Source organism: Canis lupus, chromosome 17, assembly GCF_003254725.2.
Source record: "Canis lupus dingo isolate Sandy chromosome 17, ASM325472v2, whole genome shotgun sequence".
Lineage (NCBI taxonomy): Eukaryota > Metazoa > Chordata > Mammalia > Carnivora > Canidae > Canis > Canis lupus.
This window is the reverse complement of record NC_064259.1, coordinates 17,866,908-18,321,583: the sequence shown is the minus strand read 5'-3', so window position 1 is coordinate 18,321,583 and position 454,676 is coordinate 17,866,908. Positions and strand designations below refer to the sequence as shown.

Here is a 454,676-nt window from a genome sequence, read left to right as displayed (position 1 = left end):
GATAATCAGGTAGTTTGGTTAACTTTATAGCGTTTTTCTCTTTGATCAGGTAGTAACCAGCATACTTTGAATAGTATGTAGAATTTAAATATGGAGAAGATTTCATACCAGAATTTTGGGAGACTTGTTGCTTCAAGGGAAAGGAATGTTCTTGGCTTTAGATTGCCCATGTTTCTGCTGTCTACCATGAGATACCTTTTCATGTCCTGAGATTAGTATATAATCTTACTCAATAGAAGTCCTTAGTTTTTCTGTTTTTTGATGTTTTGTTTTTTAGATATCACAGCAAAAAGGAACTGGTTGAATTTGAGTAAGACTTTTTCTTGATTTTGCAGATTGTATTCATTTTTACTTTAAATTGTGTATTATCAAGACTGGTAGTAGTAAACCTGGGAAACAAATTTTTAAATATTTTAGCTAAATGTTTGTATAAGTAATTTATAAGTGCATTTGAGTCTTAAGGTTTTAGAGGTCTGGGGAGAAGTTGAGTTTATTTATCCAGTTTTACTTACCATTGGACTCAAAACTATAGTAAAGTGAGAGGCTAATTTTTATCTGTTTCATGTTACTGCTATTCCTAACACCTGCAAAATTATCTCTTGGCTATCTTTTTTTTTTTTTTTTTTTTTTTTTTTTTTTTTTTTTAAAGATTTTATTTATTTATTCATGAGAGATACAGAGAGAGAGAGAGAGGGGCAGAGACACAGGCAGAGAGAGAAACAGGCTCCATGCCCTGGGAGCCCGATGTGGGATTCGATCTCGGGTCTCCAGGATCGCGCCCTGGGCTAAATGCAGGCGCTAAACCGCTGCGCCACCCAGGGATCCCTCTTGGCTATCTTTTTAAATATACATTCCCTCTCTTACCTGCACAGTTCTGTTATGCCCTAGGCACTATGCTATACACACTCTCCTTCAGTAGCTCATAGTCCACTAGAGAGGCTTGTGCATATACCGGTAGTAATGATCTGTGGGATAAGAGCTATGACAGAAGGAAAGTGGTGTTCAGAGTTATAAGGAGGGAACCAATTCTGTTTAAGAATGGGGTAAGTGAAAGTCTTCCCAGAGAGAGTTGGCATTTTATTTCCCCTTTGCTTCTTTCTGGCTTCTCTAGAATGTAGCCCCACTTTACCAAAACCTTTTCTTAGTTTTCTTGTGACCATTCATATTACATCATATCATCACTTTATTCATACCACTCACCATGGAGTTTGTTTATTTTCAACTTATTGAAATCTTATGTTTCAGGGCTGGGCTTGGATTCTACACCAGTATACCTTCTTTACTGTATCTTTCTCACAACTCAGCTGTATTTTATACTGCTTAACATAGCGAATTACTAATGTTATGCAAAACAGTAATTTATTCATGTGGGAGAGGAAGTATCACATTACTTCTGCATTCCCTGTAGGAATTTTTCCCCCTGTAAGAATTTAAAACAATGTTGGGCTTACAGTAGATGCTCATTTCTTTTTTGCTTATTTGACATAGCTGAAATTTACTTAAATCATCCCTTCATTGATTCAACAAATTTATAGTTAGTACCTACTATGTGCCAAGCACTGTTTCAGGTGCTCAAAATAAAGCAGCAAACAAAGCAGAAAAGGTCCCTGTCTTTATGGAGCTTAAATTCTGTTAGATGTAATGTGCTTTCTGTCATGATTGGTCAGGTTCAAATTATTTATTTATTTTTATTTAGTTTTTAACGATTTTATTTATTCATGAGAGACATAGAGACAGACACAGGCAGAGGGTGAAGCAGGCTCCCCACAGGGAGTGCGATATAGGACTCAATCCCAGACCCTGGAATCATGCCCTGAGCCTAAGGCAGATGCTCAACTGCTGAGCCACCCAGACATCCCTCAAATTATTTTTTTTAATGTTCTCTCTGTAAACATCAAATGGAATATTTTGTTGTTAAAAATTTGCCAAGAACTCTTCCTTTTCCTCTTTGCTTTTCTTCTGTTTTCCATCTTAGTGAATAGAACCATATCCATCAAGGATCCAAAACCTGTCATCCTAAATTTTATCTTCTTTATGGTACATCTCATTCTAATTATGCAGCTTGTTCTGTTGATTTTTATCCCTCTAAAATGTCTCCTATCCATCACCCTTTCTCCATCATATTGCAGCTGACTTAATCTGGGTATTAATCCTTTGGTCTAAACTAGTGTAATAGCCACCAATTTGGAAGAATGTAAAGATGGGCAAAGACACAGTGTCTATCTTCAACAGGACTTTTATAAAATAAAATTCTTACATCATATTTACTAGGCACTAGGACTGTTCTGAGTGCTTTACAAATACAACTATACTCCTTTAATCTTTTGAGAACCTTATGAGCTATGTGTTATTATTATCCCCATCTTACAGGCCAGGTAAATGGAGACATAAAGTAAGTTGTCCTAGGTCAGACAGGCAGGATTCAAAGGCAGGCAGTCTGGCTCCATAGTTGATGCTCTTAATTGCTGTGTGTTCACTGCCTCTTGTGGGCGTAGAGAGAGACACAGCATAGTTCAGTATACTACATATGGCACATGTTAACAATTGAGTTATGCATGAAGTACTATGGGTATACAGAGGAGGAGCATGTAGCCCAACCTCAAGATAGCCTTCCTAAAATTGATGCCTGAGCTGATGGGAGAGGTTTTCCAGACAAGAAACAACAGAAGCATATACTGAAGAGTAAAATAGCATGACAGCTTCAGGGAAAAGTACAGGCAATTCCTAATAACCAAAGGTCAACATTTATTTAACAAATTTATTTGAGCAATGCCAATTGCCAAGCACAGTTCTTGGCATTAGAGTTACAGCTGGTTCTCTTGGAGCTTATAGTCTAGTGGGCAAAGAGGAAACCAGGTGTTAGCTAATAGTAGCCAGAAGCTTGGGTGATAATAAATACAGTAATAGTAATAGCAAACATCTGAGTGATAGGTACTATTTTAAGGATTAACCATTTAATTGTCATAGCATTTATGAGGGAAGTACTGTCCTTGATTCCACTTAACAGAAGGGGATGCTGTTGGTTAAGCAACTTGTCTGAGACTACACAGCTAATGAATGTCTTGTGTGAATTCTTGGATTCTTAACTGATTTATCACTAAGGTGAATGATAAATTCATTTGCCCTTACTCAGGTTTTTTTCACCTATTAGTAAACCTTTTAAAACTGTAGAATACTGTAGAGAATAATACAACATGTATGTTCCTATCATCCAGGATTAAATGTTAACAGTTTATTATAATTGTAGGGTTTTTTAAATTTTAAATTTTAAACATTTTTTAAAAAGATTTTATTCATTTGAGAGAGAGCATGAGGGGCTGGGGGAGAAGGAGAGGAAGAAGCAGACTCTGCTGAGCACGGAGCCCTATAATGTGGGGTTCGACCCCGGAACCCTGGGATCATGACCTGAGCCAAAGGCAGATGCTCATCTGACTGAGCCACCAAGGTGCCCCTGTAGTTCTTTTTTTAAAGAAAAAAGTTCTAGATAAGGTTGATGTCCTCTTCCTATCATTCCTTGGTCACATTCCTTTTCTTCTTCAGAGGGAGCTATTCTCATAACTTTGATGAACATTCTTTCCTGTCTGTTTTTAATTCATTTTTTGAGAAGGTAATAGTATGAGCACTGAAGACAGACTGAGTCTGAATCTTTAGTTATGTCCCTTCTTGGCTGTGGGACATGAAGCAAGTTACCTCACTTCCCTGCGTGTCAGTTTATCTGTACATGGGGGGATAACTATAGCGCCAAGCCTGTGGTGGTTATTATGAAAATTATACATTTGAATCAACAAACACATTGTTGATCTGATTGATGACCCTAGAACAGTCCCAGGCACATGGTGTGTTGAGTATGTTTTAATCATTACTACTATAATTACTACTGTTTGTATGTATCCATAAAAATAGTTTGGGGGTTTCTTAAATGTACATAAATGGAATTATTTTACATCTTTAAATATTTATATATTTTTAATTTGGAAATGCATGTGTGTGGCTTTAAGAATAAAGTAATTCTAGAAGACTTGTTACAAAACCAGTTACCCCTGATGCCTCCTTCCACCCTTTCATCCCCCCAAAAAGAATAGTCTCCCCCAGAGCCAATTGTTTTCAACAGTCTTAACTAATTATTTAGATATACATCTCTGTATTTCTAAGTGATATTCTTATGTGACTACTTCTTTACTTTCCAGTTTTTGCCTATATCTTGATTTCCCACCATGGAAGAGAATAGTCACACCTGTTCCCCATGTACCTCCATACTTGTTTTCTTATCCTTCCAGTTAGTTTTAATTTTTGTTAGATCAGTATTTATATTATTGCAACTATGTAAAAACTACCGACAGCCGAGATTTTCAGGATGCTGTAGTTTCCTTTTCCTGTATACTTTTTTGTTAATAATAGTCTTTGTTAACAAAATAGTCTTTGTTGTTATTTGCCTAGTGTTATTAACAACTAATTTGTCCCTAAGTTCATCCCCAGCAATCCGCCTCTCTATTTAATATCTTCAGACATACCAGGTATTCTAGCATTTTATCATCCTGAGAAAGTTTCTACAGGAGCATTCTAACCTTTTTCATTGGAAAGTTGAAGGTCTTACATGGTGGTTTTCCTGGGATCTCCCTTCACTGCATTCCTTCACCTTTCTCTTCTTATTAACGTTTATATCCTGTGTTACTGTGTTACTGTCTGATTTTTTAAAAAAATATTTTTAAATTTATTAGAGAGAGAGAGAGAGCATGAGCAGGGGAGAGAGAAAGAACTTCAAGGAAACTCCCTGTTGAGCATGGAGCTAGATGCAGGGCTTGACCCTCCAACCCTGAGATCATGACCCGAGCCAAAAACCAAGAGTTGGTTGCTCAACTGACTGAGCCACTCAGGTTCCTCTATTTTGATTCTTGGTGCATTTTCTTGGTTTTGTTTTCCTTTCCTAAAGCTTTTAGAATCTTCACTTTAATGTTTTGGCTAGGTGTCTGTGCTAATGGGCCTCTCTGCTCTGAAAATTCATGTCCTTTAGTTCTGAGAAATTTTCCTGAGTTACTTCCTTATGATTTACTCAACTTGTTTTTTGTTGTTGATGATAGTAGTGGTGTGTTGGTCTCCATTTCTAGAATCACTGTTCTTTAGATAGAATTGACTCTCCTAGACCATTCTCTAAATTCTGTTTCCTTCCCAGTTTTTGTGTACTTAATTTGTTCAGAGCTGTTGTTCTCTAGATTTTTTTTTTCTCTAGATTTTTAAGTATCATTTTGTTCTTGTTTAATGAATGTAAAGTCGATCAGTCTCTCTTGAGGATATTAATAATTTTTTCTTTCTTGATTTTTCTTCTCCCTGCATAGATTCTCTACCTCTAAGTTGCTTTTCCTATTTGTTTTGGCCCGTTTGGTATCGCAGCTTTTCCTTAAATGTTTGGTAATTCTTTGCTATATACTCATGCTAGGGAGTGGAGGACTAAAAAGCTGCTTTCAAAACATAGTGTAAGAATATCCAGATGGCAGAGTAGCAGAGCCTTCTCTGGAAAATGCCATCAGCCTAACTGGAAGAAAGCTATAGATAGTAACACTGGGGATCCCCTCAGGAAACCAGCCAGCCAGATCACCTGACAAAGCTATGTAGATTGGAAATGATGAATACAAAGTTGAGTGTTGGCTACTTCAGTATCATTCTCTATTCTTTTAAGAACTGACCCTGAAATTTTGCAGCTTGCTTGAAGTTTCTTGGTGGGAATGCTTTTGTTATTAAATTATTTTTACAAACAAGTTTGAGGTTTTTGAATATATACATGTACTCCTTTTGTTTGCTCCCACCTTTGCCCTCTTAACCTCATTTTCTTTTTTTTTTTTCTTTTTTCTTTTTCATTTATTTATGATAGTCACACACACAGAGAGAGAGAGAGGCAGAGACATAAGCAGAGGGAGAAGCAGGCTCCATGCACCGGCAGCCTGACGTGGGATTCGATCCCGGGTCTCCAGGATCGCGCCCTGGGCCAAAGGCAGGCGCTAAACCGCTGCGCCACCCAGGGATCCCATTAACCTCATTTTCCTTTCATTAGGTCAGTATATTAGATCCAAGAACTCAAGGGAAATTAAAGTGTTCTTTGAAAGATTTTACACTGATGCCTTTTACCCTTTTAGGAGCACCAGTTGTCTTTAGAGCACTTGGAGGTGATGGAGTCAGGTTTTCTCCTCACTTTGACTTCTATTAATGCAGCTACTTTCCTCACAGCACCTCTTGTGCAAGAAACAAATGATTGGTCTATGTAAGACCATGTGGGTTAATGGTCCTACCAGTAATGGCTAATATGGCAGGTCTAAAAGGCCACACACCAAAAGTCCGAAGACATTCTCATTTTCTTACTGTAATTTCTATTTCTTTCTGGAATTCTGGGTATCTAGAATTTTTTCAGGTTAGCATTTTGATTAACAGAAGAAGCATAGCTTCAGGGAAAGAAGTCCCTACCTAATCTTTTTGTATTTGTTCCTGATGACCTTTAAACCAAGAAAGATAAGGAAGACTGGACTGGATTTAAAAAGGTGAGTAAAGCAGAAAAAAGTTTAGTGTTACTCATATATATGTATGGGGGGGGGGTAGAGAGAATACTTGATAGGTTAAAAGTTATCTTGGCCTTTTCCCTACTACTCATCTACTGGAGATATGGAAGTTAGGAGTGTGACCATTCCATTCAGGTATCTGTGGCAACATTAAAAAATAAAAATTGGTTATAAAAGTAAGCTCTATGCCCAACATGGTACTCAAACTCATGACCCCAAGATTAAGAGTTGCATGCTCTACCAACTGAGCCAGCCAGGTGACCCTGTGACAACTTTTTTTTTTTTTAAGATTTATTTATTAGAGCAAGAGAGTGCATGGTGGGGAGGGGCAGAGGGAGAAGGAGAGAGAATCCCAAGCAGACAATGTGCTAAGCGCTGAGCTTGACTAAGGGCTCCATCTCACTGCCCTGAGATCAGGACCTGAGCTGAAACCAAGAGTCCATCACTCAACTGACTGTACCACCCAGGTGCCCCTACAACATTGTTTTTAATACCATGATGCATTATAGAGTAATTGCTGATAAGTTGCTAAGTAAGTATTAAATTTAAAAGGCCAACATTTTAATGAATTGTAAGGGTTTTGGAGGTAGGGGTCAAAAGTTGGTTTGGAAGACTGTGTGTGTGTGTGTGTGTGTGTGTGTGTGTATAAGCATGGTGGAAGATAAAACTGTATAGGTAGTTTGGGGTCTTGTTATGGAGGACCGGGCTAAAGGTATTTGTATTTTGACAATCTTGGAATGTTTTTGAACAGCACCATGACATGATGAAAATGAAAATTTAGAAGTACTGATTTGACAAGAATATGGAAAATAACTACTTCCTTTCAACAAGATATGTTGACTACCTACCATTTACTATAAGTATGTGCCAGGCACTGAAGTTACAAATCTAAGTAACATAGTCCTTGCCCTAGGAAATAACTACTCAGTAGAAGAAGATATATTAAGAAAACATTTTTTTCCTTTTTTTTTTTTTTTTTAATTTTGGTAAGTGCAATGACAATGGTGTACCTGGGGTGCTATCAGAGCATAGAGGAAGGAACTAACCCACCGGAATTCATGAGAGGGTTTTCTGGTTGGATGTGATAACAGCATCTCAAAAAATGAAGGAATGTGGTAAAAAATTGGTGAACATTCCAGGCAGAGGGAACAGTGTAACAAAAGCATAGAAACAGAGGACAAACATGTTAGTTTCGTACAACTATGGGCACTTCCCGTTTGCTGTATTCTAAAGCAATAAAAAAAGTGACGTTAACAAGGACTTTGCATGCCTTTTCTTGTATTAAAGGTGAGAGATGCTGCAGGCCTGAGCAAGGTCAGTTGTGGTAGGGTTGGTGAGAAAGGGATGGTTTCTTCTAGAAAATGTAGGGGTAAAATCATTAGAACTAAGTGATTGGATTTCAGGGACAAAGATAAAGGAGAAGCCTTAAATTGCATGTAGATTTCTGTCTGGGCATTCAGGAAGATTAGTAGCACTATTAACTGAGAATGGACAGGGGAGAGTAGCAAAGCTGGAGTGAAGGCAGTATGGGACAGTTCGACATCTAGGTCCAGCAGACATTTAGGTAAATATATCTGAAGCATAGGAGAATTCAGAGCTACAGACTTTTTGGGGTTAGCTGCTATAAGTGTTGTTCCAAACACAAGTGTGCATCAGACATGGGTGCTTCTTTGAAGCAAAATGAAAATGGTTCATAGAGGAGCAGTAATATTTAAGCTGCAGTAGAGAATGTCTTACAAAGATTGATCATAACTTCTCAAAGGTTAGACAGCCAAGAGTAGTCTCACAGAACTCAAGGAAGAGAGAATTTATGTTCAAAATTACCAATATCTAATGCTCCAGTGAAGGCTATTTAAATATGTACTAAAACCTTGCCAGTAGATATGACAATTTGGTGATCTTTGTTTGGTGTCAGGAAAAAGGGAAGGAGTGAGAGCGTAACCAGAAAGGTACACAGAGTTGAGGGACGGATTTTGATATTTATATACTGAAGGTGATGAAAGCAGCTAACCCTTCCTGAAAATGTTCTGGATTCCAGGCCTTCTTCCAAGGGCTTTCCATATATTAACTCATTTACTCCACACAGCAACCCTATGAAGTAGATACTGTTTTCCTCATTTTACTGAGGAGAGTTAATCACAGAGAAATGGTTACATGACTAACAACTGGTAAAAGAGCAGAATGAGAATTTGAACCCTGGAATTCTGACACATAGCTCCATTATTTACCACTGTCTCTGTAGAATGGTGGGGTTTGTAGATATGGAGAAGAGGAGTGATCTTAATGGATCAAGATCAGAAAAGACTGGAGGGGGGATAAAGTCAGGAACATAGGTGGGAGTTTTGGTCTTGAACAAGAGTAAGGATATTTTATTCTTGAAGACCAGAAACCAGGGCTACAGGTGGAGGTGGTAAGTTTGGGGGTGTGAGGGTCCAGGAATTGTGAAATTTAGGAATTTAATCATATCAAACTTTTCCCTCTCAAATACATATTTATCATTAGACTTATACACAGATAAGGAAAACTGCTGAAAACAAATGGATAGCTTATCATGAACTATTATTAAGATGTAAACACCATCCAGGTGAAAGAAATTGTCAGCCAATCCAGAAACTTTGTGCTCCATTCCAATTAAAACGCTCTTTTTCTCCCAAAGTGTTACCAGTATCTTAACACTTACGGTAATGTTTTTGGTTTTCCTAACAGTTTTAGCACCTGTTCTAAGTTCTACATTTAAGTTTGTCCTGCCTTTTTACTCCTTTGTCTTTTAAATCTTAACCTACAGATTCTTCCTCAATCTCTGTTTTTCCTTGCCATTAATATGATGAAGAAACCAGGTTTTGAGCTTTGAATTTCCAAGTCTGGATTTTGCTGATTGAATACCTATGGTGAGGCTCACATGTTCACTTGGGTTTTTTTTTTTTTTTTTTTTAATTTCCTATAAACTGGTACTTGGATCTAGAGTTGTGCTAATAAGGTAGCCCCTAGCCACATGTGCCTATTGAACACTTGAAATATGGCTACTCCAAATTGAGATGTTGGCTATAAGTGTAAAATGCATACTTACCTTAAAGATTTATTATAAAAATAATATGAAATATCACTCATAATTTTATATTGACTGAATATTGAAATGATACTTTGGATATATTGGGTTAAATTTCCACCTAGTTCATTTTACTCTGTAATGTGGTTAACTAGAAAATTTAAATACATATGTGGTCTATATTGTGTTTCTGTTGGGCAGCACTGATCTAGAGGCTTATTCAGATTCCAGTTTTATTATTTTTTCAAGACTACTTCATAAATAAGAGTGTGTTCTTTTGTTAGGAGGCACGTAGTATCTGGTTATTGTCTTTCTTGTGATATCATTGGTGATTGATACTAAATGCTTAGATAACTTAATTCATTAGAGTTTGCAAAATTCTGAGTTCTAATGAAATCACTCCCTACTCATTTATTATTGCCTTATCTATTATCTGGTTATCCAGGTAGGATTAATGGTTGATTCATTATCTTTATTAACCAGTTTTAAAAATGAATGATCTTCCTACTCAAAAGTGATGAATTAGTTTTCTTTGTATAATTATGAATTCATAGCTTTGAACATATTTGATATAGTTTAGTGCATTGCCCTTATTAGGCTTATTACTAAAATGGCCTGTGGGAACCTTTTCAAGTTGGTTCCTGAGCCCTTTTGACACAACCCTACTAGTCTTTGTTTACTTTTAGATTCAACTTTATCTGTAGTGATACCCTTTTTTGGTACCTGAAATTGACAGTTTGTATCTTCTTTTTATTGATCAATCTGTTTTTACTCATCTTTTAAAAAAAAAACTAGTTTTTGGTTTCATGGACTTTTTCCTATTTTTTTTTCATTTTCTTTTTTAGTTTTCTGATTTCTTAAATTCCTTTCTTCTGTTTTATGTAGTTTCTTAAATGGGGAGTTTAGATTATTGGTTTGAGGTTTTTTTAAAATATAAAGATGTACTGTTAAAAATTTATAAGCAATGTTTTAGTGGCATCCAACACATTTTGATATGTTGTATTTTCTTTTTTATTCATTTAAAAATATTTTCTACTTTACTTTGAAACTTCCTCTTTGACTCCTAGGTTATTTAAGTGTATGTTGTTTAATTTTCAAGTATTTGGGATTTCCCAGATTTTGTGTTGGTTTCTCATTTAATTCTGTTGTGGTTAAAGAACATACTTTGTATTATTTTAATTCTTTTACATTTATTCTGATTTTTTTGGTTATCTAGCATATGATCTATCTTGGTTTGTTTTTTTTTTTTAAAGGTGCACATGTATCTTTCTCTCTCTCTCTCTTCCTATCTCTCTATTTCTGTATCTATCTCTCTGTCTATCTCTACATTCAACGTGGGGCTTGAACTTGAATTCAGGACCCCAGATCAAGAGTTGTGAGATGTACCGACTGAACCACTCAGGTGCCCCCTGATACATATTATACATATTATAACTAAAGTCCATAGTTTACATTAAGGCTCAATTCTTTGTATTGTACATTCTATGCATAGGTTTTGACAAATGTATGACATATATTCATCACTACAGCATCATTAAGAATCATTTCACTGCCCTGAAAACCTCCTGTGCTCCACCTATTAATTCTTTGCTCCCTCCATGGCAACCACTGATCTTTTTATGGTCTCCATAGTGTTTTCTTTTCTAGAATGTCGTGGAGTGAAAATTATGTAGTATGTAGCCTTTTCAGATTGGCTTCTTCTTTTACTCAGCAATATGCACTTAAAGATCTCTCATGTCTTCTCGTGGCTTGATAACTCCCCCCCCCCTTTTTTTTAAACACAATAACATCCATTGTATGGATGTACCATTGAATGGATAACAGTATGTTATCTGTTAGCCTATCGAAGGACATCTTGGTTGCTTCCAAGTTTTGGCAGTTTTGAATAAAGCTGCTATAAATATTCATGTGCAGGTTTCTGTGTGAACATAAGTTGGCAATTCATTTGGTAAATACCAAATATTGTGATTGCTGGATTATATGGAAAGAGTATGTTTAGTTTTGTAAGAAACTGCCAAACTGTCTTCCAAAATGGCTGTGCTATTTTACATTCACACCAGCAACAAATGAGAGTGAATACCTGATGTTCCATAACCTCCCTAGAATTTGATATCGTCAGTGTTTTGGCCTAACAGGTGTGTAGTAGTATCTTGTTGTTTTCTTTCTTTTTCTTTTTCCTTTCTTTTTTCTTTTCTTTTCTTTCTTTTTTTTTTTTCTTTTTTTTTGAGAGAGAGAAAAAAAAGCATAGGGTTGGTGGGGAGGAGCAGGGGAAGAGGGATAGAGTAGTGGGGGGGAGAGAGAGAGACACAGAGAGAGAGAATCTTAAGAATGTTCCATGTTGAGCTGAGGTGGGGCTCAATCTCACCACACTGAGGTCATGACCTGAGATGAAATTAAAAGTCAGAAACTTACCAACTGAGCCATCCAGATTTTGATTTGCAGCTCTCTAATGCTGTGGTATTGAGCATCTTTTTATATGTTTATTTATCATCTTTATATGGGAAAATGTTGGTTTAAATTTTTTGTCTTTTTAAAATGAGTTGTTTCCGTATTGTTAGGTTTTTAAATTTTTTAAAAAATTTTATTTATCTATTTGAAAGCGAGATTGAGGGGGAGAGCATGTGCGGTGGGGAGGAGGTGGAGGGAGAGGGAGAAGCAGACTCACCCTCAGTCCACTGAGCAGGGTGCCCAATGCGGGGGCTTGATCCCAGGACCCTGAAATCATGACCTGTGCTAAAGGCAGACACTTAACCAAATAAGACACCCAAGTGCCCCTGAGTTTTTTTTTTTTAAAATACCTTATTATTAAGTCATCTCTACTGTACACCCATCGTGAGATTCAAATCTACAACCCCAAGATCAAGAGTGGCATGCTCTACCAACTAAGCCAACTGAGCCTATATTGTTGAGTTTTAAGAGTTCATTGTATACTTTGGATAGCAATCCTTTATCAGAGGTGTATTTTGCAAAACTTTCATCCCAGTCTGTGGCTTATCTTTTCATTCTCTTAACTGTGTCTCTGTCACTTTACTTTGAATTTCTCGGTATTATTATATTTTTAGTAAGTTTCTTTTAGAAAGCTGTATCTTTTTACTTTTTTTTTTCCAAAAAAACTCACAACCTCTGTTTTTAAATTGGGATATTTATTTACACTTAATGTAATTTTTTAAAATTGTAAAATACACATAAAATTTAACATCCTAACCATTTTTATTTTTTTATTTATTTTTTTTGGGGGGGACTTAACCATTTTTAGGTATACAATTAATGGTATTCAGTATATTCACAGTGTTGTGCAGCTATCATTATTATCCACCTCCAGAACTTTTTTTAAGAAAATATTTATTCATTTATTTTAGGGAAAGAGTGTGTGTAAGCAAGTGTGAGTAGGGGAGGGTCAGAGAGAGAGAGAATCTCAAGCAGACTCCATGCTGAGCACAGAGCCAATTGGGGCTTGATCTCATGACCCTGAGATCATGACCTGAGCCGAAATCAAGAGTCAGACACTTAACTGACTGAGACACCCCTCCAGAACTCTTTATCTCGGAAAATTGAAACTCTACTTATTAAGGAACAACTCCTTTCCCTCCTTTTGACAGCCTCTGTCAACTGCCATTTAACTTTCTATTTCTGAATTTGACTACACTAGGCACCTCATATAAGTGGAATCGTACTCTATATGTCTTTTGTAACTGGCTTATTTCACTTAGCCAGAATTTCCTTTCTTTCTGAGGTTGAATACTATTTCATTGTATGTACATATCCCTTTTAAAAAATCCATTAATGGGATCCCTGGGTGGCTCAGTGGTTTGGCGCCTGCCTTTGGCCCAGGGCGCGATCCTGGAGTCCCGGGATCGAATCCCATGTCAGGCTCCCAGCATGGAGCCTGCTTCTCCCTCCTCCTGTGTCTATGCCTCTCTCTCTCTCTATGTCTATCATAAATAAATAAATCATTAAAAAAAAATCCATTAATATATTGATGGTTTCCTGGGTTGCTTCCACCTTTTGGCTGTTGTGATTAATGCTATGAATAGGGGTGTACAAATATCTCTTTTGAGTCTCTGCTTTTAATTCCTTTTGGTATATCCTGAGAAGTGGAATTGCTGGGTCATATAGTAATTCTATTTTTAGTTTTATGAAGAACCACCGTTCTGTTTAATATCGTGGTTGCACCATTTTCCATTCCTCCCAACAGTGCAAGAAGGTCTAATTCCTTCCCATTCTCCTCAACCCTTGTTGTTTTCTGTATCAATTGATAGCTGCCATCCTAATGAGTGTGAGGTAGTTTATACTCAATGTAATTGTGGATGTGTTTGGATTTAACGCTGTCATTTTATTTTTCTCTTTTCTTTTTGTCTCCTCTTTTTTATTTCTCTACTTCCTCTTTCTTGGAGTCTTTTGGACTATTTAAATACAGTTTAGTATATAATTTTATTTATTTTTAGTATATCATTTTAATGTATCTGTTGGTAAGACAGACTTTGCAGATGCAAGGAAAAAACGTTCTTCCCTGGAGCTCCAGGAAGGAACACAAGTCTTTGACACCTTGATTTTAGGTCATTAAGGACCATTGTTTACTTCTGGCCTCCGGAGTTATAGGATAGTACATTTGTGTTATCCTAATTCACTAAATTTACAATAATTTCTTAACAGCAGCAATAGGAAAATGATATAGCTCCACATATGCACCATTCAGAAGCTGGTCTAGGAGGATGTGGGGGTGATCCACATCACAGTTTGCTCTCTGTTGATTTGGGTTAGCTCCTGAGTGTGTGCAACTTGCGATTTCTTTTTTTTTTTTTTAAGATTTTATTTATTTATTTATGAGAGAGAGAGAGGCAGAGACACAGGCAGAGGGAGAAGCAGGCTCCATGCAGGGAGCCCGACATGGGACTTGATCCCCCGTCTCCAGGACCACACCCTAGGCTGAAAGCGGCGCTAAACCCCTGAGCACCCGGGCTGTCCCAACTCGGGATTTCATACAGCAATCATTCTCCTGCTCCTTTCTTTTTATTTATGATAGTCACACACAGAGAGAGAGAGAGAGAGATGCAGAGACACACAGGTAGAGGGAGAAGCAGGCTCCATGCACCGGGAGCCCGATGTGGGATTCGATCCCGGGTCTCCAGGATCGTGCCCTGGGCCAAAGGCAGGCGCTAAACCGCTGCGCCACCCAGGGATCCGTCCTGCTCCTTTCTCTTTGAGATCTTCTCCCACACTTTTGGGTTCCTAAGAGCCCCCTTTCCTGGTGGTCTGGCTGGAAAGAGAGAAAAGAAGCTTCATGGATATGCCCATTATCTTTGTCATTGCTGCCATGGGTTTAGGTCTGGAGAGTCCAGAGAGAGCATTTTTCTTCTGTAATTCTCGCTGCCCTGGAGTGTGATCCAGGACACACAGGAAATAAAAGGCAAACCCAGGAACTCAGCACTGTTTGGGTCATTGTGTGAGTGCTGCATTTCCTGCCCAGTTCACCTGCTTTATGTATTTTGCAGAGTCCTTAGGTAATTGCTTTTCCAGGACTTCTGGGTGTAATCAGTGAGAGAGGGGATGCAAGGAGGGGAGGGGGTAGAGTGTGGTCACTGAATCTTAACCAGAACCAGAAATTCTTTCATTTCTTTATTACTTTAAGAAATTGCCTGTCTTCTTTACCTTCTGTTTGTCATAAGGCATTACCTAATGTTTTTTATTAACTCGTAAGTTCTTCCTACTTTAGTGTACATTTCTAACGTGATCTTTTTTTCCCTTCTAATTCTAATCTTCTCTGTAGGATTCCAATTTTAGTATATGTGCTGCTGAAGCACTCTAATTCTTCCTGAGTTATTTCATATCCTTTGTGAGTTTTTCTAATTCTGGTTTATATTGTTCTTTCATTCTTCCATTATTGTTTTGTGTCCTTTAGCTTGTTTTGAAATAGTAGGTCATAGTTTTCTTGTATTCTTTGGCATGTCTTTCTGGAGGGCTTTTATTACCTATAGGGGGTAGCCTTCTCCTTTTAAAGCTTTTTCTTATAATATATGGGATTTTCCCTCAAGCCTTTTGTTGCTCACTTTTATATGAAATTTTCTCGAACTTTTAGAAGGAAGCCTGAATTTCACAGTGTTAGAGCTCTCTCTTCTGTTATGTTTGTGAAGTGTTTAAATACAGGACTGCTTACTTTCTGAAATCTCTTGACTTTGTTCCTCTCCCCTACTTTTATCTGGGTCTCTCTTTTGTCCCTGTGCTGTTCAGTTTAGACTGTATCCCTAGTAGCTTTGTCCATATGGGATGTGGTCCTGAAAGGGGGCTGGCATTGCCTTTGAGGATTCACAAGGCTCCCATTACCTTCCCCTCACCTGAAGACTAGAGTTTGCAAGGCTTCTTGGACTGAGATGCTCTGAGCTCTGCCCCCACCTCTCCAGTGAGTGTCTGTAGGGGTTCCTAATTCTATTAGTTGCCCCAGGCTCTCTTCACATATGGACCACAGTCTCAAAGGTGTTAGTGGTTTGATTCTACACACTTGGGATTGGGAGTTCCAGACCTTCCTTGTCACCTAGTTTTGTTTTTAGATGTTATCCATGAGTCTATGAATTTTCCATCATGATTTCTCTGTTTTTAATGGGCTGTTGAGAAAGATTCAAACAATGGTACTGCCATTGCACCATCCTCCACCTCAGTTGTTTTTATACAGAGTCATGCTCATGTGCTAAGAATGAGGGGTTCTATGTATGAAATGCAAGGGGGAGGAGAGCTGCTGGAGGTTTGCTGTAGTCACTGATGGAAATAGGGAGCTCTTCAGGAACGATGAGAATAAGGTAAACTCACAGGTGAGAGTGGGGAGCATGTTCGAGTCATGGTACCAGCCCATGTGAATGTGGGTTTTTTTTCTCTGGTAGGTATCACCCCAAATGAAGCCTCAGGGGAGGCTGACACCTGGATTAGGATTACAGTTAGGATTATAGTTTTGCCTTGTTGGTCTGGTCCAAGGACTGAAACATCAAGTGGTTGAGATAACTTTTGGGAGGGGAATTTTGTTCCTGGGTATGGGTGGACGTGAGATCAGGGTAACCAGGGTAGGGCTGTGAACTTGGACAAGGGAAAGGATCTGGGAACTGAAAATCTGTAATGAAACTAAAGAGCAAATACAAAAGGGGAATCATGTGAATGTGCTCGATGGAGACTGTTGTCAGAGCTGGAATTGGAAGATTTCATAGGTCAGATACAGGTTAAAAAAAAAAGAGAAGAGTCTAGAAACAGGTGCAATTTCATATATTTGATCCCTATAAGTTATCAAATGCTCTGGAATTTCCAATTTCTCAACAAATGGTGAAATCAGTTGGCATTACTCTACAATTGTCATAGGAGCTTGAGAGCCACAAGTAAAACCACAGGCTTAAAAAAAAAACTTTAGAACTATTAATAAAAACACATGAATAGTCTGAATCATGTGTCTGTGGCTATCTACACAGAGCACAGAGCTTTTCTAATGTTCTCATTATGACAACAAAGCAAAATTAATTTTGATATGAAATAACATTATTTCTAAACATTGCATATAGTTACTTTGCTTATAGCATAAAATTCCTTGGGAAAGTGTTGGAAATTAATTACAAATTTCTATTTTAGCATTTTAATGAGTGCAAAGTATTTTAACAGACTTTGCAACAAAATATCCTTTTAAAAAGAAAAGTGACAATCCACAAGTAGCATTGTACTTAATACGTTACTGAAATAAAGGTTATTGGTGGTGGGAAGAAATTACTTCATATATTTAGAAGAAACATCAGTAAGCTGTCAGTTTTGTCGTTTACCAGAGTTTAATAAGGAAATTTCTTTAATAAGATAATGTTTAAAATGGAGTTGGTTGCAAAGAAAGGAGTAATTAATTGCCTATCACACTATAAAAAATCAGTTTCACATGTTTGGAATGTTTCTTTACACTAATTTCCACATCGTTTGAACTTAAATATGTATACAAAGAATCAAAAAAGCAAAATATCATCAAAACGCATTTTTTCCCACATGCTTAAGATTTTATAGCTGGAATTGGATGGAAATTTATCTCACTATTAACACAAATGTTAATATAAAAAATACTTAATAGAATTTTTGTTTTAATAGATTTTAATAAGAATATTGGAATTTGAAAGTTTTTAATTTTCAGTGTTGATGGGACAAGTGATGATTTCTCTGTTCCCTGATCTCTGATGCAGTCAGTCCCCTTGTTGAGAAGACTGTCATGTTGTTCAAAATAAATTAATAAAGTACAAAATGCCCGAGAATCTTTTCCAGAAATTGTCAGGTCACACATTTGCAACTATCTAGTTGTGTGGATATGTGGTTGGGTATTTTCGTTGGGTAGAGAGGTTATAGTGTGATTGTTTACTTTAATCTTTTTATATTCCAGCATGAGAGATGCTGAAGTCTTTTTGGTGCTTAGAAAATTGCAGTGAAACATATTTTGCAGTATTCAGAAAAAGGATTTGTTGAGTTTAAAGAATACTGATCTGCTAATTTATAAAAATATCAATTTTAAGAAATACTTTGAGAATTCTAAATCAATTTGCTTCTGAATCTTTCACAATATTACCTTTACTCTGTGCATCTTTCAAAGGTGAGGGTCAGGTGTATTGACCCCAGGATCCCATGTGACTATGTGCGTGCCCAGGGGTGGGGAGGGGCAGAGGGAGAGAGAGAATCCCAAGCAGTCTCCACATCCAGCAGGGAGCCTGATACAGGTCTTTTTTAAAGATTTTTTTTTAAATTTTTATTTATTTTATGATAGTCACACACAGAGAGAGAGAGAGGCAGAGACACAGGCAGAGGGAGAAGCAGGCTCCATGCACCGGGAGCCCGACGTGGGATTCGATCCCGGGTCTCCAGGATCGCACCCTGGGCCAAAGGCAGGCGCTAAACCGCTGCGCCACCCAGGGATCCCACTGATACAGGTCTTGATCTCAGGACCCTGAGATCATGACCTGAGACGAAATCAAAAGTCAGATGCTTAACCAACTGAGCCTCCTAGGTGCCCCTTGTGTCATAATTTTAGAAGAGAAGTTTTCTAGATTTGGGGGTAGGGGGGTGGGAGGCAATTTGTGGCCAAATACATTTGGAAAACACTTGCTTTGTGTATCCACTTTCGTAAAGTTGGAATGAATGCTAGTCTGTTTTTGACTCTGAGAAGTTCCATAGTAAAGAAACCTGTTTAACCTTGTTTAACCTAGCATTTCCCAAATTAATTTAGTCTCAAAACCTTGCACAGTATACAAAAGTTTATAGCAGCGTTATTTGTAATTATTAAAATGTAGAAGCAAGTCAAATGTCCATTGGCTGATGAATGGATAGACAAAATGTATCCATTTAAAAAAAATTTTAGGTAATCTCTCTGCCCAATGTTTGGCTTGAACTCATGACCCTGAGATCAAGAATCATGTTCTCTACCAACTGAACTAGCCAGGTGCCCCAAAATGTATCCATATTTTTATATATGTCCATTTAATATACTCACTCAGTGGAGTATTATTTGGCCATAAAAAGGAGTGAAATACTGATACACACTATAACATAGGGGAATCTGAAGAACACTATGCTAAGTGAGAGAAGCCAGAGACAGGAGACCATACATCACATGATAACATTTGTATGATGTGTCCATAATAGACTAATTCCTAGAAACAAAGTAGATCAGTGGTTGCCATGAACTGGTGAAGAGTGACTGCTAAGGGATTGGGGTTTCATTTTGCTAAGGTGAAAATGTTCTGCAATTAGGTAGTGGTGATGGTAACTCAACTCTGAATATACGAAAAGCCACTGAATTGTATGCTTTAAAAGGGTGAATGTTATCATATCATAGCCAAGTTATGTCAAAAGGCTGTTATTTGATGAATAACCATAAGAAAGAGTCTACACCAACAACTAGGTAAGAAGTCAGGAGGGCTTAAAATAAGGTAGTGGGATGGAGAGGTAGGAGAGAGAATGTGGAGGGGTGACCTGTAGAGCTCCAAAGACTGATTTCTACCAACGAGGATGCAAAGTCTCCAGGCCGAAACTCTGAGGAGGCAGGCTGATGGGTCCCCTGGCGCACAGGCTTGCACTATCAGTGGCTAGCTTCCCCGAAAATGATGGAATTCCACACATGTGGTAAATAAAAATGCTTGGACAAAAACTGTTGCTTCTTTAGTCATCTGTAGACAAGAGGGATGGTCAAAGCAGTGCACAGAATCATAGCCTTGCCTTTATACTTTCCATAACTCAAAATATTTTTCATGCTGCCAGTAGAGGTTGAGTAATCTGGCTGTCTCTGCTCGTCAGGGTGAGGTGCTCTGTGGGGCAAGGTAAGAGGCCGTGGCCCTTGCCTGCTGAGGATGTAGTCTTACTGACCTAGTATGATCCACTCAAAGGCTCTCCTCACCTTTCATGAGGAAAGACACGGAAGTGACCTGCCAAATGCTACATAGAGGGCAACAGAGCACATAGGTTTGAGATTTGGGATGGTAAGCATAGATTTTTGGGTTGTCTAGTTTTTGCCATCATGTGGTAAAGGCAGACTTTTTGGAGTTGACTTCACATTTTAGTCAGCCCCTTGACCTAGGTGGGGGGGAACACTTTAACCTACTTCTTGAATGCCAAGGTCATGATTATGCCCTTTATAGCCGAGGATGGTGCAGCCAACAGTGGGCTGTTTTTCCCTTTTCTTAACTCTCCCAGGCTGAGATTGTGGTCGGTAAGAATGTTAGGAACCCCTTAAAGAGTCCTTTACAGAGTGAAGGCTCTCAGGAGGAGTTTCAAATGAGGCAGCAATGGATGTCTAATGTATCAGTGGACTCTTTTCCTTTCCCTAGAACCATTTCCTGCATAAAGTCAAAGCCTTCAGTGGAGGAGCCAGTGTGTTGCTGAGATTCTTACTAGGCAAAGGGAAAATTGCTTCTCAAGAGGACCATGTCTAACACAGAGCAGCATGTCTGTTCTATTAACGGAATTCTTCTTAGTAGAGATTTCTGAGGTAGCTTGGGGTGGGGGTGGGGAGATGGAGTCTTAGTCTTGGAGTCTTAAGAGCTACATAAGTCTCGTCTGCCATGTGATGTAGCACAGGCTCTCTGGAGTCTCACTGAGTGGGGTTTGAGTGCCAATGTGCCTTAGACCAACTCTGTTTCATGTCTGGAACCTGTGCAGCAGGGATAGCCATCTGCAATATTGTTGGGAGGACTGGATGCGATAATGTATGGAAAATACTTGGGGTATGGCACAACTATTACTGCATACAGGTCACTTAACTTTTCTAAGATTGTTTCTTCCTCAGGAGTGAAGATGATGCCCTGTGACTTTTAGGGTAGTTGAGAGGATAAAATGAGATAATGTATGCAATTATGCTATACCAATACGTGATTGAGATTTAATTAGAGAAGCCCTTCAAGGATCTTGGTAACCCATTCCAGAGTTTTAGTGCTAGTACGTTTATCCTTATGCTGAACTAGAATTTTTCCTTCTTTGTTATTATCCTTTTCATCTCACTTGGCCTTCTAAGAACACAAAAGAGTTCATTTGTTTCATGAAAATCTTCATGCACTGAAAGATATATTCCATTTGCCTTTAACCTTTAGGTTTTTTTTTTTTTAACCTTTAGGTTTAAAAAAATATTACTGTAAATTTTCTTATCTGTAATTCTTTGTTGTTTTATTCTAAACTCTCTAACTTTTCCATTGCTTCTGACAGCCAAAATAAGAAATGATCTTTGAGAGTTTCTCAGACTAAAATATAGAGGGAAGTTTACTTTCTATCCTCAATTCCTCGTTAAAATATCTATATCTTTTATTATAAAAGTAACATTTCTTTATATACATTTTGGAGAAGAGGGAAGGAAAGTTGCCCACAATTGCATCAGTACAATTAATAGTTTTATGACTATATATCTGGTTATTTTTATGTACATATTTTATGTATATCTTTGTAGTTTATATATCTTTGTACATATCTTACATAATCGCAATCATATACAAATATGAATCTTACAATGTTTATATTGCTGCTTGTCTTTAGCACCTAACCCATAGAATTATAAGGATTCAATGCTCTAAGTGCTTACCACAGTGTCTGGCATAAAGTTAGTGTCAATAGGTTGGAATTAGTTATTATATGACATTTTTCTGATGGGTACCCAAAAGTGGATTTACTGGGTCAGATACTTTTTGCACTCTTGATAATGTCACCTTACACATTGCTTTCTAGAAGCCATTTCAGTTTATAAAGCACTTGGCATTAAAAAGTCTCGTCGCTCCTCGTCAGCACTTGGAGCTCCCCCAGTACCTCCCCACTTTGTTTTTAGGTTTGGGAAGGTAATTTAGTAGGTAAAGATAATACCTCATTATTTAAGTGTCATTATTTCATAACTACCAATGTTGAACTTGTCTTACATTTACTAGCTAATGTTCCCTCTTGTAGAGTCTGTCTATGACTTATTTAACAATTGGAATCACTTAACGTTTTCTTATTGAATTATGTAGGCTCTTTAATAAAGATATTAATCCTTTGTCATATGGACTGCAAATATTTTTCTTGACTGTTTTCTTATTTTGGCTATGATTTTTAAAAATTCATACATGCACATACACAGACGCACACACACACATACACATAATGTGATCCATCTCCTATGTGCCTGACCCTTGCCAGGTCTGATGGTAGTACCTTGAGTCCAATGAGAGACTCCTCCCATAGTTACACGGGCTCCTGATACAGTGGTCACACATGTCTTTTATGGTGAAAGTACACAGACTCTTCATAGGCCCAGAGAACACTTTTCCCTTGATTTGGGGAAACAGAAGAAAGGAGCTAACAACTATTGCTTGGTTTTAATAACAGGTTATGTTTCAACTCTTCATGATTGGAATCTTCAAACATTCTCCATCCTTTCCTCTAGGATTGGTGTTTCTGAGGATACTATTTCAGATATTTATTTGGCAAGTTAAGTATATGGTCTACCCATCATAGGCTTCAGCTGAGTCCTCTGAAGAGGACTCCCACCTACCCTGATCTACCTTCTTCACATCTTTTCTTGCAAGAAGATGCTAGGTCGTAATGACATTTGGGGACTGAGGGCACGGGGCTCTTCACATGGATGAAATGCTGGTGAATCTACCTTCTACTACTACCCTGTTAAATTTAAACTTCTTTCCCTGTAAGAGAGTGAGCAATCCTACCTGGCACCCAGGAAAGCCTTGTGTGGATATCCTTAGGAGAACAAATTGGGTCTGTATGTTCCCTTGCTAAGGAGTGCTGTCCTTTCTCATCATCAAGATCTGCACTAATGTCTATAATAGAGCCCAGATGGCTGATGTGTGAGAGCAGGAGCAGGCCTCCATGGGGTTTCTCCTCACTGTGGCCAGGGTGGTGGCACACAAAGGCATTCCATTGGCTTCTGAGTCTAGATCTATAAATATATTTATTATAATATAACAAGAACTTAACAATAAACATATACTATATACAATACCATTACAGAGAACCCTGTTTTATATCATTCACAGAAATAGCCAGTTTTGCTCCAGTGTGATAAATGAGGAGAGAAACGGAATTTCAATGTCATCTGTGTTGAGTCTTGCTGACCACTAACACCTCCTTTGGAGGCAGATGCACACCAAACGCTAACATTAGCCCTGCCCCAGGCAGTTAGAATTTTGTGCTCCGGTCCTTGGGTTCACACTTGCACCCTGTTTGACATAAATACTTTAAATGACATACAATGTATGTAGTTTTGTGCTTATTACTTTTTAAAAGAATAAATAATATTAAAAACTGCATAACGAAGCTCGGTATCTTGTCCAAGTGGGAGTCACACTTGTAGTGCTAAAAGTTGATGCCCGACATTAGAATCGGAATTTTGTGTCATTAAATACCGAAAGATGGAAAGCATGTCCTGTCCTTTTGTCCTTAGAAATGGTTTTTATCATGAAATGACGGCAAGTTGACTTCCCAGATATAAAAATGGTAAATGCGTATTTGGTACCAACTTCAACTAAACAGCGCAGTGGCGGCGGCTCTCTTCTTGCCCTGGAATGGAAACTGATCACCGCGTGAGGTTTGAGGGTCTGAGGACTGGCAGGAAGGCCTTTCTGTCATGAGCCACGGTGTGACCTTCCTCCTGGCTTCCCTTTCTCTGGTTAATATGCTACAGGAAGAGTGATTCTGCTCATGCCCCCTCAGGCCTTGGCTGTCATGGCTCGCCTACGAAGGCTGTCCCCATCCTGAGAGCTCTTGTGGCAGGTGCCTTAATATATAGCTATAAATATCAAAAATAGTCTCCTGTGCTTTGTAGACATTTATTCTCCCTCCCTCCCTTCTTCCCTTCCCACCCGGCCTGGGTCCTCAGCTTTACCTCATGGAGGGAGCTGGACTGGTGTCATGAGCCAGAACTGGTTTCCTTCTAGAACAGAATCTTCTTTGACAATGCCTCCATGAGGCACAGCTCTTATGGGGGCTGTCTGGGAGTTACATTTTTTAAAAAATAAAATGAGGGCATTCAGCCCCCACCCAGGAGAGATCCTCTATTCTGCACATAGAAAAAATTAGAGCAAATGCCCCTCTCTGGCACTACCTACAAAGAGCTTTGGGAATTCCCGCATTATCCTCTCATGGCCTCCTCCTTCTCTCAGTACTTAAAAATAGCCTTTTTGTTTATCAAGAAAATGCCTTGGAAATCTAAATAATTCATATCGGACAAGAGAAAACTAGCACAGTCACCTGTCCTCCAGCAAAAATGTGGTAGAAAAACCTGTGAAGGACAAAAGGTTCTCCCAGCTGTCCCTAGGCTGCCCCTGCACTGCCACTCCAGCCACACACATCTGGCTCTGCATGGGTGGCTGGACTTCTCTTCGGCCCGGCGGGGACCAGGAGCCTCCTAGGCCTTGTGCCGCCCAGTATTGTCCCTTCTCTTCTATCGGCCACGGAAAAGTGTAGATTGGTTAAAAACAAAAGTAGGAATCAAAGTGATAAGGACACTTTGATCTTATTCCAAGAGAGCCTGACACCTAATATTGTCATAGGATAACTGATCTACGGTTCTTTAGGGATCAGGCTTGCTCTGCAGGAAGGAAAAATCAGCTTCTCTCTCCCAGTCGAAAAATATGTGAAACTCTATTGCACCGGGCAGAGTGAGCGCCTCCATTCAGAGCAAGTGCCTTTGCAGGAGCCCCCAGGCCCAGCTCCTCGGATGGTTGTGGTTCCTGCTGCTCGGAGCACTGTGCTCCCGTTTCCCCCAAAGGCGAGGATGATTTTCTACATTCAATGTAGAGAGTATTCAAAATGTTTAGCGCAGTGATTCCCTTGATTGTGTCTATCAGCCTCTTATTGATGTTGCTGAACATTGATCATTGTGAGTAGCATCTGCCTCACCAGACTCGTCCAGTCTCGTCGCGGGCTTTCTGCTGACGTCAGCCGCTTTGAATATATTTCTTTATCACGACGCAGCCGTGTCTGAACACAGGGCAGGGCATGTGGGGTAGTAGCGTCCATGTGTTGGTCGCGGGCTCGTAGGCTTCCATGTTGCCCAGGGCAGGCCCCTCACTGCTAACAATGCCTCCAGTTGCATAAATCTTGCCATCAAGCACCACGGCGCTGCCGGGGAAAGTGGGGAGAGAATTAGCCACTTAACTTCCAGCTTGGGCCTGGAGATGGATTCTTTTTGTTTTTGTTATTTTTTTAAGATTGTATTTATTCATGAGAGACACACAGAGAGAGGCAGTGACACAGGCAGAGGGAGAAGCAGGCTCCCCATGGGGAGCCCGATGCAGGACAGGATCCCAGGACCCTGGGATCACGTCGTGAGCCAAAGAGAGATGCTCAACCACCGAGCCACCCAGGTGCCCCTGGAGATGGATTCTTAATACCCTGTCCTGGTGCAAGCTGCCTCTCCCCCTTTGCAAAAGTTGTAGGGGGTTTCACTGCTTTTCTCTGTCCTGTGACCCAAACTGGCATAAGAAGAATACCTTGCCTCTAGGGCCAGTAAGGATATGGTGCTTACTGTGGGTGACGCTGATGTATACTGGGCATCCCAGGCCCTACTGGACGATGGAAGGTGGCTAGGAGAACAGCCTTGTGTACAGGCACCTGACTCACTTCACTGGCTGTTTACTGAATGTCATTCTGCGTGGCTCATACAGAGGCTTCATACCCCTCCAAGTGGAGGACTCTCAAGGATGATGGCAGACAGGGTAATAAGGAGCTAAGTCATAACTGAACACTGACTACTTGACTGGGAGATTCACACTTGCCAAGGCACTCAGAGTCCCAACTTCCCACTGTGATTTCTGAGCATGAGTGACCCCGTGCTGCTGCCCACCCATGACTGCGAGGGCCTGGTGTGCTCTCTGCAGGGTGGTTACTGTGGCAGCCTGGGGCACCTTCCCATACCACGAGACACTGGCACCGTCCTGTCATCTTAGCCAGCTGTTCCCGCTGACAGCACCACAGCCTGCTCCTGCCTGCACCTACCGTCTTAGAGCATTTCAGTGACCCCATCACACCTACAGTAAGACCCATGCATCCAGCCCCAGTTTCTCTCTCATTTCAGCTAATGGCCTGTCTTCTTGACTGTCCCCTGAAACTGAAGAGATACCCTTGCAAAGTCATCACCTCTTTCTGAAATCCTGAGCCTGATATAGAACGTGTCGGTCTAGACATCTTACCTGGAGTTCTAGCTTTATCGCTTGTAGCTGCATGCTACAGGGGCCCTCAGAATGCTCCCTTGGTGGCATATCTTTCCCCTGCTTCTTTTGCAAGACCCAGCTTAAATCTCCTCATAGGCATTAAGTCTTTCTGTGCCCACTGTTAGTCTCAGCCGAGGCACAGAAGTCCTCCCTACAAGTGGTGCTCAGACTCCAGTTGCCTTTATTGTGAACAGCGTATTCAGAGTGGCTTGCACCCTGCCACCATTTGGAGTATGTGACAGGAAAGTAAGGCCCAAGAATCTTCATGCTATTAGGAACTCCGCGGTTATCTGGCCTGCTTCGAAAATAGGAGAACTGCCCCAGAGAGTGGAAGTTGCATGTCCAAGGTCACAAGACACGTGAGTAGTAGGTTATAGCTTTTCTAGCTTTGCTATGCCAACAGCGAATGCTCAGACTGAGGGTTCGGTGATCACCTCTGCATGGGTTCAAGATGTCTTCAGCAGAGATCTATGTAAATGCTGACAAGGGGGTTTCTGGGACGTCTTTTTTTTTTATTTCCTTGTTCCTCTCAATCCAGGAAAGGGTGGAGCTAGAAGAGCAGGATCTGCTGTCTCACTGCCCAAGATAGTTACTATTTTTCTGGGCCACAGGGCCAAGCCGACCGGGAGCCCAGCCACACTCTGATCCCTACCTCTCTCCTCCTGTGGGGACTGCCCTGTCAGACTCCACGGCGGATGTGCCTCATATGGCTCCTGGATTGGGTGGTCACTTGTCCCATGTAGGGCATTGCACAGGTGTGGGCCTGGCACTACCGCTTGTCTGCAATGGGGCAGGTGGTCCTGGGTGAGAGGTCCCGAGAGAAGGTGTGGCCTCCAGAGACCCGGGGCTGGTGCCTGTAAGAAGCCCTCCATCGTCGCTGGCTTTGAGATGGGTCAGCTGGGGCCACAGGGTTGGGCCTGGGGGCCTCGGGCTGCCCTTGGGCACTTCCTGTTCTGCCCTGGCACTAATGTCCAGACCCGTGGTTGGAGGGGCTCCTGCTCTGGGCCTGGGATTGTTCTGCTCGCCACATGGGGGCAATCGCTATTGCTCCAACCTCTCCTGTTGTCTTCCCCTCCCGAGCCCCTCACCTGCAGAACTGGCGAGAGTGATTCATGTTTGGGCCGGCCTTAATGTTCCCTTTCTCAGGGTCGTAGATGGTGGTGGCTCTGGCGTAAGCCCCGCCCAGGATGAAAACGAAGCCATTGAGGGTGACCGCAGGAGCATACTTGTTGTCTGTGAGGAGAGCAGGGCCGGCGGTCAGGCACCTCTCCCTGGCCTCCCCCTCCCACCCTCTCCTTCGCCAGTGGGCCTCAGAGGACGGGCTCCGCAGGCCCTCCAGGGTCACGGGTTAGCCTGAGGACAAGGCCCAGGGCCAGGGGGCACCAGGCAGGCGCCCTAGCTGGCCCTTTGTCCGGGAGGTGGGGTCAGCCCCCCCCCAGGGCTGTGCGACCACTGGGCGCGGGGGCCTCTGGCCTTGGGACACTGCGGATCTAACAGGGAGGCGGGGAGGCTGCGCGGGCCCGGCTGAGGAGAGGCCGCTTCTCACCAATCATCGGGGACTCGATAAAGCTCCACGTGTTGGTCTGAGGAACGTAAGACTGTAGGACGCCGGCAGCTCTGCCCGCCTCGTTCACGCCGCCGAACACGTAGATCTTGCCTCCACACACCGTGGCTGCGGCCGAGTGCACGGCCTTGGGCAGAGGAGCCACAGCCTCCCACTGGTTGGTGATGGTGTCGTACCTGCCGAGGAGAAAGACCAAGGGCCCCACGTCAAGGATGGGCCGCGTGCGGGGCAGGGGTGACAACCAAGGCAGCGGACGTGGGCAGCCACCAACATCTGCTTCCCGCCCTTGGCGTCCCCGCACGGCCCCTGACCGCACGCGGCTGGCCCAGCCTTGCCCTGCGGCCGGCCTCCCTCCTGAGCCTCGGCGGGCTACCTCGGTGCCGATTCTCGGCTCCTTTCCCTTGCTCGCTACGGCTGCCCGGCTCCTAGGCCCCTTCATTCCTCTCTATCCCGCTCATTCTTACCCTTTCGCCAACAGGGCTGCAATGAGCATCTCCCGGACACCCGAGCTCTGGGTTGGAACCCGGGGAACAGCGAGCTGGACCATGGGAGGGGGAAGAGGAGGTGGAACGGGAGCGGTGGACCAGTGGGAGCCGGTCATGAACTGATGCTGCCGTTAAGGAAGGCAGGGCTACCTAGGATGACGCCCGGGCTCTGGCTTGGGAAATCGGAAGGAGGGGGCACCACTCAGTGGACAGGGAATTGAGGTTGGGGAGTTTAAGGGAGAGAGATGATTTCAGTTTTATTCATAGGAAGTTTATTTTTATTTATTATTATTATTATTATTTTATTTATTATTTTTAAAGATTGTATTTATTTATTCATGAAAGACACAGAGAGAGGCAGAGACACAGGTAGAGGGAGAAGTGGGCTCCCTGTGGGGAGCCCAATGTGGGACTCGATCCCGGGACCCCGGGATCACACCCTGAGCCAAAGGCAGACGTTCAACCACTGAGCCACCCAGGCGTCCCTTCGTGGGGAGTTTAAAGCATCTGTGGGTAATGAACTGAGGATGATGTGCAGAGGGTGGCTCGTGTGCGACCTACATCTTCAGCTTTGGGATCACTGGCACAGAGGTAAGGGCGTTCACAGGGAGTGTGTGGATGAGAACGAGGCTGAGGACACTCTGGGGGAAATGCTGGCTTTGAGGAGCGGAGCTGGGGTCCTTGGAGGGCTGGTAGTACAAAGGACACAGCTCCATGTGTGGGGATGTGGTGGGAGGACAAGAAGTCCCAAACAGGTTCCTGGGGGTCTTCTCAAGGGTACTCGATACAGAATGGGAGGTGCTGAGCTATTTGTGTATCGAGGAGTGAATGGGAAGGAAGGCAGTGGACGTGACAGGGAGAGACTTCTCTTGCGTGAAACTTAGCTGGGAAAGGGGCAGAGAAGGTGGGACCTAGAAAAGCATATGGAGGTAAGAGATGGCTTTTATCGGTGGCACGCTGATGAATGTTTCAAAACAAGTTCCCGAGACAAAAAGTCCTGATATATAGCACTTGCTGATTTCTGTGATGTGAAATTGGTAGCTCGAAATCTTGGCCGATTTCAAGCTACCAGTGGTACATAGCTGAACATGCCACTGGGAAGAGATGCACAACAGCGTACTGCTGGACAGTATCCCCACCGTATACAGACACACAGATCCGACCCCCAGAACATAGACAGTACAAAATATATAGTATTTAAAAAATGATAGTGAGGAGTTTTGAGTATGGATTTTCTTTGTTTTTTCAGTATAATGTATTTAATTCTAATTTAAATGACTTAATTTTTAGTTAATACCTGTAACTAATGACTAGCTTGCAGAATTCCTTAAAAAGGTAATAATCAGCTCTCAGGAGCCAGTATGAATGAACTCTAGCACACCATGGGTTTTGTTTTAATTTTAGGGGGAAACGTTTACTTGTGTTTACATGCTGATAGGAAGGAGCCCAAATGGATAAGGAAAGATTCAATATATATGAAAGGAGAGGGAAGAGCTGATAAAGAGAGGCTCTTGGTAGGGGGATGTAGGTTGGATCCACAGTGGAGAGGGAAGGGGCATCCACATGGGCATGAGAGAGGAAGGCAACGATGGCATGAGTGTCAGTACATATGCAGGACTGATGGCATTTAGAGGACAGTGTTCTGGATTGATGGCTCCACCTGTGAAGCAGGAGTCCGCGTTGGTGGGGTAGTGGAGTCCATGGGATAAGAGCCTTGATGGGGAAGGAGGAGATGAGAAACACATGCGCTTGAGAGTGGGAGAAATTGCTGACAGGGGCATGCAGCACGAAGGACTTGGTAGACGTTGGAGGACTTCCGTTTGTAGGGGGGCCAATCTACAAGATGGTGGGATTTTCCCCACCAGGCTTCAGTCTCCGGGGGTGGGCATGGAGAAGGGGAAGAGCTACAGGATCGAACAGATCTGTGGCATGTGTATTGCAGGACAAAGTGGCAAAGTAAGAGCACAGAAAAGTGATGGAATGTGAATCCCAGACAAAGCGAGGACAAAAGTGACAACAGGAAGCACCTTACGGAGAGAGACTTGGGATCTAATTGACCAGTCAAGCCACTGGGATATCTGAGGTCTTCCGGGGCAGCTTTTGGATCTCCATTCTGGGTGTCTCTGTCAATCGTTCCTGCAGGGGTGCTCTCACAAGCACTCACTCTGGACCTTCTACTTGGTGGCCCATCTACCGCTCACCACATGGCTCTTTCGAGTGTCCTGGAGCCAAGTTGGGGCCTCTACGGTGGGCTGGGTTTGTCCCAGCACACCTTTCCTGGGAAGGACGCGGGGGGTCCACTTTTCCCCAGGAGCCTCCTTGGGGCACAAGCTCAGTGATCCAGAAGATGGCCTCTCTCAGCCGGTGCCCCTGGCTCTGAGACAGGGGTGAGGGGACAGTGGTGAGATGTCCAGCTCTGTGCCTGCGAAGACTCAGGATTTGAGGAGAGGCTGAAGTACCTTACAGGGCAGCAGGGGCTGATTCAATTAAGCCCCAGACGAATGATATGTGGCTAATAGGCAATGGAGTAAGTGTCTTTTTGGACAGTGTCAGAAGTTCAGATATCTGTTTCTTAAGCCAATATGGCAGAGATCCAACGAGCTCCTGCAGAAGGAGCTGGGTGACAGTGGAAGATTATGTGGCTGTTAGTCTTCAGGCTTTCGGTATAATGGCACATTCCGCCAAATGCGAATTTCCCGAGAGCTTGTTATTCCAGGTGGCTGATTGCCAAGCCACAAGCCCTCCTTCAGCTCAATCTGTCAGCTTCCTGCTTGAGAAGGATATGCTAATGACATGCAAATGACCCTGTGGAGTGAGCACTCTGCTATCATTTATCCGGTAACCACAGCTAGTGCAATATATTGCTATGAAGTATTAGACCTAGTTATTTATATAATGATATAATACAGGTTTGTCTATTGCACTGTTGTTTTAATCTATAATTATATAATCTTGCTCTATTCCTGTAATACAGTAATGTAATATAATTATAATGTACCATATATCTCATTCATTATCAATATAAGAGCAATTTCTACCATTAGTGCTTCCTGGGGAACAAAGCACCCTCGTGTCTGTCCCCATTACCCTGACCTTCTTGTCACCCTGGATTCTCATCATTGCCGCCATGTGGCACAGAAATTACTTGCCCAAAGGAGTTCCGGCTAGGTTCCTCAGGAAGCAGTGGGCATCCTCCACCCCACCTGTATGCACACCACCCAGAGGTCCTGTCCCTGCAAGGACAGCTGCAGGACACCAAAAGGGCTGAGGCAGGGCTCAGGGCACCTGTTATTACTGAGGTTCCCAGGTGGTCTTGCTCACACGATGCCCTAGCTGCTATCTCACAGCGGAACAAAGGCCCTGCCCTGGCCCCCAGGCAGGCCGGTCGAGGCTGCTACCCAGCCTTGGAGAACCGCTCCGGAGCTTGTCCCGCCCTCCTTGGTGCATTTGATCCTCGAACAAATCCCTGTATTTATCAACAAGTATAAGTTTGCAAAATGAGTAATCAGCATCTTAGGAGATTAAAAATAGCTGACAAAAGCAAGACAGGATGACAGATCTAGCTCACTTTGCTCCTACATAGAGAATGTCTCCTTTTTCATGTGTTTATTATTGGATGACGAACGGTCGGAAGCCGGTGCTTCTGGAAGCCTTGGGCCGTGCGGGCCGTGCAGTGGGCCCCACAGAAGGCTGTCAGCAACAGGGCTGACCCTGGTTCAGCAGCAGTGTTAATATCCTCATAATCACACAGGGATTCCCCATTAACTCCAAATCAATATGACAATTAAATGTCGTTACTGAGCCATCTCTGGGCTCCACTTGGGGGAGTTAAAAGCCCACAGTGAACATCCAGAGCTTGTCTCACTCTGAAACTATCTTTGCTGTAACATTTGTCAAGTGTCCAATTAGCCACCGAGGGAAAAATACAAATTGAGGGGTACGTGCAGGTCCACAGGCGAGATGCTGTCACCTGGGAAGACGAGCTTTTCGTGACAGCTGATGACGTGGGTGGAGGGTGGTGGTGGGCAAGCATGAGGGAGGGACATGGAGTGAAGGCTCTGGTGATTTGAGCTGTGCCCTCCTGGGTCGGCACCTGGGGCCAGCTTGGCCTAACCTGCTACTCTCAGACGCACTAGTTTCTCCAAAAGCGGGACAGTGCTGAGGCCTCCCCTGTTTGCTGCTGACTCATGAGCCTTCCTGACTTCTTTCTGCGGCTTCTCCCCCAGGTGTCGGTTCTCGGCAAGAATGGTCTCCAGCTCCAAGGGAAAGACGGAGTATTTGCACCCCGAGAGGTGCCCACCTCCAGCCTATGCCCCTTCTGCCTACATCTGATCCCACACTCTGGCCTGTTGTAAATGGGCCTCAGCAAGGAAGCCAGCCTGGCCTTCCAGCAGAGGGCAGGCTTACACACCTGGTCTCCGGCCCATGGCTTTGTATTCTCTTCTGGAGAATTCCAGACGTTTGGCCAGACCCACATGCAGTGATTGTTCCCCAAGTTGCAAGCACTTTCCTGGGATGTGCGGAAAAGAGGGAGGAAGGGGCTCCCCCGGGTGTGGAGCCTCCCCGCTCGGCAGGGACATGGAGGCACAACCACGGACGTGGGACACATTTGGGCCATCGGTTCCAGCCTTGCCCTACATCCCTGGGAGGCTCTGGGCTGGTACTTCCAGGCCCCATGTGCCTCCTAGCTGCGCAGGCAGGTCGGCCAAAGCCCACAGCTGGGTCTCTGGCCTCCAGCTTATCTGACCCCTGAGTGGGACAAGAGTGTCTCATCCCAGAAGTGGGCAGCTGTCATTTTCCTGCCGCCCCCTCACCATTCTCAGTCCTCAATCTTTGCCGCATTTGGAGAGCCCGGGACTATCGCCTTCTAAATGTCCCGTCTCCGGTTGGCCTCAGCCGGGTCGGTGCTGGGTAGGAGGAGCAAAATGATTTTAGCTTTCGTGACTGTGGCTTCATTACCTCTCCACGTGGTCCACGTTGCCTGCCACACCAAGTCCCCCGAGGGTGTAAATCTTCCCATCGTAGACAAGGCTATTGTGCCGACAGCGGGGGACCGTCATTCTGGAGACGAGGTTCCAGTTATCGAGCAGGGACATGTAGCACCAGACATCGGCCAGCGTCACCCCTGATTCCATCCCACCTGTGGGCAGTATGGGAGGTCCAGAGAGCAGGCAGGGAGTGAGGGAGGCCCACGGCCAGGTGGGCCCAGCCCCAGGGGCAGAAGAGAAGGTTGCACCTGCAGAGTGGACACTTCTGGGCCTTGGCTTTCTTTAGCCTTGGTGTGGGGAGAGGAGCCCTTAGGAAGTCTGTGCCCGGTCCCCAGCCCAGCCCCGAGGGGCCTCACCTGAGAGGTAGATGTTGTCCCCAGCACTCACGACACTGAAGAACTCTCGGTCGTAGAAAGGCAGTGAGGCCAGGGGGTACCACTTGTTGTTCTGTGGGTTCCAGCAGGTGACGGCCACCAGTGAGCGCTGGGTCATCCCCACCATCTGACGGCCCCCGACCAGGACGATGACCTCCGCCACACCTGCAGGGACAGACGCACAGCTTTCGGACACACCTCAACACTGTGAGCATTGGCGCCTGGCGCCTCTCCGGGGGGACTGCCCAGAGTCCTGGGCTGACCCCACGGCTCCTGTGTTTGGGGTGCTCAGGGCACGTCCCTCCATACCTGCCGAGAGGCGGGGCCGGGTTCGGGGTGTCTGCATCTCCTGGCGGGCGTGGGGCAGCATGTGGTAGCGTTTGGCTTCGTTGACCAGGTCCCGGCACGCTTCGGACGACTTGATGAGTTCCTCATTGTCAACCACATTGAGCAGGTAGCTGGGGTGGATGAAGGGGAGGCGGACCACGGCCAGGAGCTCCGCGGCGTACTGCAGGGGCGAGAGACACAGGGCGGAAGGGGGTCATACAGGTGGAGCCAGCTCTGGTGAGTCATACTGAGTATAGACACGGCTTGCCACGGCCCAGGCAGTGGCAGTGGGGGCTCCCATCAGCCAGAGGCGAAGAATGCAGGAGGTCGGGTGTGCTGGCCCCCCACCCCCCCGCCCTGGGGCGAACCAGCCACCTGCCTCTTCGCCACATTCCTCCCTGCCCCCTCCCAGGTCCTGGGCTTCTGCTTCACCCCAGGCTGCAGGGGGAATGGAATGAGGATCCTGAGCCCTGAAGAGGTGTTCATGGGGCAGGAAGTCAGGAACAGGCGGGAGGGCCCGGGAAAGCTGATAGGAAGGCACCCCTGTCAGAGCCTGCGAATCCCCAGCCCCAACAGGCTCCCGGAGTGGCATCCCATGGCCTCAGACTGGCACCAGGACCCCTTCAGCTGCAGCGAAGGCTTTTCATGAACCAACTCGATCCCCTCCTGCCTGGCAATCTCTTTGCTCACCACTTGGCTTTAGTTTCATGCACACTCCTGATTGTGGGAGTGTCACCAACACCAATTGTGGGAGTGTCACTAACACCCATAAGACCCGGTCTCTGAGCTTCGGGGGTGCGCAGTAAAATGGCAGGTGGGGGAAGGGGGTCATTACATAGAGGGCACTAGTGGGGCTCCAAAGAGGAGTCTAGTCAGGAGTTTTGGGGGTGCAGGATAGGAGGCTTCTGGAGAGGATGACGTCTGAGCTGGGCGCGGAAGGGCTGCAGATTTCTCCAGGCCTCAGGTGGAGAGCGGGGAGGATGCCCGAAAGCACATAGAAACACATCGGACCGTGGAGAAAGGTGCATCTGGGGGATTCTGCGGAGCTTATTCTTGTTGGCTGTGCAAGGACTTTGTTGCGGGTGGGGTGTAGTGGGCAGGGGAGATGACACCGGAGAGGCTTAAGGAGACCAGCCTGGCCCCCCGCCCTGCCCATGTCCCGATAGCAGGGCTTGTGTGGTCTTTCCCTCAGAGCAGATGATGGAGACCACGAGGGGCTTTCTTTCTTTCTTTTCTTTTCTTTCTTTCTTTCTTTCTTTCTTTCTTTCTTTCTTTCTTTCTTTCTTTCTTTCTTTCTTTCTTTCTTTCTTTTTAAAGATTTTATTTATTTATTCATAGAGACACACACAGAGAGAGAGAGGGGCAGAGGCACAGGCAGAGGGAGAAGCAGGCTCCATGCAGGGAGCCCGATGTGGGACTCGATCCTGGGTCTCCAGGATCAAACCCCGGGCTGCAGGCGGCACTAAATCACTGCGCCACCCGGGCTGCCCCACGAGGGGCTTTCACCAGAGAAATGACATGATCAGATGTGTTCTTCGGGACACAGGCTGCAGGGTGGGGACCAATCTAGGGTGGGGAAGACAGAAGGCAGGGCCAACACTCGGGGGACAACCTCAGCAATGCTGGTGAGAGGAGGGCCTGAATGGGGAGAGGAAGTAGGTCCTCTCCGGAGGGAGGTACAGAGGTGACGCGTGACAGCAGCGTGCGGCCCATCGGACACGGAAGGCGTGGGAGGAATCTGGGCTTCTGGGTGATGGGCAGAACTGAAGGAAGGAACACAAGACGTGTGGCTTTGGAGGTGTACGAACTGGAGGGGCCTGGGGGACGTTGGCCATAGGCATGCAGCAGGCAACCAAAGACAGAGGTGGGGGCCTGAGACCCAGATGTGGGGGCTGTGGTGGATGGGGCAGTCACTATTCCAGCTGCCCAACCTGCTGGACTGCCTTTCTCCAGGAAGGAATCCTGCCCCTCCCCGCCTGATCGGAGAACCCCCTTCTCCTGGGTGCAGTGGCTGGGCCAGGGTGGAGAGCCCCATGCTGCCCATCCCAGCGCCTGGCCCATCCCTCCCTCCCTTGTGCCACTTCCCACACCCCATGCAACGAACTACCCTTGTCGTCCACGCTCAGTTGCCTTGAGGCGTTCTGGGCCCCAGCCTCCCTGGCTCTGGCCTCCCCTCTGCTGCTCGGCAGGTGGCCTCTGAGCCCTCCCAAGAGCTACCTGGGTCTGCCCTAGCTCCTGGGGGCCCCTCACATGTTAGAACCAAGGCAGTTCCATCCTGAGCAAGGCCCTCGGCCGGTGCTTTCTGGCCTGGAGATCCCAATGGGGTGCGACTGATGTCCGGTGACCCAGAAGCCCCTCCTGGGGACTCTGCCCTCCTTTCCTTCTGCCCTGGATCCTGCCTCCGATTTCTCCAGCTGCCCCCTCTGAGGGACTAGCCTTCCCTGCTGTGTGGTGTGTGCCGTGGTTTGTCATCTCCAGCACGGTTTCCATTTGGTCTGGGTGCTCCCCACCTCCGCAATAAGCGCAGCATGGGTGGGGCTCCTCCTGCCCGTCTGAGGTCACGGGAGCTTCGGCCTGCCGGCCCCGTGGCCTCTGGCTGGCCTGTGTCTCCTTTGGGTGGGAGGCCAGCACTTGCAACCCTCTGGCGACTGACCTCTCATCTCTCATCCCTCCGTTCACCTCTCTGCGGCCACAGGGGCAGTTCTCTCTGCCCCTGGGCTCCCGGAGGCTCCTGTGTGCTCCCACTGATGGTCAGACCAGACGGTCCTGCCTCGGCCACCTTCCTTCACCCCTGCTCCAGACGCCATCCCCACACTGTGCCCTAGAGCCGGCGGGGGGGGGGGCGGGGGAGGAGGGTCAGGGCGGGGGGCTACCTGCGCACGGGACACGGGGTCCTTCTTGATCCACTTGATGACAGTCTCATAGACTAGCTCCTCGGCCTTGGTGTTGAGGCTGTCATTGGAGATGTAGGCGATGAAGTCGTCCTTGGAGATGCTGAGGATCTCCTCCTGGGCCGCCACCTCAGGGAAGATCTGCAGCGCGAAGGCCTTGGCCATGTGGTAGAGCTCGCTGCACTGCATGGCCTCGGCCATGGCCAGTACCCCCAGGCAGTTGCTGGCTGTCAGCTGCTTCTCTGGGGACAAGAGCACAGGGCCACTGACCACAGGGCCCTGGAATGGCGGCCATCTGTTCCTATCACCCGATACTCCGGATCTGTCTCGGAACCCGCGTCCTTGGGACCTGTCTTCAGCACCTGGGGTCCCCACTAGACCACTCTGGCATCCCTGGGCTGTGGATCTACCTTCGGGTTTTCCTGGGCCCCGTCTCAGGCTGCCTACCCTGGGGTCTCCCTACCTCAGGTCCCAGCAGGAGGACTGAGGATGTGAGGTGTGGAGCGTCAGCTTCCTCACTGCTGTGGCTTCAGAGCTGGGGCCTGGGCTGAGGGCAGGGGTCATGCTGAGACTTACAGCGTCTTCTAAAACTGTGACAGGCCCCCACTTGAGGATGGCACCAGCAGAAACACCCCTCATATGCCCACCTGCCGCCTCCTGCAGGCCTCAGCCTCACCAACCTGGCCTCTGGGCCTGGCATCAGTCTAGTCGGCTCTCCTGAGGTCTGGCTAATGGTTATTTTTGCCTGGACGTGTCTGGGTCTGTGCTGGTGCATACAGTTGTCCGAATTTTCATCTCCAAATGGCCTTGTGACATCCAGCTGCACCCCGAGCTGGACACACAGCTCTTCCCTCTAACGCCCGGCGAATTTCAAATTTTGTGCCCATCCACACCACCCCTTCCAGGCGACCTGGGCGCACCCTCCGCAGACTCACCGAGGAAGGACACGCAGACTTTGCAGAAGGTGTGGAACTGGAACTTGCTGGCCGCCTCCAGCAGCGTCTTGGCGTTGGCCGAGTCGATGACCAGGGAGCCCGTGTAGACGAACTCCAGCAGCAGCTCGAGGACGTCGGCCTGCAGGTTGGACAGGACCAGCTCCAGCTTCTCCCGGCCGCACTGGCTGCCATCTTGCACCGACCTAGGCACAGAGACCAGGGTGTCCCTTACCTGCCACCCTGCGGCCACAGCGCCGCCTCCTCACAGGGCTAGATCTCCCTGCTCGCCTCGGTCACGCCCTTCATTTTAGGACTCAAGGGACACGGCAATGACACACCTGAACCTAACGACCTGACACAGGATCTGAAAGAGAAGAGTCTGACCAGAGACGCCCAAAAGAACAGAAAACCCTGCTTATCACTACTTGGCATGTCCATGCAAAAAAAGATGCAAATCAAAAAGCATGAGCTGTGGATGGGGACGAGGACCAGGACTGGCCTCAAAGGGAAACAATACGGTTCTGCCCCGCTGCTGGCTCCCGGGGCTCCGCCACCCGCGGCCAGCAGGTCCCGGCCCCGGGGAAGTGGGGGGGCCCGGCTGCCTCCAAGCGGAGGGCCGCCAGCGTGACCCAGGCTCCCAACCGGCCGAGGACACAGCCGATCCGGAGACGCCCCTCGATCGCCCCAAGCTGTCCCGGAACCCGGACTCCAACCCCGCTTACTTCCAAAAGCATATTGTTTCCTTTTAGGCATGGAAAGGGAGCCCTCATGACATTGCTTTGAAACTGAGGACGAGACGAGATAGACGGACAGAATGGTTAGAGCCGGGGGAGGGGAAGGGAACAACCAAGGACTTCCGCCACAGACAGCCAGCAGCCATGACCTGGGACCTGGCCCGGGGGGGGCCCTCCTGCCACATGGAACACGGGGTCAGAGGTCAGGGTGGCCTGCGTGTAGAGTGTGCATCGGGCTTGGGAACTGGGGGAGCGGGGGAGGGACACAAATATATAAATATGTTCGTATCTGGTGTCTATAGAAATACAAAACCATTGCAAAGGCTCCTAAGGCCTGGCAGCCGCGCCCTACAGCCGGACCTGGAAGGAAACAGACAAGATGAAGCAGAGATCACACGGGTACAGAAGTGACCAGGAGGAAAGACACCCCGAGCGTTGAGAGTCAGGAGGCAGGTTGTCAGAGGTGGCTGGTTGACACCCCGTCTCGGCCACTCTGACCACGGGTCCTGCTCCTGCCCGAGGCCGCGCTTGCCACGTGGCTGGGAAGTGACCGCTGGCGTCTCCCCTCCTGAGGAGGCCAGGGGCCCCGACCCTCGTGACCGGTCCCCGGGGCGCCCTGGTGGCGGGCTGTGGGGGTGGGGAGGTGTCCAGCAGCTGGAGCCCCCCGAGGGAGGCTGATTCCTGCGTGGGCAGGCAGCCGGAGGGCCTGCGTGCCCCAGCCCTGCCACGGCGGGCGGGCCTGGCCTCTCTGGCCCTCAGGCTCCCCTTCTGCAAAACAAGAGGCTTGAATTGGAGGAAGTCTAGAGTCCCGTGGAGTTCACGTGACAGAGGCTGGAAACACTGCCCAGGAGACTGCTCTACACAACAGAACCGCAAATGCCACCAGGAGAGCAACATTCTCCCCAGTCTGGCCACCAAGGGCTGTTAAAGCACCGATACAACGGGGCGGGGGACAGAGGAAGCTGTGACTTCATTTGGGGCTCCCCTCCCCACAGAACAGCTCATGGCACCGGGGCCTGCGGTAATGACACTGCCTCCAGGCTCGCGGGGGACGGTGCTGCCTGAGCCGAGGGTCTGAGCAGAGCCCCTTCTCGAGCCCACACGTATACACGGTGAGTGTGACTTTTAAAGTGACTTAACACACCGAGTCCTCTGCTGTCGGGATAGATTTTCATGCTCGGGTAACTTTGTTAAGCATAAAAATAGTTCATTATGTGATCATTTGAAAGCACAGAAATCTAACACCCCAGGCCTCAGAGGCCATCTGGTCGACCTCTTACTCTGGCCTTGCGGCCTCTGTCTTCATTCCTACATGCTGCGTCTGGCCTCCCCTCCTCACAGCCTTCCTGCTCTGGGGGCTGGGCCAAAGCCGGGCTGCTCCCCTTCTCCCAAGGCACCCCAGCCACTGCTGCCTCCACTTGGGCTGGCCCTCCCGCCACCTACGGTTCTTCAGCAGAGCTCCAATTCTGTGAAGGGCTGGGGTGGACTTCAGCTGTGTACACACACACACACACACACCCAGGAGTGCGTACGACACATGACCCTGAGAACCCCCAGTGTGGGGAGGTGTGTTGGGCAGATGGAAGGCCAGGCAAGTCCTGAGTGCAGAGTTTGATGGAACAACTGTGGTCATGCTCGTGGGAGATGCTTGTCCTGCCCAGAGTCTGAGCCATGGGGAGGGTCCTGTGGACAGGGTGGTGCCTGGATGGCTAACGAGCACAGGGATGACATGAGGAGGCACGTGGGGCGTTGATCATCATGGGTGCTGTCCAGGGTTAGCTGTAGCTGCTCCTTCAGGACCTCTGTGAGTTGCCTGTGGAAAGCAGGGGGCTGCTGGACAAAGGAACTTTGGGGAGTTGCTGGAGGCCCCTGGGGCCAGATACCAGACGTCATGGGCAGAATGACCATTCCACTTGACTACAGAGGAATACTTGGGAACGTAATGGAGGCTTTGGTGGGGAGCTGAGTTCAAGATCTATAGGGGGTGAGGCCCCAGGCAGTGAGGCCTCGTGTGGCTCATCTGCACATGCGAGTCCATGGTCTATGCAAGACCTCTGTGGTACTGAGAGAGGCTGGTGGTGACTCTCCATTGCTGGTCATCAGACGGTCTTGGGACTGGGCCTCAGGTCTCTTCCCCATGAGCAGGGATCCCCTGGGAGGCACTGCCCCTGATGGGTGGCCCTGGTCACCGGTGGGGAGCCATGTCCTTAATAATTGACTTTTCTGTCCCTGTCCTAGCTGGCTCTTGAGGTCCAAGCATCCTGTTCCACTCAGCAGCAATGGGGTACTGGGAGCTGCTGGTTAGTGTGGCATGACATGGCCTTGGAGTGGGGTGGAACAGGGTAGGAATGGTCAGTGATAGCCTTGTCAGGTTGGGCCATGAACCTAACACTAGGGGTGGGAGTATGGGGTAGGCTGGTGCTGTCCAGCCTGCACAGGATCTGGGGCTCTGTCCTAAGACCAAAAGCCCCCAGGCTCACCTTCTCACAGGGTAGTGACACAGCCTCTGCTTGGCAGGCCTGGGTCTGTGGATGTACCAGGAATGCCTCATCCCAAATATTAGAGCGTTTGAGATCCCTCCATCAGCAATTCGCTCATGTGGTTAAGCATTGCCTTCTCCAGACTTTGGTCCTTTGTCTACCCCTCACACACCTCAGGGAGCAAATGCTTTCATTTTGCAAGTTAGATCTGGAATAATGGGGGGAGATCTGTGGGGCAGCGATGGATGAGGGGCAGTCATGGAGCAGGTGGTGAATATGGATGGCACCCCGACCTGCTCAGGAGGATGACCCCACTCTTCCAATGCAATTCCCACCCCGCTGCGTGCGTAGGAGCTCAGGCACGTCGCCAGCTCCAGGGCACCAACCCGGCCCACGCTAGCCTCACTGGGTCCCGGGGACCTTCAGAGCTCAGGCGGGCCCTGGCCCACCCGTGGTGATTTGGCGATGCATCTGACTCACATTGTTCTGCTGGTCTCTGAGATGTGTCTCTCTTTTTATGATCTGCTCTTCCAGCCACACCTGTCTGTTCTACCAGGAAAGGGGTGCAGACTGCCACCCACAAACACCCAACTTCACAGGGAAGGAAGGGAAAGGCAGCATATGGCTTGACTATTGTGTTAACGTCTGTTGGGCAACCCTACCTCCAACATCTGTGTCACTCAATTAGGTAGATCCCTTTAAGTTTCCCTGGAGAGAAGGATGGAGGGAGAAGCCCAGCGCCTACCCATGGGGCTTGTGAAAATCAGCTTGGCCCAATCAGTGTGTCCATCCATTTTCATTTAATACAAAAAGAAAATAGAGTTCAAATGTGCCATTGGCTCCAACAGACTTGGTGAGAAGAGGGTTTCGGCTGGAAGGTAGAGTGCCGGGTCTCCATCCCGCTTGGTGTGATGGGGGCAGCTCTTCTCCGGGCTCCACCTGTTGTCCCACCCAGGCTTGGGCGCCACGTTCGCAGGTGCTGGCAGGGAGGGCCGTACGTCTGTGATCTCTGAAGGACTATCCCTGTCCTCTGGGATGGGGCCTGCAGCCTGCCGGGCCAGGGAGTCTAGCCAATGCCTCCAGTGGCACCAACCATGCCTGAGGGCTCCTTGGCTCCTGGGGATAAGTGAAGGGACTTCTTCATGGGCTCCCCAAAACAGCCAGGGCAGATTCAGGCCCTGCTCAGAGGGGTTGAGAAGTGCCTCTGGACTTGGGAGGCTGTAACCCCAGAACGCCACTAGCTCTAATGGCCACTCAAAATGGCCTTCCCCCTTCCTGAAGCCTGGGGCTCAGTCCACAGAATCCTGGTGGGGTCCCCTCCGGCCTGGATGCAAGCGAGGTGTGGTGATGGCGCAGCCCTATTCCACACATTGTCCGAGGACAAAGCCGAGGCTCCTCTTCCTGCCGTGCTTTCACCTCTGATTGTCACAGGGACTCAATGGGATGACAATGGGGTGCGGAGGCAGCCGGGGGTCTCAGCACCGCTTTGCTCTGCGCCTCCTGACGGCCTCATGTGCTCTTCTCCATGGCCGCCCGGAGCCCCTCCCGTGCTCCTCACTCCAGAGGACACGGCCTGCTCCCGGGGACGGGGGCAAGTGGCCACAGCCTAGGTACCTGTTTCAGGTGAGGATTGTGTCTTCTCTTGCACAGATCCAGTGGCCAGTTTACAAATGTTTCCAACAGATACACAGGGGTGCATGTGTGCGTGCACGCGCGCGCGCACACACACACACACACACACACACTCTGCATCCTTTCTCCTGGCCTATCTGTCCACACTGTCAACCCTGAGTTTTATTTTCTTTCCTTATAGACTTCATGCACAAGACTACAATTTTGTTCCTCTCTGGGCTAGCAAATGGACGGTAAGAGCATGAGCTTTGGAGTCAGACCTCAATTCCCATCCCAGACCTACTGGTTACTTAAAATCCTCTGGGCCTCAACTTCCTCATCTGCAAAGTGGGCATATTAATGGTACCTGCTTCTGAGGGTTAGTGGGAGGATTTTCAGGATGACATCAGACATCTCTACACGTCTCCCTGTGGGCTGGGTCGTGGCCTTGTCAGGGAAAAAAGACAAGAGTCTGAAACAAAATAAGGGAAGACTATGGAAAGAAGCCGTTGCAGCCACACCAAAGGGACATACACACGTGAGGAGAGAGCCTGTGGGCAAAGTGGGGGGGGGGTGGCCCGGGGCTCCTGGGCAGCCGAGCTAGTCGGGAGAGGACACCGTGACACCTGGCTGTCCCGCTCACTGCCTGTCATCCGTATGGAACACACAGCTGACCGTGACACCTCCAGGCTCGGCCAAGGCTGGGGTCCGGCCCCTATGCTGGCCTCGTTCCCTCCATCGCCACCTTGCACCCGGCACTGTGGTGACACTGAATTCCTTGCTGTGCCTGGACACCCTGCTGTCCCGAGCTGGCTCCTGTCTGTCAGCCGTGCTCTGTCCCCCTTGTCAGCCTGGGCAATTCCCATCCTCTGTTCACCCATGCCAGATGCCACCACATCCGGGGGCCGTCCCTGAACACCCCTCTTCCCACAGCTCAGCGCTTTGCCGGTGAGCCTCTATCCCCCTGACTGTGCTCAGTCTGCTGTCCTGCTCTTACTTCTTTCCACCCTCTTCCCCCGCCCGGCTGAGGGCACAGACCTGCCTCATCTGGTGTTTCCTGTGAGACCTGGCACCCAGGGGGCTCCTGCTCGTTCGCTGAATGACTTGGTTTCCCCATGTCTGCCCCGTGACCCCGGGTTGAGGGGGTGTCCACACTGGGGTCTCCACTGGCTGGGGGCTGGGACAGCGTCCTCACTGGGGCTGGAGTGGTGACTGTGTGCCGGGTCCCAGGACGGGGGTGGGCAGGAGTCCAGCCTGAGGGGTGCGGGTCCTGGGGCGGCAGGGAGGCGTCACCCTGCCCCTGACAGTCTCCCTGCGGCCCTCATGAGAGTAAGGACCGGGACACCACGTGGACACAGACTGCCCCTACTCTCTCTGGTTCCCTAGTGCAGCCGCGGAGCGGGCAGGGCCCCACCTCTCCTCCTGGGCCACCCTGGCCGCTGCGCCGTCTCCAGGGTCGCACGCAGACTGAAATCACGTGGTAGCACCAGCTGCTCCTGAGAGTGTGCACTTCTCCAGGATTTTACGTGGCCAGAGAGGACATCACCTCTCTGCAGAGTCTACTTTCCTGCCCACAGGAGGAATTCGTTTGCAGCTATGGGCAGGAACGATGATGCACGTACGCCAAGGTTAGGACAAGGGAAGTAGAATTTAAAATGGCTGCAAATTAACCTTGGGACCTTCAACCACAGGGGCGCCCCTGGGCCCGGCCTCAGCCTCCCCTCCTCCGTGAGTGCCCCTCCTGTACGCCCATGGAGCCTCCCCAGACCTCAGACCTCTCTGGGCTCAGATCCATCTATCTGGCTGCCTACCAGGCATCTCTACTTGGGCATCCGTCAGCCACAAGCCTGCCATGCCAGACGCTCAATTAACCGTCCCCGCTAGCTCTGCCCTGACAGTGGTCCTTGGACCCACGTCCCACCCTGTGACCTCACCTTTCTCACATCCTGGGGCTGGTACATGGGGAGCCTCTGCAGGGCTGGCCGTGCCCACCCCCCGACACTGCCACTCGGGGATGCTGGAGCCTGAAGGAAACCTGGATGTCATTGGAACCAACCTCCTGTTTTACAGATGAGAAAACCTGAGGCCTGAGAGAGAGGACGTGACTTGCCTAGGGTCATAGGACAAGTGGCAGAGTCCGGTGTAGGACCCAGGTCTCTTAGCTCCCCGGGGGCGAGGGGGTGCCCTCTCCCTTCCAGGGACTGCCTCTTAGCTCCAGCGCCCCCATCCTTTCCAGATAGGGTCACTGAGGCACATCCTACAGTTCTTTCACCTTCAGGTGGCCATCCTGTTCCCACTGCTCTCGATGGTCCCCACATCCTCAGACCAAGCCCAGGGCTGTAGCCCAGGGATTGGACTTGCCTGCCTACCTCACCGCACCTCACACCCATCTCTGGGAAGGCTCTCTTTCCCTCCACACTGCTTATGATGGTCTCTGTCCCAACTTTTCATTCCAGGCAACCCATGCCTTGTCTGGAGTGTTCTAGAACATTCCAGAACATTCTTTGTATTCTAGAACATTCCAGGCAATCCACCCTTTGCCTGGAATGTTCTTCTTCCTTCTTTTTTGGCCTAAGAAGCCTTCATGACTTTTGGGTTCTCACCAAGTGGTGTCCTCTGTTGTGAAAAAGTTTGGTTTTACACGTAAGGTCTCTAAAGACAGTCAAAGGACTCCTGTGCTCCTCTGGCCCGCATCTCTCTAGCCCAGGGCTGGGCCATCACTGAGTACCAACCTGCCCCTGCATCCTGCCCGCTCTGTGCTCTCCAGCTGGTCTGTAGCAGGGACCAAAGCCCTAGGATGCTGGTCACTGCCAGCACCAGAATTTGCCAAGAGTGGTAGCACAAAGACCTCCCTTGGCCTGAAGAAGCCACTGGACATGCCCCTTTACCCCAGAGCTCATGCCCCTGACCCCTGTGCTTGGACAGAGAGGACCCAAGCACTGGGGGTGGGAGACCCAAGCTGTCCATGAGGCTGGAAGTCACAAAGAGCCTGCCCCTTCCTGCATGGCTGGGGCCAGCGCGGCTGGGTGGGGCTTGCACGCCGGGCACAAGAGATTGGAAAGGAGATGCCAGCCAGTGTGCCATCCTGAAACAAAACACAGTCACTCTGGGGTTAGTTGGCAAGTCCAAACACAGCATTGGGAAGCAAGCAGAGGTCCTGTCCTCCCACTCTGAGCCAAGTCCCAGCTCAGCGTCCGCCCCGGAGAGGCTGCAAGGCAAAATGAGCAGCGGCATTAATCTGCTGATGGGTGAGAGAAACAGGAGCGTTACCCTGGGCCGGCCCCCTCGGCTGCTCTCCCTCACTAAGGAGCTAGAAGGTGGCCCCTGACTTGTTTGCGAGGGTATGAAGCAGACAAATTAAAAAAAAAAAATCAACAAAATGGAAAAAAGAAAAAAAAGATGCTCATGCACCATTAAACTCATTCAGGTAGAAATAGCCGGGGCAGAGGGCGGAGGGGAGGGCGCAAAGGCTGAGAGAGACCGTGTTTAGGACACACCTGGTCTGTGCTCAGACAACGCCGCTTTGGGCTCAGTGTACAAGTATCAAGGCATGCAGCGTGAACGAGGATTCGGCTACAAGTCTCTTCTCCCCGACTCAAGCTGTGGAAAAGCGGCCCCGGGGGGCGCCTGTGCTCCTCAGCAGGGGGTTGGGGGGCAGTCTGGTCGATGTGCTTTCCTGGCATTAAGTTCACTATCGACAGCAGTGATGATGGTGCCTGGGACCCTGTGCTGAGCCAACGGGGATGGTGTGCAGTGGTCCCTTAAAGTGGAGTCTAAAGTTCTCCTAATCCCAGGGAGGGCTTGTGAGCCACTGAGATCTCGGGATCCTCGGGGCAGGGCAGGGGTGTTGTCTACTGCTGGCAGAGGCCCCTGGTGACCAGCAAAGCTGCGTGGGGCGGGCTGGGGGCAGTGGCTGCTCTGAGGCTGTGTGTGAGAGGGCACTCGGGAGGAGGGGGGGAGGAGAGATGGCTACTGGCTCTGTGACAGGGAGTCACGCTTCAGGAACCTGCAAGAGAGGGAAGGAGAAAAGACACAAAAGCGTCCTACAAAGGAACAGACCCGACCACAGCTGGAAGGAAGGCAAACCTTTGAATCAGGTCCTTGAAATACAAGCTGCAGGAAGCTAGAACATTTTGGTGGACTTCAAACTCTCTGCCTTCAACAACAATTTTCAGGTCTGTAAACGCTTTCGCTCTGCGCTGCTGGTTCAATTCCTTCAACATTTCTGCAGAACAGAGAAGACAGACAGGGCCAGGTTCCCATTAAGAGGTTTTTTTCTTGTTTTGTTTTTTTTTTAACCAAAAATTTTTCTTTCAAGAAGTAGAGAAATAGGAAAATACTTGATACTGTTTCTTGGCAAGACTGGCTCAACACAGATTGTCAAAAGAAGTCACAAACAATGTGTCAACGAGCAGCAACAGGAGGAGCCACGGAACCAAAGGAACCACAACTTTTCAAAGCAAAAACAAAAACAAAAACAACCAAAACCAAAACTAGAAAACCCCCAAACAAACAAACAAACAAACAAACAAAAAACCCCCAAACCAAACCAATACAAAAAAAAAAAATCAAACCCAGAAATTGAAAGGCTGGGGGAAAAGATTCCCATACCGACAATTGGAAACATAGAGAATACATTATCACAGACAACTAAAAACTATTGTATAATTACAGCACAACTTCTCCAAATGCCAATGAGTGCTGATGGGTCTGATACCAAGTAAAGCATGGCATTGTGATGTCAGATGGGCTGGATATGGTTCAAAGGAATAAAAACCACAAAACCTGCAAAAACAGCGTCCCTTATGTTAAACACTCAAGCCATGGCATGGGGTGAGCTTCTCAGAGAGGGGCCCCCGAGGAAGGACGGGGTGGAAGGGGAGCCCGGAGAGCCCCTCCTTCCATCGCACACCTCTGGGGCTGTTGGGGAAGGCTGGAGAGAAGCAGAGGCTGCGCGCGCCTCCTCCCATTTCCCTGGGTCATCCTCTTGGGGATCCCACCCTCAGCTGGGGCTTCAGCATGGGAGAGCCCGGCTTGCAGCCCCAGCAGGTCCAAGGAAGTGCCCTCTAGGACTTTCCCACCCTGACGCACACCTACCTTTGCCTGGTGTCTTGGGCACCTGAGGCTGGCACAGAGTATCCCAGGCCTGTGGGCTCCAAGCCTGGGGATGCCTCCTAGACCCACCTCAAGACTCAGAAGGGGGGAGGAGAGCCTGACAGCTACCCCGGTTCGTTGGTATAAACTCTCATTAACAAAAGTTAGGGCCTTCAGATGACCAATGCTCCCACTAGCCTCGCCTTGCCTGCCTGCCCCCTGGAACCCCTAGTGGCTGGTAGTGGACATTAGAGGCCCAGATTCTTGGGCCAGGATGACCTGGACTGTTGTCAGGCTGAGTTTTGTCCTTTGACAGGAAAATGGGGGTGGGGTGTCTGCAGAACTGAGCCCTGCTTCCAAGCCGCTCACCGTCACCCTGAGCCCTCCAGGTCTATACTGCACCTGGGCTGGTGTTCTAGAATTACCCTCCGCATGCCCTGCTCGGCCTGACTAGTCATCTCTGTCCACATAGGCCTACACTGGCTGCCTGTCAAGATTCAGCTCTGTCTCTGGACAAGCCCCTGTGCTCTCTGAGCCTCTGTTTCTACATCTGAAAAATGAGGACAGAGGCTCCCTGCTCTCTTCCCAGAGCCTGGTGAAAATCCCTGAGCCCGAGAAGGGGCTTGAGGGCTTTGCAGTCAGGCCAGCCTTTCTTTTTGAGGACGTGCTGGGTTCTGGCTCCACCGAGGACCAAGGCAGACAGTGAGAACAGGGGTCTGAGTTGTGTGGCAGTGCTGAATCACCACTGACCCCATATCAGGCCAAGCACCTGCAGGGGTGTGTGTGGGCCGCAGGCTGGGGCCTCAGGAAGGCTCCCAGTGGGTGTGCTAAGACCTGGACACGGGAGACCAGCAGGCCCAAAGCCCTAGGTGGAGGGTGTGGAGGGCGCCTGTGGGGCAGATAGGGAGCAAAGCAAGGTGATTGGGGGGGGTGGGGACGGACAGGTAGGGTCAGACCTCAAGAGCCTTGCCAGGGGCTCCAGCTTGGTTTTGTGGGCACCAGGGAACCCTGGGATTCTGTTCAGGGGAGTGACAGGTTTGGACCTGGAGGCCAGACACACACCCCTCTGGCAGCCGCGATAGAGGCGGGATCGTGAGGAATGATGGAAGCTGGAGACCAGATGGGAGATGGGAAAGCACTGGGCCTCACATCCAGGCCTGGTGGGGGAACCTCAACTCTGCCTCCTATCTGCTGTGTGACCTCGGGAAGGTGTCCCTGAAGCCTGTTTCTCCTTTGTTGAAAGTTAAATGAGCTAGCCCATGGTAAACTGTGAGCTGTGGCCAGGGCACACAGTAGGTGCTCAACAGGCGGCAGGCACCATGGCCTCGTCGATGGCAGTGATCGCTTCACGATCTAAGTGGGAAGTGACAAAGACCTGAGCGTCAATGGTGACAGAAGGACAGAGAAAGACGAGTATTTAGACCGTGAAACTGTGGCCCTCAGCGCTGGAGGGATCGTGGAAGCCACAGGTGCGAGAACTACTTCTAGGTTTCTGGGGGGACGCCGGCAAGAGAGGGAGTGGTGAGTTCAGTTTGGGGTTGGGGTGCGGACCTAGGGGACACTGTAGGGAGAGGTGCGGGAGGTGGTGGCTGGGGCCTGGGCGGGAGGCGAGGCCAGTGGGACCTGCAGCCTGAGCTTGTGGCCTGGGCAAGGATACGATGCGGGGTGATTGGGGGAGACCTGCAGGGTCCAGCTGGGTGGAGGCTAACGGCTTGCTGCACCCACACAGCAGCTCCAAGACTTGAGCCACCAACTGAATTCACTCCTGAAACAGGAGCCAGGTGGTGATGTCAGCTTTTTGGGTGAAGTCGTGAGGGGGTTAAAGAGTTCCAGGCTGGAATTCCAAAGAGCTGGATCCAGGTTCTGGTTCCAGCTTGGCCACTAATTGGCTGCGTGACCCTGGGCAAGTTGCCCCAGCTCTAGGTGCTTGATCCCCTGGAACATCAAGAGGCACCTGCTCTGTTGCCTCCCAGCCTCTCCCTGCAGTGAGTGATGGACGCACACCCGCTGCCTTAACCATGCCCAGGGGGCCAGGAAAACACAGTGGTTACCAAATACCACTCCTCCTGGGCCCAAAGCGTTCTGATTGTCTTTGAAAGCTCTGACTTCCAACCGAGGTCCCAGCAACGATGACGTGTGCAGCCTCAGCCCGGCCCTACTGCCTGCTGCCCCAGGATTTCTGGTCGGAACTGGGAGGTGCTTGGAGATCCAGGTCACCGTCTAAACGCGAGCACTTTCTACTCTGACTCTGTGGAAATCTGGATTTAATAGCCGGGCAGGATTACTCAGTTTCGGAAAAAAATGTTCAATTTATGAAAGTGCTCACCAGGGGATTCCTTTTTCACAGCAGGGCCCCAAGTGCATTCAGAGTATTGATCAGGCTGTTTGTGCTTACTGCTGCCGGCTCAGTGCCCAGCTGGAGAGGGACAGTGTCTCGGGGCATCGCGACCCAGGATCCACGGGAGGTCAGCACCGGCTCCAGGCACAAGCTGACCTCCTGTCTGCACCCCTACCTACCCCCTCTGTCTCAGCCAAGGACTGAGATGTGTGAGGGGATTGGAGGAATGTGGGGTCCTGGGGAAACTTTTCAACCAGCCATGCTGTGCCCAGTTTGGGCAGTTTGGGGGCTTTGAGGTGGAGCCTGGGGGGGGGGGGCTGAGCCTTGGGGGGAGACTTCAGTAGCACCCCTGCACCCTCAACAATCTGACCGCTTCAGGCTTGTGGAGGAGGAGAAGTCTTGACCTCAGGGTCCTTCCTTGTTGGCTGATATCAGGGTATTGTTTTCTGGCCTCCGGGGTTTTGGGTGTGGGATGCCCCACCTGTGCCTGTAGGACCCCTCCCCCTTACCTGGCCGCACCATGGGAACTCTGCTGCTCAGACTGCTGGGCAGAAAGCACAGGCCCAGGGGCACTGAATCTCCCCGCTGATTCCTCTCCTCCCCACACCAAGCCCTGCCTCTTTAACAGCCTAGAAATCTCTGCCTTCCATTGTCTTTTGGCCTCAGGAACACCCAGGCCCCCTTCTGAGCCACCACACTCTTCACCTGAGTCAGGGCAGCAGCCTCCAAAGATGTCTCTTTGTTTCTGCCCCTACGCCATCCAACAACATGGCCATCCATCTCTGCTTAAATAAACCCTTTAAAGCCAAGCAGGGGGAGCAAGTGTCCTCCACTCCCCACTGAAGCCTCCCTGTACCCCAGGCTGCCAGCCTTCACCTTTCTCCCTGCCCTCTTCTCCAATCTCTCCTCCTCCCTTCTTCTTCTGGCTAATTACAATTTTGTCCTGCAATACCAGTTAAGGTGTCACTGTATCCCCAAGCCTCTGCCTCCTCCCCCTCCTCCTCTCATATCCCACCACCCTTCACACTCCTCCATCCTCCCACAGCACCCATGTTTTCTTCTTTAGAGCATACTGTATGTTGTAATGACTTATTTACGTGTATGTCTCCGGACTTGACTGTGATTTATTTATATTTCTATCTTTAACATTTAGCACAGGGCCTGGCATATATACGACTGGTGTGGTAGATGGCAAAAATTCTTTGTCTCCCCTCCCATCATGGGGCGGAGTTCATTTTCCCATTCTTTGCTTCTTGACTGCCCTTGTGATTTGCTTTGACCACAGAATGTGATTGAAGGGACACTGTGCGCATGTGAGCCACAGCCTCAAGAAAATCTGCTTGCTTTTGCTCACTCTCTTGGGATCCCTGCCACTACCACCCTATGAACAAGCCTGAGTGAGTCTTTTGGAGGCTAAGAGGCCACATAGAGCAGAGATGAGCCATTTACACCTGCCAGCCCCCACCAACATCGGCTGAGCCTGACTTAGATCAGCTGAGTCCAGCCCAAACTGCAGACCAGAATCATAATCTAAATCAGTGGTCGTTGTTTTAAGCCACAAAAATCTTAGAGTTGCTTGTTATGCAGCAAGAGCTAACTGATACAGGAAGCACAAATAAATGAGAGGGCTCAAGTGCTCATGGAACTTCCCCTGTGTCAGTCTCTCCTTTATGGTAGCGTTTAAAGCTAATTCTGTTTTTTTTGTTGTTGTTGTTGCAGTAAAATTTATCATCATAACTATTTTTAAGTGCACAATTCAGTAGTGTCAAGCACATTGACAACGTTGTTCAGTCAATCCCTAGAATACTTCATCTTGCAAAAGTGAAACTCTGTATCCACTTCCCTCTTCCCCAGCTCTTGGGATTGACCCTTCTATTTTCTGTCTCTGAATCTGACTACTCTAGGTAGCTCAAATAAGTGGAATCATGCAGTATTTGTCTTCTTGCGGCTAGCTTATTTAACTTAGTATAACATCCTCAAGGTTCATCCATGTTGTTGCATTTGTCAGAAATTCCTTTCTTTTGAAAGCTGAATGCAATTCTGTCATATGTATGTACCACAGTTTGTTAACCTATTCATTTGTGATGGATGCTTGGGTTGCTTCTGCCTTTTGCCTATTGTGAACAGTGCTGCCATGAGGCCAATTCTTGACACTCTCTGATGGACATCTGTAAATACCCCATCTCAAACCCCATTTTAAGTGGCAAGGTAAGCTGGCTCTGTGGACCCAGCACCAAGTGGCATCTGAGAGAAAGAGGACACTGGGGAGTGTTGGCTGGACCTGGATGCTGTATTTAGAGAAGAGGGAGGCCACAAACAGAACCAAGCCTATAAATGACATTGCCGCAGCCAAGCTTCTGCATATTTTTCACCAAACGACACGAGTTATTTGTCAGAGACTAATGGGCTCATTCCAGCTGGACTAGAAGGGCTGTCTGAGGTGGTAATAAAGAGGAAGAGATGTCAAATATTAAAAGGCAACACATTTCAGTGGCTTTGCAGCAGAGAAGTCCATTAAATCAGAGCCCCGAGAAAGGTTGTATAGCCAAATAATTTTTTTTCAGAGCTCAAGAAAGAACCCAGCTAGGTGATAAATGCTCCTGATTCCAATGGTATTTATAACACATATTTGATAAAGGACTTGAAAAAATTATAAACTCAGAGCAGTTGTGAAATGTACTGAGAAAGCCCAGCAAAGACTATGTCATGCATGCCCAGAGAATAATTCACCCAGAAGTGGAGGAGCTCAGCATGTGCAGACACAGTGGGGACAACTGGTGGTTTTACACAAACAGAGCTTCCTGCTGCTGCTGTTCAGTCAGGCCACAGACGGTTGGGGACAGGCTCCTGCCCCTTCCTCCCTAACTGATCAGATGTACATATCCCCTTTTCCAAAGAACAGCTCAGAATTGACCTTGTGTGCCAGCTGGGCTCTAGCTTCTGGGTAAGACAGGATAAAACCACCTGCAGACAGCATGCCCAGCCTGAGTTGGAGGGCCAGTCCTCTCCTGGGAAGTCATACCAGCCCCAGCCCAGGGCCTGACAGCCTCACACAGGCAAGTCCTCCCTGGAAACGGGTGCTTCTAGAGAAGAGAAGCATGAAAGACTCAGATTTCTTGCCTGACTTATTAGAGTTTTGTGAGGAGACCTTCTGGTTGTCCTGTTGTCCAAATGGAAATTCCTGCCATTTATCTGAAAGGAAAAAAGTCCTAAGGACAGTCACCACCTCTCACCAGCCTGCCTTTTCCAAGTCCAACGCTGGATGACAAGACCTATTTCTCAGGCAGTGAAATTTGGCACTGAAAGGCTGTTCCGTCCCTAGAACCCCTGCCCCAGGGCTGTGCACTAGGGGGTGCTTGATATGCATGTGATGGGCAGAATTGAGGGTTACCTTCCAGTTGGAACATTCTCAGGCCCTCCAAGATGATACAAAAGTCATTAAAATTTTTAAAAATCTTCATTAAGGGCAGCCCGGGTGGCTCAGCAGTTTAGTGCCAACTTCCGCTCAGGGCCTGATCCTGGAGACCTGGGATCAAGTCCCACGTCAGGCTCCCTGCATGGAGCCTGCTGCTCCCTCTGCCTGTGTCTCTGCCTCTCTCTCTCTGTGTCTCTCATAAATAAATAAATCTTAAAAAAAAACTTCATTAAACTGCAGAGGTGGGGGCAGACCTGTGGCTGAACAAGGAAGGCCAGTGGGCAAACCCCAAAGCTGCAGTCAGAGGGAAGTGCCCTGGATTGGGTGGCCATTGGCAACTGTTAGTCCTTCCTCCCCTCAGAAAAGTAGTTTTCACTTGGCTTCTTCCGCTGCTTTGAGGATGAAGACCTAGAGGTGATGGGCACACTCTGAATAATAGAGGATGAAAATGTTGTAGGGGTCTGGGCTACAAGGCCTCAGGGGAAGTCCAGGGCTCAGGAGAGTTAACAGTATGCAGACAGCTCTGCAGGAGCTAGGGACGCTAGGCTAACATTCTGAAGCTTGGATGAGGGGATATGCAGTGAATGAAGCATCCTGGCAAGTCAAGTCAGGACACTGAAGAACTTTGTGGGGACCAGAAGCCTGAAGGTGGGGTTTGCAATTGCCAGGAAGGCCATAGCAGATGGGCTGGGAGCAGCTAGGAAGTCAGAGGTTTGGAGGGAAGTGGTCAGACAGTCCCTCTGAGGCAGAAGTCCTCCTCTAGAACTTGGCCCCAAGGAGGTGGGTGCCCTGAGGAGCCTTGGTCCTTAGGACTAGGGGAGGATGAGACTTCTATCTGGCCCCAGGGAGAGAGCTGAATCTGTTGATGGGGTGGGGCTGGGGAGTTCACCCCTCCACCTGTGCCCCGTGAAAATGCCTAAATTCTGCCTACAGCATATTTAGAGACACTGCTTCTGTTCATTGGAGGGTAGATTGTGGAAGGTGGGGTGGCGGCTGGTTCTCTGCTAGAGGGACTACAGAGTCCAGAGGCCAGGAAGGATGGTGCGACCATGTTGAGACCCAAATTCAGCACCTCGGAGAGCTCCAAGCACCCGGGGTCAGGGCAGAAGGTGCGGAGGGCTCTAGAGAGGTTAGGGGTGCCGAGTCCACAGCTGGATAAGGCTGAGGCATGGACATCCCCTTTCTGTCTGGTCTTGCATCTGTCCCACCCACTTGCTTCCTCACTAAACAGGTGCGCTGGGCAAGGGGGTGGGGTGAGGGTCCCAGGGACACATATGAATGAACACATTCACAGACCCGAGGAGCTTATGGTTTAACAGGGGACACACTAAATGACTGTGGTGCCAAGTGAGGGGAATTTTACGGGGCAGGCGCTGGGTAGAGGAGGCTCAGAGGAGGGACTGCTGGCTGGCTTGTGGAGCACAGGGAAGACTTGTGGGGGGATGGTGAAGATGTGTAATAGCTCACCAGGTGGGTTGGGGGGCAAGGTGTGACCACATGCATATGTATGTGTGTGTCTGAGCGTGTGGTGTATGTAAGCAGGTGGGCAAGAACATATGGTGTGTGTGAACGTGTGGTTGTATATGAGAATGCATGTCCATGTACAAGCATGTGTGTGTGCATGTGTGCATGCATGTGTGTGTGTGTGTGTGTGTGTGTGTGTGTGTGTGTGTGTGCGGTGTAAGAGGCAGGCCCATATTAGATTGTGGAAGAAACACCCAAGAGACTGGGGGCCATTAGTGAATTTTATGAGAGGCTGAGAGAGTCAGGTTTGTCTCTTAAACTCAGAAACTCTGCTCAGAATTAACCATCAGTGGCCTCACCCCCACACCTCTCACACTCTGCCCCCACCCCTGGTCTTTATACACCATCAAGCCCTTCCTTTCTCTTATTCCAACCCATTCTGCTGCCCCTCTTCTGAGTTTACCAAGTACAGGGCCCTGGGCCCAGAGCTTGGGTCAGGGTGGGAGATACAGAGGAGCGGGGGCAGCAGATGATGAGCAAGACAGTCCCTGTCCCAGGGAATAGTGCAGCTTGGTGTCGACACAGGAGCTACATCAGTGGTGGTAATGAAGGCCTTCTGAGGAGGAGAGACAAGTGGCCCAGGGAGGGAGGGTCAGGGTGGGGTGACCAGGAAGTGCAGGGGGTGTCGGTGGCAGCTAGCTATGTCACTGGTGGAGAACCAAATGGACATAACAAGGGGTATCATTCTTAACTTACTAGTTCATAGTCTAATACTAAATACACATTTACTGAGGGCCATTGTGTGTCAGGACCTGGACCATGAATATGACACCGGTTTCCATCTTCAAGGAGCTCACAGTCTGATGGGGGAGGTAGATGCTGCAGTGGACAAAGGTCAGTTGGGTTGCTTGGCACCAGGATCCCCTTCTATTGGGGAGAACTCCAAGGTGGGCAGGGAACTGGGTCCCGTGAGGTGAGTCCAGAGTGGGCAGCTTCCTGGCAGCTGGCAAGAAGCCATGAGACCTGGGCTCAGGGGTCTGATGAAGTCCTAGGGTGGAGAGTAGAGCCAGCCAGCGATGGCCACAGTGGTTGTGGTGAACTGGCGGAGCTGGTGGCCCAGGGGTGCTTGAGCAACCCAGGGTGGGGGTGGGGGGAGACAGTGCTGGTGCGTCCTGACCCTGTGATGGATCTGTGGGTGCTGCCCTACTCCCCAGCCTCAGATACCTGTTCTGGTTAACTCTGAGAGCTGTGGCCTATGGTTGGTGTCCCACGACCCTCAGTGGCACATACACAATGCATCTGTGTTACACTATGTCGTGTATACCAAAGGTGTATAAACAGCACTAGAAGCAGAGCCTACTTGGGGTAGAGGGGAGCGTGGAGGTGGAAGGGGGAAGGCCCACGGGGATGGGGAACTTGGCGTGGTCTTGGGAGGCGAGTGGGCCTTGTTAAAGGTGGACAGGAGGGCATTTTTGTTAGCAGTTTGCCTGTGCAAAGGCCCAAGTTGCACATCAGCACACTGCAAGGGCAGTCGGCAGCTGAGTAGGGCCGGAGTGGGGGTGGCCGGGTGGAACGGAAGCTGGAACACGAGCAAAGCCCCTTGACAGGGGCAGGAACCATAGACTGGGGGCTGGGAGGAAAACTGAGAAAGTCACCTAGGTCACCTGGGGCGTAGAAGAGTGGGGTGGATGGAGGGCAAGTGTCTGGAGAAAGCCAGACCCCTGCCCCGAGGGGCTGCTGTGTTAGGACGCTGGGCAGTGAGGATGAGGCCTGGCCTTTAGCCTGGTGAACAGTGGAAGGGGCCCTGAGCTCTGATGGGGAAGCACAGGTTTTTGAGTGTCCATGCAGGGCTGGGGCTGAGGGAGGGATTTTCCTAGCACCGTCCCCATCTTCAGGCCAGACTACCTCCCGGCTGGGCCCGGGGCATGGCATTCAGATAGCAGGCGCTGGTTGCTGCCTCTCTTCCCTTCAGCATCGTGGATGTGCCTCTCAAGCTGATGGGTCCCCACGCTCTGCCTGGTAGGCTGTGAGTACAGAGGCCCCTCTACGATGAGCAGTCACCAGCCTGTGGTCTATCCTTGGCTGTTACCATTTTACAGCTTCCTATTTTACCACTCACTATTTTAGGGGCAAGACGTCAGATTTCCAAATACATACGAGAGTCTGTAGCTGGCCCCTGCTGGAGAATTGAATAAAGATGTGTGTTGAATGGAGCAGTACTGCATGTGCCCCCAGATAGGGATAAACTCTAGACATCTTTACCCGGAAGACAGAGCTCAGCTAAGGCAGTTGGGGAGCTAATAGTCACCGCCACACTCTGCAACACAGCCCAGCCCCCAGGTTGGAGGGTTGGGGCTCTAGGCGCCTAGCCTGAAAATTCATCACATACATCTGGTTTCTTCATCCGGGGCGAAAGCAGAGAGTATTTGCTACCCTCCATTCCCGGCCAGCGGTCAGGGAGGCAGGAGAGGCCCCCTACGGGAGCTGCTTCCCTCTTTCACTGTCCTGGATTCCCAGAGGGGCTGGGCTCTTCACTCTCATTGGCCACTACTGCCACCCCATCCTCTTTCCATCCAGAGGCCCTGGTTGACCTGCCTTCCCCCAGGTTCCTGAGAAGCCTGGGTGAGACAGCTGTCTGTGTGGATAGCAGAGGGGCTGGCTGGGGAATAGGCCGAGTGAGGGACCCCAGAGCTTCTTCACCCATCACCCCAGGCCCAGGGAAACAGAAGAGCAACAAGAACCCAGAGGAGAAAATAATATCTCAAATAAAGGGTGAACATCTCAACAACCAGACTTACCCTCAAAGCCTCAATTCTCATGCGTGATGTTCTATAGAACCTTGCTTTGTTGTTGCAAACATCCTGAAGACTGAATCCCTACAGGCCCAGGTGGCTAGGGCTTTGGTAAAGTCAGCCACCTGCTCCAGGAGGAGACAGGATGGCACAGAGAAGGGGTGGCAGGAGGTGCTGGGGAGGAGGTGATGGGGGGCAGGCAGCTGAGAGATACAAGAAGTGGGGGAAACAGCACCCCTCCCTTGACCTGCCTTAGCAAAAACCAGTGTTTCCCAAGAATCTCGAGAGCACAGATCCCAGCAAATAAATCAATAGTTTTAAAGGATTTGCAAGAATTAGTGAACCAGAGCTGGGAGCACGATCAGTTCAGTTACCCGGGTAAAGAGGGAAATGAAACGGAAAGCCCAGATGCCAGGGGCTAATGGCAACTCAGAGCACTTCGAATCACATCACTGGAGAAGAGAATTCATGGCCAGAGAGGCCCTGGGGTAAGGATGCAGGGCAGGAGAGCATAAGCCCCTGTGCGTGTGTTTGTAGGGGTTGGGGACCCCACTTGTGCCCTCTGGGGTGTCTGGGAAGGGATGTCTCTGGCTGTTTGCCCCTGAGTCCATCTGTGTCCACCCCTCCTGCTGGGCCTGGCCAGGGTCAGGTCTGGGGCAACACCTTGCTTTCTGTCATTTCAGGGGAGGTGAAAGCCTGGGAGTCATTTCAGTTTTTCATATTGCTAATGGTCTTTAATGATCATACAACAATCGTCATGATCATTTTAGGATAAAAATTAGCAAAAAAAGAAGAAAGTGGTTTGTCCTCCAGCCGACCAGGTGCCAGCTTCAGGCCCTGGAACAGAGTCAGAGGGTCAGGTCTGCCTTAAAGCCAGGCAGGTGTCATACCCATGGAGAAACCATGGCCACCAGGGAGGAGCCAGCCCCTGGTTCATGGTTGGTATCCTTGTCTAGCTGTCATGGTGTCCTGCACACCTGCCTGTCATACTGGCTGGCAAGGTCCTTGGCACTCACCGGCTTGTGGAGGAGGCACCCTAGGCTTGCTCCTAGGAGGTTCCTGGAAGGGTCAACAGGTGGTCTCTTCTGACATCTCCCTTCCTGTCTCCTGTCTGCCAGCTCAGGCCTCTTCCCTGCTAATCCCTCCCTCCTAGGTCTGTGATCCTTGCCTGAGAAGTCTGTCTGTGGTTAGACAGACAGCTCTGGTGTGGTAGAGATACCGCCTTTCATTCCCCGAACTCCCAGAGCTTCACGCAGCCTCTGGTACCCACGGAACCCATGTTGGGGTGGCCCACAGAAGGCACCAGGTGGATCTGCAGTCCTCCGTGATGGCACAGAGTCCAAAGGAGAGCCCTCCCCTCGACTCCAGCTTCAGCTCCAGGCCCGGGGTGGGCAATGCTGGGCCTGACCTGGGAGCTGGCGCTGCCACCTGTGGGCTGTGGTCCGCCTGCCCAGTTCTGTCTTTCTGATAAATAACAGTTTCCACTTGGCATCACAGCTCCTTTTAGGAACAGAAGGCACCTCCAGGCTCCCTGGAGCTTCTATGACTCTACTGTGGTGGCCCAACGCTGGCTCCCACTTGGGGTGGGTATTACTTCTGGTCAGTGGAGGTGAGGGTCTGGGTGGGTAGCTACAGCCCTGACCCCTGGGGGCTGCAACTAGGGCCCAGGGCAGGTGGGGAGGAACTTTCCCCAGCACAACTGACCTAGGGCTAGGAAAGGTCAGCACACCAAGCCATGGGGCTCTGCAAGGCCCCAGGAACGACCCCATGTGTTCCAGCAAAGGTAGATCCAGGAGAGGAGTGGGCAGGGCCACCCTGACTGCCCCCAGAAGCTGCTCTCTCTGCTCCCACCTGCCCCCTGGAGGTTCTGAAACCAACACTTCCCTCCTCGCTCACCCCTGCGGGCGGAGGTACGGCTGTGCCTGTCTCCTGTTAGCAAGGCCTGCATCATCTACCCCAAGCAGCATCTAGCAACATGGTCCATTTGTGTGGCAGCAGGACACAGGGCCTCCCATTGCCCTGATAGGCGCTGGAGATGGGAACATAACAGACTTTGACCATCACTCAGAAAAGCTCTCACAAGCAGAGCCTGCATCTGGCTGGTCTCTGTACCCCAGTGCTTGGCATGGTGTCTGGCCCGGAACAGGTTTCAGGTAGAGAGTGGAGTGAGTGATGGGGTGAACAAATGAATTGTTGAATTGTTGCTGGATTGGAGAAGGTGTCGTGGAATAGGAGGCACTGAGCTGGGTCTTGAATGGGTCGGATATGAGCCAACAGCCGTGGAGAAAGGGCTGCCCCCCAGAGTGAAGCAAAGGCACAGAAGCAGCGACCAGGGACTCTGGAGGGAGGCAGGACAGCTGGACGGGTGGGGTGATGGCATCAAGCAGGGAGAGCGGGAAGCAGCCGAGTGGCAGAAACTGGGGAACAGCCACAGGGAAGGCTGTGAGATGTTTCCAGACCTCCAGCATTTTTCTTTGCCCAAGCAGCACCCCTCGGGGAGGGAAAAGGCCCTCAAGCCCCACGGCCTGGCTCTCTCCCAGCCTGGGGAGACGAAGGGAACAGGCGGGTGGCAACAGGAGGGCTTGTTCGGGAACACATGGCCTCCCTTTCATAGGCACTCACTTCCTGGGCATCTGGAAGTCATCTGGAAGGAGAAAGAACCATGTGCCTGAGACAGAACAGACCCTGGGTCCCACCTGAAGCACTCATATCTCCTAGGGGCTGACTGATGCTCCAGGTGGAGTCCAGGGCGGACTGGGGGTGGGGTGGGGTGCGGGCCAGGAGGAGCCGCCGGGTCTCCAGATGCTCTGGCTGTGCACGGTTTGACGTGGTAAGGTGATGGTGCTGGTGCAGAAGGGTGCGGTGGAGTGCTGGTGCGGCCCTGGCCCTTCACATACCTCACTGTGCTTAAGTTTGGGAGTGTCTGGTACATATGAGGGAGGTGAGGTGGGCACCCGGTGTCTCCAGCTGGAGACCAGGGTGTTTTGAGTTGATGCATGCCTGGCCCTGGCTCAGGCATCAGTCCTCAACCTGTGTATGCAACCAAAGCATTCACCAAGATGCTGACGCTTGGGCCTCACCCCTAGCCTTGTAGCCAATAGTACGGGGGACAATCTGGGCACCAGAACTCCTAAAACCTTCCTAGAAAATTTTAATGTGCAGCAAAGTTTGAGAATCTCTGATCTCATGCCCCAGTGCTGTTGTTTTTGGCCTTTTTGTTCTCATTCCTAAAGTGTCCAGATCTATGTGCTCAGAGCTCAAATAAATTTACTGAAAAAAATAAAATAAAATTAAGGAACAACAGCTCAAAGAGCCAGCAATTTATGCAAATGAATGCAAATAAATACACACTCCATACATATGTTTATGCAAATATTCTTGTGGTCCTTGCAAATCACTCACCCGCCTGCAAGCAGCTGCCTATGATTTCTTGGTGAGAGCCCTGGGCAGGGTGCCCGGGTTAATGACAGGTGATATCACGACCTCCCAGAACAGACATCTCTATTAGTCAACTCATCCCAAACGTCCTCCAGGGAGCTGCTCACTGAGCCCAGCTCTGTGCACCAAAACCTCCTCGCCTACACGTCCCGGCCTCAAGAGTTACTCAAGCCCACAGGCCAGGGAGGGACTGGGAACAGCTGCTCAGCGAGTGTTTCAAGGCCACCAAGCCTGTGGGCAAAGACAATGGGGGCCTGGCAACTGCCAGGGGCCTGATGGCTGCCGGAGGACAGCTCGGATCCCCAAGGGCATAGCTGGCCTGCCTTTTGCTCTGGCCCAGTCTGCGTCAGCTGGGCACTCAGCCCCACTCACACTGAGTGTCCCATGTGTGCCGTTTGCCTGACCAGGTCCTATGGCTCATTTACATAAACCCAGTGGGAGACACTGGACCTCAGAAGAAAACTTGCCTAGTCAAGATGAGAGATTGGCACAAACACCCACATGCCCTCAAAAATGCTCATGGTGGCCCCAATGCCAGTTTGCAACCTATTTTCCCAGCCACAGCCTCCGTAACTTCAGGACACCCTTGTCTTGTTGCCTCAAGGACGAGCCAGTCCTGTAACCCTTTTGGCCCCTGGCTCTGTTCCCTCACTGCTTCTTTCCCACAGGCTCAGCACTCCCAGGGGGTCCTCCTGGGCTGTGCACACACCCTCAATGGGCGGAGGAAGTTCGTCAAGGGGGCTGGGATATGAGTGAAGACCATCTACCAACTGGGGCCCTGGCATTCGGGATCCTAGCTCGGCCTGCTGTGGACAGACCTGCGAAAGTCCCACTCAGTTTCTTATTTCTCTAGTTGCTGCATTCAGGAGATGGCGGACATACCATGAGGGAGGCTCTGGGGAGTCAGAGTATGAGCTCCGTGAGTGCGGAGAGCTTTGTTCGTTATGCACGGTAGGTAGGTAGGCCCGGGCTCACTGCATTGCTGTCGGCCGCCCGAAGGAGTGAGCATTTCCTCCACCACACACCTGCGACGCTATCTTCCCCAGTTGTCCTTGTCACTCCCCCAATGTGGAGTGGGGGAGCCGTGGCCTGTCCCCACGAGGGAGCTCACCTCTGGGAGGGCAGCTGTAGACAATGTTCCCCTGGGCACAGCTCTCCCTTTGGGTGGTGCCGGTGGCAGGGAGATGGCAGAGGGGAATCAATCGCTTCAGGTCGTGAAGGAAATCCAGTGTCTGCTGTTACAGGTGGGTACCGGGAGTCAGGTGGGGGATGATTCTGTCTCAACAAAGACGAGTTACGGCAACTTCTCCATCCAGCACCAAAATCTCTCAGCTCCTGGTGACAACCCACCCATCCAAGCCCTAATGAGCCCTGGAATCCAGTCTAGTGGAGAGAAGTCCACCATATTATATTGGGATATAACAGCTTGGCTTCACTGGCCACCGGTGTCCACTCAGTGCCCTCAGGGGTCATTCTTAGTTTTTGTTGGTCCAACTTTCCAAGAGGAGAAAGAGCTTTCACGTTCAAAGATCTCCACCAAAGTACCACCAGCTAGCTCCCGCTCAGCTACCAGGGTTCCCAGAATTGCCACCCAGGCATGTGACAGAGGTCCAACCCCGGGAAAGCACTATCTCCCTGCTGCCTGCTTCATTCTTGCTGGCTTGAATTGAGCTTCTAAAGGATGATTCTATTCTTTAATTATTTCAGGCTGACCCTTCACCTCTTCAGCTCTTCCAGGCTGTTTGGGCGATTCCCTGTGGCTCCAGTCACTCTGCGACTATATCATAAGGGACAAAGGAGATAAAGGCTTCTCCTTTGGAGGAAAGGGAAGTGATTAGTTCTGGAGCTTCCATGGCTGGTTGGCTGTGGCCCTGGCCATCGAGTCTGGGTCTGTTCTGTGTCAGACTGTGTCTGGAGGGACCAGCCTTTGCCCACATGCTGACCCTGGGGGAGGCTGGCCATGGGCATCCTGAGACTTCCCTCCTCTTAGTTGGAAAATGGCTAGAAAGGTCAAAGGTAAGAGGAAGGTCCATGGGATAAATTTCTGTGGTTAGTGGTATCCACTGAGCTTACAGCGAGCTAAACCAACATTGTTAGGAAAGAGCCCCATCCCCCTCCTGGCTCTGGGTACAGATGTAATGCGGGAGCAACTCACTCAGGACCTGTGGACCCAGGGCTGGTAACCCAGAGTCTAGATTTGAGAGCCTAGAACCAACCAATCTAGAGCCCAGAACAAACTCGGAATTTACATCTAGAGCCTAGAGCCCAACATTTAGAACCTAAAGCCCCAGACAGAGCCCAATGTTTGACATAAAGGCTATAATTCTGATTTAAAAACCTGGCATTCAGACAACTGGATGGAGTCCTGAGAACGGTCCCAGCCCTAGCATGCTAGAAAGTTCCCTTTGCTGCTTCCAGCCCTCTGATTGGCACCTGACAGCGTGTAGTGTATTAATTATGGTCAGAGCTTTTCAACATGCAATAAAAAGCCTTTTAAACCATTCCGATGGGAGGTGATTAACTCTATTAAGTGGCATTATGGATCTTCCTATCTGTTGCTTTCATAAACATACTTGTAGGCGGAATGTTTTATTAAGGGCATAAAAATGTCCCACATTACAATGCATAAGCACATATTGATGTTATATTTCTTTACTGTGCTGCACGCCCTGGTCCCCAACCACTCCGAAAAGAAACTACATGTCTTAATAATTTATGCTCCAAGTTTTAACCAGGATTATCAATGGCAGCTTTTGAGCTTTCTCTTTTGGCAACACAATAGATCATAGTAAAAATGCACCGACAAGCGATGTGTCCGTTTGATTTTTTCCACCTGAATCAGCAGCCCAAACTCCAGACACAGCAGTTTAGGGCAAGCAGCACACTGAAGAATTTAAGTCTAAGCATTTAATCTGTTCTTTCCATAAATTTCTGCTGCTTGTGCTTTATAATGATTCTACCAGAGGAAGTTTATTTATATCGCAGATTTTCAGCATCAGCACATTGAGAACACAAGGGCGATCGCTCAGTCAATAGCTTACAGCCATGTATAATATCACTCCGGAAATCAAAAGCCCATTTGAAGAAAAGAAGGCTCAGATTAAAGTCACTTCAAAACATCCATAACTTGGAACTGGCTGCAGCGAGGTTATAAATAGCCAACCTGCGCATATGCAAATGAGCGCTGCAGACGCGCCTCCGCCGCCGCGCGCCCGGGAACCCCGGCCGCCCCGCCGCGCCCCGCCCCCTCCACGCCCCGCCCCGCCCCGCCCCTCCCCTCCCCTCCCCGCGGCACGTGCTGCGGCGCGGGGGCGGGGCCTACACGTCACCGGGGGCGGGGCCTCCGCTCTCTCCAGCCCGCCGGCCCCGCCCCCGCCCCCGCCCCCGCCCGCGCGAGCTGCGCGCGGGAGCCGGAGCCCGAGCCCCGCAGGGGTGTGGGGTGTGGGGCGCGGGCTGGGCTCTACGGCCGGCTAGGACGGGGACCCCGGCGGGAAAACGCAACGGACAGAAGAACCTGGCCCCAGTTGCCGGGCCACGGGGCGCTTTAATTACATCCGCCGCCCTCAGCCATCTTTCGGACCCCATACCTGTCGCAGACGCCCGGGGGCCTCTCCCCTCGTCTCCTCCTGCAGGGGCGGGGGCGGGGGGCACCCCCCCAGGGTGCACGCATCCTGCCAACCCCCTCTGATGCCCCCTGATGACGTGATCGCCTTTATCCCCGGCCGGTAATCCCAGGACAGGTGGTCCCCATTTTACAGATGAGGAAAGTGAGGCTCAGGGAGAGTTAACTTGTCCCTTTGCCAAAGAGCGGCAGAAGCAAGGTTTGAATCGAGCTCTGCTTAGTTAAAAATCCTGCTTTGGGTTCTTTTTAATTTTTATTTATTTATGATAGTCACACAGAGAGAGAGAGAGAGAGAGAGAGAGGCAGAGACCCAGGCAGAGGGAGAAGCAGGCTCCATGCACCGGGAGCCCGACGTGGGACTCGATCCCGGGTCTCCAGGATCGCGCCCTGGGCCAAAGGCAGGCGCCAAACCGCTGCGCCACCCAGGGATCCCTGCTTTGGGTTTTAAAAGTTTTAAACCACCGTATCTTGCTGCTTCCTGCTTGCCCTAGCTGCCTTCCTCAGGGCAGGGCAGGCCACTTGGGAAGGTGATGCTCAGGGTCCGAGGAGCATCATAAAGAGCTGTGATGTACACAGAGGAAGGCGATGCCGGTGGTTGGGGCTGGGTAGGATTGGCGCAGAAGGCAAGCCAGAGGGCGGTGAGATCCCTGGGATGTCCCGCAGGCTGGGTGGGAGGAGCTAAGGCAGAGCCCGGGGTCTGGAGCCAGCTTTGGGGCTTGGGCTCTGGTCTTGAGGGACCTCAGGCTTTCAGGAAGGGAGGGAAGGCAGGGTGAACCCTCTGGGAGGGGCTTGGACCTCAGGCAGGGCTGGTGAACTCAGTGGCCATAGTCCGGCAGTTGTACTATCCTGGGCAACCCTAGAAATCACCAGAGCTGCCAATAGCTGAGAGCTTATATGTATGGCCCAAAGCTCCTGAGATCAGAACAATCCCTCAGGAGAAAGGGGGAACCCTGCTCATTGCCCAGGAGCATGATGTGGTCCTGCATAGCCCGAGGAACCGCACAAAAAGTCAGTTACCTATGGTCAGTGGGCAACAATAAGATAATGAAGTTAGGAACGGCTGGGTGGCTCAGTAGTTGGGTGTCTGCCTTTGGCACAGGGCATGGTCCTGGAGTCCCGGGATCCAGTCCCACATCGGGCTCCCGGGGGGCCCTGCTTCTCCCTCTGCCTGTGTCTCTGCCTCTCTCTCGGTGTCTCTCATGAATAAATAAATAAATAAAATCTTTAAAAAACTATATTTAAAAAAAGATAATAAAGTTAAACCCTGCAAAAGTGTCTGGACAAGAGAAAATGTACCAAAGGGCTGGAAACCTTTGAATGAAGTCATGCAAAATCATGGAAGCTGATGACAGAAAGAAGACAGACATTCTGTCTTCAAGATGGCTTTTGCCTACAGATGCCCTCACTCTGCAGCTGCCTCTGTGTCCTTGCTCAAGTCCTTGGACTCCCACACTCTGTGTTCTGTACCCACAATCCTGTGGGGTTCAGAACCATGGGCAGAATTGAACGCTTAGGGCTATCGTCCTTCATTCATTTATTCACTCATACAGTCAGCCAATATTTACTGAGCACCTACTATGTGCCAGGAACTGGGGAGACATTGATGAACAAAAAAGACCAAAAGGCCTGCCCCGTGGAGCACTGGTTCTGGGGCATGTTTGGTGACCTGTCTGTCTCCTCCTCTCAAGGGCAGGCGTGGTTCAGCTGGCTCATGAGGGCTGGTCAGTCATGCGTTTGGCTGTACTAGGTCCCAAAGCTCTCTCCGCAAATGGCTCTTCAGAGTCTCAGGCCTCATGACTCATCATCTCTCTTCCCTTTTTTCTTGTGCACCTGGGGGTTGCTCGTATGTTTTGGAGTTCCTGCCCATGACAAGGGTCAGTGGGGGGATTTCTCCTTCCAGGTCAGTGAGCTCATCCCAGGAGGGGGATTATACACTCCCATTCCCACCATCTGCCCCAGTGCGAGGAGGGCTCCAAGCCAAGCCCCAACTAGAGCTTAGCAGGGTGGGGAGCTGGCCCTCTGATGAATACAGAGGGAGGCTGTGCACAGGTGTGCAGGTGCTGCCTGGGGGCTGGGATACAGTTGGAGTCTACACAGGAGGGTCTCCTGGATGAATGGAATTTTCAGAGCTTTGGTTTCTCTCCTTACTGACTGGGCCAGAGGCTCTGTGGACACCTGATTTATCCCCAGCTGCTTCCTGTCTCCAGAGAAGGAGCTCAATCCTTAAGGGCTGGGGGCTGGGAGGACAGTTTCCTGAGTCCCTCTCCCCTTTTTGGCTGTGAGAACTAGCTCTTACTGGGTTGGAATGTTGTACTTTTCTGGAACTCTCTGACGGGCACATGCATGACTATTTTCTATAGCTCCTTATCAGGGCTCTCTGGTTTCTGTGTGGTGGCAGTCACAAGAGGCCTGGGGGGTGGCCCTGGGGAACCCTGATGAGGTCACACCTCATTTTACCTGAGGAGGACAAGATGCCTCAGCAATTTGGGGATCAGAGGCCAGTGTCAGCTAAGGGAGGAGGTGGCCAGGAGCTGGGGCTAGCCAGAGCCACAACTTGGGTGGAATCAGATGTGACTCTACTACCTGTTTTTCCAGTCAGGGGCCTGTTTGCTGCTGGGACCCCACTTGGCTGGGCTCTGGCCCAGATCCTGACCCAAGATCCCCCAGCTTGGGGAGAAGAGTGAGTCACAGGAGAGCACAGTCTTGTCAACCCTAGGCCTGCCACTGGGGCCTGGTGGTTCTGTGTGGTCTAGGGGGCCTGGGAAGGTTTTCTGGAGAAGCAACAAGACTAAAGGCAGGTCTGAATAGGGGTGGGCATTGTGAGCAATGTGCAGAAGCTGAAGTGAGTGTGTTGCTGGGTAGAAGCCCTGAGGGGCCAGACCTGTGGGGCTGAAGCGGGGGAGAGGCTGGAGGAGTCAGTAGCTTTGAGTGACAGGTGAAGGAGCTCCATGAAAAATGAAGACCACTGAAGGTTTGACTAAGGCCTGGTCACATGGTGCTTTAGAAAATCTGCTCTGACAGCAGAGTGGAGGGTGCCCGTGAGAGGGCAGGCCTTCTAGAGGCAGGAGAGGCTGAGGAGCGAGTCCTGGGGGGCCGAGCAGGAGGGAAGGAGGGCCTGGATGAGGGAGGGCAGGTGAGCCCTGGAGGCCAGTCAGGTGGGCTGAGTCTGAAAGGCTCTGGTGGAGATGAGCTGACAGGCCCCAAGTCCTTGTGTGGGTGTGGGGCTCCCCAGCCATGGGCACAGCTTGGGTCCATGCAAGGGCACCTCCTCCAGGCCAGGCTGCATGGCAACTTGCATGGCAACCTGCATGGGTCTGTGGGGACCCAGGGTCCCCTGAGCCTCTGACACTCTGCATCCAGCCCCTCATTTTATAAATGGAGAGGGAGAGATTCAGTGTGCGGGGTGGCAGGAGCAGGGCTGAACTGGGCTGGAAGCCAGACCCTTTTTGTGCTGTTACAGCAAATACATGCTTGTGGGCATCCTCAGGGCCAGGCCCAGAACTAGCTACTGAGGCTATCATGGAGCAAACATGGTGAAGGGCAAGTCTCTGGGGCCCGATGGCCCAGAATCCACCCCGACTGTGTCCCTGACCAGCTGGGTAAACACGAGAAGGTTCCTTCATGTTTCCGAGCCCGTCTCTCTGTGGCATGGGGGTTATAACCGTAGCTGTTGTAAGGATTACCCGTGTGAGTGCACGTGCTACCCTTCCACGAGCATTTGGAATACAATACCCTCAATGAGTCACTCTCAACCTGCTCACTTGCACACTGTACAACTCCAGGGGTCGCCATTCACCTCACGCTCACCAACATTTCTTTCATTATTGTGACAATTTTCTGGTAGATGTCAAGCAAGGGTCTTGAGAAAAGGGTATCTTAAAATTTTGCAGAAGGTTGCTAAATTGGCCAGCGGCGGGGGTGTTCTAAAGTCATTCACAGTCGAGTGGGGGAGACAGTCATGAAAATAGACCATCAAGATGCTCGCTGGTGAGACGGGTGAGTGAAGTCTGCACGCATGCTGGGGTGAGCTGAGGAGAGGCTCTAATCCTCCTGCGCTCCTCTGCTTCTGGCTAAGGCTGCTGCCCCAGAGCCCTGCCTTGGAAACTGGGGTGTTACAGAAACCCCGGCCTCACAGGTGGTCTGGGGGCTGGGGAGGGCCTCCCGCCAGGCTCCCTGAATCTTCTGTCCCAACTTCACTACAACAGGCGAGGCTGGGAGGCTGCGGCTCCAGCTCTGAGGAGCCCAAGTGCCTTCCTTCTGCCTCAGAATGTAAATGTTGAGTGTTCTCCTCTGCATTCGATTCCACTGTGGCAAAGGCAGGCGAACACAAAATAAATAACCAGAAGACCTCTGCGCTCTGGCTCTCTCACCCCTTGGTGACTCCTGACTAGCTCATAGCTCACCTCCCGTGTTGACAACAAGGCGGGCCTGTAGCATATTCAGCAACCCTCTGGCCACCTCCCCCTGTTCCGTTGACTGGCTGCTCCAGCCCCCGGAAAACCAAGCCTCGAGTTCTGTCTATAAAGGGGACGTGGTGGCCTGTGCCGAGCACGTGGAGGGGACTTTTGTGAGCTTCATGCGGAGCCCTCTCCGGCCTCTGCTGCCTCCTGTCTAACCAGCAGGCCGTGGAGGCCAGACCCAGTCACCCCCAGGCTCAGCACCCTGTGCTCACGGAGGTGTCTTCTCCACCCTGGTGACCAGGGGTCCGGGCTGATTCCTGAGGGGCAGGGGCTTTGTGGGGAGTGTGGGACTATCAGTGGGGTAGGGGTAGGGGAGGAGGGCTGAGAAGAGGAGCGCCAGAGAAAGGGAGATTGTAGGGCCGACTTCAGATGGTGATGCTGCCTCTAGAAGTCTCCCCAGGGCTCCTCATGGGCCTTTACTTCTGAAATCTGGTGACCCTAGAGGGGCTTTTTATCAGGCAGATGAGAGGCCAGGGGAAAAAATGCTTCAACCTCTCTGTTCCTGTACCTGCCAGCACCTTGGGAGCTTGGAAGGCTCTAGAAGCAGAACACCCAAGTGACAAGTCAACTCAGATGAGGCTGATCTGGCCAGAGTGGGGGCCAGTCCCCTCCTCCCGAGGCCCAGCCTGAGTACTCCAGGAGAGCCCCAGGCCCAGGGGAGAAGATGCCAGCTGGGGCTTCAGCTCTGTCCTCCAGGCCTCACAGAGTCCTGAGCTCCCTCCCAGAGAGGGCCAGTGAATTTTTCCTGCTCTGCTGAGCTCCTTCAAAGATATCAGCACATGGTTAATCTTCCTTCTGTTCAGAAATGCAGAGTAATTTGCCCGAATGGGGGTTTCTGCATATTTATACTAATGTCTGTGTTTAAAGCTTATGAGACAGGGAATTGCTGAGAGATGTCCATTAGCAATATATACAGACTGCAATTATTTCTTTATGGTGTGTGGTTTGACTGCAGAATATTTTATTTCAATGGAAGTAGCAGGCTTTGCCTACTGTGTTTTCTTATGGGCCCAAAGAAATCAATAAGAATAGAACAGAAGTGAAAAGAGGCAAGAATAAAAGGAGTGTGACCTTTTAGGATTCTGGGAGCCTTGAATATGCTACTCCAGGAACTGCCTTCGTTCTCAGAATCTAAATGGATGCACCCGAGTGGCGGGGGGTGAGGGGAGTTCTGTACATTTTAGACTGTGGATGAAAACTTGCACACCCTCCCCAGGACAGAGGCAAAGCTCTCAATTCATTCACTCCCATCAGAGACAAGCAGAAAATGGGAGCGAGGGGTGTCCTCAGAAGACCCCATTTCAGAACCTCCAGCATCCCCCCACCCCCCATTTCTAGGCCAGGACAGAAGCTCAGAAGAGAGGCAGGTTTTGATCCGAAACAAAATAAGCCTTAAGCTTAGAGGTTCACAGACCAAGGCTCTCTGGAATCTGCTTGGATTCTGGTAGAAATCCAACTTTTTCATGGGTATGTGTGGGAGAGGTGGAAGGAACAGGGCTGTTTCAGAACCAAAGAACTGGAACAGCCAACGTGAAGGCCAGGAAGGAAGGGCCTTTTGTGGAGTCGCAATCAGTGGGTGCCCCACCTGGGAGAGCGTGGTCGGGAAGCTGGGGGAATGCCTCCTGGCTGAAAGTCCCACCTGTGCTCAGCTAGGCCCCACCTGCATGCCCAAGCCAGCTTCTCCAGACTTTTCTATCTTGGTGCCGAGAGACAGACAAACCCTGAATGGGCCTCACACTAGACTCCCACACACTCTGGAAGATCACCCCGATTATCAGCCCCTGGAGGGGAATCATTGAGCGGGTGGTGGTCCCCAAGATGCAGAACTGTCCTAAAGGGCTTTTTGGATAAGAAAGGCCAGACAAACTGAGCAGAGGAATGCAAATGGATAATATCAGACTTTGTGCAACAGGTATGTCCAAACTGGAGATGCCATCTTCCACACCTTCTCCTGGGGGCCCCTGATCCTCCGGGTCTTTCCTCTTGGGCTGCCCTCACATCTCTCATCCTCCCAGTTGGGCCTTTGCACAGCTGGAGCATCTCCCCAGACCCACAGCTGTGTCCTTCCTGCCAGCGTCTACCATCTCATGGCTTCCACAGAGCGGCTTCCATCTGCCGCCTCAACTTCCCCTCAGTGGGGAGGCACCTTCTTTTCCGGCCTCAGAATAGTTCCCTGAAGTCAATGCTGACTTCTCACTGCCTTCTTGCACAGAAATCTTTTCCAAGAGGTGCTGGGGTCCAGAAGAGGGACAGATGGTCCCTTTCTTTTTATAACACAGCAAGTCTTTTGAAGTGAAGAGCTATGAACACAAGTTTTGCCTTCAGCAGATGTTCTGTGGGCACAACAAATACCACTTTGTGTTCTTCAGCAACTGTGAGCAGTGTTAACTGGAGAGGAGACTGGAATTGGGCAGAGCATTGGTAGAGCATAGTCAGAGGGCCCAGGGGCCATGGCCTAATGGTCCTTATTCAGTCTGAAGTTCGGGCTGACTCGTGTTTCTCCTCAGCCAGTGCCAGGTCTATACTTCCTACAAACTGCTTACTTTCCCCCAGCTCAGGGACCACTGGGCAGCAGTTCTCCCCTGGCAGTGGCCAGTTTTGTAGGGCTGACAGTCTAGCTGTTCTTGTGCATCTCTTCCAACTAACCCTAAGGCTGGGCCTCAGGCTATAGGCTGGGCTGGACACCATTCAGGAGAGTCATGGCTCCATTTGATCACTTTCTTCCTTGGGTTGTCCAGTCCCCATGGTTGTAACTGGGTTGATCTGAGGACTTCGCAAAGGACAAGGATGGCTGGCCAGGCATGACATCTGTTGAGCTCCCAAGAGCTGAAGGCTCTCCAGATGTCAGTAGGAAGCCGGTTCTGGGAATCTCTCCTTATCCATCGGTGACAGTGGCACAAGACTTAGTTAACTACTTCTAAGTGGATGTGCTGCTGTTTGGTGGATTTCAAGAATTGTATTCATTTAAAAGGGCATAAGCTCAATAGACCTCATTAACTCCAAAGATGCATCATCTTTGCACGGAATTGGCTCCTTCATTGGATGACTGGCTCCATTAACTTTATTGCATTGGTAATACTTTGTATAAGGTGTGAGAGATGCCATGGTGGGAAAGAATCTCCAGGGCTGCCTGACTCCCAAGCTCCAGTGGCTTCTGTGGTGGCCAGTGCCCTGTCTGCACCTTCCTCCAATGGTCCAAAGTCCCTCATGGGTTTACTTGAGGAATTATATCCATTCACTCACCCATCCACCCATCACACAGTACTTTTAAGAGATGAGGAAAGAACCCAAGAATCACCAATTTATGTTGAGAAGTATCAGACACATGACCCTAGATGAAAGACAGCCATCGTGATCCATATTTAGCCTGGATACGCTGAGTGACAAGCTAGGGAAGCATTAAGGTGTAGTATGGTGGAAAGGGAATCAGTTTTAGAGGCAGGTGGTTTTCATCCTGACTCTCATTCCCATGCTACCACTTAGATCTGGATGGGTATCTCATCCAAGCCTTGGTTTTCCCTCTGTGAATCCACTCATAGGGCAGCTGCAAGGATTACATAAACGCAGAGTGAATGTATAATGAATACAAAACATCCACTCCGTGCCCTTCCAAAAGACAGGGCTGCATCTACCACCATTGACTGCCGTCCCTACTCCCCAGCTGTGCTCTCCCAGGCAATTCATCACCTTCCCCTGTTGATGAGAATTTACTCCTAAGCAACAACCCATCCCTCTCCTTTCTACCCCTCTCACCCCTTCCACACCACTACAGTGAATATGAGAGTGGAGTATTACTGTAAAGGTCATTTAGAAACCCCCCTCCCCACCCCATTTTATAGGTGGGGAAAGTGACATTCAGAGATCTCACCAAGATATTCACATAGTCCTCAGAAATTGTCTCTAGGGAATCCCCTGTGAAACCATCCCCACTCCTTAAGCAATTACTTCATCTGCTGCTAGGAGCTCTTTGCCTGGAAACATTTGTCCCTGCAGACTGAAAGCCACATAGAGACAGGGCCCATCATGCCAGGTTGCTCTGGGCCTGCTCACTGGGCCTCTCCAGGCCATGCTGCTGTGATCAGAGTGGCACATCCCACAGAAGCACTGTGCTCACTGCCAGCAGCTCCCCAAGGCACGAATGGGAGGAAGAGTAGGACCAGACACTCACACACGTATGGGGGTCCAGTCATAAATGGTACCATGTAGGCAAGGTCAGTGAAGGCGCTAGGAGTGTGGTATGACTGGGGAGGAGACATTGTCCAGAAAGAAGATGGCAAGATGACAAGGACAAACTCTAATTCCATTTGCCAACTAGACTGACATGCAGAGTGTTATGGACTGAGTTGTGTCCTCTCACCCCATTCATATGTTGAAGCCTTAACTCCCAAAACGACTGTATTTAGGGGTAGTGCCTCTAAGAATTTATTAAAGTTAAATGAACTCACAAGGGTGGGACTCTAATCCACTATGACTTGAATGCATATAAGACAAAAAAGAGACACCAGGAGTGCTTGCACAAAGGAGAGGCCACGTGAGAGGCCACATGAGAAACCAACCTTGCTGGCACCCTAATCTTGGACTTCCAGCCTCCAGAACTATGAAGACACAAATGTCTGTTGTTGAAGCTGCCCAGTGGGTGACATTATGTTATGGAAGCCCCAACACACTAACACACAGCCCATGACATTGGTCCCACAGAGAGTGGTGGAAAACAGGATGTGTGCAGACCTGGGTCTGAGACACAGAGCAATGACAACACTGCGAAGTCACTTGGAAGAGAGGAAGAAAAGGCAGTGAGAGGCCACTGGGCAAAACCAGACAGTTCACAGTGCTGTGCTAGGTCATCCAAAAGGCTGCTGGGAGAGCTAGAAAGTAAAAAAGTATTTTCCTGGTGATGCATTGATGAACACTTGGGCTTCCTTCTAAGATACGTTTTTTTTTTTTTTTTTTTAAAGAAAGAGAGTTATGCTATGAAAACAGGCAATGGTTAACTATTTTCATCAGATAGCAAACTTTTGGCCATTTTTCCCCTTTAAGCAATTTACACAATGTTTTTGGTTCCTAACCATGCATGTGCTATTTTGATCTTTCATGTTTCTAGAATAGTGAGCATGTTCTTGAATGGGATGTAATTTCAACCAAAGCCGGTGTTGTGCCACGTTTCCTCCAGTTGGTTTCATGGTTTGGGGTACCATTACTTCCCACCACATAGGGACAGGCAGCAGGCACACCACAGCTTTGCCCAGCTCTTCCACTTTCACAACTCATTCCCAACCTCACAAACTGAAAAATGTTAGGGATCAGCCTGACAGGGCATGCCCTTCCTAGCAAAGACAGCGTGCCATTAGATGCCTGCATAGTGATTAGGCAACAGGAAACTTGCCATTAACCTGTCACAATAGGAGAGAGAAAGGTTTACGCAGAATATCTGGTCCCTGGGTGTGTTCCAATTTCCCAGTCAGGGGTAAATGGCCCTCAAGGGTTTTCCACCCAGATCAAAGCCCCTGAAGACCATGGGGTCTTGCAAGCCAGACACAGAGCAAGCCAGAGTGGCCTTCTAAAACCAGAACAACTTGACCTTGACCAGAATGACTTGACGTTGGCCAGAATGACTTCACCTTGGCCAGAATGACCTCATCTTGCAAGACCAAAATAGCTAATAAAATAGACTCTTGCCCAAGATCATGGATCCTTATCTGGCCATCATCACTACCTTGGCAGGTGAAGCCACGAAGCTGGAGGAAAGTCCAGGCTTCCTGAACTTTGTGTACCAAGAGGTCAGGGAACAGATTTCTGGGGCCCTTAGGTGTAAATCACTAGCTGAACCTGTCTCAACTTAGGACAGGTCATATAAACCATTTAAACAGAAGTGTGTGTGTGTGTGTGTGTGTGTGTGTGTGTGTATAACAGAAATCATGATTTCTCTACTGAGAGTCATAATTCTATGTCACTGGCTCTTATTTCAAACATTCTTCCCTAAGATCTTGCCTCTGTAGGACCATCTCCCTTCTGCTCAGTTTCCCTCCAGCATTCTGACTGCCTTTGAAGGCCCAGCCCATACTGATCTCTTTTCTCTAGCCCCTGTGGCTTTTATTGCTGGCTCCCCTTGGACTCCCCAAGTGGGGTGCAAGCTCCTTCAGGGAGACTGCCATTTCTCCCAGCACCTGGCACAGTGTCTGGAACATTGTAGGTATCCCCCCAGGGCCTCATATTCAGTAGGAGCCAAGAATATTATTGGGCATGCAGCTAGCACGTTCTGCAGGATCTTCTGAGTAGAAGAAGCTAAGTGTGGGCCTTGCACACAGCAGGTGACTAATACTACACACATTACTTGGTCCATAAATGCTTGATGGGCACCAGGGAAGGAGGTGACATGACTCAAGCCCTCCAGTGGCCTTTGAGGGTCGGTGATCTGGAACCTAGTGGTTATCCCTGCTGGTATCTGTGTGGGCTTGAGACCAGGACAGCTGGCTTCCTGCTGTGGGTCAGCACCACTTCCTGAAGCCCCCGGAAAGCAAATGTTCCCTCCCTCTGCTCTAATCTGAAGGCCCCTCTCATTCCCATGGTGTCTTGACTCTGCTGGCTCTGCCTGTCAATAGTTAGAGCCAGAGTGTGATTTCTGATCTCACAAATGCTCAGCAGAGATTTGAGGCTGAAAGCCCATATGCTATTCCCAGTTGCATGTACTCGGCTCAGTGAGGAGGGGGCCCTGGGTGCCCTGTTGAGCAGAGGGCCCCTGAGAAGGTTGTACAGAGGCTGGGGTACTGGGGTAAGCCTCTGCTCTGAGAACAATATGGTCACTAGGTGGTCTAGTGGCCTTTGCTGCATCTTTCCACTTGCCTGGTTCACTCATCATCAAATGATCTGTTAACATGACAGTTAAGCCATGGACAACCCTCCAGTTAATGATTAACAAACCCCAGGAGACCATAGCCCTGGGAAGGGGAGGAGGGCTTTGTGAGGCGTGGCTGGGGCAGGTACTGCTCAGGCCAGGACCAAACACCTTGTGTTGATGAAGTGTCACATTCCACAGGCTCTGAGACACATATTTCTTGGGTGAGGGTGTGTATGTGTTGGGGGGTGCAGGTTGGAAAGGGAAAGTTAGGGTAACAGTGGATCTGTGCATTTGGTTCCAGATCTGTAATGAGGGTTATGTCAGTTGCATCTGGGAGATTATTTTGGGCAACCTTGTTCTAGAAACAATGGTGGGCCTGAGTCAAAGGTGCTCCAGACAATATCTCTTCTCCAGGATTCTTTATAGTGGTGGTAGTAATAACAACGGCTAACATTATTGTGGGCTTACTATGCGCCATGCACTGTTTTAAGACTTTGCATATAATATCAAGGCCTTAAAACATGTCTTTGTCTAGGACTATAGCACTAATATTCTTTCCATGTGACCACTAAGGAAACTGAGGCTCAGACACCAGTGTTCTAGCACAGTCCACTGGGTTAGCAGACAGTGGAGGTGGAGTTCTATGCAAGGAGTCTGGTGTGGATCTGGGCTCCCTGCCACCTTCCATGCTGCTGGCCACATGCTCCTAACCCACTCCCTCTGCTTCCATCCTTGGTTGATCCGTCTGCAGGAGCAACAGAATTCCATTTGTCCCATCTACTGATATGGCCCTGGAGGAGGCCCCACGCAGTGAGTTTGGCACCCTGGCATCAAGCTGAATCTAGTAGGATGCTGGGATCCCCTGAGGGTAGATAGGAGGAGCCCTCCTCCCACAGAGAGCTCCTGCAATTAGGGGGAGGGTCTCCGCAACAGCCTGGTTCCTTCTGGTTGTTGGGGTAATGTGAAGGGGTGGAAAGAGTTACAAGGAGGGAAGGCAAGTTCTTCTGTTCAGAGTGGACCCCTGGGAACAAGGTGCTTCAGACAACACCATGTGGACACAATCTTTCAAGATTCTCAAGATAAACAGGCCTTTGGCTTTTTCATGTTATCCTGGGGCCCCAAAGGGCCATGGACACTGAAAGGTGGCTCTGGCGGTGGTAGTGAAGAGGGTAATAGCAAAGACTTTTGTAGTGATTATGACATGCTGGGCATTATCCCAAGGGCTTTATGTAAAGGACCTCACTCAGTTCTCACAATGACTTTAAGAAGCACGTTCTATTATGTCCTCTCTTATAGACAAGGAAACTGAGGCAGAGTTTCAGATCCCTGGTGCTCTGGGGCAAGTATTTGGGTGGAGGTGCCTGGGTACAGGAGGGACTCTGAAATAGATGGTTTTCCGTTCCCAGCAGTGTGGGACAGGTGTATGTGTGGGGGAGTGGCTGGCCGCAGGGTGAGCTCTCCTGTGGGGACTCTGCTGTGTGCCTGGGCGCCAGCCTGCTCTCTGCACACAAAGGGGAGGTGGCCGGTGAGGAGTCACAGAACCTCGGCGGTGACTCTCAACCTAGTGCTCTGTGCCTTCCTTCATCTAATTCTTCTTGAGCATCTCTCAGCACTGGGCGCTGGTGGGGATACTGGGGGTGCAATGCGAATGGGAGGGAGTCTTGCCTACCGCCACCCCAGTGCCTCTCAGTCTAGCGGGGAGAGTGACACAGGAGCAGGGGGACTGTATTGCAGGTGTGTGGCCAGGCACCGAGCACAGCTGGAAGGGAGACGACCCTGGTCCTGGAGTGGCTTCAGGACAGCCTGTGAGCTAAACAGCAGAGATGAAGGTGGAGGCAGACCCTGAGGCCCCATGTGAGAGGCTGGGCACTGTCCTGAAAGTGCAGGGGGTGCTAAAGGCAGGTGCCGGGGAGTGACAGTATGGGACTTGTGTTCAGCAAAGACCACGTGGGTGCCCCACGGATCCGGGTGGGAGGGGATGCGCCGTGAGCCTGGAGGCCACCAATGCAGGCCAGAGGCGTTGGTGGCCTGAGGAGAGTGGTACTGGGGACAGAGAGAGGAGAGGTGCAGAGAGGGCTCAGTCAGAGGACTTTTCAGACTCAGGGCATAAGGGAGATAAGGGCAGGTCAAGGACAACCACGGGCTTTGACTCTGGACTCCTGGATGGTTTCACGATGTCACTTCTGAGACAGAGGCACAAGAAGAGCAGGTGTGGGAAGCTGATTTCAGTTTGGACATTTTGTGCCTCTGGGCTAGCCATGCGTGGGCAAACAGCTTTATCATGAATTCCCAGCTGCTTCCAGAATATGTACTGAGCAGAGTGCCCTGGCATGTCAGAGGGTGGGGCAGGGATGGATGGGATCTGTGCTGGGCTCCACGCTGGGGAGAGCAGTCCAAAATCTTCCTGCCAGGAAGGTGACACATCCCTTTATGGATGGGGACATGGCGGTCCCATGAAGCTGCTTGACCAGGGGCTGCCAACCGTAAGAACAAGCTTGGGCTGCTGCCATCGCCTCTGCACCGTAGAGGGGCTCTGTTTCCCGCTCCTTCACTAGCTTCTGTCTCTGCTGAACTCTCTAGACCTGGGGTCAGTGTTGACAGGAACACTGGTTTTCAGAGGACAAAGTACTATGTATGTTCATGTCCACAATCTCATTCAAACCTCCTCTATGCCCGGTGAGGATGCTACTGTCATCCCATTTTATTTTTTATATTTTTTAAAGATTTTATTTATTCATGAGAGAGAGAGAGGGAGAGAGAGAGAGACAGGCAGAGGGAGAAGCAGGCTTCATGCAGGAAGCTGGACGTGGGACTTGATCCTGGCTCTCTAGGATCACGCCCCAGGCTGAAGGCGGTGCTAAACCGCTGAGCCACCTGGGCTGCCTGGTCATCCCATTTTAAAGATGGAGAAAAGGAGGCTTAGAGAAGTGAGGAGACTTGTCCACACCACACAGCTATTCACTATGCCTCAAAGAATCTTTACCAGATCCTGTCTTTGCCACTCACGGAGAAAAGGTGGCTGTTGTCCAAGCAGAAGATGACATAGAGACGCACAGAGCTCCCCGGGGGGTGGGGTGGGGGTGGGTTCTGGGGCAAAGATGAGAAGGATGAGGCGAAACTACAGAGAAGGGGCTGAGCACACCCTACAACACAGCTACCTGGGCGTGGGAATCCTCATAGCCCCCTTCCCTGTGCCTACAAAATCTAAAGCCAGAAAAGGCAAGGCTCATCATTTCTGGTCAACTTGGATTTGGCTTTTTGGCTCAGAAGCAAGAGGGAGCATGTGCAACCTTACTTCTCTCTCCCTGGACATGCAGGTAAAAATACAACCTTTCTGCAGCTCACTATTAGTCTGGGGCTTTAAAAGGACTCTGGACCCTCTTAGCCACCAAGAATCATTTGTGGAAAAAGGTAGAGGATAGAAAAATGACACCAAGAGCTTGCACCTCTACCCTGACACAGCTGGGCTCCTGAGGTACCGGGGCAGTGACACTAGACTTCTCTCCTTCATCTCACAAGGCCTGACGTTGGCCACCACCTCTGCCCATGGATTGCTTCACAGTTTCCAGTCCAACAAGACAAAGGCCTCAGGTAGATGATAACAGGATTCAAATGGAACTAATTCTTTTTTCTTCCCTTATCACTTTGCACACACAAAATCTATTTTAATTAGCTTTCAATACATAATCTTTTTTTTTTAAAGAATGAAACCCTACCCCCAAATTGTTCTTAGAGAAAGAAAGATTTATCTTATAAGTTTCTTAAGAAAATCTATATGTGCTCAATGCATTTAAATAACACTCATTAAAGTGAACTGCATGCAAGCTGGCTTCTCTAGTCACAGAAGAGAGACAATCGCTTGACCTATTGCAAATCAAAAAGCATTTCTGCACCACCTTTATTTTTCAATTGGTTAAGTTTTAAATTAAAGTCCCAACGCCCTTTTTGGGAAAGCAGACTAACATAGCCCCAACAGAAATTTCAGCTCAGTCGATTGGAAGATAATTACAAGAAACAAAATGTGAAATTTTAAATCAGGGCACTAATGAAGTCTAAAAATACCAGTGGCCCATCCCTCTGGCTGGCAAGACCTGTTCTTCATGGAGGGGATCTCTCCATAATTACTCAACCCCGTGAGAGGCCAGGTTGTCATGTCAAACAATAGAGGAAAAATCGCGGGACTTTAATGAGCTAGATCTTAAGGAGCTCTATGGTGAATCTTATTATAATGCCGGGCAAGCTTTCAAACAGGAGAAAAGGAAAGTTCCTTTTTTTTCCTTAAGTGGAATTCTGACTGGTGTTGATGCCATCACACGGTGCCTCCTGGTTCCCACTTGGAGTCAGCCGTCTGTCATTTAGGAGTGCGAAATCAATTGGGTTTTGGAGATGTAAAATCCCTAGGGGCAAAATTAAAAGTGACCCAAATCCAAACCCACATAGTCTTGTAGGAATATGATTCTCACATGGTAAGTTTCAAAGATTTGGTTTCAAAATCTGGGTTTCTTATTTTAAAAAAATATGCAGTTGTTTGACATTAGATCTGACAGACAAATTATAGCTTTAGCAATAAAGGCTTTTAAGATTAGAAATGAAAGGAGAAATTACTTTTAAAAAAACCTCCAAAAACCCACCCAGGCTTGAGTTTGGAGGCATTTGTATGTTCATGCTTCACTGTCTTCACCACAAATATAAGGGGATAAATCAACTGATGAAGGCGGTAAATAGAGAAGTGAGTTAAATGTAGTCTCTGGGGGAACAGCTAGCTCCCTGGCCAACTGTGGAAATCAATGTGACGACGGGCCACCGGTTGTCACTGGCTGGAGCTGGAGGGCTCGCACTGGTTTACCAGAAGGCAGGGCTGTGGACACTTTCTGGGCTTACCCCAGGCGCGGCCCTCACCTCGCACTGGATCTGCCCTTTAGGGGCAGACAGAAAAAATTCCATGGGGGGCCTCTCCTTCCCTCCTGTCTGTGGGCTTGGGCTCACCACGGAGGATGGGTCACACCCTCTGGCCCCAGAAAGATGTCACAGGTGCGGCTCTGCAATGGTCCGCTGGTCCGGTGTGTCTCTACCACCTGTAGCTCCCCGAGCTTATGGGCTCAGTTGCCTGACGATGGGATACACCTGTGCCTTTGGGGAGGCAGCCCCCGGTTCTGTGCTAAGCCCCAAACCAGGGACTCCAGGCCCAACTGGGCCAGTTACCTCTCTGCCCAGAATAAGCCCTTTTCCTAGGTACCTGTCTGAGACTCCGCAAATCGGCAAGACCCTTTGTCAGCAGCCCCAGGAGGCCTCTGGGGGTGGGGGGAGATACGCCCATGCGGGGGGAGGGAAGCCCTCCCAATGCCCCAGGCTTTGGCACAGCCTGGGGAGCAGCCAGGACATCCAGCTCCCACTGTGTCACAGCTGGCAGCGTATAAACTGGGAGGAAGCTTTTTTTTTTTTTCTTTTTAAGGGAAAGAGAGCTTAACCAAAACAATTCAAACAAAAAAATCAATTTAGTCAATTTTTTTTTAAAAAAGATCTTAAACAAAGCAAGAGTTTACCAGAATTTAGATGTAATTTTCTATAATTTTGTCATTTAAAACTAGTGCTAATTTCCAAAACAAAGGCAGTTGGGGCGCAATCAGATAGGGAATGAAACCCAGTGGAGATCTAGACACGGCTTTGTTGTTGGGATGCTTGACGAGGTCTGAAAATTGCTCGAAAGGATAAAGAGAGATGCACGAGAGCAGGCAGGAAAGAATGGCTAGTGGGAGTCGTTGCTGTGTGGAGAGGCAGGGCCCCTGGAGAAGCCACCTCCCGGGGACTGCGAACGCGAAGGCCGGGAAGCGGTACCCAGAGGTACCCAGAGGTCCACACCTCTAGGACCATCTACTCTCTCCTTCCAGAGGAGGCCAGGGTACCCCAGCAGGCAGACTGCCCACCAGGTGCCCTCCTGCCTGCACCTGGGTCCAGGCACGTCTGCCTCCCTCCTCCACTGGCTGTCTGGAGCTCTAAGGCATAGCAAGTCAGTCTGGGGCAGATGAACCCCACCCACCAGTCTAATATCTGTGGCCCCCAATCCTCTGCCCCCTTCTGCATTCCAGCTGGATAGACCCCTCAGACAGATGTTGGGAGTGAGGCCTGTTTGCTGATGCACTTAGTCCTAAACCCTAAGGCTGGGAGGCTCAGCTTGCAGGCTCTGTTCTCAAGGATCTGCCTGAACACTGCCCTGGGGCTGGGGGAAATGGGTTAACTGAAGGCCGAGGGTAGAGGTGCTCCTTCCTGGAGCCTCACAGAGCCACGCTTGGGTCTTTGAAACAAAAAATCCCAAGTGGCCCAGGATGGTCTGGGAGTATCTCCTGGGGAGACATCCCTCTCACCTAATTTCTGGGGAGCTGGTCTCATCCAGTAGCACAGCAGGGGGTGGTTATCTGGGCAAGGACACAATTTGTGTTCTGTTCTCATGGGTGGAAAATGGAGAAGGTTCCATGGAGCCCTAAGAGGAGCAGATGATTCCTGCTCATTTCCTACCTGGCCTGGCCTCGGGGTCAGAGGTGAGAATGGCCTAGGGCTTGGGCTGGAGGCAGAAGGACCCCGGACTGTGCAGGCTCTCCCTTCCCTTCCTCTCTTTGCCTGCTCACATGTCCTCACCTCGCCTGTCCTTCCCTCCTCCACCTTTCTCTCTGCCTCCTCTGTCTGGGCCTGGCTGTCTCGGGCAGGGGAGGCCCCACGTCTACTCTGGGCTGGGCGAGGCCAGTGGGGGAGCTGCTGGAGAGCACAGGGTGCCGGGAACCATACTCCTGTCCGCGCTGCATCGTGACCACTCGGGGAAGCCTAGGTGCGGGCACCCGGGAGTATGCGGGCAGCAGAACTTACCTTTGGGGTGCCCGGGGTCGGTGAACTCATACTTCCCCACGCCAATGGTCCGTAGCATCTGCAGCCCGTGGGCCGAGTCAGTCGTAGGGGGCCCATTGGTGGCAGGGGCACCGCTGGGGAGGGTGGCGGACGGCTGGGCTGGTGGTGGTGGAGGCAGCAGGGGCCCTGCCATGTGGCCGTTGCCCACGGCAGTGGGTCCCGGGCGGGCCACCTGCCCCACGCCAGGCAGTGTGGACATGGCCAGGGGCTGCGGGCTGGCATACAGGGCCTGGGCGGGCATGTTGACCACCACGCTGCTTAGTGGCTGAGAGGGTGGCTGTGGGAGCGAGTAGTGGCCTGGCATCAGCGGGAGCTGGGGCCCCACGTGGGGAGGCAGTGAGGGGGTCACCCCAATGACCGGGGCCTGGACGTTCACAGCTGGGCTGAAGGTGGGAGGCTGGGCCACTCCATAGGAGTGTGCGATCAGGGCGGGCTGGCTCCCGGCGGCCACCGTGGTCACCCATGGCCCTGTGCCTGCAAGGGAGACAGAAGAGATGTCATCTGCCGGATACATATTCACTCAGCAAACACTGACTGCCCCAGGCCCTGGGCTGGGTGCTGGGGTCACAGAGTTGGTAGCATAGGATAAGTGCTTTGGGGGTATGTGAGCAGATGGCCGTGGAGGCTCAGAGGGGGAGCACAGTCTGCTTGGGAGAGCTCAGGAGGCAACAAAACAGAGAGAAAAAAAAGGCAGAGACCTTCAAAGAGTTCTGGGTTCAAATCTTGACTCAGCCATTTATTAGCCAGCAGCCCTGGGCAAGTTGCTTATCTTCTCTGAGCCTCATTCTTCCCATCTGTTAAATGGAACTAGCAATACCTACCTCAGAGGTCTCCTGGGAAGAACGGAATGAGGAAAATATATTTGGGGAAGGAAAAAAAAAAAAAGAAAAGCTAGCAGAGTGTTTTGCATGTGTTAAATGCTCCATAAATGTTGATGTTTTTCCTTCCTTTCTGGAGAAGAGCTGTCTGGAGGAGGTGGGGAGAAAGGTGGATTGTGAAGATAGTAGGTGTTTGCTGGGCAAGGTGAGAACACCAGAGCCTGGAGCCGTGCAAGAGCCCTGTGGTGCATGAAGGGAGAGCAGGAGGAATGAGCACTAGGGGAAGGCTGGCAGGGGCTGCTCTTCACTGCCCTGCTGGGGGGCCGGGCTTTCTCCTAAGCAACCCCTGCATGGCTGGCCCTGGGGGAAACAGCAGAAGTGCATTTGGCCCCTAAGGAAATTTTGACTGAACAGGGTTGGCCCAGCACACCTCCTGAGTCTTGATATAAGGTTCGAGGCCAGCTGTGCCCAGGTCAGGCAAAGCAGGGCTAGGTCCCCCTGAGGTGAGGTGACATTAAGGTGACCCAAACATGCTTGTGAGTGAAGCCAGAAGATACTGTGACAGGGAAGGGCAGTCTGGGGTTGCCTCTGAGTGAATGAGTGTGGGGCTCAGTCTCCATCACCAAAGGCCACCTTGCTTTTCATGATGCTGCTGGAAGTGGCAGTGAAGACTGGCAAATACTGGTGAAGCAGTACCAGAAAGATTCTAGAATGGATGCCAAGGGGGATTGTCCCCAAGCCTGAAGCAGAGGAGGTGGTATCACTGTGAGCCAGCCTGGTGTCTTAAGACAAGGCTTGCCTTCCTAAGCTCATTTTTCTCTGGAATTAGCCAGGGAGCCTGGAACAATGCACCAGAACTCTGGAGCACAGCTGGTGGCTTCCCTGATGACTCTGGTGAAGGTACAGAGACGCTGGGCCACGGAAGCAGCTGATCTATGAGAGGGCGAATGGCCCAGAGGGTGCTGGGGACCTAGAGGAGGTCTCCAGGGATGTGCACCGAGTCCTGCTCACCATTTTTATCAATGGTTTGGATAATGATAGGGAGGATTGGCTCACCACCCAATCTGCAGGTGACATTACATCGGGAGGGTTAGGCACAGGTCAGCAATAAAAAGCTGGAATTGAAGAGATCTTAAGAGTCCTACAGGAAGATACTGATGAGGACTTGCCTGTGAGTCCCCACATCCCGCTGCCTGAGGCCGGTTGAGAGAGGACACGGACAGGGGTCAGAGTTGCTACCACGACAGTCTTAGGGGCTCACTGGTGACAGCGCATGTCTGGGGCTAGCAACAAATCAGAAGTGATCTAAGGCTGCAATGGTCAAAGTAGAGGGGCTGAACGAAGGAGGGTGGGCATAGCATGTGCAGGTCCTTTGCGTTGGGTTCTGGGTATCTGGGGACGCAGAGGGAGAAGTAATTCTCTGGAGGGTAAAGGAACCAGCAGCCCCAGGCTCCAGAGTGTGGCTGAGGGACCTGGGGTGTTTATCCTGCGGCTGACTTGGAGGGGAGGCTGAGTGAGGTGTCCACATAGCTGTAGGGCTGTAGTGAGGAGACGTGTTTTGCGTATCCTAAGGGGAGGTCTGGGTCCAACATGCAGTAGTGACAGAGAAGGTGTTTGTTTTGGTCAGAGCCAACCCAGTCCCAGTGGCGGGGAGGGGTGGAGCATCCCGGTTCTCATATGAACGTCGGCAAGGTGAAACCTCACTGGCAGGTGTGGCTTGAGAAATGTAGGAACCAGAGTACTAAAGTTTGGGAAGGGCTATTCACAACACCACAAAGCAGACTCGAAGTCACTGCTGTGATGTCATTCTTGCTTCCTCGGCCTCCCAAAAGCTTTCTTGAGTAGCAGAGAAAGGGGCAGAGATGCAGCTGCTGCCCAGGACACATGTGGTCCCTACTCCCAGGCAGCCTGAGGCCTGGGCTGCTGCAGGCCCAGGGACCAGGACCTGCCGAAGAGCTGGAGCACCCAGGGGACCTCTGATGCCTCTCCCAGCCCTGGCGTGGGGGTCTCTGGCTGCCGATGAAGTACGCACCTGGATTGTCGCTCTCCCTCATCTGTTTGGAGGGCGGCTCATCAGTGTCCCAGGGCGTGGACTGATTGATGGGCGTCTGCCCCCACCGGATGCTGGTCGTGAGTCCCTGGGTCTGATTGTCCGCTTTGGAGATTCCAGGGGCCTGGGGAGAAGCAGAGAGGAAGGATGAACACGGCCTGGGAAGGAGGGCTGCCTGGGGGCCCATCCCCTGAGCAGTGCCATGGGGTCAGCGGCAAAGACTGGGCCCTGCAGCCGGCGCCACCAGGGAGTTGCAGAGCATTTTGGCTTAGCGCTTGTAGGCTTCTGCTACCCTCTCACCCCTAGGAAGACCCAACCTGCTGCCTCTCCGGCCGTCCTCTGCAGCCACTCACTCCACCTCAACTATTAGGATAGAAAGCTTTCTGGGCTGTGAGAAGTGAAGCTCCCCGGGTTCTCAGGTCGTTAATAAATTGCAACATTTATGGGCATGGGCTGAAGACCAGCTGTGTCCTCAGCCTAGGCTCAATGCCACCACGGGCCTGGCCCTTTGACACGTGAGAAGACGGCTCTCCAAAGCACCACTGTCGGGCCCCATACAGCCTCTGAGGCCCCCAATGTGTCACTCCACAGAGGCAGTGTGGGAGGGTGGGGCTGAGACTCATGGGAGGACGGAATGTTCCCTCTCAGAGCAGGGAACATCATCCCTGGGACCCTCGGCTTCTCCTGGGAGGGTCCTGGCCCCCTTCTGGGAAGGAGGCAGGCTCTCTGTTTCAGGATCTCATTCTCTAATTCAGATATTTAGATTAATGAGAAAATGAACCCCAGGCTGAAAACAAACATTAGCACAACATTGGTCTCTGAGCTACAGCCTTGATGGAATATTATATGGTCATTAAAAATCATGTTTACTGAAATGAGATGGCAAAATGCTTACACTATAATGTTAAATGAGAAAAGCAGGACATAAAATGACACAAACATAAACTCACATGTAAAACAGTATGTGCAGGAGAGAAAAAAACCCAAATGCTAGCAGGGGTAATATGTGGTGAGACAAATAGGGGTAACTTCTATCCTCTTGTCTCTACTTTTCTGTATTTGCCAAATTTTTTACTATGGCCATTACCATTATAATAAGAAAAAAAGAAAAGAAAGAAGAAGAAGAAATCCAAAAGCATGTGGAGAGCCTGGGACCCAGATAACTGGGTTGTGGTGGGGGTGGAGGGAGGGGTCTCAGTAGAGGTGGTTTCAGGAAGTTTCTGCAGTTCCCAGGCATGCAGCCAGAACCCAACCAGGTTTGGGGTGAAGGAGGAAGTGGGGTTAGGGGCAGAGATGGCTGTCCACCAGGGACAGCCACAGAAGGCCAAAGGGGCCTCAAGGGGCATCGGCAGGCTTCTCTCAGGTGAGGGCCTTGGTTCTCCTGACTTCTCATGGAAGCTAACCCAGTGAGCCAGTTGGTGGGAGCAGCATCCCCACTGGGCCCCTCTGAGCAGCAGGAACGGCTGGGTAGGAGCAGGTAGAGAGGATGGAGGACAGCACTTATTGGGGCTTTGATGCATAATGCAGATGACAAACAGCGCCTGCATTAGGGCCGACTGGGAGGAGCGGAGCCATATCCCATTAGGACCTGTAGGCTGCACAGAGCTAATTACATTAGGCTGCACTTTATCTCTGGCCTGCATTTCAGATGCTGCACTTCTGTGAACAGAGCAGGAGACAAAAGGGAAAGAGTGAATCTCGGAGGAAAGAACAATTCGAGGGACAAGCTTCCTTCTCAGAGGCCGCTGCCCCATTTCTGTCTGTGGGACAGATGGGAGCTTGGGGTTGGCTGTGGTGGTGGAGGTGGTGGTGGTGTGGAGGGGGTGTTAGAGAAGGGGGCTGGGGATTTGGCCACACTCACCAATAGTCCTATGGAATTTATGGAACAAAAGCGTGGCTTCTATAGTGTTCTCTAGAGGGCTTTCAGAGTGCCCTGTCTGCAGCCACCTCTGCATTCCCAGGTTCCCCTGGGTGCTCGTGGGCTGGGAGGTGCAGAGGTCTCTTCCCATAACCAGATGCATGTGAAGGGGAAGGAGCTTGTGGGATGTCCCATTTGGGGCCCTGTCTTGGGGTGAGGTCTGAAGGATGACACTCCAGCCTCATCCCAGCATCTTCCTTCACGGACAGTATGGAGAGCCCACTGCCAGTAGGGGGTGCTGCAGCCCCTCTCTGCGGCCCAGGGTTCCCGGAGGCCTCTCCGGTCTGAGGCAGGCCTGGTTTTCAGGGCCCTCCCACCCTGCCATTTGTACCCCTCTGAATCAGCATGCGTGCCTCCACCTGGTACTTTGACAGGGAAGGGAAGGGCTCTGGGCGCTTGGGAGACTCTGGCCCTTGCGCAGTTACCACCACCATATAGTGCGGGTCGGGGTCTCCTGCTCCACTGTGAATAATCAGCTTCTGAACTCTAAAACTTTAGGAGTTCCTGTTTTTGCTCTAAAATTGCAGAGTTTCTGCACTTGGAAAACTGCACACTTTCCCAAGGGCTTAGGCCCTTGGCTCCAAACACTCCTGCCAGGTCATTCACTTGAGTGGTTGTTGGTGAGGTGGTTTGTTCAGGAACAAGCACCAGGCCCCTGCCCCTTGCCAGGCCCTGCCCAGGGCACTGGCACTCAGGCCCGCCTTCAAGCAGCTGCTTGGGAGCTCCGCTGGGAGCGCTGAGCTCTGCAAACTAGGCACCTCAGCCTCCCAGGGGAAGCCGGGCGCCCAGGGGTGGGCTGCGGGGTGGCTGGCACTACTGGGTGTGGCTACAACAGGCCTGCTGCTCGGCTGTGTCTTTCATGAATATCACAAGTGAGTTCTTACGTACAAGAACGCCGTTCTGCTGGGAGAAGGGAGACAGGGTCTTTCATTTTTCTCCTTTTGGAAAGATAAATCAGGCCACTCACTCCACGCGCACCAGCAACTTCTGACGCTGCAAGCAAATCACAGCTCAGAAATTTCTATTTGTTTTTATAAAACAATGAAATGAACATTCCTTTCTCCCCTCGGTCTGGAAAAAAACTGGATACGGTCGTGTGCTCTGCCAGGATCCTGGGCACCCAGGTGGGTGAGGGATGTTGCAGCTGGTGACGTGAGGCACCGCAAAGGGCTCCAGGCCCAAAGGAACATGGTCCCCATGTTCTGGAGGTTTCGGGGGCACCGTGTGGGGGGGGGGGTCCATGTCTCCAGCTCTGAACTAAGCTCCTGCTAATACCTTCTCCCTCGGTCCAGAGTTCCCAGAGGTCTGTGATCTGTGACCCCACCAAAGGCTCTCCAGGTCTCTTAAGTTCCACATCTCCCTTCCAGGGGGTTGCCAGTACAAAAACGCCACAGAAGCCAACCAAGAGAGCAGCCCAGGCCGGGGGAGCCTCCTCCGGCCCCCTCCCCCGGCATCATCTGGCACCTAGACATCGGGCCTTTTGCCAGTGTTCCTGGCCATGTTTCTGCTCCCCTGACACGATGACACTGAGCAGAGAGAGGCAGGTGAGGAGAGCCCTCCTCCTGCCTGGTTCTGTGGAGTGGCCCTCTCTGCCCATCATCGGGCTGGGCAGGCTTTTCTCTGCTTCCCTTTAATGAGATGCTAATAGGATGCATCATTAACGCAGTAGCTTTTAAACCCAGAGCTCTTGTAAATTTTCAAAGGTCACATTTTTACGGCAGCTGACAGCATCCTGCTTCTTTCCGAGACTGAAGAACACTAAAGACCCCGATCCTTCACGGGTGCAGCTCTCTGTGAGATGGCAGCAATGAGCCAAAGCGCCTGCTGGTTCGGGGGCTGGGAACCTCCACCCTGAGACAAGCCTCACAGGGCCCCTGGGTTGTGCTCTACCAGCTTGGGGAGAACCAGTTACACAACCCCCACCGAGCTGCACGGGGTGGGGGGTGCTGCTCTGTCTAGGGGACGTGTGTGGGGCCAAAGGTAGTGCACAGTGCAAAGATGCCCAGTGGAGTGGAGAGGGTTCAGGGACACTTTTCCTTCCACGGGGCATCTCGTGCTCACCAGGCGGTTCATCCAGGACACTGCGACCACCCAGGGGGGCTACTTTTTTCTAAGCTGTCCATCCAGAGGGATTAGTTTCTTCTACTCTGCACAAAGGTGCCATGTAGGTGAGCAGGATCCCAGGTGGTCAGGAAGGTTTGAAAGATGGTGGGACGGAGCTTGCCTGGGACCCTCACATGCCCACTTGTTCTTGGACCCACACACTGCACGCGACGACCACAGTCTCCACACACTGCCTTGCAGGGCCTGTATGGACCCCTGTACTGGTGGGCCAGCTCCATGAGGACAGGGAGCCGGGGCAGTGCCCGGCCTGTTGTAGGTGCCCAGGGAATGAATGAATCGGCAACATCTCTGAGCTGCAGTGTTGGCCAACAGTAGGAGCATTCATCACTGTTGGTGCAATGGACATAGGGATGCATGGGGGGCACTTCAGAAGAGCGGACCCTGTAATGGAACAGGGATGTGAAATAGCTTGGTGTACTTGGAAAATGGGAGGCAATGAGCTCCCCTCATTGGGGGAGATTAGGTTTCAGACCGTGGGGACCCTGTGTGTTGGGCAAATGTTATTGCCCTGAATGCTGCCAGAGGCTGCTCGGAGGCCTAGTGCCTGGCTCCACTGGCCCCCTCCTATGTGGCTGAGTGGGAGGGAAGACGTGGGATGCTGAGGTTGATGCTTGCCTCCGTGGGGCTGGGAGATCGCCTGGAGAAACCAGAGCTCAGCCTCCTCCACTGTTTGCCCAGGGAGATCAGAAGATGGTGAATCAATAGAGCCTGGAAGTCAGGGAGAGCATCCAGAGGAATGGGGTTGGGGTCAGGCCGCAAAAGCTAGGCAAGATTCACTAAGGGAGATGGATCTGGGCTGAAGTTGCCACCAATGACTACTATGTTTCCAGCCTACATACGTTTGACAGAGTCAGGCTCCAGAGTCCACTTTTGCGGTTCAAGTGGCCTCCTCTGGGAAGGGTGACAATGCCAGCGCCCATGTCGGTCTCCTGCTAATGCTAATAAACCTGCCCCCACAGACCAGAACCTGTGAGCCTTGACATTCTTGTCACTGCGTGGTGCTGACAGAGCTGGCAGGGACTGCCTTCCACTGGGTGTCACTGGGCACAGCTGGACCCCTCCCTCACAGCAGGGAGCCTCCTCCCCCCCTCCCCTCAAGGGACCCTGGAGTCCCCCAGCCCTCACCTCCTTTTAATCGGTCACACAATACTTCCCTGCTCACTGTGGGCCAGAAGCACCACTGGACACTGGGTCATAGTGATAGTCAAGCTTGGCTGCTGCCCTCGATGAATCTACACCAGCAGGACAGGATATGCCTGTGCCAGGGACTCATGAGGATGACAGGGGCCAAGAGAGCTACTGCAGGAAACAGACCCTTGATGCTATGACACTATGCCAGCTTGGGGCCAAGCCTTCTAAGAGTTCTCACAGTCTCTTCCTGAGTCCCTCAAATCTCCCAATCAGATGAATACCACCAAGTGACTCTATTCTGCACCATGGAAGCAACAGATGGTCCAGCCCAGACCTCTTAGAGTCTTAGAGTTTCTGTGCACAAATTTGTGAGATACTTTGAAATATTGTTTAAAGCCACTAAAAAAAAAAAAAAAAGATACACAGTCTACTGTGTATATTGCAAAATAGCAAAAGACCAAAGAGTCATGTGGGTGTTGCTCTTGACATATAAATGCAACAGTTTTATTTGTATCCTTTGTGTTCCAGAGAGGATGCCAGCAGCACAACTATAGTGGGAACTGTACATAAATGCTTTAGCTAAAGCTGGTATATCCCCCCCCCCGCCCCAGGCACCACTGGATGGGGGTGTGAAGGGATCTTGGGTGGAAACTGACAAGCCACGGGGAGGGCAACATGGTGGATAATCTGGGGCTGATTGTACTCTGAGCTTGACCTGCAGCCTCAGTTTTGTCTCATGACTCCCCATAATTTCCACCTAATTTGGAAAAGACAAGCAGTGGCGTGACACCCTTACAATCTTTGGCTCTGGGTCTTGAGGGTGCCTTCTGATGAAAGACCACTGCTGATCCAGCCTGAGCCCCACGGTGGACTTTTGGCATCTTCTCTGACTGCCTGGCACCCTGGCAATATCCCCCATCTTGAGGTGGAAGCCAGAAAACTTTCTCTGCCAGCTTCCCTTGCAGCTAGATTCCAGGTACATGTGCCCTGTGGCTCAGACATACTTGGGTGAGGTTTTGATCTGGCGGTTGGGCAACATGAGAAAGCCAGCAGAGCCCCAAAGTCACAGTCTGCAGAGGGTGGTGGCAAAGACCCACAGATTTGGGAGCACACAGATGGTGGAGGCCCTGGGTGTCCCAGGCATAGCATCGACTATGAAAGCTGTCATTTCCTTTCCCTTCTTACTCTGGGCAACTCTGAGAACAGCAAGAGTAGGTTCCCACACAGCTCCCAGCAGAAGCGACTATGCTCAAGCACCTCTGATCACCAGGCCCTGGGTCCTGCTGGGGAATCACACTGCAGAGGCTGCTAGCTCCAGGACTGCGCACAGCAGGCAGGCCACTCCTGGGAAGAGGCGGATGTTTCATCTCCTTTCCAGCCTCCCTCCCTCTGCAAGGCACTGAGGCTCTTCATGGTGTCTAGTCCTAACCTGTGGGGGCTGATGGAAGCCAATTTAAACTTATTCAGACTGGTATATTGGGCCTGATTGTACGAATCTCCCTGGGGCTCTTGCACCACAAAGCCGAGGCCCTAGGAAGGCAATTTTTTACCTAAAGAATGGTATTCTAATATTGGAAATCCAGGTTTGGGGAGGAGCTATTTTGGTGTCTGGGATTTTTAGATTACAGCTTATGCTATACTAGACTGTTGGCTTTCTAGGACTCGCAAGTTGTCAATGAGAGCACTGATTCCAAGGTCATGCAGGTAGAGCATTGACCACCTCTAATCTAGGGGTTCTCCAGTGTGAGTTCACATAAATATCTGGGGGTGGGTGTACGTGTGTGTTGGGAATGTAGGTTTCCACGCCAGAGCTTCTGATTCAGTAGGTCTGGGACAGAGAACTCCTAAATGTGGTGGTTTAACAAGCCTACCAGGTAATATAGGTAGTCCACGGACCTCACAGTCTTGACGTTCAAGTTTGCAGGCCTGTGTGCCTGAATGTGGGGAAGCCAGGAGCTGAAGCTGCCAGGCAGGTCCTGAACGGGACAGGTTTTTGGGTGTTGCTCATGTGGCTCACAGGAGCCAGCTACGTGGTGACTCCGTGTTCATGGAGCCCTGGTCTCAGCCTAGGTTTCAAGGGGTCAGAAGGACGTTTTGTCAGATGCTAAAGCTATAAATTTGTGTCCTCTGGGAAGAGCAAATGACATTTATGGGTCTCTCAGTTCTTGTTTCATGATTGCCACTGAACTACAAACAAGAGAATAATCACAGTTAAATCCCCACTTGGGGCTAGGGGAGGCTCTCTGGAGCCCCTCCTGCTCTCATTAATGGGGCTGCCCTCTCTGGCCCCCTGGACCCAGGCCGGCGCCCTCGGCCTCCCCTTCAGAGCACCGCCATAATGTGCTCCGGAGACCGCTGAAATTTCTAATAATACTAGCCAATGATGTGTTAAATTGAGACACTTCTGGCTCGAATGCCGGAAACTGCATGATGGTTTAAAGGACCAGTGCTTACCTTTCTCTATCAATTTGCTGCTAAATTACTGCTTTCGGAGCAACTTACAGAAAAGTAATTCTTTATTTAAATTTTAATTTCAATCTTGTCATTTTAAATATATATTCAGATTCCAATCATATTACAGAATATGATGATGTCTCTAGGGGGCAGGTGTTCCTGCCGGGAACCTGGGTGGGGGAAGAGGATGTGATGGGAGCAGTGTAAGAGAGCCCAGGAAGGAGGGAGTGACCCCAAGGCACAGCTCGCCGAGGACAGCCATGTACAAGGGTGGGAGACAGAATGGGAGGCCAGTGGTCAGTCAGCCCCTAACCTGGCCTTGTGATCCTAGGCTTTGTGTCCTGCCCTGAGAGTCACCTGCAACCGCTGACCACTTCCTTGCCTTTTCTCTCACGGGTCACCACAAAGATCCAGCAGGCCCAGCCATAAGCACATGCCAGGAACAGATGAGATGGGGCTGCCGGGACTGCTGCCATCCCAACGGCTCACATTTATTGGGTGCTTCCTACATGGCAAGCACAGGCATGAATGATGTGATTTCCCTCCATGAAGAATTCTGGAGGTGATCTCACCTGTATTGTATAGATGAGAGTAATAGGGCCTGGAGAAGTTTGATAATGGCTACAGTGGGCCACATGTGGGGCTCTAACCCACGTCTATTCTATCCTTAGACCCTCCGAAGAGATCTGGGTTGGCTGGAACATTCCCAGGCCACCTCCCTCCAGCCTACCCCTGCTGTGGCTGACAGCCGCATAAACTGGTTCAGCCGTGTCAAGGCTGCATCCACACTCAACCCTGGTGGAGTGACACTTAGACCTCTCCCCTGGTGCTCTGAGTACCAGAGCGGAGCCATGGCCTCCCGGTCCCCCACTGTGTCCAGCCCACTTGAACCTCCTGCTCTGACCCTGACAGCATGCTGAGCTTCCCTCATGTCTCCCACTTCCGCAGACCCTCTAGACCCTAAGCCACCACAGACGTGTTCCCTCAAACCCTGCTAGTGTGGTCGTGACACTCTCCAGTGGGGCCAATTCTTCAGCTTCAGAGCAGGGCAGTACAGACACCCCCCACCTCCAAAGCCAACATGTGCTGCAGGGCTCACCTTCGAGTCCTTTCTGTCTCCACTTCTCTCCCCCTCTCGCCCTCCCACCCTCTCATCCTCAGCGCCTTTCCCTTGGCTTTCCAACACAGGGAGCAAAAACTTGAAAACGCGTTGCCTGACCATGCTACCTGCTATTCTAGAACCCATCTGCCTTTTTCTTTCATGGCCACGCCCTGCATGGTGTTCTGGATGCCCCGGCTCCCCTCTGTAACTCTGCCCACCTTTGTGCTCCACTGTAGCCATCCTCTTCCTCAGATTTCCTCCTTCCTCCCTTCCCTTCCATTTTCTGGAACATGCCTTTCCTGGTTTTCTACCTAAGAACTCTTCTGGGCTGATCACTGGCTCTTCCTCACGTCAGCATAGACCTGCGCCAGGGCTCATGCCAGGCCACGCCCTCCTCTCCCTCTCTCAGGTCTGTCTGGGCCTTAACGTCTTTCATAATGATTTTTCTGATAGGAAACATCTGCGAGGTAGCCATTGTTTTTGATAGAACCCGGCTTCCTATAGTATTCTGGAAGTACCTTTGCTTTTTCTTTTCCCCACATCAAAGTCTATACCTTGGAGACATTTCTGCTAAAAGTGCAGCTCAGATGGCTCCCCTCGCGGACGTGAAACAGCCGTGGCTGGGGCCTGTTCTGGTGCGTGCCCTGTCTAGGCCCCCGGCCCCTTCCTCGGGGCTGCCCCCGCCCCCACGGATGGGCCCCGTGGACAAAAGACATGATAAATCTGGCAGAACCGTACAACTCAAAGCTTTCAACTTTCCTCTAACAACTTTCAACTGAAAACTTCTTAGTCCCATTTCCAAGTTACTTTTCATCCATTACAAAACCCACAAAATTTTCAAAGGGGCTTTGAAATAAGATCACCTAGAAAAAAAAAAAAGCCCATCACAAATGAAAGTCTTTGAAAAGAAAGAGGCTCTTTTCTGTGCTTCAGTTCCCTGTGATATCGGTCTCCCTTTCATTCTGCTGAAAGGTGCAGGGCAGGCCTGGCCCTCAGCGGACGCCTGTGATGTGGCGGGAGCCAGTGGCCCAGACGGACAGACGGGGCCGAGGGGGAGCACGCGGGGCACCTGCGCGCAGAGCCGGGCTGGGCCTTTCATCGTCCCCCTGACGGCCGTGGCTCCTTGTAGCCTGCTCGGCCCGCTCCGAGGCCCAGCTGCCCTGCGTGTTCCCGCTCACCTTGGCACTGGTGACAACGCAGCTCCCTCTGGAGCAAGGCGACCTGTCTTCATTCTCAGCGGCGAAGTGGGCGGGAAGGGAGGCACGCACGAGCAGCCTCTCTCTGGCCTTTGATGGGACGGTTCCCAACGCGGGCCCTGCAGGCAGCGACACTCCCGGGACCACCCCGCGACCTCCCAGCCTCAGAGCCTGTGACACGCCCATCCTCCCCAGGAGCAGCTCCAGACTCACAGACACACATCACACAGTAGCCATTTGGGGGCCTCTGTCATTCTCAGATTTGAAGTCCTCAGTGAGGGCAGCCCGGGTGGCTCAGCGGCTTAGCGCCGCCTTCAGCCCAGCGTGTGATCCTGGAGACCCGGGTTCGAGTCCCGCGTCGGGCTCCCTGCATGGAGCCTGCTTCTCCCTCTGCCTGTGTCTCTGTCCCCGCCTCTCTGACTCTCATGACTAAATGAATAAAATCTTAAAAAAAAAAAAAAAGATGAAATCCTCAGTGAATCTGGTGGGAAGTGCTCCGTGCAGGACCGCTGAGCTAGGAGCTGGTGTGGGGACACACGTGTGTCCCTGGCTGAACTATGTGCTGTTCCAGCCTGGCCCTCAGAGACCTGGACTCTGAGCCCCCAAGATTAATTGTGAACCAGGCTCCGGGGCCTCCAGAACTGGTTCCCAACCACCCCAGGGAGCAGTGGGGTCATTTGTCCATCTTGGCCGGGGACCGGCCTGGCCACTCTGCCCCTCGAGACCCTGCCGGGCTCTCCCTAGAGGGCATTCTCGGGTGAAGCCCGGCCTCCTGGGGTGCAGGCCTCACCCCCGGAGCCAGCAAGAAGCCCAGAATGAGACCTGGGAGGCGGTCTGCAGCTCCCCCAGGGGAGCTTTCCTCAACAAACACCTAACGCTCCTTTTAAAACTCCTGTGCTCTACCCTCGCGGCCTCGGCAGAAGGTTCCTTACCTTTTCACACAGACAAAGGCTTGGCAGGGAGAGGGGCCTCGGAGCTCTGAAGCTCGGCCGTGGGACTCGCGCCGCCGCCGCCTCTCTGAGCGGGAAGTGACCTGCGAGCCGGCAAGGCGGTCCCGACACAGACGTCTTTAGCGACCTCATTAGAGCCTTCACAGGCGAGGGGACTGTGGCAGGGTCACCCCAAGGTCAGGCAGGACAATGAGGCAAACAAGGCAGCACAAATGTCCCTGTGAGGCAGCTCCTCAGACGGGGGTGGGGGGGGCACGGATGAAGGAGCTGACACAGGTTTACTGCGGGGACTTCAAGACTTCCCTGAAGCAGGTCAGCACCCGAGCGTGTGCGTCTCAGGACCGCAGCCCGATTCCCACGCAGTACGGGACCGACCAGCTCTGCGGTGGAATATTCCAGAAGCATGCCACGAGGGACCCAGTGGACATCTTCCCTGCTCCCTGGCCCCCCCCCCTGCTTTCTGCTCGCTCAGGCTCTCTGTCATGAGAACAACTCGCAGCCTGGCGGAGTCCTGAGGGACAGGAGTGCCCTCTGGCCACAGGCCAGCTCAGCTCCCTTAGTTCAGAATTGAGGTGGTTTGAGTGATTTTGTTTTTTAAAGGAGATGGCATCATTCAGCACCAGTCCATGTCTTCAGAAAGCTTGCTGGGTAGGGCAGACTCTATGCCGGCTCACTGGAGGCCCAGGTGCAAGAGGGAAGTGGTGGTAGGCGGCGATGGGAGTCACAGGGAAGCAGCCCCCTTGGGGCAGATGGTTCCTCCTCCTCATGAGTGACGGTGGCGGAGGAGCCGAGTCCTGGGTGACCAGAGCAGTGGAGGGCCGTGGCCGGGCTCTATAAGAGGATGGCGTGATGGCTGTGCCGTATCCTGGAGTGCTTGGACCTGGCTCACCACGGAGACATCTGAGAGATGGCTCACAGGGCTTGCCACCTGTGGCTGCTTGCTGTGGACCCCTGGGTCAGGGAGAGGGGTGCCAGACAAGCCCCCTCCACCGATGCCCCTTCCTCAGCAGGGGTCCAGACTGCCTGGTCCAAGGCTGCCCTCACCGCTGAGCAAGGCGTCTTCCCTGCCACGCACGGCTGACTGGCATAGCTTCGCCCATTCTGTGCCGGGGCTCCTTGGCTTCTGCTGTATCATGCATGCATTCATTCATTCATTCATTCATTCACCCCACACTTACTGAGAAACTATCCAGTGTGGGACGCACAGTGATGAATAATGTATGGCCTAGGAGAGCACACAGGCAAATGGAGGAACCAGGATCATAATGGTAACAGCCAATAGCTGCTGAACCCTTAGATGTGCCAGTTGACAGCCCTCAAAGCCTGGGAGTTCTCTGAGCCCAAGGTCTGGCTGTCCATCTCTGTTCCCTACTGAGTCAGCTCAGACTGCCATAACAAAATACTATATAGACTGGCTGCCGTAACAAGAGAATTTATTTCTCATGCTTTTGGAGGCTGGAAGTCCAAGATCAGGGTGTCAGTGTGGTTGGGCTCTGGTAAGAGCTCTTCTTGGTTTGCAGATGGCTGCCTTCTTGCTGTGTCCTCACACAGCAGAGAGAGAGAGAGAAAATTCTAGTCTCTCCTCTTATGAAGACACCAATCTCTTTATGGGGGCCCCGCTCTCATGATCTCATCTTAATCTAATTATCTCCTAAAGTCCCCATCTCCAAATACCATCATGATGGGGTTTAGAGATTCGATATATGAATTCTGGGGTGGGATACAGTTCAGTTGATTGCAACTACACAGCACGCACACAAGGAGGGTTTGGAAAATGCTGGCTGAATAGAGTGAAGCTCCGTCTGCTGATCGTTTCTGGGCTCCACCTTGTCCACCAGACCCGGGGGGTGGATATTTAATAGAGGGACACCCATGGGCCTGACCAGCATACAGTGGGGCTGCCCAGCAGCCTGAGCTCTAATTTTCTGATGGTTTGCTTTTTTCCTCTCACAACATAATCTCCATGATCTCTAGTCTTTCCTGAATGCTGTCGAAAGGCTTGTTGTATTTATCTCCGGAGAATCCGCCGTGCCCCTGTGCAATTTTCCATTGTCATGGTTCATTTTAATTTCCTCTAAGGCTGTTGGCCACTCTTGTGTTCAGAAATAGCTTGTTCCACTTAATAAAAGCGCTTAAATATGCAGACACGAGAAGTTTCCTTTGCTTGCTCCTAAATATCACAGTAAGTGGAGTGAGTTGCATACCCTGCCTCATGCAGTTAGGCTGAGCACACGCCAGGTGGCTTCCCAGGAAGAAGAAGCTTGGAATGAAAGGTGCGAGGGGAGAAACAGGATCCAAGAATTTCTAGGGGAAACCCAACCAGCCTGGACGCCACACATTGCATTGTCAGGCTGACAGCACACAGGTCTCCTGAAGTGCCTCCCCTCTCCAGAACGATCAGGGCTCTGGGTTCGAGGCCTGCTCCACCTCTAACTTGCCCTATGACCTTGCACGAATCAGGTCACCCCTCAGAGTTCCTTCTTTTTCACTATAAAGCCTGCATGATAATCCTACTTCAGAGACTGATTTCAGGGCCTAATGCAGGAGCTGGGACAAAGCAAACGGCACACAACATTCAGAAAATGGCACTATAATTACTATGAGGGGACCCAAGAATGCAAGAAGGACGCTGTGCCCCAGGCAGTCTTTCTTCTACATCATTTTGCTCTGGGTGACTGGGGTCAGAAAATTCCCCACAGGCTGTGGATTATCAAGAAAGGACAAGGGAGAGGAAAGCAGGCTGAATCTGAATTTACACACCACACCTGTGGGAAACGCCGTTGTTTGGCCACAAGACCAATGCCAGGGCACCACAGGCTCTGGTGGCAGCTAATCTGAATTCCAGGTCAAGGTCTTAGAGCCGTGGTAGGCTTGTAGACCCAGACTGCCAGGGGCAGAGTCACGGGGCACCCTTCTTCTTCTTAAATAACAATAGTTCTTTCAAATTCTTGATAGAATGGTAGCTCAGGAAGCCAATGCTTACCCTGTGATGCTCAGCAGGACATGGAAGGCTCCTGGTCCTACAGAGAAACCCCAAGCTTAGCTCTGGGGTTGGGCTGGAGGTGGGCAGGGCAATACACTTTCTCAGCCAGATATGCCCCAGGAGAGGGATGCTTCAGGCAGCCACCTGCCGCTCACCCTCAATGCCAACCACTGCTCCCGAGAATCACCTCTGGGGGCTGTTCACTTCTATAAATCGCCCCAAATAAGCCCGTGCCCTCACTCATCTGCAACCAGGGTCAGGCCCTGACATCACAACTTACATTGCTCAGGCAGGGGTAATTTCTAGATCCACTTGAGGTCACATATAAGTTGAGAGCAGAGATAAGGGACTCTCCAAACCTAGACCTTGGTCACAGCCAGCCTGTAGCTCTCCTCGTCTGCATCTGTGTCTTCGTGAATGTAAGACTCCAACCTCCCACAGGGTATGCAATCTACCACCGCGCCCCTGGATGACACACAGGTTTACACATGCCTGCACGTTCACAAAGACGCACAAGTGCACACACACACACACACACACACACACACACACACATCCTTGCCTCCTGACGCACCAAGCCCACACGTGTGCCTTCTCTACTCCCGCACAAACCCACACAGCCCCAGCCTGCTCAGGCTTGGGGGGAACTCCAGCCCCCACGGGGCAGGAGACGCTGGCAGACATCCCCTGCTTGCCCCACAGAATCTTTTTTTTTCTCCCACAGCTCTGAAACACGGAGTCCCCCATGGCCACTTTGAGCTTCTCTCCCAGACACTTTTTCCTAAATCAGCTTCCAATCTGACTCATTTCAGTTTTAAAACAAGAAAACATCAACAAACACGATGGAAGGAAACAGATGGTAACAATTACAGGAGGGAGAAAACAGAGCCGTTCTCTCTACAAGGGGCAGGCAAACATATTGTCCCCAGACAGTGCATCGTGCCCCCAGCTACCACTGTGTGAGTCTGGGTGCCGGGCTCCCCGGGTCCGTCCCCACCATGGGGACAGACCAGCACGGGAGGGGCACGAAGGCCTGCGAGTACCACAGGACAAGGCCCACTGAACCTGGCAGCGGCCCGTGCTCCAAAGAGGGAGGTTGGCTGTTCCAGCACATTCCAGGCTACCTCACCACATCTGATGTCCTAAGACTGGAGATGTGGGTGGGATGCTTCCTCCCTGCTGCGACTGGCTCGGGCTGTCCCTTCACGACTGCAGCAGCCTCTCTCACCTGGCAGGGCCCCTGACAGCAGGATGGGGTCTCTCACTGTGGGTGGTGGTGACTGCCAGGCTGCCTGGTTCAAATGCAAATCCTACGACTTTCAAGTGGGGTGAGCTGGGCCAAGCTAACAGACCTCTCTGTGCCATCATTTCCTCACCCCTAAAATAGAGAAAATCCTGGAACCTATGCCATAGAAGTATGAATTAATATGTGCAAAGGACTGAGAACCAGGCCTAGCACACATGGATGTGACATGTGGAAGCTGTCTTGTTATGACCCACGCAGACAGCCAGCTTCTTGTCTGGCGCTCAGCATCGGTAAAGGCCTGCCGAGTGGAGGGCATTCCAAGGGGGGGAAGCCACGCTGAAGGCAGGGCTGAGAGGATGAGCCCTGCTGTTGAGGCAGGATGCCTGAGGGCCCGGAGCAGCACATGGCCTGGGCCAGGGTCCTGCGCTGCAGTCAGCTGTCATTTCTCCGTCCTGCGTGTTTTTAGCAGGACAAGGTCTCTGCCCTCTAGCAGGTCAGACTGGTGGAGACAGGCAAGGAAGCAGGTGCATCCCAGAGAGATCAAGTGATGTGACCGAGAAGGGGGCACCCACCCCAGCCCTGTGGGCCCGAGAAAGCTGCCTGGAGGGAGGCTGAGTCCTGAGTGGCAGGAGCAGGGGTTGTGGGGGCGGGGGAAGGACCGGTAATGCGCCATTCTGGGCACAGGGGGCATGATGCCTGTGGGGGTTAGACTAGCAGCGCATGGAGAGTGAGCGGTGCCCCAGGCAAAGATCCAATGTCTCTGAGCTGCTGGATGAGAATTATAGTCCCCTCCTTCCCAAGCCTCATGTGAGGGATAGAAGTAAGAACATGTATCAAAAGTGCCTGGTTGATGCCTAGCGTGTGGGGTGTCCACCACAGGGGACCCCTGTGAACCTGCCATTTGGATAGGACTTTCTCCCATGGGTCCTGTCTTAGACACATTTACACACATAGGCTCTCAGGCAGGATGAAGGCTCCCTGGCACACCGACGATCACACGTGTCCTCACACACTGCTAGGGCCTGAAGTCCGTGCCCGCAGAATTCATGTTCCAATCCTAACCCTCATGTGATGGTGGGGGGCGGGGGCTTTGGGAGGTGATCAGATCTCAGAGGTGGAGCCCTCATGAAAGGGACTGCTTCCCTTTCTGCTGCTCTCCAGGGAGGAAACAGGGTCGGTCAGCAGGCTGCAAGCCGAAAGAGGCTCCCGCCAGAACCTGCCCCTGCTGACATCCTGACCTCAGCCTTCCAGCCTCCTGAACTGTGGGAGACCAATTTCTGTTGTCGAGAAGCCCCCCAGGTCATGGTACCTTGTTCCGGCAGCCTGAGGTGGATAATACATGCACCCGCCCATGTGTTCACACGCGAGGGTACAAGGCGACACCGTTGGCTCACACTGTATATGCCTTGTCTCCCCCCTTGCTTCCATCTGGTCCCCTCCCGCCCCCGGACTCTGCTGAGCCTCCAGCCTGTGGGAGGTCTGTGGCTGCCCGCTGCAGGGCCCTGGGTCGGGGGCGGGGGGGGGGGGGGCTGCACTTCACCGCCACACAGAGATCCTTCCACGCTCACTGTGTCAGGCGGCAGCAGGCTGTGGGGGCTCCAGGCTGCGGGGGAGGAGGGTATATTCTATTCCCTCTCGCCCCCTCCCAGGGCCTGTTCCTTACAAATGCGCATCAGACAGCCTCTGTCAAGCATCCCAAAATAAAGAGGGGAGACTCTCCCCGCCACACACGCTATTTCGGCCGCTGCTTCTATTTTAAAACATATTGACATCCCCGCTTGTTCTCCTGGGGGGCTCAGCATCTTCAAATTCTTTTCTGTCCTTTTCCTGGCCCGGAGGAGGCGATCCTGTTTGCACCAGGGGCCAGCGCGCTCCTCTCCTCCCGTTTGCTCCAGGCACCCACTGCTGTTCCTTCTTCAGTAGCCCTCTGGGTAGCCTGGACAAGACGCTTCTCTCCTCTGGGCCTCATACGCTCAGCTGGGAAATAGCAGAGGGTCTCGAACCTTAATGTATGACCTGAGCTGCTAGGGTGTGCACCTTCCTACTTGTTCTCTGAACGCTGGTCCCGTTCCCGGGGACCTGGCTTCCCGTGCAAGTTTGCCCCCGTGGGGATCTCACCATACAGGGTATACGATGGCCCCGGCTTACACTTCTATCTCTGTGGGCTTGGCCTCCTTTCTAAGTGTTGGTGTTTCTCAGGGTGCCATAGTATTCTCATGCCCCCCTCTCCTACACCTGCACGGGACCCTGCTTGCATTTCTGGACCTAATTATTGCCCAACTGTCAAATCTTCATCACTTATAAATTCAAGATCCCACTCATTCAAATGCCTAGCAGATAGCTCCACTAGGATGTCCGCCGACACCTCAGACCCAGCCTGTCCTCCTCCCCAGATCTGCTCCTTCTGCTGTTGGCTGTGTTCCAGAGCTGGTCTCACTGTTGTGCAGGCGGGAGCAGGGACTGAGCTGTACCCCCTCACTCCCACCCCACGTGTTCCTCACCCACCGGCAGCCTTGTGGAGGCTCTCCTCGGGCCTCTCTCAGCAGCTTGGACCACCCTGCCCCTTAGTCTACTTCCACCCGGCTTCCCTGTCACCCAGGGGGACTGCCCCCATCTGTTTGCTGTGTTGCAGCCTGTTTTTTCGTTTTGTTTTGTTTCTGTTTTTTCTAAAATGTTAAGGATGCCCATGTCACTCTTTCCTCTACAACCCTCCAGCCACACCATCTGAGGGGTCAAATCCAAACTCCCTGTGTGGTTCCCAAAGCCCTGCGGGCCCCCTGGGACCCATCTCTGGTCCCCCCTAGCCTAGTCCTTCATCCTTGCCAGCACTGCCTGGCACACAGTCTGCAGCTTCATGTCTCCACACCTTGGCCCAGGTGTGTGCACTGACCTCCCCTTCAGCAAGGCTCACATCATCTTCCCCTTGATGACTCAGCTCGGGAGTCTTCTCCTGAGAAGTGTTCCCTGAATAGCTCCCTGTCTCGCATGTGGCTCCCTGGGTCACAGTATCATCTCTGGCCTCCCAGCACACCCATGAGGACGGAGCCCCTGGGTTCCTGTTTGCTTGTCTGTCCCCCACTAGACCACGAATTCCTTGAAGTCAAAGACTGTGCTTTACCTTTGGAAAGGGTCTGGGACATAGCAGATGCTCAGTAAAGGTTCAAGGTGCGAATTAAGCCTTATGAAGGAAGCTTCTCCACGATGCTCTGAGAGGATGGGGCAGGCTGGGCTGGACTTTATGCAGTTGTTGGCTTTACCAAGGCCCCAGACAGGGTCCCAGAGAGGCCCCCATCTCTCTTTCTGGTTTGATTCCAGGGCGAAGTGTGTTTTGAGTCCTTTCTAATCAAGCTGTCAATAGGGAGTCCTGACACCAGACATTGATTTTTTGCCAAAGGGGAGGCAGAGGCAGCCCCCCCTCTGAATTCTGCATCCTGGCAGTCAGTTCATATTTTTAGACCCTAATCTCTTCTGTCCTCACAGACCATGCCTGCTTCTGCGCCACTGGGACCTGGTTTTCTAAAACCAGTGTCAGAGTTCCTGACACTGAGATGCTTGGATTTCTAGAGGAGCCACAGCTAAGGCCTGCACAAATGGACCCACTCTCTTAATCCATTTCATCCCACCCCCAGTCACTTTGAGGCCCTGGGCCCTCTGGGAGCACCCACTACCCTCAAAATATTTCACTGGCCTAGGCTGGGACCAGACACTAAATGCTGCAGGAGAAGTGAGCCCTCGCTCTCAGCTTAGCCCAGGAGATGCCCCCAGGTGTGACACCTTAGGCTTGGAGCCTCACCTGCTGCAAGGACAATCTCAGGCCCATTGCTTTACAACGTTTCCTTCAGTTTCCTCTCCCTTCTAGCAGGGGATGAGCAGAGGAATAGTCACTGAGTCTGGGGGTCAAGGAGCAGGGGCTGTGGCTGGAACTGTCGCCTGCAACTGGGAAGCCCCCCTGCTTGAGTGGTTGCAGCTGCTGACTGTAGGTCTGGCTGCTCCGTCTCCCAGTAGCCAGGCGCAGGTTTGGTGCAGGGACAGGTAGCAAGTGAGAGGTTAGAGGGCTGAGGGCCATGGACACCGCAGGTGTGGCCAAGTCACCATATATATGTGCTTGTGCAGTGCCCTTCTCTGCTTGCCTAAGCCGGATGCCCTGGCAAAAGGACATGCACACCTGGAGGGATGCCTGTGATGGTTAATATTCTTTGTCAACTTGGCTAGGCCATGGTGACCAGAAATGTGGTTATACATGATTCTGGATGTCTCAGTGAGGCTATTCTCGGCAAGATTAACATTTATTTTTTTATTTATTTGTTTTACTTACATTCCAGTTAGTTAACATACAGTGTAATCTCAGTTTTGGGTGTGCTGAGATGAACATTTAAATCAGTGGACTTTGAATAAGCAGATGGCTCTTCCTCAAGGAGGTGGGCCTCATCCAATCAGTTGAAGGCCTAAATCAAACAAAAAATGGACCTCCCCTGAGCAAGAGGAGATTTTGCCAGCAGACAGCCTTTGGACTTGAACTGTAACACTGACTTTTTCCTGGGTCTCCAGCCTGATGGGCCACACTTGCCAGCTTCCAGAATCACATGAGCCAGTTCTGTAAAATAAATATTCGGTCTCTATATACATCCTATTGGTTCTCTCTCTTTGGGAAACTCTGACTAATAAGTCTCATTTATCAAAACTGAACCTTTCTTGTATAAGGACTAGTGGGCATCCTGGTAGGGAGATGTGTGATTCGTATATGTACTGCATCTCCTTTAAAAGTTTGACTTGAAGGGTCCCAGATCCTGGTGAAATGGCCCCTGGTGAAAGGATTCTTTTTGTAGGGGAAGAATCACTACTACATCCCGGGTTGTGACTTTTCAAGGCAGAAAGCCTAATGGCCCCCAGGTTTTCAAAAACTGCAAACCTGGCCATGCCACTCCTGTTTCAAGCTCCTCAGGGGCTCTATACTGTCTTCACAGCAAAGCTTGAGCCCTGCCACACAGCCCATGACTAGCCCCCAAACCAGACAGATCCTGTCTGATTTCTAGCTTCATGGCACACACCACACTCCTCACATGCTCTTGAGCCCTCCCTCTCCACCCCCACCCATTCTTTTCTGGTCTTTCTGCCTTTGTGTTTCCAATCCACACTGGAGTGTTCGGCCACTACCTCTTTGCTTGCCTAACTGGAACTTAAACTTCAGCAGAGATGTTACGTCCTCCAGGAAGCCTTCCCTGACCACTCTTTATGCCCTAATCCAGGCTATATCTTCCTCCTCTGTGCTATGATAGGGTTCAGGGTTGATCTTGATCTTGGGGCTCTTCACAGAGTACTGTCTGTTTCTTCATGTAGGCTGTGAGTTCCTTGAGGGCCTGGGCTGGGACAGATTTAGCATAAGTTTTTGTTGAATGAATAAGAGTACAAATGAAATGATCACTTCATATGGCTTCCCTTGGGTTTTTCCCAGTTGAAATGCTCTGGTGTGTCTGGTGTGTCATTTTTGTACCATTTTCATGGACAGGGTAATGTTATTACCAAGGCCCTAAAGTCATGTGTCAGCTCATGGGTATTGCTCTATCTGGTGAAAAGTGCTACTGATTTAAATAGGAAAATGATAACAAAATTTTATTGAGCATTAACTCTATTAAGTACTGAGCTAAGCTTTTTACTATCTAATCTAATCTACTTCTCATAACTAGGTTCACTAGGTGTAAGCCTCAGAAAGGTTACTTAACTCACTCAAAGCTGCACAGCTAACAATGTGGAGCTAGGAAAGGTAAACCTGTGTACTTAGCTGCTGAGCTTCAAAGCCTAAGATTGTTTTAATTCTTGGTAATAGAGCCTAGGTGGGCTATATAATCTGTACCAGCTGGTCCATTTGGGTGTGCTGAGATTAACATTTAAATCAGTGGAATTTGAACATGGACCTCAAAAGGAACCCCCAGACATGGCTGGCCATTGGTTGTGGATGCTAGGTGATACCCAGTCTCTCGGACAGGAATCTCAGCTGCTTTCAGTTCAGGCTTGGTTCTCGGCCATTGTGGCCCCTCCCTGCCCCTCCTGTCAGCCCCAGGACCCCACTGCCTGGGCAAAAACAGAGGCTGTGCAGGTACAAAGGAGCCATGTACAAAGGAGACCTCGCTGTGGCTGAGTCCACCTTGGGATATGCAGTTAATGGGAGGGCAGCTGTGAGGCTGCTAGAGGGTTTTCTGTTTTTTTACCAAAGCATTTCTGAGGGTATGGGAGGGACTCTTCCGGGGATCTGGGCTACAATCTCAGTGAAAGGGTGTCGACAGCACTCAGATGATGTCAGGTTTTACTCTTAGGTGCTCAGCAGGACCTTGGGGGCAGACCCAGGCCAAACTGGGAAGAGGGGACATGGAGTTGGGCCTGAGTCCTTTGCTCTTCCAAGGGCCATTCTGAGTAGGAGGAGCCAGGAGGGGCCAGATGAGAGAGGCAGGTGGCAGAGGCTGGGGCTAGGCTCATTTCCCTGTACCTCATGTCACCCTCTCCTCATTTCCATTTATAACCTCTGATTTCTCAACAGAGAGGTATGACCACAGAGCTTTCTAGAGCCACTGGCCATATTTTGAACAATTTGGAGATTCAGTGACTCTCTTATAGAAAACATAGCTGATTTGGTCAGGTTATGGATTCAGGAAAAACTATAATATTTCACTCCCTGACTTATTAATGTTCTCTATATTTTCAGGGTTCTCTAGAGAAGCACAACCAATGGGATATATATATATGTAAAGAGATTTATAAAAAGGAACTGGCTCACGTGATTATGGAAGCTAAGAAGTCCCAAATCTGTAGTTGGCAAGCTGGAGACCCAGGAGAACCAATAGTGTAAGATCTAGTCCAAAAGCTGGCAGGCTCAAGGCCCACGAAGAGCCAATGTTTCAGTCTGAAGGCAGGAAGAAAACCAATGTTCCAGCTCAAACTGTCAGGCAGGAGGAGTTCCTTCTTATCCGTGAAAGGGTTAGCCTTTCTGTTCTATTTAGACCTTCAACTGATTATATAAGGCCCACCCACACTGGGGAGAGCAATCTGCTTTCCTCATTCCTCTGATTCAAATGTTAATCTCAGCCAGAAACACCCTCACAGACACATCCAGAATAATATTTGGCCAAATCTCTTGGCCTCCCTTGACCCAGTCCAGTTGACACATAAAATTAACCATTATACGATCTACTACAACTTTCACAATTACATCACCTCTTGTTGCAATTTTTGTATGAATCTGTGTTTGGGGTAGGGAGAGTCCAGGCAGAAAAAAAAAGCCAAAACAATAAGAATACTAAGCAGGGTTTGAGAATTCCTTCCATGATTATGGAACATTTCCTCTGGCTCTGCCTTGCCAGTAAATACTGCCCACTCCCAGGAGAGGCAAGGTCTGCCTCTCCTCCGCCCCCGCCCCCAGCAAATAAAATAAATAAGCCGCTTCCCAGCCACATCTGCTCCCACATCTCAGCATATGCTCTGCTTAGCTTGCTTCTTAACTGTTCAAACTATAATGGGCAGTGTCTTCTGTGCGTTCAACACCCTTGGGTACTCCTGCTGGTCCAGCCTTCCCAAGCTGCTGCTTCATGCATTACCCACAACATCAAAAATGTTCCACTGGTGGTTTCAAGATTCCTAAAAAATAGATTCAAAACATCTTTAATACTCTCTGAAGAAGCAATATATCACAGAAAAAGCTGTAACCTTTAGTATGGTTGATATAATCCAGACGGAGGGCTGATTAGCCAGGGAACAGCAGCCAATTCGTATTCTGCAAGGCTGCTGCCGGAGGGGCACGGTAGCCTGTCCACCCACTGTTTGTGCTCCCAAGAGAGAGCTGCCGATTTTCCGAGTGTTTGCCTAATGCCCTTTTATATGACCTGAAAAAGAGTCACAGTACTTGAAGGCGGTATTTTCCAAAAAGCAGCCATCCCCTATTAACACAGCATTCCCGAAAATAATGCTGGGCGTTTGTACAGCAAACACAAGTCCTGCATGGAAGACCTTTCTCTTCCTTTTCATCCCATCCCAGAGCCAGGAGCGAGCGAGAGCACAGAGCTCTGAGGGAACCTTGCCAAGGCAGCCAGACAGAGGGAAAGCTCAACGAATTGCTATGTATGCAAGCTTCACATTGACCCAAAGCCAGCAAGGAGCTCTCTGCCCCCAAACATCAGGGGACAAGTGCGGGGTGGGTGGTGGGCCCACCAAGGCCTCTCTGTCGGCGACTCCGGTGAGGGTCTGCGGCAGGTGCCCCTGTCGAGCCCCAGGAGGATGGGGCCAGGAAATCAGATACTTAGATTTGCCAGGTTGTTTACCCTCGTTTCTTTCTGAAGGTTAATGTTATGGGCAATCATAGCGGGCTGAGAGGAGGAGACGGAGAGGCAGAAGAATGGAAACCTTCAAGCCAGGAAAAGTTTCGTTTACTTTTGGTAAATCAAAGTGTGTTCATATTTTCACAAAGATATTTCTATTTTGCCAGCTTGCTACTCAAGCAGGGCTGGGCAAACACCCTGTGATTTGGTCCCAGCTCTGATCCAGGGAAAAATGGAAAATAGAGACCCCAACATAGGGATCGCCCATGGTTCTCCCTTAGCTTCACAAGTCAGAACAGCTTCTGCCTGTAATGGAGGCCCAAAGAGGCTCTCCCACCTTCTGCCTGCCTTGGTCTGAGTGAGGATCCATCGTGAGCCACCCGGGGACCAGCGCCAGAGACCTCTGGACTCAGTGCAAACCACAGCACCGCCTTTCACATCCTCTGTGTCCTTGGACAGGCCACCAGATTTCTCCCAACCTGTTTCCTGTTTTTCTGGGTGGGTGGGGGCAGTTTCAGAGTCCATGGGATGGCAAGAGTGATGGATGCCGAACCTGCAGCCTGGGCCTGGCACAGATCAGGTCCCTCCAAAACAAGAGCTTAGTATTATTCTCATTATTCTAGAAAATGTCTTTGAGAATTGTTTGCTTGGTGATTGAAACCGTGTTTCTTTTTAATAAAATCTTGATTTGCAAAAAGCCCAAAGGCACCTCTGTCTTCTTTATTCAGCAGGGCAGGGAGTGTGGCAAGGAGGACATTTAGACACTCAGCACATGCCTCACTCTGACCTGCTACGCTCTGTTCTCTTTCTGTCTTTCCCTTTGCCTCCCAGTTGAAGAAAGTTTAGATTAGGTGAAATGAGAGCTATGAGGCTCCCATTAGAATAAGGTGAACCCAAGCTGGGTGTGAGCTTTCTGTAGGGTTCAGTGGAAGAAGCTGGTCAGAAAAGAAGGCCAGATGCTCGGTGGGGGTGCCTGGGGCAGGGGATCAGCCTGTGGGGCTGCAGGGGGATGAGGTAGGGATGGGCTGCCTCTGGGGATGCATGGCCAGAGTGGACCTGGCTCAGCAGATGGGAAAGACAGGTCCACATTCCCTGCTGGGACCCACAGCCCTGGCGACATCATCTCCCTGAGTCTGAGGGGACTGACTTTGGGATCCCTCACCAGGAGGATCGAGGCCTGGAAGGCCAGGGGCCACAGGGAGCCTGGTTCCCCAAAGAACAGCATAGGCGAGACTTGCAGGCCCTGAAGCAGAGGCAAGAATGTTCTCTGACAGGAGATGGAAATGAGCAGAGGCTTATGCTGAATGAGGGGACAATGACATCGCTTTGCTAAAGGCCACTGCAGCTGAACCAGACTGATGTGGCCACTTCATTTTAATCCCAAACCCTCAGCGCCAGCCACGTCCGCACAGTGACCCCAACAGGTGCCTAATCATCTGACTGCAAATGCGGAGCGTGCGGGCGCCTGCGGGTGTGAAGCCACCTAGACCGGAATAATGGGTTTTCTCTGAGGAGCTTGGGAGCGAGCGGGGGCGGGAAGCCCATGCGAGGTGCAGCGTCAGCAATGTTCCTTCCCACCCGGTGCACTCGCCCAGATGCTCTGCAGCGTCCGCGAGAGGGGTGCACACTGCAGATGAAGCCTGGTTCCATGGAACCCAGGACCTCCTTGCTGGCATGATGCCCCTTTTAACAAGACAATTCTTGAAGCAGGATGCAGTAGAGAGAGGCTGCTGGGCATGTGGGCTCCTGGCCTTGGGCCATGAGTATGGCCTTTTCTGAGGGTGTGCTGACACCGGTGAGCTCTGTGAGCTCCTAATGACTCTGAAATCAAAGGCAGGGTTGGGGGAATGGGCGAGTATGTTCTCTAAGCAAGGGCCACCAGGAGGAAAGCATTATTAGCAGCAAACACAAAGGACTGAGAAAAATACTTTGACTTATCTGCTAATTTTATTAAGGCATAAGAGGATTTTAAACCATGCTGGACTTTGAATAAATCTACACAGTGCAAGAGACGTTGAATGAAGCCCACAAATATGGAAGGGCCAAGAAGGATGCTCTGTGCCCAGAGTGGTGTCCAAAGCACCAGATAACCTGCTCTGGCCATTGTGCCTCCTCATTCTGGGGTGTGGAGAAAGGGACATGCCCTGGGGCTCAGAAGACCTGGATGTGGCCCCTGCTGTGTCCCCCAGGGACTCCAAGTGATCTTATGTCTTGGTCTCCCCAGTTTAAAAATGGGATAATGACCCCAGCCTCATTCAGTCATTTATTTGCCAGATAGGTAAACTCCTGCCACATGCCAGCACTGTTCCAGCTCCCTGGGAGATGGGAATGGAAAACAAGCCAACTCTGGCAAGGACCCCACTGACATGGGTCTAGTGGGGTTCAGAGAACAAAATAAAACAAGATGATTTAATGCACAGTAAGTTGTCAGCTAGTGACAAGTACTCTTAAGAAATACGAGGCAGGGTAGGGGTTTCTGAATAGTAGGCGCAGTGCTGGATGTGCTGTTTCATCCTCCAGGACCATTCCCTGCTTCTTTTCTCTGTTCTGTGCCCTGGAACATGACTCCTGAGGACTGCATCTGTGGGCTCCTTTGCCCCCTGGCTCCTGGTGAGTCTGGCCAGTGGAAATGTCCATAGGTTTCTTGCCAAGACCCTGTCAGGACAGGGCTCAGGTGGTGAATGTATCCTCAGCATGTGAGAAGGCTAGTCAAGAAACCAGGGAGGCTGAGGCACCTGGAGAGAGACTCCGGATGATAGATGAACATGGAGGAGTAGCCAGGGCCAATTCTTGTAGTCAAGGGAAGGAGTTTGGTTTTTTTTTTTTTTTTTTTTTGAGTGACATAGGCTTTTGAAAGATTTTAAGTAAAATAATGAAGACTAGTTGGGAGGCAATACCAGTGGCCTAGGTAGAGAGAAGGTGGCCCTGACAAGATGGCAGCCTGGACAAGGTGGCAGCAGTGGAGACAGCATGAAGTCGTTGGATTTGAGAGCTGCACTGAAGGGAGAACCCATTGGATTTCCTGGGATATGAGAGTCAACAATGATGTGGTTTCCAGCTTGAGCATCAGGGAGGAACGTTCTTGTGAGACACAGGGGGAAGGTCAGTGAACACACGATAAAGTATAAAATGTTGGTGGGTGCTAAGGGGTTGAGATGAAGATGAAGGTGTTCGCAATGGGGCTAGAACCTCACCCAACCTCAGATTCCTGAACAGTATTCTCTCTTCCTCCTTGGGACTTGGGAATAGAAGCCATCACAGCCTCGTGCTTGTTAGAAAGATAAGACTCACATGCAGCAAGAGCAGAGGTTAGAAGGACGCCTTGAGTGACAGGTGAGAAACTGAGCAGTGTGGGCCACACATCCCCCAGGGATGGGGGCTCTGAGTCAGGAGATCTGGATGGAGGGAGAGGGAGGCTCTCTCTGCCTTCCCTGGACTGGAAGCTGGGGCCACCCTTGGCATGACCAGGATGAGGACAAGACTTGCAGAAGAGAATGGGGCTGGGTGCTGAAGTCTGTCCTGGGAAAGACTATAGAGCCATCAGAGGCAATTGGAAGAGCCTATAGGAAGCTCTGAGGGTCCCACCTTGTTCTTGGGGCTCAGAGATAAGTACAAGGTGGGAGAAAGAGCAGTGACCCCCTGGAGGTGGCTGCCCTAGAAGCTGGCTACCAGCAGAACCTGGTGACAATTCAGATGGAGGGTAATGTGAACATCTGTGAGGAGGCTAAGTTTACAAAAGAGCAAAAGACCCAGAGACAGTTTTCTCCTCTGTCAAATGGGAATAATAATAATTCTTACCTCCAGGCTTGTGAGGATCAGATAAAGTACCTGAGGAGGACTGTGTGCTGCAGAGCCACAGTACATGTCCCATGGACACCAGGTTCCCTGGCTTCCCTGGAATGTTAGCCAAATGAGACACTGAGCAGGGGCTGAGCTCTGGAAGGTGTGCAGTTCCAGAGCCAATGGGGGCCTGGTGGGCCCAGCAGACATAGACAGAAGTAACCTGATGTCTTGGGTAGAATTTTGGTGGAGTCTTGTTTTGACAGAGGCAGTGCTGGTCTGGATCTTGGGGAACAGTAGACCTGAATTCCTGTCAGCCACATCCGGGGCACAGGTGCCACTTCCCTGTGGGAACTGTACACCCACGTCCTCCCCCTTGGCAGGCTACTCTAGCCACGTGGACTCCTTGCTAGTTTCTGAACAGGCCACATAAGCAACCTCCTGCCTGAGCCTGTCATGTTCTTCCCTCAAGCTTCCGTGTCACCCATTCTTATCTCCTTGGGGTCTCTGCTCAGATGCCGTCTCTGCTCAGATGCCACTTCAGTGAGGTTCGTCCTGACCCTGTTATTTAAAATTGCATATCCAATACTCCCTATTTATTTTTCTTCATTGTACTCATAAACATTATGTGTGTGATTCAAAAGAATGTGTATGATCTAGTTTTTGTGTACAGTCATATTTTAAGTCATATTTATTAATTGCATTAAATCTTTAAACTCATATTTAAGTCATATTTTAAGTCATATTTATTAATTGCATTAAATCTTCCAAACCCTTACTTTTTTTTTCTTTTTTTTTTGGTCTACTCTGTTATTTAGAGAATGTGTTAAAAATCTTCCATTGTGGTTGTGGATTTTCTGTTTTTATTTTTTTCCTTTGTGGGTCTATCAATTTTGGCCTTATACATTTTGAGGCTCTGTTCTTAGGTGCATACAGTTGTTGCATCTTCCTAGTGAACTGAGGGTTTGTTTTTACATTATGTCCTTGAGCACTTACATTAATTATATCCTTTAGCTCTAGTATTGCTTTTTATCTTAAAGTCTACTTAGAAAAAGAGAAGATACATCATGCAAGGAGCTGGTGTAGTTACACCAATACTAGACTAAGTAGACTTTTAACTTTTAATCTTTCTGCATCTTTTATCTTTTAATGTGTTTTTTTATAAAAAGCACATAGTAAGAATTCTCAGATTCAATTTGAAATGCTTGGTTCTTTTAGTTGGAGCGTATCCATTTGATGCCTTTAGGTTTTTAAATTTATCATTTCATGAAGTGTTTTTCTATTGGTTTCACTTGTTCTACATTCTCCCTCTTTTCCCTTTGCTTTCTTTTGGATTAACTGTTTTATATTATTTCATTGTAATATCCATAGATGTCACCATCTGCATCCTTGACTTACTGAAGTCTAATATCAATTGATATTTACACTCTCTTCTTTGTCAATTCAAGAGCCTTAAAATAATTTAGCTCCATTCCCCACTCCCCGCCAGTTTTGCATCTATTTGATTTCCCTGTATGAGTTAAGGTCCATATAAGAAATTTTTTTATTGTTTTATAAGCCAACATTCATTTAGATACACATTTTTTATTTTTTTCTCCATTTCGTCATCACCTGAAATTCCAACGTTTAATTTTGAATAAATTTTCTTCTGCTTGAAGAACATGCTTTCGTATATTCTGTAGTGTGCATTTTCTGGGGACAAACTGTCTCAGCTTTTGCCTGTCTAGACATTAAAAAAAAACTCCCTTTTGTTCTTGAAGAGTATTTTCACTGGGTATAATATTGTAAGCTGGCAGTTTCTTTCAGCACTTTAAAGATATCCTCTGACTTCCAAAGTTACATGTTTAATTACTATATCTTGAAAGTAATCTGCTTTTTCTTGCTTTTTATAATTTTTTCTTTGTCTTTTGTTTTTCACAGTTGTATCATGAGTGCCTCAGTGGATTTCTTTTTCTTTATCCTGCTTGGAGTTTGTAGTGATTCTTGTATCTGTGACAGTGTCTTTTCAACTATTTGGGGATGTTCTCAGCCATTATCTCTTATTTTATTTTATTTTTTATTCTTTTAAATTTTAATTCCTGTATAGTTAACATATAGTTTAGTTTCAGGTGTACAATATGGTGATTCAATGCTTCCATATATTACTCAGTGCTCATTAAGATAAGAGCCTTTTTCATCCTTCCTCCCACCCGCCTCCCCTCTGGTAGCCATTAGTTTGTTTTCTGTAGTTAAAGCGTCTGTTTTTTGGTTGGTCTCTACCTCTCTTTTTTCCCTTTGTTATTTGTTTTCTTAAAGTCCACTTATGAGTGAAATCATATGGTATTTGTCTTTCTCTGGCTTATTTCACTTAGCATTATACTCTCTAGATCTATCCATGTATTTCATATGGCAAGATTTCATTTGGTTTTATGGCTGAATTATATTCAGTTATATATATCTCAAATATATATATGAAGATGTGATATATATCACATATATGGATGGGCACTTGGATTACTTCCATAGTTTGGCTATTGTAAATAATAGCCAAATAATAATATATGCACCCCAATAAACATAGGGGTGCATATATTCCTTCAAATTAGTGTTTTTGTAGTCTTTGGGTAAATTTCCAATAGTATGACTACTGGATTGTTGGGTAGTTCTATTTTACATTTTTTGAGGACCCTCCATACTGTTTTCCACAGCGGTTGCAACAGTTTACATTCCCACTGACAGAGCATAAGGGTTCCTTTTTCTCCATATCCTCACCAACACTTGTTTCTTGAGTTTTTTATTTTAGCCATTTTGACAGATATAAGGTGGTATCTCGTTGTGGTTTTGATTTGCATTTCTCTGACGAATGATGTTGAGCATCTTTTCATGTGTCTGTCAGCCATCTGGTTGTCTTCTTTGGAGAAATATCTGCATATTTCTTATCTCCATTTAAAAAATTGGATTATTTTGGGTTCTACTGTTGATTTTATAAGTTCCTTATATATCCTTTTGGATATATATATATATATCTTTTTGGATACCAACCCTTTATTGGATATGTCATTTGCAAATATCTTCTTTCATTCCATAGGTTATTTAGTTTTATTGGTTGCTTCCTTTGCTGTGCAGAAGTTTTTCATTTATATGTAGTCTTAATAGTTTATTTTTGCTCATTTCCCTTGTCTCAGGAGACATGTCCAGAAAGATGTTGCTATGGTCAATATCAGAGAAGTTACTGCCTGTTCTCTCTAGTAGGATTTTTATGGTTTAAGGTCTCACATTTAGGTCCTTAATCCAATTTGAATTTATTTTTGTGTATGATATAAGAAAGTAGTCCACTTTCATTCTTTTGCCTGTAGCTGTCCAGCATTCCCAGTACCATTGGTTGAAAATATTGTCTTTTTCCCATTGTATATTCTTGCCTCCTTTGTCAAAGATTAATTGGCCACATAATTGTGGGTTTATCTGGGCTTTCTATTCTTTTCCATTGATCTATGTGTCTATTTTAATACCAGTACCACACTGTTTTGATTGCTATAGCTTTGTAAACAACTTGAAGTCTGGAACTGTGACATCTCCAGTTTTGCTTTTCTTTTCAAGATTGCTTTGGCTATTTGGGATCTTTTGTGGTTTCATACAGGATTAGAACTGTTTATTCTACTTCTGTGTAAAATGCTGCTGGTATTTTGATAGGGATTCCATTAAATGTGTAGATTGTTTTGGATAGTATAGACATTTTAACAATATTTGTTCTTCTAACCCATGGGCTTGGAATGTCTTTCCATTTCTTTGTGTCATCTTCAATTTTTTTTCATCAATGTTTTCTAGTTTTCACAGTACAGGTCTTTCACCTCTTTGGTTAAGTTTATTCTTAGGTATTTTATTATTATTATTTTATTATTTTTTTTCTTATTTTAAGTAAACTCTACACCACATGTGGGGCTCAACTCATCACCCTGTGATCAGGAGTTACTGACCCTGCCAGCCAGGGGCCCCTATTATTTTTGTTGTAATTATAAATGGAGTTGTTTTCTTAATTTCTCTTTCTGCTGCTACATTATTAGTGTATAGAAATACAATGGATTTCTGTACATTGATTTTGTATCCTGCAACTTTAGTGAATTCATTTATCAGTTCTAGTAGCTTTTTGGTGGAGTCCTTGGGGTTTTCAATATACAGTCACGTTGTCTGTAAATAGTGAAAGTTTTACTTCTTCCTTACCGATCTGGATGCCTTTTATTTCTTTTCTTTCCTTGAAAAAAAAATATATAGAGAGAGGGAGTGTGTGTGAGCGTGTGAATGGTGGGCAGGGAAGGTACAGAGAGAATCTTAAGCTCATGGGCTTAAGACAAGGACTCGGTCTCAAGACTGAGATCATGAATTGAGCCCAAATTAAGAGTCAGACACTTAACTGACTGAGCCACCCAGGTGCCCCTGGATGCCCCTTTTTGTTTTCTGATTGCTGTGGCTAGGACTTCCAGTACTATGTTGAATAAAAGTGGTGAGAGTAGACATTCTTGTCTAGTTTCTGACCATAGGGGAAAACCTCTCAGTTTTTCTCCACTGAGTATGATGTTAGCTGTGAATTTCTTCATAAAAGACCTTTGTTATGTTGAGGTGTGTTTCCTCTAAACCTACTTTGTTGAGGGCTTTTATCATGAATGGATGTACTTTCTCAAATGCTTTTTCTGCATATTGAAATAATCATGTTTTTTATCCTTTCTCTTGTTGATATGTATCATGTTGATTTATTCGTAAATATTGAGCCACCTTTGCATCCTGGGAATAAATCCTAATTGGTTGTAGTGTGATTTTTAAAAATGTATTGTTGGATTTGGTTTGCTAATATTTTGTTGAGGATTTTTGCATCTATGTTTATCAGAGATATTGGCCTGTACTTCTTTTTGTCATGTCTTTACCTGGTTTTGATATCAGGGTAATGCTGGCCTCATAGAATGAATTTGGAAGTTTTTCTTCTGTTTTTGGAAAAATTTGAGAATAGGTATTACCTCTTCTTTACGTAAAAAAAATTTGTGTTGGGATCCCTGGGTGGCGCAGCGGTTTGGCGCCTGCCTTTGGCCCAGGGCGCGATCCTGGAGACCCGGGATCGAATCCCACATCGGGCTCCCGGTGCATGGAGCCTGCTTCTCCCTCTGCCTATGTCTCTGCCTCTCTCTCTCTCTCTCTGTGACTATCATAAATAAATAAAAATTAAAAAAAAAATTTGTGTTTAAAGATTTTATTTATTTATCTGAGAGAGACAGAGTTTTCTAACAGGCTCCCCGCTGAGCAGGAAGCCCTTTGTGAGGTGAGATCCCAGGACCATGGGATCATGACCTGAGCCGAAGGCAGACACTTGATTGACAGAGCCACCCAGGTGCCCCTTGCCTCTTCTTTAAATGTTTGGTAGAATTTACCTGTGAAGCTGTTTGGTCCTGGACTTTTGTTTGTGGAAAGTTTTTGCTTACTGATTCAATTTCATCATTGGTAAGTGGTCTATGCAAATATTCAATTTCTTCCTGCTTCTGTTTTGGGAGGTTATGTGTTTCTAGGAATTTATCCATTTCTTCTAGATTGTCCAACTTGTTGGCATATAATTTTTCATCATATTTTCTTACAATTGTTCATATTTCTGTGGTGTTGCTTGTTTTTTTTTCTCCTTTTCATTAGTGATTTTATTTGAGTCCTCTCTCTCTCTCTCTCTCTCTCTCTCTGAGTCTGGCTAGAGGTTTATCAATTTTGTTGATCTTTTTGAAGAACCAGTTCCTGGTTTCATTGATCTATTCTATTGCTTTTTTAGTTTTTATATCAATATTTCTGCTCTAATCTATTATTTCATTCCTTCTGCTTGTTTTAGGTTTTGTTTGTTTTTCTTTTTCTATCAGCCATTATCTCTTGAATAATTGCTTCTGGCTCATGTTTTCTCTCCTCTCTCTCTGGAATTCCAATCATACATGTGTCAAACCTTTTCATCAAAACCCAAATATCTCTTATTTTTAAATTATTATTGTTATTATTTTTTCTCTTGCCTCTCTGTATTCAATTCTGGTTATTTTTATTCTAACCAATCTTTTAGTCCATATATATTCTCTTAGGTTGCACCTGTTAAGTCATTATAAGTTCTTAATTTGGGGTGTTATGAAGTTATTTATTTATACTTGGTTTAAAAAATATATAGTTTCTGGTTCTGTGTCAAAAACTCTCATTTTGGCTTTTAACACTTTGATCATGGTAAGGTATAGTAATTTTAAAGTTTGTTTCTGATAACTCCAATATATCTGGAACCCTTGTGGGCCTGTTTCTATTTTGTTTGTTTGTTTGTTCATTCGTTTGTTTCTACTGGTATTTGTTCATGTTGTCTCCTTGTGTCTGGTTATTTTCTTTTTCTTTTTATCATGTGCCAGATTCTGTCCTTGCATATTACTTTTAAAGATAATTTGAGGCCTTGGATGCTGTTATCTTCCTTCCAAGATTGTTGGTTTGCTTCTCCTGGGCACCTGGGTGCACTAGCAGTCTAAGATTGCTTTAATTTAATTTGAAGCTGAGAGGCCCAGGGTGCAGCCCTATGGAGTTCCAATCCAAAGCAAGTGAAGGGGTTACTGGTTCCCACTGCTTCCTCTGCAGATTCTGGACTCCAAGCCTGGTCCTCTGATCCCACAAGGCTGTCAAAAGTCTTGCTCAGTCCTCAGCTGTTCCTTCAGAGCTGGCAAAGAGTCCTGGGGAAAAATTAGCCCAAGATGCTCAACTCTGCTGAAACCAGCATGGGCCTCTGTTTCTCCTTGGACTTCGATCTGGCAATTCCTGACTATCTTCTTAGCTCTCTAGAGCCTTCAAGACTCATTGCCTGCTTTTCTAGTTGTGTGCAGCAGAAGGATTGGTCAGAAGTTCCTAGTCAACCATTCTAAAGATTTTAAAAAATTTATTCACGAGAGACACACAGAGAGAGGCAGAGACATAGACAGAGGCAGAAGCAGGCTCCCTGTGGGGAGCTGGATATAGGACCCAATCCCAGGATGCTGGGATCGCGACCTGAGAGAAAAGCAGACGCTCAACCACTGAGCCACCCAGGTGCCCCCTAGTCAAACGTTTTAAACATGGAACTCATTAGCACTTGTTACTATGTAGTGTATTATATATTTTTGCTACTAATTTTCTTGCTATCTTCTCATTCACCAGAAGGTAAGCTCCATGAGGGTAGTAATTTTTGTCTGTTTGCTTATTGCTCTATTCAAAGCTCTTGAAACTGTGCTTGGCACATCGTTGGTGAATGGATGCATGAATCTATTACCTGACTCTACAGCCACAAAGATTTACCCAACAAGCAAGAATCTGCATTTCTATGTTGTAGAGGCATATGAGGTCCAGAAAGTAAGGTGACACGGGCCAAGTTTCTGTAGTGAGTTGAGATAGTAAGAACCTGGGGTTTTTGAGTAGCAATTTTGGACACTTGCCCAGTGCACAGAGCTTCTTTGCTATCCTAGAACCAAGGACAGGACTGGAGTGGGGACAAGGAGTGACCTGCCTGTCGGATAACCAATGACACCGAGGATTTCGGGTTCAGAAGCCACACAAGCCCCTACAGGGCAAAGGCAAATAGAGGGCTTGTGGGGAAGTGCAAAATCAGGGAGATGACTTTTTTTAAAGCTTGCCATTCCATGCAGCTCATTCTTTACTGCACCTCCCCAACACCCCAAATTTATGAACTTTATTCCAGGCCAAAAAAAAAAAATGAAGAAAATGTCCATTAAACTGCTCACAGTAGCAGATTCTCCACAAAAGCTCACTCAGATGGTGATGAGATAAGGAGCTAGAAAATCAGTTGGTTTTCCAAGCCACACCAGAATAAATACATCAGGGTGCCTTTGACCGCAGGAGGGCAGCAAGAGTCAGGTGAGGAGCCTGGCCAAGCCACTGGTCTAGGAAGTCCAGCGAGGGCAGGGTGAGGACATACCCCACCCCATGCCCACCCCATGCCTACCCTAACACCCAGGTGAAGGGCCTGTGAGTCAAACATGGGGAGAAAGGACTTTGTGGCTGGGAGAAGGCCAACCAGAGGATGAGAGCTCTCTGCTGCTTCTGGCACCACATGAGCCCTGAGGAGTGTCCCATCTGTTTGTCACACCAGCACTCACCTGCTCAGCCTACTCTTCCCACCTGGGTGATAGGCCTCCCATCACCAAGCCACTGCATGTAATAGTTAGGCCCACAGGACTCTGGAATCACACAAGGGTATGAATTCAAATCTCAACAGGAGTCTGGTTTACAAGTGTGGCTTTGATTACTGGTGTGGTCTTGGGGCACTTATTCCACTTTGTGTCTCAGTTTTCTCTCCCATTAAATGTGGAATAATAAACACTACATCATAGGTTTTGTTTAAATATTACACCAAAGGAACAGATACAGTGCCTACTAGAGTCTGGCATACAGCGAGAGCTCATTAAATACTTATCGTTGTTATTTTCACTTGTCCTGAATCTCTCAACACCCCCCCCCCCCGCCCTTTCTCTTTCCCCCAGTGCTGTTACTGATACATAGGCCACCATCACCATGAATTTCTGCATCTGGCTCTATAGCCAGTGTCTCTGCTTCCTGTCTCATCACTCCACAATGCAGCCAGAGAGAACATTCGGAAGTGCGCAATGGAACACTATGACAATAGACCCTTCAGTGGCTCCCCACTGCCCTCAGGATATGGTCCACACTGACATATCCAGCTCATGTCTGACTTCTACCCTTTCAGTAAAAGGGTGGAAAGGACCATCCTCCAAAGGACCAAGCTCTTTCCTATCACAGTCTTTCCCTCTCTGGCCACTCTCACCTGGATATTTCCACCTTATCTTGCAGGTCCAAACTTAGCTCCCAGTACCCACCACTGACGTTCCTGGCTCTGTCGCACCTTGCTATAAAGGTCACACACCTGTCTATAACCACTCCTGGACCTGGAGAGCAGGCTCTCTTAATACATATTTGTCAAACAAATGATTAAACAGTATCAGGGGAACAGGTTAACGGAGTCACAGACGGAAGAGAAACCTGGGACCGACCTCACCTCCCAATTGAAGAGTCTTCTGGAGGCGGCTCTTACACAAACCTCCTCGTAATTATTCAATTCCTGTTCCTAGCGCAAGGCTCACTAAAACCTGTAAATATTTTGTTTCCTAATTGCTTATCTGCACCTTAATCACATAGTAGTTTTATTATTATTGTTACCATTATCGTTATTATTAATGGTGATAAATAAAACAGTGCACAAAAGTATTTCCAGCAAAAAAACAATTGGGTGATTTAGAATTTTTAATTAATAAGAGTTGGGGTTTGTATTGAGTGCTCTGTGTGAGCATGGATAATCCTCAGTGCCTCCCCCAACGGGTTTGGTATCTAAATGCTCCATATTGTAATTTCCATCCTGAGGGGCCCGCAGCACTTAGAAAATTCATCAGTTCTCTGGTTATCTGGTTCCTATCAGCATCGCTTTCTCCAAATGAATGCATTTCAATTAAAGGAAGAATTTACCAGAGTAAATGTGTGGTGTGTATTTTGTGAATTATAGTTCTAACTTTGAATAAACACAAAACAACAAACACTTTCTGAGCTCCTATGATATTGCAGGCATTGAAGATAAGACAAAGAAGCAGCAGCCCGGGCCCCACCTCCGAGGAGACAGGACGTACACAGACCGAAACGTTCGAGTGTGATGCAGGGCAGCAGGCGAGAGAGCTTGCAGGGCGCCTGGGAGATCCTGGTGCAGACAACAAACTAGATGCGTTCAGGAGGAAACAAATCAAAGACTAGAACTTCACAGCAGATCCTGCCATTTTAATGTTTATGGACACAGTTTTAGGTCCCTCGCTATGTGGTAACACCTCCCAAATTATTTCTGTGCATTGCCCACCCCCCCACCCTTGTAGCAGGAATGGAGACAGCCAGGGTGTGTGTGTGTGGACTCCAAGAGGGGACATTTCTGGCCAACGACGGATGGTCTCTACTGGTGACCCGACCACTCACCGCCCTGCCCTCCCCATCCTGAGTTTGTTCAGGGTCCTTGGAAAGAGAGGGCCATGTGAGAATCTCGACTGCTCGAACCGATGAACCGGGGATGGCAGTGCAGGCCACGACAGAGCCTTGCTCACAGAAGGAGCAAGGCCAGGGCCCTTTAAAGAATGAAACACCAAGTCTACACATAATTAGATAGGATTTGATTTTAGATATTCAGTTAAAAATAACTTTCCCCTTTGGTCCAAGACTAGAAAACCAAAGTGGATCACTGGAAGTCTCCACCTGCCTTTCTGCACCCCCTCTGCATTTTTCAGTTCTTTCTCTAGCCCGCCCCAACCCTCTTGGACCCCCCCCCTCCCCCCGCCCAGGCCAGCAGGAAGAGACTCTTCTCTGGTGTCAGAAGGACCCCCTCTCAGGCCCCCCACCCATGTCTGCCACCCCATGTGCTCTGGGAGACTGGCCGGCTGCTGAGTCACATCTCCTCTTCTGCCCTCACTACTCTGTGGGCGGCTGGGGTCCAGGGCAGCGTCTGCCACTTGCTGCAGGCTCAGCAGGTCCCTGGCTCCCTCTCTCCCTCCTTGATGTGCCCAACAGGTGCCCACTTCCCGGGTGTCCAGACCGGCATGAGGGACTCCCTCCCCCTCCACCCTTCTGCTCTTCCTTTGGTTTAGCTTTAAAAGAAAAATGGATAAAATCAACTCACACCATGCAGTGAATGATTTGTTCCCTCAGGGGCTTGAAAGTACTAATTCTGTTTTATAAGAAAAGAAATTTCATAACGTGAACTTTTAATTGTTAAATCGGTTAGGCTGAACACAGAATTTTGGGCAGATCCCTTAAGATGCTTTCAGGCAATGTTTAACACGGTGCCTTAGGTCTAGCAGCTGGAGGGAACAGAGAGTCAGCTACACTACGGGAGCAAGTCACAGAGACGGCAGTCCCCCCGCGGGGCGTGGGGGACTCCTAAACAGATGAGGCCAGGGGGCCTCTGTACCTTGCAGAGGAGTCTGCCCGGTGAAGAGGCCTCCAGCCTTCCTGAGACCCTACTGTGTGCAAGGTCTGGCTTTGCAGCTGGAGCACAGCTTCTATCTGTGCCACCTTCCTGAGCATCTAAAGAATGTTCTGAAGGGGCACCCGGGTGGCATAGTCAGTTAAGCACCTGACTCTTGGTTTCAGCTCAGGTTGTGATTTCAGGGTTGTGGGATCGAGCCCCATGTCAGGCTCCATGCTCAGCGTGGAGTCTGCTTGACTTTCTCCTGCTCTGGTCCCTCCTCCCGCCGTGTTCTCACTTTTTCTCTCACTCTCAAATAAATAATCTTTTTTTTTTTTTTTTTTTAAAGAATGTTCTGGAATCTCTCTCTCTGTCCCCTTCCTTTCAGACACACACTTACAGGTTGACTCTGACCCTCACCCTCTACATACTCTAACTTGTCCTTCAAGAAAAGTCTCCCCAGTTCCTAAAGACTTCGTAGAATTTCATGGTGCTTGAAGGACCTGAGGAGGAGGTTCTGGATCTTTTTTTTTTTTTTTTTGGCTTCTTTTCTGGTTGTTCTTTTTTCAGGTCCAGAAGCTAGGATATGTGTCAATGTACAAGGACACTTTCATTAGCAAGAATTTGCATGTTCTGAAAACATGACCAAAATTTACTTTATACCTTAACAAAAATGGAGAGAAGATGAAGGGTGTCTTTCACTAGGCAGCTGGGGGGCTGGGGACCATGTTCTCTAGAGGGCCTGGTGGGACCCCTCAGGGTGACAGTGCAGCATGGAAGTCACCAGTGAGAAACAGGGCCAGATTGTCCTTCAAGTGCTGGAGGACTCACACACATCTTACTAAGGAGGTCAGGTCCGGCTGGATCAGGTCTGACTCCAGCAGGCAGGGTGCCACTCTCAGCTGACAGTCCTCTAAGACTTTCCTGCTTCACCATCAGAGAGGCCTGGCCTTGGGTCTGCAGATGGCCAGAGGACAACCATGCCTTGGTTGCAGCCCTGGGTGGGGGCAGAGACACCAGTCAGGATGGGGACCTCATGCCAACAGTTAGCCAAGGAGCAGAGAAGAGGAGGCCTGGAGAGGAGCAGAAAGAGATAGGCTTCAAGGAAGGGGTCCTCTCCAAATTCAGAGGATTGGGGTGGAATTCATACATATTTTAAGTTCTCCTTTCTGATCCCATGCCCATTCTTGCTATTATATATACATATAAATACATGGACTGAAATGACCTGGAGTGACTGGTCTTTCCATTTTGCAGATGGGCACCCAGTGCTCCAGGGGCCTGAGTCCTCAGGGCACGTTCAGTGTCAGAACAAGAAGGAAAAGCTCTGTGTCCACCTCCAGGGCTCCTGCTGCTGCCTGGAAGGGATGCTGTCTCCCAGGAAATCTGCCACTTTCATCATTGTCAATTCTTTCCTCTGGTGACACCTGCATCCCAATGGGACCACTTATCAGCAGGCCTTGTAACCAGCAGCAAGTGCCTCAGTTACAGAGAGGAGAAATGATCTTCCAGCTGTCCAATGGTTCTGGGTCCAGATGTCTCATGCTGGATGGCACCAGGGGTCCCATTGGGGCAGCCCCAGCCCCTGGGCACTGATGACCAAGCCCACAGTAAGACTGTCCACCAGGCACCCAGGCCTGAGCCCATGGAATTGACTTCATGGTGCCTTGGCCACCTCACCATAAATCCAGGCACCTGCTTGGGCACAGTCCCCCAGGAGGAGATGGGGACAGTGTCAGGTGACCCGAGGTTGCCCCACAAGATCTGTTCCTGCCCTGAGCTCCATGATGAGCTGAGTACAGACTCCTCTTTGCTCTACCGCTGCATCAAGGCCTCTGCTAACGAGTCCGCCAGGGCTCTGCAGGTGGGAAACTGCTCACCAGGGCTAGACAGATGTTAGACAGGCCTGGGGAGGGGCATGGGGTGCGGGCTCAAATGTGTTCATTTGGCTTTCCTGGACTCCAGCACCAGACAGAGGACATTCTTTCCCGGCCACATTGCTTCTACAAATGCCTCAGAGCCCAGCTGTAAATGAGCGCTGGATGGGAGACCATGAGGCTGTGCCAGCTCTGAAATCTCTGATTTTTGTCCTGAGACACAGAGCTCAGGACCACCCAGAGGTCTCCCAAGAATCCAACAGCCCAGGGCCTGGCTGACTTCTCTGGGGCACAGACCCCTGTCCGGACCCCCTCTGTCCAGCCTCAAAGCCCAACTCAGGAAACTCCTTGACTGCTGCTTGGAGATGGGGGTCTGGTCAATCCTGCTGGGTGACTCTTCTGGCCCAAATCACTCCCAGGCATGCAAGACTGGAGTAGCAGCTACCAGAATTCCCACCAGCTGGAAATTCGCCACTGTTTCAGGTTCTGAGAATCCTGCCCACCTTTACCTCCGACCACTGACCTGCTTTCCTAAGCCCTTGCTTGTCCTGGAGTGGGGGCCCCTGCCCTGACCTTGACCTACCCGGAGAAGAGGAACCATCTAGCCCTGTGACCTCACACCCAGTCCAGCACAGAACTCTGCTCACTCCATATTTAGTGTCTTACTTGCTGATTGGCAAGAGCCATGATGTTGTTTCCTGAGAAATCAGAGGGGTGCACAGGCCGCAGAATCACCGGCAAGTCTGAGGAGGCCCGGGATGGCAGATCGTCTCCCACTTTCTGATGTTTCTGAGCCAATGGGATATGGCCCCCAGGGGCCAGGCCTGGGAGCACTGAGATCCAGCCTTGCACACCTCCATGTCATTCCCTCCCACCCACCCAGGAATCAGATCCTGGAGTAGAGGGCCTAGAGTGTGAAAGAGCATTTGCACTGAGGGCAGCTGCCTAGAGCTCTCCGTAGACTGGGGTAGGGGGGTGGCGGGGGTGGGGGTGTGCGGGGGAGTGGCGGGGTGGGGGTGTGCGGGGGAGTGGCTGTTACCTGTATTTGCCACTGCCCGTGGCTTTCCTGAACCCCTTTGTGGCTTCCCAAAGGTATCCCACTGACCTCACCCAGGGCCGGGCAAGGTGAGGAGGAGGCTTCCCAGATGAGGTGGATACGCTGACTCAGGCTCAGCCTTGGGGCTGACCAGGACAGAATGTCTCCAGGAGGCCCCTGTGCAGTGGCCACAGACAGTGCTGTTACTAAGAAAAGCCCAAGGAGAAAGGGTAACACAACACGTCCGCCTTGGACTGGCCCTGCAGCGGGGGGGGTGGGGGGGGGGCATGGATGACTCAGGAGATGCTCCGGGAGGCACAGGGACAATGTCACGTCTAACTGTCCGGCACGGCTGTCCCCTTGTCTGTTAGGGTGAAGGGGCTCTGAGCTCCCATTGCCTCCAAATTCTGCAGAAACTAGGTATGGCCTGGCAGGCCTCGTGAGCCTCTGGGCAGTGGGCATCCTGGCAAAGGTGCAGAAGACCAGGGGCGCACTCGGGGATCTTTGCTCTTACCCCTAGCCTTGACGAGAGGGTTTCTCCAGGACTGTCACTGCCATGGCCACTGGACTCTCCCTCCACCCTGCCTCAACCTGGCCATTTGGCCTCCTTTGGACCAAAGGACCCTAAAGCATTATTCATGCATGACATGGGAGTAGCGGCTGCAAACTGGGCCTCACCTGTACCCGACACTGAGGAGGCTCAGGTGTGCATCTGGCGTGGCCTGTGAGAGGCTGGGGCATAAACAAATGGCATGCTAGGATAAGGGGTGGAAATCTCTGGAAATGACTCAGAAACGCCATCAGGCAAGATCACGCGGTATGCTAGCTGGAGAACCTACCAACCAGAGACGCACCATTTGTTAGGTTGTTAGGCATCGAATGTTTGTATTCCCCCAAAGTCATATGTTGAAATCCTGACCCTTAGATATGATCGTATTAGGAGGTGGGGGCCTTTGTGAGGTGATTAGATCATCAGTAGGAATGGGATTAGTGCCCTGATCAAGGACACCCCAGGGAGCTCTCTAGAGCTCTTTCTGCCATGTGAGATACAACAGGAAGACGGCTGTCATTAGGACCCTCTCAGCCTGGCACCCTGATCTTAGAATTTCAGCCCGGCGAACAGTCAGAAATAAATTTCTGCTGTTTACAAGTCACTGTGACATTTCTTAGAGCAGCCAGAAATGCCTAAGACGGGGTGGGGGTGGGCTCATGTTCTTCACTGGGCAGCTCAGAGCTAACGTGCATTCGCCCCCATTCCAGTGGGCTCACCTAGAGGAATCTGTAGCATCTGCAAGGAGATCACAGGTGGGTGGCTGAGCTCAGCTCTCGCAGACCCTGGCTTGGCCTCGTGTTCCCTGGGGACCGAGGTGGTCCCTCCAGGGTCTGCCCTTATCTGAGGGCAGAGACCCCGGAGGGCAGCATTTACAAGCACAGGTTGGGTTTAATAAGACCCCACACCTGCCCATGCGTCCCTGTGGCAAACCACGGGAAGTGCGGGCATCACATACATACCTGTTCCACTGTGGACGTTTGCTCCCTTACAGCCACATAAATTACTTCCTCTCATTTAACTGCCATGAGCAAATTATTAATATAAATTCATGCATCCAGAGTGAAATCACTGAACTCAGACATTTTACTATCAAGGACTTTCCACCCAACCAAAGCCCATTAAAAGGTGTGTGATTTTTTTTTCAGCCGAGCAGAGCCCGCGTCCCCACTTGCTGAGCCCCTGATAGCCCTGGAAGGCATTTACAAGCTCTTTTTCCCTTTTGAAGCTTTTTGTTCAGTTTTCAAGTGCGTGGGTGTCTATAAGTTGGAGCAGTACCGTGCAGTGGTCGGGAGCCCAGACTTGGCGGGAGGAGTGGGGGGGCGGGGGGCAGACACATCCAAATTTAAACTCCAAACAGTTTGAACATTAGCTAGCTGCAGATGAGCTCCCCAAGGCTTCAGCGTTCTTGTTTGCAAAATGGGAATAACAATACTTGTGTCGTGGGGGTTGTTTCGAGGTGTAAATGAGATGGAGCCGGGTGTTCCACACAGTGTCAGATACACGCAGGTGTTCAGTAAAGGACGGAGGTCACTGTGGCTGCTACTATCCTTCCCTAAGTGAAGGGGCACAGGGGTGAGGGTGGCCCCTTCCGCTCTGTGGCTCAGACAAGATGGTGATCAGAAGCCAAGGGCAGACTCTGGCAGAGAGGGGACGTCCAGGCCTTTCTCAGTCTTCCAGCCCAATGGAGCCCCATCCTTCCCTGCGCTCCCCTCTTTCCGGCAGATTCTCTCACCCAGAGAACCTCCCATTGAAGAAGGTTCCACATGTCTCATCCAGGAGTACAATGGGGGCACTTTCACCAAAAGGGCAAAATGGAGCAAAAATAGCTGGTAGAGGAACACGATTCCCTTCAAAGGAAGGCCGGGGGAGCCCTGCCAGATGAACGTGCAGTGCATGTTCCACTTGGGGTCCCGTGGGCAAGGGTGCTGATTAGACCACAGACAGAGCCGTGAGGGCCTGGTGCCTGGGTGGGGAGACCAAGGCCTTTCTGTCTCAGGGCTATGTCTTCAGCACCTCCAACTCTCACGCTTTCTCCGATCCATGTTCTAACAACATGCTATTTAATATGGGCCAGTCTGAGTAACTTTTTTCTTCCCTTAGATCTACGCCCATAAAAGGATACTGTGTTGTCCAGATTGCCCATAATTCATTATGCTGAATTCCCTTCCATCTGGAGGCTTATACAGTTGTTGAAAAGCTGTCACTATAACCTATTGTCACTGCAACCTTTTATGAACCAGCCTACATTTTTATGTCAAAAATTTATCTTAATGGCCTCACAGCTCTTACCTCCAATTATTTCGGTGTCACCGACCTCCAGCTCAGGCTGCGTTCCAGCTAATATGCGGGGACAAATTCCCTCTTTGCTCCTATCCTGGCCCCCTACTGAAAATATGAAGAAACCTTGTGGTTCATGTGGCATATCCTCTCAAGTGGCAGACATGTGCCACAGCAGGGAACATGAGGGAGGGCCAGGACCTCCGGGGGACACCCTCGGGAAGGTGACGGGATGGCAAAAGCTGCGCTGGACCCACAGGAGCTCTATGTAACCAACGTGTGGAAGGAAGCACGGAGAAGGGACATGGCTCCCAGTGGCAACTTGCAAAGAGGCTGAGCTCATTTTCCCTATTTATTTATCTATTTATGGGACAGAGAGCGCATGAGCAGGGGGGAGGGGCAGAGGGAGAGGGAGAGAGAGAATCTCAAGCAGGCTTCATGTGCAGCACAGAGCCCGACATGGGGCTCGATCTCAGGACCCTGAGATCATGACCTGAGCTGAAATCGTTTTCGACACTTAACAGACTGAGCCAACCAGGTGCCCCTTCCCTTAGTTTTCCAATTATAAAAAGTATTCTACACATTTCCTGCCTGCAGCAGAAAGTGCTAGAGGAAAAAAAAAAATTATGGGTAAGAATGGTACCAGTATTCGCATTTAAACCTCTTCTCACATTTCCAAAATACATATGAGTATGTGTTTGTATAGATTTACACGTGTGTGCACACATATGAAAATGCTTATATTTGCATACAAAAATTTATATTTTCTAGATTAGATGTATATATCACATAATACACATTTACAAGTACTTAAAGATTTGTCAACACTGCAGAAGATGCCGACGGTTAAAGCCCTGGCTGAAGAAACGGACATTTCTTCCCACAACTTCTCTTATTATTACTGGTGGGAAAAGCCCTGGCTTCTGCATTTGGAGAACTCCTCGACATTTTCTACAGCTGCCTGTGAGGTTTTCAGGGTTACTGTATTTTCCCCAGAGGAAGAAATGGGGACATGCTGAAGGTCCAGGGGACACCTGGGCCTCGAACCCAGGGCTCAAAGCTCTGCTAGTATCCTTGCACCAGCTTCAGATGATTCTGCGGGATGCATTTTTTTCTCCTCTGTTCTCTGAGAAGGGTAACATTCCCTCCTTCTCTTGCCCCTGCCTGCCCCAGTGCAGCTGCTTAAGTCCTAAACGCTCCTTAAATAGGAAGGAATGCTAGGCTAGGAATCTGGGGGTTTCTGTGACCCCTCCCCAGGCAAGCTGGCCTGAGCTGTGGCCAGCTCCCAAGGGGCTCCGTGCAGGGTCTGGCTTTCCCATGCCTCCCCCCATTTCCCAGCCTTCTAGATCTGAAGATGGCTGCTCTGTGATCTGGCAAGCACAGGCACTGAAGCTCTGTGCTCTCAGGCCTAATTTCAATTTTGGCCGTTTTGAGCGATCAGCTCCCTGTGCCGGTATTGGAGGGGGCACAGCCCAGGGACCCGGCATGATGAAGACTCCCAATCATAAGCCAAGTGCACCACAGCCCAGACCTCTGCTGGAGCCTTCCCCTGGGCCACCCCGGGGCCGCACGCGGGCGCTCTGGGAGTCTTCTCTGTTGCAGACCCTGCTATGCTCCGTGAGTATGTGATCTGTCCTTGGAGAGAGGCAGGCAGTTCTTTCTGGGACTGTGTAGTGATAGGTCCCACGCAGCCATCTGTGGCTGCAGGGGGAGCTGTGCATCAGGGAATGTGGGTGCAAACAGGACAGGGCTGTGTGTCCCATGCATAGCCTATGTATGAGTGTGCACATGTGCGTGCAAGCCCTTCAGTGAAAACCACCTGAATTTGAATTTGCATTTTTGCCTGAGGCAAACACAAGAATGTTAAACTCTTGCACTCTTCCTTGGAGTCAGGTGAACCTGGGGTCCAAACTTTGGACGGTCACTTACTTTGCAAATGATTTTGGCAAATGAACTTCCCTAAACCTTAGTTTTTCATCTTAAAATGGGGATACTCATACCTGGGTTTGATGCAAAACGTCTGCAAGGCATTTACCCATGTCCGGCAGACAGTAAGATCCATAAGTGCCAACCATCATCAGCCTTGTTCTTATTGTCAACCCTGAGTGTGCTCAGTCTGGTTATCCCTGTCCCCAAGACAGGATGCCTTGTCCCGTGTGCCCTGCAGAGCCACCCAGCTGATTTCCTGATGCCTCCAAGTCCTGCAGAAGTGAGAGTTCCCTGTAGCATAAGGGAACCCTGCTCCTGGCACTGGGCCCAGAGGTAGTGGAAGCCTTCGTCTCTTTTCTCTAGAAGGATCTGCAAGGGCACCGTCCTGGATAGGTGGTATGTCAGAGCCAGAAGGGACCTTACAGATGCTTGTGTTAGGGGCAGATGAAGGGACACACGGCGGCTTTGCAGCAGAGCCTGGAGGAGGTCCAGGGCTTTGGATCCCGAGTCTAGGACTGTTTGTCCCTAGTGTGCACTCTCCCCGCCCCCCCCCCGGCTGTGAGGTCAAGCCCAAACTATCATCCAGGTCTTTGAGCCTCTGCTCCTTCTCCTTTCCTCTTCTGCAGCCTTATTCTCCTTGTTCTCTGCTGATCCCACCTGCTTCTGCCACACTGGTGACTTCTGAGCCACTCCCTGCCCTTTCCAGTCTCCACCCAAAGCCATTAGGCTCCAGATGACCACCATGTCTGCTTCCAGTGGCCGCCCTGTCTGCGTAGCCAGAAGGCTAATTACCAGCTGCCTGACCTCAGTCCTGACCTTCTCCTTGCCTAGTTCTGCCTCTGCAGCCAGACCAAGGGCCACTGGAGGCAGGTGCTGGCCGAGCAGAGGAAATAATATGTCCATCAGAGGCCGGGACCTGCATGGATCCTCAGAAAAGAGGGTCTCTGAACACACAGAGGGGCGTGCAGATTTTGGAGTAAGATGTGCTATGTCTTCCCAGCTATGTGACCTCAGGCGGGTTTCCTGAATCTCCAGGCTTCCATCTTCTTTTCTATAAAACAGAGGAAATGGTAAACACATGCCTAATTGCACTTTTTACAAGGAAGCCTCCCCTAAAAATGCCTTTTTAATGTGTGGGTCTGGATTTCAGTGGGAGCCCACCTAACAAAAGCAGGCTCCCCTGTATAAAACAGCAAGAGATACGACTCTGAAAGCTATTTTATTTCTCTTTCCAGGGGCAAGAGACTTTGCCATTAGCTCTCTCTTTGAGTCTAAATGCAGCCCTGGGACTTCCTGCCTCCCCTGGGCACCTATCTGGGGGGGCTGGTACCAATCCAGAAAGTACCAGTTAGTTAGTGCCATGAATAAGAAGGAAGAAAAATCTGAAAAATGGGCAAAGTATGCACCAGGAATCTTCTATTTATTTATGTCCTCCTGGGGGAGCCTGTGTCTGAGATGGAGACAAGGATTTTGCCATTCTAGGTAAGAGATGGCTTTGCCCCAGCATTGAAGTCTTTCTGGCTCCCTTATTTAGAGAGAGATGCTCACAGGAGACGAATTAAAAACGCACTAAAGAGGTACATTCCTGCTCTGGCGGGGGACTTCCCCTAACACGCTGTATTCCTGCTAATACAATCTCCTCTTCCGTCATGGAGAAGGATGACTCAGTGTGAGCTCTATTTTTTGCTCAAATTTAAGCCATGTTGTGCGCAAGGACAGTGTGGCATGGCTTCTGTTTAATCATGGTGAACGTCCGAGTGGCTTTATCTGGTTATGAAATGGGCTCTTTCCTCTCCCCCGGGACAGAGCCACCAGGACACCAAGGCCTCTGCTTGGAGACGGAGTCTCTCTCGCAGGGGCTGATCTTCTGCTGGAGTCTGTATGAGAACTCCAGAACACCCCTGTGGAATGAAGCTGGCTTCATCCTTTAAATGAACATGTTTTTAACCTGCTACTAGCCCGAAGGGGTGGGGATGGGGATGTAGGGATGAACTGGCTGGCTGGGTCCCAGCAGAGGGCACTGCGGCCCGGCGAGGGCCCCAGGGTGCGAGGCTGCTGCCCTGCCCTGCCCTGCCCTGTGTGCTCAAACCACCAAAGGGCCCAGCTTCTCCATGGCAACCCCAAACAGCCCGTTCATTCCAGAGGCTACGCTGGCAGCAAAAGTGGTGCCATGGAATGGTGTCCTCATGACAGACAATGGAAAGTGTGCAAACGGTTCCCGCTGACCACCAGCTGCCTTCTGGGAATGCTTCCGAGGATGATGCCGGCCAGAGATGGCTGAGCTGAGATGGCCATGGGGAGGCAGGGGAGAGTGACTTACAGACCCGGAATCAGGATTTATGGGAGCTCGAACAGACCGCCCTGGCAGCCTCCCTGAAAGGGGTGAGGATCTAGGTGGAAAGAAGACGTGGGCGGGAGGGGAGGCCCCGGGCAGGGCGGTTCCATAAGACTTGGTGGCTCTAGGGTAGCTGGACTGAGCCTCCTGGCTGTGCGCAGGCCGCTGTCCCTTCGGGACGACCGAAGACTTCTGTCCCTGACAGTCAGGAGGCTTCTCCCCTCTCTCTCCTCGGATGCACACAGTCCTGCTCCTGGTCTGGGCAGTGGCCGTCGCCTCCACCCAGCCCTGCTCTGGGTTTCTGTTCTTGCTCGGGTTGCCGTAGCCTCGCGGCCGGACTCCACCCAGCCCCGGGTATAGACAGACGCCTGTGCCCACCTTCCCAGGCTGCGGCCCAGAGAAAGTGGGAGGGAGGAGCAGGGGCCGTGCTTCGGAGTCCGACGTATTTGGATCTGAACCTGTTGCCTGGATGGAAGTGGCCTTGGGCCAGTCAGCGAGCAGGGACCTCCGCTTTCTTATGTGCATAGCAGAGACAAAAACATCTGGATTGGGAAGGGTTGGGTGGGGGGAACAGAGGGATGCCTTATGACAGCAGGGCTTCTCCTCCCCTACTCACATCCCCCACTTTCCACACCCAGTGCCCCCCTCCCTCGCGGGGCCGTCCTTCTGGGCACCTGCGTAAGAAGACCAAAGTGGGGGAAAAGTGATCACCGAGGGGCACGCCGAGAAAGTCCACCAGGATGTTCTGAACACTCTGTCTCTGTTGTGGTAAACGATGACTTTAATTTACAAAGCAGATGAATACTAAATCTTCATGAAATTAAAAACTATATTATTTATGTGAGCGGAAACGGAAAATGTTCTGTAGCTAGCAGTGATCCTGCTTTGTGGGAGGAACACTAAAATAATTAAAACCACTCGTGCTTCAGTAATAAATAATGATAATAAATAAATGTCCTGACCTTAAGCGAAAATATAAAATTAAAACCCATTTGGTATGTAAATTCATTCAGGACGCTATCGAGTCTCCCAGCCTAAGACGGTGTGGGACAGAGGAAGCGTTCACTACATGAATTTTGAAAGGAAAATCAAAGAACAACAGAGTTGTGTGTGTATTGACTCATTATTCTACTTTAATTCCATCTAATGCTGTGTGGAGCCTTGAGGCTGGGACATTAATTTCCTGCTTTTTCTGTTTCACCAATTCCTCATGGAGACCAGGAGAAAGAATTTCAATCCTGGAGGCTGAAATCAGGGGAGGCCAGAAAATTGCAGGAGAGGTGGGGAACTCGAGCCGGAAGGCAATTTTTAACATGTTTACAGAGAGAGAGAGACGCCGAAGAGAAGCCAACAAAGAATGGCTCTGGTGCTGTTGAGCCCGGGGAGGGGAGTTCCCAAGGGCCTGGGCCACAAATCATCAGGGGAATGAAGTGTCCCTGGTCTTGGGTTCAGGTGGGCCCCACTGTGGGGCCCGGAGAAGCCGGGCAGGAAGTCTGCGATTGGCCTCTGACTTCGGGAAAACACAGATCAGTTCCAGATGGTGCACGCCGCCCCCGACAGCCTGGCAGCCCAGCGCCCGGCTTTACCATGAAATCATGGAATGTTCCACGGGGCCTGCGGCTGCCCAGGCTCCTGCGATAGGGCGGCCCAGGAAACCCCAGGCGTGGGGCCAGGCGGGAAGATCGGAGCCTGCTGTACCATGACCGTAGGGGCACGCTCTTCATTTGGCCCCCTCCTGCAAGGCCTGCCACACCCCGCCTCCCTTTTCACGTTCACAGCTACCTTGTGGGGTGTGTGGGGGCAGGGTTGTGCTTTCCACCTGGACCGGCAGGGAAACTGAGGCACGGGACCCCGCAGTATGTGGGTGGCAGGGAAAGGATCAGGATCCTGCTCTCAGGCTGGTGCCTGACGTCCTCCCATCCCTTCTCCCCCTCACCACTGCCCCAAAGGAAAGGTAGGAGGGGGCCACCCCACGGGAAGGAGGGACCCACGCACGCTCTCTGCTCTTCCAGGACACCTAGGATCACCAGCATCCTGGGGAGACAGGGCCTCAGGGGGAGTAAAAGGCCTGTGGGATTACTGAACGCAGACCCCCGTGTTCACTACTCAGATTCAACCCCCTGCTTGTGCCGGCGGAAAAGATGGGAAAAATCCAACTCAAGCCCAGTGTTTGCACGGCTCCAAACCATCCAGGTTTTGTAAACAAAGCACCAGGACAAATGACTGATTTTCTCCTCTTCTGAATCGCAGACCTAAGAACTTGCTGAACTGTCAACAAGCCACTGGACAAGGTTCCCTGATGACCTGGGATGTTCTTTCTCCCGCTGGAGAGACAATCCGCCCAACTACTCCTGGGAGCCGGGGAGCGCCCCACACAGGAAATCGTGGCCTGCTCCAGGTCAGCCTGGCGGTCAAGATCCCCCTCGACTCCTGCTTGCTTGTTCCTGTGTGACCCTGCCATGGGCGCAAAGACAAAGCCCCTGGGAGGACCAGTGGGCTGGCTGGGAGGAAGAGCCTGAAAAATCTATAAAACCAAGTGCTGTAAGTCCCCTAACAAAGGCTTCCAGGTCAGGCAGTAAGTGTCTGACTGCAGGGCACCAGCGCACCTGCAGGAGGTCAGGGAGGCTCCCACGGCTCGTTTGGGGCCAGAAGACAAGTCCCTTTGCTCCCATCAGATTTACAAAGCCTTCTCCTAGTGACTGTCCTCGAGGTCACTGTTCTCCCCTCTTTTTGGGGCAAATGAGCCTTGGCATGTCCATTCTGGAAAGGGGACTGATTATTTCTGTTAAAAAGCCTATGTGACCTCAAAGCAGGGGCTTGACCTCAGGACAAACCTGGACAGTAGCTGGTCTGGTAGGATCTCTCTGCTCCCCAAGATTCCACGGGACTGCCATCATGTGGAACCCAGGCTTCTCTCTGGGGTGGCCCCTTCCCTGTCCCCCAGGTCCTGGATGGCTGCTCTAGGATGCCAGCAACAGCTCCGGGAGGCTGACTCCTGGGTCTTTGGATCAAAGTAACCTGGAGCTCTGCATGGGCTGCTTAGGGCTCAACCCGGGAATCAATTCCCCTGGAACTAAAGAGACCACCCCCCCCCCCACCCTCTGCCACCAGCTAGGAGCTGCCACGTGTAGCCTAATGCCCTGGGCCCCTCAAACCTCCTAAGCCCCTAGTTGTGTCCCCTTTTGTGAACCCACAGCCGTCAGCTGGGCCCACTTTCCCCTGATGACGATGGGACTCCCCAGGGAGCTTCCCTGACGCTTCTCCTTCCATGGCAGTGAGTGGGCACAGGCTGACTCAAATCGGTGCTCAAAAAATGCCCACTCGTTCACCAAATGTTTACAGAAAGCCTTCCGTGCTCCCAGCCCAGCAGGTCCAAGGACAGCTCAGAGGCTAAAGCAGAGTCAGAGGAAGGAGTCTGGGGGCAGTCAAGAGTCTGCATTTCCCACTCAGCACTCCCCAAGGACCTACATATGCCAGACTCAGTGTGGGGGGCAAGGGACGGGGACACAAAGGTCATTCCACCTTGAGAGGCTGGGAGGGGAGAAGATGACAGGGCCAGGTTTTGAGTGAGGTACTGAATGTTCCTTGGTCAGAAGGGGCGATAGAAGGAGTGGAGGCAAAGCTGAATTGGCAAGAGGAAGCCAGGCTGCTCCTCAGGTGGTGCTGGGCAAGTTGGAAGGGTGTGGAACGCAGACAAACCCTGAGGAGGGCCAGTGCCATCCTCTTGCCCCTTTCAGCCCACTCCTCAGTGCGGCAGACAGAGGGGTCCAGCTTGGAAGCCCCAGGGGCACCGCCCTCTCCCAGCTCCTTGCAAGGCCAGGCACGCTCCTCCCTCAGGGCCTCTGCACTATTTCATCCCTCTGTCTGGAATGCTCCTGCCCAGATACCCAGGGGGCTCCCCACCTTCTCCAGGTGTCTGCACAAACGTGGCCTAAACAGGCATACCCTGCTTTCTACCCTGGCACTCTCACACTTCCTTCTCTGCTTAATTTCTTTGGGACACAGGACACCACTTGACATTGACTATTTTATTATCTGTCTCTGTCCCTTAACATGTAAGCTCCATAAAGGCAGGGATGTTTGTTTTGATTAGGCACACAGTAGGAGCTAAATAAAGATTTATTTAGTGAATGAATGAACGCATGAACATCCTCTGGTTGGCCCCCACCCCCCACCTCCACTGAATAAAGGATGCCCTGATTGGCTGCTAACTCAGAGTGGAGCTCTCATCACCCAGCCCCGGGTGTGCGCATTGAAAGTGTCAGGTCCCAGAAGGGCTACTGGGGACTGTGGGTTCTGGGCAGCTGTGACTTCAGACACGGCCCCTGCAGTCTGGAAACTGAAACGCAGCCTCCCTGCCGGTGGTGATCTCAGCAAGCGCTTGGCCACCCTGGGCCTCACACAGGTCTGGAGAGGAATGCAGAGCCTGGGCAGGACGCCTGGAGTTGGATGCAATTTATTATTCCGAAGACTCCCTGAGTTTCAAGGTTTTGAATATTAACCCACATACTTTGAAGGGGGGTGGGGCAGTTGCAAAAAATAAAACCCAAAACCTAAAGGAAACAATCTGGGGAGAGCTGGAGGGGAAGCATGAAATGGATGAAACATATGTGCCAAAGCCTGAACAAACAGAGCGAGAGGAAGGGGCAGCCCAGTCTAGGGCCTTCGAAAAAAATCACAATTTAGAAAACTGCTTGGGAAGAAGCAGAAGACTCCAGAATGTGATCTTTCTTCGAGGCTGCATCTCTCACTGGTACCAGGGAAGGTAAGATACAAGAGGAAGCTAACAGTAAAGGTAACAAAAGGCAGGAGAAGCCCGGGGACTAGGAGGCTCAGCCATACACTTAGCTCTGCCACAGATGCTGTGTGATATATTTCTTCCCTCTCTAGGCCTCTGTTTTTGTCTGTCAAGTGAGGGGTTTGAACACTGGGCCTTCCAGCTAGCTGCTCCATTTCTTGATATTTAAACAGCCTCCTTCAGAACAGCCAGCTGGGCTCTCCCAAGATGCCAGCTGTGTGCCCTTGCAAGTTATTACAATACAGTGGAACACCGAATGGAAGTTTGCAGTTTCTCAGTGCGCAGCCTGTGCAGCTGTACATGGTAGTCTCATCTGCCTGGCACTGTAGGCATTAGTACCCTTTTTAAAAGCTATCACACCCCAATATTTGGGAAGGCTCCTCTGAGAACTGTTCTGGTAAACAGGGGTACTGGATTTAGCTTCTAGACTGTGTAGCATCCAGATGGCTGCTGGGTTGGCTCTGTTTCGCGCAACTCAAATTTTCCTCTGAAGCAGAAAGGAAAACCTTGTTTCCCTGCAGGTCCCAAATGTGCTGTCTGTCTGCTGACCCTTGTGCTGTGTCCAGGAGCAGTTTTAGGAGTTCTTCTCTGGTATCTTGGGCCACGGCTGCTCAACTTGGCTCCTGCTTAAAAGGTGACCTGGATTGACACCTGCCGCCGTCTCCCACCTCCATCTGCAGCAGCGCAGAGAAGTGCAGAGCCGAGGCGGGCAGGGAAGATGAGCGGGGGTTCCAGAGTAGCCCCCCGGGGCCTCTCCCTCTGCCCAGACACGCCCAGGCCGCCCTATTAATAGACCAGCGGCAAGAACCCTGCCTCCTCCCCAGTTTCCATTTCACTTGTACTAGATCTGGCTCTCCCAGTGGGGACAGCTTCCTTGCAAAACAAACAGCAGAATCAATATTTCCTTCACCAGGCGGGGAGGTGCAGGGTCTTCAGATGGCAGGCCTGGCCTCTCTCCACTCCTGCTCTCGGGTCCATGGAGAGGGGCCCTCAGGCACGGGGTCCTTTTCTGCCTCAATTCAGCAGATTGCATTAAATGAACAGACATTTATCGAGCACCTTCCATGTGTCAAAGCCCACCGGGTACGAGGGAGAGAAGAATGACTAAGATCCTGAGCTTGGAGGAGCATTACGTGTTGCAGGAGACAGACACATAAATGAAGGTTATGGGGCAATGTGTCACCGGCAGACAGGGTGAGGCCAGGCAACAGGGGTCTGAAATCCTCCATCTCCGGGCCCAGTCTGTGCATGACACAAAGAGGAAGCCAACTCACACGCCCCACAGCACACACAGCGCGAGCGTGGGGACCTGGGTCTCCCAGGCGGCAGGGTTCTGGGTGAGGTGGCTTCTCCCAGGGGCTGCAGGGACACCTGCCTGGGCCTTGTACCAGTGTCCATCGTCCTGCTAGGACAGCCTGAAACAACCCCTACAATGTCTGGGGGGAGCTTGGTAAGAATGCAAATCCAGGCTGCAGCCCCCAGAGATTTGGAATCCATAAACTTTGGCTGGGGGAGACGTGGCACGTGGGAACCCGGCCGTTAGACAGGACCCGGGGGATTCTGAGCAGGGAGCCCTCCGGTCATACTCCGAGAAGCACTGCCTTGGCCGCGGGCCCGCAGGGCATAGCCCCGGAGACTCAGGTCCCCTGCCCCCCCCCACTTGGACCCCCGCATGGCCCCCCACCCACAGCGCCACTGCCCATCAGCATCTGGCGAGTGACCCGTTTGCTGGATGGTTCTCTCAGAGTGGGAAAAAGAGGAGTACAGAGCTGACCTCAGGCCCCCCGACCTCTAGGGCTTGTTTCTCCACACCACAGATCTGCAGGCCCAGGCCTGGCTGCCAGGGGACCCCCTGCCATTCCAGCCAGGGGGCTCTTTCCCAGCTCGGGGCTTAACAGACCTCAGAGTCTCTGGAGCTCTGTGTGTTCCGTGTGTTTTATCAGGATGCTGGGTCCAGGAAAAATCCAAATTCCACATTCTCAAAAGATGTGAACACAACACCGCCCTCCCCCCACTACACCTACTACACCCCCCACTACACCTTACTCAGGTGTGCCAAGATATCTGAGGGTGAGGGGCACCATGGCCCCCAGATCAGCTGCCACGTGCTCCCTTGCAGACTCTCTCATGTTCTGAGTGTTGTGTGGCTTGCTGGCCAGCTGGCCTGTCCTGACTCTCCACTGGGCTCCACCGCGGGCAGGGGCCACCCCGGCCTCACCCCTGCTGTGCCCAGTGCGGAGTCCTGTAGAGGGCTGGGCCCAGGCCAGGCACTGTGTGGCCCTCAGTGAAATCTCTGGCTGACCATCTCCAGGTCCCCAAGTCTCCAGGCCCTGGGCTGTTCCCTCCCTGGCTGCTCCAGAGCCTGCCCTGTGTGTGTGGGTGGCCTCACAAACGGTGTGCCACCTGGCGTGAGACAGAGGCATAGAAAGGTGGAGCCAGTCAAAAGCAGCCAGGCAGGGACGTGGGATTCAGAGCATTTCTCCACTGCAAGGGTTCTGGAGACATTCGGCACACACGGTCTCATTTTTGTTCCATGTGACCGTTCAGCAAAGGATTGTGTCAATTGCTCCATCTCTCCTAAAAACAGCTCTGTGACGACAGCCTCTGTCCCCAGGGAGCTCAAGCAGGACTGGTCACAAATATCACGGGGAGTGAGAAGCCCAGAGGTACTACTATCACAGCCTAGAGAAAAACCACATACGTGGGAAAACAGTCACTTGTGGCCAGGCCACGTGTCTCCAAGGCCTGGGCGCCCGAGGGAGTCCTGGGAAGGCCCTTGTTGGGAGCACCCTGTGGAGCCGGTGGGAGGGGGCGAGTCCAAGGTGGCGAGGGGTGCTGAGGCACCATGATGCTGCCTCCTTGTCTGGCCTGCTCCCAAGTAAGCGAGGGTGCTCTCCCACCAGGAAAAGGAGAGGCCTGGGCCTGCCTCCTAAGGCCCACTGCTGCCCAGCTTCGCGCCAGCCTTGGGGTGGGGAGGCCAAGAGGAGCCCTTGCCACGGGGTCATTGGGAAATGTACGGAGGGGACAGGTCAAGCCCAAACTGCATGGTGGGGATCAGGATGTCGGAATTGTCAGAGGTTTCTGTGAAGACTGACCAGGGGGGTGGGGTGCAGACGGGGTCTGGACGACAGGGTGGGTTGGGGTGGGCAGAGGGCACGCGAGAGGGCTTTTCAGAAGCCAACCGCTACAGGACAGGCTGCAGACCCCCGAGAGGAGGGTCACGACGGGGCCAGCACACAAGCTTGTTTCTCCTCAAGGCCCTAAATTTTCAGTCCATAGAAACTAAGCCGGTTTTCCTGTCCCCGTGTCGAGGTTCGGTGCGCAGCAGGGATGAGAAGGACCACAGGGACTTTAGACCCTCAACACGGAACAGCTTAGCCGGCATGTTTTAAGGTAATAAAAGAGACTAATGGAGAAGAGGTGCTTCCTTCCCCCAAAGTCTCCATTAAGCTCCGGAGTATGGGTGACACGTAGAGCGAGGAGGACACAGCACAGTTAGAATTCAGCCAGCAAACATTCTAAAATATTCATGAAACACGGGACCAGGCCTGACTGTTAACACTGCAACTGGTTTCCTCCAATAGAGTGACAAATGGGCGCCAAGCACTGTCATCTGTCCCTTTGATCTTTCCTGGTCCCGCCTGGGAGGAGAGTGGGGACTCAGGGCCCAGCCTGCGGGGGGTGGGCGGGGGGGGGGGCGCAGGGAGAGCTCAGCTCTCCTGGTGGCTTATATTTCCATGTAAGCAGGCGAGAGAACAGTGAATGCCTTCAGACCATGAGGCAAAATAATTGATTCTCCACGTCCTACTCCATCAAAAGTCATTAGTGGGGGGTCCCAGGGATTCCACTCCACCACACTAACCCCCTTTGTGAAAGGAGCATTGTTATATACACAAATCCCAACGAATGGAACAGGCAAAAAAAAAAAAAAAAAAAAAAAGAAAAAAGAAAAAGAAAAAGCAAATGTCTAAAAAAAGTAAATTGGCCTTCGGAAGAAAATGAGGAAGAGAATAAAATGAACTCCTGGCTTTCTTGGTTAAGAGCTTCTTCAGAGCTTCTAGACACGCTGAGGGGATCACAGTACAAAATTGCTGCAATTTAACAGGACGCCTAATTAAAAGGAGCGACACGAAGGGTCTTTTCTTCCTACTCTGGGTTAGGCTTCTTTCTGTGCAGAGTTCAAAAGTCTGACAAGTCGAGGACAAAGAGTTATGTCCCCAAACAATGAGAAGTAGCATATTGGCTACTGAATTACTGGTTTTTATGTCTGTCTGTCCAACAAATGTGGCTGAAGCTTTTTACGTGCCAGCTGCTTTGCTAGGAGCTGAGGTCACAGAGGGAGTAAGATGCTGGCGGAGCCGGTGGGGGAAAGAGACAGAGTTCAGACAAGTCAAATGCAGTGTGGCGTGTGCCCAGGCGGTGGGGCGCGTGGCCTCCAGAGGAGGGGCGGATGACCCTTCTCCCTCCCTCCTTGTTGGCAAAGAAGACATTCCATAAGAGCCCTCTATTACTCTTCCTGTAAAAAAGTAATGCTTTCAGGGAGCAGGGTATGGGGAGTGACTGCGGAATGGGTCTGGGTTTCCTTTGGGGATGATGAGGATGTTTTGGAACCGCAGAGCGATGATGGTTGCCAGACCTCGTGAGTGTATGAGATGCCACTGAACTGTGCACTTGAAAATGGTGAATTCTATGTTTCCTACCACTATTTTTAAGAAGTAACGTTTTCTGGGGTCACATTCAATTTTAGTTCGGCTCACAGCTTCAAGGGTCGCCCAACTAGGCCTGAGTCGGGGGTCGGGGGCATCTCCAGATAGTGAAACCTGCCCAGAGGCTTGCCACTCAGTCCCCGCTCTTGGCTGAGCTTAAGCATTGGAGATGACAGGGCCCCACCAGGCCACATCACAGCCACCCTCTGAAAGGCCACTAAGTATCGCTCCCAGCAGTATGTCTTCTGGAGCTTTGCCTGGTCTAGTTTTAAGCTCTCCTGTGGCAGAGCGATGACAGTGCTACTCCTCTTGAGAAGAGTCTGCTTTTCCCAGAAGTTCATTTCTGGGAAGGTGGCCGTGGCCTGGGCACAGTCTCCTTCCTGTCACCCCTCAATGCCTCCCGGCTCCACCCTCTTGCTTCCAGGTACATGTGGCTCCCCTCCTCTTGAGAAGAACGCTTATCTGGGAGGGGGTGGCCCTGGGGGCAGGTGGCAGGGCGGGGTGGGGGGAGAGAAGGGAGGTGGTAGAGATGGAGCCTTCCCAGATTTGGCAGTGACCCTGAGCCGGATCCTTCCCTTGGATCTGAACTTACTCACCAAGCATTAAACTCAATGTCTGTGTCCCCCCCACCCCCACCCTTCCCGTGACTGTGCAAATATTTAGCTTCACCTCCGTGCAGCCGGCAGCCCATCTGTTAACACGCTGGCCAGTCTGGGGCCTGGTGGCACGGAACTGACCCAGAAGTAGGTATAATCCTCTCTTCTAAATGTGCTTAATACCATCGATAATCTTGTCACATAAATCTCCCGGTTAGCAGTGAGCTGCAGCTATCACTGCTAGACTCCAAGAATCTTTCAGTAACGGATTCCACCTCCTGTAATCTATCTCCTTTCTTATACCGATTGCAGCTGCCTTGTTGCCGAGTGCTTGGGAGAAGCCCCCCGGCCTTTAACGGTGCTGTTTCTTGGAGCAGTCTCTTGCCGGCCAGGCCAATCGAACCAATCCATTCATTGTTTGGCCTTCTGGGGGGTCCCCTCGGGGTCTCTCTGTGCACCTCTCTTGCAGCAGTTCCTGCTGTGGGGTCTAGTAGGTACCATGGTCTGAGTCTTCCATTTTATCTCCTTGTTTGGTATAGTTGCCCTTGACTTTCTCTGCTGCTGGTCACCTCCCAAGTCTCTGTGCCCAAGGAGCTGTTCTAGCACGGCCCACTTGGGCCTACAGTGTGGCCAAAGGCTTGGAAGGGTATGATTAGCCCAAATAGTTGATTTGTTTCTCCAAAGAAATTAAACCCAAGTTGTTAAATCACTTCCAAGTGATTTAGGTACCAGCCTAAACACCATTGGGCAGAACCAATACTCCCCAAATGTAGATTCTCTGCTCCCAGTTTCTGCTGTTTTAATCCCCAAAGGGCAAATCTGGGAGGAGTGTGCTTTCTCCAGGAGCACAGTACACAACTGTGTTCCCAACTTCTAAGTGGTTAAAGAATAAATATCCTCTGAGCAGCACTGACGCCTGCCCCAGGATGGGCTTTGGGCCACCAGTGACAGCTGGGTACACAATTAGGATGCGATCTAACTTCATACCCAGACTCCAGGGAGCAACTGGGGAAAAGACACAGGGTAGGTCCAGTCGGCTGACCTGAGCTTCCCTGGGGATCGCTCGTCTCCCGAAATAGGCCCTAAGCCTTGGTTTACACTCGGGTAGTTTTGTCTTGGGGTGTGTGTGTGTGTGTGTGTGTGTGTGTGTGTGTGTATTTGTAGAAGTCCTCTTCTTGTCCAGTGCTTGTGCTGGAACTCTGTAAAATGACCCGTTGCCAATCACACGGTCAATGTGGCATCTTTGAGGATGAGGTGTTGCCAAGACCACAGCTCCAGCAGGTTTTTCTCCTTTCATATACAGTGAGTCAAAGAGGAACAGACATGGCAGCCGAGAGAATTTCCCTCTGAGTGAAAGTCAGTGAGAGGAGAGGGCGGTTCGGGCTTGGAGCTTTTATTTGTCTTGTGTGGTCGTTGGATTTAAAGAATTTCCTTGATAGCTCTCTGCATTTGATCAAGAGCCTTCTGCCAGAGGAATAACCAGCAGAATCTGTCCATTCCCATTTTCTCACTCCAGCCACAGTGAGTCTTGCCCCAAACTCCTAAGTCCATCTGTGTCTGCAGACACCAGCACGTGGAAATGCGGTACCAGGTGCCCTCCCACACTAGGGGCCACTGCTATAGGATGGGGGAGGGAGCTGGGAGCACCTGGCTTCTCACCTTACTCGCCCTTTGAAAGTTTTCCCAACCAGAGTCCCTATGTCACAGGAGGCAGGCATGTGGTCATTAGAAAGCCTTCGAAGCAGCTTTTGACATGGAGGAAAAAGGTGAGATGGGATTTCATTTCAACTCAGCGGATAGGTCAGCAGGCCCTCCTGCTCCTGGATTCAACTCAGAGCGTCAAGAGCATCCTTTGTGAAAACCCAGCCCCCCTCAGTGGGCCTCCTTTAAGGAGGTACCAGGATGAGACACTTTGGTGGAGCATCGCGGTTCCCTGGGACATCACAACAAATCACCACACAGAGGGGGGCTTAAATGACAGGAATTTATTCTCTCTCAGTTCTGGAGGCCAGGAGTCCCAAATCAAGGTGCCGGCAGGCCGCGCTCTCTCTGAAGGCTCTAGGGAAGAGTCCTTTCTCATCTCCGCCGGCTCCTGGTGGCCGCGGGCGTTCCCAGTTTGTGGCTGCGTCACTCTGATCTCTGCGTGTCAACCTTCCCTCTGCTTCTTCTTCAAAGGATCCTCGTCGTTGGACTGAGGGCCCGCTCTGATCCAGGGCGACCTCATCTTGAGAATCTTACCTTAGTGACGTCTGTGAAGACCATACTTCCAAACGAGGTCATCTCTAGAGGCGCCGGGTGGACCTATATTTTGAGAGGGGGGCAATATTTGACCCCCTACAAGGAGTGCCCCTGAAATAAAATCCTGTCTGTCTAACCCTGCTTTCTCATGGACTCAGATGTTTTAAAGAAGAGATGAGTTTCTTTGGAGGATGCCTATGTTAAAACAGCTCAGATCTCTACCCGGGGAGTGCCAGGAATTCTTAGCGAGTTCACAGGTGAGCACAGGACGGGGTTGGGACACAGAGCCTGGGCCTCCCAACTGTGTCCTCAGTCCACTAACCAGATGGCTGACTGGCCCCCTGAGAAGTCTCTGCGGGGCAGAGAGACCTCCGGCAACTGAAAAGGCAGCTGCCAGTCCCCCAGGGGCCCCTGACACGACCACCCTGAATGGTAGGCACCCCTAAGACCTTTCTGCACTCCACCCCGCACCATCCCTCCTGGCTCAGCGTTGGGGCTTAGCAATGTTAAATAACAATAATAATAATAACACATCGGAGTATGACGCTTTAATAGCCAATCTGTCACTTTCCTACTTTATTTCTGAGATTTTAAGAACTGTGCCCTTCCTGCACAAAACATCAGGGTGCATTTATATTAAAAATGAAACTAATTAAAATGTTTGAAAACCATAAACCACACCACCATAAAACAGCAGCAGCCCTATTTTTCCAGTCTAAAAAGATTTTTCTTCCTCGTTTCGTGGCCTTCCCTGATGAGCAGACTGCTACAGGCGGGGAAGCACGAGACCGGGGGGCCTGGGGGCAGTGGTGCTGCCCAATGCAGGTGTGGCATCGGGGAGAAGTAAGGCCAGGGCCGCATGCTACCCTGAGGGACATCAGAATCCAATCCACTTCATGAATGCTTGTGTCTTGGGAGAGGTTTCCAGGGCTGAGCTTGTAGGGTGCACTCCAGCGTTTATATATATATACAGTGTTTTTTTTTTTTTTTAAATTCAATTTGCCAACATATAGTATAATACCTAGTGTCTACAGTGTTTTTTTTTTTTTTTAAAGATTTTATTTATTTATTCATGAGAGACACACAGAGAGAGAGGCAGATTCATAGACAGAGGAAGAAGCAGGCTCTCTGCAGGGAGCCCGAGGCAGGATTAGATCCCAGGACCCTGAGATCACGCTGTAAGCTGAAGGCAGATGCTCAACCACTGAGCCACCCAGGCATCCCTGTATACAGTGGTCCTTAAACATACCACCACAGCGCTGAGCGAGGTGTGTGTGGCAGCAATGTGAGGCCCATCGTCCTTCATCACAAATGGGCTGTCCAGGAGGGTTATTCTCCCGTAGGGAAGCAGCACTCACAGAAGTCCCTGCCAAACCACCTGGGCCAGCAGAACCTTCTTGGTAAACAAAGTGTACACATTTGCTGAATGAATAAATGAGACAGGACCCGAGGGATGCGCAAAATGCTGGGTGGGGTCCTGAGGACTAGAAGGAGAGGTGCAGCCAGGTTCCCTGGAAGGCCAGGCCTTTCTCCAGGCTGTGCCACAGACAGTAGGTGCCTGACATCCTTAGAGGAACACAGTAGAAACCAGTGAGATGTCATTGTAAAAACGCTCATACTTTGTATTTTTTCAGACAAGCATCTGTTTCTTTAAAAAAAATCAGCCTCCAGGAATTTATCTATGTAACAAAACTTGTGTTGCATATACTGTTGCCCACATCCCCAGGATTTTCTGAGCACTTCTTGTTTGCTCAGTGATGGGCTAGGTTTTTGATCTGGAATTTTCTTAATTCATACACGAGTCCTGTAAAGTAGTATTATTGTTCCCATTTTACAGATGAGGAAAATGAGACCACAGAATGATTAAGCATCTTACCAATGATACAAGCCCTGCTTTTAACGCCTGTGCTCTTTCCAGTTCACGCTCTGCCTTGTGTGGTACTGTGGGCTCACTCCCATGCTCCAGCCGGACTCACCTGCATCAGAGGTGGGCTTGCAGCTGATGTCTGGCTGAAATGTGGGGCACGAGAGGTGCAGAGGTACAGAGGGCAGAGAGAAGGGGTTAGCAGGGGAGGCTTAAGGGTCTGAAGCCACTTTATCTTCAGGCTAAATTTCGGGTATTTGCACTTTTACTATTTGTTTTTTTAAGTAGGCTCCATGCCCAGTGTGGAGTCCATTGCAGGGCCTGGACTCATCATCCTGAGATTAAGACCTGCATTGAGATCAAGAGTCAGATGCTTGGCACACCTGGGTGGCTCAGTGGTTGAGCATCTGCCGTTGGCTGAGGTCATGATCCCAGGGTCCTGGGATCGAGTCCTGCATCAGGCTCCCCCCGGGGAGCCTGCTTCTCTCTCTGCCTGTGTCTCTGCCTCTCTCTCTGCGTGTCTCTCATGAATAAATAAATAAAATCTTAAAAAAAAAAGAGATGCTTAGCCAACTGAGCCACTCAGGTATCCCTGCACTTTTTTTTTTTTTTTTTTAAGGCAGCTGCATGAAAGATCAGATTTTGTGATGAGGGGAATGGATGGGAAGGAGGGGGGCATACTGGAGTGGGGAGATGAGTGTGGAGGCTATCTCTGTCCCCTAGGTGAGATCTGATGGTGTCCTTCCTGTACTATGGCAGTGGAAGTGGAAATGGAGGGAAATAGGTGAACCTGGTGGCAGTGGTGGAGATAGGGAAGGAGAAGGGGTTCCAGGAGGCTGTGCAGCTGGGCAGGTAGTGGACTTGGCCTGGAGCTGGGTGTGCAGGGGAGGAGCAGAGTGGAGACTGAGAATTGGGAGTTTGATTCTGGGCACATTATATTCGAGACCCCCAGAGGAGGCAGGTATCCAGGAGAAAGACAAGAGCGAGAAGCACGGGCTTAGACCTATAAGAAAGGGCTGAGTTCAAATCCCTCTTCTATCACTCATGAACTGGTGCGCTGAGCAAACTCCCCGGGCTTTCTGAAACTCAGTTTCCTCATGTGCAAAATGGGGATAATTGTAGGCTTTCTAGATGGGGCTATTGTAAGAACTGAGACGAAACATGTAAAGCTCTTGGCGCAGTGCCTGGACCTCCACAAATGGTTTAAAAAGCAAAACAAAATAAAAGCCGCAGAAGAAGACAACTATCACTACAGCCATTGACAGAGAGAATATGGCTTGGAGCCCAGGGCTGTTCAAGGCACGGGCTCTGGATTTGAGATCATCAAATACAGGAGATGATTTTTCATTTCAAGGAAGCACAGTAATTGCTTTGCAAAGTGCCTTACTTTGGGATCCTTTTAATCAGTGAGGAGCTGCATGCCTTTCAAATACATATTTAATGTATTTGTAGGCTCTTGACTACTGTCACTGAGATGCCACATGAAGAACCAGAAGCAGTCACGGAACCTCTACTGAAATGAGAATATATGACCATGGAAAAGTGGAATATGATTTTTAGAAGTGCACAGCTATTTTTTTTTAAGTAAAGCAAGTGATTTCCATGACTACACCTTCTACCCACAATACAATTTGATAATTCAACACTTACTTCCTAAGCACATAGCAGGCAAGTGTGAGGTGCCTGTAATGTGAAACCTGAGGCAGGATCTTATGTCTCAAGGACCCACTTTGCACAGGGAGGGAGACAGAGAAGCAAAGACCACACAATGAAGGCCACGTAATAATAATAAAAGCAGATCACACTTACAGAGAGTCTTCTCGACACCACATACTGCTGGAAGTGCTTTGTATTATTAATTTGTTTACTCTCCCCCACAACCCAATTAATAGATGGTATTATTGTCCCCTCTTATAGAGGAGGAAACTAGGTTCTGAGAGGGTAAGTAACTGGCTAACGGTCACACAGCGAGAAAGTAGAAGAGTCAGGATTTGAACCGGCCAGCTCAAATCTGGAGTCTGGGCTCCCAGTCCCGTCATGGTGCAGGCAAAGATGTGTGTTAAGTACTTACATCTGATGTGCCATGGGTATCCCAACTAGGATTGATGACTGGGGTTGGCCAACCAATGATTGTTTTTGCCCTCCGCATGACCACCAAACCTTTGGCCCCGACTGCCCCACAAACTACAGCCCCTCCTCCTCTCTCTACTCCCTCTTGCCCTGGTTCCTGACAGATCACATTTGAAATCCAGGAACAATACCTCTGATGACAAGGGGAGTCACTCATTTACCAATGACCAGCCGCTTCAGAACTGCCCACAAACTTAGAAATGGTCACAGAATTTCTTCAGCCGCCAGAGTCCCTACACAGGACCAGGTCAGGTAGAGGGCCTTCTGAATAGTCCACGCCACAGAAGCAGGACGAATGTTCACCAGCTCTGCCCAGATCCACGCATGGGGCAAGGACGTGGAGCTTCCTCCCTAACTATCCTTTTTAGATTTTTCCGGGGAGTGAGGGGGCAGCCACTCCTCTGTTCTGAGCCAGATTCTCAGCATTGATAACAAAAGATAGAACTGGACTCCAGCCAGGAAGCCCTGTGTATTTTTCATAGGACCATATGGAGACACCGGGGGTCTGAGCTAAGGGGGAAGGCACGGCATCGCAGCAGGTGACGAAGGATCCTTCAGGTGGCACAGCAGGACTGAGAAGCCCACTGGAGGTGGGTGATGGCCAAGCAGGGCTCATTCCACCAGGATCGAAGCTGCTGATGCTTGGCCAGCTGCCTGCGTGCAGGTGTTACTGGCGCTCCAGTCTTTGCCACCGCGGGAAGCAGAGATGGGCTTCACTGGTGGTGGGAAGGCCGATGCCGACTCAGTCATGTCACCACGGCCCACCTGGGGCAAGGGACACAGGATATCTGGACTTGGGAAGGTTTTCCAAGAAACACCTAGAGCCTAGTGTTGGATGTGGCAGTTACTAATTTCTTCGGGGAGGAAGAGTCTGTTTGGAAGCATAAAGCTCCTTTTATGGAACGTTTGGACCTGCCAGGTGCAAACTTTCCCTGTAGCTGTATGAGCTGTTGGATCAATGGGGCCCCATCAGCCTGGTGAGGGGAACTGCTGGGATCTCAGAAAAGGATAATCCCAAATGCTGAGCACCGGCTTCTTCCTCAATTATTTACAAGGAACACGATGTGGTGCAATGGAACCCGATTCATAACGCCTTTTTAATGCCTTTATAACACAATATTCACAATATTCCCTTCTAATCTAGCAGATGACAAGTTGCCACCATTGAATTCCCATTAATATGAATTATGGGTGCAATATATTTTGCCCAATATCCTCTCCTCTGCCTAATATTGTGGGGGAATAAAATCATACCCTCAGCATATTCTTGACGTGGGAGGGGACAGCAGTGCGAGTCCATTGGCTCTGCTCCTGCCTGGGGTGAGGCTCCCGTGCTGGGCAGACGGGTGGCAAAGCCCTGGAGCTCAGTCGGTGGGGGGAGCTGTGGTGGCTTGAATCCTTCCTCCTCCCTGCCTTCTTCTTCCTGCATGGGGCTGGACAGTGTAAGCCTAGAGCCTACATCACCTCGCTGAGCCATATGAGGAGGACACGTACAGCACCTGCCTTGTACACTTGTGAGATGCAGTGGGTTAACACGGCAAAGACATGTAGAGCCCTGGCTGGCTCATAGCGAGGACTCAGTGAACATTAGCGTCAGTGGTGCTGATGGTGGTGGTGGTGGTGGTGGTGGCAAGTCCAAGGACTTATCTAGGGTCCCAGCTGGCCGGCAGGCCAGGTCTCTACCTTAGAGTACCCTCACTGCTGATGAGACTGAACTGCGCAGTTGAGGTTCTACCTGAAGCCCCAGCTCATGGGGATGGCAGAGAAAGGGAGCACACAGGACCACCAACGGCTCCAGCAGCCCCAACATATCTTCCCAAGGAGGTCAGGCTGCGGCGTGCGTCTACGGTGGGGATCCCCCAGTGAGGCCAATCCCTCAGCCCCCCACGTAGCCCCTACCTATTCCCAGGGGCTCCTCCTCACATTCCAGTCAAGCCCCTGCCTGGAGGCATTTGACCTCCATTCTGGCCACTGGGGTCGGCACTCCCATTTCTCTCAACACGGGCAATCACTCGATGCCCCAGCTTTTCCCGAATTTAAACAGACATTGCCTCTATCTTTTGATGGCAGGGTATTTCTTCATTTTTCATATTTTTTCATTGTAAAATATATAGGATATACCATTTGCCATTTTTCACCATCATGAAACCCAGAGCAAATAGTAGCCTATCTTCTCTCTGTTCCCCCAGGGCAGTGCTAGGCTCACAGAGAAGATAGCGGCCAGTCGTGGCTGCTCCAACCCTGTCCACTGTTAGCGGCCAGCCCATGATTCCATGGCATCTCCAGTCCACAGCCCAGGTGTAAATCCACCAAGATGATGGAGCTACCCCCTTGAGCTTGGGTCCTGCCCCAAGCCCACCTGAGCCATACCTGTGGGCAGCTGTGATGACCCAGAATGAGCTTCTGGAATGAAACAGGCCAAAGCAGTCTGAAAGCAGTCACTGACATGGACGCCAGCCTTGTACTCTGCCGTGGACCAAAACAAGAAATCCTGAGAAAGAGGTTGTGGCCTCAAGGCTCACCAGTCCCCAGTGTCCTGCATCTGAGCAGAGTCTGTACTGCACACAAGGTTTGGATGTTAAGGAAAGAGAGTCAGGTGATCAGAGAAAAAATGAGCAGAACTGCAGTTGGCCCTCTAGGAGGGATGGGGCCAGACCACAAAAACCTACACGTGCTTTGGTGCTAGCCTTCGTGGTTGTTTCAAATTGCTGATGAACAAAACTGCTCCAGTGGGAAGCCTGCTCTCTCTTTAGGAGGTACCGTGAGCGCCTGGGAAAGATGTTAATGTCAAGATGTTCTGCCAGTTGCTCATTCAACAGATTTTACTAAGGATGATTCTGGGCAGGGCCCATAGAGATCCCAATGACCAGCTCTGGAGCTAGACTGCCCAGGCCGAGTCTCCGGCTGCTGAGTGATCTTGGCCGAGTCCACTAGTCTTTCTCATCTCTGCTAATAGCAGGTACCTCAGAGGGCCTGATGGGGATTTTATTTTTTTTGTTTTTTAAAAGATTTTATTTATTTATTCATAAGAGACACAGACAGAGAGGCAGAAACATAGGCAGAGGAAGAAGCAGGCCCCCTGTGGGGATCCTGATGTGGGACTCGATCCCAGGGCCCTGGGATCACGACCTGAGCCAAAGGCAGATGCTCAAACAGGTGCCCCTATGATGAGGATTTTAAAGCTTAATGTTGGGGAAGTGGTTAGAACAGTGCATGGCACAAAAGAATTACCATACAAGTGCCTTAAATAAAATAACCAAATGCAAACGGCTGCCAAGAATTGCAGGCGAAAGGGAAAAAGTCCCAAGAAAGTACTAATACTGGAGAGGAAAGTCCTAATGCTGGATAAATAGTAATATTTGTGATCCCGTGAATCCAAATACTTTGGGAGAGATGGGAAGGGATGCAGGACCTAGAGCAAAGGCCTTGATGTGTAAAGTCCATACTGCCATCCAGGCTTCATTGTCTGGACACGGGTCCCATCTGCAAGCCTGTGAAGGCTCCTTTCTGGCTCCTCACATGGGTCCCGTCTTCATCCTCCTCCTCATGGGCATCCACAGAAATTACTCATTCTTTGAAGGTTGATCCATCATGTAAGGAGAGGTGATGTCAAAGGCATTCACCCTCTCCACCCCAGCAATAGAAGCTCAATAAATATTTATATGCATAAATCCATTTATTCTGGTCCATACACACTTGCTGAGAACCTCTATCTGCTGGGCATCACATGGAGCCTATTCCTACAGAGTTCACTGCCTAATAAGGATACAAATGAATAGATGGATAAGTACCCTATAGTATAGGCATTACACAGGAACATAAGCAAAATGTTATGGGGACAAGAGAAATAATAGCAATTTTTTTTTTCCACCACAGATGTAGTAACATGTAGGCTGCCAATTGTTGGATGAACAGCGGCTTTGGGTGGGCAAGAGTGAGTGGCAAGTGCAAAGGTCCTGGGGCATGAGAATTCTTATGTCTGGGGAACTGTGGCTGAAATGGCTGGTAAGGGTGAACTCTCAAGTGACCCCACGGTTCAGGCACCCAGTGTTTTGGTGGATTTCCCTCGGCCAGAAACACAGTCCCATGAAAACACAGGAGTGTGGAAGTAGTAATCTATGTTCTGCTGTTGGCATTTAGCAAAGCCACTGATAGCAGAATCCCTGTATATAGCAGTGAGTGCTGAAATGAATAAATAACAGGTAGACTATACTCACAAAGGTCACTGTAGCTGTTTTCGGCAAACCAATGTGCCAGGCAAGGTCTGGAAAATGCATGAAGGCACCCATGTTGTCATTAGGGAGCCATCCACAAAATGAAAGCAGTTGTGTTTTGTTTATTTTTTATACAACATACAAAATGGAGGAAATATATTAGCTCATGTATCAAGAAGCCCAGAGGCAGGAAGGAATGCACATGAGGGCTCTGGTTCCATATTTCTGGAACTCTGTTGTGTTTTTCCTATTCCTCACGTGTTGGGTTCATCCTCAGGTTTGTAGCATGATGGTCCAAGACATCATGTCCATATAGGACAGTACAGAAGAAAGACCATCTTTTTCTTGTGATTCTTCCTTACAGGGAAGAAAACCTTTCCCCAAAGTCCCCAGACAGTATTACCCTCGTGTTCCACGGCTGGACTTGGGTCACAGGACCCTTCCTAAACCAACAACGGCTAAGGGGATGGGGATCACCAACACCTGGCTTAGAACCACCATAATCCCAGTAGGAGCTGGGGGTTTAATTTCCCCAAAGCACGAGAAAGGGTGGTGGGTACCTGGCCAGAACGGAGATCCTGTTAGGAAGAGGGAGAGAAAATGCACATCTGGTAGACAGCCAGCAACACCCCTACAGACCTCGAAGGTTGTTTCGTCAGGCCTGGAGTTCCCCAGCTTCTCTGCTCCCACAGTGAGAGCGCCCTGACTCATCTGCAGGCTTGGTCATTCCAACTTCCTATTCTTGCCCCTACACCCAACCTGCCAGCTTCAGGGCCACTTCTAACCTGATGAAGGAATTCTTCAAGTAGTATGTCAGGAATGTGAAATGATGTTCAGGGGCCAGTCTAGTGCTGGGCTGGGTATCCTTTAACCTAGAAAAAGGCTACCCTGTGCTCAGAAGGTTTCTCTGCTGCCAGAGGAGCTTCCCCAGGGTAACCTTAAGGCAGATACTGTCCTAGGATCACAAAGAGGATCACAGACGAGTCAAAGCTGGGGCCCAGGGCTAGCCAGTGTGCCGGGAGAGTTGGGAAAATCTGCTCTTGTCTAGGGAGAGAAGAAATCTTTAGGGTGGGAGTCCCAGGCCTGCATCTGACAGCCAACAGGAAGCAGACCAACCCGGGACAGCCATCGACGAAGCTGGGCTCACGAGTTTGTCCTTTTGCCCCAGCCACTCTCAATCACTTAAATCCATGTTTTTAAAATAAAGAAGCCAACTGTGAAAGAATGAGTGATGCCAACTTTCCCCAGCATCTCGAGACCAGCCTCTCAGCCCAGGGGAGTCCTGTGGGCTTTGATTGCTTTCCCCTCCAGGTGTGAGGGACTCCCTCTAGCACCCCAGCTCTGTCTGGATAGGACAAGGAGCCTTGCTCGCTGACAATCCAAGGAGTGGCCTGTGGGGAAGCCAGGCCACTGGGTGGGGGTCTGGGGTGGGGGTTAGCAAGCTTAACCAAAATGCCTTGGCCTCTGAAGCAGGTGTAACGAGGACAGTGTGTGGGGATGGAGGAGTGTGTTCCTTAGGGGACCGTGATAGCCAGCAGCCAAGAGTGTGAGTCCAGGGAGGGAGGTGCTGACCACTGGCCTTCTGCTCTCGGTGTGCACTTTGCTCCATCCCCAGCCCCAAGGACTCCCCTCACTGTGCCAGAGGGTCCAACATGTTGGACCAATAAAAGGCCCGAGAGAGGAGGCTGGAACAGTAAGGGTCCCACCCTGTCAAAAGGAAAGGCGTGTGCACGCTGATGCTCTGTTGAGTGCGTAAGGCCCTTATTTTCCAGGGTAAAATGAGGTTTCTTGCCTACAGTTTCTGCAGAGGCAAATGCACGATGCAAATGAACACGACTGGTGGAGCTGGTAGCTGGAGCAGCACAGAGTCCTCCAGAGCCTTCATTTCAGGGCAGCGACCAGGACGCTGAAACTGATTGATAATCGGCTGCATTACATCAGTTCAGCTCTGCGGGGACTTCACAGTGACTCTTCTTGGTGGCATTATGCTTTGGGAGGGCTCAGGCCAATTTGGCGGCCTGTGTCATGAAAGTGAGTAAAACAGGGACAGGGTCAGCCTGGGTTCGGAGAGAATTCTCTTCCCTGAAATTAGAGGAAATCTGTAGATGCTGATGGTGAACACATTATACAGGGGTATTCAGCTCTCCTTTTTATGTTTATTTCCCTCGAGTTATTTTTAGCATTACAGACAGTTCCCAGTTAGCAAACGGGTTGGGTTCTGAAAGTTCATTTGTAATTTGGCTGTTTAGATTTTGGAACATACTTTCCCTATAAAAAACTATGTTATAAATGGTGATGAGACTCCCAGGCTAGTTCTCCAAAGCCTATTTAACCCATAATGTAGCTAAAATACTGTCCTTTTGCGATGAAAAAAATTGTTTAATTGCAACATGAGTAATTAAGTAAAACAGGGAAAACCATTAAAAGTGAATAAGAAGTAGATTTATGTTCATCTTGAATGATGCTGTTTGCAGAAAACCTAATTTAATTTAAGAAGAGGCCTTTCCAAGGGCTTTTTGGGAAATTGCATGGGATTTAGCCTATTAGGGAGAAAGAGCCGTTGGGCTGTCCAATTTTCGGCTACTGAACATTTGCACCACATAACTGGCTCCCTTTCCTGATTTCAGGCTTGTCAGAAAGTCTTCCCGCGCGGATTCTCACAGGGAGAAATCCACTGGCCAAAATCCATAGGGGTGGATTTTAAAAAATCTGAACCATAGTTAGCATCTGTACATGAGAATGTCCTGAGAACAGCAGTGTCCCAGTCCCACCAACTCTGGACAGGATCACGTGGGGGCCAAGTCCTGGCCAGCAGTGGATTCTCAAGGTAAAGGTACCAAGCAGGGTTCCCTGGGGGCCAGCTGTCCCTCCTTCTCTCTGGCAACAGAATCCTTGCTGGGCACCTTCTTTCTGATCTCAAGAGGCAGCACTTGGTGCAGATGGGAGGTGTGTAACCCTGCTGTGTATGTGTCATATGGGTCCCATATTAATTTCCTACACCAGGCCACATAGAGGACAGTAGCAGATTGACCCCCTCCTTTCTGTTAGAGGCATGCGAGCCTTGGTTTTAAGCCAGCGTGCTGGACAGCCTGGGGGTATGTTGCAAAAATGACCACAAATCTTCCCCTTCTTATATGCCCACCCCTCAGCAATAGATTGGGCAGACTCAATAGATTGGGCAGACCCAAATCTCTGATTTAGCCTTTAAAATTAACTTTTAGGGAGCCTGGGTGGCTCCTATCAAGAAGCAGGGTCTCTCTTCCCACTCCTTCAATCTAGCTTGGCCAGGGGACTTCTTCACCAGTGGGATTTTAGCAAATATGTCTCAAGCAGAGATTACGAAAGCCCTCGTGTGCTGAGCCTTGCCCTCTTGCTCCTCTTGGAAGCCTGAGACGGCCGTGTACACAAGCCCGAGCCCGCCGGATGGAGGGCGGCACGGATGCACGCTGGCTGGCCGGTCCGCTAAGCACAGGTGTGAGAGGGAGGCCACCTAGATCAGCTGCCCTCAGCCAACCTGCCGCTGGCCACAGACAAATGAGGAAGCCGGCCCAGACCAGAACTGTCAGCCAACCCACAGAACTGTGAAGGTGCGAGCCACTAAGTTTTGAGATGATTTCTCCATAGCAAAAGCTAACTTATCTACACACCTGGCTCTAGTCCACGAGATCTCCTGGCAGCTTTCTTCTGGAAGCTAGCCTGTGGCTCACCCCTGACAAATGTGGAAGGATACATAGTCCTCTCCCGTCTCCCACCCCGCCCCCCTGGCCCCCGCCACAAATTTAAGGTCAAGCCACTCAGGTCTGCCCCCCTTAAGCCGTAGGTTTTGAAATGGGTGCTTTGGTAATCGTGACATTTTTCAATTGTACGCATTTCGTGACTGACAGATGGGTTTTAAGTCAATGAAGATAGAATCCAAACCGTGGCTGCGACTCGAAGTGCAGGCAAAACCCATTAGCTCGGCACGAACATGCACAAGCTGTCTCACGGCGCATGATCAGTGCCTGATAATTTATCACAAGGGAAATCACAAATTCTCATTCACGGAGCAAGAACAGTCTTCTGGATAAAATCACGCACAGTCTGGAAATTCACCACAAAAGGGACTTGAGCGATTCTCCCCCCCGAGCCCACTCAGTAGCCTTTCATTTTCCCTGTGAACACAAGAGGGAAGGGAGGTCTGCTTCGTATTCTGTGACTGTGCCCGAAGCATTCCTCATCCGTTCACGGGCCTCGGAACCACCCGCGGCGGGGCCTCACGGTCATTCACACGATTCCCCGTGGACAGCCCGGATCATCTCCCTCGGGAGGGGCGGCTCTGCAGAGAATTTCGAGTGTATGCAGAAGCCACGGTGGCCCATGCCATCTCTCTGACACCCACCTTGAAAACCCCACATGCTCATAAACATAAAAAACCTGGGTGCTTGGTGCTCTGAGGATGGAGCCTACAGGTTTCATGGCCCCTTTTGGTTTTCCTTGGCTTCCGACACAGGCTAAGTCTCTCTCTTCCCAGCCCAGATTTATTTTCAAGGGCTTAGCTCTGAGGAACGATGGGAATGTTTCAGCATGAGTGCTCCTGACCACAAGGAAAAAAGCCCTGAACACATTTCACAGACATCAGCCAGGATTCTGCAAAGTCCATTCTTTCAAGAACAAAATTGCATTTTATGAAGCCGTCCCTTTTCTGTTTCATCTGTCAGGCAGGTTTGCTGAGAATAATTTAAATTTCATGCAGCAGCAACTGTAGGGCAGCAGTGCTTCCCCTCCAGTCCCGCAAACGGGCCTGGCCGCAGGGTCACGTTTCTGCTTCTCAGGGCTACCCTCCTCCCCGGCGTTTGACAGCCAGCAGCCCAGAGTGGCAGCGTGGGCCAGGCACAGGGCTGTCCCAGCTCTCAGTATCCTCAGGCCACATGAGTCAGGGGAGGGGACCGTCCAAGGAGGGCGCCCACCAGCACCAACCGTCAGAGGTTGGACCAAGTGGTATGGACCCCTGGTCTGATCCAATCTCTGATTTAGCTTTTAAAATTAACTTTTAGAGGGATCCCTGGGTGGCTCAGCAGTTTAGTGCCTGCCTTTGGCCCAGGGCATGATCCTGGAGTCCCCGGATCGAGTCCCACATCAGGCTCCCTGCATAGCCCTCTGCTTGTGTCTCTGCCTCTTTCTCTCTGTGTCTTTCATGAATAAATAAATAAAAAATCCATAGGCCATAAAATTAACTTTTAGGGTCGCCTGAGTGGCTCAGTCAATTAAGCATCTGCCTTTAGCTCAGGTCATGATCCCAGTGGGGTCTTGGGATTGAGCCCCACTGGGTTCCTTGCTCAGTGGGGAGTCTGCTTCTCCCTCTGCCCCTGCTCCCCACTTGTGCTCCCTTGCTCTCTTGCTCACTCTCTTTCTCTCACATAAATAAATAGATAGATAAAAATAAATAAGCAATCAAATGTAAACGAAAAAATAAAAATCTTAAAAAAATAAGAATAAGTAAAACGAACTTGTATGGAGGGCTTAATGGGTAGCAGGTACTGTTCTAAGCTTTCCCATAGAACCTAATTTGACCAATCCCACAACATCTCCACGAGGAAGATACTATTATTATTCCCATTTTATAGACAATGAGGCTCAGAGGTGTACTCAGCTGCTAAGAGGCAGAGGTCAGATTCAAACCCAGCTCTGTCTGACTGGACAGCCTGAAGCTCTCCCTAGCTGTACCACATAAAGTTGACAGAACCTTTGGGCTACACTTCCCCACCTCAGCCAAGAGGTAAATATGCCCATGTTGTTGCAGACTGGCATTTGCTGTCAGGTAGGTGGATGAAGGGATGGGAAAAGTTATCGTCACAGCGCTGCACTAACGGTTACCATGGAGAACTCACTGTGCCAGGCGGCCCGGGGAGAGGCAAGGAGCCAGCCCGGGCGGTCCGTTTCTCACTCACCAGGGGCCCTCGGCAAGTCTGGTTTCCTGTGGGTCTCACTCTTCTGACTAGCAAAACAGAGGGGCCGGAGGCCACGGTCACTCTGCTCCTCTCAGGCTCTGGGGACTGTGTGTGTGTGAGTGTCTGATGCATCTAATCACGCCCTCCTCCTGCCTCAGTGGCCCAAGAATCTGTGCTTGTCCAACTGGCCTTTCATCAAAGACCAGCAAGAAATCCTCAGGCCACAGAAAAATGAAGAAACATAAAAATCCACTCAGGCCTAAGGCAGCAGTGACAGAAAGAACTGTCACCAGCTCACTAAGCAGCCGCAGGGAACACAGCCAGCCTTCCCTACCCCCGGGAGCTGGGACCGTCCCCGACGGCTCGGCAGAAGCAGCCCCAGCACCGAGTAAGCAGGTGACCATGCCTGTGGGACTAAGGGCAGGAGAGGGGCAGACTGTTTCTGCGTTGCTGGTGATGGCATAGGGTGTTGGGGGTCACCCCCAGCCCCCAGAGAGATGTGATACCCTGCTGCATGCCCAGCCCAGGGGGGATGCTGAGGCCTGACAGTGCTAACACTGAGTCCTCCAGTGTGACTGGCCCATATGTGGCACCAGACAATTCACTGAAGAAGGCCAGCAGTACGTTCAAGCAGCCATCGCCACACTGCAGGGTGGCAGGAACACACGGCTCTGCTCCTGGCTTCTATGTAGCCCCTTCCCACCAGAGCAAGGTCTTGGCTCTGTATACACACCGGGCTTTCCTCTCTCACCACGTGCCAGGCCCGGCTCTGTCCTGAGCACTTTATATATGTTTGAACTCACGCGATCCTCACAACAACTCTGGTAGCCAGGTGCCACTACTTATTCCCATTTTACAGAAGCGAGGCCCAGAGAGGTTAGGTAACTTGCCCAGGGTTGCTCAGCTGGTAAGGGATAGGGCAGAATTCAAATCCATTCTGGCTCCATAGTCTGTCTTTGTCCACAACACTAAGCTGCCTCTGCCAATAACCTCAACGGGAGTGAAAATCTCGGGTGATATGGTCACACTGTCCAGGCCACAGGCCTGTCACGTCCTGACCTGTGTGTTCCCTGAGGGCCAGAGCTAGCCTTTGGCTACTCAGTAAAGATGCAGCTTGCTGACCAGGGAAACCATAGCTTCCTCGGTTTGGGCCTGCATGTCCACTGATGTGGTGGTGGCATGGGGTCGGACAAACAGGCTGGGGGACAGGCATCTGGGGTGGTGAGCAGCAGCTTGGCCAGATGGCAGAGAGGCACCACAGCCCAAATTCAGTGACAGTGTCCTGGACAGAAGCTGCTACTGGCTGCTGACTTCCGTCTGCCCTGTACACCCCATCTCCTGAGCACCTCGACAAACCCAGGCACCTTTGTCTGACTGGACAAGCTCCTGCAGGTCTGAAGCTGGGCTGGAGCTGGTTACGTGTGCCGAGGAGCTGGCTGTCCCACCGGCATGAACTTTTGCCCCCGCTCCGCTCCCAGCACCCAGCACAATCCTCCCCAGATGCTGTTTTCTGTCAGAGGCGGGTTCCTTTCCTCCCATGTGCTGTGGTTTGAGGCCCCGCCAGTGAGGGATGCTGAATATCAAGCGGTTTGGGAGCAAAGCAGGAGCCGTGTGGGCAGGGCAGCCCTGTGTGACGGGCCCTCACTGCCAAGTTCCCGTCCAGCACCCTTGCCTGGAGGGCCAAACCCCTGCCCCAGGTACAGCCCGACAGCATCCCTAAAAGGGCCTCCATCCAGAGAGGGCCGAAATCATCAAGTGGGCTCCCAGGTCCAGCTTCCCTCTCCCGACCTGGTGGAGCTAGCCCCTCTGCCCCCACTCGGCGGTCAGTTCCAGAAGCTGCTATTGACCAGATGGCCAACAGCTGGCCTTCCTGAGTGGCTGCCAGATGTGGCTGGCGGGGCGGCCGGCTGGCTCCACCAGGCAGAGGTCACTGCAGCGGGCCAGTCCTGGGGGCTGGTGCCCAGGGGAGGGCTGCGTTTGGCCGGTCTGGGGGGGCGTCGCACCCACATAACCCTCCAACTCCTCTCCCCCGTCCAACATTCCTTCCCTCCACACCTCAGTGGGGAGGTATTTTCATAACAGGAAAATAAAATCAATAAGGCTCTGCAGCAAGATGTCAGCGTGCTCCGAGCTGGCCTCCAATAGCTCCATTGTCTCGGGCCTCCGCTGGGCTCCGGGACGGCCGCGCTCCGTTATTAATGGGAAGCAGGGCTGAAAGGGAGTTTTGAAAATCACGGAGACAAAGGCGCAGCACACCTGGAGCTCGGCTTTCCCACACCACGGCCACCTCACAATGGCTACGCCGGGCCGCCCCCGCCTTTCACTTCTCCCGCAACTTTTATGAAAGCAGGGAAGAAAACACTAGCTACACACACACACAGGTGCACGCACGCATGCACACGTACATGCTGCCTCTGAGAGGGCTCCTGGAGGCCGCTCTGAATGGCTGGCAGAGCCGAATGCGGCCTGCAGAGCCCCTGCTCGGCCAAGGAAACAGGACAGCTGTAAGCGGGCTTCCTGCCGCCTGCGTGGGTCCGTCCCTGGAGGGCTCCGGCTGCCCCAGGGGCTCGGAGCAGCGTGACGGGGACCAGCCAGGCCTGAGCTGGACAAGAGCCTCGGTGACATTTTCATTTCAGCATCTCTGTTAGTATCACGGCCTGGTTCATGCTGTCATTTCCAAGGCTGGAGCCGCCTCCAGAAGAGAGGGAGTGACCTGGAGCGAAGGCCCCTGAAGCTGACAGCTGGGGCCCAAGGCCTGGGTCCCCAAGGAAGGTCCAGCCTCGGACCAGCTCTCACAGACTTGGTGTGACTCAGTATCCCCAACCATCAGGTCGGGGACAAAAGTACTGATTCTCGTGGTTGTCTGAGGCTTGGAAGACCTCACGGGCACGAGAATTCTCGATTGAGTTATTCATAAGTATTAGATTTATGACCGTTTCTGCCTGACTGCTGGTCACTGTCTTCTTGCAAACCCGAGTCACTGGTACCCCAGGAAGACTCGCGTGGTCTAAGGTCACCTATGTAAGGGATCTTTCTTGCCAACCTGGCATTGGCTGTCCCTACACATATGAAATAGCATTTACTCAACATGGCATAGGACGAGTAGCTTCAGGTGAGTCGCAGAGAGAGACTTTACGGCAAATAAAACCATGTGAGCCTTCAACAGTTGGCCGGCCCAGCTCCAGAGATGCCAGTCGTCTGGAGAGCACGGTGGCCGGTGCACAGGCCGGGAGCCTGCGGAGTGGCCCCGGGCCTTCAGGGGAAGCAGGGCCCCTGTGCCCAGCTCCTGCTCAGAGAGGACACCGATCTTACCTTGGTGGTGACGGCGGAGGCAGAGCTGGCCACGAGGCTAGTGATAGCCTCACCGCTGCCCGTAGTGCAGGGAGCCGGAGCCGTGGCAGGCGTGGGCAGCCGGGAGGGCACCACGGGCAGCGGCAGGAGGCCGGGCCGGGCACCGAGGTTACTGGCCGTGCCGCCACCGGCCCCGGCGGTGGCACTGCAGATGCTGGTGGTCCCATGCGTCCCGTTGGCACTCCACTCGCGCCGGTCCCAGCCCACCCGGTAATCTCTTTCGAAGCGGCTGTGGTGCCGGGACATCTTGCCGGGCCGTGGCTGCTCCTCACAGGGAAACAGAGGCCGGACCTGCTGGCACAGAGCGGAGAGGAGGGTGATTTAGACAAACAGCCACGCCGCTCGGATGCCAGGAAGGCAGCAACAACTGTCGGCATCTATTAAGCACCTTCTCTGTGTGCAAAAAAGGCTTTCAAACGACAGCTGATTTCATATTCACAGCAAGCCCACGATGCACGGATCATTAGCCCCCCGTCACAGAGGGGGAATGAATGATTTGTCCAGGATCACGTGGCAAAAGTGGAGGAGACAAGATTTGAACCCAGCCTCAGTTTAAGAGTGATGCTTTTTGTTCGGCAGTGTCATGTTGCCCTGAACGATGTGCTTGTGCTCATTTTAATGATGGTTGGGATTTTATCCCACCATCTCCACTGTGAAAAAAAGATCCTGGGGACTCCTCAGGCCACGGTCCCCTCAGCCCTATGATGGTGAGAGCAGCGACATCTGTAGACCCCCTTCTGGGTGGACAAGGCCCATCACACAAACCACATTTTATCCTTTTGGGAGCCCATTGCCGACCAGGGATGGCTCATCCCCTGTTTGTGGATCAGGGAGCTGGTGGAGAATAAGTGACTCCCGTGAGGTCAGAGGAGTAGGAAGGGAGAAGGTGGCCAGGACCTCTGGCCTTCAGACTGAAGCTCAATGTAGAACTCCTTCTGAAAAGGCGCTTAGCCCCTGGGTGTTAAAAGTTCTTTATAACCCTATGGTTTAGTCACTGGCACAAGACCCCCACCCCCCACCCCGCCACGCTCCCTGTGAACCAGACATCTCCCATGCGACTTTCCTGAATATCTGAATGTAAGGCCCTCAGCGTTGTCATGGAGACCTAGACACCCCAGGGTACGCTGAGGGCCTCTCCCATCATGAGGACTGGGCTTTGCTCAGAATTATAGTGACTTGCCTGGCTTCTTGGCCAGCCTGGGTGTGATGTCACCCTCAGGCATGAAGGATGTAAAGATACAGGAGAGGCTGACTCGGCTGGAGAGGCCACAGCAGGCCTGAGGCAGAAGGGAGGGCGAATGGTAGAGCCAGGGCACGGTTGGCAGGTCGGGGTGGGGTCTGTCCCGCCCATCACATCCTCAGCTCTAGGCACCACGCAGGCACACTTTTCTTGGACTTTCTTCCACTCTGCAACCACTTCCTGTCTGGGGTGTGAGCTTCTGGACGTTGGGGATAGCCCCTGGCTCATTTTCTTAGCCTGCAAATCCAGTCATGGTGGGGGGCTCTGGAGTTACTAGCTGAGTGGGTAGACAGGCCACCTATTTAAAAATTTCTATCAATCCTGACCCTACTCTGATCTTCGCACACCAGATCTAGTTGCCAACTTCTAGTGCTACAGAATCAGAGCCTGGGCCTACTCCTAGTGACTGCTGTCTATGGCCCACTTGTGTGTTTGGTGGGCCCTGGCAGCCACCGACCCCTTCCTTGGCACCGTCCCCTCCAGCAGGCACAAGCAGCACACGAAAGCGGAGCGGACCGTGACCTCTTAAGGCGGATGGTGGGCTCATTGTTTACTTTGTCATCATGCTTCACAGCCTTCACAATGCCATATTATTTTTTCATCTATCCAATAATAAAAAATAAAAATGAATCGCGCTTTGGTCACCTCCTTGCAGACTTCTCTTGAGAGACTACTTTAGTTTAGCTCTTGTCACTTTTATGCCTCCTGCCCACGCCATAACCTGCCCTGATGTGGCTTTTGCTGTGGCCACTCCTTGGGAGCTGGTCTCACCGAAGTCATGAATGATCTGCTTGTGAAATTCCACGGGACACTCACACCTTCTTCCCTCACATTTGGCATGGTTGATCTCTCTCTCTCTCTTTCTAGAAACCTCTTCTCTGTGATTTCTGAGACATTGCTCTCTCTCCTTGTTTTGTTCTCCTACGTCTCTGCTATTCCTTTGTAGTCTCCTTGGCAAGCTCATCCTTGGGGATCTGTTATTTCCTCCTCTTCTTTTCTCACCCTACACACTCTCCTTGGACAATCTCATGAGCTGTCACCTCTTTCCCTGATGCTCTCAAGGCTACATCTCTAGCTCCCTCTCCGTCCTAAGCCCCACACCCTGTGTCCTAGGCTCTGAAGTACACCTTACCTGGCTGCCCTACAGGTACCTCCATACGGTATGTCCCAGAATCAACTCAGTGCTCCTTTGTCCAGTCATTCTCAGGAATTCCCTTGAGAAGACAGGAAGTCTCGTCTGCTCGGCAAGCCCGTTTCCCCATCTCTATTCACATATTCAACAGTGGGGTCTTTGATTCTGTCACCCCAGCTGCTTCTCAAATCTGTTCCCTCTCCCCCTGCACATCCACCACCCCAACTCCTTGTGTCCCGCATAGATTACTTGTCCCAGTCTCCTTGCTCCAGCTTTGCCCTTCTTACCCATTCTCCACCCAACTGCTTTTGTGACTTTTTTATTTTTTAAAGATTTATTTATTTGAGAGAGAGAGCACGAGAGAGACAGAGAGAGAGAGAGAGAGAGACAGACAGACAGACAGAGAGAGACACAGACAGAGAGAGAACAAGAGAGTGCCAGTGGTTGGGCGGCAGACGCAGAGGGAGAGAGAATCTTAAGTAGACTCCGTGCTGAGCATGGAGCATGACGTGGGGCTCAATCCCACAATCCTGAGATCATAACCTGAGCTGAAACCAAGAGCTGGATGCCCTACCAACTGAGTCACTCAGGCACCCTGCCTTGTGACTTTTGTTTTTAAAGCACAAATCTGATTGCCATACTTTACTCTTCTGTTTTGAATCCCGTCCTTCAGAATAAGGTCCAGACTTCTCAGTGTGGCCCAAGAGACATCTGAGGATTCTAGGCCACTGATCATTCTTTCCGCCCCTGAGGCAATGCCCACCATTCCAAATACCTTGCTAGGTTCTAAAGGCATCATGCCCTCTCTCAGCTTGGGGTTCAAGTCCATGTTGCTCCTTTGCTAGGAATGGATTCTCACTCCACACCCAAGCCCTGTGTGTCTGTTCTAACTCAGCTCAGGCACTGACTCTTCTAGGAGGTTGCATGGACCCACCTCCTCCGGATCAGGCAAGAGGCCCTCCTCTATCTCCCTGGACACTTGGCACCCACCATCATCCCAGCGTCGATGGCTGTGGTACATTTGCTACCTTGAGAACAATTTATTCCTAATTGCTGAATGTTTCCAGAAAAGATGAACACATTTGTGTGAAAGAAGCTCAGAGACAAAAACCCAAGTCTTCCAACTGGAAGTTCCGTGTAGATGCCAAGGTAAGGAAATGTCCTATCTTCCTGGCAAGTCAGCTCTGGCTGACTCCAAGGATGGCTCCAAAGGAGAACAGAATCTCTGCATGTGCAGGGTCAGCTGGACCCCACAGCTTAGGCTCCTTTCCCCCAACATTCACCTGCAAGGCTCTTCCTAACTACCAGTGTCTCAGGGGAGTTTCCCTAGGCTGGATCCTAAGTATGGCAGAGATGAGATGACAAAGTTCACCACAGCATGTCCTCTCTCCAACCACCCAGGAAGACCTCCCCATTGCCTCCCTTGCAGTTAGGTTGGGAGTCACACTTCTGAATTCAGACAGCTAGAGTGAGTGGGAAGGAGATGGAGAACATTCCCAGACCTGACCCTTTAAGAGCATCTTATATTAACCTCATCTCCCTTTACCTGCCACGGCAACCTTGGAGGTGCAAGAGGGTTGCCCCACCAGCACTGGACTTGGCATGAATGGGACATAAATCTTCATCATGTTAAGATGAGATTGCAAGGTTATTTGTTGGTACAGCCTAGCCTAGCCTGATACACTAAGTCAGCACTTACATTCCCACAAAACAACACAACTTCACACATTGTCAAGGAAATCATCTCCTTCTAGCTGGTGAGTGAGGATGGAGATGAGGAGGGCAGACTTGAGATGTACCCCCAGGAGGGCAGAGCATGCTTGGGAGCAGGTCAATGGGCCTCCTGAGGCCCAAGGACACCTCTGATGGCAACAGAGCCTGTCAGCTCGCTGCTTAGGGAGCACCTGCTGCGGCGCACCGTGGCTCCATTGTACCCATGGTCCCGGCAGCCTGCACCTCCCGCCACCCTGCTCCGCTGCTCATCTCTTCAAGGCTCTGTATCACACTAGAGAGGAGCTGGAGGGGACTCAGGCAGCTGGAGGCCACACAGTCTGGTTTGAGCCTCATTAAGTGTATTCAAAACAAAGGTCAACTCTTTGCACGCCAGGTTCGGGTTAGACTTCATTCCTCAGTTTAATTTTCCCTTTCAAATGGAATGAAAGAAATGTGTTGCACAGTTTACCCTGGGTGAGACGGCAGAGTGCCAGCTCCAGCGGTGGCAACTTTAGGATTTCCTGCTGGGCGCAGAGCCAGTGTGTCAAAAAGGTCCCGTGTGCCCACACGTGCGCCCGGGGTGGTAGTGGGGGAGGTGGCAGGAAGTGCACGTCAGGGCGGAAGGAGGCCCCATATGGACGGGGCACTTCAGACAAGCCCGTTCAAGCAATTACACACAAAACACACAGATGTGCTTCCTTGTCAAGGTGAGCACCTTTCCCTGGCAGGCTGCTGGGAAGCTGGCGAGCCTGGCATGGGGCCCTTTACTGAGGGTTGGGGGGAGTCTGAGCAGCAGCCATTCCCGACTGCTGGGTGCACTTCTAGCTCCTGTCCCAGACCTTTGTCCACCACCTGTCTCTAGATCCCTGAGCTCCCTGTCGCTCCCCTTTCTGCGCACCTGATGCCCAGATCTGAAACATGCCCGGCCTCTACTCCGAACCACAACTTCCCTTTCTTCGGTTTTGCACACCCTCTGAAGAGGAGCCATCCCCTGCTTAGAAGAAACTAAGAATTTGATCCGAAGTTTTAGGTGTTGTTTCTTTTGTTCTTACGTTTTCTAAAACATGTTTAATTACCTCTAGAATGATAGAAGAGGTAATGTGAAATGAAAATAGTTTTCTTCAGTACTTTGGAGTCCTGTAAGAAATAGTCTGGGGCTACGGAACCTACTCTATGCATCTTCCCTGCCAAGAAATGGGGGCTCCGCCCCAGTAAGTGCCTGGTTTAAGGCCCTGTTCAGGCTCTGGAAACCCCACAGAGCTGGACCGCCTTCTGCTCCTGCTCCTGTCAGATCCTGAAACCCGACCAGGCCCCAGGTGTTCGGGCACCTCTCTGGCTACCACCCAGCCTGGTCATTGAATTGTTGGATTTCAGAGCCTCTCTGCAAAGGGATCCAGCCTTCCTGCCCTGTTTGGTAAAGCCACATCCCACTGGGCGCCAGAGTCTGAGTGCTGGGACTGTCCTGTCTGCTCTACAAGCCCAGAGCTCTTCTGACCACTCCAGGAATCAGACCTGGGTCCCCAGGCAGAGGAAAGAGAGCTGAGTCAGGGGTCAAGAGGGCCAAGTCTGAGCCCCAGCACGACCCCTTACTAGCTCCAGGAACTCAGGGTTGTCTCAGGTTGTTCATCTGCAAAGTAGGGAGGGACAGCCCTACTGCCCGCAGGACCATGAGAGGATCCAACGTGACTCCTTGCGAGCCCTCTGCAAGAGGCGAAGACTTATCACTGGGCAATGATCAGACCCTAAAGTCACAGGGTAGAGAAAGGCAGGTCAACAGGAACCAGGTTTCCAGGATGAGGACGAAGGAGAACATCAACTATGAGGTTGTGCATGGTCTGGTGTCTGAAACACACAGCTACAGACTCCCTGAGAGCCCCATGCTAGGTGGATGGGACCTTGTAGGGGGCTCTGTTACTCAGGGCCCCTGGGAGGGAACAGACTTGGGTGAGACAGAGGTCATCGTCAGCTGAATACCTGTGACCTGAGGGTCTTGTACCAGGAATCCCACGTCCTGCTTTGTCCAAAAGCCTTCTCTCTGTAGCTCAGGGTGCCATGACAGACTCAGGCCTGGGCCATCCGGGCAGCCTGAGGACAGCCTGGAGGAGGGGACTCAGCTGACACCCGGGCTCAGCCCCACTGCCTAGGCTGTGTCTCTGTAATTTGGTCTCCTGGACCCTTGCTGGGTCCCAGATCAGCAGCCCTGCCCCCGAGATTTGCATCCACATGAATAACTCATGAGTAAATAATTAAGAGTTGCATGTGCCATAGTTGTTAGTGTTACTATCCATGCTGGGCTGGGGCACAGGGACCACTGTCCAGGAGCCCACAGTGCTAGCCACACAGACAGGCACACTGTGCACAGCTGAGCACACACCAGGACGCCTGTGCTCTGTGTCCGGGGACCCCCGCGATGTGCTCTGGAGGCTGCTCGTGGCCACACATATTGACATGCCTGTGTGCACATGCTGTACCCAAGATCACAGGTGGCTAATGACCCTCCTCTCGCTCATGTCATGAAGGCACGTGCAGGAGCGGGCGCCGGCTGTGAGGGCCCTGAAGGCGTGATTAATCCACAGAAGGTAGGGGAGCCCGCACTGCCTCCAGACAGGGAGCTGAGGAATGAGCCACGGCCTGTCCAGCCCGATTGGAAAATGTATGATTGCCTCATTTGGGGGAGACGTGCTGCCAAGTCGGTTGGAACAGGCCATGCCCATCTTTCTTATTTTCTTCTCCCTCTCTGCATCTTTTAGCCTTTCTTCTGAAGCAAAATAATAAATAGCAGCCGAAAGACCATCTTGGCAAATGCAACACAAAGAAATACTCCAGGTGCTTCTGGAGAAGCCGGCTCGGCCATGAGTTGGCACGGATGCTAGTGGGAGTTGGGGTGCCCTCAGAAATGCCTCCCTGCTTCCTGGGGTTGCTTCAGCTCCCACTGACACCCATCCCTGCCAAGCCCCCACTAACTCTGAAGACTCACTTTTGGCTGAGGCTGCAGGAAGCACTCTGTCACCGGCCCTCTCTCCTTGAAGCGCACAGAGGCAGGCCTGTGGCCCAGCGATGGACTGGCGTGTCCTGCTCCCCATGTGACTGCTGCTCCTGCAAGGATGTGCTCCCTAAAGGGAGGACGCACCCCACCCCCCAACCTCCGTATCCTCCATGGGGCTGTCTGGGCACAGGGTGGGCACTGGGATCAAGGTGGCAAGTCCTTTCCAGCTCAGAACATACCTCAGGGTGGGGACCAGGTGAGGCGAGAGGTGCCTAGGGGGCAAGGAGGATGTGTCAGGGTCCACCCTACACTTGCTCAACCCCGAAAGCTCCTCACATTTACCCGACCCACCTCAGCTAGGGCCTGGCCAGGCCCCCGAGGGAGAGGGAGTCCTCAGGGTGCGTGCAGGGGTTCAGCATCTCCAGGTGGATATGAAATGTGTGGCTAGTGGATGCACCCAGAGGTGCCAGCCTGGGCCCAAGCCCTGTTTCAAATCCTTTGGATCTGATCAGAAGCTAAAAAAGCTCTGGAACATTCACAGGCTAACAGCAGCCTCTGCCTGGTTCTCGTAGGATGAGTGGCTGGAGGTGTGATTTTATTGCTAGCTTTTTCTCTTAAAAGACCAAAGCCCCAGTAGGCTGGACACAGTCACTGTCACACTTTCCCTTTGCTCTGAAAGGGCTTTTTCCCGGGCAAGGTAAGATAGGAGTTTACCCTGGCCAGCCATGAGGATGCTCTTGTGAACCCTCTCCTCCCACCACCACCATCAGTGGCTCACTCAGCAGGGCAAGTGTGGAGATTGTCCAGCCCAGGTGCCAGGCTGGAGTGGCTCATCTCAGCCCTTTAGTGTAGTTGCTGGAAAGTTCCACTAAGACCTGCTATAGCTAGCTCCAAGGTCTGGACCCACAAGCAACCTCTACCAGGCACCACAGGCGGTGGGGGAGGACTCAGGGATGTGAGAACTCAGATTGGACCTCTGACCTCTGCTTCTTCTTCCCAGGTGGCATCAATCTCTGTAACAGAGGGCTTGAGGGTCTCTCTCTCTTTAAAGAAGACTGGGCACCTGCTTAATTTCCCAGGTCTTGGCACATCTGAAGTTTTGGTGGAGACACAACCCAGCAGACCCTAGATTAGTAGGTGGACTGGCCTCAGGGGAGGATGGAGTGGGGTGGGGGGAGTGGCATGAAAGGTCCAGTAGCGATCACAGCAACAACTATATGGCTTTTATAGGGTTATCTCACTCTTGCGACCCTTCACGTGGTTCTTTGAAAGCCACCACATCATTTGCTTTTCACCGCATCCCGGCGGTGTCAGCGGTGTAGGCAGAGATGCACTGACACTCATTTCATAAGTGAGAAAAAGGAAGAGAAGACCAGGGCTGGGACAGTGGCTTGTGCCCCCTCACCCACAGCATGGTTTATGGTCTGCAGCATCACCCTAGGTGCTTGTTGAGGTCCCAGCACTATTGAGGAGGAATTTGCATTTTTCGCAGTATCCCCAGGAGTGGGGGGGACTCAGCTGTAGGTTACAGCCCCAGACGTGCCAGCCTAAGGTCCGCCTCTTAGCCGGACCAGGGTCGGTCGGCCCTAGGACCCAGGCATCCTGACTCTCAGCAACGCTCACCACTGCACCATGGTCCTCGGAAGGCATGGAGGGGTGTGTGTGGGGGGGCAGAGGTATTTTGGGGAAAAGCCATATTCCATAATTACAGCCCTTAATACATGACCCAAAAAGGACAAATGTTTCAAAATGCTTTTCTGATGATAGGTTTCAGGAAAAATGCCACCGATTCCTTTTCTGGGCACAATTGCTCACGCAAAAAAGCAATCTCTCTGCCTCGGGAAGGTGGGATCCAGTGCCCGTTTTAGATGAACAGTATTAAAGGAACAAGCCTCTCATTTCCCTCCCTTCCCATGTGCACCTTTGCTTTGAGAAATCTGGCTGTGGGTTTTGATGTAGTGATTTTTTTTTTCGAAGAGGCGCACATGATTCAGAGACTTTTCTCCTGGGACTAATTGACTAGGCATTTGTGCTATTGCTACTGGTGTAAATCATTATAATGGTGATAATGAAAAATAAAAAAGATATTGGAAATGACAGTTGGCAACATAATATCAGCATAAACTGGGGGAAGAAGGGAGGCGTGTATAAATTAGGGGCTCGTAAACATCAGGATCAATGAGGCTGCTGTGGCGGGCACGGTGTGATCGTTTAGAGGGGGGTTAACCACAGTTATCATGACCAGGAGCCATCTGTGTTCCTCTGACTCCTTGTTTTGGGGGGCTCCACGGGCAGCGGGGTCACTGCAATCGGGAGCCTGCAGACACACGCCTGCAGCACCGGGAGCTACATGTTGCGGGCACCTCCCTTCTCCGAGCGGGCCTTCTGCTGTCTCGCAGGCCGCCTCTCGGGCACGCCTGATTATTCCGAATCTTGCAGAATTGACTAATTCAACGAGATCTCTCTTCACAGCAAATGGTGTTCATCAGTGACCCGAGCTGATGAATAAATCCCACTCGGTGCCTGGAGCCAGACCCAGCAGCAAGAGCCGCAGAGAAGAAAGACCGATGCACTCTCTCCATTTGGCTGCCAAAAATGCTCTTGCAATTTGCTTTCTTCTAGACAAGAGTCTATTCAAAAGTCTATTTGGAAACATTAGGGAACGGCCGTCACATGGCCGGCAGATCATACTGCCTGTGACAGGATATTATCTTCCTTGGGAGAGACTCCACCACGCTTTTATTTCCCCGAGCAAGTAGTGTCTGGTGGCTGCGGGATTGCTCCCAGGGCTGGGGACATTAGAATCCCTGTCCAGAGTGAGTGCGGGCCCACAGCCTCGTCCGCGGTCCGCATTCGTGGAACCTTCTCAGGCAGGCACCCGGCTTCCTCTTCCTCGTCTCCACCCCTGGTGGGACCGGGGGAGGGGGGGTGCTGCCTCTCCGGAATGCCTTCCTGGGAAACCATCAAGTCGCCGACCATCCCCACCTCTGGGAGTCAGGACTCCGTGTCCCCCTTCCCTCCCAAGCAACCCCTGCTAGGCAAGCCCTTGTGCCTCCCGGTCCCCGTCGAATCGCATCAGATACACTGACCACCCCTCTGCCCCTCGTGCCTGGCTCCGTGCAAGCTCCTGAAAGCCGGTGAGGAAAGTGGGGCCCCTCCAGGGACGAGCATGCCGTGCGTGGGCCAACAGAAAAGCATGAACACACCAGGGCCCGGGGGAGGCAGCGGCCTGTCTAGGCGGCCAGACACGGGGTGGGTCAGGATGGCCCTGGAGCCCAGAGTAGCTCTGCCTCCCGGGGCTGCGTTCGCTACAGAGGACAGACGGGACTTGAGCTAGGACAGCGCGAGGGCAGGCACGTGGGGGAGGAAATAAATGCAGCGCGGCCCGGGATGGAAATGCCAGCTCCGCCTGCCATGCATCCGGCCTGCAGAGCTCACGCCAGACGTGGGCTCTAACACATCTCTCAATAGGGACAGGCGCCCCAAAGGCCCACGCTGCGCACTGGGGCTTCCTCCAGGGATCAGCAGGGGAGGAGAGGGGTGTGTGTGTGGGGCCACTTGGGAGATGCTTTTGTCCCCTGGCCTGGACCACTGAGCCTTTGTCTTGGCCGCTCTCCTGCTGACCTCTCTACCAGGGGCCAGGCTTGTCCTCGAGCTCAGAGCCCCTTCAGCCCCCTTCAGTTTTGGGAGCTGCTACTCTATCTTTATGCACTTGCTTTAGATTTTCACTGTCTTTATTCTATGTCCGTGTTCTTAATTTAATTTAATTAAAAAAAAAAAAAAACCCAACCACCCAGACCAGAGGGCAGCCTGTTGCGAGGTTGTGTGTTTTATCACCACCCAAGCATGCAAACGAGGCAGCCTCTGTTGACAAGTTCACATCTCCAGTGCAGAGCTGGCTGTTTGAACAGCTTGTGTGCAGTAATTGAAACATAGATTTTTGTTGCCTTTCTGTTTATTTTTAGATTAACCAAGCAGGGATACTTGGCTTCCAGGCTGCCACTTCCATCCCTGTTGGGTAGCTTGGGACCACTGGCCCCATGAGCACCAGCAGCAAGGACCACCATGTGCCCCCTGAGCTCTCTCCCAGAACCATCCTGGGTTTGTCCCACACCTGACTCTGGTTTTGCCCTTTATTGTGTTCCCCAGGGCCCAAGGCTGGGAAGCTGATGAATACACGATGCCCGCTGGCTGTCTTCTAACTACACTAAACTCTCTCAGAAGCTCTGGAGTCAGCCACCTCCTTTGACGACAGAGGAAGCGAGGCAGAGAGCATGAGGGCAGGGATGGAACTAGAATCCATACCTTCCTGGAACTAGGGGGCTCCCACAGAAGGGTCACATGGCTCAGCAAAGATTCTCTCAGGGTCAGTTTTCTATTTGGGCCACTTAAAAAAAAATATGATCGCATCAGTCTGGATGGGTGGGTGATGCTACAATGACAGCCCCAAATCTCAGGGGTTTAAGCTATAAGGTGGGCTTCTCGCTCCTGCTGCACACTCCTTGCTGGTCAGCTGGGGCCCTGCACCAGGCTGTCCTTCCCAGGATCCCTGCTCAGAGACCGAGCCTCACCTGGGCTTTGCTGCCCACTCCCGCAAAGGGAAACCATCCTTTCTGCTCTCATGTCTCAAGCCACATGGCCATCTGTAACTTTAAGTGGGTGGGGAAGTGCAAGTATCAGGTACCCAGAAGGAGAAATGGTTGTGGGGGAGAAGACAATGAGGGAAGGGTGTGTGCATGTGTACAGAGCGGAGCGCCCGGTGGGCTGGGTTGTCCTTCTCCAGACCCTGCAGCATCCCTTTAACCACATTCTGAAGGCAGAGCCTGCCTCTTCTTTGTCTCACTGCCAGGCTGGGCATATCGCAGGGGCGCCTCTGACATTTACTGAGTAGAACTGTCCTAAGGGCAGGGGTGTGAGTGAGAAGGACATGACCATGCACAATCTTCAAGTCATTTTCTTCTCCTATGGAGTATCTCCACCTGTACTCTGTGCCACCTCTTCCTGGAAGCCCTCCTGGAGTTTCTCAGGCAGCAGGAACAGCCCACTCAGGCCTCCTCTAGCACCCAGGGCGACTCTCTTCTCATTCTAGATCCCACGAAATGATAGTTGTATGGCAGGTTTATTAAACAGGCTGAGCTCAGTGGGAGAGCAACAGCAAACAGATTTCTTTTTCTCCCTTCTTCTTTCCTTTAAATCCCACTGTCAGACCCAGACAGCTTTATTTGGTGGGGGGCACTTTTGGGTACGACTCCTGTTATTATTACTGCTGCTGCTCGGACTTCTACTACCACGGGCTGTCACCTTCGAGCGTTTCCTGTGTGCCTGGTACGGCACAGGGCTGTCCACACAACAGCTCTTCCAGTCCTCGCGAGAAACCCGTGATGGTGGGGGTGGGGGTTTAAGCAGCTGACAGGTTGAAGTGACCTAGTGGCCACACAGCTAGTCACCAGCAAAGTCAGCTCTGAAAACAATCCCATCCTTGCCTCTCTCCACAGCAGAGCTTTCCTGCAACTCCGACCTCATATCGGATCCACAGCTCCCCACCGCGCTGACCCAGGCTCAGAATCTGGTAGTGGGGCAGGGACGTGTGGTGAGCTCCAGGTCCTGCCTCCTCCACACTCACGAACTGTCTTCTGGCTTCCATGGAGCAGCCAGGAGAAAGGCGGAGAGGACAAGGCCAACGTGTGTCTGGAGCATCACCAACCTGCAGCGGTGGCTCCGCTGCCTGTGGGCACTGCGGTGGCTTCTGTGCTGCGTAAGGGGCAGTCAGGCACAGTCCCAGGGCTCCCAGCTTGAGGGAACCCAGGTCATAGCCCTCCCAGTGTTCCAGCCTCGGGGAGCATCAGGAGGACTGTCTTAAATCAATGGGGGGGGGGCATAGCAGGGGCATCTCCCCAGGAGGAAGAGAAAAAAGCCTCAGCACTCCTCCTAGCACAACTCTGCTCAGGGGCGTTCTCTCCTGCAATCTCAAAACCTTCCTAACTTAGGGACTGGGGGAGGCCCAGAGGGGATTTGGGACTGTCTACTTTCTGTTTTTAATGTGGCAATACGGGACACCTTTTATGCTTGGCCTTGAGCCTCATCCGAGTCTCCAAGACAACAGGAGCAGTCTAATTTAACATGCCGCTACAGATGATTCAGTCCTGCTCTAGCTCAGTTCTCACCTCCTCCAGGAAGCCTTCATGATGACGCCCAGTTACTTTCCTACCTCATCCTTTGACTGCGCTGCCTTCTAGCCCTTGCTCTGCAGAGTCCCACGTACGTGATCATGCGCTGAGCTCTGAAAATACACAGCAGTGCCCTCCACCACTGGTTGCCTGGGTGGAAACCCTACTTATCCTCGGTCTGCAGTCACATTTGTGTAGACGCTGGCTGCACCGAGCTCAGCCCCAGGGTCTACTGAGGACAAGGGAGTGGTCAGCCTGAGGACAATTGGGGATGACCGAGTCAGGGCCATCGAATGGGTGCTGGACAGCTGTCCACAGGCCAGATCTCAGCTGCAGCAGCCCAGGAGAGGGAGTGAGATGCCTATCTGTTCTCAGCTCAGCTGGGTCCAGGCTGCAGGCACAAGAAGCCCATTTACAAGGGACCAGCCTGCAGCAGGCACCCAGAGCAGGGCTGACACCCCGATGTCTGGGGTTCAACAAAGGATGCTACAGAGGTCTGGGCTTGAATATGGGCCGGAGGGGTAGGAAGGGAGTCCCTGCAGAGGCCTGGGGGACTCTGGCGTCAGCAGGCAGCCTGGCACCATTGGGGTGGACTTCCGGGGCCAGAATGAAAGGAGCTCAGTATTCCCCATGCCAGGAGGAGGACTGGCCTGGCACCCCTTCCCTGGCTGCCCAGGAAATGACCATCCACGGAAGCAGCATGTAGGGGGTGCCCCCTCTCCACACCCCCCGGAGCCTCCCACCTAAGGGCAGTGTGTGGTGAACTCATCACGAAGTCAGAGGAAGAAATGCCAACACCCCCTTTGCTTGCCCATATGGGCGTGAGGTGGTGCGGGCATCACTCCCACACCCGAGCTTTCGCTTGCATTGGCTTCCCGACCTGGGGAACCTTCTCCTTGGAGTTAAGCCTTCCTCACTGGGCTGCAAGGGGACGGTGGGGAGGAGACGCAAGGAGCATTTCCTGAGCACCTCCAGCATGCCTGCCATTCTGAAAGTCACTGAGGCTGTGAAAGTCACCGCCTCCATTTTAGAGGGTGGAGGGGACTGAGACTCACAGGTTAGGTGCGTGCTCTTTCTTCTGGCTTTGAGGCCATTGCTCTTTCCATTTCCCTTTTGGGCTTGGACTCCCGACAGCCCCAGCCCTGCGAGCCTTCACCTCAAACTCACGATACTTCTTATAGGCCCAACTGCTGTGACTCACGGCTGTTCTCTCCATCTCCCTCCACCTCCCTCCTGGCCAGCCTGGTATGAGCCCCCATTCTCTCACCTGAGTTTCTGTTGGAGCCTCCGAACTGCCCTGCCCTCATGTAGTGTATTCTCCATGCAGCAGCCAGAGTGACTCTGAGAAAATGTAAGTCAGACCATCGTACTCTTCAACCAAATCCCTCCAATGCTTCCTATGTCGTCTTGAGAAAAAGCCAAACCCTTAAAGGTCCATGTGGCCCTCAGGCCCACTTCCTTCTCTCACTCACTCTCTCCTCTAACCACTCAGCCCTAGCACACTGGCCTCCTTGCAGCTTATCCAGCAGCTTAGGCCCCTTCCTACCTCAGGACCTTTGCACATGCTGCTCCATCTGCTCCCCCCACAACTTCCCACCCTTCCCAGGTTATCCACAGGGCTAGTGCCCTCATTTCCCTCAAGTCTCTTCTTAAATGTTACCTTCTCAGTGACTTTCTCTGATCATCTTATTTTAAGATGACCAGCTCTTCCCCTGCTTTATTTTTTGATAGTTCTTATTCCTTCTATCAGTTTCCTTAAATTTCTCTGTCTCCCTCTCACTGAAATGTAAGTTCTGTAAAGGTAGCACTTTGTAAGTATCGATTCATTTAAACCACACACCACTCCACTGTTATGATGGCTCTATCTTCCCGATCAGGAAACAAAGGCATAGAAAGGTCAAACAACAGTCATCCAGCCCAGAGTCATCCAGCTCGGAAATGGCAGACCCAGGATTCCAACCCGGGCAGTGTGGCTCTTAGTCATCACCCTCTGACCACCAGTTCCGTTCGCTGCTGATGCTTGACTCTGACAGTGCCTGGCCTCTTGTCAGCGCTCAGCAAACACTGAGCGAATGAATGAACGTGTGAATCCTGTAAGGCCACATCACAGGGGCCTGTGAGGTCCCCTCCCCCTACAGATTGAGGAGCCCTGCTGTCCCCTCCTACATGGCCCTGCCCTCCCAGGCTGCCCACACCTAAGGGGGGCAGTGTCACTCCAGGTATGTTAAGGGAATGAAGGTGCCCTGAGGCCTGAGGTGGTTCCCTCTGCCTGTGGCTGTGAGGGAAGGGCCAGGTCAGGCTGAAGGCCCCACATGTGGGCGTAGGGGTAACCTCGTGAGCCTGGGGTGGGTGGACTTGATGGGCTCCTCTGGCCTGAGCATCCGACTGACTCATAATGCACAGCCCCAGGAGCAGTCGGAGGGAACAGCCGGCGCTCCCCTAGGAGCAGGCACATCTACGATGCAATTCCTTCGAGGAAAATTATTCAGGCAGCCATTTATTAAAACACAACTGCTCCTGAGGAGGCCTTTCGGCAGTGGAAATACCAAATAGCTTTGAAGCTCCAGCCGTCCCCGAAACCGATGAGGCAGGCTCCTAGGCACTATCTGACTTTTCATCTGCTCTTTCCCCATCTGGAAGGGCTAATGAAATGCTACACTGTGAGGAAACCAGGAAATAAGCAGCTTCGGAGGTGAGGGACATATATTTAATTTCTTGCCTTGGTCTGCTATTTGCATAAACCTCAAGGGAATAACCAATAGAGGAAAGAGAAGAGAAAGAACACGACGGTGTCTCGGGGGCCCGGCACCGTGCTTGCAGAACACCTGCGTCTGACATTTAGCGCTCACGGGCGGCCCTGGGAGGGACATTTCACTGCTGGCTCTCCGGCAGAGGCCACTGGTGCTCCCCGCGTCTGTGTCCCCCTCTTTCTTGGGGACCACGGTGGGACAACACTCCCCGGTCCCGCTTGATTCTAGCTGGGGCTGTGTGACTGGTGTTTGTCGGTGTGTGCACATCGAGTGTGCAAGTCACATGGGTCCCTCTAGGTCTACGTGGTTACAGCAGGATTGCCTTCTTCACCCTCTCTCTTTCCCTGTTCCCTGCAGGAGGGGAGGGGCCCAGGTGCCCAAGACCCACCAAGGAAGGAGCTCTGGTTCTCATCAGGGTCACAGAGCAGATCCACTGACCTCCTCCCCCCATTAACCTGGGACTTGGAAAAGAAACAACCTTCTATTGCACTGAGCCACTGCATTTTGAGGTTGCTTGTTTAGCAGGTATCCTGCCATGACTAATGTGATCTTAATTTTACAGATGGGAGACACAGGGTGAGGGAATCGAAAGTGATTTTTCAAGGGTCACCAAGAGCCCAGAGCCCACCACAGACAAGCTGTGTGTTAGTGAGACCTGACTTCCCCGCCTTGGTGGTCCTAGGTGAAAGGCAGCTGTTGTGAGCCTATCTTCCAGATTCAGCTCCCCGGGGCCGAGCAATGCAAAGGCTGACTCCCTGAGGTCCCAGGCAGGAGACTGGCCCTGTGGGATGGTCGCCAGTGGCCTCCGGCAGTGGAGAGTGAATGCAGGAAGGGGAGATGCTGGACCCTGGCTCTCGGGGGGATTGTCTTCTTCCAATGCCCGACAAGCCCTGTGGATGGCACGTGCTTTGTGGAAAAGGTCAACTCCAGAAAGCAGGAGACTCAGCAAATCCCCAAATAGCCAGACCCTGAGCACAGGCCGCCGCTGAGTGCACGTGCCATGTGGAGTGGGAACAAGAGAGGGGCAGAGGGGGAGCGCCTCCCCCCGACAGACCCCTTACGGCCCACGGCTAATCCCCGCTCAGACGGGGCCTCTCTGGGCGGGAGCGTCCAGGGTGTGCAGCTTCCAGACAGCTCTGTTGAGGCTGCAGTAAGTCCTCTAGACGCCTCATGAATTTCTGCTCCTTAATGAACATGTGCACAGGAGAAGATCCGATGGAAGAAAGGGTGGGAAAAGCACACACTTGCCAGGGAAGGAATACGATTGCCAAATGCTGAGAGGCTATTTTAAACAACAGATTAAAGGGATGGAAATGAAAACAGACCAAAACAAAGCACCACACCACCCTGGTTGCCTGGGTGAGCCCTTTACTCTCATTAACACTGCTTCCCAAGGCCACCGGCGCCGACGCTGGAGACGACGACACGTGGCCGGCACTCCAACCACTCCCTGGGGTGCCAATTACTTCCCAGGATTAATTCTTCAGTTTACTAGACAGTTCCATCAGCCGTACCGCCATGGCCAGAAACAAGAGCTCCTGGATGGAAGGCATACCTACTGGTTCCTGGGAGCTGGACTTTGGGCCAAAACCCACACATCCTCTTGCACAAGAAGAAGGCACTAGCCCTGCTCCTGCCCACCTGGGAGCATCAATTGTGTGAGTTTTTGGCTTGGACTTAAAAAACAAACAAAAAAACATGTTTTCAATTGTGAAGGGCTTGAGTAAGAACAGTGAGCATGCTGTGTCTGAGACCAGGAATCCAGGGACAGTAGCTGCCTCAGACACCTAGAGTAACCCTGCATGCTGGTCAGCTTGTCTTACCATCCCGCTAAAACAAAAGACGCATGGAGCCACTGCCAGACTAACAGCACATCGGCCAGCTCTGGCCAGCACTTAGCACCATGCCAGGGGTTGTGAGGGGCAGCAGAGATGAGTCTGTCAAAGGGCTTGCTCAAGAGGTCCACTGTCTGCCTGGGCTGGGCCAATCCTCAAGGGCATCGGAGACCATCAGACAGTAAGTGGGAGCATGCCTGTGAGCTCCCTGAGTTCTGAGACCTGGATCTCTGCCCTTGCCTTCCCCATAGCACCCCACGGTGTTAGCTAGGCATATGGGTACCAATCCTTTGTCCATCCATTCACCCCTCCTCTCATGCACCCATCCATCCACCCACTCATCGATTCATTTCTCCACGCATTAGTGTTATCAACTATTCAGATACTTTGCCAGGCAAGGAGGAAGATTACTATAGAGTGAGAAAGGTCTGAAACGAATTCAACAGCAAAATTTGTGCTGCTATCCATTACTGCTTCATCTGATAATAGAATGACTCCTTCCTATGTGCATGTGGCCTATTAGATATGTTTTGGGTGTTCTGACCCACCCCTGGGGTGAGCACGCAACCAAGTTAAGCAAATCAGTGTGCTCTAGCCCCCGGGCCATAATTACTCATTCAAGGTTGGGGGCGCCTGGGTGGCTCAGTCGGTTAGGTGTCTGCCTTTGGCTCCAGTCATGATCCCAGGATGGAGCCTCCCATTGGGCTCCCTGCTCAGCAGGGCACCTGCTTCTCCCTCTCCTCTCTGCTCATGCTCTCTCTTTTGCTACCTCTGTTGCCATCTCGGTCTCTGTTTCTCAAATAAATAAATAAAATCTTTAAAAATAAGAAAAATTTACTCATTCAAGGTTCTTGGCCCAGACAGACCCAAATGCCTTAGATCAATAGAAGAACTCAGAAAACAAAGGTCTGTCTTCCCTCAGAATCATGAACAGTATGGGTGTTATAAGCTGGAGCTGCTCCTGGCCATCTTCCCTGATTGTGAGGAGGAAGCAATCTGCAGAGCAGAGAATGAAGCCAGCTAGAGAGGCAGAGATGAGAGCCTGACAAGAGTTCTGATATTCTAGGAACCCTTGGGTCTAGCTGTGTCGGAAGCTGTTGCTGAAACTTTCAGTTACAAGAGCTAACACATGCTCTTTTTTGCTTAAATTAGCCTGGGTTGGGTTCCTGTCTGCTGCAATCACAAGAGTTCTAGTATGTTCTAATACTCTCAGAAGAGCTAAGTTCTGTGCTGTTTCAGATGAAGTCTTAAGATGGAAGGAAACTTCTCTGTGACTCTCCAGGAAACAGGAAGGATTCTGAGAGAGGGAGAGGAAAGAAAGACGTTCAAGATGAAAGAACAGTGTGGGCGGCACTGCCCAACAGAATTTTCTGCGATAATGGGGATGTTCTCCAATGGGCTTCGTGTGAGAGAGGATTTTGCCCAACTGCAGGCAAATGGCAGTGTTCTGAGCATGTCTAAGGTGGGTGAGGCTACACTAGGATGTTCAGTAGGTCGGTGTAGGGAAGGCCTTTTCGACCTAACTGTATTTTTAACTTATAAAGATTTTTAAAAATTTTATTTATTCATGAGAGACACAGAGAGGCAGAAACATAGACAGAGGGAGAAGTAGGCAGGGAACCCAGTGCAGGACTCGATCCCCAGGCTGGGATCATGACAGGAGCCAAAGGCAGATGCTCAACCACTGAGCCACCCAGGTGTCCCTATTTTCAACTTATGATGGGTTTATCAAGACGTAGCCATGCTATATTGTTGAGGAAGATCTATATTTAATTTTTAATTAATTTAAATAGTACATGTGGCTGGTGGCTTCCGTACTAGACAGCACAGGTTGGAACAAAGGCCCCTGGGGAGAAGGTGTGAGGAATAGGGGGCCCTTCCACAGGATCAGAGGCAGGCATGAGGGAGACAGATTGAGCATGGACAACTGGAAACACGGACATCACTGGGGAAACATGCAAGTAGCCTGGGAAGGGTCTGACCGTGGCGGAGGAGACAGGGAGGAGGCCGACAGGAGCAGTTACAACGAGACGCCGACCGGGGGCTGGTGTGGCCATTCACCGAAGTGAGGAATGCAGAAGACAATACAGGTGTGCAAGGGAAGTGGAGGACTTTGTGTTTGGATCTTCGGGATCTGAGGTGGGAGGACGTCAGGATATAGGTCATTTAATAGAAAGCTAGAAGCTGGAGACACAAGGTTTCAGAGCCATTGGGGTCACTGGTCAAACTTACAGAAATGTATAGCAAGGCTAGAACTGTGAAGAAGATTCCCAGCACGAGGTGGAAGAAAGAGAGAACGAAGACAGGGGGCATATGAAGTAACCAAAGGAGGTAGAACAAGCAGTCGAGCATCATCCCAGTCTGCTGGGATTATCAGTGAAAGGCTCATTTTTCTTACCTACAGACGTATTTTTGAGATAACTGAAATTGATTCCTTTAAAATACCCACTCTTAAACAAGAACAAAGCATTTTAGCCATTTTAAAGACAAAATGTCTTGAAATACAGTGCTTACTTCCCAACATGCTGAACAGAATGTAACATCACAGGGACACCGGGCTGGAAAGCAGCGTCACGCCAAGGACGCAAGGACCGAAGGGGAGGGGCAGGAGGCAGGAGGCAGGAGGCAGGGGGCAGGGGGCAGGTCTGGGTGCTCCGCCGGGGCCAGGCAGTGCCTCCCTCCCATGCACACTGCATACTAGAGCTTGCGGCTGCTTCATTTCCCATTAGCTTTTACCAAACATTGCTTGCTTCTGTTATCTTTCCAACTCCTCTCTTGCCAGATCGAGTGTTTGCAAAATTTGCTTTGAATTCAGAATCTAGGTAATCAATCTTATAGTCAATTTGTATTTTGTTTTGTTTTGCTTTGTTTTTTTTTAAAAACGCTTCTGAGTTAAAGCCCATGGGATGGATGACAGAGAAAGAACAGATTCTGGGTGCACACATTTGGTGATGCCTATTTGTTCTGTTAGCTCCTCAGAGATGCTTTCCTGTCTTTTCTCAATCTAGGCTCTGGGCTGGGAGAAGTTTCCAGGTAAGTGAGAATTGGTGGAAAAAGCAGATGCCCTGACAGTCTTGCCACCCAGGACCTTTTATTCTAAAAAAGATCAACAGCTCACATTGTCATATCGTCACAAATGTTGAGGACAGACACTGTACACTAGAGTTAGCCAAGTTATAGCCCAGAAAGCTAACAGAGTGACACATTCCACAAAGTGTTCCTCCCCATAACCAGAGATCATTTCTCACGTTCACCCCCACAAAACCACAGGCACACTCCTGCTGGTGTCTGTGATGCACTTTTCAGGCTGGATGCAGTTTCTGGCATGTCAGGGGACGCTGGATGTAGGGGCAGCAGGAAGCTGACCAAGGGTGACAGATCAACCCCCTAGTGGGGGTTTAGGCCAAAAGCTTTTAGACATCTTGGTATAAAAATAAAACAGAGCAAGAACAGAGCCAAGTGGATCTGATGTAGAATCATAAATTCCAGCTTTACACCAAGGACCATCTGGCTTCCTTGCCAGTGAAGCTGACTTTAGGCATCTTTGTTTCTCAAAGAGTGGTTCCTTGGGAGCTTGTCAGACATGCAGAATCCCAGGCCCCACCCCAGCCTACGGGATCAGAATCCGTATTTTAACATATCTTCAGGGAAACTGGGTGCACATTGAGAAGCGCTGCCCTACCCAGTTCATGGTCCATTTAGGTGCTCAAAGTCTCTCCTGTGCTGGCAGTTGGGAGCCCCGGTCCTAATTCTGCCCTCACTATGGGGGTGATTTAGCTATGTCCTCCTCCTTTTGGCCTCTGTCTTCCCAAATGCTAACTGGGGCCCAGCCCAATGGGTTCAATGATGTGCCTAAGTGCTAATCCTCGAAACGAGGTCTGTAGGTACATCAACAGAGCTGCTTTTCTTTGCAGACCAGAGCCTCCTTTTCTCCTCAGGGACAAATCACCGTGGGATTTCAGAAACATTTCCTACCCTCACATAAGCTGTGGCATGAATCCTGACATCCTCTGGATGCATTCCAAAGCCTCCAGCAGCCCAGACTCAAACCAAGTGAGTGTCATGAGAATCCACCCCTTCCTTCTGGGCTGGCCTATATGGAGGTGCTGTGCTGGCCCAAGACCTGCCTCTCCAGCACCTCTTAGCATGCAGCTTCTTGGAGGTGGCCAAGCCCCACACGCCCAGAATCTTAGTAAAGAGCCCACGGACTACCCCTTCCCAAGTGCCCAGATGGGGCCTCCGGCTTCCTTTCGTCCTTGTGGTTTTGGGCTCTAAATCTGCCAACAGATGAATCCTGGTATATTTTATAGTTAAAACAACTCTGCATTCCAAGCACTAATGCAGCTGACATAATATTGGTCATGAGTGGTTAAACAGGATGCCTCCTCTCGATCTGCTGGAGAGGGGTGTGTGTGTAACTGTGTTACATAGGGTGTCACGGAGCTCATGTTTCTGCTCAGTGCAAGGATCTATAGCTCAAAATCAGCAGAAAATTTACTCTTTATTCCTAAAGGACTTTAACTGCCCTTCCTCTCACAGGAGCTAAACAGAGGAGGCCCAGTGGGGAAACCAGCCCCCTGGCCCCAGAGCACAGAGTGTCCAGTGGGGCTGCAGGCAGGCTGTCCATGAGGAGGGAGGCAGGCAATCACCTGAGGACCATGGATGGCACTGGGAGGGGACTCAGAACAAATGCAGAAGCAGAGACAGAGAGGCCAGACCGTAGGCAGGTGGTAACCAGAGGTGGGCTGGTGTGGGGCAAGAGCCACGTACCCTCATCCAGGCTCCACAGACAACAAGAACACGACAGACACGAGGGAGATGCCAGCCAGTCCAGAACAGAACAGAACAGTCTTCCACTGTGCCTGAAGAAGGGTGGGCGCGCGTTGTGTTTTGTTTTTCACTATTCATTAGATAGAAGGAGAAACCAGAAGTTCGTCTTAGAATGTCACTGTCCTTGTTTATAATGTGTGCCATGTATTTTTTGACAGCCACTCTAGAGTCAACAGTATATGACTTCTTTCCACAGCATGGGCTCAGGATCTCTCAATGGATCCTCTTTCCATTTCCCCTCAAGACCCAAATGCAACAGACCTTTGTGGAAAGATAGCAGGAACTCAACATTCCAGGCTTGTTTTGCAAACAAAAAAGGTCAGCAGCCCCTTGCGGAATGCTGCTGTGCCAAGACATTCTCTCCTCTGCGTGTTTGCTGTGAGTTTGAGATGGTGATGGGTGCAGCGTTATGACATTCCGGGGCAAATCCAATCTGATCCTGGGGCAAAGGTGGGAGAGTTGGCCTCCTTAAGTCCTCTGCTATGTGCCTGTCTGGGAGCCTGGCTCCCCGCTGTGACAAGTGCTGGGTGTCACTCTGCATTAGAGGCCATGAGCCAATCCACCCTGACAGCCAGGCCCCTTCTACAGAGTGTGCTGTAATTTCTGCAGCTGGGGCTCCCTTGGGTCTTGCAGATGGGGTCATCCCAATTATGATGCTAGGAGTTTCCAGAGCAATAAAGGAAAATTCACCCCTTGGCTGTCAGGTGGAGGCTGCATGTCACCTGAGAGAGTCAACATGAGAAAATCAAGAGAAACCAGAGGTGTGACTGTGTCTGTCTTGAGAAAAAGATCAGCATTAAGGAGGGACACTTGTCACTCTGAAAGGGCCTCCACTCTGTTTTTAAGAAAAGAGGTAGGAAAAAAAAAAAAAAAGGAAGAAAAGAGGTAGGCGGTCAGAGATGGTCTATGTTTTCTACATCTGGGTTTTCAGTACAGAAAGTGCATCTCCAGGCAAACATTGCCTCTGAAATAGGAGATGTCACAATTTATGGGGGGTACAAGGTAGGCTCGGGCTTTGGTTTTTTTGGGGGGTTCTTTTAAAAAATTTTAAAATTGTGATATACAGAATATAAAGCTGACCATTTTTGTCATTTTAAGCATAGATTTCAGTGGCGTTGTTGTGTGACCATCACTACCATCCATCCATCTCCAAAACTTTCTCATCTTCAGCTTTGTACTCATTAAACACTAACACTCCCTATTCTTCCTTCCCGAGAGCCCATAGTAACTACCCTTCTACCTTCTGCCTCTATGACTCTGACTCCTCTGGGGACCTCGTAGGAGTGGAATCATACCGTATGTGTCCTTTTGTGTCTGGCTTATTCTAGTACAATATCTTCAACGTTCATCTATGTTGTAGTATCCACCCATGACTGTAGTAGTTCCTTCCTTTTTAAGGCTGAATAATACTGCATTGTATTTTGTTTATCCATCCATCCAGTGATCGAGAGGGCCCTGAGTTGCTTCCACCCTTTGGCTATTATGAATAATGCTGTTATGAACATGGGCGCACAAATATTAGAGGAGCCTTGGGATTTGCATTAATGTTAACCCTCTGCCCTCTGGTGACAGGTGGCCTCCAGCTTGTGACTGAGTGAGGCTGCAAAGCTGAGAGCCGGCACTTGGCAGCTCTGCAGAAGCAGGCTAAGGAAAGGGTGTGGGGGAGTGAGTGGGGGTCTCCTATGCAGCTGGACCAGGCTCAGGGCCGAAAGGATTATAATTCCACAAGCACATAGGCTGTTCTGTCCCTTTCCTTCTGGAGCAACCCTGTGACATGCTGGCTTTAGCCATACTTCTCAATGCCAACTCACCCACAGAGGAAGAAGAAGACAGGAGGACCAGAAGAGGCCCCTCAGCCTTGTCTGCCTAGGCAGGTTGCAATTTTTTTTAAGTAATTTTATGGAGATGCAATTTCCATAAAGTAACTGGTCAGATCTTAAGTATGCAGTTTGACAAGTTGTGACAAATGCATGTGCCTGCATAACCCCTACCCCAATCAAGATGCAGGCCATTTCCATCTGCCCAGAACATTCCTTTGTGCCAGACTGCATTTTGGCAGCTTCTTCTAGAGCCAGTCGATATTGCTGCAACATCAACAGGGTTAGGGGGCTTATAAAAAACCTGTTGGGGGTTCTAGGCTGTGAAACCCAAGATGTCCTCAGCCCTGAGTCACCACAAAAGACAGTTTTAGGTTTTTTTTTGTTTTGTTTTGTTTTTATAATTTTGCAGGTCATTAGCCATCCACAGTGGTCTGGCAAGGGAAGTTTTGCATCCCTGGAGCCCAGAGTAGACCGTGGGACCCAAGTGTCACTTGAGTCCCATTCACTGTACAAACCTGTCTCAAGCACTTGCTCTGTTCAGGGCATGGGACTGGGTGCTGCCATGGCAGGTAGGGGACGCCCAGCTGTATAGGAAGAAGACTGGCATCTGGGCTGGAGCCCAAGGTCAAACCTTGTAACGCCGCAGAGACATCCATCATTCTGGCTGAGGCCCACGGGAAGGCTTTTTGGAGGCAGGGGGCAGTCAGGCTAGCCCTTTAAGGGATGCATAGGATTTCAACACAAGGCCAGAGAGAGGAAATTCCAGGCACTGAGAGCACTTACTGAAGCCCTGTTACCCTGTTACGTAGCAGGCATTAGGTTAGATGCTTCACCTCATGATTTCACATCATAAAATTATCATGATGACAGGGGCCCTACAAGATAGATCATAAGAGGTGCAATGTGGCTAAGTGACTTCCAGGTTCACAAAGCACTGCTCTGGGATTCAACCTTGGCTCTGGATGTTTCTGAAGCCCACGTTCGGCGGCCTGCTGTGCTGTGGGAAGACATTCACTAAAACCAAAGCTTCAGCCTGCTGCACTGAGGGGCCAAGGCCGAGAGGCAGTGAAACAACTGAGGACTTTCAAAGCTCGGTGCTTCCTCGCTTGGTTCAAATTTCACTGAAGATGGCTGGGGCAATACCACATTCACAAAAGGAGCTCTGTAAACTCCACTTTATGTAAGCATATATCTGTTATTTTTTTAATGTCATAGGAAAATCTTATTTATTTAAAGTAATGGGGGCTAATTTAAGTACAATTATTTTTTCTAAAAGCAATCTTAATTATACAAACTGGTCCAAAGCAGGCTCAGAACGTTGGAAGCAGAGAGGGCCTTGTAATTAGCACAACTGCCCACGAATAGACCTTCTAGAGTATGCTAGCATGAGGAAATTCGCTTTTCTTCATTGCTATAGATGCCCCTAATTCTTGCTTACGCTGTTAGTCCTGAGAGAAGTGGGGGGATAGTCCTCAAATGACTACAAAGTCATTTCCCTTCCCTTTACCCCAAACACCCCGCTCCACCTGGAGCTTTCTGGGAGCTTCTACTGCACCTGACTTTTACCTGTTAGCCAGGGTCAAGGATCCTTAGAAGTGACACAGAAGTTGTGTCAGAGACCAGGAGCTCCTGCTGTGGCATCAGCTGCGTTACTCCTGAGAGAGGCTCAGATATTCTTTTAACACCAAATGCCATGAATCTCTTTAGCACCCCAGCCCAGACTGTCCCAGCCTCCTCCCCAAAGTGTGGAACACCAGCTCAGAAGCGTGCTCTCAGAAAGACAGACATTCCTGACCCAAGTCCACATTAACCCTGCAGCCCCGGGAATGGGCAATGGGTAGTCACATTACAAGGCACAGCTTATTTTACACACACACACACACACACACACTCACACACACACATTCACACTCACAAACACATACGTTCTCCACTGCCTTTGGTCACCCAGGCCTGCCATATATGTACGCCACCCTTCTTCCTCCCCAAATATCTCCAAACTACTTTATCTGCACAGAGGAAGGGAGAACTGCTTCTCAGAGAAGCTACTTGGTGGCAGAAAACCTGTGAGCTCCCCAAAGACCAGGCCACACAGCCCCTCATGCTCTCAGCTGGGGTATCTGAGACACGAGGGAGCTCTTCCTTGGCCCCCAGGACTTCTCACTGCCAGCAGAGCTCCTACTCTCTGCCCATGTGCACACACAGCTGCAGGGCTGGCTCCGATCTCAACAAAAGTTCATCTCCCTCCAGTTGGCAGTCTGGAGCCAGGCCAATGCCCCTCCTTCCCCAGAATGCTCCTTGATTTGCAGAGGCCTGCAGTGAACAACAAACCTCAGTGCCCTGACCTTTCTCCTGGTGCAGAGGGTGGGAGGATGATGCTGGGAATGCACCTCCTCCTGCCCGACACCGACATGCTGACCCACACACCACAGGCCTCTAAGTGTGGATGAGCTCCCCACACCCCGGGCTTCAGCCACATCTTATAAGCTCACCACTCCTATGGTCTAGTCTTGAAAGAAATGTTTTAGCTTCGAAAGAAGTGTTTTAGCTTTGAAAGAAAGCAGAATTTAGGTTTTAACCAAGGATCCCAGATAAAAGTCTAACCGTGGAGATACAAATCCGGTGATGGCCTGTTTGCAGGGGCTTCGCTCTCGGCCCAGGAGGGGGTGGTGGTGCAAGGAGCAGAGGGGGTGTGAACCCACTACACGCCTCACCAGCTCCCACCCGTCTCCATTCAGCTGCAAGTGGAGCACACTGCAAACCAGAGTATCTCTCCCTGCCAGCGAGCCCTCGCTGTGTGTGTACTCCAGGAGGAGGCCATTACAGGGAGTTAATAGAGTTTTAAATTTGTTTTTAAATTTTATAATGCAATTCATCAAATTCAGTGTCTGAGCACAGCATTCACGTTCAGACGAGGCAGCATATGTCAAAGTGGCCCCAGCCTTCCCCCCACTCCACTTCCCCCAAATGAGGAAAAGTTAACTCTTTAGGGTAACTGTCAGGCATGGCCCCACTTGGGGCGAGAATGGCAGCAGGGTAGGCCTGGGCCTTTCTGGAATTGGTCTAAGGGAAAGGCTGGTGACTTAGCCAAGATGCTCTGGGCACCTTTCATGAGCAGGGGCAATAGAGGCTGCCCTTGGCCTTGGTCACCTCATTGAGAAGGCCACCTGGGAGTGACCGTGACACAGTTCTTTCAGACACGTGTCTGTTAGGGTACAGGTGTCAATGAGAATGAGCAAATACCCAGGTCATAGATGTGGAAAGCAATCGTGCAGTCTGCTGATCAGGGACAGATGTGAGCACAATTTCTGCTATTTTTCACCCAGAAGGATCTCCTTTAAGGACATGTTCAGCTGAACTTAGGATCATTATTGTAAGTTGGGATCAGTTGCTGCTGAATTGGAAATAAGTGAGATTTATGGGACCACGGTTTTGTGAAGAACATCTCGGGTATCAGGACTTGCAGCAGATCTTCTGTATCAGTAACTGCAGTCAATCTTGCCTTTTATTAAGCCTTAATAAGTGACTTCGCTTCTAGGGAAAGTTCCAGAATAGACAGTGCCGGGAAGTGAAACTGTACTGGTCCCAGAGCAGATTACAATAAAATAGTGTCCTCCTGGTGGCTCTGACAGCAGAGCGTTCAGCTCACTGAGATCACCGAGCCCCGAGAGGAAGTACAGGGTCCCCTCGCCGAGCATGACCTGGCAGTGGGTGGAATATGGGGGCATAACCATCAGAGCATGATCGCCAAACAAAGGCCTCCTGTTGGCACTGATCTGCTTCTGAAACATATCTGTTCTCAGTGGATGGAATCCACAGGGTGGCTCTACCCCTGGGCCCCAGCTGTCTGGCCACAGGTCAGGGAGTGGCCACCAGGTGGCTGGTAGTCACTACTGATTGGTGGCGTTGTGCTGGTGACCAGAGAAGAGGGGCTTCAAGCAGGCTTCTGCTGAGCCCCAGAAATAGACCACCTCCACCTCACTGAGCAACCAGGTATCGACTTGAGACTTGTACTTCTTAAAAAGAACAGACACAAATAGAGAGTTAACCCTTCCCTGAAGCCACACACCCAATTAAACACCCTGTGCTACTTTTCAACTCTTGGGGGATTTGTGCCCAATGTCTTGTGCCCTTCCAGATGGAGCTCAGGGCTCTCGCTCTACATAGCTTTGAACCTCCTGCTTCTAATTTCACACAAATTAAAAACACAAAGGTGGGGTGGGGCGAGATCCCTGTGTGGCCTCGGCCACACTGAGCAGATTTGGAGACAGATGCTCAGGCCCGGGCACAGGTGGGATGTGGGAGCCGGGGCGGGGCTGGGCCTGGCAGGCGGCAGGAGAAGGGCACGGGCTGGGATGGAGGAAGAACATCTTGAGGTGATGGAAGTCTTTTTGCATTCAAGGGCTTGCCGGCTTCCAACTTGCTACTTATTGCATTGAAAAATATTCCACACGATTGAAGAACTATTTTCCAAAACAAAATGCTGGTATTCATCAGGAGGCGCGGGTTGTGCAGTGTGAACAATTCACTTTCGTTAAGTACCATATGGCCGCTGGTAGGAAAACGCTAACATGTTTCAACAGTACAGCTGGGGTAGGGCTCCTTTATTCACCGTGCAGATGGCTCTAATTGACATCTCTCCTAAAACAGGTCTCCAGCATTTCTGCAGGATCATTAGAGTAATTAGTTATTAAATACCATCACCACTTTTAGAGAGGGGGTCTGATCCTTGGCAACATTCCACAGTGATGGAGCTGACAGGTCCCGGTGGAGGACAAGCGGTGGGAGGGCCAGTGGGAAGGGTGTGCTAGCTCCTCCTCCTCAGTGGGGAGGCCAGGGAAGGACAAAGACTGCTGATTCCAGGACAGCCCCGTGGAGACAGCTCCGACGACCAAAGGGCTCTGGACCAGGGTTCTAGAGCTGGGCTTGTATCTTTAGCTGTGTGACCAGAGGGCTTCAATCAGACTCAGTTTGTTCATCCCTTAAATAGGGGTAATAACATATGCCTTCCTGCTCTGTAGCGCTGAGATTATGCGGTGCAGGGCAGAAGGGCTGGAAGGACGGAAGTGCTATAGTTGAACTGGTTTTGATGCTTATGTTTGAGGCCCAGCCTGGTCCATGTTCACCTCTTTGGCAAGTGATAAGCCGTGGCCTCTCAAGGACTTGGCCACACCTGAGACGTGATCCCTGACCCTGTGACAAGAGAGCCTTTGTTGTATTGTGACCAGATCCACAGGCCAGAAGATCAGTTCAGGGGGTGGGGAGAGGGGATTGTGGGGCTCACACGTGCAGCCGAAGCACTGAGCCCATCATCCTCAGCCACCCCAAGACACAATGGGCTGCCCTCAGCTATCTTGCAGACTCGGTTCCCTCGACCCATCCTGGCCTGCCATGACACACGCCGGGGTATTGCACGGCCAATCATGCTGCCTTGGCGGGAAAGAAAGGAATCTAGGGTGTGCACGTGCTCCCAGGAGTTCTTCCAAAAAGTAAATACATGTATCCAAAGGGTAATATGGATTTAGGAAATAGCCTTTACTTGGAGCTCTTTCCCCACTGATCAAGGGTTAATAGCGTGGCATTATTAGTTTAATTTCACAGTCTAATCACTTTCCTGCTTTATTGATCAAAGGACTTGGAGCAACTGTAATTTGGTGAAGCTGAAAAGTAAAATTCTCGGCTAAGGGAATAAAGCTGGGCGGCTCTGGATCTCTGGGGCCATGCAAGGGAGTACCTGGCCCTGTCCACACAGCTCACCTAATGGGCCACACAATCCACAGGTCGTCCAGTCACATTTCCTCCCTCCCACTGGTGAGCCACTGGGAGGGAGCAGGGTCCACACCTCACGGTGACGACCTACTAGCATCGGAAATGGGGACTAGCCTCGGGAAGAGCCCCTCCCTGAACTATACTGGAGCCCAAATCCACCTCGAATGCTACTCTGAGCCCTGAACCGGCCTGGAGCTTCATTGTTAAACACCCTCCGTCAGCAGGGCCCCATCTGTGCGATGGAATTTTTTTTTTTTTTGTCACTTTTTCAAATCAGAATAGAAACAATTTTTAGTCTATAATTATCATTTCTTTTCTCAACAGACAAATGTTTCCTTTTAAATTGTAGGGCGGAAAAAGCAAAGAACAACATTTTAAACCAAAAAGAAAGACTAAAATTAATTTCCTCTTTACAGAAAAATAAAATACAACAGCTCTAAGAAGCCAGGTTTTTTCTTTTCCCAAAAGAGCAACAAATGCAACAGTATATTCATTGCCACCACTAATGCCCGTTTTTAGGAGGCAAGTCCTTGACAGGTGGTGGTGATGGGGTTTGCAGACCTGTCTCTGGAGTTAGGCCTTATACTCCGATCTCCTGGACAAGGTGGGCTCCTGATGTCTGATCTCACTCAGGATGGAGGATCTGAAGCCCTCGGTTCAGGAAGCGAGCTCTAGATGGATGGTCCTAGGAGCCAGGGTCAAGGCCTGGGGTCTACCAGTTGGCCCTCAGTTTCCTCATGCCTAAGATGGGAATGCTACTCATTTCACCAGGTTGCTGGGAGAATTCTATGGGCTTTGTGACTCTAAAGCATTGAACAAACCCTGCTGCTTCCACCGTGTAGTCAAGACTAACCAGACTCACTATTAAGAAAAAAAGTCCTGCACAATGCTTTCTCTGCTGGCAAGCTCCTCTGCCCATCCAAGGAAAGGCATCCCTCCCCATCCTGGCTCTCACGCTCTGCCAGCATGCAGGAGGAGAGCTACGGCCAGCCGGGTATTTACTGAGTGTGGTCCTGGGCCCAGCGTTTCAGTGCCCAAAGCTGGGAAGCGCGAGATGGGGTGAGCTGAGAGACTTCTCGGGGAGGGACAGCATGTGCTAAGCTTGGAAGGAGGAGACGCAGGTTGCATTTCAGGAGCTGAAAGTAGTTCAGTGTAGCTGGGCTCTGGTGAGGGAGCAGAAAGGCAGGAAGAGCATGTTTCCTCCGGGTGAGGAGCATCCCAGCTCCTCTGGTCCATGTTAAGGAATCTGGTTTCAGGATCGGCCAATAACGTTGGGACTGCTCAACTAAGGTCTAACGACTGTCCTGGCAGAGGCTCCCTCCCCGCTTCCATCCTTGGCCTCCTCCCTGGGGCAGGGGGCATGTCTCCTGTCCACGAATGTGGTCACTGCTGATCCTGCTATTACTCCTCAGCATGGATTCTTCTGGGAGCCACTGTCACCCAGGGCTGTGCTGGGAAATGTTTGCCAGCTGGCTCTCGTGGTGGTGGGGTGGGGGAGACAAAACAAACAAAACAGCTAGACCCTGATGTGTAGCGTTTGCCAGTCTCTGTTGTATAAACACTCCCGGTTCGATTTCAAGCTACCAACAGGATGTCAGTGACCACAGAGCTGGGAAGAGACGCCAACAATGGGCTCTTGGGAGCCGCCAAGCCAGTCCAGCACACCACCCTCACGGGACTTGGGAACGCAGTCGGAGGGTGGGCTCATGAAGATGCTGCCCGGAAGCTGTGGCTGCTGCCCTGGGGCCAGGAAGACCCACAGCGACCTGGAAGCGGGAAGCAGAGCTGGCCACCATGCCCCCACCCTCCTCTATCTTTTCCTGTTCTGACCCTCAGTGGCTCTGATCCACTAGATCGAGTCCAAACACCTCACCTGGCATTCAAGGCTTTTCACACCTGGTGCCACCTCTTGTTCTCCCCAGGCTCTTCTCGTGCTGTCCCTGCAGAGCCGGCTGTGCCAGCCTCACTGTCTCCTCGTGGTTCCTAGTCATACCCTGAGCTATCCCCACTTCCAGGCCGAGAGCACTCCTTAGGAGTCTCCTGACACCTTCCCTCCTGCATTCCCTGATCAAACCCTTCCTGATGCACCACATCTGTACAAAGCTTTCTCAGAAAGCCCACAGCCCCTGCATCTGTTGGGAAATGAAGTGCACGGTACACACAGGCATGCTCCTGCTTGACTGCACACGCTGTGCAGCTTCCTGGTAGAACAAAGGTTCTGGGACCTTCAGCTCAGTGAATCCATACTCCTTATGGTGGGCTCCCAATTCAAGACTCTTCCTTTTTTTTTTTTTAATTGTTTATTTATTTATTTATTTATGATAGTCACAGAGAGAGAGAGAGAGAGAGAGAGGCAGAGACACAGGCAGAGGGAGAAGCAGGCTCCATGCACCGGGAGCCCAACGTGGGATTCGATCCCGGGTCTCCAGAATCGCGCCCTGGGCCAAAGGCAGGCGCTAAACCGCTGCGCCACCCAGGGATCCCTCAAGACTCTTCCTAACCTGACTGTACTTTCTGACCTTTGAAAACTTCCTCTCAAGGATGCAGAGGACGACAAGCATGAGGGTCCATCATTTGTAATTCCAAGGACAAAATGACCATGGGCCAAGGATGTCAGTGGCTCACTTGCCATGGCCAGGCAAGCCTGGAGAGATGGCTTGGTTACACTGAGAGGGAGCTTAGTGGCTGCCCCAGACCCAGTGAGACTCTTATGCCGACAGGCAGGGCCTGTGGCACAGTCATAGGATCCCTATAATGACCCCAAGCAGGTGGAAAAAGGCAACTGGCTACCCTGTGCACCTGATAGCTTTCTAAAAATAGCTGGTGGGCCCTGCCTCTGCAGGCTTCCCTGTGGGTAGGGGCAGGGACTGGAGATTTTGGGTCATTAAGTTTCAGAGGAGTGAGGCGAGTCACAACTGGTTCTATACCTTGCCCTTCCTGCCCAGAGCTGCAGCAAGACCTCAGCCAGGCACGCAAAGCTAAGGACCGGGCCTGGCCTGCATTACCTCCTGCTTAGCTCTGCCCCACCACCTCGGGTTAGGCACTGTTCCTCTTCGGCTGTCACATGGGAGGGGAAGGGAGACGGAGCAGCAGATGCCAGCAGGCTCTGGGCACCAGTTCTTCTTGGCCAAGGGACCCGGGTACACAGACATTCTCCTCAAACCAAGGCACTGACAGCATTGAACAGAAATGTCATGCTCTGAAGCCACGTGGCGTAGGAGGAAGCAAGAAAGGAAAGGAATTCCCCAGGCCAAGCCCAAGAAAGTCTCCTCTGCCCTCCTGTGGGGCCAGGCTCAGGAATAAGCAGTGGGCAGTGAACAAAGGGAGAGTTCTTCTCTTTCAGGGGCAGGCGGGGCCAGTTTCCTCTGGTTTCCTCCTCCCTCCTCCATGTCTAGACGGGAATATTTTGCTCCCAGCACCCTTAAGTGGTGCATTTTGGCCTCCCATCCCCAGAATCAGCCCTGTGGCTGCACCTGGGTGCCCTGCTGACTCAGGGAAATGTTTTGAAAACAAATCTCAGTCATTATAAGTTAGATCTATTCTTATGGGGCCAGAATGTCAGCAAATTTTGGAGATCACTGCCACTCAGCTGAGAACCAAAGTCCGAGAGGGTTTGAATAAAAAATTAGAGGGGGCTGGGGATCCCTGGGTGGCGCAGCGGTTTAGTGCCTGCCTTTGCTCAGGGCATGATCCTGGAGCCCCGGGATCGAGTCCCACATCGGGCTCCCTGCATGGAGCCTGCTTCTCCCTCTGCTTGTGTCTCTGCCTCTCTCTCTCTCCGTGTCTCTCGTGAATAAATAAAATCTTAAAAAAAAAAAAATTAGAGGGGGCAAAATTACTTTCAAATAAGATCCTTAGCAAATATAAATTGCCTCCTCTCCAATCCCCCTACACACATGCACTTGGAAAAGGCTTTTCCAATTCTTTTGCCGAGAGGCAGGGAGACTGGGAGGCTTTTGTTTTCCTGGAACGTTTTCAGACCAAATGTGCTCCTCTCTCTCTCGGCGAAGCCCTTCAGAAACTCCGGCTTTTAGACGCGGTGATTTGTCCTGGGTCTTGGGTGGGGGGACGCAGGGCACTGCTTACTCTGAGAAAGCTGGCACGGTGGGCCAAGAAATAGAAGAGATAGAAGCAAGGAGCACCCCGACATGGCCCGGGCCCGACCCCAGCCCCCGCCTCTCTGAGCAGAAGACCACGGCAGGGAGGGCTGGCGGCCTGCTCCCACGCACTCGCCCTGTGCCCTGCCGGGAGCCGGAGCCGGAGCCGGAGCCGGAGCAGGATCGCGTTGCTGAAATGCGACGCCTGGCCCAGCAGCCTGCCAGCAGCGCGGCCGCGGAAGCCACCCCCCGTAGCTGTGGACACGAATCGGTGTGCCTCTGCGCCGCGGCTTCTCCCCTGCCACCTCTTACTGGTCCCCGGGGATGGGGCATCTCCCGGCTCTCCTGAGCCCCTCTGAGCCCCTCCTGAGCCCCTCTGGCCCGAGCGCCTGGTGCCTGGGCCACCGCGGGGCCAGCTGGGCGTCGGTGGAGCGGAAAGGGATGCGGAGGAGAAGCCAGCGCCCCGCGGCCTTGGCTGCTCCCCACTGTGGCTGAGCAAGGCACCTCCCTTGTCCCGCGTCGGCTCCCTGCTCGGGGAAATGGGAATCCTCAGGTCTACTCTACCTACCTCGTGGGGGTGCCGTGGGGGAGGACAAGAAACCCCAGATGCAGAAGGAATTTGGAAGAGGAAAACCCGCTAGTAAAAAAAAAAAAAAAAAAAAGAGTCATTATCATTACAGAGCCGGGCTGGAGGGTCCAGGCCAGTCCCAAGAGAGGTACCAGCCTTCCTCCATGAATCGTCTCTTTATGAGATAAGCACTTACTTCAAGGTTCCCTCTTTGCTAGCAGGAACTGTAGGATCGTTGCCAAGTCCAAGCCGTACAAACAGCAAATAATCACTTGGATGAGAAGCCTGTTGAAATGAGCCTTTGCTGGGGACAAGGTCGGCCAACGGCTTGGCCTATAAATCTGTGCTCCCTCCTCATCTCATTGGCTCTCCCTGGGAGATGAACTCAGCCCGACTCGGGTATTTCACAATTCCCACCACCGCCCCTGCACACAGTAGGGACTCAGCCGGTGTTCACTGACCCGGGGCACCGCAGCAGCAGCCGGACGTGGCAAGGGGCAAAGCCCTGTCCACTCCAACTGGAGATTCACTCCCTAAAGGCCAAGGCAGAGGGACAAATCCGAATCAGACAGCACTTGAGGCTGCAGCACGGGCCTCCAGCCGTAGCTAAAAGGGATTTCAGGGAGTGGGGGAGCCGAGCGGGGTTAGAATTTACATACTTACTGTATTATGTTGCAGCAGTGATAAGACTAAAATTTTAGGATTTTCTTAATGAGACTCCTGCATTCACTGGTTTCCTTATCAGCACTGGCAAGAACCATAGTTTAGCATTTATGTCCTTTGCTTTAGAATGCAAGACAGATCATAAGAGGAATTTGAAAACTCACTATGGGAGAACACCTCTGCACCCCTTTCGCTTTCCTCATGGAACTCGGGCTCTTGGCCCCGGCCTGCCCCAGACACGCTGCACTATTACTCATTGGTATCCCAGCAGCAAGCTTTCCCAGTCCGGAATTTGCTGAACAAAATGCAAATTGGGGCTCTGAAAGGAATCTCTGGAAGCTGGAATGCCGGGTAGTTTAGAACACCTCTGCCCTTCTTTCCCATCCATCTGAGGCTCTGGAACATGCCCCCCAGCTCAACCACCCGGTGCCCGTAACCACCCCTGAGAGGTGCACAGGGTCTAATACTCAGTTCCACAAAGACCGCTCTCATGTCTGCCCACGGGGGCAGCTCTTTGGGGACTGTGATCAGAGCACACAACGACAAGCTCGGTCCCACACAATACATACAGGGCCGAGTTTCCTCTGTGCAGACCCTGTGGGAGTGGCCCCAGGGTGCAGCCTGGCCCCTAGAGATGGTGGGTGACATGGCACCATCTAGAGAGACCTAACGCTGGAGGCGGGAATAAGACTGAGAGTCTGGATCTAGGGTTGGGGTTGGATGAAACCAAACCTCCTCCCTAGGGCCTGGGCTGTAGGCGTCTTCTCTTAGAGCCCTAGACCTTGGGTCCTCTTGGGGCAACCGGCCCACTTTGCACAAGGAGAACCCAAAAGGCCTGCCTCATCTTCCCATCCTCTGAGACTCCTCAACCTTCAAAAAGTCTTTTTTTTTTTTTGATCAGATTTCAAAAGGCAAAAGGTCTCCAGTCTGCCCTGAAATAAGGAAGAGCTACCCTTCCTTTATCCCAAATGTAGCCACAGGTCCAGAAGCAATCAAACAGAGCCTTAGAACAAGCAAAGCATATGGCATCCCCAGGCAGGAGCTCCCTGTGCACAGGGAACCCCAGCATCCTTGTTGGTGGCCTATGAATGCTTCCTCGGCACACTGTTGTAACAAGTAGGTTGGCAGCAGGTGAGAGGGTGCAGTTGCTTCCGGCGACACAATGACCATGGCAAGTTTCATGGATGAGGATGAGAAAAGATGCAGAAAGACTGTGAAAAGCAGGAGCACAGCCTCAGCAAGCAGGACAGCTTTTGGTCATTGGGTTCAGAGTCTAACATCGTAACTACCGCCGTGGGATGCCCAGGGCACCCCAGCACCGCTGTGTAAGAACTGATACTCTTAAGGCCACAGGTGGTCAGGAGAACAGGCTTGGGAATTTGACAGAGCCTTGTGCCCCGGCTCTGATATTTATCACTTGTGTGTCCTTGAGCAACTGGCTTGAACTTTTTGAAACTCTGTTTCCTCATAGGAAATGGGGACACAGGTGATCCCCACTTTTTGCTGGGGGGACTGAGGTTGTCTGTAAGGTGGACAGTGCTTGTGTCATGTAGAGAGCATCCCCCTAGTGAGCACTGCTGTGGAAGAGGGAAGTGGGTGACAGTCCCTTTGGGAGGACATACCCAACATGGTTAAAATAAAACAGAGTTTGGGCTTGGCTGCGGATAGAAGTGACAGTGGAAAGAAGACCCACATGAAAAGCTAGAGAAGTGTGGATGGGAATAAAAAAGGCGTGGCCCCCTCATCACCTGTGGGGACACCTCTGGGTACCAGGCACCGCTTAAGGTACTTGATGTAATTTATCTAATTCCATCCTCCCAACTTAGCTGTGGTTATTACAAAACTCCTGTTTTTTTTTTTTTTAAGATTTTATTTATTTATTTATTCATGAGAGACAGAGAGAAAGAGGCAGAGACACAGGCAGAGGGAGAAGCAGGCTCCACGTAGGAAGCCCGATGTGGGACTCAACCCTGGGACTCCGGGATCATGCCCTGAGCCAAAGGCAGATGCCCAACCACTGAGGCACCCAGACATCCACAAAACTGTTTCATAGGTGAAGAATCTTACACAGGAATGAAGACACTTTCCTAAGGTTACATACCTCGCAAGTGGGATTCAAATACAGTTATCGAAGTCCAAAGACAGTTTTTTTTCTTTCTTTTTTAGAGAGAGAGAGCAAGCAAGGGGGTGGGAGGGGGCAGAGGGAGAGGGAGAGAGAGAATCTCAAGCCAACTCCATGTCAGCATGGAGCCTAACACGGGCTCAATCTCACAACCCTGAGATCATGACCTGAGCCAAAATCAAGAGTCGGGCATCAGTTCTGCCAATGGTCTGTGACATGGTTGAGGGGGAAGCTTCCAGCACATGAACATCATGTCCAAGGAGTCTCCTACGCAGCAGGCAGTGCCCAGAGCCTTCTCCAGGAGTTCCTCTGGATTGTCAAAAAGAGAGTGTTCTGGGGGAGCCCCCTGTATCACCGTCTCTCACGCTGCCGTTACCTCCCACATATACCGCAGCCCCAGGCTCCATGCCTCGGGTGGCCAGCAGAGAAGACACAGAGAAGACACAGAGAGGACACAGGGGAACACTCCATCATAAACCCTCCTAATTCTCATTGTCTGGATCGTGAACCCAGCAAAGAAAAATACTTACAAAGAAAACACCAGAGTGAGGAAGAGGGTCTTTGTAAAGGGTGGGCAGTAATCAGAATTTGTACCCAGAGAAAGATGACAATTGTTAAAACCCTATATGCAACCTGAACTCTGGTTTATGATAATGTAACATTTCGAGCAATAATATTCGGGGAGGAAAGAAATGAAAATGAACTGAACTTTATTCAGGGATCTCATTACTAGGAGTATGGTTCCTTTTGCTAAAATACAGAAATATCTATAATGAGGATTTGTGCTGTCCTAAGAAAAAATGTATGAAAAAGCAGCCTGAAAGCATGGGAAAACTTTGATGTGCTATAATGCAGAAGTTTAGAAGTTTGTTTCCCCCTGAAGAGTCGGGGGTGTGTAAATAGTCCACTGAAAGAAAAGACTTGTGTAATTAATCACTGGTATCGACCCTTCCCAGTGAGTTCTGGTGATCTCACGGTCTTGGGATCCAGGGAACAGGAGTCAGGGCAGTGACCCGGCCTCGACCTCCAGCAAGGGGTGGGAAATCCCAGTGAGTCCATTCCCTGGATTCCAATACAAACAGACAAGGCATGCTTTGTTCTCTCCCCACCACCCAGCCCAGCTGCAAGTCTTTGTTTTTAAGTAGTCAGTGAATCACAGAAGTCCAGACTGAAAGGCTCCTGCAGGCTCCTCTCTCCCTCCAGCCCTCCCATTATACAGACTAGGAAACTGAGGTCCTGGGAAGTACCCGCACTTGCCCTGGATCCCATGAAACTGCAGACATCAAGCCTAAGAAAATTAATGATGCTCACCCCCACCTAGGACCTCACCTCGAGGGGGATCTGGCTCTGCTTGAGCTAGAGTCTGTTTGGCTGAGGGCTTCACCCTCCCCAGGACTGGCCACTGATATTTCTCAATGAGATGAGGAAGACTTTAGTCCCATTCTGCTCTCCCTGAGTCTCCCTTACCTAGCTTCTCTCCTGGGCAGGCAATAATCCTCAAAGATGGTTTATGCTGACACCCATCCTGTTGACAGCCCTCAGGCAGGGTGACACCTGGTCCTGGGCCAGAGCCTGGTCCTGATGTGGGGCTGGCCCGGCTGGCTGGGTGCTGTCTAGAGGCCATGACGCACTGGCCAGCAGAGGAGTCAACGGATAACACAGAAGGCATATTCTGGGGCTCAGTTAGCAGGTAAGGATGTCCAGAAGGAGGAAGAGATAGGGAGGAAGAGGGCAGGAGCCCTGCGGAACCCAAAGCCTGAGGAGGTGATGGTTGCAGCTGGCTAGATAAAGTGTCCTGGATAGAAGATGTGGAGTGGCCAGGCCAGGTTGACAGCGAGGGAGGAGCACGGCACAGGGTCAGTTTACCCAGGGAGATCCATCCCCACCTGGCGGCTGCAGCTTCCAACGGAGCCTCTGAGCACAGGCTGTCAGAGGGCCACTAAACAGCCCTGGGCCTGGAAAGTGCATCTCAGGGCACTGTGTGCAGGACTCCCAGAAACAAGCTCCTTCTCCACAGCTGCCTGGCAGCCCTGGCCCTTGCTGGGCTCACAGACCAGGCCCCTTCCCTGCTCCCAGGGAGTCACGAATAAAAAGAAAGTATTGATTGTTCAAATGAGATAGGTCACTTTGGCTGCTTCCTGAGCTGATCTGGGGGCTTGGGCTCCATTCACAATCCAGAGTCACTCACTCGTTTTTTTTTTTTTTTTTTTTTTGGGGGGGGGGGACAGTCACTGGATTCATGATATAGAGGCAGGAGAAGGGAGGGGATTTGATTCCCTAACCCTGTGGCCTGGATGCTCACTCCTTCCCAGAGGACCAACACCTCACTCACGAGTCAACTGGGTGGACCCCAAAATTCTTATCTTTCTTTCTAGGTAAGAAAAATGTGTTATAGTAAACCCCCCAACATTTCATGCAAATCTTAAAGGGGCAGGGTGATGTGGGCTAAGGCGTCAGACAGCGCCTCTCATGTTGCCTCCATTCTAGATCCCCCAGGGCCAGAGGAAGGGAGCTCCTGGCCTGAAGACTGCCACTGCACTAGTGAACTGGGATCTAGCGGTGTGCTGGTGATCTAAGCCCCAGCTCATCACACCTGCCTGCCCCCTGGTAACAACAGTGGTAGCAGTATTTACTAAAATTCCTACTTCTATTCCACCCTTTTCTGAGTATTTATTATGAACCACACATTATCTCATTAATTCCTCACAAGAGCCCTCTGAGATAGGTATTCTTATCATGCCCATTTTATAGATGAGAAAACTGAGTCATTAGAGGTGGAAGATGACTTGTCCCTGTAGTAGCTGATGCAAACAGAAACATCTACTTCCTTGGCCCATGTCATTAACCTCACAAGGCTCAAAGAGCAGAAAGTCCAGTGTACGTGAGGCAAGACGACGGTGCACTAGTGTCTTTTTCTAAGGGTGGGAGCTGGTGAGCAAAACTCAGCATGGGCAGCAGGGCCCCTGGAGCAGCTTCCAGCCACCTAGTGTGGCCAGAGATGAGGACGAGGAACCCCATCACGAGAGAAGTGGAAACCGTGAGAGTCTGGTATCCCTCTGTGTCTGCACGTTAAGAAGATGAAAGGAGTACTTGGAAAGGCTGATAATTTCAAATTTTATATTAATTGGGTTCTTTAAAAAATTTCTGTTAAATTGCTTACATGTCTAAGTTTTAAGAAAAAAGAAGTTCACAGATGACAGGCCCCTGGGCCAGAAAAGAGGCTAAAAAATGCTACTACTCGGCCTTGCCCTTGGACCTGGGGATGTGGGAAGCCTGCTCGGCACATAGCTCTCCGCATGCATCCTCTCCGCAGACCCTGTGAGGAGCTCCAGGAGGCAGCTGATGAAGGCACCAGCTCCGTGCTCTGTGCGCCAGGTGGAGGCACACCAGTCATTGGCCTTCCCCATTCCGCTCTGCCTCCCCTTCCCTCAGAGCCACTGGCATGGATTTACACAGGTTGGGGAGGCTTGTTCTGTGCTCAGGACGCTGCTACCCCACACCAGACCAGACCATGGGAGCTTTGGAAGCAGGGTTTCTGTACCCCGATTCCTTCTTGGCCTCCCTAGGGCACAGAGCAAGCCCAGACCGGGGTCCTGGTGGATTTGCTGATTGGCCAACTGGCCTGAGGGTCTACTTCCCAGACCCTTGCTGGTGAGCAGCTCAAATTCTGAAAAGTCTGCCAGGAAGTCGGCTCTTTGTGACTCAGACTGTAATTCCCTGTAGAGACAAAGCCATCAATGGTCATGGGTCTGTGTGGCTAGACCACAGAGGCCAACTTCATAATCTAGCTTGTTGCATCGTGGTACAAAAGCTCAAATTATGTGCATTGCCGCTGGAAGGTCTGCAAGGTCTGCAAGGTGGGTGGGAGGAAGAGGAGAGGGAATGGGTCCCTTCTGTTTCTTGGTGCTAGCACTGTGTTCGGCCAGTTAAGCATTCTCGTGTGTGTGTGCATGTGTGTGTGTGTGTGTGTGTGTGTGTGTGTAAGTGAATTAAGGGGAGGCTGGCTGAGTATTTAAATCAACAAATCTGGAAACCATGACCGTTGGCTTTGATGAGTGCAATTCCTGAGCTGTGCGTGGGGTGCCGTCCCACCAGTTGCTCCTAGTCAGCCCAGTACATGCCCACGGCACCAGAAACGAGGGTCTTCTGGAAGTGGCACCCTGCCTTGGCTTCTCTTCCCATCTCCTCTACTGCTCTGATGGCCACCCTGGGCAGGGCAGGAGGGACCTGAACGTTACCCTGAAGCCAAGCCCAAGAACTTTAGAGAGCCTCTCCAAGCTTAGTGTCTATTAAGGTCAGGGCTTGGACAGTCCAACCAGAACTCATAGCTTAAGCATTGCCATTGATCATTCATTCCTTCAATAAAGGATGCTTTACCAGTCCCATCCTTTTGTCGGGGATAAATGCCAGTTAAAACGTGAGGGCAGGCTTCCCCTATGTTCTTCATTTGCTCACTCATGGAGCTTCCACTGAGGAACATCTGCTCTGTGCTCAGATACAGTGAGGGCTGGGACTTCTCAGGCTGAGGCTTTGTCAGTGCTCAGGCCCTCAGGGGAGACAGGATGGCCTGGAGTTGGGCAAGGCCCTTGTCCCTGACTGTGCAGAGGTATGGCTTCACTGGAGAGCTGTCTGTGATGCTCTAACACACTATTATCAACTGTTTTTTCTTCTGTGGGTCGGGTGCTATGCTAGGTGCTGGCCATGTTCAAACGGGGAACACAGCATTCCTGCCTTTAAGGGGAGACATTCGTGGTTGATTAATTGTGGTAAGAGTTACAGAGAAGAACCCAGGGGGCGGTATGAGCAGGGACGGAGGCTCCAGGGCCCTCAAGCTTGGCTAGAAAAGGCTTCCGGAGGACATGTGCCTGAATCTTCTCCAAAGTGGGCAAGTCAGGTGAAGAAGAGAGGAAGGACATTCTAGACAGAGAAATTACCTTAGTAATGGAAACAGAGTCAGGAAACTATATGGAATGTTCAGGAATTGAAAGGAGCTTGGGGTAAGTGAAGCAAAGACAGGTGAGAGGGGCATGGGGGAGATGAAAAGATGGAGGGCATGGGGGAGAAGGCAGAGGCCGAGACATGGCCCCAAGCACTAGCCAGGTCTGGCATGTTGGGGGTCTGGCAGGGGGTCCCCCCAAGAATAGCCAAGGGCCCGGGCTAGGGCAGTGATGGCAGGGATGGGAAGGAGGACACGTGGGGAGCAGTCAGGAGGGATTTTGGGTGAGACCTGGCAGTTGGCTAGCTACCGAGTGCATTAAGCACCTTCCCTGTGCTGGGCTAGCAGTGGGGTGGGGGAAAAAGAGGGGCGTCTGGGAAGCACCCTGGATTTCAGGCTGGAGACACAGGGGTGGTGAAATCCTCTGGGATTGGGAACGCTGGAGGAGGAACAAGTCCAGGGATGACTCTGGTGGAAGTGGAGGGACGGGAAGGCTGGCGGGCGGTGTGGGGGGGGGGTGTCCACCCAGGTGAAGGGGGCAGGATGGAGGGAAGGAGACAGAAGGAAACGCTGCAGGGACAGACGGAGGGAATAAACATGAGACTCGACCCTCTTCCCTGAGTCCAGACGTTTGAGTTATGAGACCCAGAGCTGCCCATCGGGCCCCAGACGCGGTCCCTCTTTGCAACCTCACCTCAGAGGAATCGAGCCACATCAATGACTCACTGACCGATGATGTCTGTGCACCTTACGCGCCAAGATCCAGGCTCTGTGGCCAAGGAGCTTCTTCCCCAATTTAGCAGATGGTGGCGCCAGTAATTCTCCCACTGGCCGTCCTCGGACCCCTGTTGTCAGCCCTCACCGAGGAAGAGGAAGCCGAGTGGGTACTTGTCAGGATGAGAAAGAAGGAAGAAACGTACAGAGGCATCTAAAGCAATTTCCACCTGCAGGGCTTCCTGCGAGGCCGTGGCTGCCCACCCACTCCATGCTCCTCTCCCAGAGGCCACTTAAGGGTGCTCCGATCAGGGGTACCACGGCTTCTTCTTGTTTCTACTCCTCTGCCCAGGGCTCCAAAGGAGCTCAGAGGGTTCCAAGAATAGGAAAAGTGGGAAGCCCGATACACAGTTCCTCAGATGAAAACCCGGCAATTGCATTTCATGCTCCTCAGAGGCTCCCCAGCCCCACTCCTTGGCAGCATAATTACAGATGCCTCCCTCCTTACAAACCCTTCCTACGCACCGCATAAAGGAATACAATTTCTGGCTGTCCAAATTACAAGAGACCATAATGCACAAAAGCAATAAACACAGGTTCTAACAGCAATCAGATACCACTTATCGTAAACAATGGTTTTTGTGATTTATTGCGTTTGAAGCAGGTTCAGCATTACTCCTTAGAAGATTTGGTTATTCTTGTTTTCAAGCAGAGTTGCCGGCAGCCAGCTGACGTCAGAAAAAATTGCTCAAGCGCAGCAGATTTTTAAAAATAGGGCCAATGTGGTGTTAAAATAATAATAATAGAAAAATTGGAGTGGCTGTAGGCTGATGTGGAAGTCTAAAGACAGAGCCACTGGGAGTTTGAAGGCTCCCCTGCTAAAGCCCATGCATCCTCAGTAGGTCCCGAATGAGGCTCACCCTCACTTCCTGATGCCCAGGGCTTCCGATCCCTCCCACTGTCCTCCTGTCCCCTGAGTGACGTGGGAGGGAGGAGGAGGAGATCAGTAACCAGAGTGGGCCAACTGACAGTTCGGATTAACACATCAAGCTGTTCAGCTGCTCGGCTTAGGCCTCAGTTAGCTCTGGTAGTTAGATACGAGGTGAGTACAGAAAAGTCAAGTTCAAACAGTGCAACTGGGCCAAGAAGTCTGCAGTGATTATCCAGAAGGACATCGACTCCGTTCTAGAAGGATCAATCTCCTCTCTTCTCTCCTGGACCCCGTCTCGTCCACTCTGCAGGGAAGGTGCTATGGATACTGTCATGAACAGAGGCTGGCAGCGGAGGCTGGGATGGGCTGAGAATAAGAAGAATGCCCACCCAGCTTGGAGCAAGAGTTTTCCAAGTGGGTTCAGAGGCATCCTAGGATCCCCTGTGGGAATTTCAGGGGCTCCTGGAGGAGGTCCCCCCTGATTCAACCAGGGAGCTCTGCTTTTATTAATTGTCTCTAATGGGTTTCTACACGATTGTTAGAAAAAAAAAATTGGATTAGAGAACTAATCCCCAAATAGGAGTCAGTGCCTTCTGCCTCTTTGATCTTTCTCCTTCTCTCTTTGAATCCACCATTTTGCCATGATTTTAAAGCAAAAGTAAAGGGAAGCCTGGCTCACTGCCAGGCCAGGGGACAGTGAGAACCTCTGAGAGGAAGCGTGCTCCCATACTGCGTGGCCCGTGAACTGGGACTTGGTTCTGAGGGAAACGGAGTGACTAGTGTGCATTCAGGACACTGCCTCGCAGGAAGCACCATTTCCACTGCACAAACAGAAGAGTTTGCTCCAGAATCTCCAGGAGCTGGAAGAGACACTCTCTACCCAACCTGTAGTACCCTTGGGACTGAAGGAGTTTGCACACGTGCACACACACGCACCCATGCAGGCACATCCTCAGACCTGCCCCTTGCAGGAAGGCTGAGACCCCTCGCTGGCTGATACTTCATTTCAGTCTGGGGGGGGCGGTGCAGGTGCAAAGCTTTCTTGCCTTAGTTTGGAGCAGAGAGCAGAAAAATCACTGAGCTATACAGAGCACGGTAAGGAGAATGGATGTTAGTGACTACCCAGTCCCTAGGGAACAGCCATGATCTCTTGTTTGAAGTAAATTCTCAGAACATCACTCACCCAGGTGGAAAAAAATATATCGATCACGAACATTTATTGCAGACTTATATTCCAGGCACTACTGTAAACCCCTTTCATGATTAACTTATTTAATGCTCAATGCATGACCATGCCATAGGTAGGAGAGTAACTTGCCAAGCTCACGCAGCCGGTAGGTGTGAACACAGTTCCCGAGTCCACGGGCCTCACGGCGCTTCCTGCCCATTTCTATGCACGTCTTTTCCCATCAAGAGGCTTGCACAGTTCTGTGTGGTCTCCTGTCAAGTCTCCGCTGGCTGCGATCGATATGCGTATGGGAAGATAGGTGGGATGGCTGTCAGTAAAGACAACCACAACACTCACCAGCTGGAGTCAGAAGTCACCAACAGTGCCCAAACCCGTCCCATCTGCTGTGGGGCCACCGAGCCTCCTTCCTGCTGCACATCTCTCTCCCGAGAGAGAGAGAGAGAGAGAGAGAGAGACAGAGAGACAGAGAGACAGAGAGACAGAGAAAGAGAGAGCCACCATGGCCACACACCTCACCAAACGTCCCAAACCTCCAAGTCAGTAGACCTTTGCTGAGTGTTGATGCGTCAGGCACCAATACCCCATTCCAAGACCGCAAAACGGGAATTTCAGAAAAAAAATAATAAAATTTGCTTTTTGGTAGGTAACGACAAAGGTGGTACACTGTTCAGAGATATTCTTAACACCAAGATAGGTTTTTATACAGAGCCTCACATCTTCAAGCTTCTCTGTCCTAACGTATTTCCAGTCCTTGGCCTTGAATTGTTTCTATGCAGAGGGAGATGTGAGCAATCTCGCCCTCTAGGACTGCTTCCCCAGTGCCTCCTACTTCCCGGAAGTCTCCTTCCTTCCAAGTTACCATGGCATTTCGGTCTGTGTTGTGCAATTGGTCACTGGATTATACCCTGTATTCTGTGTTCTATGATTGTTCAAACAGGTCTTGTTTCTTCGACTTGGCATGTCCTTGAAGGTGGAGAACTCTGTCATCCCCATGGCCACCCCTCCAACCGCCCCCCCCCCCAATAGCAGAACTTCAGAAGTCCTCAGAATCACCTGGGGAGCTAATTTAGTTTATTTAAATGCCAAATCCTAAAGCCACACCCCTAGAGATTTTGCCTCAGTGGATCTGGTGTGTACCTCAGGAATCCACATTTTTATGTAGTGTCCTAGATGCCTCTGATGTTGGCAGTCTCAGGTTCATGTTTTAGGAAACCTTGCTAGCATACCTCTCCAGGAGAGCATCCGCCTGGGCAGAACTGTGTCCCCCCACCAAATTCATACACCGACGCTCTAATCCCCAGTGGCTCAAATTGTCTCCCTATTCGGAGATAGGATCTCTACAAAAGTAATTAATTACAATGAGGTCATTAGGGTGGACCCTCACTCAACACAATCAGTGTCCCTATAAGAAGAGGAAATCTGAAAGCTGACATAAAGGCTTTGGGAGAAAACGGTCATCTGCAAACCCAGGAGAAAGGCCTGGCACAGATCACTCCCTCATGGCCCTCAGAAGAAACGGACCCTGCTGATACCTTGACTCTACCGCCAGAATTGTGAGAAAATAGAGGTCCATTGTTTAAGCCACCAGGCAGTGCTACTTTGTCGTGGCAGTCCCTGCAAACTAATGCCGCATCCACAGCAGGTATTTTGCAATTTTCTTTTTTTTTTTTTTTTTTTTTTTTGTCCAAACTCATCTTTGCCAAACTTTTTCACTGCCCTGAATTCTTCACTGGGTATTCCTCCCAGGGCTGTGACCTGTTGTCACCCAAAAGTCTGCCAGGCCCGGCTCAGCATCCTGGCGTCAGGGCAGATGATGGCTTGGGAAGGCATCTCTCACTAGCTGCACACCTGCCGGGCCTTGGGATCCCGCCACGGTGCTTCTCCCCGTGGTCAGCAGGAGCCAGCCTCCCCCGGAGCTCCAGCTTCTCGTCACTGCCACCAGCCGGGCACTAAGCTCTGCTCTCCAGGGCTAGGGGCCACCAGCTCATGTGGCCTCCTCCGAAAGGGTGTGACTGCCACTCTGCCTCCCAGATAAGCCAGGCATTATCACCTGGAAGGCCTGGCCAGTGACAAACAGGGACTCTGTGGGCAGACCTTGGGAAGGTGGCACCTCTATTTGTGCCTGTGTCTGTTTGGGAGACAGCAGCAAAGCTTGTTGGGACTCCTCTCATGGTGCCTGCCACCCCCACCACGCCTGGGGTGGTGTATCAAGCTGTGCTCACAGCCAGGGCAGAGTTTAAAAAGGGGCTCCTAGGACACCAGCCCCAGAAACTGCAGTAAACTCTGCATGCCAGACGAGGGGGTGGCTCACCACCAAACCACAGCAGCCACAGTGGCCACCGGTCACACTTCTTGGTAAGGACGCCTCCACCCTCTGGACATCTTGTGTGTTTCTCAATTCATCCCTCACCACAACGACTAGAAATAAGCTTTTCTGCAGGCAAGATTTAAACGAGCTCTCCTGTCACCGAGCACATGGCCTCACACTGAATAAAGGGTCTTTAGAATGCTCAGATCCACCTTCTTCTCATTTCCTTCTCTCCTTGATCCTGTTTTCTCCCTGGGGTATGGGTGTCTGTGCAGCCAGTGTGATTAACTCAGCCGGGACTATAATCTCAGGAAGGAATGGAATGGAAATCATTTTTGGAATATAAATCAAATAGGATTTCAGTTGAAGTTATTTAAAAGAAATTAATTGACTTGTACTCGCCACAATACACTGATAAGAGTTCATTGCCAGACCCATCAGGAGTAATGAAAAAACAGTTAATAAAATTCAGCTGTCAAAAGCAGCCTGCGCAGGCTCTCCGGGGATGTCCCACAGCCCCCGGGTCGCAGGGGGTGGAGCACACCGGTTTGTAGGGGCCAAGCTCAGGCTTTGCTGAATTTTTCTCTTGTGTGGGATTACTTGAGTTTTAATACTGTAAGATTCTTAGGGCTGAGACTTTTTCCCAAGCTGCTTTGTATTTCTATATAGCACCATGCACATATTAAATCACAACCGAAGGAAGGATGCGGGCGAGATAAGAATGGTTTTGCATTCAGTAGTTTGGTTTTTCTTTCTTTCTTTTTTTTTCATTTGCAAGGCCTTCTAAAGAGATATTTCTCCTTCCCCTTATTGACTATAAATGACCTTAAGGAGGAGGGAGTGGCAATATTTAATTAAACACATCTTCGCCTCCTCTCCCCTACTCTCCCAAATCCAAGGAGGAGAATAAGTTATGAACTTGAAAAAACCATGCATGTGCAAAGGAAAGGGAAAGGGAAAGGGGAATTTCTATACTGCAGTGTAAATGCAAGACCCTGGACTTGGCGGCCAGCCCCAGCACCCTGTGCAGTGCTTCCCGGCCCACGTGGGCATCAGTTGCCATTCTCATCAAAGATGTGAGCCCTTGCAATACAGGAGCAGAAATCACCCCATGTCTCTAGGACTCCATCAGCCACAGCCTTCTGGACAGCAGAGCAGCTGCTTCCTGTTCTGAGCTCCTCTCTTGATTTTTCATTTTATTTTGTAGTGGCAGCCTCAAGCCAGGCAGCATTCTAGGCACGTGCCAAGCAGTAACTCATGTGATCCTCACAGAGGCCTTACAAGGAGGTGCTTTTAGTGCACTGAAGTGGGTCCCCCCTCCATTCATATATTGTAGTCCCAACCCCAATGTGATAGTTATGTGGAGGTGGGGCCTTCGGGGAGGCGATTAGCTTTAGATGAGGTCATGAGGGTGGAGCCTCATGGAATGAGACAACAGGATTAGTGTCTCTTTAAGAAAGGATGCCAGACAGCCAGGTGAGGCTGCCATGGGAGGAGAAGGTGAGAAGGCAGCCATCTGTGAGCCAAGAAGAGGGCATTCACCAGAAAGTGGCTGGGCCAGCACCTTGGTCTCAGACCTCCAGCCTCTAGAACAGTGGGTAAATACATTTCTCTTGTCTTAGACACCCAGTCTGGCATTGGGTTACAGCAGCCTGAGCTGGCTAATGCAGGTGGTACCATTGTATCACTCCCATGGGTGAGGAAGCAGAAGCAGAGAACCGAAGACACTTGCCCAAGGTCACATTGTAAGTGGCAGAGCCAGCCCCTGGGACCAGAGGTCTAGCTCCAGTCTCTGCTTTCGAATCGTGGAAGCTGACTTTTGCTATATTAGGTTGTGCTTTACGTTAAATGTCCCCACAAAAAGTCAATGTGATTGGGAATTGGCTTACCAAATTGCTCGTACTAAGTCACGGGCCATGGGACCCCCAGGTGGGAATCCCATATGTGGGCAGGCCTGACGAATCTGCTTGGGACAGGGCACCACATCAAGGCTTTGGGTTTTTATCTGCAAAGTGGAGGAACCCCGCAGCAGGGATGTTGTGGCAGACTGTGATCTCACACTCTTTTGAAACCTCGTCCCTCACCCACCAAGAAGCAGAGTCTAAATTCCCTCTTCTTGAATCTAAGAGGACATGTGATTTGCTTGTAACCAACAGAACAGAGCAGAAGAGACAAGGTGTGCTTTTCAAGGCTAAGCATCAAAGGCAATGTGCTGCCTTTGGGACACACCTGGTCCCCCAGCACCGAGCTTCCATATAAGTGTACCTGCCTTGAGGCGACTACAGTGTGAGGAATCCCAGGCCCAGAGGAGAGACAGAGAGATGTTCCCATTCACAGCCTGTCCACACTAGCCATAAGAGAGAGGATGCCTCTGGATGATTCCAGGCTGGGTGGTAGAGTCACCAGCCTGTGAGTATTCCCAGCCAAGGTCCCAGACATTGTAGGCAAGCTCTCCCGGCTGTGCCTGGTCTAAAGTCTTGACCCAGACTCTCTCTCTCTCTCTTTTTAAAGATATATATATATATATATATATATATATATATATATATATATATATATATATCAGAGAGAGAGAGAGAGAGAGAGAGAGAGAGAGAGGCAGAGACCCAGGCAGAGGGAGAAGCAGGCTCCATGCAGGGAGCCTGACGTGGGACTTGATCCCCAGTCTCCAGGATCATGCCCTGGGCTGAAGGCGGCGCTAAACTGCTGAGCCACTGGGGCTGCCCTGACCCAGACTTAACAAAAATGGTTGTCCACACACCTAGGTTTGGGGTGGCTGGTTATACAGCAACAATGAGAGTTCACATGGTCTCCCTGGTGCCTGCCTTTCACCACTCCGTCCCTGTGCTCAGCATCAGGCCCTTGGAGGCTGGGCCCAGACCCCCGCTGGGGAGCTGAAAGGAGGACCTGAGGGACAGTGGACAAATTAGATGGCAGGAGCAAATGTGCTGCTCTGGTTGAACTTCCAAAGCCCAGGCCCAAACAAGGGCCTACTGAACTGCCTACAGTACACACATCGGTCTGGGTTTCTTGAATCAAGATATGGGTGAAGAAACACCAGAGCGGATGCCAAAAATTTAGACCAAAGAAAGTCACCTCTTTCTAGAGGCTCTACTAACTCAGGAAGCTGAATCCCTGGAGATATTTGATCCCCAAAAGCGAGCTGCCGTGATCATAGGATGTGGAGCAGGAGAGGAAGGATGTATGTCCCACTGTCACACTGCTTGGACTGGGGCTGGCATGGAGCCAGTTTGTGGCAGAGATAAGACATGTGTAATCCTATTATCTGGCAGGTCAGAACATACAGACTCATCTCTACAATGGGCACTTCTCCCTCTCCAGTTTTTTATCTTTTGTCTTAAATGTTCTGCAAGTCTTTTGTTATTTTCCTGCCCCTTCTCTATAGGATCCTGACACTTGTGGTGCTCACAGGCTCTCAGGAGTGCCAGCAAGTGCACAGACAGCAGGGCACTCCATGCAGCCCCACACAGGGCAGTGATGGGCAGCCTGTGGGAGATGCAGTCACAGCTCTGCTCAGAACTCCAGGGTGGGCTCCATTCTGGCTTTGGAATGGTTTGGAGTGGTTTTTCTGCATTGCATAAAATAAATCTGAACCATCTGAATCTGGGAAGTTCTCTGGCATTAACTCAACATCCAGCTGTCCTTGTGCAGCTCCAAGAGCACTTCTGCCCTGCTCTGCAGGTGCCAGCGGTACAGTGAGCACTGGGGCCAGGTGCAGAAGGTAGGCTTCAAGGGAGCTCTGCTTCCATCTCGCCTGCTCCCCTGGTCCTTTGAGGAGCCAGGCTGTTGAGGTTTGAGCTCTTGGGTGCTGTGATGGTGTCCCACCACATCTTTTCTGAGCTGGACCCAGAAAAGGAGCTGGTGAACCCTGGAGGAGAGGCAAGTGCTGGGGAGCCAGATGGCCTACCGGTGTAATACTCTTTGTCTTTACTTCCCTCGTGCTCTCTCATGGCCCTGGGTAGAGCCCCTTCATATGTTCTAGCCTGATCTCAGCGGCCACAGGGAAGAAGGTAATGGCCCTGAATACCCATAGTTAGGCCAAAGAGCAGCGGGAGTCCTTGTCCTTGACCTAGGACATGGCCTGCAGGAGAAGCAACCCTTGGGGGATAAGAATCGGTTTGAGACTCCTGAGCACCACTCTGGAGGGTCAGGGCTGATTTTGCCAAGGAAGGCAGAATTTCATGGCACAGGCAGCAGGACCATGTGTCTGCAGGCCACTTGTGGGGAAGGGTCAGTCAGGACATGTGCCTTCCATTCCTTCAACTGCATGGAGATAAGCAGCTCTGTTTTTTAATGAATGACCTGTTAACCAGGCCAGCTGCCCAGCCTGTTGGAAAATGAACCACTAGGGGCAGGAATGGGCTCCAAGTCATGCCCATCTGGAGTATGTCTGGACAATGCCTACCATTCCTAGGGAAGTTTGCATGTTTCTCCTCATTTTCTTGAGAAGACGAAAGGTGTCAGGTGTTCACCAGCAAAGTGCTCTGGTTGCTGTGGAGGCTGGCGTGAGGCTGAGCGATGAAGCCGGTTCCCCTGAGAGCTGCCCTGTGGTCAGCCACCCGGCTGACCTGATTAGCTTGGCTGGGACCTGCCTGGCATGTGGCAGATGGAAGGTCCTTGTTAGAGACCCCAGGGGCCCAGAGGTGGTTTCCAAACTGGGTCAGGTGTCCTCCGAAGCCCACCCTCCAGGTGTCTGTAGCATCAATCCAGTCCACGCACCCGGCCATGTCCCCATTCTCTTCCCAGGAACAAAAGGGGCGTTTACTCACAAGTCAGCATCTGAGAGGGCCTGTGCACCACCCCTGAAAATACCTCTCTGGTCACCCAGAGCACCAGGTTCTGTCCACCTGCCTGTTGGAGGTTCTACAACCTCCTGGATGATGGGGCTGAGGGGGAACAGACAGGGCCAGGGTTTTGAAAGCTTGTTCAGGAGGCAGAGATGGAGCAGAACAGGCATGGTGGCAACCAAAGTCAGAGTGTAGGAGGTCTCTCAAGGGTCAGCAGACAATGCACCTGGAGTGTTCACTAAAGGGGTGGACAGAGAGTGACCAGGATGGTGGGTTTGGAAAGCAGGGGTGCAGTGTCAGCTTTGCAGGAAAGGAGAGAGCTGGTAGGAGTGCCCAAGTGGCTGAGCCAGTGCCCATCATGGCCTTATCTCACCTGGAAGAGAGCCTCCTAGCACACTGTGCACACTTTGGCAGGAGACCCCGCCCCTGTGTGGTGGGAGTTTGGGGGCAGCAGTCACTGAGGCCCAGAGATGCTCAGGGACCCACCTGCCAGGACAAGGTTAGTCTCCTCTGACACCTCTGCTCCCCACCCTCCCAACTCCTGGTCACAGGGCTCTCCACCCTAGCTAGCTCTCTTGTCAGCACCTGGTCCTCAGTTTCTTAACTTGGGAAGCAAGAGAGAGGTAGGGTGAACATCTCCCCAAGTGAGAAAATGTCAAGAACGGTGTCTGAAAGGCCGGCATGGCAGCAGACTAAGTGTTCCAGCAGAAGGGAGGAGAGAAACTAAGGGTGTTTATTCCCTGCGCGAAGATTAAAGGCAGAAAGACCTTCTGAAAAAGACTGCCTCTTGGGGGCAGGTTGGCAGATCAAAGCCACGACGCGCCCACCAGTGGAGGTTTGAGACGGCTGCCTGGGAGACGAGGCCACCGGACCACTGGTGGAGACTGGGGGGCCCGGGAGGGGCCCGGGGCTCACCCACCGGCAGGCAGGGCTTCAGACCACAGGCCAGGGGCCTCAGGGACACAGCTGCCTGGCCGCAGGCCCCACACTGTGGGCAGCACACGCCAGCTCGAGCGGAGTCCTCACCTGTAGCTCTAGGCCTAGGACAGTAGCAGGATCCCTAGCCTCTCCCCTGCCAGGAGAAGCGGGTGCACCAGCGCACGTGTCCCTGCGCCTGTCACTCACTCACCAGCACCCTCTGCGGTGCCTCTCACACCCCTGTTGCAGAAAGCTCAGGCTGGTGGGGTATCACTTATGCTCTGAACGCTTTCCAAATGAGTGGATTTTCCAGGGAATGACATTTGTCACTTTAAGCACTAAATATTAATTTTTTAAAAATATTTTTTTTGGGGGGGCAAAAAACACTTTTGAAATGTATTATAAATTTGTCTGGCCCTGCACATAACACATAGAACACATATTCTCTTCCCTTCGTGACCGGGAATTGTTCTCAGGAAGACCCGTTTCTGGCCTGAGCTGTCGCTGGTAGAGCTCCCACGTGTCCCGAAGCCCTGGAGCCCTAAGGCCCTCAGGGAGCATCCAGAAGAACACGGTGTGGCCCCTGTTTTGTGGAGCTCACTGGTTGATTCAGAGAGTTCTTTTCTGAGATGTTCCCAGCCCAGTGGACTCCTTTGGGCTGGATCGAGAGGCTCCCAGTGGAGGAGGAGGAAGGATTCGGGTACATAGAAGCATTTGATAATTTATAGGGCCTGGAGGGCCAGCCTGTTCTCCACCGAAACAGGGAAAGCAATAAGTTGCGAGACCATGTGTGAGGACAGAGATGCTGCACTCTGAGGTCTGCGTGCCTCTTCTTCTTCTTCTTCCTTCCTCATAGCAGCTGCCTCTGGGGGTCAGGGCCCTCCTTTCTCACCTGTGGCCTTACTTCATTCCTGGGGATCTGGGTGGGAGCCAGAGCATGGACAGGGCAGCTCCTCTGAAAGAAGGCACAGGGGCAGCCTGGGTGGCTCGGGAGTTTAGCGCCACCTTCAGCCCAGGGCGTGATCCTGGAGACCCAGGATTGAGTCCCACGTCAGGCTCCCTGCATGGAGCCTGCTTCTCCCTCTGCCTGTGTCTCTGCCTCTCCCCCCTCTCTCTGTGTCTCTCATGAATAAGTAAATAAAATCTTTAAAAATTAAAAAAAAAAAATGAAAGAAGGCACAGGTGCCTCTTGGCCGTGGGCCCGAGACTCCCTTTTGCTGTCTTCTTTCTGGATAAGCGAGGCCGCACAGTCTGAGCTGGGCTAGCAGGACTGTCGTGTGGTGACGGCAGACATGAGCCTTCTGCATGAACCATAAGCCTTCGATGGCACAGATAGCACTACCCATGGCCTTTTCTGTAGTTCCCAGTCTGAGTCTCTAAAACCTACTAAACTTTCACCAATGTTGTCTGCAGTGATCACAGCAGACATTTAAGTGACCAGTGATAACAAAGGAATTGTGAAGCCACAGAGGGTCATGCTGAGGTGACCTCTGACCTTTGTTCCAAACTTCACTTGGATGGGATGATTGGGTCATAGGCCAGGGAGGGACCTGTCAATGGTCAGGGGGATGACAGAGGCATCCCAGTCCAGGGCTGGGTGTGCCAGTCCCAGGCCACCCCCTCCACTTGCTACAAGCCCACACATCTTAGCATCTTAATCATTTATACCTTTAACTCTCCTGCCTCAGGGTAATTTTATAAAGAGCATGATTATGACATTCAAACAAAGCACACATATTCTTAGGTTATTTTCCCTGATATAAATCTTTATGATTAAATAGGAGAATACAATTATAGGAAAGAGTCAAAAAAATTAAAATTGAAAAAAAAAAAAAGAGAAGTCGTTCTTCCAATCTTGGCCACCCCTCAAAGACTTGAGTCCTGATGGAGTGTTAGGGAGCAAACCAATGAAGTCAACTGCAGGAGGTCACAAGGGAGAGACCTGACCTAGAAGGGGCTTGGCCACACCTCAGCCTGGCGCTTTGTTCACTTCTATCTTGTTGTAGCTGACCGCCTGAATGCTTCTCTCTGAGAACACCCATGGTGCCTAGCACAGTGCTGCTGCCGACGCACTAGACAGAGGGACAGATCGGAGAGTTTGACAGGGAACCCACGGCAGCTCCTGTGAGAAGATGGAGTTGCCATCAACATCGTGGAATGAGACACACATGGCATCTCAAGAGGCAAGCAAAGTGGCTACAGTAGCATGAGACGGAGAATCAACTGGGCAGACAGGTGGGTTTGCAGGCATTTTATTTTGTAAGGATCAGAGGGATGGAGGCATACAGAAGCCACAGACATCTCTGCCCTCTGCTAGACCCCCTGAGAGCTGTCTGCTCCTCAGAAGCCAGAGAGTCTGGGGCCAAAGAAAAAAAAAGAGTTGGGGTGGGTGAGGTGGGCCTGGGGTACTGCTGAAAAGTGTGACTCCCTCCCAAGAGAACCGCCCACCAGTGAGCTTCCAAGCCGCATAGCAGCATCTCAGGAACACACTGTTCTCTTTGTTGGGGCAGAAATATGTTCGATGCTGATTATGCAGGCCGACGAGCAGGCCTCTCTCTCTCTCTAATCTGGAGCCCTCCTGCTCAGCAGGCACAATTGCATGCAAGCAATCCTGGAAAAAGCACAGAATGAATTTTCTTGCCATCCATTGTTCTCGAGGTATTGCGAACGTCTGAGATTCCAGGTGTGGAGGTGTGCGGCTGATGAGACTTCAGACGACCTCCAAGTCTGAGCCAGGGGGCTGGCAACCTCTGGAGCAGGTCCCTCAGGCTTGGCCACCACAGGGGCTCCCAGGAGCCAGCTGCAGACCTTTCTCAGAGGGGGTCCTCTCTCGGTTTCAAAATGCAGGTGATGTTTTAAATTAAAGCCATGAATTAAAATGCACGTGACAAACCAACCATTCAGTGGTTGCTTCTGGAGTAGGGGGTTGCCTGGGAAGGGGCGGGGGGGGGGGGGTGGGGAACTTCCTGATGTAAACATTTGTTTTCTTGATAGGGACACTGGGTTACAGTGATGTCTGCATTTGTTGGCACCTCAACGATGGAACCCTCCCCCTAAGAGCTCAGCATTTCCTTACAGAGAAGTTACATTAAACACTGTTATTTAGAGAGGAGCTTCGGGGGGGGTGGTGGTGGTGGTGGTGGTGGTTAAGGAATTCTGGAACGATGAGTTTTCCAGATAAAAATGGTAACAGTTTAAAAATCAAAACCATTTTTAGGTTCACTATTTTGAAAGAAAACTAACATGTCCCAACACTGGAAAACTCAGAAAACAAAGCACCGTATTTAAACGCTCTTGCTGACATAGTTTCTTCAACCTGAACACCAATGTTTGCGCTTCATGGGAAGGGCATTACGCTGCTAAGCTGCCCTCCACGGCCACGCTCCCGAGCTGTTTCCACCGCCGCCCGGAGCCGGCTCCGTTCTCACCCCCAGTGACTGTGGCCGCACCTGTACCACCTCCCGCCGCACACCTGCATCTCACTTAGAGTCGGTTCAACCCGTCTCAACCCCTGCTCCTGCCTTGGCGAAGCTCAGGGTCTAGACAAGAATGGACCCAGGACCCCAGCCAGGACTGGAAGGGAGACTGGCCCCCGTCCCTGCTGGGGGTCTCTGGCTTGAGCTAGACTGCCAGCCGGCGCCGCTCAGAGCAGCTCCTGCGTCCCCGATCCCTGAAATGACCCAGTTCATCACAGCGCCGACGCCCCCGAACTACCGCAGGAAGCAATTTCAGCTAATCAAGACGCTCATCAGCTCTCCAGACTGGGCCACAACTTTTCCAGACAGCACACACGGGCCGGGAGAGGCTCCGCGGCAGACAAGCAGATGCTATTTCCACTTTTGTTCTCATTAAACAGTAGCATAATCATGATTTATAAAAATATTCAAATCTTGAAAAGCATGTCAAAGTGCAACCTCGTCAACTGAACTCAAAAAAGCTTCTCACGCCGCGGGCGTGAGTTGAAATCTGATTTTTTTTTAGAACGGCCTCAAGATGTGGAGTTGCGGAAAGTAATCAGGTTTTCAAACTCTTTTCTAGGAAATAATTAATTATGTTTCCAAACTCAAAATAGACGGGGTGTTTTCTTTTTTTTTTTTTTTTATAAACCTAGAAATCAACTTCCCAAACTGTGTTTTAAATCAGAGGAAATGTGTGAAGAGTGGCTTCAAAGTCACAGCTGATCAGCCATCACATAAAACTCATGTCCCCATTCGCAGAGTCTTGTCTGTTTCTCTACCTTTCTGGCCTGGGGGGAGGTGGGTGATGGTCAGGGGGGTCTCTAAATCCACAAACCAGGATCTAACACATGATACCAGGTGGTTTGCTGATTTGTAAGGTTTAAACATAGCAGGTAAATACCCCAAATAACAGATTATACTAATAAAGCTTTCTTCACGGCTTCCCTTCACTTACCGTTTCTTTCTCCCGCCTGTACTATTGAAGAGACCCCCTCGCTCTTTTCAGACACCTGAAGTCTGCTACTCACATTGAGGCTCAGCTCATGTCTCCCTCTTCCAGGAAACTCTCCTGGATTCGCTTTCTGTACACTGGTGTCTGGCATGACTGCACCACCTTGCATCCTTCCTTGCTAACACTGAGTAACTTGTACCCCCCGCCCAGACTATGCTGGGAAGAGTCTCTCCTTTAGGGCTGAGATGAGGGATGGGGGACAGCACAGGGCCTGCTGGACAGCTGGCATCAATACATATCTGTGGGTTTAAGGAGAGTCCTCATATAAGTTAATTATTCTTACAATGCTAAACCCACAGCAAATGCTCTTAAAGAACCATTAAGCCTTCTATCCTAGGAAAAGCAAACACCCCCTACTCATCTGTTTCCACCCTTTTCAGCCAGCGGACAAGGGCTCTATTTCTAGATTAAGGTTCTAGAATCCTAAGCAGCCTATGGAGAAAATCTGTGCCATAAACACAATGAGACTGTTGAGCTATTTCCCTCACCCTTCATTATTCCCTGAGTCCACACAGGGGTCTGAGAGATTCTGGATCTCTAAGTGCTGTCCCACTTGACCCCCTCCCCCCATAACATTTACCCTCTTGGGGGGCTGGTGGGGGAAGGCACAGACCAGGTGCTACCTCCACTTCCCCAAAGGTTTCTCCTCATCCTGGGGTTCTGACTGGCTCCCTTCTTTTCCTAGTACCCCTGCCCGCTCCAGGAAGTATGATTGTTGAAAGCAGGAAGGGATTCTGACTTTTCTATCAGTTACCCCAGAGCCAAGGCACTTCACCAGAGCACCCCAAATCCAGCCACTGCTTGGGCCTGGCAGTTCTGGAGCAAGAAAATAAATATCTATCTAGGCGTTCCTAACTTACACCTAAAGAAGGCACACATTTGTAGTGGGAGGGTCATCCGACTGCCTCCATCTGCCCATTTCCTACAAGGGGTGGCAATCAGCCCCTGGATGTTCTCTCCAAACACCCCAAGGAAGAGAGATGTGGTGGCCATTCTGAACTGTTCTATAGGAAAACCTCACCACCCTGGCCAGGAGTGAATCCTGAACAGCCAGAAATGAAACGGAGAGCGGCAACCCAGGTACAGTTTCAGTGAATGTGGCAAAGAAATATAAATAATAATAATGAAGCCTTGCAAAACCACTTCCTCGGACAGCTGAAGCAGAGGAAACTTTGTGTGGCAAGAAAGAAAATGGCTTTGGGGGGATGTGGAGCTTCTTCCCCCAGGCCGAGCACAAATCTTCTGACTACTAAATGGAATGTGCCTGGTTGCGGGGACCTCTGTAAGCATCCCGCCCATTCTGATTTTCAGGATAATTTCTCACTGAGAGCTCTGCATGCTTTGCCACTTTGAGGTGTAGAAAGGGACAAGATCTTCTGGAGTTTTGGGAGGCACAGAGCAGCCTCACCCAGGCTCTGCTGTGGGGCTTCTGGAGTCATGCTGCTAATAATACTGTGGCTACTAGCCCATGTGGCTATTTCAATTAAAACTAACTTAACTTGAAGATAATTAAAAATTCATTTCCCCACTCACACGAACTACATTCGAAGTGCTCAATAGTAGTAGACAACATAATGTAGAATATCTCCATGACTGCAGAAGGTTCTGGACTGCGGGCAGTACTGTTCCAGAAAGTCCTTGACCTTGCTGAATTTCCTGATGGAGGTGCCAAGAAAGCAGTGGTGTGGTTGGGTGTTGACTTAGGTGCTAGAGCAGGGCCAAATTCTCCTTCCAGTTGGCTTGCTCTCCTTCCTCTCATTGCTTTCTGACTCCATCCAGAGGGGCTTCTCTCCATCTAGAGGCCTGGAGCTCCCTGCCTGGCTGGGCATTTGTTTTGATTTGCCACATTCACCTGGATGTCAAGGCACTCGTTGGCATGCCAGCCCCAGCCCACTTGGCATTGAGGCCAAGGTAGTAATGCAAGAAGGGAGTGTACCCGGGGATTTCAGAGAAATGAGACTTACTGCTGCCCAAATCCCAGACTTCCCGATAGTCAGGGAAATCTTTGCCTGCTTTTCAAGCAATGACTTTTGTGTTCAAACAAACACACTCACACAAACAAAACTATCATGGCAGCATTTGAGATTGAGAGCTCACAGGATCTTGCACACCTGCACACACATTCACACACGCCAGCATCAGGCCAACCTTCTCTCTCTCCCAGCTGGCATTTTTGCTCTTCTCCACAGATCTCAAGTCCACACTGAAGTGGATCCAGTGATAGATGCTTGAGGGATAGAAATCCTTCCCAGACTCTTCCAGCCATTTATTCTGTCTGAGACCCTTATAGTACCTTCCCCCTGGCCCTCTCTCTCCAGGCAGAGGTGAGTTCTATTTCTGCCATCTCTGTTTACCTTGGTCGACTCACTGTCCCACTGTCCCCCTATGCCCGCAGGCTTGCTTAAGGAAAATGTTTTTTTTGGTGGTGATATTGGGGGGGGGGTATGTGCACAGGTGCACTGCCTGGGAGTGCTCAGCATCGCTCTGCTCCAGGAAACCATCAGCTCCCCGTGTGATCCTGTGATTCAGGAATTCGGGACCAAGGAGGGGAGGTCAGGAATGAAGAGAGAAGTGGAAGGAGAGAGAACCGAACAGCCAGTGGCCGTGGGAGGGACAAAACCATGGAGAGGTTGCCGAAGAGACAAGAGTGATCACTTTAATCCTGTTTTTAAGAAACCGCAGTTGCCAAGAAAGAAACCAACTGGCCCAAAATATGTGAGGACCGAGGGGAGCCAGGAATTTCATACAGAGAAATAGCACGGTTGGACATTACATTAAGTCATTCTAAAAGGGCTCATAGTTTTGTTTTGCTTCCTATTCTATGAGACATTTGTGATTCTTACATGGCGGCAAAACAAATATAACCATGACTTATGTTTCCCAATTTACAGAGCTGATTTCATGTGCTTTCGACAGGAATATGATATTTCTGACAATCACAATTCTTCTTGTCGCTGGAGTGTTTGGAGGGCAAATGTCCCATATGCCACACTCCCTGATTTGTTTTTAGGGCCTTCCAGGTATGTGAGAAACTCTCATAGAAATGCAAATTGATGGCATCTAAGGATGCAGAAGTCTGAGCTCCTGTGTCTGCATGCTGTAAATAACCTTCCTCCAAGCACTGCCATGGCAGTCACTGGAAGAAGGGGGGAAGCCGGGGAAATTCACAGAACTGAGAGAGCTCCTGTCTTGTCACCATCTCTGGACTCCACAGGATGGCTCTGGCCACTCCTGCTGGGCTGGAGGCTACTGATGCCTTGCATTTTGGCCAGGGCCCTGCTGAAGGATGGAGATGCTGTTGCTGCAAACTGGGGGCTCCTGGGGAGGTGTTCCTTGCCCTCCAAATGGCCACAAGGTGGGGCTGGGGAGGAGAGAGGGGCCAAGGCCAGAGCTCTTCCTGCAGACCTTTTTCTAAATGTAAGGGGTGTTGGAAAGAATTGAGCAAAACAGGTCATTTCAATAGTCTGGCACTATTCTAGTTCTTAAGTTCAGAGGTGGGGCCGAGTGTGCTCATTTTATTGTCAAATTATAAAACTTACCTAAACGCTGCATGTATTGTTTTGAGTGGGTCACATTACATCAAAAATTGCATGTGGTACCCAGGGATGTCTGATGTTTTGGAACGTAAATGCGGAATTTGCTAGGGTCAGTCCAATTGCTAGGGTCAGTCTGGCTCTGGGAACTGAGGCTATCGGGCGGTGAAAAGCACGCGGGTGGCCAGGTCGAAAGAGAACTCGCCTGGGGTCATGCTGCAGGTGACTGGCTGCAGGGGAGGAGTGCGGCCAGCAGATGCAGCAGCAGCTCCAGGATTTGGTCTATAAGCAAAAACAAGCAGTGGGGGAAGAACAGCTGGTGTTGAGTCTGGTGCTAGGATTAGTCTGCAACGCTAATCACAAGAAGTGGAAAAAATTAGGAGGTCCTGCCTGCCAAGGAGGTTTTCAAACACATGCGTATGCTGCAGTCGCGGTGGTATTAGGTTCTCCCATCGCCAGCAAGCAGGCGCCCACTGCCGTGAGCCAGAGCCCCTTCCTGGGTCACACTCAGAGCCTGGCTCTGATGAGACTCCAGAAGGGCCAAGTGCCCTCGCTGGGGCGTGACACGGAGGGGGTACTGTGTGCTGCAGGCCAGCCCTCCGAAGCTCCTCTGTGATGTCCTGGAGAGAAGCTGGGACCAACAGGTGGGGAGAAAGGGAGGGTCCCCAATCCCAGTGGACACACAGCAGGTTGAACGTTATACCTGTTGCCACCCTGGGCAGAAAAATGGTGAGAAAATAACCCTATAGACTGAAATGAGATGATGTTCAGGACCCATCCCTCAAATCAGTGGCAGGGCCAGACATCAGAAGACATGACCTTCCAACACTTCTGCAGCAATATGATTGCCCTGGGCTAGGCGGCACGATAATCTGGACCCAACCCACCAATAAGCACAGTGTGGAGGTGACTGGGGGGGGGGGGTGCCCTGTGACCTTGCTACTTCCTCTGCTGCCCACAGGCTCCTTACCACCTCCTAGAATTGCCACCAGAGGGATGCTTCTGGCAGCCCCTCATATCTGGGTATAGTTTCCTTTAAAGATGGGTTTCCCTTCAAACAGAGGAACTAAGGCACTTGGGTTCTTGGGGTTGGGCGTGAGTGGGGAAAGAGATTAGCCCAACAAGATGCAAAGAGGACTTCAAAACAGGTGTAGGCTGAATCATGTCCCTCCCAAATTCCTGTGTTAAAGCCCTAAACCACATTGCGACCATACTTGGAAGTAGAGTCTTTATAGAAGTATTAAGGTTTAGTGAGGTCACAAGGTGGAGCCCTGATCCAATAGGATTAGTCCTTTTATACGAAGAGACACCAGAGAGAGCTCTCCTTTTCTCTCCTTCCTCCTTCCCTCCCTCAGATTGTACAGTATGAATATGAGGACATAGCAAAAAAGGTGGCCATCCACCAGCCAGGAAGAGAGTGCTCACCAGAACCGGACCTGCTGGCACTCTGATCTTGAACCTCTAGCCTCCAGAACTGCAAGAAACAAAGTTTCTGTTGTTTAAACACCTGTGGTATTTTGTTGGGGCAGCCTGAGCAGACTAGTGTAAAAACTGACTTCTACAAAGTGAGGCCCATATGAGAGGCAGGACAGATACCCGATGCTCATAGGGTGTGAAAACAAGACAGGAGCCATGAGTAGTGGGCAGAGGACCAAAAAATGCAAGAAAAAGTAGGTGACAGGTCACTAGAATCCACCCTGGACGAGATAAGAGCTGAGAGAGTCCTTAGTGGTCCTCAGGTTCAGAGCCAGGATGAGGGGTCACTCATGCCACTGCCACTCTAGGATGAGGGGTCACTCAGGTCATCACCAGGCCACAATGAGAGGTCGCTCACGCACTGCCAGTCTCGGATGAGGAGTCAATCATGCCACTGCTAGGCCATCATAAGAGGTCACTCATGCCCCTGGTAGGCCCTCAGGCTGAAACAAACCCTGTTCTCAGAACTCTCCAGAGAAGAGTCAGCAGCCTGCATGAAGGTCCCTCCAGTCCTAATCTTGGAAGCACGCCCCATGGATATTCATGGCAAAGCACGTGTCTTTACAGCAGCCTGGAGTAGTTTCATTTCAATTTGGACCGCATGGAGATGAAAAAGATGCTCGGGCCTGTGGTGTGCTTGTTCCCAAGGAACTTCCTGGTAAGGTCACAGGAAAGCCTTTCTGTGGAGATGCTGCTGGTACAGATGTTCCTCAATGTCCTTCCCTGCCTCTCCCAGCTCCCCCAAACCCTCATTTTGGTGTTGCTATTTGCCTCTACAAAATGTGGAGCTTTTCAAAAGACATTCAATTTCCTTTGTTACTATTCAGTTGCCATAGTCAATTAAAATCTATCAATGCCCCTGAATAAATTTGTGCTAGGTGAAGAAAGAGCCTCAGTGCAATCTCTCGACATGATCTCTATTACCTTATGTTGCTTTAATAGCTAGAGTAATAGTTTGTTATTAATGGAATTAAGCAATTCAGTTCAAGCTTCCCAGAGGTCTTATAAGACAACTATTATAATTTGTATTCTCAGATTTTCCATTGAGTAGATGCCATGTGTTTTACATTACTTGCTAATGTTTCGAGAGATAGCAGTAGTATATTTAATATCTGGCTTTGTTTAATGATTCCAAGCCACTTTCAATGTAGGTAAGTGCTGCTGGAATTTTGAGCAGTTTAAAAGTCTACATTGTACAAATAATTATCTGGGATATTATTCAGCCCAATTTCAATTTGTACTTTTATTATGTCATCCATCCATCCAAAAGATTTTATCCAAATGTGTTTTTTACTTTTCTCCCCGAACAGTCTCCTGTCCAGAAAACAGGCTTCAAGTCACAGTCTGTGACCACACAGACAGGCATACACGTGTACACACACACACACAGAGACCACTCTCACCAATTTAGCATATTTGAATAGAGTCATATTTAATCAAAGATCTAAAAAACTTTTTTTGATGGTTGCAAAAACCTGTTTTTAGAAGAAATAAATGTATGCACTGCATTCTGAAACAGCTTGAGAAAACAAGATCTTACAATGTACACCATCTCTGTATTTAAATAGTTTCATTTCTATTCATGAGATCCCTGATTAGATACATGGAAAATATCATCAGCAAAATATGAATAATTCTGACAAATTAATAGCCGATTTTTTTGTAAAGAATGAAAATATGTGTAAGCATTGCGTCCTCATTAGGCAAAGCTGCTATCAGGGATGCCTGGAAAATTGTGGCCCGCCTGGCCTCGGCACAAATCCCTCCTAAATCACTAGTGGTGGTGAAAGGAAGAACCCTCCACAGGGTGGCGGTGGGGGGCCCCAGGGACCTGTGTGAAAGGGGACCCCTATGTGTAGGAACATGTTGGGGCAAATGCCAGCGGGCCAAGCATGTGCCATGCTCCATTCTCTGCCATTCCTGTGAGGCACACGGGGCAGAGGTGACACAGCCATGAAATCTCAGAGCGGGTAAGGACCTCAGAAACCATTTCTTCCAACCACCAATTACATCTTGGGCTATTCCCACTGTTGCTGGCACGGGAGAGGTTTTATAACCTTAAGGGGCACAGGCACACTTGAACTCTGGCTTTGGGGCTCAGAATCCAATGCTCTTTCCATGGGCTACATGGAAATTCAGTCATACCCATCAGGCATACGCAAGGCCTTCGTGCCAGAGCCTGTCGTCAGCAGTGGGGGCTCGGTGGCTAATGAGGCACAGCCCCATCTTCAAGGAACCCAGAGTGGGAGAGGAGGGGGACATGATCACAGCTAACGGGATGTGACATGGTGGTGGCAAGCACTGAGCATGTCTCGGCTCTATTCCTCCTTGCTCTGTAGCGTTGAGCATGTCACCTAACATGGTGTGAGCAACAGACTTATCCGTAAAATTGGCAATAATGATTCCTACTCGTAGCATGACTTCGAGGTGCTCAAAAGTAGTTATTCTGGTTAGGATTCTGGTCTCACTAAAAAGAGCCTGCCCACACCAGCTCATGTTAATGTTGTGAGGCAATGGTAAGGCTTCAGGGGAGCCAGCAGATGGGCAGACAAGAGCTTCGGGGACCAGTCACGGTGAGCACAGCCTCTTGCCCACGGTTCACCTTCTCCCTCATCTCCCTTCTCTTTCCTCCTAGTCATTGCCTTTAAGACTCGACTTTGTTACTCACAGAACTCCAGAATAACTTCTGTCTTGCATCTGGGATACCATTTGGCTAAAGTGCATGACCCCAAATCAGAACTGTCTCTGGTTCCCTTACTTCCCATTCTAGAATCCAGAGATCCTATTGGTCTAGTTGATTTTTTGAGGTCAAGAGCAATCAGTCCTATGTTGCTGGCCAGCCAGTGGAAGGCCACTCTTGCAATTAGGAATCTGCTCCTAGTCCAGTAAATGAGGCTGAAGGCAGGGATGCTGCACTACCTGCTGTCAGCAGCAGGGATTGTGCGTGGGTACAGATGTTTCCAGAAGGTGGTGTGTGCTAGGCAGGCAGCTCCAAACACATTTGATATGGGAGGCCCTCAAAGGTTCTATCCCTTCCTTGCATTAAATGCATGGACATGTCAGAAGAGCACAAATGTGAATGGCTGCCTCTGCCTTGGGAGGAGGCCTGGGTGGGGTGGGAATGACATTGCAGGGGGGAACTGCAGGTAGAGCATTTCATGTGAGACACTGCAAGTGGGGCATTGCAGGTAGAGCATTGCAGTTGGGGCATTGCAGGTGGAGCAAACAGCACGGGAAAGGCACTGTGGTAGAAAGTACCAGAGTGGGACCACAGGTGGTGCTTTCAGCATGGGCGGGGCAGTGGTGCTTTCAGAGGCAGATGCCTGGACTTTATCCTATACGGACTGGCAGCTGAGTGTGGCTTGTTCCCCGGAGAAGGCCCTCCGGGGCTTCAGAAGGGGAATTAGAAGGGGGCAAGAGGGAGGTAGGGAGAGAAATGGGTTTAGCACTGATGAAGACCTTTGAGCTGGGAAAGAGCAGTGGGAATGGAAGGGAGGCTAGAGGAGAGGCTGGGAGATGGAGCCAGGAGCCTGGGATGTGGGGGTAGAGAGTAATGGGGGAGGGGAGCTCCCACAATTTTGACTTGGGATCTGGGTAGGTGGTACCGCCATTCCCAGAGGTGGGAAGCACAGGTTGAGGAGCCGGCTGGAGAGCCGAGGAATTCTGTGAGGTCTTGTGGCCCCTGAGAGATATCCTGGGGAGGGGGAGGGGGCCATGTGGACGGACCCTGGGGGCAGGTCTTGGAGAAGCCAGTTTATACCTGGGCGACAGGGGATCAACAGTGCCTAGAAGGCTGGGAGATAGTGATAAGGGTTCAAGTTGCCCATTTGGGGATGGGCAGCTATCCAGGGGTGAGAGGGTCAAGAGTGGGGCTGATGGCCCAGCTGGGTGGGATGCTGGCAGGTGTGGGCACTATGGCAGGTGGGCAGCCCCCATCACCCTCAATCACCAGCCCTTCCTAAGAAAAGTCCTAGGCTACTTAGGGTCTGCCCCGACTTTTCTGGGAAACCTAGAGCTCATTTCCGTCTTTCCCTGAGCAGGAGTAAAGAATCAGTGGAGAAACTGTTCTGAAACCCTCAGTCCTCGTGTCCCTGCACTAAAGGCCCCTCTACTGAGCTGTTCCGTAAGAACAGCAAAGCTAGAGGCTGCATCGGCTCACATAACCCCTGGCCTGCAGAAGCTCAGAGCAAGCCCACTGAAGCTTGGAGCTCTTGAGGGGTGCAGGCAGAGGGAGAGACTTTTCCAGGCCACCCGGGAGTCCTCGGGCCTATTGGAGGCTGTGGGCTTCCACAGGGCAGAGGAGCAAGCTGCTGGTCTCCCCAGTAATTTTCATAATAGGATCTCATGGGAGGGAAGGAGGGGTTGGGTGCAGGCTGGCTTCCTAAACTGGCACAGGGGGTAACTCTCTCGACTCAGCCGCTGGGAGCCCGTCCATTTAACCAGCCCTGGGGGGTGGGGTGGGGGTGGGGGGTGCAGTGCATAAACCAGCATTAATATTGAACGACTGCCACTCTGTTTACTTTTACAAGCCCCAACTTCCCATAAATCCAAGTCAGAATCAATCATCTTTTATGGAAGATATTAATGGCAATTCCATTATTTAAATCCAATCAATGTTGGGGCTTTTTTTTTTTTTTTTCCAGCTTTTTTTTTTTTTGGTTCCTTTGTGTTGAAGCCAAGTAGTGTGGAGGGTGCTTTTGACCAAGCAATGGAGAAAAAATAGTCCAATGACCTTGCTCACATCTCAGTATTTTGGTAAGATAACTGCTTAGGGAAAAGGTTTCCATTTCTGTCCATTTATCCTACAGAGGAGGAAGGCTTTAATTCCAGGGGCGGAGGAAAAATAAAAATTCTTCTCTTGCAGTCACCGCGCCCTGCCTGAGCGCTGTCAGGGACACTCAGCGTCACTGCTTTTTAAACTCAGCCTTAGCGGCCGTCTACGGCTTTCCAATCGAATTCTATTTATTTATTTATTTTATTTTATTTTTCTTTTTTTTTTTTTAGCCATGAGCCCCCAACTCTTCCAGGAATTGGCTTCAATGGCCCACAAAATAGCTAATGTTTAGCAGAAACATGTGGGGGTTCTTTGTTCCCAGAAGTAAAAAGGCACAAAATGAAGACAAACCTAGCAGCTCAGGAGATTATCAACAGGCCAACAGAGGGGCCCACGGGACACATGCGGCACGTACCTGGCTCCTGGCGGCCTCCCCCCCATATGATGTTCACGAAGAAGAGAATGAATGGGTCAAGATGTGGAACTCCTAATTCCACTTAAACCCTGGGGTCAAAGAGGATATCACTAAGAGAACTAGCTTTTCACACCCAAATGTGGGACAGGGACAGGGAGAGACTGACAGTCCCCCTGATACCTGCTGCAAGGCCTCCTTTTGTCGGGCCCTGTTTCTCCCCTGCTTCAGGACTTCACGGGGGTGTCACCTCTTGCAAGAAGCTCCCCCAGCTCCCTGGCCAGACGGCAGCCTTGCACCGACTCATGCGCCATCTACCCCCCTTTCCCCTCAGCATCCCCAGTGGGGGGCACCTCTGTGCTGTGCCTGCAGGACACCTCTGTGTCCCTTGGGGGAGCCTCATCTCCTGCACTAATGGAGCCTTCAGCGGGGAGGGATACAACAGGGCAGGTTTCGGAGAATGCTTCAGCGTGGCAGGAGGCATGAAGGCCTGTGAGTCAGCTGGCTTTTGGAGGAGGCAGCTGGGGACTAGCTGTTCTCCATTTCCACTCAAAACAAAACCAGGGAAAATGGGCTTAAATTGCAGCAAGGGAGATTTAGGTCAGATAGAAGAGGAGCCTGCCAGAGCCACCGGAATAGGGACTCTGGGGGCTGATGGAATTTCCTTCCCTGGAGACCTCAGCCAGCAGGCTTTCGGGCCAGATCCATCCATCCCCACAGCTTGATGCGGGAGGAGGACCAGGACGGCGGGCCCTGGGGGCCCTCCTCCTCCACGGCACCTCCTCACTGAGAACAGGAGGACGAACGACATGTGAGCACACGGAACAGCATCGTTTCTTGGGGCCATCGGAAAGATGTCCTTTCTGTTATAGCCCACGGACAAGCCACGCTCTGCCTCACGACAAAAAACAATTTCTCTCACTCCTTTGACTGCCAGGGCTGGAAACTCCCCCTCCCACCCTCCATCCTTCCCTCAATGAGAGTTTGGTTTTCTGTCAATCCATCCACAACTGGGCGGGCGTGGAAAGTCCTGTCTTAGAGGACTAAGGAGCTGGCCTGGTGCCCTGGAAGCAGCACAGCAGAGCCTCAGGCCATAGCCACCACCAGTGACAGGAGGTGTGAGCCCCACGAATAGGGCTCTGAGCACAGGTGGATGTGGGCCCCTTTTTTGGGGTGGATGGTGTCACAGTAGTCACCAAAAGCCCTCGGCAATTCCAGTGAGAGGCCACAGTCAAAAGCACCGCCCAGCCTCAAGGCAAATCTGTGACCCACCTGTAACACACATAGGGAACTTTCTAGATCTGGTTTCAGGGAGGCAGCAGTGCCTGTGCCATTTCCTGCTCTTACATTTGTCAGTCCCTGCTCTGCTTTGGACTGACCTCATCTTCTTACAGGCATCCCTGGAAGTTACCTTCCGTCCTTCCTGAAACCGGGTCAGGTGAAAACACAATAGAAAGCTTCCTGCTTGTCCCTGGCTGGGCCCTGGCATGGTTCCCATCCCCACTTCAGGCCTCTGAGGACAGGGGGTCAGAGACCCCTTTCCCGCCCATGGTGGCCAGGTCAGCGCCCTCCCTTCTGGTAAATCCCACAACAGGGTCAATGCTCCCAGTTCTGTAGAGAGCTCTGCGAGGCCCTGGAAGAAAATCATCTGTGTGCTGGTTGGGAGGGGGGCAGAGAAGGGACTGACGGGGATGGTGTCACTGTGTCCAGAACAGTGGCTGGGCCGCCCTTGTCTGCTCTCGTCAGCCTGTGAGACTCAGCCCCTTGATGAACGACATGCTGAGGTCATGGGTCAAAGGCAAGAGGTGTCCCCGGAGTGGAATCTTTCCCCATTTCTGGAAGCAAAGGAACTCAGGACAGGACCAGCACCTCCCCTGAGGATATTCCATCCAACAGAGATGGGAAGGTTCTAGTTGTTTCAAGCTGTTCTAGGACGTAGCAAGGTGACCCCTTCTCTTGGCCTTTGTATCTACCAGTCTTAACCACCCCACTGTCCACAGTAGGAGCGGTCAGAAGGCTCCTTGGGCTGGCCACCACAATTATTGAGAAATTTGCATGCCTGGGAACCACTGTGGCTTCCTCTACCACGCGGCCTGGCCCTGGAGGTTTGTGCAACATTCCAGATGTGTGACAACTACAGGGCCTAGCATTCAGTAACTCCACCCTGCTCCTTGAAGCTCCCAACTCAGAGGAGCTCCGGTAGTCTGAGAAGTGTAACTAAGACCTTTCACGACCAGGCCTTAGGGAGCTCACTGTACAGGTACTGATGATGTGCCTCTACCTAGAAGAAGCCAACCTAGTCTTAAAGACCAACCACACGGCATAGGTTTACTTCATCCAGGCAAAAAGCTCCTTCCACAAGATAAGAGTTCTCTGTGGGAGTGTGGCCAGAAGGATGCAATGTCTTCCTGACAGGGAAAAAGTGCACCAGGCCTGTGAGAAGATGGGTGTCCTGAAAACATGCCCTCCTGCTCCCCTTCTCAAGTGCCCTTGGATTGGCTGCCAAGCCTGCCCGCACCATTAACCAGGCAGCCAGCCCAGTGAGTGTGGCCTGAAACCCTATGAAACACCTCCAAGGCCCTATCCTTGGTGAGAAAGACTGGAGAGGGGAACATAAGCTCCTAGGACTCCCAGTTCACCTGGGAGGGCATAGGTCACATGGAGACAAAGGCCAGACGAATGACGGGAGGTCGAGGGTCACAGGTGGTTAGAGTGGCCATACTGGCCAAGAGGGAGAGCTCTCACGCCAAGAGGACCTGAATCCCAGCCCAGCGCTTTCAGATCTTGGCTCAGACTTTGGGTAAAATGTGAATTCCCCTGAACCTCAGCATGCTGCCCTGCAAAGGGGGACAGTGACCACACCCATGTGCACAGGGCACTTGGGAGGATTCAAGGAGAAGCTGTATGCCAGTTGTTCAGCATAGTCCTTGGCACTTGGTCATCACTCAATATTGTTACTCTAGAAACCGACTCCTGCCTGAGCCTGGAGGAAGGGTGATGCCTTTGGTCAAGGGTGAGAAGGGAGGAGGGCTGTAGAGGCTCTAGCTATGGGCTGTGCTGATACCGGAGGCAGGGATGGATCCACACCATCCTGGCAGCACTAGCCCTTGCCAAGCCTCCTTCTAAATGGATTATTGTTTATTGGCGGCTTATCCCATCTCTCGGGTTATGAATTATTTACCAGATAATGACTTCATAATTGTTAATGACAGCTGCCCCAAGGACATGCTGACATACCTTCTGAAGCCACAATGCTAATTGTGGTGTAGTCCCAGAAGCCCCCATGTGGCCACATCCAGAGCATCACTCAGGGGGACAGAGTTTGACTGGCCCTTGGGAATCCATCATAACTCCAATCCCTCATGATACAGACAAGGAAACTGAGATCCAAGGAGGGGTGAGGACATGCTTCCAGGTCCCAGAGCCAGCCAGTGGCAGCCTGGGGTGGGTCAAGCCCCAGTGTTTCTGGTGATCATTTCTCCGCTGTCTGGGTATAGACTGCTGGGGCAGGCCTAACACAAGGTTAGGGCCTGTCTTCAGGAGGTCACAGGTATGGGGGTGGGGAAGAAAATGAGTCTGTGATGGGTGCTGAGAGATCCCCTCTCCCCCACGCCCGAAGTGAGCAGGAGGGGCCCCAGGATGCCCTGTTGTCCACGGAGAATCAGGATGTAGCTCTATAGCTGCTTGGGGGTCCCTGTGAGCTAAGGAGGGCCACCTCCCTGGGAGCAGAAGTCCTCTGCTGATTAGCTGCATTCAGCAATGCAGAACTGCAGGATGACTGACGGGGAAGGGTGGGGGCAAGGGGTGGGTACACCAGTACCTTCCTTGAAAGTGCATTTGGTCCTGAAGAGAGGATGAATTAAGTTCATGACTCAGTTGGAGTCCTAGCCCCTGAGAATAATAGCAAATGTTTGTAGAGGACTATGCTGCAAGTGCTATTCTAGGCGCTGTGTTACGTTAACTCATTTAATCCTTACAACCACCATATGATGTGGGTATTATTCTAATCCCTGTTTTTCAGATGTAGAAACTGAAGCATAGGGAGGCTCAGTAATATGCTGGAGGTTGCACAGCAGGTAAGAGGCAGGGCTGGGAGCAGGACCAGGCAGTCTGGGTCCACCATCTGGGCTCAACCATTATGCCATGTTGCTTACTAGAAATGTTTCCCAAGTGCATGAATGCAAGGCTGTGAGGCTCCTTTGGATGCGGGACACACCTTTCTAAATGTGGCTTGAATGTGAAATTGAGCATATGGAGACCCTGCTTCCCAGAAGGGCCCAGGGAGGCCTATTTCCTCCTGGATTGTAGAGTGTGGACTGTGCCTGGAACAGCAGGAAGGAGAGCTCTGGCCTGGGGTGTGTGGCCTTGCAAGGACAAGGTCAGTGTCTTGCCCTCACTCCTCTAAGGTTGGCACTGTGAACTGCGGCTGGTCCTTGAGCTCACAGGCGAGATAGGCTGAATGGCCCTCACTCATCCATACATTTGAGGCCTTCTTTGTGCCAGGCTTTGGGGAGGGACCCAGAGGCTAATATAGAGGCCTTGTCCTCAGGGCACTGCCAGCTGTCTCCCAGGGCAGAAGAGACAAGAGCCAGGTGTCAAGTGTTGAGGGTCCCATGATGGAAAGGAGGCAGAGTGACTGAAGGACTCAGGAGCACATAAGCATAGCTAGAGACCATGTGAGGTAGCTTTTTCTATCATCAGTGTTTATTAGGTGCAGAGATCACCTACACCCCCTACCCCTATGTTGAGAGCTCACAGTGGTAGAGGGATGAGCGTCGAGCACACTGGACAGCGAAGGGACCACATCTGACCCAAGAAGAAGTGAGGGAATGGCTGCCAGGGAGAGTAACAGCGTCAGGAAATCCGAGGAGAGAAGATTCCCATGCGTGGGTGGCTGGGAGCTCTTTGCCAGGAGATGGGTGGGGATGGGAGAGGCCTTTCCGGGATATTCAGGCTTGCAGGATGAGTGCCTAGAGGTGTGATGCACACATGTAGAGTCTATTAGGAGCATGAGGGTCTGTTTGCATGGGAACAGAGGCTGTGTGTGTGTACACATCGGTGGCGGGGGCGGGAGGGGGTGTCACGGGAGGTGAGCTTGGTTAGCTGGTGCGGGGCCTGATTTACCTTAGCTGGTTCACAGAGCCAGAAGTGCGGCTCAGTGTACCCCTGAGCAAGACAGCAGAGCACTTTGAGTGCATTTCAGAAAGCCCTGATCTGGTGCTAAATAAATAATCATACTGCTCATTCTGGGATGGAGAGGCAGGATGCCTCCTGTACACGCTAATGGGAGGGTGAGGCTCTCTGGCTGGCTGGCTGGGGCCGCGTTGTGCTGTTCTGTGAGTGCTGATCTGAGAGACCCTGGGTAGACCCTCTCTGTGTCGGACTTTCATTCCCCACTTAAAGCACCTGTCTGACTGACTACCTGGAGAAGGGGGGCTGGGTTAATTGTTATCTCCTGCACTGTTACTAGGTTACTTTGTAAAATCAGAAATACGCTTTAAATGATTTTTTGTTGTTGTTGCTTTCTTATGAACCAGATGCTTTTATCTAAATGAGTTGCTACAAATATTAATAATAAAAAAAAAAACCCTCAACCCATGAGGGTTGCTAGGCTGCGTCTGCCTTACTCCAGCAAACTGTTGCTCTGCAAATGAGGCATAAGCCCCCTAGTTTTTCAGCCCCTGGCTCACTTACAGGTCAGAGGGAAATATGTATCGGCTATAAATAGCGTGCCTCCAAATGGCTGGAGGAGAGGACCCAGTGAGGCAGTGGAGTGGTCTCTGGCCAGTGATGGTGATGTTATTGCCTGTTCAAGTGGTGCTGGAGCTTGGTGCTGGTGGGTGACAGCATAGGTCTGGCTGACCTGTAGCCTTTAGGCCTCTTGGGTCATGGTGGATGGGAGGAAGGACAGTTTTCTTTCTGGGTTGCTTCTGGAGTACACTGAGGCCCAGAGGATGATCATTCCATTGCTGGCTTGATACATAATAGGTGCTCAATTAATGTTTGTGGAAGACAGGCTGGCACACCATTGACACTTGCTCAGAGCTCTTTAGGCTTCAGTATAAGGAGTGGCAGTTGACATGAAGGCAGGAGGGGCCTCTGGATTAGGAACCAGGGCACAAGGACTCCAGTTCCCCTTCTGCTCTGACTGGCTGAGTGAGCTCGGGCAAGACACTGGCCCTCTCTGGGCTTCAGCTTGCTGCTTGGTGTAATAAAGGACAACAGTAATTTCTCTCTTTCTACCTCCTCAGGTCTCCCTCATGACCGAGGAGAAGGAACTGTGTAAAAATGTGTTGCAAACAAAAAGCAGTAGGTCAGGGGAGGAGATAAAAGAAGTCCTACAATCTAAGCCTTGGATGGTCTAACAAATTGGGGTTGGGGCAGTGGTTGCCCAGAGCACAGGCTGCCAGAAAGTCTCTGTTTTGGGGTCAGAAAGTGCATGGGGAGCTTGGCTGTGAGAGGGCTCTATGAGCCTGCAGCTATGTCTCCATTATCTGGGAGGGTGACTTTCAGAGGCTTAGCACAGCATTCAGTGGCCACCAGGGCCAAGACCTCGTTACCTTTCTTGCTGCATTTCCCAACCCACAGGTCTCTCTTAGTCCTTAGGCTCTGAGCTCTCTTGTCTTTTTATATCTTGAGACTTTTGCACAAGCTGTTGCCATTGCCTGGAACATTCCTTGGGTGCATGCACATGCGCACGTGCACACAGACACACACAAACACACAGACACACACACACACAGACTTCATTTCCAGTTTAGAGCCACCTCTTCTTGGAAGCCTGTTAGTTTTGACCGAACTAAGTTAGTTGAGTACTCTCCTCCACTCACATGGAAGCTCTGGGTCAGGGATTTGGTCTCGCATGGTCACTGCCTAGAATGATGCATGGCATATAGTAGGTGCTCAAGAAATATTTGTTCAGGAAATGAATTGTTCTTTCGTAGCACTTCCATAGTACCAATTCCTATCGTTGCATTTATCACATCTGCTTATAAGAATATATTCACTCTCTGGTCTCTCTGGGCTGCCAGCTGCTTGAGGAGAGGGCTTTTGTCTGACCTCTCTGGACTCTGGCCCTAGAACAATATGCAATGTGGTTGCTACTAAGTGCTTGAAGGGATAAAGGAATGAATGCTGAAATGCCCTCCGTTTCACCACGTACAGGCTGTTCCTCTACAGCTCCAGTACTCCTGCAGTGTCATGCTGTGCGCACGCAAGCAAGAGAGAGAGAGAGAGAGAGAGAGAAAGGGAAAGAGAGAGAGAGCAATTTATGATTGAAGGCAAAAACTTCAAAGTTCTTTTGAGTGGACTGTGCATACATGAGATCTTCAAGAAGGGACAGAAGTCCAGTAGTTTAGGAGCATCCTTGCATGGTCGCTGGACAGATGTATGCATGGTGCTTTCCCTGAGCAGGGCTCTGGTGGCAGGGCCACTACTAGCCTATTTGGTATTTCTGCGCAAATTAAAATTCTGTGCAAATTAGGCGTGCCTCCCTCTGGGCGCTCACAGTACACAGCAAAGCTTGTAAGGTGTAGGCTGGGTCAGTCTCGACACCCCCAGGGCCAGGTGCCCTCCTGTAGGGGACAAACTCACAACTGTTCCCAGCAGCCCCAGCCACTGGGGCGCATTCAAGGTAAGGAAGAAGACAGGTCGCTTGGAAAATCAAACTTGGCCACAAAAATAAACTCTTGAGGTTTGCAGATAAGCTATTTCTAGCCCAGGTGCCAAATGAGGTTTTGCAGCTAGAGTGAACTGCTGTGTGCGCGCTCCACCCCAGCCCTGTTAACTAACGGGAACTGCTCTGGATATTTGCTGTTCCTGAACAACTTTGCTTCCAGAATGGGGAAAGATTCCACTCCGGGGACATCTCTTGCCTTTGACCCATGACCTCAGCATGTCGTTCATCAAGGGGCTGAGTCTCAGAGGCTGACGAGAACAGACGGGAGGGCGGCCCAGCCACTGTTCTGGACACAGTGACGCCATCCCGTCAGTCCCTTCTCTGCCCCCCTCCCAACCAGCACACAGATGATTTTCTTCCGGGGCCTCGCAGAGCTCTCTACAGAACTGGGGGCACTGACCCTGTTGTGGGATTTACCAGAAGGGAGGGCGCTGACCCGGCCACCATGGGCAGGAAAGGGGCCTCTGACCCTCTGTCCTCAGAGGCCTGAAGTGGGGATGGGAACTGTGCCAGGGCCCAGCCAGGGACAAGCAGGAAGCTTTCTATTGTGTTTTCACCTGACCCGGTTTCAGGAAGGACGGAAGGTAACTTCCAGGGATGCCTGTAAGAAGATGAGGTCAGTCCAAAGCAGGGCAGGGACTGACAAATATAAGAGCAGGAAATGGCACAGGCACTGCTGCCTCCCTGAAACCAGATCTAGAAAGTTCCCTATGTGTGTTACAGGTGGGTCACAGATTTGCCTTGAGGCTGGGCGGTGCTTTTGACTGTGGCCTCTCACTGGAATTGCTGGGGGAGCCTCACAAAATACTAATGCCTGGGTCCCATCCCGAGAGATTTTGATCTAAATGATTTTGATCTGGTGTATCTAGCCTGGATATCAGAATTTTTTAAATGTCCCCAGGTGATTTTAATATGCAGCCAGAGTTGAGAGCCACTGTCTTGACTTGGAAGAGGCAAACAAGAAGCCGATGTTACAACATGATTCAATATGAGGCAGTATGACAAGGCTGGCGAGAAGAGTATGTCGGTGCTGAAATCAGAGGCACTTCTCCCAAGGGGCCCAGCAAAGGGATCACAGTGACAAGATAAACATTAACTGCCACAGAATCCTGAATGTGGGCACCTCAGTATGATCGATAGGAAAAGAAGATCTTCTAAGAGCCCGTAGGGTTCATGCGAAAGCATTCGGGGGGTGGGGTGAGATGAACAGGGTTGACAATGTGACAGCCAAAGTACCCGGCTTTTGGATGGTTTGATCAGGGAAGGGGGGAGCGGGGCAGGGGGGCGTAGATTTTAGAGTATGTGAAGAGTACATTAATGACATATCACCCAGGAACTTTGTTTTGCTAAATCTCCATAACTTCCATGTCCATTCCTCAGGGCTCAGAGTCCAGGAATTTGGTAACACCTGGGAGTTGAGAGCAGTGTAAAGGATCTAAAGTACACGGACACCCATCCCCAGAAGAACAATGACATTAGGAAGTCTGGGTCCTATAGGACCCAGGGATCTGTAGGTTTTAAAGCTCTCTGGGTGATTTCAGCATTCACAGAGAGCTGATACTTCTGGCCCAGGAAGACCTGCCAGTCTTCTCCTGGGAGTTAGGCAGGACAGGGGTTGCCCTCAGCCTATGCGGAGGGGATGGACTCAGCAGCTCCATGGGGCAGTTTTGCTCAGTTAATGCTGGAGTTGGGACCAGAGCCCAGTGGCTGCTTCCCGGTCTAAGGTCCTATCCACCTGCTGTCTGTGTGGCTACTTTCTGCTGCGTCTTAGAACTAAGATGGTCTGATCTCACAATATGGAGACAAGAGGACAGTGCCTATCTTTAAGGAGCTTGTGGTCCAGGAAGGAAGATGAGAAATGCAGCGCAGGGAGGAGTGAGTACCAAGGTCCCCAAAGGCTGCCTAGCGGTGAGGCGGCTTTGTGTTAGCCAGGCTGAGTCTGGGATGCAAATCAGACAGGTTGTGACCGACTCTCAGGACTCTGGAGGTGGTCGGGACCTTAGGAGAGAGGTGCCACCTGAGAATGAAGCCCCAGAGACAGCTGGAGCAGAGGGAGTAGAGGGACCGCTGAGAGGAAGGAAAGCTGAGGAAAACCTTACAGCTCCAATGCCCTTACTCACAGCAGGAGGAGGAAGAGGGGCTAGAGTGGCCACAAAGATGGACATGGCCCACCAAGCCAAGGGGGAGAGAGGCCCATGGTCTCCTTGAAGCTAGCAGGGAGGTCACTTGCTGATCCTTACTTAGGTGGAGAGGTCAGGCCAGAGGTCTTGGGGATGATGGCAAAGGTGGGGCTCTGCGGAAGGATCTGTGCTGGGGTGGCTGGTATGGTTCCACGGACTCCTCGGCGGGCTGAGTGCCCAGAAGTTTCCCAGAAGGTTCCTGGGGTGGTGCTGGGAGAGGAAGCGAGGACAAAGGACAAGTGGGGGAGAGAGTGGATGTGTTGGTGAAGGCAGCACTGAAACATCTGCCCATAGGTCTGTCTTTGGGTGGGAGCCATGGAAGCCAAAGGCAGAGGGATGAGAAAGAGAAGAAGGGGGAGGGAATGAAGCAAGGCTGTTGAGAGTGAGGGAGTGAGAAGGGTGTGGTCAGCAAGGGCACCTTCAGATTGGCTTTGCCAGCTGAAGCTGTGGTGAGCGCGCAAGTCCAGGGCAGGGCAGGGCACACGGTGTTCTCTAATGGAGGAGTTCCAAGTCCCATCAGCTTGGGGAGACATCTGCAATGTCCTCTCAGGATGCAGGGCATGCAGGGGGGACGAGGGGCCTGGTTGAGGAGTGCTGAGGCAGGGATCGAGACAGGGGAGGCTGCAGAGGGGCGCTCCTCAGCACTGATGGGGATCCAAGTCTGCCCTTCACCACCTCCAAAGTCTAGGCATCTGTCAATGTCATTCTTGGCTCAGCATTAGGTCCTGCACAAACCAGGTCTTGAGCTTTACCTCCCCTGAGCTCCACCCCTGCCCAAGTCCCTCACTGCAGGACAGGGATCAGGTTTCCCTCCTGCCCGCTGGGTGCGCACCACACTCTTGGTCACTGGCCAGCACAGCGCAGCCTTCCCTGCTTTGCACGGGAGCAGGCTCCGTTTTGCAGCAGGATCCACACAGCCCAGCGATCTGGCCCAGTTTCCAGAGGAAGGTGATAGCTTCTTCCACTGGTCACCAGGGGACAGACTGGGCTGTGCAGACTTCCTATCTTCTTGGGAATCAATGGAGCTCTGCACGTGAGGGAAAAGCGAAAAGCACACCCGGGCAGCGGGCCACGTGCTACGGTGTTCCCAGGAGCAGTTGTGGCTGTGCAAGCAGTGATGTATTCACTGAGAGCCCCAGCAGGTGCTGCGTGGGGGTGGTGGAAGGGGATATGGAGATGAATCAGATGTGATTCCCATCCTCCAGGAGCTGGCCAGGTGGTAGGGAAGACTAATGTGAGTTCACAGTGGGGACACCAGTCTACCGGTGGATCGACCAGGTATCCTATGAAGGTCCCTCCCACCCTAAAATATATGCTTCTTGAAGATCAGGATAAAGAGCCATGTGCCACTCTGTGTCAATGGGAAGGAACAGAAGATCCTAAAATAAAGGCCGTTGAACCCATTCCCTTGGGTCTCTAGATCCCTTTCACTCCCGCCACACTCGCATCACCTAAAACTTGGAGGCTTACCCTTGGAAAGCTGACTTCTGTGAAGAGCATTCCTTATTCTCGTCTCAGACAGTCACCTCCACTTCTAGGAGCTAGAAATGCCACCATCACCAGATCCAAGATGCCACTGTCACCAGATCTGTCTAGTTTTCCAACTCCCCTCCTTTCACCTGATAGTCACAGAAGCAAAACGCTACCTAGGGCCTGGGACAACTAACCAGGATGGCTGTCTAGCTGCTCAGTGGCTCAGGGGTGCCATGAAATGCACGCCAACAGCCTACCAGCTCCCAAGGCCAGAAACCCATCTGCCCCCACTGGCTGTCCCTCTTGGGCTGCTAGGTGGGAACAGTGGCAGCAGGCTGGATGCCCAGTGAATGTTTCTTCCATTGTGGCAGCTGATCCAGGCCCAGCCTGGAGCTTCCTCCTGCTTCTTGCTGACAACCATGGCTACCTACAATTCAGAATCCTAGAGCTGCAGTGTTTTTTCTGTAAGCCAAGGCTCTGGGAGTGGAGGACCATCCCCAACCTGGCTGTTTCCGAGTCCATAGGGAACCTGGACATGGCAGGAAATTTGCTAGTCTGCTGCCCTGGCCCCTGATGCGGAAGAAAGCTGGAGTTCAGACCACACAAGGGGGTCCGGGTAGAGGCCATGAAGTTCCTGGCCAGAGGGCACCAGGGTGTGGTGTCTAAGGACACCTGGGGCTGCTATGGCTTGTGCTCACCCAGCACCAGGCACAATGTGCTACACAGAGATGACTCTGGCCCATGGACTTCTAAAGCATCAAGTGCCATCAAGACATGCTAGGCTGGGCCAGCTGAGCCTTGTGTCCTGAACCCCAGCACCCATGCTTCCCTCCTCCAGCCTTCATCCCAGGTCTATCCTCCTGTCCCTTGAGCAATAGCAAACAGGTGCTGGCAACTCCATCTCCAGGCTCTCCTACTTCTGCACATGCAGTTCTGGCCTGCTGGGTGGGTGCTCAAGCAATCTTATCGATCTTTTCATCAGATTTTGTGCCCTTTAGCCACGTTCCTCCCAACTCTCCTGGCTACCTGGTTTTTACAATCTAGGTTTGAAAATCCTGAATCAAAAGTTTAGGCCAGACCTCTATAAATCTAATCCATGAAAATTACCAAATCACTATGCAAAGATAAATGTTTGTTGTGTTTTTATTTGTAGGAGTGAAATTTAAAAATATACTAAATGCCCACCATTAGGGCACTGGTTAAGTAAATTGTGTAGATTATTATATCCAGATGATATGAAGAGTCTAAAAATGCTACAGATCTGTATTTACTGAGGTAAAAAATGTACATGTGACTATTGTAAAGTCAAAAGAACGCATCACTAAGCAGTACATACAGTGTGATCCCATGTACGTGTGCATGTGTATATACATATGTGCATACACTTTATGTACATGTATAGAAAGAAAGTCTGGAAAGGGACACTAAAATGGTTATTTCTTGGGATTATGACTATAAGTAATTTATATAATTTTAGGTGCTACCTTTTAAAATATTTTTACAATAAACAAATAGTCTTTTACTGATATTGAATACTACTACTTTATAACAAGAAAAGTTAAATAACCAAAGAAGTAATTCAGGTCTTGAGGAGATTAATGGTCACCCAGCTGCTGGCTGCCCCCAGATCTCTGCACCCCCCCAGTCCCTTGGGGAGCCAGAAGAGCTGCCATCCTGCTCGTAGATTGATTCCTGAAGGATTGGGGCTCGGTGGCTTTGCTAGGTGCTAATCCCACATCGTGTAAAAATCCCCCTGACCAAAGGGCTGAGAGGACCAGCTATACTCCCTCTGGCAGTGCCCGGGTTTGTTGCCTTTCTTATTTGCAAGCGAGCTGAGCAGAGTCTTACCTTTCGATGTCCGTCTCTGGCCAGCTCAGGATTCGTCCCCAGGATGCAAAAACCTCGATGGCCACCAACACTTAGCACAGCGTGAGCATCACCAGGAGGCCAGGCGGTCTAGAAAGAGAAGGAGAAAGGTGGGGGTGATGTGGGAAAAGCTATCATCTTCTGCAGAAGTCTTTTTAGAGTTCCAGTATCTTAGTCCCCACCCTAAGTGGAAGCCTGTCCCTGTGCTGAGTTTCTGAGTGTGGACCATCTCCCACGGGGCGTGCCCAAATGCTGCCACGGGCACCCCCAGACAAGGGGGCCAAGCGGGCAGCAGAGAACCCCGTGGCGCAGACCCTCGATGTCTCTCCCTTGTCTCCCAAACACACAAAGCCCTAATCCCCACATCACAGCCATTAACCGTGGATAAGGGAGAATAATGGCATTGCCTTCCATTTGATTCAAACCCAGGAACTCCAGAGACGGGAAAAATGAGAAATTTAAGTCTTTAATCTAATGCTGAAAAGAGAACAGGACACAAATTCTAGATTTACAAAAACAAATCATTACTTCTTTTAGATAATGGGCAAGGAGACCTTGAGGAGGCAAAGGATGGGTTCCCTGGAAACAATTTTTTTTTTAATATAGATTTAAAACCTAGTAGAAAGAGCCTATCTATTATGGTGAGGCAGGGCTATTCCCAGTTCCCTCTTTCAAATGTAATATATGTGAAAGCCATCTTCACGACAAGAAATGGCATCCTCCACTGCAAAAATGCACGGCTGTCATTACCTGGGAATCGATATATTTTTCTAAACTGAATATATCATTATCAATTGATTTTTCTGTTTCCTCTTAGCACTCCAGAGTCCGGGATAGTAGGGGAAAGCTTTAATGTGATATGAGGGATTTGGACAGGTAAATAAGTTATTGTAAACTAATTCCACCTTGCAACGAGCTTCTCTCCCAACAACGCAACGGGTCTTTCTCCGAGCCTCTTTCAACCCAAGCTTTTCCAGCTGCCACTGACAGAAACACACGTGAGCCATATCAAATAGCCATTTTCAAGCTGAAGGTGGCAAAAATATTATTTTTCCCAAGGAGAGAGTGTTCCCTTTACGATTAAGAAATAACCTCTGTGGGGAAGCAAAGTAAGCCAAGGTCACCATTTAATTTTGACACAGAGCCAAAGTCGTGAGTACATTTCCTCTACCAAGCCTATGTGAAGCACACGGATAAATCAATTGCTTTGGCCACGAAGTATTGACAGTACTGGTGATAATAAACGATCGATGTATTTCTGGGAAAGATCCTTGGCAGATATGTGTTGGTGAAGAGAAAAGCCTGGGAGACAGCAGTCAGATTGTTTTTAGATCCTTGAGAATTTTATTCATTCATTCATTCCCTAAATATTTATTGAGCGCCTCCTGTGTGTCAGGCAATGTTCTAGGCACTGAGGATACATAAGTGAACAAAGGAGAAGGAAAAAAAAAATCCCTGACCTAATGGAGCTCATCTTCTACTGGGGGAAAACACAGAATCAACAATAAGCTTAAGAAGGAAGTACAAATTGTATGGTATATTAAAAGGTAGGCAGTGCTATGCATCAAAGAAGACAGAACAGAAGAAGTATCAGTTTAAAGAAGGTGGTCTGGGTAAGAGATATGACATTTGAGCTCATGGGAAGTCGATGAGGGAGTGGGCCATGTGGGCATCAGGGGTTGAGCGCTCAGCAAAGAGAAGAGCCAGTGCAAGTGTCCTGGGGTGTGAGAAGGAGGGGGGTGCATACCTCTCGTGCTTCTAGCCCAGCAAGAAGCCCACTGTGGCTGGATGGGGAGAGTCTAGTAGGCCATTCAGCTGGAGCGGTGAGCATCTAGATCGTGTTAAGGCCTTGTAGGCCACTGGAAAGGCTACTAATTGAGAGTCCAAGATTCTGGCCACCCAGCTTTATTTTTTTTTATTTTTTATTTTTTTAAAATAATTTATTTCTTCATGGGAGACACATAGAGAGGTAGAGACACAGGCAGAGGGAGAAGCAGGCTCCATGCAGGAAGCCTGATGTGGGACTCGATCCCTGGACTCCTGGATCACGACCTGAGCTGAAGGCAGATGCTCAACCACTGAGCCACTTAGGCTTCCCATGGCCACCCAACTTTAGAAGGAGCTCTCATTCTCTTGAGACAGACTCCCAGCTCTGTCAACTTCATCTGCTCACCATCCCTTAAACCAGGTGGCTCCGTTCTCCAGGCTGTGCTAGATGAACAGGGCATAGGTCAGACCGGGGCCCAGAGGGGCAGTGGAGGGGGGATGAGCCACCAGGGATGCCTAGCATCTTCTGATAACCACAGCCTTGTCTTCCCTCCTTTGTGTCCCCAGAGGCCACTTTTAGAAGAGGTAACTGAAACAAAGTCTTGAACAAGAATACACTGCACTGCACGCAAGGCCGAGTTCTCTGCGACTTTTCCCTAACATGCTTATGAAGGTGATGGGAGCTGATGCATTAGACATTACAGGTTGTGCTGGGTGTACTCCCCATGTCTGCTTTCCACGCTGTCTGTCCCCAGGGGGGCTCACTTGATCTGCATGGAAGGCATCATCGGAGCTTGGAGACCCTGTGATTCCTAGTTAGGTGCAGGCAGTGTGGACCCCAGCGGGAGACTGGAGACTGGCGTGGGGTTGGGTGTTTATTCCCCTACTTGTCTGCCTCTTTGCAGTCACTTCACGGGCTGGCTGTAACCCTCCACTGCGGGCTTCACAGAACATCCTCTCTGTGCCCCGGCTTTCAGCTGGAAACTGCCCTACCCCATTGAGGGCTGGGGTCGGCCCTGGCGGGGTCTCTGCACCCGCATCTCATTATTATGAACAGCCCTGTCCACCAGCTCTCTTCCCAACACACATTTCAGTGTGCCAGTTTCCCGTTAAGACCCTAGAGGGTAAAAAAAAAAAAAAAAAAAGACCCTAGAGGGTATGTTCTCAGAGGCAGTCGAGAGCAGGGCTTTGGAATCAGGGATCAGATGGAAGCCTAACACTGCCCCTTAGTTTTGTGACACAGGCCAAGGCATTCAATGCCTTCCTTTCTCACTCTTGGAACTAGAGAAACTGATGCATAATTAGCAGCAGCAGCAGCAGCAGCAGCAAGGTCACTGCCTCCGCACTTCCACCACCTACTCCACCGCCCAGGGCAAGGAGCACCTCCTGGCTGACATCTGGGCGCACCCCAACCAGAAACTCCTCCCTCCAGGGGTTTCTAGCTCTTCTCAGCTCCTATTTGGCAGTAGTTCATGTCTCAGTGATTTCACTTATTTCCTCTTGCTCTTCTATACACCCCACCTCTATTCCTTGCAGTCAAATCCTGGGCATCCGGAGAACAGACATTATCTTAATATTTGAATTTCTGGCCCACAGCACCCATCACATGGTGCCAAAGACCAGACCCTCTAATTTGTTAGCTTGTCTTTTTAGGAGGCCTACAAGCTACATCCATGCACCTAAGCACATTCTACTCTAACGAGATGTATGGCGGTCGAAGTGCTTTTAAAATAAATTACTAGAAACTGATTCCTAGTAATAATTTTGTTCCCATGTAAACATAGGAAAACTTTAATTTTCCAAAGACTGTGGCCTGGGGGAAAGGGGTTCAAGAATGAACCCTCCTGGGAGGGAGACAGGGAGACAGGTATGGTTTTCCATCTCCAGGTTGAGGTGAAGGCACTATCTGTGGGTTTGACTTTGACATCTATGATCAAACTGACCCCTTTCTCTTCCACTAATTTCATCATTAAAGGCCAGCTTCCAGGGTTAAGGAAAATAAAATTAAAAAGCCAAGGGATGAGGGACTTTTACCTTTCGTTTAAAAAATACAGTGGGTAGTAAGTCAATGCCTGTGAAAAGGGTCTTACATGTCCCCACTTTGTCCAGGCACTTAAGAGATGCTAATTGAGTTTGGCAGGGCATAAAGGCCAATATGAGAGACCCTCCAATGGGGTCTTTGGGTCAAATAACTGCAGAATGATGCGAGATCTTTAAAATCAACCCCCCAAAAATGTTTGAGACCCTTCTCACTCTAAGCCTATAAATAAAGATGGCTCCTGACATGAACCAAATTGATAGCCAAGAGAATTACAAATAAAGGCCCCAGGATTTTTTTCCTTCCCTATAAAAGATACCAATTTTTGGAGAGAAACTGCCCTTAAGAGAGGATAAGCCAATTAGGGAGTCTCCCATTTGATGCAGGATCAGAGACTGGCCCTGCTTGGGTCTTGACCAGGCTACCCAATTATTGCTCCAGCGCCTGGGCAGCTACCAGCCCTCAGCCAACTGGGAAGCCAGGATTCTTTCTTCTTTGGAAGGAAAAAGCAAAACAACTAGAGGCTGCAAACTATGGAAAAAAAAAAAAAAACCCAGCTCCCACACCCACCTTCCTGTCAGTCCAGGCTCAGGACCCTGGAGCACCCCTGGCACGGGGGTTACAGGCCTGCTCTGAATGTATCCTGTAAGGGGAACTCTCATTCACATTCTCTTAAGAAGAGGGAAAAAACAACCCATCCATTAATAACATCAACCATGGGTTCACCAAAGCCTGCAGGCATCTTGCCAACCCCGAAATAAACACTCTCACAAGGTTTATCCATCAGGTTGGCGACAGTTCATGGGCTGAGGGATCCGGAAGGCTCTGCTTTTACAGAAGAGAATGGACACGCAGAGATGGAGTGTCTTGCAAGAACCCACCCAACACAATGCAGAGGTTTCCTCTTTCCATTAAGGAGCCAGAACCGGCCACTGATGAGACCCATTACTTATTCTCAATGCCGGAATGCACCGCCTGGCCAGCCTTTGTGTGGGCATGTGCTCTTCAAAGAAAGACAGGATCTTCAGAGACTAAGATGGAATCATGAAATTTTCAAAATGCCTCAAGTTTACAAAACCTCGCTCATTCACATTTTCTGATTTACTTTTGCTCAGAAAAGTAAATGAGCTGATTACTATTAGGATTCCCATTTTATAGACAGAAAATAAGAACTGCCTCAAGTTACATGGCAAGTATGTAAGGGAGATTCCAAGCCAGAATTGGAACTCTTGATGTGTGCCTTCCATCCCATGCTTTGTTCCAAATTCTTCAACTGCCTCATCCCAGGGGCCCCAATCAGTGGTAAGATTAGAGCTGTCCTGAGTTCACTCTGCAGTCACCACCCCTGGGCTGGATAAAAGGACAGGCAGTAGGGGCTATCCTCACTCCAGTCTGGTCCTGGTGAGCCCAAACCAACCCTATGACCCAATTCGGCTGCTGCCCCTCACCCCCTCACCCACTTCTCCGCAGCCCCTCATGCCCTGTGATGCTCAGGTTCCCAGGTGACCCCCTCTCACAACACAGAAGCCACAGACTGGCTCCCACACGCCTACCACAAAACCAGTCAGCACTAAGGTAGCTTACCGGATTCTCCATTTACTCTGAACTCAGTGTTTCTCAACCTTTTCTCTTTAATTATTATTATCACTCCCCCCACCAAGAAAAAAATTCAATTCAATTCTATTTAAGTTCTTTCTAATGTCTTTCTTAGACATTCAACTCTAAGGAGTATGATTTTGTCTGGGAGGGTGGAGCTGCAGGGGGGGATGAGCCATTATAGTATCCGCGAGTGTTTATGCCTTCCTTCACTCCTGGAATCGATTTACAACCTCCTCCCTCCTCCTCCCTAGCCCTTGCATTAACTGACTTTCTCCAGACCTGCCACTTCTAGACTTATATGTCAGGATCCAGCACTGCCACCTCCTCTGCCTTAAAAATCCCAGTTGTTCCTCCTCTCTCTTGCTCCCCGCCTGTTCCCCTTCCCCACAGCATTGTCCTTAACGATGTGTCTTCAGGTCACCTGATCTCTCTGATCTCCACTACTGCTGAGCTGCCTAGGCCTCCCCGCCTCTCACCAGGATCACAGCAACAGCCCCCAAGTGGCCGGGCTGCCGCCACAGGGATTGTGCTCAACCCCAGAATAGTCATAGCATTCCTGCCCCAAATCCCTCCATGGCAGGGGCCCCGGGATACCCAGGCAAATTCTGATTCTTTCCATGTTCCACACTGTCCAGCCTCCACTGCCTGGGCCACCGGCCCCCAGCACCGCCCCCGCCCCCCTCCTTCCCTGGCCACACACCTGCTCTCCTCCCTGAATCTCCTCCCACCTGCCTTCACCCCTTCTCCTACTGAAGACTTCTCTTTACAGTACAGATACTCTTAAGGAAACTGCTGGCAAATATCAAGCATGTGCATCACCCAATGAAATTTCTTGACAGCCCGTCTCCAGGTCCCCCTTGACTGGTCTGGGCAAGGAGAATGGGCAGAGAAGGAAGAGGGGGTACCCATAGACTGATCGGATCCTAAATTATGTCACATCAGTGCTCTGCCAGACATGCGACTGGAACAGTTCAGAAAATAAAATTGAAATCAACCCCCTCCCCTACACCCCACCCTGTCGTCTTGTCACCCAGCAGGCCCTTCAGCACTTGCATTAACTAGGAATCCCCTAACTCGGCCCCACCACTCGGTGCCGGCACGCAGACCCTCCTCCAGTTAATACAGATTTCCTGATCAATGGAACTGGAACTGGCATGACCTTTGCATTTTCTGAAGACCACTAAGTGAGGACCGGGGTGGAGGTACCAGGGGACCCAACAGCCTGACTTGCCCATGGTGGCGTGTATAGCACCTGGCACGTAGTAGATGCTCAGTAAGGCTCTGTTGAAGGAAGGAAAGTGCCTACCAGACTCAACTCATTTTCTACAATTTTGCTTCACACATCTGGAGGTTCACACCATGGTTTCATGACGGGAATACAAACCAGCTAAAAATAAAAAAAAAATCAGACATTGCTTCCAGATTTCATTCTTATAAACAGGCCTGCATCCTCCCTTTAAATTGCAATAATTCCTTCCCAGATGTTGCTTCTCCTTCAGACCCATAAATTTAAGCTTTTCATGATGACGCTTCACATTCGCCTGGTGCTGTGGGCTCTTTGGAGTGCTTGTGCATCTTCTCTCCTTCATTAGACCGCCACACGGACCCTGGGAGAGGCAGGACAGGCATCCGCATCTCTAATTCACTGACAGGGAGGCCAGCTGCCGATACTGCCAAGCTGGACCGCAGTGTGAATGGGTTCCCCTCTCCTTCCTGCTGTTGAGAGACATGCAGTACCCTCCTTTCCAGCACCTGCCAGGTCTCCATGTGCAGTGGAGCATGTAGAGAGGCTCACCTCCACCATGTTGGCCTCAGTGGAGCTGTGCCACTTAAAACTCTGACTCCATGTGAGCAAGTCTCTCCTCTGGGTTCTCCCTAACACTCCTGTGAGGCTGTAACATTTCAATAAGAATTGTCTAGAATCTTGGAGTAACACAGAACAGTAGGCCAACTGGTGGGTGGTAGCAGTGCACAGAGGAAGTAGTGCGTGGCCAGATGAGTTGGCTCCCCAGCTATCTCCAGTAGGCTCTACGGTCCCAGTCATGTTCATCCCAGCTCCACAGGGTGGACCCCATCTTAGCATCAACCATGGAGGAACTCACACTCAGGGAAGAGACCACTTCAAGTCTGGACCACATAGCAGAGCCCGAGAGAGTAGAGATTCCCTCTTTCTTTTCTTTTTTAAAAGATTTTATTCATTTGTTCATGAGAGACACACAGAGAGAGAGAGGCAGAGACACAGGCGGAGGGAGAAGCAGGCTCCATGCAGGGAGCCTGATGTGGGACTCGATCCCGTGTCTCCAGGATCACGGCCTGGACCAAAGGCAGGTGCTAAACTGCTGAGCCACCTGGGCTGCCCAAGGGATTCCCTCTTTCTTTCCAACTTTCATGTTCCAGCTTCTTGTCTGAGGCCTGCCGCCTTCCTTGTCATTGGCCCTGGAGTTGTTTGTTTTAGTTCTTTGGGAGCCGTTGACTGTACCTTAAGCCCTCAAGTAGTCAACCACAGCAGAAAACACCCAAGTCCTCTATCTGGGCCACAGCCATCCATGCCAGGGGGCAGGAGAGAGTTGTGGTGACCGGGGAAGTAATCACCAAACCCATTCACTGGATGTGGCATCTGCTCACTGCCAGGGTCTGGAAGGAGCCAGTCTGGCGGACACTTGCTAGCGAGCACACAGTGGTCCCACAGCATCCCCTGCCCCCTTGACACTCCCTGCCCACAGCTTTAGAAAGAAGCAATAGGCAAAAGTGACTTCACAGAGTAAAACATGTTGGGCTTTTAGACTCAGTGTGTTTCTGGTCAGTTCTGGGAGATGCAGAGAGATGAGACAACCCCTTCTCCCAAGTCTGAATCCCCATGGCCTGAATGGCATGGTTGGAGCTTCCTTCTGGATTTACATCCTATTCCCTGTTGCATGGGTTCTGGGGCTGGCTAGGCCTGTGTGTGGTCAGGAGCATGTAGGAAAGGCACTCAGCATAGCCCATGGCACACATAACGGGTGGCTCTAACCATTATTTAGCCATACCTGCTAACTGAAGCACACAGGAGGTGCGCCTAAAATACCTACAGTGCCATGGGGAGGGCTGGGAATCACCCGAGGTGATGCTTTCTCTCAGGAACTCTCCACAGAAGTGAGCATGCAGGGACAAATGCACAGGCAGGGATCTTCCTTGGGAGGTAGTCAAAGCAGTGGGCTGACCACGGGTACAGGAGCCCTGGCCATCTGACACTGGTCAGCTGCCATTCCTTGTCTCCTCCAGCTATGACCCTGAATGTCCTCTGAGGGGGCAGCTTCAGCCTCTCCCCTGCTTCCCTGCCCAGCGATTGGTAAACTAGACTCCAGGCCTGAGGGAAGATGCCGCTAAGGCTCCTATTCCCTCTTTCCACCTCTGTTCTGAACCCAAGCCTACAGGGCCAACATCTGAAAACCACTGCTTCCTTGCCCAGTAAAAAGCTGTTTTATTTGAGTAGATCTGAGGCTGTTTCTATACTCTCAGAGAAAAAAAATTGTGAAAGAAAAGCCTTTGGAGATTACAGTACTTTTTACCCAGATATGATGAGTTATCCATTTAAAAATAAACCATAGACAGGCATGTTTCTCCGTACCCAGGCAGAAAGCAGTCATTACCAGGAATTTCTCTAAGTTCTCTGCTTTTCTTGGCCAATATAGAAACAGCCTAGGAACTGAAAATAGAATTAGGAGCTAATTCTGTTTTCCTGATCTCTACCAACGTGTGCAGGCAAGTGGCTTGATCGCACCATGGCTTCACGTTCCATCTGAAAAAAAAAAAAAAACAAAAACCAAAAAAAAACCATGGAGCCATTGCTCACCAACCTCATGGCACATCTGCGATCTCAACCAGCAACCGAGGAGCCAGGCCAGAGCCCAGAACAGTCGATACAAATGCACGGAATCGCTGAGCTGCGGCCTGGTACGGCTTGATATCCAGATAGAGGCAAGAAACCAAAGGCAAGAGTGGGTGAGTGACAAGCTCAAGGTCACACAGCTGATCAGCAGGAGGGGCAGGATGATGGCAGTGCTGGCTTCCTAATTCCCCCGCTGGTCTCTTTCTCCCCCCCTCATCTCTCTGCGGTTTAACTGGACGTGAAGATTCCAGGAAAGTCCCCTAAAAAGGTTAAACAACTTATCAAACCCAGTCTTCCTTCCTGCAGAAAGCCCCCGTCTTCCTCTCTCCTCTCCAGCGAGCAGTAAATCAAATATTCCTTGCTGCATTACTTTTCAAGCTCGATGTTTCTAAATCCAAAGACATCTATAAATAATACATACTCATTTATATGTACATTTAAAAGATTAAAAAAAAGCCATAACAAAGATACCTGTAGATTCTTCTGAATACTAATGGCCTATTTAAAACACAGTGGGAGCAAATGGCTAACGAGCACAGGTAACCACATACACGAATCTCCCTCCACTCCATCTCGGGCTGCACCCAGGAGTGGGGAGCCTCCATTCTGAGCACTCCATTCACTGCTTCTCTCCCACGGTCACATTTAGCCATCTGCTTCTTCTTTTATATGTGGGACTGTGTATTTTTTTTTCCCTCTTCAGTTTTATATGAAACATTTAGCAATGAAGTAGCAAATAAAAATACTACATATCATCTAGAATTCATATAAAATTGTAGTTGGCTTGAACGCATCTAAAGGTTGATAAAAAGAAACACATAGATGCTTCTTAAAGGCTTATTTATATTTTATTACACATTACACACATCACACTCCATTGAGAAAATTTAGAAGTTGATGTGGTTCACTCTGTCACAAGCTGGCATGGTGAAGACTACCGCGTCTAGAGAACATTCTTCCGTTGGAACACAATGCACTTGCTTGCTGTTACCCCAGCAGACGAAAGTGACACAAATAATCCATCAGCACTCACTTAGTCTTTGAAGGGAAGGGTTTCTGTACTCCTGCCCACTCACCCCAGAGTGTGCACTCTTGGCCTCGTCTAGGTACCCCATCCTCCAAAGTGAGGATGTGGCTGCAGCACCATCGCCTCCCAGACAGATGCTCAGGTCAGCTAGAAGCTGGCAGAGTTGGCATCTACCCGGTCACGCAGCCATATGCAGAATTACAGGATGTCACAAGGCTGCGGATGCTAAGGGCCAAGTTAATAACACTCCTGGGACTGAAGGTGATCAGCGGAGGGAGGCCCCAGGCTGCAGGAAGGCTCTATGTCAGGGTGTACTCTAGGTTCTAAAGGGTGAGAGAACCTGCAGAGTCAGCATGGAGACCAGCAGGGTGATTCAGCCACCCCCACACCTGCAGCCTGCCCTCACGGACCACGAGAGAGAGGCAGGAGCCAGAAAGTGTCAGCAGGTGACCCCCACCCAGGCTGGGGAAGGGCCGGGGCAGCCTCTGTTACCGCAGGTAAGGGGAGGCTCTCTTCTAAACCTCAGTCCTGCCAGGGACTGCAGCCTCAGCATCTGCTCTGTTGCATGCTCTCCGGGACCCCTCCCCCGCTTCTGGCATTACAGGGAGACACACACTGCTTGCCACAGTAGGAGACCTTGAGTTTGCTCATGCTCACAGCACATGCCATGTCAAACGTGTCTGTAGCAGGATCATCTGCTATCTGTCGGCCGTGCAGCAACCATGTATGAAAAATAACACTGAGGAGTAAATTAAGTGATCTGTCTACAAGCAGCCTGTTTAGATGAGGAAGGGCTGCTGTTGACAAATCTGTGAAAATTATACATAAATTATCTAAAAGCACACAGAGAACATGTTCAGAATGAGGACTTTGATTATGGGCATTTTAAATACAACCCGGATTAAGTCATCTTGTCTTCCTTGAATGGGGTAATAATAATTAAGAGAAGAGGTAGGAGAAATCAATTATACTCATCACCTTCACAACCAAAAAAAAAAAAGTTAAGATTTTTTGTTTTTCAGGATAAGGATGCCTTCACACAGCAAGACTTCTGGGTGCTGCCAAGAATCCTCTGTGAAATGGATTATAGGACAGTGGGATCCAGAGCAGCCCCTGGGTGCCCTTAAAATGGGAAGAAAATGCATGGAGGCCAGGTATGCCTCTCCCTGTGGAGCAGGGCCCAGATAAGGATTTGAGGCAACTGATTTCTTTGGGTAGTGATTTCAGAGAGCTTGGCAAGTGGGAAATGACACAGGTAAGTGAAGAAAGCCAACACAGATGGTCCTAAATGAGCAGACCACTACTGTGGGCACCCAGGCCAATCTCACTGCGAACCTCTGGGGGACAGAGAGGGGCAGGTCTCAGAGGCATCCCTCACACTCCATGGTGTGTGCAAATGCAGCTGGAGCATTTTTCACTGACTCCCCCTTTGTCCTAGGCCGAGAGAGGCTGCCAGAGAATTAACCCCCTGGCATTTCAGGTCTGCCCTAAGTGGTCAGCAAAAGCAGTGGGGGCGCATAGTTGGGGAGGACCCTGGGAAAATGAACTTCCAACGTGTGCAAACACACTATGTTGGAACCTTATAAGCTCTGATTACTTGGATGGAATTCAATTTGCCACTTTCAAAAGTCTAACAAAAACAGACTACCCCCCCTCCCGTGTAATCACTGAATAATATTATAATCATTTTGGGTGGAAATTGCATTATTTCCCTGATGGAGGCACAGGCTCTGCAACTCTCAGGGCTTCGCCTGCTACATTACTTTTCAAAGTATGAAGTAGCAGGTTCCAATTATCTGAAAAAAAAATTTAAAACAGTAACAGCACAATACATAGTGTGATCCAGGCGGAAAGAATACACATTTTCCAGGACAGGCACCTTGATTGGTAGCTGTAACTGTTAAACACATTTCAGGTAATATAGTGATAATGGACATTAATAGTAGCAATAGTGCTGAAGTGCTGGAATATAATCATTTCTGATTATATTACTATTTCCTTTTGTGGAGCACAGTGCATATTTCCAAACGACTCTATGCTCATTAAAAGACACAAAAGCCCAGCAGCAGGTTGGCAGAAAGGTGGCCGGAAGGTGCTTGTGGTTCCTGGTGCTTGGAAAGTGAGAAAAGATGGTGGTCAGAGTTCTTAGTGGGCTGAGCAGCCCCAGCACCATCCTCGGCTGGAGCCGAGACCTCTCTGCTGAGCAGCCATGAAGAGTGCCCGTAGGTACGATGTACTAAGCGGATAGGTTTTATTTTTAATTTTATTTTTATTTTTATTTTATTTTATTTATTTATTTATTTATTTATTTATTTATTTATTTATTTATTTTAGTGGATAAGTTTTAAAGGAGAATTTGGCAAGTTATAAAATGTTTGTTTATGCTCAGATACATGATCATTTTCCCTTCATCTCTCATTATCCGAAAAAGGAGATTGCCTTCTCTTCAATATACCCAATAGATTGACTGATAAATTCTTTATCCATAAAAAGGTATCTCACAGTGCACTCTCTTGCCTAATTTAGCAAAAACAGATGTGTAGTTGTTCTTGGGATTATGACTTCATATTTTTAGGATTTGGATATTGTTGTAAATAAGACTAAAAGGTCACTTTAAAAAGATGCCTGACAACAGCTAAATGCTGCAAGAAATCATGAACATGCACCTGTGAGGCAAATGGAAACGGCACAACAATGGTTACACCTGATAGGAATTGGGTCTGGTGGCTTGGGACACAATTTTAAAGGAAGGTGCAATTCCCAGATTCAAAAGTGGCTTCTCCTGAAAACTTGGATGGAAGTAAGAATCGCGACCTCTGGAAAACTGTCAGGGGACTCAAAAAAGCTATTCTAGTGGGGTGCCTGGCAGGCTCAGTCCGTAGGGCACGTGACTCTTGATCATCTTTTTTTGTTTTTTTTTTTTTGACTCTTGATCTTAAGGTCATGAGTTCAAGCCCCATGTTGGGCATGGAGCCTACTTAACAAACAAAGCTGCTCTAGTGATAAAGAGTACACTGGGAACGAAACACCCATTGGAGTTGAAACTGCACGCGACAGGCTTGAATGATGATTCGTGAAATCTATCAGTGAAAAAAGTCGTATTTTAAAGTTAGCATGCTATAGATGTTCTAATTCTAAAGATGTGTAACTAAGGCAATTAATTACATATTTTAAGTAAATGATAAGTTATCTGTACTACAACAATATACTCTATGTCAGTGTGTAATACTATAGATATGTGCATCTATATTCCCCAAAATTCATATATTCAGTGTGGCTGAAAAGGTTTTTTCAGAGACCTTTTCTTTGGGAAAGTGGGGGAATATTTTATATTTGGGTGGGAAGTTAGTTTTCTTGGCGCTGTAGAGAGGTGGTCACCATCCTGGCAAAGGCCCAATTTAATCTACAAATCAAAGCCACACTAGACAATCTTTAATTCAACAATTCCTTCATTGTACAGATGCGAAAACTGAAGCCCAGAGAACTCTCTGTCCTACCAAGGAATCTTTAAATGACAAAGTGAAATGTGTAAGAAAATCTAGACATCTGACCATGGCTTCTCCCATGGATACGCCATGCAGCAGTGGTTCGGCCTAAGGCTCTTCATCTGGCCGGTGGGAGTAATTTGGGGCTAACCTCAAAGAATCTACCTGTAGTGGGTTAATCTAGAGCACTGCAGTGTTTGCCTTCTCTTCAGGAGGCTTTCCTTCTGGATCACAGACCAGTTTGCATTTCCAAAGCTCTCCCAGAACCTACCAACTGCCTTAAAAAGAAAAAAAAAAAATGAAGACACATTTATTGAAAAGCCTATCTAAATATGAAAAGGTACGTCTGGTCTTTTCAAACGGGAGGAAACCGTAAGGTGCCAGGCAGGAGCGATCCTCTAGTCCTAACTCTGTCCATCACCCTCGGCCTCCCCCAGCGGCAAAATCTCTTCTCCCCTCTAGCCTGGAGCAGTCCCTTCCACTTCCAATCCCTGGGATCCCGCTCTTCACGCCTGTTGGTGCTGGGCCAAGGCTGCCCACTGGACTACTCATCCTGATAGAAGGAGCGGCTGCTGTTACTAGAAGGTGAGGAAGCCGGATCTACACTGGCTTGTGATGAAGCTTTGGGTGCTGAGACATGCTTTAAATTTTATCACTTATGCAGACCCACTTCTTCCCCCTGCAGCAAAGATAAGAGGAGGAAGGGTGCATCTGACAATGGGTGTGGTGTCCTGCTGAAGCAGTTACAGAGGTTCCTGGGGTCCTCTGAAAATCCCAGGCAGCAGAGAACAATTCTGAGTTCCCAGAAGCACACTTCTCTCTAGTGTTTGTCTTTCGATGGGGCATTTCAGCCACAAAGTGCCTAAAAATTAACAGCGACATGAGAACTCCTAATCAGGAAGGATTAAGCCGGCTAGCCCAAGGCCACACTCCTCAGAGCTGCAGGCGTGGGATTCCTGGAGCAGCTGCAGAAAGCACCGGAGCACATGAATTATGAATTGAGACCCTGCGGATGCTCAAGTCTGGTTCCAGATTCCAAGGGGAGATGGGAAGAACCACATCTCATGCTTGCTCGGTCTATCCTGGCTCCTCCACTGACTAGTTCTCTGGTGCTGAGCAAGCTTCATGACTTCTCTGCCTCTGTCTCCTCAGCTGTAAAATGGGATAACAAGAGCAGTTCCTCCAGAGAGTTGTTGGAAGATCAAATAAGGTAATTCAATAAAGTATGCAGAAACGTGCCTGACGCACATAGTATATTCTCAATAAAGGTTAGTGATTTTTGGTTGTTCTCATCTGCCACCAGAATGATCTTCCTGAGACACAAATCTGCTTTGCTCTCATTTGGAATCCTCCCATTGAATAGACAAAATCCAAAATGCTTGGCATGGTATCTATGGCCCTGGCCCTACTCTAGAGACTTCTGCCCTTATTGCCCGCGGTGCCTCGGCTCTGAGCTTCTGGAAGCTCCTGAGTATGCACCATGTTCTTCCTGACCTTCGTGCCTTTCCACAGGTGCTGTGTCCACCTGTCCTGTCTGTCCCTCATCTTCTGCTTGGCCAGTTCCACTGCGCGTGCCTAAGTGCCCATCCTCTGAGCTCCTGCAGTTTCCATATGCACACATTTATTTTTTTTAAAGATTTATTTATTTATTCATGAGACACACACACACACACACACACACACACACACACACACACAGAGGCAGAGACAAAGGCAGAGGGAGAAATAGGCTCTTTGCAGGAGCCTGATGCGGGACTCGATCCTGGAACTGTGGATCACACACTGAGCCAAAGGCAGACGCTCAACCACTGAGCCACCCAGGTGTCCCATATGCACACATTTATTGAGGCACCTTGTACTCTATCCAAATTTTGGGCCAGATAATTCTTTGTTGAAAGGGCTGTCTGGTACAATGTTGGCTGATTAGCAGCATTCCTGGCCTCTACCCACTAGATGCCAGTAGCATCTCTTCTCTCCCTTGCCCCCAAGTTGTGACAATCACAAATAACTCCAGACATCACCTACTGTCCCCAAGGTAGAAAAGGGGATAAAATTACCCCTGGCTGATAACCACTGTACTCGACTATAAGCCCCTTGGACACACTAGGCTTTTAATGTACTCATTTCTGTATCACGGGGACCTGGTCCAGTAGTTGGCAAATAGTAAGCACTCAATAAATGTCCACTGAAAAGGAAAGAAGGAAATACAATGAATTTATGCTCATAACATAGTAAATACCTGCCCCCCACAACACCCAGGATGAGATAGGCATGTGGGATCAAATAATGAATAAATGAACATGACAGCATTTGATAAGTCACTAAACACACAGTGTGAGTATTTTTTTTTTTTACAGTGTGAGTATTGAACAAACAAGTGCCTCTCATCATTTCAATATCTTAAAGAAAAATGTCAACCCCCCATTGTCTCCAGTTTCCCCACTATCTGTCCTATTTGGCTGCTCTGCATCCCAGCAAAACTTGGGCAGGAGCTGCCTGGACCTTCTGTCTGCTTCCTTACCCACCATTCCCTTTGTAGCCCATCGCTCCGTCTCAAGTTCTCTTGCTAAAGGCACCAACCATTTCCTTGTTGCTAAATCGGGTGGAATGTTTCCACTTTCCCAACTAGTTTGCTCCCTCAGAAGCCTTCTACCCTGATGGCCATTCCTGGGATGCAGGCTTGACAGTCTGATATTTAATAACTGCACGGTGTGGGCACCAACCCATCATAGCGCATGCACTGACCAGTCTGAACGTCCACAGGATATGAGCAGCCAGGTCAACTGTGCCGTGTCTACAGGCTGAACAGAAAAGCCTCGCTTGAGACACCATCTCCCTTAGCTCAGGGCCACAGCAATCTCCCATTTCCTCCCTGTGACACGGTCTGTCTGTGTTGCAGCTCGCCCACCTCCCTCTGGTTATTAAGTATGGGGGTTCCTGTGGATTTTCCCTAAGCTCCCTTCTTCTGACTTCGTTCTCTTCCCCCAGGTGACCTAAGCCATGCTCAAGGCTTCAGGTACCCCTCCATGCTACAACTCCCCAAAGCACATCTACTTGCAGTCCCCACCTTTCCTCTGGGCTCCATCTCCGATCTGCTTACCTGACACCTCTAATTTGATGTCTCAAAGGCAACTCAACCTATCATGCTCCTTCCTCTGACCAAAACAAACAAAACCAAGCAAAACAAAAAAGCCAGGGGACTTCCCCAGGGCTGCGGATCTTAGTAGACAGCACTTCTATCTCATTGTACAAACTTGACACGCAGCCGTCCTACAGGCTCTCTCCTGCCCTACCCATCCTTCTGAAAGATCTCTTATCTCCATCTGCTTCTCTTTACCTCCATTACCACTTTCCTGTCTTGCAACAGGCTTTTTCTTTGGCCTCCCTGAATCTTCACTTGTTTTGCTCTGATCTCTTCTCACGTGGCAGCCAGAGAGATTTTTCTCAAAATGCAAATCTGATTCTTTCTCTCATCTGCTTCAAGCCTTCCTCATTAGTCCCAGATAGACTGGAGCTCCCGCATGGCCCCAAGGCTGTGTGTGGACTGGTTACGGCCTCATTTTACTCCTCCCCGCTGCTCTCCTCTATACTCTACCACACTGGTCTTAAGTTTCTGGAATGTTCCAGGCTCCTGCCATAGGGCCTTTCGATGTGCTGTTTCCTCTCTTCACCTGGTTATGCTTTTTCAAAGCCTAAATCAAGCATCAAGGGTTCATTGATCTGAGACTCTATCACATCCCTGTTTCTGGAGCTTTGAGAATATATCTTTCCTTCGAGCACCAGTGTTCATGTTTGTGATTATATGATTAATTTGTCTTCTTAGCCTAGAGTGTAAGCCCCAGCAGGTAGAGACTATGTCCACTTTTGTTCACCTCTGTGTTTCTAGCCCAGGGGTTGGCAAACAATGGTCTTTGGGCCAAATCCAGCCCCTTACCTGTTTTTGTCAATAAAGTTTTATTGGAACAAAACTACACCCATGCATTTATGTATTGTCTGTGGTCGCTTTCACCCAACAAGAGTTGGGTAGGTTGTGGCAAAGGCAGTATGGCTCTCAAAGCCTAAAATATTTACAGAAAACATCTGCCAGCCCCTGCTCTAGTCAGAACATCAGCTCCTAGCAGAAAGCAGAAATTCAATACAAATTTGTGAAATGAATGAATAAATGGGCAAGCTGTAAAAAATGAGCTTCTGATATATGCTTTGGTGTCTGCTGAGGGAGTGTCTCAAATAAGCCCTCTCTAGGGCAATGCTGGCCACCTGCAGACCTCCACTGGGGCCCATGGGGGCTGGTATTCATGTGCTGACCCTCATTCTCTTTAGGAGCAGGATTCCTTAAATTTTCTTTGGATTCCTTGCCAACAGGCAAGGAGGGGGCCTTTCATCTGACTGCAGGGCCTCTGCTCTTGGTGCTTCAAAGCCTGGGAAACTCTCATTGGCTATCCCAAACCAGCCAGACCCTGTCGCAATCCTATGACACCCTGAAGGGAGAAAAGGGAATTCCAGAGCCACTCTCACCTCAGGGACATGGGATGGTGATGGGGGAGGACTGTAGGGGTCCAAGGAAGTCTCAAACACGGTGGGCACCCTGGTGGGGTAAGGAGCCCAGAAGTACATCAAACCCCCTAAGGGAACAGAACCAAAGCAGAGAACCAAAAGAGAGAACTGACACTCTCTCCAACTAGTCCAAACCTCAGGATCCTACAACTCAGTGCTCTCACGACCCATAGGAAAAGACTGCCTTAGTCATTCCGGCCCCCAAAGACCTGGCCATTCCTTGTCCAGAGCCCATTCTGAGTTCAGCCTTTGGTCAAACGTCATCCTATAGCCAACCCTGTGTTTGAACCAGGGTCTCTGCCTCGATACCCTGCATGATCTCAGAGCAGGGCCTGCTCTATGCTTCTCTTGCCTCTGTCACGCCCTTTCCAGCTCCAACACCTGGATCAGGAAGGCACAGAGTAAGGCACATAGGAGGGTCTCGGCAAACACCTAGGAAAGGCAAACTGGCTTCAGAATGCACTGGATCCATACAGCACTGCCTCTGACACCTGAGAGGCTAATCGCCACCACCCAGCTCCCTTCTGCTTCTTCTATGGCAGGCCTGACCTGGAGTGACCCTGCCTCCCTCCTCCTCTGCTCAGCACCGTCCCAGCTGGGCCCTGTCAGCACATTTCAAACCAGCCTGGGTGCATCGACTGCCCAGTCCTGTAGGTTTATTGGACTCCAGGCAGGGATCTTCTTGGAGCTGCCATCCTGGTAAAATTTCAAAGTCAAAAAGTAGCTATGTTCTTTTCTTTCTTTCTTTTTTTTGATGGGGAAGATTCCAGAATTTTAATACTCATAAATAAGTTGTAACAAATTCCCAAAGCAGTGATAAAGCTAGATTCAGGCTGAAGCGTTAAATGTGGCAGGAACAAAAAATGCAATGTGAGCATTTACACCAAAGCACAAATAGCCAGAAACCCGCAGAGTTGGTGCGGGAGAATGTTTCCGGCTCTTCACTCATGGGTGCTAGACGCATGCATCACGTGGCTTTACTAGAGAAAGAGTTTCACATTTAGTTCTCAGATGTTTTGTAAAGAGCCACAGAAAAGAGAACGAATACTCCTGAGCAAAGCTCAAAGCACTGCTCCAGATATTCTAGAACATCCTCTTCCAACTGCATCTTTCTGGGTCCCAGGTACGGCTCTAGGAACACTGGGGCACTAAAGGGACCCCCTGGGGGTTCTGTGGAGGCAGCTCCCTCTCAGTCCTGTCTCTGCCACTGCCCCCACTGCATCAAGGGCTCAGGGTTCAAAGTCTTCTCTGCCTTGGTTTCTCCACTTACAAAAACAGAGAGGATGGTGGCTCCTGTCATCCATCATGCAGGAATCTGCTCAGTAAAGGAATCCTTTGAAACAGTCTTGGTGGCTGTATTAGTCGCCTAGGGCTGTCATAACAAAATACCATTGACTAGGTGGTTCAAACAACAGAAATTTATTTTTCACAGTTCTGGAGGCTGGAAGTCCAAATATCAAGGTGTGGGCAGTTCTGGTTTCTCCAGGGGCCTCTCACCTTGGCTTACAGATGGCTGCCTTCTTGCCGTGTCTTCACATAGTCTTTCCTTTATGTGTCCACATCCTTGCTGTGTCTCCGTGAGTCTAAATTTCCTCTTTTTATAAGGACACCAGTCAGATTGGGTGAGGGGCTGCCCACATAACCTCATTTAGCCTCAATTACTTCTTTAAATGTCTGTCTCCAAATACCATCACACTTTGGTGTACTGGGGGTTAGGGCTTCAGTACATCAGTTTTGTGGGGGTGCACAATTCCGTGTATAATAGTGGCTAACAAGTGGATAGAACAGTATGCTTTATCTCATTCTAGGAGAATTAAGAAAAATGGGAGGCTACTCTTTTGTAGACAGGTCACCCAATGGCACACTTGACTGCCCTTGGAGGAAGGTTTTGAGTAGAAAGACAAATAAAATTCTTTTTTTTTTTTTAACAAATAAAATTCTTAACCAAAATATCCTCCGTTAACTGGATTCCCATTTATTTATTTATTATTTATTTATTTATTTATTTATTTTACAAAGGGCTTCAGTAAAAACAAATTAATAATGATGATAGCAGTAACAATAATAGTAGACCAACCAACAGCCAACCATACCAAGCAAAGCCACAAACACATTTAACCTAAAATAGCTTAAAGTTGACAAGAAGGTAACTCTGAGCTACAATACCTAGCATTTATAAAACAAATTAGTTAACTTTTTTAGAGAGTGTTGTAAGTCCATCACAAGAGACCATGGACTATATATATGTGGTCCAATTTTACAACAAACCAAAACTTTCTCACCGATTATTTAAGAGACTAATAGACAACAATTCTACCAAAAGGAGCCAGACCCGAGGAGAGAGGAGTTTGTTCTGGAAGCACCACTGGGTGGTCTTATTTAATTCACAGTAAATCTGTCTCCAGAGACTATAAGCTGATCGAACACAGGGTGTGGACGTGAGGAAAAAATAAATGTGCCCCTATCTCCTATTTCTACAAGTGGTCAGACTCAGCATAACATCCTTAGCTCCTGACTTTCAGCAGGAGTGTCCATGGAACATGGTGCCCTAGGCACTGAGGCGAGGGGTGGGGTGGGGGGGTGGCTGGCTGGTCATCCACTTTCTACACTGGGCAGTTAGCTTGGAGTCTGGCAGGCAGGAGGCACCCAGAAATACGTGTATGGAATGAAAAAAACATTACTTGCAGGAGAGACCTGAGCAAGGGGAAGACTGCAGGCAAATGCAGGAATGTAGAGAGGGGAAAACTTGCAGAGAAACTGAGCAGAGCACTCTACCGATCACCAGCAACTGTGTAAACGAAATAGATCATCATTCCATTTTCTGATATGATTATAAAAGGAAGCGGAATAAAGTGGAATAAATAACTGCTTTAAAATGTGTCATCTGCATCTTTTCAAAAATGAACTCCAGATTTCATAAGTAGTGTATATCAAAGTTATAGAAGACATCTTATAGACCAATTTAAAATCTGGGGTGGGGGTTTAAATAAAATCCAGCCTACTAAGCATAAAAACAAAGTTATTTTTAAACCAATTACTTTGTGAAATAAAGAATAACCATACTAGCTTGTTCTTTTACTGGGCTCATCCTACAATTCAGGGAATCTCCATCACCATGTGAGTGGGATGAGAGGAAAGCAGAGGCAGGAAGAGGCTAGCATGTGAGGCTAAGAAGAAATGTTGCAGGAATGCCTGGGTGCTCAGTGGTTGAGCCTTTGGCTCAGGTCGTGATCCCGGGGTCCTGGGATAGAGTCCCGTATCAGGCTCCCTGGAGGGAGTCTGCTTCTCCCTCTGCCTATGTCTCTGCCTCTATCTGTGTGTGCTTCTCATGAATAAATAAATTAAGTCTGAAAGAAAAGAAAAGAAAAGAAAAGAAAAGAAAGAAAGAGAAGAGAAGAGAAGAGAAGAGAAGAGAAGAGAAGAGAGAAGAGAAGAGAAGAGAAGAGAAAGAAAAAAGAAAAAAGAAAAGAAAAGGAATGTTGCAGCCTGAGCCTAAAGGGCTTGGGCATGATATTAAGGATTTTGTATTTTCTCCTCCAGCAAGGGGGAGACAACAGACATTTTAAAGGAGTGACCATCTCAAATTTGTATTTTTCAAAAGATGACTTGCCAGTTAAAAGTCCCTAATGAAAATAGTGGCCATCAGCTGAAACACATATAAAACAATTAGGCATTGGACAGGGTCTTCAAAGCAGGCAAATTCTCCTGATTTGCTATCTTCAATGACTAGCAGACAGTGAGCCATTGGTCTTATGTTTAGGGCTCACTGTCCTGGTTTCAAACACTATAAATTCCCTGCAACATAAATTCCCCTCAAACGCTGTGCTAAAACCTTCCTTTTTAAAGAGTAAATGCAGGACAAGTAAAAAAATGCCACAGTTTGCCAATCCTAAGAGTAAACCTGAATTTTCTTCATCAAAGGGGGGAAAAAAAAACCTAGAATACCAAGTCTTTCTCATTTTATGAGCCTGCTTTTTCTAAATATTCATATAAGCTGACCTTTTCAAGGCATCGCCTGGAACTGAAAACATGCTCGTAATAAATTGTGTTTCTCTGGCTTAATTGAAACAGTGTCTTTGCCACGAGTCAGGGGCGCTCGTTTTCATTTCTCAGGGTGCCCGGAGAAGGAGAGTCAGTGAGGCATCATGGGGCTACTAGGACTTGTGCCTGAGCCCACCTCACACTCACAATTAGGGTCATGTGTATGTGCAGGACCCTCCTCCTGCATTTCCCATCTCTGAATCCTCCGAAGTGCTTTCCTGGGAACTGTTAATGGATGGTACCTAGGGACCATGGGCATGTTTGGCAGCCTGGTGAAGCCTGTGGACACCTTTCCAGAATAATGCTTTTAAATGTATAAAGTAAAGGACATAGGATGATGAAAGACACCAACTATGTATAGTTTTCAAATTGCTAAAAAGCAAAATGTTAACGTAGCAGTAAATGTCTTTCTTTATTAGTGCATTAAATAATGAAATCTAGTGTCACGTTTAAAACTACCATAATTTCAGAGCAGTGATGAGTGCAAATGATATTTTGAAACATGTGCAACAAGGATGAAAATGTCTGTGATCCCACTTGTGACAAAGTCACGGGTCCTGCTCATACTACCATGGTTCACTGCCTACATTCATAAATCGAAGAAGATGTTAACTTTCATTTGGAAAGAAAAGACACATTCCCCCCCTCCCATTCATATTCACAGACTTCCTGTGCTAGACCAAGTAGAGAAAACAATTAACCCAATAAATGTGCCATGTAATGCTCTAAGGTGGGGATGCTATTGCTCAAACCTATTTAATCACAGAGCACTGCTCTTAAACTTTCTGGGAACACTGCTGCTCCGACACCATGGCACTGTTGTGAAGATTTAATGAGAAGTTCCTTTCCTTATTCTTGAGTGTTTAAGAAAGAAACAATAAATGAAGAGATCAGGAGCGGGTGAATCTAAGGCCTCGACCGATACCCCATGGTCATTCAGGCTCTTGTAACATGCTCCTTACAAGGACACTTCTGAGACTCTGGTAAGAAGTGCGGTGCTGTGCTTTGCCCACCATGAAGCACTGTTCCAACCAGAAGGACTGCCACTTGGGAATACCATTATTCTGCGTTTTCAGGTGCAGCCAGTGTGGGCTGGACTCATGGTTCTGCCATTACCAGCTGTGGGACTTTAAGGGTCATATTTCTTTTCTGTGTCCATTTCCTTATTGGCAAATGGGCCTCTTTCTCTCTTTTTTCTAGTTTCAGAGGTAGAGTTGAGTGATTCATCAGTTGCATATAACACCCATTACCTTAATGCCCATCACCCAGTTACCCCATCCCCTAGGCATCTTTTTCAGAGTTTTCTAAGGAGAAGATAAGGTAATACTACACACGAATGTTTAAAACAGCCTGGCACAAACTGAGCATTCCATAATGCTAGCCACTTTTATTATTTATTGTGGCCTCATCTTAGGCCATGACAATGCCTTGGTTACTCCACTAATGTTTCCTCCTTCATCCTCCAAGTGTCTGAAATGAAACAAAGGCCTAGAAATAGGGGGTGGATCCTTTTCCAGAGTTCTTATAAGGCGGGGAGGAATGCTATACACCCCAGTTCTCTTTTCTTTTTTTTTTTTTTTTAAAGATTTTATTTATTTATTCATGATAGACATAGAGGGAGAAAGAGGCAGAGACACAGGCAGAGGGAGAAGCAGGCTCCATGCAGGGAGCCCGATGTGGGACTTGATCCCGGGACTCCAGGATTGCGCCCCGGGCCAAAGGCAGGCGCTAAACTGCTGAGCCACCCAGGGATCCCCCCGTTTTCTTTTCTTTTCTTTTTTTTTTTTTTCCCCATTTTATTTTCAATACTATTTCAGGAAAGTCTCAATATGGGAGATGTACTATAAGCCAACAGAATTCTAAAGCTTCAGAGAAATCCTACCTTTTGGCTCTATGCTGGCCACTGCTGCATTCTCTGTCACCTTATACAGCATAGGTAGTTCTGGAGGCAAAAGACACAGCCAGAAGTATATGAGGACTAAGCCATGGCTGGGTTATAGTAACCAGCTGATAATGGTGGGGCGAGGGAGTGTCTGCCACACAACTTCCAGAGACGCCAGACGGACCCTCATGTCAGTAAAAGAACATTGAAGGAATAGATAAGAAACATTTCAAACATTTTACTTTTACTTATTTTTTGTGATACACACAATTTATAAAAGGAGACAATGCCGTTCTTGTTCTTTAGAAGTTTACGATCTCTCTGGGGAGACCAACCCAGACATGGGAAGACATAAAAATGCACAAAGAAACCACAGTCCCAGTACAAATGGGGTGGTTACACAGAAGTGCAGCTCCAGTGCTCGGGGGCGAGGGAGTCTGTCTTCTTAGAGTCTACGGAACAGAGCCTCCTTGATCTCAGAAAGTGCTACCCACCTGGAGATGGAAAGAAGAATCTTCCGAAAAGAAGTCAGTAAGTATCTCAGGCTTGAGGGATATATTTTATTTTATCCCATGAATTTTGTAAATGTGTTTGTATCATTTTTATAGTTAATAACATTCACGTACCACACACTGGTAAATACAAAGGGGGTGGCTCCTTTCAACGAAGGCTCTGACAAGACTGACTCCCAACTTTAGAGTAAAAATATTGATACGGAGGAGGGTGATAGTGTGAGTAAACCAGGTTGTCACCCTCCAGTTGACATTCTGAGAACTGTTTAACTATTTTGACCCTCAAAGCCCCAAGAGGGGCCATAAGACTGCCTTGGAAAAACAGGGTGGGTGCAGGAGGCTGCAGACCTGGCTGAGAACTTGCAAGCCATGTGCAGGGCTACTCAGACCCCGGAACACAGGGGCAGCCCTTAAGGGAAGAAGTGGGCAAACTGCAGTAAACATTTGCTGAGGGACTGAACGTAGAGAGACAGGGAGGCTCAAGCAGAGCCAGATAGATCTTCAGGGGAGGCCAGGACAAGAAACACAGCAGGAGCTCACATTTACTGAGCTGTGTCCCAGGCTCAGCTCAAAGCCTTTACATGTGTTAACCCAGTGAACTTTATGGGACTGAGCACTGGATCTCTCATCTTAAGATGGGGAAACCAAGGCACAGAGATATTAAGCCATTTGCCAAAGCCCCACACTCACTTGGCTGTGGAGTCAGGATTCAAACCCACTTATCCGCCTTCAAAGACTAGAAAACTTACTTAGTTTATGCTAAGTGAAAGAATCTGGTCCCTAAAGACCACATTATTATGATTCCATTCATTTGACATGTCCATAATAAGGAAATCTGCAGAGACAGTAGGTAGATTAGTGGTTGGATTGGAAAAGTACATGTGCATTTCTACTTCCTCTCTTGCTTCTCAGCAAAACGGGAATGGGGAATGAGTGCTAACGGGTATGGGTTTCTTTTTGAGGGTTATGAATGTGCTGACCATGGTGATGGCTGCACATACGTGTGAATATATTAAAAAATCATTAAGCTGTACACCTCAAACAGGCAAATTGTATGGAATGGGAGTTATAGCTTAATAAAGCTGTTAATTTTCCTTTCATTTTATTTTTTGCTTAGTTACAATTCATTTCTTGAGGAACAAACTAAGAATACACAACTCTGCTTTCACTGGGGGCCTGGGGAGACAACTTGGCTTTGCTTCAAAGGGAGCCAAATGAAAAAAATGGGAGGAATGTGTCTTTTCTTTAGTGTCTTCCAATATCGAAGCTGCTAACTGAACCCTCAGGCCCGGGGCTGGGGCTGCAGGGAAGGGGAGCCCAAGGATCGGCTGCACAGGGGACCTCGGCCTCCGCTCTGTCCCCACAGCACCGCCGCTGGACAGCATGGGCAGGTTATTAAATATGAATTAAGAAAATGTAAGATCTGCCTGCCGAAATCTAAGCTGTGGAAAAACAACCCTGACCCTTCACATGATCCTGCGGGGCGGGCGAACTGTCTCCGGCCGGTGGCACGTCTGGCCCAGGCAGAGCGGCCGCGCGGAAACCTCGGGAGAGTCCTGCTCTGTGTCACAGAGAAGCCAGACGGGAGCTGGACAGCAAGGCCGGCGTCTGATCCGTGATTAACTCGCTTGCGTTCTCCCCACTTGTGTTCTGAATCGTGGGATTGTTTTCCTTAGTATTTGTCACATTGAAGACATGAGCCTTTTAATTGGCGAGCGAGCAGACATGCAGCTTGAGATGTCAAAAGACTGTCTTTGTTGAGACGCGACTCCCTGATGCAGGAGCCGGCGAGTTAATGGCTGTGTCCCCGAGTCAGCTGGGGAGCCTGACTTGAGCACAGAACCGGCCAAGACCCAGCCAAAAGAATGGAAGATTTAGTTTATGCAGACCTTTGCTAGAGAGCACCCCCAGGGGGGCTAAATTCTTCATTAGATTGGGCCCTATAGGGTTCCAGAAAGTTTGGCCTTCCATGTCCCTGCCCCAATCCAAGCCCGGCTTTCCAAGGCACCAGGTGGATGGGCTTGTCTGAGAGGTTAAATGCTGTGCTCTAAGGTTGATGGTCCTTGAATTCACACTCTTTGCCCTGTAACTTTGTAGTAACCTTTCCACCTTGACCCTGAGCAAGATCATGTGACTTGGTTTGGAAAAGTACATGTGCATTTTTACTTCCTCTCTCACTTCTCAGCAATGGCTGTAAGAACATGCTGGCCAGATTTGCTGGAAGATGAGAGACAAGCCTACCCAGCCAGAGATTTGTGAGCTGAACTCAAGTCTGACAGAGCCCAGCCAAGATAACATAGCCACTTAAGTTATCTGCAGTTGCCCAGAGGCACGGATAAACCCAGTTAAGTCAAAAGAACCAATCAACCTATAAACAGATGAGCAATACTAGATGTTCATTGTATTTTTTTTTTTTTTTTGAGAGAGAGAGAGAGAGAGACCAAGCACATGCATAAGCTGGGACAGGGGAGGTGGGGTGCAGAGGGAGAAGGAGAAAGAGAATATATATATTTTTAAGATTCTATCCATTTATTCATGAGAGACACACACACACACACAGAGAGAGAGAAAGAGAGAGAGAGAGAGAGACTCCATTCAGGGAGCCTGACATGGGACTCGATCCCGGGTCTCCAGGATCACACCCTGGGCTGAAGGTGGCACTAAACCGCTGAGCCACCCGGGCTGCCCGAGAAAGAGAATCTTACGCAGGCTCCATGCCCAGTACAGAGCCTGATGCAGGGCTTGATCTCATGACCCTGAGATCATGACCTGAGCTGAAATCAAGAGTTAGAAGCCTAACTGACTGAGTTACCCAGGTGCCCCTAGATTTTGTCTTAAGTCACTGACTTTTAGGATGGCTTGTTGCAGAGCCCTATTGGGTCAACAGGTTACTGACATATCCAGCCAGTACATGGTAGATGGAGATAATCCACAGTAGATGGAGATCATTAATGCCAGCTGCTAAGGGATTCAGAGTCTAGTTCTAGAGACCCCTTTGAACATACAGATACATGGACCAGCTAACTGAAGATCTCTTGAAGGAAGAGAGTGTGGAGAAGACATGTCATGGGGGTTGACCAGGCCAGATAGAACTCATGGGGTAAGAAAGGCAGTAGGATGTACACAGCTTAGACTCTGGAACCTGATAGCCTGGTTTCAAATACTGGTTCCACCATATTCTGTGTCATCTTTGTGAACTTAATGTATATCCCCATACACTGGTCTGGTCAACACCCACTTAATCCTACTCCTGTGTGTCTTCCTGTATTTCAAAGTCATGAAAGCTAAAATGGCAAACTCCTTTGCACCTCCAGGGATCTAGATGTGTTTAAGGTTCTACCAAGAAGATGTGCCTGCATGATCTGAGAGGCTAAGGAAATGAGGTGGGGCCATATGGCTATAGATTCTGCTATTCCCCTGCCAAGCAGAGGTGAGGAGACCAGCCCCCGGCTTTATGGATGTGTTGGAAAGCAGAGTACCCATGCAGTAGCTGCGACTCTGAAGCCAACAATTGCAGGGATCCCTCCTGGTCCCTGGGTGGCAGCATCAGTGGGTGTTCCTGAGGTTTGTAGTTCCCATAATGGGGTCCCCAATTTCCAGGCTTTCTACCCACAGAAGCATAACTCTGCAGTGTTGTGTCAGGAATCATTCCTGGAGGCTGAGCCAAGATCCTGCCTATCCAATGATTTTGAAAACTCTTAATCCCCTCCATTAATCTTTCCTTAAATAGCCAGAGAAGTGTCTGTTTTCTGGCTTCTAAACTGTAATGGATACACTTAATCTCTCTGGACCTCAGTTTCCTCGCCTATAAAGGGATACCCATACTTTATGCCTCAAAGAGTTGTCACAAGGATTTGATTAGATAATCCAGTTAGGCAATTGGAGCGGTGCCTGACATACGGAAAACATTTAAAATCTTATCATCATTAGGTTTTGGAAAATTGCTGGCATCAGGGCACCCAGAGTTGACAAATTATGGGGACTGTAAGACATCCAGTGACATGCTGATGTGGGGACCTTTTTCTAGGCTTCTTGCGTGTTTGGTGTGGATCTTCCAGGAATGAGGAGGTTCTTGGTATACTGATTGGGTTTGGATATTTGCAAAGGCTTGGGTATCGCATCATTTCATTCTTTGTGGCCTGGGTCACTTCTGTGCATAAGCTGTCTTGTCAGTCACATGGAGTGAAATCATAGGCATCTGGAGCTTCTGGTTTTATCTAGGTCCATAATCCCTGAGTCCATGTCCTTGGGGCTGAACCTGCTTTGGAATTCAGAATACAAAAGCTACATTTCATGATACTCCCAGGAGGATCTACAAGAGCACTCCTGAATCAGACATATTAGTATTTCTGTAGCAAAAGGTGTGAATATTTACATTTACTGGGAGAAATGAGGAATCCAAAGGCCTCATGTCAGCTTAGGCTAGGTTTTGCTGTCAAATGATTTCTTGTTTCCAGAGCTTTTTCTGTTTCAGTTTTGTGAATAAGGGATACAGGCCTCTGCGTAAGACGTGATGACATGACAATGACTGTGGTCCTGAGGCTGAGGGTCAGCCATGAAGGACTAGCTGGGTCCAAGTCAAGGCAGTTAGCAGGGTTCAGAAAACACATGGGGCCAATGGGCAACTTTTAATACTTGCAAGGGTGCTTGATCAAATGCAACAAAAGCAGGCACCTGCCAAGCAATGACTTCAGCAAAACTGTGTCCTTTCTTCAAACACTGAAGAGAAGAGGAGGACAAGACACCCAAGAAAGACCTATCTAGGAGCACAAAGGGCAGTGCCATCACTTTGGGAGAACAATGAGAACCAGCAGTCTAAGAACCACTCTGGTGGGGGGAGTTTAATTCTGAGGTATATTGTACCTACAGCTCCAGGCTTCCCCATGGAGTTGTCTCAGGACCACGACTCCCACTCACTGCACCCACCCCCTGCAGAGCCTGCACCCAGGCTGTCTTTCTTGGTGCCCATCTAGAGCAGGGTCCCTGTCCTACCCATCTGTTTCCCTCACCACAGGACTGATCACATAGGGCACTCAGGCCATGCCATTCTGGCTTTGGGATTCTGTGCGTACACGTGCAACAAAGGTGCAGATGAATTTATCAAGTGAGAAAGTAAGGTTGGTGTAGCCAACCCAGGTGCAAGCAGGACCCCGGGGCTGGGAAGGCTGGAGCAAATGGAATTTAGAAGGAAAAAGGCAGCCATGGCATCCTAGAGGTGGCATGCTCTGCACATGGTTTAAGGGGCTACTGGACCAAAGAAGAGCTAGGAAGTGAGGCAGACATCGCCTGCACGGTGATGAATGCCTGCAGCAAGGTCTGCATTTGGTCCACAGGATATGCAGCCTTCACTCCGGCACGGACCCCGATGGCAAAGGCGCATCGGGGTGCAGATGCATCTGACGAAGTCAAACACCAATATCTCAGGCTGACTTGGGTCACTAAAAATACTTGTCTGAACCTGCACCAGCTTTTAAAATCCTTCTGCATTTATTTCTCCCTGATCTCAAATGATAGGATTTCAAGGATGAAACTGCTTGACCTGGAAGCAAAGGTACTTTTCTGCATTAGGTAAACCCACTGAAGAGAAGTTCGTTTGGAAAGTGCTGTAAATCTAGCCTGAAATCAAGGATTGCACACTGTTTGCGTATTTCAGCAGTACAAAGCCATTGGTCTCATGTATGACCCTTCCTTTTTTTTTTTTTTTAAAGATTTTATTTATTTCTTCAGGAGAGACACACAGAGAGAGGCAGAGACATAGGAGGAGAAGCAGACTCCCTGCAGGGAACCCAATGCAGGACTCGATCCCAGGACCACAGGATCACGACCTGAGCCAAAGGCAGAAGCTCAACCACTAAGCCACCCAGGTGCTCTTCGTGTATGACCCTTCCTTCCCTCCCTTCTCCTTCGAAAACATAGTCCCCTATTCCAAAAATGGCTTCCAAAGCTGCATTAAAATAAAAAGTAAGAAAAATAATGTCAGGAAAGGTAAGATAAGAGCAGAAATGACAGAGTGGCAGAGTGAGTGCTCCACAACACTCACGAGTTTTCACCGGGTTTTTTTCTTAGCACATCCCTCAATACAGGACCATGACCTGTCACTGAAGTGTTCTTCATCAAAAGCAATTCCACAGACAGCCAAACAGTAGAGGTTGGTACATGGTACCTAATAGTCCAGCATGACCCAGGAAGAACTTTTAGAGCATCTCTCCCTGAGGACTAGATGTGCTGGCTGTCCCCTAGACCTGCTCTGTAAATACTGCTGCCCTTAACAAAGCTGTTGGTATGATGTGGGCTGCAGAGAGTCAGCTGTGATGTCAGTAACAGTCCAAGCATGTGGACTACAGCTGCTCTCTGCTGAGGTTAAGTGCTTTGTCATACGCTTTTGCCTTCTGAGGTTGGGCTGACTCTGGACTACGGAGGCAATGACAGAGACACAGTGGCCCTCCACTCAGAGATGGGTCAAGGTGATCTTCATGAATCTCAGGTCTGACAGATCAGTGAACAGAACAGAAAACTGGCAAGTAGACCCACGTACCTGTGGAAATTTGCCATATGATAAAGGTGACATCTCAGACCTTTAGGGGAAAGACGCATGGCCTTTTGGAACAACACCACTAGCTCCCTATCTCACAGTATTCACCAGAATAAACTCCACATGGATTAGATGATCTAAATGGACAATTAAATTATATGTGTCCTAGAAATAAAAATTTGGTGAATTCCTTGATAACCTGGGGGATGAAAAGTCTTTCCAATTTTAACATACAATCTAGAGATAATACAAGATTGGTAAGTTTGTCTAAGTTTATCTATGGAAAAAAGTAAATGCATGGCAAAATACGTATAAGTAAAGTCAAAAGACAAAGGACAACAGTTATAACTTCTATCAGAGACAAAGGTCTAATCTCTCTAATACCAGAAAAAGCTCTTAAACTTGAGAAGAAAATGACCAAGAGCAAGACAGAGAATGAACAAAAGAGGTTTACCGATCACAGAAAGAGAAAGGAAGATGGCCCTTAGACCTAAGAAAAAATGCTTATTACCCTTATTCAACATAAGATAAATATCAATCACAACTAAGCTGATATAGCACCTCTTCCTCCTGATATTGGCAAAATCCAAAAGTTTGTGGTAAGGCTGTGGAGACCGACTTACCAGTGGGGGAATGCAAGGCAGCATGGCCCCAGAGGAGGGAATTTAGCAATACCAAGTGAAATTATGTATATTTTTATCTGTGACCTGTGAATTCCACTTGAAGACATACCTTCACACGTATGAAAAAAACATGCTAGAGGTTACTCATTGCGGCACTGTTGGCAAAAGAAAAGATCAGAAACTATCCCACAGGCCACTGGGCAGGGGCTGGATGAATCACTGCAGGGCTACCACTTGGTATGGAGGAGCATCCCAGGCATGAGGGAGGACAGCCTTGGTGGGCTCACATGGAGACGTGTCCGCATGATGCTAAAAAGTGGGTAAGGCAAGATGAAGAAAAGCATATGCACTAGGCTACTCTTGTCTAGGAAACAAGTAGAAGTAAGACTGAATATAAAATCTGTTTATTTTTACAATAAGATACAGTGGAAAGAAATAAAGAGCTAACAAAATGGTTACCTATGTAGGTCATGTGATGGAAAAGACAGGTATGGAGTCAAGATTGGGATGAGGTGGCTGTATTATACAGTTTTCACTTTTAGAAACCACGTGAATGTTTTTCATTTTCCAAAACACCCACAAAAATTAATTTAAAAAGGACAAGTAAACTTTACAATTTAAAACAAATATCAGGAAAAAAAATTTTTTTTTTGAATAAAAAAATAAAAATAAAACAAATGTAAGGGCAGCCCAGGTGGCTCAGCGGTTTAGCGCCACCTTCAGCCCAGGGCGTGATCCTGGAGACCCAGGATCAAGTCCCACGTCCGGCTCCCTGCATGGAGCCTGCTTCTCCCTCTGCCTGTGTCTCTGCCTCTCTCTCTCTCTCTCTCTCTCTGTGTGTCTCTCATGAATAAATAAAATCTTAAAAAAAAAATAAAACAAATGTCAACAAATAAACCGATTTATTGAATTGATAACATAATCACACAAAGAACAACTTTTAGACACGGTACTCTATACTTTCATAATGAGATATATTCTTTTATTTATTTTAATTTTATTTCAATTCAATTTGCCAGCATATAAAACCCAGTGTTCATCAAGGAGATATATTCTAAGGTCAAAAAGAAATGCAAAGAAAAACTTCACTCAGTAGTTTAGTAATAATATTGGTGTTGTAAATTTGAGACGATTTGATGTGTCTATATATTATTATGGATAGATAGGTACATATGTTAAAGTATAGCAATCAAATTTTCAGTTTGGGAAGAGAGATACAAATATATTTTTTAAAAACTAACAAGTTAAGAAAAATACCCTGAATATTAAATTTGAGTCAGAAATATCAATTTGAACACATTTATTAAATAAATGTGTTTCCTGGTTTTCTCCACCAAATGGTCCTAGAGTGAGCATCCTTAGTGCCCAGATCTTGGTTTTAAATTCCCCACTAAAAAGAACCAGGATCACTCAGGAAAATGGCTGAATCTAGGTCTGGAACAGTGAAAATTCAAGGCCTAACTGGGACATACTGTGCCTAAAAGCAAGGAAGGGCTCAAAGAGGGACACAAGGTCTTCGTTACAAAAACTTTCACCTAATAAATATAAAAAGAATAACAAAATTAGAATATCACTATCTATGGGTGCCTGGTTGGCTCAGTGGTTGGGCATCTGCCTTCAGCTCAGGTCATGATCCTGGGGTCCTGGGATTGAGTCCTGCATTGGGCTCCCCACACGGAGCCTGCTTCTCCCTCTGCCTGTGTCTCTGCCTCTCTCATGAAGAAATAAATAAAATCTTAAAAAAAAAAAAGGAAAAGAAAATCACCATGTATACCTGAAATAACTGGTTTGAGTAAAGGTTCTCAGGGATGAAAAGTCATTGGAAACAGCATATTTGCCCAGTGTTGAAATATCACCCCCCAGGTTACTTGCGATCACAGAGGGAAATAGCTTTCACCACTTGTAACCCAGTGATTAAACTTAACTTTAAGGGATGGGGGACACCTGACATTATGTACCGCTCTGTGTGTCTTGCTATAGGAAGGGAACAGCACCATTTATGAAGTATTATTGACAAAAGTGTAAAATCCAAACCCACTCAAGACTTTAAACCTAACTTCCAATTTATAGGAGATGCAGGGAATGGAAGGACAACTCAGGCACCATTGCAAGGAAATAACTGGGCAAATCTAAGATGTGGAATGTTCTATAAAAATTAGCTGGTCTCTTCAATGTCATGAAAAGAGGGAAAAGGTGTGGGGTTGTTTTAGAATAAAAGAATAGAGAGACATTAACAACTAAATGTAATGTAGGAATGAATAAAAAGTTTTTTTGGCCACTGGGGAAATTTGAATGTAGAACAGATGTTAGATGATAGCAGGGAATTACTATTAAATTTTCTTAGATGTGGTAATAGCAATGTGGTAATATAGGAGAATATTCCTCTAGTTAGGAACATATACTAAAGTATTTAGGGATGAAGGATCTGGGTATTTGCAACTTTCAAAAGGTTCGGCAACAAACAGAAAGTATGTATGTATATGTACATTAGATAATATGCATACAATTATAAATTAAGCAAATATGTCAGAATGTCAACAATGACTGAATCTGGTGGTATCCGGAAATTTATTTTATTGTTTCTTCCACTCTTTTCTATGTCTGAAATTTCTCATAATAAAAATTGGGGACAGGAAAAAGAATCTTAGCTTTGTTCCAGCAAAAGGCCCAAAGGTGGTGTTGTAATCAGGGAGGCAGTAACAATTTTAGGTTGGAATACAAAGCATAGAAACCTAAATGATAAGGAACCCATAAAATATTTAACTCTGAGCAAAGTAACTTCCTGATGAAAACCCCATGATATTCTGGTTTTGCAGGAAGTACCCTGTTTTCAATGGTAGGCTCTTACACCTTAGTAACCGGTGACCGCCCCCATGAACCAGGGCCCCTGTATTCACTCTGTGTACATCTGCCCCACATTGACTCTGTGCTGGGCCTTGTACATTCATTTCCTATTGTGGCTGTAACAAATTACCATGAACTTAGTGGCTTAAAACAACATAAATTTATTATTTTGTGGGTTTGGAAGTCAGGAGCCCAAAAGGAGTCTCACTGGGCTAAAATCAAGGTGTCAGTAAGAATGTGCCTTCTGGGGGGTCTAGGTGTGAATCCGTTTCCTTGCCTTTTCCAGCTTTGAGTGGCTGCCTGCATTCCTTTGCTTGTGGTCCCTTCTTCCAACTACAAAGCCAACCTCTGCATTACTCCAAACTCTGCTTCTGTCTCCACATCTTTTTCTCTGACACTGATTGCTCTATCTACGTCTTTCACTCCTAAGTAACATTGTTATAACATTGGGCTCACTCATAAATAATCCAGAATAATCTCCATCTCAAGATCCTTAGCATCTACAAAATCTCTACTGCCAAGTGAAAGATACCATATTCACAGTTTTCAGGGACTAGGATGTGGATATCTTTAGGGGGCCATTATGCTCCATGCCACACTGTGTGACTGGTTTTAGCCAATGAGATACAAGCAAGTATGATATGAGCAGAAGCTTGATATGTGCTTGTCTTCCTATGGATACTTATACTTACAACCCAACCACTGTACTGAGAAAAATCCAACCTAGCCACAGGGAGAGGCCACAGGGAAAGGAAGTAGGCTCTGGTCAGTAGCCTCAGTTGAACTCCGGTCCAACAGCCAGCAACAACTTGTCAGCCAATATGAATGAGCCACCTTTTTTGTTTTGTTTTAATGATTTTATTTATTCATGGGAGACACACAGAGAGAGAGAGAGAGGGAGAAACACAGACAGAGGGAGAAGCAGGCTCCATGCAGGGAGACTGATGTGGGACTTGATCCCAGGTCTCCAGGATCACGCCCTGGGCTGAAGGTAGTACTAAACCACTGAGCCACCTGGGGCTGCCCCATGAATGAGCCATCTTAAAAATGCACCTTCCACCTTGGTCAAGGCAGTTAGCTGACATCATGAAGAGCAGAGATGAACCATCCTGGCTGGGCCCTGCCCAAACTGCAGGTTCCTGAGCAAATAATGACTGTTGTTCTTTTAAGCCACTAGATTTTAGTGTGGATTTTTGCCTAGTGATACATAAACTGAAACAGGATGTTTGCTATAAGCCAGTTAAATGCCGGAGAACATATGTCAAAAGTGTTGACTCTGGGTTTTGAATTCAGCAGCCGTCTTTATGGTAATAACTGGGTAGCAGAGCCTGTGCTCTATTAAGCTCTTTCTGAATCTGTGAAAATAAAACCGTGTCACCCACATAAAAGACAGTGCCTTCTCCCCTACTCTTTCTAACAAGAGGGATGCCAACTTATCCATGTTAAGGACCATGTCAAAATAAAAGAGGGCCAGAGTACTGCAGAATCTTCACAACTGTGATAGCAATCTGAAACCAACCTCAATTGTGGCATTAAATGAGATTCTGAGACACACTGCTGCTCCCAGATAACTAGATTAGGATGATTGTTGATGTCACCCAAGTCTGTTGTTTTAAATAACCGATTCAGAGGCTGGTTTGCATAGACTTGGCCTAGTTACTACACCTTGCCCACACATTCCGCTGAACTAGGACTTTCAATCAAGCCAGCAACCCAGCTAAGCCGTAGCGCGGGGGATTGATTTTCAGAGAGTCTTGATCTTGCAATGAGCTTTTGCTACAGTGGGTGGAAACCAGTTACTTTCTGGTGTGTGAGAATTTGTGTTTACAGTTTCATTCCTCTTGGAAAATATGCTTAAAATCATTCATCCTCCATTCCCTTCCTTCTGGTCTACAATGCTCCTAGCAACCGCAAGGGAATAAACAGATCCAGCTTCTAGTCAGAGAAATGGCGCCCAAATCTGAGGCATATTTTTAATTTATAGCTCCGGGCATGAAAATGTTGACCTAGCAAGACATGGGCTTAAATGGTGCCCCAACAGCAAACAGCAGAAATCATTCTTGTTTTTTCCATGGCTGTGGAGGGCTGGCTGCATCTTCAAAGCATTTTCAAGTCCACACGTAACTAACTTGACCTGAGACCCTCAAAATCATCAAGGCTCCTCTTCCTGCTTTGCAGCACTCAATGCACACCTGTGGCTTTGTACCGCTAACAACAAGAGCCGCCCAGCAGATCCACACCTGTGACTCATCTGCTTTTCTTCTGGCTGCACTTGGTACCTAAATCCACAGACAAAGAGGAGAGGCAGCGCTATTCTGCTCCTGAAGCACAGACTTCCACGGTGCTGCAGGCAATAGCCAAACAATTAACACCACATCTAAAGGGAAGAAAAATCAGCTCTCCAAATGGCTTTGTAACATCAGTTTTCAAGGGACTAAAGGTAGACTCCTTTGATGATGGGGGGGAAAAAGAATACACAGAAGGCTATTTACATCTCTTAAATCCATCGATGTTTACCCAGTACAGACAATGTGCTCAGCTCAGTGCTAGGCACTGTGGGTAATAACAAAGGAATAGGAAACATCCCTGTGTACTCAGAGCTCAGTTATCTGCAGTAAAGCTATGGAAGCGGAAGTAATGGAAGGAGCCCGCCAGTTAACGAGGGAAACAACCATCACAATGGCCATGTACTTTATTTTAAGAAGAGTTGTAGATTAGAAAAGCTTGGGGCAGAAGATTAGAAATAGCAGGAGAGAATGAGTGTCCTAAAAGCTCTACAACTGAGAAATGACAGCTGGAAGCAAAGAAGGGAAGAACGGGGAGGAAGCAATAGCTTTTTTTTCTTTTTAAAGAGAAGACCCAGAACTCACTAAGTACAATAGCCTGGGGCTTTTCAGTGCTGGGGCAAAGGGTCCCAAACATGTCAACAGGCCTTGAGGCATGTGACAATGAGGACAGTTACAACTATTCATAGCCCTCCTCTCATCAAGCTGTAGTTACATTATGTTCTACTTCCTGTGCTTAAAAAGGCAGAGGGTGATGTTCAGTGGTCACTAGTTAGAAAGCTTTCTTCCAAAAAGAGTTAATTTAAGTTTGGGCACTTAAATGAACAAACTTAGTGGAGTAGAAAATTGATTTACGTGCAACAGCAGCTTATTTCCCAAACTTGGGAGGTGAACTTGACTTCTCCTTCACCATGTCACCCAAACAGATTCCCAAGCCCTGTCAATTCTTTGCCATGGCCACTAGGACTGTCCTGCTCAGGATTGTCATGTCTACCTGGACGCGATGGCTCTCAATGGCCTGTAACTTCTCTTGCATCCAGCCTCGCCATGGCTTTCACTTGGTGGCGCCATCTTTGTAATGTGATGCTGTCACTCATGCATAAAACCCTCCAGCGAGCCTGAAGGAGGTATACCTCAGGATGGCCTTCAAGATCATTCACAACCTGACCTAGTCTACTTCCCCAATGCAGTCTCCCAATACCCCTTATCTACCAACACTGCATTTTGTGCCTTCAAGTGTTCACACCGCATTTTCACACCTCTGTGCCATTGGGCATGCAGCTCCCACTACCCAGAACGCACCTCACCGGTGGTCTCACCATAGCTGCTGACATGCCCCATTCCAAAGGCCACACTGAAATGCTGCCACTTTTAGGGTGCCTTTCCTAGTGAATGAATCATGGCCTCTCCACCCCTCCACCACACTCAGCTTCTGCCTCACACTAGCCCCCAGGGCATCAACCTATGGGATGATGGGAAGGCAGGGGGTGGGGCTTTCTATAGCAAGACCACTAGTTCCTTCAGCCAGCACCAGCCCATGCCTCCTCTCTGCTTCCCAGATCCTCCTTCAGCCCACGTCCAGGGACACTCACTACCCCTGCCCCAGGCCTTGGCAGGCACAGGGTGCCAGACCACATGATGACAGAGCATTTGTGTGCAGCTCACAGCTGGACCAGTAGCCAATGGGCCCTGAGGAGGTTGAGGATTTAATCACAGTAATAGCTCAGCGTAGCTAGTCTCGCCCCATTATGGTCAACTATTTACAGCGTGTCAAAACCCAGCCCCCTGCAAAGCTACTTCATCTGACCCACATATTTGTCCTTTTGTAAAAATGTGATAAAACCCCAGTAACTGGTTCACCAGAAATGGCCTGGGGGGAGGAATCTCAAATCTCTCCATTTCTTTCTTTTTTCTTTTTTCTTTTCTTTTCTTCTTTTCTTTCTCTCTCTCTTTTTCTTTCTTTCTCTCTTTTTCTTTCTTTCTCTCTTTTTCTTTCTTTCTTTCTTTCTTTCTTTCTTTCTTTCTTTCTTTCTTTCTTTCTTTCTTTCTTTTCTTTCTTTCTTTGTCTGTCTGTCTGTCTGTCTGTCTGTCTGTCTGTCTAAAAGGCCCAAGCATGAAATCAGGAGAACTTCAGCCCACTCTGGAACTATATGTTATGACGGCATGAAGTTTCAATTAGGGTTGTATTCTTGATTGGTGCCCTTACCCGAGTGGAGGGTTTCAACAAGGCCTCTCTTCCATGGAACAAAACCATCCTTTTTGCCTTGTCAAAGCAAAGAGTTCCTGGCTTTGGACCATGACCCACGGCCTAGCTTTGTTTTTAAGGATTATACACTCACACCCACCCCACCACACATACCCCCTCCAAGAGGGAGGGCACTTTACTGTGCAACAGTTGCATTTTTTTATCTTTTAAAAAGATACCATTATTACTTTGTGAAATCAGATTGGGAATCTGCCTGCCTCTGTGATGTGCCTCCTATAGGCACCCTTCTCCTTCCAGCTACTGCAGGGGATGCGGGTTATTCCCAGTCCTAGATCCCCCAGGTAGCCAGAGCACCTGGACAGCACTGCAAGTGGCCTCTGACCACTGCTTTGCCCCCCACCCTACCTGACCCCATGCTCCCTCCTAGGGCTGGCTGTGCAGCAAAGTCTTGGAACAACAGGATAGCAGCAACATCCTAATGGGCCTCTAGCCCTCATAACTCAGGTGCCCTGGCAACTTTGTAAAGGGATTTCAGTACATGCTTTGTAGGATTTCCTTGTCACAGAGCTAACCCTTCTGCTGTTGGAGACTCAGGACTAGCATAGATGTCCCAGGATGGAGGGGCTTAGAGGGACCCTGCAAAAGATGCAAATGTGAGCTGTCCAGAGGGCATTCTCCCTGCTGTGGGTGTGGGCCAGTGGGTGGGAGGCTTTCCCTTGCCATCACGGGGACAACTCAGGACACTCGCTCAGGAAATCAGCAAAGATGCAGAACGAGGCTCCTGGGATGAACCCAGAGGTCTCCTTTGATTCTTCTCTTTCCCTGCCCCATCCCCCCAGGCCCACCTCGACATCCTGTAGGTTCTAGTTCTGAATAACTCTCCATGCCTTTCCTGTCCCTTCGCCCCCCACCACGGTCATGTCACACTGTTCTTGGAATGAAATCTACATGGTCACCCCAGTCCATGGGGTCTCAGGCGTTCCAGTCCCTCGCATGTCTCCAGTCTCTCGTCTTAGGCCATGTGTCCCCGGGCCTCCTGTGTTCTGCCTCCTTCCCATTCCTCAGCCACGTCGGCCCCTCCTGCCTCATCTGGCTCAGCCCTGGCTTCTTCTCTTGCAGGTCTCGTTCAAGCACGCCTCCTCAGAGAGGCTTCCTCTGACCTCCCGTCCACGCTCGCTGCCCCGCCTCCTCCCTCAATCCCCCTATCTCGTCGCCTTGTTGGTTTTGTACAGCAGTTCCCACAAGCTGCACTGATTTTTTAAATTTGCTTGTTGCTTGTTTACGAACCATGTCCCCTTTCTGGAAGTGCAAAGATAGGGACCTTGTCACCCGGTGCATTACTGTAGTGCCAGCATGTGGCACCACGGCAGGCTACCCCTAGCAGGAGTTTGGTAAATATCTGTTTGAATGGATGAATAAATAAGCTTCGCCATTTGAAACAATAGCCCATGAACTAACCAGGTAACTGGGCGGTACACAAAGATGTGTGTGTTGTTCACCAGGAAAGTTTGAAAATAATTTAAATAGCCAACAAAAGAGGATTGCATAAATCAATGCTTCAGCATTATGAATTATTGAATGCTGTTTAACAAGGATGAGTTAGATATTCCAAGCATTGACATGGAAAGGTGCCCAAGATACTCTAAGTGAAAAAAGCAGGTTATGATATGCATAAGCATGATTTCATTTATGGTAAAAAAAAAACAACAACCAAGAAAACCTGTAACACTAAATACCATGTTTATATGTACATAAAAATCTTAAATGAAAGAGGGAATGAGGAAAAAGAGAACAGATCATCTGGAATCGATACCTATAGTTTTAGACTGTGGTTATCTTTGGGGTAGGTGGTATAATGAGGTATTTTCATAGACTTCTTTTTTGGCTCATATTTTCTGATTTTTAAATAATGAACATATATTGCTTTTGTAATAAGAAAGAAATAAGGGTGGATTTGAAATGAAGAATAATCTTCCGCCATCCGTATTCAGGGCAGCCACCGAGAAGGAGCTACTGCTGGAGGGGCTGAGGGAGCCAGACTGGCCAGGAGCCTGTCATCATGGTCCCCCGGGGCGGGTGGGGGGGGGGACAGAGGCAGAGGTGGGGCTGCAGGGAATAATTATTCTCACCCCATTTTGAGCCTGCTTCAGAGAAAATACACTTGTTAGATAATAAAAACAGAAGCCTCCAGGCATATTTCCCTCCCACAGAGAAAGACCAGCTGTGGCTCTCTTCCATATTATTCACCCCATTGCTGCCTTCCACCCTGGGCTCTGCACACAGATCACACACACACGTTTGCATAAAGGACCCATCTGCAAACTCTGGACACCTGTAAACTCAGCTCTAGCCCCTGGGGAGTCAGAAGAGCCAAGGGGGCACTGGCTCCTGCAGACCCCTTGGAAATGCTTGGAAGAGGATCCAAAATCTGATGCCTTCTCCAGCAGCTGCCCACACAGGTGCTAGAAAGCCTTCGGACAATACTGTGGCATTGGCTCCAGAAGCATCCCCAGGCTGCATGCAGGGAAGGAGGGATAGATGCTATACCCATTCTGTCTCAAGTCTGAATGCTTTTGGTGTAGCCGTACCTAGCAAGGCATTTTAAGCGGTAATTATAAATCAGTGGTAAGGTCAAAAAACCAATCTATAGTTCTTGTGAATTAATTCAAAATGAAATTTTATAGGGACAGTGCTGTGCGTGACCAGGGACAATTCTCTTTGCCAGAGCTCTGGGCTTCAGTTTTATCATCTATACAAGTAGGAGGCCAGACCAAACATCCTCCAAGGGCCCTGCAGGGCTGATGGTCTGTGGCTCTGGGATTTGAGGGTCCCTCTTTAGAAGAGACAAAATTCATCCCCAGGCTCTAAAGGAGGCCCATCAACTAGAGCAGTGCCCCTGTTACTGTTCTCAGCAAGGAAGAGATTCCCCCTAGGGGAATGGTATAGGCAGGGTGGTCTTCCTGGTGGAGGTGAAAGCTGAATTGTGCTTTGAAGAATGGGTCAGATTTACATAACTGGAAATGGCCTCAGACACTGATTGATCCAAGGTACTGTCACTCTGGACCAGCCCGAGGGCCCCAAGAGCCCTTCTCAGAGGAGGGACGTAACTGGGGGAGGAAGGGTTTCCAGGGCTCAATAGGTTTCTTTTTAAGAACATACACTCTACCATGCAGCCCCAGAAAGTGATGTTTGCGAAGCTGAACAGCCACAGAGGGTGATACCTTCTGAATCAGGAGGGAAATCAGGAGCTAGGTCTATGCAAGGAAGAAGTGTAGAGCAGTACAGTGGTTCTCAAAGTAGGCCAGCATCACTTGGGAGTCTGTTAGCAGCAGAATCTCAGGCTCAGACCTACTGAATCCCAAACTCTCGAGGTGAATCTACTGATTTGCATTCTTACAAGTCTTCCAGGTGATTCTCATATAGGTGATGTTTGAGAACCAGCGCACTAGTGGAAGGCAGGAAAATTCTGGGATCAGAATGCCAGGGTTTAAATCCCAGCCCTAGCCACTGGGTCTCCTCTGCAATCCACTCAACCTCCATTCAGTTTTCTCTTCTCTAAAATGGGGTCTGTTAATTCCTTCCCAGAAGGACTGATGCAAAGATGCACGTGGTTAATATATATAAAGTGGCTAGGATAACACCACGCGTAAAACAATGATAAAATTCACATGGGAAAAATCATGAGAAGGAAGCTTAACAAAGTGATGGCGATGGGTGGCTGCTGGTTCCTTTCTCCTCATCTCTATTTCCTAAGCTGTTCTTGGGGGCAGTTATGATACTAGCAAAGCAAAAAACCCCATTGACATTGTGCACTAAGAGTCCACATTTGGAGTCTGCTCTATCCTTCAGGACTGGATGGCGGTTTGCAGGGTGAGGAGCACACCTCGGCTGCATGCTACAGCCTCTCCCAAGTCTTGGGACGGGGGCGGCGGGCCTCAAACACTGGCAGCCACCATTCCCTGGGCTCATGTGGAGAGGATAGATCTTGAGCTCATCAGTGAGGGACCAGGATCCAGCTGGGTGTGTGTGTATGCATACATGTGCCCAAGTGCGGGCTTAAGTTGGTGAGCGGTAAATGTCCACAACCGTTAACTCAATGAGTTGGTCATTTGTTCCAAGCCCCCTTGTTGTGCATATGTGGAAGTTGAGGCCCGAAGAGAAGAACCTGCCCAAGCAAGATTATACCTTGAGTGAACAGCAGAGTCAGGGAGAGACTCAAGCCCGGGCTCGGAGGGGGAGCACAGAACTTTCCATGTATTACCTGGAAAGGTGCCTTGATGGGAAAGTGGGGTATCCGGGAAGTGAATACTGAAGCATTTGTGGAAGCTTTGCTGGTTCTGTCAGGGGAGCCAAAGCCCTCTGCACTCTGGGCAGAGTCACTCTAACGTGACTGTCCACACAGACCATGCCTTGCATCTTGTGAACTCTTCAGAGTATGCTGGGCTCCTGGGATTGGGTGTAAGAGGGGACCCTTCATCCTAATTCAGCGATACATTCTTGCTTACACTGAGTACGGATCTCAGCCCAGGTAACGTAACATAATATGTGTGAGGGGTGTGGGAGGCAGAGCAGATTGCTCTTCTTGAACCCAGGACAATTATAACCCAGATGCGCTCTGGCGATGGCAGTTACACACAGCAGGTGTGTGGTCATTGTTGGTGTGGGGACATAAGAGGAGAGGAGACGCACGTACCCCTCAAAACATAAGACAGGCTGAAGTGATCATCGAATCCAAGGAAAATCGGATGGACATTGGGTAAAACCAGAAAAATCCTCTGCTCATGTCAGACCCTAAACACCTCAAAAACATTTCTAGAGCAGCATGGGCCTCAAGTCCCAAAGCTCACATGCAAGGGACAGAGAAAGAAAGACGCAACAACCCGTCCCAGAGTGACTTGTTCCTTGCCACTTCTGCCCACGCAGACTCCCCCAGATGCTGTGCACCTCACCATGCCAAGGCCTCCTGCAGACACAGCCAAAAACTCCTTCCTCTGGATAGCTGCTGTCATGGGGGAGGCCGAGCGGCAGGTGCTTTGTCATTAATCCATCAGCGGCGACGGCCTGCAACGCTCCATCGGGGTGTGACACATTTCAACACCAATCAAGAAATGAGCCTGCGAGCATGCTGATGGCTAATCAAGGCTCCAGACAGGGACGCACTCGGGCACGCTTGTTAATGGCATTCTCTATTAAACTGGAACCGCCCAGGTATAAAATAGCTGCCCTGATAGGAGCCTCCATGAGCACAGGAAGATGGGCAGGTGGACAGCTGATGGGCTTCCAACATTGTTTTACTTAACTACAACACGCCAGACTATTTCTGCAGAACAGCTTCCAGTGTTTAAAAATATGTCACAAAACTGACATCAAAGACCTCACGTGTGAACCAACAGGATTTTACGTTTTTATCTTTAAATATTTCCCAGTAGGTGAATTACCCAAATTAGTCAATAATAGAACCCAAAATGACTATGTTTAGCCAATTGAGTGTGACACCAAAATGCCTGACCGCATGAGCCATCTCTCCCTCAAAGCCATTTTTAACGTGACTGTCCACAGGCGCTGACAGGCTGCAATTTTGCTGTGATGATGGAATGCTGCCACAGAAGGTTACAAGCTCATAAACATGCATGTGGACATAAGGGACATGCCAACCCCCACCCATGCCTCACACAGAACACAAAGTTATCATGAATGCCTACAAGTTGAAAAAATGGTATTCCCGCCAATACCAATTTTTCATCGGGATACATCATCCAGAGCACAGTTTCCCCCTATCAGAGACTTCCTGGCAGCCCAGGTTAAAGAAGTTACCCAGTAAAGAGTAATTTTTGACAGATTCATTCATTTCCTGTGAGAAGCCATATTGTGACATTCGCCTCCATTTTGGTGTAAATATAGAAAACCGTCAAAGTATCTGGCCCAGAATGTTCAACAGGACGTGACGCCCTTCGTAGAAGAGGCTCTCTCATGATTAGCCTGCTGTGTAATTAGCTGACACCTTTTTGTGAAATTTCAGGGGACCCTGAGCTCCAGCTAGGTCCTTGAGTTTGGGGAAGAGTAGGGACCTTCAGAGGCCCCTCCAGCAGTCACCTGGCCCTTGAGGTACCTAATCAGAGGCCTGGGTATCATTAGATAAATCACTCAACACCCCAAGTCTGTGTCTCCCTGTAAAAGGGTGACATTACTTTTCTGATTAGAACAGAAACAGGCATTGGAAAGTAATATTCTTTCTGGACAACATACACAGTCCTTTCAGAGGTCAGATTCTACTGCCCCTCACGTGCACCTCACCCCCATGCCAAGCTGCATCACCCCCACTGGAACACAGAAGCTTCGAGAAGAGCTGTCAGCTGTAACTAGGCCCAGCTGTTCATCGAGATCCTGGCACAAAGAGCTGGCATCTCTGCCCTTTTCTGTCCTGGTTATCGCTCCAAGCACTGCATTTGGTTCTCGGGCCATGCTTTCTGTAGGATGCGGATAAACTATTGCCCACAAAGTGACAGGTGACCAGGATGCTAAGAGGTCATGAAGAATCTGAGTGAAGAGCAGGAGAAGGAGAGGTTATTGCTGGCTTGGTGGTTATTTGCAGCATCGGGGAGGGTCTCATCCCTGTCTGTGCACATCTGAAAGGCTGTGTCCTGTGGCATGGGGGCCAGGTGTGCTCTGAGTGACCCCAGGGGGTGTAGAGAGACCAGAAACCAGAGTGGACAAGCTAGCAGAGGAGGCTTCGTCTGAAGGAACGGACAGCCGTGTGGGCAGCATGCTCCTGCCCCCGGACAAGACCAGCAGCGGCTGGGAAGTCACTTGCCAAGGGAGCCCTTGGGGAGCCTGAGAGTCAATGATTCTATAAATAATAGTACCTTGGATTGATACATTTGAGGATGGGCTGTGGCAGGTCAACCAACTGGAATAGATACAAATAAATGTCCCCGCAGGATGGGTCACAAAATACCTACAGAGCCAGACCACAGTGAAATGGTCTCTGCTGTTCCCGAGGTGAATTCTCTCTCCTGAACATCCCCTCCTCCCCAGCCCATGCCGCCCCTCCCTCGAGAGCCTCTTGCCATGAGCCCGAGGCCATCTCCCAGGGAACAGGAAGGGCACTACCATCCTGTGATTGGTACCTTTTACATGGCACATACTCTTGAAGATTCCCTGCACACAGGAGACCCTCTTGGGCCACCACAAGGCCCTGGGCTAGCTCTTCCCACCTCTGGACTCCTGTCTTTTCCCCTATACAAAAAGAGAGCTGGCTTGGATGACCGGGGCCCCGGGGTCCTTCCAGCTCTCACAAACGGTACGAGTCCTGCCAGGCTGCAAATGTCCTGCCAAGTCATGTGACAGCCAGTTCTTGGAAATGACGTCGCCTGCCTCCTGTCCACCTGGTCTAATCTAAGGCAAGCTGGCAAAGCAGCTTAACTGGGGATTAGCCTCGGGATGCACCTTTTGGGGTTGCTGTTGGGGAGACACACTTCATCAGTGGCTACAGAAATGGGGCTTGGTCCTGCTGCCTGCCTGGGGTTTTCCTCTTTGAAGAATGCACTTTTCACTATGAGACTTAGTTTCAGGAGAGAAGAGGTAAAGTCAACACTGAAAAGTGCCCTGGCCTCTGGCTAGCTTTTGGCATTTGCAGTGGGGTCAGGCTCCGGGCCCGGGCAGGTGCAAAGTGGGCAGGCATTTGTCAAAACTCAGGAGAAACTGCATACTCCATACCTCACAGGGCTGGTCCCTCCCCAGCCTCATGGCCCGCAGCTGGCCTCTCATCCCTGGCTCGTCCTCCCTGCCGGGAGCTCCTGGGTTTTATGCCTCTAGATCAGCCATTTCCAATCCTGTTTTTGACTAATGAACTCCGTTCACAGTAATCTGTAATTTCACAAACTCCCTACAATTAAAAAAAATCATTTTATCATTTTTGCATGGCTTACAGTAAAAAAGACTTTTAGTTAAATATTTTATATGCGTATATTATTCAAAGATTATATTAAATGAACATTAAAAGACGATTTTTAATAACGTCCATTATACATAAGGACACATTTCAGCATTTTTCCATTTAACAAGTTATACACAACATTTCATTTCCTTTAAATTAGTTGTGGAAGGCAAGACTGATTTGTTGACAAATAAGAAACGACATTTTGGTTCTGGGACCAACATATATTTAAAACATAATTGAAACTTAATTATGTGCATCAGCTTCAGAAATAGATAGAAACTGTTTCGGTGACCTGATCTTTAGAATTCTTGCATTTTGAGCTTAAGAAAAATCAACTGCATTATTTTTGTGATGTTCATGCTATCTAAATGATAAGGTAAAGCAGGATTCAGACAGAGCTGTAAGTTCTTCGAAATAACACATTGCTGGCAATAATTTTTTCCAATCAATGAAAAGACAAGCTAGTGAAATTATCTCTGTATTTTCTGTACCCGCCCTCCCCCCCATCACCACCAATTTCCTTCTCTCTTCCTCTCATTTAATGTACTGAAGACAGTTAGATGACCTAAATAAAAACTCGGATCAGATGAGCACAACTTATGTATCTAGAAAAAATGCCTTTGAGGCAAATTTGCAGAATTATCATTCTTCGACTCCTCATTAGCTTGGGGAGGTTCGACATAAATGTTCTTTATGTTTCCTGTCTTTGTCACTTTTTATAGCCAAAGAGATCCACTTTGGCTATAAATGAAACCATATATGACAAATAATAAAAACAATTTAAAAGTATATAGCAGTCAAAGTGAACCAAATTGATAAACCGATTGGTGACAGAGTAATGAACACAGCTGCCTGGTCCCCGCCAGGCACATTTTCATGTGACACACACACACTGTGCGTGCATGCACACTCACGCACATGCACACACACGCTCAGAGGTCCCGAAGCTTCATTTTAGGGAAAACTATGTAAATAACCATTTACTGGCTTTTAAAATACGTAATTCGAAACAAATGCATTTACCACGTTTAACAATGACAAGCCCCAAGCATTCATTCTAGAAGTCTCTTGGCTCTACCCATCTTGGGCTGGAAAAAGATAGGTGGGCGGTGCTTTTATTACCAGAAGATACAGCCTGTCCTGTAGGGAGCTGTGCGTGGAAGGGCCAGCAAGTCAGGCCTGTGGGGGTGGGAAGGGTGGAGGACTGGGAAGGAGAGGAGTGTAGCATGAGGGTCACATCAGTAAAGGCACTATATATGGTGAGTGGGAGGGGAGAGATCTGAGCAGTGGTCTAGGCCAGGAAACTTGCAGGAGGTAAGAGGCACCAGGAGATTTGGGGAATGCATCTTGGGGATGTGATATGTGGGATCCCTGGCAACCCTTCTGGGGAAGCCTGTAACCAAGCTCCCATGATTCTTCAGGAGAGATGTGCTCTTGTTTTCTGTGCATCACTGCTATAGACCGGGGCCATACAGGAGGGGGGAGCCTAGGCGGCTTGGGTTACCTGCCTAGGATATTCCAGGCTGGAGAAAGAGCTCAGGGGGTGCCTCTGAGCACAAGCCACTACCCAGGAGGTAGGGATGTTCCAACCTGACACTCCCCGTGCACCACACGCCGATTAGTGAAAAGTTGGATGAGGTTCCCATGAGCTCCCCCTCCCTGTCCCAGGCAAGGCCTCTCCTGACTGACCCCACTGCCAGTAATAGACCCACCAAGCTGTGGGGGAATCAAACTCCAGAAATCCCTGACGCCATTCTCCTTCAGGGGAACAGGCGTCTAGACTCCTTCTTTAAGCTGCTCGGGAATTTGAGAGGAAAAAGCAGTGATTCTGCAGCTGCTTACGACATTCTCAAAGAGGATTTGAATGCAAGGGCCGACAGAGCCCCGGAGCACAGCCAGCGGGGCAGGAGTCCTTGTGTGAAGGGAAGAGACCCTGGCGTGAGGAGCCGGCCCCCAGGGGACTGAGGTGAGGCGTCCTTGCTCAGCACACACCACCTGAGTCAGCAGGCCCCAGAACAGGCCCGCCCAGCCCCAGCCCCAGCCCCGTAGTTGAGGGGAGTCACCCGGGCTTTCACATTCCCAGAGAGAAGAGAAACAATGAGCAGGTGGGCGATAACCACTTCTCCGACGCAGCTTCTGGGGGAACACCTGTGGAAGCCAGCCAAGCTCCACCTGGCTGGGCCTGCGCTCGCTCGCAGGTGGAGGTGGAGCCCGGCGCCCCAGCCCTGCACGCGACCGCATGCCCACGCCCGCCAGGAGGCCACCGCGGATGGTGCTAGAAGAGCAGCCCCTCCCCAGGAGCCCCGGCGAGCACTCCCCCAGACACACCTCCCAGAGCAACCTCAGACACCCCGGGCTCGGACGTGGGGTCCTCCTCCCACGCGTGGCTTGATTCAGGGGGGAGCTCCCTGGCCCTCCCCCACCCCGCCCAGCGGGTGCGCCCGGTCCTGGGGAGAGCGACACCCCCTCATTGCTGAGCGAGCCCCACGAGCGCCAGGCCACGGCGGCCTCTGGCCCAGCCTCCAGGTCCCCGAGGCCAGCCCCCCGCGTCCTGGAAGAAAAACCTCAGCACCCATTCATGGGCTGCTTTTGTTGAATGACTTGAGTTTTTCATTTTCTAAGAAACAGGGACATAAATGGCTTGTTGGCATTTTACCGACGAGGTGTGGGCGAGCGCCTGGATCCCTCGCAGGCTTGGCGCTGAGCGGGAACCAGGGGCCTGCGGGAGGGAGCAGGCGACACGTGTCAGGGCCTCCAGGGGCACCCCTGCCTGCTGCCTGCCTACCCGCGGGCACGTGCATACACACACAGGCACACAACACAGACACACAGACACATACAGAAACACACAGACAGAGAGACGTGCACAGACCACACACACATACAACACACGCACACAGACGCAGACACACAATGCATACAACACACAGACACAGAGACATACACACAATACACACATACACAATACACAGAGACATACACAGACCCCACACACACAACACAGAGACACACATACATACACGCACAACACAGACACATACAGAGACATACACAAACACACCATACACAGAAACAGACATGGAGAGACACGCAACACAGAGAGAGACATACACAGACACAGAAGCACACAGAGACACAGACACAAAACACACATACATACAACACAGAGAGAGGCAGACAGACATACAGACACAAAGGCAGAGACACACATAACACACACAGACACAGACATATACCACATACAAAACAGACACAAAGATACATACAACACACACAACAGACACAGAAATATACACACAGAGATATACCACACACACAGAGGCAGAGACACAGACACCAGATACTGACACATCCTTACAGACACACAGCCATAGAGAAACACAAATAGACAAAGACACACTCATATACAGAGAAACACAGAGACACACAAACACACATACTGACATGCTTACAGACACACACAGACTCACACACAGAGATAGGCGTCGCTATATAGAGACACACACATTCACACTCTTCTAGAACTTTCTTCCTAACACTCAGGGCAAGCAGAATGTACTTTGGACCAGGAACCCTTCACTTCCTCCCCCAAGGAGAAGGTAGTTTAGGCAGAGGTCAAGAAGAGAGGTGGTGAATGATGAGATTCTTTTTTTTTTTTTTTTTGGAATGACGAGAATCTGACCTCGGTTTACCTGCCCTCCCTGTGCCGACCAACTGTCTAATTGGGAGAGAAGCAAATGTGCCTTCAGCAGTGGACCAAGCAGAGATCAACACAATGCAGAACACCCCAAAAGATGGCAAAGAACAGGCCCCAACAGTTGTCTGGTATACAACAGACATCAAGGTTTCTAGGAGTTCAGAGGCTCTGGGATAGGATGGAAAGAGCATTGGTCAAGGGTCCAAGGGTGGACTCGCACCTTGGCTGCCCCACAGAGGGAGGCATTGAATCTTTCAGAGTCTGTTTCCCTCTCTGCAGTGAGGGAACACAGGGCTACCTAATTCCCAAAGGGAAGTACTGTGAGGGCTGGATTAGGTGAGGGAATGCTAACGAAAGCCCCCATATCAGGGCCTGGTCCAGCCTCTGTATGGTCTTTGTCGAGGACTAGAAGAGAATGAGGAACTGATGGGCTTCATAAGGCCTGGGGTCCATGCCGGGATGTGAAGGCTGGCTACGGTTTAGGTGGGCAGATGGCCAGAGCAGGAGTCCTATACATGCCACCCGTGGAGCCTGTTCCACCCTGCTGGGGGATTTGGCCCCAGAAGCCGTTCCTGGAGGAACAAGTGGACACAGACAGCACTCTAGATGGCAGTGACCGAAAGGCAGTCAATACACAGTCCAACAGGCTCTCTATGGAGATGCCCAGGCACAAACTGCTCTGCCCAACTAGCAAAGCCCATTGGACCCCCATCCTGTGGCATTCTCACCAGAAAACACCCATGATGCATCAGCAGATTGCAGGAAGGAAACCAAGATCGGAAAGGTAAGGTGGGCACTCAGAGGGTAGCAGTCACTCTCTGGGCAGAGCCTGGGATGAAGGCACATGAATGCCCTCTTGGTGCCAGGGAGGATGCCAACAGATGATCTGGTCCTTGGAGCCAGCCAGTCTTGACTTCCTGTGGGATTCTGACTCGCCTAAGTGTGCCTCTGATCCTCGTAGCCAGAAGGGGGAGAGACAGCTGTTTGGGGGGAGCAAGGAAGGCAGGATACCAGGTGTTGAGGGGCAACCAAAATGCTGGGTGAGTTCCAACCCTGGACAGGTCCGAATGGCTCAGTTGGCTTTCATTTCATAGAGTGTGGGGGAGTCCATGAGGGTCGGGGGGCAGGAGCAGACAGGAGGGGACATAGTGGTCTGGCCCAGAGCACCCCAATGGTGGGCCAAGGCAATGGCTAACCTGTGCTGCCATACAGGTCACCAAGAGTAGCCTAAATCTCTGCGTGTGGAAAAATATTTTCTTCTGCCCGTGTTCCATGAGGTGAACAAAAGGGGAAAGTGCTGATCTAGCCTCTGTGACCTGTTATATATGAGGCCCCTGAGGCTCACAGAGAAGGGAGCTGTGGAAAGTTGCCCAGCCCGTCAAGAGCCAGCCGGGATGAGGAACCCAATCCTGGAATAACGGACAGGCCTCAATTCCTTTCCTCTCCATGGAAGACTCATGAGCCAGTATGAGAACATTCTGAATAAGAAAACGTCAACATGCAAAAGCTGGCTGCCTCCCAAAGTGCAGCCCGACCAGGGGGACCACCTCAACTCTGCTCAAATGCACCGCCTTGGGCGCCGAACAGAAAGCTCCTCATTAAAGCCATTCGTATCCTGAAGACTAATTTTGCTCAACATTTTTTCAGGGAAAGGGCAATTAAAAATCTATCCTGAATGGAATGAAGACATATTTTTAGAATGAGATGGAGAAGACTCCCTGAAAATAACATAAAACGTCCAAGTCCACAGTGATTAAAAGGACATAAATCAGCTGTGTGCTCTAAGGAGTCCCAGCGCTGGGCCATTCCCCAGAGCCACAGGAAGAACAGCCTCAGGGGGCCCGCCTGGGACACTGCCAGCCCCCTTACTCCCATACCCAGAGCTGGCTTCTTGGCTCCCATCATGCACAGTGCATCAGGGCTGGGGTGGGGGTGGGGGTGCTGATGCCACATGGTCACACTGGTGCCAACGATCCAGCTACAGGCTGAGGCCGGGCTTCCCCAGACAGTGTGGGCAAGCACACCAGCCAGGGGCCTGTGCCAAGAGAAGCACCTGGATGGTCAGGGGTTTTCGCCTGGCCTTGGCCTTCCCTCGCTCCAGACACAGCAGAAAAAGAGAGAAAGCCAGAAGAAAGGAAGAGAGCTTGTTCCGAGGTGGTTCAAGGATGAGGCCAGGATAGGCAGAATTCACAATTTCAAGTCACACATTACACTTCATGGAATCTCTTCTTCGTGGGTAACACTGGCCTGGGAATCTAGAAGCCTCGTTTCTGACTCCACCTATTGTAATTCGGTTAGGAGGACAATTTACTAGGATTTGTAAGCCTACGGTGCCAGGTTCTAAAAATACTGATGTGTAATGTGGCAGGGAAGGAGGCAAAACATTAGTCTTTCAACTTTAGAAAAGGGAGCCCACTCCTCTCCCCTCCTTTACCGTGGAAAGTTATCATCAGGCACACTGGGAAATACACGTTCCAACGAGCCAGCTTAGCAATGGATTCTACGGGACAATTCGAAGGGGTAAGTATTTATTAAGCACATACTATGACTCCAGCACAGTGCTTTGTATTCTTTCTCTTGTGATCTTTGTAAGACCACTGAAAAGGAAGGTATGGTTAGGCTTATTTCACAGCTGAAATGGCTGAGAGGCAGAGGAGCCGCTGCTAACACAGTCAGTAAGCGACAGCACAGGTGTCCGCCGAAGGTGTGAAAGTAGTTCCCGGAGTTCAGCCATCCCCAGTACCCCACACTGGTTCCTGTTTAGCACAGGCTGAAATCTAATCAACAAAGAAAGTTCCTGTGTCAGCAACAGTCCGTGGAGGAGAAAGTGAATAGTAACAAATGCTTGATTACTGTAAACTAGCTCAGAAATGCCAGGGCACTAAATCACGCTGAAATCTAACATTTCCAAACGGAAGCACCGGATCTGCTGGCCCCCCTCGGAGCTTCCCGGGTCCTTCCACAGGACCATGGGTGACTTGTAGGAAGGAGGTGCCCCAGGGCCCAACAGGGGAGCACCAGGTGTGGGATGCGTCCTCCCAAGGGGGTCCTAACAGAGCCCGTCCCCACTCTGTCCCAGGCTGGGGCCGTGGCCACAAAGACCAAGAAGGAAGAGATCTAGAGGTGGGGTTGGGCAGAGGGGCTGTGGTCCGAGGGTGGTAATAGAGATGTCCAGAGCAGATGACCCTCACAGGGCTGGTTTCATGGACCTCCCGGCCAGCCGTAGGAGCTGTGCTGAAGATATGGATTTAGGAACCATTATTTTGGGGAGTCCAGAACATTGCTTAAGAATATGTATAGCAAGAACAACAAAAATGGAGCCCCAAGAGTGGGGAGAAAAGTGAACCTGGACAGGACACTGACTATGCATATTGCTGGCAATGTACTGAGATACTTGTGACTCCTGACAGACCACAGTAGATTAAAAAAAGCAAACTCAGGAAGAGTTTCAATAAATGCAGAGCCAACCGATCTACGAGGTATTACTGAGGGTTGGGAACAACTCAAAGGACAGGGTGAGGTGATATGAGCCTCATGGGCAGAAGAGGACTTCAGTCCTTCCAGGCCATGATGGAGAGTCCATGAAGCACCTCCTACATTTGTATGACTAGAGCCTAGACTCGAGTCTGGGGTCTGCCACCAACTCACTGGCCTTTTGCCAAATGAAGAAACTGAGGCATGCAGCTGGAGAGGGTAACACAGCCTGTCCTGTCCATCCCGACAAGGGCCTGAGGAGGAGGGACAGGCACCAAATCCCGCCCCCCAGGGTAAGGCCTGGGTTGCCTGGGTGTGTTGGCAGTAGTGGGGCTCTGTGCACTCAGGGCTTCTCAACCTGGGGTCCATCAATGTCTGTGACACAACAGCTTCTTTCCAGCCTCCAGGTGTGAGCAGAGAAGAAATAAATGAGGCTACCTGGGGGGTTAAGGATGTCCCCAGATACCTATTACCGTGATGGTGTACCTCCAGCAGCCACAAGAGCAGGTTCTCAGGTGTCCTGGGCTATTTCGGATCTGCGTCTAGAAAGCTGTCAGGTCAACCTCATCATATCACCAATTCCTTATTGGCCATTGATTATGCACCTTATCCATGCTTTCTTAGTCACTGCTCACCAGCACCAGGAGAAGGGAAGATCATTATCTTTATTGTACCTATAAGAAAACGGAGCCTAGAAATCTTTACGTCACTCCCTCAAACCTCAGCCAGTAAGTGGCAGGTGTGGGATTTGGACCCAGCTGTCTGGCGCCTAAGTGCATTGTCAAAACCCATGGTTCCCAGTTTCGTGGGTTTCACGGACAACTGAACTTCCCGAACATTTGGGGACAAATAATAGGCTGCCAACTTCATATTTTTCCAATTAACAATAATGTTTTAAACCCCAACACCTTCAGTCCACAAAAGGAAAAACACGGTTACTGACACACACAGGCACATGCAGCCATACACCTACACTCGAGGAGGAAAGAGACATGGAAGAAAGTCTCGTCGTTCCGTTTGTCTGCCACACCTGAACCCTTGTTCTGTGTCTGGGAAAGGGCAGACACACTCAACCTGCCTCACTCCACCAACCAGAACTGGACACACACTGTCAGTTAGAAACCAGCGAGGCCCTCAAGTGCAGATGGTGCAGCGTCAGAGCAGGAGCAGCGCCCGTTGTCTGAGGCTGGTGGTGGTGGTGGCACAAGCTGGGGTCTGGCCTGGTGGGGCAGCAGTGGGGTTCTTGCTGGGTCAGGTCTGGGCATGACTGGTTGTCCTTTCTGGCGGTGTGGCCTCTGAGCCTGGTTCTCTACTCTCCTGGAGGCTCTGGGCTGCCTTACATCCTTTTAATAAAATCCTTTTCTGCTTCAATTAGCCAAAATTGGTTTCTGTTGCTTGCTACTTAGAATGGTGACTGATAGAACATAATCTTAGAATAAAGGGCGGCACTTTACATGGAATATATTTAGTTCTATGAAAATCTCACCACACAGCATCCTCCCTTTCCTCCTTTTGTTGCAGACCAGTCTGTGTCAGGCAGGGAGGGACTCGGAGGCTGGAGCTGGAGACTGCACTATTCCACTTCCCTACCTCCAGGGGTTAGAAACCAGAACCCGGAGCCCCGCTGTGGGTTGTACCCTCTGCTGAAGCATCACCAGTAGGTCCCCACTGCCTCCTGGTAAAGTTTAAAACCAACCTCTCCAATCCCATCTCTGCTCTGCTCTCCCTCCAGGAACTCTGGACTTTAGCTAAGATGATCCCCCCACCCCCATCTGCAGGATGCAGACAGCATATCCACACTTCTCATCTTTATTCATACTGCTATCCACTCCTCGCCTCTTCTTTTCTGCATTTAAAAGTTGGGCTCATCTCTCCAGCCCTCCTGCTGCCCAGTTTCCCCAGCCCTCGGAGAGCTCTCTGCCTCCTGAGGTCTCTCAGTCTTATGATCTCTGTTAATTCCTTGCTTTTTAGGATTTTCTTTCCAAGGGAAGGCTCAGGTAACACCTCGCCCCACAGCATCACCAGAACAAACACGTCTGCCGGCAGGACCCTCCAGAGCCATCCACCCTGCCTGCCCTGTCTCCCCACACCCTGCAGGCAGGGGGCTAACTGGCAACTTTGCTTGCTCCTCCGAGATCCACTCTGTCTTCTCTCTCTCTCGGTGAGATGGAGAACAACTCATCTCTGTGCTCCTCAGGAGCATCCTTCAAAGACAATTAAGTCCCTCCTCAGCCTCTTTCTTCTGAAATGAAATTATCCCTAATCCTTTCTCCCGTCTTCAAGAGTCCTGTTTTCCGGTGCTTTAATGGAGTGGACTCCATCCGAGGAACACCACAGCTGGAAGGGCCGAGGGGCTCGCAGGCGTCTGTGAGGATAGCAGCCTCTTCTCCGATCACTTGTGAAGTGAAACTACCTGGCTGTTCACCGAGCCCGCCTCCAATTCAATCTATCTCTGGCTGATGCTGGCTCACCCACAGCTGGGCACCCAATCCTCACCTCGAACCTATGAGGAAGGGAAGAAGGATGGCTAGGGACACACTGAGGGCCCTGAATGCCACCTTCCCATGCTGGTCCCCTGGCTGGCTTTGGCACAGAGATGACCTCATCTGACCAAGTCGGTGCCAATGTGATTCTGCAGATGGATGATCTTTCCTTACCAGGGATTCCCCAGCACGAGGCCAAGGAGCTGTTCCATCCGTTTAGTGGTGAAAGTGGTACCACTCTGCCACACCTCGCAGTTCACCAGGCCCCACACTCCGAAGTTCAACCAGTTCATTATATGCATCCCGGGCTTCGCCTTCTCCCAAATAAAATGGAGAACTGCAGGCATTTTCTTGAAGGCAAACAAGAAAATTGCCCAAAGAACCAAGTAATCTTCAAATGTCAGAAACATCCAGTGCGTGAATCACGCTTAAGTAAGAGCACAGGAATTTGGCAAAGTGACAAGCAGTGGTTTACAACATTAAAGGTGATTTGGAAGCAGTCAAATAGTCAGAGGCAGAAGCAGAAGGAAGTCCGAGCCAGCCCCAACCAGTCTTCCCCCTGACAGGCCCACCACCGGCCATTTCTCGGTTGGTGAAAGGGCACTCCTGCTGGGAGCATCTAGAGGCACGGGGACGTGATCCTTGGACCATTGCGGAGGGGGTGGGGGTGGGGGGCGGCGTCAGCCTCATTGGGCCACCAGAAGAGCTCTGCAGCATTGCCTTTGGCCCTCGAGCAGAAGAGACCTGGGCGTGTGATCATGCTGTGGCCTGGGCCTGGTACGCACCATCTTCTCCCTTCACCATATGCAGGATGGTTTATCTTCCAAAAGAACCTACAAACCTCTGTCACCCAGGCCCAGGTGCTCAGAAGGCCTTCCCAGATGCTTCTGGTCCACATGATCTTCACTCCCTCTCTCATCCCAGCTCTTGTGGTCGCCAGCCTCCTTCCCTCAAGACAGTGATGCAGTCCTGCAGTCTCTCTCCAGCCTTGGAAGGCAATTCGGATTTGACCGAATTTGTCAATATGTATATTTGTATATATGGGACATTTGTATATATGGGACAAGCTTTGCATGCGAATCCACAGGCCAGTGATGCTGACCTCACTGCCTGATCGCCAACAAGCTTCTTGACTCCTCTCCTCCCCTTCTCCCCTCAACACCTACAACCTACAACAGGATTGGAAATTCAATAAAGAGCTGATAAGGGAATCATGAACACTGCTTGGGACCCAAAGTCAGAACAATGCACGAATTTGTCTGTATTCCTTCTCTGAAATTCCTCAACTACTGACAAACTCCAAGCAGATCCATGTGTGAGCTGGTTACTCCATGACCTCAAAGTACCCCAGTCTTGGATCTGTTCAGAGGTGCTGGAGGAAGTGAGCCCCAGCTGCCTTAGGTCAGAGCCCTATGACATTTCCTAAGAAGCCTGGGAGTTAAGATCTAATGGGAACTAAAGGTCATTCTAATGAGAATGTGAGTTGGAAAACAACCATGACTTAAATTCTGGCTCTTCCAGAAGGTTATTATGTACTAGACTGGGCCCATGCACAGGGCCTAAGTGATCAGAGAGAAACTTAACTTCCTTAGTTTTGCCAAAAGAGCCCAAGGAGCCCCTCAGAACAAATTACCCAAGACTACTGATGTCAGGAGCTGCTGTGTTCACATCTGGGAAGTCGAGGAGGCAAAACCAGCAGCACCTGTTAAGATTCCAGTCCATTTCATTTCATTTCTCAATGAAAGAAGAAAAAACAGGATATTTTTGTCTCCTCTCATCTCCTGACAGCAGGAATGAATGAGGCTGAGAAAAAGTCTTCTGGCACATGCAACAAAAGGAAGTCTGGCCAACCTCACAACCCTGCCCTATCTGGACGTGCCCACCCAGACAGCATAGACGTCACACCCCATCTCCCTGGATCTAGTCCCATTACCTGGGCCTGTCTACCCCAATCACACACACATTTCCCCAACACACATACAGTATACTCCAGGCATGGGTACCACTTCACAGTCCCCAAATACCTTCTCTTACTTGTTTCTTCTGCCCCCAATACCCTGTATGTCACAATGCCACTCACCCTAGTCCTCCCCTAACTCTTCTGAATAGGCTCCTCCCTTGCCCAGCCTCATGGGACTTGGGATGTCCTATTTTAGCACGGTCGCATCAACACAATAATCCCATCTCTTCTGTTTGTCTCTTCTCCTAGACTGAAAGTTCCTTGGGAGGGGTATGACCAATGATGTTTTTTGTTTGTTTGTTTGTTTGTTTTTTAAAGATTTTATTTATTTATTCATGAGAGACACACAGAGAGAGGCAGAGACAGAGGCAGAGGGAGAAGCAGGCTCTTGCAGGGACCATGATGTGGGGCTCTATCCCAGGACCCTGGGATCATGATCTGAGCCAAAGGCAGACGCTCAACCACTGAGCCACCTACGTGACCCCCAATCATGTTTTTCACTATTTTTATCCATGTTTCTGAGCCTGGCACACAGTAGGTATTCAATAAATAACCACTGAATGTATAATTATAGAAATGATCTTGAATTGATGCAAACTTCATGTTCTTGCCTCATGCAACTAAATGATCAGGCAATGTATTTTAAGGCCTATCATTCAAAAATGAGGATCTGTAAGGAGGAAGGAAAGTCTCAGGAAAGAGGAGGCAGGAACAGGACAGACCCTGGCTCCATCGAACTACCCTGACACTTACTCCAACACGTGGGACTTATAAGCCCAAAAGGCAAGCAAGAGTTTATAGACAGGACTGTTGACATGTGTGCTTTCTATGTGCCTGTGACCCTTTCACTGCCCCTAGCACTGACACAGCCAGCACGTGGTAGAGGGCACACAGGAAATCTCCACACCTAGGAAAATGTTACCTCTGGAAGCCAGAGCAACAGTAGTGAGAATCAGCAAGAGGTCCCAGGAAGACTGCGTCCAGCTGGCTGGCCCAACGGTTTATCCCTTAGCTCTAAGCCCCTTCTTATTCAACCCAGCCTGGGCAATTCCTCCAAATGCATGTCCCCTCTGAGCAAGAGCCAGGTCCAGACATTTAATTGCCTACCTGCCACCACTGCCATATCTCAGGAACCCTCCCACCTGGTTCTGAACAAAATTCAAATCTTCTCTAGTACCCCTGAGCATTACAGTGTTCCCTAAGACCACAATGACAGCACCACCATCCAGCCATGCCTCAGGTCAGAAATCTCGGGCCACCCCTCTGCTTTACTTCCCCAAGGCCAACCCACCACCAAGGCCTGAAGACTCCACCATTTTTTTTTTAAAAGATTTTATTTATTTATTCATGAAAGACACAGAGAGAGAGGCAGAGACGCAGGCACAGACGTAGAGGGAGAAGCAGGCTCCACATGGGGAGCCTGATGTGGGACTCGATCCTGGGACTCCAGGATCATGCCTCGGTCAAAGGCAGGCGCTAAACTGCTGAGCCACCCAGGGATCCCAGACTCCACCTTTTAAATGTCTCAAACTCACTTACCTCCCTCCATGAGCAACATCATGGCAGTCCCAGCTGCTGCCACCAAATCCCACCTGGATGCTGGCGATCCCCTTGTAACTGTGCCCCATATTCTTCCTTGGTACTCTCCAGTAGGTCCCGCATGGTGGCCTGTGCCATTACTTCAAAATGTCATTCCCCTGCTTTTAAACTCTCCAAGTCACTAAGTGCTCTTGCAATCCAGATAAAGATTCTACCTGTGGCCTGCAAATCCCTGCACGGTCTTCCCCTGCCCAATTTTCTGGTCTCCTCTGGGACCATGCTCCCCCCTGCTTTCCCAGCCCCGGCTTCCCTGGCCTTCTCTCCGTTCCCTAGGAACAGGCCATACTCTCTCCTACACAGGGCTACGGGACGCCCGTGTCCTCTGTGTGCCATGCATCATCCCCACTCCAGCTCAGTCTCCCTTTAAATATTCATGTCGACTCTTACCTGAAACCCCTGAATCCCAGATGAGGTAAGGCTCCCTATAGCAGCACAGTATGGCCTTGGTCTAAACTCTCTGATAACCATGTGTCCCCCACTAGACTGTAAGCTCCTTGAGGTAAACCAGCAGGCCTGTCTCTGCTCACTGCTGAGCTCCAACACCCAGCACAATGCCTGGCACATAGAAGGCACTCAGATATTTGTTGAACTATGAATAATGGGTTTCGGTTTTATTGAGGGAAGATGTATTGCCTTACAGTCTGGTTTCATAGGAGACAAGTTACAACAGAGAGGACTTGCTGATGGCAACATATTCCTTCTGAGGAAGATTTTCAAGTGGGTGAAAAACAACCTCCCTAAACTGGCATACAAATCAAAGAGTAAAAGATGAGTCTTTCGTCCAACGGAGGAAACGCACACCGGCGGTACATTCACAAGCCGTCTGTGTGGGGACGTGGGGAGATTCCGCCCCCATCACAGCCATATGCTAGGGAGAATCAGGGTAGGAGAAATCCTTCCTTCCCCATAACTGATAGAGGCCTTAATTTGGGAAGATGGCAATGTAATGTGAGCTCAGCACAGCTGCTAAGAACAAAGTGCCTAGATACTACAGTTATGTATCTGGTCAGCCTCTCCCTCTCTTGCTCACTTTGAGAGGTTGTCTGCGTGGTGAATATAAGTCTTGAGCATCCTTCAAGGCTCAACAGTGGGCCAAGTGTATCTGGCTGCTTCCTCACCTTCAAGCATGTCTAGCCGTGAGCATGCATCTGGGTAAAATTAAACCTAATATGAGCAACAGCCAATTCTACCAATCAATCTAGGACAAATGTCCAGAGCTGGCTTCTCAATTTTTTTTTAAGATTTTATTTATTTATTTATTTATTTATTTATTTATTTATTTAACACAGAGAGAGAGAGAGAGAGAGAGAGAGAGAAGAGAGAAAATGAGCTGGGGGGAGGGGCAGAGGGAGAGGGAGAAGCAGACTCTCCTCAATGATTCTTTATGGCAACCCTGCCAACCCTCCCCACAAGGCAGGGCTAGGATCCCCCAAGTTCTGTCTGAGGAATGTGCCATGAGCCACACCATGGCTGCCTATTGTAGCAGGAGAGGCTGGTGTGCTGACTCTATGCCCCAAATAAATGATATTACAAGGATTCAGAATTGGAGCCAGAAAGAAATTTCTCTGCAATGGCATATAAAACACAATGAGATGCCTTTTTCCTCCAAATTAATAAAGATTCTTAACCATGATAATATAAGCTCCCCCAGACACTACTGGTTGTACATACATTTGGTAAAATGATTAGCGTGTTTTGAAAGCCTTCAAAAAGTTCCATTCATAAGAAAATTCAATAAGCTTGCAAGATACAAAATACATAAGAACCAAGAGCTTTCTTATTTGTTAGTAGTAACTCATTAGAAAATACAACCAGACAGAAAGATCTTAGTCTAACTATATGTAGCATCTAGGAATGAAATTTCTAGAATAGTGCAGAGCTCCTATGAAGCAATGTTTACAGAGAGATATGAATGTAAACTTAAATAAACATACACAGAGTAAATGGAATGGCACATTCCTGAATGAGAAGACTCAATATTGCAGTCAGATGTCAATTCTTTATAAATCAATTTATGGATATCATCTAATTCATATGGATAGCATATATAAAGTCAAGAACAGGTTTTTTGTTTTTAGCTTGGTAGAAATGATTCTAAAGTTCACCTGGGCTATGTCAGAGACAGTACCTAAAAATATTTTGGAAAATAACACTAATGCAGATGATCCATACTACCAGTTTTTAAGCATAATATAAAAGCTTCCATAGTTAAAATAATGTGATATAGCATTCGGCTAGATAGAAAAAAATACAGAAGGGAATAAGTAGCCTGGAAACATTTTAGCCTATACCAGCATTCAGTGTATGAGAGAGGTAGCATTTTAAGTGGAGGGGTGGGGGGTAGGGGGAGATCATTCAATAAACAGAACTGCAAGAATTATGTAACCACTAAAAAAAAAGTTAAGTTCCTATCTTCTATCTTAAAACAAGATAACTTAGAACTGGATAAAAACTTGAATCTGTAAAATGAAATCATGAAACAAAAAGAAGAAAATGTAAATGAATAGATAGGGAAAGCCAGCATAGGGAAGGATTTTCTAAGCATATAAACGAGAATAAACATCAAAGTGAAAAAGGCCTATAAATAGGATGACAAGCAAATTAAAGGCTTCTATACAACCAAGAAACCATAAATGAATTTAAAAGACAAATGACACACTGGAAAAAATATTTCTAACATTACACCAAAAGGTTAATATCCTTTTATGCATAAAGAGCTCTTGCAAATCAATAAGAGAAAGATGAATATAAATAGAAAAACAGGCAAAGGACAGGAATGTCAATAAACATAGAAACAAATGCTCCAGCCCACTGGTAATTAAGGGAGTGCAGATTGAGACCATGGGATACCATGACTCACCTATCCAACAGACAAAGATATTTTTAAAAATTCTAATAGGTAAGACTGGGGTAAAATGGGTGTTCACGTGCTATTTATGGGAAAGCAAAGCAGCACAGGCTTTCTCGGGGCAATGTAGCAATACAGTTCAATGTGTTCAGTATGCTCCTATCTCTGATGTGATAATACCAGTTCCAGGAATTAATCCTAGAGAAATAATCCAAAATGTCTGCAGATATTTATGTTCAACAATACTCAATTGCAGTGATATTTATAATATCAAATAGTAACAGAATTATCTAAATATCTGACAATAGGAAGTTAGTTAAATAAAATATGGCATAGTACTATAATGGAATGCAATGAAATAGAGCCTTTTAAGATCATGTTTCTGAATATGTAATGACAAGAAAAAAAAAACCAGTACAAGGTTAAGAGGGAAAAAAGTAGGAGATAAAATTATATATATATATGTGTGTTTGTGTATATAGATACATATATACTTATATATATAGTATGATAGAAGTTCTGCTAAAAGTGATAAATAATAGATTCTAAAATATTAATTGTTTTTATGTCTTAGTGATGAGATTAGCCATGGTTTTTCTTTCTGTTAAAAATTTCCATAAAGAACATTACTCTTGTAATTGGAAAGTTATATAATTTTTTAAAGCTCAAACCTGGTAATTCTATTTCTAGAACTCTATCCAAAACATTCTCTCATGTATCTCTTATAGCCACCCCATGAGACTGGTAGTATTAGCTCCATGTGATAGAGGCCCCGGGTGGATAATGTGAATGGTCTATGTTACCCTCAGATCTGGGTCCTGTCAGATATGTCTGACACCAAAATTATGAACCAAAATGATACACAAGAATAGCTACCAGAGTGTTATAGTAGGAAAAAACCACACCCGACGGCACTGGCTGAGTAAACAAGATTGCAGGCAGGATGGCATACCATGTAGGCATTAAGAAGTGATGTTTAGGAATCATTATTTTAGAGGAGGGGAGGGGCAGGAGAGAGAGAGAGAGAGAGAGAGAGAGAGGGAGAGAGAATCTACTTCATGGGTAGAGCTGGACTTGGGGTTTGATATTACAACCCAGAGATCATGACCTAAACCGAAATCAAGAGGCAGATGCTTAACCAACGGAGCTTCTCAGGAACCCAAAAATCATTTTTAATGGCGTGGGAAAATGCTCTAATGTAAAAAAAAACCAAGATGCAAAATTTCATATGCAACAATGGCTCCAGCTATTGTGCAAATGCAAAAAAAGAACACTAGAAGAACATATAATATGAACAAGAGCCATCTCTAGGCAATAGGTCTTTGTTTTTAAAGATTTATTTATTTGAGAGAGACAGAGAAGAGAGACAGAGAGAGCATGCACAGGGGGAGGGGCAGAGGGAAAGAATCTCAAGCAGACTCCCTGCTGAGCAGGGAACCTGACTCAAGCTGAGCTGTAATCTCAGGACCCTAAGATCATGACCTGAGCTGAAATCAAGAGTCAGATACTTAATGGACTCAGCCACCCAGGCACACCTCTAGGCAATAGGTCATTATAGATTATTACTTATGTCTTTAAGCTTGAAAATATTACACAATGGGTATTGCTTTTTTTTCACTCAAAAAAATGACCCATCCATTATAATCCCGTTACCCTCTTTCTTACACCTACCTACCCTTTAAGGCCAAATTGAAGACTCACCTCTTCTATGAAGCTCTCCTTGATTTGCCCAGCGCATACAGCTCTGACCTTCTAAAATATGCGCTCAAAGTAGAGCTTTGACTTTGTGGCTTCAGAAATGGTCACATGCATCTCTAAGGGCATCATAGCTCTTGGGCTGGACTCCCCACCCAGTGTCCCAGAACCACAAGGGTGGGGAGCAGGTAATCTATTCATGCCTTACATGTGTGGCTGTGAGCTGAGCAGTCTTGTGGAATTGGTGTCAAAAGAGCTGCCATCATTGTATCTTCTGTGGTTTGGCCCTCATGGTTGGGGAAAGAGTGGACGATTATTTATGAGTGGGACTAGTCCATGATGAAGTCCACAGAAAGTGAGAAAACTCAGGAGTATGTAGCAAATTTTCCAAAATATTAAGTTTATTCAACTCTCCCATGTTCTGGGATTACATCCTTCCTACTCTTTGGTGTTAAAACACTAGTTATTTATCACAGCAATGGGATGAAGGGTAGATGGCACCCCAATGTTTATAGCAGCAATGTCCAAAATAGCCAACACATGGAAAGAACCCAGATGTCCTTCAACAAATGAATGAATAAAGAGGATGTGGTACAAATATATGTATATACAGTGGGATATTACTCAGCCTTCAAAAAAGAATAAAATGCCTGCCATTTGCAATGACATGGATGGAACTAGAGGGTGTTATGTTAAGAGAAATAAATCAGTAAGAGAAAGACAAATACCAGATGATTTCACTTCTATCTAGACTTTAAGGAACAGAACAAACATAGGGGAAGGGAAGGAAAAACAAAGTAGGATGAAAACAGAGAAGGAGGCAAACCATCAGACACACTGAACTCTAGGAAACAAACTGAGGGCTGCTGGAGGGGAGGTGGGTGGGGGGAATGGGGTAACTTGGCGATGGGCATTAAGAAGGGCACTTGATGTAGTAAGCACTGGGTGTTACACACAACTGATGAATCACTAAATTCTACCCCTGAAACTAATAATACAGTATATGTTAATTAAATTGAATTTAAATAAAGAATAAAAAAGAGAAGATGGTAATTTTAAAGTGCTGTTTAACAAACTAAAAACTGTTGCTCTTCAGAGAAGTATTCCTAACTACTCAATCCAGAATAGCTACCTTCTCCCAATGATCTTCCCTCATAGCATTTATAATTACCTAGATAATGCTCCATTATTTTATTTGTTTTTGTTTTTTATGCTAAGTTTCCTATCAAGAACGTATGTGGGGTCTTAGCCAGGCTCCATGTTGACACAAAGTAGGTGACCAATAAATGAATGTTCAATAATAAGCCAAGGAAAAGAACTTGGAGCTAGGGAAGGTGCAGAGTCATGGTACTGGGGGAACTTTGGCCAGAGTCTTAAAAAAATAGAAAATGAAATTCAGTAGTTCAGGGGTAACACCAGTTCTAGGAATTAATCCCAGCTCTGTGCTAGCACATGGAATCTTGTATCTGGAGGAAACTCTTGTAAAGGTTTCCTCTGGGTCCCAGTCATTCTGGGAATAAGACATTAGCACCACAGTGAGTAAACACAGTGAGCAGGATTCCTGGCCAGGAGCACTGGCTCGCAGGAAGGCAGGACAAAGTGGAAGCGTACATACAACTCAATTGCAAGCTCCTCTCCATCCCCTGCTTCTGATTAACAATCTCCTCCCCCCTAGGCTCTCAGCTTCTCTTTGGGAACCAAATCGCTTTTTCCAGAAGTTGATGAGAAAATGCCCTCTTGTGGGCGTGACAGTGGACCACCTCAACAGTGTCAAAGATTTCTGAAAATGTCATTATTCAGGAGAATTCCTTCATTAGATTTAATGATTTTTTTTTTTTAAATCTCAAACAGCAACCCTTTGTTAAAGTGAAAATATATTTTCTGGGAGGCCATTAAAGAGTACTCAATTCACTTCTACATGTCTAACTTAGGTATGCAAGTTCTGAATGTCTTAAACAGCATCATCACAAAGAAAATTATTCTCCTTTCTAAACTTCTGTATGATTTGCTAATGACTGGGTGACTTTTTTTTTTTTATCATCGCCCAGAATCTGCCTCCTTTTCTGCTCCCAGGAAACCATCACCTGAGATTGACAGGCAGCAATTGAAAATAATAAAATTATGTAAGATGAGCTTGTAATCACCAGCATTTCGCAAGAAGCAAAATGCATTTCGCTCTGACTGAGGAACAGAAAGTTTCTTTCTCATTTTAAATCTGTATCAGAGGTAAAGCCTTCTATTAAAACACAATTCTCTGTACACTTACAGTCTCTGGCAGACTGCCAAGGAGACTATCATAGAGCTACCGCTGCAGAGAAGCAGGCCGTGCAAGACATGGAGGTGCGCTCCTAGGGAGGAAGAGCGAAGTCTCCAAATTCATGGGAGGGCTATGCTCACAGTCCCCCCCACTTCCAGAAACACACCCACCCCACTTTCTGGGAGGGGTGGGTATGGGGAAGGGAAACATTCAGAAATTCCTTCCCTATCTTTTGCTTTCCAAACACACACACATACACACTTCAGGTTTCTTCTTCCCTTTCTCACTGCTTTTTGTCGTGTACCCCCCCCCCCCACCACCACCGTCATCATCAAACTGTAAACGTGTGGTTCAAGACCTGGCAATTGCAACCTTTCTGCTGGATGTGATTTACAGGTACAAGTGACCACTTGGGGGCACAGTTAGTGGAGAAAGCTGGCACCGCATTCGAGGAGGCAGGCTTTTCTGATTTGAAGCCTGTTTCAGCTCCCTTTAAGAAAGCCCCCCAATCTTGGGGCCTGCAGGAGCCCTAGGATGGAACATAACCCTCACAGAGCTGTTCATTTAAGGTGATTCTGAGGTGCACTATGAGGGAGATCTTACGTGGAATTAGACGAAATGATTCTATTCCTTCCTCCCTATAAAACTGGTTGTTTAAAAATTTCTTCTACATGATAGTTTGTCTTTTTCATGTTTTCATCAGTGTTAGTGTGGGCATGTATATACACAAACACACACTGCTCACTACAGGGGCAGTGGGAGGTAAAAATTAACCTTATTAGTATAGTTAGATCTCTTTCCCTTGCTAAATAAAATTTTATTTTTCCCACTTTGAAAAATATGATTTTTTTTAATCTGAAGAATTTTAAAGTAGAAAGATGATCATTTGTTCACATTATGGTACATTTTCAGCCTTTTTTTCTATGCTCTTTTGTTTTTACCTACTTGATGTCATAGTAACTTACACAATATGTGCTTGATTTCCTTTAATTAACAAAATTTCCCTCTTAATTAAAAACAATTCCCTCAAATACCCAAACTCACGATAAAGTCACTTTAGAAACTTTTTTCTCAATCCCCAAAGAAGTGTTTTGTATTTTTCTTTTTGGCTTCCTGATCAGAAGAAAATAAGAACAGTTTTCATGCCACCATTTTGTCAGCCCCACCCCAGTGCCCAACATACTCCAAGGATAGGTTTTCCCCAAGACAAGCCAGTGAGGTTTAGAGGTGGGCAGAAGGGAGACATAAACCCAGGGAGAGACAGGGAAAAGAATTGGGGGAGGCACTGGCAACACTGGGGAACGAGATACAGGTTGGGCTTTCATGGGAGACCAAGGATTGAAGAACACATGGCTTAGTGTCCTGGAAACATTTGTGCCTGGTGTGTAGGGAAAAAATGAAGCAAAGATCATCTACTATGGTTCAGATTTGAATGCATGTTTTTTTCACATTCTGGTGAAGGGAATGCTTATTGAGCCACACATCTTAGAGAATAATCCCTACTTCCAGGTGATAATGGCCAACACAGAGAATATTCTACAGGGTTTGTACTTTTGCACCCAGGAGGGCACAAATCAGCACTAGAACCACAGGAAAGGACTCCTCACCCAGACCTGTCTCTCCTGCCCCTCCCTGCACCGTTCATGTTCTTCCCACATTCTAAATTTTTTTTTTTTTTTAATTTTTTTTTCTTATTTATTTATGATAGTCACAGAGAGAGAGAGAGAGGCAGAGACACAGGCAGAGGGAGAAGCAGGCTCCATGCACCGGGAGCCCGACGTGGGATTCGATCCCGGGTCTCCAGGATCGCGCCCCGGGCCAAAGGCAGGCGCCAAACCACTGCGCCACCCAGGGATCCCCTCTTCCCACATTCTAGAATTTGGGATTCCAGTTCCTGCTCTGCTCCTGACTGGCAAATCTTAGATGGCATTTCCCATCTCTGTGCTTTGCTTGTTCAAACTGTACGATGCATCCAGCATTGGTTTAGGCCCTTAGGGGAAAATCAACAAAGATGAGGCAATCAATCCCCCAGAGGCACCTGGTCAGCTGGGGCTCCTATGCACCAGTTAAATGGGGAACCTGGGTCAGGTAATCCCCATGGCAGGTGGCTTCTCCCGAGGAAGCCATACAGGACACAGAGGCTGTGAACTGGGCAGAGACATAGGCAAGGCTTCTAGATTAGGAATAAGGGGAGGAAACTGAAGGTGGCCTTGGCCAGGCCAGAGAGTAGCTCCTTGGAACCAGCTGATAGTCACTCTGTCAACAGTGCATACTTCCTGCTCCTGCAGCTACTTCAGGGACTCAGTTCTCTCAAAGAGCGGATCCTTCTTCCTGTCCCAGGTCCCCTGTGCTAACCCAGGGGCAGGCAGGACTCGCTATGCCCTGACTTGCTGGGATGGGCTCCACACTCCATCATCCCTATGAGCATCACAGGGCTCATCCACACCCAGGCTGTGCCACCAATTATCTCTCAGAGGTGAACTCCATGCAATGCACCCTCTATATCCTATGCAAAGCCAAGCCCGGTCTTCTAAGCCTACCTTTCACAAGGGAAGCAGATTTGTTAGCTGTACTGGACTTGTGAGCTTTGGGTCTTGGACTGGGGGCCAGGGATATATGGCCTGAGGCTCCAGGATGAGGGAGGGAGACCACAGTAATATACTTGCCCTTGTAGGTCTTCCAAATTCTCCTTGCTCTGTGACTATATCCTCCCCCATGTCTCCCATGTCTCCACAGCTCTGCACCAAAGAGCAACAGTTCAGACTGTACCCCCACACTCTCTACTTGCACTGTCTGCATCCTGCAATGAGGCACTGCCCAGGACTGTGGGAATGAGGGAAACAACAAAACTGAGCTTTCACACAGATGAATTTTGCCGGAGTTCCTGGAAGGCAAGAATTTCCCTCCCACCTCTAATTTCCTATAAGCCCGTGACAGGCAGAACAGAGGGCAGCAAAGCTATTATTAGTGTCATTATAGGAGGTAGCTAGGTTCCAAGAGATGAAGTAAGATCCCACCATTTGTAGGAGGCCCTGCTAGGCTGCTGAGCCCAGATCGACCTGGCAGCGAAGGCCGTGGCTCTTCAGCATGAGGCCTCACCACTTCATGACAGGAGCCGCTGCCCAGAACTCCATAAAAAGGGGACGCTGACCCCAGAGTCAGACTATAGATTCACTGGAGGATGGGTTACAACAGAGAAGGCAAAATTACTGTAAGGAGAGACTAGCTCATGCATGAGTCTCAGACCAAAGGTGTTAACATGGCCACAGAAAGAATATGTTAACCAGCCTGGAGGCTCCAAACTAGGGAGGAAGGGGACAAGCCGGGAACTGGCCACCCCAGTACTCCCCAAGGAGAGTGCTTTGCCTCCTCCTGTCCCCACACTCTGCCCCACAGGCATCTGGTCACTTCTGCAGGTGGCCACCCCACTGGGGATGGTACAGTCTAACTCAGGGACCTGACCTTTTAAGACCACCCACCAACCCCCGGTCCCCATTGCAGTCACCAAGCAGCCTCTTGATATTTAGCTTCCCCTGTGATGTGCCTTTGGGGAAGAAATCTGTTCAGTGGCAACATATGGGTCTGGTCCATGGGATATCCTATTTCCAGTGTAAGTCACAAAAATGCCATTATCTGGAGACCATTCAACTCTGGGTGTGCTGCCAGTCAAATGGGAAAACCCCAAGCATAGAGAACTGTATGGCAGCCCCAACCTGTGTGGATACCCCCAATTGGCCAAATAACATCCTCACTTGCTGGTGGGTGTCTCCAAACATAGTGCCACCCAATGTCCATCCACAGGAGAATGGACACACAAACTGGTACCACCACGGAATACTACTTAACAATAAAGAATGACCTATAGGGACACATGTCAACATGGACAAATGGCAGACATGGTATGCTGAATGAAACCAGCTGGGCAGCAAAGGAGTACACGCTGTGTATTTCTAAGAAATCAACAGCAGGCAAAGCTAATCTATGGTGACTGCCATCAGAAGGCAGGAGGAGACCAGGAGGGGGATGGCTTGGATTAGGGTGCAGAGAACTTGGCGGGTGATGGAAATGCTTTTATTCTTGTTTCGAATGGTAGCTACACAGGTAGATACGATTATCAAAAACTCACAGAACTGAACATTTAAGAGCTGTGGATTTTATTTTATTTGCCTCAATTATTATATCTCAAATAAAATAAATACAATGCCTATCAAAGGCCTAGGGACACAGCGAATGCTAAGAGTTGGTAAACTGTTAAAGCAAATGCTTCCCCCTGACGCCCCCAGCCAATTATTTAAAGAATTTATCAGGAGAACCAATTTGCAATGTCTTTTTAGAAGTCTGTTATTTTTTATTGTGGTAAAAATGCATAAAATTTACCATCGTATTAAGTGTACAGTTCAGTCAGTATCAGTAAGGATCTTCACACTGTTGTGCAATCATCAACCACCGCTCATCTCCAGAACTTTTTCATTTTTCCAAACTAAAATTATATGCATCAGACAGGAACTGCCCATTCCACTCCCCTCCTAGCCCCTGTACCCATCATTCTACTTTCCAGCTGGATGAGCCTACTTTAGGTACTTCATATATATGGGTTCCTACAATATTTGTCTTTTTGTGACTGGCTTATTTCAAAATAACATCTTCAAATTCATCCACGTTGTAGCATGTGTCAGAACCTCCTTCCTTTTGAAGGTTGCATACTATTCCGATATATGTAGAAACTGCAATTCATGTAGCCGTTCATCTGTGGATGAGCACTTGGGTTGCTTCCTCCTTTTGGCTATTGCAAATAATGCTGCTACGAACATGGAGGTATAAAGACCTGAGTCCTTGTTTTCACTTATTTTGGGGATATACCCACAAGAATTGCTGGATTGATTATATGGTAATTGTAGGTTTAATTTTTTGAGGCAATCCCACATGGTTTCCAGAGCTGTTTGACAATTTTGCATTCCCACCAACAGTGCATAAGATTTCCAATTTCTCCACAATCTCCCCAGCAACTGCTATTTTCTGCTTTTAAAAACTTTTTAAAATAGCCATCCTAATGGGCATGAAGTGGTATCTCATCATGATTTTGATTTGCATTTTCCTAATTATCAGTGATGTTGACTATCTTTTCATGTGCTCATTTGGCTACTGGTCTATCTTCTTTGGAGAAATGTCTATTCAATCTTTTTGCCTTTTTTTTTTTTTTTTGAGAGAGAGAGAGAGAAGGAGAGCACAAGTGCAGTGTGGGGATGGGAGAGGGAGAGAGGATCTTAAGCAGGATCCACGCTCAGCATGGAGCCTAATGTGGGGCTTGATCTCAAGATCTTGAGATCATGACATGAGCTGAAATCAAGAGTTGGATGCTTAACCACTTGAGCCACCCAGGTGCTCCCGCCTTTGCCTATTTTTTAATCAGGCTGTTTGTTGTTGAGCTCAAAGTAGATAAGATTACATTGTAACTCTGCACCAGCTGAGAACCCAGTCTCATCCTCCCCACTGCCACAAGCTCAGTCCTTAGATGTCAATCTCACATCCCCTGTACCTGTCTCACTCCTGGTGTGGTCGTGTGGAGCACAGGAGCCAAGAGTTAGGATAGGCAACTTGCCTCCCCTCTTGCTAAGACTGAGGAGACTATCATTGGCCCAGGTGTCTATTCCAGATGTCAAAACATGTTTCTGAAGACCAGACCTCCTGGGAGAGGCACACATGGAATAAAAACAGCTGACAATCACAGCTAGCTCTCAAACTATGACCTGACAGTTCAGTGGGTGCCCACCCCAGCCCGGCAGCCTTCCCTAAGAGCCTGCACCAATAAAGATAGCTTTTTGTGGTTTCTGCAGAATCTAGTAGAGAAGGCTTCAATCCATAGCTGAGAACCTGAGCAAGGTGGGAATGTCCTTCCCGCTCAGGGATGTGAGGGCCACAGCATAAGGAGAGGCAGGAGCTGTCATCTAGAAACCCAGTGCTGGAGCCCTTGCCACAGGATGATGATTTGTATGGTCTATCCCAGCAAGACAGTGTTCCCAGCTGCTTTCCTAGTGGTCTCTCCACGGTTGCCTGCAGTCTTCCCCTTATGTCCCAGTCATGGGTGCCCTCCAGGCTGTACAACCAAGCCCCTCCCTCCAGCAAGCCCCATGATTTCTGCACTGCCAGCTTTCTCCCCCAGGGGTCTCAGAGCACCCATGTCAGATACCAGGGGCCAGGGAGGAAATGTCTCTTCAGGTCATGAGGAAGGTGGTGATGTCACAGAGAGGAAAAAAGTGACTTCCATGAAGCCTGGTTCCCATGAAAATATTCTTCTCCTCCAGGGGGGAGGAAATTTTAAGTCTTAACGTCATTTGATTGTGGAGAAAGGCAGGTTCCCCATGTCTCATGAAGCAATCCAGGTGCTCCCTTTTTTGCAACGTGTTGCTGTCAATTGATAGATTGAGATGCTCTGGCTCTTCCACTTGGCACACCTAGGCTTCAGCAAGAAGTATGTTCCTTTCACAGTTTGAATATTATTCAAGTTTTGATGATTAAAGCTGGTTGGAACAGCATGAACCGAATAGATTACAGCATTCTATTTACAGCAGGCTCTTCGCTAGGAAGATCAGACACACACATGGCACACAGCCTTCAGGTCTCAGCAGCTTGGCTTCCAAACGCAGTACTTATACTTCTCAAATTCTGTGGCCTTTGCTTCGGGTTCAGAAAACCAGAATCAGAGCTTGGTCATCTTCTATTTCTTCACATCAACCAAATAAGCTAATTCAATGGCAAAATAAACCTGACCCATCATCTCAAGAGGTCAAAATAGTTGTTGCAGAAATACAAAATAGTCTGTTGCAAAAATGCAACAAATGGCCTCAAGAGAAGCGTGAGTATGAGCTCTCACTTGGCATCTGGGAGATGGACTGGGGATGCACGTCAACACCGGGCAGGTGCCCCTCATCACGGCCCACCCAAAATGGCAATCGTGTTCTGGACAGGGCAGACCCAGGAGCTGTCCCCACTAAGGTGAGCACTGCTGGATTGGCCAGAATTCAGTCCGCTTGTTATCCTAATGGTGGCAAAGTTGGCCTTACTGATGAGAGATTCTAGATAGGAGCTTTAGAAAATCACTGCACAGGCTTTGGCAAGACAACCATATCTGGGCTTCCATGCTGCACTCTACACCCATCTGTGACAAAGGACCAGGTTCTAGGGTTTTGTTGGTATCTCCAATCCATTAAAACCAAACTGTGGTCCTACCATGTCTGGCTAGACCACAGCTCACACTGTATGGCACTCTGTGGACAACACATGTGAGAGTCTGACGTGGCCCAAACTCGTCTATACCTCGTCAGAGAATCCTTAGATCACGCTCTTGGCCATCAAGGCAATGTCAAATGCAACAGAAGTTTCTAAATGCTAACTTCCAACGTATCTTATCAAGGACTAGTGACAGTTTGTGGCCTGGCACCAGTCTGAGGACTACACCTAGAGTAGCACTGTTTTTAACTCCTCTCTATTGGCTTGGAGAGCTTGGTCAATGGCAGTAGGATCGAACTTATGTGCTGTGAATGGACCCTCACAGCAGCATTCATGATCAGGTTATTCCCCCTCTGGCCTCAGCACTTCCTGGGAAATCCCTGGATCAGAACATCGATCATACTCCACCTGCTTTCCATAGACTTCATGAGGAGCCATGGGCTTTGAGCTAGACTGAGAACTCTCCTGGTTGGGATCTTGTCTCAGGGTGTCCAACAGTGAGAACCCGAGATGGGCCAGGTCCAAGGCTTAAAGACAGAGATGGTCTTTGTCTTCAGGGAGGCCACGATCCCCAAGATGAATCCAGAAATAACCACTTGTTCAAGTGATTTGGAGAACCCAACCCATCCAGAGACACACTTGTGACATGCCTGGCCCTGTTCTGGGCACTTTGTAAGCGGGAATTCACATCACTGTCAGATCTTCACTCCTCATACATAAGTTTAAGTCCATGCCCCTTAAGTAGCCTCTGACCATGAAGAAGGGAGGCAGTTTGACCTAAGCCTTCAAGAGAATTCGGAATCACACTTTTGCTCAGTTTACAAATGGTGATGACAGCCGTTTAAGTGTGGAGGTATCTGAAATCATACGGGTAAGGTCTCTATTTCTTGGAGTTTATTTCAGGCCTTAAAATAAAATTAGCTGGACCCTCAGCTTATTATAGCAACTGTGGTAATCAGCGAGCAATGTGGCTAAATGTGTAATTACTGTGTTATTTTAATAAGCAATTTATATTCTGTATGAAAAAGGGGTATTGGCTCTCTCCCTTTCTCGTAGGTTGGCAGTTGTCTGGAGGCCAGGCTTGTTCATCCCTTTAAGCCATCCAGCACCGTGTTTGTCGATCTGACTGCTGGCAAATGCTTTCTCGCTCTAGAACTCATCTGAGAAATGGGAGTAACTCCTCCCATGTCACTGGGTGAGCAACAAATGAGATGCCACACGAAAGGCGCTGTCCTCTGCACCGTGCCTACTCAGTAAACAGTTGCTGAGTTTACACTCATTTCGAAGTTCCAGGAGCTGAATATCTTATCATTCAAGTTCCTTGAGAGGCTAAGTTTAGTGGCAGTTTTGATCCAAAAGCAAATGCTCAAAAGCCGGCAATTTGAAAAGAGAAGGTAAAACCAAAAGGAAAGTTTATTTAAATCCCGGGTTCACTGTTCCTTACCACATCTCAACGTCTCTAAGTGTCCAAAAGGAAAACAGGGATGATCTGGCAACTGTTAGGTCTCTAATTTGGCCTAAGCCTACAACTAGTTTTTCCTTTTTACAAGACAGAGAAAGTCCTCTTGTCTGTTCTTGCCTCACTGCCTCACCCCTGACCCTGCTTCTGAGAGCTTTGTGGGCATACTTGAAGAAAAAGAAAGCCTCGTGCCTGATTTTACTTTTAGGGTCAAAAACCAGCCCGGGAGTAAGGAAGGGGGAGGTGGCGGGTTTGGACAGGCCGGTGCCCTCTGTGGTCCGGCCCTTGCCTGGCACTTCCTGTGCTGTTACTTAGTTACAGGTGATCATGGGCACCGGTAATCATGCTTTTCTCGTGGTGGATCTCAGACTGGAAAAGTCTTCCTCAGCTGAACGAGGTCTGGAAGAGTTAAAACAGGGAGCCAACATATCTTTGTGGTGTCTGCCACAAGCTCTCTTCACACCCTCTACCTATCTCCCCCCACAAAAAACTAATCTAAAGAAGAAATACAAGAATTCCTGGGTATTTTATTTCCTTCCAAAACAATGCTTTTGTGAAGTGCCACAAATTAAAAAATCTGGTGGGGACAACGCCCTGCAAGTAAGTGTGATATGAAGGATGGACTTCGTGTTGACTCTCAAAGTGCCAAATAGATTCAAATTATCAGTGGAATGAAGAAGCTCCAAGAAAATTAGTCTTCAAAGTCTCAAGTCATAAATCCTAGAAGATTCCATTTAGATTAGTTAGAATTCATCAACAAGCATATTTTATAGATATGTGCCCAAATATAGTATCTAAAATTCCACACAATAAAAAACCGTGAAGATATAACTACATAGCCACTGAATAAAAAGAAAATCCAAAAAGTAGTCTTTGATGTCTATTACCTGACACCTTCTCTGGGCATAAATTAATGCAGGCAAACATTTTCACTAAGGAGTTTCTGTGCTTAGCACTGTGCTAGGCACTAAAATTCACAAGTGAACAAACCTAGGTTAGTCTTTAGTTCTTCTGGGTGTATCCTTAATTGTCTGCACACCACTTCTACTCTTCAATCTCCTTTTTATTTATTACATGGTCTTCCTACAGGAACAGAAGCATTAAAAAAGCATCTAAAAGATTTTCTCATTAGCCTTCCAGGACCAGAGTAAATGGAAGCAAGTGGGCAATTCTAAAAGTACAGTGAACACTGATCAAACCTGCTGAATAATTCTTACTTAAGCTCATATTCCCTCTAATAGAATTACTTTATTTAAAATGTTCATTAGCACAGACAACACAGTCCCTGGCAAATAAAAGGCATTGTGAAGAAATGCAAATGCCCTAAGGCCCTGTCTAGAGTAGAAGAACACCACGCACACAGAAAAGACAAGACAGACCAACTGGTAGCTGATGGATCTGGGTTCAAACAGCTGTACAATATGGCTAGATTTGTGGTCTTGGGTCAGCTGATTACCTCTCTGAGCCTCATCTTCATTTGTAAAATGTGGATAATCCCTACCTTGCAGTGCTGATATGGGGATTAGAAATAATATATGTAAAGTACTAAAATATAGTGGGCAATCAAAACTGGAAGCTATTATTATCATATTATTGGCATTTGTTACAGGTTTGATGATTGAATAATAGCTAAATTAGCTGACCTCTAAAATCCCTATCAACTCTAAAATTATGATACTAAAAAATAGAATTAAAAGTTCACATACCAAATCCACTTAAGGATATTTTTAACTATTGTAATTGTGATGCAAATCTCTTATGCTTTTCAGAGTAAGTACTGATAATGAGACTCACAGAATATACATATACACTGTGGTGTACCGTGAAAACATTTATGATCAAATTTAGCAGGATAGGTGTCTACAGTTTGAGATCTCCCGGGGTTGCTGCTGCCAATTCTGTCATTACTACTTCACTTAACTTCTCCTTTCTAGAACACCTCTCTAGGCCAGACACCAGGAATGCATGTTTTACTGGGGTTCTATCGGGCACGATTATTCCCTCCATCTTCATAAAAGAGAACTGAAGCTTACGGGGATTAAGGATCGTTCCAAGGTCACACAGCTAGGAGGCACCAGGGACTGGACTTCAACTCTGACACTAAGCCCTCGTCTTTACCTGCTCTTCAATATCGCTGCAACTCAGACCAGCCCTAAAAGCAAAAGAGAAGAGATTCGAGAGACTTGCCAGGAAATGTACACAGAGGAAAGGAAGAACAAATGTCAGTCCCACCTATTGCATTTTTTGTTTGACTGTATTCTGTTGACTGCATTTTCACCAAGTCTCTTGAACAGAAGATCAATGTAATATATTAGTGTAGAAAGTGATAGAGTAGAGGCAATCCCTCTTCTAGGTATGTCTCCAAAAGAACTGAAAGCAGGATCTCAAAGAGGTATTTGTACACCCATGTTCATTGACACGAGCTGGAGGATTCCACATATGTGAGCTACCCAAAGGAATCAAATTTACAGAAACAGAGAGTAGAATGGTAGTTGCCAGGGGCTGCGGAAGGAGGAAACGGGCAGTTGATGTTTACTGGGAACAAGGTTTCAGTTTTACGTGGGTATCCACAATCATGTGAATATTAATACTACAGAATTATATACATTTGAAATGGTAAAGATGGTAAATATTATGTGTTTTTAAACCACAATTTAAAAAAAGCAGATTATATATTTGTATTTATGTGTGTGTATATGTTTTTATACATATTTATGTATGTGTGTGTAGCCTTAAGAGTTAATGGTTTAAAAATTTCAGAACTCTAGGGGCACCTGGGTGGCTCACTCAGTTAAGCATCTGACTCTTGATTTCGGCTCAGGTCATGATTTCAGGGCCTTGAGATGGAGCCCCCATGTATGTGCTCAGCAAGGAGTCTGCTTGAGATTCTCTCCCTCTGCCCTCTGCCCCCACCTCTGCTCATGTGAATGTGCTCTCTCTCCCTCAAATAAATCAACCTTTAAAAAACTTTCAAAACTCTATAAAATAATTATAAAAATTGATACCTGTGGGGCCAATAGCAGCTTCTGAATGTCTGGGAAACTGATCTCTTGGCCCAAACCCGATCCCCTGCCATAACAGTGCTCAACTGTTCTGTTTTAGCTTCTGAATCATCAGAAGCTGCTGTTGAGAGTCTACAAACCATCTGAGCCTCAAGCAGATATCCTCTCTCAAGGGAAATGAGAAATCTTCCCCTTCCCACCCTAAAGGTAGAAATGCCCCCAAGACAATTAAGTTCATTTCACAAATAGCTGTGTTGCTAATGATCAACTTGTCTCACCTTAATTTGCAGCTCCAATTTCCCTGCTTTCAAGTGATGCCTTTGAAGAAAAGTACAGACTACTTTCCTGGCCTAGGGTGTTGGGAAAGTAAGCCTGTAGCTGTTACAGGAAGAACCACAGAATCTGCCACAGAATCTGCTTTCAGAGTGGTCCTGATCTCTGATCATTTTTGATATGACAGGCATATATAAAGAATCCTGACTCACTTTTCCCTCTTAACCAAAATTATTAAGACCACTTCTATGGCAAAATTTACTACAGATGAAAGTACTCTCCGGTGACTATGTTACCCAATTTCTCTAACATATTGGGAAATGGCCCTCAATTTCCTGAGTAATAAATAGCAAATGAGCCTCTTCTGCACAAAATACAAATATCCTTCCAGTTTCTAAACATTTGGGTCTCCGTGTGATTTATGTGTCTACAAAGAGATTTCTTGTTCTCTGGTCATCCACATGGTTTCTGCCTTGGTTTACCTTCACCTTCCACAACCCGTTGCTGAATCTCTTAGTTACAGTATTTCTTCTTCCCCCTACCCCAACACAGGCATTTAGTTGACTGATTATAGAATCACAAGGTTGGTTATAATTCCGTTTCTCCATCTGACTTTGAACTTAAGTGTTCCAATTACTTTGCTTGATCCTAATAAGTCAGTAGCGTGCTAATGCTTGCCTTGATATTTCTGAAATATACAGGGTGTGATTAGCATGGGACTGCATCATTAGAAAGGAAAATGAAAGCGGGTGAGCAACATCATGGCTTGCATTTAAGCAAAGCTGCCTGTTCAGTGAACTTACAATATTACAATGATCCTGGGGACACGGTACGCTGTGACTAAATGTATATTGTATCTGCAAAATCCTCTGATGCTCCAGAACCTTCTGTCTTTTGCTACTACTAGAAAAGATCCTAGAAGGATAGGCCTGTTCCGAGACACGAAGTTCCAAAGTCTGTTTAGGCAGATATATCTGAAGACATAAAGAATCCCTGAACCACAATAGGGCAGGAAAAAAAAATAAAACTTAGAAAGGGAGGAAGGAGCAAAAGGAGGAAGGAAGGAAGGAAGGAAGGAAGGAAGGAAGGAAGGAAGGAAGGAAGGAAGGAAGGAAAGAAGGGAAAGAGGAAGGGAGGAAGGAAAATCTTTAGTCAATTCTGCTGGATTGCACTGACGTCCCCGGGCCATAAAGCAAGGAAGCTTTACGGTAAGCCTGCTGGAAGAAAAAAAAAATACTGAGGCACACACACATTATCAAATGAGATGCTAAAAAACTGCATTAGCATCAATGGTGTTACTGGAGTCTATTTTAAAAATTTAACCCCTCTATATCTGTGTGTAACCAGTAATAGTGTAAACTTTTGGAAACTAGCAGGGAAAAAACAGAAAAGCTTTAAACTGGGAATGATATGTAGCCCAATCAATTGATAAATAAAAGAAAAAAAAAAGACAGCACAACTGAAATTGATGCCAAAGATTTATAAGGTTGACTAAGTAAACAAAAATGGAATGGATTACCATGGAAATGCATGAATATTGAAACAGGCAAGATTTGAATAGACTAATGATATGCCTCACTTAGACTGACAGGTGTTGATAACAACTCTGACACTCAATCCACACCAACATCCACACTTCTAACATGTTTATTCCTAGAAAACAAGAGCCGATCTAAAGGTTCCTCCGGTAAGAGCTTATAAGAAAAATACATTTTCTAATCTTAAAGGGACTAACTCAATTCTCATCTACTTGAAAAACAAAAAAAGGTTTTATCTATTTGCTTTCTGGATATGAGGAGCTGCAGTTAGCAGAAGTCATTCTCTTGGGCTCTACTAGTCTTTGTTCCAATCAACCTTTCACAAAACTGAATTTTCGGTCTGGCTTATCTCCCAACACTGAGTACTTGAAGTATGACCACCACTCATTAGAAACATAATTAAAAAGACACAACACTAGATCCATCCGCCCCCCCAAGCACATACAGATGAAAACCAATAACCCTTCATCTATTTGTTACCATAGCTACCATAGGATTTTTTTTTTAAATTTCAGTATAACTCTAGGTATTTCGTTTGCAGATTGTTGCTTGCAAATGAAAGTTGGAGACCTATAAATTTCCGTTAACTGTGCAGAAATGAGGAGACTGAGCAGAAGAAAATGTTTTTCTCTTAATCATGGACAAATATGGTTTATAAAATGCTTATACAGAAAAGTTATTAAAATCCGTTAAATGCATCAGCCCATAAGCCAATCTAAATGTCATTAAATTCATATAGAGTTTGAGGACACATATGCTAGTAATTCCCTGATTTATAGTAGGATGATAAATCAAGTGCACTCAGAACAATGTATGGGACAGAGACTCTATTCATCAGTGGCACACAGTTCCATACCTGTATAAACACCCAGAAGATATGACTATTCCAATACATGCATACCAAGCAGCCTTAAAGTATTCACCTGTGCATTACAGGGCAACTACTGAGCCAAGTGCAGGGATGAGCATTCCGTAAAATTGTTCATCACCCCCCTAAGAGTGAAAAAGTTAGCTCTACACTCGGCCAATGTAATTTTTCAAAACATCAGGAATGAAGTGAGCTAATTAAATCTGCCATTCACCCCACACCGAAATAATTCCTTAAACATGCTCTCCCAGGGCTGGGCTGGACATAAGACCATATGGCAGGGGGAGGAACTCTGTAGGGACCAGACAGATGACTTTAAAGAGACTGAAGAAATGAGGCTCAGTACATCTGTAACCAGGACAGATCTGTCACTGCAAGAGGAGTCCGAATCCCGGCGTAGCCCAGCGTAGCTCGGCTGATGAGAGGATGGAGCCTGCATCACTGGAGCCTGACTGTCCCTGAGCTGACGAAGTGGAAGTTTCGCGGGCGGCAGCAGCAAGGCGTCCTCAACCGTCCGGTCCCTCCAGCGCCGAGGTCTTGCCTGATGCTGCATGAATACCTGGGTCCACCATCCGCCCGGGGCGCACGGCGCAAGCCCCGCAGGGCAGGGGCAGAGGGTTTGCAGAGCGGCGGGGATGGCCGAGGCGGCGGCTCCTGACCCAGCAGCGTCCCCAGGGGCCCGCGGGAGGGCCAGCTAACTGGCCCCTTCGGGTTCCAGAGCCCAGGGACGAGCACCGGCTGGTGGGCTGGCGGACCCGGGCATCCGAGACTCGCGCTCTGCGCCCACCCCTCCTCCGTGACGGCCGGCCGCAGGCAGGCAGCGCGTCCCCGCCTTCCCCAGCCAACGCACAGCCTACCTGCCCCGGGAGCTGCTCGGACCTGCCCCGGCTCCCGGCTCCCGGCTCCGCTCCCCGGCCCGGGCGAGCGCGCCTCTCCCTCGGGGCCCCGGGGCCGGCGCTGCCGGGCGACCGCGGAGAAACCTCGCGCTCCGGGCCGGCGCCAGGCCCCGGAGCCCCGGCCGTGAGCCCTCCGCCACCCCGCACCCCGCCGGGGTCGGGCGCACGTCCACACTCCCAGCTGCACGTCCCGGGGGCCACGTTACCCCCCACATCAACAACCCCTCCGCGTCCAACCCCGCAGCCTCGTCCCTCGCCATCCCCGTGGGCTCTCCCTTCCGCGCTCCCAAACGGTGTTAAGGGAACGGGGCGGGGGGGTCACACCGAGGTCTGTGCGGGTTCCCTCCTCATGGTTTACGAGCTCCTCCGCCGCGAAAGTTACTTGGGATCGAGTGAAGGGACCCGCTCCCCAAATGCAGGGTCTGAGGACGGGAAGGGGCGAAACCTCACGCCGGCTCCCCGCCGCACAGAGGCGCGCGCCTCCCCCCAAAGGGCAGGGCGCGCGGCCGCCCCCGGGGTCCAGCCCTTCGGTGCCTCCTGCTGGCCCCCGGCCGGGCGCGGGCCCTGGGCCACCCCGGGGAGGCGGCCTGGGGAGGAACGCGCACCCTCGGGCCCAGCGCGCGGGCGCCCAGGCCGGGGTCACACTCGCCTCCAGCGCCCCCCGGCCACCGCGGTGCTGGCTCCGGGCAGACCCCGTGCACGCAGGGCCGGGGGCAGGAAGTTTTTTCCCCCCTTTGCCCCCCCAGAGCAGCGCAGGCGCAGGGGCTCCTGCAGCCTTGCAAGTCCAGACGCGGGAGGCTCCTGCCGCCGCCGCCGCCGCCGCCGCCGCCGCCGCCGCCGCGGGAGCCGAGCCCGGCGTTCCGGGTTCTCGGGCCCCGCTCCCAAGCCCGGCCCGGCCCCGCGCAACCGCCAGGACCCGGGGCCCCCGCGCCGCATCCTCGGCGCCCTAGCCCGGCTCTTACCTCCGGCCGCGCCGCTCCGGCCCCGGCCCGACGCGCAGAGAGCGGGGGGGTCGCGGGTGGGCGCAGGGGGGCTGATGGACGAGGGACGGCGCCGGCGGGTAGCGGTGGCTGGGGCCGCTCGGGTCCCGGCCGGGAGAAACGGATCCAGGTCCACCTCCTCGCGCCGCGGCTCTCCTCCTCCTCCTCCTCCTCCTCCGCCGCCGCCGCCGCCGCCGCCTCCCGGCAGCCCAGGGAGGATGCCCGCGAGAGGGAAGTCGGTCCTTCCGCCTGCCGGCCGGGGCGGCTACGCGCGGCGCGGCGCGGCGCGGCTCTCACCGAGGCGGCGGCGGCGGCGGCGGCTCCGGCAGCATCGCCCCCGCCCTCTCCCCGCAGCCGCGGCGGCCGCGGGGCTGGGGCTGCTCCGGGCTCGGGCTCGGGCTCGGGCTCGGGCTCCGGGCGGGGGCTGCGCTCAGGCGCGGCGGCCGCGGGGGCTGCGGGCGGGCGCTGCGGGGCCGGGGCCGGGGCCGGGGCCGGGGCCGGGGCGAGAGCTGCAGCGGGCTCCGCGGCGGCGGGGACGGCGGCGGCGGCGCGGGGGCTGGCGCGGCCGCGGCGCGGGGACCATGCTCCCTTCTGGCTCGCTCCGCTCCGGGTACCGTCTTCTTTAGCTGCGAGGGAGGCGGGCTTCGGCGCGCAGCCAGGGGCGGGCGGAGCCAATCACCGGCGCCCGAGTGGGCGGGGGCGGACGGCGGGGGAGGCGGGGCGCCCCCGGCAGGGCACCCGGCGCTGCTCCCCGGGCCCGAGGGATCCCCGGCCCCGCGCGCGCGGCCCCGGCCGGAGCGCCGGCGGGTGTGTCTGTCGGTCCGTCCGCCGCCCCTCCCCCTCCCCTCCCCTCCCCTCCCCTCCCCTCCCCCTCCCCCCCGCGGCGGCTCCCGGCTCGCCCCGCTCGGCGGCCGCGCCCGGTGGATGCGCGGCGCGTGGCCCCGGCTGCTCGGCCCCGGCCTCCCGGCCCCGCCGGCCCAGGGCTGGGGGACGCGGCCGAGGCGGGCTCCCCGGCTGCTCTCAACACCTGAGGAAACTGGCAGAAAAGTTTGAGAACGAAAAGTCCGATCGTCTTGCAGCTTCCGCCCTCCCTAGGACGCTCCAGCCGCGGAGGGGAGCAGGAATCGTTGGAATCTCTGAAGAAGGGCGCCTCGCCCGCGCGCACCGAGTCAGCCGACCCCCCCCCCCCGCCCCCCGCTCGGACTCGGCCCTCCCCGGTGCACGCGGGCTCTCCCGTGTACACCGGCCCACCCGCATCCACCCGACCTCTCGGTTGACTCAGCCCCCACACAGGCCACACCAGCCTTGCGCGTCTACACGGACACCCCCCTCCCCAACACTACACCCCCCACCCACCATGGCCTATACGCCCTCACCTCTCTGTCTACACTTGCCGGCTACACAGACCCTACCAGTAACCCTAATTGGAAAGGTCTGGCTGGAGGCCCGTGGCAGCCCCCAGTGCGGGATTTTCCATGATGCCAGAACATTCCATTTCAGCACCAGTCTTCCCTGGTAACTCTTCCAGTTCTGGTGTTTACTCCCTGACCTCTCCTTCCCCCCCCTCTCCCCCGCCTCCCCCTCGTCTGGTTTTGCATTTCAGAGGAAATGTATCTCCTACCCCCAGCCTGAATGTAAAGGTTCGTGGGTTTCAACCTCCTCCCCTCACCCCCACACCCCTCCGCCCCTCCCTGACGGAGCTGCCGAGGCCGGAGGCCCGGGGTAGCAACTGGGGAGGGGGTGCGGTAAAGTAGGGAGCTGCTGGCTGGAACCGAGAAGAGCTGGCCTGGGGAGGGCTTGGCCGGGCCCCGCCCTCCTCCTCCGGGGCCGCGAGGGCAGCTGGAGCCCTCGGTCCGCAAATCCCCTGCGCTCGGCTCCCTCCTGTGATGTCTGAATCCAGGCCTCTGCTCTCCTTGGCTGTAAACTCGGTGCAGGGATTGTGTCTTCTTTAATATCTTGTAGGAAGCAGAGTACAGTGTGGCGGCTGATAAATAATAAATAATAATAATCTACTGAGGGTAGCAGGAGGACTTTCAGTGACAGGGAACGAGGACACCAGGGAAATGGCACATCGGTGAAAGAGTAACTGCATTTCCTGGAAAAAGAAAAAAAAAAATGGAATGAAGTTTTGGGTGTGTGAAGCCTGGGGACAGAGGAGGAATCCACCCTGGATGGAGGGGGCAGCTGGGGAAAGTGGTATGTCTCGGAGGGAGTGACACAGGGTGCCTGCAAGGGGAGGCAATGGGGGAGTAGGGGCAGGAGAGCCCCCAGGGTTCTCAACAATACCTGAAGGGGAAGATAGGGCTTGAATGCTAAGTTGTTAAAATGGTGTATAAAAAGTGATGGAAGAGTACTGTGGATGGGAAAATGGAGAAAAGGGATTATTCAGGATTTTAAAAAGGTAGGCAACAGGTAACAACAGGTAACACCACAAGCAACTTGAGGCAAAGAGGAGGACAATTAAAGACACAGGGTGAGTGGGTGTCCATTTGTGTGTAGGAAGCCACTCTCAGAATTGATCTGCAGGGACACCCCCACCCCCACCCTGGGTGCCATGTAAGTGTGTAAGAATCCACTCTACTCTGTTTGTTCTGGGGCAGCACCATCCAGGACAGCTGCAGGCATCATGGAAGTGTAGCTAAGGTTTGCGGGGTCTGGGGTAGGTTAAGCTCTGGCAGTTTGAGGCCAGATCATTTTGAATGAGCCTCAAATGAAAGAAGGAAAAACACGCTCTGAGAATCCTTCCTCGGCTACATCTCTAAGTGAAGGTATGGGGATTCTCCCCGTTTCCCTATAGGCCTTATCATTGGAGAGAAGCCTGGCTGTATTCCCGTCTACACCGAAGAAGACTTCCTTTGGCCTGTGTGCTGCCAAGGGTGCCAGTCTCAAAGTGTTGCAGTGCCTCCAGGGTTCAAGCTGGATAACAGCTCGCTGGGGGTGCCTGGCTTGCCAGTAGAGTGGAAAAAGCTGTGCAAATTAGAATCACAGAGGGCTTGTCTACCCTCTCTCCAACCCACCCATGTTCCATCCCCAGAGCCTGAATGCAAATAAGGATTTCCACAGTCTGAAGCCAAGATCTTCCTCTGCAGTGGGGCTCTGCCCTGCTGGAAGCTGTTAGGAGTTGGACATAGCTGCCTCTGAAGGATCTGCTCTCATCTAGACATGAGCTCCATTTCATCTGGAGCATTGTTGCCCTTGTCGTCTGCCCCAATTCCCCCATGGGCCTTGGCGACCTACACTGGATCTGCTTTGTATAAGGGAACTCCTCTCTTTCTCCACAGATCTTGCTGGTGTCTGCGATCTGTTCTGGGTTATTCACTGCCCTGCTCTCTAGTGTGTGGAAGATGTTCCACGGTTGGCAAGGATCGCTCTCATGGCAAGGGGGTTTTTTGGCGGTTGCACATAGGAACTTCTGCCCTCGTCCAGCATTTCTCCACAAAGCACAAGATGAGCACCATGAAATGTGCTTTTAAAGTCAGCCCTCTCGGGATCCCTGGGTGACTCATGGGATCCCTGGATGGCTCAGCAGTTTAGCGCCTGCCTTCGGCCCAGGGCGTGATCCTGGAGTCCCGGGATCGGGTCCCGCGTCGGGCTCCCTGCATGGAGCCTGCTTCTCCCTCTGCCTGTGTCTCTGCCTCTCTCTCTCTCTCTCTGTGTCTCTCATGAATAAATTAAAAAAAAAAAAAGGAAGCCCTCTCTGTCCTAATGTGAAGGAGTGGACTTGGCGGTGCACAGGGAAGTGCACTGGAATGTTCTAGAGCATTCATTCCCCTGCTATTTGTGTGATCAGACCAGGGCTTTGTGCTAGAAAGGCTACTACCGGTGACTAAACAGGCACCAGAGGAACCCACGTCGGGAGTGCCTGGAGTGCCCACTGTGGCTGAGATGGGCTTCTCTCCTTATGGACATTTATAATAATAGCAACAACAAAACATCTTTTACTCAGTGGCTACTACATGGCAAGCATTGTATCAGGTACTCTACCCATGACATCTTGTTAGTCATCACGGCAACCTGTGGAATTAGTGATGCCAGCCCCAAAAGCTGAGTCATGGAGAGGGTAGGTGATCCCCTGAAATCACATATCCAGGACATAGCCACGCTGGAATTTGAGCCTGGTTGGTTGGTTCCAAAGCCTCTGTTCTTGTCACCACACTCAACACATGAACGCAATTTCTTTTGTCATTAGCCTGGTGATTTTTCCCTTCGAGTAGACACAGTGGATGCTGATTTTGCTTTTATCGGCATCTGGTCCTGGACCCAGAACTGGAAATCAGTCTTGGGATACAGGGGACTGCTGAAGAAGAGGGAAAAGCAGCTCTTTGATTACTGAACGTGCAGGTCACTTGGAAGAGTGGATGCCTCATCAGAAACCCTCAGGTCTGAGAGGACATCTGTTTCTGGGAGTGTAGTGGGTGTAAACAGAGCAGGAGCCAGCCCCTCTGCTGGTTGGGGTTTTGTATTTGCTGTTTTGTTTTTCTAACGTGATGCTCCACTAAAACCACCCTCATTTCCCATCAAGAGCATTAATAAATCCTATATAAGTTGTTGCCCCAGTGGTTAATCAATCCATAAAAATGTATTTAGCACCTACTGTGTGTCCAACATTTGAAGCCCATGGTGTTGATTAAAGCAGGAAGCAAGAAGTCACAGCTGCTGAATGTTCGCTGTAGCCACCCTGCTCTTTGATGCGTCACAAAGGCACATGCTCATCCTTCAGTCAGCCGTTTGCTGAGGACCTCCTGCATGCCGAGTGGGGCTCTGTGCTGGGCGCTCCAAAATATAGGGAAGGTATAAGATAGTTTGTTTCCCAAAAGGGGTCAAGGCAGCCAAACACAATACTTGGTTCTGGTTTTTGATAGAGTTTAAGGTAACAATGGTTGTTACCAAGAAATAGAACTCAGGGCTCAGTTGAGGGGAAAAGACTCTAAGTGTTGTGGGGTCCAGGGGATGGTCTGGAGGAGCTGGGCTGGTCAGGATGGCTTCCTGGAGGAGGCCAGTCGTGGAGGGGACTTGTGGAGTGAGGAGGTTTTCATGGGAGGCTGAGGAGCCCAGACCAGCCAAGAGGGCAGAGGAGGTAAGATCCCCAGACTGGGAGACTTGCCGTCTGAATAGCTTCTGAAACATGACTCCTTAACAATCATTTCCTTCGGGTGGAAACGAAAGTGTATTTTCCTTCTCTGCCCAAATCAATGGACTATTAGATTCTAAGATTCGGAATAAAACCAGTGATCTCTCTCTCTCTCTTTTCATTCTCAATGGCAGGAATTCAGCACCTTTTTTTAGTACCCCTGTTTTTGCAGGTGGCAGAGTGCTAATTAGCCACTAACAATTTTCCTGGGTGGTTCCGACTCCAAAACTGACAGGAAACACTGCTTGGGCTTCTTAAGAGAGCGGATTCTACTCTCCCCATTGATAAAGTGATTCTGCAAACACGGTGGTCAAAGAAATGGATTTAATAGTGGCTCCATACATATTTATTGAGTGGTGAATTGTTCAGTTAACTTTTTCCATATTTGAGAAAGGGCCAGTGTTTCCCCACGGGAGAGTACAAAAAAGAAAACCTGAATGATTGGTAGGATAGGTTGTAAGGAGCATTTATTTTGTTTGAGTGTTGGAGGGTTCTTTCACTCGCTGAAGCAGGTTCACTAAAGGGAAAATTCAGGAGACTTTTGAGAGAGGGTGGAATTTTGGTAGCTCTTTGCGTACACATATTTTTGAGCTGTTTTTGAGAATAAAGAGGTAAAGGGCCTGCTTGCTCCCTGTTTGACTCCAGAATCCACTGGTGCCACTGTCTTTTATCTGCCTCTGACTTTTCAGTGGAACTTAGGACTAGGACCATGTCATTAGTGTGGTCACTTTGAAGCCCTGAGGCAGGACAGTGACCATCCAGGGCAGGTGACTGCCCTGCTTTGACTATCTCCAGGACACACCCTCACGCTCTCTGCCCTCTGCCAGGACTCAGGCTGCCTGAGAGGGTGTCACAGTCCACACGGGCTGTGGGGGGAGCACAGATGGAGGCAGAGGGAGCACACTGCAGAGCCTTTGGCAGCAGAACCCATTTTCATCAGCTAATTAATGAATGTGGTCAGGTCCAGGGCTCTGTCCTTGGGAGTTACCATTTACTCTCACATCCCCATGACAGGCTGCCTGTCATGTTTGTGAGCAAAAGGCCACCCCTTCTCCCTGGGGTGGGGTGGGGGGGACAAATTCACTCTTCTTCCCAAAGACAGAGCTGTTGGGAATGATGCTCCTCCACACACTCTGGGAGTCTGAGATATTTGAGATATCTAACGTTTTCAGCCACTTTGGAATATGTGACTACGTTTTTCGCCTTTGTGCTTATCTCTACTCGAATCTGTGAGGCTGCACACACTTCCTGTGAAGTGGGTCCGGGAAGAAGAATTCATGAGGCCTTGCCTGGTGGAAACATGATTGTCAACAGATTGGCTCCAGAGGCTCTGTCCTCAGGGAACCAGAGGCAAGAGGGCCTGAACTCAGGGGACCTACTGAATATTTACTAGGGGCCTTAAATATAACCCAGAGTCTGTGATAAAAATCACCATCTGGTCCAGGTGCATCTTGCTATAAGAAAATATTATATTTGAAAATTTAAAATGATATAACAGAAGGACTTGCCAGTTTGCATTACAAAAAGGATGCATGGGCTTCCCTAAGTGAATCTTTCCCCTTTGATATTTAATCTGTGGCTGATTTATTAGAAATTCTGTTCATACCCAACTGGTCAGAGACACATTCATTTATTTTTATTTATTTAAGACTTGTCACCTACTTGCTTTGAAGAGGTCTTGAGTAACTTACAGGTTAAACCACGGGGCAAAGGGAGACATTTAGGAAAGGCCTAAAACAGACAAAACCCAAAGGGAGGAGTTGGGGTTAGAGGCATCAAGCATACAAGATGAATGGGTTCTACAATTAGGTTCTCTAAGGAAAAAAAGGGCACATGCGCTAGGTTACCTGATTGTATAAAGGAAGGCACATTTGTATCAGGTAATAAAAGATGTTTTGAATAGAAACTACTTAAAAATCAGAGACTGTTATAAATTGAAGAATGTAGTATTGTTGAGATAAAAGGTTTCTCCTCTAGATTTTTGGAGACAAACGTGGAAAAGTATAACAGTACAGGCCTGTTATGTTAACATTTTTCACTACTTCTAAACCTTTGAAAAATATTTACCCGACGATTTCATTAAAAAAACATTTCAATCCTTTATAGATTTACTTATTGCCGATTCAGGAAAAGGACTGCAAATCAGACATGTTTCCTTTAGGTGGCTGTGAATTTTCCTGGAAAGCAACAAGTATCTTCTGGCTAACTCTAAACCTTTGATAATGTCAATGTAGCTTTAGGTCAATTTCAAAATTAGCCAGAGAGTTCTGGCTAATGTAAAATTTTACTAAAAACAGTTAGAACTTAAACACTAGAAGAGGTGGGTTATAGAAACCTAGGAGGGCTTAGAGAGAGTCAGAACAATATCTGGGACCTGATATATTTACGTACCAATCTGCGACGAATCCTACTAAACTGAACTTAGGGTTTTAAAAGGCTTGCAGATATGGCCTCACCACCATAATCAAGGCTCTTTTTCCTGGGAATCAAGATCGACATGTGGTTGTAGACATGTACGCACTGTTCAAAAGCAACAGAGATGTTAGCTGGGGTGACAGTATATAAAATGATGACATACTGCTGATGAAAATATCACCAATATCTGGTATTAGTTTAGCACTCACTGTGTGCCAGATGCTGTTCTCAGCCTTTAACTTTCCTCTTAAAATTGTTTCTTATATTCTTTACATCAAAGGATGTGAAAATTGGTGGATCTTGAGTCTAAACATTTTAATGCAGACTCAGAGAGAGAGGGGCAGGTGCTCTATCTGCAGTAGGGAATCTGCATATCATCCATGGCTAGATGGACGATACAGCTGGCTCATTCTGGACACACATCTCAAAACTAGAATCAATGTTGGATGTTGTGTGGTGTCTCTTTGCTACCTAAGCATATACCGGCTACTGGCCCTCGTAAGCTCTGGACATCCCCGGCTGTCTCTCATGTGGGTGAAGTCTGATCTAAAGGAGACTAGAAGATCAATTAAAATGAGAGAGAGAAGCCCAACTGTATCAGTTATCTATCGAAATACAAATTTCCCCCAAACTTAACAGCTTAAACAACATCCATTACCTCGCCCAGTGTCTGTGGGTCAGGGATCCAGGAGCAGTCTAACTGGATGGTACTGGCTCAGGCTTTCTCATGAGGCCTCAGGAAGATGTCATTTGGAGCTACAGTTATCTCAAGGCTCTGCTTAGGCTGGAGGATATGCTTCCAAGCTCACAGGCATGGCTGTTGGCTGGGGGCCTCAGCTCCTCGCCATGTGGATCTCTTTATAGGGCTGCCTCAAGACATGGCAGCCAGTTTCTCCTTGAATAGCAAGTGATGAGAGAGAGAGAGAGAGAGAGAGAAAGGAAGGAAGGAAGGAAGGAAGGAAGGAAGGAAGGAAGGAAGGAAGGAAGGAAGAAAGAAAAGAAAAGAAGGGAGAGTGTATGAGAGAGCACTAGGCAGAAACCGTAACGTCTTTTTTTTTTATTTTTTTTTATTTTTTTTTACTGTAACGTCTTTTAAAACAATCTTGGATGAACAATAAAGACCAACAGAAGTTTAATGTAAGAAGGGACAAAGGCTGTGACTACTGAGAGGTAGGATCACCAGGAGCCATTTGGGAGGCTGACTACCATAGCAATCATTTAAGCTTTCATGATTTCCATGGAGGGGATGAGTGGGGATGGTAGGATGTATTTTACTAGATTTCAGGAATTCAGGGTTCTGAAGGTCCCCACAAAATCAGAGGACATGACGTGAGACTCCAAAAGGGAAGATAGCTCAAGAATGCTTACTGATTGAATTCTTAACATATAATTGCAAGTGTTCTTGAAAAGAAATGGTAAGGTGGGAACAGATGTTGATGAAAGCAGAGTGGCTGTTGGAAAGCTTACCTTCGAGTACAGCTGGCAAAGGAGAGAGGGGGCATCAGTGTAGTAGAGTCACACAGACCTAGTTAAGTCTAATTACTGAGGGCAGCAAAATCGTAAGGATAACACAAAAAGCTTTTCTTATTTGACGTGAGCAGAAAATCAAGAAAGGACCTGACCGGGGATTGTGGGAAGCTGTCTAATACTAAAAATTTCTGTAAAGCAAACTCTTACTGACTGTCACTATGTACCAGGCAAAGTGCCAGGTGCTGAGGATACAAAGATAATTAAGAAAAGGTCGCTGCCTTCGAGGATCTCCCAGTCTAACAGGAAGACACACATATAAACAAACCCATTCAGCGGGATCAGTACTTTAATGAGATTCAGTACAGGTAGAGCAGGGACATTAGGAGAAATACTGCCAGTGCTACTTGGGGGCAGGCAGGGTCAGGGAAGGCTGTACAGAGGAGATTACACTTGAGCTGAGTCTTGAAGGATGAGCAGGATTTTGCCAAATGAACAATAGGGGGAAGGGCAGGAAGGAGAACACAGAGGTGTGGGAGCAGGGCAGGCTGGGGAAGCTGCTGGTGCTTCATAAAATTAGAGCAGGGAGGAGAGCACAGATGAGGGTAGAGAGGCTCTGCACTGGGTGTGGGGTCCTGTATCACGATCACTTGGGAGGTTTGTGAAAATGCAGAGCCCCTCAAGCCCAATCCTATGTCCACACCAGCAGACTGTCCACCTTAATCATTTTCTCTGCTTCCTAGACTACATTTCCCAGCTTCCTTGCAGTCACAAACTACATTTCCCAGCCTCCTTTGCAGTTGGACTACATTTCCCAGACTCCTTTGCATTGAGACTCTATTTCTCAGTCTTTACAGTTTGGTGCACTCATGTCAGTGGAATATGAATGGAAGTAATACGTGCCATTTCCAGACCTGACCCATTAAGATGTGCCCTGAATGTTCTCTGTTACCTTGTCCTCTTCTCCATGTCGATGCTGGTGAGCACAGGGATCCTGGAAGCCATATGTTGAGGATGGTGGAGCAACTACATTGAGGAATCCCTGGGTCTTTGCAGTACTGTTTAGAGAGGGCCACCCACTGAGGTGAAACAAGAGGATAAGAAATAAAATTCTATCATGTCTGAGCAGTTGTAAATTTGGGGAGTTTGTTTGTTTTTGCAACAAGTGTTACAGTTACTAATACAGCAATTGACTTGGCTTCTGAGACAAGAATTCTCTGGAGAATCTGCCTTTTGAACAAGTACTCCAGAGAAGTTTGAGAGTCACTGCGGAAGGGGCCAAGAGGAATCCACCACTCATGAGTGGTAGACTAAGTAATGTGATGATATTTGCATTTTAAAATGGCAGTGAGAGAGCAGAATTTTACCTCCTCCTTCTTTGCCAAGGCGAGCGATCTCCTGATGAGAAAGAAAAAGAAAACTGTGGTAAGAGAAAATTGAAGTTCAAGATGAGTAAAGAGATTATAACAAAGCACCAACCTGCTGTAAATGAGCTCAAGTCTCTTGGCCAGGACAAATGATACTCCTGGGAGTAGAGAACTCACCCACCAACGCTGTAGAGCCTCTGCTGATAATCTTTAAGAAACGTGGAGACTGGGAGAGAAAATGGAACAGGTGAGATGGGAAAACGTAGCTTTTCTTATTGGGGAGAGGGAATGATTCTGCAAGTTACAAAAGCGGGGATATCCTATCCACCCCATTCAGCTGATGATTTAAGCTTGATTTGTGATCACATGAAAAATGGGGACTTCTCAAGAAGCCAATGTGACTTCTTTAAGAGCAGGTCACAACAAGGTAACGGTATTCCCAGTTTTGTGATAGTCTTGCTAGATTATCATGTCAAGGAATTGTGTTAGTTATGGTAGAAAGCAAAGCATACGTCAGCTCAGTATTTGTCAAGGAATCTCACGAGAAATCTTTGCACAAGACAAAGTAATTGTAACTTCAGACTGGTATGCATAGTAGGTGAACTTAAAATTGTTTTACAGCCATTCCCAAAGATGCTGATTTACATCGGTGTGAAAGTAAATTTCTAGTGAAAGGCCACAGTTATGGTCTCATCTGATATTTTTACTAGTGATGCAGATGTAGATGATTTAGTGAATACTTTGCCGATCTTTAGATGACATGTAGAGAACACGTTAGTTGCATAACAAGGCCCCAAAATAGGCTTGAGTACCAAGATAAGAGATGAACCAGACAAATGGTAGGATTGAGCATGTGGGTTTAAACAGTCCTCTGCTCCAGTTTGGAGCTAAAAGATGCAGAAGCCGCAGTTTGAGAGAGAAATGCAGACATGTGGCAAGAGGCAGTGGTGTGGTTCACCTGCTTACAGCCCAGAATGGACTCAGAGTTCAGCCACCACGCCTCTGGCATAGCTGAGACCTGTATGTGGAAGGGCAACAGGAGCAGAGGGGCCCAGGCAGGTTTCACAGGGTCTGATGGGCAGATTTCAGGTCCATGTGAGAGTAAACTCCCTACAGCCATCTCACAGCTGTCCCAAGGGACAGGCTGATGGGAGGTAGGAGCACCTGTCAATGGACATGACCAAGTGCAGAGAGAAAAGTCATTGGGACATCACAGAAGGCATGAAGGGTGTTTGCCTCCCCGCCCCCCAAATCATTGAAGTCCCTCCAAATATTAGTAGCTGCTATTACGGGCTGTCATTTTTCAAGAACTTAAGATGTGCCAGGCCCAGTGCTAAGTGGGCTCAGAAGGCCTGTATGAGTTTCCTTTTGCTGCTGTAACAAATTACTATAAAATGAGTGGCATTAAAACAATACAAATGTATTCCCTCTCAGTTCTGGAGGTCAGAAATGAAGGTGTCTATAGGGTTATGTTCCTTCTGAAGGCTCCAGGGGAGAATCCTTCCTCTTGCCCTTTTTGGCTTCAAGAGTCTCTCTGCCTTCCTTGGCTTTTGGCTCTTTTCTGCATCTTCAAAGTCAGTGTAGCACCTTCAAATCTCTGTCTACCCTTCTATATATTTTTCTCTCTGCTCTGGTATCACATCTCTCCTAACCTTGATCCTCTTACCTCCCTCTCTGAAGGACCCTTGTGGTTACGTTACATCGTGCTCATCCAGATGATCTAAATTCAACTCCCCATCTCCATGGCTTATTGCATCTGTAAAGTTCCTTTTGCCATGTAAGGTACCATATTCATGGGTTTGGGGGAATGGGATGATGACATCGTGGGGAGATGGGGGTTTGTTATTCTGTTGACTATAAGCCCTTTATATATTGTCTCATTTAATTTGATCCATCACTATCTTGATGATTTGGGCCTTATTTCCACTTAACAGATGGAGAATCAGGGCCGCAGGAAGGTTTACCAGCCACACTGTGCCATGGCAAAATAGGGTGGCTGGTATTCAAACTGGGTGCTGACTCTAAAAGCAGGGATTTAACCACTCTGATGCTGCACTGCACATAGTATTATTACTCTTAGAGCCCGTAATTCTAAGCACAAATAATCACTTCTCTTTAATGGTGTTGTGTTAATTTAGTGGTGACATTATTGCAGCTTGTTTTTCTAAAATGTCACAGAAGTCAGACATTTCCAGCTAGTATGAAATTTAACTGGTCTCTCTTACTTTCCCTTCAGCATCCCCAGCTCACCGCAATTCCTCCTCCTGGATTTTGTCACCTTGGGCTTTCTCAGCTACAGGAGTTTGGAACAGTGTTATTTTCTGAATTCAGATCTGACAATCTTTGTAGACTAAAGGTTACACAGCTGCAAAAGTTTGTTTTTAACCCAAAGGAACAGCGTTGTCAGGGAGAGTGTAAAGAGATTCCCAGAAATGCAGGTTAAAAACCTAGTGATTCAGCAAAGTGGCAGGAGCAGCATTACGACGGTGGCATTTAGGTCCCATGACAGGCGTAAACGTGACAGCGTCTGGCTGAAGCCTGCTCCCCCCAAAACTGGAGCTCAGGCCCTGCAGAGGCAGGCAGTGGAGGAGTCTCCTGCCCAGGCCTTGTGTGCTGGAATGTTTTTTCCAGCATCTGAACGTCCATAGCCTTGTCTATACTACTGTGAAGCTGAGAGAGAGACAAGCTGGTGCCCTATTTACAGATGAGACCTCGAGACTCAGAGCTGTGCTCCATCCAGGTCACCCAATCAACTCATGGCAGAGACTCAAAGTCGAGGGCCCTGGGTTCTCCTCCTAGCTCTGCCACTAGCTGCTGCTCTAGGACAATGAGTGTGGCAATGGGCATGTTATGTCTTTTCTCTGGTCATCCTTCTGGGATGCTCCCTGTTGACCATTAGGAACTCCACCTGTGGCCCAGTCCTGACTCCACCTGTAGCCCAGGTCTCACTGAGCACACCTGGGCTGGCCTGGGCCCTGGCTCAGAACTGGGTTGGGTGTTAGCTGAGCCCAGCCTCACTAGAGAGAAGCCTTGGGCACCTCTTGGGTGGGGATCCCTGATGACACCAGGAACTGTTTCTCAGCAAGAGAGTGCACAGGGTGCAGGAAGGGCATGGCTGGGAGTGAAGGTCAGTGAACTGATGGGGATGCTGAGCAGTGGCTAGATGGCTGAAGAGGAGGGAAGGGCCTGGAGTCTGTGCAGTTCAGCACTCCTACTCAACTGCTGGAACCCAGCTGGCTCTCCGGGCAGGTCATTTCTAGATTGTTCACATGGCAATGCCATGGCAACTTTCATCAAGCTTATGCTATAATAGTAGTATTGATTGGGCACCTTAAAGTCTAGAAGGAAAGGTTTTGGACAACTTGTTTATGCACTGGGCTGGAAAGGCAGAAAGTGCCTTACTAAGTACCTATTTTGTGTCTGGCACGGGCTGAGGTTTTCACGGACTTCAGTTGTGAGGAATACAGCACAATTCCTGTCCTCAGAGAGGTCAAAGTCCAAATGCCTGTGGGTGCTAACCTTTACCAGACAACAGAAGGAATAAACAAGGTGGTAATTAATGAAGATAAAAGGAAGTAGCAGGAGTAGGAACCAAAGGACTAAACAGAGTGGTAATTAATGAAGATAAGAGAAATTAGCAGGAGTAGCAGTGAGGAAGTGCTGAGTTTCAGAGTACCCAGGATCTGTTTTTCTGCCAGAACTCTGGCCTTAGGACAAGAGAGTGCTGCTTTTAGAACATTTCCGAATAGGAGGCCTGATTTCTTAAAACTAACTGTTCTGCTGCTGACTTGTGTTCTTTGTTTACCTTGTGGTCCACTAGGGCTCTTCGATCTTCTTTTCTCCATCTTGCATCTACCTTTTATATAGCAGCATCTACCTTTTGTATAGTTGCCATCTTTCCCTGGGCTGTTCCTTCTCAACACTCAATATTCCAATAACAAAAAGGTGGAAACAGAGGAAATAATTTTGTAAATGTTCAACTGATTTTATTTTTTCCCCTTCCCCCCCAAACAGCTTTATTGAGTTATAATTTATAGACCATAACATTTACCCATTTTAAGTATGCGATTCAATCAATTTTAGTAAATTTACAGAGATGTGCAACCACCACCACTGGCAATTTTAGAACATTTCCTTCACCAGAGGGAATAATTTAAGGGCACAATACAAGAAATATGAGTTTATTCAACCTGCTTGAACATACATTTCTGAAATTATTGTGCTTAAAATCTGTCAGCAAATTTTGAGTTACTTCATGGTATACTTTTGCAAAAAAAGCAAAATGAACTGGAAGGAAGAATTCCTGTGCCTGAAATCTTAAGAAACCATTATCCACTTTGCAGATCACTTCATTAATAAACAGATTATTACAAAAGTAATTATTTTAGAGATGGCAAGTACCATTAGTTAATACTTTGTTGTTGTCTACTGGGACTTATAAAAAGTCTTTTTAATTTGGTCTTCAAAAATCACTTACACCCACAAAACCGCTTCAGTCAACAAAATAAATCTAGGTATGGTCAAACCTTAGTTACCATGGCAAAAACAGCTTTATCTTTTTACCTTTTTAATTTGTTTCCAGTGAGATTTTCTTTCCTCTACAGAAATCTTTGTTTTGTGGAAAGACTTGTCTGGTGAGTCCCATCCCATTGCTTTGCAGAAGTGGCCACCCCTCTGGCATGAACGACACCATTCAGTCACCCAGTCCTTTGGGGGTGAAGAGTATACTGAATCATGAATGCTCAGATGGCTCCATTGTATGTACCCCATTTCTGAAAGCCCTAGTTAGAAAGTTCCGAATCAGTTGCTGGCTTCTCTGTTAGGTATGCCTTTCCTTTCATGGGCTGATCCCTCTGATCAGGGTTTATAGGATGGGGTAACTCCTTTTTCTTTCTTTTTTTTTATTTTATTTCCTTTTCTTCTAGTCTTATATTCTGTCCTCTTTAAGCTGTATATCCTTCAGCTATAGAAAATTGTTTATTCCCAAGCAGAAGAAGAAATCATTCTTCCAGTAAAGGTATAGGAAAAGTGTGCCTTAAGTTGGAAGCTCTTAAAATGCTCTCAAGTTCCATTTGTAAGAGTATATTGGGGGTTAAATATTATACTGCTGTCTGCTTTTTGTTAAAAAGAGACAAATGCCCAGAAACAAAATTACATCAGAGACTTACTTAGTATTTATTTGTAAGTTTAGAAAATGAAGTCATTATACATTCAGAGAAGTGCACAGTATTGAGGATGCCCCCTGACACATTTTTACATAGTGAACATACTCTGATCAAGGTAGAGAACATCGCACACACTCCTAAAGCCTCCTGTATGCCCCACTCAGCCTTATCTCCACAGAGTAGTCAACATCTGTCTTCTATTGAAAATAGATTTGTGTTACCATATAAATGGAATCACACAGTTTACTAGATCCCTGCCCCCGCCCCCCCCTTCTATGGTTTTGCTTTCTGAGGCTTTACTTCTTTGTTTTCAGTTACCCCTGGTCAACTGGGGTCTGGAAGCAGATAATCCTTTTGACATATCGTTAGAAGGTCAGTAATAGCTGAATGTTATGTCATAACCCCTACATCCCCGCCTCACTTCGTCTTATCACATAGTATTTTATCATCACAAAAAGAAAGGTGAGTACAATATAATAAGCTATGTTGTATTGTGTGTGAGATAGAGAGAGAGAGAGAGAGAGAGAGAGAGAGACTCCATATTCCCATTACTTTTCATTATGTATGTATAGGAAAAAAACCATACTATATGTAGGTTTGATACTGTCCATGGTTTCAGGCATTCACTGGGGATCTTGGAATATATCCTCTGCAGATAAAGGGGGACTACTGTATACATATTTTTGTATGACTTTTTTTTTCACTCAACATTAGTGTCTGTGAAATTCATTCATGCTGTTGCCTATAGCAGTCGTTCAGTTTTTATACTGTTTGTTGCATTTAATATTCCATTGTATGACTATACTATGTCATAGTTAGCCTTTCTACTGTTGAGGGACACTTGGGTAGTTTCTAGTTTTTATCTAGTGGGGTAGTGTCCTTATGAACATTTTTTACACCTCTTTCTGTGCGCCTATGTAGGTATGTCTAATAGAGTAGAATTGCTAGGTCATGGGAGTGCAATGTTTAGTTTTAGTAGATAGGATAATTAAGACTTTTTAATTCTTCTGGAGTCAATACTTTCAGGTTGTGATTTAAAAAAAAAGAATTTGTCCATTTCATCTAAATTATCTAATTTTCTCATTGCTTGTTTGATATCTGTACGAATTTCTAGTGATGACACCTTTTTTCATTAATGATCTTATTCATGTGTTCCTTTTTTTTCTTTGATCAATCTTTCTAGGAATTTGTAAATTTTATTAGTCTTTTTGAAGAACTAATTTTGGACTTAGTTGGTTTTTCTCTCCTATATTTTTTCTATTTCATCTTTGCTTACATCTTTATTATTTCTTTCCTTCTAGTTTATTTGCCTTAAACTTGGTGTTCTTTTCTAACTCCTTGAGGTAGTCATTAGATCATTGATTTTTTGCTATTCTTTTTTGCTAAAATATACATTTAAGGGTATAAATTATTCCCTTAAGCCTAGTTGAAGTGCTATGTTACACATTTCTGACATGTTGCTTCATCATTATTATCCAGTTCAGAGTATTTTCTAATTTCCATGGAGATTTCTAATTTCTGATTTGGTTCTTGAATCATGGGTTATTTTGAAGTGTTATTTAGTAACTTCTAAGCATTTGAGGATTTTAAAGTGTTTCATTGACCTCAAGGATTTTTTTCCTACTCTACTAAGAGGACATACTCCATTTAATTTAAATCCTTTGCAATCTATTGAAATCTGCATTATGATTTGGAATATGGTTTATTTTGTTAAATATCCCATGCACACTTGAAAATAATGTAATCCTGCTCTTGTTGGTTAAGCATTCTACATAGGCCAACAAGGTCAAGTTGGTTTCTCATGTTGTTGAAATCCCCTTTATCTTTACTGATTCATTGTCTGACTAGCCTATCATTTGCAGAAAATGGATATGAAATCTTCAACTATGCTACTGGATTTACTTATTTTTCCTTTTAGCTCTGTCTGTCTGTGCTCTGCATGTTTTAATTTTTGTTTTTAGATGCATACACATTTTAGATTATTAAATCTTTCTGCTGAACCAAATTTTTGTTGTGAAATGCTCCACTTTATTTTCCGGGAATACTTCTTGCCTTAAAGTCTTGCTTTGTCTGATAACAGTATAGATAAGCCAGCTTTCTTTTGGTTAGTGTTTCTGTGGCATATTTGACTTTCAACGTGTAGGTGTCCATCTGCCGTAAACAACATATAGTTGGGTCTTGCTATTTTGTGTTGTTTTTTCCAGTCTGACAGTCTTTTAAGTTTAATTAGACAATTGAGTCCATTTTCAATCTAACAAATTCCCGATTTTTTCGTATTAGTTCTATCATCTTATTATCTGTTTTAAATTTGCTTGATCTGGTTTTTGTTCTTCTTTTCTTTCCCACTGCCTTCTTTTAATAAAGTGTTTTTCATTATTCTAATTCCTTCCTCTATTAGTGTGTTAGTTATAAATTCTTTTATTATTTATTCAGTGTTACCCTAGGGCAGGGGTTGGCATGCTTTTTTATCTGTGCAGAGACAGATAGTAAATATTTTAGGTATAGAGGGACATACACAGCCTCTGACTCCCTCTTCCCTCTGTCTCCTCTCCCTCCTCCTTCTTCAACTATTCTCTAAAAATGCAAAACCATTCTTAGGTCCCAAGCTATATAAAATAGGCTGTGGGCTGGATTTGAATGTGGGTGTTAGTTTGTCAAACTCTGCGAAAGATATACCATATGCCTTCACAGGATCTACTCTCCAATTAATAATTTTACTACTTCCTGGATAATACATGGACCACACATCACCCTAATTCCATTTGCTCAATTCTTTTCTTCCTTTTATGCTATTTTGGTCATGTATTTTATGTCTCTATGTATTTGAAATCTCACAAGACATTATTATTTTTACTGCTTTAAATAGTTAATAGTCATTTTGATTTGCTCTTCTATTTACCATCTGGTGCTCATTCTGCATTACTATTCTTCCAAGTAGGATCATTTTATCAGAGTAACTTTGTCTGGTATTTCTTTTAATGTGTATCTGTTGGCAATACATTTTCTAATTTTTTATTTGCTTGAATTTTTTTGGTATTCATTTTTAAGGGTATTTCTGCTGGATGTAGAATTCTAGACTGGCAGTTTCTTCCCTCTGCCCTCAGCCTTTTAGCTCTGTCATTCTGTTGGCTTCTATTGTTTGTGTAGCGTGGGTCTTATTACTTCTGCTGAATTTTTTCCCTCCTCTGGTTATTTTAAGATTTTTCTTTTTATATTTTTTTCTGAAGGTTTAGTATAACGTGCCTTTGTGTACTTTGATTTTGTGTCTTTGAGTTTGTTGTTGCTACTTGAATCTATATACTCTCAGTCTTTATCTCTTTGAATACTGATTCTGGTCTGTTTCCTCTCTTCTAGGATTCAAATTCCACATATGTTGATTCTTTTTACTGTGTCTCTCATGTTATTTTACATTTTTTTATTTCTCTGTGTCTCATTTTGTGTAGATATGTATATGTGTGTTTAATCTTTTCTTCTTCTGTTTCAATTTGATGATTTTTCTACTGACCTATTTTCCAATTTAGTAATCCTCTTTTCTGTTGTGTCTAATCTGCTGTTAAACCTATTACCTGTTTATTGAATCCTTAATTTTAGTTATCATATTTCTGAGTCCTAGAATTTTGTTTACTTCTTTTAAGAAAGATTCCAGGTTTCTATCTTTCCATCTATTTGAGCATATTAATCTTGGGTTTATAGTCTTTGATAACCACAGTATGTAGGCTACTATATGTTTTCCTATAGTCTCTCTTTTTAAAAAATTTGGTTTTATTTCCTAGCATGTTGTGTAAGTTTTGACTGAATATTGGAAATTGGGAATGAAGAATTATTGAGGCTCTGAATAATTTTGCCTTCCTTTGGAGAGGATATATATTTTTTTTACCTAGAAGGCAGTATACCTTGATCCTATCAGGAATTGAGATATTTTGAAGTAGGATTTTAGGCTTTGTGAGTGCTGGTCTCTGCCTGGCTTGTCTCATCTCTTAGGATATGATCCTTCATCTGTCTCAATAAAAGCCTAGGTTATTTACTGAAATTTCTCCTCCTTGATGGGCCTTGAACATCAATATTTTTTCTCCCTAGCACTTTGAGACTACTGAAACTCTGACTGGGTTTTCAACCTCTTAGAAGCTGTTTACTGCTTAGTTTCTTGGCCGCTTGCCTATCATGTGGAAAGCTTAGGAATGAAAAAATTCCTTGAGGGAAAATCAAGTGCAGAATGCCTGACTTATTTCTATTTAGGCTCTTTCTCCAGGATAAGAGTTCCTTATGTTCTGAGTAATTTGGTAGATTTGCACTTCAATTTTTGGCTTCTCAGACCACCTAGGCTACTACAGTTCTAGACCAATGTCTCACCTCTATTTCATTGGTACCTCTTGAGAACTGGAAAATGCCTAGAAGGGAAAACATGAAGGAAATTTAGATTTTACTCACTGTTTCTCTTTTCTCCAGAATCTTGGCCTCTAAAGTCCTGGCTACTTTTACTCTCCGATGACTTTTAACAACTACTTTATGCAATATATTTAACTTTTATAGTTGCTCTTGGCCAAAGTCTCCAGAGATTTGTTTGTTTGTTTATTCATTTTTGAGTCTTGAGTTTCATATTTTATTTATAGGTAAATGAAGAACATCTCCTGTAAATGCTAATTTGGGACAAGAAGAGCAGTATAAAGTAGTTGCTGGTTTCACAGTGATGTGTGAAAGGAGGCTATGCCACTATTTGTTGTTTTGAACAATGATTTTGCCATTAATAAGGGGAAAAAAGATGTGATTTCTTCACATTGCACATGTGAAAGAATTCAAAGTAAAATGACTTTTCAAAACTCTACAATCTCTAGTCAAAAGTGTGTGGTAACCAGGATGTCACTTTCATTCAGTGACAGCCCCTGCTTCCCACAACCAATAGTCTCTGAGTTGTTGACCTAATACTCATCAAGGGTATCTGCTTGATTTGGAATGGAGAGACTCTCATCCTTCAGAGCTTGGACTTTCAGCTTCTCAGCTTCCATCTTGGTGTGCTGTTCTATCCCTTGTTTTTCTAGGATTCCTTCAACAGACACTTGGTGGGATGTGTCACTGTCTTTTCCAATGATATTTCTCCTAGTAGGACCACATTTTCTCCTCTGAGAAAGGCATAAAAATTCCTTGAGGAATATCACTGTATTTTTTTGTCCACATGAATATGCTCCACAGCCTGATGTAGCACTAAATTAGCAACTTGATCAATGATTCTTATAAAACCAGTAAATATCCTTCCAATTTGAATCAGGACCAAGTGCTTTTTGTCTATGGCCTTGGTGAGGCTGGCTATGGTGGGCATATAGTTCATTCTGAGCTGAGATAAGGCTGCAGTGTATAGCAGTAGTGGGCCAGCATGACCAATACCTCTTTCTTTCCTCTGCAGTCGCTGCCTGGGCAGGACCCCAACAGGAGCCAGGACCAGGAACAGTATGTCTGTCCCAGCTCTCAGCAGCCCAGATCTGCTGGAAACTCCTCTAGAGATTTATTTTTAAAAGTGGTTTCCAGGACATGTCCCAGGGCCATTGCACATTTAGCTCTGTCTCCTGTACCTTTTTGAGACATCCTCAACCGAAGGCTGCCAAGGTCTTTTGGCTTCTTCAACATCTTTGACAATAAATTATTAAACTCTATTGAATATAATTTGTAAGTTTTAACTATTTTGTGTGTTTTTTTTAAAAGATCTTATTTATTTGAGAGAGAGAGTGAAAGAGGAGCAGAGGGAGAGAGACTCGCAGACTCCCAGCTGAGCATGGAGCCCAAGGTGGATGCAGAGCCTTAGGCAGGGCTTGATCTCATGACCCTGAGACCACAACCTGAGCCAAAATCAGAAGCTGAACACTTAACTGACTGAGCCACCCGGGTGCCCCAAACTATTTTGTATTTTAAAATTAAGATTAATGTGCCAAGTATGATTATTCTCAATCAGATCACTCCGTTTACCTCAACACTGATTCTCTATGAAATAAAGTTTACCATCTTCCATTATATATTGTTGTGAGGCATTTCATTTCAAACTTACACACACATACTCACCATATATCATACCTCTTTTGGCCCCTCTGGCAACCCTGACCTGAGCTGACATTCTGACTCTGTTGTTATGTTGCAATATTACCAGAGTGAAGCGTCCTTCAACCCCTGGCCTTCAATTATTTTATTTAGAATAGAGGTAGGGGCAGGGAATCAGATAGCACCAGGTAGGCTCATAGGGTCCTTGCAGCTCTGGTGGTCAATGTGTCTTCTATGCTTTGGTTTGGGGAATCCTTTGTGAAATAGTTGGACACTTAGGCTGATCAGAACAGTGTATCCTTAGACCACAGAGGTCACTCTCCTAAGTCAGTTAGTCACTTGGTTGAGGAGCCATTTTCTCTGGGGCCTGGGACCTGAATGGACAAGCTGAGGCCCTGGGTGGTGGGCTTTCCAGGGAGCCACACCTTGGTGTGAATGACCCAAAGAGAGAAAACTTCTCACACTACACCCAGCACCCCTAGTGCTGCACTGTTCAACCATCTCATCCAGGAATTCCACATCCAGAGGTGATTGATTCTCAGGCTTGTTCCAAATGTCTCCCTCTTCTTCTTCCTGAATCTGCCATCTTGTAAGAAATATATAAAAAAGATCAACCTCTCCTTTGCCCAGAGATAGTTTTAACATCTTCAGTATAGGATTAGACCCTGTGCAGCCCCAGAGCCTGTTTCCTCCCTTCCTTGCCCAGAGTGATATCAGTGGATGCCGACCCATGCTGGTTGCTTTTCCAGGCTCCCCTGCCAGAGAGCTCCTCTTGGGTTTGGTCAAAGAGAGGCACTGGAGGGAGAACGAAGGCAAAAAGAAGGGAGAAGCTGGCACATTTCTCTTCCCTTCCCTTTGCCTTGAGTTGACTGAGTCCTTGGAAGATCCTGCAAATTCCATGGCCCCCGCATCTCAGCCATTAACTTCCTGTGGTTCTCAGCCTCTGCTGAGTGACCCCAGTTCCCCCCTCAGGTCCTCTGTGGCTCTTCTCTGGATGGCAGTGGCTTCCTGTCGCACTTGTCTCTCGGGCACCTTACCATCCGGTGTTGCCTTTCCAGCCTCTTCTGTCATGTGGGACACCAGCAAGTGTTATGAAATACCTTGTGTACGAATACTTGGAGGGCTTGCCGTTTCTTGTTTACATCCCAACTAACTGAGTTGCTAAAAACCGTACTTCAAACGTCTTTTCCCTTCCTCTGTGTATAATATAAGCATCACCGAAAACACATTTGCCTTCATTTCCTTTAGCACCTCCTGAAGTAGACAGAATTCACTCGCTCTTTTATTCATTCAGTCAATAAATATTTGGTGAGGCACTGTTCTGTCCTGTCGCCAAGTACTGTGCGAAGGGATAGAGCAGTGAGGGAAACCGGTAATGTCCTGACCTTTTAGAGCCCACAGCTTTGTGGGCAAGCCTCAAACCCTTAAAATAAAGGTTGTTGAGAATGAGACACTATCGTCACACACAGCCTTAGGGGACCAACAGAACTGGCTTTATCGCAGCCCTACCACTTGCTTCATATGACCTACTAGGTCATATGAATGTGGGCAAGGTTCTTTGTCATCCCATGCCTCAGTTTCCTCTTTTTAGAAGAGCACTCAGGATCCAGTTCATGCCTGCCTCAGTGTCTTTCCATGTTCAGTTGAGGATGCTGATGCTGCTAACTTAATAGGACTGCCCATGATTAAATGTTTGCTATTAAAGAAAGAGACAGATGCCCCAGAAACAAACTTGCATCAAAGATTTATTTTTAAAAGCAGCTTCTAGGAGAGCACACATTCAGCATTGCTGAGATTCAGGTTGGAGAGTGAGGTGAGACTAGAAATGCGACAGGACAGGGTAACATCCAAAGCTTGGATAGAGACAGCTGCTGGGAGGGGCACCCAACAAACTTAGATTGGCACCCACAATAGTTTCTGCTGATAGCCAATCGGTACCCACACTGGGCCTGCAAGTGGAAGTGGGGCCCTTCTTTCCTCTTTGCTTGCCAAGATGTCACTCCCTCCAGGAGGGTCTCACTGACTTCCAGCCTGGGCTAGGTCTCCCAGTGACATGTCCTCTGTATTTTTCTTGTTATATTGTGATGACAGCCATCGTCATCGTCGTCATCATCATCATCATCATATCATTGCTAATGCTTATAGAGCTGAGCCCCCCAACCCCAACCAACCTGCCATGTTCTGAACATTATACTATGACTTCTCATGGCAGAGTATGAAAAGTAGCTCAGTCCTATGCTATTATTATTCAGGTGTGTGTGTGTGTGTGTGTGTGTGTGTGTGGTGTAAATCTGCACGTACCACAATAATGTCAAGGCAGGACATTTCAAATCATTAAAGATTCAAAGTTAAGCTAGGCAGATTATGATTTTTGTATTAATTGTGTTGCAAATTATTGAATTGCAAGTTGCAATTTCATTTCCACATAAGTTAGAGGTCCACATGTATTGGTTATCAACACAATTCAGAGGCTCAGATTTATCACTTAGTCTTCGTTTTCATTCTTGAGGTGGCATGTGGACAAGTCTCATGGTGCAGTATCTGGTTCTGGACCCATTTTCCTGCCACCCTGTTGGCTCTCCTGCCTGACCATACTCTGGGTCCTTTTGTTGGCTTTATTACCACTGTAGATCCAGATTTAAATGAATCATTTACTTACATTTCACTGAAAATTTTTAATCATCCTACCAATGATATTCTAATAGCATTAAATAACTGCAAAATCTAATAAAAATCAGTCTTAACTTCGTTGGAATCTCATCAAGAATAGGGCTGTTCCTGTTGCTAAATTGTTAGAGATTATTTTATTTGATTTTGTTTTGTTTGCATTGTCCAAGAGAGCAGGGGGATAGATGGAATCATAACCTGTGGGTTCACACACTCAAAAATTCTTTTGTGCACTTTCTGGAGTTTACAAATGAAGAAACTATAGTCCAAACAAGGGAGGGGACTTTTCGAAAGTCCAGCCTGAAACTTGTGGCTATTAAGAACCAGAACTCAGGCCTCCTGCCCCTTGGACTAGTGTCTCCCCTACAAGAGCTGGGCTTTGAGTCCAGGCACTGATTTATGGATTTGATGAGCATATCGGCTCTTGAGCAATTACTACTAACTGATCAGCCAAGCACTCTTTCACTGAACAAGTCTGGAGCCCCGGGATGGACACCAGCAAGTTTAAGAGATGCAGAAGAAATGAGTGCTGCTCTCTGGAAGACTGAAAAAATCCTCCAGGGGTGAGGCTCACATGCCAACGATGAGCCGTAGTCTCCTTAAACGCTGGCTTGTGGTCGCACTGCTTGCCCTGTCTTTTCCACGTGAGTGCAAGGGTGACATCTCTTCCGGTCCTGTGCAGTCCCACAAGGCAGGTATTGACAGAGGCCTCCTATGGCCTGAGTACTGAGACAGGCAGGAGCTGTTTGTCCATTTTAACGAGCAACATCTCCAATAAAAGGACTCATTTGGTAGAATTGAGTGGTTCACAGGCAAAGAAATAAGGGAAGAGGCTCAGGCAGGAAGTCTTTTATGACTTATCAATGCACAAATACTGGCATCTCTCTTTCTTAAAAAGAAAAAACAAAACCCAGTGCTAATATTAATAATTATGCCAGCTTTTGTACAGCACTTTGCAGTTGACGACGTGCTTTTGAATGCATTATGTTATCTCATTGCATCAGTGGGAGACTGGGGAAGGGACGAGCAAGGGGGTGGCACCTCCAGAGAATCAGCCTGGCACAGTGGGTGGGCACTACTGCTGAAGTCATCTTGAGGTGAGTGTCCCGTTGGAGATGACCCCCGAGTTGCTATTTTCCCATAGAAACTTTGGCAAGTCTCTCCAGATTACAAACTGGAGTTTGTTCTAGTTTTCACTTCTTGAGCTCCTCGCTTGGCTGGTGCTGGACATCCTTCGTGGCCCCTGCAGGCTGCTCTGGGAAGGGCTGGGCCCCATGCTTGTGCCCATGGTTGCTGGTAGAGTCCTCCTTCCACACAGCGGGGCTCAAGCTAGGAAAAAGTTCTACCACAGATGGGACTTTGCCAGGTGGCACCGTCCTGAGATTTCTGCTGCCATGCATGCCCATCTGCAATAGGCCCTTTAGACACTGGAGGTGGCCAAGGGACTGAAATGCTCTTGCCAAATAGTAGCACGTGCAGGAAAATGTAGCATTAACATTTTTTTCCAGAACATTTTTTGCTTTCTGGTGGCAGGAAAAACAGCAATGGTAACAAAAACACAAATGCCACCACCAGCATGAAGGTAGCGTGATTTCTCCTAGTCTAAAGGTGTCCCTCCCCTCACCCCAGTAAGATAAATCAGCGCAAGTACATAGTCTCCCTCAGGTGTGTGACTTCCTCCCGACGGGCTCTTCTTCCCTTCCTCCTTTTGCTCACTTTCCTAGGAGGGTGCCTGGGCACAGGATGCCCTCACATCCCCAGCCTCGAGGGGCTTGCTGGTTCACCTGCTGACATGCTCGCCCACTTGTCCTGGGGCAGCCTCTGGCCTCACCTGCTCCGCTGCTGAGGTGCCCACTGCTGGGAGGGAGACTTGTCGCCTGTGCTCTTGGCTCAGCGAGAGCATGGCTGTGGACCCTGGGGCTTGGCTGGAGGAAGCTTCTCACTCCTGAGGTGAGGAGGAGGGAGTGCCATCTTGGGCCTCCTGGCCACGTCCTCAGCCACCTGAGGCTTACCGCCTGGTGCCGTGGTGAGCACCTTGCCCAAGGGTCAGCTTTCCCGTGGGTGCCTCTGGTTTTTCTGAGATACATCTGGGAAGTCGGGAGTAAGCTGCAGTGTGCTGGGATTTCCCTGCACATCTGGCAGGCTGACCCTACCAGCCTCTCTTCTGCCCACAGAAGTTTCCACCACTGGAGAGAGCCAGAAATTCATGTCTGACCTCCTCACCACACTTCTCCCTCTCTCTTCCAGCCCCTCCACCAGCATTGGGTGACGTTTACTTCATTGTTCATATTTACTTCATTTTCAGCTTCTTTGTGTCGTACCCTGCTTCTCTGTTCTGTGACCTTTTTTGATGCTTTTTCCACCTTTTCTAGAAAACAGGCCTCATTGTCTAGCTGGGCTGGTGGGGTGCAGGGAAAAGAAAAAAAATACTGGATTCATGGAATCACATTGGGAGCCATCCTCCCCCCAACTCCCCCCCAAAATCATGTATGTATGTATGTATGGGGATGTATGTATCCCCAGCATGTATTGACGAGCCCCTTGGACATAGTAATTCGGTCACTGTCTTTGGGTCAGGTCACTGCAGTCCCGGCCCTGCCGGCCAGGCCTCCTCGCCTCTGCATGTGGCCGCCACTGCCTCCCTGCCAAGCCACTGTGTGACCCGCAAGCCTTCGGGCACTTTCCCACTCGCAGCTTTCCTTATGGGCCCCGCCCACCTAACACAGAAGGCTGCCAAAAACTGGGCTGGTGAGTACTCTGAATAGAATTTTGGCAAGTGGATAAGGTTTCACATTTACTAAATTTCTGACTCTCTCTTTACATGCACTCAAACTGGGAATCTGGAACGTGCCCCCTTTGGATGTATATATATATTTTTTAAAATAAAATAACAGGTTTTTGTTATTTGGGGGGCAAACCTTTCACCAAACAGATAGAACCAGAGGTGGTCTGCAGCCTGCAATTTGTGCACCTCCTGTAATCTTGCAAAATAAAGACGAATCATGGGCAGTAAGTGCCATGGCTTTATGAGTCAATTATCTTGGGAAATTGGAGTGGGGGAGGGGGCCTGGGCTTTATTTGGGGATAGAACCACGCAATTTGTTAACCTGCTCTCTCTTTCCCCAAGAAGGTCTACGTGTTTCGAAGCTTGGCAAAGGAGAACAAGGTTTGTGTTCTAACAAAACACATTACAACTTTAAGGCAGCCTGTCCGAGTGTTTGCAGCGTGGATGTGGAGTCAGGACAGGGTTCAGTTGGTCCCATTGAGGGGTTTCGGGTGGGATCACAGGGTGGGAAAAATGTATCTATATGGCTTCAGGTCAGATTGGATCCCCCTGGTGCATACCTTATTGCTCTGCCTGCTGGATCCTCACCCTTCCATTCTGCATCTTATCTACACCTGTCTCCCCGCTATCCCCGCTGGAGTTTTGCTCAGGCCCATTCCCTGCTGGTGTGGTGCATCCTCTGTCCTCTTCTGGATCCTCCAGGACCCTTGCAACTTGCCCTCTGTGGCTTGCCCTCACAGCCCTGCATAGCACTGTCTCCCTATGAACCCCTGCGACGTCAGATTCCGAATTACTTGGCCTTTCACATGTGCGGGCTGGCTTTGCTGTTAACTTTGCACCTGCCCTCGTTTTAGCCTTCTTTGCTCTTTGCTGCCCCTGAGACAAGGACCGGGTATTTGTTCCTCTCCTCGGTTCTGGTGTCATCCACCTTGGGTCTCGGCTCATCGTCATGATCAGTAACTGATAACTGGGTAATGATAACGTCTTTCTTTTCCTCCATAAACTAAACCCCAACTGACACTAGTTTGTTTATATCCGAATCACCCCCATCATCCAGAAATGATTGGACAAAGCTGTATGTGAACAAATTCTGTTAATTCCTTCTCTGTATCCTGTGTCTGCCGCCCACACTTTCCCCCAAGGCTGGGGCCCTGTGGCAGAGAGAAGAGGCTGAGTCATTGCGTTCGTCAACAGTGTGAAAGCTGGAATTGTCTTTGCCTCTGGAATGGAAGTCTTGAGAAGTTTTCCCTTTTCACCTCGGTTTTCTGGTAAAATCATGAAAACACTGTGATTGTGTCTCAGAGATCTAGAAATATACCACCTTTCCTTAACAGGCATTTTTTTTTTTTAAGTAAATGCTGATTTTTTTAAGAAGAATAAAACTTAGGAAGGCTTCCGAAGATTTTGCTTGGGCAAAGCCAGTGTCTTCCATTAGCAGAGTGATGATGCTGGTGGAGGTGGTGGTGATGTATGCTGGGGGTGAAATGTGGATGGTCAGAACTGGCCAAGCTTCTTCCTTCCCTTTGTAACTCAGTATGGACCCACGGAGCTCCAGTCTCCTGGTTTCCTGAAGCCCAGAGAGGGTCAGTCTGGTCTGTGTTGCTGGCTGGTAATGGTTGAGTTGTTACATCATTTCTGCTGCAGTGGAATTTATTGATATGCAAACTGGCCGCTTGTTAGGAACATTTTCCCCCATGGTGGGGGCTAGCCCACTTGCTACCCTGAGTCTGGCCGGCAGCCCCTTTGCCCTCCTCTGGTCACGGGGATAGGAATGCTTTGTGTTCTGCATATGTGCAGGTGGAAACACAGCCATGATTGACTGGAGAAAAGGTTGCTCCACCAAACCGTTTTATTTACATGGCACCAAATGTCCAGAATCACCTGCGAGCTCTTTTACTCCTCTATACCGACAGAATTGGCCTATTGTTTTGGCACCTGGCGGAGGCACAGGGATAAAGAAATGCTTCAGAAGCTTCAAAGATCTCCCCAGGTGATCTCATCCATACCCAGTGCCTTTAAATGCCACCTCTATTGTGCCAGTCCCTGTTTACACCTCTAGGAAGGACTGTCTCCTCTCTCCAGGTGGGTGTTACACAAGCATCTTAAACCATCCGTGTCTCTAACTGAGCTCTCGCTGTTCCCCCACATTCATTTCTTCTCCACTCTTTCCCACGTCAGAAATTGGCAGCGTCATTTACCTAGTTCCACAAACCAAATCTGGGAGCCATCTGTGATTCCTCCTCTTCTTTATGCCTTCATCAGCGAGGCCGGTTGATTCTACTTCCAGACTTTAAGTGAATCTCCTCCCTTCTCTCCAGTGTGACTCACGTCACCTAGTCTGTGGCAGGCATCCCTTCCCTCATGTCCACTAATGCCTCCTACCGGGGCTTCTTGCTTCTTCTCTTGCTCGCCAATCATTGTGCAAACAGCAGTCTTTTCAAAACTTAAGTTGGATTCCATCGCTCTCTTTTCCAAAACTTTTCACTGAACCTGTTGCACTGAGAATAAAATCAGAACTCCTTATCTTTTTTTTAAACCATTTATTTATTTATGAGAGAGAGAGAGAGAGAAGAGGGGGGAGGGGCATAGGGCGAGGGGGAGAGAGAGAAGCAGATTCTGTGCCAAGCAGGGAGCCCAACACAGGGATTGATCTCACAACCTTGAGATCATGACCTTAGCCAAAATCAAGGGTCGGATGCTTAAGTGACTGAGCCACCCAGGCACCCCCTTTGCCCCCAGCCCCAGCTCCTTATCTTGATTAGTAAAGCAGTTCCTGATCCACCTTTGGTTAGCTCTACAATCCCTGTCTGGTGCTTCTTCTTTTTATCCCATGGTCCAGCTGTGATGGCTTCCCCCATTCCTGGATCACCTCTTTTTCACCCCAAAGCTCTTGCTCACATTCCCTCTGCAGACAACACCATCTTCTTTCTGACCACATGGCTGGCTACTTCTTAGTGTCCAGCTGAAAAGGCCCCTGTGTAGGGAAGACTCTCCTAAGCAATACAGGGGAGTATGTTCTCCAACTGCTTTGACCTTCTTGGTCACAGCTCCCTCCCAGTTTTATTCCAGCACTTCACCTTCTCAAATTGCGTAGTTTTCTGTTTATTTACTGTCTGGTTGCCTCCCTAGGCCATGAATTTGGAGAGGATAATGTCATATCTATCTTGTTTACCACGTACTGCAGGCCTGGTATAGTATTCAACTTGTAACAAGTATTTGTTGAAGAAATACCAAAGATCTACAGAGAGGGCTGGTGGTACTGCCTGGGTAACCCTGCTTAAGAGAGAGCGTGGGTATGGAAGTGCTGTGTAAACCAGAGACTGGTATGAATGACATCAATGGTCAACTGTATACAGTGGGAGAAACAAGAATAGGGGAAAAAAGACTCCTTGCTTGAAAACCAAAACCAACTCTGCTTTCCTAAGTCTAGAGTCAATTGGAAATAGGTGTTTCCAACCCAGCAGTGAATGACTGTGGGGCAACTTCATGATGTATATTTCTTTACACTTCCTCCTTTGCCTTGGCTACTGAGAAGACTAAAGTTCAATTTGGGTTCCAACTGTCATGCAACAATTAGCTCAAACTTCTCTGTTAAAAACAGATAATGCTTTGTGAGGGTACCTAGCACCCTGCCTGGCACACAGAGGAAGTTCAAAATTCAACAGTGATGTCCATGTGAATAGTCTTGTTTTATTATATCTTTGCCATTTTTATTGTAAATGATCTCATATCCTCTTTCGAAGCAGGGAAAGCATCAAGCAGTTTTCCTTTTTATTGCTTTAAAACCAAAATTATTCAGAGTAGCTTAAAATGGAAGCAGATCAAATGTCCATCAACTGACAAATGGATAAATACAATGTTGTCTATCCATACCGTGAAGTATTATTAAGCAATAAAAACTAAGGAAGTGCTGATATGAGCTAGGACATGGATGAACCTGTGAAACACGATGGTAAGTGAAAGAAGCCAGTCACTAAAGACCACATATTGTGCCGTTTCATTTATGTGAAGTGTCCAGAATAGGCAAATGTATGGGGACAGGAAGTAGATTAGTGGTTGTTAGGGCTGGGTGGTTGGAGGCAACCAAGAGTGGCTGCTCACGGGTGTGGAATAATGAAAATTTGGGGGTCGAAAAATGTTCTAAAATTGATGGTGGTGTCTATGACCAGCTCTTTGAGTATAACAAAGACCATTGAATCTTACTTTAAATGGTGAATTGTATGGTATATGAATTATATGTCAATAAAGCCGTTAAGATTACTTAAATTATAGTAAAAGCGCCCCTGGCTCTTCGAGTGCAAGGCTGAGCAGGCCAATCAGAGCGGGTTCCTATCAAAGGGCAGCTTTGATTGGACCCAGATAATAGCTCTTCCCTCCTCCTCCTCCTTGCTTCTCCTCCCTCCTTCCCCCACTTGAATATTTTCTAAGCATTCTTCTGGGGACCTTGACCCAGAGGCAAGTTGGACTTGCCCTTTATCCTCAGGGAGCTAGGTTTTGTTGGGAGCAGAGCAGGGTGGAATATGGAAAGATTTTGCACAGTCAAGACCCAGCCTAACTCGGGCACAGAGAGGGTATTGTGGGGATCTGGCAAGAGAAATCATCTCTGTGGAGAAACATCTTTTTTTAAATTTTACTTTTTTACTTTTTTTTTTATTGAAGTTAAATTTGCCAACATATAGTATATCACCCAGTGCTCATCCCATCAAGTGCCTCCCTCAGTGCCTGTCACCCAGTCACCCCATCCCCCTGCCCACCTCCCTTTCCACCACCTCTTGTTCAATTCCCAGAGTTAGGAGTCTCTCATGTTCTGTCGCCCTCTCTGACATTTCCCACTCATTTTTTCTCTTTTCCCCTTTATTCCCTTTCACTACTTTTTATATTCCCCAAGTGAAGAAGACCATATAATGTTTGTCCTTCTCCGACTGACTTCACTCAGCATAATACCCTCCAGTTCCATCCACGTTGAAGCAAATGGTGGGTGTTTGTCGTTTCTGATGGTTGAGTAATATTCCATTGTATACATAAACCACATCTTCTTTATTCATCATCTTTCGATGGACACCGAGGCTCCTTCCACAGTTTGGCTATTGTGGCCATTGCTGCTATAAACATCAGGGTGCAGGTGTCCCTGCGTTTCACTGCATCTGTATCTTTGGGGTAAATCCCCAGCAGTGCAATTGCTGAGTCGTAGGGCAGGTCTATTTTTAACTCTTTGAGGCACCTCCACACAGCTTTCCGGAGTGGCTGCACCAGTTCACATCCCCACCAACACTTCTTTTTGCCACAGCGAATACTGTTGTATGTCTTCATTCTCGTGCACGGTGCTGGGGACACAGAGATGAGTAAGAGAGCGTGTCCCCGAGGGGTGCGTGGGGCGGTGGCCCAGCCACCATGGGAGGCCCCGCCGGAGCTGTTCAGGGGCACCTGCCAGGCTTCCTGCGAAGGACGAGACCCCTTGGCTTGGTGGAGCAGCTCGGGGCCTGGGTTTTGCAGAGAGCTCAGGTTGGGGCGCACAGCCTCCCTGAACGGGCTCTGGCCCGCCGGCGGCCTGTCGTGGCCCGGGGATGGAGCTGTGGGGGGTGGCCTTGAGGCTGCAGGGGCTCCCGGGCGCAAGGTCCCTGGGGCACAGGTGACACGCGGGCTGGGCGCCGGGCGCGGCGCGGGCCGTTGGCCACTAGAGGGAGCGCCGCATCGTTTCCCTTCCCCGCGCGGGTGGCGGCCAGGGCTTCGGGGCTCCGGGGAAACTCCTTTGCCCTTCTCCATTTAAAGATTCCCCAGAAGCAGCCGGACTCGAGAATCCTCAGCGCTGTGTGGCAGGGGTTTGCAGAGCCCTTTACTGGGGATGTAGCCCCGGGGCCTCTTGCAAACCCTGGGCGTCTTGGGCAGGGATCCTGGTCCCCGGGAGAAGCTGTCCTTTGCTCCCAGCCCTTGAACACCTGAGAAAAGCAGGGGGAGCCCGTTCTGCTTCCCTGTGAGGGGTCTGGGCCAGCCCTCAGAGCTGCAAAGGGGAGGCCCGTGGGTTCTGGCCAGTGGCTCCGCTCTGTGCCACCTGGAAAAGTAGTTTAGTGCCTGATGGGGAGGGAAAAGGATGGGGAATGGGGCGAGGCCAGGCTGGCAGGACTTGTAGCTGGTGTTAGAGCCCCGAGACAGAAGAGCTGGCTCCCAGTATCTCAACCATGGGGCTTGTGGAACTGGTAGGCACCGGGGAGACCCCAGTCTGGGCAAGAACAGCCCTGCCATGGCTTTCTTGGCATGGCCCTTAGGTAAAGGGCAGCAGAAGATTGCTTGTGGATGCCCCTACACCCTGGCATGAGATACTCCTACAGGTCTAGACAGGGCTGGCTTCCTACAGTGACTGGCTGATAGTTGCTACCTCTAAAAGTAGGGCTAGGACTGAACGAACAGGGTGCCCCAAGAATAAACCCTCATCCTTGGCCACCATTGACATGGTCTCTAAGATTTTGGACCACATCCTAAACCTCTTCTGACTCAAGCCCTGCTGAGGGTGCAGGAGTGCTTGGAGTCCATTTTCTCCCTCCTGCATGGATTCCTGGGTCATCCTTTGCAGTCCCTGGGCCCAGGCAGCAGGGATGCAAGAGCACAAACCAGGGGGCTGTGTGCTGCAGGAAGCTGGTGTACCATCTGCAGCGGGAGCAGGTCAGAGCTGGCCTGCTGAGGCTCCTGTCACTGCTGTGGTTAATGCTGGTGATTACCATGGTTACCCGAGGCTGGAAGCTCTGACAGTCAAAGGCAGAGCAGGAGAAGGATGTCCTCTCCCTGCTCTGAGCCACATGGTTGCCTCTGCCTCTCTGGGAAGGAGTCTCCCGGCAAATATAAGAGCCCAAACCAAAGAAGTTCTATGGTTCAGCTGATTTGTGCATCATCAGTCACCAGCACTGGGAGGCCCTGTCCTGAGCACATTCCCTGTGAGGGAGGCAAAGGAGTTGTCCTCAGTTTCTCAGTCTTAGGAGACCAAGTGCTCAGGGAGTTCAGAGTCAGAGGAAGGAAGCAGTTGGAGGGACGGGTGGAGAATTCAGCATAGGATCTTGAGGATCCGGCAATGACCCTTGGGGCCTGTGCTTCCTGTGCCAGCCCGAGGCCGGACTCGCACCCTGTCCAATGAGGGTGCTGGCTGGGGGAGTCAGGACACCTGCTCTGCCGGTGGTTGGGAGGGCCAGCTCCTGCTGGGTCCTGCTTTCCCCATCTGCAAAATGGGGTTAATGATTACTAATCCCCACCTCCTCCAACTCTGTAGGGAGGATTTTTTAAATGAACAATTTTTGTGCATTGAAATGAGACAACAGATTTCAAGTCTTTGGAGAAAAGTCCTTATTTATTATTATCATCAACTCATTGAGCGGAAATTCCATTTATCTCCTTTGCTGCCTCTCTAGTGCTGCATGAACTGAGAACCATATTACCTCAGTGAGATGGTGGGGCCTGCACAGCTGCCCAAATCCTGTCCCTGGGGGTTCCCAGGGGCCGAGAGAGGCCAGGTGGGGCTTCCTCTGAGCTTGGAGCAGACAGCAGGACCGGGAGCAGAGCTCAAACTCCAGGTCCATGTGCTCCATAAGAAGCTTGAAGGCTTTCAAGCAGGGTGCCTAGCCTGGGCTGTGAGCTGGGGAAAAGGAAGCAGGAGCAGGTGGGTGGAGGAGGCCTGCTTTGAAGTTCTTTTTCTTTGCTTCATTATCATTATATGTTCATTTTAAAAACGAGAAAATACAGATATGTAAAAAGAAAGAGAGCAAGAACGAAGAAAGAAAATTAAATCATTTATGTTAAATTAATTAAATTCTGATACTTGGTTCTGGTAAAGTGTATAATGTTGAAGGTCTTTGAAAGCTTCTAAGCGAATGAATGAACTCAGATGACTGTAAACTGCCTGATAGATACCTGCAGACTTTTTAAGAATAAGGTTTTTTTTTTTCAGAGATGTTTTAGGTTCACAGCAATATCAAGTGGAAGGTACAGAAGGGTCCCGTATACCTCCAGCGCCTACTCATAGCTTCCCCTGTTATCAACGTCCCCCGCTAGAGTGGCACATTTGTACCATCAATGAACCTCCTCCACTGACACATCATTATCACTCAAAGCCCGGGGATTACATTAGCATTCACTTTGCTGTTGTACAATCTATGGATTTGGACAAATGCATGATGACATGGATCCACCATTAGAGTATCATACAGAGTATTTTCACTGCCCTAAAAATTCTCTGTGCTCCATCCATCAGACATTTCCTCCTCTGGATGTATGCACACCGAAACACTCCCTCCCCTGTTGTATTAATATATGTGTTTTTCAGGATAGGATTATACCATCCACACTGATGGGAAACTTGCTTCCCGTCTGAAAAATGAAATGGGGATGAGAAGTATGGAACACTCCCTTCTTAAGGATTTGGACCCGTCTGTTGAGGTCCCATTTGGACAAGGTCAACGAGACTGAAATAAGGAAGGAGAGGGATAGGACGCGAGGAAGGAGAGAGTCCCTAGGAGACTGGGGCAGACAGAGGCACAGAAAGGCCAGGGGTGGGACAAAAAGTCCCTCAGAGATGTGGCTGTGCTGGGCCCCCAGGTGTGCTTCTTAGTCATCACTTCCTTCTCCAGAGTTCCTTGCTCCTTGAAGGAGATCACTCACCAGAAAAAAAGACCCCAGTTGGGGTGGGTATATATGTGTATGTTAGTGGGGGGAGCCTCCCCAGGGCTTTCTGCATTCCCAGCGGATTAGCAGGTGTCCCCTGGTGTGTCTGAGGACCTTCCTGCATGTGAGCTGGGGAGAGAGTTCCCGATAACTCTGAGTCTCTAACTGTCCTCAGCGCTCCCTCTGCCTGTCTTATCTGTGCTGACAGCTTCTCCTTTATCTCTGAGGGTCTGGATCCTGAGGCTCCTTGACCACGGCGCTGTGCTTGAAGGACTCTCTTACTCCCTCACTAGGCCTCTGGCCTCGCACATCCTATCTGCATGGTCCAGACCCACACGCGGCTCACGATGACAGCTGCGGGGGAAGGAGAAGCAGCGCTCTCCTCGCGGAGCACCGGCCGGCCAAGCAGGCCGTCACCATGCCATGAGCACAGAAGCCGGGCACCAGACCTTTTCCTCCCGGGTCAGACGGGACCCCGGGGGTGTCTGACTGCAGACAGGCTCCCAGCTCCCACTAGGACGCACGCCTTGCCTTTCCTCGGAGGGTGGGGCTTTGCACACCTGTTGTTCATCCCCCAGGATCTCTTCCCAGCCATCGAGGGGGCTGTTTAGGAAGATGAGCTGTTTGTTCCTGAAAATCATGCCTCCTGAAGGCTCTGCTCTTTAAGTTTCTTTCTGAGATGGTATGCTTTTTTCTAGCTCAGGTGATGTGCCTGAGGGCTCTATCGCTCACCACGTTATTGTCACACTTCCTCCTGGCTTGGCCCGTGTTGGTGGCAGGGAGCTGCGAGGGAAAGCTGGCTCGTTGGCTTAAAGGCTGGATCAAGGGGCCTCCATTAGTGAAGAGAAACTCGGTCGGCACAAATGTAGAGGCCTCTGGTTAGGCCTTCCGTCTTCTAAGGACTGTGTGGCTACATGTACATGGATGGCTGGACACGCTACTCGGTACATGTTCCATCACGCTCTTCTCTGCTCGAAGCATATCTTCCTGCTGCACTCCTAGTAAACTCTGTGTTCCTCTCCTCCTAACCAGAGCTGCTGGCCCTTCACCTTCAACCTGTGCCCCTTCTTCCCTGCTCACCACGCAACTGGCCCCCAGCCCGTCGGCAGCTGCCCTCCCAGCCCGACAGACTCCTGCCTGCCCCTCCCTTCTGGGCCAACCCTCCCCTGCTTTAGGAACCCACCTCTTCAGAGAAGCTTTGAGGCCACTCTCTGAAGTGGCTTTCTCTTTTCCCTCCTCATGTTATCTATGCTTTTTAAAAAATAGTATGTATTTCAATTTTCTTATTTTTGGGTCTCTTTATTTACTTATTATCTGTCTCTTCAAGGAGTCTCCAGGAGAGCCAGGACCATAGATGTCAATTTTGTTTATCACGGTAGCCCCAGCACCTAGCAGGATACAAGGCATGTAATAAGTATTCCGTAAATAGTTGATTGATGAACGGTTTAGCAACACATGTAAGAATGTCTTGACTCTAGGTGACTTTAAGCTCAATCTGAGTAAGACATATGACCTGTCATTCTCTGGTTGATGCTTGCTTGGAACGAGGGAGAGGACTGCCCCACTCTGCTTACACAAATGTCGTTCTGGAGCTCTGAGCGCAGTGCTGAGTTTAGAAGCATAAGTAACATGTGAACAAAATGGCTCATCCCTGGAGGAAATTGTGACTTGGAACCATGGGCATTGAGGAAAATAAACTCAGGGCCTTTCATTGGGGGAAGGGAAGGCAATAGGGACACCTACAAGCTGTGCACAGGTATCCGAGGCATTGTTATACAGATGCATAGATGAGGGGACCCATCCTGTGTGCTTGGAGTAGGCTGCCTTGAAGGCGGGGATCTCTCCTCACTGGAGTTGTTACTAGAAGCTTCCCTTGGTGAGGATATAGGACTAGATGACATGTACAGTTGCTTTAAATCTGAAAGTGTCCACCTATCTATCATGATTTTGAAATGTTTTTGTTGGGCTGCTCTAACCAGCCTGGGGCAGAGAGGAAAAGCAGACTATTCCTATTTCTTCTTGATTCCTGAAGTAGTTTCTGGCCCTCTAAGTCTGTGTGTATGTGTGTATATTTGTGCTGGATTGGATTCTTGTTGAACGAATATTCACTCAATATTCACTCTCTCTTCCTCCACAGGCTGGCATATCCTTACCTGCCTCACTCACTTTGGGCATGGCCTTGTAACCAGGGCACAGAAGGGGGGGCATGCCAAGGCCTTGAATGTCTGTTTGCATTCTGGTGCTCCTGCCTCCTCCATGACGTAAGTATACCTTGGGTAGCCACAGTTCCAGGATGAAGAGACATGTGGAGAGCAGACCCAACCCAAGTGCAATTGAGTCCAGCCAACCTACAGACCCTCTACTGAAAAGAAATAACTGTCTACTGTAAACCACTGAGATTTGGGGATTATTTGTTACACAGCATTATCACAGAAAACCTAACTAATGGGTGTTTGTGTTATTCTTTATAGGGAAGTACTCCATTACTCACCCCTTTTCACAGAGGACTTCAGGTCTGGAATCTGTGGCGCATCATTGAGGAATTAGGGTTTAGTAAACACTTTCCTCTCCCCTTTAGACTCCTTTCCCAGGCGTCTTCCTCATGTGTATATGTCCCATGTAAACAGGACAATTAACCACATTTACAAAATTCAACCTCCTTCTCCCCTGCAAGCCACCTCTGCTGGCTCTCTGACAAGGGCTAATTCTGTTGTGGGAGGCCCTCAGCTTTACAGGGAAGATGGAGAGGATGAAGCTCAGAGAGACAGGGGCCTCTGAAGCTGCAGCAGCAGGAGAGAAGGAGCCACCAACAGGGCCCTCAGGAAAGATTGGAGGAGGCATGCAGCTGAGCACTCACACAACACGGGGATGTCGCAGACCCAAACCAAAATGTTCTCTGTGATGTCAGGTGAGCAGCAACCTAAGTGCCTCTACCTCCAACGTACCCAGCACAGACATGCTGAAAGTGGCTTTTAAAATGCCTTTGACTCTTATCTCTCTTGCATCATGCTCTGAAATGAAATCTCAAACACTTTAGTGGGGTTTGATGCAAAGAACAGTAAGCAGATAGAGGTTCAGGCAGAAACAGAACAGGAGTCAAAAACCCTGGAGAAAAGCATGAATGGGCTTGGAGAGGACAAATAAAATAGCAGAGACATTTATACGGGTCTCCCCTACCTCTCAGAACAAAACAATTATGAGATAAGAGAGGCATGGATGGGAGGAAATTCTTTCATTTTTCACATTGCAAGCTGGAGACATCCAATAGCCTGTTTATGAAGAACAATAAAGAAGATACATGAACTCAGTAAAGAGGTTGTTACAAATATATCGGGTGGTTTTGAAAGGCCAGGGTTTTCTCCCTGCTTTTGGATAAAGCTGTCAGCTAAGTATTAAAAGATTTTCTCTTTTTTTGCTTTGCTTTTCTTGTTTTTTGTTTTTTTTTTTTACTTTTTGTTTTTTTGTTTTTTTTCAAAAAGCAATAACTGGCACCAGCAGTTTGTTACAATTGGCAGAAAGAGTTATCACTTTTATTTAGGATTTGGAAATGCAATCAAAGAAGGGCAGATTGGAGCTTGAATTAAATGAAGCTTAAACAGCAAAAAGAAAAATCTCTGCTGGTCTTTTAAACAAACAAACACAAAAATTACAGCTCCTTGTTGTTAATTTGAGCTATAAAAAATTTGACACTCATACTTGGTATAATAGTGCCAAGCAGGATGGTTGCTACTTTTTTGTGTTAAGTACTGAATGTTCTGATCACTCTTAAAAGGAAAAACCTATTGTGTTTGGAAACTCTTTAGTGGACCTGACTAGCTGATTGCATGGGAAATCACAGTGAAAACTCATTCTGTTGACTTTAGAGGAAATTATTTCTTCCTAGGATACTTTACATAGACTAAAAATTTGGGAGGATCAGTTCTGCTTAGCTACCTGTTTTCTCATTTGTTGTGTTTTGTAATTCCTGAATTCCAAATTACCTCCTGAGGCTGTGGAAACTATGACTTGCCCTCAAATAATTATTTCGATTTTTTTTGATTCATCATGATCCAGAAAGTCTTCGTATTATCTAGTAACTTCCTTATCTAGATCACAGTTCCGAGAATCAGAAGTATCAAGTTCCCCTGAGAAGATAAAAGAGATGTCACTGTGGTTGCTCTACATCTCGAGCATTTTACCCATAGGTCTCTGGACTCATTCAAGATTCTTAAATTGTAGCAAGAGCAGCAGGCTGGTTTTAAAACCCAGAGTGAATTAGAAGTGAAGAGAGGTCCTTCTATGGGCAGGGATCATGACTACCAGAGATGACAGTAGCCTGTCTGGTAATAAGAGACAGAAATACTATAAAAGAGACACAAACCCACAGAACTCAGCAGTTTGGCTTGATTTAGAAAAGGGATAAATTCTCTCCCAAGTGTGATAGTCAATTTTATATGTCAACTTGATAGAATATGGGATGCCCAGTTATTTGGTCAAATATTATTCTGGATGTATTCTGGGCACGTGAGGGTTTTTGGATGAGATTAACATTTGAATCAGTAGACTGAGTAAAGCAGATTGCCTTCTTCAACATGGGTGGGCCTCATCTAATCAGTTGAAGGCCTGAATAGGACAAAAAGCCTGACCTCCCCTTGAAGAAAGAGGAACTCTTTTCTTTCCGACTGTCTTTGAACTGGGACATTGGCCTTCTCCTATGTTTGGACTTGGACTCAGATGGGAACTTATACCATCTGTTCTCCTGGTTCTCCAGCTTTTGGGCTTGTAGTGGAACTACACCATTGGATCTCCTGAGTCTCCAGCTTATCAACCTACAGATCTTGGGATTTAGCCTCTATAACTTCATGAGCCAATTCCTTATAATTCCTTATAATACCTCACTCTCTCTCCTTTCTCTCTCTCTCTCTCATCCTGGTTCTGTCTGGAGAACCCAGACTAACACGCCAAGCCTTGCTTTGGTCCATGTGGACATGTGATTCAATGACAATGCCCACCCTGTGTTATCAAGGGAAGCTCCAGACCTTGTCCTACTTGCCACACAAGTCTCAGATCAGCTGTCTCTGCCTCTGGACTCTGCCCAGCGCTGAGACCCATGTCTACTCTGTTTGCTCAAGTTCATACCTAATGGGTGGTTATGGATTTGATTGTCACTCCAGCTCCAGAATATAAGTTCCAAGGGACTCTGAGCAGCTAGTTTTTTGCTGCCTTTCTGGCCCACATGCAGTGAGTTGTTTCCCACAAACACTGTGGAATAAATGAATGTTCTCTATACCCTCCCACAATGGTATTGAATAGAAATAGCTTAAGAATTTTTTAGTAGCTAATTTTATTTTATTTTTTAAAAAGTGTTAATGTTTAGAGAGAAAATTCTCAGACTTTCTAAACTGCTTACCTTATCCCCCAGCACCCTTCTTCACCTGTCCCAATGCTACCTAGTACCCGTTGGTATGAAATTGTGCACATGGCACAGTCCATTATAGCGTGAGATGTAGTGCAAGGAAAGAATGCAAATGGAATCTGATTTTCTCAATGAAACAATGCTACAATAACGGTTATATTCCTTATTCACAATTTTTATAGAAGCATTTGATATTTAAATCCTGAAGTATATGTTGGCTAGAAATCAGAGCTACACTTGAATTCTTTCTTCCAGAAGCTTTGGAGTATTGGGCAAGTCCCTTAACCTCTGTAGGTCTGTTTCCTCACTAAAGAGGGGGTCAATACCTCCTTCACCTGGCAGCTGTGAGGGTTAAACTCAGTTATGTATGGAAAGTACCTTGTGTGTTACCTGGCACATAATAAGTGCTCAATACATTTTAATTCCCTTTCGTTCTTCTCCTTTCTCCAATTCCATCAAGTATTATGATAGATGTGTTTCCTGTTCAGTGTAAAGCTTCTTAAAGTGCATATAAATCAATTAAATAGCGCAATGCAGTAATTGATCATGTAACATTTATTTAAGAGATTCTGGGGAGAGGGGGAGAAGATTAAGGGCTTGTGGAAACCTCTAGACAGACCCCAGAAGAGGGCTGCTCAGATGGGGCCCTGTGACATGGTGTGGGCACTCATCGCTATAAATTCTGTGAGAAAGGACAGGGTGGGGTTCAGGGCTGTGACTTATGGCTAGGAGTATATGGGTCAGAGAGTGACCCTGAGTGACCCCTGAAGTAAAAGCAAAATGATCAGAGGAGTCACAGAAATGGCCATCTGACCGGTCTTCTAAGTGCAAGATTTGTGAGTTATGTCAATGAGTGTACAAGGTAAAGTGAAATTTCTCACCACTTGACTGCTGTGAAGAGAAAGGCGTGTTTGCGGGCACCTTTCCCCTCTGGCTGCTTCGAAGTATGAATGTGGGAGGGGAGGGTTGGGCAGGATCCTTGAAGGTTTATTTGGATGAGTTTAGGGGGTGCCATTACTGCGAGGGGGGAGTGGGGTGTGCCACAGGCAAATGAAAAAATGTTGAGGTCAATAAGGAATGCTCATTCTGTGGCCAGAGAATGGCCTCCAATGTGATTCAGGTGCTAGGAAATCCTGAAAAAACCCTACACCATCCTTTTCCTCTGGGGGAGGGCAGAGGGAATTCTGTTTGCCCAGGTATCATTCCTTGCTTCTCTGTGCCTTGGTTGACCCAAGTTGTTTTTTTTTTAAAGATTTTATTTATTTATTCATGAGAGAGAGAGAGAGAGAGAGAGAGAGAGAGAGAGAGAGAGAGAGGCAGAGACACAGGCAGAGGGAGAAGCAGGCCCATGCAGGGAGCCCGACGCGGGACTTGATCCCGGGTCTCCAGGATCACCACTTGACTGCTGTGGGCTGAAGGCAGCACTAAACCGCTGAGCCATCCGGGCTGCCTGGTTGACCCAAGTTTTAGAGTGGAATCTGGAGGAGGCCTTTCCTCAGAAAAAGCCATCCCACAGTGTGAGGTTGTCATTACCATCCTTCCGGATCAGACAGGAAGACTCTCCCTGCATGAGACATTGCTTGCCTGCACCCCCTGCTCTGCTCCCTCCAGGGATGAGGTAGGACTCTATCCTTCTGTAGTGTGTGAGTGTTGCAAGACAATTGTCCCCTCCTCCCTTCCCCCACCCCTCATCCTTGCATTTTTGCACATCCTGGGAGCAGAGGCTCTGATGGCTTTTGTCTTGACTGTCCTCTGAGATATTTGTAGAGCAAACAGCCTTGGAAGATACAGACTATGTCTCCCTCTGGGGTCAAAAAGAGTAGCAGGTATTTTTACTGTCCAATACAGTAAAAACAGACACCTGGTGGTGTCTCCCACCAGGATGAAAGTCAGGCAGGCTTATGCCCATTTTAAAAGGTTGGGTTTCTTAAGTTTGGATCCGTCTAGCTGTGAAGCAAACCCACTGTGCGTGCGGCATTGGCCTGGGCCCCTCCACGTCACCCCCTCCGGGATCTGGGCAGGCACGAACAACCACAGCAAACCTGATGCTCGTGCTGCTTGCTGAACCCTGAGGAATACAGTGCTTTGTTTCTGGCCCGGAGTCTCATACCTTCTACCAGCATCCAGAAAACTGTGACAGGCTGACTTGTTAGCATGCAAGTAGGATAAAACCTGGGACCCTCCAGAGCTCTTGATAGTGAATTTGTCACCAGTGACTGTCCAGGGCTGGGGGCGAGGCTGTGTCCACTCATAGGAGGCCACTGCCATGCCTGATAATGATCTGGGCAGCAACTTTCTCAGACAGCTCTTGCTCTCTCTCTGCCTCTCTCCTGGCCTGCCCTGAACCTTCCCCGTTAGGATTTTTTGCATCTCTGTGCCTGGGAGATGGCAGGAGATTTTCCCTCTCCTTTCTCCTTGGGGAGAGATATCTGGGCTCCACCAAGCTCTGACATCCTCTGCTCTACAAGGAGCAGTTGGTGTTGAGGCTTCTGGCTTGACTCCTGCCCTCTTCTACCCTGCCCTTTCTCCTGCAGGTGTAGCCTGGTGCGTCTTCTCCTTTTATCCAGGCCTCGATGGTCCACTTGTCCATATGACTGGCAACACCTCTTGTTTGGTAATTTCTGTTTTGGTAATTTCCCCACTGTCAGGGAGAGAAGAGTGTTCCAGGGATGCCGGCTTGGAGGGCAGACTTGCTGGACAAACTTGGGTGAGGTGTGCCCACAGTCTTCCCTGGTCTCTTCATGGCTTGCCTCGGGTTGCTGGAAGGTGAGTGCCTGTCTTTGGTGTGAAGCCCTGGGAGCCTCTGCCAGGCAGGGCCTGGGTTCTACTATTCTGTGCACCTCCCTGTGGCTGCCCCCCCTTCACTACCTGGTACCTACCTGTGAGGACGCACAGTGGCTCAGCTGAACAGCTAGAATTGAACCTGATTCGAAGTCACTGTCTCTCTCTCTCTTTTTTCTCTCTTTGTACCCTATATCTTCATTCTTCAAACTATGTCATGCTATAGTACCTTTCTTAATGAGCTCTTCCTATCGAAAAATACTGCTCCTATAATCATGATCAAGCAATAGACCAATTAGCCTTGATGAGCATGTCCTGCCAAGGGTCCGGTCATGATTACGCTACATAGAACTCAGAGTCCACCTCTTAGGGGAAAATGGGGAAAAAGTGCAAGAAGCCACACACAATGACTCACAAGGTGCATGAAGGGAGTGCGGCAGAGAGATGAGCAGACTGGGGAGGGCAGGAGATGCTTCCTAGGAGAAGGAGGCTTATGTGGGGGTGCATCAAGCCCTCAGCATTCATCTGTAGCAGACTGGAAATCCCAGAATTTAGCACATTTACTTTTTAAGGGAGGCAAGACTTATGGTGGTTTTGCATAGATCTCCTTGCACCTTTTTCAGTGTCCAGAAAGATATTTTTGGGTGTTCCCCTCCCCTGAGTTCTTCCTTGGTCATCCCAAAGGGCAGGCAATTGCATTTGCTCAGTTTTTTTTCCCCAAAAGAGCCATGCATTTCACTTGTTTTAGGTGATAGAAGATTCTCTCTCTTATTATGCTGAGTGAAATAAGTCAATTAGAGAAGGATGATCATCATATGGTTTCACTCATACATGGAATATAAGAAATAGTGAAAAGAATTAGAAGGGAAAGGAGGGGAACTGAATGGGAAAAATTAGAGAGGGAGACAAACCATGTGAGACACTTCTAATTCTGGGAAACAAAGGGTTGTAGAAGGGGAGGTGGTTGGGGATTGGGGTAACTGGGTGATGGGCACTGAGGAGGGCCCTCGATGGGATGAGCACTGCGTGTGATACTATATGTTGGCAAATTGAACTTAAATAAAAACAAATGTAAAAAAAAAAAAAGATTTTCCCTCTTTAATGGATGAATGGAATGGATTAAGGAATGTGAAGAATTCTGGAGGCTTTTGGTTTAGAGTATTCTTGGTTTCCTCTTAGCATTCATTCATTCAACCCTTCATCCATCCTTCCCTCCATCCACTGATTCATTCGTTCATTCATTCATTCAATTGACTCAGTGGGTATTATTTAATGAACTCTCTACTCTGTGCTGGACTCTTGGGCCAGGCCTTGTGCTGGGTGCTGGTAAATAGCAGCAAACAAAACAGGCATGTCCCTACTCTTGAGGAACTTGCAAGCAAACGAGGGAGGCAAATAAGCAATAAATGCAAACTGTTTTCATGCTCTGCAGGAAAAATGCAGGGTGCTCTGAGAGCAAAGAAATAAGATGGTCTGCCTGAAGTCGGGTGACCAGAAATGGCCTGGCTATGGAAGTGACATCCCTGCGGAGCCCTAAAGAGTGAGCCAAACCAGCTGGGTGATGAGAGGGAGAAAGCATGCTGGGCCGAATATAGCATGCTGGGTGCTAGCTATCATGCAAGGGTGTGGGTCAGAGGAGCACAGTCAGTGGAGGAGAAGACACAGCAAAAACAAAACGTCAAACCAACTCACAAAACAATGAGTTCCTCAATCTCGGGAAGACCTGAGAAATAGGCTGATTGGGGTCTTCCTGGGTGATAGGCACAGTGAGTTTCTTGCCCTTTAGCTGGACCCAAACAGTGGCTCTCCTGGGGGACACCGAGCAGGGAGGGGGCCAGGGCTATGAGACAGGGTGATAGAAAAAAATCACAGGTGGTTTTCCAGGCCTCCAGGGAACGATGGAGTTCTCATCCCATCACCTCTTACCTTAGAATATACAGTTTTGCAAATGCTTGGTCAAACTGAAAACTCCCTGGACTCAGCTACCCCTGGCCAAGTCTTTGATTTGATTAAGACTTGAGTCTGAATCCTGGCTGCAGAGGTCAGAGACCGGGACAGTTACGACAGGAGTCAGAGGGCACCTGTCATGCAGGTCATGGTACACGGTATGTAGCAGCTCTTTGCGCCGTGGTTGGGAGAAGCTCATTTAACATTTTCTAACATTTTCCCAAGTGAATGAGTGGTCTGTGGGTGCCACAAGAATGCTCATCTGTCAGTTTTGACAAAGTAACAGAGTGTACATTATTTATGCTAAAAATAGTCCATACAGAAGATGAGGCTCCCGTGGCAGGCACCAATGAAATCCTAAGCTTGGGCCAGACCCCCTTCCCTCAGAGGTGATTGACAAAGTAATTTTCTGCTGCTCTCCCAAACCAGAGCGTACCAGGCACACCAGCAGCCTTGCAGCCTGATGAAATCACCTGGGCCCCGTCTCCAGGCCTCCTGCCCAGGATGGTCCACGGGCTCAGCGGTCATCTTTAGGATGGAGAGTCCCAAAATAAGGTGGCTTTGGTCCAGCACGGGGTTCGGGAACCGGGTGGCATCCAGTTCCTGGTTGATTATGACCCTCTCCTGTGCCTGGGGAGGGAGGACCAAAGGGGACACAGACAGGGGAAACTGGGCCCCTGAGTCCCCCTTCTGCTCCCACCGTCAGGGCCGTGGTTGCCATAGCTGCCACTGGTTGAGGGCCTACTGTGTGTCGCCCCGCACCGAGTGCTTTATCCGGATGATCTCGGGTCCTGAGCCGAAGGTAGAACTTACACCAGAGGAGTTGAGCTTCTCCAAGACTCAGATGGGGATTAGTCGCCTCTGCATGCTTGCTGGGGCAGGGAGCCGAGAGGTCTGATCCTGTGAACTGTGGGCTGGGTGCCGATTTTTTTTTCATAGCCTCAGAGTTGGGAGCCAGAGGAGGTGGTGGGGATGGTTTCCAGGGGGAGAAGGCAAACTGAAGAGCTCCAAACGGTTCTCGCACATTTTTTAAAAGGCCGATGAAGGCGCTTGCTTTTAAATTTAGCCACATCATCCCCAAATCCCCGCAGTGTGTTTGGGATGTAGAAAGTGGGACAGAGAAGGTTGTGTTTCAGTTCATATGAGAGAAGACCAGCTCAGGCAAGCTGTCCTAGGCCTGCAGCTCCAGAGAATGCAGAGCAGCACACAGTAGGTGCTTATTTGTTATCTGTGGGATTAATTCGAGTCACTGGTTATGGCTGTACACCTGCCCCCCTGTGTGTGTTCCTGCGGGGGAGGTAGCAGCTCTCCTGTTATCTCATGCGGGCATGCTGTCTGCGGAGTCTCCTGCGTTCCTGTTCGTGGGGGGCGTTTGTGACCCGGGATCAGCAGGCAGCTATCTTCAGAAGGGACCTGTCTAATTTACTCAGAGGCTATGACCACAGATCTGAGGCCCTTGAGCGCTGGGGACAGGCCAGGAGTGTGAGGCTGGGCCATATTGCCTAAAGATCTGCTCCTGCTCCGAGCATCTGTAGTTCAGGGTCTCAAGAGAGCCAGAGCTGCAGTATCTTCTTGATGTTGTTTTTGGACAAAAAAGGCAGAAGACAGGCCCTTTTGCTGGCTGTGGGGGGAAACCCAGGCTTGATTTTTCCCTCTTCTCCAGGAGCGAGCTTGTTTGAGGGAGCAGGAGGGCGAGGCTGTCTTCCTTCCGAGGCCAGATCGGCCTTCGCCCTGTGTTTGTCTGCTGGCCACAGATCACGGCCTGATTGGAACTGACTTTCCCCCAGGCACTCGGTGCAGGCCTATTAGGCTGACAGTCTGTAATGTGCTGGGAGAGGCCCTGAGTTAGCGTGGCTCCCAGGTAGGCCTCTCTCTGCCTTCCTGGGCTGTATCACACATGCTCCCTGCTACCTGCGTGTGCTGGGCCCTGTGCCAGGCTGAGTGGGGGCTGCCTGGAGGGCTGGACTGCGGCAGAGGGCTGCCCTCGATGACCTCAGAATCCAGAGAGGAAGCCTGGCATAGCTGACCCTAAGCAGAGGGCTCTCTGATGAATGGAAGTCCTTCTGCGTGTCACGGGGCAGCTGAGCTCTCTTAGTCTAGGCTACCTGCCCCAGGCTAGCCTGGACAGTTCCCAGGTACCTTTTGCTTGCTCTGCTCAAGCTGTCAGTCAGCCTACATTAAGCACCACTGTGTGCACTCTTGCCAGACCCAGGACAAAGTGGGGACAAGCAGGGGGTCAGAAGCCCTGCATTCTAGACCTGGCCCTGCTGTCAACCAGCTCTTTGGTCTCGAACTAGTCTTTCTGGGCCTCAAGTCCCCATCCGTAAATAAGAGGATTGGATAGTAAAATTTCTATGAGTTCTTCTGTCTTTGATGTTCTAGTTGATTCTTATTCCTCAGTTTTGTCCTGTTCCTGCTTCCAGAACCCAGGGTGGTATTGATCACACAGTTGTTGCTTAATAAATGCTCACTGGCTAGCATGATGCACTACAGCCCAGATCTCTGAGTGCAATGGTCCCTCAGACTTATTTTCTGCCTCCTAGAGATCCAGGATGGTAGGGCACATTCCCTGCCCTGCTAGAAAACGGACCATGTCCATGTACGGGGCTTAATTACTTACTCACTTAAGGATGCCTACTGTGTGCATGGTCCTGGGCCAGTTGGGCAGTGGATGCAGGGCTGGAAGGGGCACCTTGCCATTCACTATCCTTGGGAAGCCCAGGAGGAAGGCTTAGCCCTTGGTTCTGTGGGACATTTATGTTCAGGAGACATTTATGTCCTGGGGCATCCTGCTAGTACCCCATCTTCCAGAGCATATTTTCAAGGTCTTTGAGAGGTCTTCAGCCAGGAGGAGGTAATTGCATGGGCTCCTGTTGCTTAAAGCAGCACCAGCATCACCTGGGAGCTTGCTAGAAATGCAGGATCTCCACCCACAGTGTGGACTGAATCAGAATCTACATTTTAACAAGACCTCAGGGGATTTGGATCCTCAGTAAAGTTGGGGATGCCCTGGCATAGACCATGCTCCCCAGGCATGAAGCCCAGGGCTCCAACAACCCCTCCATAGCCCGTGGCCCTTATTAACTTTTTAGGTGTACACTTGCTCTCACTGAGCCCTGCAAGTGAGAGACTCCTGTCTGTGGCTCTTCTGAGAGTGCCAGGGCTGAGCACTGACTCCATTGGCATCTGTGTTTGCTGAGAACAGTTCACATGGAACCACCCCCCTTTTTGGACCCCCACACTCACTTATTTGCAGAAAGGCTTCTAGGATTTCAAGTTGAACACATTTTAAAAATCCCTTAGGAAAAAAATCCCTTAGACTATGTCTGAAGAAATTCAGTTCAACCTTTCCCTAAACACACACACACACACACACGCACTAAGAGAGAGAAAAGAGAGGAGACAGAGAGAGAGAGAGACAGAGAGAGAGAGAGAGAGAGAGAGAAAGAAACAAGTAGGGAAGTCTTTAAAAAAAGAGGTTGCCAAAAAAAAAGGGGTTGCTTCTTTAATGGGTTCTTAACCAGCGTCTGTGGTTAGGGTTTCCAGTGGAGTCTATGAGCCCCTGAATTAAAACATGGAATATGTGTTTATATGCATTTTCCTAGTGAGAAAGGGTCCATGTTTTTCCAGATTCTCCAAGGGGTCTATGACCTAAAAAAGTCAAAGAACCCTTGGTCTTGGTCCAAGTGTGTTTCTTGGGATTTGTTTAACACCTTGCTGTTGGAAACAAATCAGGGACCAGCTGAAGGGCTCTTTATGAAAACAGCGTCTGTGCTGCCAGTTAGGCATGACTTTTCTTCCCTCTCTCTGCTCTTCTAAATTTCTCTTTGTTCTTCCTATTATCTCTATCAAGGGCTATTTTCAGGGCTGATTGGAAATGGAGAGTGGGTCTGGCGGCACAGCAACAGGAGAGCATGTTTGCTGGAAAAAGCATGGGCTCTAGTTGAGAGCAAAGGCAATTAGCCCTCAGAATTGGCCCACATTCCTTCCTTTCCTTCCTTTTTTTCTCTTTTTTTAAACAAGTAAACCAGTGAAGCCATTTCCAGAAAATGGCAAAGAGCAGATTCAGGCCTGCAATTTCCTCATCTCTGCCCAGATGGATGTTCTGGGACAGGCGCCATGTCACCGTGCTCTGGACTGGTCTGGGCATTCTGGTTTCAGGGTCTGATTTTCTCTTCATCCTGTAAGGGCTTTGCTGTGCTGTGGGTGGGGGATACTTCTGGGGGTAAGTCTCCTTGTGGCTGTGAGGCTAGCCCCCTTGGGGAGATGTGAGCCCACCACTCTTAACCCTGTTTGCTCCCCAACTCCCTGCTCCTTTAACCCATATGGACTGCAGGAAAGACACTTCTGACATTGACACTGTAGTCAGAATCATTTCCAAGGACCCCCAGCCTGTTCCTGAGTCTGTGTGGCCTGACCTTTTTTTTTTTTTTTTAAGATTTATTTATTTATTTGAGAAAGAGAGAGCAAGTGAGCAGGGGCAGGGCAGAGGGAGAGAGAGAGTCTCAAGCAGACTCTGCTCTGAGTTCTAAGCCTGACTTGGGGCTTGATCTCATAGCCCCAATATCATGACCTGAGCTAAAATCAAGAGTTGGACGCCTAACCGGCTGAGCCGCCGAGTTTTTGGTTGCAGATGGCTGGCTCCTTGCTCTTGAAGGCAGAAGTTGAATTTTCTGTATTTGTGGCATGGCTCTTCTGAGAATGTGGCGTTCATTTCTCCCCATCTTTTCCATGTCTTTGAATCTTCCTGGCCACATTCAATAATAGCCCTTGCCAGGCCTTGCCCATTGCAAGTGGAGACTTGGCAGATACAGAGTCTTTGCTTCAGCCCATCAGGTTTACTTGCTACCCCCTGGCACTCCTCTGATCCCTATGTCTGCATCTTGGCCAACACATCTGCCACCTTCCTGACCTTTCTACTCAAATTCTAGCCCTTCCAAATCCCACTTCCACAGCAATGATAGCATTTCCCATCTGGGATGTATTTGCCCAACCTCCTGTCAGAACCAGATGCTTCTTTCACTTGCTTGAGGACCTTCCAGCCTCTGAAGCTCTCTGTGGGAGGGGACTCATTTACTTGACACAGTCTATTCCATACTGGGTGATTAGCAAGTGTCTTCATTTTGAGTTGAGGTCTGCCTCAGAATCTTCTCTGCACTGGCACATGTCCTCTGAGACTGCATGGTGGGTAGAGGCACAGGCTTTGGAATCAATAGAGTGGACTTTGAATTTCAGCCACCTTATTTTCTGGCTGTGTGACCTCAGGAAAAATCACTTAACCTTCCTAAGCATGAGTTTTCTCATGGCAAACAGGGCTAATAATAATACCTATTTCAGGGGTAGTTGTGAAGATTAAAGATCTTGGAGACACAGAGTGGGTGTGCATTCCAGGAATAGTAGCTCTTGTTACAATTTTACTTTCTGCTTCCCTTAAATGGCTCGTTTGGCCTTAAACTGCTCTGATTTCATCTCATTTTCAGATCTGTGTCTTGATCCAGTCAACTAGACCGAGCTCTTGGAGGATAGGGCAACATCTTTATCTCTATCTCTACCCCACTGGCAGGGGTGGGTGCACCATACATGCTTGTCAGGGGGTAGTTGACTGATTCAAACCAATAGGAAAACATCTACTCTGTAGGTATTTGAATTAAACAAAAGTTGCACATAGTTCAGATTCAATGTTGACTAACCAAGCCTGGTGGATTTGCACTGAATGGGATAGTAATTAATCCCCAAATCACCTCTTCTCTCTGTACATGGCTCTGAAAGGGCACAGAAATAGAGCTCAAGGAGTGCCTGATTGGTTCAGTCAGTAGAGCTTAGGACTCTTGATCTCAGGGTGTGAGTTTGAGCTCCATGTTGGTCACAGAGCTTACTTCAAAAGAAATAGTTGTGAAAGAGTAGAGCTCAATCCCCTGAAGGAGGTGGGGACATTCCACATACTGTTTTAAAGAGCACTGCATCCAAAACTGAGGGATCCATCCCATGAGTTAGCCCGGCAGCAGGTGATGGCACCGCCAGTCTAAGAGCCAGGGGAGGACTTCGGGATGTAGCCAGCTCCCCTCACCCTGCTGAAGTGGGTTGGGAATGGGAAGTGCAGGGAGCGCTGTGGAGTTAATGGTGGGGGCAGGGTGAATGGAGAGCATTGCTCACTGCAGCACCACCGGGCCATGCGGGATCTCATCAGAAAGAGGTGCAGGGTGCCAAGGGCCTAATCAGTGGTTAGAGGGTACCTGCTTCCGGCTCCTCTTCTGTGGCACCATGTTCACTGTGGAGCATCTCAATGGTGCCTTCCTGGGCTGCCAAGACACACAGAAATCCAAACTGCAGGGGGAAGCTGCCTGGACCACTGTTTCTTCCCCTTCGGTCTCCTGCTGCCTGTATTTCTCCAGGCCCTGGGCTGGCTCAAACACTTGTGATGCCTGTGGGATCCTTTGGCCTGAGGTTTATCAGTGTGTGAACCTCTAGGAGTGAGCTTCCCGAGGGAGAGGAGACTGTGGTTTTACTTCCATGCTATCAAGGCGGACGGTGGGGAGGAAGAAAATGTGGGGATTAAGAACTGACTGCTTTAACGAAGACAACGGATCTTTCTGAGTTTATGTGCCACGCAGGCCTCTTGCAGTGAGTAGGTTTGTATTCAAGGAAAACATTTTATTTTATTTTTTTATTTATTGCAAGGGAAATTGGATCAGGGGAACATTAAAAGTGGGAAGCGAAAGCAAAGCGGAAAGCAGAACTCACAGCAAGGCACAAGTTTGAGCAAGCACTGCTCACGAAGCAAGGAGGGAAGTAGCTCATTGGAATGTGGTTCGTCCCTGGGTTCCTGGATGCAAAGGCTCCGGCCTTCTTGTGGGACTGCCTGTAAAGAAAGGGAAACAGAGCTCAAATTGGGCAGTGGTCCCGAGGAACCGGCTGTGTTCTCTGGCCTCCCCTGTTACCTGCCTGCCTGGGAAGAGCTTGTTCTCCTGGATAGTGATACTTCAGTGTAGCCTTATGGGGTGGGAGGCTGGGGAAGGCCCTTCTGCCCACCAAATAAAGAGCACCTATCAAGGGGAGGGGAGAGCCTCAGCCAGAGGTGCGACGTGGGCCCCACCCAATTTCTGCCCTCAGCCTCATTGCTTCAGCCTCAGCTGCTCATCTTGTGTCAAGGGTAGCCTATTACAATGGAGCATGCTGGGGAAGCCTCCACAGAGAGGGCCTGAAGCAATGGGAGGCTCTTCTTCTTTTTTTTTTTTTTTTTTAAGATTTTATTTATTCGTTCATGAGACAGAAAGAGAGAGAGAGAGAGAGAGAGAGGCAGAGACACAGGCAGAGGGATAAGCAGGCTCCATGCAGAAAGCCCAATGTGGGACTTGATCCTAGGACTCTGGGATCATGCCCTGAGTCAAAGATAGACACTCAACTGCTGAGCCACCCAGGCATCCCACAGGAGGTTATTTTTAAGGACAAGGAGACTAAACATGCAAAAGCTCATGCTCTACAGACCAGGTCCTCAGGAAGACCTGGAGGACAGAGCCTCTGGAGTCCTGATGAGGGAGGAGAGGGCAGGAATGATGGTAAGGCGTAGCAGGCCATTTCTTTACTCTTGCTATATTCACCATAGAGTGAATGCTCCAAGGAGCTCTCAGGGATTGGGGCAGGCTGCAACAGGGAAGGGCCCTGGGGCTCTGAATTTTGCTGCTTCAGGAGAGTCACTTGGGAGAGCAGCAGACTGCACAAGGGGTCATTGAGAAACACATGTTTATTGTGTTGAATCACTGGAATTTGGGGCTATTTGTTACCCTCATTGGTTTGTCTTGGCTAGCACAATGTTAACTCAGCTTCGGACTTCAGAGCGTCAGCCCAGCACTACAGACATGACTCGTTCATTCAACAAGCACTTTGGAGTGCCGAACATGTGCTGAGCAGGCAGGGCGGGTGGGCAGATAAGCCCAAGCAGATGGCGATAGAGAAAACTTTAGAGTAACAGAGGAAGGTCATGAGGATAAGAGCAAAGTCCCACCAAGTTGGGCTCAGGTTCCTGGTGAAAGACATTGACCTTGATTTGTTCATCTCCAGGGCCATACCTGTCTGCTGTGGGTGGCAGGGGCTGGCTGAGCAGTGTGATTCGTCTGGCCACCAGACTTCAGGCTTTAGCTGGTGTCTTTGGAGGATGTCACATCCTACAACTAGCAGGTCACCCTTGGCCCCTGGGGCCTGGATCACCCTGAGAGCCAGTCAAGAGAAAAGAGTACAGCTTTCCCCACTTTTGGAATGATAAATGCACTCTGTTCATCCCCGGCTTTATGCGGGCAAAGAGAAATATGCATTAAGGAAAGAGATAACATTATTCCCTCAGCATGTTTGGCTGAAAGTGGTGAGGACAGGCCAGGAGAGCGTTTACGGTGGTCGACCAGGTGCCTGCGCAGAGGCCGTGATGGCTTCAGGCCGCCGAGGTGCTGGCTCATCTCCCTCTGAGCTGCTCACCAGCTTCTCCCAGGGCCACCCCGGGGGCTGCAGCACATACATCTTTAATTTTTTCAATTAACAACAATAGAGAACAAATGGAGTGGAGTTTTAATTATTCATAATTCATTTAGGAATAAAATCTTTGTAAACTAAAGGAAAGGCCAGATTACCTGTTCTTAAAAGAAGAAGAGCAGTGAAAGGGGAGAGGAAATCGACTTACTGAGATGATTTTTCCTAAGCTTTTTCTTTGGTCCATGCAGTTAGAGACCAGAGAGGTAAATGGGCAAGAAGCACGTTCGGTACTGGGGGTTCAGAGGGCTGCCTTTGATCCCCATCCTGGCCTGGTCACTGATACACTGTGTGGCAGCTCACTTCTGTCCTTCCTGTTCATGTGAGCTGTCCCTGCCAAAAGGCCTGAACCGATCAGAGCCGTAGGTATAGAGTCATCGCAGATCCTACCTACTGACAAGTGTTGACCAAGTACTTCCAAGGCACACATACGCCTTGGGTTCCAAAGTGACACTGACACACAGGACTTATGGGAAAGTCACCCAATAAACATGTGCCTCTGTCCATACATGTATATCTACATGTTACATGCATACGCATGCACCCACCTGCAGTGGCTGTGTTCCTGGGGTTAGGAGTTGTTGGTTGGGCTGCCTGGGGTTGGGGAGATGCTGGAGGGAGGGTGGTGAGATGGAAAATGTAGTCAAGGACAGAGAACTGCCTTAGAGCAGGGTTTGGTGCCTGCTTGTCCCCTGGAGATTTCTGAAGTAGGGGGTTAAAAAGAGGGACTTGGGGGAGGGTCTTGGTAGAAGAGGATGAGATCAAGAGGGCTGTTTCCTGGCATCTTCTGAGGACAGTAAAGGAGATTGCTGTGATTCTCTGGGCAAGGGCATGGGGATTAGAACCCAGGGGCCCCCGGGGCTGCCCATGTGCCTGCTGTTGTGGCTCAGTGATGCCCTCTGAGGAGAAGTTGGGCTATGGACCGCTGATGGGGCCAAAGGGAGCTATCCTCAGTGATGGAGGGAGCTGTGTGCTCCAAAGAAGCCACAGGCACCACTCACCCAACACACATTAAAGCCATAACCAGTAGCCAATGAAGCCAGATGGTGCTGGGGTAAGACCAGGGACACCTTCCCACTGCCACAGGTGACCAATCATGACAGAGGACATCTGACATCTCTCCCACCCCCCTCCCTGACTTCTATTTCCAGAAGAGAGCAGAGAGGAGGAGAGAGACAGGCCAGTGCCCTCTCTCCCCATCCAGGCAACCTGCCTGCTCTGGGTGGAAGTCAGGTGCACCCTGTGGGCTAGACGAGACCTCCAATAACCAAGAAAGACCAGAGACCAGTGGGATCTGCTCAAGATGTCATTAAACGACAGGACAGAATTTTGACAGAGCATGGTCGAAGGCAGCAATGGGGAAAACAATACAGCACTTTCAGGATTTTCCGTCACTGACCTGAGACTGCTCGATAAACCCTGTACGAACCAGCCCGAGCGCCTTGGTGTAGCCTTGCCAGTTGTTCATGGTGGGCATCTGTTCTCATTGGCTCTTTCTGGATCAGTCGTTAAATATTCTGAATATTACCCCCATAGACAGGTGTAATCACAGTGGCAGGAGACACTGAACAAGATAGTTACAATCTGAAATGACCACAGGTATAATCAAATCATCATAATTTTAGGAATGGGCAATAATTAGGCATCGACACAGCTCTGGACCTGGCAAGGCATGGGAAGGATCAGAGATTTGGTCAGTCTTGGATAGTTCTGGCTCAGACCCAGAGATGTGAAGCAGAAAGGCCCAGATTGGGGCTGGGACGGGTTGCACAGATGGGTCATGGCAGAGCAGCATGAACCAAACCTCAAATGAGAAGCCGCACAGGCACAGACGGTCTCAGACACAGAAACCAAAGGCCCTAGACCTTCTCTGCCTGATGCTCTGGGGAGATGGTATCTCAGAGGGATGAGTCTTTTTATATTCTGGAAAATAACGAGAATCCCAGCACTTCAAAGATCCGCCTTTTGTTCCTGGCTCCCTGGGGTTCATCCCTTTGTGGGGAGGCCATCTTGTTGCGTGTTTCGTCCAGGAAATCTGGCCTGGAGATTTCAGAGGTACCTGGTCACGGGTAGCAGGCTCTCTGTGGAGGGTCAGGGGGCCAAGATAAGATGTGGGAGAGGATTTCAGTCTGTGGGTGTCATCTGTCGTGTGTGAGTGAGCAGGCTCCTGGTGAGTGGGTGGCACTCTCAGAGAGCCACGGTGCTCAAGTGGCTTTCTCTAAGCAGGCCCAGTCCCTGGCTTTGCCCCGTCGGGGAACAGTGTCCTGCAGTGATGTCAGGGCTCCCCCAGGCCACCTGTTTGTCAACAGCAGTATGTGAGGAGTTCTTTCAATGACCATATTAATAGAAATGAGTCGAGAAGAGTGTAGTGAAAAGATCTAGAAAAACGGTTACCAGATGGGAAATACAAGCATGATCAATAAAACAAGTGATAATGTATTGGGTTTGGTGACTGATTTTTCTTATTCCTTCTCTCTCAGGTAATAACCTCTGCTCTGGTCCAGAGCAGAGGTTTTCATTCCTCCTGGGTGTTCTGTGCTGTTCTCATCAGATCCGCTCTGGATTTTCGAGTTTTGACCTGGAGAAAATTCTCTGTTCCTGCTTCTGCACTTGCTCAGAGGTCCTTTATGAACTAAATCTTTGTTATTATGTTGCTGAGAAGCTGTGCATCCCTTGAGTCTCCTCTGCACATGGATGTGACCTGCCCTCTTTGGTAACAGACGGTGGCTTCTCTGTCTGTTGGCTCGATATTGCAATGCCTCACACCTGAAGGCTCTGCGTTCACTGGATGAATGATTCCATTCTGATTAAAGTCCAAGCTTACAATATATTCCTCCTCCTGCAGACATCGTCGTGGTGTCAGTTCTCGTGCACACCAGTGAATATCTTCATTAGCATGAAACACTCAAAGGGTTCCAGTTCAACCATTTTACTTCCAGTAATATCTGGAAGTAACCCACTGGGGTTGCTTGTGGATCTGTGACACCAGCTTCTTGGAACCTTGTGCCATTAGGTCATGGCCATGACTTATAGTGAAATCCAGGGAAACGTGTGGAGATTTCTGATTTTCTGGTATATTGGTTAGCTCCTAATGATTTGCTAGGGATTCCCAGAGGGCATTCTTCTCCCCCAAAACTGGTTCTGTAAGTCTAAATGTTGCCCTTTGAATCCAAAGTTATTTTAGGGGACCAGAGAACCATTTATCCAGGACAGTTGTGTCTGGATGATTCTGAATGTCGGCGAGCCAGTGAATGCCCTTGAGAGGGAGGGCTCTCACTGAAGGTGTGGCAGGGCACTGTGAGATTTCCTCAGGCAGTTCTGCTTAGAAAGAAGGAAGCCTTTGCTCGTGGCTGAGATCACCAAAGCCTTACCATTATTATCTGTGAACCGTGTCTGTGCATTGGTGGCATGACTGGGGCATACACCTGGGATAACAAAAACCCAAACTGCAAAACCTTGGGTTACCTGTCCACCTTTGGCATTCCATCCCTTGCCCCTGCCACCGGGTCTGGCACAGAGCAAAGGCAAGGTAGACAAGAGAGAGACACAGCAGTGCTCAGAGATCTTGCTTTCTTTTTGAATCTCTTGCCATGATCTCAATCTCCTTCTCTTCTTGGTTTCCAAGATGCTCCCTTGAGAGGTGCCCCAGGCTATGCAACATTATTTATTATATTGATCACCTATAACATCCCCAAAGGCTCGATGTAGAGGGAAGTGACTGGTCCTAATGGCCCAATTAGGTTTATTATCTTCTGGCTCTTGATGTAATGTTTCTGCTGCAGACTGCAGCAAGGGAAAGGAGCCTGGTGGGGGGAAGGAGCCAGGATGGGGAACGTGGGGACCAGAGTTGTGGCTCTAGCTTTGTTGCCAGCTTACTGCATGACCTTGGGTAAGATTTTCCTCCACCTTGGTCTTAGTGTCCTAATTCTAAAAATAATAAAGAACATTTATTGAGTCATGGGACGGTGGGCTAAATACATTATGTGAATTATCTCATTGAAATCTCCCCACAAACCTACGAAGTACATATTGTTACTATACCAAGGCGGGGATACCGAAGGTGAGAGAGATTATGTGACTTGCCTGAGTTCTTACTGCTGGGAAGCCATAGTCTAGGTTTGAACCTAAGACGTATGAGTGCAGAGCCACCTTCTAAGGCCCTCCACTCTCCTGCCTCTTCAGCTGCTCTTCGAGGGCCCTGCTAACCTGGTAAGAGATGCAGCACTTGCTGCAAATCCTATTGCTAGCCCAACAGCTCCTGCTTCTGCGTGAGGTCCATGAACATTGCAAAGATCTGTCCTATCCTGGATCCTGTAATTGGGACTCCAGCTAGCCCTTGCAATGTGCTGCTGGAAGTCAGAATCCATTTACATTTATATTATATTTGCATTTATAGACTTTACTAAATATAATATTTACATGTAGAAACATATTTTTATTTCTTGGTGAGACTCATTCCCCCTCATTATGCTTCTTGTCTCCCTACCTTCTGCGTTCCAGGCTGCCCAGTAGTGGCAGCTGCCTTGGACCAGCCCCCAGAGAGCCTGGCTGGAGCTGAAAGTTGGTCCTGTTTGCAGCAGTGGTCACTTGACATAAAGGATCAGTGTGTGTGTGGAAGATCACTCTGGAGGCAATGGAGAAGAAAGCAGGGAGATGTGTTTGCCATTTATTTTGGAGGTTGAACCTTAAAGATTTTAGTCAGAGACTTATTGACTGTCATGTGTGCCCAGCTCTATGCCTTGCTCATTGAAGATTTCACTTTACTTTGGATTCTGGGAGCCTATAGTTTTCCATCAGGGTCCTCTCTTTCCCTCTCTCCCACCCCATTTGTTGGCTTAAGCAGCAGAAGTCCAATCCAGGTGCATCAGGCCAGGGACACTGTTTGTGTTGGCATTCCTGGTGTGCTTTGTGTTTGCCCCTTTGCTGCATCCTGCTACAGTATTAATGCCTCTTGAATTCAGCATGCACGTTTATCCAAATAAGGGTGCCTTTTCAAACTGAAAGAGAATCCCAGAGTCCCTGGTGACTGGCGGTGGCTGTTACAGTCCCAGATCTGCAACCTGGGGCTCTCTGTAGGGAGAGGGTGGGCGCATTGTCCTGTGTCCCCTGGAGCCTGGAGGTGGGGGCGGGACCCAGGGCTGCCAGGTGTGCTCTAATGATTGTTTTCGCTGAAGAATTTTGGACTCCGCGCTATACAATTTTCATCCTTTTTGCAAAATGGATGATAATTTGGGTCTGTCTTGACTGCCGGTTTTGCATTGCTAATATTGATGGGAGGAGGATTTTGCCCAAGTTCTCTTAAAATATGAGAATTTCAGTCCAAAATATGTGAATTTTTAATTGCAAGCCTGGCAGCCCTGGGTGGGTTTTGTGTGCAGCATCTGTTCCTTCCTCCGTGCTCCTCCTGCAGCCTCTGCCTCCCTTCTCTTTTTCTTTCAAGCCTTTTTTCCTGGGCTGGGGCTATCCCTGGGTTTTCCTGGCGCCAGGGCCGGTGCAGGCCTTCCCTGGGCAGCAGAGTCCCTTCCTGCCCCAGCACGGGCCCTGCAGCCACGCATTGCCTCCGTCTCTACTACAAATGCTATTTTCCAGGGGGCTCTTGACCAAGTCGCGCACATTTGTCTGGGCTTGGAAGCCGGCATCCTGGGCGAGGTCCCGGCCCTCACACTGCCTGTGGTTCTGGGCGAAATCTCATTACTGTCAGCCGGGCCATTCTTCCCGCTTGAGAAACTAGGCGGTCGGCTGGCTCCGATGCCGTTTATTTGTCATGTTTGCATTGCAGGGGCAGCGACTGTTAAAAGAAACACCCTCTTCTCCTCTGATCCTGCCCACCCCGCTCGTGATCAAACATGGCATGTGCTGGTGCTGTCAGGAAGCCTGAGAATGTACGTTTTTCCTGAGCGCCTTAGCTTTACACAGCAACGTGGGCTGACATTTAAAATTAATCTACGCGGCAAAGTTATTAACGTTTGAATGTTAGCGCTGGAATATCCACGGTGACCTCTCCTCCCAGGCTGGTGTTTGTTTGATAAGGATTCCCAGCCCGTGTCAGAGCCGAGAGCAACACTAGTCATACTTGCTTTTTATTAATTCTGATACTGGGTCTCACCTTGGGAGATCTCCAGGAGCTCCGTAGGAGTGCTCGGATTTCTCCAGGAGGGAGCCGGAGGAGCCAGTCTATGCCAGCTAGCCGTCCCCTCCCCAGGCAGACATTGAACACCCAGAGAAGAAAGCAACGGGATTTTTGAGCCGCTCTGGGGCTTTTAGTTGAACACACAGGTTCTCAAAGTTCTAGGGCATGAGCTCTTACACACTCACTTCTAGATGTCCAGGAGAGTGTGCTATTGCATGTCATGGCAAATGACAATCAGCTGGCCAATGTCTATCCAACCGTGACCCGAGGAAAGACTGGCGTCTGGCTCAGCCTGTCCACTACATGGTTTAAGGGGCGTAAGTTAGCCTCTGGGTGACTTACGATTAATGGAGTCATGAAATAGACTTAGGGAGCGTGTCCACTAACTTTTCTGGCAGGTGAGAGAGTCAAGGCAGGAAAGGCATTCTAGAAGGTGGAATAGCATTAATAAAATGGTGCTGAGAAGAAAGGGGTAAGTAGGGGATGTGGTGTAGCTAGAACAGGGTTTCTGTACGGGAACGTGATACCAGTAAAGGAAATCCTCACTGAAGCCAGGTCTGGAGGCTTGGCAGGGGGAGCTCTCACACCCTACCGCCCTACCTCAATTGCAAATCCAACAGGAAGAGAGGGACCTCGCAAGTCCCTACTGCTTTAGCTACTACTTTGCTGTCACAGCAGGTGGAAGAAAGGTTTCCTCCTGCCCCAGCAACAGCCCAGCCAATGAGAGGCTGCCATAACCTAGCCAATGAAAAGCCACTTTACTTTGAACTCCCAGTTTGCGCCAATAGGCTTTTAGTTTATAACAGCCCGCCCAGGGCGCTGCTCTACAAAAGAGGCTCCTGTACTTGGTTGGACACACCTGTCCTATGGTTTTTGGCGTAGCTTCCTTATCTTGGGTTGTAATTCTCTGCTATTCCTGAATAAACCTGTTATTTTTAAATTATATATACATTTTTTGCTGGTGGAATAACTGGTGGTTTATTTTTTAAGGTTAAGAGGAGCAGTTACAGGAGGGAAGTGGAGAGTTTCCCAAGAACCTGGTCGCAGGGAACCACACAGGTGGTTCTTAGACTAAAGCCAGTCTAAGTGGAGAGTCTTTTTGAGGGTTTCTAAGCAAGCCAGTGTCATAGTCATGACTGCACTTGCCAAGGATTAATGTGGCAGCAGATTGGAGGATCCGCTGGAGGGGGACACGGCACCCACCAAGGCCAGCAACGTTCTTGCCATGAGTTTTCCGCCTCCCTCGTCTCCGTGCCTCTGCTGCTGTGTTTCTTCTTGCAGCGGCCACTTGGCCTCCTCCTCCTTCATCTGCACAGCCTGCCCCTTGGTGTTCCAGCGTGCTGGCCTCTGGGGACTATCCTTCTTAGTTGGCACTGCGTCTGGTGCTGCTGTCCCCGCCACAATGACAGGGCTGTGCTATCTGCACTCGTGAACCACCCTGGAAGGCTCACAACTTGGTTCTACGGCCAACTTCCCCCGACTTCAGAGGATGCCCGGTCCCTGCTTCTTCTGCGTTCTTTGCACCATGCTTGCACTTGCCCCTTCTTCTTGGATCTCCAAACTTGTTAACATCCCCTGCATTTCTGCCACCATCCCTGAGTTCATAGTCTTTATGTCCCTTGCATGCCTTCCTTCCCTTTTCCCTCTGCCTGTAGAAATCCGTCTGGGACCCCCATCATGTTCACAAGTCAGCTGCTCTCCTCTGTGATCTCCATGACCTTTCACTTGCTGTGTTTCAGTTTGGGGGGGGCGGGGAGGCAGGGTATGTGCCTCTCATCTCTCCAGGGTGCGTGTGGGTTAAGGCTCTGTGACTGTTTGGCCCTTCAGGGGACCGGGCTCTCCCCTGAATATAAGAGGTAGGTGTCACTGTAAATGGGGGTCATACCTTCTCCTGCCCATCATGATTCTATGAGGCAAGACCCTCAAAGCAAATGAGACCCCTAGGTGGCTCTCAGCGTGACAGGCTGTTTCCCAGGAGGGAGCTGGCCAGGATGGGTGGGATCCCTGGGAACGTGAACTTTGTGGCCTTGGATTTCCCAATCTCTCCCTCCATGTTTACCCACTTGATTCTCTCAGTGTGCAGTAGAGACTTTGTGAAGAAGTCATTTCAGCTGAGCTTAAGGAGGTCGGGGCAGGGTGGTGGTGGTGTCTGCTGCTCGGGTGACACCAGAAGCTCCTGGGCTGGGTGGTGTGCATGCAGGGTGAGGCATCCCTGAGGCGGGCAGAGTTGGCAGGTGGCCCAGATCTCTGTCACCAGCCCTCTCCCAAGATCCCTTCTCAGAGAAGAACTTGCAAAGTGCCAGGTGTTGTTTTACTAAAAAAGGTGATTCCCTTACAGCAGAATCAATGTGGCTTCTTGAAGATCAGGAGCTGTGTCTTTGTCATCTTACTTGAGCCCAGAGCCCAAGCACTGAGCCTCTCTCAGAGCTGGCTCAATAAATACCTTTTATTTTCTTCTCATCTTTCTTCCCTTGCCTCCTTCTCCCAACCACAGAAACACACTGATTGTGGGATGAATATAATTTATCAGTTTGAAAGTGAAGATGCAGGGAGAAATGAAAGTCTGTGCACTTCTGTTGTTGATGGTTCTGTGCTTGTGTGTGTTGATGTGCGAGTGTGTGCGTACTGGTATGTGAGCGTGTATCCATGTGCATTGTGTGTGAGTGTGCACGTGTGTATGTTGGTGTGTAGGAAGCAGGGAAACTAGAAAACAGGTGCCTGGGGGCAAGTTTCATGACCAGGTGGGGAGGAGCAGTGAGTGCCCGCCCTGGACAACAGCCATCTATCTTCACCGTCTAGTTTGTCTCTGTCCTTGAGACATTGTCCAGCCCTTGGCCAGAGTCTGCTTTTCTGGCCTGTGATCCTGATCCAGCTGAGGGGCTGCAGGCATGAGGAGGGGTTCATTTGGGAGGGAGCAGGTGCTTCCTCTCCCCATGTCCGCCAAATCTTTCCTCATTAACCAGCACGTTTTGTTTCTACTCAACAACAGGCTGTCTCACGTGTGGCCCTGCCCTCCTCTTTGTGTCCGTCATAAAGACCCCAGCGGTGTGACCTCAAGTGTTTCCTGGAGGGAGCTGCTGCATTCTCCAGGTAAGGATGGTGGCTTCCACAACCCCTCCTCCCTGCTCAGCACTGAGCTGTGTAAATGCCAAGGCCCGCCCCTTAAAAAGAAAAGGTTCTAATAGGAAACGTTCCTATCCATTTCCATGCTGCTCTGGAAGACGTTCAATAAAAATAGCTTTAAGGCTTTAATACTTAACGCTTTAAGATTTTTCTTATAGTGCTGTGACCAAATTAAAAAAAAATCCCATTTTGCATGAAGATAAAATGATCCAAGTTATATATAAAATATATAACAGTATGGTTATATGTTTATTTATATACATACATAGAAACACACAAAGAGTCACTGAGGTCCAGAATGTACGTACATGGTGCTAGCCATCAGCAGGCTCAACAGATCCTAAAGCATGCGACCAGTAAGCAGAAAGAAGCCTTGATTCCATCTTAGGCCCTGACAACAATCCAGTGACTGGTTCAATTGTGAAGTTTTCTTTTAAAATGAGAGCTGTTTTTTTTTTTTTTTTTTTCGGTGCTTATTTATATATTTATTTTGTTGTGGCACACTGGAGAATCAGGGGGGCCTTGTGAATCCATGCAAGCGTAGCCTGACATGGAGATATGTTAATTAGTTATTTAATATGGCTACAGTTATTTCCCAAGGAAAAAAAAATTCACAAACACAACAAGTAATTGCTATTAATCTTAATTATTATAATAACCTTCCTATAAACAATAACTGTCTGGCTACCCTATCACGTGTTTATTTCATTACTGACAAGAGAGATCTTTAAAATCTCATGATAAATTAATGCTTTTACCATTAGCTTCAGTATGTTGGCCATGGGGAAGAAAAATGATTGCACAGTTTACAAAGCTGTTGAAAAAAATTCTTCCGCTCTAGCTCTAATATTCTAGATTTCTCATCCTAATATAATTCTTAATTTTTTATTTCCTTTTCTCCAAATCTCTTCCCAGTTTTGACTTTCTCTGTTTAAATGGCTTTTGTTTCCTAATTGCCCTGAGTGGATGCATGCGTCTGTTTTGTAATGATGTTTACAAGAATCCTCAAGGGATTCAGTGATTCATCTCTGATACAAATGTCAGTGCTGTTGATGGGTTATTTTTTTGCCTCAGGCCACAGTAGATCATGCTTAGCCTTGTCTGGAATAACTAAAGGATGTGTTTATTTAGCACCTCCGTAAATGAACAGAAAGGTTAAAACACCTGCCCAGAGATACCCAGTGAATCAGTCATAGAAACTTGGCCACAGTGGACATATGTGTGGGTTGCCAAGTGTTGGATCCCAAACTATCACCACCACAACCTGTAGATAAGCAAAGCTGAGGCTATTGCTTACCATGACAAGAGAGTGCCAGCTGTACAGAGTTTAGTTGCATCTTGCTGGGTTAAGAGCAGAGTTGGAATATTTAATGAAAATTTCAAGTCTAGCTTAAGCTTTAAATGCAGAAGCTTGGTTAGGACTAGGTAAGAATCATGATTTAATAGGTTAGGATTGGTGAACACACCAAGGTGAGGAGTTTGAAGAGAGGGATTCAAAGGGTCTTGGGTTATTTAATTGCCACTGATGCTTTCTATTCAAGAGCGGAGTCTTTCAGAAAGTTCCTGGTTTGAACGACTTTTACCTTCTGAGTAAGAATGTCCTGGAAAACTAAAGTCATCTTAAGCTAGATAGTGAATTGCAGGGATGGTTCAATTTTGCTTTACTATATAGGGTATTTATTTATTCATTTAGTGATTTTTTAACGCATCCTTAGTAATATCTCATGATGAGATGTTTGTTGACTTTGTACTTATACCACCAGGCTACTGTCTATTTCATATTAGCTGTGAGCTTAGCCCTGGCTGTTCCCTCCCCTACCCCAGAGATACTGAACACTTTGAAATGGAAACAAAATTGCAGCCCCTCTTGACCTTGAGCCATCCAGTCAGAGTTGACATTCCCAGAAATACTACCCTGTGCAAGAGAAAGCCAGAGGTACTCTAGATGAAATTACTCATTGAGACCCCGTCTCCCTGGACTTGGAGAGACTCGTGGGGGATACTTGGGCTAGAGTATTTTTTTTTATTTTTATAAATTTATTTTTTATTGGTGTTCAATTTGCCAACATATAGAATAACACCCAGGGCTCATCCCGTCAAGTGCCTACCTCAGTGCCCGTCACCCAGTCACCCCCACCCCCTGCTCACCTCCCCTTCCATCACCCCTAGTTCGTTTCCCGGAGTTAGGAGTCTTCCAACCTTTGAACCAGTGGTCTCAGTCAGTGTGCCTTGGTGCACTAGAAAGACTTGTGAACCCTTACAGGGAAGCAGCCAGCATAGTGAATAAGGTATAAAATTAAATTTTAACAACCCACTGTGGTGGGACACAGTGCAGAGAGAGTAGAACTTGATGCCAGAGTGATAGCATCCTACCACATCTGTGCCATAGAGTGATCACATGTACACTGCAAAAAGCAAGTAATTTGCCTCCTTTATATGTAAAAGAGCAAGTAAATTGATCTAGTCATGCAGTGACACAATGCTGAAATGAATAGTGTGACAATTTGTGTGGAACATAGTCCCTTCAATTGCACTGGCAAAAATTCTGACATTTGAAAGTATGCTGTAAACACGAAAATTAGAGAATGCTGCTTCAAACAGTCTGTTAACATATTAGTTAGGTTAACCTAGTTCTTGACATATACTGTCCCAACTGCAGTGGCTCAACACAATAAAGGTTTATTTCTCTCTCAAGCCACAGTCCACTTTGGGTGCTCCTTGTTGGCAGGTGATGTATCTCCAACTGGTGGTTCAGGGAGCCAGACATTGTCCATGTTTAGACTCCATCATTCCCTAAGACCTCAGAGTCTTCTGCTTCCAGCTGGCAGAAGGGGAAGAGGAAAGGGGAGATGAAAATACCTACTTCTGGGACGCCTGGGTGGCTCAGCGGCTGAGCGTCTGCCTTCAGCTCAGGGCATGATCCTGGGATCTGGGATCAAGTTCCACATCGGGCTCCTTGTGGGGAGTCTGCTTCTCCCTCTCTGCCTATGTCTCTGCCTCTCTCTCTCTCTCTCTCTCTCTATGTCTCTCATAAATAAATAAAATCTTTTTTTTAAAAAAAAGAAAATACCCACTTCTAAGAAACCCCAACCTGAAAGCAGTGTACATCTCTTCCATGCACATTCCTTTGGAAAGAGTGGGGGCATATTTAAATGAAAGGGAGGGAGGTGCTGGGAAGTGCAGTCTGGGTCTTGACAGCCACCTCCCAGTGACATTCTTACAGTAGAAGGGGCAGCATGATCTAGTGGACAGCTAGTTTTCACTGCCACAATCTGTCCCCCGGATGCTTGAAGTCTGTGCACACCCTTCTCCTATTCTAACCACCCTCACTTCTCCTCCCAATGCATCCAGCTCAAGTCCCTGGAATTTGAACAATTAAGCCTGTGTGTGGCTCAGTGTGACCTAGAAACCAGTGAACCAAAAGACAAGGCGATCTGCCCCCCACCCCTCAGCGTAGACGGTGGAGCAGAGGCAGCATATGCACAGCAAATGCTACCATTCACAAGAGGGAGAGTGGAGGACGTAGCACATGGTGGACCATTGTGGAAGGTCCTGGCCAGCTGTGGGGAAGTCCCTTGGTGAGCCCTTGTTCTACTTGCTCAAGGAGGAACTCTCTTGTCAACTCTTCCCGTGGCCCCCTCCATTCTCTGGAAGGTTTCTCTTTGCCCATCACCCTTTATCTGAGCACAGATGATGTGTTAACTGGGCAGTGTTCCTTCCTTGCTTCTTCCTGGTGCGAGCTGAGTGAGGGGATTGAGGATTCCTTAATAATCACAAGCTTTTTCTTAAGGCCGGGATTATAGTTTTCTTGGTAATATAATTTTGTCAAAAACTCAACAGGCTTTTGATCTTCTTGCTTATTTACGGTTTCATGTGCTCATAACTTCACCCAAAGTTCCTTGCTAGATATAATTGTTAAGCCAGCCTTATTTATATGCACATTTTTCTTTGTGTTTCTGTCTCAGCATGATGGCAGCTACCTTGAGACCATCCAAAACAATAGGCGTGCGTGGGATGACAGCATCCTTAATTTATTCTTTGCCACAGGATTGAGTTCTCCTGCTTACCTGAGAGATTCTAATGGACCTTAGGGACTGATAGCTTGCTTTAGTCTTATATCAGTTATTGTTTGGGGTGTTGCAGGTGGGCCCTGATTTCTGGGTTCTTACTATTCCTTTTAATTTTTTGTTTGCAAACCAGCCAATATTTTTCCTCAGCTCCTACCTTTTTGTTATCCTTTTTTAATGCAGGAAGGAGCAACCAACACACAGTAACATTGTGGCTCTTTCCAACCATTTCCCTTACGCCATAAACATAGTGGGCACTTGGTCTGCCTTCCAAGTAGGAAGGCAGCGATAAGTTTTGAGTGTTTTGCCATGCACACTGGGTTTCCATCTTTCCAGCCTCTAGGATCTATAGCTTTACTGCCTGTTGCCCCACCACTAGGGGGACAGCACATACTTTATATTTTTGTTACTGTGGCTCACCACTTGTTCTGCTCAGTTGGCCTTCTTTCTCTGTGTCACCATCCATTCTAGGCCACACTCTGTCTGAACCCAAGTTTTGGGGCTTGTTGTGGTCTTTCAAATGCTCTTGGCATTTTTGTGATGAGTTTCATTTGATTATTAGTCACAAATTATGGGTAATTTTTCAATTGATCTTTTCTGCTTACAAAGTGTGTCATTAATTAACACTATAGCTAAGCTGTGGCATTCTGAAAATGAATGGAGACAGACTCCGAGTGTGAGCTTCTCATGACGGCTCAATTCTGACTGGTTGAATTTCCATGGGGACGGATTGATTTTAACATCAGTAGGGGAAGCACATTCATAAGGGGACAGGTTGCAGCCACCGTTGGTGTAGTGAAATCAGGTGGTACCCATTTTCTATGTCATGTAGTACACACTAGGATTAAAATGTTTTTCTAGGTAAATAACAGAGTATGTCCAGTTCAATGGAGAAAATTCCACTGAACATAAAACATTTATATTCTGTGTTTATTGTAGTCCAGCTTTTGGTAACTTGTATATATTGGAGATGTGTGGCATGATGTTTTGATATACATTGTGAAGTGATTACCACAATTAAGCTAATTAACACATCCATCATCTTGCTTAGTTACCTTGCATGTGTGTGTGGTGAGAAAACAAGATCTATTCTCTTAGCAAATGTCAAATATACAATACATATATATAATAATTGTATTATATTAACTCTAGTCACTAGAATGGACATTAGATCCCCAGAACTCAGTCATCTTAAGTTTGTAAACTTTGGCCGACATCTCCCCTTTATCCTTACCTCTCAATACCTGGCAACCACTGTTTTACTCTGTTTCTCTGAGTTCAGCTGTGTTCACATTTTATAGTTAGGCCAGGAAGATGTTTAGTGAAATCTAGTTTTATGGTAGAACTTTGTGTGTTCCTGGAGTCCCACTTAGTTGAGCCAGCCAATGTGCAGAGACAGCTGGGGTGGAATTTTTGTCAGTGATTCATGGTACCCAGGTAAGTTGGAGAGACCTGTATTGGTCAGGATGGGCTGTGTTATGCTGCAGCCACGAGCACTACCCTCAACTCTCAGTGAGCTGACCTAGAAAAGGTAATTTCTCATTCACATCACTGACTGACTTGGGTTGGGAGGCTATACTGGCAGCTCTGCCTCAGGCAGTGACTGAGGTAGCTGGACTTCCTCCTTATCATGCTGCCAATTCCAGTGCATGGCCCCCCACTTAACGGTGGAGAAGGAGAGGGCATGCACAATTGTTCCGGAGTTTTATGGCCAACACCGAAAATCTTAAACATAATTTCTGCTCACAACCCACGTCACCTGGCCCCAGTGTAACTGCATGGAAGTCTGGAAAATGTAGGCTTCCCATGGGTAGAGGAAGGGGAAATGAGATGAGCCCTAAGCCAGTTTCTGCTTTAGAATCATAATGGCATCCCTCTAAATGTGATGTGGGGAGAGGCAACAAGGCCAAGAGGACTGGGAGGGGGATGGACCATGTCACAAATGGACTGGCTGTAGGACTGACTGCATGTTGCATGTGGGAATTCCTGTTTTGTGCTGAGCTTCTGAGAGAAAGGTAGAGGGCTGATTTTGACTGGAGTGGGAAGGAGATACAAGAGTCTATTGCGTATAAACCCTTGCTCATGTCTCTCCCCTGTCCCCAGTTTTAGTTTTATCCATCATGAAAAATTGGTCTTTCACATACTGACACCATTTTGAGCCTGCCAAATGGTGGCCCCACAGTCATGACAATATAGAGGTAGATAGGTTCTATTCGTTTGCCTATAGCAAGATTAAGATTTCCTCCACTTCCCTTAAACATATTCCTGTTTATTTTCTAAGGTGAGTGCATTGTGAATGCCTGTACAGAGTGTTCTCAAGTGGAAATGGGGCTATTTGGTTATTAGTTGATGAACTTGAGTCCTTCTGGTAACTAAAAGGATATTTAGCCAATAAACACACGAAAAGATGCTCCACATCACTAGGGAAATCATTAGGGAAATGAAAATAAAAATTACAGTGAGACACCATGCTGTACACATTGGGATGGCTATTATAAAAATACATATATATAACATACATATATTTATATAAAACATATATATATGAAAACAACAAGTGTTGGGGAAGATGTGGAAAAAATGGAATCCTTAGGTACTGCTGGTAGGAATGTAAAATGGTGTAGTCTCTACGGAAAATGGCATGAAAATTCCTCAAAAAATTAAAAATATAATTACCATATGATTTAGCAGTTCTACTTTTGAGTATATACCCAAAAGAAATGAAAACAGGGACTCTAACAGATATTCATACACCTATGTTCGTAGCAGAAATTCACAATAGTTACAAGGAGGAAGTGACCTGCATATCCATTGCAGATCAAAGGATAAACAAAATGTGGCATATGCATACAATGCAATGTTATTCAGCCTTAACAATAAGGGCTATTCTTATTTTTTAAAGATTTTATTTATTATTTGGCAGAGAGAGAGAGAAAGAGAGAGAGAGAGTACACATAAACAGAGGGAGGGGCAGAGGGAGAGGAAGAGAAAAAGGTTTCCCTCTGAGCAGGGAGCCTGATGTGGGGCTCTATCCCAGGACCCTGGGATCATGACCAGATGCTTAACCAACTGAACTATCCAGGCTCCCCAAAAAGGAGGAATATCTGACACAGGATGTAGCGTGGATGAACTGTGAAGACATTGTGCTGAGTGAAATAAGCCAGTCATAAAAAGACAAATACTATATGATACCACTGATATGAGGTGCTTAGAGCAGTCAAATTCATACAGAAAGTAGCATAGTGAGTGCCAGGGATGGGGGAGGGGGAATGGAGAGTTAGTGTTAGTGGGATATAGGGTCTCAACTGAGGAAGATGAAAAAGTTCTGGAGATGGACAGTGGGATGATTCCACCCTAATATGAATGTCCTTAATCCTTTTGAAGTGTACACTCAAAAATGATAAATGTGATGTTATATGTATCTTACCACACTTAAAAAAAAAGACATTTCCCTAATTTTCTATCATCTAAACATGTGTGGAGTCTGAGAGAAGGGTGGTTAGGTAGGTTCTGGATAAGGATAAGGATTTTTGGTTGGTTCCCCCTCCACCCCCCTAAAGCTGGCCCACCTGTAAACAGAGCTCAGTCTGTTTCTGCTTCCATCTGAAGGGTGTAAGGGTCTCCTCCTATGGCTGTAGATGTGCGCTGGAGGGGAGGTACCAGTGCGGCAGTAGTGGGTGGCAGGTGCTTGAGCCATCTGCTCCTGCAGGCTTCCTTGTGCTCATGGCTGCTTGTGTTTCCAGATGTACCACTTAGATCTTACTGTGGATCGCTACTATGCCCATGTGACCTGAGGATCGGTTTATGGTGGGTGATTCCTCCTGCATGGTCTTCTGGAGGCCACAGGAGCAGATTTTCTGCCGCTGCTATGGCCCAGTGTCACTCCAGAAAGTACTTTTTGAGTGGCGTTTACTCCTCTGCTGCAGGTGGCATAGTCTTGCTCCAGAACTCCAAGTAACTATGCTGGGACTCTTCTGTCAAAGTTTGCTGTAAATGTCACGTGACATCTTTCCCCTTCCCTTGAACAGAGTGGTAAGTCAAGATAGATGAAGGTACATATCAGGGAAAAACAGGTAAAAAAGATGGGGGTGTGGTCTCTTGAGATCAGGACTGGTGGGGGGGAGATGCAGAAGGAGATTGCTGTCTCCCTCTCAAGTGTTAGTTCTATGCGAGTTTTATTCATGTCACGTGTATATAGTATTTTGATACAAGTAAGCATTAGTTAAAAACAAATATAATCACCTCTTCTCTGTGATCTGGGCATCATTTACTCACGCACTCGTGCCAGCCTTTATTCATTTGTTCAGTCATTCAATAAATATTTCTTGAGCTCTTTTCTCCTCTGGCCAGACGTTGGGCTGGATACAGGGGATGGAAGGTGAAGGATCATGGTCTCTCACCTTCGTATAGTTTGGGGCTTAACTGGAGTACAGACAACCTGGGATGATCAGTGCTGTATCAGATACAAGCACTGAGAACGGAGCGCCCAGTTCTGGGGAATCTCCCCTTGGTGGCTTCTGAAAGAGTACTCCTACCCCCAGTCTTCATTGAGGCACCCCAGCTATGACAGTCCTGTGGTGTTTTCCTGTCTGGTGTCTTGTGAATTGTCACTGGGGGAACTGAGCTGGGGGCCGCTCTGGGGCACTGCCCTCAGATGATCCAGATAGTTGCAGACTCTCGCTTGCTGTGCATGCCAGGTGTGGGGTAAAGGGCCAGGTAGAGGAGGAAGAATGGACTGAGCCGAGAAGGAGGGACAGTGGGGGCAGGAGAGATGAGACTGAGGCCACCACTGAGAGATTGCCGGGGAGAAAGAGAAGGACTTGTCTTTAGACATTGTTTTCAAGTACCGTTGAAGTGGTTTCTTCGTTTTTATTTTCCATCTTGATGGAAATTTTGTTATTTTTACGCTGTCACAGAACAAATGGAGCTGTGACTTGGAGATCACAATGTATATAGCTGTTTTGATGTACTTTTGACAGTTCTATCACATTTCTGACAGGCACTACTTTTTTCTCCCCTGGGATATCAGGAGTGGGGAGACGGGCTTCTCAGATGCTCTACTTAGGCTCAGGGCAACATCCATGCATGAAGCCTTGTGGGGTCTTGGGGGAGCTTCCAAGAAGCCAGTCCCAGATACTGGGGACCCCAGGAGGGAGGACACAGCTCCTGTGAAGGGGCAAGCAGGGAGTGAGCTCTCGGAGGAGGCAGAGGTGGGCTCTCGGGACGTGGAGTCATCAGGATCAACCTCTTGGCAGAAACGCAAGTCACAGTCACCAGAGAAAGAGGAAATCCATGAGCCGAGTGAGGGGTGGCCATGGCAGGTCCTGTGTGGAGACATGAGAAGAGCAAGTTGATGGTGGGTAGTGAGGTCAGGGGGCACCAGCACGCTCTGAAAAACTGCAAGTTAAGGCTGGAACCTCGGCTGTCTACGTGGGCTGTCCTGAATATCCTGGGCCTGGTTTCCTGTGGAATGAGCACATGCGAGGCCTGGAGCAGGCAGGGAAGGGGGGGTTCCTCAGGCAGAAAGGCCCTCTTGAAATGCCCACTAAGAAGCAGACTGCTGTGCCACATCTGTGAAGCTTCCCCGGTCACCTTGCACCAGTTCATTGGCCACTTTCTTCTTTGAGTCCTCACTGAAGCCCACAAATACTTCCACAACATGTTATTGTAAATAATAATAATTGCTGATAAAGTGCTCACTATGTGCCAACCTCTTCTGCCTTATTTAGCTCCCGCAGCCATGCTATGAGGTCAGAACTGAGGCTTACAGAGGTCAGGTTCACTGTTTTATATGTGTTTCATTTGTACCACTGGGAGCCCACGGCAGGCGTCGGCTGTGTCTTTTTCACCTTTACATACTGGGGCATGAAGCCGCTTGCTTGTTCAGTGATTGAGTGTGAGAGCACGTGGACTGAAGCCAGGCACTAGCCCTTCTCTAGAGAAAACATTGTCCAACTTGGTTTCTACTGGTTTTACATCTCATATTCTATGTTCTGAATCATTCAAGCAGCCTCCTGACCTATGAATTGGCCCTGAGGTCTGGAGAGATCTTTCTAAATGCCAGGATGAAGTAGATTTTCCAGAACTCCTGGAAGGAGAGTCTGTCATCAACTGTTGACAAAAGTATTCAACCTAGAGGAAATCCCGGCCTCAGCTTGTCCATTCTCTGAGGTCTTTAGGGATGGGGTAAGGAATGGCTTCCAGGTCTAAAGAACCATTTCTAATGTTCATGATCATGGTATAAAGTTATCTTTATCTGTTCTTATGCTCTGTAGAGTGGCCATGCTGTGGCTTGTAGAAACCCCTTTTATTTATTCAATACTAGCCTGGACACCCCATAAGTACCAAGCACTGTGGTTAAGGTTTACAGGGTTTACACAAGACAAGTCAATGCAGGACACGTGCTACAATACCCTCTTCTCCTAAGAGGAGGCATAGAATAACAGGACTCAAGAGCCAGAATGCTCGGGTTCAAGTCCTGCTTCTGACCTGTGCAGGCCATCTGGCCTTGGGAAAATTGCATCCTCTGTGCCTTGTCTCCATCAATACAGAGCCATTTTCATACCATATGGGGTTTTATTTATTTATTTATTATTTATTTATTATTTATTTTTTTATAAGATTTTATTTATTTATTCATGAGAGACACAGAGACAGAAGCAGAGACACAGGCAGAGGGAGAAGCAGGCTCCAAGCAGGGAGCCTGGTGTGGGACTTGATCCTGGGACTCCAGGATCACTGCCTGGGCTGAAGACAATCGCTCAACTGCTGAGCCACCCAGGCATCCTGCGTTTTAGTTTTTAAAAAATTTTATTGAAATACAACATGCATATAGACATGTGTACAAATTCAAGTGTATGGCTGATTGGATTTTCAGAGTGAACACACTCAGAATGCCAGCACCCAAAATGTCTGCAGTGCCTCAGAAACCTTCCTCATGCCTCCTTAGAGCAGGAGAAGATTCACTACTCCCTACCCCAAGGATAGCCACAAACCTCACTTCTAACTCCATAGGGTAATGAGTTGTGCCCGTTTGTGAACTTTATACAGAATCATACGAAAGGTGGTCTTTTGTGGTTAGTGTCTTTTTCCCAACATCATGTTTGTGAGATTCATCTATATTGTTATCTGTGATTGTAGTTATTCATTTCCACTTAATTATTTAATAATTCCCATTTACAGGAAGGTTCCAGGACCACAGTGCTGCTATGGTCCATGTCCTCCGGTGCACGTATGCATACATTTCTGGTGGGTACATACCTAGGAGTGGAATGGCTGGGTCATAAAATATACATGTGTTCAGCTTTAGTCGATATGCTGAACACTTTTCCGCAGCACTTGTACAACCAACAGTGAGGGAGATTCTCGGCTGCCCCATGTCCATATTAACACATGAGATTTTCCTTTTCATTGTAGCCCTTCTGGGGGGTGAACGGTGGTGCTGTGTTGGAGGTACAGTTTGCACACCATGAGGTCATTTGGATAATTAGTTACATTGATGTATGAAAAGCAGCTAGTGCCTGCAGAGTGAGCCTGTGTCATCGTTTGTCCAAGCTCAGGCATCTTGGGAGGTGAGGGATGTCCCCAGGCGCCACCTCCCTTCAAGAAGTCACAGTACACATATCCTGACTCCCCTCTTTCAGCATAAGCTGTGGTGTCTGGGCTTTGAAGTTGTCAGTGATTGCAGCCAAGATTCTTGGAACTGAGTGATTGAGGAGTCCAGGATCCCTGGTGACTGAATGAGGAGACAGACACTTTGCTTCCCAGAATCTCTTAATGACTGGTTCCCCCGGAGGGATTTCTCCTCTGACTACCTACCTGGCTCCCTAAGAGATGGGCAGGGAAGTGCTGGACCAGGTGCTAAGTTATGATTTAGGGCTTTTCTTCCTAGGATGCCCCACACTCGAGTCAGCATTGGGAGCAGTCTGTACCGTCCAGGTGTCTCCTGTTGCATAGGTACTGGGACTGGGCAGGGGCAGGTGAGGGCACCAGGCTTCTGTGGAGAAGGTCGCTGTGGGAACTGTGATGACAGCCTGCTTCCCCAGAGTCCTCCTTTAGGTTTCAAAGACATCCTAGACTCCTTTATCACCACGTGCAGCCAGCGGCCAAGACTGGTCTGTATTATGTTCTAATTGTCTTACATCCATTCTTGCAGTCTCTGCCTTGTGCCTGGACCTTTGGAATAGCCACCAGCTGCTTCCAGAGAGCTCTCTCCAAGAGAACCTGACTGTATTAGTTTGCTAGGGCCACTATAACAAAGTACTCCAGCCTGGGGTCTCTCTGGAGGCCGGAAATCTAAAATCAAGGGGTTGGCAAAGTTGGTGCCCTCTGAGGCCTCTCTCCTTGGCTTGTAGATGGCTGCCTGCTTGTGAGTCCTTGTGTAGTTGTACATAGGTGCCCTAATCTCTTCTTCTTATCAATATTAGCCATATTATGATTATAGCCCACTCATGTGACACCATTTGACCCTAATCACCTTTTTTGCAGGCCTTATCTCCAAATACAGTCAATATTCTGAGGTGCTGGTGGTTAGCAGCACCGACATAGGAATTTAAGGCAAGGACACAAACTTCAACCTGAAATGCTAAATGATACATTTTTCTACCTGTGACATGTCTCCCCAAACATGATTTTTGTTTTGCTCTCTTGCCTTTGCTCCTGTTGTTCTCCTGGTTGTAGGTAATTCCCTTTATCTCTATGTCCAGAGACCTGAGCTCTGTCCCCATGTCCACCAGGGAGCCTTTGGTCCTCACATACTGCTCTCCATGCACATCTGTCATGCTTTCCATCTGTTTCATGAGACTGAACACTTAATCCCAGTTTTCTTCTGTTCTTTCTTGTTTTATAGAGCATGTTGTGTCTATTCAACTTGACTATGTGCTCCTTGAGGACCAAACTCATGTTTTTCATTTGCCTTTGCATCTATTTCATGTCAGGCATGCAGCTGGTGATAAATAATATTGTTGATTGGTTGAAAACTGCTTTCTGTGTGCTCTGAGAGGAGCTCCTTAAATGCTAAGCAAAATACCTCTTCGGTAGGGGTGGAAGGCTGCCGTCATCCTTGACTGGCTTTAGGAGCCTGTGGCAAAGTCATTTTCACTTTAAGAGGCAATGAATTCAGGGACCTGGGAAAAGTTTAAACACGAGTCTTAAATTATTTGCTTAGCTTTGATTTTTATTTTACAAGATTCTGGGCAGAGCTGGGAGCTATTTGCAGAAGGGGTGTGTAAGAGAAATGAAGAGAGAGTGGATTTACCTAGATGTTGCCTCATAGAAAAATATGTGTGCACTGGGCAGGGTCTTCTCTGGTTCAGAGGCATGAAAAACTCTGGGTTCTGACCCTGGGCTCACTGGAGGGAGATTTGATTTCTGTTCCTGCTTTTTTGTCCCTCTGCTGGGGATGCATTGAGCTAAGCCACTGTTGAGAATGGCCCCTCTGAGGAAGCAAAGGAAGATCAGCTATTTATAGGCTGAAGTCAGACGTGACCCACCTTTTCAGCCTGTAATTTACAGTATATGATGAGAAAATGAACTTCTATTGCCGCAGGAATGTGAAAGGACAGGAGACCGATTTTTCAGCAGCTTGGGGTTTGGCTTCTGTGCTTATGAAATGTCTGTGAAAATGGCCACTTCGCTTTGCTAGAAGACTGCTTTCCCTGGTCTCCAGTCACTAATGCAAAGGGTGCCCATGTCCTGTCTTTCCCAGGGACTGCGGGCACACTCACAGCTGTGTGGATGGTGGAGGGAGGGAGGTTTGTGTAAGAGGGAGGGGGAAAAAAGAGGGCCAGGAAGGAATAGCAGGAACACAATGGATTTAAGGGAGTGCTCTGGTTTTTACAAAGCAAGCCAGAGTAGTTCCAAGGAGTGGCTTCCCTGGGGGATGGCTTCGATTGACCTCTTAACCAGAACCTTGGCTATTGTTGGGCTATAGCTCCTGGCCTGAGTCAGAGCCCTTGAGGAAGCTAAGGATTGATGATAGCTTTCCAGCCCTCAAAAGACTATTTCTGGAGCTATCTAAAAAACATGCAAAACTCACTGTGTCCTCAATCAAGTAATAAACTTTTATCAAATATCGATCAAAGCTAGGCACTGAGCTAGTTGTAAAGGGGAATTTACCCCACATGGACCCTGTTCTGAATTTAGGGGGAGACTGTTACCATGTCAGGCCCCCTAACCCCTGTCCACCCCCAAACCCTGGCATTTAACATGGTGTCACTAAGGGAGCCTGTGGGCTGCACTGGTATCTTTGCTGGCTCCTGAACTAAACCCTTGACTCACTCCTAAACTTGCATTTCTGACATGAATCCATGGCATGAAATAAGATTGTTAGGGAGGTCTTATGGAATGGGATGAGAGAAGATGAGGACAGAACTCTGGGGGAATATCAGCAGATGAAGCTAAGCACACAAAGGCAATGATAAATGAGCAGAAAGAGGAACCTAGAATCTTGGAAGTGTGGTTATCAGACAGTTTTGAGGAGAGAGGAACCAATAGTTTTAAAAGTAGAAGAGTAAGCATTTGGCAAGTAGGTCTTAGGTGCTTCCTGGGGCTGTTGCTTGAGAAAAGTGTTAGGAGTGGAAGCAGTTGGTTGAAGAGTGAATAGGAAGTGAGGACATGTAGACAGAGGATGTAGCCAGAGAGTTCTCTTTATAGGTGTTCATTAGATCAAACTTTTAATTATGTTATTTAGATATTCTATATCTTTGCTAATTTTTGTTCTCTTTAATGTATTAGTTATTGAGAGAGGTGCTAAAATTTCCCATGGTCATTGCTGATTTGTCAACCTTACACGGTAGTTTTGACAACCTTTATATATTTTGCAATTGAATTCTTAAGTGTGAACAATGCTAGAACTGTGATCTCTTCCTGGAAAATCATTCTTTTTATCATTGGGTAGCAAACATCTTTGTCTCTAATAATGATTTTTCCCTGAAGCTCTCTTTTGTCAGGCTCACTTTGGTTGGTCTTTATCTGGTATATATATATATTTTCCATCTTCTTACACACAATAGCTGTCTTCTGTTTTGAACATGTTTCTTGTAAACAGCATATGACTAGATTTCTTTTTCCTATCCAGTCTGACAGTCTGGGCTTTAATGGATTGAGTTTCATCCATCTCATTTCTTGTGATTACTGATATATTTGGATGCATTCTGTGTTTTTCTTTGCTCACATTTCTCCCCTCCTTTCTTGCCTTCTTTGGATAGATAGCATTTTCTTTATTATTCCTTATCCCTGCTACTTATTTGGAAGTTGTATTCTTTTTCTATTTTCCGATGGTCACTTTAGATATAATTTCATGTACTTTACCTAACATCAGAATTAATCAATAGCTCAGTCATTCTCCTGAAAAATAGAAATAATTTAGAAAGTTTTAACTATGATTACAACTATCCTTATAATAAGTTTCTTTCATCCAGTATTTTTAGTTCCATCTTGATTTTTATGGTCCTCAAATTAGTCATGATTTTAAAAATCATTTATGTTGTTTACATTTATGCACGTATTTACTAACTTCCCTGTTCCTTCTTACATCTCACTCCTCTGGCTTCTGTTTCCATTTCACTAATTTTCATCCTTTATATTTGGTCCAGGAAGAAAATTATTCTTTCAGCAGGAATCTGTTAGTGGTAATTTTTTTTTTTGTCCTTACTCTTATTCTGCAGTGATAACTTAGCAGGGTATAGAAATCCAAGTGGACAGTTACCTTTTTTCTCAGCTTTTTGAAAATAATATTCTGTTGTCTTCTGTCTCCTTTTGGGACTATTAAGACATTTGCTGATAGTCTTTGCAGGTAATGTGTCCTTTTTATCTGGTACAGTCTTTTTTTTTTTTTTTTTTCTCCATCTGGTACTGTCTTTGGTGACAATACAAACTGACCCTGGAATGTATTTGTTGTTTACTTTCCAAGAACATTACCCTGAATTTTATATGATTAGAAGTTTTTTGGACTCTTCTTATTGAATATGGCACAGTTCTACTGGATAAGTAACACATAATTTTACTTGTGTATTTTTAGATAAATAAAAGTTGAGATTCTAGTATTTTATCTCCATTCCTTAATGAATCATCTTGTGAATACCTTGTGGTTTTTAAAAGTGGGGTGTGCACAGAATTATCTATTTTAAGAGGCTTGCTATCATCTCTTGAAGCTTGCCTGTGAGGAAAAGGGTGTAGGGGGCAGTTTGTATACATTTAATTTTCTAAATGTAAGAGATAGGCTTGACAATTAGTGATCTGTGAAGAATGAACCAAAAGAGAGGAGAATCTGAAGAGATGAGGCAAGAAGGGAAAGCTGGTGAACAGGGATTGGGGAAAGCTTGAAAAGTGAGCAGAACTTTTCTTCCTCTGATATTGGGATTCTATATTTTCTGTCTTTGATTCTTAAGCTTTCAGATCTTTCTGCTAAAGGCAAAGTTCATTCAAGTCACTCTGAATGCCCCCTGCTGTCCTTGACCCTGATCATGTTCTTCAATAACTTTTTTTTTGCTTAATGAAAAAAGTCTAAGCTTCTAAAATGACATTCAAGGTCCTCTGAGATTTAGACTTTTCTTAAATTAGACCACTTCTTAAATGGTCTTATCTCTCATTTCTCCTTTTCACTTACTCTGGCTAGTGAGATTAGTCAACTTGCTGCTTTTTGGACATGCTCTACATATCTCATCTCCTCAGTTTTGGTCCTGAGCCCTCTCACCTTGTCAGGATAGTTGCTTCCCATTTTATCATCTATTCAGATATCTCTCTTTCAGTGTCCAACACATAGTGCTCCTATTCTGTGTTTCCCCTTCCTTAATTCTTCCACCTATGTCTCCATAGAGCCTTGGGCTCTTCCTCACTGCCTACCTTGTATTGTTATTAAATACATGTTTTTTTTTCTTTTTTTTTTCTTTTTACCAGACTAAGAACTTATGAGGGCAGAAAACATGCCTAAATTTACCTCTCTAATTTTCAGTATACTTCATAATTAGAGATGCCCCCCAATAGTCATGAATTAATGTAAAAGGGATTTTTATTTACATCAGTATGAAAGCTATTGCCAAGTATTATGAGATCTATCTGCTAGCTGGGTGGCCTTCAAGTTTTGTGGCAGATGGGACAGCTGTAGAGTGTCTTTGAGCCAGAGGGCAGAAGTGGCCTTGTGTTGGGCTTCCCACTCAGCTCTCATATGTGGAGGGGCCATATAACTCATTCTGCAAACTTGGATAGCAGAGGACTGAGAGACTTTATTAGGATAACAACGCTGTGGCTTCATAGCAAGAGAGAGGAACCCCCCTCACTTTAGTAACTAGGGAGACATGACTCACCCCAAGGTCCACTCCTGCTTCAAGGTCTCTGGGAGGGTGAGTTTGGCTACTGCCCTTCTTTAAGGAATCTATAAACATGGAGGAGCAAGGAATGGACTAGAGTGTCTCTAAGGGATGTTTTACTCTGATAGTATCTGGAGCCGCTCCAGACAAGACTTTCTTTGTCTTCTGTCTCCCTTTCTTCCTATCGCTTGATAGCTGGACTGCATTTGGTTCCTTTTGTGGTATTCAGAGAGGACCTGCCAATTAATCTGTCCACCTGGTCCTAATTAAGAATGACCAAGAGGCTAGACATTCATGAGCCTATAATCAGTTCCTAGAGTTTCTCAAACTTCTCCAAAAGAGTGACACAAAAGCAGTGAGTAGAAGAGGCTGATATTGTTCCAGAATATGACAAAGATGAGGAGATACATTTATGATAAAGGCAAGAGCCTGTAAGGTCCAGGGCCTCACTGAACCTGAGGATGCCTTGTCATCTACTTGTAATTCAAAGCTGACAGCCGGGCAGGAACTTTCCAGGAATTTTTGTGAGATCTAACAGAGAGTCAAGACTGCAGGAAGGTGTCACAGACTCACACTTTGCCACATTAAAGACAACAAAGTAGCTTCTTCATTTTTCTCTCCAGGGCTCAGCATGGCCCGACCAATCAAGGGGTTTTGCAGTATCAGCCACCAAAGACACTTCATTTTCTTGACAACCCCTATGGCATAGGGTGGGTTCTTGAGAAAAATCTGTGCTTTGCTTGGCTGACAATGCTGATGTCCTGAATGCTATCCTTCTCACCATGAATGCCCAAAGAAGGGGGTAGTGAACTTACCTGAATGTACTGAGACCACATCCTGGGGCTGCACCAGGGACTTGACATGCCAGCCGCTCAATGTAGGAAGGTTCATGCTCACCCTCCTCCCCTGGGAGTTCACAATGAGCACGACAGTGTGAAATACACTAAGCTTCTTGACACACAAATTAGAGGCTTTGTTCTAAGAACAGCAAAGTCACTGCCTGCAAGAGCAACTTCCAGCAGCTTCTCCGTGCCAAGAGTCTGCGTGCGAAGCAAACTGCCCACAGGGGGCAGAGGCATTGGATGGGGAAATTTTATATGATTAGTGGGGTGGAGTCAGACCCTCAGCAGTTCAACGCCCCGCCAGGCCTGCTGAGCAGCCACCCCTTGGTTCAGAGCAAGGCTTTCCACAGCAGTTGTTTTCTCCTCTTTCTTTCGAATTGCAAAATGTGTCTGAATGATGGACAGGATTGGGAGTAGTGGTTGTGGGCCTGGATTCTTTGATGCTTCAGCATGTTGTGGGTTCCACAGGGGAGGGATGGCCAGCCAGTCATTTTCTGGGACCCAGTCAGCAATCACTCACTTACACTTTCGTGTGTGCCCTGCAGTCTCTGTGTTGTTTGCTATTACCATACCAAGATGGTGCCTTCCCTCAAGGATGCCCTAAGTCTAGTGGGGGAGCCAGGGGTACACATGGATCTGAGGCAGAATGTGAACAGTGTAGTGCAGTGTGCTCAGTCTTTACAACATATGTCTCCTGTGGAGAAACATAAATCTTGAAAATTCCTTTAAAGTTTGTGTTTCAAAAGCAATAGAGTGGGGTTTTTTTTTTTTTTTTGGTTTCCAAATATGAAATTATAATATTGAATATATTTAAAAAACTACACATGTCCTCCCTGAGATGTTTTTCAAAATTTTTTATTGAGGTGTAACATGCATATATAGTTTATAGTATATGAATTTTTACATACATATGCATTGGTATGAATACCACTCAGATATATATGGAGTATTTCCAACACTCCACAAGGCTCCTTCATGTCCCTTCCAAGTGTAATCCCCCACCCAACTCACCCAGAGATAACTACTATTGTAATTTCTATCAATGTAAATGAGTTTTGCCTTTTCCTGAACTTCATATAAATACAATTGTACATTTATGATTGGTGTCTGGTTCATTCACTCATGTTCCATGTTGCATGAGCAGTAGTATATTCTTTTTTATTGCTGGGTACTATTCCATTACATGACCCCTACGTGATTTATGTATACATGCAACTCCTTTGAGACTCACCAGTGTGGTGTAAAAAGAGCCGTGTTTGCAGCCAGACATAGAAAGTCACAACTTCTTTTCCTTCTTTTCTGTGTGACTCAGAGCAAGTCACTTCAGTTGGTATCTTGGTTTTCTCACTTGTGGAATGGAAGGGGGTCTCTGTACTTACAGTGTGAGGTCCCTGACACAGTACCTGGCACACAGTAGGCATTCAGTAGCTGGCAATGAAGATTATGAAGAGATGAAAGAGTCATGTGTTTGTTGCCACAGGTGTGCAGAGGCTGAAAAGCTCTCTTTACATGCAGGACGTCAGGTAAGTCTTAGTCAGGCTTGTGGAGTGGATTGCACTGTAATCAAAGGTGCCCTGGGGGAAGGCATCCTGTGAGCAAAGATTCAGAGGTCTGAAAATGCAGGGCATATTGGACAGGCAGTCCTGAGGAGATTACCAAGAGGGGTCACTGTGGAGTCCTTACTCCTGCGGGCCTTCTGTGGCAGCTAGGAAGGAAGAACCCACAAGTCCGCAGCACAAGACAATACATAGGGCCAAAGGAGAACACTGCTGGCTTGAGCTGTTGGAGCCCAGAGGCAAAGAGGTTCTGGTACCAGAGGGTTCTAGAAAACTATCTGGGAGAAAGTGGGGAGAAAGCCAAGGCCATGCTGGAAGTAGGAACACTAGTACAGATTTGGGGGATGACAAAATCCAACTCCTGATTCCTATCACTGCCACTCTGGCTAGTGTGTTTTGAGCATTTACTGTGTGCCAGACACTGTTAAATAGAACATAGATGTTCTCATTTAATCTTCACATGGTTAAATGAAGTGGATCCAATTCTCTCCTCCATTTACAGATGAAGAGGCCAAGGTTTAGGGAAGTTAATTAACCAGGCTGAGATTCTATAGCCATTCCCCCAGGGTTTACTTTTCCTTTTGGAGAGGATGAGATCCAATACATTGCCTCACAACCCCTGGGCAGCTGAGCTAGCATCTCTGGTGGCAGCTATTTATCCCTTCTCAATTCCTCAGAACTGGGCAGCCTAATACTTGGATGGATATTTGGTTCCAATCAGGTTGCCTTAAAGGAATTGTGGGCTGGGGATACTCCTGAGATGTGTGTGAAAAATTTCCATGCTCTTGGTAGAGACTGGGAGTTGGGTCTTTATTTTGATTTCCTGGCTGCTGTGGTCTGGCTTGAGGAGAGAATTTGGGGCACTGTATGTTATGGGCTGAATTGTTTTCCCCCTGGTTCATGTGTTGAAGTCCTAACCACCAGTACCTCAGAGTGTCACTATACTTGGAGACAGGGTCTTTTAGGAGGCAGTTAAGTTAAAATGAAGTCATTAGGGCAGCCCTAATCCTGTATGACACATGTCCTTATAAGAAGAGGAGGCTAGGGGGCACCTGGGTGGCTCAGTGGTTGAGCATCTGCCTTTGGCTCAGGTAGTGATCTGGGGGTCCTGGGGTCAAGTCCCACATCAGGCTCCCCACAGGGAGTCTACTTCTCCCTCTGCCTGTGTCTCTGCCTCTCTCTTTGTGTCTGTCATGAATACATAAATAAAATATTTAAAAAAAGAAGAAGAAAAGGAGCCTGGGACTCAGACACGCACAGAGGAAAGACCATACGAAGACCCAGGGTAGACAACCCAGATGGTAGACAACCATCTGCTAGCCAAGGAGAGAGGCCTTGGAAGAAACCAAACCTGCTGATAGCTGGATCTCAGATGTTCAGACTCTGTGACTATGAGAAGATAAATCTGTGTTGTGTAAGCCACAGTCCGTGAGACTTTGTCGGTACAGCCCAGCAGATGAATAGGGGGTGTCATTAAGTTATCTGAAGCTCAGAGAGGCAAACTTAAGGTTTTAATAACAACAATCCAATGTTAATAATCATTGTCAATGTACACTGCATGTGTACTGAAAGGCCATTTTGTGGGTGACATCACTTGGGTATAAACAGGACAACATGTTTCTTAATAAAGCAGGATTTTTTTGTAAAATCCCTACTGTGCAGGGGTCCCAGGGAGTATTCAGCTAGTTCATCTATAGATGAGATAAATACAAAATAATTAACCTTAATGTTCTTGCCTATTTTCTGAGAAAGGCTTGTGTCCCTTAGGTGTTTGTGAGGGTGGGAGGTGGGGGGTGGTCTGCAGGAAGGAAGACCTATAAGAGGCCTCAGGTTCCTTTTCTCAAACATCCTTTGAAATGAGATGTGTCTAGACTCCAGGGGCAGCCAGAGCGCTCACAGAGGGGATATATCACAGAGATATATATCCCGGGACGGTCATAAAAGTCTCCGCTTGTGATGCGTTTGGGTGAGTTACAGAAGCAATAGCTTTGATCAAGTGCCCAGCTGTACTCGATTAGCAGAAGGATAATGAGAAGGGAGCAGCAAGGGAGGGGGCAGGGGAGGCGGGGGGCGGGGCTGGGGAGGTGCGGTGGGAGGGGTCTGTGATATTGACCTATTGGAGGCCATTCTCTGAGCTTCCAGGGAGGGACCTGTCGGAGCAGGGTTGGGGGATTCTGGGGCTGCCTCTGAGTGGTAATGACCCCTCCTCTTGGTGCATTCCCTCCTTGCCAGGTGCTTTCACCTTGCGCATCCCAGTTCTTCCTTCCAGCAGCTCGTGATGGACAGAGGCAGGGAAATGGATGCTCCCTTTGGGGCTGGAGGTTGGGAAGGGGATGGGACTGGCAGCCCCAGAGGTGCGGAAGAGGAAAGGGCAGGGAGAGGCAGGCACCTGCTTGGATCCCTGTGGTGCCTGGGATGTGCATGCGGGCTGCGGGTTCTGGCACTATCTTTTTTATCCCCCATTTGGCTTACCCTTGTCTCTCTATTTCTGTCTTCCCCTCTGGAGTCCTGCTCTGCTTGCCTTCCTGCCTTCTTTCATCACATTCTTGTTTCCAACGGCCTTTTCTTCCTCTCCAGTCCCTTTCTTGTAGAACTCCTTCCCCTTCCTCTTCCTTCTGTCCCTCTTTTCTTTCCCCTTTTCTTTTAGTTTTTTTCTCAATAGTGTTAACAATAACTCTTAAAAACTAACCTTCATTGGAGTTTAGCATTCAGAGCACACCAGTCATGACCAGGCATCCTGGACATGCTGAAAAGTAGAGAAGAGCCAGTCTTCACAGAGTTGAGGGTCCAGAGTGAACACTGATGATTATTTATTTATTTATTTTTAAAGATTTTAAAAATGTATTATTCATGAGAGACACAGAGAGAGAGAGGCGGAGACACAGGCAGAGGGAGAAGCAGGCTCCATGCAGGGAGCCTGATGTGGGACTCGATCCCAAGACTCCAGGATCATGCCCGGGGTTGAAGGCAGGCGCTAAACCACTGAGCCACCCAGGGATCCCAACATTGATGATTAAATAAGAAATTATAAGACAAAGTTAGGGTTTTAGAAGGTCCATTGAATAGCTCTCCTCTTCCTCACCCAAGAGCTGAGCCAACCAAGATACAAGATGACAGGGTAAGGCAGATGGCAAATCAAAGTGGCACTGGAATTCAGAGGAAGCTGTTATTGGGAATGTAGCTGTTACCTTCAGGCAAATGGTCTGCCTGACACTGAATCTCAGAGTTTGTCCAGCTGGTCCACCAGTCCTAGCAGCCTGGGCCAGGGCAAAGCTCCCATTTGTAGTAAGAGATCCTGCATCCCAGTAAAAGCCCCAGGGGCCGAGCAAGCAGGCATGGAATGTGCTTCCTCCTTGCTCCCAAAGAGGAGGAGGGCTGGGTTCCTCAGGTCAGGTTCCCCTTCTTCTCCTTTGTAAGAGTCAGTATAAACTCAGCATGGATGAATGAGGGGGTAGAGAGAGAGGCTAGGAGTATGATGCTAGTGGAAGCTCACCTCCAATGGAGGAACACACCAAGACTGGAGAAGTAGCTCCCCACATCCTCTGCCCTGCACCAGCACTCACAGCAGGGATGTGTGTGTTTGTGTGAGTGTGTGAGTGTGTGGCAGTACATGGGAAGAACCTAACCTCACCTAATGTAGGAAGTGACATCTAATCTGAGACACACAGGATTGTTACTTACCTTGACGTGATACAGTGTCAGACAAAATTCAGAACAAAGTATGCAAATTTACTTCTCTCTCTAACCTTCTTCTTTATAAAACAAAACTCTGGGGGAAGTGTCTTATTCAGTTATTCTGTCAACAAATATATATTTAATGTTTATTAAATGCAAGCTACTTTACCTGGCAGGAGAAATAGATTAATTGGATGTGGCTTCTGCCTTCCAGGAGCATTTGGACTATATGCTGAGTAAGACATCCTCATAGAAGGAGACACACAGGGCAGGGCTTGGAGCATTGGTTGCTTGTTGTTGAAACAAAGCAAGAGCTCTGAGTGTGCCACACAAGAGTTTTATGGGGCTCATTTGGGGAAAAAGAAAGTTCTCATTAAGGGGTGGAGGTGGTATTTGAGCCATGCCTTGAATGTTGAGTAGGGTATAAACAGATTAGTCTTAACCTTCCTAGTAGAAAGAACAGCATCAGCAAAGTCATGGAGGCCATCAAAGGATGGTATTTGCAGGGATCAGTGAGTAGTCAGTGTATCTTCTATACTGTATAGGAAAGAAGAGGTTGGAAACATCAACTTTGAAGAAGTGGGACCCAGACTCTTGAAAGTCAGCAAAAGGGTCTGCCCACACCACACTTTGATCAACAGCGCTGATGAAGCTTGCTGAGTAGGAAGCATGACATGATTATATGGGTGTTTAGAACACTCATGCCCCTTGCAGTGCTCTTTGGGTTGGAGGGAACAGAACTCAGAGATGGTAGAGATATTGGAAAGGAATAGTCCAAGTTGGAAGTTCTGATTGTCAGCAGCAGAAATGAGGGTGGAGTATGTGGGCAGATTTGAGGGGTTGCCCGTACTGTGGCTTCCCCAGCAGTGCCCCACTGTGCCCCAACCTGTGAATACCTAAGGGGAAGAAGAAAGGAGGGCAGCTTACTCATGATTGGGACCGGTCAAGGTAGACTCAGAGGAAGCTCATATGTGTGTAGAGTACAGGCCCCAGCGAGAGAATACTGTAGGGTCCAATGGGACAGGCTCTCATGTCAGGTCCTATATCACTGGGGGATGGTGGTAGAGAGTAGACCCAGCAGATGAGCTGGGACTCAGTGAGGTCTGTGGGATTTTGTAGGAGCATAAGTGTTACATGTCCTAACTCTTGGGCTTTGTCTCATTATGTAAATTTTAGGGTCCACCAAAGGCAGAAATAATATGGAAAGCAAGACCCAAGAAAGATAGACTTAAAAACAAACTCATGAAAAAGCTGGATCAGAGCAGCATTCTGAGCCCCGGGTACTGGTCTCTGCTGTAGGACGTTGTCACTTCCCTCCCGAGATGCTGGTGTTCCTCCATTATTGCTTGGACTTCATGACTTCCTCTCAGAAAGAGAAAGGAGCTTATTAAGTGAAGTGGCTGCCAAGTGTATTTTAAGATGAACAAAGCGTAGATCATTTTTTTTCTCACCACATACCATACATAATTGTATGAAGGGCAGGATTTATTTGGTTTGTATTATGATTTTTTTTCCCTCAAGCTTAATTACAGTGTTAAAAAGGCAACTACAACTTGAAAGAAACAAGCTCTACCGTCATGGAGACCAGCATGACCATTCTGAGTTTGAAACACAGTTTCTTTGTGAAGGGAATTAATTGTATATGAAACTTTGGGGCTTATGTAAAACACATTTTTATGAAAATAAACTTGAACAGTCATTAAAATGAATAGTTGTTTTAAATAAGACTCAAACTGCATGGTGGTGCCAAGGAATTTTAGATGCCTTCTTTATTGGCTTTGTTTTGGGTTCAACTCTGCATTTCTAAGACAATATCAGGACCCTGGAGGTAAGTCTTGGCTTGTAATTGGGAATCAAATGTATAATTCCAATGATAGATTATTAGAGGTGGTAAGAAAATGAAAAAGCTTGAATAGTATTTAGGTCTAAATTACTTCATGAATAAATAATTTTATGTTGGAAAATCCAACATGTTAGCAGGAAGTGTTGCCTGATAGTTTGGCTTCAGACCAAGGAACCAGTTAATGGAATACAGCCTTCCAGCTTTGGGACAGTTCTTGGGCAACCTGTAAATCAGGAATGTGAGTGATGACCCCCACTTTATCCTCTGCCAGTGCTGACACAGGGTGTCTCTGGCTTGGAGATCTATATGGTTCAGGGGCGAGTCTAGTGCTGAGCTCTCAGCAAGGTAGTCTACTTGAAACTCACATTTAAACAACTCCTTGGAGGGGTGGGTGGGGGTTAGACACCTTCTTGCCTGGTATCCTACCCCTCTCTGCACCTCTCTACTCTTGTTGATAAGGTGGTTTTTGAGCAGCACTGCTCGGTAGTGGGAGCAACTCCTGTTCTGGGGCAGATGGGAAAGTGACATCCTTTTTAATTGGTGGGAACTTAGGCTTATGTCCCCAGTCCTTGGAAGAATGCCTCACTGTTTCCACACCCCAACCACCCACACACATGTGGTCCCTACCCCACTAAATCACTAGCATCTCTCCTCTCCTTAAGGGTGTGTTTTCCTCCAGGCACTGAGATTCTTGTGGTTATTTAGATAAAAACTTGCATAAGGACAAAGAAGGGAAGATCTTAGAACTGTACATAAGGATGTACAGGCAGAGTGCCCTCATCTAGCTTTGTGTCAAGGTACATAGTTTAATTGATGGTCCGTTGACCTCAATTCTAAACAGGTGATGACACCATTTTGTATTTCCCTTCGAGTTGTGAGTTCTCAGTGATGCAACATCTCATCCTGTAGCAATACCCTTCTCTACCCACTTCTCTGATTCCCTTCTTGTAGTTTTTCCCTGGTTTGGAGAGACACCTAGGGGCAGTCTGAGGCCTCCAGACTAGTGGCAATTTGTGTAGTTAAGTGAGGGAGGTCATACCTGCCAAGCAACAGTAAGTTTCCAGGAAGGTGTGTCCTGCAGCTTCCAGGTGCCAGTCTGAGCTGCCCTAAAGAGGTCTTCCTGTCTTCTGCATGGTGTGCTGGCTGTGTTATTACCACTACCGGCCTCTAGGCATATTCTGCTGACAGTTTTTCTCCCATCTATCCACCATGGTAAAGGTGTTTGTAGACTGGTGTGATGGTATCAGAAATATTGTTCCCTTGGCAACTACAGCCCAGGTCCCTTGGAATAATAAAGCTGCTTAGGTGGCTTTCCCTTATCCATAGATGTGGGACAGACCTCCATATCCCTACAGTCATCTCTGAGAGAGTGAAGACCAGGCAGTTTCCACCATCTGTTGCATGGATAGGGACCCAGTACAAGGCAGGGAACATTTTGGGTGCTTGGAAAGACTTGTGCAGTGATTTTTTTTTTCATGGTGGAAACCCATTCAAAACTAGAAGTTCTGAAGTGCATTTTAGTCTGGCCCCCAGATGCATGACTGGAAACATGGAGACTTGACATTTCCCTTCCCTTTCAGTGGTATGGCTCAGTGAATCAATTCAAACCCATTAAGATTTCAGAATGACAGGAGGAGAAAATCCTTCTAGTGAACACTCTTAGGATACTGTGACCAAACACCATTTCCTTAGACCTGGACCGTTTTCTCGTTTTGAAAATCCCATCAATTGCAATCCCCTCCTCAAGGCTGAGCATCTGGTTTTTACTTTCCTATTTCTTGGCACAAAGCCTACAGCAAAGGCTCGTGGATATATGAATTACATACTTGTTAGTAACACCATGTTGCCCCATGTTTAAAGAGGTAACATGGAAAGAGTTTTCAATTTTTCTGGGCTTATAAATCTAAAGAGATAATTATCCTTCAAAGGAGTGGCAGTAGCCACGAGGGTCAGGAAACTCAGCATGCTGACCTGGGCTCTGCTCCCAACTAGTCTTATGATCCTTGTTTGTAGGATTCTCAAGTGAAATTGTTTATGTGTATATACCTCTATGTGTGTGTGTGTGTGTGTGATGTCTTAAGCAAACTGGTTTTCTGTGGGAGCACAATTGAATTTTTAAAAATCTAAATTAAGCACATCTTCTCCAGGAGCACATCTGTTGCACAGAGTGAGGCCCATTCCATCAATACAGTTGCCTGCAGAGCAATGAAGTCATCCCAATCTAATTCCTGAAACCAGAAATGAGGATAACAGGCCAGTATTAAATATTAAAGTTTTTCACATTTTGCTGTTGTCTTCCAGAGAATGTAAAGAGCACTGACATATTTCTGGAGCTCAGGTGGATAGCTAATGGACTGGAGGAGCTTTCAACTCAACTGGAGCGATACATAAAGAGAAAACTTAATTACAGTTAGGATTCAGTGGGTTAACTGGGTAAGCAAGCAGTCTCCATATTCATAGCATCTAAGACACTATTGATTTTAAGGTGCACCATTATTTTATGTACCTCTGAGGAAAAAAGTACTGCCAATTAAACAATGACCACAATGCTTTATAGCTTCGAATTGTAATTCTGCCTTATGGAAAGAGCTCTTTAAGGTCGGTGTAGATACTTGTGCATACATTAAAATGGAAATACAAGCAAAATCTGTTGGTTGCAATATTCCTAAACTATCTTCACAAGATGAGTTCTTCTCATGGACTCTGACTTAGGGTTGCTGGTGTCTGTGGTTTTCCAGGCAACGCCTCCCTCTGTGACATTAAGAGTAGTGATTATGAGCATTTCTTCCCAGAGCACTCCACCATTGATCTGGAGTTTTCTTTCTAGACCCTGACACACATTCATAAGTTCTAGAGCTGGGGCTTTCTTGATCTTACCAGAAGATAAGAGTCCAGGACTCACTTTTTTCCCTCTCAAATGCTCCTTAAATGGCTTGTGGATTAAAAGACCAAAGTTTCTCATTATGTAATCTTTCAATCAGGACAACAAAGTGTGCTCATGTGTGGTCAGTGACAATGCTATAACTCATCTTGCTTGACAACAACTGTAAGATGCCACCACCAACACCATAAGGGCTACCCTGCTAAGCTGCCTCCTAGTTCCTATTTCCTTCTTCCCTAATCTCAGATAGCCATTATTTGTAGAGTCTCAGGTATAACTTACCCAATTCAGTGCATGGATGAGAGTGCCTGATGTTCTCAGTGGCCAAGCCATGTATGTTTATTACATGGGACTAGGAAGTTGAAGAGAGAGGGTGGGGCCAAGATTCTTGCTTTTGAGGATCAGTGACTACACTCACTAGTCACATGGAACTCAAGGAATGATCCAGCTCAGACAGCTCCTGCTCAGGAAGTCCAGCTCCAGTACCCTTGCTGTGATGACATAATTGCCCATACTGTTTCATGTTCCCTGCTGTGTGGCATATCTCTGTGTATGTGGCCATTGTGATCTTGAGAGCAGCAACCGTATCTATTTATCTTTGTAACCCAGTGCATAGTGCAACACCCAGGCTTTAGTCGACTTGGGGTGAACATTTGCCAAAAGACTGACGATGGAAAGAATGGAGCAGGAAATGTTCAGGGGCAGGGAAATGTCAGCCAGATTTAGAGAAGATGGGGTCTTGCTGTTTGAGATGGAGGGTGTGTGACAGGAAACAGTGGAAAGTCTAAGCAGGAGGGTAGGCTGACACTGGAGGGCTTTAAGTATCAGCAGGAGGAAGATGGTTTGGCTGCATGGAACCTGACAAAGACTATTTGAGAGCACCCGTGTGTAATCCAACACATGTTGTGTTACAAATGACAGTACGTGTGGTGAAATTGGTCAGTATTAATAGGTATGAGATATTAACAGGTATTAAAAATACATATAGACTGATCCCTGTGCTCTGAAAATCCAGGACAGGGGTGAGTATTAACCATTTATCAGATGAGGTTGTTTAAATAGAGAAACTGAAATTCATTAGTAAAGTAGTTATTTTTAAATAGTAACATTCATTCATTCATTTATTCATTCTATTAAGATTAATACAATAGCCACAGACCAAGCATTGAAGACACGTGGATGCATATGTAGGGGATTACATGTGTGGATATGTAACTTTGGATATGTAAATATATAAGGTATATGTAAAATAGGAAAATATTTGGGATCCTGTGTATTCTATTCAGACTGCTGTGGGGGGAGCAGAGGAGGGATTGTTTTTATATGAATGAGTCAAAGGAAATTCCACGGGGCCAAGATGATTTTTAAGGTATTTATGATCATGACAGAGTTAATTGTCCTCTATGGAAGACTGGTATCTCCTGACAAAAAGGGTTCTGTGGCTAATGAATTTGAGAAAATGGAGCATACTTTGTCCCCATCTTGAATTCACAGTGTGTGTGAATGCATTAAAGCTCCTTCATGATCAGCAATGAAAACAAACAACAAACAAAACGCCAGCTTATTTGGTTTAATTTACCATTTTTCCAAACTTAGTTGACCATGGCACCTTTCTGTGGTGGAACACCTATTAATATTTTAAATTTTAATACCTGTTAATATCTCATACCTATTAATATCTTTACATTATAGTGTAGGAAACATGACTGATGCTAATTTGGATGGGGACTTATCTGAAGGCAATGAGCACTGGATATACTTTCCAATAATGATGAATTTCTACTGTTCTTAGAGTTCTCACAAATAATTGATATTTGTTATATGTGAATGTATGTGTTCATAAGCATGGTTTGTGCCTTTTAGTGTCCAAAATTCTTTTAGCAAAGACCAAAAAATATATAGCTTCTGCCTCAAAAGCCATGTAACTTTGTCCAGGTATGACTATTGTATTGATAACAACTGTTAATTACACTAAAAATGCAAATGATGTTAATGAACTAATTTGGAGATTGGAAAAATATGTATGCTTTAGACATTGTCCTTAGTATTTCTGAATAATAAGAGATTTTAAGACATCCTGATTAGTTGCAATGTTTTCTTGGACTTAGTTTGATATGTAATTTTGGTACGAATGCAGAAATCACTTGTCAAATTACCTGGAGATTTTTTCATCTCGGTGGCTGAATATGGAAAGCTTAAAGCAAAAGGACCCCTATTGTTATAATGAAAAAGTTTAGTTTTAACTGAGCAAAAGAAATAAATATTCACCAATAAACTTATCCTGAAGATTCTATTGTGTCCAGAAGGTTTGAAATGACTTTTGCTTTTTGGTCACCGGTGTCCTGGATTAGGCCATCCCTATCAAACGTGTCTACAAAGTGAAATCTCATATACCAAACCTATATTTCCAATTTAATCAGAAATATATTCTGATTCATAGACTCACAGGTAATGTTCAATTTATACTGATTGGTTGATTGATTGGCTGAGAGCACTAAAATATGGCTCTGGTCATCCCTAATCTTCCCAGTCCCCAGTCCCTTCCCTTTACTCTACAAATAGACCACAGCAGAGTTTAACAAAAAGCATTGCAGCCCATGACCAGGAAAACATGATAAGTGGTTGCTTTGTGATCATTTGAGACATGGCTTCAGGGCTGACATGACTTCTTTGGCATGTATTTGGGTGAAGAGGAGGCTTTTGAGAAGTGTGTGTTGAATGAATGAATGAATGAATGAATGCATGCCAGGTTGCCTTCAGCAATGTTCAGATTTGAGCTTTGTACACATCAAAGGGCAGATCTGTGGATTTCTGAGCAGGACAGTATTCTCCCCTTGACTTACACATTTGCCATAACCTGACCAGATGACACTCCGTGAGTCCCCGGCATAGCTAGACCTGCAAACATTTTCTCTCGCCCCCTCCCCAAGTGTGTTCCTTTCACAACCCTCCAGCCGAGCTCACTCTGTCTGGAAGAGGTGCCAGGAGGGAGGAGTGAGGGAGCACGCCTTGAAAGGCATCTAAGGGTAATGAGAAAAACACATCTCGCTGCTCCTTCTGCCTGGACACAGTGCCTGTGTGAACTTGTGGGAGAGGCTGAAAAGCACATTCTTTAAAATCCTGGCCCTTAAAAGGAATGCATCTTGTGCTGAAATGTCAGCTTGGCTCTGCCCTGACCGCAGGACAGTTCCTTTATTGCTGACTTTTTGACATGATAAAACCCAGCCCCTTCCCCTCCACTCTGGGGATGGTTCCTAGAACTGATGAAATTTCAACTGTATTGGATTTTTATCACAATTCAAGGATTTTACAAATTGCATTTCTATCCTTCCTTTTTGACTTCCTCCCCCACCACCCCTGTCTCAAAACCACATCTTATCCGGAACCAGTGGCATTAGATGTCCCAGTAAGCCTTTGCTCCGGACCCTGGGGTCAGATGAGTCACATCCATTTCTCTCCACCTTTTAAGAAGCCAATATGGGCCTCCACCTCTCTTGCCCGCAGCAGGTTGGGTCAGATTGTGGGTGGCCTGAGGATGAGCTCATCAGCTTGTCTCACTGCCCAGCTCACAGCTCCTCTTGCTGAACTGTCACTTGCTGAGTTAAATCTGAATTCCTCAAACATCATTCTTCAGCTATTTTCGTCTTTGGAGATTTTAAGCTTCTTTAAATGTATTCCAAGTTTGTTTGGAAATTTGGTTTCACTGACTTCTGACCTTACAACAGGCCCTCTGGGTTTAATTGCCTAACATTAGTTTAGAATTGACCAGACATTACTTCTTCCCTTTCCTTGCAGTTGGAAAAACACACTGTGACTCCCACAGACAAGGGGCCTCTAACTGGCTTTGTTCACCCCTGTCCTGGATTTTCAGAGGCAGACACAGTGATCAGCCTGGTGGCTTTCTGTTTCAATAGACAAACACTCATTGGATACCTACTTGTGAAAGACACTCAAGAGTGGTCTGATAAGACCACTGCAGAGAAAGTGAGAAAGTGGAGCCCCAATTTATATAAAAGCCTCTTTTGTTCATTCATTTGCCTGAGGGTTCTGTGTCCCAACATAACAGTAGTCAGTCTGCAAGGGGTGAGGATTGCTGGTTTACCTTTTAGGAGTTTGGGGGGACTTAAGATGAGATAAGATGTACATACAGCAAAGTGATATCCCAGTAGGATGAAGATATCACAAGCAAAGTCTCTGGGTTCTCAGGAGGGAGAAGCAGGCATGGTTGGGAATGAAACAAGCATGGTTAAAAAAACAAAACAAAACAAAACAAAAAACAAAAAACAAAACAAAACAAAAAAACAAAACAAGCATGGTAAACTATGTGTCTTGAGCACTGGTAAAGCTTCTGCAGGGGCTGAAAAGGGCCCAGAGAGGAGTCCTTCCCTATCTGCAGGGTTAAAGAACTCACAGTCAACATCTTGGGGAGAGGAGGCTCATGCAGCACACTGTGAATGCTTGTCCAGGGAGAGGCACATTCTTGAGACTGAGCCGCGGCTGGCTGTCACTGCCCAGTTAGTCCTTGTCATTTGTTCTCCTTACTGCATGGTGAGCAGATGGCCTGAAAGTTACGGTCATTCTGGAGAGACTTGTGTCTCCATTTCCAGCTTCATTTCCATGTCCTGGCAGGGATGACCAGGACAAGCTGGCAATGAATGACCTGAACTTTGGTGACCACTTCCCATCCGTGTACCTTACTCCAAACCAGATTCTAGCCATCTCTGCTATCCAGGTTCCTTAGTGACTTTGATTTTCAATATAGTTACAAGTGTCTTGGGGCTTTCAGTGTAATGAAATGGCCTTTAAATAAGTGCAGAGACACTGGAGAAAAGGGCATGACAGATTTTCACCTTAGCTCGCTAGGCATTAACCACTAGTCCTCACCCGCCTGGCCACTGGAGTAATGCTGGAGGGTGGGGTGGCGACAGGACGAGAGGCACAGTCTGAAGGAGGAAGGAAAGAACTTTAGGAATCAGCATTGGGAGTGGTGTTTTTTTTTTTTTTTAATTATTATTGTTTTTTTTCAGTCAGAATAGCTTTGTTGTCCCTATGTCTAGAAGCGGGCTGTCATATTTTCACTTCTTCCCACGAATGATCTGAGTAGGTGGGAAATTGCCAGGCTGGAGGGATGTTTGTGCTATGTCCCTGTAAATGTCCTCTGAAAGTCCTCCTGTCTTTTTTCACGCTTTTGTCCTATATATGCGTGCACACTCAGAGATACAGGCATAGACACTTCTGGGACCCTCGAGAGGTAGATGGTCTGAGGATTGTGGTTGGCTATTTTGCAAGACCAGGTTTGTAAAACCAATGCTATGTTGGAACAAAGCCCCGGCCCGGGAATGGGTAGGCTTCAGGTCTGGTTCCGGTTTTTATCCCAATGTGGCCCCAGGCAAGTTATTTTCCCTTTGGCCTCTTATATTTCTCAATTGCACTGTTAGGTGTTAGACAATCTCTGAGGGCTCTCCATGATTCTAAGGATCTTCCTCCCTATCTTATTTGCCTCTCTTAAGATGAGGCAGAGATCAGGTATTGGCCCTGACCAGATCCTTAGGTTCCACTGGGTGAGACATGGAGTAGAAGTGTCAGTATGATGAGTCATGTCTGGTAGGGGCTGTTGGGGCCAAAGCTGGCCATTGAGTCCAAATGTGTTGTCTGTTAGTTAGCTCCAAGGAAACCATGGGACAGCTGCAAATTGGCAATGGCACTTTGTGTTTTCAAAATACAAGTAAATCTCATACTTTCATTGTAGGTCTTCTGGGATTTGGCTCCAACCACTTCTTTACCCCATCCCTCCCCCAGACATATGACATTGAATAAGTTTATGGTAAAAAATGTGATGATTTTATATCTGTATATTTTGTCAAATGATTACCACAGTAAGGTTAGTTAACACACCTGTCACCTCACATAGTTATCCACCCGACTTTTTTTTTTTTTTAATGAAAACTTTTTTTTTTTAAAGATTTTATTTATTTATTCATGATAGTCACACAGAGAGAGACAGAGAGGCAGAGACACAGGTAGAGGGAGAAGCAGGCTCCATGCAGGGAGCCTGACGTGGGATTCGATCCTCGGTCTCCAGGATCGCGCCCCGGGCCAAAGGCAGGCGCCAAACCGCCGCGCCACCCAGGGATCCCTCCACCCGACTTTTTTTGTGGTATGTTGCTATTAGCAAATTTCAGGTATAGTACAGTATTGTTAACTATAGTTACCATGCTGCATGTTAGATTCTCAGAACTTATTCATCTTACCATAGGAAGTTTGTACCCTTTGACCGACATCTCCCCATTTTTCCTATCCCCTAGCCTCTGGCCACCACCAATCCATTTTCTGTTTCTATAACTTAGATTTTTAAAGACTTCCCCTAGACCTGAGATCATCCAGTATTTATATGTCTTTGTGTGATTTATTTCACTTAGTTTAATGCCCTTAAGATCCATCTATACTGTTGCAAATGGTAGACTTTCCTACTTTTTAATGGCTGAATAATATTCCATTATATTAAATTCCATTTGCTAATATTTTGTTGAGAATTTTCTCATCTGTATTCATCAGGGATATTGACCTGCAGTTATCTTGTAATATCCTCATCAAACTTTGTTATTAGGGTAATGACCTTATAGAGTGAGTTTGGGAGTGTCCTTCCTTTCCAATTTTTTGAAAGCTTTTGAGAAAGATTGGCATTAATTTTCTTTAAATATATGGTAGAATTTGGGGATCCCTGGGTGGCTCAGCAGTTTGGCACCTGCCTTCAGCCCAGAGTGTGATCCTGGAGTCCTGGAATCAGGTCCCATGTTGGGCTCCCTGCATGGAGCCTGCTTCTCCCTCTGCCTGTGTCTCTGCCTCTCTCTCTGTGTCTCTCATGAATAAAAAAAAACAAAAAAAACAAAAAAACAAAAAACCCTTTAAATATACAGTAGAATTCATCAGTGAAACTACTGGTCCTGAATTTCTTTGTTGGGATATTTTTGATTACTGATTCAATTACCTTACTTATTATTAGTCTGTTCAGATTTTATACTTCTTCATGAGTTAGTCTTACTAAATTGTGTGTTTCTAGGAATTTATCCATTCTGTCTAGGTTGTCTAATTTGCTGCCATATAACTGTTTATAGTAGGCTCTTAGGATCCTTTGTATTTCTGTGTTATCAGTTATAATGACTCATCATTCATTTATTTACCTGAGCCCCCACTTTCTTTTTCTTGGTTAGCTTAGATAAAGGTTTGTCAATTTTGTTTATCCTTTCAAAAAAATCAGCTCTTGGTTTTGTTGATCTTTTCTATTGGTTTTCTGTACTCTGTTTGATTTGTTTCTGTTCTAATCTTTATTATTTCCTTCTACTAACTTCGGGCTTATTTTGTTTTTCTTTTTACAGTCCTTGAGGTGTAACATTAGGTTGTTTATTTGAGATATTTCTTTTTTCTTAATGTAGGCATTTATAGCTATAGACTTTCCTCTTAGAACTGCTATTGCTACATCCCATAAGCTTTGGTATGTTGTATTTTCATTTTCATTTGTCTCAAGATATTTTCTGATTTCCCTTTTGATTTCTTCTTTTATCCTTTAGTTCTGCAGGAGTGTGTTGTTTAATGTCCATTGTTTGTGATTTCCCCAATTTTCCTCCTGTTATTGATTTCTAGTTTCATGCCGTGTGTTAAAAAAAGATACTTGATGTAATTTCTATCATCTTGAATTTGTCAGGACTTGTTTGGTCACTTAAAGCACATGGTACCTCTTGGATAATGTTCTGTGTGCATGTGTGAAGAATGTGTTTTCTGCTGCTGTTGGATGGAATGTTCTATATATGTCTGCTAAGTCCATTTGGTCTATAGTGTTGTTCAAATTCTCTCTTTCCTTATTAATTTTCTGTCTAGATGATCTATTTATTATTGTATGTAAGCACTAAAATCCCCTATTGTTATTGTATTTTTGTTTATTTATCCTTTTAGTTCTGATAATATTTGCTTTAAATATTTAGGTATTCTGATGTTAGGTACATAAATATTTATAATTGTTATAATTTCTTGATGAATTTACCCCTTAGTCATTATACAATGAACTTGTCTTTTATGACCATTTTTAGCTTAAAGACTACTTTGTCTAAGTATAGGTACCTCTGCTCTTTAAATTTTTCTTGGTTACCATTTAAACTTGTAATATATCTTCTTCTGTCCCTCAATTTTAGCCTATGTGTGTCCTTAAAGTTAAAATGAGTCTGTTACAGGCAGCATATCATTCGATCTTTTTTTTCAAAACTGATTTTTTTGTGTCTCTGGAGAATTTAATCTGTTTACATTTAAAGTAATTGTTGATAAGTAAGAACTTACTGTTACCATTTTGTTAATTGTTTTCTCACTGGTTTGTTGTTCCTTTCTTTCTCTTTTAGGGTCTTCTTTTGTGATTTAATGACTTTTGTTGTGGTATACTTTGATACCTTTATCTCATTTTCCTATGTATCTTCTATGGCTTTGTCCTTTGTGTTTCCTATGAGGCTTACATAAAATATCTTATGGTTATAACATCCTGTTTTAAGCTGATAACAACTTAACTTTGATAACATATGAAAACTATACCTTTTCTTCTCACATATTAGGCTATTAATGTTATAACTTATATCTTTTTTATATTGTGTACCCAATAACAAATTATAGTTGTTTTCAATACATTTGTTTTTTAACTTTTAAAATTGCATCAAAAATGATTTATATACCACCATTATAATATTAGAGAGTCTGACTCTGATTACATATTTACCTTTATTGGTAAGTTTTATACAGTCATATGTTTTTACATCCGTAATTAGCATTCTTTCATTTCAGCTTGAAGAAATCCCTTTAGCATTTTTTTTTTTGTAAGTCAAGTGTGGTGGTAATGAATTCCCTTAGCTTTTATTTGTTTGGGAAAGCCTTTATCACTCCTTCATTTCTGAAGGACAGCTCTGCTGGGTATAGTGTTCTTAGTTGATAGTTTTCTTCTTTTAGTATTTTTGATATATCATCCCTACCCTCTCCTGGCCCACAAGGTTTCTGCTGAGCAATCTGCCTATAATCTTATTGGCTCTCTTGTATGTGAGAAGTCCCTTTTCTTTTGCTGTTTTCAAAACTCTTTCTTTGTGACTTCGGGCTGGTCCTCTAGATAAAGAGTAATGAAATATTTATCAGCACAGGCTCTGACCTGTCTGATGAGTGCCAGTCATAACAACCAAGATGGTGGCATTGGTGTGTACTAGCTGAGCTAGGCCTGCTGTAGACCACCTATGACAGCAGGAATGTGATGGGACAGTGGCTTAAACTAGAAATTTATTATTTCAGATAAGAAGCCTGGAGGTTAGGTGGCTCCTAGTTGGTTACTTTAGTAACTCAGCTGCATAATGGAAGATTCAGGCTCTCTCTTTTCATCTTTTTTGCTCTACTATCTTTCAGAACTGGTATTGTCTTTAGGCCGTTTCCCCTTACAATAACTGATAGCCTCCTGATAATTCCTGAGACAAAACAAGAAAGTGTATAATCCTTTTTATCAGAAAGAATGATTTTTCCCCGAGAAGCGCCAGCAGGTATCATTGTACATATCATTGCCCACACTTTGGGGTCATAGGTCAATCACTGGCAAGGAGAATGACATCTTCTTGATTGGCTTTTACTGATTGGCATTTACTCCAGTCAGAAGGGGGAGCAGTAGACACAGGAACATCAGAGCCCTCCCAGGTCTGATGGGCTCTTAAGAAGGGGGAATTGGCCTCTGGGTAGCTAAACAAAGATATCTGCCATATGACCCTTCATAAAAGGGAGACAGAATCTGCCAGATTATCTTAAAAGATCCTGGACTTATTCAAATCTTATCTTAAAAACAAAACATCACAAAACAAATCATAGTCAGATGTAAATAAAACTGAAAATTATCCAAGTCCAGGCTAGCCTTTGGGTAGAAATCTTTGCATTTATCATGGGGGTTGTCCAGCTCAGCACTTCTAAATCCTGAGAATTATTCAATAATTTGAGCCTTTAGGAAAACTGCTTATGATTTGAGACAAACAAACATACATTTCCTCACATAAAATCTATTTCTACTATCTATAAAAATCATATGAACAAAATTCTCAGTGCTTGTGTATCTTATTTCTAATTACTTGCAGATCAGGTTTTTTCTTTTTTTTTTTTTTTTCTTTTGGTTCTCATTGCCTGTTAGAAAAAAACTAAAAACCTCAGCAAGATATCCCAGACCCTCTGTGAGCAGGCTTGCTATTAACTCCCCAGCTCCACTACCTTATGAGTCCCTAACTTTGTAGCCACCCAGATATACTTGCAGTGTCTTAGAGATGCTCTTTTCCTTTTCTTTATTATTTTTATTTTTTGACCTCTCATTGTTGTCATTCTGGCAACCTCCGTTCATCCTTCAAGACCTAACTCAATTGTTGTTCTTATAATCACTATCTTTTCCAGGCTTTGCCAGGCAGTTCACGTGCGTCTGCTTGTGTGCAGCCCCAACGTTAAAGCAGCCTTTATCACATAGCTGTAGTTACCTATTCTACTGGGATGTGGGCTCCCTGAGCCAGAGGGGTCACTTTGCTACTCTCTGCCACCTGCTTCTGGCACAGACCCAACATATAATGTGAGTAACAGTGGCAAATAAGTGGTTTCACATGTAAGCTTATCGTTTTCTTAATAAATTAGAGATACCTTGGTAGCTGTATTGCTTACTGCTCTCCTTCATGTCCAAATTGGAGTTATAATCTGATAATTTATGAATAGATTAGCTACTTAGAAATGGGCATGTTTCTGCATATTTACCCTGACGTATATGTACTAATGGCAACAAAAACCATTAGTGAATTCATTATTTTTGAATCCAAGTTGCACTTCTACTGCTAAGGTTAATTATTGATTTGTTTTATTCTATGATTAAAGCCATTAGCCACTATTAGCAAATGACGATGTTTATGCATGTTTGAATATCAGCTGGGTTGCATTTCATAGCAGGGGCCCAAGCCAAATTAGTATTCTCTGGGACTGGCATCTAGAATGGTGATACAAAGGCTTGCTGAAGGTAACCAATGATTTTTCCTTGCAATAGAAGGATAAACAGAACCTGATTGCCTTCACTAATTACTCCTTCTGAGTGCAGACGTTGGCCAGAATTTAGTTTTAGTTGAATTTGCCCTCTGTCCCTTCTGATTTTGAACTATCAGAGACTGAGCAAGACCTCAAGAGTCTAAGAAGTACCCTGGCTCTCCTGCCTACAGATTCCACTTTTTAAATTTTCCTTTATATGGGAGGTAGAATGGGCCCATTTGGTCCTTGAAATAGTGGGAATGGACTTTGCAGAGTCTGGCTTCACCTGGACACAGATTCTGCCTATGAGAGAAAGACCCTGCTTTTTGAAGTACTCTCTGGACAGGTCACAGCTGTGCACTACCTGGGGAAGTGTTGGCCTGAGTGTACCTGACACCAGAGAAATTGCGTGGCCAGAATTCTCCTACACTGAAGGCAAAGCAGGATGGGGAACATAGTTATGCCTGGCAAAGCATGGGAAACCATTTGGAAAATGACTGGCCAGTGTCTGCTATAACCTCTTGGCTTCTTTCTTGCTGAAGAAACTAAGCTGCATTGAGAGGTTTTTCATACCTAGGCCACTTTTTCAGCCCATCACCTGTTTCTTCGGTGTCATGAGGGAGTCACCTCTAAACTCATCCTTCCCTGAAGGGTCTTCAAGCTTTTACACCTTCAAGCTAGGCAAAGGCAGAAAAAATAGTTTGAGGGCAGAGACAGCCAGAAACCTGAAGTCCTGGAGATCCCAACAGGGCATGGGGCACAAAGTAAACGTTTGCTGAGTGATGATTGGCGGGCTGAATGATTTTAGGTGAACCTAAGGTTCTTGTCATCTGACTGTGACATATATTCATTTTAGAAGACCCATCTCTTTACCCTTTGCACAAGCCTTCCTTATTGTTATCTGCAGTTCATCTTTCCCAGGGAGATGGTTCAATTAAGACAACTCAAAATGAGTCCATGATTCGAGGGTACAGTTGACTGCACTCTGATTAACTCCCTGTTCATCAGTCACAGAGATATATGATGGGAATTACCAGGGCAGGCAGAAAGGAGTCAGGCAGGCTAGTGGGGAAGGGAGGTAGCAGCTAGAAGATCAGAGTTTTGGGATACAAAGAGGAGAAAAGTGAGAGGAGAAGGTGGGTTCCCCCAGAAGAGGAGAAGCTTGGAAGATAGCATGAGACAGCACACAGTCTTTAAAGAAGTGTAATTTTGATGTCATAGCATTTGAAAGCCTGAGTCTGAAGTTGAATTGAAATTTCCTGTGATCTGGAAAGGAAAATAAATGTTAGAGAGTGGGAAAAGCTCTGAGGTAGAGGTTCAGCTGAGTGGATTTTGAGGCCTTGAAGTCCAATCTCACCTCAGCCCATGTGATGCCAGTACCTACTTGAAACCAGGAGTGATGGTGCTTCTCACCCAGAGAGACTTTTCCCCTGATGGGAAGACCTTATAGTGCCTTGTGGTTTCATTACCAAGAATATGTGGAAAACGTTTAACCTCATAGCCACATCCAGAATCCTCACTTGATGCCAGATCCCTGTATGCCATGTCTACCAAACATCCCACCTAGATGTCTAATGAGCAGAACACAGCAAAGATCAGCTCTTCCTCTCCTCTTCTTCCATGCCTTCCTCCCCTGTGGTCCCTAGCTCAGGGAATGACACCACTGTCCACATAGACTCTGGGAATGGGGACATCCTGTGCGACCCCCTCCTCTTGATTCCCATCTGTTATAGTCTCTTGTCTACCAGGTCCTGCAGTTCCACTCTCTTAACACCTCTCCAAACCCATAGCTACATTCCTCTTCAGGCTACCAGGATGTTCGATCTGGATTATTGCACCAGTTTCCCAGCTGGGCTTCTTGTCTCCAGTCTGGCCCAGCTGCAGTCCAGTGTCTGCACATATGACAGAGCAACCATTCTGGGGTGAAATTTGCTTTTGTCTTTGGCCTCTTCTTGTCTTCAGCACAGAGACCAGTCTTCTCAATCATTGCTTCTGACAGTGGCACATTTGTCCATCTTCATCTCTGGCTGGTCTTGCTTTTCACCCCCCAGCTCCGGCCGTGTGGAAGAGCTAGTTCCCAGAAGACATCATTTCTCCATCCCCCCACCTCTACAGACTCCTCTGCCTGGAACCATTTCCCCCCACCCTAGTCCCATTTACCTACAAGCCTTGGTTCATTTCTCAGGAGGCAGGCTAGGCATGGCTTCCTGATCTTCTAACCTATGGCTCCTCTCTTCGACTTTCATGACACCACTTCCTCCTGCGTGAACTTCTCACGCCATACTGCTGGGCTTCATGCTCCTACAGTTAGCCTGCTCCACTATGCTCTCCAGAATGAGATTTCTGAAGCATACATATAATTCAGTCATTCCTCAACTTGAAACTTTTTAGGGTTTCCTCCTGACTTTTAGGAGAAATTTTTAAAAATTCCGAGCATCTTTTTCATGGCTCTTTATAGTCTGTCCCATTTCCTCTCCAGTCTCATTTTGTCCCACTCCCCTTTCATTTTGGATACTGCGTGCTTCTGCAGTAGATCCCCAGATTCACCTTGCTTTCTCTTGCTCTGTCTCGAGACCTTTGCCCTTGCTGCTCCTGCTACTGGGAGGTTCCTCCCCTCCACTTCCCCTTTCTCCCAGCAGCCAGTTATAGTTCACACTTCAATTAGACCTCACCTCCTCTGTCAAATCTCCCTTAAGTCCCAAGAGTGTCCTGTGGTTCTCTTCCCTATCCCAGTGGGGGTGGGCTAGGGATTGCATCTGACTCATTCTTCTATCACAGAGTGTAATGTGGTGGTTGACACTGGGCCTGTCTCCATGGGTGTGTGAGTAGTGCAACTGCCAAAGACCCTGTGCTCAGAAGAGCCCTGTGCTTGAGGTTTCATGTTCTATGTCAGGCAACTTGAATGTCTTAGTAATATCATCTTTGAACTTGTGTTTTGTAAGTGAAGTCCAGTGGAACAATGGAGCACTCATTGGAGGTCCCTCCCTTCCACTGCATCACCCAGGCATTGTCTCAGCTGCTCAGTTCCTGCCTCAACCCAGGAACATCTGCCACTGTCAGCCCCCATTGGGGACCTGGGAGAGGGTGTGAGTCATAAGATGGGCCCCTGTGATGGACTGCATTTGCCTCATGAGTATCACTAGGGCAAGCCCGTTCTAGTAGATCAAGTTTCCTCCCATATACTATGTTGGCTTGAGACTCTGCTTAGCCTTGCTGAGCCTTTCTGGAATGGTGTTATGGTCTCTAGAGAGGTAGAAAGGAGGAATAAGGAATACCCTTTCCTGCTTTGGAACAAGTGGCCCTGCTTTTACTATGTTTTTGTGTCACAAATGCCCTACAGATTGTAGTTTGCTGAAGACAAGTTATAGGTCTGGCACATGGTAGGTGCTCAGGGGTGGCTGGGTCTTAGTCTTCTTAAATATCTCCCTAATGCACCCACATCCCTTCCCTTCAGCTTCCATGACCCTCATCCAGGTCCAAGTCGCTCCTTGAACTATTGCGTCAGCTCTTTGTTCATCCCTGTGTCCCAGGCACCTAGTGGAGGGTTTGCACAGAGCAGGAAGGACCTCAGTAGGCATATGATGCATACATGAAAGGATTAAATAAAGAGGAAAATACTCTTTAAAATAGCATGCTGTCAGTTCTGCAGGCTCAAGTGCTTTGTTAAAGTGCCTCCCAGGTATACCATTAATAAATGTCCCTGGGAATTGTTTATTCAATTTTGTACTCTGGCCTCTGCCAGGAGCTGGTCAGAGCCCTGGGCTGATCCGTGCAGATAGTTACTACCTTCCCCTTCACCTTCAGAGAGCCCAGCTTTAGGCAACAGATGGGAAACTACAGAGCCTTCCAAGATTGAAAGCTGTTTTTGAGGCATTTGAATGACCGGGGGGCAGAGTTTATAATCAGAAACCAAGACCTATTAGATTCTCAGTGATCATGGGAGGCCACATCCAAATAGTAATAGCTCTGCTGAACGGGGGCAGGGATGTGGCCCCATAGCTTACATTCGAAGGGAAGGAGGGATTGAGAGAGTGGTGCTTGGGTTAGTCAGTGAGGCATTTTCTCTCTTTGTCTCTAGGAAGTTTGCTGTAGTGCATGAGAAAACTGCTCCTGAAGTTATGTAAGGTTGCCTGTGTTCTGGCTGGTTTAGTCTCTGCTACTCTGGATTCACTGATCCTCAGTGAAGACTAAAAGGTCCAGTGAGCTGAATCTGCTTTGCCTTTTCCTAATCTGAGTTCCCATCTAAGCAGGCACAGAATTTGTGCTCACCCATCACTGCCTTGGGCACATCCTCTAATGCTTCAGTGGCTCTTACATTGAGCAACAGTCAAGAAATTCATAGCTGCGATGCCAATAACAGCACACACTATTGTAGGTGCATTCTGCTGATAAAGTACCAAGAAGTACACGTAGTGGCCTTTATAATAACATTGGATGTTTTATTGGAGCAAGTATAATTTTCTGTGGTTCATGCAGTTCAGAACAAGGCAAGTTATGTCTGTCAAGTATTGTTTTGACAGTTGTCATTGCTAAAGAAGGCAAGCATGGTTGGGATGTGGAAGGTCTTTCAATGATGGGTGGTTCCATTGGCACAGTGACATGATGAGAGGAATGAGCTCTGCTTCTTGGTGTTTGCAGCAGTTGTAAACCAACAAGTAATAAAGGCATTGGCTTTTTTTTTTTTTTTTCCATCCGCTTTCTTTACTAACAGGAGATAGAATTCAGATGCTATGGACAATTTGAAAGTTCTTTCTAAGGTCTTTATGGGATCCACCATTGCATTAATTTTAAGGTCATACTTCCTAAAGGCGTCTCCCGACCAACAACTAACCATGGCATGGGTGCTAAGGAAGAGTGATGTGGGACTGCGCCAAGTAATGAATTTGGCTTAAGTACTCCAAAACCCTGGCTGAATCTTTCTTGAAACGTGCTGCAGTCCAAGATTCTTCCTCCCAGAATCCTCTTTCTTTTCTTCTTTCCTTTTAGAATTGTCAGAGCTCCATCATAATCTGAAGATGCACCTTTCGTTCTCCTGCTCTGTCATCCAATCTCTTTTATGTTTAATCTCCTTTTGATGTCTTCTTCTCAGAGCCCGAAGTGGATGTAGTCCTTTCCTCTATCTATCCATCTTCAGAGATAAGTAAACTCACAATACTTTTTGCTAATGGGGTTTGTTGATGCTAGGGATCAAGTTATTTATTTAAGAGGTAGTGGAGATCCTAATTGGTGAAAGGAGACTGGAAAGGTGCCTGGGATTTTGGTGTCTTTGAAAACTGTGGAACCTGGGCACCTGGGTGTCTCAGCCAGTTAAGCATCTCCCTTTAGGTCAGGTCATGAACCCAGGGTCCTGGGATGGAGCCCCCAGTTAGGCTCTCTGCTCAGTGGGGAGTCTGCTTCTCCCTCTCCTTCTGTTCCTCCCCCTGCTTGTGCTCAGTTTCTCATTCTCTCCTCTCTCTCTCAAATACATACATAAAATCTTAAAAAAAAGAAAAATTCAAAATGTGGAACCTGAAACTGCCTCTTATGGAGGGCCCAGGGAAGGGAGGGTACAGAAGCCTTGATAGCAGCTGTGGAAGTTACCATGGCTGGTCTGTGTTCAGTTAGTAACAATACAGTGAGGGTTAACTTTGAGCTCATGAAAGTGGTGGTGATTGACAGTAAGATCAGATTCATTGTCAATGACCAAAAATTTCTCCATGTTCCAGTGAAAATGAAAATATGACGATCAAAATTTGTGGGATGCATCTAAAACAGTAGTTAGAGGGAAATGTATAGTACCAAGTGCTCATATTAGAAAAGATGAAAAGCCTAAATTGATGATATAAACTGGGAATTGTCAAACTATGGCAGATGTGTAAAATTGAATCCACTACCTATTTTGTAAATAAAGTTTTATTGAAACACAGCCATGTTCATTCATTTATGCATTGTCTATGGCTGCTTTCATGCTACAACAGAGTTGATCAGTTGTAACAGAGATCATATGAATCTCAAAAACTAAAATAATTACTCTTCCTTATGAAAAAATTTTGCCACCCCTGTCCTAAGCTTCCATTGTAGAAACGAGAAAAAGAACAAATGAAACACAAAGTAAGCAGAAAGAAGGAAATTATGAAGAGCAGAAACCAAGGAAATAGACAAAACAAAAATCAGCATAATCAATGAAATTAAAATATGGTCCTTTGAGAAGATCAATAAAATTGACAAACTTCAAGACACATCGAGCAGGAAAAAAAGAGAAAAAAATACAAGTTGTTGGTATCAGAAGTGAGAGAGGAAACATCATAAAGATTATAGGAGCCATCCCAAGATGGGCCACCTCAGCATGAACATTGTTTTGAGTTAAAAGCAATCAAACCCCAGAAAATTTAGGAAAACCTTTACCTGCCCTCAACTGCCAACTCATCTACATAACAGAGCAACTTTTGTTTTCCAAACATCCCTTTCCACCCTCCTGCTAGTAGTCTTCCCTTTTTTGTATCCTCAGACTCTACCTCCTCTCCTTAGCTCTTAGGAGCCTCAGGTTGTCTGACTGACTTTGGAACTTCCATGTCTGTGTGGGTTTGCTGTACATATCCTATTAAATTGGATTTTCTCCTCTTGATCTGTCTCTTGTCAATCTGACTTTAAGTCCAGCTAGGATCAAGGATCTTGAAGGGCAGAAGAAATTCCTCTGCCCCAACAACATCTTACAAACTTCACAAGTAAATACAGAGGTATTATGAACATTTTTATGCCTATGAGTTTGACAATTTTAATAAAATGGATAGACTCCTCAAAAGACACAAAGTACTGAAGTTTATTCTAAAAGAAATAGATAACCTGAAATATATATTAAAAAATTGAATTTATAGGTAAAAAAAAATTCCCACAAATAAACTCTAGGTCCAAATGGCTTCATTGTTGAATCCTAGAAATATTTAAGGAAAAAATAAGAGCAATTCTGCAGCTCTTCCAAAAAATTATGAAAATTAGTCAAACTGTATACTTAAAATTTATGCATTTTGTTACATATAAATTACACCTTAATTAAACCAGAGTATGGGAAGGACGCCTGGGTGGCTCAGCAGTTGAGTGTCTGTCTGCCTTTGGCTTAGGGTGTGATTTGGGGTGTGATCCCAGAGTCCCGGGATCAAGTCTCACGTTGGGCTCTGTGCAAGAAGCCTGCTTCTGCCCTCTCCCTCTGCCTATGTCTCTGACTCTTTCTCTCTCTGTGTCTCTCATGAATAAATAAGTGGAATCTTAAAAAAAAAAAAAAAAAAAAAGATAAGGGAGAAAAAAAGTATAATTGTCTCTCCCTATCCCTTTTGACTGCCTCTGCCTTCAGAGATAGCTAGCATTAACCATATACCATATATATATATATATATATATATATATATATATATATATATTCACAAATTGGAAAAGTGCTATAAGGGAAATAAATAATATATATAGCTTCCATTTAAGTGGGGGGTTCAATGCTCATTACAGGTCCTTTGACCACAACTTCTTCATTTTTTCTTGAATGGCTAGATTTTGACGTCAAAATATTTTACTTAAGGGACTAATGAGTGCTGTTTTTCCTGAGTTCCTGCAAATCTGTGAATGCATGTCTGACACCTTTTTACCCGAACAACACCTTGTTGGGCCTACAACTTTTGGATCACACTTTTTTCCTTTAGAAACTCACATATATTGTTCCATCTTCCCCTCTGTATTTTAATGTTGCTGTAAAGAATTATGAGGCTAGTCTTATTCATTAGCCTTTTAGGTACTTTTTTGTTGTTGTTTCTTCTTTTCAAATGCCTAAGGAATTCTCTCAATACTTTTTATGTTCAGTAATTTACCAGGATGGGTCTTGGTAGTGCTCATTCTATCTCAGATTTCCTACAACATGGTCTACTTGGAATGGTCTTTCAGTTATGTAGATTCAGTTCTTCCTTCATTTAAGGAAAGATTTTTTCCTTATTATCTCTTGAATTCGTTTTTGTATCATTTTATTGTGTCTCTACTTCAGAGATACCAGTTATCCTTTGTCCTTTGTTCTATTATCATCATTGGATGATATCTATTATCTTGCAATTATTTTAATGTAGTTATCTTAAGTACACAAGGGCCAGCTCTCCGCCCCTCTCCCATAGCATTCTCTTTCCTGCCTCTGATGAGAGGCCTTGTAGACAGCATAGAATGACAGGATTTGGCCCAGGCATAACCATATTTGCAAGGGCACGTGTGGCCCCTGCCTTGTGGAGTCTGCTCAAGCTCCAAGGCTAGCTTTCCTGCAGCAACAGCCTCCCTGTGGGGTTGTCAGGATTTCTTCTGTCCCTCAGTCCTTCATTTCATGTTTCATCCACCTTCATGCCAAACTCAGATCCCAGAAAAGGGTCCTAAATTGACCCCCAAGCCTCCTCTCCCAAGCTGGGTTTCTCATTCCCTAATCCCAGACCCTTCCCTGGGTTTACAGACAGCAGGGCACAATGTGGGGAGTTGAGGGGTCTTTCTGGCCACCCTGACTGCACCCATGTATTGGGTGATCAAAAAGACGCGTCTGCCAGAGTTCCTCACAGCCTATGAGTGTCATATCTCCAGTCTCAACCCTGATTTCTGTGTCATGCCTGTCTTTGTCATCCAGGGTGGGGTGCTTCAGGAGTGCTGCTCTGTCTCCCACCTGCACACTCACGTTGGCTCCGGCTCTGAAGGGTGCCCAGCTCCTCACTCCTCAGGGTTCTTCCACTCAGGTAGCTCCTGCTGTGCAGAAGATTCCTTTCACTCTCAAATGAACTGTGTGTTTCCAGTTTATTGGAAACATCTAATATTTGTATGGAGCTTGATAAAGTGTTAAGTTCGGGGAGGAAACATTCAGGGATGAAGAGCTTTTCTGTTAGGGTGTAATTGCTTTTATCACTTTTAATGGAAAAAGTGCTCGTTAGCCTAGCTACGTGAAATGCACTCCCGCCCCCCCCCCCTTGATTTATTTTAAGGATCATTGAGATTTTAAAAATATCGCTCACAAAAGTTATTTCCAGTGTTGGTTTTATGCACCCAAAGGTAGTAAAATGGGTGGGCTTGGATTGTCATGTTTCTTTCTTTTCTTAGATGGAAATACCATCTCTTGCAAAGAGCCTTGGCCCATATTGGACCAGTCTCCATCACTGTTTTTTTTTTTTTTTTTTTGCTCGCAGCAAATTTGTTTCTTTCTGATTATACCCAAGTCCATTGGCCTTGTCAGGAAGACAGCTGTTTACGGGCCCATCTCTTCATCCACTTAGCTGATGATGCTGGACACGTGTGCTTAATTTCACATTCTTTACAGTGCCCAGAAATATGTAGGGCTCCGGGGAGGCTCCAGTGTTTGCTGAATGCTCTGTGGCTTTCTAATCATCAGGAGGGAAAAAAGCCTTTTGAAATGCCTGGGCTGCCACGGACTGGTTATTGCAACCCACTTCTGGTTTTCTCTTTTCAAAAATGATGCTTTGTTTCTGACTAGTGGTTTCAAAACATAAAAATCTCAGCCAGCGTGGTCAGTCAATCTGACCTTCAGACTGAATATTTCCTCATTTGTATGGTTGACTTGTTTGAAACACAGTCCAAAAGGGAATGGAATGATGACTTTTAAGTGAGATTCCACTGATCCCAATTTGACAAAGTCTTTCAGCCCATTGAATGTCGGAGCCTGGATGTTAAGTGTCACTCAGAGGTAACTTGCAAGCAGATAGATTACTGTTGCTGGATAAACCGTAACTTTTCATTCCTAAACTGTGTCACTTTTAAATTCTCAACCCCAATGTCATCGCAATGTGCATTGCATTGAATAATAATTGTATTTCTCACAGGACACCACCAATTTTTTGTCTGACCTTTAAGAGGAAAAGCTTTTTAATTTTAATCAAAGTATTTCCTTTTGAACTTTAAGGAAAGGCTGCTGATTTACTTCTCTTAAGACCTTGACAAAGAGACATCTCTACTTGAGCCAAAGGTTGTTCACTGTTTACTAGAGTGGACCTCATTTTGGATACTAATGAAGTGGAAGCTAATGGGGACAAATTGATCTCTTTACAACATGTCCAGTGAAGACTGGCTAGCTGAAAATTTCATTATCAGCACTTGTAGGAAAACTATAAAAAAAAAGTCAGCAAAAGTCAGTTTCATAAAGTTCCCTTTCAGGGTGAGGAGGATTCTTGGTTGTCATTCATTGAAGAATCTGCTGTAGTTTCTATGATGCTGTAGCAAATAAAATGTGATTTGTGAAGTTATTCTCAACTCTGCTTGAAATGAGGGAGAACCTCATTCCGTTTTCTGAAACTGAAAAATAATTTAAGGAGCAGCATTAAGAATTGCTGTTCTAGCCATTACAACTATGATATAGTGTCACATTTATCGACATGGATAGATAGTCGTATTACGTTAGTATAAAACGTGGGTTACAAAATAGGATGTAAAAGATGAATCTATTTTTTAAAAAAAGTATATGTATTTGCATGGGAAGAGTCTAGAGATATACTTGCATAATCACAATGAGAAGTAAATAAGGAAAAAGGATAAACACATCAAAAAATGAGCAAAGCATACAAACATATAACTCATAAAAAAGAAATGCAAATACACAAAAAAGTGAATATTTTATGCTTTATTTGTGATTACAGAAGGTAATTTAAGATAATAATGAGATACTTTTATTTTGATCAATTTGGCAAAAGTGTTTAAAATAAAGGAATCCTCAGTGTTAGGGATGGGGAAGACAAAAGGTATGCCATTATGTTCCTGATGGTGATTTATTTTAGCACAAATTTTAAAAAACATATATTGTTTACAACTTTATTGGGGTATAATTAGCACAAGAAACTGCACACTGTACACTGTGCATGGTGTCATAAAGGCATATACCACTTAAAGTGTACAATTTGATAACATCTAACATACATATACACTAATGAAACCATCACAACAGTCATGATACTGAATACACCCAACACCCCTCCAAGTTTTCTCCTGCCCCTGCATGTCCCAGCCCCATCCCAGGCATCCACTGATCTGCTTTCAGTCATTACAGATGATATTTTCTAGGATTTTATACGAGACATACTATATGTACCCTCTATTTTATCTGGCTTCTTTCATTCACTATAATTTATTTGAGATTTATTCATGTATCTGTAGTTCATTTTTTAAAATAGCTGAGTAGTATTGTATTATGTGAATATTACTACAATTTTTTCAACTCTGTATATTAGGTATTGTTTTTGTCCCAGTTTTTAAGAATAGGAAACTGAGTTGATAGAGGTAAATTCATCCAAAGTAACCCAGATAATAAACAATGGAGACAAAATTTGAATCCAGACACTCTTACTTTATTTTTTTAAGTAGGTTCCACACTGGGTAGAGCCCAGTGTGAGTCTTGAATTCATGACCCTAAGATTAAGACCTGAGTTGAGAGGGCCGCTTGGGTGGCTCAGTGGTTGAGCATCTGCCTTTGGCTCAGGGCATGATCCTGGGGTCCTGGGATGGAGTTCTGCATCAGGCTCCCTATAGGGAGCCTGCCTTCTCCCCCTGCCTATGTCTCTGCCTCTCTCTCTCTGTCTCTCATGAATAAATAAATAAAATCTTAAAAAAAAAAAAAAAAAAAAGACCTGAGCTGACATCAAGAGTCAGATGCTTTACCAACTGAGCCACCCAGGTGCCCTGACACTCTTACTTTTTAGAATACACATTCCCAAACTTTGAAATATTGTTTATATGATTTAGAAATATAAACAATAGGGGAATGAGTTCACTGTTTTACATTTCTGTAATCAAATTTATACAGTCACTTAAAAATGATCCTATAGGAGAATATTTGAAAAAAACTTTAAGGATATGTAATAACATAATACCGGTTATCCCAAATGATGAAATCATAGATAATCTTAATTTTCTTGTTCTTTTTCCTCCCTTAGAATTTTCAGATTTTTGGACTTTGCTCATAGAGAAAATAAATACATAAAAAGGATGACAGCTCTGGGTGGTTCCATGTCCATTAGCCATGAATGAGTTCTAAAAAGTTGGGCTTTGGCCCACATTTCTGATGCTTGTAGGCTCCCTTCTTTTTCCATTCTCATCTTTTCCCTTTTTCCAAATTTTACTCCATCCTTTGTAGCTCAGCTTCTGTTTAAGCTCTTCAGGAATATCTTCTGTGGTTACACCTACCACCATTTTCCCACAGCACGTAATAGCATGGAAGGGACAATTTAACCAGTCTGATGATTGTCTCTCAGTGATGTTCCTCTCTTCCAAGTCTGGTTACAAACTCCTGGAGGGCAGTGCCACACTCTGCATGATCCTGTGTCCCCTTCTCTGGGCTGGGGTCATGGTGAGCACATCGTGATGAGAACATACCCTCTGAGCATATTAGGACCACACAGTGAAAAACCGCTTCCTTGGCTGTTGGCTCATTCCACTCTTTAGTAGCCCTCTGCAGTGCTGGTGATTGGGTGTGTGTGGGGGGTCTTGTAACCCCTTTTTTACAAGGAAGTATACTGAAGCCTATATTGGGGAAGCAACCTCACTGAATACCACAACAAGTAAATAGCAGAAAAGGCATTAAAATACAGGTGTCCCAAGTGCCAACCATGGTTCTATCTGTGCTGTCACAGGCTGGGGGAATAGTAATGAAGCCCTAATTCCAAGTCTGAGTGCCCTCATCCACCCTTCCTTTTGTCTCATTTCAGCCTCTTGCCCTGGCTGCCTTTGGCTGCTTTCTCTCTGACTTGGAGGTACACACATGACCCTGGAGGCCATCAGTGCTTCCCCATGGATTATCTGCCCAGTGGTTTGGAAAACACCTGCTTTTGAAAAATAAACATGGCTTCTATTATTGGCTCATTCCCCCAGGCCCCAGGAAGTAAATTCTTAATTTCCCTCTCCCACTGCTTGGGTACTGATTTGAATGCCCTGGGCCTGTTTCTGTTGGTTTCCAAGCTGGAAGGGATATGCAGCTCAAGTGTTTGCTTCCATGGGCCAAGTGAGGCACCTTTTCTTCTTCTTAATGAATAAAGTGTTTTTTCTATTGGAAATTTCTTCCTGGACTCCTCATTGTTAACCCCATACATGTCCACGTGGCACACATTGACCTTGGAATTTATAGATTTTAGAGTTCTGAGCGGATGCTTTCCCGGATCCTAGGAGAAATTGGCCACTGGTTGGGGGAAGCGATGTATGCTCCTGACACTTTCCCTGGTAAATTGGGCAGGCTGGCAGCAGACAAAATAAGACACGGGGTCCTCAACCAAGGAGGTGGCTTTAGCCAGAGACAGTAGTTTTGATTCCAGGCCTAGTCTAACTGCATACTCACTTACTTTCTTTTTCTGAACTTGGCAAGGAGGAGACCACCTACCTACCCATTCACCTTTCTCCAGGAACTTCAGCCTCTGCTTTATCTTCCTGGTCTTCATAATTGCCAAGACCATGCTCAGAAGCCAAGACCCATGCTCAGAACCTCCTTATTCTAATCCATCCTGTTTTCTGCCATTTCTTTCCACCCCCAACATGGAGTCAACTCTCTTCTGTCTCTGTGTAGCCCATGGTTCTTCTGGCTCTCAAGACTTTGCTCCACTGTTCCTACTACTTCACAGATTCAAGTTCTGCTCTTTCGTGGTGGCTTAGCTCAAATTCCTGTGTTCTCCAGGAAGCCTTCCTGATAATACTGCCCCATCAGTCTTTGCCCCTTCAGAGAACTCATTTGGGGGTTGATTATATTTGGTTGTCATTACATTGCTTCCTTCTCTCTTTTCTTCATGGTTAGGCAACACACATCTAAGTAGACTGTGAACTACTTGAGTCAGGAATGCTCCTATGATGCACAGCATGGTACTCGTGATAATTACTCAATTGCTTGAAAATTTTAAGGTGTTGTGGAATCTCTTTCATTTAGTTATAGTGTCTCCTGACACTGTAGTAGTTCAGGTGAGAGATTATGAGAACTCTAGTCATGGGACATAGAATAAGGTTTTCAGGGGTTAGCACAGATAGTGCTTAGAGTTCATGGCTATTGGGGAATAGAAGAGAGAAGATTCTAGAATTATCTAGATTTTGGCTCTAGCAACTAACTAGGAGCATAGTGAGGTCATGGAGATAGTGAATATAGGGACAGGAGTGTGTATGTGTTGCATAAATGTGTTTGTTCTGTGCACGTGTTATGTGTGCTTGTGCAGAAGGGGTGGTGGAGATGATGCATTCCCTTTTGGATGTGTTACATTGGAGGCACATGCAGTCCAAACCCCCACCGTGGGCCAGAGCAGACATGGTTCAGACTGTAGCCAAGGGAGTTGTGGACAGACTTGGTCCATAGGGATTCTCTGTGAGTTAGCCAGGAGGAAAAAGAGCCAGAGCAATGAGCCTAAGCCAAAGTCCTTAGTAATGCTGAGAGTCAAGTCAGGAAAATCAATGCAGTGTGAGTTCCCTGGCATGTCTCCGAATCCCCATGCAGGTCACCTTTGACAGGCTGGTCATGGGCTGCTGGCCTCTGATATATAAAAGGATGACTTTTTTTCTCAAGACAATCAGCCACATTAGTTTTAATCTTATTAAAAGGTAAAATATACTTCAGAAAATTTGAATTTTACACTGTTTAAAGAACATGTACCATAAAAATGTGCTCAAGAACATTTTATTCTGATATGTTCTGTTTTGGATGAAATATAGTACTTTTGATGAAGAATTAGTTGAGATACCATTTCTTCTTTGAGTCTCATGATCAAAATTCAAACAGCTCAGCAATCATTCCTCTCACTTCAATCTAATTTCATATTGCAGATGGCAATGTTATTTGGAGGGAAGGCAAAATGTATAATTCAAGTTTAAATTTCATAGGGATGGAGGTTTTAAGATGAGAGGGGCATTGCCCCAGTCTGGGTCTGGAGGAGCTCACACTTTCTTGTGGGTTAGGCCCAGGCCTATGTGAGGGCAGAGGGACAGCATATGGGAGTTTAGCTGAATGACATTCCAGGTGGGGATGCTGGTGCAATGTCATGGTACCATAGACACTGCCCATGGGACTCAGTGGCTTCCATGTGTCAGAGTTTGAGTGTTTGAACTAAAAATGAAAACTGTTTTCACTCTTGGATTCTTCTGACACTCTGTAAATCACCATTCTGTAATTTTTAGCTTTGTGGGCAAACTCCCCTTGAGATGTGGGAACATGATCTTCAGTCATCCTCACAATCCTTTAAATCAAAAGGCACAAGGGTATTTATGTCCATCATATCTAGAAGAACATAAAGCTATGAATAAGCAATATGACCAGGCCCAGAGAACAATAACCATATCCTGATTACATTACTCCAGGGAGTGTCATATGTTATACATAGAGAAAAAGCCAAGCCCTGGAGGGATGCCATTTTGCCCTTAACCAGAGCCTTATTGGTGTCATGCAGCTTGATGTAGCTGTTCAGTTCTGCATGCCCAGAAACCCAATGTTGTCTTCATAGACAGAGGTGGCCAGATCCATCCCTTCAGAGATGAAGACGCTAACCATGCCATTGTGAGCCTGATGTGTAAGTGGGCACAAGGTCATACATTTACCATCACAGATTTCTAGATGATGATTAGGAAGCTTCATCTCATCACCCAGGGCAGTCCCATCTCTGGACAGAATTTCTGGAAGGATGGATTGTCACCTCAAACTGCTTGGTGACCCAGGAGTTAGAGCCAAGAGCCCTGGTGGAGTTTGATGAATCACTCCCAGCTCATGGAGGAGGCCAACTCTCTGGTGGCCAAATGTCTCTGTCCCCAGTGCTGGGCATTTCTCTCAGGTACTGCTGGACATACATCCTGAATCTTCAAGCTGTTGTTTTATAGCCCTGGCTCCCTGAGGCTATATTGGTCATGCTGGTGGTCTTCAGCAACTCAGATCCTGGCTTCCTTTGTGGCTGGCTTAGCTCTTCCCTGTGAACCCAATTTACTAGTTTTATACCTGGAAGTTCCCTTTATTTATAAATCTAGGGATCATCTCAAATCTCTCCCCTTAAATTATGAAGATTATAAAAATCAGGACCATATGACATGGAAACTGTAGAACTTGGAAAAAATACAAAACAGATAATAATACCATGAGAAAGAAGGATACACAATTTTACTTGGACTCTTCTTGTGGCTGTAAAAAAACACATGTGTATGTGGTTAAGAAAGACCAGAGATTATGGAGAAATGTAAATTTGATGTGATTAGATAGTGGGAGTTTGTGCATCATATTTCTCCTGACATATAAACATTTTCTCATCATAAATGACAAAAGGATACCTTGATCTTTGGATACACAAATTCCAATGGGCCCTGAGTGAGCAATTCATCTGCCTTGGTCAGCCTCTTGGATTCCAGCCTTTGTGATCAGAATCTCTACTTTTGGCCTGAATATACCCTCTACCTTGCCAGACCTCCTAGGAGTGTTGGAGGGTTCTGGGGAGCTTGATTTGCAAACTCTAGCATGGGGGATTCTGAGGCTCTGAGATCAATAACTGAAGGACAGGTCGGGTTAATTTCTATAATTTCTATTTCAGACAGATGCTCAAGCTTGAACTCCTCAAAAGGGAGGCCATGATAGGGAAATGACCAGGGAGTTTTTACCTCCCTAGTTACTATATCTATATCTATATCGATATAGATATAGATATGGTATATATATATATACTATATATATATATATACTATATATGTATATACATATATATAGTAAGTTTATATATATAATATATTTATATATCGATATATATATATAAAACTATATATAAAGTGTATATATATATATATATTTTTTTTTTTCCTTTTTGTCCCACCCATAGTTTTTGAATCTCTCTCTCTCTCTTTTTCCTGATAGCCCCTCTGTTATTCATCTTTCTCTGCCGTTACATTCCTCTCTTCCTTAAACAGAGAAAGCTTTTGTTTACTTACTTGGTCAAGTGAGATAAATGTTTTATAAAATGCAGAGGACTGCCTAATGTGGAGAGTTACTCATGCTTATTTTGCCAGCACCTATTTGGAAGGATCTAACAAAACCATTAATTTATAAGACAGTCAATGCCATAGAATTCTAACCTATGTATGCTCATCAAGGGAGGTGGGAAGTTAGTATATTTACAACATAACAGAATACAGACTCAGGGTTGAAAAATCACTTTGGCACAATAGAGCAAATTGATTAAGTGGGTGATTGGCACTGGCGAGGGGTGGAAGACCTCATGGTGACGTGTCTGGAGAGCAGGACTGGAGTATAAAGGTCTTACTGAGTGGAACTCTTGACTAGTACCTCATGCCTTAGTGTCTTCATTTGTTAAACAAGGGGGTTGACTGGGGAGATCTTCAAAGGCACTTCTAGGCATAATATTTGTGACACACAAAAACATAATTGAGGTCTCCTATTCTGATTTTTCATTCATGGTGGATTGCATGTTACTTTAGTGTAATGGCTACAGCTTAGAGTTAAAAATCCAGAGAGACTATTGTGTGGTGAGGTTTCTGAGATTTGTGGTTTCGTTTTCATTGGAAGGTCTCGTTTGTAAATGAAAGTTAAGAAGGTACACTCTGGAGCAGGTGCCCACGGCATACGGAGAGCTTCATACTCCATGCCTGGTCAGCAGGTGGAACGATATCCCGACATGAAAGACGGAAGAGGTCGAAGACAAGAACCTGCTGTGACAAATGCAGTCTGGGCTCAGGTTTCTTTCTTTCTTTTTTTTTTTTTTAAAGATTTTATTTATTTATTCATGATAGTCACACACAGAGAGAGAGAGAGAGGGAGAGAGGCAGAGACACAGGCAGAGGGAGAAGCAGGCTCCATGCAGGGAGCCTGATGTGGGATTCGATCCCGGGTCTCCAGTATTGCGCCCTGGGCCAAAGGCAGGCGCCAAACTGCTGCGCCACCCAGAGATCCCCTGGGCTCAGGTTTCTGCCAGGAGAAAGTTTGGCTTCTCAGGATGCATACATGTCCTCAACCCATGAAACGATCACAGAAATCTAATCCTAGCCCTTTTCATGGGTCTGTGCATATAATATCTCCTGGCATAAAGACATACCCTAGAGAGAAAAATCAAGATGAAATCCTTTATTTTTATGCATTGTGGGTCATCTGCTGAAGAAAGCTGAAGAAGTTATGGTGTTGGTTAAACTTAAATTGTGGTTGTGAATGACCCACAGATCAGAACATTAACTGAAGATTCAAATCCCTATGTGTCCTGCTCTGGAAGCGGAATGGGGCTTTGAGGGATATAGCTGCAGAGTGATGTGTTTTATTGCATCATTGTAAGGCCAAATTTGTGCCTCATATTGAATGTTGTAAATAAAAAATGATATATAAGCTGATTCCATGTGTCCATAAAGTGTTGGGTAATATCAGTTATATATGTATACATGTATACACATATCAGTTATATACATGTATACACATATACATACTTTCATGTATAAAGTATGTATAAGTATACATAAGTATGTATAAGTATAAATACAATAAAAATTTGAGGGATAAAAACTTCAAATAAGAACAAAGTTAATTATTACGTAAGCTTTATTGCAGGTTTACAAATTTCAGGGTGGCCCTCTTAACAGCTATCTTTGATAGTTGGAGGGTTGTATCATTGGCTAAACTGGCATATCCACTGCCCCAGGCTCATGTTTGCATATGGCATTGTGGAAGGGACAGGTGTGCCTGGAGCTGAGGTGGTCTACATAAGGCTCATCTTTCGGAAAGTAAGCTTGACTTGAGACACCAACAAAATACCTAGACCCAAGTTTAGGCATTGTTACTATCTGTTGGCAGCACTGCATTAAAATAAAGATTAAATTCCTTTCAAAGATTATTAGCTGAGAACCAGCTATGACAGCATCTATAGAAGGTCTTAAACAAATGCAAAGTGTAGCCTCTGCCCTAAGTAATTTAGTTTTTTGTGAATTCTGGAGGTTGTTTGTAATTACAAAAACATACTAGTTGTTTTAGTTAACAGACTGAGTAGAGGGATAAGTCCAGCTGATGGATCACTGAAGGAGGGAGAGGGAGAGAAAGATTGGGGAACAGATAATCAGGAAGCTCAGATCTGCTGCTAAGGGGAGGCTGGGGAATTCATCATAATTTTGAGGATTTTCCTAAAGTGGAATATTGAGAATCCAAGTTAGGGAAAGAAACAAAAATGATGTGGGAACACCAATACATTTCTAGGAAAATGGTTTCAAAAATGTTTGCAAGTCAGTCCATTTCTAGACTTTAATCTGATTGTCCTTTGGGATAGAGATGGGCCACAGAGGTGGTAGGAGTTCGGTCTTGAGCCATTGTGGGGCGGGCCCCCCAGCCAAAGAGCCACTGACTGATAGTCAAGACCTCTGATCCCTTTCCATGGCTTTTGGAAAATGTCCACATTAGAAGATGTTATCATACCCAAAAATCTTTTAATCTTGTTATTATTTATTTCTAAAAAGCATTGGAAACAGAAGAGTCAAGACCATAAGCATTTACGGAATGTCCAGGAAAAATAAAGAGAAACATAAAATCCAAACATTTACAAAGCACTTACCACACCTGGTACCACATGTGATCTGATTCAGTCCTTGTAATTATGTATGTGGCATGTATGAGGTATGTATTACTATCCCTGTTTTATAGATTAGTCATTAATTAGGACAGCAGCCAAAATGGAATGCATGGTTGAATAAGAAGAGAACCCAACTGTCAAACCTGGTGCCCTGGTTAATTGGTGGGTTGTTGGTGGATATTATCTGGCTGGTGTGTCTTTGCTAAACTGTGCATTGACTTTGGCGCAGGAAAAAGTCTTTGGTAAAAATGAATTTATCTGAAATAAACATCACAATATTATGCTTTAAATCTCATGTATCAAAATTCAAACATAGAATACACATATAATTTTCCCCTTCTTTTTAGGTCTCTTTGATTTTAAAACTACTGTAACAATCACCGTCAATTTTAAAGTGTTGATGATAACAATACTGTCCTGAATTTTTATAGAGACTTTTTCTTGCAAGGACCTTGAAGTGCTAAAAATGTTGTCATCCATATAGGCAAACCTCGGGAATATCTAATTTAGCAAATGTCAGTGATAAATTCTTCTGGTGCCATTCTCCATGTCTTTGAATATATTAGAATGCCCCGGAAATAAGAATGTTTATTCCACAGCAATTGACTGCTAGTAATACGGTTAGTTGGTATAATTCCGCTTGTATTTACTGTTTATCTTTTAAATAGCTGCTGAGATTAAAAAGAGATCCTTTACGATTTCTTTCTGTTTCTAAAGTGGTAGGTATTACCCACTTTGCAGTGCTTTCTTCAGGTGGTCTAAGGAAACACTGTCTTTACCAACTTCATCCTATGCTGCTGAGTGCCCTTTCACAAACACAACTGGATTTAAAATAAAAATTGAAATGCTAAAGGGAGCAGATCCCACGAGCCTCCCTTGGTCTGCTGAGCCCACTCACACATTAGTCAATTGGCCTGGTTGGAGACTCCTGGGAGGAGACTTAGCGTGTCCCATGTTTTGTTTTGTACAGATTATGAGGTCATTCTATTTCCCTGCATGATTGCAAGTAGTTCAGTCTTTGCTGTTTAACTTTCAATGACTTCATTAGCGACAACTAAACTTTGTTCACAATAGCAGCATTATGTTTAAGAGTCAATTAAATGCTGGGTGGTATTGTTATTTTTTTAAAAAAGATTTTATTTTATTTATTTATTTATTTATTTATTTATTTATTTATTTATTTATTTATGAGAGACAGAGAGAGGCAGAGGCAGAGGCAGAGGGAGAAGCAGGCTCCCTGCAGGGAGCCCGATGTGGGACTCAATCCCAGGACCCTAGGATCACACCCTGGGCTGAGGACAGATGTTCAACCCCTGAGTCACTCAGGCATCCCTGGGCAACATCATTAAATGGACGAGTGCAGCTGGCAGCATCCATGGGGGCTTGCGAGCGAGCTTGTGGTGCCTTGGCTGCTTGGGGCTATGGCCGGGCCTGGACTCAGATCTCCTTCTCTGGGGCCTCTCCAGCTCAGTTGCTCCTGTTGGCTGGGTTCCTCATCTTTCCCCATCCTTGCCATTGTGTTCACTCCCCACCCCAAGTCCTTCTTATAGATTAAAAGCCTCCCTATTCCTTAGGTTCCAACTCCAGTTCCTTTATCCACAAGCTGTCTCCAATTCTCTGATCATTGCCCATCCCTAGTGATGACAGGAACCGTAGTTATAATTTGGAAATAGCTATTTGTCTCCGTATATGGGGGAGGGTCAGTTAAATCTTAGCACAGACAGGATATAAAGAGAGAGGCATGTCTGGATCTTTTTTTTCTTTAAGGTGTGCAGTGTGCACTTTATTGAACTGGTCTCAAGTCAGTGTACAGGTAAGCCCTGGATGCCTCCATGCCTCAGCCCCACTCCCAGGGAGACCAAAAGCCTTCATAAATCTTCAACTGGGGGGACAAAAAACAGGGGCCGTGATGGCAGACCATTCAAAATAAAACAAAAAGAACAAGTATTAAGGCGAAGATTAAAAAAAAATTTGGACTACATAATTTACACAAAAGCAATTCTATTACCCTCCGCTGTCTGTATTACATTTGAGGATGGGGCTTTGTGGCAGCAGTGCCTGAGAGCATGAGGAGTGAGTGGAGAGAGGACTTATCTCAAGGAATTCAGCAGCCCTGGAACAGGGTGCAGGCCTGAGTTGTTTGGTGGGGTTGCCAGCCACTTGACAATAGCGGAATGTGGTCAGTGTGAGCCATTGAGCACTGGGCTGGGTGATGTCTCATTCTTGTATTGATCTTCTAGTTGGCCCTATATTCGTAATCCTTCAAGGGCGGGACCCCTTGCCCTGTGTAGCAGCCCCTGATCTGAATCAAGTGCCTTTTCCAGGCAGAGCTTGGACCTCTCGGGGACGTCATGGCTAAAAGTCACGGACAGATGGGATTATGTCCTCTCCTACCCAGAGGATTAGGGTGTCTACTTCATTTAGTATTCTAATGTGGACACTTTGGATGTAAATGATTATGCTGAGACCACAGGTGCAAGCCTGGACCAACCCAGGTGAACTAAGTGGGTAGTCTGATCCAGGAGCCACCTAGCAAGAGGCAGTCTCCATAATGCTCAGGGCTCTCTCTATTTCCCCTGTACTGGGTCCCTGCAAATTTATATGTCCCTCTGTGCAGAGGAGGAAATGTAGATTTGCAAGAGGTCCTGGGGTGGTCGACAGATACAGATGCAGCCGTGAGCTCACACACACATCCCACTTTACTGATGAGAAGGAGCCCCACTGGCAGCACCCTCAGCTCTGCTTCAGTGGGTCCTGTGCCCTGCTCATGCTCATGAGAGCTCAGGCCAGGCACCCCCAAGGACACGGCCCCTAGAAAAAGGCTCTGAGTCCTCAGAGACCTGCTGACTTCAAGAGCAGGGATTCTAAACTCATAAATGCAGCAGGAGATCTCTCTGCGGTCCACTTGCTGGGCTCACAGAATTGTCTCTGGGTCTAAAAGCAGCAAGCTGCCTCTCCTTCCCCAGAGGGGCCTCCCTGGGGGCTGTTGCCCTGTTTCCCAACAAGGTGTAGGGTGTTCACGTCACTGGAGTCATCTTCCAAATGAACAAATTGTGTTTTCTCCTTCGTTGAACCTGATATTTGAGCCAATCTGTGCAGGCAATTTCCTCGTCTTTGTTTTGCTGACCCCAAGCGCTCTCCAGCCTGGCCGTAATCATAGGGCCTCTCCTGCCGCTGGGAGTCAGGTCCTGTTCTCCAGCAGTAAGGATTCTGCTGAATAGGAAGAGAAAAAGGTCCCAATGATTCCAGGCCTTTGTCTCCCTCTTAGATGTTGGTTATTTACAAAGTCTTCATTTCAGTGTCAAGTTAGAATTTCTGCGTGACACGTGGGAAAGCATGGCCCATTCTGCATCTTCACCCTTCCCCAAAGAGAGCCAGGCTGCTCCCCCGAGGTGGCGCCCCCAGTCCACATTCACCTTGGGGTCTCATCCCTCATCACTACTTTCATCCTTTTCCCAACATTGTGTCTATGTCCTGGGCCTGTGAAGGGAGCAGGGAATTATCAAGCAGGTGCTTCGGCAGGGGTGCAGTGGGGGAAGAGAGGGGCCAAGCTTTCCCAGCTCCTTGTTCCTGCCTTTGGCTCTGTCTCCTCAGATACCTGTTTAGCAGCCATTCTCTTTTGTTGTCTATCCATCTGTCTTTTTGTATCCAATCCCCACATTCCACCAACCCCCCTTTTATTTATTTA

General features: G+C 48.3%; 1 protein-coding gene, 5 long non-coding RNA genes and 1 pseudogene across 12 annotated transcripts; 4 read left to right on the top strand and 3 right to left on the bottom strand.

The window, feature by feature from the left end:
- Positions 1 to 1,840: 1,840 nt before the first annotated feature.
- On the top strand, positions 1,841 to 23,226 carry LOC112664729 (uncharacterized). Of its 2 annotated transcripts, none has more exons than XR_003139911.3 (3): positions 1,841 to 8,955; positions 9,331 to 9,433; positions 22,426 to 22,993. It is a non-coding gene; the product is annotated as an uncharacterized LOC112664729 (long non-coding RNA). The 2 variants fall into 2 exon arrangements; XR_004805933.2 differs by lacking the exon at positions 22,426 to 22,993 and adding an exon at positions 23,091 to 23,226 and having other exon boundaries at positions 1,845 to 8,955.
- KLHL29 (kelch like family member 29) lies at positions 22,987 to 328,873 on the bottom strand. Of its 2 annotated transcripts, XM_025454548.3 has the most exons (14): positions 328,659 to 328,873; positions 245,201 to 245,308; positions 163,822 to 164,151; positions 85,862 to 86,003; positions 82,973 to 83,485; positions 46,743 to 46,881; positions 37,832 to 38,034; positions 36,879 to 37,138; positions 33,988 to 34,186; positions 33,661 to 33,843; positions 33,276 to 33,456; positions 27,814 to 28,007; positions 27,356 to 27,500; positions 22,987 to 25,176 (listed from the first exon to the last, which is right to left on the bottom strand). In XM_025454548.3, the coding sequence occupies exons 3-14, from the start codon at positions 164,104 to 164,106 to the stop codon at positions 24,993 to 24,995; spliced, it is 2,628 nt and encodes an 875-aa protein (XP_025310333.1). In that variant the 5' UTR covers positions 164,107 to 164,151; positions 245,201 to 245,308; positions 328,659 to 328,873; the 3' UTR covers positions 22,987 to 24,992. The 2 variants fall into 2 exon arrangements, with proteins under 2 accessions (XP_025310333.1, XP_035556257.1); XM_035700364.2 differs by lacking the exons at positions 245,201 to 245,308; positions 328,659 to 328,873 and adding an exon at positions 198,964 to 199,090.
- Positions 37,974 to 51,725, top strand: LOC118351104 (uncharacterized). Its single transcript, XR_004805934.2, has 3 exons — positions 37,974 to 39,677; positions 42,859 to 49,219; positions 51,374 to 51,725. It is a non-coding gene; the product is annotated as an uncharacterized LOC118351104 (long non-coding RNA).
- On the bottom strand, positions 41,826 to 44,860 carry LOC112664727 (uncharacterized). 4 transcript variants are annotated; one of them, XR_003139908.3, is made up of 3 exons: positions 44,591 to 44,860; positions 43,024 to 43,128; positions 41,826 to 42,659 (listed from the first exon to the last, which is right to left on the bottom strand). It is a non-coding gene; the product is annotated as an uncharacterized LOC112664727 (long non-coding RNA). The 4 variants fall into 4 exon arrangements; XR_003139906.3 differs by lacking the exon at positions 44,591 to 44,860 and adding an exon at positions 44,071 to 44,250; XR_003139907.3 differs by lacking the exon at positions 44,591 to 44,860 and adding an exon at positions 44,071 to 44,250 and having other exon boundaries at positions 43,024 to 43,103.
- On the top strand, positions 136,172 to 139,889 carry LOC112664730 (uncharacterized). The gene is made up of 2 exons (XR_003139912.3): positions 136,172 to 138,801; positions 139,356 to 139,889. It is a non-coding gene; the product is annotated as an uncharacterized LOC112664730 (long non-coding RNA).
- Positions 235,290 to 240,806, top strand: LOC112664728 (uncharacterized). Of its 2 annotated transcripts, none has more exons than XR_003139909.3 (3): positions 235,290 to 235,418; positions 236,043 to 236,097; positions 240,601 to 240,806. It is a non-coding gene; the product is annotated as an uncharacterized LOC112664728 (long non-coding RNA). The 2 variants fall into 2 exon arrangements; XR_003139910.3 differs by having other exon boundaries at positions 235,302 to 235,465.
- A 20,264-nt stretch (positions 328,874 to 349,137) lies between the features above and the next one.
- On the bottom strand, positions 349,138 to 349,544 carry LOC112665091 (U6 snRNA-associated Sm-like protein LSm1; annotated as a pseudogene).
- Positions 349,545 to 454,676: the final 105,132 nt, after the last annotated feature.

Bases quoted from the DNA above. Each gene is read 5' to 3' on its own strand.
- KLHL29 (XM_025454548.3), bottom strand. From the start codon at position 164,106: ATGTCCCGGCACCACAGCCGCTTCGAAAGAGATTACCGGGTGGGCTGG. The intron at 86,004-163,821 runs GTAAGATCGGTG...GCTTCTCCCCAG, and splicing joins CCTCCGCCGTCACCACCAAG to GCCCCTGGAATCTCCAAAGC. The intron at 33,457-33,660 runs GTGAGGCCCCTC...TACTGCCCACAG, and splicing joins GGACAACATCTACCTCTCAG to GTGGGATGGAATCAGGGGTG.